Source organism: Metopolophium dirhodum, chromosome 1 (genome assembly GCF_019925205.1).
Source record: "Metopolophium dirhodum isolate CAU chromosome 1, ASM1992520v1, whole genome shotgun sequence".
NCBI classification, from domain to species: domain Eukaryota; kingdom Metazoa; phylum Arthropoda; class Insecta; order Hemiptera; family Aphididae; genus Metopolophium; species Metopolophium dirhodum.
In genome coordinates, this window is record NC_083560.1 from 82,146,627 (window position 1) to 82,723,342 (window position 576,716).

Here is a 576,716-nt window from a genome sequence, read left to right on the forward strand (position 1 = left end):
TGAAAATATGAACTTTTTCGAATCATAATTAAAATTAAAATTAATATTAAAACGGAAAATGTTTCGTACAATCTACAGACATTTTTCTGCTGAATTCAAGTATTTTTTCAGAATCAAAATCAGACAACGTTAACTAACTTAAATTTTGTCAAAACAAAAGTATGATTTTTGTAAAATTCGTGTAGTGAAATTTATATGGTTATCAAGCTATTGACATGTGCATGCGCGTACGAGAGAGGATACCCGCATTGAATTTCACTCACACTAATTATCATTTACAACTAACACATAGATCCCGGGCAGCTATGACAAGATTAGAAATTGCCTAAATGCTGCCCCTTCAATAATGACCGTAGCGAGGCCCCTTAATAATACACATTGTATAATACAGATACAATCGATAAATCGAAATGTTCACATTATATTGGGAAATTTAAAATACAGGTCAACATTAAAAAGTTGAGAAAGGTGCGTACGTTGCTAAGAGAATCACTCTGTACAATACATTTTGGTACTGTTCAAAATATATACAGATAATGTGAAAACCAAAAAAAAAAAAAAAACATTGTGCTCACGGGAACATTAAATATCACATTTCAGCATATAAAGTATAAATACGATAGGTCATATGTATTCGATACTACGACACATATATGATATTCTTGTTGATATAGAAGCATCGTGGGGAACGTAATAAAGTAATATATAACAATACCTATAACATAATTAAAATATAATAGTTTTATTTTTTTAGCCGTGCGCATTGTTATTCGTCCAATTCGTTTTCATTTTGACAGCTGGATTGGTTTGTCACAGATACTGTAATGAATAATAATGATAGCATAATATTTATATTTTCGTTCTAACAGACCTCAATCGTACATCAAAATATTCGAGCATATTAGGAGCACCTGCATGCAACTACGTGAAATAGAAGCCGATATTGAAGTCTGGAGGATCTGTTTCAAAATTAAAATGTACCGTTTTTAAATTAAACTCAGTAAAAAAATAACCATTATGCTTAAATATTATCTCAAGTTAGCTTCTTTTTATTCGTAATTATCTAGAAGTCTGAGTCTGAAATACAGTTCAATATCAAATAGGTAGGTACTTCATATTATAGGTACCTTTTATGTTATAATATCGGTTCATCATTTGAAAGTGTCCTATAAATAGACTATGCTAGATTCTTCCAAACCATTGTGATAATAAGTGTAGTTCTAAAATACCAAACCATATAATATTATTAAATTTGACTACACTATTTTTGGGTTATGATTCCTATAATTTAAAACTTATGGCACTGTCGCGTCCTAAAAATTATCCGTCAAATGTTTAAAATATTTAAATGGTCTACTACACCATTACACTAAGATGGTAAATAGTTTTGGTTTCTTTAATCAGTCACACTAATGTATAGTATTATATTTATAGTTAGTGTTAAATTACCTACCTAATTAAACCGGTCTTTTTCTTATCGTGTCCTGTGCTGGACTTAATAAATACTAATTACATGAAAAATAAAAATAAAAATAAAAATAAAAATAGGTATAAACATAAATATGCATTAGATAGTCTTTAAAAATAAGTAAAATATAAATGTGCTAAATATTTTGCTTCAGCCAGCGTGTGGCTATTGAACTATATCAATATTTTCATTAGCAAGCGCCAAGTCGTCAGTTGTGCATCCAGGGCCGGTCTTAGGGAACTATGCGCCCTGGGCAAGGAAAATTAATGCACCCTCTAGTTCAGGTTAAGTATTTTTTACTCAGAAGTCAGAATAAAAAACAAACTGTTTTAATTAATTTTTATTACTGAAATAAATTTAAAGTAAAGTCATTTTTATAATAATAATATTAATAAGTATATATTATTTAATAGGTAGGTATGTTTATATTCAAATAATCTTCATATATTTAGTGGAACTTTTAGTGTTTTAATCTCTGCAAATCGAGATTTTCAGCAATATCATTTTCAATAGATAAGATTACAAGTGATGACAATCTTTCATCACCCATAGTTGCTCTTACATATGTTTTAATTAGCTTAAGTTTCGAAAAACTACGTTCTCCAGGTGCAACTGTAACAGGAATTGTCAATAGAACCTTAAGTGCGATCCACACATTTCCACGAAAACAAAAGCGTTAAATATATTTTCGAATGTAGTGCGCGTGAAGGTGGAGTACCCGCATAATTGATTCGACTATCTTTTTGTGCAGAGACAGCCCCTCAGCTTCAGCCCAAATTTCCACATTTTCTCCATTGTGGTCGTCTTATAGGTATCCCTATGTGGTACTATGCCTGTTGAAATCACTAAGAACTATTTTTGTATCACAATAACTGTTGAAATTGATCGGTTTTTCAAAGGTGAAGTCTTTGTTCGGTGGTCTACACACTAAGGTAATTGTACAGTATTTTGGCCTGGTTGCTGTGGCTGGTTGCTGCACTTTTAACTACCAGTCCTGCTTTTGAATATATTGCGCTTCCATATTTTGAATGTGGTAACTCGATGACTAGATTCATCCCCTGTATTTTTAGACGAGGGCTAACCTCATTCCAGTGCGTCTCTTGAACACATAACACATCGCATTTCTCTTTTTTCACAAAAGTTTGCAAGAAATTCACCTTTGATTACTGAGAAACCTTCTGTATTTTGTGTAGTCACTTACATTGCTGGTGAGGATGGCCCTGAAAAGGCCCGTTTCGAGTTTGAACGCCTAGGCATTCTAGCACTGGTGTTGGTAAGATTATTTCATGATATTTATCCTGGTATAGACCCATATTATATTGCTATGCAGGGGAAGCCACGTGCAGGCTCTTACCATGTCCCCCATGTCAAATGTTTAAAATGATCTACACCATTACACTATGATGGTGAATATTTTTGGTCTCGTAAATCAATCACACAAATGCAAAATATTAAATTTATAATTCATGTTAAATTACCTACCTAATTTACAATTATACCGGTAAAATGGTGTGGTAAATATGCCACATCACTTGTTATAACGTATCCAACTTTATATACTACCTATAATTTTTTTTTTTTTATTGGTAATAAAGGCTTCAACAGCTAGGTCATTAGCCTGTAGTTGTTGTTAAATTATTATTAATGGATATATAGTTAGATTATAGATTATGATTACATAGTAATGAGATAAGTGTTTTTTACAGAAATATATATTTACATTATATTTGCTAATTATATAGTTTTGTCTTAATATTAAATTTTTGTGTCGATTCCTATGGATTTGAAGAAGCTGTAGATCAAGTGTGTATTGTGTTCCCCTAGTGCTTCCTCCATCGATAAAGGTTAGTTGAGGATGTTTTTTGTGTTGACATATAGCGGGCAGTTTAGGACTATGTGTTTGATTGAGAGCGGTTCGTTGCATTGGCTACAGATGTTGTTCTTCATGTTTTACGATATGTATGTGGGTGAGGTTGGTGTGACTGATTTTCGTTCTGGCATTGATAATTTCGGAACGTCTAGAGGCATTGGGCTGAGTATACCATTTATTGATTTTCTTTTTAATCGATCTTAGCTTATTTGTGATTGGTATTTCATCCCAGGATGTTTGCCACATATTGGTAGTGTATATATATGTATACATATTTTTACGTCTTGGTATGGAAGAGTAGTTATGGTTGTAGATGAGGCCGAGGTGATTGCCTCGTTTGCCAGCATATAGACTTTTTCATTTCCAGGGATGCCCGTATGTGAGGGAACCCACATGAATTCGATTGCTTTATGGGTCGATGTGATGATGTTGTGGATTTGGTAAATTATCTCGTTAGAGGGGTTCGGTGCTTCGATGGCTAGAAGGGCGCTTAGAGAGCCACTGATTATTAAAATTTTATTTAAGAATGTTGACTTTCCGAATATTAAAGCTTCTTTAATTGCTTGGATTTCCGCCGTGAATCGGCTTCAGGGAGAAGTTTGAATAGTTTTGAAGTGAGGCTTGTGGAGTAAACAAATCCTACTCCGACACTGTTTTTAAAGGCATCTGTGTATATATGAGAAGATCCTGAAATTCGGTGTGTAAGATGTCATTGAAGTTCGCTGTGATAATTGTGTGAGAAGTGCTGCTCTTTTTGAAATAGAGAAGCTGTGTGTTTATTTTAGGGGTCCATTGCCAGAAGAAAGTTGTCGTAAAAGGAAAGAAGGTGTCGGTGTTGATAAGGCAGTTTGAATTATTACATAGTTTGATGTATGTGTCCGTGATTTTTTCTTGTTTCTTTGATGTTCTGAGTCTAGGAGAGGAGGTGAATATTTGTGATGCCATCAGGTGTTCGAGGTTTTTTTCTTTTGTGGCGTATTTTAAAATTTCCTTGTTTCTTCGAATCTGGAGAGGTGGCTCCAATGCAAAGAATGCTAGGAACTGGGCTAGTACGGAAAGCTCCTATGGAAAGTCTGATTCCTTCATTATGAATAGGGTCAATAGTGCGCAAGATGTTATAGTTGGCTGAGTAGTAAATTAATGAACCATAGTCGATTTTGGATAAGATGAGCGATTCGTATATGAGAAGGTTATTTTTTTCCGAGCCCCATGTACAATGAGAAAGCGTTTTGATAACTTTCATTCTATTCTTGCATTCGGTTTTGAGATTTTTGAGGTGAGGGATCCATGTGAATTTGTTACCTAAAATATTATATTCGTTCATAAACATGGTGACTTTTTCCACTTTTATTGTTTCGTTGGCTTTAAAGCTTAATTGCTTTTAACATTGAAAAATATTTTTAAATAAATAACTATTTTCGACAGTTGAAAATTATACAGATTTAAAACTTGAAATGGGTTGTATTTTATTGGAATTTTTGTATAAAGCCCGCGAAAACATTACGCATAGGGGTATAAAGTTATTTGTGAGTGGGCCTTGATGTATACAATGTACATTCTACATGCCACAAAAGAAATATAGAAAACATTATTTGATCTCAAAACATTATACCTACATTTGAAATTTGCATTTTATGATGAATATAACAGTGTATTATAGTACAATTTAAATTTTTAAATGCTATTTATGGTTATATTGTAGTAGAAAATACTTGTTTCAGTGTTTTTCAATTGCAAATGTATTATAAAACTTGGAATATAACTGTGTTACATATTTTGGTTGGCGGCTAATGATTTGGTTGTATAATATGTATTTTGTATGATGTATATTGTATATAGAATTAAAACAAAAAATATTACATTAATCTTCATACAATCATACTTGAATTTTATTTTTAAATTTTAAGTAGTATAAAATATTATCATTGCATAAAATCATTAGAATATTAATATTAAATATACACATGATGATAATTCAAACTGTGCATTAATTGTTATTGCAATCTTCAAATAGTTTCTAAATGTGTGTTTTCGTAATTAGTCCATTTTAAGTCCGGGTGACTATCTGGAAATATGTGTTCTGTTTGACATTGATGTAAATAAAATTAAGATAATGTTCTTTATAAAGTAATTTAGTCTGTTGTTCTCACTTAAATTATATATGATTTGATTATTTAGCCTCAAAACTGCGGGTTGAAGTTAAAATCTTTGAAAGTTTAGTATAATATTATACATATGTTGCGTATAGAAATACCTACGTAACGTATATTGCCTTGCAACTTTTTGACTGCACCATAACTTGTTAGTGCACAAAATAATGAAGAGATATTATATTTTAAGTAGATATCTTATATAATATATACATACATATAAATAACATATTTATATAAAAGATACTAAAACTGTATTTTGTTAGCGAGTAAAGATAATATTGCGCATACAAGTATACTGATTAAATACTGAGTTGCTTTGGCTTAATAAATATATAACGAATAGTCCTTTAGGGTGTCACTTTTGTATATAATATTATAAATCAACATTGGGAACCAATGTAAAATGTATACCTGAATGGGAGAGGTCTTGGTAATGAGTGTCTATTATATCATTTTCTTGCTGAAGTATTCTTGTTTCTCCCGTCCATTTATTTCAACCTACGTTGAGATAGAAAACCAACCAATGTACATTTCTAACACTATAACAATATAGGTGTGATCACTGAAACCACTATAATTTACGTTGCTTTATAAGTAGTTTTAAAAAATACCTAGTTAAAAAGCCTTGCAATTTTACATAATATTATTTCAGTTTATTGTTATAGTTATTATATTTTTCATTGAATTATATTCACTTTGAAAGAAAGTGATCAGTTTCGGAAACTCCACTTAAATTGTTTGTGTCCTATATTGCAAAAAACATTGTTTCAGTGGAAAGCATTCGTTAAATAATACATTGATTTATATCTTCAAACTTATGTTTATAAATCATACTAACTTTAATATTAATCCGTCTCTCGAGAAAACTAAAACCGTTCAATAGTACACTATAACCCTCAGAAATTAAGTGTACAATGCCATCATATATTATAACTATAGTTATTGAATTACATACGATAAAAACTATATAAAAAGAAGACATTGCTCTTCTACCATTTTTTACGTGGCATAAATCTTTGAAAATTAATGAACAATATATACAATTTATAATATTTTTGTTTGTATTCAGAAAAAGTACTAATAAAATCATTAAAAAATGTATTTCAAAAATATCCGATAAAAATTAGATAATAATATTTAAAACAAATACAATTTTTAGGCACAAATAAAAAAAAAAACAATTTTCTATACATGATAAAAGTTTCAAAATATTTTAATTTGTTTTGAACTGTTTAGGGACATTTCAGTTTCCAATTTTATTAGTTTTTTTTTCTATGAATGTCAATAAAACTTTATTTGACGGGTAAAAATGCTTGAAAATTTAATAAAAGGCTCCTACTATATTGTTACAATGACATTTGAAAAAGTTTTTTATAAACATTTAAAGTTCGAATTTTGACAAAATTTATCAAATTTAAAATTTAATAATTATTTTGTAGTTAAAAATTTATAAAATTTTCAACTTTTATAGCCAAGGATTGAAAATTTAAAACAAGGATCCACGTAAATAGGTTATGTATAAATTACTTTCTTCACAACAATATCATCAAATATACTTAGTAATATCACTAATATCATACGCTGTCCGACCGTCTTCGCTCAGAATCGTTTTTTTTATACAATGATATTTTATCATTGAATTCAAATTTAACACCATCCATAACAGTGACCCACTTGTAACCTACTGTACAGCAGAGTGATACCCACTTGCCCCCCTTTTTTTAATTATTATTTATAAATACGCCTAGACTACTAAGGTTATTGGCGTTTCTGAAATACATTACATTATATAATATATACAAAAACATTTTAGGTGTTGATACATGAAAGGCATAAAACAATTTTGTGTCTGATGATACTTTTTGTAGCAGATAGGTACAATGATTTAATATTCAATGTTGAGGGTGATTTCTGGTAGTCAATTAGATCTTCTTTGTAGGTACTCAGATAGGTCAAAGTGCAACAAATATATCATGTGTGTAGGACGTATGTATTATTAATTATTCTACCTAATCCAGTTAAGTAAAATCCGAAAAGCCTCGTTAAAAATACTGAGAAATAAAATATTAAGTATTTGTTTTATACTTATGTTTAATTTAAAAGTAAAAAATTAAATAAATCAGTAATTACATGAATCAAGAAAATTATGTATAATGCGTATTATTTATTAACAAGACAGAAAATTCATAGAAAATTATATATAGGTATTATAATATATAGGTATAGTAAGTAATAAGTATGTACCGATTATGGCTTATTATAATATTATATTGTATATTTTGTAGTTTTAATTTTGGACCTGATTTAAAAATTTGTTATGAGTTTCCTCATAAAGTACAGCAATTTAAAAGTATCAAAAATACACACGTAGGTACTTGCAAATTTTTTTTATTGTTATTTCAAGTTACATTTTAACAAAATTGGACATAAAAAAAATTGTTTTTTTTTTTTTATGGTTTTAGATATTTTGTTGTAAATCAAAAAATATAAATTATAGACTTGAAAGTTTTTACCGTTCGGTACCTTCGTATATTATTATTTCTTAAATATTTAGATTAATTTCAATGTAATTTGATTACGAACCTTTTCACACTATTATACGATAAGTATTGGTATTTACTTAAAGTTCATTATAATAATTTATGGTAGGTAGATACTATAATCCAAAATGTATTTAATTGCAAGTTCCAATGCTGTATTACTGTTAGTTGTTACACGATATATTACAAATATTAAACTGTCCTTGAACTATTTATCACTTATTTAATAGTAGTATAAATTACATTTTCAAATTCTCAACCTATACGAATAGTTACAATTTATAGAGAAATGTAAATGAAAATTTATTTTGGTGCCTTCTATTTGTTTTACCAAATATTTAAAAAAAATACCTATTAGCACCCATTATATCAATAGTAGAGCACTTAGGTCTTAGGTACGTTATTTTCTCAACCCTGATCTTATGTCTACAACTGTGTAATATTTTATGCAATGTATTTAAATATTAAGACGTGTTTTCCACGTAAATAACATTATATACGAACTGCAAGAAAATTATTGGTCTATATTATCAAGTCAAATTTCAATTAGCTTCGAAACGTATATGCAATTTATTCGTTAATAATTTAATTTGGTTATAACATATTTATGTAATACGCACGTATGTATAGTACATTACCTAATGCAAATATTAAGCTAAGCGCATGTGCATGAACGAATAAATTGTTATTATATTATTATCGAGTAGGTGATACAAAAACTAATATTCACATTTGATAAGTATATCAGTTTCTTATGTACTAACAGTCTTCTGACTATTTTTAATATCAGTTTATATACAATGTCCCGCGAGGATTTACCCATTGCGATATCTCCTGAGATAATACATTTATCATAAATCGGTTTTTTATTAGACTCACTGACACAAGGACTACACATATTTTAATTTTTAATTTAATTAAATCCTCCAGTAAAAAAGTTAAAATAATTAATTATTTACTTATTATTCATGAAACAATTGAATATGACCATTTTTAAGAAGTTTATTTTTGTGAAAATTTAAATTTTTTAACATTTAATTTTCATTCATTTCATAATTTTTAATAATTTTTTTATTTATTTATTTTTTTTTTTAATTGGTCTTGAGCCCGGCAACTAAGGTCATGAGCTATTTTTGTTTTGTAGGTTTTTATGTTGGTAGGGGGAGGAACACGTGTGTGTTAGTTTTGGCAGAATTTTTTATTTGGGCACCTATAGGTATCTGTCATGCCCGGGTGGGGGGTGGCGGCACTTGTTCTCCGGACACCGTAACTTGTCCGTAGAAAAATGCCGCAATGACCGAGGATCGAACCCGGGTTGGCTGCATCGCAGCCGACGCCTTAGTCCACTCGGCCACTCCGTCCCCCATATATTTTTTTTAGCTTATAGGTATAACGGAAAAAAACCGGTTTTTGTCCGGCCGGCGAGTCTACCTCTACGGCTAATGGGTATATCCTTACGGGACACTCTATATTGCATACCTAGTTATGATTTAGTAAACGGCTTCAAAAGCTGAACAAAACTAACACAATATTTGTAGGTAGTTAGAAATAAAACTGAAATGTATTTTGAAACCAAAATAAGACGTAACACGTAAATAATACATTCAATATCTACACTAATTTCAATCAGAATCATAACTTAAAAGAGTCGTTTTGTGGCCTATGATCAGTATTAAACGTATTATATAATTTCAAACGCTTTTTACACAATACGCGATGACAATGTTTTAAGATAAGACATACAAATTTAAATAACAGTTAAGTTATGGAATATTCAACCAATAAAATCGTAATCAAATAGGACATTGATTAAACCACACATGCCGCTGCAAAAATCAACAGTAAACAGTCATGGTAGAAAACAAAAACTATTATAACACACACTAAAATATTTTCATATTTAAAAAAATGAATTTAAAGATGGTACCAACATCTGTGGTACAAGTGATATCGTGTGGTCAGCATTTTTGCTTGTTCTTGATTTTCAGAGATTTAATGGCTCAAAGTTCAGTCAAAAATCGTAAACCTGATGAAATTAACTGGCTAGGTACGTATGATTGTGCGCTATGCGTCTATTGGCTGTACGGTTGGACCAACACTTTTGATTATGCACAGCTACAGATCCAACAGTAACTAGAAGACAACTAGGATGTATAAGTTGCAATCACTTAGATTATTTGATAAATATATTTAATACAAATTTTTTTTTTATATTTTCTAAATCCTACATTTTTTTTTATATAAATTTGGCCAGCTGTACAGATATTTAATTTCACCATTGTTTCACGACAATGGAGAGTTTTAACGGTATAAATAGTGACATTAGCTTTTGATACATAACTTCCATTTATTAGTGTTGATGGGGGAAAATAAATATCATAATACAATTTAAAATAATATATCAATACATCAATTGTTCAACTCTTTTTGGGTGCAACTCAGCCTCCTTGGTAGTAGGAAATCCGACTACGTCAAATCGCAGACAATATGCGAACACTTGATTCAATACATGCTTGCATTGCCGATTAACCAATGGCAACCAAATGATAAATACTAATTTCTATTAATTATTTGTTCTATAACCAATAGCAACTATTTATAAACAAAAACGTTCACCGTAAATCTCAAAATACTCGTTTGAGCACCTCCACGGATTAGTGGTAGGAGGGTGAAAAATACTTTACAACCTATAATATTGTAATCTATACTAATATTATAAAGAGGAAAGATTTGATTGTTTGTATTGAATAGGCTCCGAAACTACAGAACCGATTTAAATGAAATTTGGTACATAGATAGTTTAGACACTAAGAAAAAACATAGGCTACTTTTTATTACTAAAAAAGGGCTGTAAGGGGCTGAAATGGGCTTAAAGGGGCTGTAAGGGGCTATACTGGTTCGAATTTAAAAATTATTTTTTTGTTGGATAGTCCATTCATTGAGGAAAGTCATAGGCTATATAACATCACGCTACATTCAATTAATAGAAGTGCTCAAACAGGGATTTTGAGATTTATGATGGAAATATTTGTTTATAAATGATTGCTATTGGTTATAGGAGAAATAATTAATAGAAATAGTATTTATTTATTATTGGTTGCTATTGGTTAATCGGGCAGATCAGGTACAAGCATGCATCAAATGGAATTTTCACACATTGCCTACCAGGGTGGCTGAGTTGCACTTACTGCAGTGAGTTACACCAAAAAGGAGTTGAACAATCACAATTTGTTTAAGATTTGTAATTTTTACGGGCCACAAAGTGTGTAGGATCAGCTATAGCCTATATTAAAATATATACGTTTGTGTGCAGATCTCTGTGAAGAAGATAGGCTAATTTAAAAAGAGTTAAATTTGGTTTTTATTTGTCGGAATTTAGTACGATTAGGTTAGGTTAGGACTATGTATTAATTGATTACATTAATCCGCCATATTATATCAAAATAAACTTGGTATGACTTTGATACTTTAGAGTTAAATCATACACTTACGTACAAACCGCACTGGGTCCGCGATCTACCGCAGGTAGATTGCCTACCTGATAATATACTGATGCGAATCAGAATTTTTATTCCAGGCATCAGAAAAGTTAAGATAAATTTTGAACACCGTACACCGAATATTAAATAACGAATTGAACAAAGTTTGAGTCATATAGAGTTGGTACATTTAACGGGTAACGAAGTGCACAGGATCAGCTAGTACCAAATATACAAAAAGAATTTCATTAAAATCGGTCGAGTCGTTTTGGAGGAGTGCGACCGCAAATACCGGGACACGAGATTTTTATATACTAGATACACACCATGACGTTTAAATTTTTTTTTTTTAAGTTTAAATCATTAAGTTTAATTTATGAATTGTTTATTATTTCTGCAAATATAATTTGTATTCTTTAGTTGTATAAATCTAAAATTATTTTATATACTTGATGTTAATTATTTCTTAATATGAAAATTGTAGTTGTAATCTTATAACATATGATATTAATAAAATTGTTTGATTCTTTAATTTGTTCTGTGCACTTCATAAGTTAAATTAAAATATCTATATAGGTAGAGATATGAAGTTATTTCAATAACTCAAACTATATAGCTAGGAAAACTTTGCACTGACATAAATTCTTTATGATCATATTATATGTAGCATTGTAGCATGTTGCCATAATAAACTGTAGATGACCTATACTAATATAAAATATGTATAAAAATTAAATTAAAAAAAAAAGATAAACAATTAAATATTTAAATTACTGCCTGCAATTGTACAATTGTTATAATTTATAATCGTTAGTCCTTTGGTGCTTAATTAACCTTATTTTTTTAGCAGCTATTTCTACAAACACTTTAACATTAATTATTATTAGTTTAACTTCAACTTATTTTCATTAAAATCATCGCATGTATAATGAATGACAGATTTATATTAATACAATATTGTTTATTACATTATTAATGATAATATTTTATCACCTATAATAGGTGTAAGACAACACCTACCATAAGAACATTGTGAATAGATTCGTCGTTCGTGGTATAAATTTTATAAAATTATATATGACGTAATGGAAACAATTAAAATTATAATTTCTACTATTCTACGGTACGTCTATATTGACTTCTAAGCTAATAATAATGAAACAATAATACAATAATAATTAATATGTGATATAATATAATAAATTATTTTTGGGTAGGTAGGAACGTAAGATTTTACTAGTCTCTTTATCTATTAATATAATAAATCTCGTCATCAACAATAGTGACTTGTGGTCAAATTTAATGACATCTGGATTCTAAATATTGTAAGAAGAAATGAAAATCAGTATGTATGTGTTCGCATATCACTTCATTCGTTATGTCTTAACACAGAAGGAACATGTACTAGGTTTTTTTTAAATTAAGTTATTTTATTTCACAAGTTAAAAAATACCCGAAACTTATAATTTCGTATAAATTAATATAATATAATATATATATTCGAATTTAGAGAAAATATATTTTCTACCCATGGAATTATTTTATTTTGTAAGCTGTGTAAAATGAGAGTGTTGTTAGTTTTTGGTTTCTAAAATTGTATAATGTATATTATAAGTATTTTCAAAAATAAAATAAAATATTAACTGCATAATTTTAAGCATAATATTTCGATCATTTTTAGTGCAAAAAGTTCCAAACCGTAGTTATAATACTTAACAGTTAACAAGTATAAAAGTCTCGATAAAAGCAAAATAACACCAGTCCATGTAAACTATTGAAAGGGAACGAGAAAGTGTAATTTGAAAAAAGTTAGTTCAATTAACCTTCGTAATAACGAGTAATGTAGACCCGTAGTTTTATTTCCCTTTAAAAGTAATCTACCCGACACCACTATATAGTTTTGTAACTTGATGATCTTGTATTTTCGTGCATAAATTTTACAGCACGCACATCCAACCTAACCCAACGTAACCAAACCGCAATACAATGGTGGTTATATGGACTTCACGATTCATACAAAGAGAACGAGCATCACTGAGGGTAGATAATAACCACGTATATAATTATAATCGTACATTATACAGAGTGTATTAAACGTTTGTCTGGTGGCTTTACACTAAAATCGTTTTCAAAATTCTAGTATGCCAGGTATCTGCGTACAACATCCTGTATGTACCTACCCGAACGGGCTTTCTTTCAAAATGTAACACTATCAGACTGATACGAGGGCTGCCTTGTTCCTGGATATTAATTAGGTATTTATAATAATAGTGTTACCATAGTGTAGTTTATCTATACTTACACCAATAAGTGTAAATATAAATAATGTTTTTCGATTTTTCTTTACATTGTCGAATGGGTTATGAAGATTTGAAATTGTAATGATTGTAATGTTTTATATTATATTACTCATAAGTCATAACTCACTTAAAATTAAAACATAATAAAAACTGCATAAGCACAGATAATATTCTTACCTACAAGTTCAATATCAGATAAATTCATTATAGTATTAAATCTAACAACATACAATTGGTTATGCTGAATCAAAATTGTATACTAGTTTGTAGAAAGGAGACAACTCACATATCTCAATAAACCCGTTTGATATTAATTTGATATTTTAATAGCTATAAGCCTATAGACAGTGTAAGTAAGTACTGTAATATACAGTGTTATGGTATAATATAATATATATGTATGGTATATGGAATAAGGGTTAAAATATTTCGAAATCGTATAATTTATAATTCTATAGTTACCTTCTGTAAAAACTCAAAACATTTAAATATTTTTGATATAATTATAATATTATGTTTGGTCAAAACAACGTTGGTATTCAAGTGTTATCATATTGGATATATTTTATTATTTTGTTATTTTATTTTAACGTAAAATGCTATAACTTATGTATTAAGTCAAATACGTAGGTAGGCGTATGGAAATCTGGCAAAATTGTACAACAATCTTAGATAGCAACCGATGTTATTATTTTTTCCACTTTTCCAGTGATAAAATCAACACATTTTACCACGTAATGGACAATGAAAAATCAATGAAAAAAATTCTGCTCTTGGCTAAAATCTTAATTTTGTTCGGGTTATAAACAATTTTTTTTTGTGGCAGAAATGATTGCAAACACAATGTAGCAATACCATATTACATAACCTGCTGTAATACTTTTGGTGCCTATACATTATAATCCTTCTACCCGGAGCGAATACAGACAACTACAGAAAATAACAAAAACGTAATAACGACCAAAGTTTTCCTATATCTGTTTTAAAATCAATAACCTAAAATATCAAATCTACAGCTTTGTTGCACAAACGGGGAAATTAATATTTGTGCAAACGTGTTGTAAATATAGTTATATTAATGGGCCGCACATGGTCCGGCCCGAAGCGAAATTGAAATTTATTACGGTCTAATGTGAAGTCACGCGACCTCATTGTCACACTTCTTATCCAGTTTTAGACTATCATCATAACAATATTTGGAGAGCGTTATAACACTGAATATTAAAACACACCTATACAGAATAGATTGTTACCTATCGTTTTATAGTAGTTTATAGATGAAAAACAAAAATCACACAATTTAGACATTTATAGCAAACGGTATTAAAGATAATGACAAATCCGATTTTCAAAATAGTAAGTCAAACAATAGTAATAGTAGTTTTAAAAAAAAATAAAATATTTTATAAGTTACTACCACCTAAAAGTGTAAATTGTATCCTAAATTGATCGATTTTCATTCCCTCTTAACTGAAGTGATCTTTTAATTTAAAACGTGTTTTGATTTGTACGTCTCAAAATATGTTTACTTTGGATCCTACTTATAACTTCGTCCACTTATTTATATATTCACTGTTGATTATTTGTAAATTAATTTCATTTGGAGTTTTGATTGTTGAAAAGTATATGACCAAATTTGTAAAAAGCCGTTAGTAAGATCAAAATATGACGAAAATATAAGTCTAAATGGTTTAAAAAATTCCTCATGAAATTAAATCAATAGATCAGTCAGTTCGGTGGAATGAATATTAGGTTGTTTTAGTCGTTTTTTAGGATATTTATCATACAAACATTATTATTGATGTAAACAAATTTAAGTAACCAGCTGATGTTTAAAAAGTAAAATAATAATTAGGATGATCCAAAATCTATAATTCAATGAACTTCGACCACCAAAAGGTCTCAGGAAAACAAACTCTACCAAGTATAAAAATTTGAACTGTGGTTCAAATTTTAAGAAAGAAAATCGGTTCTTACTTAAGGTTCAAAATTGGAAAACTAGAAAACATTTAAATGTAATGAAAAAATATAACTTGATTGTTCAAAATCACCTGCATGCCAAACAAATTCGGTTAAATTTGATAGGTTGATTTGAAAGAAGTTACAATTTTAATCATAATTTCAAATCATATTACACGTTAAATTTACAAAAGTATTTCTAAATAATATTAAAATATTATAATTTGATTCATTAAAAGAAACCATTGCAATATTGGTGGGTAGTTATATTTTGAATATTCTCTATAGTTATATATCCATTTAGTTATTGTTATTTTAAGTTGTTATTTCGCACTAATTTCTTGTGAAAGTTGTCCGTATTATCGTAATATGCTGCTCTAAAGTGATTCAGTTTGGAACTCCATTTATAAATAAATAATTTTGGGGTGTAAAAAAAAAATAAAATATATATTCCGCGGATCAAACCTTTATAAAAATATCAATTGAAACCCGGCTGGTTATCCTCTCAGATACGCATTCGGTGTAGCGTGTAAAATCGGGACACGACAGAAAAAAAATATATAAACAACAACAAAATCCTTCGGGATTAAAATCGCTGTCCAGTCGACTATACTAGTCTGTTGGAAGGGGTGGAGAAATTATTTACGGGTAAATTATACACGTGTATAATACGCGTACAACAATATTATAGTTTAATGTAGGAAGGTATACTATATTATATAAATTATTTATCGATCTGGGTAATTTATGCCCATTTGGTAGATTCAAGTGTGTGGTGCGGCTTTAATAGTTCAAATAATGGTAATGGTAATGTGTACGATCCACCATATTTTCAAGGTAAAAATATATGATCTGAAGTTTTTTAAAACGGCACAAGGTATTCGCATAATATGTTTTAAACAAAAAGTGTATTTCATGCCTTAAAATGCAATACAGGAAGGATAATTCCTACATACCTGTTATAACGGGTGTAATGTCGATGGACATTATAATGTTATAGAATATAAAGTAATGTCGTCCTAAAGATAAACTGAAGTATTTACGTTAACTCATCAGAATTAGAACAATTTTTATTTTAGATTTACAGTTATGTTATGAGTTATGGTTTCATGAGGTTATGTAGAAAATTAGTTAAATTTAAATTATTTATATCATGCATCTAATCGGGTCTTCTTTTATTTTCATAAAAAAAAGGTTGACAAGTGGGTACCATTCTGCTGTAGTTGTTGAGCATGTCGTTGTAATGAATGTGTTATATTTGAATTCAATGATAAATCATTGTATACGAAAAACTATTCTGAGCGAAGACGTAGTAACATAATATTTGTATAATTAATCAAATTTAAAAGTTAAACATTTATAAAAATCTAAAATATCTCATGGCTATAAATAGTGTGACTTTCCGGTGAACTTTTACTTTTTAATAGAGGTAGAAAAACTTGTTGGAAACCTTATTTTACAATATCTTGTGTTAACTATGACATTAAAGAACAACTTTAATGAATTTCTAACTGAAAAATTATTAACAAAATTTAAAAAAAATATCATAGTTATAAATAGCTCAAAAAGAGGCAAAATAGTTTGGAAATATTACCATACATAGAAAATGGTAATTTTAACAATTGGAGAAAATTTCAAGTTTTCATCAAGGATTAAATTCAAATGCTCATAAAAACTAATATTACTTTTTGGTAAACTTTCTTGTTTTTCTTAAGGTAGAATAATTTGTAGGAAGTCTTTTATCAAAATTTCTAATATTAGCTATGAAAGAAAAAACTTTTATGAATTTGTTATTAAAATATAGTTCGAACATTTTCGACATTTTTATGAATTTTGTCAACATTTGAAATTTAAATGCATATAAATAATTAACGTGCTTATGTATCTTTAATTTTTTTGAACTTTCATTAATTAAACTTATAAGGAACCTTGTATTAAATTTCCGAGCTTTTTTACTAAGCAAAACTTATATTTATCGAGAATAATTTTAAGAAAATTTACAAATTTCTAAAAATTTCTCAAGGCTTTGCTTAAAAAGAGTCAAAATTGAAATTTCTACCATTAATTGAAAATGCTAATATAAATATTTGGTGAAAATTTTAAAGGTTAACAGTTTTTATGTTTTGAGTTTTACCTAAAAAATAATATAGAATTTTTCAAAAATTGGTGTTGCATAAAAATAACCACTTTTTTAATAATATTTTTTGTTTTTCTTGACGCTTTCAAAACCACTTAAAATTTTAAATATTGACTTTCTAAATGTACCAACGAGACTCACTTTTCTATCAGAAAAGATGTTGATCTCGAAAATTGGAGCATTGTTACGATCCAAAATGTTGCTGACAGACAGAAAATAAAAACACATACATCATTGTAAAATAATTAAATTCTCTTTCCCTCCGCTCAGAATCTTATATATTTTTAAAAAATTATATCTCATTTCAAGTACCTATTTAAATAGTTATTAAAGATATTTTTAAATTTCATGTAAGATTTATATTGAATTTCATGCGCATAAAACATTTCATAAAATATTTTTAGATATTACGACATTTTAAAACTCTAGTTATCACACACATATAAGGATGGATACTTTTCCAGCAGGTTGATATCCTTTTCTAAATTATTTAGTTGATTCTCGAGTCGAGATTTTCGATTAATTTTTGGCACTGAGTCTGTAACCATCGGTAATAATAAAAATTCTGTATACAATTCACCCCAATTGGCCTTCAATCCCTGTTAAAAACAAAGAGACCGTCAGCAAAAAGTTGACACGGCGAAGAGAGAAAGGTTAAAATAATAATATTGAACACACTCACAGTCAATAACTCGTTGCGCTCATCTGCGGGCAAATAACGCAACGGTGGTTTGATCGCCCGTTTACGTTCGACCTCAGCAAGTTTTTCCGTCTCGTTGGTCTTAATTATTTTCTTAATGTACGAAGGTGTTTTGCCAAAATTCTTTGCACACAACACAATTGTCATATATTAAAGGCATAATATTTTAATACCGTCATCAAGGCATGTTGAAAATGTTTTATTTAAAAATTGATTATGTTAATAATGTTAATAGATATTGAGTCGTTTAAGTACCTTCTTAGACACGAACGTCGGCTCTAGGCCGGCCTCATCTAGAACTATAATATGTCCATGCCTGGTGTCCTGTACCCGATGCTTGGGCAATGGTGGCACCTTTCTTATCACATCAACAATGTTTTCATTCAGAAAATTTCTATTGATTATTTTGGTTTTCTCCTCGGGTTTTCTCTCTGATTTACGACAACGTCGACTGGGATATACCGGATTTAAAGCATCTGAAGTCCCGGGAAAAGTAGTGTTTTTTTTTGTACCTATTTAATGAAATTCCATTCATTAGCTCATAAATAAAATATAATAATGAAGTTGACCATTATTTCAAAAGCTTATTTTTATAGCGGCATGAATGATGTGATTTGATATAGGTATGTTTCAACCTTTAATGAGTATCGTTCAAACTTAGGAAAACTTATGAATTTTTTATATTATATACAATGTAAGTACTTATGTTTATTTTAAAATTTTAATATAAAGACGCATTTGTGTTTTTTTTTCTTTCATTCAACACTGAATATCTTCTAACACTCTTAGTATATTAATGTGAGATAAAATATATGTATTTATCTTAAAAAATTCATGAAAGTAAATGAGAATAATCTTTAGTAATTCATAATTTTGAGTATTTCCTATCTATTCAAAACAAATTTATTTAGCGTTTATTAGGAAAATTTTTGAGTCATAAATGCGATAGTATTATACGTGGAATAATCTTTATTTTTAATCTTACCGACAAATGGTCTTATCACTATTCTGGTATGTTTTTTTAAAAACTTTGATGGTTGATTGGGCTTAATTTCAGCATAGCCCATCGTTTGGTGACAGCCCCTGTTTGATTTGTATTCCCTCTTAATCGATTTGTTAAAAACTGAACAATGCATCGGGGATTTGACCACTGGAGTTTTCGGCCTTTGTATCAAGAATCTAATATTTTCCTGGCCCTCAGTCATTTTTAACCTTTGTTAGATATCTAGATATTTTATAGACTTAATATACGAGAACTGAGCTCTGTTACCGATTGTTATAAAATAAACAACGCCGAATATAGTAATGTATACATTAGCACCTATGGCAATGCATTGATTAAAAATTAATTATAATACAGTGACCTAATGCAAAGCTGTGTAATTGTGGGTAACAGTAAGAAATGTCGATAAATGATTTCTATAATTTTATCTTAAGACTTCTTTAATGGGAAAATGCATATTATAACTTATGACTAACCTTACAGTTATCGATTATCATAGAATCCTTTTATGGACAGGGTTTATTTAGTCATATTACTAACCACGAACCGCTTCAATCGATTATACTATAGTCTGTAATAAATTATAATATTATAGATTGTCGTGATGGTAATACGGAATCAGACGTTCAAATTGTTTAGCACCTATATCAAATCCAATAGATCTTCCTTTCAAATAACTACATAGATTACAAAACCCTATAATATATTAAACATTATACACGTATAATAATATATTATTGATATTGAAAAAACTATAAGCTATAAACTTTAATTTATAATTTATATAGTAAATAATACGTGTAATATCTTATTATAAGCTACACGACTTAAACTTTAAGCATAATACCATATTATATGAGGTGATTGGGTACTTAAAATCGTTCAGGAATTATAATAGTCATATATTCGTAGGTATTGAATGTAGTTAGACATATCCGAGTGGTTTATATACCAACACATATCAAAATAAGTACTGAGATGTAAGTACCTACATGTAGTATATGTCAAACTCGCATCACTATAAAACACATACTCCAAGAATGCCCCACATACGAACCAGTACGCACGTCTCTCAACTTCCCGCATAACATCAAGGATATCCTCGACGAAGGACAAACCCTAAATATTATCAAGTTCATCACTATATGCAACCTTATCAACAAATTCTGATTCAGCCAATCTATCTTGTAAACACAATTAATAATTTAAGTGTTAATATGTAATTTTATTTATCAGCTATATATGTATATAAATATCGAATCTGTTTTTATTTTTAAAAAAAAATGTTGGCTAATAACCTTAGCAGTGGAAGCCTGTAAACTTTAAAAAAAAAAAAAAGTACTGAGAATTCAAATAAGAAATTGTATTTTGCACATTACAATAGGATTTAAAAAATGTTTCAAAATAAATTTTACTATTATGTTTATTATTAATGTAAATATTATATTATAATATGTAATTTTATAGTAGTATTTCAGTCTACTCTCTATAACTTTAAGAGAGACCTGTAAGAAGTCTCGTCTAACCCCCGATTCCGTGAGGATCATCTGGAACAAAAAAAAAAAAAAAGAACAGACTAAGTGGGCTGGACAGATATATCTACCTCGTCACCAACCATAGATATGCCACCGTAAACCAGGTTTTATATATAGTCTTCGTATGACGTTTGCGCTTGTACATACACCAATAATTCATTTATATATACGCAGTGCGTAATAGATAAGTACGCGAGAAAAACGTGCGGTTGTAACTTGTAACTCGTAAGTCGTGAGAGAGCAGTTTGGTCGGGACGCGTATCGACTTTCCTTAAAATTGTATATATATATATACAATTTATATATAAATAAAAGATAACGTAGTATGCTTACAATAATATATAGGTATATACATATACATACAAACTTATACGTATTTGTGAGTGTGTGCGTATAGTTATCGCGAATTCGATCGCCCCACCGACCCCAACCCCCACCCTTCGTATCACCAGAGCAAACATATCGAAGGATTGCTTTTCCCGATACACACATATGTATGTATTCAATACATTCGACTCACGTGAAAATGTATTTATTTATTTTTTCTTTCGTCGGACTGTTTATGTACATATATAGCTAGATAGGTACCACCTATATATATATATATAATACGCGTATAATCTATACCACATAAGTATACGCGGTAGGTGTTCGTACTTCTATTATATATATATATATATTTAGGTACATAATATGTGTGACTACACAAGTGGGGTAGGAGGAAAAAAACAAAATATAAATCGGGTTTTCCGCCACACTCGGGTGCGTAATTCTCCTCTACCACTTCCGCAACGACACAGCGGTCGGTTAGGGATCGCTACGTTATCTGTCCCGAGCACTCGAGCATTTCGCACCCGAATTTGTATTTCACCATAATATCAGATTATTATATTATACTATTTGGGCACCAGAAAAACACCCGACGTATTATTACGGTATTTTTTGGTATTTACACTCATTTATATAGGTTATTATGTACATAAAGGCAGCCTAGAAAAACATTTGGGGGAGGGGGATTTTGGTTACTGAACAATTACATAAGAAGCATGAAATACATTTAAAATATTGAAATATTTTGATTTTAATAAAAATCTATAAAAAAAATATAAATATCAAAAATTATTTAAAAAAAAAAAAACGAAATCCAAAAAGTATGTATATAAACAAAAATCAAAATGTTTAGGTATTATTATTTTTGTGAGGAAATAATGTTGAAGAAAATCAGTAGGTAATCATATTAATTCGATTTTTTTTAAAGATGTATATTTAAATAATTTATCTTTTTATAAAATATCTTTAAATTGATGATCCACATTTGTGCGTAAATCGATCTCACCATTATGAAAGTTGTTCCAAGTTATAACTCTTCCACAGTAGAATGAACGATTTCAAAAAATATTCTTATACTTTCATCATGATTTTTAACCCAACCTATAACACACATTGAAGTCAATTTGGATCATTTAGTACATGTAAATATACTAATATAAAAATACATTATTATTTAAATTCAAGTACTTAGTACGCGTGAAAAACATTCAAGAATAATGGAATTGTAGGTATTTTACTAACTATACCTACTTTCCCCCCTGTATAACCAATATCAGAGGAGGCTCTGTGTGAACAATAATACTACTCCGCTGTCATCGCGTATTGTTGTGCATATTCTAATACAGTACAATAGTATACAAACTGAATTATACCTACTTGAAGTATCAACCAATTCAAAGTCACGAAATCTACAACATCATTGGTACTTGGTAGTCATTATTGTCACTAATAATATTGTTCCATCATTCCCGATCGTTCAGCTGTGGTTACGCAGAAAACCACGATGATTTAGTCTTGGTTATAGTTAGTGTTATGAAAGTAATAGAGCATTTATTTGTTTTTCTGAAATTATTTTATTAGTTTGTATCTTTACTATGGATTATCCTTGAAAACATAATTGTAAAACTCGTCAGTTTTAATGATGGGCCACAGAAAAAATACGATTGAGAACGCTCAGTTTATATTTTGTTTTTCAACGCTGCCAATTATTGCCATATTTAATATTGTTTATCGAATGATTCAGCATGATATTTGGTACCAGCCCAGATAAACAGTGAAAATCAACTTCAAAATGCATATAAAAATGTTAGATACCTATCACCCAGGAAAGTGGCTCTAGTCGTTTTTTTTGGTATGCAATTTTTATTTCATGAAGAAGTCGAAGATACGTTTTTAGAGTTCATAAGCTACAGTAGAACAAGTTAAACATATCATTAAAAATAAAATATATAATACCTAGATATAAATCTCTATATATAAAAATAGATCCCTGTTTCCCTTGGTCATCGCATCACGCGTGAACGGCTGGACCGATTTCGTTAATTCTTTTTTTGTTGTGTTCGTAATTGTCAGGAAAAGGTTCTCGTGTAATGACATTTTAGAAAAATCCACCGGAAAATAGAAAATTTGGATGTCAACCAATACAACATTGGCGCCATCTGTCCAGAAAAAAAATAAACTAAACAATAAAAAATTTAGTTTCAGATTAAAATAATATTTGTGTATTGTATATTGCTTGCGGGCATGTTTGTTGATTTGTATTATTATTTTTTTGTCAATTCATATATTATATATATATATATATCTTCTAACTATATAAATGTGTAATGGAAATCTTTGTACAGGGTAAACTCTGGAACTACTTATCAGATCTTCTTGATTTTTGTTTTAAACGAAAGAGTATATCACAGAGAAGGTTTCTATGAGAGACAATTTTAGGAAAATCTACCGGAAAAGCAGGAAATCTGGATGTCAAAAATACAACAGGTTAGGTTAGACGTTTGTATTAATTGATTATATTAATCCACCATAAGTAGAATTCGACAAACTTGGTATAACTTTGCTACTTTAGAGTTAAATCATACACTTACGTACAAACAGCACGGGGTCTGTGATTGACTACAGGTAGATTGCCTACCTGATAATATACTGCTACGAACCAGAATTTTTATTCCGGGCAACGGAAAAGTTAAGATTAATTTTGAACACCATACATCGAATATTAAATAACGAATTGAAGAAAGTTTGAGTCATATAGAGTTGGCACATTTAACTATTATTGTGCATTATACTTCTAAAGATATTCTGATTTTTATAATAAATAAAAAATGAAAATTATATTCAAGAAGTTTTTAAAAGGTGTGGTCTAACCGCAGATATATCTACGGTTCATCGGCTGACGTGACACCCATAAAGTCGAGACGACGGTTAGACTTTTTAAATTAATTATTCCTAAAGACTGAGTTAAAAAACCACTACATATCACTCGTTATTTAAATAATATTTGTCTTCATTTTAATACAGGCTATGACCTACATTAATGTAAATTTTCCTATATAATAATTAATTATTATTTCACACGGTTACGCCACCCAATTTTTTTAGACAACCACGGCTGATTTTATTATATTCTCCGAAAAATTTTTGTATCTATAGAAATAAATAACTATAAATAGGTGCCTATATACCAATGTTTATATTTTACACTCGTAATAAAATTTGCAATAATATCAATAATTATTGATTAGTCACCATTTTAGGATAACACTATGTCTATATAATAGATGTATTAACTTATTTCACACCAATTGATAAGTAGCATTACCAAAAATTTGGATTGTAAAAACTTGAGACAAATAGAGAAAAGTTATTTTTTTGGCGTACAGAAAAAATGACTACCTATATTACAATATCAGGCAGGGAAATAAGTACTGCAACTGATTTTTTTTAACAAAGTCGAGTTTATTCACTATAAATAGATTTCATAACGGTATTTAAGAATATTTTAGTATCAGTAATGTGTTTATGCCAGGGCGTTATTAAAAAACAACCACTGAGACATTATTATTTTTTAATCAAACGAAGGATCAAAAAGTTAATTTTAAAGTAAGGATAAGGTACAATGTTATTGTTTTAAATGAATTTCGAAGTATTAAAATAACTATATATTATAATTGATTATTGTTGTATATTTTTTTTTACTAGCTTCTAGCATCAGACTTTTTCCAGCATCACTATTTAATAATTTAATGTCTGTGTTTAGAAGGGGCCCCTCTTCTATATGCCTTAGGGCCACCAAGTTTCACAACTACGCTACTGAGTATAGTAAACTTCTGCTGTATTGTATTCTGTCCTATAATATTCTCGCCTAATAATATAACAGTTACCGTGATAACATTACGTTATGGCGTTTTTTAAATTCTCAGATTGTCGACCCAACAGATAACATACCTATAGCTCGTGGATACATAAATATCTTTTTTTGAATTAGCCGAGGTGGCTCACGCACGTATTACGACGATGTCGTTGTAAGAAGACATTTTAACATAGTCTTTCGCGCTATAGCCGTATAAAAGGGGTGACAGCTATTGTACAAAGTTCAAAATTACAAAACGAACAGTTTACAGCAGGTCATGAGTGAATGTGATAAAAAAAAAAAAAAACAAATCCCAACCAAAGAAATAATACAAAAATCGTCCCACGACAATAATACCGTCTACATTTTATATTCTATCTAGCGAGAGAACGCGCCGAGCACCGACCAAAACTGCCCCCCCCCCGCGAATACCCTGCCATGGGGTAACTGGTTTCTTTAGCAGGGTGACGCGGGGGTATGCGCAGAATCGGTGCGTCCTCTCGCTGGACAGAATATATGTATTTATACTGATATAACGGCTGTATTACGATATTAGCTTGCGTCTCGTATACCTATGCCACATAAAAACTCACGAGTATATAGGTTGAAATAATTGGTAATTCAGTTGCGGACGAAACCTGACAATTAATTATAATATTGTTAAAATGTGAAGTATAACATTTAAACTCTCCGGACTATAATGGTATTTTAACTACAACAGTATTCAAATATTGTTTTGAATTGAAATTTGTACTGAAAAAAACATTTATGATTTGAATTATATTATTTGTACAAAGGAATATAATATACAAATGTGACCAATTTGGTTGTTTGGAGATTACAAAGTTATATAAAAAAACATTTTTTTTTTTTTGCGTCAGTCGTGAAGTGAATCACATAATGGTTCAACTCTTCAACTACATTCAACAAAATATAAAATGACTAGGTAATTTCTTATTGTTACCTATAATAATATACATATTTTATCTTTTTAGAGTCTTGTTGTGTTGGTATCGATAACTTATAATTCAATATGATTATTATATTCCAAAATACTTTAAAACCAACAGTCACCTATACCAATAACACATAAAAATCTCGAATCACGGATAAATAGCACTCCTCCATTTTATGATAAACGTGTGCAGCCGTGCAGGTTATATTTTTGTATCACGAGTCACGATTCACGAATGTATTATTATGCACCAAACGGTGTCTGTGGTACGTGTTGGCCTTTTTCGATCGAATAACGCGGTTTCGAAACTACGTTCAAGAATATAGATCAGTGGTCTTGATTCGAAGTTGCGGTCTTATTATAGTTATTAAGTATTATTTTGTTGATTTTTTAATTTTTACATAATAGGAGTACCTGCTACGATATCACTTACGTCACACGAATAATATTGACCATATTTAGGACAGCTATAGCCTAAAATAGGCGTGTGCCATTTTATTCGTCATAAATGTTATTTAATTAATTTCAATTATTAGGTATTGCTAAGTAAATGATTTCTACATGATCAGTTATATTATTTTTGTCTTAATAGAATTTTGCATTAACTTAAAAATTGTATACCTAATATTTTTTTCTAACTTTTTAACATTATTTTTTTTGTTCAGATAATTATTATAATATACATTTCATTGTTTTAATTTTTAAACAATTAGACAATCACCACGCTTATACAGTTTCGTTGCTATAAATAATAAGAAACTTACACCATCCTTTGAATGCATGGCCCTGTAGGTATATAGGAAAATAACGATTGGATTCGAGGAAATTCACTTATGAGAGGTAGGTTTCTGTGACCTATCCGATATCAAAAAGGCAGGCCACCGGTACGCGTACAAGCCACGACAACAACAAACAACAACAACAATAACAAATAACATTAGTAATTATCCTCATACCTACCTATAATATTAATAATAATTCTACGCTCAAATAGCCGTTGCTGTCGTAGGCGTGACGCGCAACTTACTCGAATAACGATCGGCTGCAACCGACAATGGCGACGACGACGATGATTGTGATTGTGATTTGCAAACCGCCACCAAAGCTCATATACCATAGGTACCGCATACCACGAAAAACGTACCTATGTATTGTATGTAATATATGTATAAATATATAGGCACACATAAACGCACGCTCTCGCCCGTGGCATATATAATGATATTATTTATATAGTTCTCACGCACACCGTCGTGGCAGTTTGGCGCGCATTCTAGCGTCTCCTACCACCGCCGTCGCCGTTGGTCAAAGATTATTAAAGTTATTATTATTATTATTATTATTATTATTATCTAACACGAGAATCGCGCGTTCAAGGATATATACCACCTACCTACTTTCCCCAACTCACCCCCTCACCATAGCTCACAAGCACGCCGTAAGCAACGTGTGCGTGCGAGGTGTGCTAGAAACCCCGAGACCTTCCTCCCTACGGCCACCAGCACTTACGCACCCTCCACATGGAAAACTTATCGGTCATATAAACTTACATATATTTTGAACACAGAGAACCCACCCTCTTACCCTCTCTCCCGAGGCGCACACACTCAATTGCTCGCATGTGTCTGCGTAGGTATAATATGTATAATATATATATATACGTGCAAGCATTCTGTTATTTTTTTTTGATAAACACGCGCAGTGTCACACGACGTATTTTTATTCCCTTTCCGTTTGTTTTTATTCTGATCATTTACGCGCTGTAGCGTGTTAGGGTGCGGAATGGTCTTGAAAACGTCACTGTCGAACAGAAGCGCCACTGCATGATACACTATTCTGTTTTAAATATTTTATTGGAAACCTGCAAAACTGACTAAAATGTAAATCGTGAGACTGGATAATATCTATTTTATCTTTTTCGAAACGCACAATGTTATTTTGTTGTAATTCCAAAAATATTATTCGTATAGACTTTACATCACTGCGTATTTATATTATTATCTAGTTTACAAAAATTACATTTTAAAAATAATTGTTAATTAATATTTTAAAGGTTTCAATACAACGAGTCAATTCAATCTGTCTACACTCTACATCAGTATTGACATACTATAAGTTAATATCAGCTAATAGTATTTTATAGATTAATAATATTATAGTAGGAACACTAACTACTATAGGTATATTAATATATTATAATATATGGAATTAGTTTTGTTATATTTTAAAAATGCAATAAACAAACTTTTAATTAAAATAAATTATTTCAGTACTAGTCACTAGATAGCATTTTTTTTATTTAAAGATTATTTCAAACACTTCTAAAAAGTTTTTGAGTACCTAATTCTCTATAGTACTTTACTATAAATTGTAATTGGGCGGTATGTTAAATACTTTATCTGCAAAGTCTTTGATTTACTTTTTAAAAGTATTTTTTACAACAGTGTAGATACGCTGTATTTCAATTTAATGTATGAAATACTTATTTGAAAAAAGTAAACGGATACAAAATAAATATAAAATAAAAAATAATCGATAACGGACATAAAATATTCACGTTAGAATTTTGTTAGCGAAATGATAACGAAACCATCGAAAACTTCAAGATAGACTTCTACATTCTTTTGAAAAGTTCTTACATCTTCATAACTTTATCTGAAGTAAATGAATCTGTTTTGGAAATTATTATTTTCATCAATTATTTAAAATGACATAGGTAGGTTAGGTTAGGTTTGGCGGGATGGACGCGTTCAGTCGAATACGAAACAATTGTAATAACATTAATAAACAATAATAATATACACAAATACTTCAAATTATAACAATACTGACGTGCATAGGGGTAAATAAAATAACTATAGTGATATTTGTATTTTAATAAGTACACCTAGTAATAATATTATAAAATATAAATAGAATAATATTCGTATTACCTATTAATATTTCGTAATACTCAGTAGTAGCATCAGGAATCAAACAAAATATATTCTTGGCATAAAAATAATGGTTTAACTATAATTATAAATAATTTAGGTAATTAACTTTATAAAATTCGAAGAATCCGTTAATAGTTTTAAATTTAATCGGTTTTAAGAACGGTTTTTCAATTCTATAGTTTTGGTTTGGGTTTTGTTAACGTTTTTTATTTTTTAGATTTTAGGTTTCAGTTACGGGTTTTCAACTGGTGTTTTATTGCTCTTGGTTTCGGTTCCGGTTACGGTGTTCGAATATGAGATAACCGCGGTCTTAACTGTTTTTCCAGAAAACCGGTTAAACCGGTTTCGATCCCTGGTTAGGATAAAATACAACTAATATTATAACAAATTATAATATACAAAACCAATATGTATACGCCCTGTTTGGAGTATATTGGTAAATTTTAAGATACGTATCCATAAGACGAGAGAACTTAGAGAAGACTTAGAACTATAAAAATATAAGTATACGAAGGGCTATAATTACCATAAAATAAACCAGCTCCTAAGAAAAAAAAATGCACAATCACAAAATTAATTAGAACTTATTAAGTACAACTACCCTAAAATTCATCAGTTGTTATTTATAAAACATAATACAAATTTAGGTACCCATGCCGTATTTAGGTATGTCACCAATCACCAGTAAAGAAGTTTCATTCACAGGAATAACTGTTTACTCAAATCGAGGTAGAACGTGTGATATAGTATTTGAAAATATTATATTTTTAAAAGGGACCTAATGTTTTAGAAATACGCGATTGATATTACTATTTACTAATTGACATGCAAAATATAATATTGTGTAATGTACCTATTTATTACAACTTATATAAATGTATTATATTTTTTTTCAAACCCAAAAAATTTCAATCGAATTTAATATTAAAATCTATTCGGTATTTTGCAGGAACTTTGACAAGATATTTTGTATTTTTCTTACAAAGTGATGTTTTTTGCAAATCCCTGTAAATATAACGTATACATAAACATATGACAAAACCCACGGAGACTCGCTATTATTGTATTTAAATATTATTTACATTTTACGGGTGGCTTGTTATCACTTTATCGACCCGTCCCAAATTTGGTCCGCCTAATGCTATTGTCATAGGGTAAAAATATGGAGAGAAATAGGGTAAAATGGGTATAGGGTAAGTAGTACTAGGCACGGATATGATTTGTAAGGGATATAGGAGAAAAATACGTGAAGCACAGTGTGTACAGGAAGGTCGATGATCCGTCCAAGTGGGGTCCTTCTAAAAAGAAGATGTCACGACGACCCTACATTCTACATGTGTTAAACGATGTAGTAAATTAGTATAATATGTATACGTAACATGATATGATGTCCTATGATTGTGTGCATATGTGTTTACACGTCCTGGTGTCATTTAAGGTTGTTCAGTGGTTTTATTTTATTGGTCTAAACGTATGTGTAGGTATATACATTAGACTACCTACATTATTATATTTTGTGTCTAATGTGTATAATATAAACGTTAGGTGAATATATTTTAATTTACTCACCTTGCTCGTAGTAGGTATTTATAATCCATAAACGGATTTAACAATAACAATTATTTATTGAGTTATGAAGCTGATATATTCATGGATGTGCGAAAGCTTGGTTACTTATAGTGCTTAAGAATTTAACTATAAATTATCTTAGATTCTACATTCACCTAGATTCATGGCTACCGTAAGTCATTCTCAGACACCGATTACCAACCGAATGTAATTTAAGTGATTAAATACTAATTCTGTGATTAAATCGTAAATTAATATAAATTTTAAAAATTCCTATATTCGTAGCTACCGTAGATAATTTTAGACATGCTGATTGTAAATTGAATGTAACTTAAATATTAAACACTAATACCTACCACCCAATGCTATGATTAAGCTGTAAATTAATATAAGTTCTAAATTATTATATTATTATGCTAATCAGTCTAAATAGGTAATTCCTTATAATCGGAATAATAATACTATGTAATAACTATATACGTCTTATAATAATTAATAAATACGATACTTATAACTTAAATATTGTATTATACTCATGGCTAATGGCTATTATGTTTTAGGCTTAAAAGTAATATGAATCGTACTATGGTAGTAACCTGGTTAGATGGGGAAGTAAAATAACAAGTGAATTTGATTGACAGTACAAGATGGATTAATGGATAATATCCTGTGATCATACCTGGATGTTCGAATAATTCAATGTATAAGTATGAACGCAATTGCCTACTCGTTTGATCAAAGTGCATACCGGCGAGGAAAATGTGTCTTTTGATTTTTTTACTAATAACTGTTGTGTAGATTTCTATTTTAATCTTTATAAAGGATATTTTTAATTGTTGGTGTCATTCCTTCTACTATATTAATAAACTGTATTAATGAGTATCGGTACGCTTGTAAGTTTATGTACTACGAACAAATTATGTACAAATAAACTATTTGTGTGGTTTTGTAAAACATCGGCGAGTTTGTGCACTCGTATGTAATTGTTTATTGCGTCACCTCACATCCCAGCAGTTATTAGTCACGTTGCAATTATCTATCCTAAGGATTTATTCAAATATAATTTGGAACTATTTTAATATTTTATATTACATTACCTATTTAAACACAGATTATTCTATAATTAATTAGTCCTTTGGATTATACATTGGTAATATTTGTAAAAACTTTCTTTTTCTCAGTTGAACTTCATCAAATCCCGTATCCAGATCCAGACCAAACCTTCGGAATAGGAAAACCTAAATTTATAGTTGCCAAAATCTGTAAAATATTAACGAATTCGTATTATTTTAATAGTAAGATAATTAAATTGAAAAGGTGGACAAGCGCGTACATTAGTGTCTAATATGTCATTGTAATGGATGTGTTATATTTGAATTCAATTATAAATCATTGCACATGAAAAACTGAATAAATAATCAAATTTAATAATTAATAAAGATAGAAAATAATATCTCATAGCTAAAATAATACAATCAATACACCAAAATATAAAATAGATTTTTTTCAACGTCGACCTCTTGAATGCACCTACTAGATTTATTTTTCTATCAGAAAAGATGTTGATGTAAAATATCGGAGCATTTTTACTACTCCAAATGTTGATGACAGAAAAAAATATACACACACATTTGTAAATAAATCGTTTAGATTTTTGACAGCATTTAATAACTTACATGACTTAAATAAAATTCGTAAAAATAATGAAAATAGTTGAGCAGTATATCTGGGTTAGGTATCTGTTTCTAGTTTTTTATTAAATGCGGTAAGAATCAGTCATAAACCTATGCAATATACGTCTATACAATACGCTCTAGCATAATATATTTCTTAGAATTCAAATATTGTTTCCGCAAGTCGATGATTTCGCAATGATTACACTGAGTCTTGGTGGCCATAACGAGAGCGGTGTATGACATTGAGGAAATTAAATGAAACCATTGTGTCCAACTGCCGCAGGTAGGTTAGGTTAGGTTAGGTACCTTTCCGGTATTTCCGATTAAAGAACGTCAGTGTGATCCCGATATACCGATGTGATTTCATTAAAAAGTTTTCAATAATTGCAAGTCCCTCGGGCCAAGAAAACGGGATTGCAGGTCTATTATTTGTTCGCGATCGTCTTGTCCTGGCCGTATTCAAATCAGAGTGATTGTATATTAATCAGAATATCAATCATAAATTATGTCATTAAACAACTACACCAAACAAATACTAAGTTCCTTGCTTTTTAAATACGTTTAAAATACTTTTTGATTATAGTATTACAAATATGTTTTTTAAAATATCCAATATATTTAAAAACTATTGAATACAAAAAAATATGTAGATGACTAAACCCCCCATAATTTAGCGTTTAGCATTAAGCGATTCTGTAAATTCGTACAAAAAACAGAGAATGACATTGATGATCATTTTGTAATAATAATATATTTAGTAACGTATATTAAATTTGTAATATTTATAATTAGTTTTAAAATTTAGGTACCTGAATCATTTAAGTATTTATTATTTTTTTTTATAAATAATTATACTCACATATATTATTTATTTTATCAATGACACCTTAGACCACATGACCTGTTCTCCAACGTAAACTTTCGTGTCAGTTCCTTTTTCCTTATACCTATTCACTATACATATTATGGATATAACCTCCATTTACATAGAAAGCTTTGATATTTAAACATGTATATAGTCATGATTTTAGTTTTAATGTTTAAATAAATTGTGTTAGTTGAAAGTACGCCACACAATGTTACTTGTATAATATCATACATTAATTATATTGTTTGTATATCATTGTCTTTTGTCTTTTTTTTTTATATATAAGTGTAAAGTTACTTTTTGTAATATTAAATATTTGTTTTTCTTTAAAATATTGACGTTTGGTATTTATTAGTTAAAATGAAATAAATTATATACTTAATAAATTAAATGAGTGTACTTTTGTATATTTTTCTATAAGTTTAGAATGTTAATATAATTGTTTTTGTAATTTAAAATGGATAATCATGATTTATGAAAAAATTACATAATGGACTTTTTACGTTTTGAAAATCCTCAATTATTATAAATGGTAATTTTTCGATTTGGAAATATAATAGTTTAGCCTTTTTTTCAACGATGAAGAGGTTGGTGTTAAATCACCTATAGTGCAGCCATTATATTTTTCAAAATGTATCACCTAAGGCGATGATGTATAATTTTTGTGATTTTTACTGAATGAATTTTCAGTAGATTATAAAAATATTTATATACTTATAAAAAACATAATTATTTAAATAAATTATAATAATATACATTTAAGGAAGTTGGAGTAGCGTGGAGCACGCGTTGAGTAGGTACAATAACAATATTGAACAATTTAAATTTTTTTCCACATATGCAGTAGGTAGGTAGGTACTTATTAAAATAACTAAGATTATTTAGACTTACATGGTACATTTTTAAAAATACTTCTTTATTCGGGTATATTAATATCTAACATCCATTTAAAATATTGATTTAGAAATTAATAAGTATTTTATATCTTGTTGTTAGCTATCTGCATTGACCTACTATGTTATAAATTTATTATGTATTTTCCCTAATAAAAATTTTGTTATGGAAAATTCGATTTATTATATTTCAGTTATATGGATATTTGTACTTATATTTTTATCACTTATTCATTGTTTACCATAACTGTGTGCTATTTTTTCAATTCAAATACTAAATTTTGCTTAAAATCTTAACAATGAAAACAGTGACAAAACTAAAAATATTACCCAATACAATTTATATGATATTAACCATAATTGTTAATTGTTATAATATGCTGTATAAGAAAATCCAGATGATCACAATTTTTATATGATCATTTTCATTTGAGATCCTACATACTTTCCAATTATAAATCCTACAACCCGAATTATTATTTACCTAATTATTATATCTGGTTGCATATAACAGGCATAAGTTGCGGAGCGTAATACAAAATGACGGGGATGTTCTTATCAAAATATAATTTTTCAGTTGAGTTGTTTTTTTCAATTTTTTGTTACAGAAATTGCATACATTAAATTTTTTAAGCATATGCTTATACCCAAGCCTGGGCATAAACAAGTTAAAAAAAGGTGGATAAGTGAATGTCACTCTGCTGTACAGTAGGTTACAAGTGGGTCACTGTAATGGATGGTGTTAAATTTGAATTCAATGATATAATATCATTGTATAAGAAAAACGATTCTGAGCGAAACCGGTCAGTAAACCTATGATTTTACCAAGTATATTTGATGATATTATTGTGAATAAAGTAATTTATATATAACCTATTTACGTGGAGCCTTGTTTTAAATTTTTAATCCTTAGCCATAAAAGTTAAAAATTTAAAAATTTATAAATTTTTAACCACAAAATAATTAATAAATTATAAATTTGATAAATGTTGTCAAAATTTGAACTTTAAATGCTTATAAAAAAAAATTGTGCATATGTATTTTTAATATTTTTCAACTGCTATTAGAACGATATATCAGGAGCCTTATATTAAATTTTCACGCTTTTTTACCCAACAAATAAAAATTTATTGATATTTATAGAAAAAAAAACTAAAAAAATTGAAAACTGACAATGGCCGTAAACAGCTCAAAAAGAGTCAAAATATTTTCAAAATTTTATGGTATATAGAAAATGCTAATATAAACATTCAGTCAAAATTTCATGTCCCTACGGTCATTTGTTTTAGAGTTACACCAAAAACCAAAATCGATTTTCTCAAAAACAGATTTTGCGTAAAAATTCCCGTTTTTCCTTAATTTTTCTTTTGTTTTTCACGTCGCTTGTGAGAACTACTGGGAAATTTTTACTTTTGACCCCCCAAAGTACCAACTAGATTCACTTTCCTATCAGAAAAGTTACTATTGAAGAAAATCCAAGCACTTTTACTGTCCTAAAAGGTGATGACAGACACAAAAATAAAAAAAAAAATAAAAAAAAAACACACATCATCGTAAAATCAATACATTCATTGCTTCGCTCAGAATCTAAAATTAAAATTAAGTTAAAAGTTAAGTTAGTTTTAACTTTTAAACTTAACTTTTTAAAATTTAATTTCCATTAACTTAATTTTTAACTTAACTTATTTTAATTGATATAAACTTAATAAATAATGAGTTACTTTTAATCAAATTCAAGTTAAGTTAATTTATAAATAATTAATTAAATAATAAATATAATAAAAATAAAAAATATTTTTGATGTTGCATATTACATATTCATTTATTAGAATAGGAAATTAGAAATATTGTTAAATTAATTTCTTGTTCCATTAACCAGAATTCTTCAAGAAAAATAACTTAATTAAATAGTAAATACATATTATAGCAATAGCCATTTAGGTATATATTATATTATAATATATAGGTGTATCGTATATATAAAGTTTAAAGATACACCATACCATACTGCGGCATACGGGAATATTGGAATAATAATAATTAATAAAAACTAGTAACTAATAAGTATACCTATGTATGATATTATCTTATTAAACTGATATACAAATCACAAATGTACAATTCTCAAGAACATTCTCAAGATTATAAAATATTTTCGCCATAAATAAGTTATTAATTTATTTATAAACCAACCAAAAGATTGTATTTATTTCGGCATTTTCAATTTCGTATGCTTTTGGTCCCTACTACATAATTCTATTAATTTAGTAACTAATAATTTAATTATATGTATGGAAAAGCTATTGGCTATTTCCTGTGTTCAATAATAATTATGATTTTTATTATTTTAAACCATTAACTGGGTATCTATATAAATATTTAAAACAAATAATAATAACTTAACTTAACTTATGTTAATTAGTTAATTAAAAATATTCATACAACTTTTAACGTAACTGAGTTAAAAAAATATTAGGTTAACTGTTAACTTTAAACTTTTTTAAATGTTTTCCATCAACTTAACTTAACTCAGTTAAAAATTATTATTAACTTGTCCAGGCTTGAGTTATAATACCGCATACGTAGCATTAAAAATACAATATTATTAATAATATAGATACAAATATTGGTTACATACCAATTTTTTTTTTGCCAGCAAGATGATAAACTAATGAATCGAATTTTTTTTTTGTTCTTTAAATTTAGAATGGAGGACAATACTGTAGCGATTAAAATAAATCATACACAATATTAATTCCCACTTATTAATTTTGTATGACCCCATAGCATAGTATATTTTACTATGGTATAAGTAGGATTACTTAAAGTTATACGTATATAAAATATGGTTTGGTTATTTGAGTAATAACTTGTAACGTATATGTTTTTGTTCGTATATTATTGGTGATTATTAAAATAAGAAATATTGTTAACCTTCACAGCTTTTCATTTTGCAAACTTAAAAAGAAACCCCCTTTGAGTAAGGACTGGATACTTAAACGTACTATACCTACTCTTGTGACTCACTAAGTACACCATGTCATATGCCATAAGTATAATAATATACACAGTGGGCGTTATGTTATGTTGTCTATGTCCTATGACTTATGCGAGTCCTTTTCATCTGTGCAGCAATTATTATTTTATCTATGAGATACGCTCATGTACGTGTTTTTTTCTCACTAACGGCGGATTCAAGATGATTTCATCGCGTTTGAATGATGTACACATAGCAACACGACGTGAGCACGACCTGTTTCACCCAAAGACATTTTAAAATTAAGTTGGAAATGGTTTTTAAAATATAATGTTCTAGTTTAATTTGTTATACCGAGGTGAACATCACGAGGAGACGAAACACAATCAATTTTATTAGATACTGGGCATCAACCTGGTCACATAAAAGTATCTCGCTATTAAATTAATGACACGATCCTTGCTGACCATTACGAAGGGGTTACCATACGTCTTTACTTTAACAACAAAGTGTAACACGTACCTATATAAGTATGTAGTAACTGGAAGTTGAGTTTTGAGTCGAAAATTATTACCTATTATATAGATTAACATTGAAAATATTGAAATATAAATAATCAATATTCAATGATTGCTATGTTTATAACAAATAAAAGGGATAATGACACGGTAGTTTTTATTCAATATAAATATGATTTCAATTGATGGTGCAATTGACGTAGGTAAGCAGAAATAAAATTCGTTAGTCATGTGTGAAATTCATACGTGTTCAGTTACATGTTATACGCGTTTAATATTGTTAAACGGTGTACGAAGAGAACATTTTTAACTTTGACCAGCTTTGACATGATCATAGTTTGTGTAGTGATATAGAAATAAGTTGTCGAATTATTGTAAGTGATAGGTACATGCATAAACAAAAAGTTTCTGAAAATCTTTACATATGAATAAAGACAAAAAAAATATTTATAGAGATATCACAAACATAGATATGATTAAAGCAAGACACTGGAAAATGGTTGGACATGCCCTGAGACACCCAGAAGAATTGCATAATATAATACTAGAGGGCATGATAGAAAGAAAGAAAACTGCAGGACGTCCCCGAAACTCTTATATAGGACAAATTAAATGGGATGCAAAAGTCAAAACCTTAAAGGAACTTAAAGAAAAGGCGAGTAATCGGTTAGAATGGAGAATTGGAATTGTAAACCAACCTTCGGGTTAAAAAAAAAAAATCACAAACAATCATTAACTGATGGTTTAACTTAAAATTATTTCAATGTAAATAAAAAATCAATTTAATGAATAGTAGATGCAAAGTTTTTCCTCTTATCCAGACTATCATCAGTGAAGATCACATATTTCTAAACACAACAGAAACCACGTCATCGACTACAAAAAACTAATCATTTGAATTGGTAAATTATGAAATTAAAAATATAAATAATTGTATTCATTTAGAACTAAATATAACATTTGTTTGTTGTCGTAGAATAAATTAATATGCACGTTCCAACTAATTATGCGAGGTAGTTTACACAAAATATTTATAAACATGGTCATTAAATAGGTACCTTAATATAAGTATTTTAATATTTATTTTATAAAACAAATAATGTATGTGTTAAATGCAATGATAAATAAATGCAAAGAAATAAGCTTAGTTTTTACACCAAAATGTATAACTATTGACTTAACAGTCAATGAAGTTTGGCCTTTATCGCAAATAATTCGTTGTTTTCATCTGGCACAGACTTGGTATAGGAACGTTACCAAATTCGGTGAAGCAACTGAATACAGAAATAATTAAAGTGTTATTGAATAGATTCAACATACATTAACATTTTAGCTTATTATTTTTAGAATCAGCTCTCCAGTATCCTGATTTTTTCACTGAAAAATTAAGATTTAATGGCTGAATATCCAACTGACGAAAGATTAGTTAAATTTTGTGATTATTTAGTAGACAACTATATTTCAGATTACAGTGTTTTTAATTCTTCATTATGGTTGGTCAGTTAAGCGACCATAAAACTAACAATCAATATCTATATGTGAATTTCACATGTTTCGTATTAATTGAGTAGGTATGATTTTTATTTTTATTCTACGTCAAAATAATAGTTGTATAAATATTATACGCATTGACATACACTATACAGACTGAAACGTAAAATAAAATAAAAGCGTTGGAATTTCCCACCATCCGAAAAAAAAAATGTAAGTAAGATATGATTATGATGAAGAACGTGCAGTTTTATATACATCTAGTGATATTACTATCTAAGTTACCTTCTTTGGTACCTATATATGAGCTTATAAGAATCATATGTTGAAATATAATAAATATAATAAAAATAATAATTTTTATCTCGTGATGATTTTTAAATAATTCTTAGTAAAGAATAATAATTTGTAACTATAAGTACCTTTAATACCTATATTTATGTATAATTTAATATAAATTTTTTTTTACAGACAAGTAGGTATAATGTTTTGAAGCTATATAAAATGTATTATACATAATAATGACTTGCGATACACATTTGAAATAATTTTCAATTAGTTACTAATATCGTTTAATAAACACTGCCAACTCATTTTTAAAATGACGAAAATGTCTTTAGCGATACGTGTCTGGACGGTATCTGGGCCAAACGGAAAAGGTCGAGTTTGGGCGAAATAAGTACTGCCTTACGGTCTAATAAGACGAATTACTGTTTACTTCCACATTATAGTATACGTATATTATATGTATATACATACACAACACTTATGTACAAGACCCATGTAATATATTAGAATATTACCAAAATTATAGTTATTATTATACAGGTTGTCACAGTACATGCCAGCTATTTGTATAAGTTTAAAACTTACCTAGGTATTTACATTTTAAACAAGCGAAATATACATTTATATGGATAGGTAATTTAACTTTTAAAATATTTGCACAAATTAACTCGATTACAAAATAATTGTGCTTTTCCAGCATATCGTATTATATGTATAAAATATACGTACGAGCATAACGAACGAACGTCATAATACGGCAACGGAATTTGGGTTTCTAGTTCGTTTCTAGTTATTCTTCGAGCTCGAGTACAACAATTTACTTTTAAAACTAATTAAACCCGCGCCGGTGACCGTGGACTTCGTGTCGACGGAAATGATACATTGCCCAAAAGCCCATGTGGTCACACCGCTCATTAGCCAGGGTCTAGCAAAGCTTGGTTTAAATTCGAATTGTGTGATCATATATTATTATATAATATAACACATAATGCATCACAATGGCCGTAAATTACGAAATTGTTCGAGAATAAAAACGACCGTTCACCACCGTTTGTCCCTAGAAAACGACGATGATGGTCGTTATACTCGTACAGTATTGTTATATCATACACTATAGTGGACAATGTGATATAATGTATTAAGAAAAATAAACAAAGATATTAAGGTTTGTTTGAATGGTTCAGTACATACTAATGGTAGGTATGTGTTAAGAGCTTGATGAAACCAATTTAAAGTATCTTATATATTGTGCTAATGTGTTGGTACTTACCATGTCTTTTTGTTGGTTGTTGCATGATTCCAAAATTATATTTTAGGAAATTCTTTAAATCATATACTACGTTGATGCTATTACTGCGACTGTAATGTGATAATATTACGATTTACGAGCTAAACACTTATTAAAAAAAATCATGAGAAGAGAATATTTTATAGAAAAATATGACATACGTATCCGTTTTATACCACAATTTTATTTAATTTACCTATTTATTTTAAAATTTAATAGTTTTAAAAATAATTTTTTAATTTTTCTAACATTATTTTAAGTAAGGGTTTTTAATACGCAATTTTGAAAAATGAAAATGTCTTTATTATTGGTTCTAATATTTATTAAATATAATTCAATTTTAATTTTTAACTAAAAAAAAAACTTAATAAAAATATAGGAAGATTGTTACTAAAAATGGTTTATCGTAGTAGGTTATACTATTTATATTTTTATGACTATCTTAATAGTTCTATAGTAAAGTACCGTTAATAGTTAATAATATGTTTAAATTATAACTTTAAATGTAACATTATTTTTAAAAATGTTATTAGAATAATTATTTTTGTTATATAGGCCATTGGTACCCAACATTACTTAACTTTTTTTTAAAATTTGTTTTATTACTATTTTTATTGATATTTTTTTACTGCACGGAAAAAGACATAATATGTACAATTAAAACAATTAAAACAATTATTATTATATTATACAGGTATATAATATTATGGATTAAGGTCGCGAACAATATTGATCACACGTGATCACCGCAAAAACTATTTTATAATCTTCATCGATTTTATATTATACTATATTTCATATGCACATTACACATAACAGTGTTTATAATTTATACAGTTTTTAGGCAGTTAGGTTATATTAGGTTGGTAAATTATACTATAACATATACAAATTACACAATATAAATTATAATATCATTAATACCTCATAAAATATATAGGAATCAGGTTGTTAGGTAATGTTAGGTCACTATATTAGGTATTAAAACTTATTTCCGACACAAATTACATACCTATTATTCGCAAATATTATAATACAGTTCGTAATGCAGTTTTTTTAAGTATACAATTATTTAAAATACATATTTGTATAATATAATATTAATGATTAAATAAGTTGCAATATAAAATGTAAATTATTAAATTTGAAGTTGGAAATCATTAGCTATTATAAAAAAACTACTTTATTTCTATACATATCATAGTCTTCACATATTTTTGTGATTCGTTCTGCGTGGTATTGGTTCTCGTATTTAACGCCTATAGTATATTTCCCGTGAAATATTTCTGTCTGTAACCGTTTAAGGTTTTTTTCCTTTTTGTTGGATGGGATGCGTTCAAAGAAGATAAAAAACTATTAAACATATTTTAACAGAATTATGATACCAGATTATATTGATATTTCTGGTATAGTTAGGTAACTAATCACACTTTGACGTAAGAACTATCAAATTAATAGAATTTTTTGTCCAGGATAGGTTATTTTCAATCATTCTAGAGTTTTTAGTAAGTAACTGACAAGTTAGTGTTAGTCTAGGTTTCAACTATTGCTTAAATATTATGGCATAAATGAAAAATTAAATTATAGATTTTATTAAAAAAAATATATTTATAACAATTATACAACTTGAAATGGCATATAATGTTAATGTTATACATGTATAAGTATTTAGTAGGTAGGTATACCAAACCACACGCTTGCAGTTTTGAATCTTATTGAAATTTGAATTATAGAAATAAACTAATATTTTATTAAATTCAATATTTATAAATCTAACAGGGATAAAGTATTTCAAAAATATAAATTACTTTTAACATAGGTCCTAGCAGTTCTAGTATAATATATCTATTATGATCTACGTAGGCACTAGTATTTATAATCGATGATAATGTTTATCATTATTATCATACTATATTATAATATTTGTATTCAATTAAAAATTAGGTTTATGTCAAATCTAGACACTGGTACCATGATATGATAAGTTTTAAGTTTTTTAAGTATACCATAATATTTATAAAACAACACATATCACTACATTATAAATACTTAATGAGTGTTTGTAATAAAAACTGATATTAAGTTAGTGTATAAGTAAGTGGTATTGTTTATATATAATGTCTATGTTTATATTTTAATAACTATATCATATTATAAATTTATATAGGTAACTGTGTAATAAATAATTATTGTACTTACTAAAACCAGGGCTTGCAAACATTATAATAACGTTATGATTATAACGTTATATTTGACAAAAAACGATTACAATTTGTGAACGTAATTATAATGGAAAGCGATAATAAAAATAATACCGTAAAACAAAACATAATGATTAACAAAATATATTATAAATCATTAAACAAAACATATTGCAAAACGTAATTTATAGAAAATCATTGAACAAAAAATAACACAAAACAAAATATTTTTAAATACATTTATTTAAAAGGTCTATTGGTTTCGTAGAAACATTTATTTCATGCAAACAATCTAAGAATTGATTGTGTTATATTCCGTATTCGGGACATTACCTACCCGCATTAGTTATTATTTTTAAATTTAATAGGTATTAACAATATTTTAAATAACTATAAACGCAAAACTTGGATAATGTTTTAATTTTGAATAACAATAAACGCAAAAGTTGAATAACGTTTCAATTCTAAATAACGATAAACGCAAATTGTGTATCATTGTAATTGTAAATAACATAAAACGATTTTTTTTTTCAAATGCAAGCAAAATCACTTCACCTATGACAATTATTTGTGTTACCGTCGCAACTCGTTATATAGTGTAGATTTAAGTCACTTATTATAGACGCAGTTAAATATATCTTGTTTGAAATGTTTTGTAAAATATAGTCAATTTATTATAATTCATACTTTTATAAACTAAAACGTTTTAATTTCTATTATATTCAATATAAACAATTCGATAAAATTATGTTCACTTCATTTTTCCCATGATAAAATCCTCACGTGAAACACGTCTTGACTTTTATCTGACTATGATGTATTGATTAATGTTTAATGCATCACCATAAAATATGTCATACATATTATTTAATATATTTTTTAATACAACATATTTTAACGGTTAAACCAGATTTATGCTTTATAATGTGTATCTAACCGATAGACGTGTGCGTAAAACTCACGAGTTGTCTCCAATAGGTACCTATTTTATAGACAGCGAACGTTGAACTTGACAACCTGGTGCCGTCACGCTAATACATAATGACTTTCAGACCACGTGACAGTCGACAGATGATGATTGATATTTTATGTCATTTTATACATATAATATTATAATCTCCTCATCTCCAATCAGTTTTCATATAATTACACTTAGCGACATCTTGACAAATAATCTCGTTTGGAGACATATTTTCTCGTTATAGCAATATTAGATGACATAATATTTTCGAAGATATTTTCATTTTGTGTTAATGTCACTGCTTATCCGCCATTTTCTTTCTCTCGCTTAATAACGCTAACTATGGTAATACTATTTAAATTTTTATCTGGTTATTACGGTTTTACGTTACATTTTAAACAAAACCTCCTCCGATGACTGAGAAAATTTAACCAGCCAGCATGATATCTGATCCAAATCATCGCTCACTTTGGGTTAGGTAAGATTACCTAACGTAAATACGTTGTTAGACAATTAAAACAAAACTAAAACCAATGTAATGTTTCGATAATAATAAAAACATCATAATACAATATACATACGAATAGAATATCAACAGATACGAATATAAGATAACAAAAATCTGGTTAGGGGGTTGGAGGTTCTCGACGGGTATGTTAATATACAAACATTTTGTTTTTTGGCTCAGCAAAATATTAAACAGCTTTAACATCGTCAGTTGCATTTTCATAAAGTCACTGAATGTGTGTCTGTATTTTTTTTTTTTGAAGATAGATGTGGTACCTGATCGTGGACGTTGCAAAGATATGGTTTCGGCAGGAAGAGCAATCCCACACTCTCCCTGAGTGTCGATGGCAGCAATCAAGATGTTCGTTCAGTAACCGCGTTATATCCAAGAGTTCTGACATTAATTGGCCACCCCGTTTCCCCAACCAATTTTTTATTGCCTACAGTTTTTGCAATATAACCATTTCTGATTTAAAAAGACAGATCGGTGAAGAAATCAATATAACATTCCACTTGATACACTGGGTAAGGCGATGTAAAATTTCAAAAATCGACTGACTGAGTGTATTATTCAGCACCGCAACGTTAAATATTGAACTGATATTATTTTTAATATCTTAATTTTTGTTTTAAATTGTCACGTTTCCCCAGATCCTCCTTATATATATTATAATATACAATGTGCTACTATTAAACTGAAATATTTTTTTCGTTAAAATATTTATTCTTAAAAACGTTATTGTGTACATTACATATTTAATGGCGCTTGAATAAATATTGAGTGAAGGTGGGATTGATTACTGAGTGTCAACTCAGGTGTCTCGGGTCAGACGGTAAATGACACACAATATATTAAAGGGTTTGTGTGAGTAGTGAAAAGGTATATTAATCGTGTTAACAATTATTAGAGAATTCAAATTAACTAATTGTGTAAAATATTTTTAGGTTTTTTTTTTGAAATGTGCGTTTTTAATATACAAGCGAAAAGGTATAAAATTAACAAATGTAAATAACACTAATTTAGTTAAGAAGAGGGCGTAACACCCACATAACATACGATTATTGTTTCCGTCTTACAAAGTCAATATCAACATGGCAAATTTACAAGTATGTTAAGTAGAACCAATTTCATGTTGTTAAATTTAGCACAGTTAGGATTTAGGAGGCTGTTAACTGGTCAAATTAAAATCGGTTAGGTTAACTGTTAACAATATAAGTATTATATTATAGCATAAGAATATAATTTTTTTTTTAAACATGAGTTGAATATTTTTTAGATTCTGACCAAAACGGTTGGAACCAAAATAATGAATACCTATTTAATATCTCTATCATCACATTTAAGAGCAGTGACATTTTTACAATTTTCAAACTTATTGAGAGTGGTTTCTTGTAGCCAATTGAATCTAGTTGGTACTCTGATTTGTAAGGATTGCTTATTAAAAGGATATTTTTATACCCCTAAAGTTTTAGCGTAAAAATGAATTATTTTAGTGTAAATGGTTCACCCTGTATATAATATTATACGGTCATAAAAAAATGTACAGAATATAATGTAGCGTACGCAAAAACTTGGATACATTATAATATAATATGCAGACGACGGTTGAACTGCCCGCTCATAATAATAATAAATCCGAAAAAAACATTTCGTTTGTTCCGGCCCGACAGCGAGTATTACAATAATATAATAATGATATTGTATAATTTATGTATATATATACATATAAGGTGAGGGTAGATTTTGTGTACATAATCGTCGGGCCGCGGAAAAGAGAGAAAAGAAAAATAAACGCATAATATAATTTTCCCCGGTCACGGTGTTAGCGATTAGTATTCATTGCGTTTCATCGTGGGTCTCGCTCCAACACACTCTTCTGTCTCTGTCTCTCTCTCTTAAGTCTTAATGCTAATTGATACGCACTAATCTGTTTAAGAGTCGAAGGGATTATAATGTCTGCCGGGGGGGGGGGGGGGATGGCGGTCAAGGGGAAGGTCACGCGATCTCCGACGGCGATATAATAATGATATATATATACCTATAATATACATATAGAGTATATACTTATAGTGTCTACCGCAACCCAGACGGTCCCGTATAGTTTTGCGTCCTCGCGTGCTGCTGCTGGTCGCCGCTTAATATAATATTGGGATAGGTCGAACATATTATACCACTAAACAATCAATGCAGATAACTGCGGGAAAGTTTTATATTATACATTGACAAATACAATGATTGTGCGCTGGGAAAATTATAATAACGGCGATGGCATTTAAGTAAACCAAATAAACGATATAATATAGTGAATATAATATTATTATCCACGATAGTCGTCGGATTAGTTAGATTCATAAAGTAAATCATTCGTTGTAATAAATATCGGTACTTATATATATATTATTTTAAGTTTTTAATCTCATAGAGTTATTTGAAGAAAATTATAAAATGGAAGCTGACTATACCTGTCGCAGATAATACAAAAACATAACGTAAATACCATCAGCTTACGAATTGTTTGATGAAGAAATATCAAGTTGTGTTCAAAATAGAAGAATATAAAAACCATTTATACAATGCAATCAAAAAATGATAGAAGTACCTACGAAACTATGAATTACCCACAAGAAGTAATTCCTATTTTCTGTTCATTTTCCGGATGAAGTCTGTTGTGCTGTTATTATAATGGTTTAATACCAATTTATTGTTATAAATATTTTCTATTTTCGTTTCTTGGAAGAACACAATTCCGCGTTGTAGTAACAAACTACCGTATTCCATAATTGTGATTTACAATCAAGAACTATAGAAATGGGTAAGATGTCTACCGAAAAAGAATATTTTGATATATTATGTATATAACAGTACTTTTATTTTAGTTATAATATAATAAATACAAGATACATAAATCGTGTAACACGATACTTCTAAGAATCATATTTGTGAATTACTAAATCGTGTTTTTTTTAAAGACTATATTCATCGAGAACCAAAGAATAAAACTGTTATTATATTAAATAGAACATTTTTTTTTATAGTTGAATTAGTATCAAATATTATACTTAATGAATGATTATAACGATTACTATGTGTACATTTTCCTAACATGAAATACTTGATAAATCTATTTTGAAGCAAATTAATTTACATTGTTGTCGTTAAAAATACAAATATATTAGGTATTAATTCGAATATCGGCGAAAAAAAATGTTAAATTATAATAGTAAGCATATTATATTTGTTTTTTCGCACACAATAGTAATATTAATAACATGTTTTCTATATCTATAGTAATGACGATATGATGCACGCGTAACGAATATATCTATACCTAACAAAAATTGAGTTCGGAACTTTTCGAACCAAAAATGGCACGAAACCCGAGTACATTATAATATCACACTTGCAGTAGTCGGTTTATTTCATTGTTATTTATTATTTAATTGTTTTCATTGTAGTTGTTCAGTTGCGAAAACGCGAGCGAGGTACGACGACGGACGATAATAAGTAAATGAACGTAAACGTAGGGGCGGGCGGTGTGGCGCCGACGGGAGGGAGAGAATACGTTCGAAATCTTAAAAATCGACGGAGAAAACGGGTGTAGCGTGTTAAATGGATCACCCGCCCGCCGGCCCGCCGCCTTTGCCACCAACGAAGGGCGCTCACGAAAAGTTTGCGTGTGCGCGACCGCGTGTGCGCGTACACGCATTTCCACACACCGTCAAAAGCACCGCGGGACTTTTGTCAGTCGTACTTCGGGCGCCGCGCGCGAACAACAAATCGAAAACCACCCGGCCAGCGTGTCGTCGCCGCCAGCGGGGCACGGGATCGTAGTAGTCGTCGTCGTCGTCGTCGTCATCTTAATCATCATCATCATCATCATTATCGTGGTAGTAAAATAATATTATAACCGTCAAAGTCGAATCGTGTTATTTCCGTGTCATTTGTATTAAAATATTTTGCACCGGTTCAGTTGTTCTAAGAATAATTTTCATCCGAGACACATAATATTATTTTGAATCGTTTAATTGCCGCGGAACCGTTGATCACAGCACCGCCGGTCGGTAGGGTAATATTGTGACAGTTTCTTCGGCGGTGGTGACGACGACGATGGCGGTGAATGAGAAGAACATGTGATCGACGACCGCTCAAGAACCGCAGAGCGGAGACGACGACGTTTTATGGAAACGCGTGGTCGTCCGGTGCCGGGCAAGTGGTGAACATCCGATAGCCGCACTGCAGCAGCCGTCATGTTCGCGGCCGCGTGGCTGCTGTTGGCCGCGGCTGCCGGCGCGGCGGTGGCCAGTGAGTACCCCGAACGCGAGTGCTGCGATCCCGTCAACCCACCACCGGCGTCCATGTCCGCGACGCCTGACAACGCGGCGGCCGCCGGCCACGAGGTCGCGCCGCCCACAGCCACCTCAATCGACGGACACCGGGGTACGGGGTTTTTTTTTTTGAAAAACTATTTTTGGTATTTTTAGCATACATTTTGGTCTCTCTCTCTCTCTCGTCGCTATAAACGACCGATATCATAACACGATTCCTATATGGTATTAGGTTTATGGGAATAATTGTTGACGAAATCGCCTCGTAAGTTAGACCTAAGCTCGGGGAGACTCCTATTTCTTGTGGAACTTGGGTACAGGAGATGAGTAATATAATATACGCCTGAATTGGTAAAAAAACGTTATCATATACTTTTATCAGGCGCAGAGTCAATAGTAATTATCGTATTTTCGATAAAACTTTAGAATATAATATTACAATCATATTATTATGATTATCATAGTTTTTACATTACATGATATCAAAAAACATACTATGGTGTAACTAATTAGGATACCTTCTAAAACCACAACTACCTGACATGCCTATTCTAAATTGTGTGCGCATGTTATGAGTTATGGTATTAATACGAGTCTTATGTGTATGAATAATAGTTATTGCACACGACACATTATCATTAATATAGACTCTTCATACCCGCGTTATTATATTGTTGTATAACGTATAGGTATTATAGTTGTGTGATATTGTATCTGCACATACGATTCTTATGCACAATCGTACAAATACGTCATTTTACCGTCCAGCGATCGTATACCTTTATCGTGTATACAACTATAATAGTTACCATCATAAATCATAATATACGAATATAATATTATAAAGGTACCTATAATAACTGTATTATATTGTGGTTACTGGTTAGGTACTATTGTTTCGTTTTGTTTAATTTTTTCATCCTCTATTATAACGCACCATAGAAACGTATTGTGCACACCCTTCCACCATAAAACCCCCCTTCACACGGATCTTGACCCGACGAGTAACGGAGTAAGTATATGCGTACATAATACTACTACTGCTACTCCTACTTATTATAATCTTTGTCTTCATCGCGAGGTATTTGTATCGAACAGAACGCGGTACCCTATAGTCTACACGGCCACTGCGACTATAATGTCCTGTTGTTTCGGAATATTATTCGATTCGGAATAAAAAACTTGAGCTATATAATTAGAATATCATTGTGCCATCAGTTATCTATAAACGAGGGTGTTAGCAGCTCATCTGCCGAGCTCCGGTTTCTATATACCAAGTGGATTCTTTAAAAAAACATTTCGTTTTTATTGCGCGGACCTTCGACCGCCGCACGTGGTTTTTCCGCTGCCTTTCGGCTTTTGGTGCATAATGGTAGTAAAAATTAAATTAAAAACAAATGCTATGTATATATATATAACGGTTTTAGTTGGGCACCACATGCAACTTACCATTTAACCGTCGTCACCGACGCCACACCGCCGCCGACGCCGCCGTCGTAGCACACATAATATAAGAATCAATATCTTAGAGGGCATATTATATTATATAGCCATTATTATGACGTCCAAACATTTTTTTTAGCTGCGGCCTAAATACCACCTCAAATCGTTTTTCCTCGACATTTCATTTCGGCTGACACAATAATAAACTTGAAAAAATATATACCATATTATGCTCTATACACGGAAATAAATAATTATATCTATATATATGTTATACGTTTTAAACCCATGCATCCGGACCATTATTTTCGACTATAATGATATAATATAATGTTAAGAGGCGGTAATAATGTATAAAGTAAAAATATTCAACTTAGATTAATATTTATTGACCTAGCGAACCCACTGAGTACCCCGTTTTTCACCGTGTATAACGGTTACATATATACCTATATATAGTAGTACAAAAGGAACTTTGCCGAAATTGAAGAAAACATCAGTAGCTCAGTTTGGCAGTTTCTTTTAAAACAATATTATGATTGTTTATATATTATTATTTATTATCCCACAGTAATAATTATTTGTTTACCTTACCAACCTCTATTTTATTTGTATTTTATTCAATATCACAAAACAAAAACCAACCGCTTCAGCAACTTTATTATTGCAATATTTATGATAACTACGGAATTTTAAATTTGTCTTCGTTATACTTTCAAATTTAATATAATATATTATTATTAACGTTAGTATTATCACATTTAAATATTATTATATATTATTATAATAGGTACCTATGCTAAATGTTTGGCATTGAAAAGTTTAATCAATAGTTTTTGAATGGACTCCATGAAATTAAATTTTGGCAACGTTCCCGTATTATGTTCACTAATCATTAGTGTTACGACTTAATTACAAATTAATGATGATTACGATTTTTACTACCTATAACACAATATCTTATAATAATATATGTATTATTAGAAAAAATGTATAAATAATCGTGTAAATATTCACGTCCATAAAATAGGTACTAATTAATTCGAATTTCTTTAATAGGTAGATATAGTGTTGTATATAAATTAGATTAATTGGTATTTTTATTTTTTCATTAATATTTAGCAACATTGTTTTAATAATTAATAAGATATTTGGAAAGTACAAGCACAATATTGCATCGGTACTTGTATACTGTATAAAATAACCAACCCATCACTTAAGAAATTAAATTTGTTTAAAATAAGTATTAACAAGCAAAAATAACGATTTAAAAAAAAAAATTACGTATATAAATACTAGGTAGTGAATTAATTTAATGTTTAAACAAACAAAATATGTACATTTTAAAATAATATACAAGTAACCGTGATAGTAATAATTACATATTATTAGGTATGTATGTTATCGGATAATTTTTTTGCTTTATATTATAATTCAAAGTATAAATGAACATTAAAATAATTATATATGTATGACATATATATATATGTCATGTATGGGTCGTAGGTGTCATTGAATAATATAAAAATAATATTTTTAAAAAGGTCATCCAAATAGAAACTGTAATTCCTAATAACTTTTATAAGTATTACTATTTGACCTATAAACAGATCAAAACTACACATATTATTATTTAGTAGGTACCTACTGGTAAATGTATAAGTTATAAGATTCATAATATATTCTGAATACTTGATTGAATATATATATATTTTTTTAGACAAAACCTTATTGTGCATTAGGTACTAATGTACTACTACATTTAAATTCAAAACATTTTTGTATTTTATAAAATATTTCGACAATAAATAAACTCTTCTTGTAAGTCTTATTTTTTGTTTGAACTTTTTTGATTATACGATGTATATTATAGATACAATATAATAATATATAAGTTAAAACTTTTTTTATGTTTAATTAAATGCAATAATATCCTAGTCAAGTCTGAAATTGCAATTTAAAACAATCTTAAGACATGTTTATAATAATATCTTTAACGTCTCACGTTTGTATATACATTTCTAAATAATCATAACTCGATATTGTATGAGTATCACGATCTAGAAAAAAGTTTGGTTATAAAATAAATTACACAATTTTTGTATAATATGATTAAAGTCAGCTCGATAAATTGTAACTTCTTGAGTTGAGAAAATAAAACGTTCTGATTAAAATCGTCCACTCCCACGAGTAACATGATACACGCACCAAGTAAGGTACCTACTACACGGTTACAGCACTTACATTGCGGATCTGTTTTGAGTGCAGAAATACTGCAGCATCCTAGATTAAATTATTCATTAATATATTGCAAATGTTAAAACCATAAATATTTCATATATGCTATAACGAATGTGATTTAAACGAGTTGAGATTTTGATTTATTTAAACAGGAAAGCAATTTTATTTTAGATTTGAACACGTTACGGTCATACATTTCACATATGTTGATAAGTAATATATGTATTTTATACATACAATTATAAACTAATAATATAATAGCTCAATCGTTTTAAACTAATCACACCTCGTATTATATTATGTGGCATAAGATAAAGTATGAAAAGCCCAAGATCATTATATTATTAGTACTAATTGAGATTTCAACATGTAATTATTACATTAAATATTCTAATACCTATAACACTATTTTATAAAAACATACCCATTATAAAATGTATAAAATATATATATATATATTACCTCAGGGGCATCTTCAGGTCAATGTTTTTTTTTGAGGGGGAAGGGGTGAAAAATGTTAGTCTTGAATACCGTTTTTAACAATTATTTATTAGCAAAAATAGAACGTCACCTTCATCCCCCCTTTCCCCAAGGATGCGCCCGTTATACCTATTGTGTAAGGTTTAAAGCTGAATTCAATTAATGATTCTTCATTGAGGTTTAAAATTATTAATAGAATAAGAACCTGTATTTTTCAATGATTGACTTTATTCAAAACTTTTCTCGTAGCGAACATACTGATGCAATATTTGATTAACAATTCATTTCCGTTCTTTTGGGGTAACGAAATTACTATAATATTGTAAATATTGCTCACTGAAGCATCAAAATAAAATATTTAACTCTTTTTAAGTTTAATAAAACCTTTTGTCAGTTTCTTGAACTTTCTATTTTAATCTTAAATATTCTTACATATATACATACATTTTCAATGAGCTTATTAATTTTTAATTGACTCGAGAAAATTAAGTTGTTGATCAATTTTACTAAACTAATTAAAAATAGCAGTGTATACCTATACTACTGTACTGGTTTATTTATTATCTAAATTTATACTTTAATATCATTTGTACGTTTTTCAAAATTATTAATTCATACAATTTATATTTATCATAGATCATTACTCATATTATTTATACAATATAACTTTGATATCTTTTCTTTTGTGAGTACGTTATTCGTATTATAATGAATACCTGCAACATATTTACATATTAAATACTTATATTGATAATATTTCGTTATATTATTATTGCCTGACGTGTATTTTATATTTTAAACGCACAATCATGTGTGCAATTTTATATTGATATGATAACAATATAATCGTTTCATTACAATAATACGTGAATAAATTAAGATGTTATCAAAAAAATAAAATAAAAATTAATCTATAGGTATCGTAATTATAATATTATCTAATATGAAATGAGTATTGACTAATAAATAATATTATGTGGGTAAGTAGTATAATTAATTAGTAGATGGATTTAGGGGTATTTTTAAACCTTATTTTTTTTTAATGAAATATTATCAAAGTAGCATTTCATGCATAATCAATTAAAATAATGTAAAAATAAAAACAACTCAGTATTTTAAATGCGTTGTTGATTTAGCGTATTGTTGTGCAATTTCACGACAATTGGTCTTATTGCAATTTATTGCCCTATTGTTAAAACGTTCGGTCAAGAAGGACAAATTGACGTCAGTGATTTTAAACTAAGATTGTATGTGCACGCTGATTAAGTTTATTTAGTAACTCGTGTTTAACCAGCTAATGTTGTTGCGAACATTGGTACTTACCTATTTTATGCACACACATCGAACATCATGAATATCAATATATTATGTACCAGGTACCTATGTACTTACAATGATCATGAAATCATAAACAATATTCATTCACTCGTTTGACATTTTCAATTGTTATAATATTATAATATTCTTCAATATACCTAAGATACTATATAAATTAAAGCGTCCTAATATAATAATATATCTTAATAATAAAACAAATACAATTAAATGCAGAAGATCCTACAGTGTACAAACAATTATTTAAATAGCATAAGGGTTTTTAAAACAAAATAATTTATTCACCAAAATCGAAAAAATAAAAAATAGTTTGGTAATTTTTACACAAATCTTCAAACTCATTTTATGGTATGGGAAAAAATTGTGGGTACCCATAAGGCCATATCATTAAATATTATTAAGTACGACATCGTATAAGACTTCATTAAAAAAAAAGTGCTATAACTTGATAGAAAATATAATGTGATAATAATCCTATATTCATTATTCGTGAAATATTATTATTCGGTTATTTTTGTAACACAGATAATGCGATAACGTTGACAATATGTCAATATGTCAGGAATAATGTGAAAAAATTTACTTAGTTCAATCATTTTTAGGAAAAAAATATTTATAACTTACAAATATGTGTTAAATGTAATGCATGCTTTCTAAAATTTAAATGATTTATAGATTTCTACTGTTGGTAGATTATTTTTTTTGGGGGGAGAGGGGGGAAATACATTTACCCGCCTCAACATAATTACGCTGCTGTACATTGTACACATTAATGATAAATTCTTTTTCTCGCACATATATAATAACTACCTATATTACTAATTCAGTCTAACCGGCATTGTGACAAATTGCTGATACACTGCAGCTACTTAAAAATTTACATATTCTCTCCCAAAGGGAATGGAATAGAAACTTTTTTTCAGGAGTATATTGAATTGACATTTATTTAATTTACGTATGTGGGACGTGGTTCTTGTAGTTGCTGAGTGGTTGTCGATAATTTGTGCGTGAAATTCCCCAGAAGATTCCAATAGTAAGTACAGTTAATCTATTATCTACGACCATCTACGTTTTATCAATTGAGAAAATATAATATTTGATCTGTATTAAAAATAGAAAAATCTGATCACATCTTTGATTTTCTAGAACGTCTAATTATTATATTGTTTCAAAACAAAATTATAGCCAAATATTCATGACCTTTTTTTTTTTTAGAATAAAACAAAATCATCCATGTTTTAATATCAATGATTTATATTATCGAGAAATATTTTTTTCTTATAATATAATTTTTAAGATGGAATGTCACAAAATATAAAAATCGGTTTACCGCATTTCTTAGAAAAAGTTAAAATTAAAAATTAAATTATACTTTTCTAGAAACTTAAATTATATTCGTAGAATTTAATGTAACATTCAAATTTGAAACATATTGAGGATTGCAGGAGAATATATTTTATTTGTACTATGCATTTTTTTCTATTCCGGTATTTTAAATATTTTTTAAAAGCAGTGCTTCACCAATCTCATGGCTATCCCCTTACCAAGCTCCACCATCCAATATCCGCCTATATATACATATAATATTATAATCCTCCCGTCGATGTTGCCGTCACCCACTTTGTTTTGTTATAATGACGATGAAAGTTATCAATCGAATAAATGCACAATTGTAACTATTATCTGAAATGCCCACTCTGGCCTAGACAGTTAATTTATAGGTAATTATTATAAGCTTTCACTTTTTAAATTACCACTCTAAGATAAATGTGAAAATCCAAAAATCCGAAACCCTAGGCAAAATCTCTTGATTCCTCAATTTAAAATACATAAAAAAATCTACTAGGTACCGGCTCCAACACTGGTCAAAGTTAACATTTCAAAAATACCTTTACTGTGAGTAACTTGTTTACTTATTTTTATAATAAATTCCATCATATAATTAGTTCAGAATAAATTAAAATATATCTAAAATTGATAAATATTTATTATATTTATATTTTTCACTTTAATAATATTCTGTATTTAGTGTATAATTATTAATTCAAGATTAATTTGTTGAGATAATCCAGTTATGCTATATTGTGAAGAATATTTACATAAGAAACAAAACAAAAAAAATTCAACAAACAAATGAGAAAATAAATGTACCAGGAATATCTTGAAGGAAATCATGACTAACATTCATTTTTACGAGGCCAATTTAACAGACCGTTTATTGGAATCGTTTCTCAAATACGGTTATATCAATAAAGTCACTCTTTTGAATTCGTGATGGATTCTGTCAATAAACAAATTATTTTAAGACATAAAATCTGAGTAATTCATCAAGTTGATATAAGGAAAGTATAAGAATACCAAATAAGTCATATTTACTACATTTAATAAATTAATTCATATTTTATAGTACCTATTGGCTACTAGTTTTTTCTAGTAATCAATAATTAAATTTGTAACAATAGTTAGTTTAAAATGTGCTATGTTGTATTAATTAACATATATATTCAGACTCTATTAAATAAATAAAAAAATGTAATAACTAATTAAACTACAAATTCATGTTTTTTTTTATCGAAATTTCTATTTTTGAATCATTAACTACGTACTAATCTGTTAATTAACATTATTGAAGGGTGGTACCTACTGCAAAATGTGGCAATACCATTTTTAAATTTGTTATAACATATTATTGTAAAAATGGAGAGAAATCGAATAGTGCTGTTATTTCGTTCTTGACAAAATATACCTATTTTTGTCAAATATACTTATTTATAAATATGGTTTTAGTTCAAAACGTGGAAATACCAACTTTGTAGGAAAATGTGTTGCATAATTCACAGTTCTTATGAGAACAACTTTTGTTTATTTCCAAATAAACCATTGCCATTATTTATTTTAAAAACCTGTTAATTTCACTTGTTATTCATAATGTATTACACATGGCGTTTACTATTCAACCTATCATTTAAGTTGTTTTCGTTAAATATTTACCAATTCCATTCAACCAAACAAATACTTATTTTAAATCTATATTTTAGTTTTTTGATTAATATTGTACTATCATTTCTATATATCAATTATATATTTTTTTCAATAGGTTAGTAGTTTAACAGCTGTATATAATTAAGTTGAAATTCGTATTAGTTTATTCATTCTATAATTAGCCACAAATGTTGTGGAAACTAAATTATTCATCATTTAAGTTCTAAATTGTTTTATTTTTTATCTAAAATAATTAATCTATAAGAATATTGGTAATTTTTAATCTTATCATTGGTGTCTTTATAAACAATTAATTTGATTATTATATTGTTCTTATACGTGTCTGTATAAATAGACAAATCATTTGTACCTGACATAATATTATTATTATTAAATCACGAAAATAATTACCATAACATTTCATTTAATGGTGATGAAGATAATAACGATAATGACAATAATGATGTAAAACAATTTTTAATAATTAATTATCAAGATATTTTATTGATTTAATTTTTTTTTTTTGATAAATCCACACAAGAATTTTTTATTTTTATCACGATTTCAACCGCTCATTTTAATATTTAAAACATTTATTTTACAAAAGTAAAACGAGAGGATATATCTCCCCAACACGACAAACAGTACTCGTGTGCTGAATACTGATAAAAACGATAAAAAAGTATATAATCTTTTTTCTATTATTATTGTGTTTTTCGTTTTTGTAGTAAACTTAAGTTTCGGCAGTTTCGCATAATGTATAATATATATATCATTTAATTTATAAGATGGATTTGTGAAAGCCACAAAATCACAAATCCATATAATAATATGTACATACGGATACACTCGTTAATTAGGCCATATAGGTAGTATCACTAGGAATTCGACTTTGTCAAATTAACATAATATAATATGATCTATTGTTTTTTTCAGAAAAATTTGTGTTTATTGTATCGTTTGTTTATTATCATTTAAAATATTTAAAACAATGCTTATTTTAATTTGTTTTTAACTGAGCTAAAAACTCAAGTAACAAGTACAATCTACAACATTTTTTTAACGGATCTAAGAGTAGGTAGGTACATATAAAAGTTTTTTATGCCGTTAGATTTATAACCGACATAACTATTAAAATGTATAATAATGGCATTCGAGAAATGTGAGATACTACAATGTACCTATGGACAGATTGTTATGTATAATTCTTATTGTAGGTACAAGTTACTTACTTATACTAGGTATACTTTAACTCCGGCAAACCGATAATTTTATTGTTGCTTTTATTTAATTTTTGATAGTACCTACCAAATAATATTTTTTTCTAATAGTTGTCTGCGAATTGTAATAACTAAAATGATAAAAATGTTAAAGTTAAACTTTTGTTTAGTTTTCCTGCTTACAGATAAACACAAATTTATTGTTAAAAAATGGCAAAATGCTCATATCCTGCATATTAATATCGCACACTGTTTGTTCGAGTATCTGGAATCTTGAAAGCTCAATCACACCTTTAAGTTTCTTACAGTAAGAAACTTACCTATACAATACGATTTTGGGTTTGGTTGTATATTTAAAAATCACGTATTTATATGTGTTTATCGATTCCCAATAGTTAAATAGATTCAATTTATATAATTTATTAACAAAATATGATGTTTTAAAAACAAACGAAGCATTTTAAAACTTGTTATAAAACTGAATGAGTAGTCGAGTAGTTTGAACTTAAGGTAATACTAAACAAAAAAGTTTTAATAACACATCTAAAAAATAGATGATTATACTTATTAACTTTTACATTTATTATTTATAATTTGTAATTTCTCAAGTAGTTCCTTAAAAAATACTTAACTAATTTGAGTATAATAATAATATTTAATATTATAATTTAATTTAATCATGCTGAATTTGACTTACTTTAATGGGTTCTACAACTTAAAAATTAGTTTAATGCATTTCCAGTTTGGAAGATTTATATGTTTGAATCAAACATTTAAATAACAAAAAAAAGTACACCTACGGAAAATAATTCTGCCAATGTACTTATATTGTTCTTCAATCATAATTCTAAATACGTAAAAATAAAACACAAACTAAACTCAATTTAAACTAAAATAATCACTATATTTTTCTTAATTTCTAGAAAAAAAATATTAAAATAATTTTGAAGAATTCGGTGTTTTATCTAACTCAAAATCGTGGAAAATGTTTGATATGGTAATAATAATAATTTGTACAACGTACGTACCAACATAAAAGGGCGGCGTACGACACCATGACCTATTATTTGAAGTGTTTACAGAATTAAAACAAAAAAACTACATTGTTCTAAAAATAATTGTTTTATTTTTCTACTTTTGGTTTACATAGTGAAATGTTTCACCCATTATATTACAACTTAGACTATAAATTATCAAATTCCATTAAAATAAATGATAAGTTGATGATAATTAATAGATATTTTGTTAAAGCTGAAAATGTCTGTTATTTTAAAAAGGAATATTACGCGGAGTGATTTTTACCTGAGGAACCCGGTGCCGATGTAATTTTGTCCACAAAAATACACTTAACATAATTATTATGTTCTTTAGAATCAACCGAATTTGATAATTCTTTTTCAAACTAATATATTTTTATATTCTACAGACTGCATTGAACTCCGTTTTTAAATATTTTTATGTCAAACATTATAATATCCTGTCTTCAAAAATCATACAATTTTAAGCATTTTTTTTACAAATTATACTATACCATTATTTAAAATAAACAAAAAAACCATAGTTCAATGCGGCCTGTAGGAAGTCTTCGTCTTTAAGTTAAAAAAATTGTTTACAAATTCGACAATTCTACATCATTGTCATTTTTTTTCGATATATACACAATACCACCCCCCCCCCCCCTGAATAGGTATCCGGCAGTAAATTGATGGAAAACTATTATGCTTAAGGTAGCAACTAAAATATAAAATCGTATATAAGTATATTAAAATTTTGTCGAATAGCTGAACATTTAAAAAACCTGCACCTTAACCACAAATACAAAATTCTTGAAAATGTTAAACTTTAAAAATAATAGTGTGAGTCTATACAAATTTAGTTAATGATGGAATGTGACGGATATACCAATTTTAAAAATGTTTTATAAGAAAAAACCACTATGAATATAATATGACGTAGGTAATTAATAACTATAAGATAATTTGAAAGAACGTACCTACCTAAGTAATAGAGTGTTGTAAAATAAATGTAACTACTATAATAAGCATACATTTCGTAAAATATATTTATACAAATGCATATATTTCACTTAGCAACGTCTCACAAAGTAAAGTAAAGGTTAAAAAATCTGTTAAAAAATTAAACTTAGATTGATTTTAGTATCAATTTTTTAACAGATTTTTTAACATAATATATGATATCTATAGTTTGAAGACTTAGCTACCTATAAATTGATATCACAACATTTAGAGCCGTTTTTTTTCTATACTTGGATTTTTTTCACACAAAGTATAGTGGAGTGTTTTTGTTGGGATTAATTATTCACAAATCGTTGCTCGGATTTCAATTTTGTTACTGGAATTCAATATTTTGAATTTTCGGGTTTTTAATTTATGCATTTTTACCATTTACTTTTACTTAGCAATAGGCACACAATTATATTATATTATATTAGTTTTCTGGGTTTTGTAATGATCTAATGGCATATCTATCTGTTATCAACAGACATTTCGGGCATATTCCTCCGCAAAGTTTTGACGACTTACAACTTTAACTTCTATTTTTCCGTATGTGAAATCATTTTATACCGCGTTGCGGGGCACGTCGTGGTATAGATATCGATATATTATCGTATACTAGGTTAGACACACTTACACTGACGTACCGACGAATTACGCTTCGATACACAATAATATGTGCATCGATGCGTCTCCCTAATAATTTGACATACACGAATATTTCCGTACGTGAAATAACCTTTAAATGTGAATGTGTTCGGGACGCTTCCGGTGCCATATTTGTATTTTTTTTTTTTTTTGTTCGGGCCAACCATTTGAGGCGAGGTAGTATATTATTATTATTATTATTATATGCGTATACGCGTCGTATATATATATATATATATATATATATTATTATATACATCTCCCGAGACCGTTCTGAACTGTCGGGGAATTGTATAAAAAAAGAAACTCTGTATATATTCACCACTAAACCACGTAACATTATATACGCACCTTGTATAATATGTGCGTTTTGAAAGATGATGATGACGGTGACGACGTACGCAGGTGAATAATGTAATTCGCTGAGCCTCGCTCTTTTCTTACAGACACCGCAGATGTAAGAGATGAATTTAAAAACGTTCGATTGTCGAAAAAAAATGGTCACAGCTTGTAGGTATATAACACATCCTACCGATATATTATATAGGTACTATCTATTATTGAACAACGTCCATTTGTATCTAATAGTTATATTTGCAGATATAATATTATGATTGCTTTATTATCAAACAGTATTTTTTGTGGTAAATTATCGTTTTTGAAAATCTATGATGGTCTCCTTAATAGTTTGAAAATTATTTCAACATGACATTTTTCAACAAAACAATAATATTTTTTTAACTTTTTTATCACCAAGAATGTGGCTTAATACGTGTTTGACGACGACCTGACGAGGTACAATTTTTTTTATTTCATAGTTTAAAGCTGAATGTTTGTTTGTGGATTTTGATAGATCTGGTTCAGACCAGCAGTTAATTAGTTAAAAGTATTGAAAGCTTAGGCGAGCTGAGTAGTGCACCAACAATTTGCGAAGTTCTCTTATGTCAGTCGGCACTCGAATTCGCTCATCTAATATAAGTTATAAGGTATAACTAGGTAATTAAAAAGATTATAATATAATTATTTCTGAATTTTCAGTGTTTATAACACATGGACAACAGTGATTTTTTGTCAAATATTAGATTTTGAGGAAAATATATAATGACACATAATTTAAAACAGAATTAAATGACATAGGTATTTTTAATAAAATGAACAAAACAAAAAAGCAAAAAAAAAATAATTTTTTTTGGAACTTCTAAAAATAAAAATGTTTTAGTATAAATGTGTAACCTAATATCTATATTATAAAGCAGGTAATACATTCTCTTAACTTTTATGGTTTATTCGTATTGGTTTGATATTCGATTTTTGTAGATTGCAATTTTTGGAAAGAGAGTACCTACATATTTAATTAAAAGCGTAAATTATAGTTTGAAAAGTTTATTAATTAAAAGTTAAATATAATATAAATGAAATATGGTATAAATTGTTTTGTTAAAAATTATGTTAGTTACATGAAAATTAATAACTAAAAAAAACAATTGTTTTCAATCTTTTATTAGTGATCAAAATATCACCCTATGTGTAATTAACCGGGGTGAGGTGGTGGAGACATCACCATGCGCTTATTCTCGAACACTATCTTATTATTATGCAAATCGTTGACACTGTATATACTACAAAAACCTCTTTTTTAACTAATTTCTGCGGTTAAAATTTACTTTAATCAATCTAAACAAGCGAAAATTGCATTGATGCACGTTTATACGTGTATAATATAAAATATTTAATATTTATTAGTATTCATAATAAAGGTAGAAGTTAGGCGTTACATAATATTATCATATCGCGTATAGAATTTCAATAAATAACAATAATATTTATGTTGGGACCGGACACGGTAAGTCTAAGCTGTTAATATTTGTCCACGAGTGTTATAAAATGTATTAAATGTTACATCGCAATACACATCTGTCTGAAATATTTGCACCCCATCTGGCAATTTCCTTAATACAGATCGGTAACACGGCCTTGATTCGGACGCAATGCAGACCGATGGTAGTTTGGCAGTCGCTGCGAGTAGCGAAGGCTTTTGAAAAATTGGAGATGATCCAAAATGTGGGCCAAATCTACTATTATATGACCCTTAAGATTGCGACGCACAAGTCAATACGATAAATCTAAGTTCCCGGGATTTGTTGATAAGCCTTAAGGTGTACATTATTACTATTGTATGGCTGCTGGTTGTAATAACTTAAAATAAGTACTGTGCAAGATTGTTGTAGGCATTGTAGGGCGTTACTACAGTATTCTGTACAATGCAATCCAGATATAGGTTTTACACAGTGACAAAAAAAAAGTAACACTTAAGCCTATAAACCAACATTTAAATATTATTATTTACTATTTGTTTTATCGGAGTAAGGAAATCAACGAGAAGAGCTGTTTAATCAACGGACGCAACAATCAACTAACCCCACTCGACTTTTGTCTAATATATAACCATTTTTCTGTAGCGAAAAGTTTAATAAATTAATCAATTAAATAGATAAAATAATAAAAAAAAATAGATTAAATTAATTTATTGGAATGCAAGACCGTATGAAAACCAATCAACTCAAAAAGAAGCTAGTCGAGATTTCTTCCAACAACAACGACGAGTAACTACATTATTAATATCTCATAACTTCACCGTAAAATGTAATCAAAACAAACATAGGTACCTAGCCTGGGAAAATAAAAATTACATTTTAAATTCACCGAGTTAAAGACAACATTTTCCGAGATTTTCATGATATTTATGAGTTGCGAACATAATATGGTATCGCACAACTATAATATTGTAATGTGTTTAAGGAGAGTTGATGTGTTTCGAATCCGGTACCTGCAGCGGAAAATAAAATTAGTGTCCGTAAATTGGTTTTCAGATAAATTATGCGTACCGCGCGTTGCGTATTACACGAACGTTGATCGTATATTATTATTATTATTATTATTATCATTACTATTACTATTACAAAGACTAGGTACAACTACGGTTTATACGATTTATATAGCACTGCTGCAGGTACGGGAAAATTACATTGGATGATGACCCAAATGGCCGTAAAGAAAAACACTCTATCGATCTATACACGGGAGGCATACGCGGGCAAAAGCGAGTGGGCGAAGACGTTTGTTTATGAATTATGCATGCACATCCATATATTATATACATATACGAACGTACATATTTTGTGTATATTCAGAATGTATATTATATGCCCCGAGCGAGTTTTGCCGATTTTTCGCGATGCTTTTATGGCTGGTAGGTACCATTTATCCCGAGTTGGTAGGTAGGTACGCACACGACTGTCCGACATTACAGTGGCGATCCAAGCTATTAGTGTCACGCGCATAATATAGAAACGGCGAATAAAGTATGTTTTTTTTCGTCGTCGTCGTCGTCGCGTCGTCGTCGTTGTTGTTGTTGTTGTTGTTGTTAAACGCCGACGATTTGTCTTCGTTAAAAAAAAAAAAAAGTAAAAAGGAAAAAAACAATTCAGAACAAAATATTCGACCCGGGAGGATAATAATATACACAATAACGATATACAAGGTGATTCGAGGCAAATACTTATTTTCTCGAAAAGTACCCACTAACGTCTTTGGAAATATTTTTTTACACATAAATTGAGTACTTATAACGAAACGAAATTTTCGAAAAAATATGTTTACTTTTTTATCGTTATAATTTTTAAACGTATCAAATTTAAACGTACGCCGCACCAGCCCACACCGTAACGAAACATCGTATTTTTTAAGTGTTTTCCTTTTTAGAATACAGTGAACATTTTTAATATCTTATTCGAATAAGTATAGTTAAATAGTTAAATATTTCAAGTTTAGATGATTGGAATGTAGTGTGTTAAAGGTACGCTGCAAAATGCCGGTACACATCTACTCATTGAAACTTTAAATACTTATAACTATACGCACCTAGTCGTTCAAATGTTATATATTATAATGTTATTAGCAACATAATATATCTTGATTTAGGATATACAATTCAAAATTTATATTAAACAATTTGAAAGTAAAAATAATATAACGAGTTATCAATGTAGTATAATGTTGAAAAAAAATGTTGTTTTGCAATGACTTCAAATTATGTAAAAAAAAATTATACTTCCAAAAACGTTAATTCTTTTCAAGAAAAACGAGTGTTTACTATTTCAATAATCTCCTTGTATTATACGTAAATAAAAGACACGAGCAATGAGTTTTTTTCTCGTGAAAGTTTACGAACAAAATAAATTCACCAATTTTGTTTCTTGAATCAAATTTAAGAACTTTTTCGCTATCCATAAATTATTTCAAACACGTGCGTTAACGACGGCGCAAATAGGGAGGAAAAAAATATGATCTGTAATTATGTATTGACTCAGGGTCAGGATTTATTTAACTAGTAAAATATGGTGCACTCGACAATTTCAGAAAATGTGTGCCTATATAATATTACTATACATACAAAATAATTACGTAGGTAAATAAACAATGACCATATACAATTGGCTGTAAACAATATATGGTGTATGTATAATACTATTATAGATACCTATATACTATTACTTATATTTTTGAATAATTTTTCTTGAATACATTAGTTAAAATTGCAGTTATCTATTGTAAACCTTATATAATGAATTTGGTATCAAGAAAAAAATATTTATGTAGCTGTTTTATCAAATTTGGTATCACATTTTTTGCAATATGAACTTTGCTACGATAATAACATGAAAATATTGTCATAAATAGAAAAATATGGGAAATAAAATCGTATAAATGCCTCAAAAACTAAACAATTTTAAAAATATAGTTAACTTTTGATTATTAATGAAATAGGGTGACACGGCTGCAAGTAGTTAAATATTTTATATGAGGGAATATCGTCTTTTTAATAATAAGTCACAACATCACAAAACGAATTATTATGTGCTCACAGCTCACTTGGCATACCTATCGGTACTATGAGAATCAATCAATTAGAACCAAATATTAAAAATTAAAATTAATATAAATCTAATTGGCTGATATTGATGTATTAATCATCATATAATTCTAATTGATTTTTTTTTCGATGTTTAATATTTTGGATATTATATAATTTTGAATCCAGTGTAAACAATATTCTAATACAAATAAACCAATATATGTGAATCTAAGTTGTAACATTATTGGTTAGCGTGAAATACTGATATATTTAGTGTTGGTGCTCTAAGGGGGCAAGTGCCGGTTTTTTAAATTTTCGGCAATTATATAAAATGTATGAAATTGTATTTTATATTTTAGTTGCTACCTTAATTTTATGATACTTTTCCATTAATCAACTGCCCGATACTTATTTAGGGGGTTGATATGGTGTATTATAATTATTAACGAAAATGACTTCACTAGAAAAACACTCACACCTCGTTTCGATGTGTCGGATTTTGATTATTTTTTTTTATCTAAAAGATGACAACTTTTTTCAGAGCAGATCAAAACCCGGATTTTCGTTTTTTTTTTTAGTAGTTCTAGAAAAATATGTTTGAAAAAGAACATATATTATGCATTATTCAAATGCTTATTTTAGCTTCTATAATTATAATTTTAAAAATCTCGCTTTCATTTGACCAGTGACCTACAGTATGTTCTTTTATTTTAAATAAAAAAAAAATTACCGAAATCCGACTATTTTACAAAGCGTGAGAGTTATTCCCTAAGACATGTTTCCGTTCTAAAATCGACACCCTTAAAGGTGAATCCATTAAAGAACTATTATAAATCAATATATATACATACTTAAATAATGACTGCGTAAATATATACAGAATACCTGTTTATTAAATCATTTTTTTTTTCATTGTGATACACATCATATTATACAATATTGTACGTAATTGAATGGGGCGAAACCGATCATGTTATTGCCCAATCGGATTTGCTTCCAACGACTAATTTTACTTAAATAGTCTTACTTTTTGACAATCATTTAAGATATAAATATAATTATAAATTAGACGTTATAAATATATAAATAGGTTAGAACGAATGTAATTGAGAACTGGGGAAAATGCATAGTTAAATAGAAGAACTAAACACGTACAATATTAAAAAATTACTTGAAAAATCTATTTTCTGCGATAACTTCTGTCTGAATATTTTACGCAAATGGCACTTTGAAAAAAGTACAACCGTGATCGATAAGATACGAGTGTTTCAAATTACTTTTTATCTTTAGATGAAAAAAAACAAGTATCATTTTTACCTCCTTGATTGGTTTTGCCTCGTGTTCCCCCAACTCCCAAGTATAAAAAGCTCATATTGTGCTGGGTAGTGAAAAGTGCAATATGAGGGAATTTGTTTGTGATAAGATATTATCACAACGTGTCGTACTGCCACAGATACGTAAGTTTATTTTTAAGGCATTTCTTACCATATTTTGTATTTTTATTTAACTATATTACTATGCCTAATAAATAATAATAATCTAGTTAAATGTGTTTTATTGTTTGTGTTTGTTTTATAAATTATTTCTTGCTCATTAAATTAATGAGAATTTGAGTTTAAACTGATTACACTAATCTCATATAATTAATTAATAGCATATTCTAATTGTATTTATTGTCATTAATATAATTGTTTTTTTTTTCACAGAAGATAAAACGCCAACGGGAAGTCTGAATTGTTTGTTGGCGAGATCATTATGCAACGAAGATCCGTCATGTTTTAAAATTATTAACCTAATTCCAAGTCTATGTGGAAACGAAATAGGTAAATATTTTTTTTTGTATATGCGTGAATAGTTATTATTTATTTGTAGATTCATATGAAATGATTATAATATACGATTTAATTTTGTTAAACACGAATTAGGTCACCATAATATATTTCATAATTAAACAATAGGCACCTACATAAAGCTTTTATACAATTAAAGTTATATTATGTTGTAGATAAATACTTTATAATATTGTACTATATAGTAATTAATGTAAATTATAATTCTTTGAAATGAATTATAATTAAAATATATGTACACAATATACATAACAATTAAAATAAGTATATTAGGCATAAAAAAGCGGAGATTAAAAATATAAAGTTAAACATAGTTTTTTAATCGTTTATAATAACAAAGAAATAAACTAACTCGGTTAATCACGTGTTCGTATATGAAAAAATATTTGACACTTCAACCGACACTAATTTATTTTTACACTAAAGTTGCGTTTTAATTTTTTTTTCATCGTAAAATACGTTACCTACATTTTTAGATCACGACCGATCAGTTTTCGTGATTGTTTAGGCGATAAAAATAAAATAATAATAACAACGCGTGTATAAAAATAATATAACAATATTTTAATTATTTTTCAACAGCAAAAAATATAAACATTATAATTCACAAAATGGATGGCCAAATTATGAGAAAAATTACAGTGTCCACTTCATAAAAAAACTACATTCGCGTGTAATTTTTTTTCCTATTTAATAAAATGTAAAAAAATGTTTTTCATTTTTGTTGTATGAAATGAACAATTTCACTTTGTACACGAAACGTATATATTTGTTGCCAAGACGAAACGTTGTCGACGGCATTCGGAGCGGAAAAAACGAAACACCAGAAAAAGTGTGAAGTGGTTCGTTAAGTGGTCCCATACTGTTATTTTTACCGGATATTTTTAACCAAAAGTTTGCACATGTCCAGAATACTAATTTACATACCTAGTTCAAACGTGTTTACCTAACACAATAATTATTTTAAATATAGGTGCACAAAATGTATAGCCATCCCATTATTGACCATTAGTGAACAATTTGCATTTCCAACACCTAAAGCAGTATATATCACACATATTTAAGAGAACTTATTTTTCACTACAACCTCGTATATACTTATCAATTTTGATATCCATGGTATGAAACTTAAGCTTTATATTATTTTAATTCAAATATAAATATGGAACAAACCTAACCACCAGATTTATTAATACGAAAATAATACTTTTCAAATTTAATGAAAATGTTTAAAAGTAAATAAACATAATATACATTCACAATGACGTAGTATCACCTAATTTTTAGCATAACAGCGAGAATTATAGCGATAAATAAACGATTTATAGCAGTTTTATAGAATAAATCCAAGTTACACAATTTGAATTATCAATATTTTTGAAATAATGATATGGAAACATGGTTATTTCAAAATGTAGAGAATTATTTTTGTACTTACCATAAGTGGAAGGACAAATACATATATTATACAAATAATTTTTCTCCTTCAGTATTAAAATTAGCATTTTATATCTAAAAACAAGAGAATTGTTGTAGCCGTTTTAAATTATTTTCTATATTATAATTTCTTAATAATATTATAAAACTACTAATAACAGCAGTGGCAATGACAAGGGACCACCAGCTAAATAATTTTATTAAAAAGTATTTAAGTGGCACTGCGATTTAATTAATATTGAACCCTTTAAAAAACTCCTATGAAATATTCTCTTTAATAAATTAGAAATTAGAATTTATTCATAATTATACATATATAGATTTTATCATAATCGCGTTTTCCCTGCAAACATAACGGTGGTCCCCCCTCTTAGATATCCTTCTTTTGTTCTGTCCAATAATCACAAAAAAATGTACTTACGTCGTACGTCTTCACTGTCGGTACGTTAGACACTTATATTTGCGATACGCGCACCTACATTATATTATATAATATGTTATGATACTAATAAAACGTATAATATACGCGGTTTTATCAAAAATCTGTATACCTAGCATTATATTACGCGTTTTGTACACGTTGGAGGAAATAAAATAAAGAATCGACACTACCGTATACTATATGTATGGGCATACTTTATAAGTGTAGGTAAAATTATATATGCACATAATATACCGAGTTTTGGGAAAACTAAAACGAGCGAGTGTGAAAAAAATCAAAAAAATCGCTCATACCGTCGACGACGGTATAATATATTATAATACCCTCGCACACACCTATCGGTCCTCCCTCTCTGTGCCCACCCACACCATCATCTCCTCTCCGTGTACATATATTATAGACACACACACACACACACATATTACAAGGCCCATTACAAAGTAGGTATATATATTTTTATCGCACACCCGATCTACCGCGAATTGGTTTTTTCATTTTTTACTCCATAATAAATATATGTAGGCAGGTACATGCGCGAGTATTATAACAATATCGAAAAACTGTTTACGTGTTGTATGCATATATGTTAAATTATGTTATGTATATTGTGTATAGGTACGGAATGTTTTATAATATAAATATAACAATGTAGGCATATTATAATGATATCATATAGATATAACAAGTGTATACGTTTATTAGGTTAGGTAGATATATATCATACAAACGATGACAACAATAATATTTTTAACGAACGACACTATGTTATTATGTATTACCTATTTGTTATCATTATTCGTTATTGTGCCACCAAATCGATCGAATTGTGTAATTGGCATACGCATAATGAAAATTTATTGAAAAATGTTTAAGTTATAGTAAAATGTTTATCGTTAAAGAAAGTATAACAATCTTATTGAACTATGGGTGGAGTTGGGCCATTATATAGTGATACAATAATCAGTTTACTGCGATATGCATACGACTGATATAGGAAATCTAAGCTATTATAATCAGTGCCGATTCTCTTTACATCAGTGTGCGTATAATTATAATAGAAATCCGAAAAACACAAGTTTGAGCTTGAAAAAAAGTTAACTGATTAGTACGTCTTTATTTAACTGTCATAAATAAAACAATAATTATTTATTATTTCTATTTAATATTATTGCATATTGTTGATATAAAAGTTAAACATTTAATTTAACTTTATAATTAGTAAGTACATTAAAAATATCGCGTTTGATATTGTATGAAAGAATATATTTTTTATAATATATCTACCTAATATAGATTTGATACATAGGTACTTAAATGGAATTCATTTTTAATTTTGAGTCTTTTAAAAATAATTGTTACCTAGTTAAAGATTTAAAAATCTTAAATTACCTAAATGATGACCTCTAGAACTCTACGCAACGATAAAATAGTCCCTTACCCCACACGCTGATACTTAATTTTCCCTTAAATATGCCAGTGATTCTTCCATGTGTTTCAAAAATATCTAACTTTTTAGTTGATATTTATCATCTTGGAGATTTAATCATTATTTAGACATTTTTTAACATTAATATCCCATTTATCCACAGTAATATTTTTGAATTTATCTGTTTTAAATTTAAAATCTTTAAAATAATAATGTAAAAACAAAAATATTCAATTTGATAAATATATTGTTGACGCGAAAATTATAACGTATATACTATATGAAATTAATTGGATTTAATTTAAAAAAAGAAAATAGGTACATAACTTTAAATATCTGAAATTACTCTTGATAAAAAATATTAAAATATTGAATACAATATGTTTTTTTTTTGGTTGCAAAAAAGTGGGTAAGTCGTAAGTATATCTACAGGCAATTATATGATATAAGAAAACATATTTAATGCCTACATTTTTTTTTCATATACATGCTATCAACTTAAATATAATATTTATGAAAATAAAGTCGATAGAGTTCTCATTAGCTATAGTATCGACATTCAAAAAATAGAATCATTGTAAATTAGTGTGTCGTCATTAGGCATAATATCATAATGTATTGTAAAGGGTTTAACTGGAGAATTTGATAATATAACACTAAAATTACATTTACATTTAATACGTCATATTTTCCAGATTCACCCTGTATATGCCACACAAAGGAATACAATTAAGCTGTAATATTTCAATAGCACAATAATATACCTAGTATATAATATAATACCACACTATGATATAATATTTCATTTTTTTTACACGAGTTTTTCTCAAACATTTTTTTTAAATTCAAAATTTTTTTTATAAAACACGTGCATTGAATTTACAGTCTCGTGTTCGACGACTACGGTGATAAAGTGTCGGGCGGCTTTGAAAACCCTTCAAGCGTTCCCGTTCTTCAAGCCGACGTGCCTGTGCCGAGAGCCCAAAATCGATTACGAATGCAACTCCTTCCGTAATTTTTTGTTCGACCATCCGTGTAACTTCACACAGCGCAAAGGTAACAAACACAATATCATCGATTTTTTTTGTATAGGTATAATTTATACAACTGTGTATTAAATGTATACGTACAGGGTGGTTCTTTTATCGTATACGAGGAAACGTTTCAGAAAATATATGGAATTTTTAAGTTTTAAGGACAAATATTGAACATTTGTTTATAGTATGTTGTCGAAATAAAATATTCAAAATTCAAAATTTCCTACGTTCACGATAAAAGAATCACTCTACATAAATTTTATCTAACCTATGTACCTGCAGCTTCTTCGTATTAATATATTGTGTGTAAAATGTGTTCACATCATACAACATGGTAAAGATGAAATATATAATAGGTAATATATTCGTATATCTGCACACATAAATTTATTTACCAATTATTTTACTAGCAATTTACTACGGAAATATTAGCATACCAGCTGAAGTAGAACATAATATTATGATAGTGGACTTTTACCGATTGGAAATCGTTTTTCAAATAACGTGTTTTTACCCGGTAACCGGTAATTATTACAGCTCATACGTGACTCGCCCGTTAAAAAATGTTCGTCAAACATAGCGAGGTACCTACGCGAAACGATATTTCTGGTGGTGGGTAATCGAGTATTCGTTTTTCATAACAAAAAATATGTCAGTAGCAAAATTATCGTGCAGCGGGCCACTATTATAGGTGTAATAAGTACCCGGCTATAATTACACCCGATACGCGCTGCAATAGTTTTCGGATATGACGTTTATATATAAAAAAAAAAAAAAACAGTTTTCACCGGCGGATAAAAAACACATCTGGACTCCCCGCAGCGCATGCCCATATTTTATACATACGCAGTGTATATTATTTGCTGACCATTCCATTTGTCGAGAATATGATATTGCATTTTGAGACCGAGGCACGTTTGTGTCGTGTGTTTCGCATGCCACCGCTCTTGTGGAAACTTTCGCCACCAGAACTAATTTCAAATAAATTAATATAAGTTCGCGTACCCACCTCATCGGTGTGCATCACGTGCCGGCACATATCAAGTGCACTATGCGCGGCCGGTCGTTGTTTTATACTTTTGCATTTCTATAATATAATAATATATTATGCCCAATATAGTAGAAGTAGTAGCAGTATATAATAATTACTCATTAGATAACCTTCACGTCGAACAAAAATCTAAACAAATTCTAATAGCCCACGTCCGTCTATTATAATAAATTATATTATGAGGTACGTATTGTTATCGAATTAAAATAAAACTAATAACATATGAAATTATCTACTATTTTTCTGTAAACGCAACTCTAATGTCGTAGCATAAACACCATACCAGGTTAATACTGCGTACTCTATAAAACCATTAAAATATAGAAATAAAAACCAGGATTAGAAGACAAAAATTAAATAAATCGAAAGACCTATAAAATGCACAAATTTACTTAGGAAATATATAACTGTACTTATACAATAAATAACTATTCTTCTTCATTTTAGCAATATTATATTGTAACGAATATAAGATTATAGGAATATTTATAATATTTATGATACAAAGTTCCAGGTCAATTTATTGCCTTTGCCCAACAATAATTTTATAAATCATACATGGAAACGATATAGGTACAATCAGTGGCGTGCCCAGGAAATTTCAATGGGGGGGGGGGGGGGATATATGTTATAAATTTTTTAGTAAAAGTACATTTAAATTAATCATGGTTATCCAAACACAAAAATTGCTAAACATATGTATAATATGTACATTCATGCATATTGAGTATCATTCTACAATTAGAATTAATTTAAATAGCCACACACTATACACTATTGTTTAAATAAAATGACAACATTAAACTAAAAACATTTATAACCTTTATTAAAATAATTAATATACAAAAGAAAAATAATTCTTAAAAACAACTTAGTTATTCCAAACGAAAATTTAACCTCCTAGATTTTGTACTCATCTCATCAATGACTTCATCAGTATTTATTTTAATGTCTCGATGAATGTTCATCAGAGCTAAGCCGTTTAATCTTGCTTGTCCAATAGAATTCCTTATATAAGTCTTTAAACGCTTTAATGTGGAAAATGATCGTTCACCAGTTGCGGTAGTGACTGGTAGGGTTATTAAAATTTTTAATAATTTGTGTATGTGTGGAAATATCATATGGTCACATTCACTAAAAACATCAAGAGCGCTTTTTGAAACATGAATCTCATTACACTTTTCTTGCCATAAATATAATTCTCCAGTTATAACCAAGCTACTGTTATTCAAATCTTCTTGATATGTATCAATGAGGTATTTAATATCTTGATCAGTTCCTGAATGAGTTTTATAGCCAGGTAGAATACAACTAAAACTTTGCAATAATTTATGATGTTTTATAAATCGATCATGTAACTGTGATAAAAAATTATCCAAGAATGGTACATATATTTTCAATCATAAAAATCTTCAGCTATTTTATTAGTTGAAGTAACTAATTCATCTAAGAGTTTTTTTTGTGTTCTTGTTAATTTTTTAAAATCTGTATCAATATTCAAATCTTGGCACCATTGTTCAATTTTTAAAAATTCAATATGAAAATCATTGACTACATTTTCTCTAAATCTTTGTAATATTTTTTGAACATCTCCTGCTACTTTTAAAGCTGTTAACAAATCAATATTTTCTGTCTGAAGTTGGCGACTGAGAGGCATACTTACAGAGAAAACTTTTATGTTTATAATAGCCAATGGGAAATAATTTGTAAGCAATAACTTATTACTGATAATTTTAAAAGTAATATCCATATCCATATATAAATGTTTGTCTATGGTAATATCTAATAAGTTGAAGTTAACAAAAAAAATCCAATGGGGGGGGATATAACCCCTAACCTCCCCCCCCCCTTGGGCACGCCACTGGGTACAATACTACCATCGTGCGTGTTAAATTCTTTTTCGACAGAAGTTTATTACGATTACCTATGGTTACTTCTAAAATGTTCATTTTACGAGTATCATTTTGATCTGTAACCAGACATACACATTACTGTTTTTTTTTTTGGAAAAAATCATGATCATGGTTATATGTTCATTAGGCGGTGGATACCAGATTTTCATTTAAAAAATATTTCAAAAATAATATGATTCTATAATGATCGCATACGTGTTCAAGTGTTCTACATTGATTTATTGTCAAATACAATTGAATAGGTACGATCTGAAATAACGCTATGTTAAGATTTATGTTTAATAGAAAAAACACGAGTAGCAGTCATAATAACATAATAATAGTCGCTAATAGTTTAATATATTATGGTTAAAAACAATGTCTTGTAACATTGCGTAAAATCCTAGTGTTGGGGAATGTGATGATTTTCAAACTATAATTCTTATGAGTCATTTCCTAAATCTATTTTTTTAAATAATTTATAGAACATGTAAAAACAAATAAACAACACAGAATTTATTTTCAAAACTCTATGGGCACAAGGCAGGGAACCATAGATGTTATAATTAGGATTTTAATATTATATACCTAATACCTATGGGTGTTGTATCGATTACTAAAGGTTAAAATACATTGGAAAAAGACGTGAATCATGACAAACTTTATAAATATTGAACACAGTCAGCATTGGTAAAAGAGGTTTGACAATAATACGTAATCTGTATTGAAATCAAACATTATCAAAATGTATTTATGAGGAACTTTCGGAGGATGTTTCAGTTAAATAATGCTGCGGAATATGTATTTATCACAGCCATTATTAAATACATATTCTGAGTTCACATTTTTTGGAATTCTAGATGGAATTTCAAAGCCCATTAGAATAAGGTTATGTTATATGTTTTAATAATTTTATATAATATGCTGATAATATTGTGATTTTTACAAATAGCGTTATTAATTTATAACACCTAATGAACAGCTGAGTAGAAAACAGTGAAAACTTTGGGGTTCTTAATACAAAGAAAAAGTTTATGAGTTATGATAATATGAAAAAAGCCATAATTTAAGAGAATATTTAATAATTAAGAAAAAACGTATATAAAATGTACGAAAAATATAGTTACCTCAGAACAACAATAAATAAGTATAGACTATGATAATTCACTAGATATAAAATTCATAATTTAAATAACTGCAGAAGTCTTAAAAAATGTTAAAAGTATTCACAAAGTGTCACAATCCATCTATATGTTCCAAAATCAGTTTTCTAAGATGCTATATTGTGTTATCTTTACTACTATACAAAGTTAAAGCCTGGGCACTAACATAGTTAATATTCAAGAAAATTGAAGCTTTTGAAACGAATAATAGCAAATGCTAAAAATTGCATAGACAGATCGTATAACAAATCAAAAACTACTGGAGAGGATAGGAAAAGTGGAAGAACTTTTAACAAGAATAAAAGGTTGAAAGTTAGAATTCATGGGTCATATCATTACGAATTCAACGGTATAAACTTCTCCAGTTTATATTACAAGGAGAAATTTAAGGTAAAATAAGTGTGGGAAGAAAAGAATATTATACCGGGTAAATAATCTCTGCGGCTGGTATAATAAAACATCAAATTATTCATTTGAGGCCTTGGTCTACAGGAAAAACATTGCTAGTATAATAATATCATATCCAACATCGAAAAAAAAGTTAAAATTTGGAATCTATAATATTTATGAATAGTACCATGATAAAAATCGATTAACAAATACAAAATTATACTTTATTATGCTCCATGATTTCTAGATGAAAAACACAGTATGTCCTAGGAATAAATACATTTACAACACTCATTAAAATCTCTTATCTACAATACGGATAGTAAATACAAAGAATAATTTTATTGATCATAAAACCTTTATTTTAGACAACGACTTTTTAAAAAAAATACTTAAAATAGGGCGTCACCTGTTTGAGAGCTGTTACTTTTTTTTTTACCTGGGAACAATAATTACTATAGGTCATTAATTGAGCTTGATTTGTATAGTACCTAATTTGAGCGTAGATTTTTACTCATTTGTGTAAGACGAGAATGTGTTAATTAAGAAGTCAATATTTTTTAAATTTATATATTGTATATATTTTAATCAAATTTTTTTATAAAAGTTATTATTTATTTAATTTATTTAAGAATTATAATTAATCAATACTTGTACCCATTTAACACTTTTTTTCGTTGTTACTAAATATCACTTTGTGTACTTCCATCCAGAACTTAATAAGTAGGTAGGTACTTATGAACAAAAGAAACTGTGACGACAATTGAAATGTTTAAACTAAATACGTACTAAATTCAGTATAATATATACATGTACATTGTACATAACAATATAATAACATCGTACAATATAAATAATACAACAAACTGTAAACGTATTGGAAATTAAAAGCTAAGATGTATGAACTAGTTTAAACATTTTATAACCATTTTAATTTGGGCTGTGGAAATTATTTACCCGGATAGAACAATTAAATAGGTACATGACCTATTAACTCGGTCGATTAAATCGCACTCATATGACCTAAGATTTCATCAAAACACGCTCAAAATTCGAATCCCTTAAAATTGTTGTTCGTAAATATCAGTTAAGTACAATTGTTCAGTAAGCTGACGATACAAACATGACTATCAATAGCAACAATAATGATTTCAAAGGGTGATATTACACGAATCGCTTAAAAATATCTAATGCCTACATATTATGTAAACCAAATCATTGTCGGATAATCAGAAAATCGTTGATTGAAACCAAATTAAAATTGTTTATAAAGCAAAAAAGAGGAAAGTGAAACAAAAAAAAAAATTATGAAATACCCTTTTTTTATATTTTACGACGAACGCTGCAGAAATAATAAAGTCAATATACTAAAATATATTTTTATAATATCTTTACACTTTACATCATTAGTAATATAACACGCACGTATAATAATATATAAATATTTTTTTAGACGTATTTTGTCCACTGGTAAAAATCCAAAATCGCTAATTTTTTACCGGACGACGGTGTGGTGTAATAGTAATATTATACACATTTAAAACGTTTGAAAATTAATATCTCTTTGTGTACCTATTATTATTTGTAACAATTATACCAAGGAACTTAACGATATAAAAAATACAAACAATATTCCCTTAAAAAGATCGATATAATACATGACGTGACATTTCAAAAAATATGAGTGTTCGTTTCTGTTAAATTTAATTAAATGATTGCACAGAGCTTAAATATTAGTTTATATATGTTTACATAATATTATACACATGACGTTTACAATGACATCGCATGCACTATAAATGTACTAAAAATTTTTAGTTTCCTACATAACATAGTGTTTTAAAAAAATAACATATTTACACGAGTGATTACTATAAAATAATGCGTATAAATATTTTTAATAAGTCACATTTAATGGCCAATATGGGTTGTAAATAAAATGTCTAGGTATATTATTTTCAGGTTTGTTTTCTGTAGATTATTTAAAATAATAATTTATCTTTTCTAATCAGATGGATACATTTTAATTTTTAATTTTTATGCAAAACTTACGAATAATATGTTTCAAGTGGAAAAATGTATTAAAAAATCTCAAAAAATACAGTAAAAATAAAAACGTACATGTTAGAAAGTTAGAGATATTCAAAATACGTTTTCGATTTTTAAATTTTTGATGTGTGATATGAATTTTGTGCATAAAAAATAATGTTATAGATCACTTACATTCATTTAAGTCCATAATCTGCACGTGAATTATCACGGTGTCGAGTCGTGCACATATTTTGTATCACAATTGTCAATTTACTTAGTATATAATATTATATTTTGCGTAATTAATTTACAAAATATTCCAATCGTGAAGAACAAAAAAAATCAAATAATACGTGAAAGTGATTCTGTTTTTACTCGGTTTTAGGTACATCGTCCTAACATCTGGAACAACATTTTTACTTTGCACTTATGTCAAATTTTCGTAACTGATTTTTGGTAATTTTTATCATGGTTGAAATTTGAAATCTATGCATGCCATGACGCAAAATCCAATTTTGGTTCCTGGTACTGAAATTACCTCATCCAGACATTCACAATATTAATAAAAGTCGAGGAATATGACTTGTGTCAAGTTCATTTTTTCATTTTTATCAATCATTTCACATGGATAATTTTGTATTTTTATTAGACATGAAGTCACCTAGATTAAAAATAATAATGTAAAATTAGTACAATCTATTATACATATATTAAAACTAATGTATAATTTCAGACATTTTTAGCTATCATTATTTTATCATCGATTTATTCCAGAATTGTTTGTTTTTTTTTCTATTGCATTTAAAATTCTTTTAATCTTATAATTAAAATTTGTTTTAGAATCGAATGAATAAAAAAATGTATTAAAAATGTAAAAGTCCGCGTCGAGGAACGGGAATCATTACTTTGTTTTTCATCAAATTAGATACAATAAAGCATTCTTATAGGTATGACTACACTTACTCCCCCAGGTGTTTGGGCAATAATAATCAGTAACTCTTTTATGCTCAGCAGGAGTACGGGTATATATTTGCAGTAGACAGTGAACCACATTTTCGGATGTTTCATTTTTATTCTTTAAAGAGAAGTTTAAAATGAATCTCGAGTTTATCGGCACGTCTTACAGAAAACACTTATAATAAAGTTGAAAGACAATCGGTAGTACCTATATAACCTGCACCATTCAGTGTAAGAAATGTGTTATTCGAAAAGTAAAAAAAAGTAATCGTTTGAAATGTAGTAGAAAGAAATTAACGAAAAACTAGTGATATGGGGTACGGTACTGACTACTGATTAGTAAAATTAGGAAAAAATACGTAATACACAACGAGTGTCGGAGGGTCGATGGTCCGTAATAAACGAATGAATAGGGGACAATACGTGCAGCGGTTGTTATCCTTTTGTAAGATGCCGCGAAGTGTCACAGACGGTTTGCAGCACACGTTAATCGATGTATCGTGTATGATATAATATATTATACCTAAACAGAATACAAAATGGTAGCTATTAGAAGGTGTGACAGAATGACCTGACAAATGAAATACATTTTTTTCTACTCAATTTTTTAATTTTTTTTTATCATACATCTATACCTATTAATTGCACTAGAAGTACAGTATAATTTTCTTATTTTAAGTTTTTGATACAGAAATTTAAAAGTTTTTTCTTTTTATTGGTTAATTAAATTACCAATTTGTAAATCTGATTTTGGGAAAAACGTTGATGGTAAAAACGTTTATTTGAGTCAAGTAGTTTATTTTACAAAATATCAATATTATTTTGGAGAAAATCAATTCGAAACGTAATAACTTTTTTAAAAATATTTCTTTTGGAGGGCATAAGTAAATATTAAATCATTTATCATCCATATAATTTTCCTAGCTCGTAGGTATCAATATCGTCATCGATGTAGGTATGTTTAACTGTCTAGGGGTCATATTGATATAACGTGGTGGTTTCCTTTCTTTATTACCTAGTTGATGCGCATTATTATTCTACTGCTGATAATAAATTATTAAGTGTATAAATACTTTAATGCACTTACTAGCTTGGCTAGGTTGTAATTGGTTCTGTATGTGTAGTTGTGACTTTGTGGTGATTCTAGAAATATCTTGATGGGATTGGGTTAGGTAGTATCACTAATAAGTTATAGATAGTATACGTTACGTAATTTGATTTATATCGATGTAATGCGTAATGTTATACGATGCTATAGTGATGATGTTGATATGTGCTCTATGCCACACTATATCGGGTGTATTAATTAAACTTTTGGATAGGTCAAATATCGTTTACGTAGGTACAGGTATTAGTTATGTCCTATAATTGTCAATGAATATTTATCTAATCCTAATTGTAATTTGTGGGGGACTAAATATTTTATTGGAATACAAAACTTAACTTATATTTAATGTTATATTCTCCAACCGTACAGGATCCGTTGAGCTAATTGAAAATCAAAGCCATATCAATGTTAGGAATATGCTACGAATTCAAGTTAGTTTGATATATTGTAGGTGTCTACCACTCCTGCATAACTTATTTGGCGTAACACGTTTCCACCAAAAGTCTACTTACCTACTTACCCAACGATACCCGTTTCACTAAGAGTGTACCTTGTCCGTATTTTAATCATTGGAAAAAAAAGCGGGTAAGTGGGTAACGCTCTGCTCTGCTGTACATTAAGTGTCTAGAAAATCACTGTAGTGGATGTGTTAAATCTGAATTCAATAATCGTTGAATACGAAACACGATTCTGAGCAATATTGGTCTGTCAGCCTATAATATAACTAAGTAAATTTTATAAAACTATTGCGATTTTACTATTAGTCATTAGTACCTACAGGGATTTAAATTAATGTTTGCCAAACAAATTGCATATAAAAGTTTCAAGTACCCACGAATAATATTTTTAAAATACAACAAAATAACTAAATTCGTTATTCTTGTTTTTAATATTATGTAATTTCGTCCAAAATTGTACTCGGAATGTCTGCAAAAAATAACTATGTTTATATATTTCTTAGGTTTGTTGGCTACAGTAGAAACTATTTATGAAAATCCTTGTTTTAAATTTTAAATTCTATAATTATTATCTACAACATATTTTTTTTATTAACTACCTACCATAAATCGTTTCAATATATCTTTAATATTTATTAACTGTAACTATAACAACTTATAAGAAACTTTAAATTCAATTTCCAAGCGTATTGACCCAACGAATAACAATTTATTGACATTTATGGAATTTTAAATTCCAAATGTCTCTAAATAACTCAGAACGAGTTAAAAAATTTTGAACATTTTATCATGAATATGAAATGATAAAATAAAAAATTGTTAATCATTTTTAAATAACAACAAAATAAGACAAAATGTTGTATTAGAATTTGTTAATTTATGGTCAAAAAATGTCTTATGTCTATAAATAGCTCAAAAAGAATCATAATATTTTGAAATTTAAATGGTACATAGAAATTATTAACAAAAACATTCTGTGAAAATATCATGTATCTACGATTATTTTAAGAGTTACTATAATAAACAAAATCGATTTTGCGTAAAAATCTAAGTTTTCGTCAAAATTGATTTGATTGAATTTAAAATCGTAGATACTAGACATTTTCATTAAATGTTTGTATTAGATTCTCTATAAATGACATTATTTTTCTAATATGTCTATAAATAACATTAAAAAGATTTAGAATATTGTACAATGTAACGTTTTGGATTTTTTTTAAATTTTCTTTTCAATAATTATCAGTAAAAAAAAATGTTCTTGGTCAAGTCTCTTAAAACTAAATATATAATCCCTCATAAGTATTATTGAAATTAAAAAGTTGAGCGTAAATCCATAATAATTTTTGAAACCGGTAAGTACAAAGTTTTATTATTATTATTGTCACATGTAATTAACTCTATAAAAATGTATAATATATTAGGTGCTGTTTTAAAATTTGATTTGATTGAATTTAAAACCGAAAAATAATTGTAGATACTAGATATTTTCATTAAATGTTTGTATTCGATTCTCTATAAATGATATAATTTTTCTAATATGTCTATAAATAACATTAAAAAAATTTAAAATATAAAGTATTATTGGAATTAAAAAGTTGAGCGTAAATCCATAATAATTTTTGAAACCAGTAAGTACAAAATTTTATTATTATTGTCACACGCAATTAACTCTATCAAAATGTATAATATTTTAGGTGCTGTTTTATAATATTTTACAGTATTTTAAATAACTGTATAACAAATTTGTATAGTACCTATAAAAAATTGTTTTGGTGAAAACATGGTCAATATCTCTTTGGCGGAAATAAGTATTGATGAAAAATAGAAAGTTATACTCTTGGTGTGTATTGGTGGAATGAAATGCTCACTTTTGGTGGAAATGAGTAACGCCCAACCAATTAAGGACCGATTGAAACCCAAAAGTATCAGATATTCGGACGCTATATTATAGTTGCTCAATTATATATTCTACTTGTGTGGTTCTTTGACATGATCGAGTAATACGTTAAGGAAAGATTGACATTCAATACAGCACCATTAAGGATTTTTAGTACTTACTACTTCTGAATAATATTAGCACTTTGAACACTTCTGCGGAAGGCGTATCCAATTAAGGACCCACTGAAATTCGAAAGTATCCAGACACTCATATACTAAATTACTAATATTACTTAATAGTAGATACCTGGTTGGTTAACGCAAGTTTACATAACTTATTTTTTAATTATTTTAAATACCGAAATAATTAAAAACCCAATGCAGCCGAATCTAATCCAATGTAACTTAACTTAATCTGCAAGAACTACGGTGAATATCCTACTTAACAACATGTAATTCTAATTGGTTTAATTTACCATAGCACCTAAAACTATATTTAATATAATAAAAAATACAGACTATATTAAATCTATTAAAAAATGCCAACAAGTATGGATCGAATAGGTTTGACAGTGAATCAAAGTAACAAGTAAATTTTAAGAGTACTTTATATAAATTGGTAAATCTTACGACCATACCCGATAATATTTCAATATACTTGTTAATATAAGGACGCACATAAAGCACTCGTTCGCACAGTGAAAAGTGATAGCGCGAGACGGCGTAAAAGACGTCAGTACATACATAACAACGATGCGACACTGAGTTTTCGATTAGCTCTTACAAATGGCTGAAAAAAACCGTTTCAGCTCTAATTTTAGTGCATTTATATAATTTTGTATGGGCCATCAGTCCATGAGGTACGTATATTATTAGTGTGTGTATTTTAGAACAGAGTTTGAGAGCATATTATAATATTTATAGAACGTCTGAGGTATAAGGTGTTATTTTTTATCACGTATTGCCATATAATATTAAAATTATCCATTTAGTTTATTAAATAAAACGTGTTATAATATATAATAATATTATATAAATGTGTGAAATTAGCTGATTATATTACAGACATTTTATCGAAGATAACACGATTTTTGAAATAATTAAATTTTTCCGTTTGTTTTATCCGACATTCAATGTAATAAAAAGCAAATTTTTTAAAAAACATTTTTAAATAGTATGCAAAGACATTAAAAAAAAATGTGCATGGGTGTAAAACTGCACATAAGATTATATTGTGTTTGCAATAGTATAAGTTCATTAGGTATAATACTAAATATGTAGACAGCGTAAATGAAAACAAATTAGAACAAAAATACAGTTTTATATTTTTATACGTACTTGGGGCTACAATAAAATATATAACCGAGTTGTCATGAGTTAAAATATAAAATGATAATAAACCTCCCGCCCACTAAAAAATAAAACACTAATAATTTCATAACGGAAAGAACAATATCGTTATAGTTTTTTAAACGATTAAACTCGATTTTAAGTATATCATTTAACATTAGATTACAATGTTTTCGTATTCTCATCTGTTAACTTCAATAAAATATGCCACAAATAGGTTACTTTACATTTTTAGTACTTTTATGACTGTTACAGTTAACTTACAGCTGACTGCAGTGGCGTGTCAGGAGGCCGGTGGGGCATTGTCGAATGTCGATAATACGAAAGTTGGTCATTTCTTTTTTAATGAATAATTAAAATTTGAGCAGTTGATATTTTATATAGGTACAACATACTTATATTTTCTAACATTAAAACTTAATAAATGTTTAAGACAACAAATATTAAATAAAACAAAACAATAAAAAAAAAATGGTTAGGGAATTGATATCTTTTAATAAAATAAAAATGTGTGTGTTCGCTGTTTACTCGTTATGTGTGTTTACTGAATGTATCAAATGTGGCTAAAGCCTTAAATATTAAAAACAAAACTTGCAGTAACAAAAATGTGTATATAACAGGTTTGCACTTGAATTTTTAAATTAACAGAACAGTCACTAAAAAACGTGTATTTTACTTCATGGAACTACCTACAAAACAAATTTGTTTTTCAGTTAACCCGAAAATAAGGTACCCACAACATACCTATATAAAATGCTATAATAACTCTGAGCCCTTTTTTGTACTTACATTATTATTGTATCTTTTAACAATACATTGAAGTTTGGTGTTGATAACTTATCCTCAGTAACCTTATAATCATGTTAGCATTTATAACTATAACTATAAATATTAAATAGTGCATATTTATTTTAAAGTATCTTAGATATTCCTAACACTGCTTCTATTAAATTAATTTTGTACCTAGTGTATCCATTCGAATACTATTTATAATAAATGTTAAATAATATTCATTACTATTCAATCATTTATTAGTATTTACCTTAGTTAATTGTTTTAACTGCAAAATTGAGTTTATTATAATTTAAAAAAAAATACCATTATGTACATACATTTTATGTAGACATAATATTTGTTCAGGTTACTTTTAATAAAGTAAGTAAAAAAGGTGTTAAAATTAAAAAAAAAAAAACAAATTTTCAGATGAGATAATAATATAATGGAAGGTACCTACGTCATTTCAGATTGTCATATTTTCACACAATAATTGCTGATAGGGTCCCGACGAATCGATTCGTTAGGCTTTCATGTGACACCGGAAAACTTATTCTCATCCAATTATTAATTGAAATGAATTTTTCGACGTGCCTTTATACCGACCACCGATCATTTAGTTTTAGACAATTTGAACCATCATCGCGATGGTGTAGTTGTAGGCACAGCATCGTATATACATATTACGCGGGTAGGTATAATACGGAACGCGTAATTCGGTAAAAGGTAATTTATCATTATTAACGTAAATTCAAAGCGTTATACATAGGTATAATGATGCAGGTATAATATGATGGTATACAATACACATTTTCGATCGACGGGTTAATTCGTCGGGATACTGTTTTGTATCGCGGTTATTGTGCGATAGGTATATCACATAAATTTCCCGGCGAAACGATCGACCGCGGGACGATATGCTATGCTGCAGCAGCACCAGCGGATAGTTTCGCGTGTATTATATTGATTGCGATTTTTCTTTCAGATTTTCCTCTCCTCCGACGACTGTAATTAATGTCCCGACCACGGAATGATGGTTATTGGTTATATCCGCACACCTACGATATATTATAACGTCATATATACATGCATATCATCCGCACGGTATGTGATGGAAACACGCCATTTCGAAATCGAATAGTTTTTACGGAAATAAATAAACCGCGAGCGTTATAAATTATTTGGCGGTATTCACCTGAGACAATGCGAATTCGGCCCAAATCGCAAGAACGATCTCGAGTCACCGGCGATTGATGGTATATGTCTCGAAATCTTTCCCTCTCACACACCGACGCGAACACACACACGCACACACTCGTTATATATATATAAACACTGCGGCGACTCCAGAGAGGGATTCGTATGGATTTTTTTTTATTATTATTATTATTATTATTATTATCATTATTATTATTGTCAAACGACGATGAACGGCCTCGGAGGTGTGGCGGGAGGGATGGTAGGAAAGATGGACAGCAGAATGAGTTACGACCGCCGACGCCGCCACAGAGAGTGCTGCGGCGGCGAGGGGGAGGAAAAAAAGTGCGTTCGCGGCCAAGTATGTGGCATCGCGTGGCTCGGTGCGTGAGGTCGACTTGGCTGACGGTTCAAGCTTTGCAGGGGAGAAAACGAAAAAATAAATTAAAGACCTTTTACGTCCTGAACGATTTGCGGGGTATATCGAACGCAGCTGTGATATATTTCGTACGGTATATACATTTGTAGGCGTGTGGTAAATGGTATTAGTGGTTATACGGCACATGTATTTGCCGCCGCGGTTGTAGGCAGTGCTAATAATAATCATTCGTCGTCGTTAAGTCGAAATCCGGAATCGGGGTGAAAAATGTTACACCACGTAACTTTTGTCTGTCCAACCGTTAAAGTAAAACTTCACTGGACGTACGTATATCTGCATCAACAGGTTTAATTAATTTTCTATATCGTTTCCCCATCACGTGACTGCATAATATTATCACATAATACGTGATATAACGTACATGACTGTTTGAATATTTTATGTAAATTATGAATTCAATATTTAAAATAAATTGGCTATTTCTGATTATTGTATTAGGAAGTAAGAACACATCCATAAATAATTATGTTAAATACCGTTTTACTTGGGAAGAACCACAATTTATAAATGTATAGTCGCATATCAAATTGTTTATATATAAATAACATGAGAACTTAGTTAAACTTGAATATCAAATTATTCATGTAAATATAAGCGCAGTTTGTATTCGATTTCTAACCGTTGAACATGTTTCATCATCGCACATTATCAAGAAGTTCCCGATAGGAGTATTGTAGCAGTGCCGCAGTGGGCCGTCGAGCAGGGGAAATTATAGTTTTGCACAATTACACATTATTTTATCAACGACAATTTATTTTTACGTGATTAACCACAAAGTCAAAACAAGCCAGTTGCCTGTCTCCCTAACGCACTAAAACACGAAATAAAACACATTTAATAGATACCAAAACCAAATATCAAGTCACCTCCACAGGAAAATGTAAATAAAAAAAACCAAATCCAAAATTCGATCAACACAAAATTCATAAATCTACTAACAACCGACCAATTATCCAGGAATCAGCCACCAGATTAGGTAATTCACATCTCGAACACCACCTCCACCATCATTGAGGACGCCAATTACGTTACCGACGGTGTCGATAACATTTCCTCCGATTACCGATATCAATAATTCCGATTATACATATAATATAACTACAAATTAATCTAACACAATTTAGCACAGCAATACTTCAATAAAAATTGCATTACCTTTGCCTTAATTGCTTACTGCGAATGAAAAAACCCTATAGAGAGAACAAGCAATAGTGTTGACATATCAACAATAATAATATATACCTAAATACATTCTATTCGTTTCCTGAATATCAAACAGCCGTTTCTACATTTTCAATTAGGTTTAAAAATAATTTTCATTTCTAACGTATGTTTACCATCCATCCATGTCCAACTAAACAATTAAACATTTTCACAAATACTTGCACAACGACTACAATTGTACATCCAATACTACCCTTGGGCGTGCGCAGACCTGAATTTCAGGGGTGCCTACAATATTTTTGGGCCTTATCTTAACAATTCATGTACATATCAATCAGCGGTATATAATTATACAAGTACCAAGTTATATATTTAATTGGATCTAATATATATTTCTAAGGTAATACTATAGGCTATATAGCAATGTTTATTAATTATTTCATATTAATTGTTCTTTTATAGTCAATAACATCCAGCTGTTATAATCATAGTAAGTTATTCCAGGCAAATTCAAAATATTTTACGTTTTATAATTTTTTTATCACGAAACATCATTTATATTTTTACCACATAATATTTTAGAAAAAATAAAATTATATTAGACTATTAACATCAGTTAAAATACAGGCGCCAAATGCTCTGGGTCATACATTTTGGGGCCCTAATTTGTAATTACAAAATGTCGGGGATGCTCAAAAAAAAATATTTAATCAAAAACAGAACAATTTTACTAATAGTATCAATGAAAAAATGGATTTGAACTTTTATGGAATAGATTACAAGCCCTTAAAAGACTAGCCAAACCATAAAACCATTCAAAATTGACTTCTAACTACCACAGATAACCTTGACAATTGTGCAAAAAAAAAACCGGTATTAGCTTCTCCAAACTCCCAGTAATATTTATATAAAAAAAAAATAAAAAAAAAAATTTTAAAAACACACTTTTCCATAAAAACATTTAAAAAAAAATTTTAAAAATTGCACTAAAAAGACAAAAATAATTCTCTGTACTTAAAAATAATGAAAAATTTATTGATGAAAAATTTAAAAGTGTGTGGTGCTCATACACTTGACATATATTCCCAGTCACTATCTTATAAACATGATTGAACAAAGAAGTGTATGTGAGACTTTCCTTGGCTTTTAAATTTTTCATCAGTAAATTTTTCATTATTTTGCTCTTATACTTGACATATACTGCCAGTCACTATCTTATAAACAGGATTGAACAAAGAAGTGTATGTGAGACTTAGCTCGGCTTTTAATGTTTTGTATTATGCACCACACACTTTTAAATTTTTCATCAATAAATTTTTCATTATTTTTAAGTACAGAGAATTATTTTTGTCTTTTTAGTGCAATTTTTAAAATTTTTTTTTAAATGTTTTTATGGAAAAGTGTGTTTTTAAAATTTTTTTTTTTATTTTTTATTTTCTACTTTTTAGTTGAAAGTAAATATTTTTATTAAACGTTTAAGAAATATGTTATCCGGTGTTTTCGGTACCTATATCAGAATACCGGTATAATGTTATTTGGTAATAATTACCGTTGTTACCATAGATATTATAATAATGGATAGGACACGCCTATACTTGCTTCGTAAGAGGTTGCGGTTTTTTTTGGGGAAGAGAGAAAGTTCAATATCTGCGAGAGATATTACGGCGACGTCGTGGGGACAATCCTTTTTTTTTTTTTGGTCCATGTCCCAAAATGACAACGGATTATTGTATTGTCATCCAAGACCAAGGTCTATACCAATTTTCAGAATTTTTCATCTTCAAAAAGTGCCTCAAATCGAGCGCGCAAGATTTGATCACAGACAGACGTGAAACCAAACTTAAGAAAAGTGTTAAAAAGGTCAGAGACCTCAAAAACCTGATTAGACAGAAAAAGCTAACATAAAATTGGATAAAATTTTATGACTTATATTTGTTAGTCGATTTACTTGGGAACTATGTTTTAAATTTCTATTTCAAATTAACCATCAAACGACTAAACATGATACAATAACAGGTATAATTTTGCCACACACGATATCATGGAGGTGAAATAAAAACTCTTATCATAATACACAAATTAATGATCCAATCAAAACTAAATTATGAGGAATTTTAATATATAACATCATCCCAATTTTTTTTTTAAATAATTGAGAACGAAAAAATTTAGCAGAATATTCTTGGCGATAGGAGATTTTTGAAGTGGCCTTAAAAAGTATCTCTAACATACATGGAAAACCAGTCCCAAAACTTAAAATGTCAGAAATATCTTTTAAATATGAGGTCAGATTAACAAGATTGTATAACGAGAACTTTGTTGGAATAAAGTTTGAATAGTTACTTTGGTGACTTTACACCTCTAAAATAATACAAACAGACACAGACTTAGATATAGTGATCAATGTTTGAATATTGTTCGATACATACAGTACATATTGTATTCTTTATTATCTATAAAAACATAACACTATTATATTTTTTTTTTAATTTGGGAATTTGAAGTACAAGATCAAAATTGAAAATGTCAATGTGGAAGATATATATTTTTATTCGAATACTATTTGTACCTATCCAGTTACACTCGACAAATCTCTTTTAAAACTGAACATTGTAAGATTATTAGTTTTGACTTATTTGTATAATGTATTCTGTAAAAGAACATTTTATATTCGCATTTGCACTTATGAAAAAAAAAAATAATATAGCACCTACATAAAACACCCTAACATTGAGGGGCGGTTATATATCACCTACGCATTATTCAAAAATTAAAATTATTATACCTATGATAATAATTCATAAAAAATAGTTTTATAAGTTATATACAAAGGTTTCCATTTAAAATCAAAAGTTGATTGTGATTTAACCTACAAAAATAAGGGTAAAATAATATGGGTATAAAACATTTTAAAATTTTATAAAATTTAATGTTCCAAAAACAAAAATTTGAAAACTGTTAATACTTTTTTGAATTAATGAGTATCTTACGTTAAACGGATCAGCCTGTATAATGTTTAACTGACCCGAAAAATCTGCTGTTTGCTGTAAGTGAAACCGTCCATGGTGGTTATGTTAAAGTTATTTGGAACTTTGAAAACAAATTGTTAGTTTGCAACGTGTTTCATTTATTATAATATTATAGATGAATAATTTATATAATTTTAGCACAATAGCATGAGGTAGATGTATACTATGGTGATTTATGCACTAATCGTAGACTTTTCACAACACAAATGTAATGTCTCGTTTGCTGATTTGTTACAGTTACATAGATATGTATTATATTATATTCTAATTTGAAATTAATATTGTATATGATTTATAAGCCCCCTCTAAAAAAACGGGTCTGCGTACAAGCCTAGCTTTCAGTAAAATGTTAGGGATAAGTAATCTATTACTAACTATATCTAAATCAATTTTGGAAAAAATGACCATCCATTTTGGAAATTGTGAATTTGTATAATAATATAATATAGTTTGTTTTAGAATCTAACTTATAAAACATTAATTTTATTTGCCATGCACTACTTACTTTAAAAAAAAATGAATATGTCACCATCTCAAAAATAATATTTACTTCAAATTTGTGTTTTACCCGAGTAGGTACTCGTTGTCGTCGTCCCTAATCTGCGCTGTACCCTCCGTATAGTTATGATTTTACACTAACAATCTGGGTATTTAAAGTCTTCTTAATTAAACCACGCGTTGCCTGTAATAATTAAAATCATACAGCAGCGTGGTGAAAAGTACACAATACACATGGTGCATTTTAGAATTTACATTTAAGCTATACGGCGGTGGCGGCGTCGTGCAAATTACGTTTTTCTTTTAAGTTTTGGGTCAAATATAATATGGTGAAAACTATATATTATATTGTGCACCCCGACAATCCGTATTGATCCGACAACCCGGATTTGTCTAGACTGTCCTCTGCATACACGGTTTTATTTTCGAATAATTCGTGCAGTAGCGATGCGGAGCTAATGAAGTGTCTCAAATGACATCAGTAAATTACTGTACTCCACTCGTCATTATCGAGAGACCTAGTAGGATTAGGTTTTGTTCCGGAAAATGGTCGTGGTAATGACGTAGGCACGTCGATGGATTCCTGGAAAAATCACTGAAATTCCAAAAGCAACAGAAAGACGACCGCCGCCGCGGCGGTGGTGAGATCGTAATAATGTGTATAATCAGATTTCTAGTGCAGACGGCAAACGATAATTTCGCACGTCGGTGGGTCGACGGCTACGTTTCACCTTATTGCTTCACGTGTCTGATTCCACTACTTCCGAGTTACCGCAGCGTGATTTGATTGTCATCCGAGTACCGACTATATACGCCATACGAATGGATATCGCGAGCAGACCAAAACTGGAGGGAATAATAATTCGAAATCGGCGATTTTCTTCACATTTTTACTCCCCCACGTTATTCGGAATAACACGACGGTTTGCGTTATTGTACGAATAACGTTTAATTGAGATATGTTAATAATTATACCTACTAAAACAACACAATGATGTACGCATAAAACGTAATTTTAAATTTAAATAATCGAATTTTGACTGTTTATATATACGTCATAATATAGTTACTAGTTCAATAACGTGCCTCGCAGTGACTGTTCAATTACTAAATTTGCGATAAGGTCTAAACACGCCTGAAAATGTATATGTTACGATATTATAGTTACCTATGTTTAACAATATATTATAACATTATATGCAGGTATAGGTATTACAATCGATTTTTGTTTGATGTACAACGTGTCAAGGCTCAGATATAGCACCGAGCTTAAGCCAAGTCTGCAGACGACTTTTGATGGACAAAATTAGTTTTACATTGAAATATCTATAGCTATAATAATATTATTATCGACTAAAAATATATATAGTGGGATTCAGTAACTGACACCTGTTTAAGTAGGTAGCCACTGTTTTGACACCTTGTTTAAACACCGGGTCGCCTGACCAAAATATGGTATAACAATTTTGAGTGTGTAATAATATGTATCATTTTTTATTCGGTCTGACGTCCTAAACTGTATAAACAATAATACCAAAGTGAAAATTCTTTAACCGTAAGTACAATTTTTTGAATATTAACAATTGGCGTACAGCTGGTCTAATTAAAAAAAAATAAGTAGTTAAAAATTCATAACTATAGTTATATGGTATTATGGTATATTATTATCATTGATCATAATATTTTAAACAAGAGAGGGGAGTATGAAAGTAACAGTTATTACTTATTTCAAGTGTCTGCTTATATAAGAAAATACATCGAACTTCTTAGTTAGCGATTGCAATACAAATAGTTATAAACCCTAATTTGAAAGCATGTATGATTATAATAATATATATATTGATAGTAGTGCCCTGGTGTCACTATTGGCAGGATCGATTGTCTGATATGTGTGATGCTGACATGGAAACAATATTATTTAACTTTAAAAAATAAACTGAAATAACATTTTAATACTTTCTCGCAGTATTGATATTTGCTAGTTTTATCAATAATTGATTATGATTATCAGTTATCACAATATTGCATACAAATAGTTGGTATATTGTCGGTTATTTAATCATTTTACCTGATTAACTGTTTAATGTGTTTTGCTGTTTTCCAACATAATCGGTCGGTGAAGTTATCCTTTTTAGAGTTTGTACGGTAAAATACACGTTACTGATTATAACAATGATATATAGGTACTATATTATAAACAGAGTGATACCTTCCTAATATATTATCGATTGTGTACGACACTGTTTATTTCGTACACTATATGTTATTATTATAGTTAATAATCTAAATTGACATAATATAATAATATGAACGTCGGTTTATACAACGTCGAGGACAACTTGCACAGCCGACGTTTGAATTCATTATTAATTAATTATCGTGGTATCGAACTCCGACCACGATAGGTAGGAAGTATACCATCACAATAATTAATGTTATTTTATGAAAACCTTTTGCACGTGTATTGCAATATTATTAAACAGATATTAAAAACGAAATACGATTCCGAGAATGTGTATTGCTGTAGTATTCATCGTCATGTGCATCACGTCAGTAACGCTACTATTATTGTTGATTATTTCAAACAAATTTACATAAATACACAATTAGGTATATTACGATTACCAATGAAAATATATATATTACATATAGGTATAAATAATAATGGTATAATAATAATATAGTATTATGTGCAATTAAAATTAAATAAAATACAACAAAAATTATGATTGTGATTAATTATAAACGGTATACTCACTATACCGTCTACAACTCTATTATTCAGTTGAGTATGTAGATGAAATTTGTTGATAATCATTAGAGTAAGCTAATTTTATCATAGACTAGGTCGACATAGTAGAAGGCTATGTCGTGTCGACTTTGGAGTAGATTTTTATTCCCAGAAATGGTTTTTGATTTATAATAATTTAATAGCTCGTTTGAACATTTGAAAATCAATTTTCAATTATTCGCTATTAATTTGCAAAATATTGGCACTTCTTTTGAACTGATTGGTTATAAATTTGGGTTTAGGCCAACCTCAAGGAGATATTTTTAGGGCATGATGAGCTATTCCGGATTAATATTATTATTATTTCATATGGGTACATAAATCACAAAAGATAACAGAAATACAATTAAACATTTAAATGAAATAAATTATTTATGTTTACACAACAAGTTGTAATTGAATATCTACAATTCCATTAACCAGTCAAAACTCAAAAGCTTCTTTTTTAATTAAATTTTACCTTATTTTACCATGGAACTCTTTGAACACTTTGTTCTCTTTGAACACTCGTTCAAAATATGTTTGGTCGTTTGATATTCGTTACTGCAATCATACGAGAATTTATTTATCAGGTGTCCTGAGAACGATACGGTCTAGTTTCGTCTATTTCTGACTTGGCGTGCCAAAAACCTGCAAGTGGCTTGTTAGCAGGTATATCAAATCACTAGATACTATTCCACTTGTTTCAATTGTTTGTCACTGTAGGTAGTCATTGTTTTTTTACACGTTATTTGCATTAAATGTATAGTGCTTAAAATATAGCGCACGGGGAAGCGGTTACATCCGCGCGGCGAGAATAAGACTTTTCGCTGTTTTCGAACAAATTATATTATTATTCGTTTATTTGAACGGGCACACAATAAGGACAATTATTGCGATTTTCGGTTTAAACTACAACTGGAATCACGCATTAAAATCGGCGTATATAATTAAAATATTATAAAATATATACCAACGACGGTTTCGCCTCGGACCGTTGTATTATATTATATTTTGTGCTGCACCCGAGCAATCTATATACAACGCAAAACGATACTGCCGCATAATGTAAATATAATGTTATATTCGACGTGGCACAGACTAAAGTCTGACCCCAGTTTTGTATGTGTATGTGAACTCGTATTTGCTCACGGTACACATTATTGTATATTATTATTAGTATAACGTATTTATTGGATCCGAAAATTACGCGTGGTCTCCATTTCGTTTTAATGTTTGTATACACTTAAAACTTATAATAACAATAATAATAATAATAGCATTATATACGTATAACACAATATTTGCAGGATACGCTCGCCGCGATGTTTTGCAAGGGCACATCCCCTCGTTGCCGTCTCATACGCGTTTTAACGATTTCGGAGACATTTATGCGATAAATATTATTATTATGTATTTATAATTTTTGGGGATCAGGTAAAACACCCAAACCCTCCATGTTTGAAATGGATAGTATGGATAAGACCTACTAAATGTGGCCACGTCTTATTGTAGAAAAAATGTGTCGTAAACATTTTAATTGAATACAAATACGTGTTAAAATCAAAATATATTTTTATAACTAGTAATATTATTAATATTATAAATAATATTGAGAGTATTATTATGTATGATATTATGGTAAAATAATGACTGAGTTACGGACAGACTTGTCAAAAAATACTTTTGAGATATTGTGTTTCGTCTATTATAATATTATAGATGAATAATCTATATAATATTTTAGCATAATAGCACGAGTTCGATTATAATTGGATGAAAACCTATTTAAATGTATTACTAAGTATAGGTATTTCCTAAGTATTTCGATACAAATGTATGAACATTTACATAATATTTCAAATGCCTTCAAGTCCAGGGCTTGCATTTGAAAAAAAAATATTGTTTTACGTTATTTACAATCAAAACGTTATACAAATTTTGAGTTTATCGTTATTCAAAATTTAAACGTTATTCAACTTTTGTGTTTATCGTTATTCAGAATTAAAACGTTATACAATTTTTGCGTTTAACGTTATTCATAATTAAAACGTTATACAATTTTTGCGTTTATCGTTATTTAATATTTAAAAGTATTTAGATACCTGTTTTAAAAGTACACAGGCCGCAATTTAAAAGTATATGACTATGACCTTTTTTGGGGACATAATTTCCCTATTCTGAGTTTTAAGTAGGTATTGTGTAATTTTATTTATTTAATTAAATGGGTTAGATAACCCAATTACATATTATTTACAAAATATAGAGTACAGTGATACAGATTAAATTACAATATACATAGTTCGTAAAGAAATGGAAACAAAATAAATGATAAAACAGTATGATGATAATTAATCTTAAGTTATAAGTGATAATGTATTATTGAATTTAATAAATTGCCTAGGCTCTAAGGACTTTATTATAAAATAATAAATATTAAAAAAAAAAATCATGAACATTATTTTGAAATTTTGAACGTATTATTAGGTTTTTAAATGTTAAAATTATTTAGTAAGTTTTACAATATTGTGCTTGAGAATATCATTTAAGCAGGAATCTATGTTTCAAACATATTTTACTCTGATTGTTTTGACATACTTTGTCGACATTTATTTTATACCTTCCTACAATTGACAAAATAATCAGAATCTATAATTTATGTTGTTAAAAGTTAAATAATATGTATTGGCAATATAAAAGTGTGTACATAGCTAATATACTATAGAGTGTAGACAACATAGTATAATTTATACTATCTAAATTATACTTTTTACCATATTACCATTATTAAATAGAACATTCACAAACAACAAAATAAATACCAATGATCACCGAACACAATAGTTGAATAACTTGAATGGTATAAATTTCGACCGTAGTACAGATAGTACAGTACAATATTATCAGAGTATCACTATTATTAGCTATTGGTAATTAAATTATTCTATTAATACCTTCTTATTAAATTTTAAAATAAATCTAATACGGGATCTCCCGGATAGGCCGGATACGGGATAAAATTAATTCTTGACTCGAATAAATAATTGAATAATACTAAGTATTATTAAATAATTGGAAATTAATTATTTTGTTTAATGAAATACAATATATACCGTTTTGCGTTATGTTTTGTTTAATGATATATCATATATTTTGTTAAACGTTACGTTTTGTTTTGTGTTATTTATTTATTTATGTTTATCGTTTTTCGTTATAATTACGTTTACAAATTTCAATCGTTTTTTATCAAACATAACGTTATAATCATAACGTTATTATAACGTTTGCAAGCCCTGCCTTCAACGCTTACTTCAGTACTTCATATACCTATGACTTATCTATGAAATCTCTTCGAAACCGGAATTTTGGTGAATAAATATATACGTTTTTTTAAAAAATCAAGTGCAGGAATAATAAACAAAAAAATTCCCATTCAATAGAAAAAAAAAGGTGGATAAGTGGATGTCACTCTGCTGTACGGTAGGTTACAAGTGGGTCACTGTAATGGATGGTGTTAAATTTGAATTCAATGATATAATATCATTGTATAAGAAAAACGATTCTGAGCGAAAACGGTCAGTCAGCCTATGGTATTACCAAGTATATTTGATGATATTATTGTGAATAAAGTAATTTATATATAACCTATTTACGTGGAGCCTTGTTTTAAATTTTCAATCCTTAGCCATAAAAGTTAAAAATTTATAAATTTTTAACTCCAAAATAATTAATAAATTATAAATTTGATAAATGTTGTCAAAATTTGAACTTTAAATGCTTATAAAAAAAAATTGTGCCTATATATTTTTAATATTTTTCAACTGCTATTAGAACGATATATCAGGAGCATTATATTAAATTTTCACGCTTTTTTACCCAACAAATAAAAATTTATTGATATTTATAGAAAAAAAACTAAAAAAATTAAAAACTGACAATGTCCGTAAACAGCTCAAAAAGAGTCAAAATATTTTCAACATTTTATGGTGTATAGAAAATGCTAATATAACATTCAGTGAAATTTTCAAGTATCTACAGTCATTCGTTTTTTAATTACAATAAAATAAGAAAATTGTTACATGAGAAATCGAGTAAATATCAAATGTTGTAAAAATATAAATTTCAGACGCTCATAAAAATTTAATTTAAGTTTCTTCTAGACATTTTTTTTTTGATAAAGGTAGACAAACTTATGAGTAATCTTATATTACATTTTCAAATCTTAGATTTAAAAAGAAAATTTTTTATGAATTCTCATCAAAATAATTTGCTATTTTTCGTGATTTTTCCGTATTTTGTCAAAATTTGAACTTTAAATGCTTATAATTAAAAACTGTGACTAAGGATTTTTAATTTTTTTCATCTGCCTTTGAAACAATAACCTGGGAGCCTTCTATTAAATTTTCAAGCTTTTTTACTCAACAGATAAAATTTTATTGATATTTATAGAAAAAAAAACTTAAAAAAATTGAAAACTGACAATGACCGTAAACAGCTCAAAAAGAGTCAAAATATTTTGTAAATTTTATGGTGCATAGAAAATGCTAATATAAACATTCAGTCAAAATTTCATGTCCCTACGGTCATTTGTTTTAGAGTTACACCAAAAACCAAAATCGATTTTATCGAAAACAGATTTTGCGTAAAAATTCCCGTTTTTCCTTAATTTTTCTTTTGTTTTTCACGTCGCTTGTGAAAACTACTGGGAAATTTTTACTTTTGACCCCCCAAAGTACCAACTAGATTCACTTTCCTATCAGAAAAGTTACTATTGAAGAAAATCCAAGCACTTTTACTGTCCTAAAAGGTGATGACAGACACAAAAATAAAAAAAAAAATAAAAAAAATAAAAATAAAAAAATAAAAAAAAAAACACACATCATTGTAGAATCAATACATTCATCGCTTCGCTCAGAATCTAAAATTAGTTAACTTGTTGTGTTTTTTTGTTTTCTATTTTTTTTTTACAAAAATTAAAATAATTAACATTTGAATACAGTTCTGACTTTATTTGGGAACTTTACCAGGCACGTCCGTGATTTTGGCAGATTTTATAGGCAATAGTATATCAATATATTGTATAAAATATGTAAATGGGTGCCAATGATATATTTTGAAATACAAAAATACAGAACTTTTATAATATCTTTTTATCCACCCACGAAAAAATACACCACTGATCACGACTCATTTCTCAAGATGATGGTATCAAAATTACTTTTGGAAAAGCTTAATTGTTTTCAATTTTCAATTAAAAAAACACATAATTATTGTGATAGTGTTTTAAATTTAAATTTGTTGTAAATGTAAAATAGTATATAGTCATATGAGTAACAATATGAAAATTGAATTATACGGCACGGCCACAAATTTGATTACGTGCATATAGTCCTTTGATTACCACACTACTTCTCTATCAACGCAACAATAAATTAATTTAAAATAAACTAAAATAATGTTATTGTTGTATTGATTTTGTTAACTATAACATCTTCAACTATGATGTTTTTCAATTATATTAGTTGAAAAAAAATGCATCTATTCTACTCCTACTTGGATATGTATAATAGTTGTATAATGTTACAAAAATCGTCCAGATGGAATTTTTTTTAGTGAAAAAGGGACACAATGTTAAATAAATAAACAGTCCAGCTTTCTGATCCACGGTAACTGCTGTTGCACCAAGCTTAAACAAATCCGCACGCCATGTCATAACTGATATTATTATACTGTAGAAACAATAGTGAATTTCGATGGCTGGATGGCTGTAAAATATTTTAAAACGAAGTTTTTGAAAATAACCATTATTTTAAATACAGTATGTATTAGGAATTAAAATTGTTGTCCTTGTTGATACTCTAAGGTCGTTTAAGTTTTCAAGTCTGGTGATGGCCGTATAAGTGGAAGGGTGGAGGACAATCGCCATAAAAAAACATTCCCCGCAACGAAAAGCCAATGTCGAATGAGCGTGTCAAAATTATTATTTACGTAAGCTCGTTTCTGCTAATATTTTACTATAAATACATGTCGTGTGTAGGCGTGACTATTGTAAAGTATTTGAACAAATAATATATTCAAATTACATTTGTATGAATATTTTTTTGTTATAATGCGAACACTATTTACTTTGAGTACCTACATTTTCTAGAACATTATTCAAATACGTATTTCGAAATTAAATTTTCACGTATTTTTTTTATTTTAAGCCGAAAGATGAAACTGATCGTACCTACATATAATAACAAATTACTGTATATAGGAGAAAATTAGGTTAATAATTATAATATATATTTACATGCTAGTGTAATAGAAAATAAAACACATTATGTAAACATAAATATATAAAGTACTTAAAAAACTATTATGAACATATTATATTTTTGAGTTAGATCATACTTGTAAAATATAGTAATTGGATATTTAAAATAGATTTTTATTTTCATTTCAATAATTTTAAATATTTTTTGAGTATTTGAATAAATATTCTGAATATATTATTTAAAAAGTATATTCAAATATACGCTTATATGTGTCGATATATTACGAATAACATTTAGGATACTTACTCGAATATAAATAGGTGCATATATTTTGTTTGTGGAATATGAATAAATAAAAGTACGAATTACTCATATTACATGCCTTTGTATGCAATATTTTCGAATAGATACTATAAAGATAGTGTGGCATAATACGTCTAATTCTAAAATCGAAGTATACAGTTTACATATAACATGAAAATAATTTCATATCGTTTCTAGTTGAGTAGATACAGTTGTCTCAACCCCTTCAAGTCAAGTGATTACCTACTTTTAGAGTTGCTTATAAAAATACAATTTTGTTGACACATTACTTGAACTATGAACAGTGTAACTAATAGTTACCAAAATGTACGTTTTTTTTTTTTTTACAAAAGACAGTAAAAACATTTTTAAATACTATTTTCGCTGATAAAAATTTAAAATCGAAATCAACTTTTCTTCAACAAAATGAATTCTGAAAAAACTTAGTTGTAAAAAGCTATTATTGTTAATAATCACTTCACCTCACCGATCGTCATTACTTCAGGTACTAGTTATAGTTTACTCCTTCGATCTATTAAAGTAAAATTTTTAGAAACCACAAGCTGACATATTGTTATTATTATTATTATGAAACAGATTTTTTTTGGTTTTTTCTATGCGTCGTAGTATTAGGTGTATAGGTGCATCATACAACCATTTTTATATGATTATAATATGTTGGTTTGCGTGTCATAGGAATCCAGTTAAAATATGTATTTTTTTTACCCAACCTGAAGGACCTGAATCCTTCGAACCACGTGACAAGTGTAAACGCCCAAACAGTCGGATATTATGTTATGTGTATATATATATATATATAGTACAAGTCCGTTACGGTAGACTTTGAAATTCAAAAGAAAATTTGCATAAAAAAAAAAAAAATAATAATAATAAATCGGAGTACCTAATATAACAAACAATATTATTAGGTATAATGCCTGACACCGGGATCGATAATATTATTATAATGCAGCTGTTTTAAAACCTACGCGAAATTACGTTCTTGCACGCAAAGCGTTTATAAAATAATATAATAATAAATTATTAAACGACCTATATTATATTATTATTTATTTCGTAAACGATTCGTTTCGATACGGCTGCGACGGCGGGGTGACATACAACCAGCTGATCATGACACCTGGAATAACAACATGATATCACCGTGATTTTATAGATCACGATTTAGATGTAGACCTTTACTGCATTTGAATATTGCCACTGTTTGTAGATCTCTTGTTTCTACGTTATGCCAATACGATGATGATCGGGGCCGGACTTATAGCTGGGCTACAGATCACACAGGGTTGAAAAGCACCAGGGCCACAAGGCTGAGCTTATTTTAGGGGTCTCAAGTTGGTGTCCTACACTATCCATTAGTCTAGCTTTATAAATTGATAAAATATTAAAGATATTGAATTAATGGCTGAGAAAAATATAAATATAAATAGGAAATTAACAGCACTCGTTTATTTTAAAACTATTGTTTCGGACTCGGTTTTATACTCATACTTGTAATTAGATTCAAAGGAACACATGAGCAATGAATGAGGCACCTTCCCAGTTTAAATGTTTTTCTTTTTTTAAATTCATCTTCACTCAAATCAAATACCAAATAATAAATAAACAATGCATAAAATTACTTATATATATAGTATATACTATATAGGTATGTAATTTTTTTAAACGGACCTCCAATATTAGTAGTTGCTCCGTGGCCTTTCGAGACATAGATTCGGCACTAATTATAATAAAATGTGCTGTACCAATTCACCGCCATAGACCACTGAAGCTGCATATTTTCATAAATAGTGGTTCTACAGTGTAAAACGGTATGCCGTAACTCAATTGTTGGCTAAGCCTTTGATTTATGCAAACTGGGAAAACCATTAACTTTTTTTTCGTCAAATCGTTGGTTAAAACTTATCTTAACAGTATGCTATGAATAAAACCAGCTGCCTTCGGAGTATTATTGTAGGATGACTCGTTTGTTGTGGAGGTGTTTAGTTTTGTGCACGACAATTGACTACCAAATCTACTCTAGGTAGGTTACTCTAATTGCATCCTAAATTGATAAGTAATTTCATATAATTTTAAAGGTATAAGAAAAACTTAATTACAATATTATGTATTCATATTCTTTATTATTTATTCATTTATATTTTTAACGAACAAATTATTGTTGACATTAGTCACGAGTAAATAAATCTTTGAAAAGTCGATTTATATTATTTTGAATTCATATTATTTTGAATTGGAGACAATTCGAATGTGTCCTATGACTCCATTGAGTTTTTCATGTGACGCTAAGCAACAAACACTTTTCCCATGCACATCAATATTAATGATGCTATTTATTAATAACGATAAGTTTATATAAATTATCATATAAAAACAATAATGATGATTAACAATATTGCTGATTTCTATATCCGTACGGCGTACACGTGGCCGGATCTATGATGAAAGAGCAGAAAAGTAAAAAAGGGCCGTTTGTAATTTTGTGAAAAAGTGCTTAACATTTATTTCAAAAGACGAAAAAAATAACAATGTGATTTAAAGAAATTACACATTTCTGATTAATCTACAAGAAAAAGAAAAAGAAAAAAATATAACCACACAATCGTTAAGTATCTTAAGTTCAAAAGTTCATTACGTTGTACGTACATGTGCTAAACTTATTAAGTATTATAAATAAATTACTCAACACCAAAACCACTTGAGAAAATATAAGAAAAGCATATAATCACACGTTTAAATATCAGTTATGATGCTATATTGCTATTATAATATATTATGATCAACAATTTCACTGAAAATTCCAGAAAAATAATGTTCATATTTTAACGCACGCCCGACGATTTTGTTATTTATATTGTTACTAAAAAAGTAAATAAATAATAGCTTAATAGTATATTGTAAACATTTATGTATTTAGATCTTTAAATGATTTCTAATCAATCACATTATAATAGTATAGGTACCTACATAGGTTCACGTTTAATAATAAACACAATACAAACACTGCAATGTCTTGAACAATATTTAGAGACACATTTGTTTTTCGCGTAAAATGGCACTTTCTTTTTATCGGCCCTAGGCGCCATATGTCCCAGATCCGGCACTGCACGTTGTAGCAGTTACACACCGTGCTTAAGTTTTTGTATCGGTGACCGAGGAGGTGGTGGCCAAGTAGTAGGCGGCGATCGATCGGAATTTGCCAGGAGTGAAAACTACGCGGGCGCGAGAACGTGTGTGCAAGAGTTTGTACCTAATGCAGGTGTATTTGTGTGTTTTTGAATGTGTGTGTGTGTGTGTGTAAGGATTTTCCTAGTGAGTTTCCCGCGGCGACTATTAAAAACCGTTGCGCGAGCCAATTTTCGGATGCGATTGAAAAGGGACGTTTCGCAGGACTCCCCCCGTTGTAGGTACCCGTCGTTCGTCGCGTTATGTCACGCGTTTCGACGATACGTTTTATTATTATCATCATCGACTACACGCACGACAACAACAATATGTACCTATAGGTATCCACACACAGGTATCATGGTATAGGTGATATTATTATGCCGGCGAAATAGGTGCACATAAAACGTGAAAAAAGTTTGGTGTTTTTATGTACAATATTATATCCAACCTTTTTCACGTGTAATGTGTACGGCTGTCATAATATATTTTTTCTGGACAATTTTTGTTTGTGAAAAAAAAAAATGTTTGCATAATGAGGTCGTTATTATTTTCCAGATATTGTCAGTGTTAAGACACGCACATAACAGAACAGTGTTTTCCGTTTTATAGTGTTTATTTGAGGAAAAATTCGAGTTACACAATTTATAAAGTACCCAAACAATTTTTTTTGAAAAATAATTTCTTATTAGCAACATAGGGCATAACAAAATAGGCAGTTACAATTGTTTAAAATACGTTTTAAAAATGAAGACGAGTCGAAAACATTATCTAGTCCATTGGGTTAATCAAAGTAGATTTTATCATTCTACTAAATATTAAACGTCTTGAACCACTATTTTATACTTTTTTGAATAACGTTTTATCTTATTAGGATCTATGCAATTATTTTTAGTGCACTGATTATTTTATGTTCTAAAAAATAAAGCATAGTGATCTTCAATGTACATTTTAAAAAATATTTGCCTTACCGTAAAAACAAACCGCACGCATGTCTGAAATTGTAATTTTTGTCAAAAACGATACAACTGATTTCGGAGGTAACTACTTGTTATAGGTTTGAGAGAAAAAAATTTCCATGATCTATAATATTATGTAGGATACTGTAGGTGTTAACTTATATTATAATATATAATACATCCAGATATGTTGTTACTTATTATAATTTAGGTAATATTCATATTTTTAGCCTATATTATATTTTTTACTATGTATACTTTGTAAAATTAATATAAACATTTTTGATAGCAAAAAAACAATTGGCGACCTACGTCTTATATCCAACAAATCATGTAATGTTGAAACTCGATAGGGCTTGGAAAAAAAATGTCCATTTATCGAAAATTATTAAAAATATTGAAAATATACAAATATTCTTATTAAAACTATACATTTTTAATTTATCCATAGTACGTTTTATAATCGAACTAATGAGGAAGAAAAATAATAACACTTGTTACAATGAAATAAATAGTTTAAAAAAAAAAACAGTTTCTGGCAAAATTTGATGTTTATGACATTTTGGCCACATAAATTAGAGTGGGTAAACGAGTGGGCAAACTATTTTATCATACCCTGCAAAATATAACATGACATTGACAGTTTTGGCTTATTTGAGTCCCATCAAATTATTTTAATCCCACTACTGTACGTCCACGCTTTAATAAACGTGGTCACCTAAATGGTTATATGAAGTTAATATATCAAAGGCTATGGTTGAGGACGTTAAGGTTATAACCAACACTGCACTGACAAGTGATCTAAGAATAAAATTAAAAAACAAAAACACACAACTTGTAAGCTATTAGAACTTTTTTTGATTTTGTGTTGATTAAGCTATAATTAAAACATCAAAGCTCGAAAACAATTTATAAAAGTTTTAATAATCTTCCAATATCAGATATTGCGCGATATCATAAAGTTTCAACCGTCGTGTGCATTTATAGTTCCCCTTAAATTCGTTTTATCTGATCTAGAATAAAATTATATAAGACCGTAAAAAGTAATTGCGTCATAAAAAGTAAAGTTTATCGTCGTTGTTGTTCCCAAACAAGACTGACTTAGCTCTTTCCAAAGTGAAGGTGCACCCGATAATTAAAATAAAAAGAATACGAATCGGTTCAACAACAAACAATATAAGTAATGACGAGTAGAATGTGGAATGTGGAGTATTTAGATTATTATTTTCCTCCAAAATCAATTCAAGTTGATATTATTAAAATATAACAAATTGTAGCCTATTTTATTATTTAAGTGTATTATAATTTTTTTGTCGTAGACAGATAAATCAAGATTAAAATTCGTATTTTTAGAAAATTATAAATAACAGTTGTATAGGTATCATTTTTTCAGTTTTATTTCCTTATAATCATTATTAAACCATAATATTATGTTTTATAGGTGTTAAAAGTAAAAGGTAAATAACTTTTATAAATGTCAGTAGTTCACATTATTCACAAACAAAAGCTTGGTTGCAGGCATTAGTCACATACAAGGTTTTTCCTTCAAAAATGCTGTATAAAAACGACTTCAAATTATTACAAAAAACAATGTATTTTAAAAAAACATTAATATTTTTAGAAATAAAGATTTACCTCTGTCTCGCATTACCTATTACAAATTCAACATAATAATTCTACAAAGTTTTAGTTCACAGCATAATATTATAGAAACATGCAGGAGATTTAACACGATCGAAGAGCTTATTTGTTTAATTTAATTCCCGTCCTTGATATAGTTTTGAAATAATAATTATTTATAACCTTATCTGATGCGACCCTTTTGGCACGTGCAATTATTATAATATTTGTATGGATAGTATCGTACATATTATCTATGTTTTTTACACTTGCAAAAATATCAAGTCCTTCATCATGGAATTAAAACATGCAATTTATCAAAATAATAATGTCGGGAAATTCTACAGTGTTCCAAATATACCAACAGTGGTTTAATGAAAATGCACACTAATTTACTTCTGTGAAAATCCATCAAGATTCTCAACATTTGTTGTTTGTAGATTTCATTTGAAGATTTAACGAACAAACCGTGTGCGAAAAGAAATGGAAGTAGCAAAACACTCTTTGATGATCTTCACAGCATTGTAAAAAATAAGAAAGTTACACCCGCCGCTGTGATAAAAAAAAAAATTGTCGAGTAAATAATTAATATAGAATTTTTATTATCACTTATAGCACACAGACGTGTTAGGTACACGAGGGAAATTGTTATTACGTTTGAGAAGATGACATTATACCCATTATTTTTTAGTATACACCACCACAACTACTACGAACATTCCGATTTCTAGTTTTACCTTAAAGGAAAAACACGAGTTAAAAAATGTTAAGTAAACACTTTTATTTTTTATTTGTAGATGTATCATGAATGTATGATATATCTTTGTTTTTAGATAGAGAAATGCATTTAATAAAAAAGTTACAGTTGTTTAAAAAATAAATAATGTTTTGTACTTTCTATTGTAAAATAAAATAAATCCAAAATATAGGTACTCAAGTGCGGTACACCATTTATCTTCTAAATATTATTTTTTTTTTGGATTTTATAATAAGGGTCTTAGCTCTAAAATGTCACTATTAGCAGTAATAGCCAATCTACGTGTTTGATGTTTATAGTATATTTTCTATTTCATGTCATGATACAACGCAACAACGAAGACTATTATACTGGTCCATCTAAAAAATATATTTATTTACATTTTCTTAACATTTCGTGAACACTTCCTTCATTAAAGACCCTTAAAAACTCCCGTGAAACGTTATGTTTAATGTACAATAAAACAATGTCTGCAGCAACATCGGTACAAATCTCACGGTTACTAAATAGTGTCACTCCCAATTTTACATCCATTTGATTTCGGTATAACCTATTGTGTCAACTTGAAAATATGGAAAAAAAAATATCGAATTATTCTAATCTGTCATATTTCTATCATTGTTTAAAATAAAAATAACAAATAACATATTTTTATGCATAATGTCATTGGTATATAGATTGGTATAAAACTATAAAGTTATGATAAAAAAACGAATCCTAGTATCCTACATTAACTCAGCTTTAGGCATGCGTACTTATACGTGTAGTGCTGTAATAATATAGGTAGGTACTACAAAATAATAGTATCTATACAATTGAAGCATAATATAAGCACCCTCGCCATGTTAATATTATATTCTCAATCAATAAGCAATTGTGTAGCTATCGACTCGCTAAACGTACGGGAAAAAATAAATAATATTCGTCCTTAGAATACGATTTGTTTGCCATTGGCCATTTGGCAGGCACGTTTGTACTATGTCAAACAGTTAATGTCTACTATATTTACGAGTGTGCATATTAGGTACCATTATTGAGCAAATATTTACAAAGGCCTAATCCAATGTTCTCAATTTATTATTATTTTTTTTTTATTATTATTATGTTGAGATAGTTTTAAAAAAACTACATCAATAGTCAAATTGAAAGTTGAATTTACTTTTATTTTTGGTTGGAATGAAAAAAAAAAAACTAACTTAGTTATATTATACGAGTAACAATTTGTTGTATTTTTTTTAATATTATATTCAACGAGTTTGAGTAAATAATATAATTATAGTACCACCTTTGTGAAGAACCATTTTATAATATAAGCCGTTTAACCTAAACCTGAATAAAAAAAAAATGAACTAATTGAAAGATACCTTGGTATTTGATAACGAAATCATTTCATTAGGTTAAAAGTTAATATAAATTAACTTATCATTATGTTGGGTACTTTGTACAAATTAACTTAACTTTAGCTTTTTAACTAGCTAATGACCATCCTTGCACGTAACGACGTAACAATTGTGGTTTAGAAACGTTAATTACTTCTTGTCCGACAATACTTTTAACAACTAAAGGTACAAAATTTTACTAATAATAATAACAACAATGAAAACATCTACAACGTGTGTACAACGTAACTGTTTTAATGATTTCGTCTCCAACAACAGAATACAATAAAACTATAGGTGATCGTTAAAACAGCAAATAAAAAAAACCCTTCAATTTAACACACGCCCGTTTTTTGTAAAATCGATTTTGGTCGTTTGGTTATAAGTTATAACTAAGTAAGTACCAATGTTAAAAAATACTTGATAAAACCTTACTTATTATGTTGAACTATTTGAAAGAACTTAGAGATTATATTATATGTGTTTTAAATAGTTAGATAAATCAAAATTTTTACTTAATATTCGATTGAATTTTTTACCAAAATTAATTTGAAAGCTTCTAAATTTTTTTATTTTTGCGCCAGCAGGAATTTTTGTGCCTGTATTCATGAATACATTATCATTAGTATAATCAATGCTCTGATCATAAACATTCAATAGAGGTTTCTGGTAGAAAATTGGATATTTTTACTACTTTTAGGTGGTAAAAATCAAAATTTCACGGTACTTTTTAAAGTCATCGAAAAAAAAATAAAAATTACGAATATTTGTTAAAATTCTAATATTATTATTAAAATAACTGTTTACGAAAAAGTTAGACCGTCTTACATCAATATATTTTTCATCGTTCTAAAATCAACGGCCATTCAATTCATATTTAACATATCTATTAATTAACTCAACGATGAGTCATACTCTATTCCTACTTTATACAATGTGTTTACCTACATTCCCTCTTTTCATTATTTTCTAGATTTCTTTGGCTCCTGCTTGATTCCCTAACTAACGCGCCGAGGGCTTTACCTTCACGACACAGGATCACCTACTTTTTATCTTGGACTTTAATACCAATAATTAAAAATATTAAAAATAATAAAATATGTAGAACTGTGGTAGATAAAATACATAAAACTTTTTTATATATAATAGAGAGTTTTTATTTTATAGTATTTCATTTTTAATTTAATATTATTTATTTTTTTGCTGCCATGGTAATTATAGTAGGTATTTGGAATATCTAAATACAAAAAACTTTTGATATACTGGAGAGGTAATATATGTTTGAGAGTTTTGGATTGATGCCTTTTTTCCATTTTCAAAATAAAATTATATATTTGATTTATTTATTATACTAGCATATTTAGATGGTCATAATATGTCTTGTCACAGTCATATCTTATAAATAACACAAATAAAATTAAATATAATTTCAAGGAAAAAAATTAAATTAAAGTCCAATATTTTTTTTTCAAATTTTAAAAACCATGTTAGATAATCAATTAAAGTAGGCAGGTATAATATTTTGGCCAAATTTTTCTCGGACTGAAGAAAATCACCGACTTCGCATCCCGTTTAATCCTATCCTGAAGGCACGTGGCTATATTCTCGTAATATACCTACGTAGAAACGCGTATACCTAATTCAACCCTCCTACGTGAGTGTTTCTTCTATTTCGCTCTTGGAGAATAAAATAATAGCTGCTGCTATTGTAGTTGTCTCGACGGAATTGGAAACTCAAATGGGTGGGCGTGTAGAACGAAATCAGCTCGGGGGAAATGTCCGTATGCGAGGCAGCTGGTATATATATTATCCGAAAACCGAAATGGACCTCGGACATCCATTAGAGAAAAACTAAAACCCAGAAGAAACGTCGTCGCTTGTATACATTATATTATTATTATAATAATAACAATAATAATAACAGTTTACTGTTCCATTCACATTATTATATATTAACATGTGTGTATTCACGCACATGCACTTATACGTTTGTGATAAAGGTATGTAGCTAGCTGCCCCAAAAATGAGTGTAATGGCATCGTACATGATTTAGATAGAACTAAATATTAAGAACAATATTTATTAATATTTAATACAATACTTATTTCATGATCTGGATGTATTATTTGATTTTCACCATTTTCAATATAATATACGATAGATCCCGAACAGTGCACCGAAAAACGACCACCAGAGTGTATACGTTCATATCGACTGCATATCGATCAAAAATAATGACACAATTTAAGTTCATTATTGTTGTACAAAATATACTATCTTTATATCATGAATTATTATTTATAAATAATTACTTATAGTTAGTTGTTAACAATAATTTATAATGATATAATTAATTATTATAATTATTTATTTTAGTAAATGTATTTTTCTCTATACATTTCCTTTGTGGGTGAAAAGCTAGTATTTAATTTTTCAATAAAATCTTGTTGACCTATAATTTTACATTTTTTTAAAATGGATTTAAAAATAAAACACATTGATATTCTATAAAAATAGTATAATATATACTATTACGATCGTTTGAAATACCACACAATAATTTTATATTATATAATATGATATATTTTGGTAAAAAGATAGGATCGTTTTTTAATGGTTCTGATATTTTTAATATATTTGTGCGTTATTTCAATACAATATTACAATGACACTATGTTTTTAATTTTTATTAAAAAAATAATATTTTTTTTAAAATCAATTGTTCTTAGGTTCTTACTTTGTTCAACTATAAGTAGGAACATATATTTTTTTAATTAAATATTGAACCGATGTAGTCCATTATTAATTCAAGAGTTACACAATGGGATATTGCATGTAAATTAGTATTATTTATCTTGTCAAAACTTTAAGTTTTAATAAATAATAAGTTATTTGTTGGATATTCAACATTTGTAATTAAAAATGTTCAGAAAAATAATTATATTCAAATATAAAACACATTTAAGCGAGATCATAATTTCAAAATACTAAAATATGTTAATAAGAAATTGTTTTTATTTAATCAATTATAAATTACAATACCTGTGTAATATGTTTTATTATCATTATTACTACTGAGAATAAAGCCGTATTGTACATTTGTACATACACTGTATACTACATTGCTTATGAGGTAAATACCAACATATCATAGTACAGAACTATGGTTCAACAAAATTATTATATAATCACGCAATTCGATTTTGAAATTTATTTAAACAAACTTTAGTGATTTCGACGAGTGGAGGATGACCACTTGGGAATATTATAACGCGACCAACTTTTATTATTTATACCGACAAAAGCTTTTTATATGGAAAATGTATGTGAATAGAAATTTAAACATATTTAACGTGTGGTAATATTACTCATGCACAAACATGTATTAAATAAATACTATCTATAAATAAAATATGACTAAAGAATAATCAAAAATGAAACGGAGATACTGCACGTTATTTTTATTGAATAATGAACGATGGTTCATATTTGACGCGTTATGTATACATTTCCACAAATTTGTATACGACTGCAGTCTGGTGCTTTTTAAAAATGCAACTGTGTTCATAGGTAATTATTGTGATCAAGATAACGTCACCACGAGTTGTAACTCCACCAGAGAATGTAAAGACAATAAGTGACATTGCATATTATATTACACACTCGAGTCCCGTGATGGGGTGAACGTAAACTGCAGTATAGAGCGGTTTTTATCCAATATCCACTCACCCTTCAACAAATTATTATCCTTTCTATCTCACTTTAGCCCTCTTACAATATTAAAACAAATCCTATGAATTGGATTTTAGTTGTACAAATACAAATGAAAAACACAGAGATAGTCACCCCTCAAGGTGCCTACACGGCTACACTACAACTGGTAACTCTACTATTTGTTAGAATCCTTTCATCTAATTTTTTTATGTTCTGAGAGCTGGGATGCGACGACGGTCGGATGGTCAAAAGGGAGGAGGGAAGTCGTGACGAAAGCGGATATAATCTTCTGAACTTTTTATATAGATGCAGATTTTACAATGCAAATAAAGACATATTATTCTGGTATATAGAACATATTAAGCATTGTTATTTTTTTTATGCATTTATAGAAATTAAAAATAAATAACTTGGTATTATAATATAACTAAAATTAATTTTTTCATAGTATATTAGGTATCTATGAGACTTGTATATAAGACCATTTTCAAATATAAACCAATTTTTGACAAATCACTTTTTAATTTTTACGGGGTGTTTTATAAATAATTTAAAACCATTATACGCTACACTTATATACTGTATAAGGGTTTATAAACAATTTACTGTTATACACCGTAATTTAAACTATGAATATTAAAATTTAATTTTATGTATGGACTAAACACTAAACTCATGCTATCTTAACATTCATCGTATAAAATTATAACAATATATATTTATATATATATTATTATAAATATTCGTGTCTACGCGTCTGAAAAGGATAAAATAAAGTTGGCGATACAGAAAATGGTTTGATTATTAATATTTTCATATGAAAAATAAAAGAGAAAAAAATTCGACATTAATGCTCGGTTAAAATATTTATGACATCTCAACGAGGCTGGAAATAAAGATTTTTATTATTAGTCGCGGCCGTCGGTGTTGACCTAAGTGCTCCGACATGGTTTTACGTAGCCATTTATACCTGTGCACAGATTCGAAAGCAAGAAAACTAATGAAAAACTATCTAAGCCCTAAGTATTATTATACCTCTTGGAAAAATGTATTATGAAAAACGGCCGTTGTTAAGCCAACTGGGCGGAATTCCGCCTATAAAGGTTACGCAAAAAGTTGTGAAAAGTTTATAGATATTTGCGACGAGTTGAGAAATTTACAGTTATACATTTTTAATTCTCCTGATTAAACATTCATTGTGAGCATAAAAACCAGGAAATTTCACGGGCCATGGCTGACACTTTAACTTTAATTTTACGTAACGCTTCTCATTAGGTAGGTATCTATATAATATTATAATTATGAAAACATTAAACTTATTCTATAATTATGACGTTATATGCACATAAATTATACAAACTTCATTCGCCTGCCACTCAATAATAATAATTTTGTCTACCATGAATTAGTATAATTACCAGACGTATAATAGATACCTATATAATATATATTATATTGATAGTATAGATTCTGAATGACAAATAAAAATAATGAATGTATTGGTATCTGCAGATTATGCCTTTTTGCACCTATTTTTTGTTTGAAATAATCACTTGTTGCCTGTTGGTTTAATATATTATGGTGTATTAATCAGGCGTGAATCAAAGAGTTAAGTTGGGAATAATGTGTGGTCTTAAACATACTAAAAAACATACTCGTTCATCTCGTTCACCTATAACTAATGTATACATTAAACATTATTTTGTTTTAAAATTGACAAACCATAAACATTTTTATTTTGCCGGTATCTATTCACTATTAAAAACTCAATTATATAAAGCAGTTCTGTTTATAGTACATCCCCCCCTCCATTTTCCTAGGACATCTACCAATATGGCTGATCTTCGCGGCAGGAGATTTTTCGATATAATGAAAATTACACAGTGATGTGGTATTTTAATATAAGTAATATATTGATTTCTGTGTTAAAATTGATAACGATCCACTCAATATTCAGAATTTACCATAACATATGATCAGTAACCTTTTTATCAATCCTTTAAAAATCATGTGTTTATTTCATCATAATTCTATGGTGAAGTTCACGTTTTCAAATTAAATTTATATTGCCGCACCGTTCTATTTTGTCGCCTATTTTCGGACCGCGAAGGTTTCAAATAATAATGTATATATATATATATATATATATAGATTACTGAAACCGCTCAACACATTTATGAGTGCTTTTGTTGTTGTTTCAGTCATAACAATAATAAAGTATATAATAATATAAAGTAAGAAATAGCAAAACGTAATATTTGATCAAAACTACTGAAAAGGACAAAGTCAAACGTATTTTTAGATTATGTTTTTGTGGGATGATTACATGCATTTGATGGAGAACTTGCTGCAGAAGCCACACTGCACGTAGTTGCAATATTATTCTATTAAAGTTTTCTCGAAAGCATATTATTCGATTTTGGCCGTCTTTGTAGTTATTTACTTACGACATAGTTTACAGTTATTATATAGTTTAACCTACTCGAACTCTTACCTTTGTTTAGTTAAAACTGTGATTGTTAAATGAAAAGCTCGATTTTACCGAAGCACAATACATAAAATATGTCGTCTAACAATATTTATATTATTAATTATTATCCATTTAAAAGCGAATAATCCTACTTGGTCACACCCAGTGACCATTAACTACGCGTCTACGCGTTGTAGCAATAATGTAATATTATTATCTTTTATTATTATATACCTTACAAGTGATATTTTTGGTTTTATTGATGTCGTTTCTTTGAATCGACTTTGAGTACTCGATTTAAATTTATGATGATGAATATATAATTCTGAATAATTGCTGTCTAATATAAACACCCCATCCTCCCTTCCAAAACATGTCAACAGAAAAATAAATCGTAAAAAGGCATTGTTCACATTTTCTAGAGCAAAATCAATAAGCATTTTATTTCTGTTGATTTTTTTTTTGTTATAACATAGAATATATACTGGTTCAAAATCAAGCATTTAATAAATCATGAATTTTAATTGAACAATTAAACTCGCTTTAACGAAATTTTACTGAAAACAAAATCTAAATACATTTAAGTGGTAAACGAACAATTAAAAAAAAAAAAAAACAATACCGATCCAAATCATTACAACTGATAATAATATAATATGACAATGTACCTAAATTATATTTATTAAATTTACATATTTGGCATGGCAAAGTATAAGAGATCAAAGTCCAAATATTTAAATAAGTTAAAAGTAAGTACTGACTTTTAAATGTATTCTCGTCCTATGAAAATAATATTTATCTTGCTTTTCAGAATTCGAAATATAATTTTATTTTTCATAAGAATATATTGAACACGTAATTTTGACGCTAAGAAAGAAATCGTGTAAAAGAATAATAATAATTTTATATAATCATACCTATACTGTTATAAATTATGTAATTATTTCATAGTGGAGCGTTTAAATACAATTGACACGAATCATATAAAAAAAAAAATACGTATAATTTATTCTATCTTAGTTAAAATCATATTTAATGTTTAATTTTCATGTTTACTTCAGTCGATGGATTATAATATAGTGTCAAACAAAGTTGAAATTATATTTGCAATTAAATTATTTATTATTTATGTGACATAACCATAGATTTACGTGGCTCAGTTTTTCAAGAAACTATTAATTTTTATCATTAATAATTATTGATTTAATAAATATTAATAATTATTCATTGTTTATTCTTGTTTAACAATTTTATATTTTATATCATAATTTTTTTTTAGGAGAACAGCTCAAGAAACAATGATTAATTGTTTTAATAGGGAAATTTAGAATTAAATTATTATAAAAGCAAATACACAAACAATATAATACTAAAATTATCATGTTTTCTAATTGTATGAACCTATTTTATAAATTGATTTATTTAAATAGTAAGATATTATTAACTACGACTTTCTGGCGTTAAAACTTTTTTTTAAAGGATGCTTTTGATTTAATTTTATTAAATGTAGACGTTTTTTTTTGTAATTATTTATATATAATAATATATAAGCTAAAATGTATTGAAAATTTATCACAGCATTAGTTAGCTTTTAAAATGATGTGAGAAATATTGAATATCAAAATTAATATTGAATACATTCACAAAATAATGTGTAATATTTGTTGTTTGCAATTCACGTAGATACTGAAATTATTTTACGGCTTCTGCCGACTTTGGATACTTGTATAGTTTATATAATTTTAAAATATCAATACACATAATATTCTTTCGAACTCTAATAATAATTTGACCCAAACAATGCAAATTTAGAGGCTTCAGCGAAGTCTATTGTCTATTATAAATAAGTAATAAGTTGGATAGCTGTCACCAGTGAGAAAGTGCTTTCTGCTGTCTTGAAAATTATTCAAATATAAGTATGGTATAAGTATTTTAATAAATTGTCGTGTTTCATTACAATATTGAATAGTTTTCAACAATGTATGTGTCGGATAATATTTTACTGATTTGTCTATTCGTGTACATGAATAATAATTATAATTCATGATAAAAAAGAAGTTCGTATTTTTGAAAATAATCTGCTCCTCACAATAATTGTGGTTTTAATTTTTTACACCCAACATTCAGAAAACTTGAAACTAAAATACAATTTCCAAAATATCTATAAATTAATTTGTAAGCATATTATTGTGTATGTTTTATTTAGAATTCTGAATACTGTTTTTATTTTTATAACACGTCTGTGTTAAGAATAAATAATAAATGTTGTTTGCATAATGGATTAAACTAATTTTAAATTATCATTATGTTCCACAAAAAAGATCTTAAGGAAAATTATTATTTTTATTACTGATCATTAAATAATTTGAAAAATGAATATTCTTATGTTTATTCAAGTATGTTTTATTCGAACAAAAATATTCTAATAATCTTATAGTATAATGCTTTATCTGAAATCTGAATAGGTTTTGTAGTGCTGTTCATTCGAAGAAATATTCAAAAGAAAAAGAGTACCAAATCTGTATTTGTAAATTAACTATGGTATATAAATTAACATTTTTTATGTATTATGTTCTACTTAAAAGTAAGTAATATTAACATAATAATATGTTTTATTGATATCTTTTTTTGATACCTTTACATTATGTCACACGGCGACATGGTTAGGCAATTTGGGTACACTACTGTCGTGTGAGTCCATACATTCGAGGTATCACAGAATCACGATAATAAGCTGTAAACGTGGCATACAATTGTAGCAGAGACTACTAAATTGTAGACAGAAGATTCTGCAGAAAAACCAACTAGGTTTCAGGTCCTATTTCCTTCGGAATTAACTCGAACTAAATTTCAGGTACCCGACTATACTAAATTACAACATAATATTATAGTAAATAGTTTTATTATTAACAGAAACATTGTTTGGGTTCATAAATCAATAAATGTTTATTACTGTTTAGTACCCCATCTCAAATGTATAATAATAATGCATAATTTGGTATATTATTTTGTTCCTTTTACTGGTTAAAAATGTAGTAACGATATTGCAAGTTTTCTTGTTACTCAAAATAATGTAATTATATCTACATATTACTTATAACTATAAACCTACCTAATGTAACTTTGATTTAATATTTTAATTTTAATCAGTGCACCAAACATTACGTGAAAATACATTTACCATGGATATATTTTGTCAATGAGCCATTTAAACACAAAATAGGCTACCTACTTGTTACAATTGCAAAATTCATCATCTACCTATATAAATGTCAAATATATTGTTATATTGTTGGTGCACTTGTGAAATACATACAATTGCCGTTCGTATAATGATAATAAATTATTGTGGTGACAATTTTTGTTGTTAATATTATACAGAATTTACTATCGAAATAATGAGTACCGTATTGATGTGTTGGGTAATCGAATCAAATTTGATTCGTTGTTCATTGATTTTTTTTACATTTAATTTTCCAGCTCTTGGGGGTCTCTGCTCAGATTTATATCGTCTTAATAGTGTATAACTCACTAACGTGTCACTAAAAAAAAACTTCTCATCGATGCCAAAAAATAGACTATTGATAAATGCGATTCAATAATATTTAACTTATGCGAATATTGTGGTCAGAAAGAATAGTTGGTTTTATTTATTATTTGATTCCAGTTCCAGTTTAGGGTTTCAAAATCTAAATTTTTCAAATTAAAAAATAAATAATAAACTAAGGTATTTTTATATTTACCAAATATTTGTTCTTATGTATTAAAATAACTAAATTACGTTCAGTAATAATACTATAGAATTAAAAAAAGCTTTAAACTATGGCCATCACCATTACGCCTCGTATGATATTATGATTAGATGTGTAAGCTCAGTAAAGGGTCTATTTAGTACTATCCTTGTTTTCAAAGAGGTTCTGTCAGAGGACTTGAAAAACCAAATGTAGTAGCTTACAATTTATTGGCTTGTAACATGACAGGCACGGATAAAAAAACGTCCATCTGTTATAATAGGCAAAAGTTAGAAATCGCGATGTAAACAAAATATATAAACAATTTCTATGAGCTACGGTTTGAAGACGAAAACGTTCCAAATTATAATTACGTATTTTTATGGATGTTAAGGTGAATGTCAATTTCTTCTTATATGTAGACATTCACTGGTAAATGTTGACATTTTGTAAAAATAAGATGAATAAACTCAAAAGGGAACTTTTACATTCATATAAACTCAAAAGATAAATTATAAATTTATATTTATATATTATTTATTATTAAATATTAATTAACCATAAATTATATTAATTTTTACTATAAATCTTGCAAAGAGATAAATTATTATGCCATTTTGAGTTACATAATATAGAAGTCCTGAGGATACTACACTTCTTTGATACACACTTTGTCTTACAATTGCATCTCAAGTATTCCACGGTTCGATAAATTGTAGTGGAAGCTTTCCTTAAAGACATGTACTGATCAGTACCAAATTTATTTATGGGATAATATCTTTTCATTGCATACAGAGAATTGATTAAGAGTTAACCTATAATTAACACCCAACTTTGTTCCTTATATGTAAAATGCACTATCGACAGCAGCTGTGACAACTGCTAATATATTCTGTGGTCCACGGATTAAGGATCTATACGCCCTCGGTCAACATTGGGTCAGCGCACAGTATCACCAGGTTTGGTGGGAGTAAACTGTTATAAGATGAACGTAAGATTCCACGTAACGTCCCATTTTGGTGCCTGCTCTATTTTTAGTCATTAGGTTTTTAACGTTAGATTGGGTTATGTACTAGTTTATACTAGCTAATAATATAATATTATCTTATAGTTTATACACTATGTTAGCTAATACTTTCTCATATGTCTCTCTAGCCCTCATACAGGTAAGCATTGATAAGCAACAACTGATAATTATCATAATGGTTTATAAGAAAATCAAAGTTACTAAATCTAAAATTCACCAAAACTCAATAAATTGTGAATGCCGATACTCACCAATAATCGTTGTGAATTTTGACTTCACTGGTGACCATTGGTACAGTTTTAATATTCATTTAAAATGTTGACATTCACCAAAAACAGCAGTGAATGTCCAAATTCACCAACGAATGTCAACTGTCAGAATTCACCAAATTTCGATGTTCACCTTAACATAGATACAAGAGTGGAAATTAAAATAGGAGGACATTTATTGTTATACATATTGCCTACGTTTTACCTAAATTAGTTTTGCCCATTGGTTTGCTTGTTTACCTAAATGTTAATGTACATTAACACTGGTCAGTATAAAGTGGATAAATAGTTAATTTGATTTTTTATCGAATTAATGCATCTGCAAATAAAAACAAGTATAAAACGACTTTATAGGAAACGTGTTGTTGGACATGGTCACACGATTATTATATTCCTGATTTGCAAATAGTTATTGGTGTCATTTTAGTATAAAACAAGAAAAAATCAAAAACAGTTTTTGTTAATTTGATTTATAATAGTAGAAATAAAAAGAAGAATTTGAAAAAAATTGCATTTACTGGTCAAACGACACCATGTAGCACCAAGGTTACGTGTATTTTAGTTTTAATGTAATAAAATAATTCTATTCTAAAGACTCATGTCTAGTTTAACTTTCAAAGAGTAGCATGTGATGGGTAGGATGAATAATGGTGAAATATAAGAACAAAATATAATACAAATATTGTATACCTACATATACCGCACATATTGGAAACGTTTCTACGCATTATAATAATATTACTAATGTCAAAAATACACATGTTCAAAAATTAATACTGCTCAATTCTAAATTGTTACAATCATCGTATTTGATGCTTGTATTTCTAAGTTACATAAAATATATATATATTTAAATGTCAGCGGGTTATTACTTAATTATTTACCTAAGACGATGGCAATATAAACAGTAAAAATAGTTTTTAATTATTTTCAAATTATTTAAATTAATTAATTTAAGATTAATAATTGAACAAATTCATAGGAAATCTAGTAAAATATCTTAGACTCTCCTTGAAAAAACATAAATTAAATAAGTGTAATATTAAAGAGTGGCGTCCATTTCAGTATGATTGAGTTGAATGCAAATATTGCGGCCTGGTACAAGAGTAAATAGTTTTTGTAGAACAAATTGGCAATACCTACAATTAGGGTTCTAAATTTGAAATATTTCCAAATTGAAAATATCACTGTTCTTGAAATATTTCAATGAAATTATGAAAAATATTTTTTCTTCTTATAATGTGTTCGGTTATAGATGATTAGAAACAATAAATTGATTACACACTTAGAATTAAAGAAAAACATATTATTTTTGTTGATTTATTATTTCATAATTGTATATTCTATATTTTTAGTGCTGAAAAATATTCCTGGCATTATTTTGAGAATAAAAACATTTTTTTACATGAGTTTTAAAATATTGTTGTATATCAATGATCCAAAAGATAATGGTTTGAAATAAAGTTGAAGTAAATTCCAACAATGAATGAAATAATAGTGTATTTTCAGTAATTATTTTTTTTTTTTTATTAGTGTTAAGGCTTCGACTACTACTACTTAGCCTGTGGTACTGTAGGGGAGGGTACTGTTGATTTGTTTACACGCGTGTATTCGTTTTGGCAGAATTTTTAATTTGGGCACCCGTAGGTATCTGCCATGCCCGGGTGGGGGATGGCGACACTTGTTCTCCGGACACCGTGACTTGCTCGAAGAAAAATGCCGCCCGCGACCGAGGTATCGAACTCGGGTCAGCTGCATCGCAGCCGACCTCTTAGTCCGCTCGGCCACTCCGTCCTCCAATCATTTATTATAAAGTGTACAAAAGTTGTATAATATGTGTGTATATGTGGCTGAGTGATGTGAAGGTGCTCTGGGCTCATTATTTAATACTTAGATCATATAATTTGTTATAACTATTATAGATTTGTTAAACAACTTATAAATTATATGTAAATATGTTACATATTTTTTTTGTTTCATACAATAAACCAACTTTTAAAAATATTCACTTAGAAGTTGACGACTATAATCTTTTGGGTATAATAAGCATTTTATTTTTATTTTTCATTAAAATGAAATATTTCAAGAAAATAAATTTCATAAAATTTTAAAACCCTACCTACAACACAACTGCAAAACTTTGGACTCTCGTCGTTCCGTGTAAAGAAAAAAAAAACATTCAGAGTTATAAAATACTGATACACAAACCTCAAATGCGCTTAATATGTCTCTGGTGAGAACATTTTTAACCCTAGAATATAATATTTAGAATATTATTCATATAAAGACTGATAAAATATGTACACAAGTGATAGACCAATGGTTGAGCATTTCTACGTTAAAGACTTTTACTGGTTGTTTACCTGCCATGAGGGGGGGAGTGTGGTCCATATACATCTCGTTATCATACCATTCTAAGTTCATTGTTTGGACTGAAAATATTCCTACCCCACCCTAAAATAATCAAATCAAATACTCTCTTATTGGGTATTCGTGTCACGGATTTTCTACTTTTGTGGTAAACTATTATACTATAATTTAATATATGCGTATTATAATTACATACATTAATATTTATTTGAGTACACTGTACTTATACTATTTATAATACATAGGTAAGTACTTAATGCTTTGTTTTAATTGCATGTTGTGTAGCGTATTGCAATTTGCGCCCACCGAGCAGACTTTAATTGTATCTCATTCCCGCGTCATATGTAGGTAAATAATATAATAAATATATTAATATATATTATAACGACAAATGAATACCTACATTTAATTTAATCAAGATACATTTCTCTACTTAAATGTAATATGTAATATTTAATGTTTCAGTATTTAATTACTGAATTAAACATAATATAATGTTATATAAACCAATTTAATCAAATATAAATCGTTTATATCAGCCTATATATCGAACAATATCTGTTTAATTGTATTATTGACTTCAACTCTATTTTAAGTGTTACATATTACAGTTAATATATCAAGTACCTATAATATTGTAATATTGTAAAAGTATTGTCTGTATTTATGCAATACGTGAAATGTATAATAAATTATTAAAGTAGGTATACAAATTATAAATTATATAGTTAATCAATATTATGTTATATGCATATCGCTATAGAATTGAATATTCAGATACATATTTTGTAATTTGATCTAAAGTTAAATTATTAAATTTTGAAAAAGTTCTCGGTTAGTACCTATAGTGATTTATTGAATGCAATATTTATTTTTAATTCATAAAAACATCTTTAAAATTAAATCATACAATATTGCAATCATACAACATACCTACATACATACATTATGTGACAGGTAGGTAATCAATATAAAAATACCTATTTGCCGTCTATTTATATTTATATTGTCTCCAGAGGACTGCCACTATTTGAAGTTTTTTTATTATAGATCTAAAAGGGAATATCCAAATATAAAAACATTGCTTTGTAATAGTGTAAGCTGTATTAATAATTTTCTGATGAAGGATTTTCTTTAGTTTTAATATATATATAATATATTATATTTATAATTATGTATCTAATATTATTATGTTTTATAGAAGATTTCTAGAATGAAAATGATTTAATAGGTATAAATACTTACATTATTACCTACACAATAATACACCTTAACAATATACAACTTTTTTTTTGCCTTAAATCATTATAACAAAACAATTTTATAATGAAAATTTTATTTTCTACGAATATTTTATTAAGTTCGATTTTTTATACTAATTATGTATGTATTCAATATGCAGCAATTTAATTTGTAGATAAAATACCTATAACAGTCTAAATATCAGACTATCGTGTCTATGGTTATGTTGTTGGGCCTACACATTTTGTGTATAAAACGTTTTTAAAAATATAAATTCACCTAGAAAATTACAGTTTAGTGATAAATGAATCACATTTTGATTAAGTTTAAAACGCGTAATATTACACTTTAATGGAAATCCACATGCATAATACGTTAGAAAATAATTTTATTTTACATTCAATTTTTTTTATTTAAAAACGTTTATTATGTTTAAAAAAAAATAATAATAAAATAATAAACGAACATTATAAAGTGTATACAGGACGGTCTAATTTTCTGGGAAGGAACCTTACGCAACGACCGATTGAAAAGTAACTTTAGTTATTCAACAATAAATCTATACAATGCTTACGCTGTAATATATTATACGTAAATGTTACAAAAATAAGTGTACTTTGTAGAATTTTTGGATTTTGGAAATATATAGGTTCATTTAATGTAATATTTTTTATATTGTGTTATGCCTTTATTCCACAGAGGAGATTTAAATGTACAATATTATGAAGTCGTTGTTAATTTTTTATCTATGTTTTAAGTACCTATATGAATACGTTTAAAGATTTTATTTTATTTCCAGCCGACTGTACGAATTAAATAATCACAACTTTAAACCTGCCTAAACACATTATAATAGCTATATGGGATGTGGTTAACGAAACGATGCTGTTATAAACATGCGTAATATACCTCTACTTTCAGTGTTTTATGTGTTTATAGTTATTGCGCCACAAGTAGGTAAGTAGTTATAACTTAAAACGTATATGACTACAATATTAGGGCAGTTATATCATAATAAACGTACACGTACCTATAATTATATTATAATATAACATTGTGATCTATATGGAGATTTAGATGATATTTTAAAACCATTGGAGTCTGTACCTAACGCATACTTTGTCAACCCCTACTACATTAAATTAGGGATTTCTCGCGGGACACACTTTGTATAATTATTATAACGTGTACAGTATACACGCACACATCACCTGGCATTACAATACATTGTAATTTACGATATTAATATAATATCTGTGTGACTGACATTCTTGCGTAGGTATGTACATTCCACGCAGGAAGAACTTCGATTTTGGCAGTGGCACAAGTGTTACCCCCAACGGACCAATCATTTTACTGCCCCCCCCCCCCCCCCCACAACCACCACCGGCTACGACATCGTTATGGGTATGCTGTTTGTATATTTGTATGGACGGGAATTATAAACGCAATTCCATGTTTATAATAATTTGCCCATATAGGGCAGACTTGCTAATGGAGCTTAGCGGAGCGCCAAACTGAGCAATTTACAGTTAGTAAATAGTTGGTTATCGGGAATCTTGCTAGTTGCGGGATATGTTTAAGATTTAATCTTGGTTTTTTTTTAAATTCTCACGGAAATAGCTGGTTGTTTTTTGTGATTTTGTTTTCAAAGTTATGTAAGAACTGCGTGTGCAGACTGGTGTAGTTTTTAGTAATTTTATTCCTTAGACCAGTTTTTAGTTACTTACATAAACATTACACGGCTGCCAAAAGTCGAAAGTTTTATTTTCGTTCTTATCGACACACGTCGACGTCGTTATCGTTTCAATAACAACCAGCTATATTCTATCGGCCTACACGTATCAAGGTGATATAACGCTGGAATGACGTGACGATCATTCTCATGGACTCATACGCAATGTGTCAAATCCACTGATGAGGTGCACACATAAATGCTGTAGTAATGAGATTTTGTTCACAGTTTCACACAGTGTGTTTAGCTCTACAAAAAACAAGTGGATATAACCGTTAAAAAAATCACAACCGTCTACTAATATCTTTAACAGTGATTTGTATAGTTTATCCACACAGAATGGTACTAATACTATAATTGGTCAAAATATCATTCCTGGTTTGTTTCCCTATAATTTATTTTAAGATATTCGATAGATTTTCCACTATGGCTTTATTTTAGATGTTCATCATTGGAAGGAGTATTCCCCGATGGGTGGCTTCATGTCAACTTGAAAGAGTCCAACGTAAATATTTGAGGTGCACCATCTATCTTCTTAAAATTTATTGCACCTCTCAGGATATTAACTCTCTTTTGTTGGCACATGTACGCTTAGTTTCTTTAGCTAACCGTAGCAATGAAACTTAAATAAAAAATGTGCTGAATGGAAAATTGTTTCTTCTTCGTTAGTATCTCACATTAATTTTAAAACATCTTCTCACACCAAACGCAGTTCCATTCCACCCGACATCGCAATGTTTAATTCTTATTATTACTTAAATCAATCATCTCGTCGTTGGATGTTATAACCAAGTTTGGACCCCTTCTTTTCTTATAGTTAAAAATTAAATTGGTTCAACTAATTATTAAGTATTATGTATTATTATGTTATTTACATAAGTACTTACATTTTTCATTTAAAAATTGTATGTCCATCCTCCTTCACTAATTTCTGGATCAAACATATTTGATGGTACCTAATTGTTTATCATCATACTGTAGGTACATTATAGTATTTAATATTTATATTATATAAAATGTCTATTGAGGTTGATAATATAAATTTTGTAGTGAGGGTTTAACCTCAAAATATTGTTAAATAGTTGAACTTAAACCTAGAATTCGACTGACCCTTTGCCGTACATAATTTATAGCGGATGCTTAGAAAAAACATGTATGTTCGTTAACTTATACTTCAGTTGCCCCCAAAATGATATTCTTAAAAGCTCTTATTATTATTATTATTATTAATTATTTAATACGATATATTTTTATTATGGTCGCTTCAATCTATTCCCACACTATATTACTGATATTGGGTAATAGATTATGAATACATTTATAAAAGGATTTAAATATTTTCTAGACACAACATGCTTATATTAATGTTCTAAAAATAATAAAAATGTGTTTAATGTTACATTCTGCCATAATATTATTTAATATAAGTTATTATTATTGTCGTGTGCCACGTAAATTATTCCGTGACTTATATACGCAGTACATTAAGCTGCACATGCAGAACACCAAGTTGACAACTACAAATAGTATTATACGATTTTACAGAGGTAATTTATTTCATATTAGTGAATTCGAAACGTATACTGAATAAAATAATATTATACATAAATCATGAGTTTATTTTTAATAATATAACAAAAATGCAATTTGAATTTACTGTGAGCAATTATATATAATATATTATTCAAATAACTCTAACTTAATTGTACTTTTGATTGTAAAATTCAAGAAATTGGGTTCGGAGTTCGGACAAAACGTCGCGTAGTCACATAATATAATGATATCGCGTGGTATAACTAAGTAGGGTTCACTCGACTAGCAACTCAAAAGAATTTTGAATGTCCGGTTTATTTTTTTTTTTTTTTTTAGTAGATATCATTTAAGATAAAATTTATAATTTTATGTTCAAGATATTATTTTGTTCTTGGTTAAACAAGCCGGTCACGGTATAAAGCGTTTTATATCATGCAAATACCCACTACGCAAAAGTGTATGTGTATAGGTTTACACCCCCGAAAAAAAAAAAACGAAAAGAAAAGGAAAAAATTACACGCGTAATTGCGTGAACTGCATTGTATACCAACCTATGGACATCGAATGTAATAAAATAACTGTAGAAAAAAAACAGCCCTAGTTTCTACAATAATAAATAAATTTTCTCTGAAAAGGGGGCGTATACCCCTACACTTTTCGAAAGTGAAAAAAAAATAATGCTCATTTTTGGCATAAAAACGAAGGCGTACAACATTGCAGTATAGGTATAAATTAGTATTATAGGTAGCTATGATAAGTGGAACGGGTTTAAAATATTGTGCAACACATGCCACGTTGCTTGGTAATAATATTATCATTAACACATGATTGCCGTCAAACACACGGGCAATAAAAAAATATAACCAAGTATAAATAGTTATAATACTATTATCTAAATTTACCGAAATCACCGAGGGCCAATGATATGGAGATCTTACCCGTGCATTCCGGATGACCCTTTTTAAGGGGTTCTGTACGGTAAAACGGGACCCTATTACTAAGGCTGTCCGCTGTCCGTCCGAATATATAATATAAGCAGTGTTGCACTGTTGCCAACATGTTTATAGACGATGGTACGGAATCCTTCGAGTCCAACTCGCACTTGACCGGTTTTTACAATAGGCCTTATGTGTCTGTAAAATGTATAATATCACCGAGTGCGGGCCAACTTCAAATAATTATTTAATATGCAATTCAATGTGCGTTACAGTTTTTTTATTATTACCCAAGACGTACCACAACGATTTGAACTAAAATAAACCTTTAAAATTAATAATCCTCGTGATTTTTTCGTAGTTCTCTATATTTATTATTACAATAGTAATTATTATTATTTTGTTTTTCAAATTTCAAATTTCAGATATTAGCCATAATATATAATAATCATAACGCCATCATACGTAGTATGATGCAAAACGTCATTAAACTTACTACCGATGAGATTTTTAACATTACCGGATATATCGCATCTCGTTTGGGAAGTATTAAACATATAAGAGGAGGTACTTAAATCTCTTTCGTACTTAATGTGTACCTAGTTATTTAAAATTAATAAGTGTAGGAATAGATTATGTTATCCGAAATTAGAAAAATACAAGGCACAGTAAGAAATTGGACAAAAAAGTTATGTACGATATCAAAGTATACAAAAGCATCCCTGGACTATAAAGTGAGAAATGCAAGTCTGTTAAGAAGGGTACAATATGAACTTCCACAATAAGATTTAAGAGAAACCTTATATAGCAAATATAAAAATATTGTGTTGCATCATACATTATACATTATAAATACGACACGTGGAACCAATCTATACGGAAAGACAACTTATAATACAGCAGACAAAACGACCACAGTACCTACAATAGATGAATTGAAAATTATGTTATGAAACTTTTAAATCAACTATTACTCTACATATTCACGAAAAACGTAAAATGGAAAAGTACTATGCATATCATAGAATACTTTACATACTTTTCTTTGACTTCAGACGAGTTTATGACAGCATAAATGAACATAAATTATGGACTATTTTGATTGATTTTGGTGTTCCTTATAAATGTTTAAGAATCAGCAACCGTGCAATCATGAAACCTAAAATAATACTAAATGTTTCCTAGAACTCAGTAGCCTCTAGTTATGTATATAATGGCGAGTTGAGAAAAATATAGTTCGAAATGTACTAATCAACTAACTAACCGGTAAGCGCCTCGAGGGAAGAACCTGGAAACGGTTGCAAAATATGATAAATGAAGACACAAAAAAACGGTAGATAGGACAATTAAATTATAGGTGGATGCAATAAACCGTGATAAATGTAAGTAGGTATTTAGCGGAAGATAAAAATAGTCTTATTGGCACAAAAATATAATAGACATAACGATTATGAAATGATAGGTAACAAATTATTTTTATATTTTTAACCTTATTTATTTAAACTTTTTTCCAATTTCATCATTTAATGCATCATTATGTAAATGTTTAATTACAACTGAAAATATATATTATCAAATATTTTTAATTCTCACCAGAGGGACTATGATTTGAATAATATGGGTGGATACATTTTTCAATATTGAAAATATTGTGTACACGTAAATATAAACATTTTAATTTATAAAAATATTAATTTGTGTATTTTATAACAAGTCAATACATTGTTAACAATTAATTCGTCATTATGGGAATTTTTTTTTTCGGGGGGGGGGGGGGGAAGGGGGTGAGACATTCTAAAGTACATACGTGATATGGTAGATACCGACAGGATTGATAACATACATGTACCTGAACTTTATTATGCTATTTATAAATACAAAAGTGACAGCGGACATTGAATAACAATTTACAAAAAAAAAAAAATGAATTATTATATTAATTGATTAGGTAGCTAACCAAAAACGTGATAATATATGAATTGAGCACTCGAAATTATTTAGATATCAAGTTTAAATCGGTTCTATTACATAATTTACAACGATGACTGGAGAACAATTTTTCGTAGTCCTTACTTTTTAAATATAAAGGATAGTCATGTTTTTATTTTGTACAAAACCTACAGTTGACTTCCTCACTCAGTACTATTTGATCAAAGTAAAACTGCTATGATAATTGTTTGTAAAAATACGATAATTAAGTTTGTAAAAATATTTGGCAATTATTAATTACATAATATATTCCGTATGTATTTTCAGACGCACTTGGTCGTTGCACGGTAATTTGTTTTCAAAGACTATCTTTACTATTATATAATTGTGTTTTTGTGTGTAATTGGTTTATTATAATATTGTAAATATCATGTGGGAGGCCAGGATTGAATTCCCCGCCAGAGAGCCAGTTGTCACGTAGGTTGTAGATGAAGTGACGACTCTGACGCAACGCATGAGTTTATAATAATATAGAGTTGTTTATTTTGACAAATCACCAGCAACCCAAAATTGTATTATATCACAGCCAGATAAATTGTTGTATGCGCGTAGGCATGGCTAACCTATATGATAAAAAAAGTTAACTTCTAAAAATATAAAACGTGGAAAAAATACATGACGCAATCGTTAGAAATATGTGTGGGAGTGAATTGTGGAAAAATCACAAGAAAAAAGTTATTTGTGGGACGTACTTGTCACATAAGACCTATAATAATATAATATGATTGTAGCACGTCTGATCATCCCTGTTCGGTGCAGTCAGTCCAAAATAGTGTACGAAATGATGGTCGTGGAAGATATTGTGACAAAGTTCATAGTAATAGATAATTATTAATTGTGAGATATGGACGATAAAGCAACTAACAAGTTATAAATCGGATAGTAATGACTTTTACTATTATATTATACATTTTATCAGATTTCATAATAGGTTGGTATTTACTTAATAATAAAAATCTTATACAAATTAAATGCATAGGTATAGGTACATGATATTTTATATATATATATAGCAATTCATAACACATTTGAAAGATTGCGGCATTTTGTGATAAGTTAGTAGAAATATAGTGGGATATTCAAAAAGAGGAAGATGTTTTGTGTGTTATAACATCTCTTCAGTCGTATTTATTTAAAAAAATATACTTATTATTCATTAGTTACTTTATAATATGCTTTAGATTTCAAGAAAACATGTTGTCATATTATGGTTCTATAAGTTCTATTTAATTTTATTAATATGCAGATTGATATTTGATATTAATAATAAAGAGTGTGTAAAATACCCACAAGTTATTTTTAAATACAATATTTAAAAAATCCTTGCTACACGCCTCGCACCTGAGTGTAAGTTATATAATAGTGTAAGTATATAATATAATTCTATAATAATAATATGACATAATAACACAGTAATTATACAATATGTTTAAACCGTGAAAACTGAAAGACAAGAACAAATTTCTTTGAAAATAATTTTCATATCTATTAAACATATGGTTTCAGTTCATTATATATTATCTTATAAATTATTATTACGGTAATTTAGCATAAAACGTATATTCAATATTGTAACCTTACTACAGGGCAATCAATGATACGGTGCAGTAGAGTTTCGCACGTGTATAATATAGTTTACCTATAACAATTATTATATTTTCATCATCGGGATAAGAATTTTTTTTGTTTTACTTGTCGCTGTATTATTTAATCAAAACTTTATTTTTCCAATTCGTTTGTGCTTTAACCGAGTTTTGTTTTTCAAACAGCAAACTTTTGATTTAAATCGGTATCATTTTCAAATTTGTAAAAAATGCTTTTCACCTTGTATTTTTTTTAGACATATTATAAAGTTTGAGAATAAAATATTGAAAAACAGAGATCGATGTGGGCAGGGGATACTTACCCTAAGCAATTAAAAAAAAATTATCAAATTTGGTTGATTCTACAAGGCGGTATCGTTATTCCCGCAGAGTGTCTTTTTGAGGACAAAATGGCATCGGCACTAGGTGCCTTAATGTATTAATTATTACTTTGTAAATATCAAACATAAATAATATGTGAAACACTTTCATGAAAACAACACATATGAGATTGATAGGTCTTGGATATACAAAAAGATTATGATATGAAATGGAACTACAGAATTATTTCAATTTTACTTAGCTAGGGAATTTCATAAAACATTTTATATTGCCTACTAAATTTCTAATTGATTGGACATTTGAAGTTGCAGTCAATAGACAACACTCGTGGTTATATTATAACCTCGGAAATAGAATTGTACAAGACTCTATTCTATAAGCGCAAAATTATTTTTAATCGCAATTTATGACATATCTACAGTCTACACTTATAACCGAGAAAAATTACATATTATGCGGAGGAAAGCAATATTTTTTTCACCAAAAATCTTTTGACCCAATACAATAGGATAATAACTTCAGAAATATACATATACACACTAAAATAATGGTGCAAAAGCACAGGATTCAAATCTTTATCTGAAAAATTCAAGTTTATATTATTCTCATATAAGAGATATTTAAAAACCAACGATATAAATGGACATCATAAATACTCCCTACATAAAGCATATATAAATGTTAGGTATACCCCTCAACGAAAAACGTAAGTGAACCGGGCACTAAAAAATTAAAATACGAAGCCAAAAAAGACCGAAAACTATCAAAATACTTCCAGCACTTTTAAATTGGAGATGTTATTTTAGTGTTGTGATTTTGATATATTTTATTTTATATAGGTAGGTACACACATCAATAAAACCTTGCCATTAAAAAATAACATGCCTAATGTATAATTTAATTGTATTATTTAATTTTAAAGTAATTTTCATTTTTTATGATCAATTACAGAACATTTTAGGCATTAAAACTACATACCTAATAATGTATGTAGGGGTCTATTTAAATTTTAAACGAATTATAAAATGTACATAAAGAGTTTCCCCCAAGGATTTACTCATTGTTGTAAACTTGTAATTTCTAGGTAGTTAAATAAAAAAATTTGAATTCAGTTTTTTTTTTAAATTGTGCCAACATATTATATGATAACAGATACTTATACTACACATTAATTTCGTGTTCCCATAAAATTACGTATAAAAAGTAAAAACTGAATTGTTTCAAGGTTGGTGACATTTGAAAATTAAAATATTCAATGAAATATTTCGCAATCATATAGTTATATCCCCAATCAGATATTTATAATATAATACCTATATTATTTAAAATATTATCATTAATGGTATAAGATAATATCATAATATGCAACTATTCGGAATATATTAAAATGTACCTATATTATCATGATATAATATTATTATTGTTAGCCTAAAATATCATGTTGAAGAATGGCTTATTCGTGTCGATGTTTTGTACTGACGTGTTTAACGTATAAACGCATGTTATGATCATACATGCATTGGGTTATTAAAATTATTTTTTTTGTACTTTAAAATATTCATATTATTACGATCATACTGGGTGGGGCAACGCGTGTGGTATTTAGGGAAAACAGCCAAACATGTGCGCGTTTTATTCATTCATAATTTGAATGTAATATTTCATTACATACTAATAATCATTACCTAGTATTGATTACAATATTATTACTATATTTACAATATTGTAAGACCGGCTAATATAATTTTCACCTACCGTATATCGAATAAATGATTGTGCATATTCCTCACTAATAAAGCATTAGTAGATAATATTATTGCTAACCACCCAATAATAACAATAAATTAACAATATTACAAAATCCGTAAATTGCAAAATCCAAATAAAAGAATAATTCTATCTAATATCTATGATCTATCCCAACATACCTCACGAAGCCATAGAAAATAAATTCAACAAACATTATATAGTTTTGCATAGCAACATCTCATTCTTAAGAGCAGGTATATGATATGCTGACTTCTCTCACGTTTTATGTAAGCTTTCGTCGCCAAACTTTCATAAACCATGATGACGTAGAAAAACTCCCTAGTTCAATTATAATTAACTATAATGACACAAATTATAGAATATTTTATCGGACGACTCATTAACATGTTTCTTCTGTACAACTCAAGGCCACATTGCCTCTAAATGTTCGGATAATGCTGAAGAAAACATAATAGCAACACAGACTATCACAAGAAAAATAACCCTGAATATACGTATAAAACCAAATAAAATGTATCAAACTTAATAATCACCTCAAATTAAGAAACTCAAATTTCTTCCTGATTCCTTCGATTTCCTTTTCCCCTCAATACCAAAGTCTCCTATAATCATTGAAAATCCCTTAAAATTTAGCGAATCAGAAAACCAAACAAAGAAAAGACAGAATAGGTATTGTTGGAAACAAACGTGATTCGCTTGTGCCTGAGTCATGTGAAAAGACACCATAATCACGGTTCTTCCCAGCCATCTCTAGATATTATACTTAAAATAAAACTTGTACTACAAAACAAAAGCATACATAATAGACTAACACGATTTTCAAAAAAGATAATAGACGAAATTATGACTTAGTTAAGAAGCATAAACAAAACAGTACCTACAATATAAAAACTAATCATCCAACATAATAATACAACATATAACATCCTACGATGGGATCTAAATGGATTCTAACAAAGAATCAGTGAACTACAAATAATAATAAACAAATACTGTCTGGAAATCATATGTCTTCAAGAAACGAATTGTACATGCTACAGAGAAAACACTAAAAGGATACACAACTTGGACTAAAATAAGAGCTAACATAATCTGAGCAAGCTGAGGTATCTCTACTCTCATAAAAGTACCGTATTATTTTTCCAGAAGAAATCACAATAAATACTCCGTTAGAGACCCTAACCATATCGGTTCAACTCAAACAAAATATTACAATCTTTACAAAAGGAAATAAAAAAAAACGTTTAATCAGAATCAATACTTAGTATTAGTCAGGCTAGGCTTAGAAAAAGCTTTCGACACCATTTGGCGGTACAGACTAAATAAATATATGATACAGATGAATATGAATGGTTATATAATAAAATTTAATCAAAAATTACTTACAAATAGAACAATACAAGTATCTAATAACGGTACAATATCTTCACCATTTAAACTTAAAAATTACAGTCCTCAAGGCTCTCCTATAAGTTCAACTCTCTTTTTGATTGCAATCAATGACCTCTCATCATTATAAACCTCCAAATAAAATTACAATGTACGCATATGAAAGCGATATGTTATGCAGAGGCAATAAGATTTAAACCCACCTTAGTTCAACATAATATACAAAACTGTGTACACAACTTACTACTATGGAGTAAAACTTCGGATTTTACATTCTACCCAGATAAATCACAGTTTATTATTTTTTCAAAGAAAAACTTCCCCCCCAACGCAATGTTGAAAATTGAAAACACAAACGTTCCTAATTGTACAATATAGAAATACTTGGCTTAACCTTTGATTCGAAACTACCACGGTGCACTCACATAACCAAAATAAAAAATGAAGCAAAAACTAAATTAGTATAATAAAAACACTCGGTAACCTCAAATGGCAGAAAGCAAATCACTACAGTGACTACAGATTTCAATGATCCTCTCACCACTAGAATACGGCTCTATCCTCTATGCAGAAGCGACATAGGCTATAATTAAAACACTAGACACTATTCATAATACAGCCCTAAGAATGTCAATTGACGCTTTCAAAAGCAGCCCAGTTCTTAGCATTAAAAATCTTACAGGCTCAATGTCACTAGAAAAAAGAAGAATATAACAAACATAAGAATACTCTACAAGAACAATAATAGCAAGAAAAAATCCAAACAGTGTAATATTATGCAATTCAATAGATCAATACCAAAATAACAATCTAAACAATCTTGGAACTCAAACAGCTAGGTAATAGCCTTGGACCTCAATATTGCTTTTACAACCCTGGTCAACCACCAAAACTCTGAACAGCCCCAATGGATTATGCCTGACCAAATCATCTATTTCGACCTATCTTCCTCCAAAAAATGAAACGCATTCCAATTTATTCAAATCAAACTTCTTCAATCTGAAAAACAACCTACAAGCACACTGGGAAATACATGTTGATGCATAAAAAAATACAGAAGGAATTTCAATCGCAATAGTCCCGCCTAACATTTAAACAGCACATAGTATTCCAGTATTCATGTACACAACTCAATTTATATAGCGGAATATATATCTCCATTGAAAACCACATAATTAGCTTCCTTCACAGAGAATCGATGCACTATCATATACATGGAATCATTCAATGGTCTTAAAAACTTAGATAATCCTAAAAAAACAACCCCATATGCACTCAAATATTAAATACACTAGGTAACCAAAAAAGAGATTATATTTCTCTGTGAACCAGGATACAATAATATTGCTGGAAATAAAATAGCAGAAGAAATACCTAAAAAGTCAACAAATGAACACGTTGAATTAGTGAATATAAGAAAACTCCTAATAAATATAAACCTAAACCAAAGTTGTCCACAAGAATGGAGACTATTAAAAAATAACAAACTGAGAGAAATAAAATTAAACACCCTCTCATTGGTGCACTATGTATCACTCCCATGCAGACATCAAACCATAATCAGCACATTAAAAATTGATCAAACCTTATACACCCATGAACATATAATGAACAAAAAGGAACAACGACAATGCCACTCATTCAACACCGCAACCACTTTTAAATGCCTGTTAACCGAATGTTTCCATGACAAAAGACTCCAAAAATAGACTGATACTCCCCTAAAATCTATGCGAAATACTAGCACCCAACACAGAGGCGACATCAATTGTTCTTCAACTTCTCAAGATAATATGACTTATACAACACAGGAATTATATCACATGTAGTTTAAATTAACATATAGGTACGCATTCCATGTATCAATACCTAACTAATTCATTTTTGTTTTTTTGCATAAATTACAAAATGTAATGTATTTTTAGTAACGCTAATAACCACAGTAGTTGAGGCATATTTTTATTAAGAAAAAAAAACCTAATATATATATAAATGTTTATAGGTATTTATTTAGTTTCTTTATTTATTTATTACCTACCTACGAAGTTATGTGACTGATAATTGATCGAACGATTAAGTTTATCAATTTAAAAAATGTTATTAAAAATATATACTGTATAGGAATATAACACTTATTTGAAAATAATAAACTCGGTATGTTTGAGATTAATTATTATCATTTAATGGTTGAACATAATAGTACTGGAAAAAATATATTCGTTAATATATTTGAATTAGTTGAATGAAACGTGTGCAGAGAGTCATGACAAATTAAAATATATCTACTGTTTAAGGATATTCAAAAATGTTGTATTTTTTCTTCAGTATAAAATATAAGAATGTATAAACGTTATCATACATTTATTGATTTTTCATTTTTTGTTATTTATCGTTATTTATAAAGTTATTTCCACAATTGTACACTAACTACTTTTTATGATTAGGTATTAGTTATTAAAAAATAATTATACCAAGTCTTAACACAAGACCATCAGTCACAACTATTTATAATTGATAAATATTGTTTTATGTAACATGTATTTTAGCTCATATTTGCTTCGTTAAAATATAATGAACATTGAACTTAATAAAAAATTTAAAAAAGTAATGATAACAAAATTTGTTTTGTTTGGTACTTTGACTTTATATTTATTAAAATGTAAGTACAAATTAATTATGTTAAGAAAATGTTCAAAGAAAGTTGAAAATCTTTAACTATTTATTGAATAGTTTGATACATTATACGTACATTATATATAATTTGGAATATTAGTGAAAATAAAAACCTCAAAAATCAGTAATTCAAAACTTTTAATTATTTGATTATTTTGTAAAAGTGCACATTATATTGTAAATACTTCAAACTGTAAAACAACTTTTCATTATGGGGAACCATAAATCAATAAACCCACCTATAATACAGTTTAAAATAATATTTTAATTTGTAATGTGCATTATACATTTATACTGTGGGTACTGCCGTGAAAAAAAAATTGTTTGGCTTCCAATTGGATTTTATAAATTGGCACAATTTCTTTTTACGATTATGCAAATTGTATACGTACATAAAGTTCTGAGGTCCTGGATTTTTTTTTCACTTGAAACTTTTAAGTGCGTAGGATGTCGTCATAATATATTATAAATAAATATATAGATATATAGGTATAGTGGGTATAATAACGGGTAGGTACTACGTATACTTATACTATTATTGGACATATATAATTTTTGAGCGCCTTGATCACGTATAAGTATAAAGACGTATTATAATGTATAGGCATTATTCGAAATCAACAATAGTGAGGGAAAAATAGGTCAATACTATTAATTTCTTAAATTGCGGTTTCAGTTTGTTATATTATAATAAATAAACATTGTTCCATGTGCAGCAGGTCAAATATATTTTGTCAAAATAATTTATATTTTCAACGATATATATTATAATACATAACACATATTGTATAAATATTATACAATTATATAGTGATTATTATTTCTAATTTAAAAAACATTAATTAGGCCAGTCGTTTTTTCTGTTTTATATACTTTTTTTAGACACTTAGTAAACCAACACTAATCAAAAATACACAAGGAAATAACTACTTAAAAAAATAAATCGATAACATATCTAATTTTTCAGAACCTTACATAATATAGGTTCGCTAATCTGTTTATTTATAATGATAAATTATATAATGAAAAATTGAAAACTGTTAGTATTTATAAATTATAATTGATATGTACATTAATGATTTAAGTATATACAAGTTAATACCTATTTCAATAATATAAAATCAAAATATATGTATACATATTTTATAATCAATAACATAGGCACTTTAAACTGAAAAACAAAAATGTATACTATAATAAGTATAGTATACAATTATATTATGAAAATAATGTTTTAGGGTTTAACTAACCGCCACTCATGCGTGTGTATAATCCATTATAATATATGAGAAATATACAAATGCAGGTATGGCATGATTCCACTTATTTTGAGCCACTTAAACCACTGAGGTTATACTGTATGTATAGTTGTATGAGTCTTATTAGTTATTAATGATAAGACTTCCAATAGAAAATATCACATTATCACGGTTAATGGCAGGTTTCCACTATACATATGTATAAAAAATACTTTGGTGTGATTTATTGGTATCCAAGGTAAGCTTTCGGCATACCGGTATGTTTGTACGTTTTTACCATATGGTTAATCACGTTACGATCTAGTTCAACAATTTCGTAAACAACGGGCACATGGCATATACCTTATACCTACTAATGGCATGCCATATCGGTGGGGTTGGGTGGTGTGGTGACGACAAATTGCGTTTCCATGATTTATTATAATAATAAATCAATGTAATGAAAATAATGTTGAAATCAAAAACCAGACAAGTTACTAGCAATAAAAAATAATTATTCCTAAAGATATGACACCCCTAGCATACCCATAAACATCTCATGGATAAAACATGCACTGCTTGCGGTTCTGAAATCTCCATAAAACATCTACGTACCTAATACTAAAAAGTCTCAATTTAATGAAGAAATATCGAAATACAACATCCCAAATAACCTCTCCTAATGCCTCAACAATGAACCTCTAAACATTTATAACCTACTAAAATGTATTTAAGACACCAATTTATACAAATACATATAATAATCAGAACAAAATCAAAATTTACTTAATATCTATTCACTTTTAATTTTGAATTGTTACTTGCTTTTTATTTAATTCGATGTTACATAAAAAAAAAAACTTATATCCTATAATGTACAAAAACCTATAATATGCGTAACACACTAATGGCGGCCAATGACCAATTCAAACGCGGTCTTCTATTTATAATAATAACTAAAACAATTTTATTCATATTTTTTTTTTAAATCGTATGAAACCTGTAAGTAAGAAATATTTATGAATAATGATATAATACGATAATTACGTATTTATTCTATTTTGTTTTCAACTATGCACAAACTGGTGAGTTCTGCCTTCTGCACATGCACAAAAGGGCGGATCGCCACGTTCACCACGGAAACTACCCCCACGCTTCGTCTATTAGTGTAGGGTCTATAGATCGTATAAAATTAATAAAAAAGATGTACAAAGGTACCATAGATATTAAAGAATGGATAGGTCATTTGTGCTTATCATACGGAAATGAACATGAAAGTATTTTGACGTTATAAAGGTCTTAACACAAATAGATATATGCATATTATATATTAGTACTATTATATTATATGAATTATGATACGACTTCCGCTAGAACGACTGGTAGATAATGATACAAATCAGTCTTTCTCTCTTCTCCATTCCAGCACATTTTCCTCTATTTTATTAATACAGCCATGGTCTATCCATTCTTTAATATTTATGATAAGTACAAGGATATAATGATATAGATTATCATATAGTTTATAGCCATTAGGCCATTCAATCCCGAATCCGTATGGCGTATTAGTGTATTACCAATGTCAAACAACATAAAATTTGTGTTCAGGGTGAACGTGAACGTTTATCAGTCATCACACAGCCCCACAGGTACAAGTGAACGTACATGTAGTGGAAACGGGAGCACATGCGTTGCGTCCCGTAAAAAAGGTATACACGAATTGCGTCCCAAAAAATCGAGAACGTGATTCATGTATTTTAATCAAGGGTTCTTAAACAACTAGCAAAGATAAATAAACAATAATAATAATGTTAATAATCAAAATGTCAGTCAAAAAATTGTTTTTCAAATGTATTGAATATTATTAGCCAAACATTTATGAAAACAGAACTTATATATTTGTCAATTATTTAAATTTTTTTTTGTTTTTCACTAATAATGTTTTGCACTTCCATTTTAAAACGTAGGTATACGAAAAATTAACGAACGAAGACTGAACTGCAGTAAAATATATACTAAACTCAACAATTATTAACAGTAGATACTGTACCTAATCAAGTATTTTATTGTTCACGATTACGGTAAATGAACTTGGTATCCATTATCGTAATTTATATTACTATCGAAACATAATATTTGAGCCCAGGCTATCTTATAATAATTAACACACCACGGAGAACCCCTGAAAACGAAATAAAACTCTACTACCTAACCCATGTATAGTGGGACGCAATTCGTGTATACCTTTTTTACGAGACGCAACTAAGGTGCCCTGGTGGAAACCTACATTTACCGCTAACCACGAGTATACATACCGTAAATAATATGTCGGACCGCTCAAGTTTTCAATCTCACTGAATACTTCCAAAAAAAAAGTTTCAGCGACATTATTCCGAACGCGTCTCTCTGGAAATACTACGATGTGGTTATATAAACGTTCATACTATCATTGCACACGGTATATTCACCCAAGCCGGTAACCACGGTATCTTCGGTCGTACTTACGACAACCACAGTTGTCACCGTTCGTTTTTATCACGCCCGCCGTCTCGCCGTCATCAGATACAAAACTATTGTCGATCGGACGGTTTCCCGCGTTTACATATTAGGTATACTCTCTAGTTGTGCAGTGCGACAAAATTCCGGTGACGAGTATTGAACCCAAGCCGGTAACCACGGTATTTTCGGTCGTACTTACAACAACCACGGTCGTCACCGTTCGTTTTTATCACGCCCGCCGTCTCGCCGTCATCAGATACAAAACTATTGTCGATCGGACGGTTTCCCGCGTTTACATAATAGGTACTCTCTAGTTGTGCAGTACGACAAAATTCCGGTGAAACGAGTATTGAACAAGCCTACAAACTTAGTCAAAATCACCTCCGGAACCAACGAATCTCGCCGTCCTTTTCCTGAGGATTACGTACCAGGTGGTTCGTGAAGGTACGATACTTGTTTAGAATTAATTGTATTTACGTATAATCTGTTCTGTATAATGTGTGTATTGTTTAGGTTCAGTGAATTCAATTAAAATCTCGGTAATATAGTTGTGGGACATAATATAACAAAATATTAAGTGTTATAATTGTGTATTATATTTGCTATTTGCTATTATTCATATATCTATATTTTACTATTACTAGGTTTGCTGACTGCAGCGTTATTATATTATTATTGTTACCGAAATCGGTGACATCAGTATAATATATTATATTGGGTAGGGTGCAAATTTGGCCGAGCGAAATAATAGGTACAAAAGCACCCCAAGTATAGGGCGTTTTAGTTTTTATAGATAATAGTTGGTGCATACAATCTAATACAATAAGTCTAACCTATAGTGTATTGAGACTTTATAAACACTTATTGAAACATTTGAACTAATACCTACATTTTTATAATATTTATATACATTTCAATTGTTATACTGAGCACTGTGTCACACAATCGTAATATACAATGAAATATAAAAGCTTATTCAGTACCAACTAAAGTGAAATTTACATAAAGTATAATATGTATTACTTATGAAACATACTTGTATTATCAGTGTACTGAAATTTGAAAATTAACACTAATGGCGCAGTGAGTCAGATAAGGTAGTGAAGAGGGTGTATTGTTGATGTGTAAGTCACGGTATAACATAAAACCTGTAAAACCAGACTAAACTCTCTATTTTTAAAATATTTATCTAGGTTTTCTTTTACTCTAAATTTCACTCCAACTTAAACTCTCACAGTAATCCATTAATAAAGCAACTTTCTTCCACCTCACTTCCTGGCAATGTAATTGAAGACTCAAAAGACAGTGGCCTAGAGACCTACTAAAATAAAATAAAAAAAAAAAAAAACACGATATCTAAAATTTTCTCGGTCAGGTGGTGCTGCTGAGTGCCTGCCCATAAATGTTAAATTCTGTTACTTTATATTATTAAATATCCTATTTGCTCATTGTACATAATGTTGTATAGATTGTAAATTACTCAAATAAATAAAAAAAAAAGGTTTTTTTTTACGCTCCCTGCATGTTTGGCAGTAATTATTTTATTAATGGTTGGGGAAGCTACCAAAAAATCAAATAATGTTTGATATATATTGAAGTTAGAAATAGTATCAATAAATAAAATTAATAAAATATATTTTCAATTTTGTGAATTTCTGTATACACTAATAACAAATACTCATGTTATGATGTGTATTTCAGAAAATATTAAATTTGTATTAAACAAATTAAACTTGTAAAAGAAGCATTTTACCTTAAAATTAACTAAATATTATGCAAAAATACGCGTAAAAATGTATGAAAATTAAAAATATCTATGCATTGTTTTCTAAAATAAACTGATACATTTTTAATTTTCATTTTATGAAGGAAAAATTTCTGGTGTGCTATGAATTGAAAGCATAATATATAGAAAAATATGCAACTCCAACAATTTCCGAGGCAATCCGAGCTCTAATGATTATTTTATCCACTTTTATTCGACATAATAATATGTCAATCAATATAATACTGAAAAATAACTAGTTTCTTACGTATAATTAAGTTATCTATAATTTGATAGTAATGAAAAGTCCCACCAAATTTAGTACCAATAAATTCGTATTAAATGTTGTTATTGTTATTATTCCACTACGACGGCGACATTTCGCGGGAGCGCCTAGCGTCATGCTATCATCGTTTATCGGATTTACTAATAATTATTACAGTTGGTATCATCTACACCGACGCCAGGCATAACGACATATTATGTGGTACAACGACTTTAATTTCAACTTTCAAGGTTAATCCCGTTCGTTCAATGTACCTAGGTACATATTTTATATTATAACATCTGGTTAAAGGTTAAACTACATATTTTGTATGGTCCCTCATTGGCCGTCGTTGTAGATGGTACCGAATGTAGTTCAAAAATAAATTATTTTATAAGAGTATTGTTCTTGATATCAGAACAATACTATATAGAATCCACCAGATGCGGCACCAATGGTGGCTCCAGGGGGACCTTCGGGCTGCCACCCCCCTCCAAGCTGTCTTTTTAAACAATTGTACCTATACTGTTACACTCAAAATTGAAAAAAAAATCACCTTATAACATCGAAATTTTCTGAAAATTATGATTTGCCTCTGCTATCAGTTTCTCAACCATGGCCAATTCGAAAATATTTATTTATATTTTACTCAATGTACTTTTTTCTATATGGATTAAATTTTTTTCTAGATGAGTACATGATCACATGGCGTGTAATAAAATAACAATAAAATGTATGCCCTAACTAATTGAGATGATTTTGCGCCCTGGGTTAAATCACCAGCACCCCCCCTCTTAGATCCAGCCCTGTTTAAAATTTATCGATATTATATCATTAGTATCTATATTATATTGAGTAGAATTTACCATAAGTGTTCATGTAACATTGTAGATTGTAACCTCAGAAACATTACACAAATATTAAAGTTTAAACCTCATAAATATAGTTTTATTCTTGATCAAATAATTTTTTTTTGCTTCTCGTGATCGTGTAAGTTTATATTTTAACTATAACTGCAGTAATTTATAGTTTTTACTATTTTTTAATTTTTTTGTCACGATGCTCTTGAAAAAGAAACCATAGCTGGTACGATGTGTGTAGCCATTTACTAATAAAAAATCCCGAACGATCGTCCGGGCAATGTTTTTGCGGGCACACAACATGTAAATGCAGAAAGTTTTCTACTATTATTCGTCGATGTTTCATAATATAATAATCTAGCAATAAGATACTGTATTTGATTTTATATTTTTTTGATTCGTATCGTGCATTCACTTCTGTTTTGATCCAGCAAAACTATTTTAAAATCATGATGTAGTTTTTTCCTGAACCATTTGTTTTTTAAACAAATTACTTACACTACGCTTGGACCTTTTAAACGTTTCATGTCGAAATCACGTGGGACACTCACCCAGGGATTATAAATTATAAACATACCAATCAATCTCCAGGATGAAATCGGTGATATTTTTTAAGTTTACCTACCTATATGAAAGTAGAAATTATGAAAACCAATGAAGAATGTAAAATATAATTAACTTTAATATAGTTTATTGGTTTAATGTTGTATATTATGCATTCTTAACTATATAAATTATACACTCATTTCTTATAAATACACAACTGACGATAAACACCTTTTCATTTTAAGATTAAATATAAAATGTCTAATAATTTTTTAAGTATTATATATATTAAATACTTGTACTAGACAATTATTTTATAATATTATAACAAAGTGTATTATGACATTAATATAAAATGATATTATTATTTAAATATTATGGTATAATTTTGAATTGTTATGTTCAAGTTCAACCACAAAAATATAATAATATACCTATTATTGAGTTTGCATTATATCCAAATTTAACTTTGTTGGAATTTTTAAGAGGTCAAAATTCAAAATTCCCAGGTTTTTTAAAAATAATTAGGAACAACAAAAAAAAAAAGACTAAATAGTCGCTAAAATTTTTTTCACTCTATCAAAAACAGTTTAATCCCAGGTTTTTCACAATTTAACCAATTAAAAAATATCGAAAAAACGTAGTTACATTATTTTTTCATAAGCGTTTAAAGTTAACGTCAATACTATGAACATAAATTGCAAATTATTTTGTAGTTAAAATTCATTATTTTATGTTTAATATTACATGAGATTTGAAAATTTAATACGACGCGTTCCTCATAAGTTTTAATTGCTAGATTAAAATGAGAGCGTAATTTCACAAATATTGTTTATGGGCGTCAGAAGTTTAAAACATTATGGATTTTGTTAATTTTTTTTTATTTAAATATCGATGAAAAATACTTTAAAATAGTATAATGGTTCTAATACATGCATTACAGTGGCCAACTCAAAGATGATGTAAATTTGACTTCAAATTTTCAAATATCTACTGTGCCTCATCTAGTTGTTCTGAAAAAGGGAGAAAATGTTGAACTTGTATCGGGCTCAACTATTTAAGATCTGTTTGCTCTATTGATCCCTATATATATTATCCATGATGGATATATATACTGGATTATTTATATTGTTTTTGGGTGGTAATCTTTTTGTATTTTTTTTGTATGTTAATTATTTTAGCTGTGTTACTAAACAAAATACAATTATTATAAAACACTACTTTAATAAATAACAGGTATTTTTACTAAAATAATGATAATAGATTCAATGTAGATTCACCAGGTTAAATACTAGTTTTTAATTTTCATAATACGTGTCTTAAAATAGTTTCAGAAATTTCTTTTAAATGACGTTGGATATGTTTTAATTGCACTGCAAAGCTTCTAGTCTGACGCAAAGGGCAATATATATAGGCGATACTCGAGTTTTTTCTTGTAATGTTTACTGCACACACCATTAGGTTAAACGTATTGGAATTATTAAGCTAAAAATAATTACTAGTTACTATAATAATATGTATTTTTGTTTATTATATATTCATAATTGGCATTATAATATTGCGTGAAATAAGTAGTATTTAAAAACCATAAATACATTTCTATTTAACGAAATATATATAATAACTATTTAGAAATAATTAAATTAAAATGTTTTTTTTTCATTTATAAGTCGGTAGTTAGGTTTATAGGAAAAAAAAATATTTATTTAATTTAATAAAAACGAGAACAAGTACTAAACAATTCGTAACGTTACAAAAAGAGATATGGAAACAACGCTGCAGGAAACATTGACAATATGATTTATTTTATGTTTGTAATATTATTATTATATAAACAAGTATATGTATAGGTACTTAGTGGTAGTCGTATAATAATTATTTTGTTTTATTTCGAGTGTCATGAACGATTGAACGAATAAGCTGAGTTTTTTATTATTATTATGTAGTTGAGCAAAAGAAACAGTAGGTATTTATTATTTCGTGGTGGAGTTCAGAGCCAGTGAATGTTATTATCGATTTTAAGTTATAAACGAAGTGTCGCCTCTAAATCCCAGATGGGCACGTGAACTTTAACAATTATAAATGTGTCATTCGACCACCTTGTATTATTTCACTGAGCGGTGAATTACGATATTGCACCGCTTACCTTTTTTCAAAATATACATTTTCAACGAAAAAAAAGAAAGAAATTTAAGATAAAAATGTCAAAATAATAATTATTATAACGAGTAACAAAAAGTGTACGTTTGGAAACCAACAAAATATTTTTTAAAAAAATATTCTTAAATTAATTAATAGTTGATATTTTTTTATCTTTGATAAATATTTAATTACCTACAATAAAGACGTTTAAAATATCTGTAGTTAAATAATTTTCATATTTTCATAAGTTGAACACCTAAAAAGTAATAATATAAATTATTTGTTTATACGTTAAATACTTGTGCCATATAATATAATATAATATTATAATATAGTCTGTACAAATTTTATTCACAATAGTTCGCCATATGTTTAAACTTTGTCTACATAACGGTAAATGTTAGTACAATAATAATATAATATGAAATTCCTATATTAAAATCATGTCATCATTATATTTACCAACATACAAAATACAAATTTAATTAATTTAACGTTTAAACTTTAACTTATCAATATTAAAATAGCTCGACTTTTTTATTAAATATTTTTTTTCGGTGAGGATATAACGTTTTGAATTTTCTTGTATAAATTCGTAAGATTATAATTGAGTAAACTTTACTTTTGTATTTTTTGCTAATTTTTCCAATATTTTTAACACTTTTATAAAGATTTATTTTCCTAATAAATAAGATCATAATTATTGATTATGGCGTATATATAATAATTTTTTTTTGTAGTAATTACTTATTTCATATGTCAGTCTATTTATCAGAATCAGTTTCTTGTCTGATATGTATATTGAGTCTCTAATCTTTATCCACATCTTGTTTAACTTGGTAACATGTTTATAACCAAATACTTTAGGGTCATTACAAAATACAATTTATTCAACGTTTAGACTTGGTACGGGGGCAGGTCAATGGTATAATGATAAATATTAAGTTGACCGTATTAGTAGATTGAAGAACTTACATAATGTCTTTATAATATTATAGTTCCATAAAAAAAACTCCAATTAAATACAATTTAATTTTTACTATCTAACTAAATGCCTTTTCAAAGATATATAGTCATAATAAATGCAAACATAATATATTATATATAATACTAAATATGTATATATTACTTTATTGATATATGATTTTGTTTATCATTTGGATATTACGCAGTGACCAACGACACAACATAAATATAATATGAAATTCCCTAGAGCTACATTAAATAAGTATATAAATATTTATTAAAATGTTCAGTTCACATTTTTTGTTAAGACCATCCCCGTAAATCCACCGATTTTCGTATTTTTTCAGCGTTTCTTTCTCGGAATCGTTTATTTTTTTTCAACACAATAGGTACCTATACAATTTGTCATTGCTCTAGTGTATAAGGACATCTATGCCCAAGTGACGTCAAAGCCCATCTTTTCCGTGCTTTTCACTTTGTTTAAAAAATGTTATTTTTTGGTATACTTTTGGCATAACCATTAACCGGGATGAGCCTCCATATTTTTTTTTATTTAAGTACACACTTTATTTACTATTGTCGTACAAAATAATAACCCATGCTACGATCTATTAATATTATATAATATATTAAAGTGATTCGAGTATTACGAAATAGTACTTCACTCAGTAGTGTCTTTTAAAATGTTTTTTTTTTTACATAATTTGATATTTTGTCTTTAAATCACAACATTTAGAATTTTTAACTACCTATAATGTTCTTAGCTATAATTTTTTTAAATGATTTTTAAAATACCATTTTATTTTTAAAAGTCCAAGGAGATTATTTTTTGAACATTTTGGTTTATACAAATTTAATTTATTTAAGCACTAACCAGTAGATTGTATCATTTATTCGTGTATAATATACATTAGCAGATTAATGATTAAAATTGTATTGGATACTCCTAAAATACTTCTTTCCCTCTTTAACAGAATTTTAAAATTGTTTATTGGGAAAAAACAGTTGTGTTTATCCAAGTTAGATATTGTTTAAAGTTACAAAAAAACTTGGATAAACTTGAATCCCCTCCGCACTGATATTTAATATACTAACTATAATAAAATCATAATTATTAAAATTTGAAATTACTAAACCGTCTATTATATTCTATCATCAAACATTTTAATTTGAGTAATGCGACTATTTTAAAAATAAAATATATACTTATATAAGTAAGGTAAAAGTAAATAACGTTATAACCAAAAATTAAAATATAAAAACAATTGTCTGCAACTATTTTACGGTTCATAACCGATCTATTAACAAGAAAACATATTTTTGAAGCTCGTTTTATGTAGTATTTCGGTTCTTGACTACGGAGACTGTAAATTTGTTTTTTCTTTTTTTCATAAGGCCAAGAATCCATAGATGGCGTACATAATGTATACTACCTATTTACTACATATTTACTACATACTGTATCTATGGTAAAGTATAACTAACTGTATATTATAATATTGGCAGTAAACAGTTGTATGATATTGAGTTGCATAATATTGTACCATTATTATTATTGAGTTAAATCAGTTATTTGAATGCTGGACGCTACAGAACTATAATACAATAATAATAATAATAGGTATTATTATTAATATACACCCCGACTAATACATATTTTAATTTTCAAGTACAAGGCGACTTAAATGTAAATGCTGCTGAGATTTATGACATTGAAAAAAAAAATAAAAATATACACAAGACCAAATCAATTTGAAAGTGTCACCAATGTGGCTTCTTTCCCAAAGTTATGTAACTCGTCTTCTATTTTTTTTCCTTAATCCACATTTACTCATTATTTCCATGATATAGATTGTGTAATTTCTCCTAAAAATAGTAAAAAAAAAAATTCAAGTAGATACCCTTCACACGACAAATAGCCTGCATACGAATTATTTTTCAACGCACTCGGTCGATATATTGTGCGTTTAGAAATTAGTTTCAGGTTCAAGTAATTAAATTCAGTGGGTCGAATCTTCAAACGAATTCGTATTGAAAGTTACTTTGTATACGTACGTTTCTGTGAGGGTGATATGTGTTGTGCAATAAAACGGTGGACTTCTAACTAGTTAGGTAGGTACAAATTTATAAAATCAGTAAACGCGTGCAACTCCCTATTAAAGTTGGGGTTTTTTTCACGGTGGTAATATAGCGTACACTCACGACTTTCGATCCTTTATTTAAGTATATAACTTAAATCGTTACGAGACTTGTATGTTTTCACCGATCGCAAGTTATATTATATACTTTTCCTCCGTTTCCCAAATACGCGCTGAACAGGAAAATATAATTAATTCACAGTTTTTCAAAATATAAACACACGCATACGTGCATTAGATTCCATATAATATTAGGTATTTGATATCGTCATAATTTGTGATTTATTAATTTGTTATTAATATTAATATTCAAAAATAAACCATATAAAACCGTAGTGTTATAATAAATCGTCGTTGTACTTGTGTTATCTGCACTACAACTGTACATACAAGTTAGCTAATTTAATTTTAAATATTTTATATTTTATACAATCAATTTTAACTTGATCTCGTTACTGAATTAAGGTGAATACCATGATAATAAAGTATAACAACTTGGCTAATATTGATCAATCAGTCGAGTTCTACGTATTTAATATAAATATTTGTATAATAATATAATAATATAATAATATTATTACGCAACTTAAATGAGTTCTTTAAAGATTAATTTGATCAATTACTTGCAGCACTTTAGTTTTCGATTACAGCGGTATTAAATGCGTATAGTTGTAAATAAATGGCTTCCTACAACCATTAAGTCGGATCATAAAATAAAATGATATTTATAAACTGTTATAACGTTAAGTTGTGAAAATTCTCGTTGTCAAGAATGTTCTGTTATTGATATGAAGATATTATTTTCAATATCAACACATGTTTTTGATACCATATATTTTGTGAAAAACATTTTTTTTAAAGTAATTTTACAATTTTTCCTTTAAAATCAAAATCAATCCACAATTTAAATTTAATTACATACATGCCAAATTATATTTTATAATCTGAGTGTGGAGTGATGTATATTAGTTTTACAAATGTGTGTGTGTTTATTTTTTTTGTGCAAAGTTATTTTTCAAAATAAAAAAAAATGCTTTAATCTTCAGCTATTAACTATGAAGATAGTTATTCTGCCATTTCTGGTATTTCTGGTATCTGGTTGGAACTTTAAGAGTACAAAATGTACAGAAGTTTTCAAAATAATCAGCCAAAACTTAAAAATAATTTACAGAAAACGGGAGTTAATAATAATACTGTTTACACAATACTGGTTTTTGAATAAATCGATTTAGTTATTTTCTTGTAATTTAAACTTTAGTCACCGTAGAGATTCTCCATTTTTACAATAACATATTTATTTTAACTTGTATTAGGCATATCATATTTTTTTATATATGTATTAATAGACTAACTTTAGTTTAAATAGTATACGTTAACATTTCTATCATAATATTATTATTTTTATTTCTGTACAAAATAATATGATATAATATTATGATTATTATTATAAATAATGCGCAAAATGACTGCGGTAACTTTAAAATATTAATGGTGGTTAAATCCTTAATGTATATAAACTCATAAGTGATATACATACTACATCTTAGAACGTGATGCGACGATATAGTTTTCAAATTTAATAATTCAGAGTTGACCGATGCGTGTCATTACCACAGTTAAACAGAGTGGCACGTATGCGTTTAATGTGCGTTATATAATACCGAAATTCATAAAGTAAAATCATTTTATTAAAACACTCAGTAGAATGAAAATAATAGTTATACGAAATTGTGTATAATATATTATTATAGTGTCATGGTTCACCGGTTAAAATCTTGTCTATTTAATAATACACAAACAAATGTTTTACGATTTCCATTAACGCTTATTTTTACTGTCGATTATAATTAATTTTCCTTTATAATACTTATATCGCAATGTGGGTGGTATAGGTATTACGCCGGAAAAACATGTTAACCCCCCTCTGTCTATACACCATTGTTGAGTTTTGTTGTTATATTATTATGGCAGACAGTCCGTGGTGAGGGATGGTTGGACTTTATTATATTATGCTTTATGGATAAGTAAACAATAATAATAATATTAACGTGTTACGCCCTGGCTGTCCGTCGTCTTTCACTGCTACATAAATATTATAGTCCCTACGTTATGTATGTATTATAACATAGATAACTACTGCAATAACTTAACAGCTAATTTTCAGAATTAATTTCATGCATATTGCGCAGATTTAGGCCCAGATATTTTAGTCCGTGAGCACAATACATACCATATCGTCCAGCAATGTTATATCTGTGAGTAGCCCCTCAACGAGAAAATATATTTATATTATAAATAATTATAATAATATATAGTATATGAAAAAACATGTATAGGTGGCTAAAGTAATTAGGAGCTTAAACCCCTTTGGTACTTAAAAAAATATCAGTAATTGGTTTTACAATGATTTTATTTATTAATTATGGTGTCTGTCATTGGGATTTGGGGAAAAAAATGCTTTAACCTTAGACTTTGAGAGTGGTTTCTATAGTTGGTTCTTCAGGAGGTCAAATTTCCAGAGATCTAAGATCGTAAATAAAACCATAACCCCCCTTACCCATTAACAGTTGCAAATCAATATGTATAACCATAGTTACTTCAAATTGCCATAAAATATACTTTACATTAGGATTTTCCAGACTTAATTCTATGATAATATTCAATATTTACATATTCCATCTTTTGTTGAGCTATTTATAGACATTTTAAATTGATGACCATTTTTAGTATTTTATTTAATTATAATTTTAAAACGGATTTTATATCACTTCTCTTAAATTATTATTTTGTTATTATTATGAATATAATATAATATAATAGACAAGGTGGATCTATTTAAGAGTCATCACTCATTATTTTGAAAAAGTTATTTTTCTTCATTATTTTATGTCATTAAAAAACAACATTTTTGAAACAATTTTTTATCGTTATCATTTTAGATTCTGAGTGCAGCGAGGAAGCTAGTGGTTTTGTGGTTTTACAATGGTGTTTATTTTTTTTTATTATTTTTTTTTATCCTGTATACAAAAATTCTACCAGAAGGAGAGCTTCGATTTCAACATATAGTATTTTATCTTTTAGCAAATTGGATCAAGATAGTACTCTAAAGAGGTCATTTTTTGATTTGCTCAATAATTATTTAATGCCACTGGAAAAACCACCGACAAATTACAAAAAACCTAAAAATGAGATTTTAATTTCTAACGCTTTGTTTATCACCATAGAAACGAATAAAAAATAATTATTATAATATTAATTCAATTTACCTACAGGCTTTAATAAATAATAAAAATATAAAATTTCCAGACTGACAAACAGTACCAATCTGCTCAGAATCGTTTTTCTTATACAATGATATTACATCATTGAATTCAAGTTCAATACAATCCATTATAAATTGAGTCACATGTAACCTATTGTACAGCCGAGCGACATCCACTTACCTGCTTTTTATTTCATATTTCAAAAATATTTTGTGTAGTGTTTTGATTCAAAATAAACGAATTTTGAACTTATAGTTAATTATCAGTAATTAGTAGGTATTTAAAGTTCAGATTAGTAAAGTAGATTTCAACAGGAGTGTCCTGCAAAATCACGGTCCACTACTCTACTCATCTAAACTTTAAATGCTTTGATAAGCTATTTGTTTGATGAGTGTAATCACTTAAATGGATCACATTGTACATACAAATAATATTGATGTACCTATGACAATCAAAAATAAAACAATTTTTATAATTTATATTGATTTGCAAGGTTGGGTTATTTTCTATAGTATGGTATTATTGAATATTTCTTCAGGGCCCAGAACATGTTACCATTACGATTTCTTCTGGTTCTGTCATTTATGGATATAGTCATAAATATGATTTTCTGGTATACATATTTTATTGTATAAACGATGTATGTTTATTAGTTAAACTTGAATACATAATTTTGAGGGAAAATAAAAATCAATAATTGTTATACTTGATACATTATTATCTGTGAGCACTAGAGGAATCAAACCTACAACTCCACTCAAATTGTATGTTCTAAATAAAATAATCGATAAAGAAGTTATGTACATTTATTATACATATTGTAGACCGTAGACGTTTTAAATATTTGGGTGATGCGTGTGATCTATTGATGAAAAAAAATCAACTAACAAGTGCCATTATGCGTATAATATATATATATTATACACCTATTGATCAAATAGTTTGTTTATATAATAATCATATTACAAAAAAAATTTAATTAAACTAAATGTTTTACAACAAACATTAAACATATTATGTAGCTGTATAATATAATAAGTGTGCGTAATATATTTAAAGTATTTCAATTATATTATTTATATAGATATTATAATAATTATTATATTACATTCGTTCAATCATTTCAAATATAAGCCATTTAAATGTCATAGTATTATTATAGGTACCCACATTTTCACATCACGCTAATATATCTCGTACTATAATTAATTTTTTTTTCGCATCTTGGTGTCACGTATAATATGAAAGTATGCTATTTTTACAAGGTACATATTGTGTATAATATTGTGTTGCACTGTTTTTCTTTGCAAAAAAATATTTCCCAATAAACGTTACATGGACGGGTGGGTCTTGGTTGAATAATAGGAGAGAGAGTGAATAAAAACATGCCATTCACATTTCCAATCATTCTTATAATTGAGTGATTTATGAAGTGTATATTATGTAAAGTCTGTAACGAATCTCATATGTACAGTTCACGTGTATTGTGAGTACTGGTGAATCAGTGGCGACCCTATATTTAATAATGTTTATATTTAAAATAAATAATATTGTAAAAACTGCAGATTATAATTATTATTTTTATTTATCTCTTACATCATTTTTTTTTTCTTTTGTTATTGTATAACATTATAATAATCAGTTTATAGGTACCTATTTATTTCTACTAATTAATATAAAGTTGTTAATGTAATTTTTTGTCTTTTTGCAGAATACGACCAGTTTCACATCGAAACGCTGGCTTCGTGCAACCACGCTTTGACCGTTTGCGAATCGTCACCTGATTGCCGACGAATATTTGATGACTTCAAGAACAACTGTAAAGTGACCAAAGACAATACATGCGAGACGAACAAACCGTAAGTAATCATTTACTTCATTATTTCATCTATATTTACCGGCAACCGGATGAATCTTTGATTTTACGGTGAGCATTAAATATAGTACGTAATATTTTCCCCCCTACTTTTCCCTGTAGGGACTATATTATGTTCCCATCTGCTTATAGAAACCTGTGGTTTATTGATATTAACAAAAAATATTATTTTACATTTTTTATACTTGTAGGTTTATATTAACATTTAAAAATAAGTAGTCTTCTCTAGATGTGAAATAATTAAATTTAATGTTATACGTTAAATAAATTAAAACCTAAAAAATCATCATTAAATAATTATGGACACCTATAGTATCCTATGGTTGGTACAAAAATCAAACAATGGAAATAATATTAAAATTGATCGATACTTAGTAGTGCTACTTACATAATATTATATACCCAGTATTATACGTAGTACGTACCTGTGTTACCCGTAATGCATATACAATTTAATGAATGCTTAATAATATAAAAACTAGGTATATTGTTGTAGTAAGTTAATACCTACATGTAGAACAACGATTCGTTGTAGACTTCAGGTAATGTATTGATAAAAAAAAAATACCAAAGGTCTATGCAACCTGTATTTATATTTATTAAAGACAAGTATTTTATATAATAATTTAATACACTGTTAAAGTATTCAACATATTTTATATTTTGCTTTTATATTCGTTTTCATAAATTGTAAGTACCTATACCTATGTAAAAACTTGCCGTCACTTTTATTACAGTTGTTATATGTATATATATAAACAAATATTCTATACAAATATAATACGTTACGGGAAAGATTTGTATTTGAGCATGATATAAAGCACCTATATATTATTATATTCTAACAGCATATGCAACGTGCATTGATAAAGATAAATTGACTTAGTTATTGTATAATAAAAACCTTATATACGGATAGTTATAAAATAATTATACATTTAAAAAAGGTGGGTAAGTGGATGTCGCTCTGCTGTACAGTAGGTTACAAGTGGATCACTGTAATGGATGGTGTTAAATTTGAATTCAATGATATAATATCATTGTATAAGAAAAACTATTCTGAGCGAAAACGGTCAGTCAGCCTATGATTTTACCAAGTATATTTGATGATATTATTGTGAATAAAGTAATTTATATATAACCTATTTACGTGGAGCCTTGTTTTAAATTTTCAATCCTTAGCCATTAAAGTTAAAAATTTATAAATTTTTAACTACAAAATAATTAATAAATTATAAATTTGATAAATGTTGTCAAAATTTGAACTTTAAATGCTTATAAAAAAAAATTGTGCCTATGTATTTTTAATATTTTTCAACTGCTATTAGAACGATATATCAGGAGCCTTATATTAAATTTTCACGCTTTTTTACCCAACAAATAAAAATGTATTGATATTTATAGAAAAAAAAACTAAAAAAATTGAAAACTGACAATGTCCGTAAACAGCTCAAAAAGAGTCAAAATATTTTCAACATTTTATGGTGTATAGAAAATGCTAATATAAACATTCAGTGAAATTTTCAAGTATCTACAGTCATTCGTTTTTTAATTACAATAAAATAAGAAAATTGTTACATGAGAAATCGAGTAAATATCAAATGTTGTAAAAATATAAATTTCAGACGCTCATAAGAATTTAATTTAAGTTTCTTCTAGACATTTTTTTTTTGATAAAGGTAGACAAACTTATGAGTAATCTTATATTACATTTTCAAATCTTAGATTTAAAAAGAAAAATTTTTATGAATTCTCATCAAAATAATTTGCTATTTTTCGTGATTTTACCGTATTTTGTCAAAATTTGAACTTTAAATGCTTATAATTAAAAACTGTGACTAAGGATTTTTCATTTTTTTCATTTACCTTTGAAACAATAACCTAGGAGCCTTCTATTAAATTTTCAAGCTTTTTTACTCAACAGATAAAATTTTATTGATATTTATAGAAAAAAAAACTAAAAAAATTGAAAACTGACAATGGCCGTAAACACCTCAAAAAGAGTCAAAATATTTTCAAAATTTTATGGTGTATAGAAAATGCTAATATAAACATTCAGTCAAAATGTCATGTCCCTACGGTCATTTGTTTTAGAGTTACACCAAAAACCAAAATCGATTTTCTCGAAAACAGATTTTGCGTAAAAATTCCCGTTTTTTCCTTAATTTTTCTTTTGTTTTTCACATCGCTTGTGAAAACTACTGGGAAATTTTTACTTTTGACCCCCCAAAGTACCAACTAGATTCACTTTCCTATCAGAAAAGTTACTATTGAAGAAAATCCAAGCACTTTTACTGTCCTAAAAGGTGATGACAGACACAAAAATAAAAAAAAAAATAAAAAAAAAAAATAAAAAAAAAAAAAAAAAACATACATCATTGTAGAATCAATACATTCATCGCTTCGCTCAGAATCTAAAATTGAAAACTGACAATGTCCGTAAACAGCTCAAAAAGAGTCAAAATTGTATGGTGTATAGAAAATGCTGATACAAACATTCAGTGAAATTTTCAAGTATCTACAGTCATTCGTTTTTTTAATTACAATAAAATAAGAAAATTGTTACATGAGAAATCAAGTGAATATCAAATGTTGTAAAAATATAAATTCCAGACGCTCATAAAATTTAATTTAAGTTTCTAGTAGAAATTTTTTTTTGATAAAGGTAGACAAACTTATGAGGAATCTTTTATTACATTTTCAAATCTTAGATTTAAAAAGAAAAATTTTTATGAATTCTCAACTCAAAATAATTTGCTAATTTTTGTAGTTTTTCCGTATTTTGTCATTTTGTCAAAATTTGAACTTTAAATGCTTATAAATAAAAACTGTGACTATGGATTTTTAATTTTTTACACCTGCTTTTGAAACAACAACCAAGGAGCCTTCTATTAAATTTTCAAGCTTTTTTACTCAACAGATAACATTTTATTGATATTTATAGAAAAAAAAACTAAAAAAAATGGAAATTGACAATGTCCGTTAACAGCTCAAAATAAGTCAAAATATTTGGAAAATGTTATGGTGTATAGGAAATTCAATTATAATAAACATTCAGTAAAAATTGCAGGTCCTTTCGGTCATTTGTTTTAGAGTTACACCAAAAACCAAAATCGATTTTATCGAAAACTAGATTCACTTTCCTACCAGAAAAGTTACTATTGAAGAAAATCCAAGCACTTTTAGTGTCCTAAAAGGTGATGACAGACACAAAAATAAAAAAAAATAAAAAAAAAAACACACATCATTGTAGAATCAATACATTCATCGCTTCGCTCAGAATCTAATATCACACCACCAAACAATTATTTTGAAAGTTACTGGGAATTTTAAATGTTGACCTCTCGACTGCACCAACTAGATTCACTTTCCCATCGAACAAGATACTGAAGTTGAAAATTGAAGCATTATTTTGGCTACTTATCGTGTACTCAGTTACAAATAATTAAAAAAAAACACATAATTGTAAAACCAATGCATTCATCGCTTCGCTAGTCCGTTCAGAATCCAAAACTCAAATTTATATTGTACCTTTAAAATATTATGATAATAATGCGTTTTACAGAAATAAATGAAAAATATTCAAAATAGTATAATATAATAGAACTACAACTGTACAAATAACAATAACTAACAATCGCACTATAAAGGGCTGTGTAATGGGTACTTGTCATATTTCGTTAAAGCTATTGGCTATATCACTATGGTACCTGTGTACTATACAGTAGATATAATAAATTTATAACTTATAAGTATTAAACCATTCATAAGTTAAGGCCAATTTAAACTCTAATTCAATTCGCGCATAATTCACCGATATTTTCAATAAATCAAATACAATAATATAAACCCAAAATATGTATAATATAATAATCATATATGTACAGTGTATATCCATATCACATATTGTATTATAGTAAACTCAAAATTAAGATAAATCATCATAAAATGTTTTTGTCGGAGAAAAGAATGTGTATTATAATATAAGCAGTGAATGGATAAAAACTAGTAGGTAGTAGCTGAGAATGTGGCAACAGTTCAATTTAATACTATGTAAAGCAGGGATCGAAACCGGTTTAACCAATTTTCTGAAAACCAGTTTAAAACGCGGTTTTTCATATTTAAACACCGTAACTGGAACCCAAACCAAAAGTTTTAAAACGCTGCTTAAAAAACCGTAACTGAAACCTAAAACCTTATAAAAACCTTTTACAAAACCCAAACCGAAACCATAGAATTGAAAAACCGTTACTAAAACCGATTAAAATTTAAAACTAATATCGGTTTTTTTTAATTTTATCAAGTTAATTACCTATGTTATTTATAATTTTAGTTAGAACGAGTATTTTTATGCGAGGAAAATATTTTGTCTGAATTCCGATGCTATATTACTGAGTATTACGAAATATTAATAGGTAATTCGAGTGTTATTCTATTAGTATTTTATAATATTATTACTATACTTATTGATTCAAAATTAAAATACAAATATCACAATTAATTAGTCGACCCTATGTGGCTATGCATGTCTGTATTATTGTTATTTGAAGTATTTGTGAATTATATTATTATTTATTAATGTTATTACAATTTTTTCATATTCGTCTGATCCGCTTCCGTCCCACAGTCATCAATCGCTTATGTCATTAGCATCAGTCTCCTCAGTATGTCCACTGAATTACAAATGTGTGTACCAAATCTTATCATGACGTGTAATTGAATCTTAACAGTTAACCATTTTAAATAACAATATTTTCAATAGTTCAATACTCTTTTTTTACTATTTATTTAAATTAATATTTTGTTCAAATATCATAAGCATTAATCACATAACAAGATATTTGTTATACTGTAATATACTGTGATGTTATTGTAAATTACAGTTACATACTAATATAATATAATATTTTTGTTATTGTTATTATTTAAATACAACTATAAACCTAAATGTTAACACAAGTTTATATCGTTCTCCTCTTAAGGAAAAAGCCACCGTTACTATAAAAACATTTTTAGAAATGTTTTATCAATTTTGTTTTTGGTCACTTTTTTATCGAGTCATGGCATCATTTTAAATTCATCCTTGAGGTAGAACTTCCAAGTAGGTTTATTTTAAAAGTCAGGTTTCTGGTAAGGATATTTGAGTGGTGTAACAGATAATTTAAATAGTGATATAATTATACAATTAAGAAACAAAGAATATAGTATACATATAATATCCATATATTGTATTAGTGTATTTGTATTTATCAGTAAATATAATATGTATTTGACAGCCAATTATGATGATTTATCTTAATTTTGAGTTTACTATAATACAATATGTGATATGGATATACACTGTACATATATGATTATTATATTATACATATTTTGGGTTTATATTATTGTATTTGATTTATTGAAAATATCGGTGAATTATGCGCGAATTGAATTAGAGTTTAAATTGGCCTTAACTTATGAATGGTTTAATACTTATAAGTTATAAATTTATTATATCTACTGTATAGTACACAGGTACCATAGTGATATAGCCAATAGCTTTAACGAAATATGACAAGTACCCATTACACAGCCCTTTATAGTGCGATTGTTAGTTATTGTTATTTGTACAGTTGTAGTTCTATTATATTATACTATTTTGAATATTTTTCATTTATTTCTGTAAAACGCATTATTATCATAATATTTTAAAGGTACAATATAAATTTGAGTTTTGGATTCTGAACGGACTAGCGAAGCGATGAATGCATTGGTTTTACAATTATGTGTTTTTTTTTAATTATTTGTAACTGAGTACACGATAAGTAGCCAAAATAATGCTTCAATTTTCAACTTCAGTATCTTGTTCGATGGGAAAGTGAATCTAGTTGGTGCAGTCGAGAGGTCAACATTTAAAATTCCCAGTAACTTTCAAAATAATTGTTTGGTGGTGTGATATTAGATTCTGAGCGAAGCGATGAATGTATTGATTCTACAATGATGTGTGTTTTTTTTTTTATTTTTTTTTATTTTTGTGTCTGTCATCACCTTTTAGGACACTAAAAGTGCTTGGATTTTCTTCAATAGTAACTTTTCTGGTAGGAAAGTGAATCTAGTTTTCGATAAAATCGATTTTGGTTTTTGGTGTAACTCTAAAACAAATGACCGAAAGGACCTGCAATTTTTACTGAATGTTTATTATAATTGAATTTCCTATACACCATAACATTTTCCAAATATTTTGACTTATTTTGAGCTGTTAACGGACATTGTCAATTTCCATTTTTTTTAGTTTTTTTTTCTATAAATATCAATAAAATGTTATCTGTTGAGTAAAAAAGCTTGAAAATTTAATAGAAGGCTCCTTGGTTGTTGTTTCAAAAGCAGGTGTAAAAAATTAAAAATCCATAGTCACAGTTTTTATTTATAAGCATTTAAAGTTCAAATTTTGACAAAATGACAAAATACGGAAAAACTACAAAAATTAGCAAATTATTTTGAGTTGAGAATTCATAAAAATTTTTCTTTTTAAATCTAAGATTTGAAAATGTAATAAAAGATTCCTCATAAGTTTGTCTACCTTTATCAAAAAAAAATTTCTACTAGAAACTTTAATTAAATTTTATGAGCGTCTGAAATTTATATTTTTACAACATTTGATATGCACTTGATTTCTCATGTAACAATTTTCTTATTTTATTGTAATTAAAAAAACGAATGACTGTAGATACTTGAAAATTTCACTGAATGTTTGTATCAGCATTTTCTATACACCATACAATTTTGACTCTTTTTGAGCTGTTTACGGACATTGTCAGTTTTCAATTTTAGATTCTGAGCGAAGCGATGAATGTATTGATTCTACAATGATGTATGTTTTTTTTTTTTTTTTATTTTTTTTTTTATTTTTGTGTCTGTCATCACCTTTTAGGACAGTAAAAGTGCTTGGATTTTCTTCAATAGTAACTTTTCTGATAGGAAAGTGAATCTAGTTGGTACTTTGGGGGGTCAAAAGTAAAAATTTCCCAGTAGTTTTCACAAGCGATGTGAAAAACAAAAGAAAAATTAAGGAAAAACGGGAATTTTTACGCAAAATCTGTTTTCGAGAAAATCGATTTTGGTTTTTGGTGTAACTCTAAAACAAATGACCGTAGGGACATGACATTTTGACTGAATGTTTATATTAGCATTTTCTATACACCATAAAATTTTGAAAATATTTTGACTCTTTTTGAGGTGTTTACGGCCATTGTCAGTTTTCAATTTTTTTAGTTTTTTTTTCTATAAATATCAATAAAATTTTATCTGTTGAGTAAAAAAGCTTGAAAATTTAATAGAAGGCTCCTAGGTTATTGTTTCAAAGGTAAATGAAAAAAATGAAAAATCCTTAGTCACAGTTTTTAATTATAAGCATTTAAAGTTCAAATTTTGACAAAATACGGTAAAATCACGAAAAATAGCAAATTATTTTGATGAGAATTCATAAAAATTTTTCTTTTTAAATCTAAGATTTGAAAATGTAATATATGATTACTCATAAGTTTGTCTACCTTTATCAAAAAAAAAATGTCTAGAAGAAACTTAAATTAAATTCTTATGAGCGTCTGAAATTTATATTTTTACAACATTTGATATTTACTCGATTTCTCATGTAACAATTTTCTTATTTTATTGTAATTAAAAAACGAATGACTGTAGATACTTGAAAATTTCACTGAATGTTTATATTAGCATTTTCTATACACCATAAAATGTTGAAAATATTTTGACTCTTTTTGAGCTGTTTACGGACATTGTCAGTTTTCAATTTTTTTAGTTTTTTTTCTATAAATATTAATAAATTTTTATTTGTTGGGTAAAAAAGCGTTAAAATTTAATATAAGGCTCCTGATATATCGTTCTAATAGCAGTTGAAAAATATTAAAAATACATAGGCACAATTTTTTTTTATAAGCATTTAAAGTTCAAATTTTGACAACATTTATCAAATTTATAATTTATCAATTATTTTGTAGTTAAAAATTTATAAATTTTTAACTTTTATGGCTAAGGATTGAAAATTTAAAACAAGGCTCCACGTAAATAGGTTATACATAAATTACTTTATTCAGAATAATATCATCAAATATACTTGGTAAAATCATAGGCTGACTGACCGTTTTCGCTCAGAATCGTTTTTCTTATACAATGATATTATAATATCATTGAATTCAAATTTAACACCATCCATTACAGTGACCCACTTGTAACCTACCGTACAGCAGAGCGACATCCACTTATCCACCTTTTTTTATTTGCAGCCACATATTTTATGTTATTTCAATAATATACATAATGTCCGGTGGCATGCTTTGGCTTGCAGCCGTTGTACCCATCGGTATATTATTACAGTTGTACCTATACAGGACAATTCAAACTGTTTGTAGTAAAAACGTTGAGGATTGTATAAGAACTAAATGTGATTGCTGGCATTATAGTAGCGTACACATTTAATGAACCAACTTTGTACGTATATATTACGTATCATGTTATACATGACTTGACCCAATATTCAAAACATAACAATGATGTGAAATGCACTTGTTATTACAATATTGTCATGATAATAATATTATATGATAGTATATTTTATATCCCACACTGCATAATTTGCATCGATAATATTAATTATGATATAGGTACCTAGCATAAAATGCTGTCTGAAATTTCATGTGGCCATTTTTTGGTGGGTTTTTTTACTTATAAGCTATGTTATACAAATTTATAATAAAATTATGCATGCAATTGTTTTATATTGTTAAATTATTACAACAGTATGATAATAATTACGTAGGTTCTTACTTAATTTATTTGGATTAAGGCAACAGTTTTATAAGTTAAGTTAGTTAAGTTGGTTAAGGCATCGAACAATTTAAACCTAGTGCAAAGTGTATATCAACGCGAAAATTACTAAGTGCTAATATTGTGCAAATTTGGTATCATATTTGGAACCGAGCGTTGTCCTTAACACTATGATAGAATTGTAGTCAGAATTATGTACAGAATATCAAATAAACCAACATTTTTAAATTGGCCACTCCGGACAATTTTATATTTACTATCCCTGAGGAAGAGTAGACATTTCGTTAAATTAAATCGGTCATCGACCAATCATCTTCCGCGACTGTCCTAACTCACATCTAGCACAAAATTAATAAATAAACATACGAAAATGCGGCAAAATACATTTTAAAATCGTGTATTTACAAGGAAATAAATATGGAATAAAATACTCAGATCATATCGTACTTTTAAAACGTATCTTACATATTTCGTCTGCAAAGTCGGGACATTTCACTGGACGCAAAATATATTGTGTTTGGGGTAAGACATTGCCAATACAAAAGCATATTATACTATGCGATGGGACCATGGCGGCGGCGGCGGCGGCGGCGACCGGTCACGGCAATAAGACGGCTATGCTGAGGACGGTGGCCTTGAGCGCGGTGATGACCCACGCCATGACACTCGTTATGCTCAGGAACGCGAGGTACGCGGGCCAGTAGACGGTGAACAGGACGAACATGTTCAATATGAACAGGGTGGTCGCCTGGAAGCAGAACATTTTGACGTCGGGAATTGTGCAGTTGGCCCCGAACGTTTGGGTCCAGCGGCCAGAGATGAACTGCGTGGACCGGAGGGCGATGACGATGGCGCTGAGTATGATGACGGCCATGGCGGCCGCGGCCTGCCGGGCCTTGAGCACCATGTACAGGAACACATCGACGAATGGACTCGTCTGGCCGACGCTGCCGCCGCCACTGCCACCACCGCAGCAGCCGTTGGACTTGGGGTCCCCAGCGTTGGCGGACATCAGCCAATCGTCGAATTCGTCGGTCGGCGACTGCGGATCGTTTAAGTGGCCGAGCCAGTGGCACGCATTGCGGGCCGTGTGCAGATACTCGAGGATGTCGAACGATGATTTTGATTTGCACGGTATTTTCTGTGGGCACGACATTCTATTTTATTTCCAATATTATTTCTATTAAGTACGAGAGATTAAAAAGCGAAACTATTTCACACGCAAGTCTGAACGATTGATATATTTTAAGGACTGCGATTGCCGTGGTAATCGGGTTGCCCGTCAACGCAACAATAAATAAAATCAACACGAAATAGAATAGCGAATTATGATTAACCTAATAAAATACTCATCTGCATCTCTCCTATCTATACCCCTCAAAGACGTATCTGTTTAGTATTTTGACGCCAAGATTTCGCCCCTACCCCTCCCACCATGACCCTCTACAATACGGTCAGTCAGCCACCCTTACAAAATAATTCGCCAAAATATATTTGGACACAAAAAGTTTGCAAGAACTTACAAAGACTCAAATATTGATTGGTATAGCCACATGTTATGTACTCTGAGTCCTTCGTCGTTGACTATATAAGCGGCACCACTGAGTTTCATTATTTCGCAATTCATTTTGAATGTGGTATTGTTTTTATAATATTAAAGCATTTTTAAAATTATCAGATTATATCAACCAAAGTTTAAAACAATGGATACAAGTATACAACAAAGTCCGATAATTAACCATAAAAGTAGGTAACTAGGTATAAATTATGTTCATAAATTCAAATAGATAATTTTTATTTGCGTTTGATACAGCAGCAATTTTACATCATATTTGACTATGGGCACCAATTTAAAAATTAAAAGTGGTAATTTTCTGACTCCGTTCTAAATGTATTTACTATAAATATCAGTATAATATTTAATATTTATGTATTAGACATTAAAACTATATATCTATTTTGATTTGAACTACAGGTTATTCAAAGAAATTCGATTGACACTTATTTCATACTTTATTACGAAAACTTTTTATGAGATGAATAGACTTTTATTGTGACTTTATATCTATTGAAGATTAATTATCGTCTAAAATGTAGTCCTTTTATAATTAAGTCAAAGTAAAAGACATAGACAAACGTACTATATAGTTGATGTACACACATTTTTAGTTTTATATCTCACAATGTTCGAATGAAATTTTATCGTTATATATTGTCAATGAATTACTCAGTGGTGGTCTTAATTTATTCGTTTTTATTGACTTAAGAAAATTACAATAAAACATTAGATGCATTAAAGTAAAATTATTTGTTTGCCTTTGTTATAAAGTTTTATACAAAGCTCAATTCGAAAATAGGTACCTGTGTACATATATAATATATAAGATGCATTAAAAATATTAGATTAATTTTTTCAGGAAATTCAATAAGTGTAGTTTTTTTTTTTTTTTTTAAATAATCATATTATATTATAGTGTCGTAAATTGAATACCCACTCGGAAAGTTTCATTGTACAAACTTTACGACCAGGGAGTTTTAAGGTTTTATTTTTTTTTATAAACCTACACAAAATATACATTTTCGGCCAAAGGTTTCTCCTCAAGTGTAACATAACCTTCGGATATTTAATTTGGCTAAACACAAAACGAAACACAATTCATGAATTTTTTAGACCTGTTTATTACATAATATAGTTGAAAACTCCTAAGGATCGCGTTGTATATATTATTTGGGATAGGTACCTAAATGTTCAACAGACAACGCATCGAATTAACATTTATTATATTATTTTTTTACGGATTGGTTATTTTATCGTGTAGGTATCAAGACAACATTTAAAAAGTGAGGAATTTTCAAATTATTTGTCTTGTACCCATATATATTATTACATAAAGATTATACACTTTTAAAAAAAGTCCACTTAAGATGGGTGGTGCGTATTTTTTCATGTTTAACGGCTGCCGTTACTTATGTATCAGTTACGGAACTTGATTTTTGTAGGCAGACAAGTAAACAGATAAAAGGTGAGGTCAAACATTTATTAATTTTGGTTTTTCAAAAAACCGTTTTTGTGCAGTCCTCTTAATGTAAATTAATAATTATTTTTGAAAAATGTGTTTCTATGAAAAACTTTTGCATTGACATTTTCTCTGATTATAGCAATTGTAAATGGTAATGGTTATATGGATTGTAATATTCTACAAGCAAATAGATCACTATCTTAGGGTTAGTCGTAAATGAACTTTAGTGTAAGAACTGCACTGTTGCGTGATCTATGTAATATGGCTTTTGCATTTGCACGCACAATTGGTATGTGTGGGCAGTGAAATGTATAGTTTTAAAAAATGTATTTAATGTTTATTTTGTAGTAAGGCCTCTTCTTTCTCGGCATGATTATTATTATAAGAAGTAATAATCATTATTCATATAAAACTTTATATTTAAGTATAAAATCACAATTAATGTAATTGTTGGAACATAATTAACTGTTTTACATAAAATAACATAATCATAACATAACTGAGAGTGAGTACAAAAAGGTTAGGTCCTCAGTCAAGACGCCGAGGGATACCAAGCAGTGTTACCAATAGTCACCATAGTATACCTACAATTTCAATAATTATGAGGGGTTATAGGTTGGCCATCAATGATTTTAAAAATGCCAATAAAATCTTTAATATTTGTATTAATTTATTGTATAGGTATACCAGTGTATGGAAGAACTTTTTTTCTTAAATTATTGTTACGTAGTAATATATTTTACATATTGTTTTTGTGTGCTGTGATTTAAATTAAATATGCTCCGTACAATTTTGTTTTACTCATTTTGAAAAGTCAAAAATGTGTTTTTGTCAAAAATTGTCATCGTAGTAATTTGATATCGTGATAGGTATCTATAAAAATAATAAATATAATAAATTGTATGTTTTTCTGTTGGAAAAACAATAATCGTTGTAGCTCTTTATTGTTAGTCACTTTGTCATGAAGATTCGAAAATTAACACAATAATTAATGAAATATAGTTTTATATGTTGGTTTTGTGTAACAACATTTTGTAGAATCATAATCATTGAGTTTTCTACAAAGTTCAATTTGAATAATAGTATGTAGGTTGTATCTAACTTTTATATCATAATTTCTTGTTGTACATTTGTTCTTATAAATATTATATTTATAAACTTTTTTTACATAATCCCAGTAAATTATTTAAAAATTAAAAAGTCACTTAGTGAAAATAAGACATAAATAAAAATAAAAACGATAAAAAATATACATCAACCTTCATTACACATTTAATATGAATAGTCGCTATACTATAATAGTAACGAGGATAAAGCACGTATGTTTATCAAGAAATATACTTGAAAATGAATAAATGTATAGGTAATTTTAATGACCGAAAAACTTAGTTCCGTTTTATAAACTATTTGTAAAGTAATTAAACATTTGTAAATACAAAAACTAATGTATATTAAATATATAGTATTTACGATTTTCAAACGTTCCAATGATATGATTTTCCTATGACAGTTATAATGTACTCGCTAATAATGTGGGTAGTAGGTAATATTATGGATACATTGTGTAAAAATGACTTTAATAGTGTATTATAATGTTTATAAAAATACGAAAATTACATGTTATTAATCAAAATTGCCCTAAATTTTAGATTCTGAGTGGAACGATGAATGTATTGAATGATGTGTGTTTTTTTTTAATTTTTTTTTTTTTTTGTGTCTGTGTACACAATAAGTAGTTGAAATAATGCTTTGATTTTCAACTTCAGTATCTTGTTCGATGGGAAAGTGAATATTGTTGGTGCATTAAGGAGGTCAAAATTTAAAATTCACAATAGTTTTCAAAAGCGCCGGGAAGAAAAACAACATACAAATTAAGGAAAACGGGAATTTTTACGAAAAATCGACTTTGATTTTTTGTGTAACTCTAAAATTAATGCACGTTTATACCTACAAGAAATTTTAATTGATCGTTTATATTTGTCTTTTCTATATACGATAACATTTACAAAATATTTTGATTTGTTTTGAACAGTTTAGGAACATTTTTTGTTTCCAATTGTATTAGTCTTTTTTTCTGTTAATGTCAAAAAAATTATTTTGTTGGGCAAAACAGCTTGAAAATTTAATACAAAGCTTTTAAAGTTCAAATCTTGACAAAATACGGAAAAATCACGAAAATTATAAAATTATTTTGATTTGAGAGTTCATAAAAATGTTTCTTTTTAAATCTAAGATTGAAAATGTAATACAAGATTCGTTTTTCTTATACAAATATATTAGATCATTGAATTCAAATTCAACACCATTCATTTCAGTGACCCACTTGTAACCTACTGTACCCACTTGTCTATCTATTTTGTAATAGTATAACTAATATGTTTAGTAATTTTGAAATAAAATAAGTTATTATTTATAATTTTTGTATTGGAAGTTAAATTGTGTTATGGCCTGTGATTTCGTTACCTATAACAAAGTTAATGTATCTTTCATCACGGTGAATTTTTAAGAAATAGCAAGTCTTAGAATGAAGAGTTTATACAATATCCATTACAATTTAGAGTGCCATATATCTTAAATTTCAATCTAGTTTGTTGTACTTTTATTGAATCCATCAATAACAATTATTTAGTACGTAAAACACGTTTATGGTATCTAAGATACATTTGCTAAAAGAATGGCGGTCACAGTTAATTGTAAATAATAATTTTCACAGTCTGATTTATTGAATTTGTAGTATAATATATCTTATTACAGATTTATATTATCATACAGCATCTCCTGTAATACTTTCAGATGTTTTGGTTGAATAATAAAAAGTATTTTAAATGCTTAATGTGTTGCAACAAAAAATTAGTATTTATTATATAAAATGCCCTTTATCCTAATAAACTGAAATTACTTAATACAATTTTTTCACTGATTTTTATTGATAAGTAAGTGCGTCATAGTTGCATTTGTAACTCAATTTTTTACAATGGAAGACTGGATCCATGTCAAATTTTGCGTGAACTATTTGTCATAATCTTTTATCATAATTTTGGTATGTGGTATAGTACCTTCATTTTACTTTGGATAATATTTTTTCAATCGGTCATCAGCAAATCAACAAATTCATCATTTCTAACTATTCCACGGATTTTACCAACATTTGTATAAAATGGCGGAATCCGCAACTGACGCGTCGATGCTGCAGATAACGGTACACTGCATCACATTTGAAACGTGACAGTAATTATTATTTATAAAGTCAAGTGAATGTCGATGTTCGTATATGCGGTAGCAAGTTCCTAATTCATCCCTGGTATATATGTATAACCAATGTACACTAAAGGACCTATATATTACAATTCCGTAATATAGTTTCATCCTAGTCGGACTGCTCGTTCCGTTACATCGGAGCAAATCATTACAGATCAGGGTCGACAGTTTGAAAGTTCTCCCTCCGGAACGCTTACTAATAATCGAAACCCTGGACGTTTTTGCACCAATTCTATATTGGTATAGTATTAAAAGAAATTTAGTTTTTGTTTTTTGGATATCATATCATTATTTTTTATATATGTTCCTTTTATCGTCATACCTATCTAATTTAGTTATTTTCTTAGTAAGACATTTGTTTTACATTATTTCAAGTCATCTCAATACAATGTTTTTGAAAAACTAATTATAATTTTTTATGTTTTTAATTTATTATTTTTTAAATATTTACATACATTTTGGATAAATATTATATAGGTATGAACACCTTATCTTATATGGCTTTCGTATTAAAAAATTATAGGGAGAGTTTATTATATACATACTAATTGGCTGAAAGTTATATTAATACTAGTATATTATATTTTTCTTTACTTTTTTAGAGACTTAGGAGTATTTGAATCTGGTGTGCACTTGGTATGCTAGAAATGTTCAAGTTTATATATTATGTTTTTTAAAATTTCTTTTTTATGTTTTAAGGCTTTGACGACTGAGGTAATTTTCTTGTGAGGTTTGTAGGGTTGGTATAGTTGGGTTGGTACGGTTGGTACGGTTGGTAGTGTTGGTTAGGAACATGCGTGTATGTGTGGCAAGGTTTTTGCGTACTACAAACCCGGTTGGTCACCCATCCGAGAACTAGTGGTTCTTTTTTGATTTCAGCCATTGCACCACGCCGAGCCACAGAATATAATATAATATAATATAATATATTATGTTTATGTTTATAATAACACAATTTATTAGTGTTTTCAAGTTATAAGAATAAAACAGCTATATACAATATACTCTTTACATTTTTATTAATATTTTATATTTCATACCCATTGTTTTAACATAATTAAATTATTGTTAATTTTCAAGTTTAATATTCTTTTTGTTATTTTAATGAATATTTTTGTTTTTCTTTTGTATTATAAGGTAATGCATGATAATTTGTTTTTTAATAAAATATATTTTAAGTATGGTTTTATTTGAATTTTTAGCATAAAAATAACAACTTGAAAAATATTAAGTTGTGGATGATACAATTGAAATTTAAGAGTTATAATTACTATGAAATGATTTGACCCTATTATAGTAGTACGAGATTCGTCAGTACTCAGTAGGTTCTGTTGGCAACTGTTTAAAATGATGTCAGAAATGATGCATTTTCTGTAATGTAATTATTATTTAATATGGTCTGTAAAATTAAAAGTGTCGGTCGGACAAACATTCATTAGCTAACTTGATAAAAACATCGGCAAATTGATATTTAAATCAGATAGTAATATCGGAAGCCAAAGATACATTTCAACCAATTACCAATTTCTAAATCATTATTTAAATAATGTTTAAGTAAAACATGTTTTTAATAATGTATTAAAAATATTATTTTTCAAATTTATAATTGTAATATATTTTTAAATATATTTTATAGTATTTAGTATATATATGACTTTAATGTTGCGCAAAAAGTAATAACTATACTGGATATTCTTTAGAGTATAGGTACAACCACTATATTTTACACAATATAATAAAGATAGACAGTGGCGCCGAACTAATTTTTTTGTGGGGGGCAATGTAATTCAAAATTTACCTACCCACCACCCCCTTATTATTTCTAAATTAAATAATACAAATACTCAATTTACCTATTATACAAATTAATAAAATTAAGTTATGTTTGAATTGGGAAAAAAACTAACTTACTAAATATAAATTATATTTTGTAATTTAAAATTATATAGTATATGATTAAATTCAACTAGTATAAATAAACAATACTTATATTTATTGCACTTTATAATTTACAAATGTTATACATTTATAATAACAGTTTTGATAACTCAGGACTGAATAATGCAAAACGCTTAATTATATTATCTGAATCCATTGGTATATCATATTCACTAGACATCATCATAAGTGCTTCAAGTCTGTCTTCACACACGGTACTTCGAAGCATTGTTTTTACTAATTTTAATTTTAAAAATGCTCTTTCGGGGGAAGCACTTGATATAGGGAGAGTCAGTGCAATACTAAATGCCATGTATAGAGCAGGGAGTGTATCTTTCAAACCGGCTTCATTGCATACTTTATACAACATGTGAATAGTACCATCACTATTATGAGTATTCATTAAACCATCATCAATAAATTCTTCTTCTTCACTTTCAGTACCACTTGCTTCAAATATATAACTATTAAATTGTGTTTCAATTTGTCGGTGTAATGTTTTTGGAAGTACCAACGTTTTTTCTAACTCTAAATATACATTTGCAAATTGCATATATTCTCTTCTCAAGTCCTTAGAGGATACAAACTTTCCATACGCTCGTTGAAATCCGTTATAGGTATCATTAGGCAAGTTTGATAATTTTTGTTGTTTCTACAAGTCGTTTTTTTTTTAAAAGTGATAAATCATTTATTAATGGACTTGAACTTTCATTCAATCTTTCCAATATTTGAGAACTAACAATATCAATTACAATAAAATAAGTATTTATTTTAAAGTTATTAATTGAACTAAGGTTTGGCTGTTCATCTGATGAAATCTCTCCTGGCATCTTTTTGTTCTTTCTTATGCGAATTTGTGCAAGGCGTGTTAAATCAAAGTCTACAACCTTTGAATTAACAAATATTTCTTTTTCCTTCACTAAAGCTTCAAATTGAATATCATTTCTAAAAAAAATTATTTTCTTCTGTACATTTTTAACATATGATACAGCTGACAATAAATCAATATTCTTCCCTTGCAAGTATGTATTTAATGGACAAGTAATATAAAACATTTTTTTGAGGGTAAATCCTGTTAAAAAAAACGTTCTGACAACAGATAATTAAATAAACTCTTCGCTTTAATACTACTAATTCAATCTGTAGAAGTATCTTTATCTAAATACTCTAATGTGTCCAATATTGCATTAAATGTATCAAATACAGTTTCAAGTGCAGCTGAATGTGATGAACAGCGTTTTGTACCCATGATTTTAGTGCAATGTTGCCAGATTTCCATAAAGTTACGTAGATATTTGACTATTTGACTTAGTTATAGCATTTTAAATACGTTTTGCGTATTCCTAACTATAGTCAGGGTCCAAACAGATGATCGGATTTTGTCGACCGGTCGCCGTGTTCCTCCAATTGTAGTGTGCCGGAGCATTTAAAGAACGTTTCAATCAAATAGCAGACAAACAACGTTTATATCACACGATCAACGAATATAACGAATATTTGATTCATAAAAATATAATTAAAATATTTGTAACAAGTACCAAGGTATCAAATTATAATTATTTTTACACAATTTTATAGGTAGGTACATATAAAAAAAATTGATTGCAAAATTGATTTCTACAACGAGTTTATGCATATGTAGATTTTTATCAACTTTATTTAATTGACAATAATAAATAATAACATTGCACAGAAATTCGTACGTAATTGTGTTGTATTTGGGGTCATTTTGACACTCCATTGTTTGATCAAAATCGTACGGAATCGTGTTCCTAAAAAGGTAAAACGTATGGAATCGTGCTTTAACGCGTGGCCCACGGGATCTAATTATCTGAATTCCGAACATCGAAAAGCAGTTTTGGTTATGGGGAATGGTCGTGTGTACAGCCGAGCGGATAGCGACAACCGGTAACGCGGTTTCCTTGACACGTGGTTTATCATATTATAATATATTACCATCACAGTTTTGTATCAATATTAAGTTTGGAAATTTCGTGCTTGGGTGGCCCCGGAGAAACGTTTTTTGTGATGATCTTGATGCTCCAACACACGCAATGGGAATGCACAAATATGCTGGTCTGACTTGAGGTCAGAATACAACGAGGTAGGTTTGAGTTATAACAACTTGTTACGGATGACGCGACTGCATCGTAAATACGTTTATTCTAAATCACGATGTTAATTAGTGAATAGAGATTTAGTCGGTCGGATTACGTGTGCGGTAGTAAAGGCTCATCGTGCACGTGCTCTAATCCGCCTTTTGTGAAGGACATGAGCGGGAACCCGTGGTGCGCACTGTGTGTTGAACTTGTAGATCACTCGCAACGAAAAGTGAGTGGTAGCTATCGGGGAGAGCGTAGTGACGGTTCGGAGTTAACATCACGTACCCGCGTGACTGTCTTAGTGACGCCGCCAGAGACGTCTTTACAAAATATGAGAGCAGCGGCGAGTTGAACGTGAACTACGTGACCAAACGAGGCAGCGTGCACATGTCGTGGTCATATCGGTAGGTGCTCTGTGTCTACTGTCGAGTCACGGGAGTAAGCGTTTTACTCGGACTAGAGTCGCAACGAAAAAGAAAGATCGACACGTCGTCAGTGGTCGGTACCTGTCCGTACCGTATCGCACGAGTGTACCACGGGTTGAAGTCTCATCAATCAACAGAGGTATGATGCCCATACGGCATAAATCTATAAGAAATTGATTACTATCAGAAAGAAGGTTCAGGGTAGAGATGGGAAATTCATAGTAGTAAATTAATATAAATCTAAACGAAAAGATCGATAAAATGATCTAATCAATTCAGAATTATGAGTAAGAAATTTAAGATATCATGAAGATGGGACATACTGCAATAAATCAAGTATGAAAAAAAATCGGTTGGGATCGACAATTCGATTCTTCTCAAAATGAACCAATTCAGTAGAAAAATTGGATCACAGAGATCGATTAATAGGATAAAAAATATTGATCTACGAAAATATTGGTTCAGATCACTCATCACTAGATCAGGGGTCAACATTGTTAGAAAAAGATGGCCTATAACTTAGGTTGCATTTATACCCATTACAGCAGTATGAGAGAAATTGTTCATTAAAAATAAAGCAAAATTTTTTTAGAAAAAGATAGTATAGTATAACACCTTCACTGAAGTAGTTAGTTATTATTATTATATCTTATTAATTTGTTGTATAACACAAGGCAATCAACGGAGAAATATCCGAGGTAAACAATTTTAAAATTAAATATATTAAATAAATTCAAAAACAATGGTTTGAAGTATAATATTTTATTCAAAATGTTTGGGTTTTAAATGAGTGTTTTAGTTAATTGCACTAAATGCAATAACAACTGACCTGTCTCAACATGTTTCATAATGATTATATATATTTTCAAAATATGGATTTGTAATATTATGCACCAACTAACAACGGAAAAAATTGGACCACCACGTAAAATACTTTAAATTGGCTACATTTTTTAAAGTTAGTTAAAATAAGCTCTTAAAGAAAAAAATGAAGATGAAAAGTTAAAAAATTTAATATTTTTGAAATCACTCAAATTACAGCCTGAAAACATACATTTATACAATATATTAATATATAGTAATATTATTTTAAATGTTTCTCGTAGCATGCACTATGTAGCCGCAGAGGTTGTCATATCATATTTTACCTGAGACGCCAGTCGTTATTATAATATACATATTATAATAGGTATATACTAAACAGTAAATATTAAGGTTGAAAATACTCAAAATCATAGATTTAAAAATTATAAAACGTATAAAACTAAATATCGTAAAAATATGAAACAATGATTAATCAGACTAACGCATATTGTGTTATAATGATAAAAATCAAAATAACAGTCCATTGACTACGGACGACGGCCTATTTTATTTACAAAAAGTTAATTGTGTATGGTATTGTCAGTTTCAGTATTGTATACATTTATACCATTATAATATTGCTATTTAACATTTTTCAAATAATTTATATTAATTTTGATAGAAAATGTTTTGATAACGTATACCACGCTCCCTAGAGACCGTGTCAAGGCCACAGTCACCTGATTTGGCCAAATCACAAAGTGTCTAAGGCTCGGTAGTATAAATCAGCAGTAGGTCTGCAGTGTAGCAGGTATGTCGTTATATCAAAATGTACAAGCTCACGTGTATATTAATTAATTAACATAACTTATTTATATTCTTTATTCCATGCTTAGCGACGTATGCGTTTCATGGTTATGATATATTATTATAATAAGTTACGTAACACCATGGCGACTAGGTATCAATGACTGACGCGAACATTGAATTATTAATTAATTTCATTATAACCTGGGCGGTGGGCACCTTTGGGCAATCACGGATTGCCCGGGTCGTGTAGAAATAAATAATCAGATAATTTTGTCACATACATTTTGAGCGCATTCTGTGCAATAATGATGGGCTCTCGTATCTTATAAAAAACACACGCGATTATTCCTATTATTTATTTGGGGTTCACTGTCCACGTATTATTCATATTTTTCATACTAAAAAACATAAACAGACATAATTGCAAAATATTTGGCTTTTTTTACTATCATTGTCAGTGCTTGAAATCAGTTTTAATAACCGGTATAAACCGTTAAAATCGAAACCAAAAACTAAGTCAAAAACGAAACCGAAAATAATCGGAAACTAGTATCAAATTTAAAACCGAAACTGAAAATAATTGGAAACCGGTATTATAGAACAATCAATTAAAGAAATCAGAAGCAGGATAGGTCAAGCAAAGAACACATTCCTTAAAAAGAGAAAAATACTAACATCAAAAAATATGAACATAACAACGAAGAAACGGCTCATAAAAACATATGTCTGGAGTGTGGCATTATATGGAAGTGAGACCTGGACAATTAATAAGAAAGAAAAAGATATGTTAGAAGCTCTCGAGATGTGGTGTTGGAGGAAAATGCAGAGAATAAGCTGGACTGATAGAAGATCAAATGAAGACATCCTGAGAACAATAGATGAAAAACGAACACTGTTAGACACCATAAAGAGAAGGAGATGGCAGATGATAGGATACACGTTGAGGCATGGAGACGAACTGCATAGTATGATAATCGAAGGTATGAAAGAGGGTACAAGATCAAGAGGAAGACCTAGGACGAGATACATTAGTCAAATAATGCAGGATGCAGGAGTCACTTCCTACAGGGAGCTTAAAAATATGGCGAATGATAGAGAAAAATGGAGAATTCATTTATTGTGAAACATTTGTTAAAAACCAATCTCCGGATTGAAAAACAAAAAAAAAATTATAGAACAAAACTAAAGCCGCAACAAATTGGAAACTGGTATTAAATGTAAAGCCGAAACCGGAAAAGCTAGATACCGGTATTATAATTTAAAGTCGAAACCAAAAATAAAATTTAAATAATAGTATTTTTTTTTTTAAATTGTTGTTATTTTGAACATTTTGAAAAGTTTACTTCTACGATCCCGTGATTCAAATTAATTGATAAACTATGAATGAACTTACGGGTCTTTAATTTAGCCCAGAACTTGAAACCGCTTTTGGAAACCGGTATAAACCGTTTAAAAACTAAAACCGAAAACAAAATCAAAAACGAAACCAGAAAAAATCAGAAACCAGTATTATTATTTAAAAACAAAAAGGAAAAAAAATTGGAAATCGGTATACAAAATCGAAACCAAAACCAAAATTTTTTCAGTCAATTTAAAGCCCTGATTATTATTTATTACCTGCGTTTGAATAAAAATATTAATACAACAATAAATAACATAAAAGAAACTTTGTATAAGAGATACAATTAAAATGTTTCAATTTACTATCCCAAGTAATAATTAGTTATTAGATACGTGATTTCATGGTCGTACTCACAGGGGGAGGGAATTAGGGTTTAACTCCTCCCCCCTACAATTGGCCGTATTTTTACGAACTTCTATTTGCGTACCGATTATCCCCTACATATTATGTACCTAGAAATTATCAACAACATTATTGTTCTTGTGTTTGCGGTATTATAAAATAATTTAAGTTTGAGCTGGGTCGATTCATAATTAAAGCGAGTATAATATATATACTACCGTTTTTATTCGCTTTAAAATTTTAAAATTCATGACACAGATAACTTGGCGTTTTCTATAAATATTGAAGTAGGTTTAAATTATAGTCCAACGTATACATATATGAATACCATTTTTAAGTCGGAAATCCAATTTTGTTTTTGTTCCCGTGAAATTCACCGGTCTATAGCGTTATTATTACAATTTCTTAGTGTAATGTGCTGTGCAAGGTATTAGGCATACATTACTTATATTCAGGTCAAATCTAGACCCACCTGAATGAATTTGTTTTAAATTTTTTTTGATGAGTTAATATATTTCTAAACTTATATCAAGTATGTCACCGAGTGATTGAAAAATCTTGTAATACTATTAAGATAAAATATAAAATATGTATAGACTTTTTTTATGAAAATTAACTTTTCCAAATGTTTTATGACAATATATTTTTTGAAATTGCCGAAAATATTTTCTAAAAATTTGGAAAGACAATGTTTAAAATTTAAATAATAAAATTAAAATAACTCGGTGCGATATTATTTGGAACAATATTGTGTTTAGGCATGTACCTACCTGAGTAGGTTAGGTTAGGTACGTCAACTAAAAGTAATTTATGTGAACTTGTACATAAATAATCACAATATAATATATAATAGCAGTTATTATATTTACAAATTTCGGGGTATCGAGGGCAATCTTTGTAAGGTGGATGATTCCATGAATGATGGATGATTTTGGAGGAGTATCGCATTATACATATACTTTTGTACTTAATATTATATCATACACATATAGGTAGGTACCTATGCCGTGAACGTTTATTATGCATGGAATACATAATAATTATAATAATAATGCTGTATATAACTAAAACATCGTTCTGGTAGTGTCAGTTGAGCGTGAAAGCAACAGTTTACTTTCCACGCATTTGTAAAATTAATAATATATATACATAATATAGAATATGATACAAAACGCTAACAGACTGCAAAAATTGTAGTATTGTTATTATTATAATATAGTAGGTACCTATATTCAGTGAGATCCTTTCAATGCGATCCCTGGCTAATAGAATCCTGTTCCACGGAATCAGGAAAGGAAAACTACAAACGAAAACCACATCATGTTTAAGGTCCAAGCCAACCATATACCTTTTTCAATCAAATAACCTTAAGGCCCTCTGACAAAGAAATAATGGCACTCTCTGTCCTTGGTTATATTTAAAAAATGCAATTATTGCAAGAATTTACAATTTTACTTTGCCTAGGTTTGAGCTATATTTTTGGTACTTAAATTTGTCATTGAGACATTCATTATTTTAAATTAATTATATTTTACGTTTTATCCTCGTCAACAATTTTCTAAAATTCAAAATCTTCTTCGACACAAATTCAATGTTTTTATGAAAATATAATATATTCTTTAATTTTAAGTATACTTAAGTATATCTAAAATTAGAATTTATCAATTTAAATAAATGCGTTTTTTATGAATAAAATCGGGGTGATAGCATTATTGGTAAATCTCACTGTATATATATTTATATATAATATACAATATTGTATATGCGAGGATGACGTATATTTTAAGATTCCAGAATTAGCGTAGAACTTCCAGCTGCAGCTTTATCGGAATCCTTTGAACATAGTCTATATTTATTTTCGAGTACCAATTGATCATAATATCAAAAAAAGAATATATTATTGATATTTATCTTATTGTTTGTTTAATTAATTTAAACTAAAATTTAATAAAGTAAATAACTAAGTAAAAATATTAGAATTTAAAATAATTTCCATAACTTGAATCCCAATGGTTAATGCCATTGTGGGTTTTTATTTAATAAAAAAATAAGATATAATACTCTTCTAATAAATACGCATTTTATTTTATATTATTAAATCAATGGTACCTATTGTTATTTTATACCTACATTGTATTATTGTTGTTACGTCGGTGCCGAGTAATTAAATATCGAGTGCTCTGGCATCGAATTATACATTTATACCGGCGTACACCTTTAACTGGTGGTAATAATTAACCAGTAATTGCGTTTGCACACCAAAGTTGTTTGTGTGGGGGATGAGGGTTGTTTTGAGCGCAACATATTTGATTTGCATAGTATATTGTATTTCTATTTCAATATTGTATAATTAACCACTTTTTTTAATGTCTTCTCGGTATACAGGGAAGAATGTCACAGGGATTGGCTGCGTCTGAGGAAAACTCCACTGTTTGGATGCATATGCCCGCAGAATCAAGTCAAAAAACGATGTGATCGAATTTTTTCTCTGATAAACGAAAACCCGTGCATCAGTGAGTATTATTCATTTTTTTATTGAGTGTTTATTTATCTCTATTTTAGTTATTAATCCAAGATCTAAACTTAAACGATTATGGCTACGAACTGAATGTAATGCCAAAAAATAAAATCTACTCACAGATTAATCCAACAGACCTTGGATGCAATCCATCAATGTTATCTCTGATTATTGTTAAAATAAAATGTATATAAGTAGGAACACATGACAGTTAGGACTTGAGTTACTTGAATATAGCGGAAGGGCAAGTCCAGGAAAGGCGTTAATAGTTAACCTAACCTAACCATCAACATCAACAACCCCCCATTATACATTAATTCATCATCAATCCACGTGTCTGCCCATTCTATTATGCGTTTAATTTAATGATATTTTTGGTTAGTAATGCATTTTTAGAAGTTATTGAGGATATGATGTTATGTTTAACTATTTACTATTCAATTTGATAAATAAAAAACAATATTTTATACAGCAGACACCGACATTTAACGTGCTGTGAAAGAAGTTAACACAATTTTTCAAACAAAGTGTATGCTTATTCAGTTTATTTTTTATTTTTATTTTGTTATATTTGATGAAGATATAATAATTGTTATTAAGACTATGCAAATATTTGCAATTAGTTTACATTGAATTAGGTAATCAAATATATGTTTGTATAATATTATTTTGACAAAAGTCTAAAATTATACAACTAGATGATATTTACGATCGCCAAATAAGAACATTTCCCTAAAGTGAAATAAGTTTTGCCCTCAGGAGTGATAATAACGATAAGTGGAAACACCACTCAAGAGCTGTGTGGCCCAGTCTCTGAACTATAATATTGTTTATGAACTTTTCATTTAAATTTAATTGTAATTAAAAAGTTTTTATTTAACACAGTTCACCTATTATGTTATACCTACGTAAATATAACAGTAAATTTGTTTTTGATAAAATCAACAGAAGCCATTTTCATCCATCAGTTTTGGGATTAAAATTGAATTTAATAAAAGTACCACTTGGTCAGAGTGATTATACTACGTATCTAGTACCCACGTTCACGTTTCAATACCTACATCATCTTTTGCAGAACAAATTCGCAGTACAAACAAACATTATGGTGATACAACTTAAAAATATTTTCGAAAAATTATTTTTTTACTTGTCATAGTTTTGAAGTGGTTGTTTATTGGCACGCGTAAGTTTTGAGTTAAGTATTTTCTTTTCCATTTTGTCGATAAATTATTTAAAAAAAAAAAAAACATCACTAGGTACTAAATCCTATTAAATATCTAATCCACTGCATATGGTAGGTACCTACCAACAGTCTATAAAGAAACTATAATAACCGACTGACAGTCAGTACGTACGCGTAAGCTTCTTCTTTTGTACAGCAGCTTTTCATCGATTATTTAATCACCGGAAAACCCACCCTGCACTTCGAATTCAACGTCCCGACATTCAGTATATATGTAACGGCGGGACTAGAAGGAGAACGTTGCGGCACAAAGCGATTTTCAATAAAAGCCGTCCACGGGATTGGCCAGTAAAAATAATTGCGATTGTGCAGCCTCACTTAAAGAAATTTACGATCCAAAAGGCCATTACCTCAGTGTACGTACATGCACCCGTCGACGGGATGAAGTTGGTTTTTTTCAATACCGTCCCTTACACATAGTTACATTATTGTTATTAAGTATATAAGAAAAACGTTTTAGCGTTTCTAATGGAATTGGTAACAGGTCAAGCCATCAGTTGTAAGACTTTTGAACATTTTGTTAACAACCAAATCATTAATGAGTGAAACAAATCTCAACTGGTAAAATCCAAACAGAACGTTTTTTTTATATCCGGCGCAAAAAAATACAATGAACGTGAAAAAACATTCAAGCGAACAATTTAGAACGGCTTAAAAAAACTGCTGCAATATAGGTGTTTATATTTTAGTTTGTATCAGCACGATAATATTTTGAGATGCAATAATAGGCGGTTCTTATAAACCAGATAATACCTATATGATATGAAATACAAGATATTTTCTGATATCCAAGAAGATACTTAAAGTACCTATACTATGTTACATGTTTTTTGAAGTTAAAAAAAATGTAGTTAAATCCGTCAATTAAACAGGTAGTACCTGATTTATGATAAAACAATAAATAAGACACCGTGTACATATTTACTTGTCGAATTTAAAATTACAATACATTTCATTTAATAATTCAACGCTTTTTACAAATAAATAATCTACAAACAGCATCCTATACTATACAATTATATAATATATAAATATAGCCAGAAGAAGGTAATCACAAAGAGACCGAAACCGAATGTATTTTTAACTTTAAAGGTCCTGCTTTGTGCTTCAATAATGTGCCGAGAATGATTATATTATATTATAATATAGGTACCGTTTTGAATATAGCATAATATCAATCGATGAAAAGATATATTATTTTTAAAACCCATTGAAGAATGTTTACATTAAGCCGCACGATGTCATCATATCTAACGTGTGGAGTTTATGCGAAGCTCTGCGATTCGGGGGATCAGATTTGGGATATGAATTTCGAATTTAACGTGTTTCGAATCACTACTATGATACTGTTGCGTGGTACCTACAGATTTTTTAAGTAGTTGTCAACAATTTTTTATTCTACGACAACGGGTTTACCGACATGATTAAAGTGCTGAGAACTTATCTGGATACATATTTATTTATTATTTATTTTATCTATGTAAAATAGAGGGAAGTTTTTTTTAAAAAGAGAGAAAAAATTTTACTTGCCTATCCAGGTAATTTTATTGTATTTATAATATTTTTTTCCAAATTAGGTATTACTTTTAATAAAAAAAAAGTAGTAACAAAATAATACAAATATCAATACTACTTGTTAACGGACACAATTCTAGCAGCATTGATGCTACTTAAATAATATCAGTATTATTATCAAAAATATAAAATAATTTATATTATATACCTACTATACAACACATTGTATATTGTACAGACAATTTCTTTATTATGCTGTGTTGGTGACGTTTGATACGTGTAAAGTAGTAATGTGAATTTATATGAATCATTAGACAAGCGACTGATGACCAAATAAATAGATAATAATATTAGTAAATACTAATTATTAATAATATATTCTATAACGATTTAACCGGCAGGAAATGGTACATTAACCAAACTTTGCCTCACATTTGGGAACAATATCATGCCTTCTCAAAAATATAAAAATATCGTTTTATTGACAAAATTAAATATACGTTTACAATCGTGATCTGCAACTTTCATCCGACGACAGATGGATAGCCGACGTAACGTAAACATATTTTTTGGGAACAATAGTTTTTGTTTTGTAATATGTATTAAAGTGTTTTTTTCTATTTGTGCATTATGTTATAGGTACACACTATATATTATATTATTTACATCATAATAATATAATAAAATATTAAATATACCCACATTTATACATAAGACAAAAGAAAATAATTTACTAAAATTTGTATATAATATTTGTTTAATATTTTATATACACATTTAAATTGAAATAATATAATATAATAAAAAAGTTGTGTAAAACTAAATAATATATATCATATTATAATCCGACAGCAAAAAGTCATATTTGGCAATTTTGAAAATGAAATAACAGAAAAAATGAATCTTTATATTACTATTATTTAAATGTATTAAAAATTTTTATCAGACATAATGATTGTATTAAAGGTACTTTTAATTTACAACAATTTGAAAATTAACTGTTTGATGTCGTGTGGGTTTTTTCCGAGTGAAACACCTAGGTGGTTTCTTTTATTGATTCGGAGACGGTACGGATTATAGATGGGACGTTCAGTTTAAATGAGTTAAACAACACCACAGGTTTCACATATAGGTAGGTTACATAGGGATTTCCACCCTTGACATAAGAAAAATGTGCGTAAACTTGATGTGGCCTATGCTTAAATGATTTAATACAATTTCGTTTTTTTCTTTTTAAATTCGAGTTTTTTCATCTGGTGATAGTTATTTTATTTTGTTTTATATTTTCCTACAGCTGTCATCCTACATTTGCCTAACATGTTGTTTATCAAACATGTTTTATCTTTTCGTAAAACGATTGATTGATGACATGTATTTTATTATTATTTGTGACTATTTACTGTTTTTAAACTATTTAAGCATTTCAATTTCCTGTGATACCTTTGTGTTCAGGCAGGTATCCATATAACAACTATTTATTTGTTCAATTGCAATGCTTGTCCAAAGCTGTTTGGCTTTGGATTTTTGTTGCAATATCTCCTGGAATAAAATTGAAAAACACTTTTAAGAGTACTTTTCAAATCACTGTGTATTATATATTTTCTATATTTATCTTTAATTTATTATGGTTTGTATTTCTATAATGATATGATAGCTATAGTGTCTAGGCTGGACAAATTAAACAGCCATCTAGGAGTTTATTGAGAATATTATTGAGAGAAACCTATTCCACCTTCGGGTTTAGACATCATAGATTTTTTAGTTTTATACTATACTTTTGAAATATCATTTAAATATTTCAAGAGGTATTTGTAGTTTGGTTAAGGCTAATAATTGTATGGTTTTTTCATATAAACTAGTCCATGAAACCTGTACAATTTGTTTTCTGATTATTATTTGAGGTAGATTGATTATGAGCATTTTATTCAGTTTTTGGAGGTACTAGTAGTTTTATTATCAAAATAATCAACAATTATCTATCGTCGTTGTTTTCTTCGCTGCAAAACCCACACTCATCAAGTCACGTTCTACTTTTGGCTTCACAGGCCGGCTGGATCCACCGCCTTAGTTACCTCGTACATCCTGATGCAATCAGTGGGGTCACTGACATCCTCTGTTCCATTAACTAGCACACGACTAGTCTTTTGGCCTGTAAAAACGTACAGGCTTCTTCTTCGTTATTTTTGTTCCTGCTGTCTATCCCTTTTATCTTCCTCCTTGGTTGTCATTATTATTTCGATGTATTTACCAACAACGTCCTTTGTACATTTTTTTGAACAGAATTGATTGTATTATGTATTCTTAAGAATTACACAATTGTGTAATTTCCAAGTCTATCTTAACATCAATATGCCTTTTATTCTGATACCACCCGTCACAATCGAATACCGTATGTTCCATGTGATATCTTCAGACGCACAACAATCAATGCAGCGAGGGTCTTTGACTTTAATTAACCGGTGCTGATATGTCTGGGAGCACCCGTCCAATATAATTGGATGAGGTGATAGTTTATAAATCTTTACTGGATATTATTGAATATTGATACTAGCTATCAGTTAGTTTTAAAAGTTGACTGGATACTAACTTTTATAGAAAATCACTGTAGTTTAATGTGGATTGGATGTTGCTTTATGTAATTTAATTAATGCTCTTTTGTTTCTCCACCGCATGTCGTGTGTGGTAATATTTAAAAAAAATTTGTTATGATGGATTTGAGACATTATATGTAAAGTTTCTGAATGAGTCGACTACTGAAAATAATCTGAAGCATTTTTACAGATGTTTAATTGACTATGTTTATGTTGTTAAGACTAATTGATATATATTACCTAATATATGTTTATGTTCTTTTGTTAAAAAGTGTTTTATTTCTCTTGACGAAAATCGAAATCTGTTATTTTGGAACATTCTTGGAGATTCTTCATGGTTATTTGTAATTAATTTGGTACGATGAGGTTTTTATTGCTTCTATAAAATTAATTGAAGTCGTCCAAGAATATGTTACATCTTATTGGTAATGCACCATGAATGACGATAAGAATTAATAAAGTTACTGAGAGGGCAAGATCCTTGAGGGACCCCACGTTTTTGTTCCGATTTCTTCCGATAGCTTTGCAGTGGTTTGCTTTGACTTTGAAGGATCGATTTTTTAAGAATTTTGTTATTATGTTGAGTACACCTCCTTTAGATGATATTGTATTTAATTTAATTAAGATATTAAATCTCCACGTGAATTATATGCCTTAAAAATGTCTAAGTTAGGTATAATTTTAATCATTTGTTAAAATTGTATTTGTATTGTATCCCTACCTATAATTTAAGATTTAAAAGTATATATTATTATACACTGTTTAAATAAACGTAGGGACTAAAAAAATATAACTATTTCAATAGAAATGTATTTATCTTTATTTAGATAAATATGAATTAGGGCCTTATTTTGATAATTTTCATTTATTTTACCTTCGTTGTATCTATTTAAATCAAATATTGCCTGATTATACCAATTTATAGCGTGCATACATTGTTAGCAATACCACGGCATACCAATAGGTAAATGGAATTATAAAATATGACAAATATTATTTATGATAAGTTTAGATTTTAAATATAAATTTATCGTTCATAAATTATAGACCATATTTTAATGTTGGCCCGAATCCATTCGAAGGCACCACGCCACCCCACCACCGTATAATAATAATACTCATCTGGCGACGTAACCTTTGACATTATGAAAGGCTTAACCTTGACGAGAGATCGTGTGAGCGTACGTGTACAGTGTGTAACGTGCTCACCCTTAAATACACAAATCAAATACGCGAGGGCTGCTCGCTTTTGCTCATAACTACAATAGTATTATGATGTAATTTTTGTGCAGTGCCTTCCTATATTTAATTACTCTTATAAAATGTAGTATGTAAAACAGGCGTAAAATTTCATTTATTTCAACCTCTGTGAATCTCGGCGATTCCTACAAACTTAAAAGTCAAAACGACTCGAACGCGCTAATTTATTGTCTTGGTCTTAATTATATTACAATATAATATAATATAATGTATACATGTACTAACAACGTTAACACTATGGCGGGGGCTTATCGCGCTGAGGGGTTTTTTCCCACTACCACTACTACGCTGCAAGACAATAATAATTCATGGCACCCTCATACCAACTAGGTAGGTATATTATTATTATGTACGTACAATATGGCTAATGCTCAAGAAAATGGCCTGTAACTTAGGTAATCCTACATTATAACACACCGCGTCACCACTCAGCGATACGCTGTATGACCTATATCGCAATATGAAACAATAATATAATTGTATAAGAGATATACCTACGTCTCATACAACATAATACGTTTATACTATTGAAATGATTTAAGTTTTCGGTTGTCTCAAAATGTAATTTCATGAAATAATATAGGTACAGAACGTTCCGTATTATGCATTATGGAATGTATAGAATAACATAAACTGTTGAAATTCCATTAGGGAATAATATTATTAATTATTATTCATAAACTGTGAACATATACCTACGCTGTCTTAAGTGAGGTTTGGTGTCTGATTTTTGAATAATAAAAAAATATGAATCTTTATAAAAACAAAGCGATTATAATAGTATACTATAATATTTAACTTGAGATAAAAGTTGAAATGTTCCAATGACATATTGTTTTATGAGTAGCAAAAAAAAAATACTTTACAGTTCAGTGTAAAAGATATAACTCGAAAATGTAATTAACTTACTATAAGTAATTACCTTCCATGGTACCTAGTTAATCAATATTAAATAATTTTTTCAATATATTTTTGTTATTCTCAACGAAAAAATATTTGTGTATAATAATATTATGTATATTTTATCTGAAATACATGATTTTTTTACGTAAATATTGTCTAATAAATATAAGTAACTATTTCATGATTAGTAATAAAATACAAATTAATAAATTAATGCAAAGTCTAGTAGAATAATTAATATTAAAAAAACGAAACAGAATCGTAAAAAATAACTTAACAAGAAATTCGTTCTTATGATGTACAACATTAAAAGATTATATTAAATAACAATTTAGCTTATGAGTTACAAATTATAAGTTTATATCGATTGGATGAACATATTATTTATTCTTATAAGTAAGTCCTAGATGGTAGAATATAAATTTTATTCCAATAATCATAATGATATAATATAAGCAAGATGAAAAGGTTTTATCCATTTCTTCGTTCAACTTAGTATAATTAGTGATATTTTATGACGTAGAACCTTTTCGTCTGTTATACTTTTGTACTTTATTAACGCACCAATTAAAACCGTTTTAAGCTGGAAATATGCGTCTTTGGAATATTTTTATTTAATTTATTATATATAATGTATATAGTGTAAAAAAAAAGTGTTGAATAAAAAAGATTTAGAACCCTTTCATCATTGGCCCGCGTAAAATTGAAGTTTAATTTATTAAGTACGATTATAACATTTTCCCTCCGCATTAACAATCAACTCGTTATTTTTATATAACTGAACTCTTTGCAGTCTTGTCCACGATTCTCAACAAGCGTCCAACCGTGCCTTGTAGAAATTATAAATTCTGAACTAAAACAACCTATATGATCACTGTGGTCGCGTAACTACGTTAGTAAATCGATGAAATTGTTTTATTTTTATTTTCGTTAACACATTGATGATGACTCCTAGAGATTAGCTACAAGTAAAAATGTTTGCCGACCAACCACGGTAATTTACTGCAGTGGTGATGTTGAATTATAATAGCAATCGATCACAATTATAGGTTCTGAGCAGAGGTAGACAATTAGATCTACTTTGACTATCAAGGAGAAGGGGAATTTAAAGTTTGCTCAGTGCTTATCAAAATAACTTAAGAAAAATCAAAAAAAATCTAAACATTTTCTTAGTCAAAAACCTCTAAATGCAATATTTACAACTGGCATGTTCCTCATAAGTTGTTCTTGGCATTTTAAAAATATCAAAATGCATATGAGAAATTTCTTTTTAAAAAGTTAAAAAAAACACATCATCAATACAGTATATTCATTTGCTATACTCAGAATTAAAGTACCTAGGTAGTAAGTACACACATAGTTGTATACACATCTGATGCACGGTTGTAGATAAGATTTGATATTTAAACAACAAATAATAATTTATTTAAGCTACTTTATTGATATTCAAAAAATGTTAATCGTATAAAAACTTTAAATTTTTCACCATTATTATTATTATATTATTATTTTAATACGCAATATATTTTTAAATATTTAGACTAATTTTTAGCTTTATATAACACTCACCTGTTCACATCGTTTTACATTTTGTTGGTATTCACTTATGAACTTAGAGTTATTGAATTTTAATATTCTTATTACTTATTACCTATATAAATATATAATATGATATGTCATGTTTCTGGAAAAAAATTTATCCGACCTAGGTACCTACTTCATTACCAATAAATAAATACATTTTTGATAGGAATTTAAATTAATTATAAGATATATTTATAATTTATAAATAGACGCTGACATATTGTCCATACAGAAAATTGTTTTACGTATAGGTACAACAATAGTACAATAATGTATCACGTAATTTAATTTTAACACAACCATTACAGTATAACACAATTATTACAGTAGTCAATGACGAGGTACACTTGAAGCATACTATATAGCAAAACAACTTTTCCCGTATTTTTTTATTTTTATTTTTTTAAATATACTCGAGAAAACCTATAAAACCTTAAGTACATACGGAACATTTATATATATTTATTTTCATTATACCGTGCCGTCATCCATTGACCTGTATATCTACGGTTTTCAAATTCAATGTCCGCAATCTTAAATATTGGTTCAGAATAGAAAGATATTTTCAATGGTTTCGATAATCTTATCAGAGTTATAATTTCTAAGGAGAATTTTTTTTTTATTGAAACAGTTCTCTTATTATGTAATACAAATATTATTACTTATTTTTTACTTTGGTCCCTGGATCATCCAGGAAAAGAAATTAGAAAAATAGTGAACAATATCTTATTTCTTATGACTACCTATTGTTAATATAATGATTATAACACTTTTATGATTTCGCTTTATATTTGCATTTTATAATTTTATTGTTTTAAAAAATGTATTGAAATAGTTTCTTAGAGTTAATATTAATTTATTTAGATTTTATAGATATATAGTATAGGTATTCACTATACAGGATTCAATTAGAATGTTTCAATAAACAAAATATGTATAAAACACTTTAACACTTATTTTATGTTTTACAAATTGATATTAAATTAAAGCATGTCAAATAAATAATAATTTACGAGTAGGTACATATGGAACTAAACATAAACACAACGTTTATGCATCGAAATAAATGCTCACTTTTAAATTGTGTAACAGTTGTATGGTTAGACACTACCCTATCCACACATTTAAATATAACAATAAATGTACATTATAAATTAAATAATTGATTCCCGTCTATTCCATTATATTTCATTTATGCCACATAAAATACAACCTGTTTGTAGCTCAACTAGTAGTTAAAATGGCAAACGTGGTGTTGTGATTGATATTATGTTTCTACTAACTAATTTATACGTATTCAAAATGTTTTATGAATTTTAACAGAGTAGAAACATCAAACAATTATTTTGTCCCATATGATCTGATATAGTTAGGTAGGTACCTACTATCCATTAACACAATATTAAGTAGAGAAATTATTAGGACCCTATAAGAAGTGTTAAATAATAATATAATTTTATAAATTAAAAACATATTTCCAAGTAGGTTTAGTCGATTTACCGAAACCACTCTCCAGATCATTTCGTAGGTAATATATTATATTATATTATGTATTTAAACTATTTTGTCAGAATTAACATGATTATATAAATATTTATATATTATTATACATTATATATATTTATATGTTGTATATTATATTTTTTTTTATTAAATAGAAGAAAACTTCACCTGTGAATAGTTTTAATAAAAATGTAAAATATAAACAAATTAACTATTAAAAATCTCTTTGGGAATCATTGAGACACTACATAATAAATATACTTTTATATATTTAATAAAAGTTTAGTCTTTCAATTATAAATAATATATAAAAAGCGGTGTGTTCACACAAATTGGATTTTCACTGTTTATACTCACGCATCCAACATCTTCTTGAGTTAATAATACATATGTAATTCAATTTATAATAAGTATACTCCAAAATCAAATATGGTATTCAGTTAATAATATATTATGAAGAGTGGGGAAGTAATGGTGGTTGTTCGCCCATTCGTACAATTGTATAATATTGAAGCAACGTCACGAGTAAAAAACGTTAAAACTTAAAGGTGTGCTCCATATCAAGTGATATAATATATCAATGAACATACCTTTATTATAATTAATTTTTTTTTGTTATACCATATGTTATAAATTATTGATTTCGACTTTACATTTTTAATATTGTTTTCATCAGTGTTCTGTGTTACCGATATTTCGGTTTTTGAGTCAGATGTAAGTTTGTCTTCAGGAATCCAAGATCTCTCAAGCTTCTATTCTTGGTTGTAGTGTTCGAAACGTTCACTAAAAAAATGAACTCGTTCACGTTCACGTTCTTTTAAAAAATGAACCCATAAACATATACAACTCAACCAAAAAATAAAAATACAATTTAGAGCATTATACAATTTATAAAATGGGGGACGAGGTAGCCGAGCGGTCTAACGCGACGGATTCGGCACAGCCGGTCCGAGTTCGATCCTCGACCACTGGGCGGCATTTTTCTCCGTGCAAGTCGCGGTGTCCGGAGAATAAGTGCCGCCATCCCCCCACCCCGGGGCACGGCAGAAACCTACGGGTGCCCCATTAGAAATTCTGCCAAACACAACACACACGTGTACCAACCTACCCAATATAAAAAAACCTACAGTGCCCTCCCCACACCCAATGGCCTATGTTGCCGCGGGTTACCCAATAAAAAAAAAAAAATTTATAAAATATCTGAATTAATTTTTAATATCTGACACGTTATTTGAGTTGCATTTTGATAAGGATTTCCTAGTGATAAAATTAAGCGAATACTAGGGCACGTCTTATGATAAACCGATTAGATTTATTGCAAATTCGTGGAAATCATAATAGTATTGTTATTGTATGTCTAGGCAGGGACACTGGAATTTCACGTGTTTAATTTATATATTTTGCAATCAAACAAATATAAATATAAAGGAATTATAATGGGAAAAATGAAAATATTATTATTATAATATTTATTAAATGGTAAATAAATTAAACGTCTTAAAAATCGATCAAATTCATTAAAAATATAAACGTCATTCACGTACACGTTCTATTTGAAAAAAAAAAACGAGTGACGTTCAAGTATTGTTCACTATAATATAGTATATATATATTATATGAACGTGCGTTCATGAATAACGTTCTTTCCAAACACTGCTTGGTTGGTACGCATTGTAACAAACAATAAAATAACATTGAAACCATACGCTTTATCACGACAAGTAAAACTAAAGCGTCGCGATAATATCAACCAATCGCGACGTTTTAAATACAATGTGTATAGAATATTCTTGGCTAATCCACACAACCGTACTACTTCTCACCGACACATAAAAAATCTATACTCCTCACCATCAAGCTTGTGCATAATATTAAGGATAATATTTCAGAAAATATTTTGTTTGTAGTGTTTGCCACTTTCGAGAAGTTAATTGTTCTAATTACATTGTCTGTTATAGAATCAAAATGTTTGGAGTGTCACATAATTTAACGTTTTTTTAAATATATATTTTAAATAATGGATAAAAAAAAACTACTCACTGCTACAGTCACATGATACTATACTCTGTTCAGTGAGAGAGCACGCCGATTCTGCGCATTCCTCCATGTCACCATACTATCGAAACCGGTTTCCCGATGGCAGGGTGTTACGTGGGGGAAGCAGTTTTCGTCAGTGCGCGGCGTGGTCTTGCACTGAACAGAGTATAAGCAGTGCAGTGTATAAACAAATAGACAAATATTTTCTTTTAATTAACCATTTCCAGTTTTGGTATTATACTAATTAGCCACGCTTGGCTTTTATTTGTTCAAAGTTATAGTAGTTTCAAAATGAAATGTTTACTATCGCTAAATAAACCACACACGTGTATATAACGAACAGTTTTAAGTTAAAACAAACAAACATTATATAATATTGTACAGGGTTTGTCAGGAGGTATACCTATGATGTATTTGGATTGACTAAAATTTAGAGGATGGAGACTAACAATTTTGGAATAGTTTGTATACTTTTGGCAGGTAACGCAGTTACTGTTGCCACGGTGGGCATTTATTTGACCTAGACTTTTGAAAAATTGTCCAGAAATTGTAATTATTTATTATGGGACTAGTTTAAAACTAAAGTTTTTAAAAACCAGATACTTGATGCTCTTTTGAAATACTATCTGGGGAAAAATCAGAACGTTCTGCCACCTATAACCAAAAGGTGCATTGAAAACGTTGTCTCGCTTGCAAGAGTTTCCATATAGAAAAACGGTCGCGAATTAGACAACGTTATTTTTAATTTATTCTCTTTTTTATTACTGCGTTTTGTACTCGTTAATTGTGGAAAATAAACTTTTAATTTTTTTTATTAATTACTGAGTGTGATATTTCCAAAAAGCGTATTTTTCACTAACTCTGTGTATCGAATATTACTTTGACATATTTTTAATCTTGAATAATAGTATATTTTATTGGAATTTGCATTGATAATTTTTAAGTGGTGCATAATAATATATGGCTAGAAAGTGATGAGGGGCATCTCTTCATTTTATTTTTTAATTCACAAGTGTATTGTTCCCCTACTTAAAATTCTAAAGCAATATCAACAAACCTCCTTTTAATCAATAACCAAAATGTTATGTTTAAATTTATGCAGGACATATCAATGCTTAAAAAAAAGTATAGTGTCTACATGTTATGTCCTGTCTGTAAATAATTTGTTGATTATGATGCAAATTGCAATAATTTAGGTATCGGAACGTGATATTTTTCCCCATGTTTGAGTGAGAATTTTTATATTCAAACAAAATGTATATCCAATCCTCCTCCCACCAATTAGTCTACATTACTAGGGCAATCGCTAAATTACTGTAACAAAACTTACTGGAACTAAACAAGATATTCGATAGGTATTAGAATCAGAATCTTCTGAAAAATATGCTGTCAAAACTTTAGAATCTTACTTATTAAATTATTGTAAGAATAGAAACTAATGTGATAAGCAAAGGTTTTTTCAATTCTTGTTGGTCTTAAGAAAGTCTTCTAATATATATTAATAAACAACCATTTACCATTAATGATATTTATTTTCGTCTTATATATTATATAGGTTCAAAATCGACGCCAATCGACAACTCTATATTAAACTTCCAAAGTACATGTCACGAGGCGTTGGAAACCTGTAACAAACACTCACAGTGCCAGGAAATGGTGGCGTCCATAATCCGAAACTGCAACCACAGACAGTGCAAGAAAGCCAACTGCATGGAATCGCTGCAAAACTTTTACCGCAACGAATCGATGCATTCATACGCAATAGAAATCGCGTTTTGTCTGTGCAAGTGAGTACTTACTGACAATATTGTTATTAATTTATACTTGGGCGACCTTATTTGTAAAATAAAGTTGGGACCATTGTTTGTAAAGCCTCTCCGAGATCCGAACGACCATCGCACACTGCTATTTCTGACTCATTTTAGGTACAATACTACAATGTAACCAATAATTGTTCAATATTGAACGAAGAACGGCGTCAGTTTTTGACAGATTGCGTTGCAATTTTTTAGCCACAACAATAATTAAAATTAAATAGGTATGCATTTTTTAATGGATGATCAGCTTATAGCCAAATTTATTTTGTAATATTTAATTACTAAATTTGTATATTTTCTTTTTTTAAACAATCGTAACTTTCTTTAAAAATAATCTCTGTAATAATCGTAATATTATGCGTTTTATTATTTGTATATTTCATTTCCATAATTATACACTATTATATAAAATTAAAATACACGTTTCTTGTGTTAACGTGTTTGTGTCAGCAATATGTCATCGTAACGACAATATTAATATTATAGTACATTTTAATAATATCTATAAGTAAAATTGTGGTCTGCTGGTCTAGATATTATTATAATGTGATTATATCAGGTATGTATTACGAACTAGTATGGGTCACTGATGCAGATTAATACGAGACTGGCAGCGTATTTATAACGTAAAGTGCATTGCTATGTATTTCGTAATTGAAAATGTACCAGAATAATGTAATATGTAGTATGTGGTAAGCCACGATACTTACATAATAATAATATTGTAATACCTAGGTACTATGTGCTTTATATAAATTCTACCGAATCGCGTGGTCGGGTGACGTTTGATATTATTAACACGCCATAGTCGTAACTAATAAAATATTCGGTCGTTTATGTTGTATAATACTATAATAGTATAATATTATAATTATAATATATTAAAATAACAATAACAATAACAATAATAATAATAATAATAACAATTACGCTGTTGGTGAAACAGAAGTTTATGCGCGTATGATGTTAAACATTACGTCATATATTATAAACCATACGTTTAAAGTAAACCGTTAAGACATGAAAAAATTCAATTTTAGTTGCTACGATTAATGCACGTGGTTCTAAGTTGTTACCTGCAGTATTGTAATAATTTGATATATTTTTCTTTAAGTGTCTCAAGTTCCGGTTACGTAAAAATATTATGTGTGTTAACGCGACAATGATGATAATTCGGAAAAATATGTCTAAAATGCTTTAAGTGTTGGCCAATCACTAGAATGTACCTGGTATTATACAAAATTATTGTCATAGATTATCACGAACTGTTATTATTGTAATTTATAAATATCGTATAGAAATCATCTAAACTATGCGTTTAGTCTATGTTGCGCGTGGGTCAGAGAGGGGAAACAAATAGTGCGCTGACATCCTCTTAAACGATAACTTTAGTAGCGCGCAATATATCATACATTTGAGAAAAAAATGGGTGTCTTAAGACAGCACCTCGGAACAGTAAATAGTTCCATTAAAACAAGACCAGTCACGATTACGGTCATAAATTTGAATATCTCTTCTATGGTCAATAGTTAATACATTATCATTTATCAACCGAGTAGTGATCGCTGTGGTGATAATATTGGTACCTACCTACCGACTTTGACAATAAATGAACACTACAATATACAGCTTACTTTTCTTTACACTACTACAACAATAGTTAATTTAGTATAAACAAATTATACAATAATTGTATTAATTACAAATTGACAATACAAATTACTACGATTAAATGTAAACACTCACAAAATTACCAACATTTTAAGTAATAGTATAAATACAAAAAAATAATTAAATATATTTATTTCATATAGTACCTATAGTATAATATATAAAATTTGGAATTTTAAAAGGCTGCCTTCAAATAGAATTTTACTAATTAGTTATATTTATAGAGTGGAAACGATGAATTATAGAAAACATAGAGATTTGCATTACAATTCATTAATAATTAATGAACAAGTGTGTTTGTACCAGTTATAGATTTAAAATTTTCCAATGAGCTCATATAACTGAATTATTATGTAAATACAATATATTTTACATTTACAATAACAATTGAATTTTAATTGGAAAATAAATAAATTTAAATTAGAGCTCACTGCTAGATTGATAACGTATTAATTATAGAAAAGGTATTAATAACCTTATGACCGTGAATTCATGGCCGATTATGTGATAGGGAACTGCTCAGAATTGCCGTCTCTAGACGCTTGTAAAACAAATAGCAGTAATGGTAGCGATTAGTCATGTGATACCTTCTACGGCTTCGTTTTAATGTACTCATTGTCCCTTCAAAGGTTTGTTGTAAAGAAAAAATAACAATTATTGCAGTTCCAACATGTACAACAGAAGTAAAATGTAAAAAGTCTCGGCAAAAATAAACAATAACGAAAAATAATAAACGTAATAACAAACAAAAACCACTATCCAAGCCCTTAATGTGTGTCATATGTGCATTGTAAAGCTATGCGACGCACTATTACACATAGATATAAAATATCGGTAGGTAATTGTGGCTTATAGAATAATATCAATGATAGTATTATGTGTATATTATTTATATAATGGCTATAGTATTCATTGCGTTTTCGGTCCTTTCTTTCACTGTGCAATTGTTGTACAGTTTGTTATAATAATAATATACATCATGTTTGTACAACAATTGCGCCATTAAAATAAACTATGTATGCTGTTAGCTTTTTTGTATCCAAGTTCGATTATTTTATTGTTATGTTACCTAAACTTTAACACATGTCTACAGGATGATTCTTTTACGATAAACAACATACCTACATTTTACATATTAGATTTCAACGTGGTATATTATAATAACAAATTGAAGTCGCGTTACTCGTTTTCACCCAAGCCTACAGCCTTGCAAATTGATATGCATATTACTTACTGTACCTTCCTATTTATTTATACATAATACTCTAAATATTCGTTTTTCTTAAAAAAATATAAAAAAATATGTATTATATCTAGTATATCATTGTATTTATTTTGTATAGTTCAACTCAAGATGAAATTTAAAATAATGTTGAGTTACTACTACAGTTTTAAATCTAGGAAGGGAAATAATATTTTAACAACTCTATTCTAATATTATTATAGAAAATGCATTTTTTTATTGAATACAGTTATAATTACAACGTGGTCGTGGTGTCTAAAATATATTTTATTTTTATCCTTTTAAGTAGCTTCAACTATAAAAAAAAATCCTTGTGATGGTTGTTAAAAAACAGAATAACTTATGATTTAACAACAATTTTTAAGCAATATCAGTTTTATTTTTATTTTTATTTTTTGACTTATACAATTTAAAATATTAACCTTTGTCTTTGATGTTTTAAATTATCGATTAAAAAATAATAAATAAATAAACTTACACATTGACTCATTAAAAAAGTATGATTTTTGTTCAAGTACAAAAACTAATTAAAAATATTAGGAAGTTGTTTTGTAGGTATTTGAATACCGCCCACAGGCCACAGCATTCTTAAACATCTCAATTCCTGCTTAAAGATTGTGTAAACTTAACATCAACTATATACTAATATTTCAAATTTAAATTTAAATATAAAATTGTTGTTCAAAGAAAAATAGTTGTAATATAATTAAAATAAAACAAATATACAATTTGTCGAGCGCATAATATCACTTGAATCAAAATGTATACGTTTGACCGTAAAACACAAGTATTACCATTTACAATATTATAAACTTTTCACGCCTAATAAAAACACGTTGAAAAGCCGTGAAGTCGTCTTTTAAATGCGAATAATAATGATATATGATACCGTTTTTGAGAAAATAATAGCCCGTCGTATGGCAATATAAAAGGATGATAAATGTTTATGCAGTTCCGCAAGTAAGACAGAAAGCAAATATGTTTGGCCTACATGGATGTAAAAAATATAAATTTCATGTAAGTTCCTATATGGGCTTAAAACTGTAAAAATGTAATAAGGGAATTCAGAGCAATCATTTGCCAAACCTGCAAGTGCACAGAAGAGGCTTCAGACAGTTTTAAATAAACGTTAGAAATTACATCATAATAATATAGATACCTATTTATATTCAATTCAAATAAGAAAATATTTTTTGAATTAAAACCCAAAGATACCATATTTCTGTAGGTACATATTTTAATTTACTACAATAGTAATTTAAATAGTTGCATACTATATCGGTTTAAATATTTTATCAACGAGTACAAAAAAATAGACATAAGCAAAAAAATATTTATAAACACTCTCAAATTATTAATAAGCAGGGATAATCTAAATGCTATATAGTCTGTGATTTCCAGAATGTGTACAAAATATGGCAAACTATAATATAGTATTATAATATAATATAATATTATTATATATTACCTACTTATATGTATAGTGATAGTAGGCCTAATAGTTTTACACCGAGTTTTATAATAAGTCTTGATTTCAAAGTAAAATTGTTAACATTGAATTAAGAATACTTATATATAATATATACCTATAACACGATTGTAATATTGTTGTTTTTTTGTACAGGAAATCTGGAGTCAACAAAGACAAATGTTTGATAGCTCAAGAGATGCTGCATCCGGAATGCGCACAGCGTGCGGATGGCCCGGCGAAGGTGCCATGCCATTTCTTAGCCGAGAGCTGTCGTGCTAAATCGAATTGCCGGTAAGGACTAAGGAGAATACTATCACCTATTTCGTATTGAATCGATACAATCAAACGAGTAGTTTCTGAGTTATTCTAATCTATGTATGATGTAAAGGCAGCTAGGTTGCAGTAATCAGAAATCTAAGAGAGACATAAATATATTATATAGTTTGCTTATAAGCCCATAGAGTTAATCACCCGTCACACATTATTATAATTTGACTTTTAAAATTACTACTTTTTTTGAATAAAAATATTTTATATTAATTTTACATTCTACAGTTTTACCATTTCAATTGTGTAACATCAATCAAAACCTATTTGTATTAAAAAAGACCATTCAGTAAAATTGTTTCGTAGGTTTTGTTAGGAGTGGGTGGAGTATTTTTTTAAGAGTTCGACTATGTTTAATGATTATTGATTATAATGTATCGAATGTATTTTAGTATAGTACCTACAGTGAGCCTTACATTTAACATACCATTTAAAAAATTCTTTAAATACCTCACATTAGTATCAAATTTTTGTTACAAATTTGCCTCATTTTGCTATGCAATTTTTAGAATTTGATACCTCCTAAAGGGTCATGGACAATCATGGATGAGGAAGATTCTAAGGAGCACGGTTATGTAAGCCACCACTAGAAACCAAATAAACACTTTTGAAAAATACGTTATTGATTTATTTTGCTAGGTATCTGAATATTTTATAATTCCATATGAACATATTATATTATTTCACCAATAATGCATCACTCTTAATATTAGGTTAATGATAGGAATTGGGAGACTTGGGAGACTGAGGAGTGTTGAAAAGTTCAATAACGTTTATCAAATATTTTAAAGCACCTACATCATTTTTTTTTTAATTAAAATTTTAAAACTTTTCCAAAAATATCATTTCCATTTACCTATATATAAATGGACTTTTTTGAACAATGAAGTTATATACACTTGCAATCAAATTAAAAAAAAAATATATGTGAAATATTAACGAAATATAATTGTCCGATTAGGCATGGGCTGGCTCGGGTGACGGGTGGACGATCCCCGCCTAAGCCTGCAGACAATTTGGGCTGTTTGAATACATTTTGGCCAATAAATTATAAATATTTCACTGTAAGCCAAAAATTGAGACGATTTTTTTTTTTCCTTGGAGCCAATTTTTATTCCCAGTTTGTCGCTGTAATCGGGTTCATTTTTTGCGTTTAATTTACAACAAATCTCTGATAAACACTGATAAAAAATGTTTTATTAACAAGTATATGATATCCCGGGTTATTTTATTTTGAGCTTCATTAGCTTGAACAGACTCAATAACTACCTGCGTCCACTAATAGTATTGAGATAAAAATGTTTTTCGTTACATTATATGCTGCTTGCTGTTGGACATACACTATCTCGCGTCAATAATTTATTTATCACACTAAACTAATATGAATTGTATACTTATACATTATACATTAATATTTGTAAAATAAACAAATTTTATTGCTTAAGCATTATAATATTTTAATAGGAATTAATACTAATATACTTAAAAGAAAAAATATTTTGTGTGCACATCCATGTGTGAACAGAACTAACCAATAATAGCATAAAAAAAAAACAATTTTAATAGCCTTAAAACCACGGACTGGAAACAAAAGCCTAATCACCGCTTAAGGTTTTGAGTAGGCCTGTGGGGAACCTAACCTAGCGCTACCTATATTCGTCCATCTAGTTTATACAATGAATATAGGTAGAGCAAGATTTTCACTTGCCCTATTTCCCCCCTCCTCCTACTGCACAAGACTACTCTTAACCTTAAGCGGCCCGGCTAGCTTAATCATAATAAATAAATAGTATTTATCATATGTCATAAATTTATATAATATTACGTGGTAATGTTTGTGCTTACCAAAGAAGTAATTTTACATAATATAAATAATATCTTGAAAGGTTTAATTTCAAGTATTCAAACAATGTTTATATATATTATATATGTCGTATATATGGTATATAATATATTTTTTTTTTTTTTTTTATTCATGGTACAGCATCAACTACTAGGTTATTAGCTTGCAACAAAATTGGTAGTTAGTACATAATAGAGTATAGTTTTACAATAAATTCTTAAATTAAATTATACATGTTAATTTGTTTTAAAAATATGATTATTTTGTTGGTGTTGTCATGTGTAGGGCTATATAATATATTATCATGGAGATTATTAGGTTTTTTTTAATATCAACAAAAAATCTTAATTTATGATCTATAGATAATAGATTAGTATTTTTTTCACTTATTGTATTAAAGTAAAATAATGTAGAATAACAGAAAAACGTGTTTTTTTATTCCTAAGCACCAACCAGTTTAAATTTGCAGAGTAGATATTGCCCTAATAATATCGAGGAGAACTTTTATAATATTTTACTTCTTTATAGTCTGAAATTGAAATGCGTTAGAATATAAACTATTATTTCAATACTGATAGTTAGCTGGTAATTCGCATACAAAATATTCGGCTTTACATTGTGAAATAGAAAAATATAAATATAATATATAAAAACCTAAAAAAAATATTATATAATTTAATATTGATAAAAATATTAATATTTTGGGTAGGTACCTACTCTCTTCCAATTAAGAAATTATTTTGAACAATTTTTAAATACTACTTTTGTTAAGTTTTTAGTACAACTGTATTCTACATTATACAAATATTTGTTTCTTAAACAAAAAAAAAACTTTTTTAATGTACCAATATTTTTAATTATTTAATGCATTTTTTTTTTTGTCAAACTTTCATTAAACAATAATTATAGAAGTAAAATAGATGGTTTTAATTATTTTGTTGTGCGCTGTGGAATGTTATGAATATTTGTTTGAGTTTAAATGAAACTTAAGATAAGTTTTTATATTTCATATATTTTAAGAATATTTGGAATACTATGTGAGTACTATTATTAATAAGTACCTATTCCAATACATATATACTCTGAATGTTACATTTTTTGTTAAGTACCTATTCTTTCTAAATACGTACTTATGGAAAAGTATTTTAAAGTATGCTGCCCACCCTTGAATAAAATGCAATGCATGGACCTAGAGAGGACTCAACTCCAATTCTGAGTAACTTCACGTGGATACCCATAATATTTTTTCATATGTTTATTACATAATTATTATTCATTAGTCTAAATCACAATAATTGCCAAGGACAAACATGAATTGAAATCTTAATCGTATATAATGTTGTATAATTCATGGATTGACACAATGTCGTATACGTGGTATTGTTACAAGAATTGTAGATTAATTTTTAAGGTGAAAAACTATAAAATTTAATTTCATGACTTAATTTTAAATTTCGATTCCACATGTAAACAACAAACAATAATTTCACTGGATTAATTATTAATTACCCGAGCGGCCGAGCACAATGAAAACATTATGTTATTACAAATCCTTTTGCATTTAATACTATACAGTGCCTACTAAAATATCCTTATAATAAAATTATTGTATGCACAAATGGCAAGTAATAAATAATTTATACGCCCATGGTCAAATATCATGTATATTACATGAAAAAAAAAATAATAATTATAATAAGTTGGTTAATAAATCCAAAAACGTTGAACACGCAGCACTGGCACACGAGGCTGACAGCGGCGGTGGAACCGTTTGCATAACTGGTGAACAAAAAATAGGAATAACTATCGTGTATTATAATATTTTAATATAAAACCGTAATAACAAAATAACTCCCTGCCATAGTCGTGTGTGAATATGATTGCGGACCAATTTTCTGTGATTTTTTACGAAGTATCAAGACGTATAACGCACTGTTATCCACTATGCCATGGAGTCACGGGGATTGTGGAAATAAAAAGTTTTATTACACGATCGTAAATTTTTCGAAAAACTAATCCGTAACAAATGACAACAACGATATTTCTAGGATCGATATAGCTGTAGGATTGTAGGTACGAAGAATAGTTATATGAAATGGAAAAGTTCTGCTCTGAATCAGTTAAAATTAACATATTTTTTTTACACATATTGAGTACACACTATACAGCGTCTTTGTACCGTCCGACAGAACTTTTTCATTTTACATCTGTGTGGCGTGATTTTGAAATTTATCCATACGTACCAAAATAAAAACCATGTAAATAAATATTAAAAAATAAAATACGGGCACCTACTCATTAATTATAATATGATATAGGTTATAGGTACACATATTAATACTATAGCGTTATGTGTTTATTATTATATTATGTTGGTATCTATATATGTATATTATATCTATATTATTATAATCATGTTTTTTAAGCCATACTCGCACTACAGGTGCCTATAGTTGATGAATCCCCGAATTGCTACATATTATATATTTATATTATACATATAATAATATATATATTAAATATATAATTATTTAATTAGGTATAATATGGTTTTTCAAATTTTTATTTTAAGTCAAAATATGCGATTTATATCAGTAGACATAATAATAAGTATATATTATGTTATAAGACAGATAACATGATTATATAAAATATTGTGTAAATAAGCCACCCAATAATGACACTTTATTGTTGATTATTTTACTCCATATTATAATAATATGTATTTTGACCATACTCTGGGAATACGATGGTCACTCGATTCCATTGATACGATAAAATAATATGTAAGATAACAAACATCATATTGCTTACATATTTTTTATACCGATGTGATGGTTTTATTTCTATAATTAATCTATATTATAAAGTAATACAAACATACATTTGGTGGACGGAGTGGCCGACCGGACTAAGGCATCGGTTGCGACGCCGGTTCGATCCCGGCTACCCAGTTGAATTTTTCGTCGGGTAGTCACGATGTCCGGAGAGAAAGGCCGCCATCCCCCACCCGGGCATGGCATATACCTACGGGTGCCCACTTAAAAATTCTGCTAAACACAAACACTCCCTTGTAAAAAAAACTCACCTTTCCAAACCCTGCCATCATCACAATACAACCCTACAAACAGCTAATGGCCATAGGTGCCGGGCTTAAAGATCAATAAAAAAAAAAAAACATACATTTACAACTTTCTAGCTTACAGTTCATTAAATATATGTATGCAGTTAAATTATTTTAAATTACTCTTCACTAAATATTGTGTATAAAACACATACAACTGTTACAATATTCATATATTATTATTTGTAGTTTAAGTTTAATTATTTTTAAACCATGTCTTATACCTATAGTATACTTGCAGTTTCTGAAACCAAATCGAATATCGTTCCCGTTTACTTACTTTAGTTTTAGTTCTAATTTTTTTTAGAGACCTCGATATTAAATTATCATAATACCAGTTCTACCCACATAAATACTATACAAATATATCTATTTCAAACAAATTTCTACCCATATTGAGTTTTTAAATAAATACGACTGAAGTTATATAGGTTGGACTTCTCAATAATAATAATTTATGTATCTCAGTCAAATTGTTTTAACTTGGTAAATACAACTTGTACAATAGGTTTTCTGAAAAATGATTCAAATAATAAAATGTATATTAAGACTGGAGGCGTGACATTTTATCACTGACTTGGCTCCATATTATATTCTTATATACTATTGTAGCCTATTTTGGCAATTTTGGTTGTTGTAATAGTAGACAGTAGTAAACTGCTGTTGTAGGTTTAGTTTAGACATAATAATTTATTATTTTTTAATATCATACCTAGTGTAAATGGATTGTTTTTCAGTAAAATTGTTCCAAAATAAATAAGATTTATAGTTTATACTGATCACTGAAAACTATAAAATATATTCGTATCAGATAATATTATTCAAAATCTAAAAAAATACAAAACCATAGTATTTGATTCTTTTACAATAGATACATTATATACATTAATATTGAAGTTTAATTTTCGACAAAATTAGATAATAATATGTAAACAATTAATAAAGATTTGAGTTACTTTGTTATAATTATTCAAAAAAATAATCCATGGGGACTTGAAACTTTTACGCATACTATTATATTGTATATACAGAATGTAGTTTTCCAAACATATAAACAGTATAAGTATAAACGGTATAAGTTCCTAACGTTAATAATAAGTAACTGTATGTCGGCATTGATTCAAAAGTCAATTACAGTGTAACAATATACATCATCTAAATGTATATTATTATTATATTTAGGCTGACAGACATTCTTCGATCACAATTATTTTTAGTACCTATGTTATTATTTATTTTTAAATTCAAATTCAATACATACAGAGATATTTATCCAATTACGATGTACACTTGAAATCTATTGTACAGTAGTGTGGTTAACTGATTTCCCCTTTATCAGTATTGTTTTTCATACGTTCAGTAATTCTGATTTTAAGTTTCTTCAAAATCTGTTAACAACACAGCTTAGTATAACTTTTAACTTTCTTCTAAAGATTATCGTAATCTTTAAAATTAAATATATATAGAATTAAATACATAGCCTAAATAATATCCTTTCCCTCTTAACAGTCCTGACTCCTGTCATCGAAAAGTTATCTTTTAACGACCACAATCAATTACCGATACTTCAAACGTAATTTCAAAATTTATTTTAAACTACGAGCTAACATTTTAACATTTAAAATATTACTATTATTTAATTTTTTAAAAGTACAATAAATGTAGTAAAAATTTTATTTTAAAGAACGGATATTTCTCTGTCTCAAAAATACTGTCTTACTATGATTTTATAAGAGAATTTTTGCTCTAAGACTACTCTAAACTCGAACTATTACCTTGTGGTCATGTTTTCGTGCATAATCGTATGCGTATCTGCGTCCCCTTAATATTGTTAATGACTAGGTAACTGATTTGTGTGGAAAATATTTTTTGATCATATGAACGGTAAAATTGTATATGTTACAGCTAAAGTGTTGAATTCCGTTATTTTATGAAATAACTAGGTAGTTCATGAATTACCTACGAATATTAGTTAAAGTATGAAATAATACATGAAAATTGTACTTTAACTAGTTATTTCATAGAATATCTAGTTATTCTGTACAATTTCAGTTTGATATCCGTTAAAGTATAAAATACATTAAAATTTAAAATATATATTATAATATTTTATTTTACTGAATTATGAATTAATTATAGTTATATTATTTATTTATTTGTACATGTAAGGCTATTATGGCATTTAGAGTTGCACAACACCTCTTTTTTTCTACAAACACATCGCTTTGTGTCACATTTTTTGGTACAAGTGCATTTAAAAAAACCCTGACCAGTTCCCAGTGACTGCGCAGTTGCCGCAGATCTTAATGTAATACTTTCATTTGGAACAGCTTCTACAGCTAACAAATTTTCTGAACATACTGTGAACTGGGATCGAGAGTATAGTTGTTTTAACACTCCTGTAATTATATAATGTTTAAGGTAGGTAACAAATAAATAAAAAATTAAAATAAAAAATAAAAAATTACTTGTATTATTTAAATTTTTCTTACCATCATTGCATCCCAGTTGATAAAACCCATCGTCAGTTAATTTTAAAACAACTGCAATAATTGAACGAGGATCACCCTTTCCTCTATCAACATCGGGAATTTTGATACGCACTGTAGAACCAATATTAGCAACCGCAAATTTAGTATTTGATAAATCTTTCATTCTTTTTGCCTGTTTTTCCAAATTTTCTTTAGCTTTTTTCCTCTCCTTAAAACATTTAATTATTTTTGTAATTACAATATTAAAGCTAATTTAGCTATATAATAGCTATAATATAATATTGACCTACCGTAGCAATATTTAAATGAACTATATCTTTTTCTGTGCCAACTGTTGGTCGATCTACGTCAGTAACGTCATCCTATAAAATATAAATAAATAATTAATTTAAAAATAATAAAAATAATTAATGATTAATTTTTCCTCCTACCGTAGCAATATTTAAATGAACTATATCTTTTTCTGTGCCAACTGTTGGTCGATCTACGTCAGTAACGTCATCCTATAAATAAATACTTAATTAGTCAATTACATTAATACAACTTTAAAGACATGGATGACATATTTATCATAAACTATTGTAAATATATTATTTTTTTTTTTTTTTTTTTTATGACATACCATATTATCCAATCGGGTTTCTGTCTCTAGCCCTGAGTTAATAGTTTGTTGACTTACAGCTTCTTCTTCAGATTCCATTTTACGCAAGATAACTTTAGGTAGAAGACTTGAAGATAGTCCAGTTTTTGGTACACTACCAAACATTGCTTCGTATGGACTACGTTTAATTCCGGAATGTAAAGCTTTATTCTTCATAAATTGTACAAACCGAAGGCCTTCACTCCATTTGTTGGTATTATTGCTTTGCATCCACGTAGTCAGCATATTTTCAATATCCTGGTTTGCTCTCTCTACGCTGCCCTGAGATTGGCTATGTCGTGGTTTGCCATGGACAATAGTCAATTCGGGCCACATCTCTTTTAAAGAATTTACAATTTCATTACAAAATTCTCGGCCGTTATCCGATTGCAGTACTGAGGGAGCACCAAATAAACAAAAAATATCCAAAAGAACGTATGCAATCTGTTCAGCTCTTTTACATTTCAAAGGTCTTAAAATACAAAATTTGGTCAGATGGTCCTGATAAACCAAAACAAATTTATACCCTGCGTCAGACTGAGATTGAAAATCAATTAAATCAATTTGGCAACGGCTGTTAAAATCTTCAAACACCATTGGTTTTACAACAATACCTTTTTTTTGACTTTTTTTTTTTTGCTGGCAAGGTATACACAAATCTAAGTATTGCTTAACATCAGATTGAGTAATATTTTTATAACGTTTATTTATTTCATATAACATGCGATCTCTGCCCCCGTGTCCAATAGAAATATGAATTTCATGTAAATAATCAAATATTTCTTCAATCATAACATATAATTTAACATTTTCATTTTGATTACTTACGGGTAGTATTAATTTTTCAATGCCGTTTATTTTTACAATATCGTAATGTTTTTCTAACCAATAGTCACGAGAAGATTCCTTTTTTATTTTCATTTTTCTCACGTCTATCATCAAACTTGCATATTTTTCTTTTGTTAAAACTGCACTATTTGGTTTTAATAAACGATTTTTAACACTAATATAAAACTTTTCTTTCATTAAATCTAATTCATTCATTGTGAACAATATAGTTAATACTTAAAATAATAGTGTAGAGACAAACGAACTAACAGCGAACACGTGTGACTGTAAAACTATTACTAAACTTTAAACCTGTATAATACATGTACCAAATACCAACAACAAAAATCTTATAATAACACGATAAACGATTATCTTATAATAACACGATAAACGATTATCTTATAATAACACGATAAACGTACATTGCGGTCACCGATAATCTTATCTGATTTAATGTGTTATATTAAATTGTTGCGTGTCGTGTTGCGCGGGGTGGCGTTATTTACAATTTGACACATTAACTAAGTGATGCCAGGGAATGCATAAAATAACTAGTTAAAGTATAAACTATATACATTACCTACAAGCTTTAGTTATTTTATAAATTACCTAGTTATTTCATAAACTAACTGATTCAACACTTTAACTGTAACATATAGACTTAACTATGGATTATATAACATAATATATTATTATGATCGAAGCTGGGCAAGAATATTCTTTAACTCAGTGAAAATAGAATGATATGTTTCAATCAATATTATATTTTTGTACGTATAATATAAGGATAATTAAAATGTTCATTAAAATTATTAATTTATCACGTATGACGATGTGATTTTACACATCTGAAAAAAAATCTCTCAAATATTGCAATAATTGCAATATTTGAATTATTCAAATATTAAAAATAAAATATGTATTTATTATTCACACAAATATTGTGTTCAGTAAACAATAAAATATATAAAATATACATAGTTTATTCATGTATACATAATTTGGAAAATTATAACACTGCATAATATTTAGAAAAAAATAAATTTTGACTATTTTTATTGTTTTATCTTTACTTGAAATAGTAAGTAAGTTATAACTAGGGCGTGGATTTTAAAGTAATGATTATTTAAACTACCTATGTAAGTTTTTACGATGTTATTTTTTCTAGAACATTGTGTTATAAACATGAAATATTTAACAAACAATTGTTTTATTTATTAATATATTTTTTTTTAATTTTAATTAAGTAGATAAGAAAGAAAACTAAGGAATAGGAACAAGAATAAATGAACGAGAACAACTAACTACTTTAATTAGTACTAGACCGTATAACCGATATGGACATATCAAAAATTGTTATCTAGTCCTTATCTTATATTAGTAATATGTTGACTTAAAAATCCACGTCCTACGTCGAACTAATAAACTACATACAGATAATTCAACAGACTTTCATAAATTAACTTCCACAATAAAAATATCCTGATTTGAAACATGAAATATAATAGGTATATTATGTATAATATCGTAGCTTAAAATCGTATAACATTTAAACGACAAAAAATAATTACAAATATAGTTATTTTTGTCAAATGTTATGTTACTTCGGATTATATAATAAAAAATATTTTTGAATATCGAGTGAGCTTAATATTATAAAACAATTATCCAGCATAAATATATATTTTTTCTACATATAACATTATTATATTATTGCTGTCGGTGGTAAACGATGACTGAAGGCTGCCGTGACAGTTTATTTTTTAAACTATGTATAATAATATAATATTTATAACATACATATGTGTCCATGCGCAATGCGTGTATATATTGATATACCGTTTTTTGTATATACCGTTTTATTGATCAATAACGTCACGACACGTCTAGAATCAATTAAGAAACCCGTTTCAAACCAATTTGATATGACTGCACAAACGATTTAATTATTTTCTATATCATAATTTTTGTTCAAATATGTCACATATCATTTGGAAAAATGATTTTAAAAAAAATGTTTACCCTTCAAATATTTACGAATGACCGCGTGTCCTCAAAAATAAAGATAGAGAGGTGTAACTAATATCTATAATTTCATATGTAGTCGAATCTAATACAAATAGATAAATATAAATCTTATCATTCAAGAGTCCTTATTTTAAAGATAGATTGATATTTAATAATGTATAATATGTATTGTATAATAATATAACAACTATTTTCCGGATTATGATGTTTTTGAAAAAAATGTATTCACGAATATATAGAATAAGATAATTTTGGATACAGATGTGATTAAAAAATTGTCAATTCAATATCCTCCAAAACAATTCTTACATTGCTTAATTTTATTCATCAATGCCTACTCATTACTTTGTATATAAGAAATTGTACGATTTATGTATTAATATTTAGTATTTAGTACCATAGTATTATAACTTTTAAATGTTAATTAAATATATACACACCTTCATAGTTTGAATTGCAATTTCGAAACGATACACATTTTTACTTCAGAACTCAACAAAATACCTCGCACCAGCACAAAAGGGCTACCTTGTATCCACTATTGTTAGATACCTATGGGAATTTATGGTTTCTTTGTCTAGACAAGAATTAGGCAAGCATTTTTTTTCCAATAAATATATTTGTACCATATAATATTATGAAAGATATTGATGAGTTTGCGTTGTTCTTCTTCTTCATGAATATATTTTGCTTATTAAGAAATACAAAATTAGAATAGAAACAAACTACTATAATTCTGTTAATAAATCTTGGTAGGTATATAATTATGAAGAATTTCATTATATTTACAGGTTACAAGAACTATTCATACCTACAAAACGTATAATTTTATTTTCTCAGTCCTATTATATTGTAATTTATTATAAATGGACATGTATTTCTTAGTTTAATACATTTATTTTTATATGTCATAGTTCATCATGATTCATTCAAAATTGTAGAAAACCAAAATTAATGATATCATCCAAATATAACCGACAATAACGCGTGTCACACATGGGTAATATCTTTTACTAGGGTTAAGGTTAAACTTGTATTTTAACGTCATTTGATGTTTAAAATAAGAGCTCAAAAATGGGTTATGGTTGATTCAGATGCAACATATGCGTTGCTTGCTTCTCGTCTAAATGTATCATAAGTTATTCAATTTACAGATAAAGCACGTTTGGACTAGATACTAATTATTAATATCAACCAATTATTTTACTACGGGAAAATATTTTTTATCGAAGTGTTATACTACATTAAAAACATACAATGGAGTAAAATACTGACGCTGAATTATTTTAATACACGTATAAAAAATAATAAAGCCATGCACATAATATCTCGACCGTATCACATATTTTAAACGTTCCACTCAAATTACCATTTATAGCTATATTATTATTTAAGTCTAGGTCAGAAGTTTCCATTATATATAACAACATTTTTTGGATTACCTACATCAAAGTAACTATAATTTTCATTTTTTGTTAAAATATTCACAACTTAAAATGCCTAAACAAAATAATTGTGCGTATTCCATGTTATTAGAATGCTGTAAGACCAAATTATGAAGATAAAATGTTAACAAAATATTTCGTCAAAATCATTAATATTTGGAAATTAATTCAATAATCACATAATTAATCTCAAAACAGCTCCAAAATATTTTGAAATTATACCAGAAAATGCTATTATAAATATTGAATTACCTATAATAAATGCACAATATTAATTTTGTTAAAACTCGGTGTTGCGTAAGTATTCTAGTTTTACGTTATTTTTTTTTAGTTATTTCCGAATATTAAGAAAAGTGTGAGAAATTTAAACACATACCAACTACCAACTAGATAGAATTTGCTACTAGACACCACCATCAAAGATAAAGTTATAATTGTTTGTTTCTTTAATATATGATGTAAGACACACATAAAAAATCCCATGATTGTATAAGCATTTATTTATTGCTACATTCAGAATCTATAATGTGAGTCTAAAATTAACTTGCTAGTCGATTTCAAAAAATGTTATGCAATGTATACATAACTAAATCTTACTCAATGTTTTCAATGCAATAGAGTAATGATTGATAATGGAAAACAAATACAAAATAAAATGTCCAACAAATTAATGCTAATTCTTCCTAACAAAACTAACTTGATTATTATAAACTTATTATATAGGTAGGTAATGTTATAGTATATACTTAAACTTATATTATTATTTGAGAAGTAGGCCACTCTTAAATTTAAAAGAATATATCATTAGATACGCCCATAATGAAATACAGAAAAGATAATCAGTTAGGAATCTTGTAATATCTTAAAAGTACCATAAATCATATTTTTCATTTAATAAGTAAACTGTTTTATATAATTTTTTTTTTTTTATTATTTTATTGGGTAACCCGCGGCAACATAGGCCATTGGGTGTGGGGGAGGACATTGTAGGTTTTTATATTGGGTAGGTTGATACACGTGTGTGTTGTGTTTTGGCAGAATTTCTAATGGAGCACCCGTAGGTTTCTTCCGTGCCCCGGGTGGGGGGATGGCGGCACTTGTTCTCCGGACACCGTGACTTGCACGGAGAAAAATGCCGCCCAGTGGTCGAGGATCGAACTCGGACCGGCTGTGCCGAATCCGTCGCGTTAGACCGCTCGGCCACCTCGTCCCCTTATATAATTTTATTATTATATCATACACAACTTTATGTACCTATTGCCAAAACGTATAAAATAATCGACAGTATAATATTACTATAATATCGTAAGATGTATTAATCGATATAATTTAGTAAACGTACCTAAATATATTTTTAACCGATATTATTTCATTCAGGTCTCGACTGGAAGCTTTCGAACAAACGTGTTCGGTGGACCAAACAACCAGCCGGTGTGCGGGACCTCCTTCCACGTGTCGCGAGTCCATTCTCGGCATACTGGGGACGATGTTGAGGACGAATTGCGCGTGCAAGGACACGTCTCCTTCCAAGTTCTACGACTGCATGGGGTGGCAACGAGTGTTTTGGTTCAACTCGTGTGTGGGTACGTATACGCATTACACACATATAATATAAGATATTATACTCGTTAAGTAGGTATCAAATAAACACAGGAAATATTTGCAATTCTTTTTTGAATTAAACATGATAATATTATGGTTAAGATTTTAAAAATAAGTTACAACATGATAAAAACATGTTGTTCATTTTATTTTTTAAATTTTAATAATAATATACTTATTTACATTTGTATACATATTATGTAATTATTATCAAGCACCTAATTGTATGTTAATGTGAGTAAATTATTTTTATTTATTATATTATTTTTTATTAATAACATAATTAAAAATTAATCAATTATTTCACTCATTTTTATTTCAAATCACTCTTTGATGAGCTACAAGCTCAAAAAAATATTTATTATATTAATATACCGAATAAAATGAACCTATGACTGTGGTGTAGCTAAAATGCCTATCTAGAACGCCGTGTGATCATATTTTCATAATTTAAATGTTCATAAAAACTAATACGTATTGCTAATTCTGTAAAAGCTGAATTATTTTAGTGTGCACATTACTATGTAAATAATTTTATATATTATATTTAAATGTAAGTTTTGTATTATATTAGTGTAACCAAAATACATCGAATGACGTATCCAATCCGTGGTTAGTAGATGTCTAATCCGCTGTAGGCGTATTGCCCCCCCCCCCCCCCAGTTCTAATTTGTTCTGACAAAAGCTAATTACACTTGAATCGAGTCTTATTAAAATCAAGCGACACTTTTACCAAGACACAATTAAAACAAAATTAACTGCGCCGTATCCAATATGCTACAAGTGGATGCCCACTCAGATCTGATTTACACTGTTTTATAACTGCATATTGCTTGAACTGCTTGAAGGACTACTCATCAAGGTTATATTTATAGTAGTATAACTGCATATAACTATACGATGAAACTCGGCTTTTGAATAATATTATAACATATTATGTTTATAAAAGAAAAACCAGATATATCAGTATAGCTAAATTATCGGTATCATCATCAGGGACTGGAACCTTTGGGATTTTTCCGGTTCTGGTTCCGGTTTGGTTCTTATAAAAAAAATATAATAGGTTCCGGTTCCGATTTCGGTTCTTAAAATTACAAAATATGGGTTCCGGTTCCGGTTAATTCCGGTTCTTACTGGTTCTTAAAAATAATTTTTTTCAAAAATTACCTTATTGCTTATTAGGTAGATTTTTTACTCATAAAGTCATAACTTGACCCAGTCTTATAAAAGATACTTTTAAAACTGTATTCAAATACAAATACAAATACATCCATTCAAAAAGTATTTAAAATACATTCCAAATACTTATTTAATTTTACTCAATTTATTTCAGTTTGCAAAATTAATTTTGCTGTCGACCATTCTCGGTACATTACCAATGAAAAATGCAACCCGTATGTGTGTAAATTAATCAGTCTCGGTCGTACCTATAATACGATTATTTCGAGTTAAAATTTTAAAATACCACATCTTACTATATACAAAACAAAAATATTTCTATGAAAAATAATTATTTGATTACAACAAAATCCAATTTAAATAAAATGTTTAGTTATTTGAAATACAGGACTTTTTCTTAGAACCGATAAGAACCTAAAAGAACCGGAAAACTAATTGTATATTAAATTGGGGTTCCGGTTCTAATTCTGGTTCTAAGCATTGTAAAATATGGATTCCGGTTCCGTTTCCGGTTCATAGATTTTCTCCAAGAACCGGTTCTAGAACCGGTTCCGTTTCCAGTCCCTGATCATCATTGCAAAACCAATTCCACCTCACAATAACTGTAAGTGAAGACTGTAAATTATTATTAGCTTGTCGTATTCCTGACCAAGGTATCTCTTGGTGAAACAAGGTCCACTTACCCCGATGTATTCAAGAAGGTGGAAGGCCGCAAGCAGATAGTTCACCCTGCTCCAACATGCAGCACACGAGAGTAATATACCTGATCTAAATAATGCTCAAAATTATATACACCTAAACTTATATCCACCTTTGGTATACCAAATCCTCCATAAGATGTCAATGCCGTAGCATACCTAGAATTCGTTTTTAGTAGACTCTTGATTCAAATGATTTTGTAATGACCAAAAATCCTAATTATATTACTAATCGTTGCTATGGAATATGAATATAAATACCATTGATTTTATAATACATATTTTGTATATTATAAAATCATTGCAAAAAAATATTGTCCAGCCCTTATTTTATAATAAAATAAATATACTTAATTAGGTTCACTTATCTTTGAACTGTGACCAATATAATGGTTATATAACATAATCATTTTCGGAAATGCTTGAATCATTGATATGTCAATTTAGACAGTAAAGTCATTGCAATAACATTTTTTACGTTCAAATATTTGAATTATAATTGTAGTAATTAGAACTATTCAAATAGATATATAATTATAATACAAGTATAAGTCAATTATATCTTTAAAAATATTATTTTCTTAAAAGTAGTTATCTATAATTGGTTGTGTAATATAAACGTAATTTTCTTTTTATAAATAGTTGTAATTAATTAAACATATTTTGATGTACCTAACTTTTATTTAAATATTAAATTTATAAAATATCTTCTTTAGTAATAATATATTAAAGCTGTAAATTAATTTTGTTTGAAGGGTGTTCTTTAAATGTGCACGTCTAATTTCGATCAAATTCGTTTTATACATGTTCCTTGAAATCTTGCAAAAGGTTATATTATGGTACTTTTCATCCCGGAATTGCACTTATAAGTGTTGTACCACACATGAATTTCGATTCGAACAATTAAAATTTAATATTTTATTATTAAAAATATACAGTAGATCATTGGTTAAATAATATAAAATTATAAGGTTAATTATATTACCTTTGATTGGATATACATTTTTTAATTTATTTAAAATTTATAATTATTTTGGAAACTTGAAATAAATAAGTATATGGTTCCTTTTTATTTATTTATTTATTTATTTATAATATATAAACGCCAAACGGCAATTTTAAATTTACAGATTAAGTTTAAATTTAATAGATATAACAATAATATAATAATACAAATACACACAAAATTAGAACATATGAAAAAACACAACATAATTTAAACTAAATGGTAATACCTTAATTTAGCTATATAAATCTATGATATAACATATTTATAACAATGATATTATTTAATTACTTATTAAAATCAAAATTAAGATTGTTAAGATTACGAAGCATTCTGTGCAAGGGGTGATTATGTCCGTATAATGTATTGTGAGTTGGAACTTGGAAGAGTGCGTGATTTCTGGAGAAGAAGGAAAGAATACGAAAACATATTTTAGAGAGGAGATCGGGTGCATCTATGGTGCCACCTAGGAGCGAGGTTATAAAGCGCTCATCGGCATCTTGTCGACGAGTTAACAGCATTGGTATTCCCAATGAACTACGAATTAAGGAATAGTCATGCGTAGGGTGAGGTATCTTCATTATGTAGGCAATGTAGGAAATAAATCTATTTTGTACACGCTCGAGTCTTAGTTCGTCTTTAGCTAGGTAGGGATGCCACACCACCACACCGTATTCTAATATAGAACGTACTAATGAGATGTATAATGTGCAGAGACAACGATCAGAAGAAAACTGATTAGTATTGCGTTTAATAAAACCCAATACTTTTAAAGCTTTACCTACAGTGACATTTATATGGTGCTCAAAATTTAATGATGGTGAGTAATGAATACCAAGATCTTTATAGAGGAAGACACGATTAAGAGAAGTGCCATTAAGAGAATAGTTGTGGTAGATAGGACATCGCTGCCTAGAAAACGACATAACATGACATTTGCTTATATTAAGGCTAAGACCAATGGAGTACGCCCAACTTGCAAAAATATCTAGTTCTGACTGTAGGATATGACATTGATTAAGATTGTCTATTTTAAGGAATATTTTTATGTCATCAGCAAAAAGAAGGAGTTTAGCCTTAGTGATCCATTTGGTTATCGAGACATATACTTTTCAGTATAGGGTTAAGGTATTTGGAGAAACTTCGATTTTTATATGTCATCTGTTTTCAATTAAGGATGCATAACAATTTGTACGTATCCATTATAAAAACAACATGACAAAACATCGTATAAAGCGCCTGGTGCTAATGTAATTTTGTACACAAAAATACGCTTTACGGAATTAATGATCCTGCTCTATAGAATCAACCAAATTTGATAATTTTTTTTTAACTAATATATAGTAATATTATACAGGTCACATCAAACTCCATTTTCAATATTCTAATCCCAAACTGTATAATATGTCTTCAAAAATAATATAATGTTAAGCATTTTTTTATTAACTATATTATACCACTATTTGAAATAAAATAAAAATCAGAGTTCGTGCGTCCTGTGACAAGTCCTCTTTTTTTAGAAAAATATAGTTATCGAAATCTGACAATTCTAAAAGGTCTGAGAGTTATTCCAGTGAAGTCATTTTTTCAATATTATACACCCTATATGTCCCCCTAAATAGATATCGGGTAGTAGATTAGTGATCAAGTATTTTAACTAAGGTGGCAAATAAAATATAAAATTTAATTTTCAAATTTTATAGAATTGCAGAAAATTTGAATAACTGCAGGCACCCGGCCCCTTAACGCACATCTTTGAATAATTGACTCTTGCAATTATTAACGGCAATATTTTCTTTTTTTTTTCTTGCATATCACAAATTTAAAATATTCAAATTGTATACGCTGTGATTATTAAATTATACAATTTATTGTAATATTGCTTGTAACACGCACAGATACATTTGGCTGTACATTTGTCCAAGAAAGGCTTCAAAACGGATGAACCGATTTTCACGAGGTTTTCACAGGTATTTTACAATATAACGAAAACCAAAAAATTTTAGATAGGTAGATGTCATTTATTAATTTTAACCTATTAGAGTCGTGTAATATAACTAGTATATAATAAAAAATATAAAATTAAAATCGACCAGCTGAATAATATGGTCCTCATTTTTAAAACTGAATTGATTCAATATAATATTTGATATTATAATATTTTTTCAGATAATAAACATTTAAATATTATTAACATGCTGTATTGCATTCGTATTGTGTAATTATATAAGATAGGTAGAAACTTACAAAATTTTCGACGTTATCCGTTTGTTTTTTCACCTTCTGAGTTTATACAATCATTGTTTGATGTGCATAATATGGTTTCACAAGCAGTTTCAATTACTTCTTAGTGTTGAAGTTTCTTACGTTATAATTTATATATTTTCTTAAATTTACATAATATACTTTTCAATCACAACTCTTACTCATGTGATCAAAATTTGTAATGTTTGAATTATCAAGCAATCTAATACACTATAGTTATAGTAATAAAATATTAAAATGTACGTTGTCTAATATAGTTATATGTATATTGGATCAACAAAAACTTGGTTTTCTTTCATCATATAGAGTACCTCCCTATTATTGGATATTGTGAAATATATATATAATAAATATGTAATGTATAAAATATATAACAATAATGTGAGATTGATTTTGAACAGTTGTATGTCCAAACTTAATAATATTGTGTAAAGATCCATTGATTAAATATTCAAAGATAGCCCCATTAGAACTTGATGACGCTTAATAAAGTGAAATGTGAGCTATCAATAAAAGTCAGATATTATCGAATTAAACATATTTAAATATAAGTTAAAATCTCACTTTAAATAAAATTAAAATAAATTTAAACTTATTTAATATAATAGAAATTAAACGGGTTCTTTAAAAATAAGGCGAACTTAAAATTATCATTCAAAATCAAAACCCATATAATATGACTTTAAGAAACTAAATTAAAAGGAAACTTCAATTTACATCAGTTCTTATAAAGTTATATCACATATGAAATAGTTTAAAGTATACAATTATAATAACCTAAAACATAGAAAAAAACCTTTAGAAGAACAACAAGCAATTAGTTCCCCAGAGGAATGAAAAAATCAAGGGAGATATTCAAATTGAAAATAAATCATCTAACTATTACAATAGAACTCACTTATCAAAAAAAAAACGCAGAAAGAAAAGAAAATTTTTAATAAAAAAAACAGAAAAAAATTATTTGAGAACAGTAAACTATATGGACGCGTTTAGCGTAAGCTCACGAATAAAAATATCAAAAGTTTGGAATTAAATTTGGTATCTTAAAAAAGAACACCCTACCAATAGAAACAATGAAATAGTAATAAAAATTAATAAGTTACAAATATATTAGTGACAATATTATATACTATCCCAAAATCTTACACGAGAATAAGTCTCGAGAAAATAATCGACTAGGTATCACTTCTAATGTTGACACCTATTAATTCGATCACACCAACTAACTAATTCAATGAATATTATTATATAATTTACTATTATGCTACATGTGATTATAATAATATTAATAATCAATAATATACCTTATAGAAATAGTGGTCACACACCAGATAGGTTAAATGCTTAATGTAGATCACTTGTTGGAAAAGGTTTGCGACCCCAGGAGACTAGCAGATACTTTGAACCGGCTGCAACTCGATTGAGCACAGTTTACCTTTCTCACAACTCGATTGAGCACAGAAATACGTACCACGTTGCCGTTTTAATTATTTATGAAATAAAAATGCGGGACAATTTTTTTTTACTTAGATACTAAATACAATATAACCTTACATTATTATTTAATTTATATTATCGTTTTTTTTACTATAAAAATTACTAACAAAGTTTAAAAACTTCATAAAAAATATATATATAAGTATATATGATATATCATAAATAAATCACAAATTTTAAAGTGGTATCTCTAAATACTTATTTTCCACTTTTAATAAATACCTATAATATTAGTAAACCTGCAGAATTGTTATTTCTTAAATATTGGTTGTAAGCCATTATTGTTGCACTAATTTTTTGCCGAATTGTCATCATCCTTTCAGCCTCAGTTACTTGTAAACCATATCAACCAAATGTATATGTGGGTGAGACTTGTAGAATTGTAAATTATAAGTTCTATTAAAACGTTCTACCACGTTTGTTGTTCTAAAAAAAAAATTAAATTTCATAGAAAAAATATGAAATACAGAGAGCGGCATAAGTCAGTTCCCGCTGTCTAGCTTATTAATATTATTATTATTATTATTATTGAGGAACCGACTTTTGCTGCAACCTGTATATAATAATTGGGTATGGGGTAATATACCTTCGATTAAACATATGTTCTTTAGCCCATATATTTGGAGGAAATGGATATCATCATCTATATAATTACTAAAAATAATATAATCAGAAAATTCCAAGCTGACACTATCATTTGGACATTCATAAGATCGACGAACGCATCGTCTACTTCATGGCTACGAAAAAAAGTGAACCCAAAAAAACGTTTTATCCAATAGTTCCCCGTTTTCTATTTGTGGTATCACTTTTTATCTATAAAAATTAATAATACAATTAATGCATAATTATTTTGTACTTACTTTTTGCCACTAGAATTGGCCTAAATGAAATCGGCAAGTTATTAATTGTACATTTTCAAAAACTTGATATGCGGATTGGTGAGCTGTTTTTCCAAAGTCAATGTGTAATTTTTATCATAAATCGTAGGTTGAAAACACAAGTAATGCATACAAAACTATTGTCTTCATTAATACATATAAATATATGGTTGTCCATGCAACTTGTAAAAACACGTCTTCTGTTGACTTGTGGAATGTGGGAAGTATTTTTCGTCATCTGTCATACATGTAACGACATTCGTTATGACGTCGAAATATTTAAGATGGTTATAAATAAAATTATTGAAAATTTTGTTTCAATTTTGAAGGATAAGTTACACTTTAGCGCATATTTTACAATTTTCACGTAATACTTTCCATTCTAATTTACTAGGTGAATTTCCTACATGATTATGTCGTCCACTTGATTTAATAATATTTTTTTTATCGGTTCCAGGATAAATCATAGCTGTACAATTATTTTTCTTGCATCGTTATTTTAACTCGACATTTTTATGAACCCAATAAATCTATACTTAAAAGCTCCAACATTTGCCTATCTTTTCGTCTTTCTGATGAAATTACCTTTATTTCACTAATTTTCATGGTGTTCGGCCATTCGGCGTATATATAATAAACAATAACTAAAATAAAACAACGACAAACAACGACTAACCATTAATGCTTGATACTTTTGAGTCTAACTTACTTTTGGCTAACAATCCAAAAACCTAATTCAATATCAGACAAAATATAATATGTTCAGATAATGTAATTTGAACGTATTGAACATAATCGGCAAGAATGTCGATGCATAGTGTACCATTGACTTACGATTAAAATACACCTCCAATACGACTCATAAAGCTCAACGATTAACAAATAAAACGAGATAGACACATCGGCAACGTTTCATTCGTTTGACTGTGCTCAATCGGTTTGTTAAAAATATGGACCGTTCTCAATCAGGTTGCTTAAAAATAGGGAACATGCTCAATCGGGTTCCACCTCTTTGGGTTAGGTAAATGTTGAGTCCCTTGTAACATTCGTTACACCCTATATATATTATACACTAAACAAACAATACAGGGTTGCCGAATACAAAATATACACACTCAAAAATTGTCGACCCGTCCACATTATTCTTTATTATTAAAATGACATATGGCATTTGGTTTGACAGTAACCATCAACAGGACCGAACTCTCTTATATACACTTATTAACAGCCTTCTTCCTATACAGTAAAGTACTATTTTGAATATAATAATTATTAAACATCTATAAGCCAAACGTATCTTATTATTGATGAAATACCTTATACACAGTGCTCTAACCCCTAGCTATTGAACACTTATCCATAAGGGATAGAAAACCTTTTCTGGATAACTAATATCATAACTATAGGTTCCCCCGATATTGTTGGACTCTCGATTGTCAACGTTCCACGTAAAATTATTTCTACTCGCTTACAATGACTTAACTGAATAAATAAAATATCCTATAACAGCTAACCTTTTTGCTTTGTGCATAACCTTTGATGTACAATCTCTAAACTTACAACAATCCAAGGAGTTCTCTAAGAAACATCATCCAAACTCAGAATAATGTCAATATAATTTTATTTTTAAATTCTCCAACCAAGTATCTCAATGCATTATTTTTCCTAAGAAAACGGGCACCACATAAATAAATATAAAAATAAAAAAAGGTTGACAAGGGGGTACTACCTTTCTGCTGTGCAGTAGTTTTCAAGCATATCATTGTAATGGATGTGTTATATTTGAATTAATTAATAAATCATTATATACAAAAACGATTCTGAGTGGAGACGTTGTGTCAGCCTAGCATATTCGTATAAATAATCAAATTTAATAGTAAAAAAAAAAAAATTAATAAAAATCGAAAATAAAAAATGTTAAAATAAACAGCGTAACTTTCCGGTGAACTTTTTCTGTTTGATAGAGATAGAAAAACTTGTTGGGAACCATAAATTAAAATATCTAATATTACCTCTAAAATCTCACAACGTTTATGAATTTCTAACTGAAAAATAATTTACATAATTTGAAATATTATCATAGCTACAAATAGCTCGATAAAAGTTAAAATAGTTTGAAAATTCTACCATGTATGGAAAATGTTATTATATATATTTGGTGAACATTTCAAGACTCTACAACTATCTATTTTGGAAATAGGTTTTGAAAATATAAAAATTCAATTAATGAGAATTCCATAATTTACCACTAAATATGAAATATCGTAAAAATTATAAGTTCAAATGCTCATAAAAAAAGGAATGTTCCGTTTAAGTATATTTTTTTTTTATTAAATGTAGAAAATTATGTGAAATCTTCTATTAACATTTTTAATCTTGGCTATAAAAAAGAAACCGTTTATGAATTTCTTACTAAAAAATAATTTACTACATTTTAAAAATTTCTCATGGCTATAAATAGCTCAAAAGCATCAAAATGGTTTGTAAATTTTACCATATTTGGGTAATTGGTATTTTAGCATTTGGTGAATATTTTAAGTATCTAGGATTATTGGTTTTTGAATTACAACAAAATACAAAAATTGGTTGATGAAAATGGATTAATTTACCGATAAACATCTAATATAGTTAACATTTTAAATTTAAATGCCCATAAAAAGTTAATATTATTTTCCACCAAACTTTTTTTTTCAAGTTAGAAACATTTTTTGAGAGTTTTCTATCAACATTTCTAATGTTAGCTATGAAAGGAAATATTTTTATGAATTTCTAACTAAAACATGGTTTGAAAATTTTGATTTATTTTGTCAAAATTTGAACTTTAAATGCATTTAAAAAAAATAATAGTGCCTATACCTATTATAATGTCTATAATATTTTTGAATTTAAACTAATTAAACTTATAATGGATCTTTCATTAGATTTTCAAGTATTTTAGTTTTTACTATATTATAGTGAAAAAGTTTCTATGAAAAATAATTTTAAAAAAAATTATAAAATGAAAAACATTTTTACAGGCTATAACTAGCTCAAAAATAGTCAAATGGTTCGAAAAAGGTTCCTACCATTCATTTAAAATGCTTATATAAATGTTTGGTAAAAATTTCAAAAGTCTACGGTTATTAATTTTTGAATTACACATAAAAAATAAAATTGATTTTCTTCAAAAATTGGTTTTGCTTAAAAAATACCACTTTTTTCACTTTGTTTTTGTTTTTCAGTTTTCTAAATGCTTTCTAGAATTACTTGGAAGTTTAAATTTTAACCTCCAAAAGTACCAACTAGATTGACTTTTCTAGCAGAAAAGATGCTGATCTCGACAACTTGAACATTTTTACTACCCAAAATGTTGATAACAGACATAAAAAACACACTATCGTAAAATCAATACATTCTTTCAAAATCTAAAAACCGTCATTCCTGGCCAAAACAAAAATGTATTTATTGGTATGTTTTTTTAACAGCAATCAACTAGATCCATGACCTCAAATACTTAAAATATAATATTAGTAAAATGCTAAATAATATAGTGAAAAAGACCAGTTATTTACCATTTACAGGGGGAGGATATGAACCAAGGCCTGGCACGTAGCCATGAACTTTTTTTATAATGAACCTTAAAATCAAAACAAAAAAAAACAGTAGAAAATTCAAAAGTATACAAAAACATCATTATCAGATACATATAACCAGGAATATGATTAAGCTTATTATACGCTGGAGAAAAAATAGCTATAATACTATAAGTCTTTGAGCACAAAAAAACCAACGTATTAAATTTCAAAACTAGAAATTCGTGGTGGCTCGTTCAACACATTGAACAGTTTTTAAAAATACAATAGATATTTCCCGAGAATTATTGAGGACAAAACAATACTTGAAACAAATTATATGGAAATAATTAATATCACTTGTATTATGATATGTAGTGAAAACAACAAAGAAAATATCAAAATAAAAGATCAAGAAGTTAAAAAGCGATGTAATCCATTAACACACCAGTCTTAAATATTACAACTTTTTCAGATACAATAATATCTAAATAAAAGACCTTGTTAATATTAAAAGGCGAACCACAAGCAAAAACATGATCCAAATGATGGACAAGTGGTATTGATTTGCTCCACAGTAGTTTTCAAGTATGTCATTGTAAAGGATTTGTTATATTTAAATTCAATGATAAAATATTGCATACAAAAAACTATCCTGAGCGGAGACGTTGTGTCTTATTAGCATTCTTGTACATATAAACTAAAAATAATCAAATTTAATTATTAAAGAAAAATTAATACAATTCAAAAATACATATTGGCTATAAATAACGTAGCTTTCTTGTAAATTTTATTTTTTATAAAGGTGGAAAATGTGTGGGACTTATGGATATAACTTGTAGATAAAATCTACAGTAATAATTGTAGCTACTGTAATTTTATTTTGGTCAACAGTTCATTACCGAATATTTTATATTTTTTCCACCCCAGAAATCTGATATTACTTATTATAGGTACAAATTATTCTAGCATGTCAATACAAACTTCATTGATAAACATATGAGTAGTGAAAATTACAGTTCAAACCTATTAAAGATATGAACATTTGAAAAATACGCATAACCAATATGCAATTACTACAAGTGACAAAACTATATTGGAGGTTCATAAATAACTAAATACTTTTATAAATATGTCAACTTAATTTTTTAATCAAATGTATATTATACATTGCTTTAGTAACCTATTCCAAGTCTAATAAAATACAACATTTTTGTTTCCATTATGTAAAATACAAATATTTCTTTTACACCTCCACTGTGTATTTTTAAATAACAATTAGAAATTATATAATAATTTTGCAATAAGAATATAATATGATATTATTTTAAAAATTTTTTTTTTTTTTTTATTGGTTTTTAGAATTGTTAATTATGGCCATTAAAATTGTGAGGGGGTTACAGTTGGTTGAGAAACACGTGTTTATGTGGAGTGAGAATTCGACATTAAAAACTGGGAGTGCATATAAAATCTGAAAATATAATGTCCGAACTACAGTTCAGCCGAAAACTTTTTGATAGGACGTGTATTTTAGTAGAACCATATTTTAGCTGATAAATATTTCAGCATATTAACTTTTAGCAGATAAATAATTTGACAAAATACTGTTCGGCTAAAAATACAGTTAGGAGTTGGGACAAAATATCCGTCGTCAATAATAGGGTTCCGCCAAAATATTAATTGTCAGATGAAATACTATCGGCTAAATAATTTTTGACTTAATTATTTTCGGCTGAAATATTATCTGATCAAATACTGTCAGCTGAAATATTTTTTCAAACATTTAAAAACAGTCAAATAAAAATTAGATAAAATATTAAAAGATACTATGGTATAAGAACAGATTTAATTCCATACTTTAATTTTTTTCTGAACTTTTGTCAGCGATGGTTACAAAACAAAAATAATAAAAATGTTCCATAATCAAATATTATTGTACAATGTACCAAAACTGTGGATTATTTGGATGGATGATTAATTATTACCTATTTCATTATTTTATGTTATACAAGGTGTATTTTATGTGTTGTCTTTTAATAAATATGGATCGATAATATGGACTTTCAAAAAAAAATTTAAAGCTCGCAGCGTTGTACCAATTGCGAAATTAAATTAATTTTTTTAATTGGTAATAATTTTATTTTTTTCTAAACATTTTGATAGTTAAATTATACATTTTGGTTCGCTAGTTTACCGATTAGGACGATGGTCCTCTAAACTTTAGTAAATGCATTAATATTTTTAATTAAAATAATTGGTTTAAATGTAATTTATTAGAAATAAATATTATTTACTTTTTAACTATCTTTTAATGTAATATAATATAATATTTGTATACAATTAAATCATTCGTCTATTGACACACTCCACAAAAAAATTGTTACTCAATTTTGGGATAAATGTCTACAAAATATTTAACAGACATAGTCCATTATTTTTATTTTAGCATACAACCATAAAATAAGTAATACTGTTGTACAATTGTAATGAATCGATAACTTTGCCATTTGAAAATGTTTATTTTATTATTAATACAACTGTGTAATTTAAATTTTTCAAATATTTGATAAAGAAAATTTGGTTAAAAATAAAGAAACACGTTTTTTCGTTTTTATGAAATCTAATATTATTGATCCATAATCATTCAAAAAACCTCACGTACATCGACAGTAGATAAATGTATCAATGACATAATTTTTTCATGGATACCCGGGCACTGCGGAATAAATGGTAACGAAAGAGCGGACTTGCCAAAGTAAAGGCAAACAATTCATATCAACGACATATCTGAAATATAAACACTGACCAAGATTTAAAAAAAAATATCAATAACCGATTCAAAAAATAAATGTCAAAATTAATGGTTAAAAATGAACACTAAATTAAATCAAATAAGAACAACAACAGAAAAATGGAAAATACAGTATCTCTCAAACGAATAGACGTAGTTGTGCTAAATCACCCCAGAATAGGTCATACACACTACACAGTACACACATGCCCATTTTATCAAAAAAGAGCCACCAAGAACATGTCAAACATGCGACTATCCAACTTTTATTAAACTCACTATCACAGAATGCAGAGACACACTAGAGGGTTGACAAAAACTCGACATACCTGAGCACCTTTACGACGCACTGGGCACCGACAAAGATTCCATTACGAACATAATTTAGTAATTTAAGTATGTAATACAAACCAATGGTTCTGTTATCGATGATTAATAAAAAAAAAAAATGACAATAAAACAATACATTCATGCCACTAAAAAATGAAATACAAATATAATTCTACATGACTAAATAAAACGACGATGAACTCATAATAAACTCGATGCTCTGAATTAATTTTCAAATACGTTAGTCGTTACTATGATTTATTATTATTTGTATTATAATACTTATATATTACTTATTAGTTTAATATAATTCCCAGCTATTGAAAATAATATTCAAACGTAAAAAAAAAACCTAAAAACCAACAATATACTCAAAGAGAGTGCTTTCCTATTAGCGAAACGAAAATAGTTCCTTATACATTGCCTACGCTTATTTCGTCATCTCCGTATTACACTGTGTGGATTTTTTTCACCTATATAATATTAGAACATACTTATACGAAAAAAAAAATATTATATGTTTTGTACAAAAGATACGTATCAAACAATACCCCCATAAAAGTTTAATATATATATATTAAATATAAATATATATTGTGAGTGCGTGTATGTGTGTAGGTAGTATACTTTTGTTGGCACGTCCACAGCCGACAAAATATGTTTTTTGAGCCATATAGCCTACGGCACTAATATAATTCCTTATATTCATAGGACGTTTTTATGATAGGTACTTAAATGTATTTTTATTTCCAAATGTAAGAAAAAAAGAAATAAACGGTTATGATGTATGTGCTATAATGACAGTCCTGCAACGTCGTCAGGGTATAATATTATATAATATATTCTATAAGTTTTATACAGAAAAGTATCGATTTTGAGGGTTTTGATATATTTTTATTTTATTAATGTTAGCAGTGGACCGTTGTCGATGAGTTTGTATTTTGTAGTTGAAATTTTCTTAAAACTGTTGCCAATAATCGTGAAGAATTTTCCTGTTTTTTTTTCAGATATTATCTGGCCTAAAATATCAGTGTCAGATCACATATTTCGTGCTGTGAATGCGCTGTGTATAATATGAATTCTCATTTTATAATATTGTGATAAATTATAATATTAGACCATATTATGGTCATTATGGTCATAATATTATACACATTTAAACCGTTTTGGGATTGTCGTTTTTCAGTGGAAGCACAGAGGGATTTCCATATGACCAAGATAAAGGACTCAGTGAAGTTATTATCGCGTCACTTCTACACGACCACCGCAGTGGCGGTCGATCATTACGACCAGACTACGGCGATTGCGGTCCGACCACTGTCGCCGGCAGTCCCATCGACCGAAGCCATGGACGTGCCGACTACGACCACGGTCAGGGTACTGATAGCCGGCAAAAAATTTCGGCCAGATACCACAACCATTGCGGTCACCACGCCCAAAGCCACCACGACTTCGGTGGCGACCACTGCCGTAACAACATCTATCAGCACGGTTTCGACAACTACATCTACTACCCTCTCACTAGCCTCTCAAATTCCTTTGCGTGAGTTAATAATTATTCACTCGGCAGTGGAGTTTAAGTAGTTTTATGTTCAGTGTTACACACCAAATAATAATTATGGAAATTAAACCACAAAGCCCGGAAAGAGATTTCGTCCAATCAAATTTGTTCTAATATGATTTACAAGTATATACCTATTTTATGACGTATAGTATATCATAAATTATAATATTATTTATGGAGTGTTACACAACTAAAACTGACAAATGTAATTAACTAATTACTATTTTCAACTTTTGTTCAAATAAATATTTTTAATGTTTTTTTCATACCCGGTTTATTGTGATCATTTTGAATCGTTTACACTGTGTATTTGTACCTACTACTTATAACTACTCAAATTGTTGACTCGTTATAGATCATAGATGTCTATACATATATTTTGATCTACAATATAGAATATATTCACCGCTCATCAAATAGCATAACTATTTACTAAAGTAAAAACAAATAGAAATATATTGGAATTAAATTACAAACGAACTTGAAACTATCGAAATTGAAATTTAGTATTATTAAAACCTAAAAAAAATTATTATTAATACGCTTTTTTTCAACTGATGACAATATTTCAGTAAATATCTGCCCCAACATAATATATCCTTAAATCTATATAACGACATATTATTATGTAAATATATAAAACGTCCGAAGTTGTATTAAAATACTGAAATTGATTAATTTAGGAGGATGTAGTTTGCAGAGATCGCCACACTACAATAAACAATTCATGTCTGAAGGTGACGTAATCAGGGTGAGTAACAGATATTACAGTTAATATTATTAATTGATCAGAGGAATGGGTAAAGCTTTAAATATTTAAAATAAATGGGTAAAGCTTAAAATATTTAAAATAAGTTAAAGTACGCTCAAAAAATACTAAAAAGGACTTTTTAAATTTGAATTTCCAAAGTTTTTAATATTTTTATAATATTTTGTCGGTATTATTGCTTATTGTCACGAAATTTTAATCGATATATAAAAATAATGGTTTGAGAATGTAACTTTTGGGTAATGCCTTATTTCGTTCATGGGCTCAAAAATAAAAAAGTTCCATTTCAATACATCAAATTGTTCAAGAGATCAGTTTTAAACTTCAAACTGTTATAATATTATATTATTTTATAATTAATGATTTTTAACGATTGTCAACTTTAAAAATTACCAAAGTTCTTCTACGTCAAGCTTTATAATTTAGGTTTGAACTTAGCAAAACTTTACGTAAAAATAAAATGGTGAAGTTTAAAAAATGTCTGTTAAGGAACAAAAAGTTATAATAACAGAAATATAGAACCGTTTGGTTGTATACCTATATGTATTTTTCATTCAGTTAGAACTTTTTGTTCTCATATTTTTAATGGATGGTTGAGACTATAAATATGATGTATATAATTTTGATTGCCATCAATGTATTTGATAATGAAGATAAAACCTTTTAAATTTAATACTATAGTTATAGGAACTGAAGTCCAAACGGATCTGTTTACACATAATATGTCACTTCTAAATAGTAAATTGTGTTCATTAAAATCGTAAAACATTTTAGTACGCGATGAATGTGCTAAAATGGTTATTTATAATCTTGAATTAAATAGTAGGTATTGATAACAATATCTATAGGTACGAAATAGGTTTAGATAATTGTGTATTTGGTTTTAAAATATTATTTATTTAATGCCCGAATTGATAAGTTTAACCACGAATATTATCTTCAACATGGATCTCACCCGATTTTTTTTCGATTTGGTCATTACCGCGCAATTTTTTTACCAGTTACATATGTATTGTTCTTATTCAGACTTGTTTGTTTTATCACTAGTAATTTTATAAATAAATACAAGTGATATTGAAAATACTATTTTTACATAATTTTAGGCCATAACATATTAATATAACCGTTTTAAAAATGTAAAAAAACAAACTTCAAAAAATTATAACAATAAATATTAAATATTTTTTAAAACTTATACAATTACCGATAATGTTACTTGTCTGTCTTGTATATTATATATAGCTTACGGGATACCCCTAAAATAATATAATAAATAGCGATTTTATGGACTTTGTTTTCGTTATTATAGCTTCACAGTTTGGAGGATAACTCGTGCTCCGAGGTGTGCCACTGCAAGACCGGCGAAAGTCTGACTTGTCAGACCATCTGTGTGGAAGTCGAACCATGCGAAACGGAAATCGCGTACTACCATCACGAGTCACCAGCGTACATCGCTTTTCGCGGCCGGTGCATGTGCTACGTCGGACGATTTATTTGCATGCGACCAAAAATGGGTATAATATTATGGCAACACGTCATATTGTTTTTACTATCGTTTTGATTTAATAAACAGAAAACATCTATGCACCTGCATTGAAACCATTTGCCTGCCATTTGGGTTAATCGATGTATTACTTTTTGTGGGGTGGGGGATTAGAATTTTAAGGCAATAATGTTATTTAGTAACCTCTTACCGACGAGTTTGAATTTTCAAATACTATTGCCTATAAGACCATATATTTTTTCAACGTTATAATTTTTCAAACAATCGTCCACCCTTTTTGTCATACTGGTTCTATAAATACTTCTTTTTTTTATTAGAACAAACAAGAATATATAATATACAATATGTAATACAGTTTATACAACAGGTAATAAAATGGGAGAGAGGGGTACAAGTATACAGAACCGGACAGTATGATAGAAGCGAAGAAACAATGACCATACTTTATAAGTATAGGCGGTTTTTTTTGTTTTTTTAAATGTTGAGGAGAATAAATACTTCTTCAGAAATTATCTTTATTTTTCGACCGAATCATGGACTGGTAGACTTGTGGATAACATATAAAAAACTACTTTTAAGTACATACTTGAATTTTCACAGTTACTGTATTACAACTTGCAATAACCAATAAATATTATAGTGTAGGTAGGTTTGTGATTTTGACAACATATTGTATACCGAAATCAAACTAAGTGTTGTGCTATCGTATATTTGTATATAATAAACTTTCACTTTTTTATAGTAAGATAAGGGTTAGAAAAAGTCTTAAGAAATATAATCTATTTGAATGATAATAAATATCCCAACCGGTTTATTATTGTAGAAAATGAGAAATTATTTTAACAATCTATTTGTTTAGTAAAATATATTCCATTTATTCCATTAGCCACCCTAGTTATAAAATACACTAGAATTTCTAATGTTTATAGATAAAAAAAAAATCTTTTATTCTTGTTACCACCATTGAGCACCCATCGAAATTATATATTTGTGTATCGGGTGAAATGTACAATATTATTGTAATAATGAAATAAGTGTGATTTGTTGAAACAGGTTCGTATACGCTTGTACCGGGCGTGTTTCTGTTCTTGGGATACAGCGAAAAGGACGAACAGCTGTTGAAAAGTTTGGATATTATGAACTTTGAGATTAAAGACCTGGTTTACACCATACAGAAGTTCATACAAGAGCACATGGTGTTCAACGTGAGTATCACAATATACGACATGAAAAATGTTGTTGTTATTACTATCTTAGAGTAGAACAAATATAGCCCGAAGATCAACAATGCATGTTATATTATTATGTGTGTATTAGAGTGAAAGTCATAATAATAATTATTAATATTATGGAGTATAGTAGCATTCTGATAATATCATATGCATCTTTACTATAGTCAATAGCGCGATAAGGTATGGAATAGTTTTGATATCAGATAAGTATAATATTAGTATGTAAGTTAAAGATGTGTATGAATCGCGAATACAAAGTGTTCCTTCTTGTAATGTACAATATAATCATTATGCATAATCAAAAATGCATTATACATAAATAGGTAATAATCTTCCCACCACTTACCTAATACTTTTATTCAAACACTAAATACAATTTTTTAACGATTTAAAAAAATAGTTTTTTTAATTGTAAATCTTAGATTTTTAAGAAATGCGGAAAGGAAAATTTATATTTTGAGTTTTTGAGTTTTACCCAAAAAGTATACTTAATTAGTACAATTTCAAAATACTGAGTCTGAATCAATTTGGTTAATCGGAAAAATACTGCGAGGCAAATTCTTTATGATAACTTACTCAAACAGGAGTACGATAAAATGAAAATTATTTCCAGTTAGTTATGTACCAATAAATAATATTTTATTACAAAATGTTATTTTTTTTTCTTGTGAAAAATGGAGAATATGATGATAAAGATTGTTGGAGGAGAAGGTCTGTAGTTGTAGTTATACGTAAATCACGTCACATTATTATATTGTGTCGATAAAATAGTGAAACAGATGCTATTGTATGTGTAATGTTTATATTATTACTGTTGTTTATGAATAATTTGTGTGAAACATATTGGGTAGAGTGTTTATAATGGTAAATTTCAGCGCTGAGCCTGAACTCCAATTCACATGAGTCCTGTTCCCTGTTCCTCGAGATGAGTGTAACCGATAGTAATTAAATTGAAAACCTCCCCCCTCTTCTCTTCATTCGGTTGAAATAAAACAAAAGCCAAATATCGATTTCTATTTACGATACATTTCATGCGGATAACAAATTAAACCGAAGGAACCGTGGAAAATGTGACTTTAGGGATTAAAATGTCGGAAAATTTCAAGCAAAAAAATAATTTAGGTTTCTAAACACTGTCTAGTATCTATAGCCCTATAGCAGTGTCACAATGTAATTATTTTTGTAAATCCAATAAACCAATGTAGTTCATTTAAAAGAGGTATTATTCAACGCTATTTTTGGTTTACTCTCCTAATACTATTATTTTCTGATAATATGCTGTTTTATAGATATTTAATCAATTAAAATTAAACTTTTCACTACATATTAATTAATTATAAAGTCATGTATAGCATGTATAGCTTTATTTCATGTGCTCATAGTATGTTGAAATGTTTTCATATTCATAAACGTTTTGATAAAATTAAGTTTTTTGAAATGCTTTTTATTTCTCTTGGCATTAAAATTAGTGCATGTGACGTTTGTAAAAAGATTATCCTTACACCAAATAAAACAATAACCAATATTTCTGATGTTACACCTATAACGTATTTGGGCCCAATACGGTTGTTGGATTTCAGTAGTTTGATAACGACCTTTGGTTAAAGTGATTAAATTAGGTGTAAATTGCAAAACATATAATATGACCAACGTAGGCCCACCTAGGACAGTATTTACTATCGAACTAAAGTAGGCACTCTTTTAAATTAAATTAGTGAGATTATATTTTGTACTATACGTATACCAACGAAAAAAAACATTATGTATGAATAATGTATGTGGCATTTATTTTTAAAGTGTATAAATTATTAATTTCGACATAGGTAGGTACGGCTAAAGTCAAACATGAAAGCATTTCAATATTATAATATTATTATTGTGAAGTGTTTCGACAGACCGTATCGATTAAGTCAGAAATATAGTTTTTTGGAACAGTATTGACGAATGTCGATCGTTATATGACTTTATCCTAGGTTTCTGTAATAGAAGAATGATAGATTTATTCAGATCTGATTATATTTTGTGTTTGTATTTTATTTTTGAGAAACCCGTTTGAGAAGTATACATAGGTATTATATTATGCCTACAACTGATTATAAAGGAACCGATTGCATTTTAGACGAATGAGCTACTTTTGTTACTTATAAGGGAAATAGGTATCACAGTGGTTTTCAACAAAGTATTTTTGAGTAGACTATCTTTAAATTTAACATTGTGTGTAACCTGCAACAACGTTAAATGTAATAATATCGTCAGTGATCTACTGGTAGTTATAAAATTCCGTATGAGTAAATTGAGTTTTCCGCAGAAATATCCGTGAAAAACAAAGAAGGGTATTATAAATACATTTTTTAAGAGGACCTGTATGAGCACACCTGTATGTGTTGTCTCTGTCTTACATGTGCGTAAAAAATCAAATGTACGCTCAACGGGTCACGTATTCACGTTTAGCGCTGTTAGTTTAAAAATTAGAGTGAATTGACTTCTTAGACAATTTGATGGTTAGAACATTATCTGTATTAGTATGTTGGTTTTATACGATAGATTAATTTTGTAGCAAGTTATGTACATGTATATAGCGTAAATTAAAAATGCACATAACTCACTTAAAAACTGAATAATCATAAGAAACCAACAAACTAACACAAATAATGTTCTTACTATCAAGTTTCATAATAGGTAGATTCTCTCTAATTTTTAAACTAACGGAGCTAAACGTCGATCTACTGAGCCCAAATTTGCTAACCCCCTAATGTATCAAAATAAATATTTAAAATCAAACAAATTAACTTTTATGCAACTCATTTTTAATAACTATTTTGCTTTTAAAGTGTACTGTGATACGATAATGTTTTCTTAGTGGCTGTGATAGTAGACTAGGTTATTTAGTATTTGATATTAATGTATTATGTACGTATTGTGTGACTGCAACGGTATAATTTGTCGTTTTTTTTTTATTTTTTTGGTACGTGACTTTTAAAAGCTGTAACAATAATGTATTTTTGTATATTTTGATAAATTGTATGAATTACGATAGGTACCTCTTAAGTAATTAAAAATTTAAAAGTGAGGTAGATGTAGATCATGATTGGTTTAATTGTATGTTTTGAATTAAAAATATTATAATATAATATAGAATATTTTTCTTATTCCATTCGAATAATTTTCGTTTATGATTTATTTATGAAATCAGTACCTGCACTAAGTTGAGTATATTCACATTATTGTGGACCACATAATTAATATTTACGGGGGCTTAAATTTTAAGCTAGAAGTGAAGAAGAAAAAATGGATTATTATTCCGTAGGTATTTAATCAAAAACGTTTTACCCTAACCCAAACCTTAACTAAATATAGTTTATAAAATTTACGATTTACAATCGATAGGTTTTATATTTTTACGTCTCAATTTTCTATATCAGACAGGGTTTTTGATTTCTCCATAGTTGTATAAAAACTGATTGTGATGATAATTAACACAATAGCATAAATGCGCTCATGATGCTATCACATAACGATAATATTATAATGTGTTACGAACTTCAAAGTTGTAACTTGTGTTGTACAAACAATATTATGATAATATACCTACCTAGTTGTTAATGGGGTAATAATATATGTTTTCAGACTACATGTAAGTTGCAACTACACAGCATGTCATTCGAAAATATGATCATAATGGGAAAAGCGTCTCAGAAACTTACCACTGGAGGTTATCTCAAAAACGATGCTACGGATATCCGGTCTTCCGTTATCCAAGATAATGTAAGTTTTCCGCATTATTTTTCATACACAGCTACATAAAATACACACGAACTGACATACACGCCACGCACGCAGATAAATTTATATTACGACCATTAATAATCATGAAATCATAACAATAATTACAGCACTAATCGTAAAATTGGCGTCAAATTACACTATCTGATATGATGCACATTAAGTATACTAAGTAATTTTTTATATGTATATTAAATATGCATATAATATAGAGTACGTATAACCATTAGGTGCTAATGTGGAAACACGTTAGCCGACAAAAGGAAATGCAGTAAACGTAAACACTGTTAAATACTTTAACACTATTATAGTTCAATTTCACGTGGATCTAAAATTGAACTCGTTTGTTATGAAATAATAATGCTTAATAATCATTATATTATTTATAATATTATAACTGAGAAGTATAACATTGAGCAATAAAAGAACTGATAATTTTCAAATGGTAATAAACTAATAAACATCATCGTATATTTTGTAAATTTAATTACATAGAATATTCTAACAATTTAATCAGTATACATGTGTGTCAAATAGTTTGAACTGCAGCTCCAAATCGTATGAACCAGATAATGTTTTTTTTATTTATTACTTGAATAAGTAATATTTTTTTTAACTGTTTCAACATGTAAAATGTTTTCACAAAATATTTTAAATTGATTAATTTAAAAATGTACACAATTTTACAAAACTATGTTGTTGACGACGATGATGATGAAGAATAAAGCAGAACATCTTAAGCAGGACTTGTAAACGTTGCAATAACGTTATATTTAACAAAAAAAAACGATTAAAATTTGTAAGCGTTATTATAACAGAAAGCAATAATCAAAAATAATTAAATACCGCAAAAAAAAAACATAACAATTAACAAAATATATTATATATCATTAAACAAAACATAACTCAAAACGTAATTTATAGAATATCATTAAACGAAAAATAAGGCAAAATAAAATATTTTAAAAACTATTTATTTAAAGGGTATATTGGTTTCGTAGAAACATTTATTTCATGCAATCAATCTAAGAATTCCGTATCCGGGCCATTACCTACCCGCATTAGTTATTATTTTTAAATTTAATAGGTATTAACACTATTTTAAATAACGATAAACGCAATCATTGTGTAACATTTTAATTGTAAATAACATAAAACAGAATTTTGTTTTCATATGCAAGCCCTGATGTAATATGGGTCGTAAATATAGGTGGCGGAGTATTTACAAGTAATGAGTAATATTTCATTAGAGTGACTTTCATTAACTTTAAAAAATGATTATAGTTAATTACATTCAAAAACATTATTCTATTCAAAAACTGGTTTAGGTAACATAACCTAACCTAACCATTTTAAATAACGATAAACGCAAAACTTGTATAACGTTTTAATTCTAAATAACGATAAACACAACAATTGTGCAACGTCTTAATTATAAATAACATAAAACTGAAGTTTTTCGAAATGCAAACCCTGATCTTAAGGGAGACGTTTGTTTTAATCAGCAGTTGTTAGTTTTATTTGCAATATTTTATAATGGAGATTTAAGTCCTGAATGACATTTTTCGAATAATTGGGCTGCATTGATCCAAATTTCTAAGTATGATCTAGCATTCGTTCATGTCCGGCCTCTTATGCAAAAGCATCTATACATAAATCAGAGGGATTTAAAACTATTTTGAGAAATGTCTTTATATTATATATTAATTTTTAATTTTTTTTCGGGATTCCTATAATTATAAAAAATAGTATAATATATTAGTAATGAGCATTTAATTTGTAATGTTGAACTATATTTTATTAGGTTGTATAATATTTATATTCTTGACTCCGATGACATTGGTATTTTATTTTTTTTTGTATATTCCAAGTTAATTTTTCATCAATAAAGGTTCCATGGTATTTAATATCCTAATTATGTTTACTATTCCAACTTATTGTTAATTATTAATTATTATTAGAGTTGGTTTTGTATATCTCCTGAGGTAAAAATGTTTTCTTTACGTTTGGTAGGGTCACACCCTATACGTTTGTTTTCGTTTTGTGAATCATTTTGATATTAGATCAAGTGAGTATTTTTTAGGTTACTTATTGAATATTCTAAATGTGTTAGTTCCGTTATGAAAGTGATTTCATCTACATATTATATTGCTATAGTTGGCAATAAAAATATGAAATATAATAATATTATTAAATAAATAATAAATATATTTTTTAATAAAAATATAAAATTTAAACAGAGTGAGTCCGAGGACTCGTCCTTAGGATGAGGAACTCCTGCTATTATAGGGAATATTTTAGAGCTATTTATTCCTATTTGTTGTTGGAAGGTGTGATGAGTGATAAATGTTGAGTTGTATAGTTATGGTACATTTTCTGCCTAGTTTGGTTAGCAGACCTTGGTGCCATACCTTTTCGTAGGCCTGTACGTTGAAGATTTTTTTTATAAGAACCGTTCATTATGATTTCGGTATTACGTCGTAGTTGGTAACTTGTTAAATTGGAGGATTTGAGTCCAAATTGTTGAGGTAGGATCATTTTTAAGAATAGTCTTATTCTGTTGAAAATAACTCTTTTTGAGGGTTTTGGAGGCGTTTGAAAGTAGGCTTATTGATCTATAAGTTTCCTGTAAGCTAGTCGGTATTCATGCATAAGGGAGGAAACAAATACCTATGTTTAATGTTATGAATATTTGAATTATTTATATCATCATTATTACGATATTATCATAGATTGGGCGTACCAGTTTGCGTAATAAACTAATAAATGAAAATAAATCGTCCACAATCATCACAATACCTTATAGATGTAAAAAGAAGGTATTATAATTTATAAACGTCGTCGCTCGAAAGTATACTATTTCGCGTGTTTTAATCCATTATAATAATCATAATATGATATAATATATTATATTATTTTATGCTAGATAAAATTCGTATTTTGTAAAGTTTCGAATCCAATATTAACATAATCATTTTAAAGTATATTATGGTGGACGTATAATGTATATATTTTATTGGTCATTTTTTAGTACCCATTAAGTGTTAAGGTAAAAACCCATTATGGCATCTGCATATAAATGTAGTGAATACTTTTACAGCAACCAAATTTTGTGTTTAAAACAGTAAAAGTCAAATTATTACCAACTTATCATATCAACCACGGTACAAAAATAAAACCAAAATAAACAAATAGGTCTGTAGGTGCTTACATAATTTTGATTTTTTAAAAAAGGCCTATTTTTAACAAAATGTAAGTATGGTTCTTGAAAAAATACTAAAAAGTTGTTTACGGAATTAAAACTATATGACGTATTAAACTGTGTTTAATAAACTTTTTGGTCTTCGTAAACCCTATACGTGTCCATATTATTATACACATATATTTTGTATTAAGCTTATTGTAATAAGGTTTAACTAATTAGCTTTAAGGTCATTTACTGTGTAAAATATTTCTTCAAAAGTGAAAATAAATATGATTATTGACTATTTAGTTTTATACAATTTTTGAGAAGGTTTGTTAGTTTTAATTTTTGTGAAACTCTGTATTATATTCTATATATTTCAAATGGTTTATAATTAGTAATTCGTAGTAATAAAAACCTAGTATTCCATACCAAGGCAAGTTTCCTGCCTATGCGTCTGATCTGGTTTTTCAAAAATTTAAATAACTATATATATTTTTTTTGAGCTAAAAATCTTTTAAATTGAATACAAGATTCCCATAAGTTGTTATTTTACAAATTAAAATATATCGAAAAAACATACCTACCTGTAACACTATTTTTTTTACAATTAATTAAAATATTTCAAAATACATCAATATCACCAAAATGTGCAAATTGTTTTGTCATATTATAAAAAGTATATCTAAAGTTTAAAAATTTAAAAATTGAATACATGGTCCTGTATTAGTTTTAGTAAAAAATTATAAAAACAAAATGAGAGCAATCACATAAGTATTTTTCTTTGTGTGTAATATAATTTTTGTTTTTAATTGAAGAAGTTTGAATATTTAATACAAGGATCCTTAAAAGTTTCTTATAGTCCAATTAAAAATATTTTTAATATACGTCCAAATTAAATTATAAATCAAAAAAAAGAAACGTATGTAATACAACATTATAATTAATATTTTTTAATATATTATTTATGTGATTTTCTATCGTAAAGAATTAGGTCTGCTAAGAGTATGACTGTAAATTAACTGGAATTTAACTGTAAATTAAGTAACTAACAATGATAAAATAATCTCGGAAGTATAGAATGACAATGGAATAATTAATTATCGAATTCAAAATTAACACATCCATTTTCACTCCCATTTTTGTAATTTTTTACATCAAGTAAAATTCAGTAAAAATTACAAATCGATGTTTTAAACTAAAATTATTAGCAAATCACATCAGTTCTTTCTTCGACAGACCTTTGTAACCTAACCATAACCTAACCTCTGTACAACGAACTTTTCAAGCCCTTCTCTCCGGTTACACTGATGTACATCAATAAAATAAACATAGCCCTCAGCTGCAGTGCTAGTAAATGTATTTGAAACGCATTCCCTACAGATTACGTACTTACCAGCCGGGAAAGCTGCAATTGCGGTAAAGTCACGAAGCTTCGTCAATTTAACCGGTCTCCCTTTGCCGTCGAACTTTCCGTTTCCGTTTCGTGTATCAAAATCGTTTGAGCGTTATTTTGCCTGTGACGGATCACGTTGATTGTCACTGTGCACGTGGTTTATAATGATGTAACTTCTACAAATGTTCACATATACCTACGCATTATATTCCAAAAGCAAATACGGTGTGTGTTGCTCATCCACGCGTGTACGATATGCATCCGATTGTGCAATGGTGACTTCAAATACTTACATCGCTAGTCACATAGTAAATATATTGAAAAATGTGATGGAAGCCTAACGAAGTAGGTAACTCATTATCGTTGACTCAAGTAACCGTAACGACATTGTTTCAATATAATATTACAACAAAAACATCATCACCATTGTGGGGAAAGTTACTCGTTTACCCGTTTTTGGAGATTAGAGAAAAGTAAATTTTACGTAAATAAATAAAAACTGTACAAGGGATTTCAGTTAGATTTCTTGTCCACCGAATACACGATAAATAATAAAAATAGTAAAGTAAAGAAAATTAATATGGTAAGAAATAATAAATACAAATCTTTAGCACAGATCATAATTATTTTTTTGTGAACAAGTCTGCTTTTGCTAAATTAATTCGTTTATTTTTTTTCATAAGTGTAGGTATTTTGTATTTTTATTTTAGCATTGAGTATATACTCAGTTTATAAACATTTTACAGTTAAATATTTTTTTAACACGGCGCTTTGGATAGACGATTTGGGTACATCACTGTAGTGGGTTTATTTTTCCATTATCTTATATGTTAGGTTTGTTGACGTAAAAGTAAAGTATATTATACATTAGTAAGTTGTAATTATTAGTAATTATAACATAATATAATAATATATAATAGTGACTTGGTGCGTCGTGGTCTGTATACTAAACTGCGGAAATGCTCTGAGTGTACGTATTGGTGTTGTATTAGCTTCCGGATGGATGACCACACGGGATTTATAGCTGCTACAAATCCTTGCTAGACATAAAAACGTGTTTCAACTAATCGTTCCAACCGTTTCTCCCCCCCCCTACAAACAAAAAGACATATAGCCATAGTTGCTAGGATTAAACTCAATAGAAAAAATAAAATATTTTGTCTATTACAACTAAAATACTGAATGGATTTCTAAGTAACAAATAAAAAATGATATGATTAGCAATGCATAGTATTGTTTAAGGCAAAATTTTAATTTAATTTTAAATGTTCAAACAATATTGAACAAAGAATAATCTAGTCTCATTTTGGTGAAAGAAATTTAAATCCTCAATTCTGTAGAAATATAACAAAAGCTATACAAATGTACACAATACAATATAATATTATCAGCAAAATTATCTACTCTCCGTCCCGCCAAAATGGTTTGGTCAGTGGCGTATTTAAGAATATGGAGCTCCAAGTACATAATTAAGTAGGAGTTAAAATGTGTAGAACATCTTTTTCATTGCCATTTAAAAGGATGTCAGGGTATTTGTTTCCCCTCTCTCTGACCTACACGCAATATAGTAAATTGTATGGTCACAATAATGATCATAATCATATTATTTCTAAAATTATAATGAAATTACCTCTTATAAAATTTGAAAGTAAGATTATTATCTAGGGCATAAGCGTTTTATTATATTTTAATTTTAAAGCGAGTTATGAGTATTTTAAAATTGTAAATTCAAAATTAAAATACAAAAAAAAGGCGTATATAAAAGAGATAATTTCACTCTAATTTTGGAAATTAATATGATTATGATTATTAGTGTAAACGTAAAATTGTCCATGTTGCGCGTTGATCAGAGGAGAAGAAAAAAATGCACTGACATCCTCTTAAAAACAATACATAGTTATAAAATGCCAGGTGACATATGGTCCCGCAATACCATGTTTGCGTTTATTAACAACTGTACTGCTTTACATGATATCGACGGAGAATAATTTTTACTGAAAATTATTATTTATTTATTTCCCATTGAAATCCGACAAATTTATAAAAAGCTTAAAATTGTATTCTCATGAATATTTTGATTGAATTAAAAAATTCTACAACTGGTGCAAAGCAAATTTGTTTATGAATCAAAACATATTTTTTATGCACTCAGCTAATTTTTGTGTGTGTGACCCTTATATTATTAACAGTATTCAAAATGTCTATAATAGATTTATAAAACTGAATTACAAAAAATAAAATACACTTACAAATCAATAGGTACCTACTAAATTCAATGTTATATTTAATTATTATAAAAAATTAAGGGTAGTAACTTTTTTAATATTTTACACTGACAAAAACGTAAATACATTATAACATAATGTACAACGACAATACTCTTATCACTTTACTTTTACCGAAGACTAATGACCGACAGTTTAACCAGATAAAAAGCTGGTACTTAAGTTTAGTAGTTGAAAGGTTACCGGATCAGTATTCAGTATACAGCATTTCGCATTGTCTGTTATTTTTATGTTTACTTTTATTTTTACGTTCTTTTTGGATTGTTCACTAAAAATATTATTATTTTTGTTATATTCTTCTGAAAAAAAAACCTATGGCTGGTTGAAAGATTATTTCACGAGGCAAACAGAAAAATAAGTTTAGAAGGGATTGGCATTTGGTATAACAATTTACTGTCGGTGAGAATCATCACCTTTGTTCAGTATCACTGTAGATTGTAACATTATTATTATTGTCATCGGAATGGATAAATGTTATGCTATAAAATAAAACAATTTTATGGAACTTGGTTTTCTCTTTACTCCTCAATAAGACATTGCCCACAAGTACTCTTCGGAAAAGTTTTAATATAACATTACACTTTCACAAGACGTTGCTTAACGAAAAAGATCATGCCCGTATTTATCACACACGTTCGTCGTTTATTCATCCGTATTGATCGAATCGCAACGGCCATTTATTGTATTTTACGAGTTTTCCGCCTGAATTTTTTATTAGCGTTCGATCGATTCGCAACGCTGTATTATGTATGTATTATGGTAGTTTAATAATAATTTATTATCAGATCACATAAAAAAAAAAAAAATAAACGCCTATATATTTTGCTTCCATGAATTCTGAACCTTAATCTTGAGGGATTTCCTTATCTTCTCCGTTCTACCGAAAGTCTCGAGCATGGCCTCGCCATCCAGTTTATAATTCATACGAACGAACTGAGCGTTAATGTTCTGCAACTCAAAATTGACAAATTAAAATAAATTAAATAACAGTCCTTCGAGACATGGAAAACAGTAGCCTTTTGCACCGAGCGTGCAAATTCGTTACATATTTTATGTTGTGATATTGCCATTGAAAGTAACAAAGATAGATCATCGCATTTGTAAAACAATTCTGAGCAAGTTTGGAGTAATTTATATGAATTATTTGAAATTATAAATATAAATTAATAATAATGGCAAATCTTCGTGAATGGTTTATTTTCTGTAACGTTCACTACTATTGTATAAATATCTGATAAAATCTAAATTTTTACAGATCTTCAATCAAGAGGTTGAACGTTTTTAGAGATTTTACTACCTAAACTAATTGCAAAAGAAAACAAAAGATAGTTTATGAATTGGTATAGTGACTCAATCTGCAGTACCCATGTTTTAAAAAAATTACACTTTAAAATTAATAACTATATAAGAGAAACATTAGTAGTTCGTATAAAGATATTAATTCCACATGCCCACGAATTATATTAATAATAATATTATCACTTATTAATTCATAAGATTATCGTGTAGTAGCCGTTTTAATTTGCTTCTATCATAACTACCTTTTTTTGGTAAATTATACAATTTTTAATTTTCCACTAATTACAGTGCTACTACAGTATTATTTAGTATTCACTTTTTAGTACTAACTGCGATAGATTATTCTATTTATCGCTTATTTATTTTTGAATAAACTAGTTGTTTGTTTCAACATTTACTCTAGAACGATATAATATGTAAGCTAATTAAATATAACACATATAATACGATTGTACTATAAGTAGTATAAATCATAGTTTTTAGTTTATTGTTCATTAATATTGAAGTTATTTATTTTGTAAATTATAATTAATGTTAAAGAATACAAAAACGGAAATCAAAAAAACACATTAAGGTTACAATCTCTGAGTCATAATAATATAAATACTTACATTAAGGTATAATAATAATAGCGTAAAGCATTGAGGCGTGATTATAATTATTCCGTTTATTTTAAAATATTATTACTGCTGCGACCATGATTTCTCGTGTTCAATTACAAACATACGGATTGTATCATAATCATATAAAAACAAGAAGTCATTACTGAACAAAATTTTGATTATAGATTTTACGTATCAATACCGTTTTTAGAAAAAAAAATATGAACATAATATTATGAAATATGAACAAAAAAAATGTAAATGTTTTAAAAAATGTATCATAATTTATTACCTACGTGTGTCATAATTTACTATATTATGAATGGGGAATCATATCTCCTATGGGTCCTCTAAATTTTAGAGGTCAAGTTCACGTATACCTATCGGGCTTCAGTAAATCTGTGGGGGCTGAATCCTATATGCATTACATTACATTGATGTATATATTTAAAATATTGAACGAATAGTTTTTTTCCGTTAATCATGAATAAGAATTATTTTTAAGTTTTGATGAGTAAAGTAGTGCAGAATCAAACATTTAACGGGATAAACATTATTATACCCACTTCATGCCGCCTTTTATCAACAATTTTAAGCACTAATGAATATATTTATATTTTAAAAAAAATTACTTGAAATTTATAATATCCTGCCATTTTCTATAAATATAAATTCTTCTTCAGATTATAAAAGTAAAAGTGTTCCCAGAAATCAAAAATGAATAGTTATTTTGGTGCTGAAAAGGGTAAAATAAATACAGTTTCATAAAATACTAGCATTGCGTATTTGCTTAGCTATAATATATATCGTATCTGGAATTTGTATAAATATAAAAAAAAATTCGAAACAATAAGCGTTTTAATAGTAATAGCGTGTCGACGGACAAAACATCGCAACAGCTACCCATTCATTATGAATTCTAATACTTTGATACATAATTAATATTATACGTATAGGTACGTTACATCGTAGCTTCCGGATAACGACCACGTATAATTCTATAATTATTGTTATTACGATAGTATCGCCGTCTGCGATACATATTATACATTTTAATGTTGTATTATACAGAGTGATTGTTTATTCGTTGACTTTCTTGAGAAATTCGACATTTTTAAATTATTAATGTTTTTTGTAAGGTTATAGACATGGCACATTCGGTTGGTAATTTTTGTTTTTAATTTTGATTTAATTACCAGTGTTTGTCCTAGAAAAATAAAATATAATTATATCATAACTCTTAGAATTATTTAATGATATGTTGGTCCACGGTAAACCAATCACCCCACCCGTACACACTATTCACAATAACAACAATATAACTACATTTTAATTATAACTCGACAACTATAATAATATTATATTAACATATACGTCATGTGGTTCTTGCAGATGGCGTGTTTCGAGATCTTGAAGAACTTCTCGTTTATGGTCACCACGCAGGCCATGCAAGTGAAAACAAACATGCTGCTGTCCGTGTTGAAAATCGCCGAGGTCGACATCCTACTTCCGGTGTCCAATTCGCGGAGTGCCAACTTGTCGCCGGACACGTGCACAGCGACCCTGTTACTGGTAATTATCGCGGCGGCGGTACTGTTCTAGAGCCGAAGACTTACGGCGCCGCTCGGACGTTTCGATGATAATATTATTATTATTATCGTCGTCGTCGTTATATTATATATATATATAGAGCGTCTCGTCGAGTTAACTTTTCTCTTGTAAATTTATTGTTGTTTTTTTATTTTTACTTTGTGTGCGTGTGTGATACTCCGACCGGATACGTATAATTATTATGCTGACCACACAGTTATTGTATGCCACCAACCAGATCACTGACCCGTACACGGCGATGACACTGATGGTATATTACAAGTTCGAGACGGCATAAATCCAATACGATTTGATGCGTACATAACGTGTAAAATTGATAATAATGTGTAATATTATGACTTACGGCCAATGTCGTCGAATAGAGATGATCATCACTGTTCTATCTTTCTTTTTCTGCGCTAATAATCTGTTGTAATATTGTCTCGATATACTCGTAGATATTATCTAGTCACCACTTCACGGACTTTACTCCAACAATGTCCATCCCCGCATCAATTACCGATGTACGTAAAACGGTCATTATTATTTCATGCCTATTTTCGAAACGCTCAAATATTTAAATTACCACGTTATACCCTATATTATACATTAGGTGTATTTTGTTATTTATAATAATATGATCGTTTAATATTAGGATGAGTACGATACAACACGTGGGGGTGTTTAAGAGAGTGTTTCACGCGTAGCCTAACCTAACTTAAGATATGATATTTATTAGTGTTTCCAAACGTTACTTCGTAAATACTTGTAAAGGGTGGTATTATGATATTGTACAGGTACGATGTTCTAGCTGACTTGTACAATATTGAAATGTACCTAAATATAATATAACAACGGTCGAATGACGAATCAGACACAGTGTATATTATGTTAAATGCTATTGCATTCGCGGTGTCCAGAAGACGGGTGAAAAAACGCCAAATTTATTCACTTCAGAATAACACGAAACTTATAAAATGATTATTATTATTCTTCGGACGCGGCCGTAGAAACTCGTATTGCCCTGAGGCCTATACACGGTCAATCATATACCGGTAACTTGGTAACTTGGACATTTTGAAATATTAATTTATAAAATAGTGGCGCAGACATTGCAGTACGCAATCAACGGGCAGGGTCATCGCCGACAATTTTATAAGACGTAGGTAATCAAAATCCGGACATTTTCCTAAAATATATTTTCCGAAAATGCAACTGTACTAATAAATACAACAATTACATTCGCACTAGGAAAGCATCTAATTGGATTTAATGTCAAAATAAAAAAAAAAAAAAATATTTCCATTTCACACACGATCAATTTAACTATACCAAGTAACTTCAATGATAGACAACCTTCTAGCTCAAAATTATTGATACCGTCTTCTTTTCGAAATTTTTATGCAAGACTCTCGATTTTCTTTTCATTAATAATTACCAAATAATACTCTAATAGGCTACATGCTCGGTCTTACTTAGTGTCTAACATTATCTGAATTCATTTTTGATGAGTATTTAATAAATTCACTGAATGTTTATCTCCATACTATCTTACAAATACCAACAGAAGTACTTAAACAAAATATTTATTTTTTTTATATCATCATATTTTATTTCAATTTGTTGAGTGACTTTTCATCGTTTTTTCTTTCAAAATGACTCAATATTCAAATATTGTTGTATGTTTAATTTTTTATTATTGTTAGGCTATAAAAAGAATTGTCTGCACCATTTAAAATATCTTCAGAAAAATGCAATTTCATGCATATCTTAAAGCATGATCAAGCCTGGATTAAGGAAAGGGGGTAGATTTAAGTGGCTTATTCTGTGTTTAGCCTAAAATTACATCCAGACTTTGTAGTACAAACAATCATTGACAATAATCCCCCACTTCCACAATCGTCCTTTGTCTTCTGTAGTTATTTTCACTATCATGATCTGGCTTTACTATAGCACTTTGGTTTTCTCGTCCAACCAAGAACCATTGTTGTGTAATTATTATCTGTAATATTATTATGTCAAAGTGAAATTAAGCACTTGAAAAAAACTGTTAGATGTATCACATTTAATATTATATAATATATACTGCACATTGTTGAAACTGCCGCCACGACAAACTTTTTTTCCGATCAGTTTTTTGATGATAATTTTTCAAGAGTTCAGAACAGTTTGGTACCTACATGATCTGTACCTTTTTTTCCACAAAGGCGTATAAGGTTACATCATTTGGACCTAGGGAATTTAGTTGAACCAAATACGCGTAACTGTCATAAAACATTAGCGGTTTCCCATTCATATCGACCAGATATTTCGTTTATATAATTATTTATATTATATGTTAATTAACTGTCAAAAAATATGTTTCGCCCTATTTCCCAAAAATTCGGTGGTCGGATATAATACTCGTGGTTTACGCCCCGTTGAAGGTATAATAATAATAATATAGTATAAGGTAGAGTGGGCTATATAGTATAAAGCAGGCCGGTCTTGTCAGTGGAGGGGTTGTGGAGGTATCCCGAGTACACACACGAGCTTGTGAATAAGTAAAGCTACTGAGGAGACGGCGGCAGCATTCTACAGCGCTATATTGCCTACTAAATAATTAGGTATGAAAAGCTCACTGTATGTATAACGATACGCGCATAACAAAATGATTGGGCGTCAGCCTCACTCACCGTTGACGTTGTATCAACAATGTCTACTTCCAAGACCAGATCAAGTCCACTAGAGATACATGGTCTCTTATAATTTGGTTCTGAATCCTCGCCGATGAAAAAAAAGGTCATGCTTTTATCAAATATTTACGTTTTGGAAACACATATAACTTTGTTATTACCGTAGTTATGGTCATTGGATTTGAAGTAAAATGCTAAAATTGTAAACCTAATGAAAATATAAATATATAAACTGTTTATAAGCTGTACAATGATATAGTATGCCTTTAAACGAAATTTGAATCCAAAATAATAACAAACTGAAATTAACATATTATAATGCTGACACTATAATAACACGATTATTTGCACGGCACTAATTTAGTTTCCAAGCATGCTAAGGTAATAAATTGTAAACAGTGTGTTACTGAAATAAATAATAAATCTCCTCGTAAATAACGGTATAATGCAGAGAGGAATAAATGGGGAAACGAGATTAATTTTTACATACGCTACACATTACACAAGTAAACCGATATTTTATTCAGAAAACTATTCCAATATTTTTTTCACCTAGATCAATTCACAATGTTTTCTATTTTTTTTTAATGACTACTTACCTAATCAAATATTTTTTTTTTCGTATTCACTTTCGTAAAATCATCAGTATATTGTATAGGTACTTTAGGCCAGTTGCACAATATCATAGTTTAAATAGGTAAGTACACAAACTCAAATATACACACAAGAATAGTATAACCATTTAAAACAATTATAAAAAGTAACACACTGTTCTCAATAAGAGACAATAAGACGTCCATACACAAAACATCCACAAGCAATACAACATAAAAATATAACATAGTTACATGAAATGTAAATCTGGAATATTGCAAAGTCTGGTACATAGCTAAAACCCTTCATCTCTCTCATACTCTTCATCCACCATCCGACATACCCTCCAGAGTGCGTCCGCCAAACCCAACACACATATCCGGACCTCTACTTCGGTCAAGGGCTCACGATAAGGACGACGACAAACACGTGCTACGAATACCGAGTCGTACAAATGAGTGTGATGAGTGCGAGCGAACAGTGTTTAATATTATACTGTGGGAAATGGATTTTCGTGGGGGGGAGGGGGTCGGAAAAGTCCAGCCGTAAGACGCGCGCTGGATGCAGACACTTGAAAATCAACTTTTGCGCTTATTTTTATTTCTGGGATTAAACGCAGTAAATACGGCATACACCGTGGTTTTCGGCTCTTTGTGGCCTTGGCAACGACTGCACCATTGTAGTAAGTATCTAGTATTATAATAGTATTGTTATATGGATTTTGGACTAACAAACGAAGAAACAAAACATGACACAGCTCACATATGTAATAGTAAATAAGTAATATAATAAAACAAAATAAAAAAATAAAAATTGATATAGGTGATTAATGACGAAAATAATTGTATTATTCAATCGGAAAAATGAATAATAATAAATTATACGGATGTTGCACAGTGGTGTGATTAAGAGGGATACAAAAGTATAGCGGAAATCTAACTATTATTCAATTTATTTTGTATTTAAAAAAAAAAATGAAATGATTGATATTATTCAAGGTAGAACTAGTAGGTATTGTTCCCGATCATTTGATATTTTAAAAGTCCTGCATACTCGAAAATTCAACTGAGTATGTATTTTTTAATTAACCTGAAAAGTGAATAAGCTGCTACTCTCTCATTTTTGATAAGACCTAAGTTAATTGAGGTAATTTTGACTGAAGAGGGAAACTAAATTTTATAATAACATATGGATTAGAAAAAAAAAATTAAAAGATTTTACACTCCTATTTTCTTATTGTCAATGGTATCAAAGTTACACCACTACAGCATAATGAATATATTTTATATATGATTTTACTACCTATTATAGTTAGGTGTACACACGCATAATTTCTCCTTGTATATTATATATTTATACGTAGGGCTATTATATTCATCAGAGACTATTTCGTTTACCGGTGGATCGATAGTTTCGTAATAATATTGTATGATAGGTAACAGCTTAACTGATAAATAATAATTAAAAGACTCAAAACAGACCTTTTTTTTCCCCCGCAAAATGACCTATTTTCATTCCAACTATGCTGGTCGGTATAAATTATTACACAATAAGGATTTTGAAAACGTATTTAAATTCATAGTCTAGCCTCCTTTAGATTCTACAAATAATATATTTTAACACATTTAGTAATTTGAAAAAACATTTATCTAAATTTGACTTTCAATATTTAAAAGTTTACAAATATTCAACAGTAAATACTATGCTTCAAAAAAATAATAGGTGAAAAAAGTTAAAAGAAAACATAGAAAAATTAAAAAGTAAATAAATTAATTCGTTCAAATCCGTTTTCAATATCAAAATCGCATTTTTTGATAAGCTGTGGAACATTACGAAATTAATATTGATTATTTTAGCATGAACGAATTATGCAAGATATTTTTTCCTAAATATTTTCTAAGTAAAATCCATTCACATCGTATACATATATTTCATACCTAGCCGAAAACATCGCAGATATTTTTTTCATTGGCAGCCCATAAAATAATAAGGATCATAATGCTAACCGCTTAGGCACACAATAAATCGAACAACAATATATTTAAAAGTCGTCCCAGACGTCGAGTAGATAACATAATAAAAATTAGGTACAATATACTCACTTAATACAATATTATTTTATGAGTAAGGATTTGTGTGTATGCAATTCATGTCGCGTAGCTGTATAATACTGTTTTAAATTATAATATTATAATATCGCGGACGTCGATCCACCGCCCACCACCATCGTTTAAAAGTAAAATCGTGCGTTTTTAAAGTTTCTTGCAAAATTATTATTATTATACCGTAGCTACTCACTCCTTTACCGGACTTAAATACCAACCGTATTTTTCGGTGTTTTATTAATTAACTTTGACAACTGTTGTAGGTTACGGGAGATAAGTAGCTCGGAATTATAAATTATAATATACCAATAATAATAATAATAATCCACGAAAGTTTAATATTATAATTTATATTGTAAACATAATTGGATAGGTTAGGTGCTTTGAGTGTTCATTGAGGTATTCTCACATCATTTTTTTTCACCGATTTGTGTAAGATACACTTTAAAATGTAAAATATTTGTTTTACGGTTATTAGGCATGACAGCGAATAAATATATAAATATATATACACTTATATATTATATAACGCTATATTAAAACTATTTGTGCAAGTAATTTTTTTTTGACTTGGAAATTAATTAACATAATCTACATAATAGTTAAGTATTTTCAGTTTAACCGTATTTTTTTTCTCAGAAAAAGCAATAATAATAAAACATTATATTTTTTTCACCAAAACGAACTTTAAAGTAATTTATCATAAGGTATATAAAGGTTTTATGTATATTCACAGTATGCGTGAATTTTCAGTACATAGGCATAATATACAGAAAACAATATTTTTTCGATTCAAAATAAAACAATTAAAACGACCATTTACAGTCTATATAACTCTGTTGGGTATAGGATTCCCTACTATATATAATATGCATTCTTTACCATACAAAAATGTTCAGTTCATTTTTCCGATATTTTTATAGCATCTTCAGATAATTTAGAAACATTTGGTGTTGATGGCAGACGCACCCCTCTCCTGAGACACCCATGTACACTTCAGGAAGGCCAATTCTATAGACTATAAAAAAATTAAGCGAACTAAAATGGGTAAGGTCTAACCGTGAGTAGCTCCTGGACTAGTAGATTGTACACGGAGAATATTAACCGAGCTGACACCTCTGAAGACATATCGATATTAAAATATTATAATAACAAAATACACGGATATTGCTCATTAACACGTTTTTCAGTTAGGTGTAGTGAAAATTATATTGGAACGTATTTTCCAATTGGATATTATAGTGTTGTATGGGTAAGATCGATGACGAAATTGCTATATTTCAATCGTGGTGCAGCACGCGCATAGACATTAAAATAATATTATTATTTAATGTACTGCTGTGTTCGATCGTCATAAAAAAACATTATACCATTACAATAGACGTACTATGTTTGTCATCGATTGTTGTTTAATCTACGTTGTGAATGTTGCGAAAATATACCTATATAAAGTCTGTAAGCGCAATAATATTATCAAATGGTTCGCGTTGAAATACTCTCTTAAATTTAACCCCTTAGCGTTATATTAAGCCGGTTATCATATTATTCAGAAATTAATATTATATTATATTCTTTAGGTCAAGTCGCGTAACCTTGATAAACATATTATATTATACACCCTATGCAAAGTACAACCATTGGTTTCGATCACACACGCGGTATTAATGGTGAAAATATAAATATAGTACTTCAATCAATGGTATTGATATTATTTTATAGTTCAGTGTTCGGTCGTGCAATAATTACAGATGGGTGATATCGATACAATTATAGGTCGACGAAAGTTACTATAAACATAATGATATTATAATACGTATATAACAATCTAATCATAATGTTGTAAGACACGTAACAACACTACGAAATCGATACAATTTTGCGTCGTAATGCTGAGCTCATTTTTTAATAAGAAATTTAGATTTTACGTAGAAACAACAAAATAAAAACAATACTTTAGCATAATATAATTTATCGAATGTTATATTATAAAACAATATACTTTGAGGGCCTATAAATTATAAGTGTAACGCGAGTACCTAATACCTAGGAAATATGGATTGTACATTAATATTGTCGTTTTACATTATTATTTTATATTGTATATTTTATTATTAGTAGTATATAATATTATTAAGCTAGTGGTTTCAAGGTTATCAAATTTCAAATAATTTTAACCAACAAAATGTAAGTACCTATGTTCTAATCTCTGTAGCGGACGGATCGAAGTATAATAAATTATAATATTACCTATGAATATAATATCGTTTAACGGTATTAACATCATCGTCAAGGCTCGGATTTTCTGACACTCGTTAATCAGTGTACAAAATATGTACCGAAAGATAAAGTTCCGATTTTTTTAATTAATATTTTAACTAATAGATCAATTTTATTTTCAAACATTTGAAACGCTATTCCTTTGACAAATGCAAATATTATAGGTGTAATATTTCCACGTATTTGACGTATGGTCGTAAGATATACTATAGGTAAATCAATTATGTCAACGTGTTAGTGCACTGTACAGTGTACACACTCCGAGCCTCAGATTGTGTAAACATATTATATGTCTTGAATAGGACCAAAAGTAAGTACTTAATATACGGATCGAAGCTATACGAACGGAAAATGCAAACAACGCGAACTTGCGTATATCGAAAAAATTGTTCGGACTCTTTCATTTTACGGTGTAGTTAATTAAAGAAAGTGCACGGTGCATAAGGACTCGTGAGACGTTACAATAATAATAATAATAATAATAATATGTATATATAAATATAATATATCATAATATTATCATTGTGTTAAAAATGCACCGTGCACACAACTTATTTATGTATATATATATGTATATTCTTTTTTTTCCTTCCAAACGCAGCGAACTCGGTCCGCGTACCTACTTGAAATATCTCGTGCACGTATAAGACCTACGTACTTATATAATATTATATATACATTAATGATCTCTTCAACTTTTTATCCAAGATCAAGCTCGTATCGTCTACAGTCTACACGATACTATAGTATGATATAATATTACTATTGCCATGTTTAGCTTTCCAAACGTTGTTTTTACCGTGTCCGGGAGAGAATTAATTGTTCGTAAACCGAAATTCTTTCGATCGCACAATAATATTATAATTTATGTGTGCAACTATTATTATTATGGTAGGTATACCGTCGATTAATAATAAAAATAATAATTAAACAAACTACTAATACAGATCCATAGGTGCATAGAAACATCAAATAATAAATTATGTGTATACAGAGTGATCAATTTAACGTAAGACTCTCATTATTTCAAAAAACACTAACTACTTTGAAAATATTACTCTTACCTACATCATTTCAAGTCGTTAAAAACAACATTTTTGAAAAAAAATTATATTTTTATCGTTATTATTTTTAAGTGTTTTACTCCTTTGAACGACAGCTGCATATACTTCCAAAGCCGAATATTATTCAGAATATTTCGATCTATAAAAATAAAATTTTGGACAAGTGGTTCATTATTTATAAGTGTTTAAAGTTTAGACGAGTGGAGTAGTGGGAATCGACATATTGCGGCAACCACATCACTTCGCTAATCTAAACTTTAAATACTTAATATATCTCATAAGCTACTCTTCCAAAATTTGATTTTTTAATTTTTATACATCGGAGTGCTTTAAAAAAAAATTCTGCTTTGAAATAAGGAATTTTAAATGCATGTTTTCATTAAAAAATAAACAATCAAAAAATGTTTTTGTTCAACAACTAAAAATTATATGAAATCATATTTTAAAAAACATTATTTATTTTTAAATTATGAGTATCTTACGTTAAATGGATCGCATGGTATATAAATACACGCATCACCACTACAAAAATATATTATATACCTATCACATTTAAGGAATGCCACATAATATTATCAGAAATAATCAAATTACACTAAAGTGCTCGTTATATTATATCAGGCAGTGGCGTCTTAAACTATCTTTTCCTTGGCTCACATTTAATATTTTTATTCCAACCACCCTAAAAAAAAAAAATCACTGCTCTCCAATAGGTTTTTAGTGGTTAAATAATGGTTTATAACCTTTAAAAGTGGTTCAAACTACCTTTTTGTTCCATAAGACACCCACCCATTAATATATTTTGAATCATCTGATTGCTGCCAGAGCTGGGTATCATGCATGAATGGTATTACGAGGGATTTCTCGCCTATCAAAAGTCATCAATTGGCAGTTTTTTGGTTGTTTTTAATTTCCTATTTACATTACAACATTTTATTTCAATAATTTCATCAAGGGTTACGGTTATTACGTCATAATTAATTACAATTTATAGAATTCATATTTTCAAAAATATTGGTCGTTTATAAATTATATAATTCTAGTGACTATTAATATTATACTTACTCATGTAAGTATAATATTAAATATTTAAAAAAAAATAATCGTCTACATTTTTATTCGTTTTTATTTCAAATATTAAACATTGATATTTAAATGGTTTTTTTATTGGGTTATAGAAAGCTATTTTCCGCTAAATTGAATTCTTTGAAAAAATCATAATATTCAAAGTTTGAAAACTACCTACATTGTTTTAGCTAGTAAATTCGAAATTCATTTGATAATCTTTGATGATTACGCACACCTCTCCTTTTACGTATATATTATGCATAATTCCAGCCCTGATCATAATATAATATGCACAGATGCTTACAGCGCATAAACTAAATGTTATTCATAGGACATAGTCGTCGATCTCACGATATGTCGTACATTGCTCGTCCTAGTGTTATATAATAATAATTATATATGTTACGGAAAATTACGTTAAACGGAAAATAATGTTATTAACTTATTGACCAAATACGCAGGGGATTATTTTTAATCCAAATAATATTATAATTATAATAATAATATCCAAACGATGTAGATATTTTTTAAAAATGTAAATAATGTTTTATACCTAATTACAGTTTATTTCTGTTTCACAACTTTTCTGACCCCTGATTGGCACAACATTTATTTTCAATGGCAGAACTGGTAGCCCCTCGAGGGCCCGCAACAGATTTATTTCCAGCTGATTCCTGCAGAGCCACCGTCTAATAACTTCATCACGTTTTCCAGCAGTTTTTTTTCCACAATCAGCAATTTCTTGGCACGCGTAATCGTATTTAAGAAACCGTGTTCCGTATACCTATGAGAAATAAACCTAACCCTACCTTATCCGTGACTGAAAAAGTGTTATTAGTTTTACCCACGAATTAAAACATAGGTAGATAACAAACTTTCAAAAATGTATTTAGATGTCACCTTATCATTGGTCGTTGGGCATCTATATAATATTATCTTATACCTAACTAATGGGCTTGCTTGGGTCGAACTCGTTCGATGACAAGCAAACGGTATAATCACACTTCATAAATATCCAGTATCCGACTGTAATCAACATAATAATCATTCACTAGAAAAAAAAAACGACAATCACCTGCACATATTTCATACAGAAAAATATAACGTCAATGACCGGCGAATAACGTTATTCTCAGACTTAACGTAATTTACAGTAACATAATATATTATATTTATCGCGGCCATAGTTATGTTGGTGAATTGGTACGTCTGTATGCTATAAATATTCAGAGTTTCATAATTTTACCAATCGATCAGTATAATGTTGTTTAGACACGAGATCACATTAATATTATGAAGGTACGAGCGAACGTTGCAAAATAATAATACTATGTTCGCGTGCATACTTTATCATACGCGATATTACCCATGTACTGCTAAGGGCTATGCTTAACAGTAGTCGGTCAAATATAATTTTTCTGCGATATGACGACTTCGGTCGCAGGATATTATAAAGCGATAATCAATACATTAAAACGTATCAATTCGGTGCCTCTATATAATAATAATATATAATTCTAATATTATCGTATAGGACACATCGAAAAGATTCGCACTTCACACATTTGACTTAACTTCGAGTGTAATATTAATCATTGTCTACGTAATTTGCATTATTATACGCCGTCATTGTGTATATTTGTTCGTATTATCCATACCTGAAAATAAACATTCGTAACCACCAACACTTATTAAGACGGTATACCTATAATACGCGTATAGTAATGGGCTATAATGTATTCCATGATGGATTACAGTGTAATGATATAGGTAATAATGTTTAGCTCAGAAATCAAACTTTATATCAGATGACAATATAATGTGCGATACCAGCATCTGCGCTTAAGTCGACATGTATAGTTATAGTGTATCCATACATCAATAATTAGCAGGGACATGAAGCTCTAAGCAAATTGACAATAACCGCAATCATATTATGCTCTTGAAAACAATCATAATGTTATAAGCGCTTGAATAAGCACTAACAAATTATTTAAATACTATGCGAAAAAAGTATACCTATGCAATTACAACTATATTTTTAAATATGCATCCTAACAACTCGTAATTAAATTAAAGAATTTATAAGCGTCAACGTTATATATTAAGTACATATTATTATATATATTTAAAAAAAGTTTTTATTCATAAATATTTCAATATTTGATTATGAAACAGATATATATTATTATCTGACCGTTATAGTATAATGAATAATGATTTTCTAGACATTTTCCCTTTTTGTTCCTTTTTAAAATGATATAAGCGTAAATTATAGCGTTAAAAACACAAAAATAATATTACAGCATCAAAACTTCGAAAGATGCAAATAAATACGAAATTCATATTTTCCTTCTTGAATAACAAATTTATTACCCACTTGGGTGTCTCAAAACAAATATGCAAATTCTACAAGTCACGAGTCCTATTTGTATCCGAGTAGGGACTACATTATACGGGACGTGTGAACAAACCTAACTTACCATTTCGTCTCCCAGCCCATATTTAATACGTATATTATGACGTGTTATAAACATAAATATCTTTTGTCTGGGTTATAGGGAGTTATAGCCCGTAGGGTGACTAGATATGTCTAAAAAAAAAAATAATATTAAATTTCTTCTAATGACTGTCCAATTGTACACAACTTGTATAAAACTATTTTACGTAGTTTATAGGTATTCCAAAATGATCACTAATAATAACATCCATAAAAAAAGAGGACGGAATCCTTGTAAAATTTATGATGCATTGACACCTCAGAGAGGACCCATATAGTATGTGCTTTTAAGTTATTTTATTATGGTTCGGAAGTATTATAGGTTGGTTGGTAATGCTTGAAATTCACAGCGGACTTGATGCGTAGAAAGTTGAAGAGATCTGTGACGGGGGAATACTTGTCATGTGTTTATTATAATTATATCAATCTCGTACAAGTATATTATAAAACAACACTCTGTTCAGTTTTTTTTTTTTTTTTATAACAAATATTAGATCAAAATTGGATTTTATTCCTCCTAACAAGCAAACAAACAATATTCGTGAATTCCAATCTACAGACTTTTCCGATTTTCATGCAATGGTAAATTATATAATAATTAAACAATTGTAGACGAATTTATCCTTGTCTCTACAGTTGTATAATATTATAATTTGTTATTATGGAACAAATTTTTCGGAGCAATTATTATCGACGCTCAGGTATTATTATATTGTTCCTATTGCTGTATTAGTCAAATAATTTTACTATCTCTACAGGGAAATGAAAAATACACCACTATAATATGTGTGTATTTTAAACACAAAATAACAAATATTACAGTAAAATCAATTTTATCCACGGTAAGAAAATATGTTACAAATTGCTCAATTAAACCGTTTGCTGACCGGTCTATTATAATTTAAAACATCGTCTACATATCATAGTATCATAATAATAAATTATTGAAAATCAGAGTAAAAATCGATGAGAAAATATATGCAAAATGCATACTTAACATACGAGTATTGTTTATTTGTTTGTACATGAACCCAGGTCAAATGGTATGGATTTAGTTATTCGTGCATTTCAATAACGTTATTTCGCATTCAGAAATATTAACTTTTCAAACATCGCGTGCCACTCATTTCAGCCCAATTCGGCCGTATAAATCATTATTACCGTAGTAAACGAAAATAGTCTTCCGCTGAATAATTGAAATAGAGGTGCCCGTAGTACAAAATGCATATTTTATCCCATTCGTGGAAAACGCCAAATGCATTTCGAATACCTAAGCACCGATTAAAACGTAAATTTGATAAACTGTTGTAATTAATATAATACTGTAATTACTTATTATGTTAGTAATTATTAATTATAGTGATAATGAAATGCAAATTTGTGTAGAGCTTACCAACAATTTATTAAAAACCCTTAGAAAAAAGTATAGAATCATTAACCAACCTATCTCAGCTCATAAATACCTAATTAAAATGTATCGTATGATGCAAATGTGTTTGAAAAATACAAGTTAAAAAAAAATTACAAAAGTGGTGACGTATTTCGAGGTTCAATTAGACAATCATTAATTCAAAATCTATTAACGTGTTTTACTTAATTGGAAGTCGTTAAAAACATATTTTTATTATTTGTTAATTTATACTTTTTGAATGCAAATGTGTATTTTTAATTCTCAGCTCGTGAAAACTTTAAAGTTTAAATACCTAGTTATAAACCTTGTCAACATTTGGTTTTTATTTATCAAAATATTCCAAATAAAATTCTGCTTCAAAATATGAAATTAAAAATATGTATGATGTCATTCAAAAGAGTAAAAAGCTTGAAAACAATTATAACGACAGTAAAAGTCCAAAAACCTTACTCAATATGATAACGTTAAGAATATAAAATTATGACAAAATAATACTCTCTAAAAAAAACCGTAAAAAATTAACATTTATGTAAGGTCATTTGATATTTTAAGAGGATACAAAATTCGCATATTATTATATTGTTGTATCCGTCTTTCAAACGCGCAACATGGACAATTAGATTTCATTAGTTCTAATTTTGTGTATTAAACTTTTTTTATAAAGTGAACTAACCAATAATCAAACTTTAAGGTAAGAACATTAGCTTTATTTTCATATAGGGGTTTTACGATATTTTTTTTTAAGCAAGTTATGAAAATGTTTAAATGGTAATATTTTGCGTACTTATAATTTGATTAAAAATTTATATATCGTAAAAATCACATGTGAAAACAAATATAATGTTCTTACTTCTTACCTTTAAGTTTTATCATAGATTTTTAAAAGTTATTACATGAAATTGGAATTATTGAATACAAATCGTGCGTTTGTAAGACGGAGACAACACACACACATCCCTCAAATCGGACTTTAATACTAAATTATACATTATCCATTAAAAATTTGATCTTTGAGATGTATAAAAACAAAATGGTTAATATATTTTAAAAGTTAAAGAACTAAATTGTTGATTTTTTTATTGTAATACCTTCATTTTGAATAGTAAAAATAACTTATGGCACCCTAAAATTCACCGTAAAATCAAATTTTAGATTTGTTATGAAACTGCACGTATTGTTGTAATCCAGCTATTTGTTCGACCATCGACTAACCATTAAAATTTGTAAAATAAGTTATATTATCCACCTTATTCATGGTACTTTGTAGGGAAAATTTTCGCAGTAGGTATAAACTTATAATCAATTAACGGCGTACAATATAATTTGTCGGTCGAGGCCATAAAATTTAATTGTTGTCGATCCCACAACAAACATCGCTACTGTTAAGTAAAAACATAAAACAAATCCACGCTTTAAATCGAATTAATTATTCATAATCATTTATTGTTAAAAGTTTATTTTATGATTCAAAGAATTATTGGCGATTGGAAATTATTTTTATGAGCAATTCCGTGAAAAAGATCTCCCGTTGTTATGTTTTTATTATTTTCGCATATTTTCTTCTCGTTATTATTTTTATTATGCAAAACGGTATTTTATTTCAGTTAATTATACACTAAAAAAACACTTCCTGTTAACGACTTGACCTTTCTAGATTTTTCTTGCATGGCTTTAGTAGACTTATTATTTTAAAACTCTAAATATTGTCATCATTTAGTTCGATATTAATTGGTAAATTGCAATCGATTTTGTGCTCACTAGTCACACACGTCCATCAATCGAAGGAATTGAAAAAAAAAAATAAATAACTATTAATTATTATCAAACATAATTTAACAGGCACAAAAATGATTAGCGCACTGAAATCATCGATTATACTCCGTATTGTTATAAGTACAGATTTATGGAGATTGTCACCTACACTTAAACATTCACCCGACATTATTAATGTAATATTATGATGCTTCAAGTACCGCAATTTACTACCTACCCATATACGAGGATAAAATCCAATTTTGACCACTAATTAATAATTATTCGGATGAACCATTATTGTCATTATTATGCTATAGGTAATATAATGCCGTAAAATTAGGCAGGCAGGTAACAATGAAATAGATAAATTCGTCCGCTACGTGATTGCAATCGCAGAATCGAAGAGTAATAATTATTTATCGTTTGGTTGTAAAAATATATTTTAAGCATCAGGTGTGCATAATCTTAATACGATAATAATATAAAGTGTATAATATAGTTATTGAAGCCTCTTGGACGTAAAACAAAAAAAAAAAACAATTATAAATTAATACAAAACAATAATAGGTAATTACTGATAGCATGACATATTGTAACAAACTAATATTATTATTGTTTCGTGTTTTTTTTTAATCTCTAACTGTGCAGGGCATGACATATCTTCTGGACATATCATTAAAACGTAATGTTATGCTTAATATTATAATCATATTATAATAGAAAACGATATTATTATTATTTTGTCGCGTACCTATCCAACAGCAGCAGCTGTGTTGTAATCATCGTGTTTTACACGTCAAAGTAACCGAAGCATAATGAAGTCATATTTGTACTTGACGCGCTGCTACGGGTGAGCCACGCACCCATATTATTATTATATTATGTGTAATAGCTACGTGTAGGTAAATGAAATATAAATTCTCAAACAAAACGAAAACATATCAAAATTATTTATGATGTGATATTATAGAAATAATGATAAAAAAAAAAAATGTAATATTTTTATGTAACGAAAAATATATACGATATATTATTATATATATAGTTTAAATGTATAAGCTATTAAATTGAATAAGTGAACGACGTCATAGTATAAACCTATTCTCTTGTCTCAAGCAACTTTTTTAAACGTATTAGCTTTAGTAATTTATAACTTGTATTAACATGTTACAACAGACATATCACTTGATAACTTAAGAGGGTAATGGTTATGTGTGTTTTTTTTTTGTACTTTGTTAGACATGCGTCGTGTATGTTTGTAGGATATTATTAATATTATTATTATAAGAATAGATGTATTGTATAATATAAAGTAGCATTAATAAATATATTATATAGAGATATATAAATGGATGCGTTGTATTTTTTTTTTCATTATTTCAAATTTCAATCATTAAAGTATTGTTATAATAATAATAATAATTAATAACTAATAAATCGTATATTATGTGTTTGCAGAACAGCCGATGTTTATAATCGATGTATGAACATTTTTTTATGGTATGTTTTTTTCTGTATACAGAAGAATAATAGTGATGAGACTGGGAGAATTCAAAGGTATAGTTAATAAAATGTGAGCCATAGATAACGTTCTTTTATTATTATTATTATTATTTTATTACGATGTCATGGAAAATATGACTCCTTAGATACTCTCAACTACCACGGAATAAAAATTAGCTAATAAATATATTTTTTATAACAAAGTGTATATATACAATATATAAATTAAATTTGTTTTGTATATTTTGTAGTTTTAATAAGTTTAAATTCAATTTGTGTGGTGAAACAAAATTATAAACTTATAGCATATAACTAATGACTTAACTTAGTTACTCAAAAAACTTTTTACTTGATTGAGTTGATTTTTTTCAACCTGTCTAGCAACAAAAAAAAAATTCCCAGTCTCGCAGTCACAATATAATGTTCATATGTCCATAATAAACCGTGACGTGCAGAATATAATTTTTTCATTTAACAAATATTGATTTTATTGTGTTTAAATTACCTAAATTCCATACTAAAATAAATTCACAAAATATTAATATTTTAGAACGAAGTGTGATAAAGTCTGAGTGCAACCATGTATTCGAATTCCATTAAATTGTTAAGTCCAAAATTCGATTTAAGTACACGGTTGATTTAATAAATTAAAAAAAAAAATCATTTGTTTGAAGCTATATACACATAATAATATTGTATATACATATATATTTGTTTTATTTAGTGAAAATTATTTGAATGTGGTTATTTTACTTTGTATATAGAACTAATATGTGTTTACGTGAACAAAAAAATATATTAATAATAATTAATAATATAAGTAGTAAATTGTGGTTTTCATAACAAGAACGGAGTTTCGGCCTACTATTTTACCACTACAGCTGTAACTATAATATTATATTATGTTGTGCTTAGTCCAATCAATATTTTGTTCTAGAATTATTTTACTAATCGTTTAATCGGCAAAGTGTTTTATTGTTTATATCTTAGTGAAATACATATTATGTTATGATAAAAATATTAATTATACACGTATCTGTTAAAACAATTATATTAATCGTGTTTTTTTTATTTCGTTTTAAACATTTTTAGCAATAAAATAATATATTTTTACATAGGTTTACCCCTGGTTTATCAGAACGCGTGTGCACATATTATAATAATTTTTTAATTTTAAAGATGATTATGATATAATATATCATAATATCATATTATGATAAATTATAGATTGAGTGTGCAAACCGAGATTAACCATTCGTTTCGTCGGATTAACCAATCAACATTTAAGAACAACGAACCATAAAATATAATAAATATTAATAATGCCTACTTATTATTTCACACACGAAACAACAATGATATTACTGTGATATTCCTTAGTATTATGGTTTTCATACTTAACCTACCTTCGATGATAATTATGACATTAATACCCATGTAAACAGGCATTCAATATTTACAATGTTTATTACAACACATTATTGTATCTCGCAACGTTAAAAGTACCCTATAGATATTTTAGAATTCTGGTTACAAGAGATCGACGATCCAATAGTCTAGACTCGCACTCCTAGAACAAGACTGCCACAACTCAAAATTCATGAATTTTGAGTTATGACTACTTTTGGATAGAGAAAAATAAGATCTATTAAATGCAAGAACGCCACATTCAATATCATTTTTCATTTAGCCACTATAGAGATGTGTCAGTATTGAATTATTTAAATATTGGTTAATTTTCAATGCAAGAGAGCCATATTTACTTTATGGCAGTATACTTATTTTTATTTATCCAAATTATCACTGAAGTCAAAATTCAAGACTGCCTTATTTCGACTTGTGGCGTTCTTGCACTGAATAAAAACTAATTATCGTGTAATATGTTGAGTGAAAAACACCAATATTTAGAGTTGTGGCAGTATTGCATTTTATAATTTATAATTGCATTTTTTCATGGCTTAAATTCAATACTGCCATATTTTAATAAATGGCCATCTAAAAATCAATTTCTGTATGCAATACAGTCGCATCTCAAAATATGGCAGTCTTGCATTTACTTAAAAAATTGTAAATGGCCACAAGTCTAAATTTTTGGATTTACGAGTGAATTTCCAAATATTTGAAAAATTAATATTGTAAAGTATGATTGTAAGTATTTAAGTGTTCAATTTAAACGCATAAGTAAAAAACTCATTAAAATATCTTAGGTCCAAACTTCAAATTAATTTTTCTCAAAACTATACATTTTGAGTTGTGGCAGTCTTGTTCTAGGAGCGCAAAGTTTCGTGTCCCGCAAACATAATTCAAAAATATGTATAGAGGGTTATGAATAATATGGGTAATTTGATTATACATCCAGTTTTAGCTATTTTGAATACCCTTCGTCAATTCCTTTTCGTCAGAGTGTACCCACCTACGTCAGATGGTCGTGTAAAATCAAAAGTCAGTTATAGTGATGGTTTCAACGTAGGGCATGGGAGCATAGAACACAATGGGTGGCATTAAGTTTTCGAAATTACGTGTATCTATTAAACTATCAAAAAAAGTTATTTATAATAGCATAGTTTTCAAAAATAATGAGTGGGTGACTACCTATTCGTATACAGAGATTGAATTATTGTATATAGTATTATAAAATACAGGTAATACAAACTATATTGTACAAATGTGTTGCGTTAAAGGTTCCTATTATATTATACATTTGCATGTTTTTACATGTGTTTATTGTATTACATTTTGTATTTAACAGACGAGGTAAAAGTTAGATTTAAGTGTACTTTAACGAATCGCCCTGTGGCAGAAAAATGTTTAACACAATGTTATGTCCTTAATAATTATATTGTGTTAGTACTTTGGATCTGTTTCGAGATAAATATATCATATTTCCAATCGATATGTAGCACTTATATGCTGTGTTGACCAACATTGCACAACATTTAGGTGCCGCCGGGCTTTAAAAAATTCAAAACATAATAATTATTATGTAGGTATCATAAAACAATAATACTTATAAGCGATCTGATTATTTTTAAAAGTGCGTACTTATATCAATATCAATAACAATTTTAAACGATATGCTGTACAATAAATATGTTAATGCATTACTCGGATTAGTACTACCTACTGTTGACATTCGAACTCCCTTGCAAGTATTCTGCACAATATAATATGGTGTTATCGCAATGGAAATCTGTTACTTAAATACGATGTTTAATATTAATGCGAATCAGCCTTGTATGTAATATTATAATAGAAATTCGCTATCGCAGATTCCTATGAAACACGCAACAAGACATTTCATTTGTTCACTTTGTGTTTAGGTAAGCCAACATTTTGTTATAGATATAACGAATAATATTTCAAAACGTAGAAACCAAACGGTTTTTCAAATATATTAAATCAAAAGAAAAAAGTGTGATCGAAACAAACGAGTCGTAAGACCAACATTGTAAATCAAATGATTTATTAATGGGCTCGGTGATCACAGTGACGATCAAACGTATGCGAAAAACTGATAGTAAGACACAGCTAAACAACGCAAAGATCGAAAGACAACTGCTGAAAAACGACGAGGGGCACCGGTCACATTAGTTGCAACTAGCAAGCCGTTCGGCCATAAACTACGTCATAATAAAGACGGTAATTGCGATCAAACATTACCAGACCGAGATGAAATCTGATCCGGTCCAATAATTATAGCTGTTTGTATAACTCTGTTGAATTGATGTAATATACTTAAATCAGGGGCGTCGTTTCAGGTTTTTTTTTTCGTGTGCGCAAGGTTTCATGTAGGCCATTTTGTAATTTCACCAGACCATATAAAAATATTTGATAGATCGTGGATTGCATCAACATAAATAGTAAACACTAATTTATAAACTAAAAGGTAATAAATAATTAATTACCTACTTGACCTATGAAGATCAATAATGAATGCATTAAAAACTCGTAGAAGACAAATTTAATGTAGCAAAACAAAAGAGTAGTAGGAGTATTGTCAATATTTGTATCAATCGTCAACTATGTAAATATTATATAATATACATTTATATAAAATAAATCAATATCTTATATAGGTATATAACTTTTATAAAAGCAAAATAAATTCTCTAAAACAATTATTTATTCGCTAGAAAATGAGGATACCCATTAATTTTAAGTTTAGCAAATACATCTCCAGCGTTTTCTAAATTTATACTGTTAACTAGGTACATTTTTACTACAGTAAAAACAATGGGATAATTTAGTCTTTTATCACCCAGTAGCCATGGTAGTGCGTAAATATGAATTCACATATTTTTTGGGCGATGAAAAAAACCCTTACTTAACTGATAGCAGGTAATTTGTTTATTTATTTCATCTTTTAATCTAAAAATACAATTTAAATTTAATTTTATAAAATATAACGGTGCATTATTTCAGCAGGCCAATAAGGACTATTTTAAAAGTAGATGTCACAGTCTTAAATCCAATCTAGTTATATCAGTAAATATCTGTCAATCCAGTCAGAAGTTAATTCAGCACGGTCTTTTTCATACGGAAACTATTTGTACGATATCAAACTTTCGAAAATCATAATGGATTCCGAGTGAAATGAATGAATAAATCTAAATGATTTATACAACTATTGTTCATTTCTCTTTCGTATAGGTTATGCACGAGGTTAAGTACCTATTACGACAATGAGAGAGTTTTTACTATGACAGGAATATCATTTTAAATAATATCGGTCAGGTCCAGTTCGAAAAAAAATAAAAAATACCGACGGGCTAGCAACTAACTGATGGGCTGGCAAGTACTGCAGACGGGCTATCAAGTACCAACGGGCTAGCAAGCCGGGCCGAGAAGACTCAGGAGGCTGCGACTCAAACCATCACCCTGTAAAACCATATTTTTCGATTGTATAAGCCCTGCGACCGCTGCTCCCTGGTGGACACATTTACACTACCATGCGCTAAGGAATGTTCACCAGGTAGCGGGGAATTTTTGATTTTGTTGCAGCAATAAACGATGGAGAGACAATGCCAACAGCAGTCCCTCCTCCGGATCTCAAAACCACGTAAAAAGGTCCAGTTCGAAAAAAAAAATAAAAAATACTGACGGGCTAGCAACTAACTGATGGGCTATCAAGTACTGCAGACGGGCTAACAAGTTACCGACGGGCTAGCAAGCCGGGCCGAGAAGACTCAGGAGGCTGCGACTCAAACCATCACCTTGTGAAACCATATTTTTCGATTTTATAAGCCCTGCGACCGCTACTCCCTGGTGGACACATTTACACTACCATGCGCTAAAGAATGTTCACCAGGTAGCGGGGAATTTTTGATTTTGTTGCAGCAATAAACGATGGAGAGACAATGCCAACAGCAGTCCCTCCTCCGAATCTCGATACCACGTAAAAAGGTCCAGTTCAAAAACGAAAAAAAAAATCGATTAAAAAGGTAAGTTGTACAAAATAAAAAAGGTAAGTAACCTAACCGTAGCATTATGTTATTTATAGTATAACCTACCGCAGAGTATACCGTTTATGATTTACTGAGTTTCGTGCAAACATTTAAAAAAGGTATTCAAAATATGAGATTTTACACAACTTAATAATTTCAATAACATGATAAAGATTTTCTTAATTGTGTAAGCATGCATGTGCAGTTAAATTTTAAAATATTAAGGTCTAAAGTCCTATATTTTTAACATGCAATTCGGACTGTTTAAATTATTTTTAGTATGACTTGAAATTTTAAACCCAGAACTTAAACCCAAACTTGACCGATAATGTGTACAAATTTGGCATATCATATTCTAAGATAAGTAGAAGTTACAATTTAAAAAAAAATTATATTGCTTGATTTTTATACCTATGTGTATTTTGTTCTGAAACCTAAGGTGTAATCAGATTTTAGTGGTTTAACCTATAGTTATGTAATTGATTAAAAAATACTGTGTTTTCGATAAAATTACTTACCCGTTTATGATATGAAACCATATAGGTAGTGACGTATAATATAATATTATTAAAATTAAGGTTAGGTTATTTAAGGTAGGTATTTAATTTCCTATGTGGGATATATTAGGTAAAACCATTCATGAATAAATTCTAGGTATAAGATGAATTAGTATTTAAAAATAATACCATGAGTATAATAATAGACCAAAGAAAATCAACTAAAAGGCCATAGAAAAAAAATACTATGTTATAGTAAAAAATAACATTTGATCTTGACAGAAAATAAATAATATATTAATTAATTGATCCTTTTTATAATTTCATATAAATAAATTAAAACACACCCATTTTAAACACAATCCTAACGTCAGTCCTTATCCTTAGTAGTGATTTAAGCTACATTTTAAATAGAGAGAGAAAATATGTGTCTAATTTTGTGTAGGAACTAACATTTTCAATTTAAACAAGGCGTTTGAACTGTCATAGATATTATAATGTTTACCCATGTATAAACTTTTGCATGTATGGTTTAACCTGTTAGGCTGTTGTGCCCCGTGAAGAGAACTAACATAATAGGTCCTTTTATAATATGCAAAGGTAGAATTATTGAAAAAATCATCTGTCAACTATAAATTAATATTTGATCTTGATAAAAAATAAATATGTTGTAATTGATTCCTTTTATAATTTGATATAAATAAATGAAAACAAACGCATTTTAAGCACAATCATAATATAAGTTGTCCGTCCTTACTCATTAGTAGTGATTTAGGTTAAATTACTGATTCCGATTTAAATGTCAAAACCGTTTTTGTTTTCCAATAAATCCAATGAAATTGAATACTGAAGAGAAAAAAACAGAAATACCTTTCAAAAGGTAAGTACTTACAAAAAATAATATGAACACATGATATTATGGACCTATAAACGACGTCAATCTTTAAACGTTTTACCGAAAATACTGTATAGATATTATGTGGACATAATTATTATGATTTATCTACGGAAATATAATAGCTAAAATAAATATTTATTTTATCTTATTGCAACTATATAATGTTCAACAAAGAAACCATTACAATTGTATATTAATTGTACAAAGGTGTTACAATTTATATAAAAAAAAATAAAATATATGTCAACTTTTATTATTGCTTAATCAGCATAATTATTTCAATTGTTTTTATTTTTAATGAATATAATCAAAATATATGATACAATATATATATACAAATAAAACATATTTTTTTATATACAAAACAACTAATTATATATATATTCATAACAAATATTTCGTACAACTTAAATACACTGCACGTTTTTTTTTTTTTTTTATCACTGCAGTTGCCACAAAAATGTATTTCGATTTATGATAAGTAGGTACACATCTTAAACAATAGTAACAATCACGAGTGCAATAAGGCAAGCGAGTGAAACGTAATATTTTTTCCACCATTTATAGTACGGCGACAGCGTATTATATGTATGGAGGCGATGTTCCAAAGGTTTTCGATAAATCCTTCGCGTGAAAACGTTCTTCAACTAAGTAAGTAGTAGGTATAATATTTAACATTAATATAATGTGTATTAACAGTTTTTTTTTTTTTTTTTGACGAGTGTGACTTCTATCGTTCATATATTATATATATATATATCGTAAGCGTTGGAGGTGGTGATTCCGTTGAATTTATATTGTGTATATTGTCCCCAGAAACGGATTATTTCAGCATTTTCGGGTGGATTCGATCGTCAAAGAAGTTCAAAAAAAAAAAAATAACGCATATATATAACATATATATATATATATATATTAGGGGCGACGTCACGGCAGTGTCAGCGCAGGTTATTTCCGCGCCCCCTTTAATCGTTATCTCCTCGGGGAACTTGCGATATATATATCATACGTAGGGTCATAAAATCTGATGTCGAAATCTGGGCGTATCAGGAGCAGTACCCACCTACCTACCGGTGTATTATATTGTTATGATGCACTACAACACTGCTCTACCGAATTTTTTTCACGGCACATAACGATTTCGCCGCTTTTGCCCTGGCACGACCGACCCGAACAGAATGGAGGGCGTTTTCATGTACGACGGGTTTGAGTTTATGTGAACGAGGAAATTAATTTCGCTGATGATAAAGATATTGATACGTCGGACCGCGTGGTAGACGGTCAGGGCTTGGACTTGGGAACGAGTTAAAATTCTTCGATAATATGTATTGATGGTATCTAACGTAAGGGTCGCGTATATAATGTTACATTGTGTTACGGCTTTTGCACTCGATGTCTCATTAAACCACGTATTATATTCACTTGTGTAGGGTGTATTAATAATAATTGCGGTGTTATTGACTTTTTCTATCTTAGTCCTACTTCAATCGTATAGGTAGGCGGTAAAATGAGTAGAAGTGTAGTCGAAACATAAGTAGAAGAATACAACATACGTTATACTGGGGGAATGTTAATTAAGGCAAACATTTTCATCGGAAATAAAGTGAAAAAAAACAATAACTGATATATAATGCCAGACATGATTCTATGTGTGAAACCACTGAAATTATGACGTCTTACAAATTAAATCATATAAATTTCATGATAATGTGACGTAGACAAGTTCAAAAAAATTCCCAATACATGAATCCCTACGCGTATATATTGCATACAATTATGTGCTTTTGACCATACCTTCCACAACACACGGTCCACCCAAAATGGCCGGGACAGAAGATTTTCAAATATATTACGGATAAACGTCTATCTCCACCCATGCGGCCACACACCCATCCACATAGCCTACCCATGCATAATTTTTTCTACCATTATTCCAGATTTACAGTGATTTCCTCACTGACGGAGTACAAAATCGAACTAACCGAAGTGTGTACTATGTAGATATAAAATATATGGTGGGCACAAGTGCTCGATACAATTTAATCGCGGGAACGATATGTTATATGTACCTACGCTCCACTGCCAGATCAATCTCCATAAACACATAATATATATATATATATAGTATAGGTTATAGGTTAGGTTAGGCTAGGTAACCTAACCTAACCTAGCCTGGCACCCGTGGCGTGTACATGGTATAATATAATATGGTATATGACAATAATAATGAATAAATAACGTTTAAATCACGCAACATCGGCGTGTATACAATAATTATATAATAGGTGTATGAAGGCAATAATAACGATGATGACGATATTATAATAATAACAAAATATTTTATAATAATATATAAATAGGTAGGTAGTATTACTATCGTCTCATCGTCATCGTCCTCTCGCATAGTCCTGCGAGTGGTCGTAATCGACGACGACCGACGACGACCCCGGAATGGTGACGTGGTGCAACGGCAAGTACGACTTGTCGCAGTACCGTCCGGCGACGAGCCCACGCTTGACGATCAGCCCACCCGACTCCGCGCCACCACCGTCGTCTTCGTAGTCGTCACCGCGACCGCTGTCGTCGTCGTTGTCGTCGTCTTCACAGCCTCTACCACGACCGCTCTCGTGGTCACCGGCCGCCGACCCGTTGACCAGATGCGGTTGTTTCTGCTGACCTCGGCCGAACCGCTTGATGGACAGGCCGACGAGGAAAAATCCAACTGAGGCTGTGAGCGCGACCACCGCCTTGACCAGCACCGGTCCGACGTTGAAGCACAGGTAGAGCAGCGCGTTCAACGAGCTCGGCAGGCTCTTCACTTCCTGCGAACAAAACACGTCGTGTGAATTCATTTCGAAGTGACATGATGGCCATATGACGTATTACGGTTATGATGGTTGTAACTAGGATTTAATAGTTACATCAAGGGCCCTTGAAATTCAAAGTTCAAAATAACTCGTATGGCGAAAAGCCTCCCCCACCCAACCCTTCAACCCAACAATGAACGTCACTAGAGTTTGGTAGCAATAACAGGTACTGGGCCACTAGGGAGTCCTGTAATATATATGTTGAAAATTAACCATATAGTAAAAGTGCTTCCCCCCTCGTCATTAAAAATATAATGTAAACAACAATAAACTGAGTATAACATATATTTTATAACTGTACGACCTATTAAATCAATGCTAATCAAATATCACTATCTATAATCTTACTAGATAATAATTATCCTTCTAAAATATGTATTATAACCACTGAATCTGTTTTGGGCCATAGTTCCATAGTTGACCTTTGTTTTGATTATCATTATATATAAACTACTACAAGGTATGCTTATCCCCCCCCCCCATAGACCTCCTAGTTACGCCGATGGTTAAGTGCTTATATGGACGTAAAAATATTAAGGGGCATGATATGATGGTCAATATTATAATGACATTTTAACTTTTAAGATTACAAATACATAACTACTAAGTAAATGATGAGCATTTAAAGCCGTTGTCATTCAAGTTTAAAAACATAAAATAATTTATTTAGAAACAATAATAACCATTTCAGGATGTTTAATGATATTATTACAATTTTAGAACATTTCCCGGTCTTATCGTTATCATCCATTTTATACGCACCGTTTCTAAGGAGTTTAATATAGGCAATACTTATGCTGAATATTATAATAAATTAATTGCATTTTTATTACATCATTCCGACCGTTGAATTTCTGAGATTTTGATATTGAAAACATTTTTGAACGTCTTAATATTATGATTACATGGACCCTATGAACATTTTTCCATTTATTTATAAAAAGAAGCGTTAATTGTAACGTTTTGAAAATCGAATGTTGTTAAAAGTTTTTAGTACTTAAAATCTAAATAAGACAAATTGATCAAATTAAATTTGTTTTCAAAGCCTTTATCGCATAATTATATATATATATATATATATCAGTTAGTAGTTGGAATTAAAATAGATCTTTTTAGAAAGAAACCCAGTCTGTTTCGAATCCATTTTACGTTATTGACCATATTATAGTTGATGACATTTTATAATTTTTTTTAATTTATTTAGATGTATTATTATTAAATAACTTTTGTTTGTTTTTAGAATTTCAGCAAGCACTGAAAGACACTAATCACGATATGAAAATGTTATTTTGTTCATATTATCAAAACCATTGAAGCAAGGGCGTTAACGCTTAAATTACTGTAAAATTATCGAACATTCATCAAACTCAGTGTGATTCAGACCACAATAACCGTAATAATAAACGCTAATTAATTGTATTAATATATAGATATATATAGAATGTATATCTATGTAATTCTCGCTACGGTAAATAATTATGTAGGTATGATTAGTACCATTTAAAATTATTTTAATATACCTCAATAAAGGACAACTAGGTACCTATCGTAAAAATATAATTATTCAAACCAGTTATTAATTGTCATTTTGATGTTGTATCATGATCTCCAATCGATAAGTTGGTGAGTTTAAATCTTTTGTTTCTGAGCTAACCATAATATGCCGAGCAATATTAAAGTATACGTTGAAGACGAATGTCGATTACCTACTCAAACATTCTATTCAATAGGTCACGTAAGTCATGGAAAACAAAAACAATAATTTAAAAAATATTATAATATGTAGCGAGAATAATAAAATAATTAAACGTTTTTGTATTCGTATATGTATAATTAACAACATTAATTTATTCAATTATATATTCGCTTATGACCCACTTGTCAGACAACTTTGATTATTATCGAACATCCTTGTGCCCCGACTAGTTCGGATAGCATTCAACGCTTTGCCACGGTGGGTATTATAAAATGATTATCTATATTCTAATATTCGTGTACAGTCTCCCATTTTAAGCTTTTAACACCGTGTAGAATACAAGTCGTTACGAAATAATAATATTATAATACGTCAATGACGATTCCTGTAAGAAACTTAGTTTGGTTGCTTGCAAACGGTCAAAATGTATGTTCCATATAATCGCCAAGTGTTAAAATGTAGACTGATTCATAATAATATATACTGTGCTGATTTAACGGTATTGAGCTTTAGACGTGTGCAAAGGCGTACGGGAAAAAACAATAGCAATTTTTTCTAAATCGATTATGTTATGGCATTTTATAAACCCGCCGAGTAGTATTTAAGCCCACTTTTAAAGTGAGATGAAAAAAGTTTTACTGGCTAAGTCACTAGCAGTTTCAACGATTACCGTCACATTTTACGTACGTTTTTATGATGTTTTTTTTGCACAGTTGATAGTTTTATGTTAGTGGCAAATAGTCTGTTAAAATCGAAGTCTATTGACTTATATAGTTATAGTTAGGTATACGTTTTTAATTTCTCTCTGAACATTAATAAGAATTAAAAAGTTAAGGTCTATAACCCGTGCCCAGTGTTGTATTTTATCTATAGGGAAGTATATTTTTTTTTTTTTAAACTTATCCTGATGAACAGGAACTAATTAGTTATCTGAGCCATTATTTACTAATGATTTTTATAGAGAGTCTGGTCGATAACGAGTTCTTATGAAGTATGCAGGTAGGTATGGAGTTTCAGAGTTATTAATTGAGTTTTACCAAACTCGTAATATTGCTCTAAAATGTAGAAAAAATCTCAATGAGTTTAAATTAAACCAATCGATTTTGAATCAATATTTAACTATTTTTTTCGTTTATGTGTTCATATTTTATGTATCCGGATTTACTTTTGAAAAGAACAACACTTGTTTTTGCTTTTTAAGTAAATTCAGCAAAAATACCAAATATATAATTTTTTTTCCGAAATTTCGAGTTATAAAAAAAAAACGTCAAAGCGTCATTTTAAATGGATCGAAAAAACCAAAACATATTTTAACACTATAGTTATTACGATTCAACATTTTTCTAATTTTTTTTCAAGTAGTTAATTTTTGCTGAATCGTAAAATCTACGAAGAACTATAGAGGAATTTCATCACCGTTTACAAGATATAATATTATGATAATTATACAATAATATGTTTATACACTTATCGGGGCGTCAAGCAACCCCCCCACTGAAATGTCGCGACTTCCTGTTCCGGTTCGGCGCAGACTTGAAACATATTTCGGTGATGTTTGAGATAATATTATGCGGTGGGAAGTACGCACACATAAAATTATCGGACTGTCGTATTGTCCGCATTTGTGTACACGCACGACCGTCGATATCGGATGTAATGACGTTTCGTTTACTCATATTTCATCTGATATTTCCCATCCTTGGCTCCGCGCAAAAGAAATTCCTATACGATCGATGATGGATATTACGATGGGCTCAGCAGCAGTATAATAATGTAATGATACAAAGTAAACTCCGTTTGAAAATTATTATCACTATTATTGTTGTTATTATTATTATTATTATTATTGTTTATCCGTACCTACGACAATACATATCCGACGGCCGAATGTCAAGGAAAACCACGTGCCACCATGTGCAGCGGACATAATATTCCACATATGCGTATAATATATATTATTATATTCCTCCTACATGCACGCGCAACCTCGTCGATTCGTCGTTTTTCGATATCGATTTGCAGTGCAAAGTTGCATATTATATATAATCCCCATTCGGTCCCGAGATTTTCGGTAAAGTTTTTTTTTAAGTCTAGCAGTCGACTTAATGTGCTTTTAACTTCTGACACTTACGTTTCAGAGGATAAAATAATATTGTTCTATTGAGTTTGCTGCTTTCAAGCTGGGTTATTTGTATAAAAAAAAAACATTAAATTTAAAGTTTCCTAATCGAACTCGGTCGTGAAACGGATCCTCAGAAATCATCGTCGTCGATTCCATCACGCGTTGCCAAGAACAAATCATTATAATAATATGCTCCTATGTCATACGTCATTATATTATATTATTGTGAAATAAATGTATTTTTATCAAATCCCGTTGCACGTAATATACCTAATCGTTATTTTTCTTTTGTTTCTAACTTTAAGTACTAAAAAAAAAATTTCTATGTAGGTAACTTTTAAGATAAGCTATATGCTAACTGCTTTCAATTATTTTTTCGTAATGTAAACGTATTCTCTATTATTATGCAATATGACATTAAACCATAAATATTTTTATTTATTTTTAGGTACCTAAGTTTGTTTTGTCATAATTTATTGAAAGTACTAATAACATAATAATTTTTTGATTAGCCTTGTCAATGTGGGGGGGGGGCAAACAACATATTACATGAGACACCACAGAGATAATATAGTTCTCCCTATGTGTCAATCTAGATGTCCCCTCCTCCATTTGACCCATAAAAAGGGCCCGGGTTAATTAAAATATCTAGCTCCGAGGTTAGGTGTTTCTATACGGACTTAATGTCAACTTTATATTCACTCGTTTAAATTTTCTCCAACCTAACTCCATAAGATTAAGGTTTAATCAGGAAATAAGACTTGCGTGTAAAAGATTATCATACATAGTATACTATAGGTACTATTATAATACACGTAGATTCTCTGTTCGTGTATTAAAAAAAATGATAAAAATTTTACAGATCTTAGATGTTAGCCAGTCAAAACTGATGATTCTTTTTAACGATAACCACGCACTGTTTTTTTTTAAACATTTTTCTTCGCACGATTTGTAGCTCTTAAATTTTGATTTTTCTTACTTTTTTTAATTCAAGTAATTAAACATTTTCGGTATCATAATTGTACTTAGCAATATATTTCTGAGAACTCCGATCCGTACAAATCAAATTTCAAACTAGTAGTTAACTAGTGTTAAACTCTGCTTATCAAAAGTAAAGAATAAAGCACTACTCGACTATTCATTTCGAAATTTGATTTTAGATATAATTATATTGAAATTCACACGTACGTTTCCCCAGCCCCCCACATATCAATTTTCGTAAATTTTCTTTTGCCAATATTTAGTACGTTATTTGTTTGAATTTGTTTGACCCGAATCAGAATTTGTTTGACATCAGGTACCCCGGAAAATTCAATTTACCCGTGGGGGGCTGAGGAAACGTTTCCCCAGCCCCCCTCATAGGTAAATAATCGTCTTTTTGAAATTTTTCTTTTGCCAATATTTAGTACGTTGTTTGTTTGAATTTGTTTGACCCGAATCAGAATTTGTTTGACATCAGGTACCCCGGAAAATTCAATTTACCCGTGGGGGGCTGAGGAAACGTTTCCCCAGCCCCCCTCGTAGGTAAATAATCGTATTTTTGAAATTTTTCTTTTGCCAATATTTAGTACGTTGTTTGTTTGAATTTGTTTGACCCGAATCAGAATTTGTTTGACATCAGGTACCCCGGAAAATTCAATTTACCCGTGGGGGGCTGAGGAAACGTTTCCCCAGCCCCCCTCATAGGTAAATAATCGTATTTTTGAAATTTTTCTTTTGCCAATATTTAGTACGTTGTTTGTTTGAATTTGTTTGACCGGTTTTGGAATTTGTTCAACATCGGGAAACCCGTAAAATTCAATTTACCCGTGAGGTCTTAATTATTAGTTTAAATATAATGGCAATCAAATTCAAATTCAACTGAATTTGCCTTTTCAAGGGCAGTCGTTACTCAGAATTGGATTGACATCCAGTACTTGTTTGCTTATAAAATGTTTCTTTAGAACATAAATTGAAAAATAATAACTGTTAATAATAATAATAATCTTGTATAATATAATGCAATGAGTTTCAATCTTTAAAAACAATAAAAACAAAATAAATTGTACAAAAACAAATAAAAAAATACCATAATAGAGCTTTGTTCAAAAAAAATCACCATGTTAATTTATCAAATATTTTTTTAAAACACAACTTTCAAAAATAAAAATATTGTTTATTAATAATAATAATTATGCATGCAATGAATTTTATCTTTCAAAGCAAAAAAAATTACTAAATCAAAAAGGTATTATACTTTATGCAAACATTATGATGTCTTAATTAAATATTAACTTTTATGTTTTTATTTTAAAATCTATATTAATATAGAATAGGTACTCCCTTTTTGCCTTTTTCGACGCACAATAGGGATCTAGTTATAGATTTATACGGTTTTACTATTTAAATTCTACTTTATACATAATAGGTATTTTATTATTTTTCAAGGTTCGAGGTTTTTAAGATGGATAATATGAATATGGTAGGTAATCAAATTCAAATTCAACTGAATTTGCCTTTTAATGGCAGCTCTTACTCGGTATTTTGTTGACTTGCAAATTAACCAAAAGTTGGCAAAATTTATATTACCAACCTGATTCATCTGCATATTTGTTGATAACTGGTATACATTTATATTTACATACGGCTAATTTTTACCACCTTAAAACAATAGATTAATCTCCTAATTATAATTTTATATTAGCAATTTTGATTACCTTTATACTTGTATAAATAAATATAAAATGTTATGTTAAGCACATGATTACATATTTATTTCAATAGCTCTCTGTATATTAATTTATTCACTCGAATTTGTCAGTTTTCAATTTTTTTAGTTTTTTTTTCTGTAAAGACCAATAAAATTTTATTTGTTTAGTAAAAATGCGTGAAAATTTAATATAAGGCTCCTGATATATCGTTCTAAAAGCAGTTGAAAAATATTAAAAATACATAGGCACAATTTTTTTTATAAGCATTTAAAGTTCAAATTTTGACTAAATTTAATTATTATATTGTAGTTGAAAATTTATAAAATGTTCAACTTTTATAGCTAAGGATTGAAAACTGAAAACAAGGCTCCACGTAAATAGGTTATATATAAATTACTTTATTCACAATAATATCATCAAATATACTTGGTAATATCATATTAATATTCAGAAAATTATTGATTTGTATTTATATTGTCATTTGGGCTGCAAAATGTCGCAATACAATATAATAGTTTAATATGCGCTGGGCAATAAATGTATTAATTTTACAATGATGTGTGTTAGTTAGCTAATAATACATAGTTTTCAAAAGCAGCAGGAAAAACAAACAAAAAAAAGGTGGGTAAGTGGATGTTGCTCTGCTGTACAGTAGGTTACAAGTGGGTCACTGTAATGGATGGTGTTAAATTTGAATTTAATGATATAATATCATTGTATAAGAAAAACGATTCTGAGCGAAAACGGTCACTCAGCCTATGATATTACCAAGTATATTTGATGATATTATTGTGAATAAAGTAATTTATATATAACCTATTTACGTGGAGCCTTGTTTTCAGTTTTCAATCCTTAGCTATAAAAGTTGAACATTTTATAAATTTTCAACTACAATATAATAATTAAATTTAGTCAAAATTTGAACTTTAAATGCTTATAAAAAAAATTGTGCCTATGTATTTTTAATATTTTTCAACTGCTTTTAGAACGATATATCAGGAGCCTTATATTAAATTTTCACGCATTTTTACTAAACAAATAAAATTTTATTGGTCTTTACAGAAAAAAAAACTAAAAAAATTGAAAACTGACAAATTCGAGTGAATAAATTAATATACAGAGAGCTATTGAAATAAATATGTAATCATGTGCTTAACATAACATTTTATATTTATTTATACAAGTATAAAGGTAATCAAAATTGCTAATATAAAATTATAATTAGGAGATTAATCTATTGTTTTAAGGTGGTAAAAATTAGCCGTATGTAAATATAAATGTATACCAGTTATCAACAAATATGCAGATGAATCAGGTTGGTAATATAAATTTTGCCAACTTTTGGTTAATTTGCAAGTCAACAAAATACCGAGTAAGAGCTGCCATTAAAAGGCAAATTCAGTTGAATTTGAATTTGATTACCTACCATATTCATATTATCCATCTTAAAAACCTCGAACCTTGAAAAATAATAAAATACCTATTATGTATAAAGTAGAATTTAAATAGTAAAACCGTATAAATCTATAACTAGATCCCTATTGTGCGTCGAAAAAGGCAAAAAGGGAGTACCTATTCTATATTAATATAGATTTTAAAATAAAAACATAAAAGTTAATATTTAATTAAGACATCATAATGTTTGCAAAAAGTATAATACCTAAGTAAGTAGGAATGTACCTACTAAAAACTTATGTTGTAATATATATATTTGTTTAATGTACGTATTATATTATTATATTTTCAAAAATACCATTGGAGAATTTTTATGATGATGACAATGATTATAAGTTCTTCTTAAACCAATAATGATTTAGGTCAATTTTATTTAAGTGACTGAAGTTTATTTTGTTAATATAATATAAATACTACTTAGTACTGTTTTTCTTTGAAAGTGCATCAAGATGTTTTTTTTTTTGATTTAGTAATTTTTTTTGCTTTGAAAGATAAAATTCATTGCATGCATAATTATTATTATTAATAAACAATATTTTTATTTTTGAAAGTTGTGTTTTAAAAAAATATTTGATAAATTAACATGGTGATTTTTTTTGAACAAAGCTCTATTATGGTATTTTTTTATTTGTTTTTGTACAATTTATTTTGTTTTTATTGTTTTTAAAGATTGAAACTCATTGCATTATATTATACAAGATTATTATTATTATTAACAGTTATTATTTTTCAATTTATGTTCTAAAGAAACATTTTATAAGCAAACAAGTACTGGATGTCAATCCAATTCTGAGTAACGACTGCCCTTGAAAAGGCAAATTCAGTTGAATTTGAATTTGATTGCCATTATATTTAAACTAATAATTAAGACCTCACGGGTAAATTGAATTTTACGGGTTTCCCGATGTTGAACAAATTCCAAAACCGGTCAAACAAATTCAAACAAACAACGTACTAAATATTGGCAAAAGAAAAATTTCAAAAATACGATTATTTACCTATGAGGGGGGCTGGGGAAACGTTTCCTCAGCCCCCCACGGGTAAATTGAATTTTCCGGGGTACCTGATGTCAAACAAATTCTGATTCGGGTCAAACAAATTCAAACAAACAACGTACTAAATATTGGCAAAAGAAAAATTTCAAAAAGACGATTATTTACCTATGAGGGGGGCTGGGGAAACGTTTCCTCAGCCCCCCACGGGTAAATTGAATTTTCCGGGGTACCTGATGTCAAACAAATTCTGATTCGGGTCAAACAAATTCAAACAAACAACGTACTAAATATTGGCAAAAGAAAAATTTCAAAAATACGATTATTTACCTATGAGGGGGGCTGGGGAAACGTTTCCTCAGCCCCCCACGGGTAAATTGAATTTTCCGGGGTACCTGATGTCAAACAAATTCTGATTCGGGTCAAACAAATTCAAACAAACAACGTACTAAATATTGGCAAAAGAAAAATTTCAAAAATACGATTATTTACCTACGAGGGGGGCTGGGGAAACGTTTCCTCAGCCCCCCACGGGTAAATTGAATTTTCCGGGGTACCTGATGTCAAACAAATTCTGATTCGGGTCAAACAAATTCAAACAAACAACGTACTAAATATTGGCAAAAGAAAAATTTCAAAAAGACGATTATTTACCTATGAGGGGGGCTGGGGAAACGTTTCCTCAGCCCCCCACGGGTAAATTGAATTTTCCGGGGTACCTGATGTCAAACAAATTCTGATTCGGGTCAAACAAATTCAAACAAATAACGTACTAAATATTGGCAAAAGAAAATTTACGAAAATTGATATGTGGGGGGCTGGGGAAACGTACGTGAAATTCACAGACAAATAATCAGATTTTGTATATAGGGTATTTATTTTTTTATAGGGTTAAAACTTAATAATTTATGATGATAAGATATAATATTTTTTCAAACATTTAATGCATTTTAAACAAAAATGTAATAAGTGGAAAAATATTTTTAAAAAACAATAATACTTTTCGAGGTAATGAGTGATTACTGTTAAACGAATCAGCCTGTATATAGGAATTATTGGAACAACGTTTTTATATAACAATACCAATCATTGTTAGAAAAAAAAACACGAGTCGGAAGTGTGTGGTTGTATGTGACATGTGTGTGTATGTCAATGTATTTTATTATTTTTTTTTCAATGAAATTCATCGCAACTCGCGAAACACTTAAAAATTGCGTGTTTGTGTATCGTATGATTTGTGATTAAACCGCGAATTACCCACAATGAATTCCAAATAAATAAATATTAAATAATTTATTTTTATAAGTAGCTACGTGCAGAATTTGAGTGCGACGCGTTCGACAAACTCGCTGACCTCTTTACGGATTTCGATATTTTTTTTTTTCCAATTCCGAATTTTTATACAAGTCTGATAGGTAATGTTATCGTCTTTCTCTCTCTCACCCACACGCTGTCTATTCGTCATATTATGTCCGTTTTTCTCACTTCGACACCGAAGGCCAGGCAAACAACAATTTGAATCGAGTTGAATGCCATTGAAGAAACGACCGACAGAGCGTCGAATCATGTAACATCATCATCCGTCGGATATTTATTAGACTCGATGATCATTGTTATTATTGTTTTCCCTTTTGATATCAGGAAAATCTTTTATTAAACGTTATAATTTAAGGCCATTGACTCAGTAAATATAAAATTATAGTCCCACGCCTATACGCAATTGTATTTATCTATTTATTCATAACTACTGGTGGTTAGTCCTATCACAATAACTGTAATAAATTATACTTAATTTATTTAAGTACCATCTAAGTGCTAAATAGTAACACAATAATATATATATATAATACGAATACAATATACATAATATACTGTATATAAAGATCGATAAAATATGTGTATACGGCAAGACGCTGTGAGACGCGTATTTACGGTTGTATTTTGGGGGGGTGATTATCAAAAAAAAATTTCCCTTATGGTTCTCTAGAACTGTCATATATCAAAATAAATAAAATAATGGATATTAATTATCCAGTGAAATATTTCTTATCTCCAAGGCCAGTTACTGATATTTTATAACACGGTTAATAAGTTTGGTACGTATTTAATATTGTATAGCTTACTATTTTTTTAAATAAATGAATAGATATTTTGTACTTATCAGTAAAGTTAAAATTAAGATAGCGAATATCATTAACTTAACTTAGTTTAATTAATAAGTTAAGTTATTTTCAAAGAAATAAAAATGTTTATCCAACCACTTTCATTACCTATATATTATAAGCTGGTATTCTACTTTATATAATATTATGTTTCTATAAGAGCAATTTTTTGTAGTAAATTCCGAGTACTAAATAAGTATAGTTTTTAAAACATATACTGCCACAATACAGTAAGTAGGAGGATACAAATTAAGTATAATATATCGTAATAAAAAAACAATCTATGTACCGTTATTATAAATTGAAATAGGCACAATCCGCGATAAAAAATAATAAATAAAAATATCTAGTATGGATATACTAATAATTCATCGGATCGTGGCTATTAATAGTTGTTATATAGTCGACTAATGTTTCTCCTATATCAGTAGATTTATTTATAAAAATATATTTGTGTTTAGTTATGTATTTTCTTGAAAAAAAAAATTCAAAATTCTTTGTAATTACATTTTTTTTCTGATTAAATGTTGTACATTCTATGAACTATAAAATACACGGTAAATATTTTTCTAAATATGACAATTAAAAAATTAAATTTTTATTAAAAACTTAAAACTATAAGTTTACATAGAGGCAAAGTTAAAGGGAAATATTTTAAACCACTAGTTAGGTGGGAGTTTGTAATTGCAGGTAGTCGAAAGTAGTGTTTGTAATTTGCCCAAAATAAGGGTATGTAATTTGCACCTCCCCCAGGTAGTCCAAAATAGGAATTGTAATTTGCACCAAAATTAAAATCGATTATTTTTTCGATAGTATCTCGATAGTACCAACTTACAAGTTTCTATATCCTAATATAAATTTAGCTTAGTTTTCATTTATAAAATAGTTGAGCTTATACGCATATTGTTGTAAGTGTATATAAAATCGTATTATTATGAATATAAAAAAAAGTTAGCCAATTCAATAATTATATGTAAAATTAAAAAAAAGAAATGTATGCAATATAGTTTTCGATAAAGATGTCTATAATCCTATAAAACATTAGCTTAATTTTTATTTATAAAATAGCTGAGCTTATACACATATTGTTGTAAGTTTATACAACTAATTATATGTAAAATTATTTTAATTTGCCAACTTTTTTTATATTCATAATAATACGATTTCATATAAACTTACAACAATATGTACAACAACTTGTAAGTTGGTACTATGTCGAGATACTATCGATTTTAATTTAGGTGCAAATTACAATTCCTATTTCTTACTACCTGTGGATGGTGCAAATTACATATCCTTATTTTGGTGCAAATTACAAACGAATTTAAAAAAAAATGGTAAAAATTACACATGTTGTATATATTTATGGTCAATTTTGGTGCAAAATGACTACAGCCAGTTAGGTAACCTTATTAGATACCTAGTTAAAATGATCGTAACTGTTAACTTGACTTATAACTAACTAACTTTTTTTCTATAGAATTTTTATTAGGTTCTTTGATAATCATATTTAGTAAACATATTTAGTACAATTGGCTGAAGAGATAGAATATAATTTTTATAAGCATGTAGACACGATAGAATAAGGGCCATCCAACGACGGCACTTCAGATTATTAATTTATTAATTTGTTAATGCCTAGCCTTGATTATTTCTATAAAAAAACCTTGTATATTTAGAGTATTAAAATAACTAAAAGCTGATAAATATAAATTATTTTAAATGCATCACTATCAATAACTGTAGACCCTGTAGTATTTTTCTATATTTTATTAAAAGTCAAAAAAGGCTCTAGCAAGAAATTTACAAACAGATTTTCATTAGTTGTTTTTTATGTTTATAACGAACCCGAAATCCTAACATAAGATCAATTTTCTTCGAGCAAAACCCAATAATTGACGATTATTAATTTTTAATTATTAAAGAAAGCTATTTCAGCGTAGTTCTTGTCCCGAGAATTGATATTAATATATTATAATATTGATTAGATTTTTGAAATTGTTTAGGTCGGCTTAATATAAAAATATTATGTTTTTCCTTTGGGATTTATTTTATCGGAAAAGTTTGCAGTTCGCGTACCGGTGCGGTTTTCCGTAAGTATACCTACAGACGAAAATATTATGAACTATATTATTTCGCATATTGCATTTCCACATTGTTCTATAGGGGGTCAGCCGGAAGCGATTTTCGACTGTTAATATTATAATATTATGTTCTATGGCCTATGCGGGTAAGAATGTAATTACATATTTTTAACGTAGGTACGGCCCGATGATTTCGTTCACGGCTCGATTCACACTCTTCGCGATGTTTACCATTTTTATAAGCCACTATTATGGTGTTCTAATTCATAAAAATGCAATATTATAATTTTATTACTCTGCCTATTATAATACGTATCGTCCTATGCGTTTCACGCCTCTTTCGTTTGGACGAAACAAAGTAAATGTTCACTTCTCCTCTGATTATTTTACTGCGTGCGCCGTCGAGTGCGAATCGCCGTGCCACGCGAACGATACGATTTATGTTTTTCGCTTACGAAGTACCTACCCACATCGTAACTGCGAAAGTGCGAAACCTACAATTTTGTTATTACCGCCGCGGCAGTTGCCTGTGAATAGCGAATCGTCGTTATTGAATTTATTATAAATGGCTTATCGATGTAGTATATTGTTTTAAACGAGATAAATTGTTATATTCGCACTAATCGACGTATATTAAGCCGCAGACAAATTGCGCGGACACTAAGCCCCGGGCGATTTATTCGTCGCTAATAAGAACCGTGAGCCTTGGAACACGATGGTAATTTATGCATACACGTCAGCCATTGATGAACGTTGGAAAAAAATAAATATACCAAAACCAGTATACGCACACGAACACGAGTGAAATTAGTTAATTGCACCCGAGTTATGCAAATGAGCTGCGATGTTAATCATTTCGTTTGAAACGAATCAATCGAAAATTAATAACTCTATTTAGTGCGAATATTATACGTATATTTATGTGTGTGTGTGTGTGTGTGTACCTATACGTACAGCTGGTGTTATATTATTATTACTATTATATATTATGAGTGTGTGTATATATTATTATGTATTATATCGGCACGTACTTACGTCGAAAGTTTGCGTATACCAACATATATATACCCAATGTTAATTGCACGCAGTCAAGGCGTTTCGGAAATAATAATATTATCGATTGCCTAACACGCGTAGGTACCTAATTCGTGAATAATAAAAATTATAAGTGATATATTATTATAATGTTATAGGCGTATAAAGCACACGAAGCCATTATAATAAAATAACGTCCAGGATAAAGAAAAAAAAATAATACGTAAAGCGATAAAAGTCATATTTTGTATAATATTATTACAGTCGCAATATATTATACCGATCGATTTTTTTAACGCTTTACTCTGAACACTTTTTTAAGATTTGCGCATATACCTACATAACAACAATTAAAGTATATCAAAGAATATGGTTGCCAGAAAATATAAATAAAAAAATGTACTTTCCAGGTATATGGTATATCCTATCATTTTTTTACCATTAAAGATCAAGTGAATAGTGACCATCCCTGCTCGTTATAAAATTTTTCTTACTTTTGTGAAATAACTTGTATTTTGATTCAACACAATTCCAATACCGTAGTGCATTTGGCCATGCTGTAAGTAAAATCTTTTAGAACTCGACATAAGATCTGGTATAAGAAAAAGTCAAGACCTTCAATACAGTAGTGGAGAGTTTTATGGGTTTTTTTCGTTTTGTTATTATTATTATTATTATAATTTTATAGATTTTTTAGTATTTAAAAAAAAAAAAACGAAAAAACATTACAAATGAGACGGGTGTGTCATTCACACAGAGTTTTATTATTGTAAAAAACTACTCGGCGTAACCGGAATTTAGTATTATTCCGCCTCCATAATATTAAATTTTTTCCACGGATTACCTTCGCCGCGCAATGCTTCGGTTCACCAGAGAATAAAATATACGAAAATTCCATCATAAACGTTAGTTGATATCATAATGGATTATCGCGGCGGGTGCAATGTTTCTCGACCGGGAACACAATCAATCAGTATCAGATAGGTAACTGATTATATTGATATTATGGTTTACTTAAGCACTATAGCTGCCTCTATCGCCCACCTAACCCTAAAAATTATCGTAATGCGTGTTAAATCTTACCAAGTGCAACCAACATATCGGCAACGTCAATCCGTTGAACTTCTTGGCGCGGCTCACGTACCTCGTGGCCTTTATGATCAGGTTCAACTGGATTTTGATGTCCACGGCCAAGGGTATACCAAGATCCTGAGGAAATAAAAGCACAATGAACCATACAATCGCTAAGTGGTTAATTCGAATATTGTCCATTGTTCCCATAGTAGATGCATAGGTGTCGGATTGAGAACCTTTTGTTTTACCGATGGCTATTTTCTGGTTCGATTATTTGACCTTTTAAGAATAATTATTTCGATAGATATTTATTAATTTAATTTTTTTTTGCTTTCCGGGCTACAAATACAAATTTCGTTTGAAGAGCGAGTGATTTTTTTTTTAGTTTTACTTCCGGTTTTAATGACGCAAATTTTTAATATGAGCAAAAAAATCATTATGACTTGTTAAAATAAAAATAAAAAAAACGTAAGATTTTTTTTAAACAATGACATTTTGTTTGATGTTTATTGCAGTACAAAAAAAAGTCTGCAGTGGCATATAATATAATTGTACCCGCAGAGCGTTAACGTTTGGGTGATTCAAGCCGGTTATGCCGAATTCTATAGCAAGGTTATTAAAACAAATAATATTAATCAATTGTACATTTTATAGAGAAAAAAGCAAATTTATTTTTGTATTAACTATATCGAGTATCTAGTGAAGTTTTCGGGACAATGGAACGGTATCGGTTGACCTTATACCGAAAGAATTAATATCGATATTTTAAAAATATATATTTTTTATAACATTTATACATATAATGTGTAATCCCTATAATATACCACATATACGATGCCAGTTAAAAAGTCCTCAAAGTCATCCAAAGTAATCCGAACAAAGTATAGCTGGACTCAAACTATTAGTGAACTTGCGTTGTGATTATTATTCGACATTCGTAAGTATGAGAAAAATCCCTGGGGATTTTGATTTACAGTGAAAACGTATTTTGGCCGATACCAAAAGTAACATGAATGTCTCTGGAACTTTTTCATTTTTACCTATACTTATTTTTTGTTGCGTGTGGACAAAATATACGCTCACAGGATTATGAGGGCCATATTATATCAAATAGTTACCTATTTATGTATTTTTTAAATTCAAAAATCATTATCTAACAAAATCGTTATAAAGCTTTCCATTATTTAAATAATCAATTTTAGAAGCAATTTTATGATTAGTTAAAAGTTTAAATACTTCTTATAATTAATGATCTATGTTAATTTTAGTATATTATTTATTTATTATTTTAAACTTAATTGATTTCATACTGGCGACGCTTTAAGTAGGTATTTTATGATATTGCTGCGAATCTAATGAACAATTTTTAAATTCGTATTTAAATTTATACTTTGGTGTTCTACTTCAAATTCAATAACCATAATAGTAATCATAAAGCTATGCATATGGCTGTAATGTGTAGGTAGTTACTCCAAAATTATACAATTATCTGAAATGAAATACAGCACTGTGTTTCATCGGTTTGAGGGCCTTCATCTAAGTATAACGGCCTCTGGGATTTGAGTGGACTTGATCCACCCTTGTTTACAAGTTGCTGGAACCTTAAAATACGAGAGATATGCTTCCAGACCTCCATAAAAATTATCGACTTGTGGATAGTTCGTATCTACGTATAAATCCTTCACTAGCGATTTATTATAATAATATTATATTATAGCCATGGACACTTTTCACTAAGGTTTTACTCTAAACGGACATTTTTAAACGGTGTTATAACCGGCATCGTATTAAAATCGTTCATTACCGGTTGTACGGCAACTACCGATTGATGTTTTTCCATGTTGGGAGCAATTCCATTGACATTGTCCACCAACGCCGGATCGCCGCCGTAAAAATGTGGAAACGACACTGCCACCGGTATATCTGTAAGGTAATTCGCAGAGTTAAATCAACGAGTGAAATATAAAAATAAAATAAAACATGATGATCGTAATAATAATGCGGAACTTGCTGTAGTCCGTTGAGTTGACCGCGGTGGAAACAATAATAAAGTGGAAACGTCACACTTTTAATATAATTTACCCCTTCCCTTATTGACAACAACAACATTAAATCATCGGTAAATTGTTGCTTAAATGACAAACTGAAGCGGGAAAACGTATACGAAATGTATCGCCTTAAATAGTATAATAATAATATGACCTATCATGTTTCCATAAAGCTCTCTTTTGTTCTTCATCACTTTTAAATACAAATGAGAAAAACTTTTATGGATACGGTGGAAGTAAAAAATTGTATTATATACCATCAAAATTAGCTCTCCGACATACTTATCAATGCTTTATAAAATATTACAACAACGTTTTCTTATCAACATTATTATATTAGGTATATAAATTATTTCAAGTTACACCAAAATAAAACAATAATTATAATGCATACTTTATATTATATAATATTATAATATGGTTTTAGTAGGTAATGACTTATTCGTAATGATAATATTATTATAATATCAATACGGTATTTTTGACTTACTGTAGTAGCACGGCGATATGTCTGAAAGTCCAGCCGGCAAGCACCCTTCTTGCGGGCAATAACATTTATTATCGTCTAGAGAAGAATTAAAGACTTCTGGCAAGAATTTGTATAAATAAACAGAGGGGTACCCAATGGGCATATCGCTGGTAGAGCTATAAGTCAACGGCAATGTCCTACAAAAGGCTTTTCGGTAAATTGGAAAATTCATGTCTTTGGTCAAGTGTCTGGGGAACAGTAATCCTTCCGATGATGCATTCAATGAACATTTATTCCTAAATAAAAAAAAAAAAACCCAATCAATTTAACATTCTATAATATACAGAATGCATATTGCATTTTGTATGCTGTTTGCACAAAACAACGTGACAACTACAGTATTACACCAATCGAAGATAACTAAGTTCATAATATTGTAAAATATATAATAATATGCTAAGTCTTGACCGAAGTGGCCCCCAGTGGATAAATGCGTACTCGGTGGTAAAATTAGCTTCCACTAAGTATTTCATAATCAAATTATTTTATGTTTTTTACGAAGTCATTTCCATTTGTACATGGTCTTGGAACTTATGAAATCTTATGAAAATCATAGAACTGAGGAAACTGACCGTAATTCAGTGTTCGGAAAGTTCACTTGAAATTTAAATTCATTTAAATTCAATGAGTAAAAATTGAAATTGAAATTCAATTTTTTTTAAAAGAAAACCATTCTAAAATAAATGAATACGTTCCTCTAGTGTTTTTTAAATTATTATTTTACAATACCTTAAATTATACGTTATCAAGGCATAAATATATTTATTAATTTGTTTTTTGTGTGTTTAATAATTCATTGTATCTTGTATAGTAATAAACATATATAATTAGACCATCTATTCAAATATAATTATTTATTAATTATATACTCTTACTTTTATACCCAATAAAATCATTGACCATTGCTAGAGTAGTGGGGTAACGAGTTAATTGATATCAAAGCGAAGTTAAAATATATGAACAATTAATATGGTATAAAATATATTTTTTTAATAGGTATATTATAGTTTAGAATTAAAAAAAAAAAAATCAATATGTTCACCTTTTTATTTCCATTGATACATTTAACTATAACTAATTATATACGTTAATATAATGAATTTCCAATATGAATTATATAATATAAGTCTTAGAATTCAAAAAATAAATACCAAATTTAGTACCTAGCCCGTATTAAATTCGTTAAAATGTACCAAATTTTTTTTTTTTTAATTATACAAACATTTTAAAAACAACGTTACATATTGCAACTATAATAATCTGATTTGTAAATACCATTTTGGTACAATTCAGCGTTTATACAGAGATGATTCAACATAAATTTGGAACGTGCAGTTTCATGGCGCGTAATATTGAAATAGATTGAATGAGACACGATCATCTGGTATTTAATGAACCTGTACGTTTTTTTCGCTTAAAAACATGCCTTACAGGAAAAACTCTCACGTCTCGTAGAGTGATCCGATTTCAATGTATTTTTTTTTTGGGGGGGGGGGGGGCGGTGGAGAAATACTCCTTACAGGATGCATTGGACTCGGATTTTCAAAATTCTATTTCTAAACCATATAATACGATTATTAATATGACCGATTTTCACAAGCTTTAGTTATTTTTATTATGTTTGCAACGAAATAAATAATCAAAGTAGAAAATTATCCTCTTTGTAACGAAACAAAAAATTAATGTAACCAACCCACTCTACGATGCGTGAGAGTTTTTCCTGTAAAGCGTGTTTTGAGCAAAAAATCACGATTTTCACTTTTGGTTGGGTGTACCGTTGACATAATTGGTGCATGTAGACATGGAGTGTGTGCGTATAATAAAGCCGTACCCGCATACACTTTCACACTTATCATCATTGACGACTAAAACAAATGCCATGGGCGACGGTAACGAAATTGCATATTGCCTAAATATTGCCCCTTATTAAAGACAAACGAGCAGGCCTCTTAAAAATTAACCAAATTACTATCACATGTGATAAGAATATTTTGTAATTTTTGTGTATGTGTGCTTGAGTGTAAGCAATCTACAGCCAAGTCGTACTGCGCATATGGTTTTGAAATTTGCTACATACCACGCATAGGTAATCGGGTAATCCTATACCCGAGGATGTGCATATCTAAGCCATTTATTTTTAATTTTTCATTTAAGGGGGGACTAATATAGGGATTGGTTGACTCACAAAAATAATACGAATATGTTTTTGTTCGTATAGGGTACCAATGGTTACAGGAAATAAAATAGTTATTACAATATTTAAAAAAAGTCAAAAATCATTAATAATAATATATCAATATGCAATAATATATGTATAATGTATAAAACAATATAAATCCTCACTGACTGTTTCACTAATCAATGAACCTACATACAAATTATGTGAAGCTGAATATTATAAACTATCATGGTACTTTCGTATTACCATGGTGGGATGCACTTAAAAAGGATTTTCCAAAATTATAGTTATAAAAAGGGGCTGTAATTGATTACGAAAAATAAAATAATTATTATAATTGGATATATTTTTAGACTTGTGTTTTATGCTTGGTAAAAACTGCACATATTACTGTGTTATAAAATTATGTACAATTTACATTGAACGGAGTTTAAGATAGTGTAAAGTCACTGAAAATATTTAATTTGTTACAGCAATGCCGACCATGCAGGATCAGCTAGTATACTATATTATTATAGTACAATATATTTTGGTAGACGTTTAAATGAATTTCTATTGTCAATAATTAAAAATGTTTTGATTGATTTTTTTCATGATGTTGTTTTACACACGCGATTTTTAACTATTACACCTTTGTTACCCGTTTTAGTAACACAATTATGCTTCAAAAACGCAATCGAGGAGTAATTTTAAAATCAAATTATAAACGCTATAATACTTGTTTAATGGCAATAACGTTCGTGACAGCACATGTCACGTAAATTTCAACCATAATTTATACATACAATTTTTTTCATATTTAAATGTTGGTGGTTTAGGTACTAGTATTGACGTCATCCAACGACCGGCGTAGTAATATTATGCTTACAACTCATTAGGTTCATCTGTATTGGCCCATTGGTGTAAGATCGGTGATCCATTAAAATTATCTATTGTATAGGGACGTCTTGTTTGTCGTTCCGATGGCACAGTCATTGTGACAACATTGGTTCCTTCGTCTAACATCTAATAAAATATAATATTGTTAGTATAAATAAATCAATAATACGTATAGGTTTCCAACAAATAAAATATAATATGATAATATGATGGCATTAACAATGTCAACATTTCAAGTAATATATTGATCAATACAGCCTGTTGATATAGTATACTTACAACTATTATAGTCACTATACAACATTATAATGTATGATCTATATATACATAATATACGCTGTACATATTATATAAAGGACGCAAAGCAAAATTTATTTCCAGAGCACAAACTCATTCAAACTTTTAAGTGGTACAGAAAATTAGTAAAGAACAGTTTTCAATTTTCCCAAATCGGTGTGCACCAATAACAAATAAGTCAAACTTTATTTCAACTATATTAATATAATATATATATATATATATATATTATTTAATATGCCTCAATTGCCAAGGTTAATGGCGTTTCTGAATTACAAAATATTTGAAGTATGGTACATTAAAGACTTAAGTTATTTCAGTTACATGAGATGATAATAATATATCTACAACTATATACCTTTATTATTTTAAATATTTTATTCAAAAAAGATTTTCTTTATCATGGCTTTAAACAAAGATAAACTACCTTAGGTAATGTATTTGAAATATCCATTTATATTTGTAAATGTTCAAATAATCTATTTATAATTCTTGAAATTCAAAAATAAACATATATTGAAGTTTGCAAAACGTATTAATTTACAAAGCTCAAATTTAAAATTTAAAAAAATATGATATTTTATGATATTTTATAATTATAATATTATACCATTTTATTTATTGTTTTCGTTAGTAAAATAATTTATCTTTTCGGTGTTACTGCGTGCGTCCAATAAACAGTAAAATTTGATCTACTTAGTATAGTCTTATTATATATTATTTTCTCGAAACCAATTATTGGTAGGTTCTCACAATAATATTATTAATATTATTTAATAATAATAGATACGCTGGATCTCGTCAGTTATTGCGGTTTTCGCACAGATCAAAATTGGCATTATAATATTAAACTCGTCAGTGATTTTTTTTTTCGAAAATAATTACCTCGGCGATTGTTAAAAAAAAAATTACTTGATGCATCCCCCGTGCGATATTTATATTAAAGATACACCAACTTTGTACGATATGACTCTCGATTAAAGTACGTTTTTTTTATCCGTTTTGGAGTGTAGGGACGCTGTATAGTATACAGTGTACACGCCTTTTATATATGCACCGTGAAAAGTGTTGACGTGCTAAGGATAGGTGGCATCTATATTATGTATACAGTGTGTAGCAGAGATAACTGATAAATTTAATTGACGACATCTATACAACACGTTTCATTCCAATCGATATTCACACTTTAACGTCCTAATACATATATATTTTATGTATTATGATCATCGACAATTCATTTCACTGAAAAATTAAAAACTTAAACGTCGATTGGAACAAAGTAGTCGTGGATGCATTATATACGTCAATATATTATGGTCGATAACATTACACGGGTATCAATTATTTCTGGTTACACTCTGTATGCACACACCGCAACACACACACGGCCATGTGAAAATTATGCGACTCGGCGTGTGTGATGGTTACTGCATGTATAACCTACGTATGAATTTGCAGGTCACATTCAAGTGTGCGCGCGGAGATGACGAGTAGGCACTCACGCGGGACGCGGTCTTCATAATACGTTGAAATCAAAACCGTACGCGTGTAATCCGCACGAGTGTGGACGGAGGGAAAAAAATTTTAAATATAATAAAAATTTCACGACTTTTTACGAATATTTTGTTCTGTGCGGGCAATGAAAAAAAAATCCCCTAAGAATTCGCATACGCGGAACAGAGAGTAACAATAAAAGGCGACGGAGATAAATCATTAAAATATTTTATACACATTTAGCGCTATCGCTACACACGGATGGCCTTTATAATAATATATTATATGAATGAATACAATTTAAAAGTTTTGTTTTATCGCCTTAAGCGAGTTGTCGCGTATAAACCTAAAATACCGTCGACGAGACCTTAAGCTATTCAACTCGGTATTTTTAAATTATTGATAAACGACTACTTTTTGTGCACGTAATTGAAACTTTTATTGTGCAAACAATTTAGTGCAATATTCTTCAAAATTAAAATCGTTATTATTCGTGTACAATTAGTCTTATGTGAATATCATCTGATTATTCATTTCTCTAGACAACGCATAATAGTGTGTATTTATTATTTGAATTTTTAAAACGATTAATTGTTGTTTAAATGACAATGTGCTCTAAAACGTGACGACAGACGAGAAAGAAAAATTTAAAAACACCAAACGGATACAACGACTACATATCTACAAAATATGTAGGTACATTTCAACAATAATTTTAATTTATAATGACTAGGTACCTCATTTAATTTATTTATTGTACCTATATACACTTTTGGCAATCAATTTATATATTATAATGTAAAATGACATATAAAACGCGTTTTTCTAAATGGTTTTTTATGATCTGACCAAGGCTATTAAAATACCTCTGAAATTATCACCGTTAACTTTTTTTTATGGAATTTAAAAAAATTTTATATTTTAATAAAATTAATTGATAGTTATTTACAATTTTATTTATCTTGATTTACATTTTATGTTGTTTTGGTTTATTCGTGATAATATTATAAATAAATTCACGGTTTATGAGACTGCAATTTACCATGTATGTCGGAAATAAGTTTTTAAATTGATGAATAGGTTCATACGATTAAATTATCGGTGTAATTCTAAGTTATTTTAATTCATAATAAGTAAATTGTGATTTTTAAAATAAGCGCAGATCTGATCAAGGATATTAAACAAGCTCTGCAATGATCAGGGTTAGCAATTTTTTTTAAATCTCAATTTTACAATCAGAAGATATAATATTTTCTATAGGTACCTATATTTATAAGAGGATGATATCGGATTATTTTTGTAGTTGAAATGTTGACTTAACCGTGGTCAAGTTATGAAAGACAGTTCCTATTTTTTTCGATTTATAAGCTACCTATCAACTCATTATTAATAAATATTAATAGTTTTTAAGTTTTGAACTTATTTTTCATTTAAACTATTAAAAATGTTTCTCACCAGCGGCGTTCTTTCTGTCTTATAATAATTGCGTAACGTTGAAAATTTATGTTCAACAGTTCTCGTTTAGCGATGTTTTGCTAAAATTCGCTACGGTACGAACTTGCGTAGGACAACACATGCGGGACAACATAATAATATTATCATGTCCTCTAAATATAAATTATACAGTTTTATATACGCTCTAGGTTGTAAAATAAAATAACACACTGGTTTACTCGGAAGTAATAATTCATCATTATTCCGGACGACCGATACACGTGTTTTATTTTATTTTTTTTATTAAAAATATACAATCTGTGCCCTAGGGCACTATAATAATGTACTTATGCTAAAAGAAAAATAACATGAGTGACAAATAAAAAATGTGAGGAAAGAAGCTACGCAACGATAGAACTATATTTTGTTCATGATACATTTGTTAAAACTTAAAATAGTATATTGTGGTAATATATTATAAGCAGTATAGGTAGGTACAACATACCTATTATAATCAATAATAATAATTACCCGATCGAGTAGCCCAAATTTGGAAAAGTTGATCCACGTGGGCAGCACACTGCTAGCCATCTTCACTAACTTGTCGTCGTATCCCCACAGGAATTCTTTTACCGACAGGTCGAGTATCGGCTGTGAATCCTGATATTCGACCAACGAATTAAACACGACATTTACGAACATCGGCGAACTCCGGAGCATCGAACTGAATCCCTGCATTGAGACATAATAATATATTAGTAATTTGGTATAGTACGTTAGTAATAGTATAATGTGGCAGTGTTTAGATTAAATGTCGATCAAAAATTGTATTGTTTGTTTATTTGAAAGGCTTAACGGCTCATAAAAACCCGCGTGTACCGTGAGGCTTATACTATCGATCAATAATGACTTAAAATATTCACCCAGGAAGACAACTTTCGTGTTCTTTAATATTTTATTGCAGTTTGGACACATTTAAATATATACCATATAACTATATAAGTACATACATATTATAATATAATATGTATATATATATATGTGCATACTACAGCATAATGTTTATCAGTATACAATAATAAATAAATATAAGATAGGTACCACTACTTGAATCACAGTACACGATTTTTGTTCGTTCTTCTTATTGTTATAGGTCATTCATCTACTCGATCAGATTAATATCTGATTGAGATTTGATCTTTCTATAGTCCTAAATTACTCAAATTATAGAATGTGTATATATGATTATCAGTTTGCTGTTACTGACGATAGTTGTGAACACAGCAGAAACCCGCGACAATCGGTGGACACACAAAATCAAAAATTCAATTTCTGTTTTCATTAAAGTTAAAATTTTACCCAATATTTAAAAAACTTTTATACTCAACTATTATATAAAAGACTGACTAACAAATGTCAATTCAACTCAAGATAACCACTGTGTCTTAGGCAATGAGTTGCCCATAATGATGTTAATATTAACCGGTGCTAAAATGAGTACCTATAGAAATATTGTGACCTGCGGTAAACGTAGGCATAATTAACTAATGAAAATATGATAGTGTTCGATGGTTTTATGTTTAAATTTGATCATAAGCGTAGGTACATGAACATATTTGTCTTACCTACCAGCTACTTAACTTTATATATAGATAAAAAATACGAGAGTAACAGTTATTTCACCAAATGAATATTAGTTATAAAGTATATTTATTTATTTTATTTATTTTTACTTATTTTTATTTATTCTTCAAGAAGGTAATGGGCCCCCTGAACATATTATTTTATAACAGTATATCCAGGGCTTGCATTTGAACAAAAATTCCGTTTTATGTTATTTACAATTAAAACATTACACAATTTTTGCGTTTATCGTTATTTATGATTAAAATGTTATTCAACTTTTGCGTTTATCGTTATTCAGAATTAAAACGTTATCCAAGTTTTGCGTTTATCGTTATTTAAAATAGTGTTAATACCTATTAAATTTAAAAATAATAACTAATGCGGGTAGGTAATGGCCTGGATACGGAATATAATATAATCAATTCTTAGATTGTTTGCATGAAATAAATGTTTCTACGAAACCAATAGACCTTTTAAATAAATAGATATTAAAATATTTCGTTTTGCGTTATTTTTCGTTCAACGATATTCTATAAATTACGTTTTGCATTTTGTTTCGTTTAATGATATTATATAATATTTTATTGTGTTAATCGTTATGTTTCGTTTTCCGGTATATAATTATTTTTGATAATCGCTTTCGTTATAATAACGTTTACAAATTTCAATCGTTTTTTTGTCAAATATAACGTTATAATCATAACGTTCGCAAGCCCTGGTAATATATTATATATATAAATACAAATATAATGTTTGTTTGTAGTTCCTATATTATATTAATCACCTAGAATTTTACAGTTAATACATTTTAATGTTGACACACAATTATCTATCAAATCAATGTATTCCAAATATCAGTCTAAAAAACCACAGGTAAAATATTATTTTTGACGAAAACCAAATTTCATTTTTAGGACCCAACCTTAATAAAGGTATTTTTAAATAATTATTTCCATTATTATAGGTAGTTATTTAAATACACGTTTTATAAAATATAAACAAATTTGAGAGTTTTTTTTGTAGAATTACTTATTATTTTCAGTCTACTAAAATAAACCTGGTTCAGTATACACATTTAATATTTTTGATACCGGCTCGTACCTGTATATATAGGTTAAAACTCGTTAATGCTGTAAGTACATTTGTATGCAGTAATAATGTAAAGTTTTGTATATAAATCGTACAAAAGATTTGAAGGAAATGAACAAAATATGAATTAAATAAAAAGTTTAAAAAAAAAATAATGTAGGTGCTCTGAATGCAAATTATCCAAGAAATTCTGTGACGTACTGTGGTTATCGGTGGAGGGTATGGTGAAGGGGGTTCCCGTGGAAGATTTATTAATTTTTAGCGTAGAATAATATAGAATCTACATACGCCTAGTGCAACACCACTTTAAATTAGTGAATTTACATACGGTGTACTGTAAAAAACACGCGTATTATATCATTATTTCACAAACAAAACTATAACATAAACATTGAACAATAAGTAGGTGTATAATAAATAATAATGTTATGCAAACATTTTTGCATCTCCTCCTATTATATATTTAAATGTTATCGAAAAGTGCAAAATACAACATAATGATATTATAAACTATTCAGCCTTTACCATACAGAGTAATTTATAGAAATAACATATTATTATAAACTGTAACTTTACATAATAAATATTATATAATATGTATTATGTATTATATATTATACAATATAATGCTACAAAAAACAATTTCTAAATAGATAATTCGCGGTCAATTATGAAGAACAATTATCCGCTTGACTGAAATAAAATAAATTAACGAGATCGTCGTAAATGTGTTAAGTCGACCGTGCAAATGTCAATTATTATCAGGAGAATAGATAATATTGTTTTTTAGAAAATTATTTCCAATTATTTTAGTAATATTGAATAATATAAGCTTAGGTACCTACTCAAATGCCACTCATTATTTGTTAAATATTTTTTTACCGATGAAAGTGTAAATACTATAGATTTTATATGAATATCAACTTTTATAGTTATCATAATTGATAATGGATTAAAAGTGAATGTACAAAAACAATGAACAGGTATCATAAATAATACCATACTACATATTAATACACATTATAAAATCAAATAAATTATTGATCTTTCGATTATAATAAATTTATAATAGTGTTAGAGATAAATAAGTATTATTATTATTATAAACGAGAAATAGGTGTCATTGAGGCCGTCTTTATATCGTATATAGTGTGTATGTGCAGGGTGGTGAGGGGGTGGGGCTGTTTCAGCTTGTACATTTGCCATGGCCGTTTTCGATCGACCGTTGACGTATATTAAAAAAAAAAAAACACGCCTTCCTTTAAAAAAGACAGGTAATAACTAAATGTCTAATACCAATAAGGGGATGTTAGGAACGACGATGTGATCCACCTCGGGATCTCCGACGGACAAATTGAGATCGAAGTGTAGTTTCCTCCTCGGGATGTACGTTACAGTGTCATTGCTCTGAAACGTTGTGTTCGTGTTTTCCAACTCCTCCCTGCAAGACAAATCACGCACGAATTATTTTCATTCAAATTTTAAGTCGATAGTGTATTTTTATAAATTGGTGGTGGGAGGTGGGTGTTGCCGTGTTGACGTACTATTACACTTTGGTTTATTTTTTTTTTTTTCGTACCATACTTTGACTTTTTATTAATTAGGTCGTTGCAGTATAATCAATATTGAAGTAAAAAACCAACCAATACTAATACGCGTTAAAATATCGTAGGTATTATAGTTAGTGACGGACAAATATTATTATTTAAATATCGAATGCAAATCTACGTATTGAGCATCATATTAATATTACTTTACTATAGAGATTATTACTATCAAAATACACTATAATATGTTATATGTTATAATTTATGGTTAGTTTCAGTAGTTTAGCAACAAAACTAGGAATGAGCTGCAGTCCTACAGCAGAGTGGGTTTTTCCATTATAACTATACGATGAGTGTGTGTCAGGAGATGATTACAGAGGCATCATCATCATCATATTATTATTATAATATATTACGATGACAATATATAGCTAGCTTATTTAAATATGGTCAAATGCCAATCATCGTATTAAAGCAAACGAATTCAAAGAAAAAGAGACTTAACATGGTAGACTACTATTAGGTATACCATAATTTTTCTAGCAAATTATTTAACATAATTAATGTCATATTGATATAGCTAATAAAAAAAAAACATGTTAGATAATATATTGTAGGTTATATACATATTGTGCTTATACTCTGAAATATAAAATTTTTCAAAAATATTAAGTGCTAATATGTATTTGGGTACTTAATATTTTTGTGATAATAATACTTTAAAGTATTTTGTGTTGTGTTATTTCGTTCAATAAAAGTGATTGGTAATAAAATCGAATAAGTTTTATGGAAAACATATTTTGTCTCCTCATCGCTAAATATATTATATAATTATAAATTATGGTGAATATAATAAACTGCAGATGCCCATGAAGTTGGCCTTCCGAATTTGTCCGATTATTAATTCGAAAAATTAGCCAATATTTTGTAAACTAATTACCAATAGTTTTAAACTAGTTTTTAGAATTTGCAAATCAATATATTATTTTTCTTTTGCAAATTGTACTAGTTGTATTTTACTCATCCTCTCCCCTCCACCCACCGTTAACAGTCAGTGTTATAGCTTACACATATGTATATATTACATTATACTATAACGGGTGCGGTTATTTATTTTAAGGTTTTTATAATACTCATATACCAATTAGAGCTCAGATTATAATAATATTTAGTATGTATTTTATATTTTTTCTGGATGTACCCTATTATAAGTAAGCGCAAAAACGCGTTCCATAACGTCGTGAAAAAAAAATACAAAACTTTTCAGTGCATATTTTTGCATCAACATTTTACAGTTTTTGGAGACTATTTTATAATTTTTAAATCCTATTTTATCTTTTTAATATATATTTATTGTTGTCCTACAACTTAACTTTATTATTTTATTAAATATTTTATGTCTAATTTCGATGGAAAACAAAATTAGGCTTCACGCAAAACAATATAACAATACATTGTATGTACAATAAAAATCATCGATGTTGACTATTTCGTACCTCCAAATCTTTAATCACGTTAGTTGTTAGCTTTGAACGCAAAAGGTAAACCTAACTCGAGCACTATACATATATATTATTATATATTGTCTGCGAATTCCAACTTTAAAAATTAAAATTATAAAAGAAAAAAGTTTGTAAGTTTGTCGTATACGTCTTGACGTCTTATACCTATATAGCTATGTACTACGCAGTGGCTCATACTTGGATTTGATGAAACTGCTGTGTTTACTACAGTCTGAATTAAATTAAATTAAATTTTTATTTCTAACCATGGTTTTATTTCCCGTTTTTTTTAGTGAACATAAATCAAAGCGCGAGAAATCATCAATCAACCGTTTTCGGAAATCGGGTAGGTACGAATTATTTCACTGGTCAGATCGAAGATACGCCGTATCTGGTTTTCTGATAGGTCGTAAGTACCTACGTCGCGATCGTTTCACGTAGGTATTTAAATTTTAAATTGCACGCGCGTATCATAAATAATTATTGCAAATCGTCACAGAGGAAACAAACGAAACCGATTGACATTAGAAACCGTATGCTGCCGGTTTACCTTCCAACGGGGTCGAACGAACATCGAACGTCGTTAATTAGACGTCGGAAGCAATTACCCGAAATTAAAATACCATTATCTGTGCTGCGCGAAAGTTAGTACTTATAAATAATATGCACGTGATATTTATTAATTATTATATTAATTATTGTAATTCGATTTTTGAAAATAATTTATAAAAACCGACGACGATGTTTACGGTCGCGTCCGCGGACACGCGCGTATCCTGCAGGTTTAAACCGGATCGAGTTGCATTAATCGTCGTAATTTATCGTACTGCACAGCGCACTAAGGTTCCCGGGTTCGAACCACGACAACTATATACTTGTGTCTCTGGTCGCGGGCCAATAAGTACATAATAATAATAATAATAATAATAATATGATACTATAGATGAAAAAAAAACCATCGATGACTTCCGTATACGGATACGGATAATATATATGCAATAAATTATAACTATATTAATATTGGTTAAATTTGCTAAGATTTTTGTGAAAAAAAATTAAAAGAGCGTATGGAAAAATGTTTGGAAAATATTATATTAATATTAATAATATCATAACGGTGCCGCGTTTCGTTTCCGAGGCATTTCATTGCCGCGATCCATTCGGTCACATAAATGTATAATAACAATATAACACGCGCACTTGGGTTTGATCGCACAAATTGGGTTCGTTAAAACGCACGCGGACAAGCGACGACGACGACGTGTCGTTTATATTATTATGTTTCGCGTATAATATATGCGTATATAATATATATATATATTCCAGTATCCATCCTACTTTAAACTTTGGCCCCGGGGCTCGGCTAATCCAAACTACAGTTGTTTTTAGAGAACGTGATGTTTGCACCGGCCAACTGTCAAGGAATGTTAAACATTCAGTGGAGGTTAAGTGAAACTCGCTGAGTAGGCTCCCCTATATTATGCGCGTGTATATTATGTACCTTCGTACACGTGAGGACGTTTTACTATCAAAGCTGCAGGGGAGCGCGAGCATGAAAGTGAAATGTTAAAACGGCTCGCGCGGGTGCGACGCGATATAGGGGAAAAAATGTATAAAAAATAATACCCATTTATAAAATGTTGTATTATATATAGCGTGGGCGTAGTAGGTACGAGCATGGGTACCTGCACTCTGACCCTCTGTTTCGGGATTTAAATAAATTATTTTAATAAAATGCGAATAATTCATATTATTATATGACGCACGCACATTGTACTACTACTATTATTATTATTATTATTATAGAGCCGTATATCGCGTATTTCGGTTTTATTACGTCATAATATACGGCGAAGAAAAGTTTGCAGTATCGAGCAGCATCCCGATGATGAATTTATCCCGCAGATAAACACAGAAACGTGTAACTAATTATTGCTACCAAGGTACCCGACCGAATAAATATATAATGTATCGATAACATTGTATATACAAACTATCTTAATCACCACTCGTTTTGATTAATTTGTTATTAATTTTCAATTTATAAAACGAATTTGGCATAATATCCTCAAATTAAGTATTACCTATTAGATATTGCACAAGTTTTGAATGTAAAATCTGTAGATATATATTTTTTGTTGCAACTCTTAATTATACTTTTTAATTATTATATTATACAGTTTATCATTGATAAAGTACTGTTTGTAGTTCAATCATAAATTTAATCAAGGACAAAATAGAACTTCATTGATTTTTTGGACACATATTATCTACCAAATTAAGAATTTATTTAAATTTTGTTTTAATTAAATTTAGATACTAATTACTAAACTGTATAGAGTTGTAATGATTAATAACTGATCAAATCAATGTTTTAGAAAAAAATCACTTCTAGAATCCATCAAAAAAAATAGTTGCCAACATTGTAAAGTTATTCAATCATTAAGAAAACCCGTCAACGACTTCATATTAAGACCTATCTTGTGCACTTTTGTCTTTTGAGTTCTTGGACATAATATAATTATACATATTAAAGTAGTATTATGATTATTGATTTCTCAATAACCTAATTCTATTAATCTCAACGATAGGCTCAATGATAACGATTACCTATATTAGATTTTGGTCAAAACGAAAACATTTTGAACTTTGAACAGAAAATATTATTATTATTATTTGTTTATTCTAGGCTTTGCGCCTGGGGAAATTGTAATATTTCCCTAGGCACAAGGTGAATTGCTGAAAATTATCGTGAAATACATTTTTGACATAATCGATGTTCGTTCTAATCTCATGATTGACAAAATATTTTCCTCAAATATACGAACATGACAGATATATTTCAGGTTAAGTCATTTTTAGACATAATAATACAATTTTCGAAAAATGACGTCTACTTTTAGAATAGATATATATTTAGGTTTTTGAAACTGTATGCAATTTTAGTTTTCAGTTCGCTTTCAACCAAATTGAAAATTCATATTTTATTAATTCATGTTATTCTATTACCTATTTATACTTTTAAAATGAAATATTTAGTCAATCACATATTTTTCTTGCCCTAAAATGACGTTCAAACATTTGGGAAGGGATGACAAAGGTCCTTTGATACTCTTGCAGCATCGGTTATTTCAGAGTCAAGCTTTCTAAATATTATAATATGCATATTTTAACGATTATCTTGTACTTGTGTTCCTCGGTCAAATCATCAAAATAAATAGGAACTGATCAAAAAATCATGTAATATCAATATTGATGTATTTCAATAGTAAAATATGTATAATTTATACGATTCGCACTTATTTTTAATTAACATTTATTCATTTATTGATATACGAATATTTTACGATTAATCAAAAAACTATAATAATATAGTGCCTACCGACTTACCAATAAACATACGGGCCTACTTCTTTGACATCTAATTTTTCGTCTTCACCCGCCAAAAATCTATCGGCGTTGGTCACGTTAAATATGTACACGTTGACGTAAACTTTAACCGGAGGTTTTTGCCACAGCTGAAACGCGTACGATCCTTCGACAAATTTCAACTTCTGAAAATTAAAAAAAAAACATAGTAAAATCGTTATTTGTTGAATAATGTATTAATTAATAATATCTTGCGATTACTGGCTGTTGATACTGTTGACTATTTTAGAGCATTTTATTGGGTCATTCGTACATAACATATACGACTTGCACTACACAACATTTTGACCTATATTATATTGTACCGTATACAAGCTGTTTTATTTCCGAGTGAACTGGGCTATTTACAGGGCGATTAACCGAGCATGCTTAACACAATTTCCTCATTAAATAAAAGATGTGTTAGAATTCTGATTTTTGAAATTATTTGTTTAATATACATATAATTGCAAGTACCATATTTTGTTCTTATATTTTTATACTATTTAAGAAGTGTCCCGTGGAAATACAAACTTTTTTTTCTTTACATCATAACCAGGTTATTCGAAATTGTCAAGGAGAAGGTTTTTTATGAAAACCTTTATGTATACATAGATCTTAATTTGAACGAATAGTTTCCGAGTTATTTGGTATAAAAAATATTATGAATGGATATGATGATTTGAAAATTAAAGTTATTTATGTTAATCTATACTTAATATCATTAAGCTGAAGGAATTTTCATGTTCGATCACGGTATAATCGCAGAAACGACTCGATAATGGTCACGATATAGGTGGTGCTTAGCTTTTAGCTAGTTTTTCAAGATTTCTATGGGGTGGCTTACAGGTAAATTTCGTTTTCGCTCATGAAAATAGAATCGTTTTTTCTGTATATTATAGGAATGCCATTTATTACAAAAATACAATAAAAAAAAAAAAAAAAACAAATTTTATAAACTAACCGGACCACATTGCTATGGGATTTTTTTTACACAAACTAATATTTGATTTATTGTTAGTTGTTCAAACGTATAACAAAAAGCAATGCCCTTATGTGATGAAAGTTTCAGAGATTGTTCTTAGAAATATCAAGAAAGTTTAGAGAGTAGTTTGAACCACGTTCGAAAATATACCGAGTGCTATATTATCCGATTCGCTACGGTGGATTAACCATCTCAGTCGAATTAGTTCACAAAGTGAGGTAGGTACTCCGATGCCGATTTACCCGTGTACACAAAAACCAAGATACATAATACCAATATATAACCGTATTTTATGTTTGTTAAGTTCTTCCCAGAAGAAGCCGGGTTAAACGGCTAGTTTATTACAATTTCATAATTTATAAACATTTTCCGAGTATAATAAGTACTTGACTAAGTATAACATTTATTCTATATTTTATGTAAAACCATTATGGTATATTATCCTTAGTGCATGAAGTGTAATAACTCGTGTAATCGCATCCTTAAATGTAATGAAAAATATAAGAATTTTTTAACAAGTGTTTAAAGTTATAAGTGATGCGCTTAAAGAATACTAACAATTTCCGAAAATCAGTATTTGAATAAATGCATTTGTAATGAATAAATTAACGTGAGAATGATTATTGAATCACTGTGTATATATTATTAGGTATGAAGTTTAAGTAGCTACACTAATTACATTATTGTATTATAATAGACAGCCTTCTTTGACGATCCTCCAATCATAACTTTAATTTACATACTATTAAAAATACTATATAATATATTCGCGCACAAAACAAATTTCAGAAAAATATTAACGATGACAATTTTAAATTAAAATATTTATATTTTAACAATAGAAAAAAATCATTATTGATAATAATAATAATAATAATAATACAATTTTATTTAGCAGAATTAGTCTCAAACGATAACAAATAAAAAACCAAATCGCTTTATATCCAATTTAAATGGCTGCATTCAAAATGTAATATATTATTTAGAGTGCGATGATTGCCCAAGAAAATTGCGAAAATTTTTCTAGACTTGGCCATACATTTCGCCGCGTGAATTTTCACGGACAAAAACTATTCCTTCCTTTTAGTTCTGATGGCGTATACTTTTGTCATCCTTTAACACAAAGCAATTTTTAACTATAATATACATTACATTAAAACTACATTAGCACGTGTGTTATTGGTAGATATATCGTACCAATAATTAATCCATAAACTGCGTCGATATATTATTTTCTATCGTCCACCCGTAATTGTATTGTAAACCGAGCTCATAATATATTATCATTATTATATAAACACCCATTAATCATCACATTCAAATTGAGACATATATATATATATTATAATGTATAGGTAGTAGATATAAATTATAAATATTCAACGTAGGTGCGCATAGTCGATGTTAGGTATATATTGACTATATAACCACCTTAAGGTAATCGTCTAACGTGTATTTATTCGACATCAGCTGTTACGGATCTCAGACGTATAACGTATCAATTATTAATATCTCGTTCATCCATCTACAACAGTCGTCCGATACAAGTCTACAACAACTGTAATATAATATACCGGTAAGAAACCTCGAAACCTTGTGATGACGACAGATCAACTGTTGACGTTGTGGTACACAGCGGTGGGTAATGTGATTATTATTCGCGTGATAAATCATTTTTATGTTGTACAATATATAGTAATAATAATAATAATAATAATATTTTCACACACTTATATGTATTGCGAATTAATCAAACACGGCTCTTGAGTTCCAAATGCAATAATTTTATTAGGTAGGTACCTCTATTATAATTATCGCAAAAATCAAGTCTATAAAACTATGATGTAACAAACGTATATATGTATATGTGATAAAATATTGTGCAATTGTGAATTAAATATTTTCGAATATCAGATACCTAAGTATAAAATACATATAATGGTAATTATTGTATAATGAAAACGATTTATTAATTGATTGTTTAATGGTGAACGTCCGAGTGAAAGACATGCGGACCTTAAGTATCACTAAAACTTCAAAATCAAGGCAATTGGGAACGATTGGTGCGTAATTAATGATAAGTAACAATATTTCAAGAACAATATTAGTAATAAATCTAGGGAAAAAATGTCCGTTCACGAGTCTGCTGTCGGCAATTAACATAAACAGTAAAAAAACACATTTTAGCACCAAGCGTACCTAATATATATTGGGAGTACGGTATGTATAGTAATACTTACTTATAATATATTATATTGTATAGGTATAATATTATATTATAGTGTTCAACACAGTATGAATAATTGCTCCTTGAGCTAAATATATACTAGGTATACGGTAATGCGGAATTGTCTTTTAACCCTGTTTTTAATGTTTATATATCCTCCAGCTCAATTAAAAAAGGTCGCAGCGTACGTATTATAGTAGTAAATAATTGATTGCTTAATTAAATATATTTTATAAATATACGTTGGTATAGGTACGAGCGAATATATTCGCGAATTCAGGTTTCACGCGGTTAATAATAGGTACCTACCTACCTATAACATTATATTCAGTGTTCGTTTTGTGTGTATAATTTATTTCATACCTATCTACTAAGTAATAGGCATGATAATATATAACTATGGGGCGAAATCTATTCCCAAACCAATAAATAATAACAATTTCATATATGATATATTATAATATTACTATAATACATATAAATTAAAATGAATTACTGTAATGATATATATATGTATATAATTTTTTAATTAAACTTGGTTGCCTATTATATATGTATAAGGTTAATATAGATATAAAATGCAAATAGGTTTTCCACATCATTTGTTAGGCAGGTACCTATAATATGTTACATCTGTTCGACTTCGTGGCCCAATTATTTATGTCTTTCAAATAAATTTAATCTTGTTTATGATTAAAAATAGTTTATAACATCATAAATATAACTTATGAAGTTATAACCAAGACTTTTTTACTAGAGAATTGATTATTATTTATTTATAAACGGTTTTACACTTGAACATTTTTAGAAATTAGTTTTATATAGTTTTTTTTTGATATATTATATAATTATTATTGAAGATAATGTAATATAAATTCTAAAGTAGCGCACGTAGGTAATTAATATCGAATTGTTTTATGTAAAAAGGAAATGTGTGCACTTACCGCTGATTTGATGATTTCCACCGGGTTGAAGAAAAATAGTGCGTACGAAATGATGAGTAGACCAAAGCCGCATAGACCGTACCTAGCGTTTCCTAAACAGAAAAAAAATTATCATTATTATTTATATATTATATTCAACGATAAGTACATATCAAAAACCATCGGTCAAGACAGGATCTTATGTTTTTATATGTTTTTACTGTGGCTAAGCGGTAAGCAGTAGCATTTGAGGTTTCTCGACGTTTCATTTCAGAGAAAATATATGTTGTACCTACACAATTTAATTTTTCATAAAAGTGCATAGTTAAACATTAGTGAATATTTTATTTATAACGTGACATTTTAGGAATATTTCTTCTATTCGAACAATACAATAAATTAAGGAAATAATAAAATAAGGAAATTTTAAAAATATTGATTTGAAGGAAATAGACATTTTTTATTACGTTTTTAATACAAAAGTGGAATTAGCAATATTAGTGTAATCCATTTTTTTTTTATAACTATCTGTGGCCATTGATCAAATTATTATGTTGAAAGTTGAAGTTAAAGTTACCATACTATTTTGTTATTAAGAAGTATATATTGTCATTAATGTTTTATTTTTATAAAACATGACATGTTTACATATTCACATTGTGATACAATTGTTAATTTTTGATTTGGATTTGTTGCAGGTTTTTTTCTATTAAATTTATAGATATTACACAAAATGTATTTGTAAATTCAAAAGATAAAATTTATAACTTTTAGGTTAGGTAGATAGGTTAAGTTAAGAACTGTAACCAGAAAACATTAAGAAGTTTATTTAAACTGCTATTTTTGTAAGTGTTGGTTTATTTTATAAATTATTTCTACTTATAATATGTTATTAATTACTATAAAAAAATACCTAAGATTGAAGTATTAACACGTATGTTTTGAATGTTAGGTATATGATATTACTATATTGCTAAAATTAAAAACCAAAAAAAGTCATTTTTCTGTCAAATCATATTATATTGTAAGGGTTAAAGAATATTAAAATAATAATTCCTTTTTTAACATTTATTATAACCTAAAAATCTAGACAATTTTAGAACTACTAAACTCATAAAAGTAACGCAAATTTGTACCTATCAACAATATTTTATTTCATTAATTCAAAACATTAATTAAAAATGATTTGTCTTTAGATGAATTATTAGGTTACCTATAAAATTGAAAATTGTATTTACATTAGAAATTGAGAAGTTTATATAGTCTAATGAGTTTTAAGATCTAATTAATTAGACATCTTTAACCAACGATGTTGAAATTTGAGATATCCATGTTTATTTATACAAAATAGAGCGTAAATAAAACATATTATATACAATATTATTGTATACGATATACTATTCTGGTTACAGTATGCGTGTCACACTAATTCTAAGTACATTTTATGATATATTTATATTGCTGTCGAAGTAATTTATTTTACTATTAATATTACAGTTCGATTTAATTATTAATAAACACATTACATATTTTATTATAATATTATATAATAATTAATATTAATTATATAGTAAATAATATTTACATCATTAATTAATGTCATCAATGAACTTTGGAGGCACCTACCGACTTACCGTAGAACGGTGTGAATAGGTTCGTGGTAAAAATAAGTAATATAATATTAATCCAACTGTTTTGAAAATGTTGGGTATATAAAATATAATAATACAAGTAAAAGTTTATATTATAATTTCGTCAAAATATAACTTTCAATTTATTAATGCTTATGAGGAAAAGTGCATGATATATTTATATGTATCTTTGATATTTTTAAATTGCTTAAATAACAACTTATGAGAAACCTAAATTTCAAGCTTTTTGACATAGTAAAATTATTCTGTCGATTATATTAAACAAAAAAAAAAAATCAAAACAATACGAAAATATCAAATTTAAAAAACTTAATAATAGGTATCAAACATTTTGTAAAAATGTCAAATAGGTATCATTGGTTATTCGTTTTTGAATTTCAACAAATATATTACGCATGCATAGTCATGAATATTAAACTTCGTAAAAATTCATACTTTATACGCTCAATAATATTTGTAAAATTAAGAACAAATTTGTATCAATACATAATATAGATAGTCGTGGTTTTTTTTATAACCATTCAAAGTTCAAATTTTGACAAAATTAGTCAAAATCACAAAAATTTGGAAATTTGGAAATTATTTTGAAGTTTACCAATATGTACTAGTCCATACTGGAACTAAAAAATGAAAATCAAATTGTAATGTATTTATTATTATAAGCTAGATTTTTTTATAGAGATTTGAAGTTAAAATTTGGACGAAAATTGATATATTTTATATATTTTTAATATATTTCAATATTCCATAATATAGGTATGTACAATGACATTTTCAAAATATTTACACTAATTTTAAGCTCTTGCTTATAGTCTAATAGTTTATATTTAGTGATAATTAAATATTATCTAATAATACCTAGTAAACAAATTTAATAGGTACCTAGGTATAAAAATTAATAGCAATACATTGATATGATAATAGGCTGACCATCTCCGCTCAGAATCATGTTTCGCGTGAAGTGATAAATGTATTGAATTTAAATTTAACACATCCATTAGAGTGACCTACTGAATGAAAAGTTACACTCGATTCCTATACAACTGTACCGCAGTGTGGTTACCTAGTTTCCCCATTTTTTTTCCAATTTTCAAGAAAAGTACCGAGAATTGTTTACCCAAAGTTTTCAAATATAAATTATAAACTAGTAGATTCACTGTCCTACCAGAAGGGATATGGAAATTCAAATGCATTTTTAATACTTTGAAAGGGCACTGATAAAACATAAAATAAAAAACTCACATGAGTGTAAAATCAATACATTCATTGCTCCGCTCAGAATCAAAAATAACTATTAGAAAAGCCAAAACAGTAATATTAAATGAAAATAGACTTTTTAGTTTTTATCAATATGGTATTTTTGTTATCAGTCAAACTATAACTTCAAATTAAACTAATGATATATCAAATTGTTCGTTGCTTTGATGTTCAAATTGTGAACAAGCTTCAGCTTGCAAGTTCTTGTTAATGCAAAGCAAACTGGTTGTGGATAGTGTAAATGATTTTTAATTTATACATAATAAAAATTCTGTAGTAGCATAGTATGTTATGGTTTTTTTGTTATATTATGAATTTTTATTTTGTATATTTCCTATTATAAAATCATTATAAAAAAAAGGGTGGGTAATGATCGGCTGTCTGACCCTTATGGCTCCCCTTTGTAATCTCTAATACGTATGCAATCCAAACAACTGAAATTATTGATTTTCCCTTAAACTTTTAAATCATTTTCCGTAAAATAATAAAATCAATTTTAATTACATTGTGCATAACGACCGTTTAGAAGGTGGAACGAGGATTTAGCATTGTTGCGGGGCGCCGCTACGTAATAAACGCAAAACAAATTTTCAAACCTTATATAATATTATATACATCTATGTATACAATAATTTAGGTACATAATATATATATTATATATTTGCGATATCAAAGACTACAAAATTCGTTTCTCTACACAGTCTTATGTGTATATTATGGTTTCTCGCGTTCACTTCTACCCAATTATCATTTGCAATCGTTCCCAGAAAATTAACATCGTGTGACCTCGATCAAACGATTATATTATGTATATTGTACTATAGTAACCTCTCGTTCCTAATTTTAACTATTCGTTTCCAATATGTATACAATAATCGACGTAATTGCTACGCGACGAGGAAGAAATTAACGGTATTATATTATTTTCTTTGTTTTACATCAACTATTGCACCGTCACACTCACACTTACACACGTGCGCACGCACACACACACACACACACACATATGCATACACGGTTTTCTTACGTACGTGATTATTATTATCAATTAAACAAAACATTTATACACTACAGTAGGTATATACCATATAATGATAATATATCAAGTATTGGGTGGTATTAAAAATCGTTTATGAAACGAAGATGCATAATTTCCTCAATTTGCATACATACATGTACGAGATGAAAGTTGATGGTTTTTTTTTCAATAATATAGAAATTTAAGAAAATCGTCATAGTAAAATGGTTTTATAACGAGGGATTTCCATGTAGGTCAAAATCGATTTAAACTCTTTGAATGAGTTGAAATAATAATTGATTGGCATTGAACAACCCAATTGGTCGTTGCAAGAATGGCGTTCTCAATAATTGAAATTTATGTAATAATATGATTACATATTATATTATTTTATCAATCGATAGAGCCGATAGAGGAATTGATAAATAGCACTTGTATTATTAAACTATATACTTATACATTCAATTAAAATTCGTAATATCATCGTCTACAGGTGTCCCTCTCGTTGTGTGATATTATAGGCCAGTATAGTATATTTTTTTTAGCGAATTATCATATGACTGTGATTGAAAAATGTCCCCAGCTTGTAGATGATATTTTTTTAATATTAAAATTTACTTACATTCAGATTTGCCACCAATCATGTTTACCCTCGTTTATCCTTTAATCATTTATTCATTAAAATTTGGACTTATGTGAATTTTTTAGTACCTATACTGTATGTAAAAACCCCTTTAAGGAGTGTCATAATATAGTGGATATGATAATACAATTTTTTTTCAAACAAAAATCACCCTATTTTGTTGTAATTCAATTAAATTAGATGATATTTTTTAATATGTTTAAGTGTCTAAATCGACATTAATAAAATTACGAGTAGTATTTTATATGAAATATTTATGTGTTAAGGATAAGTCCAAAATAATGGCTGTACAATATAGCATTTAAAATAGGTATAATAAATAATAATTAGTCTACTGTCTTGTACCTATACCTATTCGATTTCTATACATCAACAATAAATTTGTATTTGAAAAGGGTGGCTTTCATTTGAATAAAAATAAGTTTGCGTCACAACAGGACACTGTGTAAGGAATATTATTCATAGTTAGGTGTGGATCTAGAAATTTGAAATGAAAGGCTAATTTTTAAGAAAAAAATTCATTAATAATTTTAATTTTTAATAGATTTTAGACAACATTTAATAAAAATATTAATAGTTTAATTAAGTGCTTGCATTTGAAAAAAAATTTCGTTTTATGTTATTTACAATCAAAACGTTACACAGTTTTTGCGTTTATCATTATTTAGAACTAAAACGTTACTGAACTTTTGGGTTTATCGTTATTTAAAATAGTGTTATTATCTATTAAATTTAAAAATAATAACTAATGCGGGTAAGTAATGGCCCGGTTACGGAGTATAATATAATCAGTTCTTAGATTGTTTGCATGAAATAAATGTTTCTACGAAACCAATAGGCTTTTTAAATAAATAGATTTTAAAATATTCCGTTTTTCGTTATTTTTCTTTTAATGATATTCTATAAATTACGTTTTGCGTTATGTTTTGTTTAATGATATATAATAAATTTTGTTAATCGTTATGTTTCGTTTTGCGGTATTCAATTATTTTTGATTATCGCTTTCCGTTATAATTATGTTTACAAATTTCAATCGTTTTTTGTCAAATATAACTTATTATAACGTTTGCAAGCCCGGGTTAAATTTATATTTTAAATTTATGGACTTTACGATGCATGAAATATTCATTATATAAAATGTCCAAAAGAGTGGAGCTAAAGTCCCTTAGCCTGCTCCAGAGTCCACGCTTGTCCACCTGTGAATTAATTCACCAAGTATATTCACCCCGATATATACATTATACTTAAATCATAAATTTAAATTTAGGTACCAATGATGCTATTGGCCTATTAGTCCTATACAAATCATTACTTTATATAATACCTATACCCAGTTGTATATCCTGTTTAAAGAGTGTCTTGTTGTGATACAAACCTCTTTTTTCAAACGAGAACAAACGAATTCAAAATTACTGTAGTCTGAAATTAAACTATTAGCACGTAATTTGTAAACATTTTTCGAGTAATAAGTGCTTGACTTAATATTATATTCATATTTAAAATTATTATTATATGTTTATGTATAACTTTGTACTACCATCTAAACATGTTACTGTTAACTATGAATCTTAGTAAAATAAAAGTAAAATATTATTCTTAATAAAAAGTAATAAGTCAGAAACTGCTCGTTCTAATTTCTATTTAGTTATATCAAAAAAATCGTCTGCTTGACAATTTACAATAAAACAGAGCAATTATTGTAAAAAGTAAGTTTTTATCGTTAAACAAACACTCTTTAAATTCCTAGGAAAATTAATCATTAAATATAAAATATGGGATGAATAATTGGTAGTAATAATTTAAGTACCCAGGTACTTAAATATGCCAAAAATCCAAATTCAAACAAACACATACCTAATTAAATGAAAAACTATGGAGGATCGTGCTTGGTGAATTCCCATATATTATGCACTCGATGGTGTAAACGTGGGTTTATACGCGTTGCAATAACTAATAAAATGTACTAAACCCCGGAATGATATGATCAAAACGATTTCAATTATTGTTTGGAACGAAAATTAGAAAGACCCCGGCGAGCATGGTAATTCGTTCGAAATTTACAAACGAATTTACATATTATAATAATATGTATATATACACAACATAATATGAATATTACGAATTATTATAACGATATCGACGTTATACGATTAATACGATGAATATCTTGTTTATACCGTTGACGATATTTAACGATGAAATATTAAAACGCATGCACCTCTGTATTTATACACGTAATATTGTAATGTTATGCATCTATTAAATAATGTGTGATTAATTAAAACTGTAATAGGTATGTAAATTATGCACGTTCGCACAGGCATACCGGATCAATATAGAATAAAAATAAACATAACATAGATAATGAGTTAAGTAACGAATATTGTGGATTTGCATTGTGTTTACTAAACAGTGAGCAGTAAAATTACACCGACGTATATACTGGGTGTAACAAAAATAGCTGATAAATGTTACGAACTAACATGTAATAACTTTTGTTCCGATAAATATCTACTTTTGTCTTAAGCATATAACTACTATAGCATTCATCGTATACATTAACTCAATATTAAAAAAAATTGATTTGAATATAATAGTTATAACATATAGTAAGTTATAGTTGATTATATATTTCAGTTACATTACACTCTGTACATAAGTAGTTAACTTACTAATAATACGGTAAGGCTAACATGAAATTGCACCGGTGCAGCAGAGCACGTCATGTAAAAGACATTTTCCTTGAAATTTTGGTAATCAATTTCTCCGAATTGACGTAGGAAAAAAAATAGTTAAAAAGTATAATAATGTGTAAAAGTACATTAAACAAATTTGCATGATACATATAATATATAATATAAGTGCGAAACAAGGTAAAATTTCATGACAGGCGTGTTACGTCCTATCGCTTTAAATATAATATTGGTGTAATACACGGACTAAGATTTAATGGACTGGGAACGACAAGGCGGGTGGGTGACGGATACGGCCCGCAAAAGGTTCCTTTGTTATCATCAACACTCATAATTGAATGTTTTCAGCGCTACCGGTGGTTTTATTTAGCGTCATATTTTGTATCTCAGTCCGTGTTTTATACAGATGGCGCTGTAAACTCTCAATTATGAATGCGACCCCCCCGCATTTGCCTCTTGAACATACTTTCGAGGCCACTGATAGTCTGCTCGTTCCCAATCCATTATATCTTGGTCCGTGATGTAATACAAAAGTACGATGGTTTGGGGACCCCTTGGGGATGATAAAAAAGCCAATTTTAATTTTCAAATTTATCAATTTTTTTTTATTTTTAAACGTTTGTGTGGGTTTTTCTTAAAAAAATACGCTTTAAGTAGTTACGTTACATTTCTTATACGGTTTGTTGAATCAGTCTCGTAAAGATGTACTTGTAATTTTGTTTTCTTCATCAAATATTATTATCTAAATCAGATTTTTTATGAAAGTAGTGTTGTCTTTTTTTTTACCCCTTCGTATTTAATACTATTACTATTAGTATTGTATTATATTATATAAAAGTAATATTACAGTAATATTATACACACCAATACATTTCACAAAATAAATGTAATTTTTATAATAGATAGAGAAATTAGCTAGTTAGCATATTATTAAAATATTTCAGTGAACTTATGCTTCATACAATCTAATATAAAAACGATCGCATTTCAATTTTCAATCTTTTATATTTGATAAAAATAAATGAATAAGTAATCATTTTTATCTACTTATACACTGTATAATAATATAATATATAAATGCATTAAATTTTCTTTCATGTAGACCCATAGTTTAAAAAAACTATATAATATAATATATTTGAATACAAAAAAGTAATCATAATAATTATTATCTTGTCCCTTTAAATATATTTTCGAGGGTCGTATTCGGGCTATTATTTTGAATGCTTTTTTAAAAGTATTAATTCAACACAGCGTACTATACTATAATTATGTGGAATTCGCGTATATAGATATCTCTAGAATTAAGAATGCTAAGCACTCTTGCTGCAGCCTCGCGAATTGCACCTATGCTTATGTCACCTGCAAACGTTTTGAGCGAAATTATTAATACTACGCCACGTCATATAGTGAAAGATATCAATATGATAATTTTATGAAGGCAATACAGTTGTGTAATTTTAGGCTAATATTATGGGAATTATTATGTGGATAATTTGTAATTTGTTTTTCAACAATAATGGATTATGTGTTATATTATTATAATTAGATGTTCAAGTATAAATAATAATAAAAGTTACCTAGTTAAAAAAAATAGGCTCTTTGGAATCAACTGGTCGATGCATAACGGAACCACTGTATGTACCTATATTATAATTTATAGGAATTACATACCTATTATAATAATTTTATTTGGTATTAAAAGCGTAATAATGTATAATTATAAATGAAGTGCCATAATCTATCATAATCAAATAATTCAAGGTACCTACTGCACGTCTTAAAAATATTAGTAAAACTAAAAATGTTTTGTCAAATCATATAATATTAATATCTACGCGGTGGCCGTTGATATTGTGTGACATTGCACTTGATTTCGATATAAATACTGTACGAAACATAAAAATGATATAACTATTGTTTAATAAGTTGATTTGCAGCACCGCCGCGCCGCATGTATACAGTATATTATTACTCAAGTCTTCGTCGTCGTCGTCCAGAGAGGACTGTTATAACTTATAAATACTTATGCGCGTGTTAGTACACGTCATATCACCTACATATTATGTTATATATTATATAATGAGCAATAACACACAGTGTGTGAGATATTAGTATGTCGATGGTTATACCTACGCTGTATTTTGTTACCCGACACGCGTAACCGGCGGCGGATTAAGTCCAATGTCAATAACGTTTTCGTCACAACTCGGCAGACCTATGTACGAATGAAATACACGCGTGTTTTATTGGGACAGACTGTTTGTATAAGTATAATATAATGCCGGGGACAACCGCACTGCTAATAATTGTATTTATTATACTATCGTTTATCACTATTAGGTATACTGTTTTTAGGTATAATACCGAAAATAGGGTTGTGTAAACGCAAAATAAAATAACGCTCACATTTTTGAAATTTCTTCGTAAACCGAACGAGGAGTTCTTAATACGATGGTCTTTTAAAATTGGTGATGCACACAACTGATTTATATATACAAGGTGATTCATCCTACAGGGCGCAGCTTGCCCCTATTTTTTTTTATTTAATAATATTCAAATTCTGATTTTTGAAATGTATAAATATACCTTACCTAGGTAACCATATTTTCAAATCCTCGAGTCTTTTCATACTACTTATTAAGGATTCTTTTGTGGTGATGTAAAACTTCTGTTTTTCAAATGAGAACCACCCTTTTTTATTGGAAATTATTTAGTGGATAATTAATTTTGATGTACCTATTTCAAAACTCGAAACGTGTAGTTTTCTGTTAAAAAAATCTTTATATAGGTACCTACAATGGTCTTCAAAAGTATAAAATAAATGTAATATTGGATTAATTGTATAGGTATTATACTTCGACCAATTTTAACAATTTATTATAATATTAATAACTACAATTTTCAATTTGCATAAACCTCACATATTCCAAACCCATTATCGTGGACCTATTATACATAGTAAGAACACAAAGTTAAATAACTCAAAAACTACTCTATTTTCTTTCTAACTACTATTTTGATACATCAGCTTTTTCAGAAAAATTATCCACTAAAAAGTTTGTAGTAGAACAAGGAGGTTCTCATTTGAAAAATAAAAATTTGGTATCTCTACGGGAAACTTTATAAGTAGAACAAAAAATCATAATAATTTGATAATAGGTATTACCTTTAAAAATATATTTAAAAATTCTAAAAATCAGATTTTGAATAATTGCATTATTGAAGAAAAAAAAGGTGATGCTCATGCTTGGTGAATCCAGTGCAAATATATGGCCTCTTATATGTTTTTATTTTTTTATTATGCAGAAAATGTTCGAAAAAGTCCATTTCTAGAAATTAATAACTACCTCAGAATTATAGCTTAAAATCAAAAACTATAAAGATGTTTTATTTTTAAATAACGATAAATTAAACTATTCTATTATAGACGTTTTTGGTATTTTGATATTATAATATTTATTATTTATAGGTAGGTAAAAAAAAAAAATGTGCAATAATTAATACGATGCAGTTTATCTTAAAACAAATTAAAATATTATGTAACTTATCGTAAAAATTATAAAAAAATGCACCCCTCTGTCGTCACGTTTTCGACGTTTTTATTATAACATCTTCATAAATATGTCACTCAGCTCTAGCATAACAATTTTCAAAAGAATTATATTATTACCTATACAAATAAAAATAATAATATTGTTCTTAATTGAAAAAAAATAGGTTTGTATCGCTATAGAACCAGTCTTAAAATGGCGTAAAAAATTCTAGTATTTTCAAATATGGTCTGCAAAATAAATATAATGATTAGTATTAATTTAAAATATTATAATTTGAATGAATGCATTTCTAAGAACATAAATTGGGAGGGTGAGGGGTATTGATAAATCACTATTCCTTCTGTAGGTAAAGGTAGTAATTGTATTATACTGGCACGTTACGAACGATAGTCATGTATGCACTTAATACATTTAATAAATGGTTTTATATGATGCAAACTGCTTATTTCTATAATATTATATTCGTATGTTGACATCGTATCTAACTTCTTTTTGATTGTGTAAAAACAGTATTTATATCATATAGTTCTGTTTTCACGCTCGCAGGCAGTGGTGGCTTTAAGGAGGAGTGGCGATGGTAGCGATTACCCTCCCCCATGGGACTTGGTAAATGCCTTCCAGTATGAAAATATTAAAAAATAATAATTTATGACACTGTGCAAAGTAAATATTATATAAGCTTTAAAATATTACAATAATTAAACGCAAGTACGCTTGGACACTGGACAGTTTTCGAAAATAAAATGAAAACAATTTTTATGAATATTTTTTTTTTATGCCATGGTACTCAATTAGGTATCTTGAAGTTTTGAAGTTTTGTCAAAAACATTGCTCCCTGCAGGTCTTTTTAATCGAAATAATCATGATCTTCGTCGCACCTATGTATTAAACCATGCGAAGGGCGCTTGAATTCGTAGGCCTCAAATGTATATTGTCTTCTTTTTGGTGTACTTATACAATTTTATTTAGGTATTATATACCTACATATTTTGTTTGCACACGATGCGAACGTATGTGTAGTGTGTACATATTTCAACAAATACATTTTCCAGTTAAAAGAGTAAATATCACCCGCACAGCATTGGGCGGTCGGGTTTTCTCGAGATAATTAACGACCGGAGGTGAAACATCCAATAGCGTTTTGATAAACGATCGTGGTCAGAAAATCCAACAAGGCGTAAATGCAGTCGAATCAATACTTTGGTCATATATTTTTTGTTATTACCAGTGCTATACTTATATTTAGGTGTATATTATTATTATTACTCTTGATATCTATTGTATTCGCATGACGTATATACCGAACCACAACTGTACCGACTATGTATTACTACTATAATACAGAGTGGTCGCATCGTTTTCATCATCAATAGCTTTGTTCTCAGTACCAATTGTTTTTGAAAATCTCAATAGAGAATTTCAGTTTGTTTCCACATTACTTATAAGCACTCCATAGTATTATAATATTATGTAAGTAAACTTTAAATACAAATAATGTTTTTTCGATTTTTCATTACAATGCCAGTTGTACCTAAATATTATATATTAGTGATATTACAATGTTATCACTTCTTTATAATAACATTATGTTAGTATTATAATACATGATTCTTAAAATCTAATAGTCAAAGATATATTTAAGTCAAAGCTTGCAAACGTTATTATAACGTTATATTTGACAAAAAACGATTGAAATTTGTAAACGTAACGTAATTAATTATAACAGAAAGCGATAATCAAAAATAATTAAATACCGCAAAACAAAACATAACGCAAACGTATTTTATAGAATATCATTGAATTAGAAATAACGCAAAACGTAATATTTTAAAATCTATTTATTTAAAAGGTCTATTGGTTTCGTAGAAATATTTATTTCATGCAAACAATCTAAGAATTGATTATATTATATTCCGTACCCGGGCCATTACCTACCCGCATTAGTTATTATTTTTAAATTTAATAGGTATTAACACTATTTTAAATAACGATAAACGCAAAACTTGGATAACGTTTTAATTCTGTATGAATATAAACGCAAAAGTTTAATAACGTTTTAACTCTAAATAACGATAAACGCAAACATTGTGAAACATTTTAATTGTAAATAACATAAGACACAAATTGTTTTCATATGCAATCCCTGATGTAATATGGGTCGTAAATATAGGTGGCGGAGTATTTACAAGTAATGAGTATTATTTCATTAGAGTGGCTTTCATTAACTTTAAAAAGTGATTATAATTAATTACATTCGAAAAAATGATTCTATTCAAAAACTGGTTTAGGTACATGTATAGAGATTATTGGTCAAGATGTTTTGTCTCAAAATGGAAAAGCTTAGGCTGACATAGATATTTTTAACGCGACTGTTTCGTTTTTGGATATCAATGAAAGTTAAACGAAGTAGTACCTACCTATAGTAACAATTTGTAGGCTGCCGCGAGTGCATCTTTTCAATATTTTTTCACAGCTCAGAAAAGAGCTTTTCAAAAAATTAGGTACCTAATGTTTAAAAGAATATTATTTAGCTTACCTACACATTATACACTATAAAACGTTAAACTCGTTCTCCGCTATAATATTATGATATTATATTGTGTATACACTCTCTATGCAAATGAATACCTTTACGTTTTTGCTATTCGATGGGTAATACAAAACCCAAATACGATTTCGATACGTCCACGATCACAATAAATAACAGTCCGAATGTTATAATGATAATAATAATAATATAATATTAAGTAATAAACGGTGCAGCAGTTGCTGCGGTGGTATTGTTTTGACTGCGGTCCAATCGGATTCAACCAAGTATGGACAGGCGCCACATTTTCTTGGGCAACACGCTCGACCAGACGGGTTCGGCAATAGTAGCACCGGCTGAACCCGCGCGAGAGTACGTGAAAGAAATCCGTTAGACGCGTATTATAAGCGAGCGTGCAGCAGACAACTTATATAATAAATGACATAGTATATACAGGGTGATTCACCGACCATTCTCTTCCCTGTTTTTTTTTTTATCTCGGTTATGCGTTTATTGAAATTCTACTTTATTAAACTTAATGAACTATAGGTATAAAGACCATAGTTTTTTTGAAATTTGGATTTATTTTTATGACTGAAGTATTTGAACAGATTACGCTCTTTGAGTTTACTTAAATATTCTGAAATTGAAATACATGTGTATATTAATTTAACGATATAGCAGTGATGATCTCTCGCTTGATCGATCACCCTGTATGTAAACAATTTCAATATAGATCGGAAAGTCACCCATTAGGGTCACCCTATATAAATAGGGTGATTCTTTCAACAGTAAACGCACTCATTGGTAGTAGAGATAAATATCAAGGTTTTTCGAAAATATTTGTTTACACAATTTTAAGTCATTATAAAAAGAACATTTTCGTGTAAAAAAAAACTATTTAAAATTTTTTATCGTTATTATTTTTAGAATTTTAGAATGGCCACATAATCCCATAGTTAATTTCATAGTTGATCCGAAGCAGAATAATTTTTGTAAAATATTAATATGTATAAAAACCAAATTTCAAATTTGTAAGAGTAGATAATAAGTTATAATGTATAAACATTTCTCGCAAAATGTAGGTCCAATTATTCAATACTCATTAATCTAAACAGTAAATATTGGTAAGTATACCAATGTTGTTATGTATAAAATAATCGATGAAAACTCTATTTTTATTTTACAAAATTCTCAAAATGTGTTCTTGTACGAAGTATGAAATTCAACATGTATGTTACTAATTTTAATTCAAAGAAGTAAAAATTAAAAAATGATAATAATAAAAAATAATAATTATTATAATGTTTTTTTCCAAAACGTTACATATAGTTACATAAAGTAATGTAAAACAAAAATATTTCCAAAAACTGTAATACTTTCCGAGATCATGATTGCTTACTGTTAAAAGAAACACCCAATATGTTGTAGTTTTTCGGTTGAAAATCAATATTTACTAATTAATCAGGTTTTACGGAAACTATAGCACGACCAACCACCCCTCTCCCACACTTTAATGGGATAAACTCCAAAATAAAAAATTAGAGAAGTCTTATAAATACGTTAAACGTTTAAGCTTTATTTTGTACAGGTAAACATTGTACGGTAGAGCTGTCCGCATCATTCTTACGTACTTAAGATGAATAATGTTTTAGAAAAAATTAACGAATATACATATTTTACATATTTATGGTAGTGGTCTCGTAGTAATAAACCGTATAATATAATACAACTATTTAATTTATTTAAATAATTATTGCATTAGAAATACAATTCTGTTTTCTACTACTAATAATGACTTAAAAACCAAAAATGTTCACAACATAATATTAATTCTCAATAATTATTATACTCGTATTTTATCAGATCAAAGCCGATTTGAAGTCAGTAGTTTTTTTTCAAAAACACATAGAAAAATTAAATTTTTTATTTTTTTTTTTTAAATGGAATTTTCTTCTTTCGAAAATATTTTTACAATTTAAATTATAATTTCAAATGTAAAAATTGGCCAAATACTTTAACTGACTGAAATCTAAATACTCAGATTTCGAATGAAAACAAAATAGCAAATCATAACAAGAGACATCCGATTTACAATCAAACAGTCTTTGGGGTCATTTATTTTTCGATTTCCTCAGTTGCTTTTAAAAACGTTCAGAACCAATCAAATTAAATAAAGAATTTTAACTCTCAGTAACATAATAATAATATGTCCTCGACAAAATATTGACAATTTTTCGGATGAACCTATAGCTCCGCTGACAGTCATGGTTCGGACGAAATACATATTCAATTTGGTGCATTCAAATTTCTACGTCAAATTCATTACGTTACAGATACGTTCATAGCTATCGGACGAATAAAGCTAACCCATCTCAGTGGTCCACCAACCTTCTATCCATCAATATTGTTCAGTATATTATAATATTATGTATTATCGTTACAATATAATATTATATCATTTCAAAACAACTTCTTGTCCGTTCACACGATGTTTAGCTGACGTCAAATTTTTTAACGAGTATCGTAAATTATTATCGTTGTACTAGTTGGATTTAATCCAAGAAAACGAAGATTCTCGTTTAGTCGTATTATAAACATTTTGAATATAACTACTATTACCTATACGGACGTGTTTTGTACTTCACGTATATTATAAGGAAAGAACTCACTTTTACTTAAACACAAACAAACTGACCCTCGCTGACCAACGCGGCCACGCATCGCAGTCAGTGGCCATACATTTGCTCCGAGCGTCTAAATCTCCAAAATCGAAATTCTCAATATTGCTTTATGAACTTGTCTACTTATGATAACTACGACCTACTGCGGGAACAATATTCTAAAAATTGGGGTGAACGATCGATGTAAAATAATATATTAGAATTTTTGCTTAGAAAAGTGCAAACTTGTACACATTAAAATGATGATAAGTAACAAAATGATTTAATTTACGCAATATAGGCTTGTAATCAGTCTGAAATAAATATTTAAAAGAAAATGTTCTCTTTTATAGTTCTATTTAGTAGGTTTTCGAGAGAACTATATTGCCATTGATTAGGTAACTGCAAAATTGTAATTCAATGATAAATCAATTGAATGGAGACATTGCTTCTTCTATTTCTAAGGATATATTCTTATGATATATTTATATTTCTAAAATTAATTTATTTTTATTACAAATAATACTGTAGGTTGAACTAGAACTAGTTTTAAAGTAATTATAATAGGTAGAATATCAAATAAAATAATTATTATGAACTAACTTAGGTATCAAAACCGACCACATGCTTATAATAGAGTAAATAGTTTAAAACTAGCTTACAATTTATATATTTTTAAAATGTCATTGTTTATATGAAATGATATGGAGAAAATTGTCAAGTCTTTACAATTAATATTTTTTGAATTACAATACAATAACTATAATTGTTATTTATCCAATTTCGTCAAAGTTTGAACTTAAAATGTCTCTACAAAAACCATTTAGATTTCGCATTTTCAATATTTTTAATTACTGAAACAAAAACTTATGGAGGATGTTGTAAACATTTTCAAGATTTTTTTCATAGAAACCAAAATGTTATCATACATAAATCGAAAAAACAACTAAACAAAGTTGAAAATTTCAAATAAGTATCTATAAATAGCACTAAACGAGCCAACATATTTTGAAAATGTTATCATATTAAGAAAGTATAGTTAATATTTTTGACATTTTCATATAACCAAGTACACGTTTATTCATTTTTTAATCACCTACGACAAAATACAAATATCAATTTTATCAAAAACTGATGTTATCAATTCTGGATTTTTTTTTTTTGATTTTTTTGAAGAGAGTACTGTAAATTTTTACTTTAAACACCCAAAGTATCAACTATATCAAATTTGTTACCAGTAACCACATTTAATGAAAAATATTTGCTCCTAAACAAAAAGACACAAACAAAAATAAAACCACATAATTGTAAAACCTATGCATTAATCGCTCCGTGCCTCCGTTCATATATAATTAAAAATAGAAAGTGTTATCCTTAAATAAATAGTATAGTAGTTATCATTTATTTCATTGGTATTATTATTATTGATAACCACTACTTTTAAAAACAAATATTATTGTTATTTATTTATTTGTTATCTTTTTGACGAGTTTTATATTATTTTAACGACTGCAGCTAGTTGTGTAATTAAAATAAAGTACGCTATTCGAGTCTATTATAATGTCTAAATTAACAAGTTAATGTATGTATAAGTCTGTACTTCGGCAAGGATGATTAAAAAAATAATTAAACGTTAAATTTACAACAAAGGTAAACGTATTTCATTTTATAATATCATAATATTTTTACCACAATTTCAATGTAATTTTATTTAAACGTATAACGTTATATTATTAGATTCGTTGTACGTCTGTACGTTTTTTATAGTTCACATACGAAATATAAAAACATTAAACAAGTAAATCAAATGACAAATTTATACAACATAATAAGTATATAATAATATGAAAAAGGAGGACGATTTTTGATCAGAAATTGAGCAACGAAAACTTACGAAACGAATTTACACATCAATTGCTCATCGATTGACACACATTCTCACACACACTTTAGAATACTAACTCATTTGTGGATTGAATTTTTTTATTTTTTTTTTTAAATATTACTAATCAAATAGCTATTGATCGAATGACGTGGAATTAAATTTCCGTAGCAAATGTTACACTATTGTAGACTGATACAAGTGGTACCCTACGGAATTCTGCAAGATCGAGACATGGTATGTATAAATATTAAATACAGGAAGGTACATAGAAGATAAAACGTGACGTTATAAATGGGAAATAATTATTTAAATATTTTTTCCCCGCCAAAACGTGCCACACTCGGAGTGTATCGTTTTCATCGCGTCCCGGAATTTATTTTTAATAACATATACCAGATACCTAGGTAGTACACTTATCTAATGCGTCCAACCCACTCGGTGGTTACAATTACTGCTGCTGACCGCATGCATGATGATAATAATAACAGTCTCTCGAGTAGCAGGTAGTCTCGTAATAATAATCATACATTATACGTGCTAATAATAGAGGCAGGCACGGCGGTAGGTCGATAAATGTATTATTTACATAATACCTATTATATAATATTATACACCTATCATCGGCTACTTACCAAATATAATTTGTTGCATTTCATTTGCGCGCGCAAACGTCAGACGGCGCGAATCCAATTTTCAGAAGGACAGCGGTCGGCGCTGACGATTTTCTTTTTCGTTCAGCGTGTACAACAGGTGAGTGTACCCGACACTGTGTCGTACGATTTTTCGCCGAGTCGGACAAACGCGATCGGTCGGACTTCCGGTCGGCGATTGGTAGGTTATGCGGACACACGACCGCCGTCGGCGACGACGGATGGACCAGCTGCTTATTACGTGAGCAAGCACCGTCGTTATACTATATTATAATAATAATCTGTAATTGTATTGATATTATTACACCGCGGTACCGGTAATCGGTATCCGGCAATGACGTCGCGTATTACGGGCGATGAATTCGTGTCGAAAGTGAAACAACGACAGTTCGACGGATTAAAAGTGCGAGAAAATCGCGGGAAAAAAATCCGATCGAAGAGAAAGATTGCAGGCGGCGGAAACGAAAACGAAAATCTCGTCGAGCGATTATTACAACCGTCGTGATGTCATATTATTATGCGCGCGATATTTATGATAATATTATATTCGTATCGAAAATAATATATTACGATAAAAACATTTAACACCTATCTCGATAATATCGATTATATATCGCGATGTGGCTATCGCGGACTGACGGACACAGCGGCGGCACACGTGCTGCGGAGAGTCGTCGGATCAATTGCGATGGAGCGTTTCCTGCTGTTGTGGGTATAGTGTGCTGGCGACGTGAAATTCGGACGCGGCGGCAACGATACGACTATTGCAGCGATAATGTGGATCGGAGCGAACGGCGAATGTCGGAGGAGTTTTCATTGAACCTTTAGCCGACCGACTGAATCCGGTGTTGACGACGAAATTTCGAACTGCGGTCACACGTCGCGGTGGCAATGCATGCCAATGCATTTTGACCTTCGTCAAATGGCCGGGAGAGAGGGACCGCTGCAGATATTATTATAGGTATATGCCTGCCTCTATCGAGTACAGGTACATTGTTGGCTCTTTTGATCCCATGTATAGGTACGCCAGCACACGGGTGCACGCAATACTATTATTGTTGTCATTATAATATTGTTATCATTATTTTTATTTATAAACACAATCATTTCGTTTTTCTCGTGCCGAATCGACGATAGTGATATTTTGGTGACCGGTCGCCGTCGATGGCCCGATCAACTAACGCCCGCGACTGCAGAACGCGCGCGCACGTGTACCTATGCAGTAATACAAATTTCAGTGGGGCGGATAGAAAAAAAATAATGTACAATAAAATTGTCAGCGTCTGCTATCGCGTATTACCTATGTGTGTTTGTATAATATTATTGCGCTGGACGCCGTGACAGATAAGAATAATAATGAAATAACAATTTATTTCGTTTGCCCGTAGTAGGTACAACAGGTATTATTATTATTATTATTATTATTATCCGATGCAGAGAATAATAACAATAATGTGACGGGGATAGGCCCACCGACGTCACCGCCGTGTCCGGGCCGAAACGCGTGCCACTGTTTTATAATACATACCTACTGACATACTTGTTGAAAACAAGCGTACTTTTTTAAGTATTTTCTAAATAAGTGTTCAAATACTTTTAGTTACTTACTCGTCAGAACTGAATTTTTGTCAATGTGACATCCCTTCATTTTTTTTTTCTTCATACACATACTTGTAATTATCGAGTGGATACTTTCAACAGATAAATCCCCATTATACTACAGGTATAGATTTACCTGAACAATATTATGCTTGGTATTTTTATTTTTTATATTTTATTATATTTTGTATTTTTAATTAGTTTACTAGTCACCAACTATTGATTAAGCATTAAAATACTTGACAACTGACAAGTATAATACGTCTACCATCAGTTTGGTACTATTATTAATTATATTACCGTCATGAGTACAAACGTTACCGGAATCGATAGATAGATTTTTGGAGCCGTTCATCCCAATTTATAGTGAGTGATATAATATTATAATTTATAATATATGCGCAAACGGTGGGCGTATATTCGTACAATGGGAAACGTATATTATTATTGTTATTACATATAGGTACATCGCTAATAAAATACTATTTATACGAATATAATATGACGATATACCACATTACCACTATAGACCGGCCCCATGGACCTCATCTGTCGTGTGTGTATTATGCAAACCGTTAAGTTGAGTCAAGTCTAATGTCAACGTAAAGTTATTACTCAAAAGCTATAGTACATTGTTAACTACAATTATGTAACTTCAAACATTTAAAAAAAAATTCATACTTAACTCAGTTAAAAAAGTTGATTTGCTCGTGCCTAATTTATTGATATTTGAATCTCTGCCTGGTTCATTCACATGTAGTGAATGACGGATTGTGCAACATTAAAAAAAATTTAATAACTATACTAACCATTTAAAAAAATATAAAATAATTTTATATTTTAGGACTATATTTTAGGTTGTATATTATATTATATACAGCGTGATTACACAATAAAGATATAGTGGTTATACCGATGATATTAACAAAGTTTAAAGCTATTGGTATTTAGTTGTATTTCAATTCAGCCTGGAAAAATTAATCAATTACTACAACAATAGTCACTTAAACTATAGTTGGGTTATGAATTTGTAAAAAAACTAACTAATTAGTCCTTTAAACTAGTTAATACGGTACCTTTGGTTATGATATAATTGTGTGGGTTTAGAGACGTGCCATATTAATGTTAATACTGCGCACTGGAAACATAATAATAATAATATATAATATTGTAACTTGCGTAACAGCATAATATATAATAAAAAAATATCGGTACGGTTGATTTTTTATCGAAAAATGAAATGCAAATCCCGACGACTCGCCACGTTACAAAACGCGTCAGCAGGTATCGCAATTAATAATAATAATCACGTACTTACGTGGAATAGCCAATAGGTATATGTATATATATATAGGTTATAGGTATAACCACGCGTGGTTATATTATAGGTATTAGGTACATCTGTGACTCCGATGACGACTGACGATTTACGGCTGCACATAAACTGCAATATTATACATTATTATGTCATGATTTACTCATAATTTTATCGATACAATATTAAAATATGATCGACGAAGACGTCGAGGACCTCCGTGCAATGATTTCGATGACTGATGATGACCGGTCGTCCGACATAAACATACACGATACACATAATGTTATTATATCAATGTATGGTTTAAACTTTTTAAGATTTCGTAAAATATTTCGTTTTGTCGAATAATCAAATACCTTATTTAAATTTGAAACTAAATTACATACTTTTGTCACATATACTTACTCGAGTCAACAATTATGTGAGACAAGCGATATTATATAAACCACTGCAGTATTTTTTTATGTTTATGCAACTTAATCAAGGCATAGATAATAGTATAAAAGATTACATAAACAAATAGTTAAAATATAATATTGTATACAACTGTGAAGTCTAGGTTTTAAGATTTAGTAAAATATTTCGTTTTGTCGAATAATCAAATACCTAATTTAAATTTGAAACTAAATTCCATACTTTTGTCACATATACTTACTACTCGAGTCAACAATTCTATGAGACAAGCGATATTATATAAATCACTGCAGTACCTATTTATTATTTTTTATGCAACTTAATCAAGGCATGATAGTATAATAGACGACATATACAAATAGTTAAAATATAATATTGTGTACAACTGTGAAGTCTAGGTTTTAAGATTTCGTAAAATATTTCTTTTTGACGAATAATCAAATAATTTAAATTTAAGTTTGAACCTGAATTGCGTATTTTTATCATATAGGTATACTTACTCAAGTCAACATTCTGTCATTCTGTGATATAAGATATTATACAAGTTACTGCAGTATTTACATGTTTATGCAACTTGATCAAGGCAAACATTTTAACAAATAGTCAAAATATATTGTGTTGACGTGAAGTCTAGTAGTGTAAAAATGTTTATTTCTGTATAAGTGCATCTATCTTTTTGTTGTTATCATAATATTACAAAACAGATTTAACATCAAATTAGTTAGATATCTACTGAAAATTGTGATTTTATTGAGTTAGTTTAATTTCTTTTTTTTTTTTCATTAGAAAAACGTTTATTATGAGTTATAGAATCTTTACGATTCGTATAGTAAGTAAATTTGAGAAAAGATATAAAATTATAGGTAGTGAAATGGTTTGTAGGAAGACTCTCGACTGAGTAACCTTGACATGGAACTTGAATAAATATTATATATCCAAGATTTATTACTTTACACAATTACACAGCAAAATCACATTCTTATATTGCATGATTTCGATTTTTATGACGTACCTATTTCTAATTTCTAAAAACAATGTTATGTATTTATTCGATAATTAGAAAACACTTTAAACAAAGATCATCATATTTTTTTAAGCCTAAACTATTATTTGGATTGTTTTTGGCAAAAAAATCAAATGTTTAAGAAAAATATATTATTTTATTGTAATTTCGAGATATTTATTTTTCTGTGTCTACTGTATATACACAAAATGAAATATTTTCTTTTAAAATTAGTATTACCTACTTACTCGTTGTATAGGTATTCAAGTCACATACCTAATAACATATTAATATTTAATATGTAGGTACTCGTATATGTCGTAGTAATATGTGTACTATTTGAACAAATATTATTTAGGTAATATAGGTAGATACCTACATAATTTACTTAAAGTAATAACTCTTAAGGACCTAAGTAAAGATTTTTGAATTTGGTAATTAGATCACGGTAATAAATAATATAATATAATGGTCATTATTAAAAATATAATATGTTAAACAATAAAAGAAAAGTAAAAGTATGATACGAGTTTTCTAATGTCTTCATTAACTTTATGACTAAAATTTGTTTTAAATTAACAACACATATTTTCTTTGTATACCTATACGGCTATACTATATACTATATAGGTATAAACTATAAATGTATAGGTAATGAAATTGTTTATACACCTGTTACAAATAATGTTGGTTAAAATCGCTCAACGTTTCTGACATTTTCTAATTTAAATTAAAAAAATGTATACGTAATATTTTAATATTTTCGTACAACAGGTAGGTGGGATGTAAATGAAATGTTTTAATGCATTTAAAAAAAAACCTACGTAGCTCGAGTAAGACTGTAAATTATAAGAAATTGCGTAATATATTCGTTACTATAAAAAAATTGTTGTTTACAAAATGTATTCATTTCCTGATAAGACCTGCTGCACTGTGCTGCAGTTCTTACCGTCAAACGTATTCGGACGATTAGTAGACAAATGATTTAAAAATTCCCAGTGGCACGTAATTTTTTATATAGTTATTGTGGTCTTATTGTTCTACTCTATGGTTAGTGTTAAATATTTCAAACAACTAATTTTAGAAAAACAATACAGCATATGTATAATATAATATTATCGTAGTTTTTCACAATAACAGGTAATTTTATCCAAAAAATAAATTCGATGATTCCCACTAAACATCACATTATTTTGTCACTATAGTTATTAATTTATAATTTACCTGAAATGTAATAGGTAAGTGCAATAAGTGCTTATTTTTTTTAGATTTTAACCACACACGTATATATCATGCCAAAATTACTGTACCTATATTAAAATAATATTAAATTATATTACACTTTATTGTGGACCTTTAGGGGGGTCACTCAATAAGGGTGACCTTTCGTTCAATTTAAAACTGGATCATCCTTTTTTTGCACATCATGTCCCCTAATCCTGATAAACTTCAAACGGGACACTTTTTATACCGTTTTTCGAAAATTGATTTGTTTAAACCTCGTTGCCTCCATATTATTGTATATGGATAATATTATGTATTTGTGTGTAAAAAAAAACTGTGAACCAAATAAATTAATATAAAAACAATATTTTTTCAGTTTTTTATTGAATTATTGAAGCTCTTTAGTCTTTATTCATAATTATTATAAAAACTAAAATTATAAGTATAAAACAAATCGTATTGTTAGTCACAACTCCTTTCACCCAAAAATTACTTTGCTATTTTCAACCTCTTCAACTCTTCGACCAAATATGATTAAGAATAGTTTCCTCTTTTTTTTCCAAAAATAATCGTATTATTTTCCCCCACAGTTTTATGTTTCAACATTTTGGGAAGCATTATCTCAAAATTAGTGTAATAAAACATTTAGCATAACCCAAAAATCACCACGAGGAGTCGGCTTCAAGAATATATTTTGTTAATGCGAATTATAATAATTATAATATAATATAGAAAAGTAATTTTGTCATTAATTGTAATGACGTCGTTAAAAAATGTTATGTTATTATACTGCTTTAATTTATGATTAATTAACTATTAATTACAAATTAATCATGTGACTGAATAGTTGAGTACTATAGATATAATAAGCTCATACCAAGTTAAATTTTCTTTATTGTACTGTCGGATACTGTTGGACTTTATATTCGTTTATCTTCGTCGTCATAAAAATTAATTACAATATAAATTACACTTATCAATAATGTGTAATAATTATTTTAATGTTCACACGTACAATTATTACTTTTTGACGAGTACCTAATAGAAGCCACATACCTACTCGTAGAGGTGCACTCTGGGTAATGTTAAATCCCTTTATTAAACTAATTTTGAGATAATGCTTCTCAAAATATCGAACGTGAAACCATGAGCGAAACGAATACAATTATGTTTAGGCCAAAAGAGGAACTATCATATCTGGATATCTTATCATATTTGTTCAAAAAGATGAGTGCCATTTTTGGGCGAAAATATTAGGTATTAGGTGTATTATTGTATTGCAGTAACCACCACAATTAAGTAGAATATCTCTTATCAGTTCACTGCAGTCTTTTTAAGTATTCGAATACTTGTATTTTAATGTTTGTATTTTAATAAACATTTACTTTAACATAATATCATTATATTCTATTTGTATAACGTGAAAGCTCGTTATTTTTGCATTAATATCATGATTATAAAGTATTAAATCAAAATGTATTATTAAACACAAGACAACTTGCAAATTGAGTAAAAACATCCAACAGTAATTTCCATAAAATATATATCATTAAAAAGTCAAATTTCAAATTGTTGATACCTTTTACCTACAAACCTTTAAAAATCGTTACTTTTGAGCTACCGGGCAAGGAGTCTTTCATGTTCCACGTCAGAAACAACAATGACGAATAGGTATGGTAAATTGTGTTTATTTTAAAAGCCACCTACACAGAAAACACAAATAAACACATATCTATTTCCATACTAAGGCGTAACATTCTGATCGATAAAATGTATTATAATAATACTGTTATACATTTTATAATTTTACATAATATTACAAAATTTAATTTTGTCCATAAAACACATTAGAAATGATGTGGGAAAGTACGTTGGTCTAACATTTTGAAAAAAAAAACCACCAGTGATTAACATAGTATAGGTATTTAATTGTAAAGACCAAACCGGAGTCTTTGGACTACGTCATAAACAAAAGAAAACCATTATAATTAATAAGATATATTATTAACAGACAAAAGTTTACTTACAAATGCGATGGTAAATCATGTGACCTTTCTCTCCGATCACGCTATAGATAAATATACTATAAATTTAACGATTGTTATCTTTGTGATGTTTAAAGCAATAACTATATATTATTATAATATAATAATGACTGTTTGGTTAGGTCATTTTTTTTTATACATTTCTGGTCACAAACTCGTCGTCAACTACTATGGAGGGTGGGTGATCTACTGTTTACCCTCAACAAATACGCACACCGGTCAAACACATTTTTTTCGTTATGTAAAGCTTCATAGTATCGATAATAAATTCCACCTTTTGACACGTATTAATGTCTTATTGACGTAAGTCGATGTCTGATATCAAGTATTCAAGTCATTACAAAATACTGTCTGCGCCGAATATTAAGATACGATTTGTTTATCATAGATACACGTACATCGGTAGTCAAACGCTCAAATTATGTACCACCAAAACTATTAAAATTTGTTCATATACTACACGTATTGGATTAAATTTCATAACGTCGATAATTACTATATAAATTATATTATAATATTGAAAAATGAAGTATACTTACAATAATAATTATATTATGTTATTTCAGATTATAATTTATGTTTTTTTTAAATATTAAAATAATTATAATTATACCTATATTTATTAGCTTAATAAGTTTAATTTTAAACCATATTGGAAAATTGTAAGCTATACTATACTTATGTAAGCCACCTACACCCTACTCCCTTGACTCCTCCAAACGCGCTAGGTGGATTGTGGATACCATATTCGAGACACCTTGTTGTTTGTACAGATGATATTAAACATTTGATATGTCTATAACTTTTGGACCATAATATTTGTATCAGTTTGAATAACAAAAAATAAAACGATATCGTAATTGGTTCTTGACATTCATCTAAATTGGTTTCCGGTTTGCGAATTTGTGACATAATATAACCACTGCAGACTTTCAGTATTTTTCCATATTGGGACATTTTTGTTATTTAATTTATAGACATAAAAATAAGGGAAACATATCATATTTAAATGTATGAATTTCAAAAAAAATAAATGATTGCAGTTTGATTTTACTATAATTAAGTTGATTGTTTTAAGAAACTACCCCATTATTATGCGTTTAATTGAAAGTTGAAACTTATTTTTCAATAATATATATATATAAATTAATATTACCAATTAAATGTTATTCAAATCAGGGCTTGCATTTAAAAAAAATTCTGTTTTATGTTATTTACAATTAAAACGTTACACAATGTTTCGTTTATCGTTATTTAGAGTTAAAACGTTATTCAACTTTTTTGTTTATATTTATACAGAATTATACAGAAAAACGTTATCCATGTTTTGCGTTTATCATTGTTTAAAATAGTGTTAATACCTATTAAATTTAAAAATAATAACTAATGCGGGTAGGTAATGGCCCGGATACGGAATATAATATAATCAATTCTTAGATTGTTTGCATGAAATAAATGTTTCTACGAAACCAATAGACCTTTTAAATAAATAGATTTAAAAATATTTCGTTTTGCGTTATTTTGTATTCAATGATATTCTATAAAATACGTTTTGCGTTATTTCCGTTTAATGATATTCTATAAATTACGTTTTGCATTATGTTTTGTTTAATAATATATAATGTATTTTGTTTTGCGTTATTTCCGTTTAATGATATTCTATAAATTACGTTTTGCATTATGTTTTGTTTAATAATATATAATGTATTTTGTTTTGCGGTATATAATTATTTTTGATTATCGCTTTCCATTATAATTACGTTTACAAGTTTCAATCGTTTTTTTGTCAAATATAATATTAGTTTAACGTTTGCAAGCCGTGATTCAAATACATATTATTTTCCAAAGTATGAAAAAATCCTACTGTTGACTGTTAAAACATTTTGATCATCCAGAAAGTTACCCCGAAGAACTCTATGTTTTGGAAAAAGTACCTTGAAACGTTAGATTTCACAGTATAAGCACAATCTGACTGTTGACTGTCTGAATTAAAAGTAGTTATTATTTTAACTAAATAATATTACCTAATATACGATATAACCGTAGACCTAATTACAGTGTATACGTAACAATGCAATTTATTCTAATTTATTTGATAACTCGATTTATATATTTGCTTGTGTTTATAATTTATATATTATTTAACATCGAAGTGTATTTTGTAGTAGAGTTCATGTTGATTGGAGGTGAACATTATTAATGTAAAAATGATTGGTGGCAGGCCATCTGAAATAGGTCAAAAGTTTTCACGATCAAACCGAGTGGGAACGCATATTATACTTGTACAATATGATTGATTACACGCAACGATAAAATGTTACAATATATTAAAATATAAAACTTAACAGTTTAAATTAAACCAATACAAATCAGTCACGAGCTGTTATCATGTACCTCAATTATATAGGGATTCCATATGATCCCCGACACAGACAATTGAATGTTTCAAAGTTTTCCGAACATAATGCTTATATGGATGTGGAGATTCTGTAGAATTAATGTGAGTCCGTTAATGTCAACCTCATGTTCAGCTTCTTGTTATTAGTATTGACTTTATATCAACATGACTGTACCTAGTACCTACACATTATCTGACATTACATAATATTATTATGTTTATTTTATGATATAGGTACTCTGTGTAGGTACCTGTCCATCTATGTCTTAGTTGGAAAACAATATGACACGTTCAACTTTGCCTCGGAGTTATTAAAATCGTGTTTTCAGCTTATAATTATTATCTAAGCGTCGAGTGATACTTCCGATTTACGAAGGGTTGATCATAGACCTGAACGAGTAAGGCGAAAGTTACTCAAAATGCTTTTTAAACTGTGAACTCCTGCCAGCAACTTGGGTACACATCACTTTATCTGAATATTTCATGTCAGTCGCAACTCACTTGCATCCCTTTTGTTGGCTTTAAATATGCGTATCACAGCAGCATGTCCCGAGGCTATTTGACGGACCTTTAAAATTCTTTAAGTACAAACTCTGTAATGTGTTTTCTTTCGGACGCATACTCGTTGTATTTGATAAGTTTTTAGTGTCATTGAAGTATCCGTTACTTTGAATTACAGAGTGTCCATGGATAAAGTTAATAAACACGGTTTTATGAAATATTTAGAGAATTTCTTATACAAAAATGTCAACTTAAACTTAATTATATGTCTATTGTCTAGTATGGACTGCGTATGAAAGCCAAAAATTAAAAAAAAGTATAAATCGTCTAAAATAAATTATGAATAACGCGCTGTCTTATTCAAATCATAACACACTGGTGTCTCATATACTTATGACTTTCGAGTTAGGTAAATATTATGGGTTTGGAAATTTAAAAAAAATGTCCACGTTAGATCCAAGAGTTATTTTCACTCGACTACTCTTAAATAAAAACGATAAAATAGGGATGAAGGTAAAACTTGAAATAGGGTTTCGGAGGTCATCGTGGAGGGCCCTTTTGGTAGGACGCAATTAACTGTTTACTACACCAGCTTTTGTAGTGCAGAATCTGCTATACAAAGTATACCTAAGCCTCAAAAAGATCAAATTTAGAGTGGAGCTACGATTACCACATGACTAATATTCTTATCAAACCACGAAGGGTTTCATTGTTGACACGAGTAATAATAATTTATTTTCTATATATTATGTAGGTATTTATTTATTTTAATAAATAATTTATTATTGTAGTTATTATAAATTAATTAGGTATGTTTAGGCAATTAAGCAAAATATACAATATGCATATGGAAAAACAGTGGTATTGGTGATGGTTTTATACTATGGTTTAATCACAATAGGTATAATATCTACTAAGGAGTGTTTATAAAATAACAGAAAAAGATCGGTTACATGTTCAATGTTACTGCCTCGACAAAACTGTTCCGCCACAGGCTCCACTAACTTTAAACTTAGTCACTGTGTTTTTATGTGATTTGTAGGTACATATTAAGTTTGCTTTGATGTAATTCAGCAGCCCGGGGAAACAGTGCACCGTTCCAGTAACTCCGAAACTTCGAGATTAGTTTCGAACATTTTTTAATAAAATCTTTACATTACCCACCATATTTGCCAGTATAATGAAGAACGAAAAATTCATCAAATTTATAAAACCAACAACTTTATTGATACTATAGTCGTGATGGCAATGAAAATACCGAAGTACCTACAAGGTATTCGTATAGATACATGTAAATATATTATTATTCACGAGGTTATAATATTGCGTGTACATAATTATAATATTATACAATTAAATTAAAATGTTTGATGATTGTACTTGTTTTAGGTACTTATTGTTTTGTCATCCGCATTATACATTGTAAGTATTGCCTAATATTATGTTTATCATTGAAGTAAAATATCATAAGAAATAGCATAACATATTATAGGTAGGTATATGTTGGTTTTACTATGATATATTTGTTTTCACGTTAAGAGCAATATAAATGCTTCAAACTTTGAGGGGTGGTTTTTGGTAACAAATCAAATATAGCATATAATATAACATTATTATTATTTTTTTTTTTTGGGGGGGGAGGGGGAGGTGGGATCAAAATAAGTTATTTATACAACCAATATATTATCACCGTTCTACCCTACGTCGATACTTATTATATATATTAGCTTAAAATGACTACCTATATAATATATTAATATAGCAATTATAAGCAAATTTTTTTAGCACAAATAAGTTCAACCTACCTTATTACTCAGATTAGTATAAATAAATTTAAAAATACCTAACATTAGGCTAACATAGGCTAACATTACATCTTCACTCAGAATCGTAATTCGTATCCAACGATTTATCATTGAATTAAGATTTCCCACGTCCATTGTAGACTACAGTACATACATAGGTACATGGAAAGACAATTATTTTCGATTTATGGAAATTGTCTGATTATGATCCAATAATGAACAATAATGCCCACCATATAATATAATATGTATAGTGGAATTTATCGATAGTAATCAAAGACCCTCTATATCTATATTATATTCTAGATTAAATAAATTTTCTTAATAAATTATTTCTAAACATCCCAAGTGGAAGCGGTGTTCTTGATCAGGAGACCCCCCCCCCCTCCGGTTGTGCCATTAGGTTATAGTCCCCGATTTCATGTTGGCAATAGAGGTTACCATCAATGACCATCCCTGGTGGCCTGAAATATATTTTCCACCTGGAATTGTTTTCGGTGCTATAATATTCCTAAGGTTCGTGCTGTTCATACGTTTTTTTTTTTTTATTTATATATTGATTGTAAGTTTCCATGTCACTTTAGTATAGTATCACAGTGAATTAAAATTTATAAATGTAAGTAATAAAATTTTCGATTATTTTCTATTACCATACAACTTAAACTAAAAAACATTACCTATCGGTATTGTAAAACTTACGCGTTGTTTTTGAAATGAATATATTATGTACTAACGTACAACTATATACAACATTTTGATTTAGATGATGGCAATAAATTACAGCAATAAATCCAATAAACGGATCAGTTGATTTTTAACATATTTACAATTACTTTTATGACTTCCTGATGAGTATTTTATTTATGACTTTGTTTGAACCCGTAAACAATTAATATAATATCATGATCAAACAGAATATCATCGACACATGAAACTATGAAAGTATTGAACAGAGGTGACTGTTCGTTTTACAATGCCGCTCATCGACTAGATTAATATATAATAGATTATCGACACTACAGGTGACATGTTTTAAAAAAAAAGGCTGTGGAGCTACAATCAAACGGAAATTTTCATCAGTTTCCATGGAAAATAAATAATATAAATTGTCTCGTTGTACATCCGTATTTCAAAACAATTGTATAAACTACTCGTAATGGATAATCTATAATCATATAACATTTATAATAATTGTTATTAGCTGAATAATTACCCGCCTTCGGCTGAGTGTAAAAAATGTGTGATTTCGCCTCAAAACGTGGGACATTGTTTTAAATTTTCAATCCTTATAGCTATAAAATTTGAACATCTTATACATTTTTAGCTATAAAATCATTTTTAAATTTAGATTTTGGATAGAAAATGCTAATGTAAACATTCAGTGAAAATTTGATATATCTATGGTCATTTTTTTTTAGAGCTATACCAATTAATTTTAATTTTGTTTTTCCCTGCGCTTTAGAATATTATAGGGAGTTTTAAATTTTTACCTCTCGAATGCTCCAACTAGACTCACTTTCCCATCGAACAAGATAGGTACTTGAAGAAAATCGAAGCAGTTTTACTACCCCAAAGTGTGATGATAAACAACAATTTAAACATTTAAAAACGAATAAAAAATAAAAATAAAAAAATAAATAAAAATAACACACATTACAGTAAAATCAATACATTCATCGCTTCGCTCGGAATCTAAAAGAATCAGCAAAATCGCGTAGTTTCTGGGGTTAGCCGTTATAAAGTGTATAAGTATAATTAGTTTCACGTTTATATAGCTAGAAGATAGATAAATTATAATATTTATAATAAATAAATATATTTAAAAGGCAATATTGATCAATTAAAACGAATAATATTAATAAAAAAAAAGATAGTCAGTTGAGTTTAAAATATCGAGTTCTTACATTACGATTAATTTGTAATAATTGACAGTTTAATGGATGCTTGTACCTGATCTACCTGAGTAACCAATGGCAACCATGTGTAGACAATATATTATTATTAAAAATATAAAAATCGTACTAGATTATATTTGACTTTTCGAGGCAACATAAAAAAACAATAAAAGTTAAAACAATAAAAAATAAGCAAAATACTTGCTCGTCCAATGCAGGTGTAGAAGCTAACAAATTAGCTACAACGTGTGGTTTGCGTATTTTCGATATTAATTTGGTGCAACGGATAAACATTAATAATATTATTATTATTATTTAGTACACTTTATAGTATACATCGAACAAATTCACCTTCAATCATTTTTTCGCGTAAAAATGTAGCTATAATGTCTTTCTCCGATATCCAATCTATCTCTGTACCAAATTTCATCAAATTCGGTTCAGTGGTTAAGGGGTGAAAGCTTTACATACAGACAGAGTGTTACTTTCACATTTGTTATATTAGTAGGGATAGGGATCAATGGTCTGTTACTTGACCTGTATACGGGGTGTATACACGACCATCAGACCGCAAAATGAGCTTAGATAATTATATAATATATTCAACGTAAAAAATATTAAATCACACACACATACTCAATCGTGCTTGCAGTTCAAGGGCCCAGACACCAGACACCCAAATTAACCACTTTGTTCTGCCACTCATACAACTGTACTTATGTCAAAACCTGTACCGTATAGAAGAGAGTCGCAGTGCACACGTACCATATATGATTATACGAGATGATTCTTTTATTGCAGATGTCCCTTAACTAGTTGACCTAACCTTATTTTTGGTAACAGTTTAATTAGATCCAATATCAGCTATACCACTTATACTATAACTGTTAATTATTAAATTAATCGCATGATGTATTATTGTGTGCCAAAGACCATTATTTTAGTCGTATTGTGATCATCCTTCGCCAAAGGACGACAATCGATAATAATTATTAAATTTGCATTGCCTTTAGTTATAATTTAATTTCAATACATCATGTGGGTCACTGAATATATTGTGAAAAATATTCTTCTGTATAGATACACATACGATGGTGAAATAAAAAGGTTAGGTTACGTATCACCGTGGAGTGTCCCACTATAAAATAATCATACTACCTATAAATTATGTTATCGAGTTTCCGGGTAGGTTACATCGAAATTGGGATATGTGTATTTTTACAAATGGACTTAATAGTGACTTACGTGGTATTTTCAGAGGAAAATAAATATTTGATTATTTTTCCGGTCAAATAAAATATTTGTGCTTTATTTTTTCAAAACTGTTGTTTGTACTTATTATATATTTTTATCTACTTAAAATAAATTCAATGTAAATTTCGTTATCCATTAATGGACTACATTTTGTCACATTGACTTCGGGCTACCAAATTATATTGGTAAATTAAAATGTTGTAAATAATTTTATTAGTAGTATATTAGGTACTACTAAAACATAAGCCATGAAGTTTATGGAACATAAAAACCCCAGTTGGGGCCAATTTGGACTTCTGCCTCATAAAATATCAGATGTCAATTCTTGGGAATGGATTTGGGTATGGTACTAATTTGGATGTAGTCAGTTTTTGCTTACATTACTATTGCCAATTTAAAATTTTTCACCGGCGTGGTAGTGCTTGTCGAAATGGATAATATGTTTTTAAATTTTTTAGCGTGTAATATATTATACTTGCGTGCACGAATTATTGTACAACAATAATATTGAGCTATACTATTATGGCAACACTAATCGGAAGTACACACATGTAAATATGTAATATCTTTATGTACAGCGATTAACGAGAAGCTATAAAAATATGTGATAATAAATTAATTACTAAATGTGAATTATACAATTACAAATATAAAGTAGCTTAAGCTGTATTTAAATTATATGTACTGATGTTATGGTTTTTTATCTAGTAACAATAATAATAATCAAATAACCAAGTTTTTGGTAAGAAGGTAACTTCTACAGTAAAATATTATACAAAATGTATAGATAAGTACTTAAATATTGTTTCATTTTTTTTTCGTTTTTTTTTTCCCAAACAAATATTACCGACCGTTAAATAAAAAAACTGCTATCATGTTTTATAATTATTATTATTATTTTAACATTATAAACACCTACTTAGTTAAACGAGACAAAATAAAAGCGATTAACCCCGTCACAGATTATAACTAATATTGTTTACAGAACACACACACACTACACACACAGATATTAGACACATTATGGTTATTATATTAATATATATATTTATTCAATAAATATTATACAAAGTCCACCCTTGACAATAACATAATCATTAGGACGACCAAATTCGGCGGATAAATTGCTTTTAACACATTATCTACTTTTCAGGAAAGCCAAAAAATGGTTTTGACGTTTTATTAGAAGTTGCAACATTAGCTTTGATGTAATCGATTCTCATCTGGTAAAGATATATTATTTTTCATCGTTTAACAGAATATATTGCTCTTTAGGAATAACATATTACTGTTTTGTGCAATATAAGTTGAAATATATTTAATTTTAATTTACTTTAAAGTTAAAACTTTGTGGCTACTTAGTACTTGTATTTTGTTTCTGTAGTTGGATTTACGTTTACACTATTTTAAACTAAAATATCGTAGGTTCTTAAATCTCCCATATTATAAATGTTAAGTGACACACTTCAGTACATAATTCAAATAAGTTACGCCGTTTACTGCACACATAATTTTATTGGATACCTGCAGGTGGTTTATAGCTTAATTTTTCGTTTATAACTTAATTCAATCCTGTCCCTGTTATTTAATGGCTTTTACTGCACAGTAATTATATTATATATAACTCACTATGAAATAATGCAAATAGCCTTTTAACCTTAGAACAAAACTAAATAAATAATAATAATATAATTATCTCGTAAAAATAACAACATTATTAATATTGTACCTACTTTTTTAATAATAATAACAAAACTAAAATATTAGGTTTGTGTATTAATTTATTAAAAAAAAACAAGAAAATGACACTTTAGCTCATAAAAAGGTCAATAATAAACAAACGGGCATTCAGCCAATCGGTGCTCACGGAGGTGAGCTGGCTACGCGAGTTGTACGAGTGAATATTTTCCGTGCGCGTTTCAATCATATTTTGTTCTTTTATTATTTCCTGCCTCATATGTTATTATTAATAAATTATTTAAATTTATTACGTTTTCAGTATTGCCAATGTGCATTATTGATAGTTAAAAGTGTATGTACTGGTCTTCTGGATATATAACAAGAAGTAATTAAATTAGCTTATCCTGTTATTTGCATTGCGAAAATGAATCCACCTTTTTTTTGCGCATTTGGAAAATTAATTGCGTATAATTCGTTTATTTTCACAGTAAAAGTGTTAACGAAAAAAAAAAATAATAACAAACAATGAACATAATATTAGTGCTTCTTATATATTTAGGTATATTGACTGAATGATCAATAATATAAAATCACTACGTGAAAATAAGTATATTTCTGTTAGATGAAAAAGGATTTTTTTTTGAAAATTATTTTATCAAGTAAATGTTTGAATAAATATTATATAACTTAAGTTATTAGTATCATTATTGATTGTTAAATTGTCTGAAGCCAGATATCATTATTAATAATATTGTATAATATTATCTGCATATAATACGTGTTTTTGCGATATACCATTCTGTTAATTGTTATTATCACTTAAGTGCAATAATTATAATGCAACTTAGTTACCATATTAGTTACAGTGGCAGAATGATTATGGTTTGGAGGGGGTTCTGTATGGGAAAAAAATATCCCCCACGCAACCGGTTGATAAATCACTATTTGAAATTAAACTATATAGTGGAAGCGTACATTTAGTAAAGGTTTAAATAGAGTAAAGGTAATTTAGTAAAGGTTACTTTATAAGGTTCCAAAATCCGGCCATCAAGCATTGACTGTTTGTGATCAACATATTATAATAGATCCAAACACATTTTACTTTTAAAAATATTATATACATTGTCAGTTTTGACCCAAGCGTATTTATACATGATAAAAAAAGAGTAAAAACTTACCAAAGAAACTGAGAGACAAGACAAGTAAGAAAATATTAATAATAATTATTGACCATTAATTGTTATTTATTATTATTTTTGTAATTAGCTTATTTGTCAAAAAAAAAAAACGAGAAATATGTACTAACTTATTATAATTTATTAAGATTCTTTACTTATTAGTTGTTAGTAAAAACCATTTACCTATTATAATTTATAATAATCAGTAAAAATATTATGATTATTGCGCCGATTCATTGAATGAGCCGAAGAGCGAATGGGGCGGCGTACTCCTCCTCCCCGTTGTAATATTATTTTATACAATTAGAATTACAGATCTCACCCAATAACTAATTTCTAATATTATGCAGTTATAATATGTTCATAATATAGTCATAAACTCATAAATACGTTTATCTAGGTACGCATAATTACACCTCTAACTTGAACATATACTATGGTCCCTATGAACTATTGGTTACGTGATAAATAAAATAAAAATTTGTGAAAAAGTACGAGTATCGGTGTCTACCCAGGTACGCAATATATTTCAATATTTGTGTTGGCTCCCTCGGGTCGAACACAAATTATATTTACTATTTTTTTTTATAATTATTATCATCTTTATGAAATAATAGATATTGCAAATAAAAAAATGCAATAATTGTTTATTTATTTATTTTTATTTTATAGAAAACGGACATGAGCCCTAACTCCTTGTTATAGAGAAAACAATTTAACATGATTATTATTTAATATTAATTGTTAACCTACCTGCTACATAAATAATATAGGTATATTATCAGATACCACGTGTTATAGTAAATAAATAAAATATATATTTTATGAGATGAACTCTTGCAGGAAAACCATTTATGTTTACTAGCAGATTATTGATTTTCAACATCGAAAATTATTTTTGAAAATTGGATACAATCATAGATCGATGATGCCGTGACTAATAAAGAATGAAAAAAAAAATCAACAAATACACTTAACATAATAATATTATGACGTATAATCCGTATAATTATTTGTGATTTAACTAGACATTTAATATTATGTCTCTCCGCCGTGTACGTGCGCGAGTAGTGTACCTCATATACGCACGCGCTAGAAACAATAATTTTCGTTAACACGGTATCACTTAGTGGTATTATAACTTAGGTATACTGCATACAACAAGCTGTTCACCGACTGTATATAGTATTGACTATACTGGAAAAAAAAATTGAATCAGTCATAGAAATGTTCAGGAGAGGGAAAATAGCAAATACCATTCTAGATGAACAATATCGACATTATAAGAACATAATGATATCATTGTAACTAGTCGCTGCAGGTATTATATTATACAACATAATAATACGAACCTAAAACTATTGTAACTAGAAAACAAATGATAAAAACTAAATTGTTGACTACCTATTTTTTTACAGTCAATACCGTACAATTTTGAAAGAATGATAAAGACGGTTATATTGCCAAGGGATATTACGTACTTTTCCGGTGCTAATGTGTGATTGTTAAAAAAGTATGATTAATAATACCACACCTACCTAATATGTTTTTATTGTTATTATTTTCCGTCAATAAGATATTCAATTTTTGTATATAAATAAAAAAAAGCGGGCTTAACCTTTCAATACGTTTTACGAACTATTTAAAATATGCAAATGTCAATATTTTAACGTGTCATGATATTATTATGTTTGTATGTTGTATGTATTCACCAGATGCGGCCATCCTATGCCCAAGTCACTTATCTAATGGGACTAATCATACAAATTTCAACTATTTCAGTAATTATATAATTTCCTATAAACGAAGTAGATATAATAAACGTCGGATTGATACTTACTACATAGGTAGTAACTAGTAATATGGAAGTACACATGAGTGTACGAATTCACTGGACATCAATAATTATAAATTACGATTCGCAATATTGTATAATCGCCTAAAATAAATTATCAGCTACGGTGAGTTAAGTTTTTAACTAAAATCTCCTAATATCATAATATTATATTCTAGAAATGGTAAAATGTATTCTAGGCTAATATTTTCACATCTTCTCGATTTTCGTATTGATATTTTACTAAGTAAATAGTAATATGTATATTATAGGCATGTACGAATTCACTCGACATCAATTATAATAATTTTAACGATTCGCAATACTGTATAATCGCCTAATATATAATATTATCAGCTACAGTGAGTTAAGTTTTTAACTAAAATCTCCTAATATCATAATATAATATTCTAGAGATGGTAAAATGTATTGTAGGCTAATATTTTCGAATCTTCTCGATTTTCGTATTGCTACTTTTCTAAGTATAGTAAATAGTAATATGTATATTATAGGCATGTACGAATTCACTCGACTTCAATAATTATAAATTACGATTCGCAATATTGTATAACCGCCTAAAGTATATTATCAGCTACGGCGAGTAACTTTTTAATAATTACATCCGAAAAATAATTATAACATCACACCTTAGAGCCGCAGGTAACATAATTTATTGTTTGCCAATATTTTAAAACCGTCTCGATCTTCCGACCCCGGGTGCCCACCAAACCGACACGTTAACGGTGTATTAATATTATATATATTTTTTTTTAATATTCGAATAAAACGTGTTCGGCCGAGATTCGACAGCCGCAGCTGGGATGTATCGATAAAATAATAAATAATTATTCAGCTTTATATTATGATAATATTATTATAGGTAGATACAATATTATAATTATATAGACGTTTTTACTTCTCTCGGACCGCCGCCGCCGCCGCCGCCCTACTTATCTCCGCGCCAATGTTTAATATTATTTCGCGCCATTGCGGGCGATGCGCCAAAGTCAATATCGTATTATTGCGAATGCGCGGGGCGTATACTACCTGCTACAACACTCGCGTGTTATTATTATTTTCTCTTTCGTTTCCGACAGACGAAAAATAATACATAATATTATTATACATAAAACGAATGCCTTATACCCGTGTTCTGCACTCGACGTGCATCCATTAGATTTGCAATATTGTCTCGGAATGACTATTATCTTTCAGTAAGGTTTTTTCCTATTTTTTTATTTTTTTTTTCTGTTCCTTATTTTTTTCTATCCACATAGACGGATACGCATTTAAACTCAGACGGAAACAATGATTGTTGCGTATAATTTAATTTATTATATGACATTCAAATACATTTTGCGTAAGGACGCCGCACAAGGATATACGCGAGACTTGTCTTTAGCCTCCAAAAAAAAAAAAAAAAAAATTGTCTTCGACGATAATATTATTATTATTATTATTATATGAGTCATTTTCGGTTTATAAGTCTACCGTGTGTATCGTAAAACTTTTAAATAGTTTTAACTCGGTGGATATGATATTGCGCTGCGTTGGACAAGTGTAATATTTATCATACTAGGTGCGAATATTATACATTTTACGGATATTTTATGAAACCTAACTTTTGATACCACTATAGCTGACATTCTTACCCGCTAGTCGCTACAACACGTGCTTTATTCACAGCAAATTGTTCCTCAATATGTTTATTGTGTATGGAATTAACTAAACACAAACCCGTCACTGACTTATCTATTATTATTGTTTAATGGTTTTTTTATTGATTTATTACATTGTATCATTCTGAAGAATACAATTATTGCCACCATCTAGTTTTTATTTGACGATTTACAAAAAAAAAATTAACGTAATGCATGAGGGAGGCTTAGTACAATATTCGTGATATCTAAAAAAAATATCGTACTAATATTGAAAAAAAATGTAGTTAACTATATTATAATCTATATATTCTATAATATTGTTATAAATTAAATTTTAGCAATAAAAATACATATACCTATTTACATATTATACTAAGTATAAAAGATAAAACACTGCCTTTTGTCCAAAAATTGTATGACATAAAAATTGTTTTAAAATCAATATTTGTTTACCTATATTTTACTTTATTTATATTTTTATAGGTTAATTTTTAGAGTTTTTATGCGTTTTTCGTTGTTTTAAGGTCATACAAAAGTTAATCTTGGTAATAATCTACCTAAATGGTATGAAAATAACTTTAAGTACCTACTTAACTAATTCTCTTTTGTCGTAAAATTACTGTTTCTACCTACCAGTGATTATAAATTCTACGTATACAAAATAAATTCATTTTGAACCTATTATGTACGATATAGGTACCTATAAATTATAATAGTGATTCAATTTTTTTTTGCATTACTCGTTAATATATAGTAACTTCTAGTTTTATTATTGTAGGTATTAATAATTCATTATGACTATTATGACATTATTCGATTATATTATTAATATCGATAAATTAAGATTTATACTCAGTCTATAATAATATTATTCAATATCGTTGTCCAGAAATTGACTACGCTGTACAGATGGAGAAAAAATTCGAAAATGGTCAAATCTATTTTACCCATTCGTTCTCAAATTGTCATCACTGGCGATCGTAGTTCCACTTAGTAAAACTCATTTTGAGGTACTGTATTTGTGTCCATCGCAAATCATCGCATAGTATGGTTAAGTATGAAGACAGTTTTACAATTTTAATGAAAAATGTGTGACGAGTTTAAAAGAAATTGAAAAGTTAATATAAGGTAAATAAGGCTCCAAATACGCTTTCGGAATTTGTTCATGTATAATAACTGACCAAGAAGAATAAAAAAGGATATTTTAATACCATGGAAAAACAATAAAATCATGATCACCCCACTTGACTTTATTTTTCAGGGTAAAAAATGTTGCTGATATCATGAGATAAATATTATTTTAACACGTCTTTATTAATACCTCTCTACCTCAATTATTTCATAGGTGGTACGTTTGAAGTTTTGTTATACATTAATAATTTATACCTATTAATAATAAATCAAAAAATAACAGCTGCATGTATACATAATATGCATACTTATTGCTCAAATAGTATAATAATTTATTAGCATAAACGGAAATACTATATTTATTAAAAATAATTGCTACATATTATTCATATAAAATACCTACACCGTGTAGCCTATAGGTAATCAAAGTTTAATTATTAACAAACTACAATTTTTGCGTTTTAATTTTCGATTAAAAATAAATGATACTCGACGTGTCGTTTTTTTCCATTGGATATCGATAATCATAATTTATTGAACGTTCAATAACCAATATATTACCTCTTATATTATTACCTTGGGTGGTTTCACGAAGTATTTTGCTATTAGTGTCTGTGTGATTTTGGCAATGGTCGTAGGTTAAATACATTACAGTGTGAGTTACATTAAAACTTTTAATAATGATATATTTAAAAACCTAATAAACACTACACGCACTACGAACTAATGAAATAAAAACGTAATGTACTGACGTTAAACGTAGGTGTATATACCTATCTATACTTCATTGCTTCCTATATAAAATATGAAAATTAATGACGAAATGAACAAAAAAAACATTCTCGTTCTAATTACTAAAAGTAACCCTCCCGAAAATTAGTCACTCAATTATATCGTGATATTTAAACAGTAGGTGTGTAATAAACGTAATTGAATGTGTCAACCCGGATGATTTAATAAAATATCAATTTAAATTAATGAGAATTTTCCCATCAACGAGATTTTTTTATAATTCGTTAAAAGTTATCGACCTAATTAATAATTTACGTCTGTTTGATGACAACGATGTGACAACGTTTTTAATTTGGCCGGCATTCACTATATTATTAATCGTAAAAACACGTTGTAAAATGGATAAGACCCTCAGAGGGAGTGTTAGGTGTGTTTAGTGCTAGACTGACGCGGCCACTGATAGGAGGGTGCGCGCGTGTTATACGTTTTAGCCGCAGACTTGATTAAAAATACTTATTTTATTGGTATATAAATATTTTTATACGATGATAAAATACTGCTATAAATAGAGAAATAGAGTGGAGATAAAGTGAACAAATTTATTCCCATAGAAGTAAGCACCTGGGCTTTTATATTTTTAAATTTAAAATCACGATATAAGAATTTAAAAAGAACTTGACAAGTATGCATTTAGATATGTATTATAATTACATAACATAGTTTGATGAACGATTCAAACTACGATTTCGAACGGAATTCAAGTGGTATCGATACGGTACCCAAATTGCCTTAATACAATATACACTTAACCTTACCTGATCCGATTTACAATCGATGGGCTTGGAACTTTTCCAGCACTCCTACCATATCGGTAAAAATTTTCACGACAGTATATAAAAATATATCTGTACAAAATGCCTAGCTATGTTTGATTTCTACTAGTAATAATATCAAAGCACTAAAAAAAAAAAAAAATCTTCTTGACCTTGTTCGGTGTTTGAAGTCTCACACAGTCTCAATCTATTTCAGAAAAATATTGTGTTAATTTGAATTACTTATATGTATTTATGTTGACATGTCGTAGCCACTTCGTGAAATCAATATTTTAATGAAAAGTCGTAGGTACATTTCATGAAATACGAAAATATCATTCAGTTTGTGAAATAAAACATTTATGACACACATTAATCTTATTATTTATTTATACGCTATATTTAATATGTAATACCATTCGACCTTTTTTACATATTAATATATACATTGAATTTGTATTTATATAATAATACGTTAATAGTCACACGGTAATATTTATTAATATAAACAAAACAATTTATTTCCGGAGAGAAGAACCATGCTCCACCAGGGCATTGCAGATACCTACCACGGGTGCCCACTAAAAAATCTGCCGAACCAACAAACACGCGTGTTTAAACCTAAAGTACCCTCCCCCGCAGTTAAAAACCACCCAATGGCCAAAGTTGCCGTGGGTTAATTAATAATAATAATAAAAAAAACTTCTAGAAAACAAAGAAATACCCACGTAGACAAAGTAAAGAAAAAATGTATTCAATAATGTAGATAATATAGCTATTAGGTAGTTCGGATAAGGATACGAAATAACATTCAACGCTATTCACGAAAAACTACCGATATTCAATTATTTGTAAAACATAGAATCTATATAGATATCATTATGTTTTTAATCGTACAATTATATTGTCGAAAGCAATTTTTATTAATCAATACATAATATACTGATTATGTAAATATAGCTGACTTTGGGAAATATTTTTTCTAAAACGGTAGGTATTCAAACACGATATTGACCGACAGTATAATATATTTTATAAAAATAATAACATTTAAAACAATTTTAAATATTCACTTTTTCATTTTATTTTTATTCTTATAAAACAAATGTCATAGCTTACTTAGAATAATTTACAACCTCCCCAAAAAACGTGAAAATGCACGAAGTTCTGAACCCTACTTGTAACAAATAGATACTTAATAATAATAATTGTTTGCTGTGAATATTTTATTTCACAAAGTGAATGAACACATGATGAAAAAATTAAACAATTTCAAATTATTGTAGTGACTGTTCCATAAATAAAAAGTGATCGTTTCGGGAAATATTTTTGTAGGTTTTCAAAGTGTGAAAAATCCATTTCCACTTCATAAAATGTACAAATTTTCAAGAAAAGATCGATTTCACGAAGTAGGTACGACATATTATTCACGATTCACTATTAGGCAATAATATAATATTATAATATTTTAACGTACTTACCTAACAATATAGCAAGGTGATCAATAACAATATAATTATTATCATTATATTATTTTACATTTAGGATACGCGAATGCTGAAGGTTTCCTGTTCGACTGGGTGTATGGTAGAAATGTCTTCCGACTAGCAAATAAATTACAAGATTATTAGGAGGTGCCCACATAATATTATTATTTTGTGTTGACTCGCGAGATGAGGTCGTCCGATTCCAGTTCTGATTTTATGTACCTACGTAAAAAACTCATCCACGAAATTGAAAGTAGATACCGTCAAATAATGCAGACACTACATTTGTATTTAGTAATTATAACTAGTATGATATCATTATAATAATAATATGTAATCCTATAAAAAATACAATCGAACCAAGCGCGTCTCGTGCGAGCAAGGCAATCATCCGACCAATGTATGAGGTAGGTAGGTACTGTAATATATTATGATGAGGATTTTAATGGATAGTTCTGCTCAAATGTTGAAATATTATTGTGCATATCAGCCGCTACAAACGTTCATATAAGTAATCATTTTTTTTTTTTTTTATAATATTATCGAGATATCTTCTCGGAATGGCGATCGACATTGGCGACGAGCGCGGGTAGAAGAGGGCTGCCAATCCTGTAAGAAGTACCTACCTATATAATGATAATATAATATTTTATGTACCTCATGTGCAAATATAATATATTACGGTGTATAATATTTCGTACGTCCTCGGGTTGTAAAAAAAAAAAATTAAATTAATGAATAATTTAATAATGTAACGACGGCAATAAATTATTAAATGTGTACTCGTGAAAGGAATTATCGTTTTTTAACCGGAAACGAAACGACAGATTTATCCGAACAGTATCGATACGGTCGCCGCGAGTTTTCGCTTTTGTTATTATACCCGGTAGGACTACCACGCGAACAGTATACTATTATAATTGTAATTTTTTTTCCATGCCTCCGGCGCTACTTATATAGCGTTATTGCAAATTTGTAGCTCAGCCACGTTAACTTCGCACAGATAGCATCGTCACATCACAGCGATCCAGAAAGGATTTGATTTGATTGGTTGAAATTACACAAGTACATAATAATATTATATTATGTACCTACATTGAATATCAGACGTCCTATTGTTTCGGTTAGAGTTGCTAAATTCAATTCACAAATATTTATTTTTTTTCATTCATTGCATAACTGCAAAAAGAGTGTACGTAAAAAATTATATTATATTTTACATCGGTATAGGTGTTATGTTTTACCCAGCTCACTCCTCAGTCTGTGTTAAAGACGTACGATTTATAATGCCTAACCGAACACGTACTTTATAACGCCATAAAGTATTTTTATTACCAAGTATAACATGGTTTTATTGATTTTTATTTATAATACGCGTTATTGCTATTTGTGGCAAATTAATAAATTAAAACACATAAAACCTATTAGAATACGATTTTTTCGTTTAAGTTATGATATATACATATAGTGTGTACCAATTCCTAATTTTTTTTCGCATCCATGAATAATATTGAAAAAAAAACCAAGTAAAATTCCATTCATTTCATACCAATATTATTGTGTATTATATTTTATTTGTATCATTAAGCTTCGTATAATGATTTTGTATTATTAGTATACCTCAATAGTATGTAAATTGTAAGAATACTCATCGACGTTAAGCCTATCGACAAACTACTGTTAAAACGATATTTTAGAAACCAAAAAAATTCAATTGAAACATCGCAACAATTTGTTCTTTCGTTGGTTATCATGACGATAGGATAAATTATCGCATTTTACACGACACACGTACAAAACCGGTTTATAGTCCATTATTTTCTAATCATTCACTATTATAACACTGATCAAAAAATGTAATAAAGTTGGATTTATTTGTTGAGGCCTCGTAAATATTTTTAATTTTGGGCAAACTTTGCATTGCACCGCGCCCGGACACGCGGCACCTCCGGAGACCGGAACTGCATAATATTAATATTTTCAATTTTGATTTATTTTGTTATTGTTGTTGATGTACACGATTCATAAAAGCTGATCATCGTCGGTGTGCCTATAATAATAAATTATATTATTAACGCGTATAGGTATGTCGTATGGCACGACGCGCCGTCTATCAGTTCGATGAAAATATTGTTCGAAAATTAAAATCACTTCGCACTCGTAAACGACGATTTTGTGCAAACCACTTAGGTACCTATTATTATCATTATTATTATTATATTACTTTATGAACACGAATTGATTACTGGGCGTGAAAAAACGTCGTCACATTGAATAAATTTAACGTTCCAAAATCATTTTAACATAATATTGTTATATTATTACCGATCCCTTATACTTTTATTTACACTAAGAAATATCTCTTAATAATAAACATAATGTTAGATTCATCAAAAATACAATTCTGTAAATTTATAAAAAAAAAATATATGTAGCTACATAAAAAATGCAATTGAAATAATCAAAGATAAACACAGTCGTTTCGCCAAATCCGAGTAAAAAATAAAAATCACAACATATTATACACCTTTATAAGTTTTGAATAAGCTTATTCATTTTAATGCTTAGCATTTAAAATTTGTATATTGCATTCAAGTTAGGTTTATCTTTCACGTATACAACTATAACGACTTATATGATTTAGGTAAGAAATAGCAAACACAAACCATGTTTATCGTATGGTAATAATATATAGGTACTATTTATCGTAATATTGTCTTGTGGAAAATTGTAGAATTTTTGTTTTTTATCAAAATTTATCGTGAAACATGCGTTTAAAAATAAAATATTATCTTAAAATGAAATTGTAAAATATGTTCAAATAACTGTCAAATAAAAATAAACGTGCATAAATTAACGATAAATATTTTATTAACTAGGTATGCATTTTAAAAGTATTTTTCTCAACGTTATGGAACGTATTTTTATTGTAGTTAACATGATGCATAATGTGATCAATTATAAACTATCAGAAAATGTCCGTACCTTAAATTAATAACCATTACATGTTTTATGTTACAACTTACAAGAATATTACGAAAATTAACGGTTTAAGGTAAATTTGTGTATCTACCTTCTATATACTATGGTTGAGTTAAGGATATATGGAGAGAAGTATACAATAGAATACAAGTAAATAATAAAATCACTGATTAAAGTGTATAAAGTTTTAGTAGCAGAAAAATAAAATACTTAAATATAGATAAAAGAAACTTATACAAATATATATATTTATAAAAATGTAGTTCTAGTATTTTAAGTAGACAATATATATTTATTTTTATTGTTTTTGTTTCATCAGGTTACTGACAGGTTACAGGTCAACTGCATTAAATTAACGTTGAAGTTAGGGTGGTTTATAACTTTAAGCTATCGATAGGAATATAAAATTGATAACGGTTTTTTTTATTTGTGTTTGATTACATTTTAATTGTTCGTATTAATCATGAAAATGTAATTTAAGGTCACTGTGGTAGTGAGCGTATGCGTTTTTCTTACATCAGCTTAAAAAGATTGTAGTATAAAACCTAATAATGAATGAATTATTGATACTACACAAATATAACATAAATTATCCTTAGAAATAAATTCTGATCGGTCTCCTTCGCTCAGAAACGTTTGTACGCAATGATTTATTAATGAATTCAAATTAAACATTTACCCAATGACGAGCTACACTCGAAACCTACTTTGCAAATTACAGTAGAAGCTAGTTTTCCGGTTATTTATATTAATTGGCATTGAATTCAAAAAAATGAAGGACCTAAGTGATAATTCAATTAAATTTTGGCACTAATTTTATTGCTATAATAATAATAATAATATTAACAGCAATATAATATCATGTTCGATTGCTACACTTTGCAGAAATATCAAAATGATGTAACAATACTCAACCTTACTTTTTAATACTAACCACTTGCTTTGTAATTTCAATTTAAGAGGCCCATATAAATTATTTTTATTTGCATAAATACGAGGAACTAAAGATTGATAAAGAGAGAACAAATTATTATCCGTTTAAAAGAAATTGAAGGAAACATTATATATCTTAAGAAATTAGCTTTGATTTTTCGTAGATGTATTGTGATATTTTCATATGCAAATCAAATTCATATTTTGTTTAAAATCTGTACATCCAAATAATAGCTGAATTCCATATCTTCGTTATTGTCTTATATTTAAAAAAAACTAAGGTAAGGCTAATATAAATATAATATATGATTATTGGAACAGAAACACCATAATGTATGTCAATTACTTACTCAATTATGTATTTAAAAAAACGGCTTCTACAGACTTCGGTCATTTTTACTAAAACTCAAAATCTTTTTAATATTTTCAAGCCACATAAAAAAAAAAAAATTTAAATATTCCCATTTAAACTACTTATACCACTGTTTTAAAAATTATTTGACTGTAAGCTTTAATGATATTTTACATTTATTACCACCCAGCAGGAGACTTACGTATAGCAAAAAAAAAATTAACTTATATCGCTACATTATATTTTTGGGATTTTATTATTGTCTGTCTGTCTTGACGCAACCTCGAACGCAAAATAAGGCGAATCGAAATTGGCACACGTAGTTATCGCAATAAATATCAGTTTTACCTAAAATCTCAATAATATAATAATTAATAATAAAATGGGAATATTCTCGTATGAATGAAGTATATAAATTACTGGCCACAGTGCTGTAACCAGAACATTTTTCGGGGGCACTACATTTTTTCTCTCTAGTTTTTGCAATGCTAGAATATCTAATCATGATCCCTTGTTCAGAATGTGTATCTACTCTTTTTATGACTATATATGTATGTTTACAACTATGGTACCTACATTTAATATAACAGTGTACTAACATTATTATAAACCATTGGTTAAGTATTCATTTATAAGTACATAAGTATATTATAATATCATTATAATATCAATATGTGCAATAAACGAAACATTTCATTTTTTGTTCGAATATTATTACAATTTACTAGGTAACATGAATACAAGACTATATTAAGGCTGTTGAAAGCTGGTCGTTTTTTCTTGCATTTGGACCAATAAGCGGAAAAAGATATACTCCCAGAAGTCCAATTTTAATTTTGAAAGAATATTATAATCTCTTCGCTTTTTGTCTGTTTTAAGAAGTAATTTTTTTTGTAATACCAAAGTAAAAGTGAATTTTGAAAAAATAAAAATAATTTATTTGATACTATACTGATTAAACAACACAGCAAATCAAAAATTAATTTCCTACATAACCTAGAAAATAGATCAAAGAATTCAAATATGTTTTTGAAATTAAAATAGGGCTTTTGGTACACTGGCTGAATTTTTCTTCCGCTCTTGGGACTTTTGTGGCATATGGGAGTTGAACATTTTTGAACGCAAAATAAGTGACGTGTGACTGCGCGTATGTACGTTTCGGATTTCCAAGAACCTTAGCACTAACGATCAGTCACTACACACACACAGCACTAACGACGAGTTCGTTAGTAAGTTACTAAAACCAACCCTTTAAAAATGGTCGTCTTTCAACAGCCTTAAGTTTTAATTTTTATCGAACATATTAATATAATATTGTGATGTAAAACAAGCCAAATAAAAATTTTTAAAAAATATTTCGGGGGTGGGGATCACGTGCTCCCCTGGCTACGGCACTGTTACTAGGCATGTAATGAAAAAATGTTTTCAGAAACACAACATCGTTAAAATAGCGGATATAAGAACCACGCTGTGCATAATTTTAATAATGAGTACCTTAGTTCGCGTGATTATATAGCTATGTAAAACATATATTATACAGTTCGATAGACTTTATTATAATATACGCACTACAATATAATACGGCCGTTGAAACGTTAATTTTTTCATAATTATTGTTATTACATACTATTATATATATTTATTTTTTTTTTATAATCGTTTGTTGTCGAGCACACTTAGAACGCGCGTAACGGCCGTAAACAGTTCACTATAATGCGTATATATATATATATATAATAAATACACGTGTACAACAGGTATATATTTATATATATAATCATAATAATGCGTACGATAATAATACGTAGGAGGCACCTACTTAAATACGACACGACGACGGAATACGTAATTAAACGTCAGAACACGTCATTCGAGCAATATATTATAATAATATCGCGAATCTCACGGTTATATCATGTATGTCTCGTCGAGTGTCCAGATATTATTATTATTATTATTATTATACCGCACGGTATGTATGGGTACACGCGTAAAACGATACGGCGCTAACCACCGCTGTTTATTGCGCGCTCTGAGCGTGTAGGTATAATAACATTATATTGTAACTATTTAAAAAAAAAACATCATAATAACATTATTACTATCGCGTGTTTCGAAACTTGCGCAGAATCCTCACGGTATAGGTATTATACTGCAAGGGCATCGGCCGTTTGGCGGCTTCGATATAAGGTTAAGATATTATTATATTATATTTTATCTATTTATCGAATACAATATATATATATATGTGTTATTTATGTACACGTACCTATAGCATGTATTATAATATGTACCTACATACTTTTTACGAATCTATTATTCAAATATTATATACATAAGTCGGCGCGTAATCGATACAATAAAAAAACGTGCAAGGCTATCAAAACCGCGTTGTTAATTGATATGGTTGTATTATAATATTATTATCATAAGATAATAGATTTCATATGCGGACAATCTTGAATTTATATCGTTAACGAATAATTATTGCGAAACACGTGATTCGGCGGGTGGTAAAGTTTTGAATTATACAACTTTATTATAATAAACCATAATATCGAACTATGCAGTGCTGCTACAAATGGGGAAAATCATTTATGGCTAAAGCCTCACACAATGTCTTTTTTTAAATCCCTCTTAAAAATATAAACAAATCGAATGTCGATAAAAAAAAATATTTATGTGCAAATATAGGTGCCATTTTAAATTTTATTTAAAACGTATACGCCTAGTCACCTAGATGACTAGATGGCTGAGTAGTGATTAAATGAATTATACCGTCTTAGTTTTAAAACTATTAAGGTAATTAATACGATAATTGTAACCGAATATTCAAAAATAATATAGGTACATTGGCCCTTCTGAATATAATATTTTCATTTAATTATTATAAAATTGAAAATAAATATATTGAATTGTGTGTCATTGTTATGTATTATATATTTCATAATAAAAAATATAGAACATCTTAGCCATTCGTGTTATATTTAATTTAGCCATCCTAAATACTGAAAAAAGTATTTTAAACGAAGCAACATTACAAATATTTTTAGAAAATGAAAGAATAATAATACTCAGGTCTGGATTGGGAAGAAGACCTACTTCAAGATTATTGCGATACATGAGCCGCTTGCTAAAATGTCTCATATATTTCTTCTTAATTTCCCCGTGTCGTTAAACATACAATACCTACTTATTAAACCATACAAAATATAAATAAATAACACAAAATATAAAAAAGCGGATGTATGTCGCTCTGCTGTACAGTAGGTTATAAGTGGGTGACTGTAATGGATGGTGTTAAATTTTGATTCAATGATATAATATTATCATTGCAAACGAAAAACGATTCGGAGCGGAGCCCAGAATATTTTATACTATATTTATATTGTTATTATTAATACGGTAGCCGCCAGTCGGTTATAGCTGGGAAGTTGAATTGTTATTATTTGTTTATTATCATTTTTGTATATAATAATATATTTTAGATATTTCCAGTACCCATAAATACTATTTTAAAATATAACACAAACCTAAAATCATTCTTCTTCGTTTAAATATATAATTTCATACAAATTTGAACATAAAATAACTCTAAAAACCTCGAATAACCTATTTACATTTTAACTTTTCATCAATCCTTAGCTATAAAAGTTGAACATTTTATAAATTTTTGACCACAAAATTAAATAACTTATACAAAATAAAAATACTTATATAAAAAATTGTCTTACATTTTTAATCTTTTTGACTCAACGAATAAAATTGTATTGACATCGGGCGTAGGACGTTTGCGCATCGCTATTGTTATGAATGACCTTTTTTGTAGGCCGTTTGCGCATCACTATTGTTAAAAAAGGCATAGGGTATTTTCCGATCGCAATTGTTACAAAAAACCTTTATATAGGCCGTTTGCGTATAGCTATTGTTAAAAAGGCATAGGGAGTTTTCCCTAGCTATTGTTACAAATAACCTTTTTATAGGCCGATCGCGCATTCCAAATTACGTATACCAGGTTTTATTTACACTTACAAAAATAATCGTCAATATTCATAATTCATATTTAAAAAAAAATTACAAAATTAATATTCACATTTACCAAAAAAAAAAAAAAAAATATAATATTATTTGATCATCTACTGAATAGATTTGTTGATTTGTTATAAATTGCAAAAGTATTTACATATTATAAATATTATCTAAATATATTATATTATCACTAATAGGTAGATAGGTAATAGGTAGTAGGTACCTTTCTATTGTTAAAATTTGCGATGCGCAAACGACCTACCAAATTTCTTACCTGTGGTACTAATGATGTGCAAACGACAAACTCCGTTGACATCTACAGAAAAAAAACTGAAAATGTCTGTAAACGGCTCAAAACAAGTCAAAATATTTTTAAAATTATATTTAATATAGAAAACCCTAATATGTATAAACAACATTCAGTCAAAAATGTCAAGTATCTGCGGTAATTTATTTTAAAGTCGCACCAAAAGCCAAAATTGATTTTTTCAAAAACCGATTTCGCGTAAAAATTCCTGTTTTTCCTAAATTTTATTTTGTTTTTCCCAGTGCTTTTGAAAACTACAGGGAATCATAAATGTTGACCTTCTCAATTCACCAACTAGATTCACTTTCCCATTGAATATGATAACGAATTTGAAAATCAAAGCATAAATTCAACTACTTATCGTGTACACAAACACAAAAAAACATTAAAAAAATAAATACACTGCATTGTAAAATCAGTACATTAATCGCTTCGCTCAGAAATAACAAACATTTTCTGATAAGTATAAATAATAATAATTAAACATAATATAAATGTAAATGATAGTGTAACGGTAAAATATTGTGTGTCAGCCATAGTAGATTGCTACATTTACTGCTTTTTCATTAACTATTTCTAAGTTTTTCCAGTGACGTATTTAAGGGAGGTTAAGGTGGGCAATTGCCCCTGGAAGCACTTTTTTTGGAGTAGAAAATTTTTAAGGAAGATTTTTTTTTGAAAACAGATTTACAATGGTTTAGGCAGTTAGGCAAATCGATGTCAACAAGACGTTCAATTAATATTAAAATATAAACAAAGTCATCCTGTGCAATCAATCTCCACATCTGATAATACGCGCGCGTATTGGTTTGTCGTATAATACCTAAACCTATTGTTCTGTGCTCAAACTAAACATTTCTTGTCGGCTATGATTCTGGATTCGCCACTGACCAGGTAGCTCGTACTGTATTCGGATTACCAACTATCTATAGTCTCGGGAGTAAGTTATTTAATGTTTGTGCCTTCGTATTATACCTATATATTTACTATTCAAATGTAAGAGTTCTGTATAGTGTGATACCTAAGTATACCTAGCGATCAGCATTAGTTTATTGGTCTCGAAGTTGTGAATTGTTTAGTTCTCTTCTTTTAGCATCCTGTTTCGAAGATGGAAACTCCATATTTGTGTCTTTTCTGTATTTAGCTTTAGTTTGTTCATTGTATTTTTTTTTAAATATTGTTTAAGGTGGGTTCTTGGTGGGATCACAATACCAGAAAAATTCTAGTCGAATTGAGGTAAATTTTGAGATAACCCCATTTTTTCCAGAGCACTATCAAATATTTAAAAAAATAAACATTTTACATTTTCAAAATAACCTGACATTTTTGAAAAATTAAAAATTAAAATTTATAAAATTTTTTTTTATTAGATACGCTTAAAATAGGTAATTAAGTCCAAAAAAATCATAGTTTCTTTTATTTAGCACCTAATCAATTAAGCAAAAGTAATATAATATGACATTATACAAAGCTCAAGATCAACACAAAGCTCGGATAACTTTAAATGGCTTCAAAACTAAAGCCAAGCATTGTATTCTGACTGCGCATTTACATTATCGTTTTTCTTTGCAGTTTTCAGAATAGTATAATATCCAAACTATAAAAAAAAGATTTTCCAAAATGTTCTCAATTTTTCTTGTTTTTTCAGATTTTGTTTGGAAATTTAAACACCTTGGCGCCCAATAAAAATTAGTTGGTTGACATGATATGTCCATGTCCGATATTAATCTATTTCTACTATAATAATATTAAGGTCACCGTGCGCCTGCGCGATCCACTGTTGCTGTGTGTCGTTTGGCCTAGTTCCCTGCGACCTTTAGTCTGGTTCGGCGAGCCGTTCGTTACTTGTTTTCGCGATGACGATAATATATTATTGTACCGCCCTAATATGCTCCGCCTTCGCGTCTCTCCTCCGTTATGCATGTTGGTACTTGTTGAGTCACGTATTATGCAAATTCGTAAGCATTCTTATGGTCAACCCGGTTGACATAAGTACGAAAACCGCAGTCCAATTTTACAAAAGTGTACGGGTTACGTAAAACTCCGTTCGTTCAAGTTTGTTCGTTGGGATGCAAAACCCATGACTTCCATGTTATTAAGTACTCTTTTAACTTGATCTTTAATATGATTCAAGGTGTGAGTGTGTGACATACTGACACAGCAAATAAATCAGTAATCATAGCTTTTGGGGTCTTTGAGGTCTTTCCTTGGTTTTTGTAGTAAACAATTGAAATAGCCATTGTTTGGTTTTTGTATCAGAAACTGTTATTATGTGTAATATTCTTCATTCATGCTGGGTAGTGGGTACTTCATCTCTTTCAAACTCTAATTCATTCAAAATTCCTAATTTCTTATCTAATATTTCTATAGTTTGCATTCCTAAAGTTAAATCTTCTCTTCACGGGTATCACTTGAGATGTTATGACTTGTGTTACAATTCATTTTAAGACCTCCTTCAGTAACAATTAATTACTTATGCAGTTATGCACATATGAAATATTTGTATAATGCTAATAACTGCGGAACGAAAAACATGTGTCCTATATACACAGTTTGGATTTCCAGAGGTCAAAAATGCCACTCACCGCACTGCAGTCCGTGTGTAGGTATAAGTATATAATATTATAGGTAATTAGGATTTTAGCTGATTTAATGCGTTTGTACTCTTTGAACATTATGTGTAGGTACATAACAGATACGACATGAAGGTAATAGTTAAGTTAAAAACGTATGCCGAATGGTTCCATCTAACAATTTTTCACCCAAAATAGAGTCTATGTTGTTGTAAGTGAAAGTTATGTGATTAATATTGTTATTTACTATAGTATAATGTATTTTTCATAAAATTAATATAAATTTTTTTTAAAACCACAAAAACTTCAAATTAAATATTTAAAAGTAAGTACTTTCTATTTTACAACATTTTAGACAATTTTGGAAAATACTCATATAAATATTTGATGAACATTTCAAGAATCTACCGTTATTCGTTTTGGAAATATAACAAAATCTCAAAAACCGATTAATGGGAATTCTATCAATATTACCGCTGAATAATATAAAATAGCGTACAAATTATAAGTTCAAATACTCATAAAAAAAAAAACGAGTGTTAAATGTGAACGTGGTGTAATAAAATAATATTTAGTTCACAAATACTGAAATAGTGTTGTTGTTGTGATTATTAATTATTATTAACCAATTCAAAATTTACTATCAGATTTGGCGTGGACTTGTTTATTTGCGTAGATTTTGTTTTTTAAAACGCAACTCGCGTGCTATTAGTTTTGACTTATAGGTATATTTTGGTTGTATTTATAACCTATCGATTCACAAGGAAAATATTCAGTTTAATTCAAACGTTATAACGTCACAGCAATTCTATATTGTAAAAAAGCGATTTTTCCTAGAGTGGATTGATTGATGTATTAGAAAGCAATGGGATTTATAAAATTATTGTATATGATTTTTTTAAACGTTTATACACATTTTCTAGGTGAACGTTGATGAATAATTTTAACATAAATTATTAAACCAATAATTTCTTAAAGATGGTATTTGAAAATATAATAAAAAAAACTCGTTTATATTCCTTGCCACTCCATATATGCATTAACATTTTCAGAAAAATATAAAAGCCAAAATAACGGTTGACGTTTCAAGAAGAATCCAACATAACATCACTGTTTTCTTAAAAATTGTTTATTGTATTTAGGCACATAATGTAAATGTTGTTTTTTAAACACAAAATTGAAGATTTGTTCGTTGAAAAAAAAATCACTGTGTCGTAAGATGCTCAACAGTTATTAGATAATATATTATGATTATACAAATTTGAAAACGCGTGGAAAATAACCGATTAAAATCGCATATAAAAGTCGACATATAAATAACGATCAATGTTGACGATTATTTACCACCACCCTGAGTTCGTTTACTAACAAAACCTCCCTTTCGTAAGTATCAGTAAACATTATAGGTCAGTAGATATACTCCATATGAATTTATGATAACTGCAGCAGTTCATTATACTATGCACTCCACTACCTACTTAAAATATTTACCAAAATAATATAATGTTACTAATTGAAACCAAATACTCGAGACGACGCATTATAATATATTAATTATTTCGAGTTATATTTCGGTTTCATAAATCACAACAAATTTGCACAGTATTTATTATTCAACATGTCTTGTAGGTGCGTTAAATTGTTAATTTGCCAACAGCAATCACGGTTTCAGCAAATCATTTCTGATTTAGAACGGTTGAATTGTATTGTTAACACTAAAATATTATTCGAGTATACCTTAAGCCTAAACCTTTGTTAAATAATTATCTTAACGTTTTAACTACCTACAATACTAGCACACACAATTTCGTTTTGATATTTTCTGTGAAATAAATCAATGATTTCGAATATAGAATTGTGTACCCAACGCTGTAACAACGTTTCATCACAACATACACTCTTGGTACTTATATTCCAAAAGATATTCAAGTGTTGGTTTTCATCGCGATTACCTACAGGCTATGTGGTGGTAACTATAGGCAATATTTAATTAACGAGTAGTGAGTACATACAGTGGCGTTTTACTAATAATTTTCATTTTATTAACAGATTACCGATTGCAAAGGCGTCGAGTTTAAAAACTAATCAAAAATAAAACACTGCGTGTATAATTAATTTTGAAAATAACGATTTTTCTGTACGCCTGAGCCTCATGTTACAATATTATGGTTTTATCATCAACATTTGACTGTGTTAGATATGGAGCTAACGGGTATACTTAAGCTGGTGGAAATATACATTTGAAGCAAAGGAATGTAATTTAGAAGCCACCAGTGTAAGTGCGTAACGGCTATAAAAATATCAGATGAAGAGAAACTGATGTTTATTTATTTGAAAATCAGACCGTTAACATCGTTCGTTTTCATCTAAACGAATGTATATTTCATAATACATAATATTATACATTCGGGTTGCCGTCAATAGGTGACTTCCCCTTCACTTCAATAAACCCCCTTCATATTTACTCATTGTACAACATGTAAATACAGATTGTGAATATACAATTTTGTTCAATAAAAAAAAATATTTTACATTAGACATATACCTAGACAATACCCACTGTTTAAATACTGATACATGGTTGTATGTAAATATTTTAAGATCTATAGCATACAGATTAGGTATAATTACCTAAGTCTTGAAAATCTTTGACGAAAGATATTTATGTTTTTCAGTCTCGTATATCGTTATATTTATTTATTTTATAAATAACTAGACAATTTTAAAAAAAAAGTTAGTTTTTAATTTTCAGTGATCGTTTAGATTTTAATTTAATACATAATATACATGTCCAGGGATTTTTAAAAAAAATTCCGTTTTGTGTTATTTACAATTAAAACGTTACACAATTTTTGCGTTTATTGTTATTCAGAATTAAAATGTTATCCACGTTTTCCGTTTATCGTTATTTAAAATAGTGTTAATACCTATTAAATTTAAATATGAAAACTAATATGGGTAGGTAATGCCCCAGATACGGAATATAATATAATCAATAGATTTTAGATTGTTTGCATAATAGACATATAATATAATATTATCTATCATATGTTTATGGTTTGCACGAAATAAATATTTCTAAGAAACTAATAAACCTTTTAAATAAATAAATTTTAAATATATTTTAAAATATTTTATTTTGAGTTATTTTTCGTTCAATGATAATATTCTATAAATTACGTTTTGCGTTATGTTTTGTTTAATGGTATAATAAAATATATTTTGGTAATCGTTATGTTTTGTTTTACGGTATTTAATTATTTTTGATTATCGCTTTCCGTTATAATTTCATTTACAAAATTCAATCGTTTTTTTTGTCAAATATAACGTTATAATCATAACGTTATTATAACGTTTATTGCAAGCTCGTAATACATTTGATATACAACGTTTCTTTTTTTTAGCTTAAATTTAAAGATTGTAGTAGCTAATGTACTTAAAATTGTATGAACCAACTGTTGTACATTTGTACATCTGTATAAATATCATCTTCAGCTTATCATAATAAATTATATAATATTATAGTCTATAGAAAACCATGGTTCAATATTTGACTTTAATATTGTATTATTCAAAACTTTTATAAAAAGAAATATTTTCCTATCATTCTACTATGTAGTATGAAACTGAGAAGTTAAGAATCCAAAATGGAGATTTCAATTAATACCATTATCGCGGAATAAGTACATCAAATTAAACCTACCTCAAACAATTATAAAATTGTTTACAAAAACACATAAGCTGACAGAAAAATATATAGTGCTACGTTTAAAACACAAGGTTGAAAAAAAAATCACCTTGGGTTACTATACGTACATACGCTCATGAAGAATCTGCATATAAAATAGATTAAAATAATAATAATATGTCGTGTACAATAATATAATCATTGTATCTCAAAATGCAAAGTCGGATTTATATACATTTCTCTTATCCCCAAAGGTCGAAATAATATAATGAGTAACGAGAAACTAAAGTTTATCTCGAACACGTTCGGATTGATATACCTAAATATATCGTGTAAAAGTGAATACAAATTCACAGACAACGCGCGTGGTACGTATTATCTCTGAGTACGCATCTTAACCAGAAGCCAATTTTTGGAACGTGGAAGTTGTTGCAATGTCTTGCATAATTTATTAAGAGACAATAAGTTTGCCGATGCACAGTGTACTTGCTGTAAGATGTCGAGTGCATCTCTTATAATATGTTTATTTCAATATATAAGGAATATCTCGAGATCTAGATTGTTTATTATACATTTTATATTACAGTGCGACGATTGATTTTTAATTTTTAGGTACTTACGTGATATACAGGGTGTATCTTATGTCACTGTACGTGGGGGTTTTTAACGATTATGGATCGATGAAATAGAATTTCGTTAGAATAATAAAAGACATTGTAATGATATCTACATCATTGCACCAACACAGCTTTATGATTCAACATCATCATAATACTATTAAATATACCATTACCAAAAAACCACAATAAATATCTGTACCCATATACTCATTATATTACCCAAAATTATACACAACAACAACATTCATACTCACTATGAAATCAAAAGACAATATAATATCTAATAGACACTATTAATACATAATAAATACCTGTACCCATGTACCCTGATATTATTCAAAATATGTACAAAAACTATTAATAACCACCATATGTATAGTTATGTATGGTTATATGTATAGTTATGTATGTACAATATGTATAGTTGTAACTAATCTTATAAAACTTATTTTGATTATACATTTATACCCATGTACTTATGCAAAATTAACAACCACAATTTAATATGGAACAACAAGGTATCAAAGGTCAATACTATAAGTAGAACCCCCCATTTCGATTTTCAGATCAGTCTGCTCCCATCAGCTGAGTCGAATCTCAGCAGTACAGTATCACACACACCGTCTTATTTCGCTACCAAAATTATGCAGCGATTATTAATTTAACGTACTCATTCAAATTGTATTACCTACTTGTTGTGAATTATTAAAATAACTTTTACTCATATTAAAATTGTACTTACGTTATTTCGAAAAAACCAACATCGTCAAAACTCTCATCTTAAAATCCATCATCGTTCAATCAAGTAATATTAACCAAGTAAGAAATTATAATTGTACATACTCACACAATTTCAACAGTAAAATTATCATCAGCAACACAATCTAAAGTTTAGTAAAATATGCATTAAAACTTTAAACTGAAATAATAATTGATACAGCTGTTTAATTTACAAGAGCTAAATAACTTTTTCTTATAACTAACTTTTATAACTTAAAATTTAAACCATAAGTTCCCTATATTGGGAGGTGTCGTATGCAAAGTATGAATTTAGCAGTTGAAATTCTTTAAGAATTATTTAATAATTGTGATTTAAAATAAACTATTTGCAAGATATTAGGATAAATAGTTATTATATAATATTTAGATCCCACTACGAGAATGCAACACAAAACCATTTTTTCATTACACAATTTTTTTCAACCCCATACCTAAGACATTAATATTAACAATCAAATAGCATTTACCAATTTACCATTATTAATACTTTGCCACCTAATAATTAAATGAAAATAAACAAAACTAAATAAATGAAAATTCTTTAAAGAACCCAAATTTATAATATTGTAAGAAAAGTAACTGTGAAGTAATTAATTAGAATTACCTATAATAACAAATTAAAATAATAATACTGTTTTTGATGATTGTATGTTAAAATAAAAATAATTTTTTTTTAAAAGTGTCATTAGATTAGCGATTATTAATATTAATTATATATAATAATATTAAATATAATAATTATTTTTTAATTATTTAGCTCTTGTAAGTTAAACCTATACCGATTATTTCAATTGAAAGTATTAATGCATATTTTACTTAACTTTAGAGGACTATAGTTAATAAGCTAGCGAACCAAAATTGATGATTTGACTATCAGACAAAAAAGCCTTCCAGAATCGATGAAAAATATAGTAGTTTCCGTTTGAAAAAATAAAGTTGATTTTGATATTGGCACAGCTGTGTGTTTAAAAATTTTGAAATTATAAATTATAAAAAAATGTTCTATTAAAAATAAAGAAACATATCTTTTGTCGTTTTGGCGAAATTTTATGTCATTGATCCACAATCGTTAAAAAACCCCACGTACAATGACATAAGATACCTTGTATAGATATATTACACTCTTCAACTTTTATCCAAATGCCACTTCTGATTTGACTTTTGTTCACTTCCATGTATTTTCAATTGGAAGTTAAATACAGTATTATACTATAATAAACACTGTGGTCTACGGGGAAACTGAAAAATATTAATGAGTTCCCAATTTGTGTCATCTCATCGATCGCCTTCGCTAGTACCGTGTTTTTGAAAAAATCAGTTTTATATTTCTATTGATATTCCAAAAAATATTAGTAGCATGTTATTAGATATTTTTTCTCTATAAGAAAAATTGAGAAATCGTTGATATGTTTTTAGGTAGGTATAGTTTGGTGGAGAAATATGTAGTAGCATGCTACATTTTGTTGGGGATTGTATTGTTGATTTGCGATTCTATGGAAAAGCGTTACGAAAATGAGCCTTGAGAAAATCGGTTGGTAAAAAAAGTGATAACCAGCACAAAATTTATCAAATTGAAAATTTGAAAATTAATTTGTTATTAAAATTGTATAAAATGTTAAATTTTTTTGCTAAGAATAATTACCTATTTTAGGTTCAAATTAAAAGAAGATTTGATATTCAAACAAAGAATGATTTTAGGTATTTTTTTGTAATTTAATAATTTTGTTCGTGGGTACTTGAAACTTTTATAGAGTATAATATTATTATACGGAAAAAATGTCTTCAACCTACTTAATGTTCTGATGTCTAATAGTAACATTAATAACTTTAATAGCAATAATAGCCAATTATATCATAAAAAATACTTAGGCTGTTTTCACTGAGAATCGATTTTTGTATACAATAACTTTGTATCATTAAATTTGAATTTAACATATTCATTACAATGAATATTCTGGACATCTACTGTACAGCAAATCGGTACCCACCAGCTCACATTTTTTTTTTTATTAAGGCCACATACTAATATTTAAAATGTTACGTGGGCTGCAAGTCAAATCGTCATAATTTGGATGTCAATTGATGAGGAGATTCAAATAAGATAAAAATTATAGTAGAAATACCAAAAAGATTATTATTTAATTTAACTGTGCTTTTTTTAACAGTGTTGGTAATCCGGAAATTCTCGATCTCGGTATTTTCATGAATTATCATGTAGAAAATTTTGAAATACTGATTTTTTAACTTTAAACAATAATGAAATTCAAATTAGGTCCCTCAAAGATGTTCCATGGACATCTCATGTGCAGAGAAGAACTTGTGATGTGCTAAACCTGCGGAGGGGTTTTAAAGTCAAGCCCATCTTTGTTTACTGTCGATACCATATGGAAACCAGAAAAATCCTAGAAATGTCTGCAACCTCTCCGAAGCCATTAGCCCAATCCAAGACAACACCAAAAAAATCATCACATTTCTAAAACGAATTGATATGTACAAATTAATCTAAGGAAACTATAAATTGTATTTATTTTTAATGTAACTAATATTTATTTTGTTATAAGCTAATAACCTATAAAAACCTATAGAAAAATTAATAATTCATCTTCAACTAAAGGCCTAGTCATCGCAAATCTGGTTCTCAATTATTTTCTATTTATAGCCAATTTGTTCATATCGGTTTACCAGTTACAACTAGCTTGTCTTATCATGTATTCAATAAATGATTTTCTTGGTCTTCCCCTTACTTTGTGTCCGATTATCCGTCCTTCAAATATGTCAGGCATACACATTGTGCCTCGACAGGTGATCGAACATTTTTCTACTCCATTTTTTTAAGGTACTTATCAAAATCTCTTTTTATCCTACTTGATTTATCATACATCTAACTTGCTTTTCATTTCAGTCCAGCTAACTATGGTCCATATTTCACGATTTGCTGTATTTGTACATCTAACTTGCTTTTCATTTCAGTCCAGCTAACTATGGTCCATATTTCACGATTTGCTGTATTTGGAACATTGTTTTCTCAGTTTATTAATTTTTAATTTATAAGTAATTGTATTTTTTGTATAAATATCGTCCAGTGAATTTTTGTTTTAAATATCCGCTGACCAACGCGGCCGACGTGGTAGGTAAACATAAGACCTCGTATTTAACTTTTGTCGCTACATTATTAGTAGTTTTAAGACTACAACAGTGGGGTATATAAGATCGATCGATAATAATCCTTAAGGGTGGTTTAGATTACACTATTTGTTACAACTACAGTAAAATATATTTTGTTATACGCATAGCGTACACCATACATGTTTAAACTCAGTACAATATAGTAATATAAAACTTAAGCGTGTGGCGTGATTGCAGACCGCACATTAAAAGTAAGTACCCACCTATAGACTTTAATATATATATAGGTATAATACCATATAATATAATACTTTGGACTAAAGATTTTCGATCCGAAATTGTTAATTGATCGACATCTGTTTGAAAACAATAATAGTTAATTTCACAACTATCCTATTTTGGTGCCTTAAGTAAAATTTGTCTGAATAGCCACATACGTAAAATAATATATCTTTCCCAATTTTTCTAGACATTTCTATTGACTGAAAAAACCAAAAGTGTACCAGGTTTTTTTTACAACATTTTCTCCCTATACTATGGTTTTTTTACATTTTTATTTATTTTGTATGGACCTTACGCACTGCATTGGTGGCGGCAAAATGCAATACACAAGTTTCTGGCTCCACCAAGACAATAAAATTTTACAGCCATCACGGCCGCGTGTGTGGGAAGCCTTTATTGAATATTGTTATTTGTATTTTTTTTTTTTTTTAAGTAAAATGTAATCAGTTTTGATACAACACTATAAGTATATGTGATAACTAATACCTAAATGAATATAAATAATCATGTCAGGAAAAACTGATGATAGAACCCGATCGATGGCACTTTCAAAATGATTATGACTAGGTACCTAACTTAAAGTAAGAGAAATATTATTATATTTAATTTTTAACGAACACGGCTTAAGACGACTGCAGATATAATATTATGTCAGGTACGCTATTTTGCTTTCGTGGAAAAGTGAATTGACCTCTTTCGAGTTTTGGGAAAAGGATATCGACCCTTTTTAATTTTGGTGGAAAAGTGAATCGACTAAAAGGTAAAAGTATCATTTTGACGGAAAAGGATGTAGCTCATAATTAAATTGTAAGGGTTAGTCGATTTAACAAGCTTTTCTAACTTTTAGAGTCAATTTTCACGATTTTGAAAAGAACACTTTTTACAGTATGTCTCCAAAGTAAGGAAAGCATTGTATCACTCTAATAGTACCTATCTCTTTCGCAAATGAATAAATTAAATATTAAAATTAAATTTATTCAGTTATATTTTAGACAATTCTATTAAAATTGTAGTTAAATGAATCGCGTCCTATATGTGTCTAATTAACTAATATTTTATATTTTAATAACTTACCGGTGTCGTACTACTGTAGCACTATTCAACCGCGGTAATCCATTCGGTACTTGTAACACCTACTTAGTATTTATAATTATTTTTTTTTTTTTATGACTCACGTTCATGTATAATAACGGCGCAAATTATAATTGCCACAAAACAGGAAATTACAATAACTTATCATTATAATATTATGTATGATTGGATAACGAGGTAGGTACCTACCTTCACACGCGTTTCAAACGTCAACGCATCGCCGCCATTTGAGACCCCCGAGGAAGGTAAACATTTGCGTATTTAAAATCCATATATTATAGTAATTAGGCCCGCGACCTCATATTATATTGGCACGCATATTTTAGCTCGGTTATAGAGCTATTATTTTTTTTTTCGAATTGGATAGGTGCTGACTATAGTGGTTTATATGTCTATTATACGTTAACTGTAAGTGTACAAAACCAGCATTGGAATAACGACCGATTTGTATGCGTGTGCGTATAACATCAAAGTACGCTTCTGTGTTCACGTGCAAACAGTCATTTTATAAATAAAAAATTATGCAATTTAATAATGACGATACAATTATTACGATTAACCATATTATAACACATTTTTTCTCGGTGTATTAAATGTATTATAAACAGCTCTCCAGCTGAATAATAATCACTATTAATTTTAATTTCCTGAAAAATCACTAATTACTTTGCACTATCATAATAATGTGGGTTAGCCATCTCATTTCTTGTAAACCTTTTTTTTAAATTCGTTTATAGCCCAATAATATTAACAATTGTAAAATACTATGTTTATATTAGAAGGTAGGCCCACGTACAAACTTAACATTATCTTTAGTCTTTAATTAATTTTAAAGTTCCTCAACGAACTATTTGGCATTTACCCCTTAACCATTCCACTATCAACCGCAAACTATATATCAAATGAACCCATAAGGCGTTTAATGTCCATTGCGAATGTTGACCCCTCCTTCACCTTTTAAATTAAATTAACAACTTGCACTATATTACACAAGTTTAATGTAAGCACTATCTTATTGTAAATCTATTTGTTGTATTATGTAAATGTGTACGTACTGTAATTGTAACGAAAGGGCTTAGGCCGATTAATCTTAGTAAATAAATAAATATGTGGTTCAGAGAGTCTATTATTAACTCTATGTGCGTACTTTAGGTGATTTTGAACTCCAGATCTGATTATAGATTCTATGTGAATTATTCGAGCTCACATGCGGTAACATCTTAAGCAGTGTTCGCTGGGATGCATTAGGTTATTATATAGGGAAATGTTATACCAAAAACCATTTGAACGATAACAAGCCTTCCAAATTACCAGTGCAATAATTTTAGAATAATGATTTTGAAAAAATACAGAAATTTAATGTAAATGTAATACATATTTGTATTTTATGCAAGTGTGAAGTAGATATAGTGCAAGTAAATATACTAAGGCGCCACTGAACGCAATCGTAAACAAATCTAAATATCAGGCGGTCCACTTTAACACGATATACAACGATTGCAAACACACAAAAGATATATTTCATATGACATACGACGAAGTTATACCTGCAGTACATAACTTTGAGCATACGCTCATTAAGTTATCGAAATTATAATATAGTATTATGAAATCGATATCCAAGATCAAAACATTACACTTATTTAAAGAACTATGTACCTATTATTACATATTTACATACATAGTAATAATAAACACATAACCGCACTCAACTCCTCGACCAATATCGGTCAAACATATTATTATAATATCATTGAAACGAAGACTTCAAACGACATATTATTTTGCATTCTCTTTAACGATCGTGTTACGTTTTAAAGAGTATTTATGGTACGTATACACGATGATGAAGTGACACATAGTTTATAAGTATAGTACACTGCACACTGTTCAGTCAACCAGCTCATAATTGGTAGGTACATTTTAAATTGTTACAATAAGCACGAAATTGCATAAGTGTAAAATATATACTGGGAGCTAGTGCTCCCCTCCCCTACCCTAAACAATACATTTTGAAGTCACCTGAAAAATCTTTCGAAATTAAATTAAATTATGTGCCTGCAAATGTATGGCAGGCGGAATTTGTGCACAGAAATAAACAATTTATTTATGCGATGAATATTGTCTACTGGACATGACAAAGGGCCATCGGTGACTTATATTAATATTTTACTTTCATTGCGCAACGATATAGAAGGCCGATAGAGTCGATACCTGTATTATATTTTAATACGAAGTGTGAAGTCGGTGTCTGTTTATGGTTATTATTATATTCGAAAGGAACGAAGCCTGTAATGAGTTGGTTTCATTTATTTTTTAGATGTTTACTGCAACTTCCAGGCCACGAGTGGTGATAATCTCTTAAGTATTTCCGGTGGCGGGATTTAACAGTTGCTTGGTTTGAAAATTCTCACGGTGCCCCTTGGAAACTTTTGGTCTATAAATGATTTCTTAGTGAATATATAATTGCAGTACAATATTTCACTTTACAATTATTATACCTCTTTGTGTCGAGACCCTTGTCACGAATGTTAGCCTAACCTGCCATTTAACTATAATTTAAACTACTATCAAGTCAGGCAGCGCAACTTACTTCGTATATCGCGTATGTACTATCGCGATAAATTCGCTTTGATATACTGTGTGTATAGATTTACAAGACTTGACTGAATAAATTAATCAGCTGTAATCAGTGCTTGAATTTTGAAAAAAATAGAAAAGCTATGCAAAAGTGTAAATTAACTGTATTACCTATTGATTGGATATATAATTAGAAAAGATAAGAATAATTATTTTTTTATAGAAGAGACACCCCACCCCTCCTCCTTCCCACTTACCATTCATTGCAAGCACTAGCTGGCTGTAAAATATACTTAAATATATTATGATGTATTATTAGAGTTCATATTATGCGTTTAAAGAGACTTTACACATCTTTACACGAAGGCATGGCCGAATTAAGTTCCATGAAGCAAAATGCGATATAATACTGTTTCAATCATTATAATAGTATGCAATTATTATTTATATGCATTTATTTGTTTAATACTGTTTACCTATGCACACGATGTTGGCAGTTTTTTAACCTCAACGAATGGATTGGCAATATTATAAATGCGCCTACGCATAATAATGCGATGGCTAAGAAGCCAACATTTGTAAGTACAGTTTTCTCAAAACCGTTTAACTGATAATCCATTGGGTAAATCAAGGTCATAATAAAACATTCGACGTTTTTTATTTTGTCAAAAATAATACAACCCTTTTTTTATTACCCATTTATCTTATATTTGAGGTAAATAAACGTTTACTATGCAATAATGACATAACACGTGTCATACAAAATAATATTGATATTAGATTAGTTATTAGTTAGTTAGTTATTAGTTAGTTATATATTTGTATTGTATTATATACCTAATTCCAGCTATGTTTTCTAATGAAACACTATTTTAATTATTCAAAGGGTCATTTAACCAGATGGAAAATATCATAATGAATATTTCAACCTATTTGAATCAATCATTTAAATAGAAAAATAACTATCGTTATAAAATTGTTAGTTTAAAATAAATACCTATTAATTGATGATTAATTATATTTTTTTATCCATTTTCTCAAATACTTAGTATTCATACTCAGTGTTTAAGTACGATATAAGTTAAAATGCCAAATTATTTTGTTAACATGAAAAAACCATTTGCATGTCTCGACGGAAATATCATAATAGTCGATTTACATCATACTAATATTTATAATCAATGATATTATTGTACACATTTCCCATGAGGCGTTAGTGACTAAGTAGTAGGTCATAGGTATATTATATACTTGCACTGTTTCCTAAAAAGGGACTACATTATAACTCTGTGAACTTTGGTCTGTTGTCGTTCCGTGGGATCCACAACCCAATTACACCGATCTCCTGGGCTTGGTATCAAAAAGTTTTATATCTAAAAAATTCAAAATTGTTTTTCAGCAGTTCAGTTAAGGATCGTGTTTCTGCATTTTTTTTTCTTGGAATTAATTTATTCCTTCACAAATTTAATACGTTGGCAGAAACAAAACGTTCTATATTATGACTCATAATCAAAATATAGTATATTGTAGTATGTTGGATACGTTTTGTTTTTAAATTCACAGTTAAACAAAAAAAGCTATCTAATAAACCAAATAGTGATTGAGAAACAAAACGTGTTGTCGTGTTATCGGAAATAGTTCTATGCAACCAATTAATCATACAATAATTGTCGTGCATTGTTGTTATTTTTGGCAAGCACAACGCCAAAAAAAAAACGAAATAATTGATTATGAATATCAATGGTTGTAATATTAGTAAATATATATGTGTTACAATATAGGCACCTAAATAAAATATTTTTATTTTTTAAATTGGCTATAATGATAATAATTGCAAGTAGGTACTATTAATTAATTTGGAATAAATAATATGTTCTATTGATTGAACGTTTTGTTTTTAAAATATGAAATAGAGAACAAAAGGTTCTATCTTTTGTTTCCAAACTAAGAATTTTAAAGTCGTTTAATATTTTGTGTACTTATAAGGAATTTTTTTTTCAAATTTTTTCGCGAATTTTTAGATAAATTGAGCGTAAATCTACATTGATTTTTTATGAAAATCTGGAGTTAAAATGTTCACATATTTGGGCAAAATTGCGAAAATGTGCAAATTATTTTGTAGCTGAAAATGTATAAAATGTTCAATATTTGCAGCTGATAATTGAATACCCACATGGTTTATCATAATAATAGTTCATACCTTAACCAATAGTTCTAAAAATATATACATGCACAATTTTTCTTTATAGACTTTGAAGTTCAAATCCAGACAAAATTACATATTCAAACGAAAAATAACGATATTATAGTTAGTTTGAAGTAATTAAAAAAATTACTCGCGAGGACTTAAAACTTTTACGTATATTATAAATTTTACTATACACAATGATGTTTTCAAAATATTTAGTTTGATGTTTTAAGCTTTTGCCTATGAACACTTATGAATACCATGAAGACATTAATCTATTTACACTGTTCTACGATAAAGTAGTATATTGACTCGAAAGTTAATAATAATTGTACATATATGATATGTCATTAGTAAATATACACTTTTATAATATTTATATATTAATAAAATAATAAATGTAATATTTTTGACCAAAATTAAATCAACCTACCGTTGAACTTACATTAAAATAAATTACGCTTATAGCAATATCAACAAATATTTATCATAAAATATACTTGATGTAGGTAGTTAGTCCAATCAAAATCAATTTTCATATAGATACAACGATATATCAGTGAATTAAAATGTAACACCTTCCACTATAGTGACCCAACCTACTGCAATACTACTTGCACGCATTTTTTTCCAATCATCGTATAGGAGTAGTATTAGACTTATGAAATTAGATCCACGTACATGTCTCCAACTAAAAAGAAATTCTTGACAATTGTTATTCAAATATTTTGTGTAAAATTTGTATAGAATTTGTTTGACAGTTTTTATAATTTGTATAACACTATTATTCGAGTAATATCAAAAATATTGAAGGAAGGCCAAGAATATAATTTATTTCCAGCCCCCCCCCCCTCCCCCTCTCACCGATATAAAAATTAATTCGACCTAGTATATTACTAATAGTAAAATAAATTACTTAAATATAAAACAACATATTATTAAATATACTAGATTTAGGCTGATAGACCGTCCTGCTCATAATCGATTTTCGATATATAATGAATATTAATGATGTATCATTATTCATTAAATTCAAATTTAACACATCCGTTTAGTGCCCCACTCGACACCTTCTGTATAGCAGAGCAGTACCCGTTTGTCCACATTTTTATTTTATTTATAATTATAATAACAAAATACAATTTTAAAGCAATAAATTAGTTTTTAATTAAAAATAAAATAATTGTATTGCAATGTACCTATTAAAAGGTAGTTAAATGTTTTGAAGCGTCGTTGACCAATCATGCTCATGGCCGACGCTGATTTTCTACTCCTAAAAGGTCGACCCAGGGGTTTCCGTCTGTTAATTTTTCCGACGGTTTCCTCTGCGACCCTGGTAGAGATCCCCACAAATCGTTCTGCTAGCTGGGGAGCTACCATAGGTGGATGGTGATCGAATACGCGCATCACTCAAAAGATAACTGAAACGATGTACCTGGCCGGTATGGGTTATTATTATGGATAATCAAATTTATTACTGATGTCATATTGTAATTAATTACCGTTGATTAAATACAATTTAAGCGTAAAACTATCTAAAAATGAGTGTTCCACATCAGTTTCTAAATGATTTCAACATAAATAATTAACATCTGAAATAGCCGGTATTCAGCTTTTATAATTCTCACGTGAAAAAATTTAATTTTTCCATTCCACCCAACCCGTTTGATCCGATATATGTAAATACCTGTAGTTATCTACTAAATGACGTATAATAACAAGTTCTGACAAAGGGAGATTGACTTTGCAATCGTCCAAGATCGCGATCGATTGTTTGGTTACATATTAATGGTCGGCAATGCTAAAGCGGTTCGATCGAATATCGTCGTGAATCGGATGGCACGTGGCGGCGGCGGTGTTCGGAAAGTTGTCGCCGTTTTAAGGGTGAACCCAGTAAGGTTATAGACCCGTCTACCATATTATTCATGACTGGCGCCATGCTTCGTGAAATCCGTGTCGACCGTGTAATTTTCAACGATATTATTGGATGAGTGAATTCATCGAATCGCAATTCGGATGTATATTAACCAATTAATATTTTTGGGAATTTTGGAAATTTTGAAAATTTGTGGTTAGGCCATCAAAATGCAAAGCAAATATTCTTAACATATTATATTATAATGCAAAAATAACATAGTGTAATAACGTAAAATAAGATAAAATAAAAATAAATATAAATACGACTCCTGTCGATAGATATATTAAAATGGTAAAAGTTAGAATAGTAAAGTTACGCTATCGTTATCAATGGTTTTATTTGATGCGACCGATTTCTACAAGCGACAGTCTGGCCATTGTTTATTAATCTGTAAAATTTTAGTTTATTATAATGGTGTGTGAGCATATCATTACAATAGTGGCCTAGTGGAAATAAAATAATAATTACCTAATTCAATAAATTGAAATAAAATAAAATACAAACTTATAATAATTATAATACACATAGAAAATTGGGTTAAAACTATTGGGAAAAATGGCAAGTCTTACTCTAAACTAGCCACGTGAAATTTAGTGTATGATGTTATGTTTTCATTATCTGCCAGCCAGATAAAATTTGTCCGAGGGCCGTATCCGAGTACCGCCATTTGGTAACCGCAGCTAAATACGTTAACGCTCATTTTGAAAAATTCAACAATAGTCAAATTGTATCTCTAAAATGTATTGTACCAAGTAGGTTATCCATTTCGTTTTATTTGTATGTTTTATTACAATTTTTTATGTATAAATTACTATTCTACTATTAACTGTTATTTTATTATTTTTTAATTAAATATAGTTTTTTTTGTATCACATGTGCAATTTGGTTAGGCTATCATGATACTGTGTGGTAACATTATAGAAATCCACACAAACGTCAACATACTAATACGGTGCACAGAACACTGAAGTATACGTATGGAGGTATAGTGGAATACTATGATATATTACACTGTACTCGGTGGATTGTTTTATTCGTTTTTCACTTTGATATAGCGACGACATTGTACCTAATGCATAAGACGCATGTCCGACGTAATTGTATCGTATCATTATAATAAACATTAGTTCATAATATTTAAAACAAACTTTCAAAAGTCTGGATCATTGGTATTTCACTAAGTTCCATGAGTGCATAATACCTATATAATAGTTAAAACCTGACAGCTGCATTCAACTATACAAGGCATAATAATATTATAGAAATGGTACCCAAACCTTAAACCATACGTTACCTCCTCCGCACAGCCGGCCGGCCAAGTTCAGCAACATTCTCGTCTTCCGCGGTCGGTTTGAATACTGCAGTGATTTCGGACCAAAATAATTAAAAACTGATGTAAATTAAAAAAAAAAACCGTATAAATTATAGTAATGTAATTCGTCGTAGGCACGTTAAATGGTGAGGGCTTTGGACTATCAGCCTGGAAGCGATGTCGATGATTTTTGATTTTCGTTATTGCGATTGGCGACAGATCGTAAACTGTCGGCCAACCGACGGGTTCGCAATGCTCGCGATGAGTTAGAATATTATTATTTTGTCACGATGTCTCGATTATTGTCGGTTTAGTGCGTGCTTTATCGGAAATCGACGGTAGGTAGGTACACGGTTTTTGAAATGTTACATTCAACTTTGGGGTTTGTTATCGACAACAAATACAAGCGAAAAAGTTGTGGGTACCCCGTGGCTTACACGAATTGACTGTCGACCGACGATCATGCCTGTGCGACATTTAAATAATAATTATTAACGTTTATAAATACTACGTAATGAGTTATACATAATACTTACTACATATATATTATAGTGCATTACATATATTATACAGAGTGGATATCGTCGTGTCGTCTTTCACTATCTATTTTCTAATCGACATAATAATAATATAATATTAATGTTATTTTTTTTTTTCTAAATTCGTAATGCCCCCCGCAGTCTTTATAATAATACGCACAAAACCTTGACCAAAAGTCATCAACCTAGAAAATCGGTTTGGTGCGTTAAATGGATCACTCCATACGCGACGGGTTATTAAAATTTTCGTTGACCCGGACCATAAAATTACATAATTTCTCACATCCACACGTGAACGCAGTTATCTAATAATAGCCATTATTATTATAATAATACGACATATATTATTAATATGCTGTATACTAAATTGAGTATAATCAATCAATAGTTTTACATAGATACCTAAGGTATACATATATAATGATATAACTACGGTGTGTTAAATTATGTCTTTCCTTATGGCACGTTGAATTAATCGACCGAAAGCTACATCTACATTTTTAATTTAATTATAGGTAGTGGACATAAAAATATATGGTTATTGTGCGATTTACGTATATATTTTTTCTACCCGTCTGTTTTGTCAACGTTCATAATATTATTTTCGTTCCGTCGACACATTCGTTTATAGCTGTGTATGTTTATAAAATAATTTGACGGTGTTATTATACGAAGCCACACGACAGCAAAACGTCTATATTATATTAAAATAGTATATTGGGTACAGCATATGATTTTTGTTATGATTTAAAAATTAACAGTGCTAAGGAATTATTGAAACATAGACACACACTCCAATTGTTTATTATTGCGGTATATTATAGCGATGATGGAATAGAAATAATATTTTAGCGTTTTTTGAGGAACAATGGGTAGGTCAGGGTTTTAAAACATGTTAATAAACTGTTTTCCGTTATTCTATTGAGTTTTTTTTTTTTAAAAACTCAAAAACAAATAACTAAAAATACTTGCAATTTTCACCAAATGTTATATTGGCATTTTCTATACTTGGTAAGTATTATTAATCTATGATGTCTTTATCTATTATTATTATTATTATTATTATTATTATTAATATTGTCGATGAAAAAAAAAATAGGTCGGTCAAAAAACTTGAAATTTTAAAACGAGGTTACTTATATTCAATTTTAAGTTGTTATAAGTGGAAATAAAAATAAGTTAAGCTATTATGCTTAACTACTACTAATGTTTATGAATGTTTGAAATTAGAATATTTAGTACAAAACTATTGTCTATTATACAAAATATATTGATGAAAAAAAATGTAGAGTAAAACCTTGAAAATATAATACAAAGTTTCTCGTAAGTAGTTCATAATGGAACTAACGAATCTATAAATACATAAAAACAATTTTTTTTTATAAACTTTTACAAAGTCAAAATTTTGACAAAATTAGTTATCTCATCGAAGAATAATAATGATTATTTGTTTTTTGTTGTAATTCAAACATATTGTTGGTAGGTATTTGAAACAACTTTTAATGTATATTATTATTGTATTTTATACACACAAATACACAACGACATATTACAATGGTTTTGGCAAAAATGAATACATATTTTCTTTAATAGCAATATAATTAATAAAATATCATAAAATATAATCGGCACACGGTAAAATGATTGGCCGACTAACCGTCTTTGCTCGGAATCGTTTTTCGTATGAATTTATTTATCAATAAATTTAAAATTTAACACATAGGTATATACATTGACTTATACTCAGTACGAGGTACACTCGATACATACAGTACCTACATGCAGTAAAACGGTTACTATAACCTATTACAATTTTCCCTCTTTTTACATTCGTTTCTGTTTAGATTTGTCTAATTGCTTTACATACTTGCAGATTAGTAGTACCTATATTAGGGTAGGGATGATAAAATTGTTAACTGAACATACTACGAAATGTCTCTACTCCATTCGTTGTATAATATGGGGCATCTGATATGACTCGAATGTCCACATAATTGTTGAAAATTAGGTTGTTTCTTTGGATAATATATAGACATTAATAACTTAATCGGAAAAGTTTGTGACGACTGTTGGAAAAATGTACATTAATAATTCAACAATAGCTTTGTCTTCTTCTGTTGGTAGATGTGAAGGTAAGTAATGAGAAAAAATATTTTAGCCTGTTACAAAATTTTGAAACTTGTACTTTGTAATGTTAAAAGTTTTAAACAAATTAATTTTTTCATATTTTTGAACTAATTTTAGTTGAATAAAAGAAAAAACATTCATCTTGAACATTTTCAAGGCATTAACGGGCTAAAAAGATAAAGTTAAGTTACTTTTAATTAATAATTACATAACTAGCACCTTTTTTTTAGAAGTAACTTTACGAGTCAATTTTTTTTTTAAATTATGCCTTACCTTCTTATGAGTTACCTATTTAATTCAAGTAATGATATCAATAATCACTTAAAACTAATTTTTATGCTAGTATAAAACTCCATGGATTAAAAATATATTTTGTCTTGTAAATTTTTTTATAAAAAAAATATATTTATCTATACCTATTACCTATCTATATCAGAAATATCTTATATGATTTATAAACAAATTATAATGTAATATTTACATTTTTGAAACATAAAAGTTACTGCTTGGTGTGCTGCTCATTAAAAATCAAATTAAAATAAAGATATGTTTAGTGATTTATTTGATTATCTTTCACATATATACCTACATATTTTTTTTAATTCAGTTCTCATTATTACAATATACAATATTGTTGAATTGATTCGAATGACAAAAAACAAAAAGCAATTCGTATATACACTTTATTTTCGTATAGTTTGTGTAAAATATAGGTATAATTGGCTAAAACTTAATGGGAAAAATGAAAAAGTTCCATAATTTATAACAATATAATTATTGCATAAAATATTTGATTCCTTTCAATATTTCAATTCTGGCTTCCATAACATAAAATGTACAAGTTACCTACTAAGTGTCGATAAAATGTTTAACAATCCATGGAACCTTGGTGCACAAACTTAGTTTCTATCGGCTAAGTGATATTTTAAAAATAGCATCGTACTATCTGTAGGGAAGAACGTAATCAGTAATAATATAGATTGAACAAGATTATTCTTATCTTCCTGTAATTTTAACTAGCCTGCATGATAATATGTTTGAAAATTTGTCGAAAAAAAAGAGCGAGGTTATTTGCCCAAATGTCAACAATTTCCGAATACCGGTACAACCTTAGTTTACCGCCTGCTATTAGTAAATTAATTTCGTACTGAAACCGATTGAGCTTGGTAAATTTTAGAAAGTACAAAAGTATACGTTTACTTTCAGAATTATTATTGTTGTTTGGTCTATTTCCCATTACAAACGAGATAATATTACGAATCAAAGACAATAATATCCAGAAAAAAAAAATTTACAAAATACAATTATTATTAGAATATTATTGCAGGTACTATTGTTTTTTCTTAGTTGAATTATGATAATTGTAGGAAAAAATATTACATATTAAATAGTTTAGTTACTTGCTATACTTATCACATAGAAATTATTTTTATTTGTTATTTCAATACACTTTTACCATAAAATATCAAATAAGATATTTTATTTATTTTTCATCATCGATTGTACTTGGGCGGTTATTATGATACATTTATTTTCCTCGGTTGTGAACCGTTCGTGCATTTACCCACATGCAACATAATTTATCGAACAAAAACAATTCAAATTACATAAAACAAATAGAACATTCAACATAAATAACATAACAATGAGATGGCTGCCGTGATCACCTGTCCTTCCCGTGGTCTCATAAGATGAATAAAGAGTCGTAGTCTGTGGCACCTCAGACGTCTGGTCAGTCCAGTACCGGAAAGCCGTCTTTCCTGGCTCTTTGTCAGTGACTCTTCGTCCTGTTTCGAAGACATTATTGCCTCAATCATGCGGTAGAATAATATGTAGGTACGATTCTTCCACGTCAATTAGAGCCATTGTTTTTTCAGCCTAGTTAGTTGGGAGGTCGTCGAGATCCGGTCCACAAAATAGTTCAGACATGTCAGCCATTGAGAGAAGACGTCTCTGGCAAGTATGGACTTCCAGCCACGTTGTGTCCCATTTCGGGTGATGAAACACGGTGTGTTCAACAGATTCAGATATGCAGGGGCAGTACATGCACTTGGGGCCTTGCCCGTCCAATACAAAGAGAACTGGAAGGACCCTTACTATGATATCAAGAATAATAACATAAAACTTTGGAAGGAAAATTTCACCGGTACGTAATACATCACACCCTATTAAACCTTGTCCACCAGAAAAGTGTGGAACCGTTTTCCGAATACCTATTTGGCTTTCCGTTATTATTGTCGAACCAGAATAATTTTCTAGTAAATGTATTTCAAATAAAAAGTTAAGTTTTTTCTCACTTTAGTGCTCAAATGACGAAAGTCGCCGTCTACTGCCTTAAATATTACAGCAATTATTATGGGCATCAATTTGAATACGATCGACTTCTGGGATTTTTACCTTTAGAGAAATGCACTTAAAAGCCAAAGCAATATTTAAATAACACAATAACCACTCGTTTATTACTTTTAGAATACTTTAAAACAATAATATGTTTTAATAGTTTAATAATATTTATGTGTAAAAAGTCGCATAAATTGCCTATATTTCACTCCTAGCCGTATAAATATAATGTGGTATTTATTTTAGTATAATTATTATTAATATTAATATTTTACAATTATTATTTGTTTTTAACATATTTGAAGATTGTACCTTTTAAATGGATATATTATGGTCTTTATTAGCATTGAGTAGACACCTATTTGATATGCCAAACATAAATATAATAAAACGTTGCAAAAGCTTACTGATAGTCACTGCAATTAATATATTTTGTACACTATATGCCGTAGAATACCATTATTTTTATCGTATGATTAAATTAATAAAAGTCAATTAATTTAACAAATATTTTGTTTTAATAATATTTTGGGGATATTTTGATTAGTTAATAAAATTAGTTCAAAAAGTTCCCATTGATCAATTATAACATGTCAGCGGGAGCAATTAGATCCTTTCGGGGACTTTTTGATTCATTCTGAAAATTATTTTTTTTTACAAAACGGACCGGTAAATCTCAAAAACATTTAAATGGTAACCGGCGGATGAAATTGTCTCTTCATAACTATATTTTTTTATGAGTGATTGAAGTTCAAATGTTAACAATATTGGATATTCACTAGTAAAATAACCATTTATCTTAATATAAATGTTGTTATTACATTGTGATTCAAAAAATATTATTCGTAGAAACTTGAAATATTTCACTTTTAGTTAAATTATCAATTTCTATACACATTTAAAAATGAATATTTAATTATTTAATTAATTATAATTTATAAGTCATTTACAGGCTTTACAAATTTTCATTTTTTTTTTGTGTTAAATTGTTTGTAACAACAAAATGTTCAAAATATTTAGATTAATTTTAATCTATTTATACCAAGAATTTATTCACACCATTCTGCGTTATTGACTAATCTTGTTAATAACATTATAAAAGTATAAATAATAGCATACCATTGTATTCGTTATGTTTTTGGCAAAGATTAGCTCAACATACCCTAACTCATAATATCAAAAAATACAAAAAGCAGTAAAAATATAGAATAAAATATCATTAGAAATCTTTTTTTAACCTTTGCTGACAGACGGTCTCAATTTTATTCAAAATCGTTTCTCATCGTAACGCATTGAGTTTAAATTTAATACGACCATACTACAGTGACCTATACTCAATGACGTGGCAGTGAGGGACACTTGACACTTACTATACAGCATAGCAACTTTCACTGTTTTTTTCATTCTTTTACTTAGATACTAAATCCATCTAAATATTGATCGCATGTGGCGCCGTAGATAGGCAGCTACGCCACATAATCTTCATTTAATTTATGCTGCGTCACGGCGTAAACATACGGAACTATAGGTACTTCCATATAAGAAAATAGCATAAGATAACGAATATTTATAATATCCAAACATTTCGATTAGTCATGCGACACTTCTTACTGCAGGCGATGATTGACTATGCTAATTTCTTCCATCATTCACGGTACAAGATTCCATTTTGGTATAATATTATAATATAACTTATAAATCATACAAGTCTACCAAAATAAAATAAAATTTACCAGAGACTATTCTGATTGTCTATTGTCTATTGTCCATTTGAGTAATGAGACAGAGTAAAATTATTTCTGTGATGATTTATTACATATCTATATAATAGTGTTTTTTTTTAAAAACATTTACTACTATAAAACCAATACATTTATAGCTCCGATCAGAATCTAAAATGCGTTAATATTTTATTTATGTTTTTTTTTATAAATGTTCAATAAATTACAATAACTTAAATATAATGTTTGTTAAATAAAAAATAATGAAGATGCTAAAGCCAGTAATCGGCCTTTGACGATTGACATTAAAAAAACTATCTGCAGTTTTCAGTTCACCATAATTAAAAACTACCGACAGGCAATAACTGGTTCGAATTAACATGTCGATGCGGTCATAATTTTAGTGCACCTTATCACATAATATTACGTTTGGATGGATGCGTTGCTTTTTTATTAATTTAGTGAAGTGTCAACCACAGTCCTTCTATGAGACTAAAATAGTTATTTTTTTAATAACCATATCGTAAAGAATGCAATAATATACGGGACAATTTTATCATATATATTTTTATTCTTTTCAATTTCAATTTGTTATAGTCTAAACTGATAAAAAATGTAAATAAATGCACATATAGACCCCTGCGGCTGCATCACTGTGATATGTGTAATAATTGTATTATTTCTGTTTCCATTTCCAAAGATTCAACTCACTTGTCCTATATGCGTTAATTATTTAATTGGTACTTCATGGTCGTGTAGTTATTATTTGGTTGGGTATACGTAAAAAACGTGGCCTCGTTCTCTAAGAGTTGAGACTTCATAATAAATCACTTCGAATTTTAGAGACCTGCACAGCCACATAATTTTACCGCGACTGACTGTCTGAGGAAAATGAGGTTTGGCTTGAAGTCAGTCGACGTGCGCAGTAAAAACATTACACTACCTATAAAATAAATATTATCACGAAAATTCAAGATCAAAATTTAAGATCAGTTGACTGTTGAAAATACATTTTACTCACTTCCGAAGTATTGCGTAGATATACTATACTCGTGTGAAACACAATATTTAAAGTTGAATATTATTTTTGAAAATATGATCGTTGTTATGTTATTCCAATGCTACAATATGCATGCAATTATATTATAATATACTATAAAGACGTACCTATTGTATTTGTTTTTTTTTTTACTGTGGCCTATAATTAAAATGTATAATAGTCATTTTTATATGTATACCCATCGATAGCGGGTATATAATATATTAGATGTAACTTTATGAATGTCAGAAAGATGGAAATTTATTTGGGAAGTCTGATATCTTAATTCAACCATTTGGGTTAACGATTTGAGTTTTTATTTATACAAATTTGTATTTGTATATAGAAACAAGACCAGAAGGAAAAAGTTTTTTAAATTTTATATTTTAGTTTTATAGTGTAATAGTTTCTATCTTATCATTGTATATTCACTTGGAAAAAGGAACATGCGCACAGTTATAATATATAGTACGAATGTAATATGTAACTATCGGTGTGACATATTATACTATCGGTTCTCTGAGAAATAATACAGAAGAAACGATCGTAAACAAAAACTCCGTAGACATCGTAAATAACGCGCTGCTCGCAATCGAGTTTCCAAATACCGAGTGCAATAGTTGTTGTCGGTAACTTTAGGTGCACCCAAACTATATTATAATTATTGACAAATAGACGTATATCTAAACCACAGCTCAAAAAAAATAATTTTAAAAATACCCCGTCTACCATCTTCTATTTTTTTACCGTTTTATATCCATAGATAATAATATATACATAGAATAGGTCAACCTTAACCTAATTAAAATATAAATCGTATTAACCCAGACAGCAATTTTTTGATTAATAATATTATTATAACATTGTGATAACGAGTAATATTAGTATAACATTATTATAATACTATTATAATATTATCATTAAAAAATGCTGTCTGCAGGGTAAGAGGGATTTATTTTTTTCCATTTTGCATGCTATAACGTAAAGGCACATTCACAGCTACGTTGTGAGTCGTGTCGTGTCGATTAAATCACATTGTGATTGGACATTACTTGTTTGGTATCTTGTAATAGCCAAGTTCAAATCAAGTAAACCAAGAATTGACTACAACTTAACTTTAGTTACCAATTTTAACCATATAGTTCCACGCCCTCGCATGACATGACACACAACGTAGCTATAAATCCGGCATAAGTGAAGAGTCTTCTATGGTTATATGCGGTTATAATTAGTACTGGCTTATGATAAAGACAATTTGTCATCAATATCATTCAATTTTTTAATTAAATAATTAATTTCAATATTATTAATTTCAATTTTGGCATTTTAAAACGCCATTGTGTGCATAAAATGTAATAGGTAATAATATACTCTGAAAGTTCCAAGTACCCACGAATAATATGTTTTAAATGTAACAAAATAATGATAACATAAAAATATGTAATTTCGTCCAAATTTTAACTTAAAATAAATATAAAAAAATGTGTGAATAATTCTTTTTTAGATTTTTTAGTTACAGAATTAACTACTTACGTGGAACCCTGTCATACATTTTAAAAACCATAGCTATAAAAGTTGAACATTTTATAAATTTTTAACTACAAAATAATTTATAAATATTCAATTTAATAGATGCTGTCGAAATTTTAAATTTAAATGCTTATGAAAAAAAAAATTATTTTTAATAATAAACAATTATTGTGATTTGCAATGCACGATGTTTGTGTGCTTACGCATTTCATTCCGCGCCGTCAAATCTGCGACAAAAAATAACGATGAGATCAACAAAATCCGAATACCGAAATTGTTATTATATCCCTGCTGGAACAAATCGTTATACGATCACGAGAATCGAATATTTCAAGTGTTTTGTTTTATGGCGAAAGAAAAATAATAAAAATCCTTGTATTTCAAGTCTCCGTTATGTTATATATATTATATCATAAACATTATTATGTGCAGTACAACCGAAACCCGAAAATTATCAAATAATATAAAATATTTTACGACATATATGAGCATTGTGTTACCGATATATAGGTAGTAATAAAAATATTTTTCAATCCACGACTATTGATTTTTACGTCCAATATTATTTCTGAACTACAAAAAATCACTGAAAATATTGTTTGAACACGCCGCAATAAATGATAAAACAATCACTACGATGATGAATCCCACAAATGAATTTTCCAAAATGGGGTTCATGATCAGTATAATATCAGGATTTTACGAATTCATGGTTAAAGGTAATGAAAAACAATTAATTTTGCTTAAGCAAAAGAAAATCAATTAATCCACGCAATAATTGAAATAGCTTAAAATATAAATTTCTAGCATAGGTACAGTCTGCACATAATATAATCATTATTTTGATAATTAAATACCACAATGTGTATTGTTATTATTTCTGATCGTAAAAATGTTTGGTACATGATTTTTTCTTCAATTCTGACCAATTTTTTTGAAAGTAATTTCAGTTTAACTAACGCAAAAACGCAAATTCCGTTTGTGTGAATAAAGTGATGAGGTGTGTATGTCCAAACTTTAGTGATATATGCCTATACCACAACTAACTACCGATATTAAAGGTTACAGGTTATGGATATTGGGCATTTTTTTTTATACGTTTCACCGATGAATTATAGTTTGTACATTACTTACATTTTTACCTTATTTACAAAAAATCAGCTTGCGTATCTAAGTGCTCGTTAAACACGAAAACTAGTTGGTAGATTGACTCGAAATATCGACACAACGATTGATTCAAATACGCCCATGTTTTTACATACCTACCTAAAATATTTATTTTAATTAATAGAAAGAAAGGTAGGAGCTTAAAGCCGCGGTCACACGGTGATAGGAAAACGCGATAGTTGCTTTCGAGATAGAACTATCATGCATGCATGATATTTATGATAGTGATATGCTGATAGTACGCTGTCGCGAAAGCAACTATCAAGCAACTATCGTGTTTTAGTATCATCATGTGACTGTGGCTTAAATATTATGTTGATTTCAAATTCAACCATAGTCGACTATAGTCAAGTAATCATAGCAACACAACATGTATTATGAATAAAATATCAAAATTAAAAAAAAAAAATTAAGAATTCTTTTATTTTCTCAATTCAGAAGTTTGAACATAGGAATTTGTTTTCAACATGCAATCATTGAACGTCAAAGGAGAATCTTTAGAGAAAAATGAACATGGTGGAGTCAGTACATCTCAATCGGTAGATCAGTGAGAAGAAATACTTGAAACCATACAGTTGGGAGCGCTGAAAAAATTCGACGCTGATGAAGAAAAATACTACTGCGCAAACACAGCCCGACGACTGGCTTTCAAAGCCGTGCCACCCGTGGTAAGGATCCAGACGATGGCCGACCTTTTGCGAAAGTTCAAGGTCGACCGGCTGGATCCAATGGACAAACGCATAAAAACAGTCACTGTACGCTGATCGAAATGATGGCCAGGTATCGAAGTGCTCGAATAGCCGAGTGAGTTTAGACATGGGTGGAGCCTAAGAGGAGGGAGGATTAAAAGGTCTATAAACTATGGTCACTTTAATACATATTTTGCAATTTAATCCATAGGTTATTATTCTATAGAATTGATACGTGGTTCGGGGTTCCATTTATATTCTGTTTTATAGTTTTAAAACATCAGAAGTCACTGAACGTCAAAGAAGTTCAAATCTCACTGATAAAGAATGTTGAAGAAGAATCGGCAGATCAGTAAGAAGAAATACTTGAATAACCTAACCTACAGTTGGGAATACATAAAAAAATATTATGAACAAATTGCGTCCGATCCGCATTTCTGCCAAAACATTTTTTATTGGACGTGTAGGTATTTTTGTAGAACTATATTATACTAGCTGACCCGGCAAATGTTATTTTGCCATATATTCTTGGTGAATTATGTAGTATAAAAAATAACTAACTCTCTGACTGCGATTAAGTTTAACGGATGACATGTAGCTATGATAATTGCAAACAATGTACGAATTAGAAACAGTTGCATCGGCGAGCGTTGAGTACCAATGTGTATCGTTTTCGAGCCAATTCAAACGTTGGCAAGCCTTCCGATAAGTGGTGTACAGGCACAGCACACCATCCACAGTACGCAAGGAATCGAAGGATATAGGGCCTCTAATGTTCACCAAAAGCAACCGATGATAGAAGCACTCGTCTTGTCTTCGATGAACTGTGTATATTCGTCCAAGGGCATCAGTCGAATAGACATCATCAGCGAAGCCATCAACAGCATATTCTTTCTTCCGACGTTGAAACTTCTTCGATGCAGCGTGCCATGTATAATACCATGTTGTTTTCGAATAGAGTAAAGTCCTCGCAAACAGATCGCATTCGCACGTAGAAAGAAAATTTGCCAATATTGTCGCTGGTAGTCGTTCTGCTCTTTGCGCTGCATTTGCGTCCGTAAAGTAGACTCTATGGCCGTTCTAGTGAACTGCCAAATGTACGACAGTCGGGTGTCGTTCATGAACAGGAAATGAAAACAGCCGCTAAATTGTCGTTGGATTTGTCATCTTTATATTTAAGTGAAAGCTATCCTCTCCACGACAGAACATCAACGGGTATTGAAGTTCATCATATGACCGATGAGTCTCGTACACGCACAGTAATTGTCCACTATACCGATGCTCAAGAACAATTTCGCGTGATTCCACATTCTCGCAAACAATCATCACTGTGATTTCGTTGATTGTGGGAGCATTGAATTGTCTTGCATTGCCTCCAGCGGGTCTATTGTCTGCTCTGATAATGATTTTGTGGTCGTCAGAATGCATTGTATTCAACGTGGTTTTGCACAATCTGACAAGTTCATTGTGCTCATGCAGAAGATTTTTCAACTGTCCGATAATTTCACGTTTAGTCGCAGGAAAAATTGCACAACGCTGATTTAGTTCAATTTTCGAATCACCAACGAAATAAATCTAAAGGAACTTATGATTTTTGTTTGGTGGTGGTAACAAAGCGTCTTTTAGATGGTGAATTTGCCCTTGAGTCTGAATGTTTGGAACACCGTATACACTGAATATTAAATAACAAATTGAAAAAAGTTTGAGTCATATAGAGTTGGTATATTTAACGGACAACGAAGTGAACGGGATCAGCTAGTATTATTATAAAATACAATTAATATGTCTTACATTTGTACCTATATTTTGATTTTTATATCAATTTGTACATTATAAAAATATGAAAACCTCACAAAACAATATCACTAATATGGCATGATAATGACCAGTGTTTCCCAAAAGATGCAAACATGAACTTTTTCATAATCAACTTTATTTTATCAAAATACAACACTATAGTGTCTAGCGTGAAACGTTTGAATGTTATTCTTTCATACAAATATACAATAGAATATACAATATACAATATTGTTCGATATTTAATGAAAAATAGTATATGTAAATTATGTATAATTTTTCATTTTTACGATATGGAAATATAAGTGATTTTTATAAATTTCGTAACAATTGTAATTTATAAAAAAAAGGGGGGGGGGGTGACTGGATTTTTGATGTTTTGGGGTCCAATAAGTAACAGGGTCGTATTAACCATTAGGCTCTATATGTACTGTGTCTAGGACCTTCAAAAAACGGATGACCTACGAATAGAGTGCCAAGACTAACCAAAAAAATAGTCTAAAAATATAAAATGTAATACACGTTGATTCTAAACACAAATCGCATTGACGAGGAACGGGTACATTGTTCTTATAATATACTAATAGTTATTGTTTGTTAATGTAACTATAATAAATACATATATACGAGCCTGGGCAAGTTAATGATTTTTAATTGAAATATGTTAAGTTGATAGTAAATATTGTTAAATGTTTAAAGTAAACAGTTCTCATAATTTATTTTTAACTCAGAAAAGTTATATGAAAACTTATTAACTTATTAAGTTAAGTTATTTATTTTCTTTTTTTATATAACAAATAATAATTTAGTAATATGATTTAAAATAATGAAAAGTAAATGTTCATGCAATATACATCATCAATAATAATAATTGTATTATGTTTATTATTTAATTATTTGTAAATTAAAAATAACTCGTTATTTATTAGTTTTATATAAATAAAAATCAGTTAATGAAAATTAAATTTAAAAAGTTAAAATTAACTTAACTTTAACTATTTGACTTGTTTATACCCAGGAATGTATATATTAAATAGTTTTTGTAAAGGCATACTACAGAAACGCAGGGCAGTGTATATTTTAATTGAATGATTTTTTTTACCGGTGAATATAATATTATGTTTGCTAGATTACGTTAATTTATACTTTTACATTAATTTCATATGAGGCTGAGGTACAGCAACGCGTTCAGCTAGTACCTATGCAATCATTTTTTACTTTACGTTAATAAGCTCGTTTTCAGACCAATATTTATTTGTTCAGTAAATTGTGGAAAAAACATTTAGGTGCGATAATTAAAAAAAATCATCACCATCCACCGTTTGTCGACCTCACGGAAAAATTTCATCGTCTCTATTCTACATAGGTAGGTACTATTTCATCGTTAAAAGATACTACAGTATTCAAATTCAAGCAGGAATGCTAAATATGTTACAGGTTGTAGGTACCTATTATTACATACTTAGTAAATCGATGAAGTTGGATAATAGTTAGATGAGTCCGTGTGAGTTATGAAGCACATGAGAAGATAATATTCTGTTGCATAGTTTGAAGGGCTGTTATTTGGAATTTAAAAACAATGATAAATCAACGTGTTTGAAAAAACGTGTCCCCAACATTTTTAGGTTGTTTTTCCATTTACGCCTAGGGAATCTGCTAACTTTTAGAAAATTCAAAAACTGTCCTGCTTGGTGACTCATGTAAGTTGTGTATTTAGTAAAAAAGCTTGACAATTTAATGCTAGGTTCCTTATAAATTGTATTAAAGTTCAAAAATACTAAAGATACATAGGCTCAATTATTTTTATATTCATTTAAAGTTCAAAGTTTGACAAAATTCATAAACATTTCAAAAATGTTCAAACAATTTTTTAGTTAAAAAATCATAAAAGTTTTCCCTTTCATAGCTAACATTAGAAATTTTTTATAGGAGATTCCCCAAAAATGTTCCTACCTTAAAAAAAAGGTTTACTGAAAAGCAACATTAATTTTTTATGAAGCTTTGAATTTAAAATATTAAAATATTGGATAATTCATATCGGTAAATTAACGAATTTAATTTATCAGTTTTTGATATTTTGTTGTAATCATGCCTTGAAACCATTATACAAATTATCGTTTACCGCTTTGGCAGTAACTAAAAAAAATGTTGATACCGGATAACCGGTTTTAAACCAGTCCTGTCGTTGGTGGTATTACTGGTACGCTATTCCCGGTACTATATTTAATATTATAGGTTACTGATTAAGCTCATAGGAACATGGCATTGTTTATGTGGCTAAGATAAATTAAACATATTTTAGTTTATATAAGTAACGGAAGTCGGTACTCAGTTAAAACATATTATGTTATTATAACGTCTTAAGCCGGGCTCACACTACACCGTGATGTGTAAAATAATCACAGTTACCATAGTTACCAAACGATACCACATAGTTGAATATATTCAACTTTTGACTGTGTGGTTACATTTATGTGCAGAAAAGTGATAACTAAAATAAAATAATATTATGTTATCATCAGGTACAATATTCATATCATTCGTATTTTGGTATAAAAATAAAAATAAGAAATCACACGACACGGTGTGGTGTGAACCCGTCTTTATGTTAACTGAAAATTCGTCCCGGTAACCGGTAACCGATAACCGAGAATAAAAATGTGTTTAAAATAACAGTAACCAATTTTTAGGTTTCAAAATTTCCGTTTCAAGCCCTGGTTGTAATTCAACAAATAATAACCGTGGATACTTGAAATTTAAACCAAACGACAAAATTACCATTTTCCATACATCATATTGGACATCATATATCACATTCATTATTTTCAAATAATGTTGATGCTTTTTAAGACATAAGAAATTTTTTTAATTGTATAAATTAGAATAAATAGAATAAAATATTCAATGGTAAAAAATTATCGAATTCCATTAATCCATCTTTAATATTTTATTGTATTTCAAGAACGAATAACCATAGACTTTTGAAACGTTCACCAAATATTTTTTTTAATATCTTCCATAAATGGTAAAATTTTAAAACTATTTTGACTATTTTTTAACTATTTAGAGCTATAATATTTTTTTCAAATGTTGTAATTTTTTTTTCCTTTAGTAATAAAGGTTTTCCATTTCATACCTAACATTAGGTGTTTTAATAGAATATTCCTAACAAGTTTTTCTATCTCTATCAAAAAGAAAAAGTTCACTGGAAAGTTTCGTTATTCATATTCATGAGATATTTTCGATTTTTGTTATTTTTTTAACTACTGTATTAAATTTCATTATTTAAACAAAAATGCTAGGTTGATACAACGTTTTCCTTTTCGCTCAGAATCGTTTTTCGTATACATGATTTACCACTGTGAAATATCACATCCATTACAATGACATGCATAACAACTACTGTATAGCAGAGCGATACCCACATTTCCACCTTTTTTTTAAATTTTGAATGTAAGTATTTATTTAAACAATAATAAAAAATAAAACAACAAAAACAATTGGTACTTATTGTATATAAATTTAAGTACCAATGTACCATGAATGTTATAATACTATTCTAAATTCTAATCTTTTAGAACCTATTGTTTCATTGTTGTTTGTGTAGAAATTAAAATAACGTATTATTGTAAGCTACAAAATAATATTGTTAATGGTCTGATTTATATGTCTCACTACCCAGACAGCCAACAACTAGTTGATTAATAAATATATTATAACATGAGTATACTTTTTCTGGAGTATTTATTATATTAAATATGACTTGTTGTTTTTTCTCATTGATTTGTCATCGTTGTTCATTATGCAGTGCGTGGGAAATTACGACAGAACAAAAATAAAAATATAATATTGTGTACTCCACGTCTGTCTACGTTATTTTAGTTCTTTAAGATATTTTCCTTGACAACCCAAATTATTTATTGTTTGCAAATATTAGATTTAAAATATTAGAATATTGTATAAAACAATGTTTGCTTCCTATTTTATTATATTTTGAAATCTTTATTATTATTAGTTTTAAAATCATTGTACCTTGATTAACTTGTCGGTCGTCTGCTCTTAGTACCATGTGTCTTCAAATCGGAAACTTGATGATCCTATAAGCCATCCAAGTACGTATATATCGCTGACTTAAAGTCAAAACGATGTTTTATTTTTATTAGATTCTGAGTGGAGCGATGAATGAATTGATTTTATTATAATTTATTATAATAAATTGATTGTACAATAATAAATGTTTTTTTTCATTTAATTTTTTTTTTTTGTCTATCATCATTGTTTTGGGCAGTAACACTGCTTCTATTTTCTTCAACAGTATATTTTTCGATGGGAAAGTGAATCTAGTTGGTGCATTTGGAAGGTCAAAATTTAAAATTCTCAATAGTTTTCAAAAGCGCAGGGAAAAACAAAACAAAAATTAAGGAAAAACGGTAATTTTTACGCAAAATCGGTTTTCGTCAAAATCAATTTTGGTTTTAAAACTTTAAAACAAATAACCGTAAATACCGTAGATACATGAAATTTTCACTGAATTTTTATGTTAGCATTTTCTATACACTATACAATTTTCCAAAATATTTTTAATTTCCAATTATTATGGTTTTTTTTTCTATAAATATCAATAAAATGTAATTCATTGGGTCAAAAAGCTTAAAAATTTAATACAAGGCTCCTAAAATATTGTTAGAATGACAGTTGAGAAATATCAATTTTTTTTTTATATGCATTAAAAGTTCAAATGTTGACAAAAAATGTAAAAATCACGAAAATGTGCAAATTATTTTTAGTTAGAATTTCATAAAAATGTTCTTTTTATATCTAATATTTTAAAATCCAATACAAAATTCTTTATAAGTTCTTCCATCTATATTAAAAAAAAAAATGTCTATAAGAAAGTCAAATTACATTTTATGAGCGTTTCAATTTTAAAATGTTTACAACATTGGATATTTCACTCGATTTCTCAAGTAGCGATATTCTTATTCTGTGTAATTCAAAAACGAACTTGAAATTCATATGTTTATTTTATCAATTCCTATACTTGATGAAACTTTCAAAATATTTTTACGGTTTTCGAGTTGTTTATGTACATTTTTAATTAATTTTTTTTTTCCATAATTGTCATTAAAATAATGGTCAAAAAGCGTGAAAATTTACAGTCCATTATACAGTAATGTTCCACTTGGAACCTATTGTGAAGCAGAGTGACATCCACTTACCTGATTTTTTTTTTTGATTACATTGACAAACATATCCTACGAAAAAATCTGCAGGTTAGGCTCACTATCTTAGAATCAAAATTAACTAATTTAACAATATTATGTAGTCATTGGTCACCCCTATTAGTTATTGAAAACATTTTTTCAATTAATATAAAAATAACATATTATATTGTTTTAAATTAAAACGAATTAAAACACTGTGTCTTGTACAATAATAACTAGTAATAAGTAATAACTAATAACTAGATAATATAGTATATTATAATATTTAACTGGTTTTTGTAAAATCTATATCTTTAGTGAAAATTCAGTATACAGATTTCTCTAAATGATTCATTTATCATGTGTAAATTCAAAAACAACAATTTTTGTATTGTGAAACTTACAGTCAGAACCAAAAAAGTAAATCTTAACTGTACACTATATTATATTGATAATATGTTGAAATGAATCTGCGTAACCCATTCAGACCCTTTTTTATGTAATTTTATTCCATTTAATTTTACTTACATGATTTCATACATATTTTGGTTTTATATTATAAGCCTCCTATTCTTTTAAAAATATTTATTTACTAAAAATATCGTGTTATAAAAATGTTAACTTATGTAATAATTATTTATCAATATGTACAGCTTACAAGACAAGTCATAAATGTACTCATAGGATAATATAAATAATAAATATATATTGAAAAGAAAATATATAATAAATACCTATTAAACATATCTGTATACAGTTATATACGTAATTTTGGAGAGGCAAATGTGGGTTAGAAACCCCCAGTTTCAAAATACACAAATATTTAAACACTTCACACTTAACCAGTAGTAGTATTGGTACACGAAATTTTAATGATATATTTTGAAACACTTAATATACTATAGCCATATAGCTAGGTACCTAAATAAATTAAGTAAACTTAGAAATTACCTACCTTCCTGTACTAAGTATATTATAAAATTATTTCAACGTTAAAATCGACAACTATTATAACAACTAGTCACTACTGCAGGTATAATACCATGTCGGTGATCTACACTATTGTACTGGCGATCATCTCGTCCCTCTCGTATATAGTCGCGGGAGCGTTGTTCGTGGGGATCGTCTTTTTGGCGATCAGGCACGACCTAGTGTCCGCCGCGATCGCCAGAGAGCTTCATCGTCAAAAGCCGGTGATGGTTACAGTTGTCGACGAAGACGAAGAAAACTACTACTGGACGAACGCAGCCCGACGGCTGACTTTCGAGGCCGTACCGCCCGCGGTAAGGATCCAAATGTTGGTCAACCTTTTGCAAAAGTTCAAAGCCGACCGGCTGGATCCGACGGACAAGCGCCTCAAAACAGTCATCGCACGGCTGACCGGAATGATGGCCACGTATCGACGGGCTCGAATGGCCTACGAGTGAGTTGAGCCACGTGGGCGGGGCCTAAGGGGAGGGGGGATTAAAAGGTCTATAAATTATAGTCACTATAATTCATATCTTACATTGTAATTCATATTTGTTGTTATTATTCTATAGAACTGATATGTGGTTCCATTTATATTTTGCTTTATAGTTTTGAGACATCAGAATTGTATGAATTATGCGCATCTAATATTCGTCTGACAAATTCGGTCGGAACAAATACAGAATACAGCGAAAATTCAAGAAATGTCAAGAAACAACCTGAATCATTGAATGAGAAGGTTTCCATCGTTGAGCCATCTGTTCAATCATTGAAACCGTTGCCTTCTGATGTAATATCCCAGTCGAAATCGATACAACCTGTTGAGAAAACTCAGTCGGAATTGATAGCGAAATCTTCTAATTCCACCGTTCAACAGACACAACTAGAATCACTTACTGGAACGCTTAAGGAACTCGCGGCGTCTCTTATATCAGTTATTGCATGGTTTAAATATGCCTCGACCTCAAACGTGTATAGGAGAAAAGTTGTTGCCGTTTATAAAGCGATCAATTCGACACTTAACTCCCAATACCTAAAAACATTTTTTAAATTCGTTTTTAACAGTTTTGATACAGTTGTCAAACTTTATACACACATAGACATGGATGATAGTGACATTACAAAAGTCATGATAAGAATACCAGCAACAGAAAATGATGAGGAGTGATTACGAATTTTTAAAACAATAAAATATCAAATAAAATAGATAATTATTGATAAATTAATTTTTAATTTAGAAAGATAAATATAAATGTAAGAAGCTAATCCTCATTCTTTAAAGTTTTTACTATGGATAAAAAAAAATAGTTTAAGAACAACAACGTAATATGACTATAATAGGATAAATTCATCGATTTACCGCCTGACCAAAAATCATAATTTACTATTATAACTAAACAAATTATAAGTTTTGAGTTATATAGTCAATATAGGCTACAGAACTTTGTTTAAGCTTAGCGCCACTGCATTAACAACTATAAATATAAATATCTAATAATATAATATGGTGTTATAATATTAATAATGAATATATTGTAATAAAGTTTAGAATTTGTACACTATGAATCCAACTATGCTTTTGAAATTTAGGTATATCAACAGATGCCACACGAATAATTAATGATGACCAATGGCGCAACTAGTGGGTAAGTTAGCAAAGTGAAACTTTGGGGCACCAGATTTATCGGGGGCCCCATAATAAAAATTGGTTTTTAGTATTTGTTCACATTTTAGAATTATTATTATTATTACCTATATTTTTTTAATACCTACATTAAAATGAGATGGTTATACTATACTGTTATTTTAATAGTTATTGTTAATAGCCTATGGTTTACCTATATTACACTACGAGTTATTGATTAAATAATATTATAAAATCATTACCATGGATTAATGGAGGCCAAGAATAGTGTTCTAAAATGTATACAACAGCCAACAGCCTACTTGTATTATTATTATAACAGGGACTTATGTTAAATCAATGTGAAAATAATGTTAAACAATAAATATTTTTCGTAATTACATTGTGATGGACATATCATAAATGGGAATTTCCACTGGCACTCGCATCTATGTACCTATAATATCAAATATTACCTATCAACTAACACAGCGGTTCTTAACCTGGGGTACGTGGCATGATCTCAAGGGGTACGCGAAAAAAAATTGAGTAATGGCGGAAAAAGTGAAATTTAATGTAACTGAAATAGTTTATTATTAACGAAATATTTGATAATTGTGTACTGATTACAATGTAGAGTCTGCAAATTAATGTTAGAGTTTTGGAAGTCGTGTATTGAGAATAATCAAACAGATATTTTTGAAACACTACACGATTTCTTCTGTGAAACTGATATGATCCTATCACAAGACATCAAAAAACAAATTATTCAACATTTGAATGGACTCATAGCAGTTTTTGAAAAATATTTTCCTAAATGTGGAAAAGAAGACCACTGGATCGCATTCCCTTTTAGTGAAAACTATTTCAAAACTGCAGTTTTATCAGTACAAGAAAAAGAAAAACTGATAAAACTGAAAACGGATTCTTCACTTGAGGCAGAATTTGAAAAGAAATCTATTATCGCGTTTTGGGTTGATGTCAAAGAAGAATATCCTGAACTATCTTGCAAAGCACTCAATGTTCTGCTACCATTCACAAGCACTGTGTTGGTGGAAAGGGCCTTTTCTAAGTTCACGTTCATAAAAAATAAGTATCGTAATAAACTGTTTGTAAGTTCAGACTTATGGGTTTATTTATCAAGTGTAGAGCCAGATTTCAAAAAATTAAGTTCAAGCAAACAAGCTCAAGGTTCACATTAAAATAAAATTGTTTAGTTGATATTATTTTTTTTATATACATTGTTTGGCGCAAGCTAATTAAAATAAATAAATATTTCCAAATTTTCCTTAATAATAATTATTATTATTATTATTTTCCATTATTTATATTCAAAATTGATATTTGGGGTACGTGAAATAGTGGTGAGTGGTAAAGGGGTACGTGAATGAAAAAACGTTGAGAACCACTGAACTAACAATATAAAGTATTATGTGTTACAGTGTTTAAAGTCTCGACTATTGAGTGTTGAGTCTTGAAATTTATTTAGTTGTGCCTTTCACGTGTGTGTTATAACTTATAGTAAAATATAATGATAGGAATATAATATGATTATGTCAATTTTAATGATCGTATATATTTATTCAATTTGCTATTTTAGTATACGGGTTGTTTATGGACTATGGACTATGGACTATACTTAGCTACGTTCTAAGGACGAAAAGGCAAATTTATAAAAGATTTATTAGACTTAAATTTCTTTATTAGTATAATATTACCTATTTTCTATTTACGTAATCGTGAAGTATTTTTGAGTAGTATATTTGTGTAATATCAGTATATTTTATATAATTATTATGTCGACACGAAGAGTGTATGAAAATAGTTTTGCTAAACGCAAGGCAAAAGAACAAAGAACAACCAGTTTGGATTTAATGAGAGTCAAATATCAAAACTTGTAGGTATTTTTTTGATAAATTGTATAATTGAACTGTAGGCAAAGATGATAGGTATATAAAACAATATACTATACTTCAATATATATTTTATATTGACACATCTGAATTGCATTAGATCATAATATTATGTGTTATATAAACTATCAAGAGTTGATATTCTCTACTATTGTATTTCTCAATATTTTGTAGAGCGTTTCGTGGATGACTTTTTACAAAAAACCAGAAATATTAATACTTATTCTATTTTATAAATTTATAATATTAAAAAAAAAATTAGTTTATACATTTATTTTTAATGTTATGAAATTACTAACTGACCCCATGCACTTCGTTGCCCGTTAAACATGGTTTATATGGTTAATATGTATAAATAAACTAGCAATAAATTGGATAGTAAAACTTTTATTTAATACAATTATTTTATTATTATTTTATTCATTTTTGTTTTGCTGGATAGATAATGCCACTGTTGTATTTCTGCTTTCCAAGTTTTCTACTTTTCCGGCGAATTTTCTTTCATATTAACCTTTATTAATTACGAACACATCAAAAAAAGAATAAGCCAAATCGGTCATGCATTTTCGGAGCCAAACAGTAACAAAGATTTCCATTTCGCTTTTATATATATATACATAATATATAATATATTAATATTTTATAATTAACGATGGAAAGGTTTTGATTACCTTATGGGTGGGGAGGAAGCGGTATACCATGTACCTTTAATTGTTTAAGACCATTTACATTTTTTGCTAGGGGGTCCCATTTTATATTTGACTTAGACAAGTTAACTAGACAAGTGTCTAGTTGTGTCACTCATGACTGATGACCAATTATAGTAATTGAAAATTACTACCGTTAAATTAGAGGTCAGCAACCCGCAAATTTATAAATTGTTTAAAAGTTGACATGTATGAAATATGTCGCAAAATAAAATAGTATGGACTGGAAACAGTATTAAATGATGGAGACAATAAATCGTTGTTTTTTGTAAAGACATTTTTAAATTAATATACTTAACAGTTATGAACTATAATAAAATTAATTTGATATGATTAAACAATTTTTTTATTAAATTAATATAATCACACATATATAGGTACTTTATTAATTAATGTACAACTTTAAACTATCTTCAATAATGTACTTACTCAGATAGGATATTGGTATATATTTATAGTGTATTTCATATTTATTCAAATAAGTACATATTTCATATTTACATAAACGATTGTCAAATCATACTAACATTTAAGAAGATCTTTTTATACAAAGGTCAATGGTACTAATCTTATAAAGTCATTTTTTCATCAATATTTACATAACGAATGAAGTAAAATGATTTTATCTTCATAGTAATAGGTAGGTATTTACATAGAATTAAGCAAGCTTGGGCATAAACGAGTTAAAATGTAATATTAATTTACTTGATTTTGAACTTAACTGATTTTTATTGATATAAACTTAATAAATAATGAGTAATAATTTTATTCAAATCCAAGTCACGTAGGTAAGTTTATAAATAATTAAATAATAAATATAATATAATTATTATTAATGATACTTATTGCATAAACATTTACCTTTTTATTGTTTGAAACCATAGAAGACTATTTATTTTATATATTAAATAAAATATTAATAAGTAAATTGAAAATTTCCGTATAAATTTTAACTTAATTGAGTTAAAAAAAAATTAGGATAACTATTAACATTAAAATTTTTTAAATGTTTTTTATCAACTTACTCACCTCAATTCAAATTATCATTAATTTGCCCAGACTTGGAACTAATATAGCATGAAATCCCTTAATGAGCTATAATAAAATTGTTGATACCACAGATTTGACTCTCTAAAACAGATGACATGTGTAAAACTATAGTTTATACACATTGATAGACATCTTAGGAACATATAGTACAGAACTACAGAAGTATGGGACAGAAATGAAAAATAAATTAGGTGAATTTCTTCTGGACATCTGTGCAGAGAACAATATTTTTCAACTTATTTCAATTTAACAACTGATGAGAAACCTTGTATACGCTCAGATATCTTATAAACTGTATTTAAAGCTTTTGAACCGAGCAAACTATTTTAGATCGACATTTATAGAAGAAGAGTAAAAATTTAAAATACCTTTTCAAAATATTTTGAAAATTTAACCATGCATAAAAAAAGTGATATAAACATTTTCAGGAAATTATAAAGTATCTCGGTTATTCGTTTTTGAATTACAACAAAATAAGAAAATCGTTTGATGAGATCGTCATTTTACACGTGAATAATATCCAATGTTGTCGAAATCAAAACTATAGGCGCTAGTAAAAAATTAACGAATTCACTTTTTTTTTCATTCAAGTAAAAAACTTATATGAACCTTGCATTAATTTTTCAAACATTTTTACCTTAACTTAAAAATGTATTTTACAAAAATCTAAAACAAACTATAAAAAGTATAATAAACTACACAATATATTATACTTACTACATAGCATTGTGTATTGATCAAAATTATGTGATAGTGTACCCTATACTTTTTTGTTTATACGGAAACATATATATATATATACATAATTTACAGTTAGGTACCTAAACACCAATGGTAGTGTAAACATTTCTTTTTCTATATGAAGCAACTGCTTAAAATATTAGTAGACACCCATGAATAGTTGTTCACGTGTTAACGTGGAAGGCTAACCTTCATCCCCGCCCACCAAATCGAATTCATAAAATTATATAAATAATTATTCGTGAATTATAAACGAATCGATCATTAATATACCCACCCCCATTTTTATACGAATAGGTCGATTCAAAATAATAAAATAACTATTCTCTTTACACGTGTTTACCTCATTAACTTTTCAAGTGTAGAATAATATAACTGACAATTTGTATTCCCACAGTCCACAGACTAATTCATATTTGATAGGCAGGTTGAATGCTATTGTACTAGTAAGTGTTAAACTGTAAATGCTATTTTTTTTTTCTGTATCGTGTTGTGTACGATGTGTTTCTTTACTTCATTAATTATCTACTATATTAATTTACAATTTTACATAACAATTCCCATGAAAAAAGTGATGAGAGCGGTGATGACTTTTATAGTTTTATTCCAGTTTACTTAAACAAAATAATCTACCTAAATCGAATAACTTTAGATTCAAATTAATCTAGACATTTAAACACTATTAACTTAGAGGCTTAAGTTTTGTTTAATTCAGAGAAGAATAGTTACTTAATTGAATTTATTACTTAGATGATTTTCTTACTATAAAACGATTTTTTTTTATTTATATATAATAACGCTACCTTTTGAAAGACTTTTCAGTGCAGCTGTACACTTATTTACACCCAAATAAAAGCTTGTTGTTGTGAAGACTTTCGAAATGTTGAAATTATAATTTAGAGTACTTAAACGTATTGTAGTTAGATATTATTATTTAAGTATAATTATAATTCTTCAATAATCTGTTGGTACTTATACCAATTTGTATTTAGGTATACACTTACCTATGTAATTTATTTCAAAAACGTATGTATAATAAATTACCACTTTTAATGTTAAAATATTTTTAAAAAAAAAAGTTTTTTTTTTTTGTTAAGTTTTATTGGTTTTTAAATTCTTTATTTCAGCTTTGACAACAAAGGCCATTTGTGGTAAAAAAAAAAATGATTAGTTAATTATATGCATAATAGTTTTGAAAATAATGTTGTATTATAATAATATCCACCTATAAATAATAATAATAACCTTTTTTTGTAATTTATAAGTATGTATTTATTTAGATAAATGTTTTGTTATCTGGACTCGACATTACATCAGAGCGAGTTCTCCTATTTATTTATTTTTTGCACCGATGGTATCGAAAAATGTCTAGGGTGCCAAATAGTTTTGTTGACTATTTGAACTATAAACATCATACCTACCTGTTTTTGTACGGTAATAAAGTAAATAAAAAGTTTTTGTAATATGTTTTCGGAATAATAAATAACCACTTTTATGGTGTTTTCCCTTAAAAGTGAAAATGGTGTATATAATGATGAATAGTTATTATCGGTCCAAAGGTCGGTAGACACTGGGCAGTATATTATAATTTAAAAGATCAAGGATACGTGATTTTCGTTTTAAGCTACGACATTATTGATGTGTCGACCACCCTGTGCACAGATCTCGAGTTCGATAAAAAATGTTGTTGTGGAAGTATCGTGCTGTGTGCAATAAGTAATAATATCATTGTATAATATACTGTATCGTCCGTATCATATATTATTATGTGCAAAATTAATCAATGTCACTACCTTGGGAGACGACAGATTGGACAGTAAAGTAAGTGTCTGAAACGGCTTAAGTTCTGATGGACTACCTATGAATATTAAATTTAATCACTATGATATTATGAATGCACGGTTATAGATGAACAGGAAGTACCTTATGTGCGATCATGTTAAAAATATTCAAATTTACTACCTACTGATTTTATTTATTTTATCGTCAGTCAAAAAATTGCCGAGTATCTATACATATTATTATATATTTATATATTTTGAACAGTTTGTATAGGTATAGGTACTCCGTGGATATGTCGTATTCTTTACGTCTTAAACTCTTATGATAGTCTGCGTCATTATATGCATCTAATTATATTTGTTTTTCTTAATTATTTTTAATCTGAAACCTATGTATAAACAAGTGATCTCGCAGACCTATTAACTTGTATATAACTTGTAAGATCAAACAAAACAAGCATATTATAAAATTGGCAGTTCACACGAATATTCTCAATGTGCGGCCACCGTATTTCAGCCACCGCGTGTTGCAGTTGCGTATAATATAATATGAAATATCTACACAATTAATTAACTTTGTGACATGTGATTTTTGTAAGGGTAAGTTTAAACGAACGCGGCGGCACGATATTACACCATGAAATATTGTGTCCACCACTCTGGTAATAACGCGAATGTTCCGTTACAACAAGGATGAGGTCTCTCGAAATTAAACAATAAATAAAAACGAAATTTTATTGTGATTTATGTACCACCTTATATTATTATGTCCAACAATTTCTCGCACGGCAAAACTTTCCTAAGTGCACAGTGCAGGTAGGTATAGTCATTTATCGTAATACGTTTATTACGTTGTCAAAACAAGTCCAACAAATTTATTACTCTCTTGACGAGGTATACAGTTGTGAAATACATCGAGTATTCGATGAAGTCTAAAATCCAAAACAGCGTTGACCCATCATCCTCGTCGCCATCGTTGTATGTAGGTATAAGTCTGTAACACACGAAAATAAAATAATTATTCACAGGTACATAGCATAGGGCGAAAATGATTATTATTTAATAACATTTATTGGTTTTATCATTAAGATACGTATAACATGCTATAATTATAATTTTTTTTTTCGACATTATATTATTCCTATTATTTCACTTTTAAATTTTAATAATGTTAATTTAGGAAACATATATAAATTAAATGTTCATATAAAAAAACATATAATATTAAAGTAAACCAACTGGGTGTTTTTGAAATGATATACGAAAAACAGTTATAAACTGGATTTGACTGACTGAAGTGTTAAAAAGAAGTTTTTAAAATTTTAATTGCTCCAAAAAAAATGTGAGAATAGAGATTTTGAAAGCGCATGGACGTATACTATTTGCATAATATTTATAAATCACCTATTATATATTATTATAATGAATACAAATTGGTGTAATAATATTGTATACAATTTACAAAATATGTAAACAAATATTGAGTAAAAAAAAATGTGGTTAATTCCAATTTGTATTTAAATTATAATAATATGTTTATTAAAATATTTAATATAAACAAAGTTTGTAAAATTAAAATAAATTTATAAACTGGATCATTTTAGATCGAAAACTACACAATCTACGAGATCCCACACATCTAAATTAGGTTATTAAGTTATTTTAAAAGATTGATTACATTTTTCATTTATTTTTTAGAAGAACAGGTATATTAATTACGTACCCATTCATAAGTATTTAATTTATATAATATTAATAAAATATACTTATGTATAGGTTGTAATTTATTCTTTATGTATATTAATTATAAATGTTTTGAAACTGTCTTCGAGTGAAATGGGTATAATTTCCGATAATTAACTAAAGCAAGAAATACAATTAGGTATATATTTTATAGCTTAATGTGGTCAGGGGCAAACGCAGGGCGAAGGGGGCAAAAATAGTAAAAATAAATTGCTTGACATATAATGATCTATGAACAGTTTAGATTTTTCGACCCCCCCCCCCCCCCCCGGGAAATTTTTTTCTTCGTTTGTCCCCGCATGTGGTTATAAACAGCAATCATTACTAGCTACCCTTGCTTAAATGTAAAACTTAACCCAGGTACAACACAACTGCTAAATATATTTTACCTTGATTTTTTTGTGCATGTAAATACGTACATAACATACGACGTATTCAAACACACAATATTTACCTACCTACTTATAAATTGTTATATTGCAGTTGATAATGAAATTTAATATAGCAATATTGTAATTAAAAAATATATAGAAATATAATATTAATATAATGTTTATGGTTTAAAGTTAAAAAAAAAGCATTCCTTGGCCTCACATATGCAAAGTTAACACTAAATTATATTACCTGTTAAAGTGATTATGCATTCAAGTCCATAGTATTATAACAAGGTAAGTACAACCTTTTAAATTTTCAAGCTGACAATGATTTTAATAAATAAAAATCAATTTAAAATGATAATAATACGTATGATGTCTTAATTAAAATAATATTCGTACTTGAATGTGTAAAACTATGTTATATTTGCATAAACTTTTTCTAAAAATGATTAATCATTTATTATAACTTGTCAGGCGTCAATTCAATGAAAACCATATATTAGGTATACCTAATTGCCATACAAATATGTTTCCTTATTTTAATTACACACTATAATTATTATGTAATTATAAAAGATTGGTATACCTAATAATGGTATACGGTGTACCTACGTGTGATAAATCATAATAATTAAATTCAAATTATTGTAATGGATATAGGTAACACAAAAGTACACATACGATTTTATATAATACTATAATTATACCTCTGTTAAAAATAAACAAAATGTATTAAATACTTGAACTAATATATTGTAAAGTTTAGCGTAAAGATGGTAATCAAAGTATAGCTAATGCTAAAAAATAAACGAAAATCTAGCTTAGCTGTATATTATAGTAGAAATCGAGATAACTCGTCATTGAGTATGTCACTGTTGTAATGGTTGTGTTAAATTTGAATTCAATGATAAATCAATGATATAACATGAAAACGATTCTAAGCAGAGACATAATTATACTAAACTGAAAATATATTTTTTATAATAGTATAAAAACACTATACTATAATATGCAATGCCTAGATTAACTAATATTTGCATCATATTTACAGTATTATAATTATTAATATTATATGATATGTTATGTATTAGAGTATTAGTACTACTGACATTAATTTATAAGTCAATACTGATGAACAAAATTGTAGAATAGTGTTTAAGGTTCGTGGAAAAAAAATTTTAAAATTATTTCAAATGCATAATAATGTATTTTGAAAATGTCATATCATGTTTGTTGGTACAGGCGTGTACTGGTAAAAAATAACACGGGATGTTACACAATTAAAAAGGGCAAATAACAAAAACTTTTGGGGCAAATATATAACATATAGATTATTTTATAAGATATTTATTACATTGCATTACATTTTGTTTAAAAAGAATATTGAATATAGTACGTTAAAGTCATAAATAAGTACCAAGTTACAAAAAACTTCCAATCAAAACTGTACAATATTAGATTACTAATAGTAATAATTGTAAATTGGTAACGATCTTCTGTTCATTAGGTGTCTAGAGTCTTTAAATATATAATATATATTAGGCAGATATATTTTAAAGCAAGGGATGCTATAGTATCCCAGCTAGTCCACGCCTGTGTATATAAAGTAATAATGTTCGTAATCGCAAAAACTTTCAAGTAGTATAGCCACCACGAGCTTCATTTCCGTCCCACACTGATCTACAGTACTCCAGTACAGCAGTATTGACATATAAAATTCATCACAGATAGCAAAAATACATATTATAACATATTATTATGAAATAATGTTATCATAAATGTGATTTGTTTTTGTCAGAAATTAGTTGAAACTAATGTATTACTAAGAGAAAAATAAATTACTATAACGTCTCCAAAAGGATAAAATTGTCCACGGTGACATTTTAATACGCGGGACTTTTTCGATCCGTTTTTTTCCTTCGGGACATTTTGTGGAAATTTTCTGAGCGGATCAAAAAGTCACAAAAAAGATCAAACTGTCCCCGTTAATTGGTCCATTTTGTGACCACTCCGTGAAATTTTTTCACCGATATATTTTATACCCGATGGGAATTTCCATAGTAAATTGAATGAAAATTATTTTGTTGCTAACAAAAGCTTCAAAAATTGAATACAGAAATTTAAAATCCTGAACAAATACATTTTATGCACAATTTTTTTTTAGATATTTTAATAGACAATTCAAATTTTGAAAAATAACGGTTTAATTTATTTTCTTAAACCAAAAAATATTATTTGGTTTTTATTTTTTATAAAAATGTTTTGTATTTTAACTATAACATTAGTAATAATAAAATGATACTAGGTACTACGTTTTAATGTATTTACAATTAAGAAGATAATACATAATTGCAGTTATATTATTCGTAGGGACTTACCTATTTACTTAACTATTTGCTTAACTAGTTGAATCGATATATTATTAAGATTATTGTAATAATGTCTGATAATATATATAGCTATATACAGAATGTTATAAAAATATTAAAATGAAGGTTAAACATGATATTGTAATATAATATTCTATTGATATACGTTGCATGTACTATATTTGATAATCATTTTATTTTTAAAATGTTATCGAATTTCCACATTTATACTCGTATGATAAGAAACAAAAGAAGTATTTATAACTTGTGTCGTATGGGACCCATGGAAGGTATTTAAAAATGGGTACACGTCATTGTGATTATTAGTTGTAGAGTATTCTTTATTAAATAACTATAAAAACACATACGAGGAATTCTGCTAGTACTTTGAGTACTTAAATTAATTGACAGACTTAGAATCAATAGTTCAGATGACTTAATAATCAACTCGGTTCAGTAAACTAAAAAGGATCAAATTTAAACAAATGAATAATTAAATTATAGCTAATGTAACTCCCTATCACCATCACAGTCAACAAGCGTGCTTAAGTTGGTATTATATTGTCAAAGTTGAAATAAAAAAAAAATATTTTAAAAATTAAAAATAAAATGTTTTGAATATTTCAGTAACTGTAAATATAAAAAAAAAATTAACATATTATCGGATTGAGTTGGGTTAATTTTTCACGTCTAGTGGACGGAATAATTGGCTGACGGGTGATACCCTCACAAATTGTTGCCATAAATAAATAAATTACTAATTATTAAACTAAAAGATATTATTATATAAAAAAAAGACAGATTAGATAGCTGGCTCTGCTTCACAGGAGTTGTTGAGTGTGCCTATAGTCATGATGTGTTAAATTTAAATTCAATTATCATTAAACACGAACAACAATAATTATACAAAGTGAAAACTGTATATCATTCTAAACCTATAACATAGTAGATATATTTTAGTTTTCAGTACATAGTTACGATTGTTGATTTTTATTTATCGACTGCCGTAGATACTATATACATAAATTACTACTAGCCGATCCCGCGCACTTCGTTGCCCGTAAAGAATTACAACTTAAAAAAAAAATTGTGACTGTTCAACTCTTTCTGGGTGCAACTCAGCCTCCTTGGTAGGCAATCCGACTACGTCAGATCGCGGACAATGTGTGAAAGCATATCAGGTACGGAATGTGCAAAAATCTGATACGATGCATGCTTGCACTTGATCTTCCCGATTAACCAATGACAACCAAATAATAAATACTAATTTCTACTAATTATGTCTCCTAATATAGGATAATATTTATAAACTAGGAAAAATAACTAATATAGTTTGTTACAAAATCGTTTTTTTATGCGTGAATATCCAATTTTGTTAAAATTGTAAATTCATCACTCTTCTTAAAATCTAAAAATATACTACCCAAACATTTGTATGTTTACCTCACATTTTCATATAAATTCACTATGGAATTCGAAGTTAAAATTGCATTTAAACCACCCGGGACGTATTTTTATAATTATTTTTCAATGGCACAAAAAAAAATTTTCAATTGCGGATTTAAGTAATTATTTTTATGTTTTATATACAAACTGAAAAGAATAAATTTTCAAGTTGTATAAATAATTTGTAATTATAATATAAAAATAATCATAGTATATAGGTCACTTTGAATTACATCATAATCAGGTCATTATAATTTCCAGGAAAAAACACATTTTAAACCTTTAACACTATAGGTAACAAAAATTATTATTTACTACCAATATTGTTTTATGATTTTCTGTTACGTTTTTTTTTAAATTTAGTGCACTTTAAAATTTTAAAAAGTTGCATAAATTGTCACATAATTAAATTGATTAAAACTTTCTGGAACAAAAGCTACATTTCACAGTAAGTAAAAAAATAACTTCTTCATTGGCACAATCAGAAACTGTACTATATTTTCCTATCTAAAATGTCGTCCAAAATTTTTCCAGCTTTACGTCAACTCTAAGCAGTAGTATAAAATAAAATAAAAATAAATTATAATATTATATCAATGTAAAATAATACATTCAATGCTCTTCTCATAAACTAATATCATACTATACTTGTATATTCAAAGTACTTAAGTTGTTCATCAGGAGCACCATAGTACACCTTATTTGTATACTCATGTTGGCCCAGTCTATTATATGTTATACAGTTATTACTTACTATTACTCTTATTCATTCCTTCTCCCACCGCATCGTTCATGTATATTAAAATCATTTTTAGATGTAAATTAGCTTAACTGTAACTCAATTAATTTAGTTAACTGCACGTGTCTCATTATATACCTATAGGCTATAATATATGTATCAAGCAATTCGCAAATGTATACATTATACATAAAATATTATAATTAAATAATAAAAAAAATAATATTATACACACATAAGTATAATATAATATATTATATAATATTTTAATACGTATGACGTATGTATTAATAGGTGTAATAACTAATAGCGATAAGTTAATAAAATCAAAAGTAATTCAAACTAAAACCGTTAATGTATAGGTGTCTAACTTTGCTAAAAAGTAGATCTATTAAAATAAACTGCAAGGCATTTAAATGTGTGTGTGCGCAATCCGTCAGGATCAAATGTCCTGGCGGAGTTTCAAAATATCGAAATCGTTTCAAATTTTAACGGTTACGGTTTTGGTTTTTGAGAACGGTTTTCTACAATTTATGATTTTGGTTTAGGTTCTAAGATCGGTTTTTCAAACTTTTTGGTTTTGGTATCTGGTATATTATATAATTTGTTCATGCCTTTACTCGGTACACTGCAGCAGTATGTTACTAACTAAACCAGATATATACTATTTAGTAGGTATTCATAATATTATATATGTATTTACTACAAGCATGAACCAATCGCCATTAAAAAAATCGTGGGTGTGACATAATATCTCGTTATATAATATTATTTTAACGAGCATATAAAATATACTACAATAGTCAATCAAGGTCATTCTAGATGTTTTGTGTAAACACGATAGCTCAACGTTAAATACATGCGAAGGGACATCCGGCGAATTTCACGCGTGAAGTCGAGCCATGGACAATGACCATTATATATATACATAGACAACAGAATATAGCGGGGACAGTGACCCTCTCCTTGGAGCCAATGAAGATCAAAGGGTATCGACAAACATTGTTGTCAACAATGATTTTGATTTATTTTTCCTGCGATTTAGTTGACAACACCTTTACTTAAAATCACGACAAAATATATTTTATTTATACACAAGTCATTACTAAAATGTGGACAGTATAATGTGTTTCTTTGGTCTGGATGTACAAGTTTTTTCACATACTTGGCAGGTTTGTTGAAAATATTTACCAAAAATTTTTTGACCTTGACAGCCAATGTCGGGTAGACGTAGATCGTTCACTGACGCCGACTACGGACAGACGTATATCTGGAAAGTAACACATCTCGCTGTCTCTTTTCATTTCGTCAATCTTTTGAGCATAGTTAACTTTCATAATATTACTAAGCACTTACAATATTTTTCAATAAACGTTTATTTTTAGCAATCTGTTTTTAATTAATTCAATCCTTTTCATTTTAACGACTTGTGCCGACTGGGAACAAGTTACACTTTCGATTAGTACGTTTTGGGAAATTTAATTTTCTAAACTCTTGTGAATATTTTTATATTTTATGATTATAACTCAAACTATAACTTTTTATAAAATAATATATTTTAAAAAAAACTATATTAATATGCTTTCCAAAATTCTGATACCTACCTATATTTTTTGTCATTGGTGATTTATCTCTACAATCGGTAATAACTTTTGGCCAATCTTCGTTAACATATTATTGTTTTAATGTAAAACTAAAACCGTTAATGTATAGGTGTCTAACTTTGCTAAAAAGTAGATCTATTAAAATAAACTGCAAGGCATTTAAATGTGTGTGTGCGCAATCCGTCAGGATCAAATGTCCTGGCGGAGTCCATAATTTCACTCGCATATTTTGTTCAATATAATAGGAACTTGATCACCTTAATTATTCCGAATCAAATTGCGTTAATGATTACGCCATGTATTGGACATGGCGTGTTATAAAGGCAGCGACGATGCATATCTCGTAATTGGAAGCCTTAATCCGGCGAAGGATACCTTTGAGCAGGGATCGAAATCGTTTCAAATTTTAACGGTTACGGTTTTGGTTTTTGAGAACGGTTTTCTACAATTTATGATTTTGGTTTAGGTTCTAAGATCGGTTTTTCAAACTTTTTGGTTTTGGTTTCGGTTTCAAAAAAGGTTTTTCAAATTTATCGGTACCAAGAACGGTTTTTGAAAAATTCCAGTTTTGGTTTTTGGAATGGTTTTTGAAATTTTTTTTTTCCTCTACCTAATAATATAAAATATTTTTACTATCTATTTAATAATAAGGGCTGAGCGGTGCCTAAGGCCCGAAAATATGTCCGATTTGTATAACTAGAGTAGGTGCATACAATATAGCAGAACTAATTTCGTGTTGTTAACTTTAATATGTTATGTACCTACTTTTGCATGCAACATATGGTTGAGATCATTATTCAATTATATTATTATTTAATTGTAATTTACATTAACATCACACTATATTAAAGTATATAATAAATCTCTTGTTCTGTGATTAATGCTTATGATATTTGAACAAAATATTAATTTAAATGGATACTAAAAAAGAGTATAGGACTATTGAAAATATTGTTATTTAAAAAGGTTTAGTGTTAAGATTCAAAAAATACACGTTATGGTACACACATTTATAATCCAGGAGATTCTGTGGAGAATGATAATAATTACATATTAAGCAATTGATGACTGCGGGACGGATGCGGATCAGTCGAATACGAAACAATTGTAATAACATTAATAAATAATAATATACACAAATACATCAAATAACAACAATACAGACGTGCATAGCCACATATATAGGGGTGAACAAAATAATAATTGTGATATTTGCATTTTAATTTTGAATCAGTGAATATAGTAATGATATTATAAAATATAAATAGAATAATATTCGTATTACCTATTAATATTTAGTAATAATCAGTTATAGCATCGGTATTCAAACAAAATATTTTGGCATAAAAATACTCGTTTTAACTAGAATTATAAATAATATAGGTAATTCACTTTATAAAATTCGAAGAAACCGATATTAGTTTTAAATTTCAATCGGTTTCAAGAACGGTTTCTTAAGATTTTAGGTTTCATTTACGGTTTATTAACCGGTGTTTTAAAGCTTTTGGTTTCGTTTCCGGTTACTGTGTTGAGTTATGAAAAAACCGCGGTTTTAACCGGTTTTTCAAAAAACCGGTTTCCATCCCTGCTTTGAGACAATGAGACGGTGTACAAACGCAAGTACAAACATTTTGCGATTTTATTTTTGTTTACACCGTCAACCGAATTGTAAGCTAAAACCAGTCCTATTTGCAAGCCTTTGATTTATGAATATGCAGCGGACATAGTTGTATAATAATATATTATTATCATATTATAAGTGGGTATACATAACATTTTAACGTCATATACACGTGTATACAATTGTATTAATTTTGAATACTTTCTCACTGGCTAGTGGCTAATTAATACAAATTTGAAACATTGAATTTGTAGAGTTTGAATATCCACAACTGAAAATCAGAAAAATAAAAGTGAACATTTCTTTGAAAATGTTAGTTGTAGTACCTTCTTACGTTAACTTATGTTTCAAGCCACTACACCACGAATTGTTATTTAATATAAGATGCAAAAAATACATTTACGACACTTTGCATTAATATATTACCAAATGTTTTTATTTTTTAAATGTTATCATAGTTTTAACTAATTGTATTAGAATAAAAATAAAAGTATGATTTCCCTTACCACTTTTCCAGACTAACGACTGACAGAAGCCAGCTAACAGTTAAAATTAGTAAGTTATATAAAATAAATACAATCGAAATTTTAACGTACACCATATTAATTATTGCTTATATTATGGAGTCCATGATATGATGCATATGCCATAAAATCAAACAAATCCTGTACTCTAAAAAATTACGTGCAATTTGGAGTTTGGTCATTGTTTTTATCACGTGATTCAGATTCTGCACAGATTCACGTTTGTCCGACACATTATATTACATTGGAAAGCAAAAGGATTCCGTTTTTCAATATGTGGGGTAAACGCGAATTTAGTGAGCGACCGAAAAGAGACTTAAAGACTTAACCAGGAACCACACGGCGTGGCACGGTGGTTTGAACTTTGAGTATTATATTATTACTATCGTAACACCGAGTGGTGTATATAACATATTTTATGGTAATCGTGTTTGAATTATTCGAAGAAATTCCAACGCTCGGTTCCCTCACCTCACCTACCAGCCAGTAACGTGGCCTATCGCTGTACTATGAAGTCTGTGTGGCTTTTGTTTGTTTTTCCGGTAAGCGGAAACGATATTTTAAACAATATAATAATAATTTAACGGCAAAGCGTTAATGCGCTAATAAAATAATAAAAGTACCGTTTTGCATAGCGTCTCGTCTTTCAAACAGCCGACGGAACAATATAATAATACATAGGCGTACCTATAATATTTAACGACAACAATTAAAACGCCATTACCACAACAGTGGTCGCAGTGGTGCGGTCGTGGCGTATCTCTCGAATTTAATGTAATATTATTTAAGATGTCCCGGAGAAACAACGGACGTTAAGTAATAGCATAATATTTTTTTAATCTAAAAAAACACCTAAGGGAATACGGCTCACTGCTTGTATTATTAAAGCGTATACACGTCTATGGCTCTAAATGCGTTTCACATGTACAATTTCAGAATTGAGGATTACATCGAAAACAAAGAAACAATCCGTTAAAAAAAAAGTTAAATATTGATATTTCAATTATTTTTAAAATTTAAACTTTTTCATTACTTTTATTATAATTGCCTATATAAAGCCCCTTAAACGTGCAGTTGTAACGTCTTCTGGCTGGCCTATTCGTGAATTCCGGGCGCTGTAGCTTTTCTGTACAAATTTTATCGTAAAGCGATAAAACCACGAGATAGCGTACTCGGTCTAAATATTATGGTATATCGTATAATCTACTCGTAGTAATTATTGCTCCCATAGATAATATAAGAATGGATAGGACATAAGAACTTATCGCATGAAACTTTAGTGATACTGTTTTTAAGGTTATATGGGGCAAATATTGATATGATAATTGATAAATAATAATAAATTTTTAACAAAGTTTAGAGTAATTTTCTGGGCACAAGTGGCACAACAATCAAAATACAAACTGACAAATATCTAAATATAACTGACTATCATGTTATCATTATTATTTAATAAAATAGTTTTGCACATAACCTTAAAAATCCCCATATCGTCTTTCTCTCTTTACGTTCTCACTTCCCCAAAAAAGCACACACCCCCATATGGAACTGGTATAGGCATGTCCTATCCATTCTTATATTATCTATGATTACTCCATACGACGAAAGGTCATAGGTTCACCACTATTTAGCGTAGGTACTCGGTAACATGAACTAAGAAGATATCTTCTTAGTTCATGCTCGGTACCTATATATTCTATAAATGTATTGTAGCCTGTATAAACCTACATGGAGACATTATCGCTCTATACGACCGTCAGTACTCAGTAATAAGCTAAAGTCCAGTGATTGTTTGTTTTAGAAAATAATTAACGCATTCTATGATGATAAATAATAATATTATAACGATAAAAAAAATGTAAATTGCCAGAGCCGAATACACACATCATGTTCCACATATTATTATCTTTATTAGAGTTTACTATATCTATAATATTATAATATGACACATTGGTTATGATGAAAAACCAAACACAATTTTGAATATAAATAGGTATAATATAATACTTAGGTACCTATATCGATAAATAAATATAACATTTTTTTAAAATAATATAATATAAATTTATTAATATTTATATAAATATACTTATAAAACATTCAAGTAGTTCGTAGTAAGTTAATGCAAAACCACATTAAAATTTAAAACCAGGAATAGATATATCTTTATATTTTAATATTAATATATTTTATGTTTGGATACATTTTGATGTTGAAACATGAATTCAACGATCACATTTATTTAATATCTATGATAGCAGGTATTATTATGAATTTTAGGCGCTTAAGGAGGCTCCAGTCGGTTGTGTTTTAAGGAAATCAATATAGGCAATTTAACATGATGAATTCAAATGACTTGTAAGTGTGTGCAAAGTAAATGAATATCAGTATATTGTGTGAGTTTAATCTGTAATTGTTTTCAGTCAATTTTTCTTAGAAATATCTTCAATTATAACAGTAGGCCTGCATAATAGGTTCCGCCCGGTATATCGGTCGTTATTTATAATCGTCGGTAATTAATTTACGTACGCGCAGGCATTGACGGAGTTTTTAAATTATGATCAACTTATTCAATTTAAAGAAAGTGACTTTTAGACCAATAAGCAAGACAAAACTGGAGACATTTGGTTTGACGGATTTTATTTTTGAAAACCGATTATGATTGATTAACGAGTTTACTAGGTTTTGCCAGAGGCGATTTTTAATATTCCAATTATTTTCAGTGTCATGATGAATAATATAAATATAAAAATACTATATTTTTATTCTTGGATATCACTGCTGACAAATCGCCTATGGCATTACCTAGTAAACTTGTTAATCAACCATAATCCGTTTTCAAAAATAAAATCCGTCAAACCAAATTCCTCCAGTCTTGTCTAGCTTGTTGGTCTTAAAGTCACTTTTTTTTCATCGACTTGAGCCCCCTTAAGAGGTATGAATAGTATTGAACAGTTCTATGAAAATGTAATTTTGTATTTCCAATAGTATGGTTTGAGAATAAATACACCTATAAGGCTATTATGAATATTGTAGAAGAGAGATTAATCTATGTCTGTGTATATAAGTCAATTTTCGGTGTTTTTATTACCTACTAAATTCAATAGTTCAAATTCAAAAAGTAAATGTAAAATATCACAAGTTTTAGAATTAAATATTGGACATTGAAAATAAAATATCGAAAAACAACTCCTATACAAACCTAGATAAACTTCTACTCTTCAATTTGTATAATAGATGTTCATACTGCAATGTCATTCAGTAAGCTATATTATTTGAAATACGAAACTAAGTTTCAGTGTTTCACTAAAATTCACATTTGTAATTAGTGTGTAAAATACTGCGTTACTTACAGGTGCGTTCCTCTATTTATTTTATACACAGTCACTCATACTAATGATCACTTAATACGTACATATTTACACGACCCGCATGCAAATAAATAGAAAATTGCCTACTTTGAACTCCTTAGAAACAGTCGCTATGCATACCCTTTAAAAAACGATTGAATATATTCTGCTTTATAATTATGATCATAAACATTAAACGTAAAGTTGGCTCTCATTTTAAATTTTTTTTTTCATCGTTGAATCGTTACACAAGGCTTTTACAATATTATTCTGTACAGCTGCATATTTTTTCATTATTTGTATTTTTAATATATAAACTACATTTTGTGATAATTTCATGTGAATCTCGTCTTAATTCTACCTACTGTTAAAATTATGATTCTTGAGTTATGCACGTTTTCTAACAGGGACATATTTTTTAATTGTACAATTCCGAAATTACAGTTTTTAAATTTGTAAATACATAGTCTACAGAATATAAGCTTTAATAATATGATAATGATAGGATGACTTGCAGCTCAATAAAAAATATTTTTAATCATATCAATTTGAAAAAATGTACACTTGCACGTTATATGAATTCGATGTTTATAGAGCAGGACAATAAAAGTTCAATTGAAACTACACTTTCACTCACGGGCATAATATGTTGACTTACGACTGTCTGTTGATGGGAAATGGGAGATATTCGTACAACCAATACTCTTATTTTTATGTATTTTTATGCAGGAAAAAAAACTGTCAAAGATTTGAAGCATAGACCATAAAAAACTGTATTCAATATATGGACATAAAAAAAAATTGTTTCACCCATACTCCTCTGAACACAAGTAATATACGCTATTGCTTGAACTTACTCTTCGTTTTATTTTCTTCCGTACAACACAAAACGTTCACTACACTGTCCCTTTCGCCAACTTATATTAGACTAAACTTTCATCTTCTTTTTATTTCTATTAATCTGCAGTATTCTGCACATAGTTATTATTTTGTTTTGACTTTATAAATTCTTATAATATTCATAATGTAGGTACCTTAATAATCCATCATAATGTTCCATTGTTCCTAGATACAGCCCATTATGTATTTAAAATAAAATATATGGGTTAGCGCTCGTATTAAAATGTCAAGTCTTAATACCCAAAGCTGCAATTGTTATTAAACGAAATTAAATAAATAAGTAATAACGTCATTCAATTTTGAAAAATTCACCATAATTCTAAATTCAAACAAACACAATAAACATTTAAAAAAAACATTTTGAAGTTTAGAGCCATTATGGTAAAAATAAAATAGATGGCTTAATATTAAAATACTAATCGTCAATAGATTATTAAAAGTCTGATCAAAAAAGGTTTAAATTTATTTTTAATTTGAATTCACTTCTAAATAATATAATTTAAAAAATAATTAAACTGTAGACATTTCAAGTGTGTGTTCAATCTAGGTTTACATTTTGTACAGTCAGATTTATTAAATGGATTTTAAAAACCAACACGACGTACAATATACATAAAAGATTAATGATTTTGTTCTCAAAACATTACAACATTTACTGGCTTTCCAGCTATTTTTCTTCCCACAAAAATGCAGTACTTACATATAATTGGACAGTGAGAAAATATTAAGTTGTCATTACCATATTAATATGTATTAATATATCATATTGTGATCTGTCTTTTTCGATTAATGTCTAATCTAGTTAGGTATCTGGTATATTATATAATTTGTTCATGCCTTTACTCGGTACACTGCAGCAGTATGTTACTAACTAAACCAGATAAATACTATTTAGTAGGTATTCATAATATTATATATGTATTTACTACAAGCATGAACCAATCGCCATTAAAAAAATCGTGGGTGTGACATAATATCTCGTTCTATAATATTATTTTAACGAGCATATAAAATATACTACAATAGTCAATGAAGGTCATTCTAGATGTTTTGTGTAAACACGATAGCTCAACGTTAAATACATGCGAAGGGACATCCGGCGAATTTCACGCGTGAAGTCGAGCCATGGACAATGACCATAATATATACATAGACAACAGAATATAGCGGGGACAGTGACCCTCTCCTTGGAGCCAATGAAGATCAAAGGGTATCGACAAACATTGTTGTCAACAATGATTTTGATTTATTTTTCCTGCGATTTAGTTGACAACACCTTTACTTAAAATCACGACAAAATATATTTTATTTATACACAAGTCATTACTAAAATGTGGACAGTATAATGTGTTTCTTTGGTCTGGATGTACAAGTTTTTTCACATAATTGGCAGGTTTGTTGAAAATATTTACCAAAAATTTTTTGACCTTGACAGCCAATGTCGGGTAGACGTAGATCGTTCACTGACGCCGACTACGGACAGACGTATATCTGGAAAGTAACACATCTCGCTGTCTCTTTCCATTTCGTCAGTCTTTTGGGCATAGTTAACTTTCATAATATTACTAAGCACTTACAATATTTTTCAATAAACGTTTATTTTTAGCAATCTGTTTTTAATTAATTCAATCCTTTTCATTTTAACGACTTGTGCCGACTGGGAACAAGTTACACTTTCGATTAGTACGTTTTGGGAAATTTAATTTTCTAAACTCTTGTGAATATTTTTATATTTTATGATTATAACTCAAACTATAACTTTTTATAAAATAATATATTTTAAAAAAAACTATATTAATATGCTTTCCAAAATTCTGATACCTACCTATATTTTTTGTCATTGGTGATTTATCTCTACAATCGGTAATAACTTTTGGCCAATCTTCGTTAACATATTATTGTTTTAATGTATCAAAAATCTTCGGTGAAACGTCTCTCTTAACAATTTGTGAAAATTTATAAAAACTAATTTCGACGATAAGTTTTAAATTATTTTTTCCAACTAGAAGTACCTTTATAGTTATACAGTATACACAGACAATAGTGCCTACTGTCTAGGTATATATTATTATAATAATAGTGATAACAATATTTCCATTATTATTATGATATAAGAAGCACGTCGATGGCAGAGAGCCAATTTGGCGTTATAAACACCATATAAACCGTTCTCATGATATAATATGATGTAAATTACAATAAATTGATCTATTGTTAGATTTTTTCCTCAAAGTTGATTATATTTATATTGTATTTTGTTTAAAGGCAGACATGTAATACTCGTTGATGTTTATATTATTTTTATATTTATATTACCTAACGGAATATTTCGAAAAAGGTTTTTTAACTTTATTTTATGACAGTCTTTCACACTGACAAATTCAGCATTTACTCTGTTTTATATAGAACTTTTAAGTATATACGTTCTATAATATTGTATTGAATACAAGGCTGGGTATAACGAGTTAATAATTTAAAAATTAAGTTACTAGTTAACTCACTACTTTTAAATGTAATAGGAATACTTAGAATATATTTTCTAGTGTTAATTTAATATTGTGTACCTATTTAACATTATAAATTGTTTAATTATTTCATCATCAAAACTTTCACATTTGAAGTCAACTATCGATTATCAATTTTGTGTTCTTAGCGGTTTCAATTCATATTTTTATAAACATAGAGAAATCATATTATATGAATATGTACCTATATATCATAAATTATAATAAGTTTATAGTTTCCATCGGTGTATTATTCAGTATTTTCTTTCGCCATTCATTAGCTACTGCAGTATTATTAAGGTAATAGAAAACAGTGTAGATATACTTACTTATTATTTACTAAGATTGGTTGGTATTAGTTGGATTGGAGAAAAACCACTTTTCATTTTTTGAGGAAATTTTTTTCCTATTATATGTATTATCTATATGTACATTTTTATACATTAAGTTTATTTGTATACATATTTTACAATAAAATTTAAATTTAAATGATTACCCCTGGTATAATATATGAATGTACTTCTATAAATGCTACAGTTTTAAAAAAACATACATGTTATAATATAATCAGATTATATACATTCACATTCATTAGGTATATTAAATTATTATCCAAGTAATCCACTTAATTTAAATATTTTTTTTATTCTTTTATTAAAAGACATACTTTTAATCAATAATTATAAATAGGACCATGGTACAATAGGTAAATAAGTGAATTTTATAATTAATTACATGAAAGCAAAATAACTACACAATTACACAGGGGAAACTTAGACATTTTTTTTTTCAAATTAACATAATTTATTAATTGCAGTTAATTTGAGTTAACGGTATTTGTTAATTTAATTAATTTAATCAAAATGTCTATTAATTTAATTAAAAAAAAATAAATACCATGCTAACTTAACTCAGTTTAAATATCATTAACTTTCTCATCCTTGCAGGTTAACTACAGAGAAATGTCACCAAAAGTATTATAAATTGGGTTCGTTACTATACAATTAATTACGTTTTTTTAAAAACCACATATCAATCTTGATATTCATGAATGTTGAACTCATAATCGTATTGATACACGATGAGTGCTTAGTTTTATAGAATGGATAATTTAAAATGTATATATAAAATAATATTAAATAAAAATTAATTTTTTTTAATACAGAGTTCTGTCATTAAAATGTAATGTGTTATGTGTAATTATAACGAACATACGACAAAATATGTCAAGTTGTACATATTTTAATGCTGTTTCTAGGAATCTAATATAATAGGTACCTACATGTAAATGTAAGTGAGTGTATATGTGTATTATATATTTTGTCATCCTTAAAAATTGCACGTCTATCAATAATTATTATTATTCGCCTTTTATTTTTATGATTGGTTTGTTTTGAATATAATATATTATATGTACTTTGCGTATTGTTTTTAGTCAATTATATCTGATTCAGTTTTATTTTTATTTTTCACCACCGCTAGTCCGATTCTTGTGGTCATGAAAAATATTATATTTTAAGTAGATGGTGTAGTAAACCGACGGAGCCGCTTTTTTATATTATAATAAACATCATCATATACTACTATGATATACCGGCAGGCATTAAATAGTAACAACGCCAACATCGATTCACAAAACTCTGAAGTGTTAATCTTTCGCCGATTCCAAGAATCGAGGCGGCCAAATAGTTAAGTTAAGTAGAATCACCAAATATTAAAAGCAACATTTTTATTCCTGTTTGTAATTCATAGGATTACCATATATCTACGAATAGAAGCAAAGACGTTATTTACAACAACAACCCCTGCGCCGGCACCTTTTGATCCACCGTGTATCTCTACCGTGTATCCATAAGGTAGGGGAGATGTGTTCCAAGGGGAAGTGACCTCGGACGTCATAATATGAAAGTATACTAAAAAATGAAGAAGAAAATATACCCTTTAAAGATTGGGTCTAACTTTTTTATTTTTCAAGTTATGGGCAATTAACTTTTTTTTTATCAAAAACAAACATATCACGCATTTGTTTATGTATCTTCAAAACTTTTCATCATTTTGACGTAATTTTTTATTTTGAAGCTAATTAATTGTCCTATCAACGAACATATGTAATCGAACCAGAAATGAGCAAATTATTTTTATTAAATTAAATGAGTGGAAAAAAGTTGGCAATAATTATCATTATTAAAAGGATTTCGTGTATTATTCTCAAAAATGTATTATTTACTACGGTTTTTTTGTTTTTGTATTATTCTACTAAATAATTCCATAATGACGATACGACAACTATAATATTGACCGAAAAGTATAAAATTAAACGATTGAGGACAAATTAACGACGGATACTCGATTCTATCAAAACTAAGATTGTGCTGATTTACAGAAAGATATGAAAACCATACTTTCAAAGCATTCTAGGTATCATTCAGTATAATAAAACAAAAAAACAATAAACCCGTAGTAAATAATAAATTGTTTGGAATAATACACGAAATCCTTTTAAAAATGCTATTTATTAATTTAACTTTTTTCAACTTTTTTAATTTAATAAGAATAATTTTGCACATTTCTGGTTTAATTGCGTAAGTTTGTTGATAGGACAATTAAGTGGCTAACTTAAAAAATAAAAAAGTTAGACCCAATCTTTAAAGGGTATTTCTTCTTCATTTTTTGCTATACTTGCATACGATGTCTGGCGATCACCCCCCCCCCCCCCCCCCCCCGGAACACATTGTATAAATGTATAACCGATGGAAGTATTTACAAAATTATCTATTTTTAACCTCTTTGTTGATACTTGAATATTTTGGTATCTATAATATTCACACTCAAAGTTATCCATCGGTATCCGTCACAGTTTGAGAGTGCTAATACGATGATATACCTATTACATACTGCTATAACCACTATGAAGGTGATTAACGAGTCCACAACCCGACTATCGTAATTATTTTCGTCATTTATTTAACTAAAAAAACGCATCACAATCCAGTTGGCAGTTACTCACGTTTGAAAGACCAAAGGCACCAACAGTTGAACGGCAGTTTGTTGGAAACACCTGTAATATATAATAGACTGCTTCAATATACGGTGTGTATCTTATGCGCGCACGCGATTATGTCAATGCTGGTCAGTGGGCCAAATTTAAAGTATTTCTAGTCGTAGACCACAACAGAGACCGATATTACGTAAATTAAATTACTGTAGTACCTATGTACCTAATACTAAATAGTGAATATCCAAAGACATCAGAGATTCCCAAATTATAGGCCCTAACGTGGGTCGTGATTATATTTTTGATCACGGATTATGTGATTAGTATATTATCATACGTAGAAATAAAAAAATTGCATTATTTGAATTTTGAATTGATAGAATGATAATGCGGCGAGCTATGAATTCTACGAATAATTCATATTCATTTAATCATTTAAGTGGCCTGCTCGTGCGTCTTTATAATAAGGGGCAATATTTAGGCAATATGCAATATGCCACCCATGGCATTTGTGTTAGTCATCAATGATGATTAGTGTAAGTGTGATTGTATGCGGGTACCCGGCCATCTACGTACGCACTGCACGTGCACATGTGTCAACGCCACGGCTGACAAAAAATAAAATCTGATTTTTTTAATTTTATTTCGTCAAAAACAGGATAGTTTTCTACAGGGCGTATTAGACTTCGATTTTTAATTTCATTGCTTAAAACAAACATAATCAAAATAACGAAATCTTGTGATAATTGGTCATATTCAAAATCGTAGGCTTAGAAATAGAATTTTGAAAATCCAAGTTCAATGCGCCCTGTAAGAAACGTTTCTCTTTTAAATAAAATAAAATTATTGAAATTGGATTACTCTACAAGACGTGAGAGTTTTTCCTATAAGGCACGTTTTTCAGCAAAAAAACAGATCACGTGCAGGCCCTTTAAATGACAATTATAATACAGTGAAACTTCCATATAACGAACTTCCATTTAACGAAATTTTCTGTTTAACGAAATATTTTTAAGAACTATGACCTTCATTGTTAATTACACGTAAATGTATCTCCAAATAACGAATCTGATGTTTCTATATAACGAAATAATTATTCGATAAAAATCAGTTTTTGTAAATGTTGTCACTATCAAATTGATAGTTTATATCATAGTTCTAAAATTGTACATGAACAATGTACCTGATAAAGATAAGACACCGAAACTTGACAATATAAAAACTTTTTACGAAAGGACAATTTTCAAAAATAATAAGCAAACAAAACTTACTGATTATTTCTTTTAAATTATATTTAAGGTTAAAAATTAAATTAAACTGTAATATGATGTTTGATGTTGTTTTACATACATACAATATACATAATAAAAAAATAATAAAAAAAAAGTTGAAAAAAATACGTAATTCTATTTAACGAATTCCTCTATATAACGAATTTTTTTTGCTGCTTATTCGACTTCGTTATATAGAAGTTTCACTGTAATAATATAATGTAATTAATTATTTTTGTTCGTTTTTTCATAGTGGACTTTGATTTCACTATGATCATCAATAGCAAAATATTGTTAGTGTCTGGCGCCGTATCTAACAATTTGGAAAAATATAAACCCATATAAACCCTCTCATACTTACGAAAGACGATAAGATGAGGAGGTTCCGGCGCTGTGACTTGGGTTACGTTGGCAAACATTTAAGGAGATATTTTGACATAAACAAGAGTTGATGACACCATTGTTGCACCAATTACATTGGAGTGTAATCTCCAGGAGGCATCAAATTTACCACGGTGTTAAGGTGACAGACTAAGGTGACACACGTTAGCGGTTACGGCAAAATGAAGCCTGACACAATGTTACCTCCACCACGGCGGCACCGCCAATACAAAAGAATTTTACCACCACCGCTGCAGTGTGTATCTTTACTGATTAGGTGTTTTAAAGTCGCCAAGCTAAGTTCTATTATTTAGTAGACAATTTTAACTTAAATGATATCTATAGTTCAAAGACTTAGCTATAAAATGATATCACAACTTTTAGAGCCTTTTTTTTTATATTTAGCGGTTGTTTACACGGAATTGGGCGGACTGTTTTGTTGCGATTATATTATATTGTTTTGAGCAACGGCCTTACGGATTCATATTATATTCATATCATATATTATATTATACTATATTATATTAAGGACAATGGCAATGGGTTTCACTTATAAATTATTCTAAATAGATTTTTAAAGAAACAAAACTATGAATCAATAGATTTATATGGGCCTGCAGTCAGCGCCAGTGTTAGGAACAGATAACAAAAAAATCATCTAGATAAAGATAAAGATAACAACACTAAATTTTATTTAAGATACAGATAAAAGATAAACAAATCAAATGCATCTAACAAAAAGATAAAAGATAAAAATATTTTATCTAGATAATTATCTAAATATTTAAATAACAGATAATTTTAGAAATTAAAATTAAAACAACTAATTTAAAAAAATATGTATACCGTCGTGTAAGTACACAAAATAATGCACACACAAGAGAACCCATGGTTAACGGCCGTTCTTTCCGGGATGGTGGTGAGGTCACCGGCCACTTTTCGTGACACGTACTATTATTAATTAACAACATTGAAAAGATATTTACGAGTATTGTGTATTTGTGTATACGAAATAATGTTTATTATTATTATACGTCATGTGCAATAAAATTGGTTTAGAGATTGTTTATAGTCCATAGATTTATAATATAAAACCTAAAACCCGAAATATATAAATAGCATCGCATGTATTGCTCGTCAGACTTATCAAATTTCAGACGCATTGCAAATACGGAAAGAACAGACGGCTTGTTTATCTTTATTTCTCAATGAATAATATTATATTCTATGGAATTTTGTTTGGGACGGCGGTGGTTATAATTTGCTATCTGTTCTATTATTCGTATTTTAATTATAGTTTAAAAATATTTATAAAATTCTGGGAATTTGACATATTTGTTGCGACAGTAATATACTAATAATAGGCTAATTACATAAATTAAATAGTATATTATATTATATATTATTAACTGTAAATTTATCTAGATAAATTACATTTTTAGCTAAAATAAATACTTAGATAACTTATATCTATTTATCTAGATAAGATAAAAGATGAAAAAATAATTATCTGGATAATTTATCTAGATAAGTCCTAACACTGGTCAGCGCACGTACCTCGTGCAACATAATATTAGCACTAGATGTAACAGAAGATAAATGTTTGCATATGTACGGCAATAACAACTTTCAAACGTCCACACCCAAAATACACCTGCAAAATCTACAAGTCGTCCACATCAAAGGAGCGGACATCGTATATAAGGGAGACATGAACTCAGATCTACCAGAGCCGTTAAGACCAGCGCACCTTCCACCACTCAAGACACACACACACACTTATACGAGTACTCTACAATTATATTTACTGAAAATAAACTACTATTTCATTTTACCGTTGAAATTGACATCAACTTTATTTCAACCTATCATATTGTGGTAAACTGACAATGGGGTTGATTGTGTGATTTACCGTAGTAATTTAATACCCCCACCAAACGGGTGAGAATACGTAAACTTATAGACTTCAAAAGGTGATAACCTTAAAAGACTAAGTAGGTACGACCGACATATTCTTATTGCATCATTGTACTTAACTAATTTATTAAAATATATAGATTTTCAAATAAAAAAGCTAAGTACAGATACGAGCGTACGTCCTGTTACAGATGCATTTCAATAACTTATTGTGTAGTTTTTTATAAAATATTTATAACTTATATTATAATACTCTGTATATCAATTCATATTGGTGATTTTTGTGGCTTTTTATCGGGCAAATCGATCCGGACCAATTGTAAGTGTAATATTCTCGGTAGCTTGGTACCTACTATCGTAGTTCTGATAGTAGATAAGTGGCTGCCAAGATATTATAGTTGCGGGTCGCAGACAATTTATTTGATGTTGTAGTCGTGGTTGATAATAAATAAAAGACAATTGTTGTTTTATTGTGAATTTTATTATATTGTTGATAACTTTTCTAAGTCCAAAATATGCTCGTACAGAGTGGCGTGAAGGTGCTTGCACTAATGGGTGGTAGTACACGTCTGAAAACAGGCCGATTCGGGCTCCCTTATATATGAAGTTCCCCGTACCCCTTGCCTATAGCTACTGTATCTCGACTCACGGATGTGATGTGTGTGACCATCGTTCCGGCCCACGCATTTTATGACTTCCAGTATAATTCTGTGTATTTGATTTGATATAATCATTTTTTAATATAATTTTAATATTTTTTATAATGACTATCGTTGCGTACAGTGTTGTAATCAAAATAATCATTCTACTGTTCCACATTTTTATACTTTGAACATTGTGGTATACAGAGCAATTATATGGTTCAATGAGTTCCCAATATCCGTTTCCCAAACAAGACATTAAAATGTAATATTATTTAATAAACAGAAGGAACCCTTATTTCCGTTTCTATTATCCGATATATGCCGAATTACAGTATCTAAATTATAGTATAGTATGATTATGTACCCGTGGGATTTGTTTTACTATTAAGTAGTAGCTTGCTTACTACATAAGTTAAAGATATTAATTTGTAAGTATTTGTAAGTTGGTTTTTGGAATTTGTAAGTTGGTCCCCACTGAGTTATCTACAGCCCTAGATATTAACCATCAGCCCCCCCCCCCCCCCATATCAGCTGAATCGATCCGGACCGATTGTAAGTTAAAGATATTCATTTGTAAGTATTTGTAAGTTAGTTTTCAGAGTTTGTAAGTAAAATCCCTACCCTCTGGCGAATTTCCAAAAATACTTCACCCATTCTTCAGAAAACCTGGTTTTTTGACTGTAGTACCATCCACTACCACGGGAAAACTAATTTTTACCTACATAATATCAAAGAAAATTGTTGAATAACATAAATCAAAACAATTAATTAATGAAACTATAATATGTCAAAACAATTAATAAAACTAAGCTGTTAATACATTAATAATATTTAAAAATAATTGTGTTCATTTTTTTTATGAATAGTTTTTTTTAACAAATATAGATTTTTTATCCGACTTATCAAATGTACATTTTTTTATTAAAAAGATTTTTTTAATGAATAGATTTTTTTGTCAAGTATAGATTTTTTAACTACCATCATAGATTGAACGTAGATTTATAAAGCCAATTTGAAAAAGCTTATTGCGAATAAATTAAGAAGTACTAAATTCAATAAACTAAATTAAATAGATTTTTTAATGTATATTTATAATTAAAAATAAATTGATACTTTAAAATATTAAAGAATGACTAAAAAAAATTAACTAGATTTTCTGAAGAATGGCTGAAGTATTTTTGGAAATTCGCCAGAGGGTAGGGGTTTAACTTACAAATTCTGAAGACCAACTTACAAATACTTACAAATGAATATCTTTAACTTACTGGTCCGGATCGATTCGGCCAACATGGTGGGGGGGGGGGGGGCTTGGGCGGATTTTTGGAAATTCGCCAGAGGGTAGGGGTTTTACTTACAAACTCTGAAAACTAACTTACAAATACTTACAAATGAATATCTTTAACTTACGATCGGTCCTGATCGATTCGGCCGATATGGGGGGGCTGATGGTTAATATCTAGGGCTGTAGATAACTCAGTGGGGACCAACTTACAAATTCCAAAAACCAACTGACAAATACTTACAAATGAATATCTTTAACTTACAATTGGTTCACACACGTGATAGGTATTTATAGTTTATACCTCAGGTGTTCGTGGTGAAAAAACAACCAGCCTAAACCACAACATTAACTGGTGGTATATTAAATCAAGGTAATTTTCTTATTTATTAACATGATTACGTTAGCAGGACGCCAGTTTATAACATACCTAATAAGTCAGATTGGAAAAATATAAAATTTAACACAATAGTATACTGTGTAGCAAGGGCGGGAAGTGAGCTATTTCAGTCGAGGGAGGGCCGCATTGCGCCCAATACTGAAATTTCCTTCCCGCACAAGCCACACATACTATTTTTTGTCACGTCCCTGCCTTCATCGATTACGGCAAAGGTAATGAAGGGATCTAGGCAACAACTAGACTATAATTATACGACAACAATATTTCATGAAAGAAACGATTTATATTTATTTATTTTAAAGGTCACGCATGTAGGTTATAATAATATGATAATAAGATGTACCTAACCAAAAGTTTGTAAGGACCGTGGTATAGATTTCAGCGTCTGTTTGTGCAGGGTATACGCGCGTGAAATGTACGCGTAGCTCTTTTGGGGATTTCCACTTAACCACACGGTATTTTTTGGGATTCCCACTTTACCGCCTGCTGGACGGAAAAGCACACTTTCCAACGCTCCAACCGATATCAAAAACCAAACTTTCGGTGCAGGCATGACAAAAAATAAATTACCTTGACTTAATCCTTAAAATTAAAAATTAATTCGTTAATTTCACGTTAGTTAAAAAAGAAATTTGGTAAGTTAATAAAATCCAAAAGTGACTAGTCAAGTTGAAAAATTAAAATAAAATAAACTTTTTAACTCGTTAATGCCCCATTCTTGATATGTAAACTAGTGAGATTTGACTAGAGATATTAAAACACGTGTTTTTTTTTTTCATTATACCGATTGTTACGTGCTGCCCTTTTAGAGGTCCGGAAAGATGATGTTTTGAAGTAAAGTAGTAGTCAATTTTAGAACAGTAATTGTAATGTAGTTTTATTATAACAGACTAATGTATAATATCGTCGTTGTAATATTAGTTTATACGAGGTCACAGCTAGTCCATTAGAAGTCTATTACAAGGATAAACGCTGTGCCTCGGGCAACATATTATATATTAATACATGAATCGAGTACCTATACATGTTGTTACGTGCTGCCCCTTCAGGGATCCAGAAAAATGATGATTTGAAATAAATGGTAGTCAAATTAGAACACTAAATGCGATGTTGTTTAGTATTCCTGGTAGAGCTCTGCACGGTCCGTTTTCTTATAGACCGGTCCGGACTGATTACTTTTAACAGAGACCATTACTGGACCGGACCGATAAAATAAAAATGAAGCCAGACCAGATCGGACTGATATATTTTAACAAAGACCAGGACCGGACCGGACCGGACCAGGCCGATAAAATAAAAATGAGAAAGCCAGACCGAACGATTATTTTATTATGATAATGATTTTTATTTTTCAACGTACCTAATATAAATTATATTATTGAATCAACGTTCAAAATGCAGATCGCTATAGACCGGACAATATATACCTAATATCAATTTGAAGGTGGACTGGGCTGGACCATTTTTTTTAAGGATCGAACCGGACCGGACCATTTTTTTTTTTTAGACGAAGAGACCGAACCGGATGGAACCAAATTAAATTATAATACAGAAATACCGAAAAAGACCGGACCATGGTCCAGTCAGGACTGGTCTAGACCAGACCGTGCAGAGCTCTAGTTCCTGGACCTCCTATATACGATGTCGGCTCTTTTGACAGAATCGGCACGCATCTTTTGGGTGTGGTCGTAATAGAGTGGTTATTCACACAGTGAGTTAAATGGCTATAATGACAATTATGTTGTGCCCGCTTATTTTGATTAGTTTGCCAAATGTGTATTTTTAATTGGTCAAGTATATAATATAAGTGTTTTATTTCCACTTTTAATTACAATATTATTTAATAATTATAAAATCTTCCACTAATTAATGTTAAATACTATTTTATGTTATATTTGTGCGAATAATAATATAATAAAATCATTACGTCATACAAATGCCAACATATATTTTTATTTATTTAGGGTAATCGAGTATATAATTTGAATCTCTTGTGTTTTCTATTATTTTTAACAATTCTTTACACACTCCATTACAATGTTCTTTCATAAAAAGTTCAATATTTCTAGTTATCTTATTTAATTTTTTAAGATCGTAACATTCGTTTAATCTTTTGTTGGCTTTTAACATATTATGCCGGTTGAAACATACTGACTCCATGTCATTTCCTTTAAGTTTATAAATATGTACTTCGGTGCATAATATTTTTTTTAATTCTTCAAGAAATCTAAAACAACATAATTTGTATTAAATCTACGTAATTTACCTCCACTATGAAATTATTATATTTAAAAAATTGTTTTATATTTATTTTTATTTTTTTTTTCTATATTTCCTACTTAATTTATATAAACATATTGGCCTTGTTTTCAAGATAACTTAGTCAAAAATGCATTTTGTTAAAATTACGTCGGCCACTGGATCGTTACAATGCGTAATACGATTATTACACACCAATCCATGTCCTTCCGATAGGTTTAACATTCTGCCATTTTTATTTAATTTTCCTATGTAGCCAGAAAATAAGGTTTCCTTAGTTTCTAAATTAGATAGTTTTAAATTAAATTCGTTGTTATTCTTATCACTATAAGCCGTAATATTTAAATATGCTAAAATTCCCCTTAACCTTAAACGTTTTATTATTATCAGATCCGTTGTCCCATTCCAGAATACTATTATTGGCTCCCTGTTATCGATGTGCAAATATTATACCAGTATTATACTATAGTATTAAACCGTATAGAACATTAGAACCTTGAAGTACCTTAAATATTATCGAAAATTAAATAGAGGTTATATAGCTATTATGATATATGACCAATTTTAAAATAGCTTACAAATTTTAGAAAACATTTTAAAATCACAATAACACGTGCATTTTTTTAGAGTAAATTAATATTTAAACAAGTCATGGTACATGCAATATTTGAATCGTGATATACTTATATTGACCAAAAATAATTTAAATTTAATATAATGTTGTTACATTTCATAGTAAATTATAACTATTAAAATATTAAATATCAAATATCACATATCAAATTAATTTTATAGTAATATATTTTTTTATTTTTTTTTCAAGCAACCTGCAGTAAACATAATTTTATATCATGTGCATAATGCCTCGTATAATACAATTTTCTATCACTGTAAAATACAAACCCACATATCAAGACATTTTGATTGATATTATAATTATAGTTACGTATAACATTGTAGTAGTAGTAGTAGTAGTAGGTACACTACAATGTACGCTGGACTGGGAAATAAATCATTAACCACGCATAATTATAATATGGGTAAAATCAATTTTCGGTTACCAATCGAGTTTTTATCATTGGATATTCGGGTACCTACTTCGTCGAATGTCGACATTTGAGAAATTCGACCATGTCGTTTAATATTATACACATTATTATAATATTACATTGGTCGGGAGACGGCTGATAGGTATAATATAATATGCAATAATATTAATTTACGGCATGCTTATTTGCACCTCGGTGCAAGGGAAAATTTATTTTGGTTGCACGCATAATGATGTAAGTACATATTATAATGTTATGTTTTCGGTATATTTCGTTTTGCTTTAAAAATATAATTTATGGGGAAGTTAGGTTACTTGAAACAAAAAAAAAAAAAAAAAACGATAAATCCAAATAATAAGTATAATATCTTTATACCGTACCTATTAAAGTAGTATATTATAATATGTTATACGCTGTTCCGTACATAGTTTAATAGTGATATGATTTTCACTGCGTGCACGTTTTATAACTATATTCATTTTAGACACACGATTCACCATTATAATATTAACAGAGTTTTGTATCCGACGGATATTATATGCACATGATTACTGACTGTCTGACAAAAAAGTGTGTTTTGTACAACTTAATGTACCTATAATATTATAGCATTCGTAATAGATTGTAAAATACATAAACATATTATTTTTTTATTTCATGTCTGTTGTTATATTATTTTTTTCCCCATTAAACTTCACGAAACGTATAGGTAGGTTATCTATACATTATTTATTTAATAGAATAAACCTTTTAGCATAAACATTTATAATACAAGATTTAAAAAAAAAATAAAACAACCAACATAAAAATGGACGTAGTATTGTAATTTGTATGAAATAGGTAATTAGATATCTATAAATATAAAATAACAATAATGTAATAATATAAATAAATATACAAATAAATAAATTATGTCAACATTTGATGCTAAATATATATCTAAATTAAAACTATTTCATGACGTGAAAAAAAATCAATTCAGACAGAGCTGCGGAAACTATAATATTATTAGGTATTTAATAGTAGGTATAGTATTATAAAAACCGAACGGTGTCGGCTGCGACGCAGTCGACCCGAGTTCGATTCCTCGACCATGGGTGGCATTTTTCTTCATATAAGTCACGGTGTCCGGAGAACAAGTGCCGCCATCCCCCACCCGAGCATGGCAGATACCTACGGGTGCCCAATCAAAAATTCTGCCTAACAAAACACACACGTGTTCCTCTCCCTACCGACTTAATAACCGACTTAGTAAACCATAGCTAATGGCCTCAGCTGCCGGGCTCAAGATCAATTTAAAAAAAAAAAAAAACCGAACGTTCGAAACAAATATAATCTACTTGTGTGATGATTTCTGTTTAAGTATATTTAAATTAATCATTGAAAATCCCGTATAAACGTTTTTTTGATTTGGCCGACCGTCCATGAACACGTGATAGAAATCATAAACCTAGGCTGCTTTAGAATTCTACGAATACAGCTGTTGTAAAAGAATAGCTAATCCAATTTATATTCATCATAATAACGATTCCAGCTATTTGTACCTATTGGTTATTTTACAAAAACAACAACTTTCCAAAAAAACACCGGCAATGACATTGGCCAAACTTGCGAGCTTGTTTAGACAATGGAACGGGACATTAGAGAAACCGGCTACATCAAAAACTGAGAGATAGCAGTTAATTTAACATTGTAGACACAGATTACCATATACCAAAATACGGAATATATTAAAACACAAATTGTATTTAAAAAAAGCCATGTAGGTCACGTCACCTCCATAGCTAAGCTTCCAGAGAGAAAGAAAATACATTTTGAAAAAAATATTTAAGTAACAAATTAAGATGCCCTGTAGTGTGTAATTTCGATACTGCACTAGAGGTAGTAAACTGGACTGTGTAATAATTATTTAGAACGACGACAACAGTAATAATAAAACAACGGTCACCGGTTGTAACGTCTCACACGGTGGCTTGCCCAGATTTGGCGTGGAGCGTACGTTGACGAGAAACTTCAGTGGTAATAAGGTCGCCAACCCACAGCCGAGATTCGGAAATCGGAGCGTGTGGGATTTGTAAAATAAAACGAAATTGGGAAAAACAATAATAAAGGTATTTGATGGGGATCTACAGGTATATTTATTTTAATATTTATGGTAAAAACAAAAACAATAATTAAATTATGGCCAAGAAAAGCAATATCGGCATAAAAACTTTGCCGCAAATAAAAAGGTCACCTTAAAGAAAAAACGCATACATAATAATCATAACAACTGCATTTTCGCAGGGTACTTGCACGGTACCTATGCGGTTACCGGCGTACATAAATAATAATACCAATAATAATAATAATACACGTAGTACACTACCGTAGGTACTATACACGTAACAAAACACAAAATACCGGCCAAGGTGTAGTATAAATCATCAAAAAGTCATTATAATAATAGTGTTACCGAATTCTGGGCGTGTGTGTCCGAGCATCATCACCAGGACGTCCTCGGTGAAGCGGTGTATCTACTCGCTCGTCATGTTGTCCGGCAGAGAGGCAAAATTAAAGTAAAAGCTTAGATACGAGCGTCGGACTCGTCGCACATCACACGGAAAAAAATACAATATTAGGACAGGTAATCATTTGGTAATGAGTTGTAATTGGCCGGTATTTGTATTACATTGGAATAGTACAGATAATGACATAGTGCCGGCCGGTCAAACTCGACCACGGGTACTAGGCAGCGGTGATAGTGTGTGTGTGGTTTATAATGATATGCAGATTTTGTGTTGGGTGTGGGCAGAGATGCCCGCGGGACGGAGCGCGCTATCGCATAATATTTTACCTTGATAATGATGGTTCATTTTCGACCGTTACACGGTGCTCAAAACAAGCGTTGTGTACGACGCATAAGAAACTAGTTATATTTACACGTTAAAGCCAATGTCAGAGACCATCGTACAAAATAAATATCTATCGCTCACCCACTATAATATTATTTAGCCGAAAACATTTTCATAACGAAATACCTACTGTTTACAAAGAAAAAAATGAAAGTGTAAATACTAAATATATCAGAGAAGTCAAAAAATATTAATAAAAATAACTTGAATAAAATAATATACAAAATATAAGCGGTATACTAACAGAATATACTAACAATTATAATGAACTACGGCGTATAGCACAAATAAAACAAATTATAGTAAAAACCGACCATAATACTATGGACAGTAATTATAAAAAAAGGTGGGCAAGTAAGTGCAGAGTACCTCTGCTGTACAGTAGGTTACAATTAGTTACTGTAATAGATGGTGTTAAATTTGAACTCAATGATATTATAATACCATTTTATACGAAAAACGATTCTTAGCGAAGACGGCCAGTCAGCCTATGATAATATATTACTAAATACCTACTAAGTATATTTGATGATAAAGTAATTTATTTACCTATTTACGTGGAACCTTGTTTTGAGTTTTCAGTCCTTAGCTGTAAAAGATGAACATTGTACACATTTTTAACTACAAAATCATTTTAGATTCTGAGCTGAGCGATAAATGTATTGATTTTAAAATGATGTGTGTTTTATTTTTATTTATTTTTATTTGTGTCTGTGTACACGATAAGTAGTTAAAATAATGCTTAGATTTTCAACTTCAGTATCTTGTTCGATTGGAAAGTTAGTGCATTGTGGAGCCGTGGAGGTCGAGTTTCCAGTAATTATCAAAAACGCCGAGAAAAACAAAATACAAATTAAGGAAAAACTGGAATTTTTTACACAAAATCAATTTTGGTTTTTGGTGTACCTAACTGTAGAACAAATGACCGTAAAAACATGACAATTTCACTCAATGTTTATATTTTCATTTTCTACACCATAACATTTTGAAAATATTTTGACATGTTTCTGTCGTGATTTTGTGGTATCTTCTGAATTTGGGTAGAAAGTGGTTTCAATAAAAATTCGAATAGTGATCTCATGGCTTCACGTGGCTTTTTGCCTGATAGCGCACGTGGTATTTCGATTGACAGTTATCGATAGTTCTTAATAGTACGCTTAGATCATAGCTAATATATTGAGTAAGGTCATTACTATCATAAAGTGTCGTATGTATCATACGTCAATCATATACGTTAAAAACAATTCGTAGAATTCATAGGCCACGACAAAACAAAACAAAAATTAATAATATTAATAACTATTAGATACCTAAAATGTATGTGGTGAATTTGATTATTAACTTATAAACTTGTGTTTTGTACTCTATCACGACAAAATCAATAATTTAAACCTAAAAGATACGTAAAAACTCTATTTTAAACAGAAATAAGTTTAAATTTTATTAAGATTACCAGTACAGCAAAATCAGATGTACCATAGCCATTGAGTCCTGATCACCTTCACGAAACTCACACACACGACTTATACAACAGTACTTTTTATTTTTACTTGAATTATATTAAAATAATAAATAGTATCATTCACTGTCGAAAGTTGTCTTGTACTAATTATTGAAAACACTATTATCTGGATTTCGGGCAGAGCGCACTCAACACCCTTTCTAATAATTATATAATTATTATATTCTAATCAATAAGGCTTCGTTATACGTGCTGGGGACTCGTTATAACATACATTGACCTTTGTAGGGAGGATAGTTATCATAGCAACTCGAATACCTATTGCTGATACGAACAAAAAAATACAAAGAGAGGCTTAAGTCACAGGTAAACCATTAACTTTACAATACTGATTTCTAGAAGAGCCAAATACGTATGTATACGACGTGAGAGAGATGATTAGTAGACAATAGCGTTATTGATCACGTAAAAGAATATGACAATGGATATGGAATTGACACTGCCAGTTCATTATGATGACACGACTTAACAACTATATATTGTATTTTAATATTATTATTTAAAAACTACGCAATATGTTTATCGATAATGCAGCTGCAGCAGGATGCACTCACTTGTACGAGCGTGGACAGTGAGCATTTCCGTTGATAATGTACGCCACGATTCCGAGAGAATGACAATTCGTATCTTTAGGCCGGAGATATACACGGCGCATTCCGCATCGACTTCCGCAGCGTTTTCCGTCGAATTAAAAACGCATAGGTTTAAATCGGAGCAGCTATATACCCGTAATACGCAATACGCCCGTCGTGTATAGCTGCTCCGATTTAAACCAATGCGTTTTTAACTCGGCGGAAAACGCAGCGGAATACGCCGTGTATAGCCCCGGCCTAAGGGTCAAGAAATATATAGAGCCCATATTTCAGACGTGATTTTACAGATCTAGAGCGAGCACCTTCACGCCAAACAACGTTTTGAATTGATGTTTTGCATGGACTTCGAAAATGCTTCGATCAACAATATTTTGCAAGTACTTGAAAAACAAACGAGTAACATCGTACATTTTCTAAAACACTTGGAATAACTTTGTTATCTGACTATTCTATGACATACAGAAATATTTTTAATTCCACAGTTTAATATTAACGCATTACATTTTTTATGAAGTTACACTAAAACACATAAACTATAAACATATTAATTCAATCTAGATTAGTTTAATACAACTTTCCATCATCCTAGTCCATGAATGGTACTTTGTACGTGGGAATCACTACAACATTTACATATTCAGGTACGCACATTTTATTACTGTTTTCTCTCCCCCTTTTATTTTTTTTCCAATTCGAGTACTGCATATATTAAAATATAATCTACTTACCTAAAAGGACTTTCGACTTATATCGAAGAATGGTGAACTTAACGGATCTATCCCTTCAAACATATTGATATTGTATTGTATATAATTTCCCTATTATGTATTTGGAATATGTGAGCCGACGACGTATAATAGTGTATTATATTGTATAGAATATCAGAGCGCGTATAGTACTTAGCTGCTGACACAAATAATATACTATTATGCAACTTACCTATATTAGAATAAAACTTGTGTATACTAATATAATTATACGTTCACCGGGGTAAGCTATAACCCCCCCCCCCCCTCGTAGCTACTGACTGGTGTGTATTATTTGTTAATGTTATTGTCAACTGTTTGTATTATTACTTTGAAGTAACTGGCCACCGGCAGTTCGTACATGGTCAGTAACATGAAAATGCTGGAGACGATCATCACGGCTTCGAATTTGTACTTGATATCGGCCATTGAATTGATGCGCGACTACCACTCACCGAGTTATTTTATCTGTATGATGATAATAATTACTATAACAATATAGCTGAAACAAAATAACGTCTTCGGCGCATTTAGTTCACAACAACGAACTGCCAACAGAAAATATCGTCGTCGCGGTTCCGTGTACGGGTTTACGCGGTCGTCGATAGGATTACCACCTACCCGGTTTGCGGTTGTAAATTTAATATTGTATATTGCACACCGGCAGCAGACGAATATCCGCGGCGACACTAGGAAACGGACTCGCAAAAGTACACGTACGCAAAGGCCGTCGCGTTTGTAATTTACGCTGTTGAGCTATATTGGTTAAGTCCTTACCACGTTTATGTTTCCATCATTATTATCGGCAGTAGTGCACAATTATTTGTATACATACGGGGTGATCCGTTTAACGTAAGACACTCATTATTTCAGAAAAAATTAACAGTTTTGAAAATTTTTTTTACATAATATTTTATGTCGTTTTATAACAACATTTTTGAAAACAAATTATATTTTTTTTATCATTATATTCAAGTTTTTTACTCTTTTTGAATTGCAACATATAATTTAAATTCCATATTCCGAAGCAGAAGATTATTCGGTGTATTTGAATCTATAGATAATAAATTCAAATTTCCAACAAGTAGTTGTTTATATTACCTAGTGATACGTATTTAAAGTTTAGATGAGTGGAGAAATGGACAAACATTTTGCGAGGTACACTATATATACCACTTGCTGCTCATCAAAACTTTAAATAAGCACTTATAACTTATAAACTACCGTCCAAATTTTGATTTTTATACATGTTAGTAACAAAATATATTCTTCTGTGGAAGAAGGAACTAAAAAAGTATGCCATTATAAAAAGTAAAAATAGAATATTATAATATCATATTTTTTAGAAAAATGTCAATGGTTCTTTGAAATAATGGGTGTCTTACGTTAAATGGATCACCCAGTATATGTATTTAGGTAAAACCATCGCCAGGCACGTGTGATAGGGTCTGTACATGATATTTTTATTGTTAGAAGCTATAACATTATAATGATCTACTTACGTGCAGTGTGCAGAAACATATGTCGCGTGCCATAATTTTTACTTTTCTATTGTTTTACGCGTATTTTTGTAAGTTTTATCGACCCAATTTGCGCACACAATACAACTCTCGTAACTTCGTAAGTGTATTAAAACGTTTGGGAAAATAAACAGCCATGAAAATGAAAAGTCGAGCCAAACCCGCGTACGACATTTGTCATATTATCGACGACGTTGGACGATTATTTTGTACCTATCGGTGATGGATACACGATTTCGAACATACCTTTTCGGGCTGCTTTTCCCGTACAGTAGGATTGCGATAGTTTTTCTGTCATATTTTTTCATACAACGTTGCTCGAAATGTCTTTTCATCGAATCTAGGAAAAAAAATACCCATTATATTATTACCTATATGGCTATATTATATTATTATAATATTGATAAATAGGTAAGTGCATGTTATATTATATGATATTATATATTTATTTATAAACGGGTACCGCCTTTAGTAATAATAGTACGGTAAGTAAAATCTCAATTTGAAAAATATATCTAACAGTGAAATTAAATAATATATTGTCTTAAATAAGTTAATAGGTATTTTTAAAATGAAATGTGTTCCTGTTTGTACATTCTAACATCTTAAATCTTAAATGGGAAGTACTAATACGTAGTATACTACGATTATCAGTTTTATAATTATAAATGTATAAGTAATAACACTAAATTTATTTATATTTAGTGGGAGGTAATTTCGGCGACTCCATGTCACAAATTTGTCTAGTTTTTACTGAAAAATTAAAGTATCGGTTGGATACTTTTAAAAGTCAAACATTCAGTCATATTTAATATTTATTTATTATAATATCATTTTGATATCTGATCGGAAACATTATAACTACTCGTGTATGAAATCGATCTATTCATGAAAAGTTGTGCATTTCATGAAGTGGAAACGGTAAATACTAAACAATATTTTCAGTGACGTAATTTCAATTTTTTTGTGGAGGGGGGCACTAAAAAATAAGTAAGTGTATAATATTATAAATAAAGTGGGTGGAGTGGGGTGGATTATGTCAGTGGAGGTGGAAGTTTGTCCATCGTTCCTTCGGACACAGTGGCGTATTTAGGGGGGCAGCAAATTTGTGTAGGAGTTTTTTTTCGAAAACAGATTTACAATGATTTAGGCAACAAAACGTTCTAATATCTTAGTATAAAGCGTTTGTCGTCGAAAACCAAAATCTACTTTTCTATGCCTAAACTGAACATTTCTTGTGGGCTATGGTGTATCATCATACTATCGTACATTCGTACCTATATCAAAAATGTAAATAATTGTACAGCAGAGAATTTTTAATATTAAATAACTTACAGACTAAAGTAATTTATAAGTAATCTTCAGTCACAAATAAGTATAACAAATTGTATTCGAAAATGTATTGTGAGTTTGATGATATATACCTATGTATTTTTAAAAACTTAAATTTTCCAGAAATAGTATTTATTTATAAAAACAATACATATTTTGAGATAAGCCTTTATTGCGATGATCATTGTATTAACTAACTATTTAATATTTAGATAACATACTTTTCGAATAATAAATAATTACTGATGACAGTATTATTATTATAATTGTATTTCATACATAATATTATTAGATTCTGAGCGGAGTGATGAAGGCAACGATTGTGCAATAGTGTGTTTTACAAATAAGTTTTTTTATGAGTGAAAAAATTTCCACTCTAAAAAGGGGGGAGGGGGGTAACACGGCATTGAAAAAATTGTGTACCTAAGGCTGCAAAATCCTAAATACACCACTAGAAAAAAAATAGGTTAGAAAAATAAATTTTGGGGCTTTTCCCGTAGCGTTAAAAAACTATTGAGAAAATTGAAAAATGACCTCTCCAAAGTACCATTTTGATCCAATTTTCCTAAATATAAGATACCATATGTTAAAATTGCACTCTTTCTGGAAAGTTGTCCATTTCTACCAGATATGCAGTATGCGTCTCGGAGTTAATTACAATAAGTTATAACTTATAATATAGTCTGGGATTGAGTCCCTTCAAAAATTGAAATCACTGTGTGTTTGAGGAAGCAGAATTATTATTTTATTTTTGTTTAACGCTGTTTAACGTTATAATTAAATAATTATAAATTGAATTATTTTTAAAAATAAATTCTTTTGTCATTTTTATTTTTTTTTGCATAATTTACCAGGCATACTAATGTAATAACTATACAATTAATTAATGTATATCTACTAGGCCAATACACAGACCAATAATATAATCATAAACGACATGAACGATAAAAGAAATATAATAACCTTCAACCAACTCGTATCTAATATTGTTTTTGACTGCAAAGCAAAATATGCAGATTATTACTAATGAAATATTATACATAATAAACTAAAATTATTTGATTTAATTCACATACATGTTAATGTAACCCTAAGACTCTGAAGAGCACAGACTCCACAGTTTGAGAACCTCTGTTAAAATTGCCTATATCAATACCTAATATCTACGAAAATAGTAAGATGTATTTTCAAAAACTAATTTCACCATATTTACTATAACTTTATTGCATTCGTCAAGTAAAATTACATAAAACAAATATATATCATCTATAAATAATCAAAATGATGTATGTACAAGATTTTTGGTTTTTAAGAAAACGCAAAATACAAATACACGTTTTTCTCAAAAGCGTACTCCGATGACAAACGGCATTTTAAATTATGAAAGCTTTTAGTTGTGTGGCGTAAAGGTGACTTAACAGATACATACCATGATACATATTTTGAAAATGCTGTGCTCCCTTGTAAAATGGTGTTTCTTTTTTCTCAGACCAGAGGTCTTACAATTTGGCCAATGCTCGTGTAGTTTTTTTTTGTATGTAAATGTTGTTTTCGTCTTTATGAATATATATATAATATGTCATTGAGCACAATGTGAGAGGCGCACTATTTCAGATCATTGGTTTGGTCCCTCGGAATTGAATTACAATATTAATTCTAAGAACTCTGAGAAATAATTTTTTTAAATATAATCCTTGTACAATAACATGGTGTTGTTTTTGTAGATACATTTGAAGACTAGTTTAATAGACTCTGTTCGGTGTCGGTCACAGATTATCCGGTCAACCACCTGTAGGCTGTGACCTATAGCTATAGCTTAAATCGTATAACGATATATTTACGATTTACCAAAGTAAATTTCTTGGTGGCAATCTAACCGTAGTTCGTATTATGAAACAAACATGTTCCTAGTAAAAAGTAGTAAAATCCTTGAGTACGACACAATAATTACATTTGATTATAGTTGTATATTTTATTAACAATTAAGTAGGAAAAAATATATGATGCACCTTCAAAATTGTAATTAATTTACGTATTGATCCAAGAAATGACATAATTGTATGTAAATCATATTATATGTATAGGTACCGGTAATTTTATAATCCACAATTATTACAAATAATTTATTTAGATCCAACATTAATGTAACAGCTTACATGAGACAATACTCTCGGCTTTAAGAAATTACTAGTATTATATATGTTTATTTTATAATAAAGGTTTTTCAATGTAGCATAAATTATATAATAATTTGAATGGAATTTTGATTATTATAATATTTTACTCACAAGTAACGATCTAGAAAATATATCTTCTCTACGGTATGGTTATACTATATATTTGAATGATTTTTTTTTTTATTAGGGTTAAGGCTTCAACTACTAGGTCATTAGCCTGTGGTACTGTAGATTTGTTTACACGTGTGTGTTTGTTTTGGCAGAATTTTTGATTTTGGCCCGGGAAGGGGATGGCAGCACTTGTTCTCCGGACACCGTGCCTTGCCGAAGAAAAATGCCGCCTGCGACCGAGGTGTCGAACTAGCGCCGGTGTGCGTCGCAACCGACGCCTTAGTCCGCTCGGCCATTCCGTCCCCCAAATGATTTATTAAAAGTCATTTAGATAATAAAATGTTAACTGCAGACTTTGACCTATCCAGCTTACAACTTTACAAGTGTACATTTTAGTGTGACCAAATAATTAAAGTGTGTAGCGATCCCACGTACAGGTATTGATTGAATAGGTAAGATGGTAATGTGTTGTAAATAATCAATTTGATTATTTGACATTTTGATCATTTGAAATTTTTTTATTTTATAATCTTTTAAATATTGTATCTATAAATAAAACTTGTTAAATCGACTTCTAATAATAATTATAATTATTAATATTGACATTTTGCCTATCGTCAAAATATTAATAGGAAATGTAATATTTTAGTTTGGGGATATATTATAATATATAATATAAAAAAAAATACTGTTAATGCCTAAAAGTATAGTATAAATATTAAGAAATATCTAAGTTAAATTGTATTTAATGTAGGTTAGGTTAGGTAGGTACCTACCTACCTATATATTTAAATTTTGAACATAGATTTGTTTTTCAATTTATTTTTTCTTTGATCTCTACTTGATTTTTAATTTTTTTAATTATATTTAATATGTATAGTTTATACTTATACTATAAGTATATATTTGTAATTAAATATGATATTTACACTAATTATAGCGTTTAAAAAATATTTGCTCAATCATTTTCATGACGTGTTTGTGAGTAATATAAACTAATATTGTAGTCCAGGGATATATATTTTTTATATTCTTATGTGAATATATGTGGGGGTGGGGGGGCATCGCCCCCACGGGTTACTTTTCATGTAATATCAGGTGGGGGCTACAGCTCCCCCCCCCCAAAAAAAAAAAAAATTAGCCCTAGTTGTGCCAGTGCCTAGTATCTACTGACTTTTCAATTAATTTACATATTGTACTGTATATCATGAATATAATATAATATTATTATAAACTAATGTGTCACTTACATTGTGAATGATCATTTAGCTATTCGCATTTACAAAAAACACCGTTCTATACGAGAACAGCAATAAGAGCGTTGGCCATATTGTAGAACCTCTGGTCTGGGTAATGTCATGGGAATGGAAGACACCATAATATATCAAGGAGTCCGAAGAACTGCATTCAGATGCATCATAGCCGTTAAGTTCAAAGTTCCTCATACTCCTCACGACTATTGTAGTACACACACTTCTTAACGATTGAACTATAGTGTTTTTATTCAATATACAATATCAACTGTTGAAATCATCTTAAGAGGACGCTATACCCGCATGCGTTGTCTCCGTTTTACAAATGTACAACATATCAAAAAAATAGTTTTTCGCGGGATAGAACCACTCCTCTGGTATTTATAGTAGAATTACCAAAATTCCACACGCATAGGGAACAACTTTATCTGTGTCGTAGCGTTTTTATTATTTGGATATCAAAAATAAAATAAAAATTATCATTTTTTTCATTTAATTATTAAAAATTATTGGTAAATGCTATCAAAAAAATAAAAACTTTTGCTAGCGAGTATTGGACCACTCCCATTAATAAAATATATCTGGGTACGCCGTGCCACTGACCTATATGTATGATTTTATGATTTTACAGATATTGCATTTAAAACAAAATATTAACAAGTTAATCGAAATTAAAATATAAATATGTAAATTGCTTATAGAGTATACATACATATAGATATATAGTACCTATGTAAGTTTATGCACAGACACTGACTCCCCTCAACCCAGATATTCAATTTTTTTACCTTTTTTACCTCTCAGTAACGAACATTTATAGTCGAAAGTTGAGAATGAAAAATCCAGAGTGAGTTTATCGGAGTTGTACCGTTATCGCAGTTGCGGTTCTATCATCGATTTAATATTATTTCCATCACTGCAGCAGACATGCGACAAGTATAATAACAAAATGCGCCCATTTTGATAGCCTACAGAGTGGTTGGGGTAACAGCAAACCATACTGTTTACTTGTGTGATTTTTGTGTTCTTTGAGTCATACGTTGTCATTACACTACGTCACTAAATGTATACACTCTATTTACACTTTAAAAATAATAACAGTTTACTTATTTTTACCATGGTAGTTTTTAAGATTTTTATTTATGCCTCATTCAACATAATATTGTAGCAGCCCCAATTAGGTACGCTGAGTACTGACAACCGTAGAAGGAATAAGGAAGTATTTAAAAAAGTCGTACACATTTTGGAGTCCCGAAATATTTTAAAGTAGGGATTTGTAATTTGTAATCTGTTAAAACTAATAAAACTATTCTAAATGTAGGAAATTACGATTTGACACATTATTTTTCTATGACCGAAAACATTTACGGCCATCCTATAAAGGTTTTACCCCCACTCGTGAGTCTTGGTAGAATCCCTGATGGTTAAACGACGCAAGTGGTCGTGTACCCACGGGCCACGGGACACGCGTCCGTGCGATGATCGATGGATCAGATGATGTCTTAGGCCTAAATCCATTAAACGACGATTATGTGCAGCTGCGTTATCTGGTAATAGTTTTTGTGACGTTGTTCATTTTTATTGTAATATTATAGTATTTATATTTATAAGCCTACGAGTACATTATTGTCTGAATGTATAGCTGTGTCATTAATTCGATGATGCATATAAATTATTACTTAGTTTATCAGATTTACTACACCCTTTGATATGTATATGATAAAAGATAAATGATAATAAATGATAAATAATTGTCATTTGTTGTAAACTCCTTTCCGTCTAATGTATTTAAATAAACTAACCTACGTCAAATTATATTGTACTATAATATACAAAAAAATGTATGCCTAATTAAATCATTCAGAGTCGTGGGTGGGGCATTTAAAATTATTTCTGAACTAACGACATTTTTCAACCATCTCTACTTCCCAAATACCAACTAGATTATCTTTCCTAGTTTCTTACCCAATTTTGTTTTTTGGTCTCTATACTATTTTTTCTTGGATTAAAGAGGTCTTATTTGACATTTTTAATAATATTAAAATAATATATAATACTAGCTGAACCCGTACACTTCGTTGCCCGTTAAATGTACCAACTCAAACTTTGTTCAATTCGTTATTTAATATTCGGTGTATGGTGTTCAAAATTAATCTTAACTTTTCTTTTGCCCGGAAAAAATTTTTTTAATAATATTAAAATAATTTATAATATACAAATTACCTGTTGCCAATTCAAAATGCATGAGTGTGCTTGATGCCGTTGATTACTTGTACAAATCAGCTCCATGACTAGGTTTTTCATAATACTTATGAATATTATAATAATCTTTAAACTGATTGTGCGTTTTTTTTAAATGTAGTGTAATATGGTTGCGGGCACGATTATCTAGAGTAGATAACCATGGTCGTGCATTGTTTCAACGGCTGTTGAAAGCGAACCATTTTTAAGGGGTCGGACTTCTGTAAGTATATTTTTTTCCATCCGCATATTGATCTACCTCACAAAAAAACGATACGCTTTCAAGGGCCTTAAATACAAAATATCTAGGGAGAGTCATAGAAGTATAGGACTGAGTAGATTACTGTAGCCATGGGGAAATAGAAACATATGTAAGGATAAGGATCTTAAATAATATATTTAAATAACCAGAACTCAATAATTTCAGTTATTATTATGATTTATTGCCTAATAAATACTTACAAAGTAGGTAAATAAAGTTTTACAATAGTAGGTGGGTGTATCGCAGTTGTACAGAGTTCAGTAATATGAAAGGTGTTGATGTCTGTAATGTCTACATTGAAGTCTTGAACTCACTGTTCTTACATGGTGTGTATTGACAATGAGCCTTTCAGTTCGTGTGAAGTGTAGTACAATATTAATATTGAATAAATAAAATGATTATTATTGATTAGTTTTTTATATAATATAATATTATTCTTAAAGATTTAATAAGATATTTATTTCGATGTGTTAACTAAACAATGTTAAGTGTTAGTAGGTAATTAATAAATACATCGTGAATAAAGCATTAAAGATTATACTTGTATGATTGGTTATTAATTATTCATAATTTTATCATTTATCTTGTATTTAATAATATATATTATACATTATATATAAATATAATATGTTTTCTATAATTATATAATTAAGTATTTCCGTGGCATTTGGTATTACGCATGTATTACTTCTGATAGGTATCATCTTACATTCTCTCTCGACTAACTGTCTAATTATTATCTACTCTATTTTTTCTTTATATGATTCGATTTAATCAAAGTAAAAGTACCTCTTGTCTCTGTCCATGACCAAATTAGAATTAGTACAACTCATACACTTGTAAGACTTAGCTGGTCGTGGAGCTTGCCCTACACATTGCCGCCAGCTTAGGTCTATTTTCAAATACCCTTTAACTAGTGTTGATAACTAATTTCTCGGGCAGCTGCTTTTCAGTCATCAGTAACTAATGTCACATCTCGCTAGCTTCATTCATATTTTTGGACTTAGAGTAATTTTGTTATAATCAGTCACAGTTGAATAAGTTAAATAAATCAAACATATTATACTAAACACTCGAGATTTACATTTATTCCATCATCCTTCAATCCTATTGACTGGGCACGTTACAGGACTATAAAACTATAATCAGTGTTGTTTTACAGTTAAGTACCCGAATTCGCAATCGTGGATTTCGAGTTCGGCCACTTCGGCTGTGACCGACTAATTTTAATATTAGGTGCCATCATGGGCCGATATCAACCGGATATAGTCACCAAATTAGAGGGGCGTGCCCTAATATTACAAGAAAATCGAACCGTGGCTCACGACGAGTGGATACGATTAGCAAAGCAATTTCAAATTATTTTTAAGGATAAACTAGTTTCGCTGTACACAGTACTCGCGAAATGTAGGTCTCTGACCACTCACAAAAACCTATCTTAACACAACCACAAATTAAAAATCAACTCGACAAATACAAAGCGATACTGGTGTGGGAAGGCAGTACCGATAAAAAAATACTAGAACTCTTACATATAGACCGACCCATGTTCTCGTTACGAGGATGGGACGTCGACATGGATAGACATTTCTTCCTACAACTATTTAGTTTAATTACGGTTCAAGAACGAGTGGATATACGTTACAAATTACGACGTAGTATTCATTACATGCGACGAAGATAAGGAATCCGCCAGCTATACATTAAGGGGAGTGGGCATTTTACGACTTAACGAAACTTGTAATGGATACGCAGCAAGAGACGTACTCATACCTGTAAAAGTTGATTACGAATCCAAGTATAAGGATTTCTTCCCGAGGTCAACCATAGAACAAGTCAAAAACATGCCATATACCGACAACAACAATTTGATGGAAGACTATCACGTAAAAACAAACAACATGGATGACCTACACTCAGTATCCAACTCAAAAAAACAACTAGACGATCAGAACACAATTAACTACAAAATAAACAAAATTACAGATACGCAATATATATGTAGTTATACAATATACGTAATCATGAGTATTATTGTTATGGCAAGAATAATAATACTAATATATGCAGTTAAAACTAAAACAATATCGGTCTACACAAACACGACTAAGTAACAAGAAGAAACAGAAGAACTTTATGGAAATCAAGGCGTGACATTAAGAGATGTCGACATAGTCGAATATCCGCTCACACCCAGAAACAGCCCAAAAAGCTACCCACAACTACGTACATTCTTGAATTAAAGGAAGTCAGAGACTTCCATCTTCGAGGGGAGGAATGTAGTAAACCGACGGAGTAATTTTTCTATATTTTAAATATCATAAGTATATTCTTATGACATAGCAATAACAAGACTATAAATCTTTTCGATTATTCCTGGAACTTCGTACAATGTACGAACCATAGGTTTGACAGATTAATATATGTTTTCGATTAAAAATCGTTCACCAAAATAGGACGAAAACAAACCTATAAATCTTAAATAGTAAGGCCAATAATACACAATAATACACTTTTGAAGACAGGTGAGAAGACCAAGTAGAACAAAAATGAACCAATCAGTAGGTGAAGGAATTATGTAAGTTAAATATTTAAGTAGTTTTATTCTATATAAAATTGTAAGCTTTGGGTACACGTCTCACGTTGGTTTTAAAGAAGACCAACGTTATAAAAGGATTAATTGGTGAAGGTGCATATATTAACTGATGTTAATAATGACTTTGTGCTATACGGATAGGTCGAAAGGCAAGGGGGAACGTAGGAGAGTAGGAGACCCCTATAAAACCAGACCCGAAACGGCCTGTTGACAGACGTTTTTGCCCATTTCCATCACAAGCATCTTCACGTCACACAGCATAATATTTGTTTTATTTTGGACTTGGAATAATTTCACCAAAAAACATTTAAAAAAACATCTTAACACTTCAACGAGTTTATATTTAATTCAACCCTAAAAAGAAAATCCTCATCACAACGGTCTTGCTAATTGCAACCGGTAAACAAACACAATCAACGCGATTGTCAGTTAACTACACTGGCGCAGTCGAGTACGGAACTTCCAAGGAATGAGAGGCCAGTCAGCGGAATTCAATATCGTGGGTTCCAACTGAGCACGGCAGTTCGATTCAACGTCACAACTCCACAGAGGCAGCTTTACGAAGTCACCATCAAGGATCGATCACCCTTGGCAACTCCAGGAAGCAACGAACAGTTTTGAAGACAGGCGAGCAGACCAAGTAGAACAAAAATGAACCAAGTAGTAGGTGCAGGAGTTAGGTAAGTTGAATATTTAAGTAGTTATATTGCATATAAAATTGTAAGCTTTGGGTACACGTCTCACGTTGGTTTTAAAGAAGACCAACGTTATAAAAGGATTAATTGGTGAAGGTGCATACATAAAATGATGTTAATAACGACTTTGTGCTATACATATAGTTTGATAGGCAAGGGGGAAATGGGAGAGTAGGAGGCCCTATAAAACCAGACCCAAAACGGGCTGTAGATTAGACTTGTTACACCATAGTGCTACCCAATATTAATGATATTATAATATCCAAAACTTGTTATATATCGTAGGGAGAGCGATAGAAATTACGCAACGACAGAGTTACGTAAAAATACGAGCGTTCTGTGTGTGTGAGTGTGTGTATACACTACACAATACTACGCGGTGTACGTAAATATATGCGTACGTGTATGATATATAGAATAAATGATGAGAATAAATGTCGAGTTAAATAAATTAAATATTCTTAAATTATATTAGTAATTATTGAATATATATGAATAAAGAATCAGGTAATTCAGATATTGGAAGTAGTTCTTCGGATGAATCGATAGGACAAGTTAAAAATAAAAATTAGGAAAAGAAGCAGGAAGGAAAAATAAAATTGATAAAATTGTAGGAATGAACAAATACGAACAATACTAACAAATGACACGGACGGAACAATACTAATAACAGTACTAAATGGTAGGGAATGGTCAGAACCGGTGTACGAGCTAGCTTTAGTTGAACGAGCGGGGGGTCGATTGTTGGTGGTGGTGTTGAAAAGAGAAGGGCAATACATAAAAGAGAGAGAATTGTTTAGATACATGGGGTAGAACCGTTCATCTACAGAGAACGACATTCATTCGATGCATTAGTAAATGGACAGTATGGTGGACTGGATGGTCTGGATGCTACAAACCAAAGGCAGTCGAAAATGGCGAATCTTTGTAGATGGTTGATAGGACAGTTCTGCATACCAAACAACCAGTTTGTCTCGGATTTGCCTTTCCAATACCACCGGGCGATAGACCGACCGCTGCGGGTTCAAAATAGCGCTAAACCGGTGGGCGTGGCGCGTATAATATACCAACAACTAGTACCACAAATCATAACAAGGGAAGAGACAGACGATCAATTGAGAACGTTAATAAACCTAGCGCAGCGGGTTCGAGAAGAATTTTACATAAATAATTAAAACATAGATATAGAATTATGGGAAATATGTAGGACACGTGCAGAAATGGAATTAGATAGTAGAAGAAGTGTTTATGTATACTGTCATATTACCAATACCGCAACCTGTAAAAACAATTATAAACGGAGTATTGGATAAAAATCACAGTATTATTCTTAAACCAGAATTCCAATATGTAGGGATTTCGAAAAATCGTGAACAATATACAACTTTTACCGAAACGCAACTATTGCATTGCACAGAAACATAAATTTTCACGATATGTCCAGAATTTTCACCTGTTGTTCATTCAAATACTAAAACCCATGCGAAATATCATTATTTAAAAACCCAGATATATTACCAGAAACATGTGAAGCAGGAGTATTCATTTTATCAAAAGATATTTTTTATAAATTAAGGTACGCAAATACGTGGATATATACGACTAGAGGTGAAACATTAACTATTGCATGTCGAGGAAATACGGAACCGTATATACAAAAGATAAAAAATCGAGGGTCGATTACCCTAACTCCAGATTGTAGGGCATACGGAAATAATATAATTTTGAATCCGACGCAGTATATAAAATCTAAATACTACGTAAATTTTATTTCACAAATAGGATCAGGAAATTTAGTATTCACGATTCCTAATAAAATAAAAGATATAAAGCTACTTAGGTTAGTAATTAAGGAAGATAATCATAAATTAGAACGAATTCACGAAATAGCACATTCGCTTGACGAGGTACAAAACATGATAGATATTGAAGTAGAAAAACAGTTGGGACGGGACATAATAAATGATAAACGCAACTATTTGTTGTATTTAACGATAGGATTATTAGTCTTCTCATGAATGTTACTATTTGTAATATATATAACATATAAATGTAAACTAACTTCGTTAAGACAACCTCGTTCTGAAAGGGTACGAATGGGAAAAAGTAAGTTTTATGCGGAAACCGCAAGTAATTCAGCTAAAGGTGTTATTCAAGTGGAACAGGAACAAAGTAAAGGAAAAATTGTATTGCCGCAAATAAAATAAAATATAATTAATACATAATAAAATAATATAATATGTAAGTTAAATATTAATATAATATAATATAAATTTATAAACGATAATATTAGAACAATGATCAACAATCATTCTAAGGATAAGTATATTGAGAAAAAAATATAAATGATAAAATATAATATAGATGTTGAAATTTAATAATGTATTTTGCAATAGAAAGGAAGTCAAATTCGTAATCATGGATTTTGAGTTCACCATGATGAATAGAACGAGTATAGTGGTAATATCCGGAGCCATTTCGAACAGCCTGAACAAGTGCAAAATTCGAAAGCTAGAAGGAAGAACGCTACTTTTGCCACTTCATGAACAAGTAAGAGAAATGAAAGTTCATGAATTACTGTTGGCCAAAAAGGAAATCAAGCGGATACTAAGCTGTAAACAGGTAATTCAGGAGGCTTGTTTAACACAACTCGAGAAAAGTATGAATTCTAGTCTAAATAATTTAAAACCAGACTATATTGAAAGGTATATTTCAAAGGGAGATAAATTAAACGTAATAGTAGTGTGGAATGGGCATTCTGATAGAAACAATTTACAAAGAATGGACATAGATAAATTTTAAATTTTGAATATAACTTGTTATGATGAACATCTTACAAAAGAATTTACAATTAAATTAGAAAAACTAAAAACAAAAGAGATTATATTTAAATATGAAATAGGTTCATTTGAAAAAAATGATAGAATGTTAAATTTGGAGGAAACTCACGTTTATACACGCAGTAATCGATAACCCTAGCGCGAATAGATCGATTTGTGAGGAGGTTGGCGTGCTTTTAGAGCAACTAATTGCACGGCGTATATTATCAACGGATCATTTCTTCGAAGAGTAAAACAAAATAACAACAACAACACAAGAAAATTATGTATAGTAGTAATATGTAATTATAATAATAATAATAATATGTATACATTTTATATTTTATATTCTAGCTCTCAAATCCGTTTTTTCATAGTGGATTTCGAATTCACTATGATCAATAGGACCGAAATATTATTGGTATCCGGCGCCATCTCCAACAGTTTAGAAAAATATAAACCGATGAAACTGGAGGGGAATCCTCTTGTACTTACGCAAGACGATAAGTTAAGGAGGTTCTGGCGCTGTGACTTGGGAACAGTTATACAAACAATCAAAAGGGTATTCCGGAATAAACCAACTTTGACCACACCATTGTTGGAACAATTATACAAAAGTGTAAGCCATCAGGGGGAGTCAACTTTGTCAACGGTAAACCTACAGAAATATTTGCACATCGATAACAGGGAGCCAATAATAGTTTTTTGGAATGGGACGACAGATTTAACAATTATAAAAAGATTAAGGTTAAGAGGTATTTTAGCAATTTTAAATATAACAGCATATAGCGATAGGAATAATGACGAATTCAATTTAAAACTAACTAATATAGAAACAAAGGAAACCTTATATTCAGGGTACATAGGAAAACTTAATAAAAACGGCAGAATGTTAAACTTAATAGAAGCACATGGATTGGTGTGCAATACAAATCACCATATCACGCATTTTCACGATCCAATTGCTGACGTAATTTTAACAAAATGCGTTTTTGACTATGTAGTCGCGAAAATAAGACCTATATATTTATATAGACTAGGTAAAAAATATAGAAAAAAATAAAAAATATATATAGATTTTTATACAATTCCGTCAGCGTTTCATAAGGAACCTGAACCACAATATAATTACGATAATTATGTTTTCGATCTTAAACGCATTATGCAAGAAACGCAAAAAATAGCTAGGAAAAACCTTATTCAAAAAAAGGAAGCTAACAAAGAATATTACGATAGAACTATGAACGCCATCGACCTACACGTGGGCGATAAAGTGTTAATTAAGGAACAGAATAAAAAGAACGCGCTTAGTTTAAATTGGTTAGGGCCATTCGAAGTTCTGTTAGTACATGACAATGAAAACATAACTATACAAAAAGGCCGTCACGAATATCGTATCCATAAAAATAACGTTAAGCGTTATTACGACGATGACGATAATGAATAAATGAACCATAAATCTTAATATTTTCTTTTCCTCTATTTTCTATATTCTATTTCTATTTTATTGTTTTAGAGTGAAACAACACATTTTCATTAAGGAACTTAGTACGGTAATCGGGTTCCAACAACATAATCTTAACGCTTTATATCATGACGAAATACCAAGTTGTTTGATATGTCATATCGACACAGCAAACAATATGACTAATACGGTTTCTGTTGTTAAGCATGAAGTTTTCTTTTTCTAAAAAAAAAAAAATTTTTATAATCAATCTATTTTACAGTAAGATACCCGAATACGCAATCGTATATTTCGAATTTTGCAGCTACAGCCGAGATCACTTAATACTCATATCGGGCGCCATCATGGGCCGATACTAGCCGGGTATCATCACAAAACTAGAGGGGCGCGCATTATTTTTACAAGAAAATCGAGCCATAACGGACAAAGAGTGGAAACATTTAGTGAAAAATTTTCAATCTATATTTAGGGACAGGCTTAATTTACTATACCCAATACTTGCACAACTTTTGCCATAACCCATTAGTGCAAGCACCTTCACGCCACTTTGTACAACATTATTTTGGACTTAGAAAATTGTCGAACAATATAATAAAATTCACGATAAACAACATCTGTCTTTTATTTATTCATCAACCACGACGTCAACTTCAAATAAAGTGTCTGCGACCTGCATCTATAATAACTTGGCAGACACTTATCTACTATTATTACTACGATAGTAGGTACCAAGCACCAAGATTATTACACTGGCGCATTCGGACAAAGGAGGTTCAAGGAGTTAAAGACGAGGCGAGCAGTCGAAGCGGCGGATTTAAATTTCCAAAGGCGAGTCCAGCAGTCAAGGCGGCTACATTCAACTTCGGAGATCCAGTACCGACGCAGCGGCTACACCACGTCAGCAGCTCCACGGAGGTAACAGTTAAGGTCTGATCAACCAAGGCGACTCCGGAATCAACGAACAATTCAAGACGGGCCAGCAGACAATCAAGGAAAATGAACACAGCAGTGGCGACAGCGTTGTTGGAAACATACAAATCATTCTGTACCAAACTGGATTTCGCCATTGTGAACGGGGAACATGACAAATGTATGATAGGTGACGGAAGTAATATGCCACCATGTTTAACGAAACATATACAGATAGCAAACAGCCAATTGGCTGAACCTTTCTCAGAAGACAAAATAAGAAGAATGGAACAAAGCATCGCAACATTTCTTTACGACATGTCGAAAGGCAGAATCGGGAATAAATATTGCCAGGAATTAATCGAACACATGGAGTATATACCGGAACCAGAATTATTATTGGAATATATAAATTAAAGTATGAATTAAAAAAAAAAATTTTTTTTTAATTATTGTAGGATAAGTATGCATGGTAAGGGATTCCTAGTAAATTAGTACATGCTGGCATAGCACAAGCTTCATTTTAAGAAAAATGTGTAGATAGAAATTATTTTTAATGTGGGAGTAGAAATGGTAAACACAATAGTAGTTAGATTAACATTAAATAGTGAAACAAAAATTATTAAAAGAAAACTTGTAGGGAAGAGGAGATAACAGCACTGGTGATCACTGATTCAGATGGGACTAAGCTACTAGTGCAACTCAGCAACAGTGCAAATGAAGAACCGGAATTCGAAATGATTTTGAGTGTTCAGGCGGGAGGTCGTCTAGTGGTAATAATATTAAAAAGAAATGATATGTACATGGGTAAAATGGAGATATACCGATATACAGGGGAGGAACCTATGGGACAGATTACACATAATCTTAGGACGTTAATTGACGTTTACTACGGGGATAGGAATAACATCCTTCCTGGCAGGTTTCCGGAAGCGGAAATCGTAGAATTATGTCAAACGTTATGGGATTGGTTCCGGAACCCATACGCGTGTAACATATCAACAATACCATTTTGTTACCACCTGAACATCAATCGGATGACCGACCGAGTTGGAGCTAAACCAGTAGGCGTAGCGAGCATAATGTATGACCGCACGGAACCACCTGTAGTCACAGGAAACGAAAATGAACAACAATTAAATAACAATATAGCACTGGCAAAAAGGGTCATCAATGAATTTTGGGAATTGAATAAAGAAATAAACAAGGAAACATGGACACAATATTTAAATATTAATAATTATAGGTTGTATAGGCTAATGAATAGTAACAATATTGAAAATAATGTTAGTAATAATAATATTAGCATTAATAGTAGTACTAGTAGGGAAATGGTTAATAATAGGACACGGGAGCCTGGCATTAGAAATATTAATATGACTGAAGCAGCTGGACTGTGGTGGTCGGATAGTGATAGTGATAATGATAATTTAAGAAATATAACACCGAATAATACAATTAGTAATATGGATGTGTTGGACGAATTTAGCGATAGCGATAGTAATATTGACATTTATAGGAATATACATAGTAGTGATTATGAAAACGATATTATGGATTTACTTAATGTTAGAAGTAATGTAGCTATAGAAAGTATTTTTAATGAAGTAGAAGATAGGTACATAGTTAGGAATAATAATGATAATCGGTAATAATAAAAAAAAAAAAAAAAAAAAATGGATGGCACTAATTAATTTTGATAGTTGGCGGTATAGGAACGGTGAGAGTTGCCACCATATTCTGAACGAACAAGCAACCACCGGGACTCACTGACAACGGATTATAAATTAATTAGTTCAATTTCAAACGCGATAAGTACGCGTATTTTGTCCGGGCCGAGGAGATGATACGAAAATAATATATATATTAGAAATTATTTCAACAAGATAAAACAAGTTTGAAACTAATGTGTATATATATTGTTTTAGGTTATCTCTGATTACGGCAGGACATGGTCAAATTCCATATAGGGTGAAAGAATTTCGAAATCAAACATTGATGTATTATGAAAACTACGGTACGGTTCGGTTGACAGGAGCGACCTGGCAACTGATCACGTATTTACCATTAAAAAATTATGACCTTAGGCGTGACAAATTACAATTGGAAATAAGTATAATAACTAATCTTTGTAAAAACAGCGCAACAACACTAGATATGTGTTCTAGGCTAGACAATATCTTTAAAGTAATGTTTCAGGAAATTTCCTTACAACGGGAAAAAATGTACGAATCGATAGGTAGGTACACCGAACAATCGGAAACAACCACATACCCAAGTAGGAAAAGACGGGGTCTAATAAATTTTGTAGGTTCGGCTATGAAAACATTATTCGGGGTATGTTATGAGGAATGTGCAAAGGAATCGGTAGAAGAAATAGGTAAAATAGAACGAACTAACGAACGCATGTTACACATACTTAAAGACCAAACTACGGTAGTTAAATCTACTGTAAAGGGGATTAGTACCACATCCGATGAAATAAATAAATTATACAATGAATTAGTAAATAAAAAAGATATAATAAACGAAGTAATTAATAAAACAAACACGTTAGGAGCATTAGTTTTATCAAATAAAATACATGGTATATTCACAGCACTATTATCGCAATATTCAATGGAAACGCAATCAATAGGTGCTATTATAACCACGGCTAGGACAGGAGTAATACACCCAAGTTTAATGACACCGCGTGAAATGGCAGACCATTTAACGCAGATTAAGTTAACTTTACCAATTAATTTAAATTTGCCTATGGGCATAAATCCGAATGAAATTTACGAATTAAGTAAAATTACAAAAATGGCAGTAAAGAAAGTCAAATAGTCTTCGTAATAAAGCTTCCGCTGGTTACCGAATTGGAGCTCACGTTGTTTAGAATACTTCCAATACCACAACCGGTTGAAACAATGATAAACGGAATAAAGAATAAAAATCATAGTATTGTTTTAAAACCAGAATTCCAATATGTAGCGATTACAAAGAATAGGGAACAATATACCACGTTCACAGAAACTCAGCTTTTACATTGTACGGAAACAGAAATATTCACAATATGTCCAGAATTTTCACCAGTCGTTCACTCGAACAACAAAAATCCATGTGAGATAGCTTTATTCAAAAATCCGGATGTCTTGCCAGAAACATGCGAGACGGGAGTCCTAGTATTATCGAAAGACATATTTTATAAGTTAAAACATGCAAACACTTTACACTTGGATATACACAACAAAGGGTGAAACATTGACTATTGCGTGCAGGGAAAATGCGGAACCATACATTACGAAAATACGGAAGCAAGGATTAATTTGGTTAAGCTCAAAATGTAGAGCGTACGGAAATGATATTATTTTAAATCCGACACAAGAAATAAAATCAAAACACTATGTTAACTTTATACCCGAAGTAGGACAGGGAAAAATATCATTTAAAGTATCCGATAGAATAAAAAGTATGAACCTACCTAAGATAATGGTTAAACAGGATTCACATAAACTCGAAAAAATACACGAAATAGCACAATCGTTAGATAAGGTGCAACAACAAATCGATAATGAAATATTAACACAATCAGGACAGTTAGAAGCAAGCGATAGGCGTAATTATTTATTTTATTTAACATTGGGCTTGATAGTATTCTCGGTCATGTTAATCATTTTTATATACATAACGTATAAATGTAGGCTTACTTCGTTGCGACGTCCACAATATGAAATGGTATGATTAGGTAGAAGTAAACTCTGTACGGATAATATCAAAGTTGAACAAAAATTTAATAAGATAGACGAACAAAGTACACTCGGAGGGGACGATGTACCACCCCAAATAAAATAACCTATGAAATAATATTTTATTAATTGGAATATATATGCAAAAAAAAATATTTACACAAGTAGTTAGAAATAGTAATTAGAATGAAACACATTAATTATAAGTTAATAATGATATTAAATATATTATCGACTTTAAATTAGAAGGGAAGTCAAGTTCGTTGTCATGGATTTCGAATTCACCAATATGAAGAGAACAGACATTGTGCTAATATCAGGAGCAATCTCGAACAGCTTAAACAAGTGTAAAAGTCGTAAGCTCGAGGGGGAACCGCTTCTCTTGCAACTTCATGAACAGATAAGAGTTATGACTGATCGCGAAATACAGTTGGCAGAGAAATCGATAAGGCGGATTTTTCACAACAAAAAGGAAGTGCAGGAGACGACCTGCTTAGCGCAACTTAATAAAAGTCTGAATTCATAATTAAATAACTTAACACCAGAGTTCATAAAAAATTATATTTTGCGTGGAAATAAGATAAATGTAGTGGTATTGTTTGGGGGATCATACGATAGGAATATCCTAAGTAGATTAGGGTTAGGACATATAGAAATACTAAATATTAGATTCTATGATTTGAATTTCGATGGGGACTTCTACATGATATTAGAAAAATTAAGGGGAAAGATAACTGAGAGAATTTTCGAATTTAACGTAGGTAGAATCCAGAAAAATGGTAGACTGTTGAATTTAACGGAAGCGCATAGCGGCGTATGTACACAAAAACATAAAATAACATACGCTCACGACCCAAAGACGGATGTGAGATTTACAAAATGCATTTTCAACAGAATGGTTAAGGAATATGGGTACCAAAATTTGGTGAAACAATTCCAACCTATATAGACAATACCACGTACCTAGCACCACGTTGTAAAATATAATTTTTGCGAATTTATAACTTTTATTATAGCAAATAACAAATAGCTTAATTAACACACTAAAGTAAATATATATAGAAAAAAAAAGTAACGCTAGATACTAATAATTAACTAATATAACACTACAAATAGCAATTTTAAATACATTAATTTCAGAAAAAAAAAAAGAAAGAAATAACATTAGGAGCCGGGCGGTAAATAATAGGGGCATATTTTGTCTATTTTATTGGAGACTGACAAATGGTGCACTATTATGCACCGAACGGTTTGACCACTTAAGGGAAAATGTTGGAATTTGATCGTTTGGTGATTGGTTGGAAAAATCGTGTGAATACCAGATTTTTTTAACGGGATCACCAAGGGACCAAATGGCCATAATAAATCACAATAAGAAATTACAAAATCTTATTAGTTTAGCCAGTGTCGCGGGAGGATGCTTTGATTTGCAGCACACTCTGGCGACACGGGTTCAATTAGCAAGATGAAATCATTACGAAAATAGAATAGAATAGAATCGATTTAATACTAGTCTTGATCATGTAATAGAACTTGAATACAATAGTTTATTGCTGATCTGGGCCTGTAGTAAAAAGATATAATCTAATTACAGTATAAAAATAGTAATATTAACTAGATATAAAATATAATAATTTAATGATTAATGGAAAATATATATATATAGAAGCAAACGTAAACGTAGAAAAAAATTAAATTAAAAAAAAAAAAAATTAAATGAATGAAAAAAAAATTTAAGTTAGGATTAAATTTTTATAAAATAATATACAAATACTTAAAGGAACATATTAGCATATATTGGCGTAATTAACATGGTGATGGAATAAGAAATATATTAATCTAACTTATTTAAAATATAATTAACATGGTAATGGAAAAATAAAATATAGTACACACCACTATTTTATCATATATTTATATTGCACGAAAAAAAAAATATATTGTAATAGATTTTAAGAATTCATGTTATATTAAAAGATTATTACACATATTATATTAACACTAAGATAAGATTATTGATGTAAACAAAAACACAAAAAAGAATATATTGTTAATCACATAAGATACTAACCTAGATAATAAGCAAAATATATACTGTAATATTGTGGATTATAATCTGTATTTTGTCAATAATAATTAATATAGTAAGCAAGTTACTACTTAACAATAAAACAGATTCCACATGTACATAATTATACTATACTGTAATTTAGCTATACTGTAATTCGGCATAAATCGGATATTAGAAACGGAAATAGGATTTCCTACTGTTCAGCATAAGAAGACAGGCTCACTGAATAATATAATTACTCGGGAAGCCCTATATACGACAATGTTCAAATATAAAAATATAAAATAGTAGAATGATTATTTTAATTACAACGCTGTACGCGACGATATTCAATATAAAAATATAAAAGAGTAGAATGATTAATTCAATTGAATCATAGATTAGCATTTTAGCAATACGCAGAATTATACTGGGAAGTCATAAAATGCGTGGGCTGGAACGATGGTCACACAAATCACATCCGTGAGCCGAGATACAGTATCTATAGGCAAAGGGTACGGGGAACTTCATATAAAAGGGAGCTCGAATCGGCCTGTTTTCAGACGTGTACTACCACCCATTAGTGCAAGCACCTTCACGCCACTTTGTACAACATTATTTTGGCCTTAGAATATTATCGAACAATATAATAAAATTCACGATAAACAACATCTGTCTTTTATTTATTCATCAACCACGACGTCAACATCAAATAAAGTGTCTGCGACCTGCATCTATAATAACTTGGCAGCCACTTATCTACTATTAGTACTACGATAGTAGGTACCAAGCACCAAGATTATTACAACGGTAATCGGGTTCCAACAACATAATCTTAACGCTTTATATCATGACGAAATCAAGTTGTTTGATATGTCATATCGACACGGCAAACAAAAACTTACTTCAACCGTATTCACTCACCGAAATACTGGGAATTACTCGTACGCTCAATCACTTTTCGCATGACCTGATGAAGGGAAATCAACCACTTAGGAAACCAATGTGCCTAGTACTAAAGGATTTTATTGATAACACAGAGGACCCAACGGACATATTCGTTTACAAACGATTAACATTTCTATAATTAATCAAACTAAATTATTTTTTTTTTTTTTACATCTTTATTTAATCACTAACCTACAACTATCTAATACTATATATATATATATATCTAAAGCAACAATATGACTAATACGGTTTCTGTTGTTAAGCATGAAGTTTTTTTTTTCTTTTCTTTTTCTAAAAAAAAAAAAATTTTATAATCAATCTATTTTACAGTAAGATACCCGAATACGCAATCGTAGATTTTGAATTTTGCAGCTACAGCCGAGATCACTTAATACTCTTATCGGGCGTGTAAAGGAATAGCTAAGTATCTAGTAAAAAAACAATCTAGTAAAAGTTTAATATATAAAGATTTTAACAGAGACAAACATGAACGAAAACATACCATTGTCGGCAGAACTACCATTGACACTACAAGCAATAGAATTTTTCAGAGAGCTGAAAAACGAATTATTAAACGGGCAGCACAATCAGTTCGTCCGGGGGGATATGATTTGTGTAGGATGTTTCAAACGACATGTCATAGAGGCTAATAGGAGAATGACTATGCCGTTTACACAACGTGTTTTAAATCAAGCTATGGTACCGTTAACTGAATTTATACACGCAGTAATTGTTAACCCTAGGGCGGATAGTTCAATCTGTGTAGAAGTCGGAATGCTTTTAGAGCAACTAATCTCACGACGTATATTATCCACGGACCATATATTCGAAGAGTAAAACATAATAACAACAACACAGGAAAATTAAATATAGTAGTAATATGTAACTATAATAATAATAATATGCATAAATTTAATATTTTATATATATATTCTAGCTCTCAAATCCGTATTTTCATAGTGGATTTCGAATTCACTATGATCAATAGCACCGAAATATTATTGGTATCCGGCGCCATCTCCAACAGTTTAGAAAAATATAAACCGATGAAACTGGAGGGGAATCCTCTTGTACTTACACAAGACGATAAGTTAAGGAGGTTCCGGCGCCGTGACTTGGGAAAAGTTGTGCAAACAATCAAAAGGGTATTCCGGAGTAAACCAAACTTGACCACACCATTGTTGGACCAATTATACAAAAGTATAAACCATCAGGGGGAGTCGACTTTGTCAACGGTATACCTACAGAAATATTTGCACATCGATAGCAGGGAGCCAATAATAGTTTTTTGGAACGGAACGACAGATCTAACAATTGTAAAAAGATTAAGGTTAAGGGGTATATTAGCGTTTTTAAATATAACGGCGTACAGTGATAGGAATAATAATGAATTTAATTTAAAACTAACTAACATAGAAACAAGAGAAACCTTATATTCAGGGTACATAGGAAAACTTAATAAAAACGGCAGGATGTTAAACTTATTAGAAGCACATGGATTGGTGTGCAATACGAATCATCATATCACGCATTGTCACGATCCAATTGCGGATGTAATTTTAACCAAATGCGTTTTTGACTATGTAGTCACGAAAATAAGGCCGATATATTTGTATAGACTAGGTAGAAAATATAGGAAAAAATAAAAATATATATAGAGATTTTAGGATAATTTCACGGTGAAGGTAATTACGTAGACTTAACACAGTTATATTTTTTTTAGATTTATCGAAGAATTAAAAAAAATATTAAGCACCGAAGTACATATTTATAAACTTAAGGAAAATAAGATGGAATCGGTATGCTTTAACTGGCACATATTAAAAGCAAACAAAAGATTAAATGAACGTTATGATTTCAAAAAATTAAATAAGATAACCAGAAATATTGAACTCTTTATGAATGACCATTGTAACAGAGAATGTAAGGAATTACTTAAATTAATAGAGAAAACAAGAGATCCAAGCTATATACTCGAATATCCTAAGTAAATGAAATTATGTTGACATATATGTGTAACAGTTTATTATATTATTCACATAACTTATCAATTGGTGGAAGATTTATTATAACTAACAAATATTGTATTCAAAAGGGGAAATATAAACTTATATTATATAACATTTTAACACTTCTAATATTATAATTTCAGGTAATCAAAATTTATATTATTATGTATTCAAATTTTATCTTATTGTAAAAAAAAAAAGAACCCAATGTAATAAAATAATATTGTAAATTACATTATAAATGTAAAATGTCATAAAATATGTATAACAAATTGTAACCTATTATAACAAAAATTGTAAATGTAAAACATATATATCTATCAATTATTGTAACTTGTTATAACAAGATTGTAATGAAATGTAAAAATTATAACAAATTGTAAAATCAACTACTGTTGACTATTGAACTTAATGGTATTGTTAAAGATTCTTAACCTTACAGGCGAATAATCTTTTTTTTGGCAGGGAGGTGTAAAGGAATAGCTTTACGTACTCAATTCATGTATTAGTATATAAGTATTATTATACTCGGAGAGGCAGTTCTCCTTGAGTTGTTATGGTCTCCTAGACGTAACCTCATAGTTATAAACTATATCCTATTTTGGCAAACTAATCAAGGGGAGCGGCCAACAACAAGTCACGAGCGGCGGTTGCGAGAATAACAACTTATTGAACCAGCTACATACACCGCCCCGTCCATGCGCAGGATCCATAAAAGGAACCGACATCATATATAGGAGGGCTGGGAACACAGTAAAGACAGATGTACCTGGACCAGCAACGCAGAAGCGACTTCACGCCACTAGCCATATACAGGACGACGACTACTACTACTACAATTACCACGACGATACTATACATTTTATATTTGTTCTAATAAAACATTGTATTATAAATCTAATTTGGCTACCATTATTTCCAAATCATCTACATAGTGAAACCCTGAAGGGGCAGCACATAACAGGCGCCATCATGGACCGATACCAGCCGGGTATCATCACAAAACTAGAGGGGCGTGCATTATTTTTACAAGAAAATCGAGCCATAACGGACAAAGAGTGGAAACATTTAGTGAAACATTTTCAATCTATATTTAGGGACAGACTTAATTTACTATACCCAATACTTGCACAACTTTACGATTCTGATCATACTCGTTCACCAAACCTTTCGCAGCCCCAAATCAAGCAGCAGCTAGACAAATATGACGCAATATAAACCTGGGAGGGTAGTACCGATAAACAAACCCTCCAACTTCTTAAAATAAACAAACCCATATTTTCATTACGTGGTTGGGATCTCCATATGGATGGTAACTTTGTATTATTACTAACCGATTATGGGGACAACCAACCCATAGCATCCATTCCGATAGGAAAGTACAAAAAAAACGGGCGATCGCTTAAACTCGACGAGGCACACACTCTTATGTGTAGCGATCTCTATTTTCACGGGGGGCTTGAAGCTCACGACCCCCGAGCAGACGTCCAATGGACATGTTGCCTGTTTTTACAACTATATAAAATACATAGGGATGTCATTAACGATGCGGTGTGGGCAAAACAAAATAAAAAGAGAAATATTCTCCCCGCACCAATATGATTTATATAACCTAACCATATCACGCATTGTCACGATCCAACTGCTGACGTAATTTTAACAAAATGCGTTTTTGACTATGTAGTCGCGAAAATAAGATCTATATATTTATATAGACTAGGTAAAAAATATAGATAAAAATAAAAAAATATATATATATAGATACTCGCAGAGGCAGTTCTCCTTGAGTTGTTATGGTCTCTTAGACGTAACCTCATAGTTAGAAACCACATTCTATTTTGGCAAGCTAATCAAGAAGAGCGGACAACAACAAATTATCATTACGAGGCGGCGGTTTCACTAAATTGCGAGAATAACAACTTTGTGCACCAGCTACATCCACCTCAAGGACACCCTGTCCACACGCAGGATCCATCAAAGGAACCGACATCGTATATAAGAGGGCTAGGAGCACAGCATAAGCAGCTGATATACCTGGACCAGCAACACAGAAGTGACTTCACGCCACTAGCCATATACAGGACGACTACTACTACCACGACGATATTATACATTTCATTCTGTTATAATAAAAACATTGCATTTACTATTCTAATTTGACTACTATTATTTTCAAAATCATCTACATAGTGAATCCCTGAAGGGGCAGCACGTAACAATATTATACATTTATTCTGTTCTAATAAATAACATTGCATTTACTGTTCTAATTTAACTACCATTTTATTTCAAATCATCGTCATAGTGGATCTCTGAAGGGGCAGCACTTAACAATATTACGCATTGTCACGATCCAGTGGCTGACGTAATTTTAACAAAATGCATTTTTGAACTATGTAGACTCCAAAATAAAATATAGATGATATATTTATATAGATTACGTAGGAAATATAGAAAAAAATAAAATAAATATATGTAACAAAAATAGATATGAAAAAATCTTTTTAATAATTTCATGGTGAAGGTAAATTATGTAAATATAATACGATTATATTATTTTAGTTTTATTGAAGAATGTAAAGAGTTGTTAAAAACAATAGAAAATACAAGAGATCCAAGTTATATACTCGATTACCCTAAATAAATCAAAATATATATATTAGCATACGTGTGTAATAGTGTAAAGGAATGGGTCTTTACGATGTATGTGTTAGTATATAATTGTTACTCGAGGCAGAAGCGTTTCTCCTTGAGATGTTATGGTCTCATAGATGTAACCTCGTAGCTATGAAATATTATATTCCATATTTGGCAAACTTATCAAGAAGAGCGGACAACAACAAAATTGCCATTACGAGGCGGCAGTTTCACTAACTGCGAAAATAACAACTTTATGAACGGCTACATCCACCTCAAAGGCACCTATACACCTGTGGAACTGCTAGACCTAACTCGTACAATTAACCATTTTTCACACGACTTAACAAAAGCACTGAGTCCTCTACGCAAACCACTTTGCTTATATTTAAGAGAATTCTTGGAACTACTCCAAATCTACTGTTACATATTAACTATGCGTGGGTGGGACGTAAATAACAACGGACACTTTGACCAACAATTAATAGAAATTACCACAAAAAAAATTATTGTTTCTATAAAACTAGGGACTTTTAGAAAACAAGGACGTGCTCTAAAACTTAGTGAAGCACATGGACTTGTATGTGGGGGAGACTACGGTGTTTCGGAAGCCCACAATCCTAGGTCAGATGTTTTATGGACCCGGTGTTTGTTTGGCAAATTACGACGACAATACCGCGGTTTCATCGACGAAGTAGTTTACAGTTAAAAAAAATAAAAACATAAACGTGTTTTATTATTATTCGTACGAACGAACATACAATTAAATAAACTAATAACCTTTTTTTTTGACAAGGAGGTGTATACACATTTGCCAAACTATTCAAGAAGAGCGGACAACAACAGAAATGTAGTATTGGACATTGGTACACATTCAGCTTTAACTAAACGTAATGATAATTCACACTTATTAATAAATTAGAAATGTGAGATATATTCTTATAAATACTCTTGATTATTTAGAAAGTCTGTAAAAATATTGTCAAATTATCAATATGCGCTTAAAATAGGAACCTAATCAATTATAATGTCAATATAGGCAACCTCAATAATCACACACTTTAAAGTTCAATCAACACTCGATTCCCTTTTAATAGGTACCTACTTAGTTTTTTTGTAAATACAGTTGTATATATAAGACGTTCATTAATTCGTTTCCCTTTATTTTAAATGTTATAGTACCTATTATTTTCAAATCGTCCACACCTGTATTGTATATTTTCCGATTGATTAGAAGAAGGTTATACATTTAAATTTACCTCTGTCCTTAAATACAATTGTATTAATTATTGTCTAATAACTATTTGTTAAATTTCATTCTCAATATCCCCTCAAATAAATCGAAATTTTAAAACAATCAATAGTTTCAAAAATACCACAGATTAATTAACACGCAATGCCCGTTTAATACTTAATTAAGCTTTTATTATACTTAACTCTTTTTTTAAAAAAATGTTTCTACTCTTTTGTATATAATGATAAAAATTATAATCTTCAATACATAAATTCACTTACAAAAAGTTGGTTTCAGATGATGTAGACGATAATTAGTACTGATGTTGATCTATCACAATTTTTTTTTTTTTTTTGTTATCTACTGCAGTTTGACTCGGCACTGGTCCTCTTTCTGATGTTGTTGAGTTGAAAGAAGTTAGGTTATTCCGCTTCATTGTACACTTTGAAGGTCGGCTCCATAAAGTTTGAAATCAAGTAATATATTTTTTTAAATATTAAAGATTCTTAATGTTGACAGAATATCTCCGGCCGTAACAAAATTGTGGCGTGCTCAACGAATATAGGTCGTCCAACGTTCTACAAAATAATACAAAGTTTTACACGGTTATAACAAAAATATCTTTTTAATTGAGTAAAAATATTTGATTATGATGAAAAGTCGTTGGTTCTAGTTGGTTCAATAACTTATGTGTATTAAACATTTATAAGTCTCCAAGTACCCACGTATAGTATTTTTAAGCCACAACAAAATAACTAAAATTGTTAATAACTTCGTTTAAATATCTAATTGCGTCCAAATTTGATCTTAATATATCTATTTAAAAAAAAAATGTTTATATTATTAGATTTTTTTATCATAGTATATGGACTACTTATGAGAAACCTTGTTTTAAATTTTCAATCTTAGCTATAAAAATTGAACATTTTATAAATTTATAACTACTAAATAATTTGTAAATTGTAGTGATTTGGGTGAATTTAGCATAAATTTGAAATTTAAATGATTATAAAAAAAACGGTGCTTATGTATCTTTGATATTTTTAAATTACTATTATAACAACTTATGAGGAACTTTGTATTACATTTTCAAACTATTTGACGAGGCAAAAAATCTTTTAAATATATGTATATAAAATGTCAATAAAGTACCTATGTATAATATAAATAGCTCAAAAAGAGTCAATATTTTATCATGTATCAAATGATAAACCACACAACATTCGGTGACAGACCGATTCTGTTCAAAATCGTTTTTCGTATACCTACAGTGATTTAATAATAATAATAATAATTTCTTCATTAAAACAAAACGGGTGTGAACCAAATTGAACAAGAAGAATACATTACAATAAAATAATAGGTAATAATATATACAGTTATATGTGGTAAAAAATTATATATTGATAGATGTAATGTGAAATAGTAGATATAGTTACAAAATGCTGTCTGGGGTTATCAACTTCAATACTTAACATGAGATTTAATTATTTTAGAGACTTTATCAAGACGAAAACCATGAATATTCACGCTATTATAATATAATATCATTAAAATCAAATTTAACACCATTTGCACAGTGACCCACTTGTAACCTACGGTACAGCAGAGCAGTATGCGCCTTTTAGATTTTGAGCGGAGTGATGAATGCAATGCTTTTACAGTTATGTCTTTTGGTTTGTGCATGAATACATTTTAGACAGATCAAAATAGAAAATTCCCAGTAGTTTTCAAAAGTGTCGGATATTATACATAAAACATTAAGAAAAACGGGGATTTTTACTCAAAACCATTTTTTGACAAACATTTTCAAAATAATTTTGAAGCTATTAATAGGCATAACAAAATTTAAATTTTTATTAATATTTGTAATAGTTATTGTCGATAAAAAATAAAAATTTTTCACTCGGCTATAAAAAATGAAAATTTAATACAAGGTTTCTCATAAGTGTTGTTGTTGTAAATTTTTAAAAAAAATAGCGTGAATGCACAATAATTGTTTATGAGTGTCTGAAATTAATTTTGACAAAATTCGTCAAAATCACGTAAGTTTGAATATTATTTTGAGTTAGAAAATCATTAAAAAGTTTATTTTTATATCTAAGATTTGAAAATTTAATACAAGATTTCTCATAAGTTTTCCTACCTTTAACAAACAAAAAAAGTTTACCGGAAAGTCAAACTGTTTTTTTTCATGAGCGTTTGAAGTTTAATTTTTTTCAACATTAAATTTTCAGCCGTAAGGGAGTTTACGAATTCTCATCGAACAATTTTCTTATTTTGTTTTAATTCAAAAACAAATAATCGTAAATAGGTACTTAAAATTTTCACAAAATGTTTATTTTATTATTTTCCAAACATGATAAAATGTTCAAATATATTGACTCGTTTTGAGCTATTTATAGGAATTTTTAATTTTCTACTTTGTAAGTTTCATTTTAAAGTTTTTTTGACACGTCAAAATGCTTGAAAATTTTAAACAAGGATTCTCAAAAATAGTTCATAATATTGTAACCCACAAATATTTTCCGTGGGTACTTAAAAGGTCAAAACTTTTAAAGTACTTATATTATTATATTTTATTCACACAATGCCAATTTCAATTGCAATTTTTTCGAAAAAATGTAGTTAACCTACTCTAATATACTAATACCCAGTGGCGGCTCGTGGGTGCTGGTGGTTGGGGTGCGACTTCAAATATAATAGCGGTAGCCATAGGTAAAACGAATAATTTAAATATACGAAAATATACGAAAATATACATCTTACCATGACAAAATAGATCTATTTTGTCATGCATCTTACTTTTTATATAGTCGCAAGTCGCAGTAGAAAATGGAAATTAAAATAATAATAATAATAATAATAGCGATTAGCAACCGACAACGCTGTTAGTTTTAAAAATGAATTACCTATATGAGTATAAATATTTTGCTGTATGGACGACTAACCTACTGGTCGTCCAAACCCGTATATAACATCGCAGCAACAATAAACATACCCGCACGCACACGATTGCAGTGCGTCGCTTATAAGTTATTATTATATACGAATTCTGATTATTGCTTGTACGACGCTGCCAGTCGTCGAAACCCGTACAATATAAGAACGCAGCTTAACCGTACCAGCACGCACACGATTGCAGTGCGTCGCTTATAAGTTATTGTTATATACGAATTCTGATTATTGCTTGTACGACGCTGATGGTCGTCGAAACCCGTATAATATAAGAACGCAGCACAACCGTACCAGCACGCACACGATTGCAGTGCGTCGCTTATAAGTTATTATTATATACGAATTCTGATTATTGCTTGTACGACGCTGCCAGTCGTCCAAACACGTATAATATAAGAACGCAGCTTAACCGTACCAGCACGCACACGATTGCAGTGCGTCGCTTATAAGTTATTGTTATATACGAATTCTGATTATTGCTTGTACGACGCTGATGGTCGTCGAAACCCGTATAATATAAGAACGCAGCACAACCGTACCAGCACGCACACGAATGCAGTGCGTCGCTTATAAGTTATTGTTATATACGAATTCTGAATATTGCTAAATAGACGCTGATAGTCGTCCAATATCTGTATATAAGAACGCAGCTTAACCGTACCAGCACGCACACGATTGCAGTGCGTCGCTTATAAGTTATTATTATATACGAATTCTGATTATTGCTTGTACGACGCTGCCAGTCGTCCAAACACGTATAATATAAGAACGCAGCTTAACCGTACCAGCACCCACACGATTGCAGTGCGTCGCTTATACATGCGTAATACGAATATTGTTCGGACGGCGCTGCCGGTCGACCAAACACTGCTCGTGTGTACATGCGTACGGCGTACCCATATTATGCTACTGGTATCTGAGAGAAATAACCAGTTCGCACACGACAATTAATGTAATAGGAATTTATTATTATAAAATATGTAAAATAGTTAGTAATTAGTAGGTGATCTATAGCTGTTTTAAGTAATATTATAGACTGACAGACCGTCTTCGCTCAAAATCGAACAATGGTTTTAGGTATATCCTTGAATTTAAATTTAACGTATCCATTACATTGACTTTTTTTAGCGTTACCCGCTTACCAGCAGCCCCTTCCCTCCCCGACAATTTGTAAACTCATGTGAATTTTTAGTTTTGACCTTTAAAAAGTACCAACTAGTGCCAGTTACCTACCAGAAAATATACTGATGGTAAAAATCAAAAAACTAATTTTCAAAAAAACTCATAAATTTAAAATAATATTGTAATTGTAAAATCAATACTTTTATCGCTCCGCTCATAATTTAAAAATGGAAAAACAAAGTTTTTAGGTACAAATCACAGAGTTGGTAAGTTAACTTAGGTTAGTTTCTTAAATTAAAATCTTTACATTAGAAGGCACTAAAATTTGGTTAAATTGTTATCCGTGTTATGCACTAACTATTATGAGTGAATTAATTTTATTCTCATGTTAAGTTCACTTTTTTCCTAATATAAATTAAATTATAATAATAATAAAAAATAAATAAATTGTACAGTATAGGAATGTTTCACACTGTAACGGTAATATCCGCTTAAACACGACGTAGGTATATTAAATAATCAACATATTTGGTTAGTTAAAAAGTATAGAAAACAATAATAGATAAGTTATTCTATGGGAAATGGGAGAGCAAACGCAACAGCGAGGCTGCGTTAATATAGGAAGTGCAAGTCAACCTGAACAGATTATGAAGGGGGTATGATACGAGACCATTGTCAAACAGATAGGTACATTTCCAGAAAAAATGTGACGGTCAGCCAAGCGCTCACTAGGCGTAGTATTTTAAAACGCAGTATAAATTTGCATTTTAATTTTAAATATAAAAAACAATATCATATATTATATACATATATGATGACAAGATATGGGTACTATATAACACATATGCATATACGACACAAAGATTATAAGCAAGTACATAGTAATTGGTATTCATGTATAATGAAATATAGGGAAACGGCGATATGGCTCTTGACCCGACTAGGCGTGCAGGATACAGATAATGACTTGACGCATATCCGTGTGGACAGTGGATAAATCGATGGACAATATATAAATGTATACAATATAGTTTACTAACATAGGGTATTGGTGATAAAGTAGGCATATAAATATCTATACAGTAATAATTAATAACTTATAACTTATAAGTAATATAAATAATAATTTATAATAATAGTGTAATTGCATATTTACAGGATATAATATAATATACGATATAATATACGTAGGTACATCGTATCCTGTTATCGTGTTTGCAATATATGTTATACGCCATCCGTTACATTCTAGATACTATGCACTACATACATATATATATATACATATACATATTATGCATATTCCATAACAATATTTAATTGTTATATTCATGCATTAATAATTTAAGGTGAGATTGTAGTACCTATTGTAATGAGATAATAAGATTCGCATTGCCCTCTCGGTATCTTCCCATAGGTTTTCTATTCGCATATATGACTTTGATTTATCTAGTCGAATTAATGTGCCATTGTTTATCTAGTTTTTATGTTGCCAAATGTAGCTGAAGGCGAAACGATCACAATAATATATTATCTGTATTATTGGGTTCGTTACACTCTAATGCTTTTAAACAAAAAATAAAACGATAGACCGATAAGAGAGATTAACATCTGTGACATGGAGCAGCGCATGCCATCATCACATGGAAATCACACAATATTTACACAACATTGGTAAAATACATCACATTTGTGAAAGCAATTTAATTTTTAAACCACATTTTTATGAATTTTTGTTTTGCTCTAATAAGTAGAAACCTTATAATATAATATGCAAAATAAAGTCATGCGGTCGAAAAACAGATGGTCGAATATTTAATTAATATAGTTGAAATATTTTGTGGTCGAATGGGTTTTTTGATCGAAGTAAAGATAATGATTAGCTTTTCGATTACTTTATCTAATATTTTTATAGATGTACCTAGCCCGTATGTAGATATATCGTAGTAGGTGTATCGTAGTCTATTAAAGTACTTTGAACATTCATATATAATTGGTAGACAAGTTATGAAAACAAGAGGAAGACCAAGAAGAGAACCAGTTTATACGCCTCCACTTTTCCCTCCAGAATTATGGTCTGTAGCTGAAAGGTTATCATCAGGATTGCCCAGGACGACAAATACTGCAGAATCCTGGCATAGAAAATTAAATAGATTAATATCGCCACATCCGGGTTTGTCTGAAATGGATATTATTTTTTATATCATTATTTAAATTATTAATTTTATTATTGTATACCGTAGGACTACATAAATTAATCAAAACCTTACAATCTACTCAAAACGAAACTGAAGCAGTAATTGAGATGCTACTTTATGGGCGCAGTAATAAAAAAATGAAAATTCAAGTCCAATCCCACAATATACGTTTAAAAGAAGTGCAACAAAGATTCTTAGCTGATCCAGGTTATGATTTACTAGAGTATTTAAGAGGAATAGCACAAAATTTAAAATTTTAATTACTCCCTATATTATATTGTTTATACTAAACTAATACTTATAAGTTATACTAGTATATATACCTACCAATTATTTTAATATTTTATTACAACTTTTTTTTACCTTATAATACCTACTTTAGTTAATTTTATAATATAATTTATGTTTTTTTTTAAATAATTAACACAAATATATATTTTTCGACCATAATTTCGATATATTTCGATTACATAACATTTCGATCATTTGCATTTTCGATATCATATTTTTCGATCGAAAATGTGTTCGACCTGATACCTTTTCGATCACTTTTTTTCGATCACTAGACTTTCGGCCACTTGATTTTCGGTCAGACAACCCCCACCCGTAAAAAATCATCGTAATATATTCTGAGTGGAGAATAAGGTTAGGTTTTAGACCGGTATTGAATATTTTTATAAGAATTTTCCGTCTTGATTTAGAGCAATTTTAAAACTTTTAATTATATATCAATAAATGTATGGATTTGAAATGTGTATAATTTTAATAAATAAAGATCAACATTCACTGATATAAAGACAAATAATTGTTGAACCATTTAATAAATATTAGTATATTAAAATTACCAAGGAACCAAGATATTATGCAGAGTAAAATAAATTTAAAAGCAAATTCATTATTTCCGAAAGACCATTTTAGCACTTAATTTAGTATTAATAAATGTGAATATATTTGAAATGTGTACAATTTTGATACGTAAGGATCAATATTCACTAATAAAATGATACATTATTGTTGTAATTTAGTAAATATTATTATATTAAAATGATTGAGCTATTATGTATGATAAACTAAATTTAAAAGCAAATTCATTATTCGTTAATATCTAATATAGGTAGGCAGAGGCGGCTTGATCATGCATTTTGTGGTTCACTGAACCACCAAAAAGTTTGGGGTGGGTGTCATTTTAATAGGTAGGTATACCTGGTCTTGGTAATCAGTGTCCGGTATAGCCGTATAGGTAATATAAAAATGGTTAATTTGATGGCCAATTCATTATTAACAACAGATAGATACAATCACATATATTAACAATCAACTCATGAAGTTGTTATAATCTAGCCGTTGACTTAACCGCTTAGAATTATAAAGTTGCAGGTAGCAAGACCGATGTTGATTGGATTAATAGGATTTTGTTGAAATAATAATAGTGTCAGGTGTTGAAGTATAAGTTGAATTAAAAAAACCTGAAATTCGTTTACATTTTTAAAAACATTATTTCATCAACTCGTTATTATGCTTTTCGGTGATAAGAAAAAAACTAATTTATCATAATAATATCATTCATCATTCATCACAATTACTAAGAGGACGCCTCACCCGCAATGTTGTCTCCGTCTTACAAGTGCGTAACATGGCAAATTGTATGCTCAGCAGAATACGTGTAGCTCCTTTAGTTTTAAAAAAAGAGTAATTAACCTCTTATAAAATTTAAAGGTAAGATTATTATTATCTGGGCAATCTCGTAGGTTTTTTATTATGTTTTAATTTTAAAGCGAGTTATACTCAGTATTTTAAAATTGTAAATTAAAATATAAAATATAATAAAAAGCCTATAAGATTGCCTGGATAATAATCTTACTTTTACATTTTATAAGAGGTCAATTTACTTTATTTTTTAAACTAACGGAGCTACACGTGTTCTGCTGAGCGTATAATTTGATATGTTACGCACTTGTAGACGGAGACAACATATGCGGGTGATGCGTTCTCTTAGGCATTTTTTAAAATAAATAATAATTGTCAAAAAAGTTATAAAAATTAGGTAAGTTTTTGTACCTATAATATGAATTTTTGGTAGGTGGGTGGGTGGTATTAACTATTGTTGAACCACAAACTGAAAAATGTCAAACCGCCTCTGTAGGTAGGTATCTAAAGAAATGTAGATTTTATGTTTGATTTTATTGTTTTCAATACACAATATCAAAAAAAAATTTAAGTAAAACTGAATCTAAGTTTTTGTAATCTAAGCATATCTGTATTTTATATATATTATTTAAAAATTATCGCTTATATATTGTCGATAATTCGATGTTGATATTCGGAGTTATACATAGAATATTCGATATAAAGCTCGTAAATCGTAATTATAATTATATTATATATATATATATTTAAAAACCTTCTTTAATTAGTATTAAATAATTACCATATCAAAATGTTAGATGCATATTTAGCTATATTTTTAGTGCATAAGTGCATACATATGTTTTATTCATTTTTTTTAGTGCATAAACATTCTAATAATAATATAATAATATTATAATATTATATTATTTAGAGTAATAGTATTATTAACATCACGACACATCCTCCTTAGTTTCGCCAAATTGTGTTTGGAAACATAATATATTTAATTAAGAACAAAAAAGTTCTAAGATAGTGAAAAAAATATACTCACAATTGTAACGGCCACACGTACTGGCAATCGTAGAACGAAAAAGAAGTATTGTAGTCGTAAAGAAGTTCAAGTCCAGTAGTAATTTAAAGTGTTTATTAAACTGATTGAAATTATTTTATGTTTCAAAAAAATACAATTCAACTGAACAGGTATTTTCTAGACAAGTAGTATGTACTTGACTCGTTATTTATATAAGTTCAAAAATATGATTCAATTTGAAATTTTCTAAGTACAAAATAATAATTAATTAAAACTCCAACTAGCGTGAAGGTGCTCACGCTAGCTCTGGTGCGCCATGTCTGAATATTATGGCGTACGGACAGTTCTCGAGCTCTACAATATGCGTCCAAGCCTCCCCACTCATCGGTAAAAACCCCAAATTGTTATAACCGACGCAAGTCGTCGTATTTTCGTGGTACTCGCGTACGTACCGCAAACCACATTCCAGACGGTCGACTCGGGCCATTGTACGCCCCCTTCTAAAATCCTATACAGCCATTGGTGACCAAACGGTCGACCACGGACAATTTCGGAGTCTATCCTCCTTTGTTAGAACTTATTGTCGTGCATTTGATAGAAACCGTTACATATTATCATACATATTTTCGACCTGTTTGTGTGAATTAATCAAATTTTTCACATGCAATTTATATATATATATATATATATACATAAGCTGAACACCGAGCTACACTTTCTGATGATAATTTACAACAGCGTCTTTGTTTAGCAGTAGGTAGTTAGTGAATATTATCCAGATTATTATCAACTATAGCCAACGATATGACCCGCTTCTACACCAACAGCACAATGTTGAAATATAATGTGAAACGCTTGTTTTTAGATTATTCTTTAATATTGTATTATTTATACAAGTATGTTTATTATTAATATTAGTGATAAAGACTTAAAAATAAAAACGTTTTTTTCTTACGTTAGTCAATCCTCAAAAGAAAAATATATACTCAGTAAATCTTAATGAATAAAAAAGTTTGGCCACACCTGCCATAGAGTAATTATATGAGCAGATGTGTTGTATTGTTATGAAAAACTATTGTGTAGTTGCTCATGCGTAGTTGCCTACATGGGTTGCATTTAATAACATACTGTAGTAAGCAAGTTACTACTTAACAATAAAACAAATTACACAGGTACATAATTCTACTATACTATAATTTAGATACTGTAATTCGGCATAAATCGGATAATAGAAACGGTGTTAAGGGTTCTTTCTGTATATTACATTTTAATGTCTTGGGGAAGAGACGGTAGATATTAGGAACTCACTGAACCATAATTTGCTCTGTATACGACAGATGTTCAAATATAAAAATATATACTATATGATTATTTTGATTACAACGCTGTACGCTGTACGCGACGATAGTCATTATAAAAATATTAAAATTATATTAAAAAGATTATTTCAAATTTAATACACAGAATTATACTGGAAGTCATAATATGCGTGGGCTGGAACGATGTTCACACCAACCACATCCGTGAGCCGAGATACAGTATCTATAGGCAAGGGGTACGGGGAACTGCATATAAAAGGGAGCCCGAATCGGCCTGTTTTGAGACGTGTACTACCACCCATTAGTGCAAGCACCTTCACGCCACTCTGTACGAGCATTATTTCGGACTTAGAAAATTATCAACAATATAATAAAATTCACAATAAAACAACAACTGTCTTTTATTTATTATCAACCACGACTACAACATCAAACAAATTGTCTGCGACCTGCAACTATAATATCTCGGCAGCCACTTATCTACTATTAGTACTACGATAGTAGGTACCAAGCTCCCGAGTATATTACACTGGCGCAGTCGAAAAAGGAGGTTCAAGGAGTTTCAAGACGAGGCGAGCAGTCGAAGCGGCGGATTTAAATTTCCAAAGGCGAGTCTAGCAGTCAAGGCGGCTACATTCAACTTCGGAGATCCAGTACCGACGCAGCGGCTACACCACGTCAGCAGCTCCACGGAGGTAACAGTTAAGGTCTGATCAACCAAGGCGACTCCGGAATCAACGAACAATTCAAGACGGGCCAGCAGACAATCAAGGAAAATGAACACAGCAGTGGCAACAACGTTGTTGTGAGTATATTAATTAAGTGAAGATAGATAATTAAATTAAAATTGTATAGCTTGAAGTGCACGTCTCACGTTGATACATATATATCATCGTTTATTTTATACTTGGTGGTGGTGTAAAATATTAGGGAAAAATTCGAATAAAATTAAATAAAGAAAAAAAAAATAGGAAACAAGCTTGGGAAGAACTATATACGTATTTTATGATAGACAGCTGTAGACTGATCTAGGATTTTTATGGTAAATAGACGGCAAGGACCGATCTAAGATTTTTTGTGATAGGCAGCAGGGATTGACCTAAGTATTTTATGGTATTTTGTGATAGGCAGCAGGGACTGACCTAAGTATTTTATGATATTTTGTGATAGACAGCGAGGACTGATCTACTAAATTAAAGTAGACAGCGATAGGCTGATCTAGGAAATTGATGCACGCGCGTAGCATTTTTGAATTATATATGAGAATAATTGATTAAAGTGAAATATTGAATTTTGAATTGAAATATAATTGTTGAAAGAAGTTAATTGATATATATTGAAGAAAATAGATTTTGAATTAAAAGGCAGTAGATGACCTTGTTAAAGTAATTGACGTCAAATTTTGAAAAGTTTTGAAAAAAAAAAAAGGGGGAGATTAATTATAAGGGCCCTAGGATAAGAAATAGTATAACGTTACTCAGAATAAGTTGATAGAATAATTATTAGAAATCAAAAAAAAAAAAATTGTTAGTGTTTAGAAGATTAAATGGTAAAGCGCGTAAATTAGGAAATTAAATCATTTAGGAAAAATTAGTAATAAGACTTTTATAGTCAATAGTTTATAAAAATAAGGGATAGGAAGTCGAATATTATTGGAGGGATTTACGGAGTAGCTAACCGGGGATTTTTTGTTATAATATTCGAGCGTAGTACGAGCGCGTACGCATAAAAAACATCGCGGAACAGGGCGAGGGAAACGGGTGAGGGGATACCGTATCGAAATTTAACACGCGTAACATAGGCGGTCGAACGTTTTACGTGTTATTAGATAGGTACTCATCCATATCCAGCGTACGACGCGCGTTTACGTAATTTCTTTTATTATTTGTGCATGATAGTTATTTTATGAGTAATAATTTTTACGTATTATTAATTTTGGTGACGGTAGTTACGTATTATTAGTTTATAAATCAATAATAGTATATACATGTAGAGTAAATACTTTTGGTAATTACTCACGCGGATAGGATAGTAATAAATTTAGTAGATATAATTTATTAAAAATTATATATATGTAATGTTTAGATAAATATATGTCAGAATCCGATAGTTCAGATATTGACACTAGTTCTGCGGACAGTTCAATAAAAGTTGAAAAATATAAATCTAGGAAAGAATTAAAAGAGGCAATTTTAAAAGACGCTGTAAAGAAAGAATTTTTAGAACAAACTAGGAAGCACATAGTTAAAACTGAAAAAACTGTTAAGGGGAGGTTAGTAAGAACACATAGTTTAACAGAACAGATAGGTACCACGCCACGAAAACAAACCGTAGGTCGTTTAGGTACTAGGTCAGACTCAAGCGTAATTCACGTGCAGTTAGAGTCAGTGGTTAAGAAAAAAATGAGTAAAATGGATTTAGATAAAGCAATTGCTATGATACCTATTTACACGGGCAAAAAGGACGTAGCCGAATTTATAAATATTTGTGAAATCGAAATTAAAGAGACAATGGAAACAGATACACCGATATTATTAAAAATAATTACTTCTAAGTCAACAGGAAATGCGTTAGAAGTAACAAAATATCGAAATTTAGAAACATGGGGAGCAATAAAAACAATATTAGAAGGGGCATTTGAACAAAAAGTATCGGAGAGGGCCCTATCAATAGCTTTAAACACGGCACGTATGGCCGAGGGAGAAAGTGTGGCAAAATTCGCTAGTAGAATCGAAGAGTTATATTATAAACTCTGCGCGGCAAGTACGATAGGTCTAGCTCAGGTCGAGGCAGATATAGTGAAAAAACAAACAAAGAAACAGGCAATGATCATATTTATGACAGGGTTACCTCATCACCTATATACGGTACTGAAAAGTCGAAATCCCAGTACATTGGAACAATGTTTCAAAACGGCGATCGATGAGATGCTCGAATATGAGTCAAAAGTAGAAATGGATAAATTGCAGAGACAAATTGGTAATGGAAAACAGGCAGACGTCAATAACGAGGAAAAACGACAAAATGGTGGTAATACAAATAACGCAGTTAATCGCGGAGGAAACAGTAATTCAAATCAAAGCAATAGAAATAATAATTTCAACGGGTATAACAACAGATATGTTAACCACAACAACCGCAATAATTATGGGAATAACAATCAGAGCGGATATGGCTCACACATGGTTAATCGCGGCGGTCATCGAGGCGGAAACGGCTATGGACGGAATTTCAATGCTAATAATGTACAACAAAATAATATTAACCGAGGCACCGGATGCTACACTTGTGGTAGATCTAATCACATAGCACGAGATTGCTGGAGCAATCGACCTAATGTGCAACAAAATACGTATAACAATAATCGTGTAAACGGCACGCGCCATGCGAGCAACAGCAATAATGTTCGTAGGGACAATAACAATACTCAGGGCGTACTTTGCAGTTACTGCAATAAGATAGGTCATGAAATTTCAAGCTGTTATACAAAACAGAAAAACGACAGAAGCACGTCGGGAAACGCCAACGGACCATCACCGGTGGGAGTCAGATTGGTCCAAGAAATAGTTCAAGACCCACACACAGGATTTTCCACATCACAGCAAAATTAATAGACAACCACATTACTTTAGAATCACCCAGTTTTAATAAGAATCAAATTAAATTATAAGTCGATACTGGGGCGGATCTAAATATAATTAAAATTAATGCATTAAAAGGAAACACTGAAATTAACGAAAACGAAAAAATTTATTTGAAAGGCATCAATGAAAAAATAGTTTCTGCAATAGGCAAAACAGAAATAGAATTAATAATTAATAATGAAGCATTCGAAACACAATTTTATGTTGTAAACAATATTTTTCCGATTCTGGCAGACGGAATTATTGGTAATAAATTTCTAATAGATAATCATGCAGTAATAGACGTAGCTAATAACACACTAACAATAAATAATAATAAAACCGGAAGCGATAGTGACATCTGTTTTACATTAAAAGGTAGGGATAGTAATATTAACTAGATATAAAATATAATGATATAGCGATTAATGGAAAATATATATATAGAAGCAAACGTAAACGTAGAATGAATGAAAAAAAAAGAAAGTTAGGAACATATTAGCATATATTGGCGTAATTAACATGGTGTTGGAATAAGAATATATTTATCTAACTTATTTAAAATATAATTAACATGGTAATGGAAAATAAAAATATAGTAAAAATCACTATTTTATCACATATATATATATATTGCACGGAAAAAAAAATATATTGTAATAGATTTTAAGAATTCATGTTATATTAAAATATTATTACACGTATTATATTAACACTAAGATAAGATTATTGATGTAAACAAAAACACAAAAAAAGAATATATTGTTAATCACATAAGATACTAACCTAGATAATAAGCAAAATATATACTGTAATATTGTGAATCATAATCTGTATTCTGTCAATAATAATTAATATGGTGAAATGTACCATATAATTATAATGATGTATTTAATGTAAAACATAAAATGTAAACATGTAATAATTGAATGTAATGTAATAATTGATATATGTAAAATTGGTAATCATAGGAAAGTGCTTTAACTAATGGAGGAAGTTTGAGTTAATTTTTCTCATTTAGACGATAAAAATCAACTTTTAAAGGGGGAGATGTAGTAAGCAAGTTACTACTTAACAATAAAACAAATTACACAAGTACATAATTAAACTATACTATAATTTAGATACTGTAATTCGGCATAAATCGGATAATAGAAACGGAGTTAAGGGTTCTTTCTGTATATTACATTTTAATGTCTTGGGTAAGAGACGGTAGATATTAGGAACTCACTGAACCATAATTTGCTCTGTATACGACAGATGTTCAAATATAAAAATATATACTATATGATTATTTTGGTTACAACGCTGTACGCTGTACGCGACGATAGTCATAATAAAAATATTAAAATTATATTAAAAAAGATTATTTCAAATTTAATACACAGAATTATACTGGAAGTCATAATATGCGTGGGCTGGAACGATGTTCACACCAACCACATCCGTCAGCCGAGATACAGTATCTATAGGCAAGGGGTACGGGGAAATGCATATAAAAGGGAGCCTGAATCGGCCTGTTTTGAGACGTGTACTACCACCCATTAGTGCAAGCACCTTCACGCCACTCTGTACGAGCATTATTTCGGACTTAGAAAATTATCAACAATATAATAAAATTCACAATAAAACAACAACTGTCTTTTATTTATTATCAACCACGACTACAACATCAAACAAATTGTCTGCGACCTGCAACTATAATATCTCGGCAGCCACTTATCTACTATTAGTACTACGATAGTAGGTACCAAGCAGCCAAGCATATTACAATACCAAAATTCAATAAACTTATATATACGAGTATAATTTAATTTTTTATCCATATAAATATTTTAGGCTTAGGCAAGTAACTAAATTAATTTTAGAAGTTCCAGTTTATTTAAATACCCAATGTTGTAAAAATATGAACTTCAAACGCTCATAAAATTTTAATTTGACTTTATTGAAAAGATTTTTTTTTTGTGAATTATACAAAAACTTATGAGGAGTATTGTATTACATTTTCAAATCTTAGTTTTCAAATCTTTTTTAGGTTTAAAAATGAAAATGTTTATGAATTTCTAACTCAGAATAATAGTTTTGTCAAAAACTTCCTGTTTTTCCTTAATTTGTATTTTGTTTTTCCCGGCGCTTTTGAAAACTATTTTTAATTTTGAGCTCCCAAATACACTAACTAGATTCACTTTCCCATCAAACAAGATACTGTTGAAGAAAATCGAAGCAATTTTACTACGAAAAACGGTGATGACAATTGACAGACACAAAAAAAATAAATAAATAAATAAAAGAGGTGTGTAAGTGGATGTCGCTATGCTGTAAAACATTACAGTAGGTTACAAGTAGTTTACTGTAATGTATGGTATTAAATTTGAAGTCCATGATATAATATAATTTGTATATACGAGAAACGATTATGAGAGGAGACTGTTTGTCAGTCTAAGATATTTTAATATATTATATTTACATTGTTATTACTTATTATTAATATGGTAGCCGGTAAGTTGAATTAATATTATACAATTACAAAAAAACTAAATTCGTTATTCTTGGTTATTTAATATGTAATTGAGTTCAAATTTGAACATAAAATAACTTTAAAAAAAAACTGTGTTTAATATTTATTTGATACAGAATAACCTAGTTATTCATGTGGAACCTTGTTTTAAATGTTCAATCATTAGCTATAAAAGTTAAACATTTTATATATTTTTTAAATTTATTTTTAACTATAAAATCATTTTTAAATTTTAAATTTGATAAATTCTGTCTAGACTCAAACTTTAAATGCTTATTAAAAAAAATATGCCAATGTATTTTTAATATTTTTCAACTGCTATAGTAATAATATATCAGGCACCTTGTATTAAACTTTCACGCTTTTGATACAACAAATAAAATTTTATTGACAATTACAGAAAAAAAAATTTAAAAAATTTAAAAAAATTAAAATTTAAAATTTTCACAAACAGCTCAAAATGAATCAAAATGTTATTAACATTTTATCAAGTATAGGGATCTATAAAATAAACATATGGTGTAAATGTCATGTATCCACGTATATGAATTACAACGGAATAAGAAAATCGCTACATGAGAAATCGAGTGAATATCTAATATTGTAAAAATTTGAACTTTGAACGCTCATAAAAATTTAATTTGACATTCCAGTAAACATTTTTTTTTTTTTTTTTGTAAAAGTAGACAAACTTACGAGGAGTTTTGTATTAAATTTTCAAATCTTAGATTTAAAAAGAAAAATTTTATGAATTTCTAACTCAAAATAATCTGAAAATGTTCGTGGATTTTACACATTATGTATCAAATCTATGATATGATGTGATATCAGTAAATTCCAACAGTTTAAGTTTAAAGTGTGTCCCGGATTAGATATTATTCCAATTAGTTTTCTATCGTGGCGCTAAATACAAAATGTTATATTTTGGCGCAAATTACATACGCACTTAAATGCACTTATTGATGGTGCAAATTACAGGTAACAAAATTGGCGCAAAATATTATCTGCCATATTTTAATATACCAAATAAGCGGGCTTGTGAAAGCAATTACTCGTAGGAAAAAAACTAATTCTAAAAAAAAGAATTAATTTAGAGACAATTTACCTCAGAGGTAGGCGATTGTTTTTACGGTCTAAGTGCTTGATACTTCTGATAGAAACACATTACGACAGGGTAATAACTTATAAGATAATGAACCTTTGGAAAGATAATTTTTCAAATATATATTTTCAATTTAATTACAGACTGCACCACACATGAATCAATTATTCATTTCCTGTGAGCGCTGACTTACCTACAACACAGGCACAAAAAATATTAATAACATTCTATTGGACAACCAATGCCCAATCATTCGTGGCACTCAGAATCTAAAACAAGAAATATGCACTTAAATTATGCTTTGAATAAATTTACTCGACAAATCATAAATACCTATATATTATAATGGATTATACTAGTTATATATTTTATCTAGAATAAAAAAAATAATATTTCGAAAATGAAGTGGTGTGAGTCTCGTAAATGGACCGTCGAAAATTGAACTGGTATTTGAAATTGACCTTGTACATTTTTTTTACCATTCTAAAAATCGAATCACCACTTAAGGCCTCTTCAAACCCTATTAATTTTTCATCAAAACTACCTAAGCGACTGACAAAAATTAAAGTACTTCTAGTGGTTTGATTAAAAAATGTAAAGATGTTTTAATTGGTCAACAAGTTTATTTTGTATCGGTCAGAGCATATTTTTTATATTTTAGATATGTTTGAATATATTCAATATTAAAAATGTATACATTTATAAAATGTAAAATATTTATTCACGTCAAGAACTTGCTAAAATTGAAAAAGTGCTCCAACCGATGCAAAGTAAACTTGTTTACCAACACAAACATCTTTACATTTTTTAAATCAAACCACTAGAAGTACCTTAATTTTGGTCAGTGCGACGGCTATTTGTTTTTGAATATTTTGATCCAATGACTTTAAATGACTTGTGCAATTGTGCATGTGCATGCGTGCGACCATAAACCAGATAAGAAATAACAATGAATTGTAAAGTGATGCTGGTCGCGGGTTATGGTAGGTTAGTATACAGGGCGAATGTAAGTTCCCACACGAGATATAGCAGGTAAAAATTACCCCTGGATATCCATACGTTAAGTTTCCACACGGAAAAAATGACACTTGTACGTAAGTTCCCACACAAAAAAAAAATTTTACCAAACACCAAGGCTGGGCAAAGAAAAGTAACTTAACTTAATTTATAGTTAAAATTTTCTTATTTTCAAAATAAAAAATTTCAGACACATAATAATGTTTATATAAATTGCTTATAATTTTAACTTTTAATTCGTTAATGCTCAGCCTTGCCAAACACAAACTTCCTTCCCACTTTATTCAGACTTAGGACTGACAACTTAAACGTAGTTGGTGTGAAATTTTAACCACACCAATTTCGTTTAAGCTGTCATTCCTAAGTCTTAATAACTTAACTTACGTACAGGTGTAAAATTTTTCCGTGTGGGAACTTACGTACGGGCGTATTTTTTTTCGTGAGGGAACTTACATAATATGTACTCGCTTACCTGCTATGTTTCGTGTGGGAACTTACCAAACCCCAGTATACACACACAATTAATATGATCAGTAATAACAGGAACGAATAATTGCCTAAACACAACTCCTTAAAAATGACACATTTGCAGGGGCCTTAATATAGCCAATAGGATATAGGATTATAAAAAAATCGGTATTTTTATAAAATTATTTTGACCGATAAGTGATATGAATTATTGTGATTATTAAATACCACATTGTGTTAACCACTGCATCACAGGGATATAATATGTTGTTTATATAATCATATTGTCCAAGTATTAATAAAACAATGATGATAAGTAATTATTATTTTTTATTTTATTTCTTGGTTACAATGGCCTAATTTTTACTTTTGAATTCATATTTTCATATATACCCGTAGTTTCTTTTATCACGAACCACTCATTGTTTTAAAAGAAATATTTATAATTTTGTAAATATTGTAGATTCTAAGCGGAGCGATTATCGATTTTACAATAATGTGTTTTTTGGTTGTTTTTTGTGTGTGTGTTTCTGATGTGAATCTTTTCTTGTAGGAAAGTAAATCTAGTTGATACTTTGGCCTGAGTCAACAAAATAAAATTCAAAATTTTAAATTCCCAGTAGTTTTCAAAAGCGTTAGTAAAATGAAACAAACAATTATGGAAAAATTGAGATTATTACGAAAAACTACTTTTAGAAAAAATCGATTATATTATTAGCAATTACTATGCTCCATTAAATCGCGAAATATGACAACTTTTTACGAGCTATTTATAAGCATTTTTTATGAGTGTCTGAAGTTAAAATGTTTCCATATTTTCAAAATCACGAAAATTGGCAAATTATTTTGAGTTCGAATTCATAAGAACTCTATATAATATATTTTATATTTGCCCTCGGCTTGTAATTATAATACGATATGATCATCTACGGGCATAGTTAACGAATGGAGTGGGAATCACCAGCTGCTTCAAATTATGTTATTGTTGTAAGCCAACAAGTGACGTACCATGGAATGAGGAATGAACTCAGGTGTAAATAAGTTTATAGTCCTGACCACGCTCCCCCTGTCCGCCCACAAACTTCCCGGAAATGCTAACATCCCACGCCTAGTCCGAGCAACGCATTTTCATTTATCGGTTGAGTAATATTTGATAAGCACCACAATATTTTATTATATATATATAGTGCATCAGTTTAAAATATAAAACATGTTGTAACGAACCCAATAATACACATGATAATAGATTATTGTGATCGTTTCGCCTTCGGCTACATTTGGCAACATAAAAACTAGATGAACAATAACATATGGAAAGTTGGCCAAATAAATCAAAGTCATATATCCTTTAGAAAACCTATGGGAATATAACAATGCGATATCGTGTTTGTGATATTGAAACCGCATTTCAATAGAATCATAAATGTATGAATATAATATTTAGATATTGTTCTGAAATATACATATACATTATACATAGTATCTGATTAGTGACAGATGGCGTTTATTGCAAACACGATAACAGGACACAATCCTTGAATGACCAGGCGTGGGAATGTATTGATGATTAATTAAACAACGTCCTGTGAAATCCACAGATATGTCGATAGACTAGGGGGGAGTGGGAGAGCGGGAGCCCTATACAACCATACCCGAAACGGCCTGTAGATTAGACGTGTAGCACCACAGCACAGGCGAGCACCTTCACGAATGACAACGCAATTTCAAATTGTACTTAGAGTATTTTCAATAAACAACTAACTTTTCATCCAGTCTAAATAATTTATCAACTCTACCTGAAGAAATCCTCTACAATCGGTCTTGCTACCTGCAACTTTATGAACTAAGCAGTTAACCCAATTGCTAGATCATAACAATGTGTGTAATTATAATATATACTGCGATTTGCTTAATGAAACATGATAATTTGGTTATTCGTATTCTAGTTGAGTTCAAATATTAGGTTTTTGGTTATATACCCCTTTCTTAGAAATGCATCTTATATTTATTTGTGATTCGAAAACCACAAATCAGCCTACGTTCCTTATAGATAATAATTATCTACTCGAATGATTCCTACTATTATTATTATTATTATTATTACTTATTAGCAGGGCTCGTAACTTCATGAAAAAATGCCTAAATAAGCATGCATTCATGCACTAAAAATTATCAAAATATGCATTAAAACATAAAAAGTTCAAAAATATGCATTTATATGCCCTAACATTTTTAAATTATGCACTCAAAATATGCATTGTGTAAAAAATTCATGAGCAAAATTTAAAATAATAAGAATAAACCTATGACTTAATAAAATTACTAATTCTGCCACAAAATTTTGCAAATGGCCCGCAACTGTTTGTTTTTCTTTCGGCATTGTTTAAATTAATAAAATATGTATAATACTGTGTACGGTACCTATGCGTCACACGAAAACACTAAAACAAGAAATTCAAGGCTGGGCAAGTTAATGATTTTTTTTAACTCAGTTAAGTTAAGTTAATATGCACCAATAATAAAAAGTTAAAAGTTAAAAGTTAATTTAACTGTAGGTTAACTCAGTTAAGTTATAAGTTAATACACACTTTTTGTTAACTTTTTATTAAGTTAAAAAAAAGTTAATTTGTTTATACAACGCTAGCGTACTTAATTTTTTTCCAACCCCAAACTAAATTATAGGAGATAGTGTTAATACTCCATACAGTATGTCCATATAAGTTAGATTCGAATGATATACATTTTTGACTTTAAACAATTTACAATACATATTTTTTGACATGAAAATGAAATAGACTGAAATAGTGAAATATTATAAAATTAAAAACAAAATTAATTAACTTAACATACTTCTTAAAATGAAAAATTAACTCGTTAATTTCACGTTAATTAAGAAAGAAATTTAGTAAGTTAACAGTTAAGTTAATGAAAAACCATAAGTAACTAGTTAAGTTAAAAAGTTAAAATAAAACTAACTTTTTAACTTAACTTTAACTTTTCAACTCGTTAATGCCCAGCCTTGAAGAAATTGAACGGACGAACTAATACGAGTATACGACTGATATGACTCGGAACTTTATACATTTGCATCTTTCTCAGGAAGTTGCATATTTCTAATCTGATTTGATACAAATTCGTTTCATGAACCATACTATTGAAATACAATAATTTATGTTGCATATTTTTGCATATTTTACTAAATTTATGTGATTTTGCATATTTAAAGATTTTGAGTATATAAATGCATTTTATGTTAAAGCGTTTTAGAAATCAACAAAAATAAACAAGTTTTAACTAATTGAATATTGTAAATTAAATGATTTACAAATAAATAGTACCGTATATGATAAAATGTGGGAAGTCTATTTGAACGCATTCTACTCTAAAATGGTACATGTGCTGCTCATGGTCTCTATAGAGTTTCAGAGGAAGTACGAAATCAGTTTGGTACTGTTCGTAAAGTCGTAGCCAACGTAAAAAAATATTTAAAAAAGCACCATCACGTATACAAATTTTCAAAAATTACGCACCGGAGACCCCTTCACTTCTAGAACCAATCATAATCCCTTGGAGTACCTGCATCAATGCAGTACTTCATTATAGTAAATATTTTGAAAAACTTGTGATGTTGTTAATATGTTGGATAAATACTAATTAATACCTAACATTATTTAATAATCGCTGTATTCGATAAATTCTATTTTTTTTAAATTTAGAATTCTGGGAATAGATTTAGTACCTATAACAGCTCCAAATCGTCAACAAAAAAAATATAAATAAAATATTTATGATCCAAAAATATTTTTTTTTATACCTTAAGAAATATATTTTTTATAAAATAATATATGCATATTATACTACATATTTGCGTTTTTTTAGTACATACGTATGCACATATTTCATTGTTTTTTAGCGCATAAAGTTCCGAGCCCTGGATATGAGTAAACTCATCGGCGAGTGCAAGAAAACTATACTGTTATTACTGTACCAATGTACAAAATTATAAATGCGGGTTAGCGAGAAGCTGCACGCGTGTACAGGTTCGTTTTGACGACGAACTTTGTACGGTGGAGGACGATAGTGGTAGCGATTACATTGTTTCCGCGGTGCTACGTAAGACGCATAAAATCTAAATAGGTATGTACTAGGACACTAGGTAGTCACACACACACTGAATAAAAATAAATCAAAACACTATAATTTTGTTAACGGGAAAGTAAATAAAAACAAGAAACTTTTCAAATATTTGTCTAAAAAATATTTATATGAAATAATATGCACTAACGACTGTAAAAAATCAACTATAGGTATGCCAAATATGCCTTAACACCCATAACATGCAAAAACATGCACTATCAAACTTCATATTATTATTACTATTGTTATGAAACGGATTTGTATCTCGGTTAGCATGTTTTCCTGTGTAGCAAAAAAAAACATGCAGATGTATGAACTCACGAGCCCTGCTTATTAGCTATTACGTTGGACACAGGGTATTACACTGGGTACGACATTATTTAAAAAAAAAAAAATGTTATCAAATTCGATTGATCGTAACGATAATAGCTAGGTAGGTATTATAGTAGCGTAAAATAATAGAATTTTATTTTGTTTACACCGTGTAAACGTATTTTCGTGTACGAGACATTTCGCGTAGAGTGTATGTGTCGTGATGCAATGCACAATTTGATGTTTTCGCCGATTAACGTCGAGCAAATCGTCGAAATCTTTAAAAAACAAAAATTGAATTTCCTTAGACGCATGGCGAGTGGTATAACTGTATACATTATTATTATTTCGTATACACGTGTGCGTTTTTTGTGTGTACCTTCCCTTGTACATAACTACTGTGTATGCATGTTTGATGTGCCTACGCAAATACGAACGCGAATCACAGGACTATTGTGAATAAACGGCAATTTAGCTTTGTACACAAAGTGTGCACACATACTTGTAAAAGGGTGTTTTATTCAACGGCAATATAATATGCTAACTATTTACAACACAACGGTTATATTATGCGTAGGTATACGAAAATTGTTTAATACAACAGCAATAATAGTAATAATAATAATAATAATAATAATAATCCTAATATAAGTGTGTATAATAGTATGTCATGATATTATAATGTGTGGCACAGTGGTTGGCTTCAGATCCGAAGTCAAGTACCAGCTAGTGCCACTAGTTCCCGGATGGGTGACCGGCCCGATTCTATAATGACAAATCCTTGCCTCACGTGTTCTTACCAACCGTACCCCTTCCCACAGTAACAATCCTACACTAAAAAACCAACGAACACAACAGCTAGGTAATAGCCATTATTTCCAGGCTATTTGAGTCCAATAAAAATAAAATAAAAAAATAAATAATATGCTACTCGATTGGTTTATAAACTGAAAACATTCTCGTTTAGTCGGGCACAATATATAATATTATACGTATATACTTAACGTTTAATGTTTATTGTATATTACCTAAGGCCTAAGTTCATAATAATTCAGTGAAAACGGACTCAAAAAAGCCACGCCAAACGGTCAGCCACGGCATGTCATGACAATATTATAATATTAATATGTACCTACATGTATCTTAAAAGTATTATTTATCTTCTAAAGTTTTTGAAAAAAATATATATTTATATTTGTGCAATATCTAACCAAACATTGTTTTATAATATAATAATAATGATAATAATATATTATATGGTGCCACGTCCACTATACATATAGCGATAACAATAACATTGACATAGTAAAATATAGTAATAATGACAATGATAATTACAACTAGACGTGGGTATATAAAAATACGATCAATATTCAAAGCTGAGCACTAACTAATTAAATACCATAATAGTTACTTTGTTGGTAACTTTATAACTTAATCAGTAATATTAATTGCTAAATTATTTTCTAACATCACTTTAGAGTATAATACACTGAACTGTGAATTAAAACTAAATATAAAAATATTTTTTTTCAGTTTTATAACAAATTATATATGACTTGGGTTAATTTCTTATTTCAAATTGTTTTTTTTTTTCACATTTTTTAAGCACTTATGTCTAGTTATAGGTAATTACATAGTTGTACTTTTGTGTAGTGTACATAGTTATACCAACTAATTTCCAATTTACTATATAGTTGAAAACTTTTAAAAAAAGTTTAAGATATTATAACAACTTTAAATCTAATTTTATTGATTTTATGATGATGAACTTACTTTTTTTGGTTAAAAAAAATGACTAACTTACCCAGCTTTGATAATAATATACATAATATATGCTTACATAAAACACACTTAACTGTCAAATTGATGAATAACAATAAAAACAATATTAATAATAATAATAAAAATAATAGTAATAATACACGTATTTGGCACATAATTTAAAGGCTCACATCAAATCGACAGAAAATAAACGGGCACGGAATGATGAGTTCGGGTCACATGAACGAAGTGAATAATTTAAACATTTGTCTTGTGTTGAATCTGCATTTTTTATACTCTGAATGACACGCCTTCACGTCCTTTTTACTCCGTCCCAGGTCCATGGCCTTTCGGAATATGTTCTTTGCCACATTTTCACCAAAGTGTTCGGTGGGGCTGAAAAATTAACAAAATGCATATTGTAAATATTAGACGTGAAAAGTAGAAAACAAGACTCACGCACATAATCGACCGTTTATAAATTATACGATCGACGAAGTTGCAGAATAGAAAAATTAAAAATAATTCCATCATCTATAGGAATATTAGGTACCAACTATAATAGAATACGTCATCATGTCTATTAATTAAAATAACAAAATATATTATATAATATTATATATATACCTACGTCCTACATGTTAGTTTTATTTGTTTATATTGATTATAAAATCAAGCAAATGTTCCACTATATTACTCATTTTAACAGATATTGTGTACAATTTATATTATTATAATAAAATTACTATTTCGTTTTTACTGTTAAAATTGATCACAACTTATTCAAATCATCATCTTTTTGATCACTGACCGTCCGCATGTGACACCAACAAAACTCAAATTATTATTTTGTTTTCAACAAAAATCGATTTGGAGTTTGAAACAAAGATAATATTATAAAGGGTATAGGGTTTTTACTTACGCGTTTAAAATTAATAACGTAAGGGTATTCGATCACGTTTGTGTTTTCTACTGAACAGACTATCCTAGTAGGTACACGAATAAAACTTCTGAAAGAGTATTTGAATTCGTCACGGAATTTACTTGAGAATGACTTATCCACTTTTTTGAAACTGAACCCTTAAAAATGTCAGTTATAAATTTTGAATATAAATAATTTTAAAACTATAATAATATTGAAGTGAAAAATATATTTCAAAATGTCAGAAGGTCTTTACTAAATTCGTGACGAAATCAAATACGTTTTCATCAATTTCACGGGATAAATAAATATGATTGGCAACAAATTGATACATTCGACGATTAAAAAACAAAATAATTAATATTCGTGTAGTGCGTTATTAACATGTGCATGCACGGCGCTCCGCTTTTTCTTTTACAAGCAGCCACACACACTTATGATCACTTACGACTTACACATTCGAAGGACATAAGTAATTGCCTATATTGAACTCCTTAAAGACGGTAAGTATCGAGTAAAAAAATATACGTAAATACATCTTACGTGCATGTTTTAAAATATTATATCTTATATTATGAAATACCTTCTTTTACAGTTTTACCCAAACATTTTAATTTGTAGCGTTTTACAACAGTTATTATTCAAATGAATGTTGAACTGGTCTATTTTAAGATATGGTTGTATTGCACTACATATTATACTACATATGGCTACGATATCTACAAAATTATTATGAATGCAATACTACTCTAAATTTAGTTTTTTACGTGTACGTTACCCGAAAATGAGTTTATATTGAACGTAAGAATAGATACCACAAATCGAAAATATTCTATTTTGACTTCTGCAATTGGTTGGATGAATTAAAAACAGAATACTACCATGAAGTAAACGATATTATACGACTCTGTTTCTTTGATAATAATTAGCTAAAAATTAGCAGATTCAATACTGACACGTCATATTTTTGGAGGCCAATCGAAAAATAATATTCAATATAATAAATAATAAAGTCTCTTGTATTTCTTGCAATTTCTTGCATTTTACAGAGATAATTTTATGGTGTTCGAATGTATTGTTGTATCCAATTTACTAATATCTCATAACAACCAATTTTGAGTTGTGATAGTCTAGTCTAGGTGGGTGCATGATATATTAGAGGCGCCGAGGTGTGTCAGATGCGGTCAATTCGTGTTGCACCGGCGCGACTGAAGCGCTTACGCCTCGTTTGTTCATACAACCGTAAGTGGTTATTATTATTATTATTATTAATTCAATTTGCGGTAAAATTGTTATAATATATTTTGTTTGTAACGTTTCGATTGAATTTCCGCTGAACACTATCTATTAGCGCTACTTGAATAATTTTATGCACGAAAGTAATTACAGTTGGGAGCCGAGAGGTCACAAAAAGGTTTATGGTCCACGACGTATCACAGCGAATATAATAAAAATAACCGGGGCTGTGAATTTAATGTATATTTTATTTTGATACTTTTTGGAGGAAACTAAATTCGATCAACATTTGTTTTACCAAAGTATAATAGTGCATGTTCGTACTTATAATATAGTAGGTATATATTATTATAATTGCATATTTCCTTTAAATATTCTGAACTAAGCATAATTTTATATTTTTATGGTTATAGTAACAAAACAATTTAGAACAATTATTATGTTAAGTGCTTGTAAAAGTTGTAAACTAATAGTATCCTCGTATTTTATGTTTTGTTTGAATAAAGATTTTTTTATAAAATCTATACATTAATATTTATAAATTATATTATATTAAGTAATTTGCAGCTTTGGTGGCAATTTAATGAGGGAACTGAGTATAGCATATACCTAATATACTATAAAACCACATGAAATTTCTTTTTTCATCGACCAGTACCTATATTAAAATATTATTTATTTAAGCATCATTTGATAGGAATAATAAATTGCAGGAATATATTTTGTATAGGTTAACATTGTCTGCTTTAGATAAAAAACAATGGTCCTCATAAACATTTTTTTTTCTGAACATAATATAGACACTATACGAAAGGTTTTATGCGGAGTAATTTATTCTTTTATTCAGTATAATTTTCTCGAACAGTGCAAGTGTATTTTTAACTTGTTTTACATAATTTGAAGTCATTCTAACACAACATTATGTTATCATTTAAAAAGTTAAATACTCAGGAAAAAATTATAAAATGAGAAAAGTAAAAATTATAAAAATTGTGGAAAATATAATTTTATTTAAAAATTGTTGTGTTGTTGTGACTTCAAACTGTATTTTTTTTTACAAATGCACGTTTACCTAGAAATTTACAGTTTAGGGATAAATTAATATAAACAACATTCACATTATGCTTACATATTACTTTGTTAGTAATTAGTGTGAACATTCGAATTGTTTTTATAGACTATTTGCCGAACCCGGTACAACATTTTCGAGGGTACCTAGTGGTCGGTAGTTTATCGTTTAAAATAAACAACTCTACTGTTGTAACTTAAACACCGTTCATGTATAACATATTATATATAAAACACGGACACGGGCTTGAGTGTTTCCACACATCTTTGGCCTCTTTGGGGGTGGTCTGTCGTACATCATTTTTGCCGCCATGATACTACGATATATGAAACGCCCTCCCACGAGGATTTTTTTTAGGACATAACTCTAAATCTCAGTGAAGTACTGAAGTCCACCCTAAATGACAGTTTCGAGCAAACAAAAACCACAGACTTGACGACGAATAACCGAAACCACGCGTATAAAGCACACACATCTCACATTTTGACAGTATTGCCAGCGCCAAGATTTATGGTGCTTGGCGCTTGGGGTTGAAAACTTCGCCTTTAATAAAAGTGTGCACGGTCTTCAACATGATCAAATTCTTAGTTTTTAAAATCACTTGTTACGTGACTAAATTATCCCCCGTGGTACTAACTGAAACCGGTACACATTTATGGGTCCTATATATATATACATAATACAATAATATATATATATATATATATATGCCACAATATAAAGTCCGGAGAGATAAGGCGTACCCAGACCCGACCGCACACACATACAGCAAACGATAAGCAAATGTCATATCGTATTTTATATTATATCGATATACACCTAAAAGGCCGCCACCACGGTATTGCGTTGCTGCCCATCTGTCAGTCGCCGTTTCGCTCCTGACCGTGGTCATCGGCGCAACGTAGTTTTTTGAACCAACTGTGCAATGTTCCCAGCCATGGAGTAGAACAATTGAATCGGCCAGGACCGTCACCCGGAAGTCCGAGGGTGGACGAACAACAACAACAAAAACAACAGCGGCTGCGACCAAGCCAATGCGGTGGTGACTCTACAGGTGTCGGATAATCAATGATGTACATATAGTATATAGATACTCATGCTCATAATTCAGGTGTTACCAGAATAATACTATCAAAAATATCCAATAAAAGTATAATTTGCATGTCATTTACAATGTGTATCTCACTATTTAAAATCCACGTTTCTCCGACCTAATCAGTCTCGGATCCGTGGTGGTCGGTGCACTTTTAGTGTCCGATGGTAAGGGTAACCTTACACACTTGACGTTTAGAATACCTGAATACATGAAATTGGCCAGTTTTAATTAAAAGCACCAATAAACTTATAAATCTAAACAGGATTTAACACTTCTCACTTTTCGCTACTTAAATTTTCACTATTTCACTCTTTTACTCGATTATTTGAATATCTATTTTAAATGCATTTCAAAAGTATTTTTTCTTATCATGTATGACTCATATGATTATGAAAAATACAACATATTAAAAACAAATCCAACGTAAATAATTTTTAAAAAATTGCTGTATGCAGTCATTGTTGATCAAGACGACTTTAAGATAGATAATAATAATAGTTGATGAAAAAATAACTTCTTATGTAGAAAGTAATTATATAAAATACTTTCACGGACGATGCAATTATCGGTATCGTATTACGATTTTGATACCTAACATCAATATATTGTATTGCTACCACGAAACGTATGGTAAGTTCTATCAAATTAAATATCGTGATATTATGTTATACATTATCTATATATATATATATATATGTTTTGTAAATCATAAATGCGCAATGACCGTACATTTGAATGACTGTTGGTAAGCATTAGAATAACATATTTTATCCAATATCTATTAAAAACCGAAAAGTATTTATTACCAATATATCAAATAAGTAACGATTTAATTAAGTTTCGTGCAAAACCTTTTTTCGATAATTAAATTAATAAACGGACTAAATAATATTTTAAAATCGCGGGTCGTTGCAGATGGTATTATATTACAAAGTATAGTGCCTATATGCAGTATCAAACTTCAAAGAGTATATTTTTTTCAAAAGAGTCTACTTTCGTGTTTGTGGATTATGAATATAAACGTGCCATCTGTTTATAAATGAATACAATACATGTATATAGGGATCGATGAAGGAAAAAATAAAAACAAATTGCATTGGTCAAAAATACATTTATACGTGATCACGGCAAAACGGCTTTCTAATATTATCCATTAAAGGATGACGTGTGTCACTTCCAGTTTGTCGTATTCAATTGTAGAGTTATGTAAAAGTGTTTTCTAACACATTATTTACCTGTTGAAAAAAAATCTTAAAAGAATTTATGTTAATGCATCTCTTATAAATATATTATACTGAATGTTTTATGTTTTTTTTCGGAACCGAACTCGGTTACATAGTATTACGTATACATTCGAAATTGTTTTTCATTGTGAACACTCATACGCACATAATAATAATATAATCCGATATTTTTTCATAATTGTATTATAATAATACACTTTACTTCCTGTTTTATTGAAACATTAACGACTTAACATTTTAAAAACGACAGCGATGACCTATAATTTATTTTATTCTTAAATTGTTTTCAAAACGATTACATTTTTGTGCAACTCGAGGGACATAAATCGAAATATTATAATCATTTAAAATTACAGATTTAGACTTAGGCATGTAACGAGATGTTTGTGTATGATTATTTACACTACCAATCTTATGAACTTAAAAAATTAATGATTATATTTTAAAATAAACTGTATTTATTCTATTCCGATAGAATCTGTAGATTTCTTAATTTGTGTAGAACTTACTTTGTAGGTACATGATAATTTTCAAAAAAATACTCCCCTAAGAACAACAAAATTAGTATCGAGAATAATTTTAGATATTTTTGAATACTTATATATAATTAAAAACAAGGGTAGTCTAACAATAGTATAACTATTATGTACTATATTTTCTATACCAAAATTCTACAAATCTCAGTGGATCTAAGTCATCCACTGCCCCTCTGGTTATGTAAGTGTGGCGCCGCCGTTGATGTTATAGAAAAAGAGATCGCCCGCGCCTCATTTCATCGGCGGCGACAATAAACATTCTTAAACTTCTTTGTTGCGTGAACAATGTCACGATCTGTTTACGTAGGTACCTAACACGCACTATTCGCAGACACGCGTGCAGATAATCTCTCGACATACCACTGCACCACCAATCGTGGGGAACGTAGACATTGAATTAGGTGCCTTATAATGTGTTCAAATGCTCAACGCAATAATAGATATATTATAATGTAATTACTTCCGGAGATTTGAGTCCGGTCGGACTTCCACGACGCATTCAATTGTATACCGTCGGAATTATTTTCGCTTTCCGTTTCGTTTTACTCGTCAAACTGATACGCATCAATAAATGTAGAATATAATATAAATGAATATTATTTTGTGTGAACAACACAATAACAATTGGCCATGTTCTCCGTGGGAAAAAAATAAGGAGAACATATTAGTGAAAATACAATAAAATTACTATTATTATATGTTTTAATGTCCGTCGACTGCGTTGTAAACTTGTAACACCTCCCCTTGTAGTTGTACACAATTAATTAGAGTAATAATTGTTGTTGTTATAGACGGTTGCATTGTTATTATATGCATACCTACACATTGGTTAGGTTGGTGCCTGGTATCGAGACGTGAGAAAATGTTTAAGCATTTCTACCTCGGATAATGTGACACGCTTTTATAATTATTTAGACGTAAACAGACGTCATAGAATGCATCATAAACAAATCGCAAAATTAATTTTGACTTTTGGGTACCTATGCATAATTTTTACTGAAAATATATACATTAACGCATTAATTTAGGACCTTGTAGAACTAATAAGTTTAGACGTAACGTTTAATAAATGTCTAGATTTTTATAATAACAATAATACCTATATACGTATACAGACACGGTGGTATGTTATTTTGCTCGCTTTTGCATTCATGAATTGTTTAATGGTTTCTGAAAATCTGAAAGCGTAGGTATAGAGGTATCGCAGTCTCTCTCCCACTGTAATCGTTTAAAATTTCAAACGTCCGACCCTCTACCCTCACGTCGTGTCGAAACGCAACCGGGCCCTAATCCCTATTACATCCCCAACGTATTTCTGGACACTGCACATGCGATAAATCATCATTATTATTACGCGGAAGGTTGCACAGGATAAAACGCGTATTGTGGGATTGATGCCACGAAAAACCCTCAATAACCGTTTTGAACTTCACGATTCATTTATGATAATACCTATATTCGGCCCCGTATATGATATTTTGACGCGTATTTTTGATTTATTATCAATTCAATTTTAAACATCTAAACACGTACCCACGTAAGTATTTTTTTATTTTTTTAAGTGGATAAATACGCAATAAAAAGCGTTTTGTATTGTCGGCGTGAGGTGGGGGTGTGGACGATGATGGGGCTTAAAATAATTTCGTCAAGATTTGTATCATTTCTTGGATTTCGCGTTTAATATTATGGCACGATAATAACGTTATTATATTTTTCCGTTTAACGTTATAAATTTACTATATATTTTTACGATATTTTTATATGTATCGTTCACCATTTTTATATTTCAAATCATACTTTATAAACGATTAAAATCCAATCGAAAATATCGAAAATTAAATTATACTGGTACATTGTACACCGTATATATTGTTCATATTATGTATATATATATAAATATATATTTATGGTATACCGTATACCTACCTAAAATATAGATAAATATAATATAATACATTATATTCTAAATATTTATTTCATTTAACGTCATGTTATTTTAAAATTGTTCGTTCTCATAACGTATATAATCTCAATATTGTAATTAAATACATAGAAATCTAAATTTATCCAAATAAATCATGGAAATGTTTTATCTTTTTTAAATATGAATATTAATTTTGTAATAACAATATTATGGGCATTTGTTATGTATCAATCATATCAGTTTAAATATTTAAGATTTTCGTGATTTGCATGCCTACAATACATGCCTACATTACATAACTGTACTAGATTCAATCAAAAACTGGATTGAAGACATAATATTATAGACACACGTAAAAACAAACAAATTTAAGCCACTGCACTGTCAATAACTTACTATATGCACTGATATTGTCATTCCTATACTCTTATGACTTCTAAGTCTCATAATTTTATCTCAGTGGGAAGAAAATTTGTTTTGGTTTAGCTGTTTAGCAGTCTTGCCATGTATACTAATTATATTTATCTAGGTGCTAGATTCTAGGAGCATAAATTACCAAAACTGAATTGTCTGGGTTGAAATATTATTTTAAGATTTCATTAGTCATATATATTGAATCACGTTAAGATGTATTTTTTCCCGACTACTTATAATAATATGTCTCGCATTCCCTTGCGACCTACACTTTTCTCCACATTTTTATAGGCTGGTTGAGATGGTCTAAATAATAATATACACCTAACAATATTTTATTATTTAGATGAGCTCATCCTCAGGACTCGGTGCACGTGCCTATACTATATTATTGTGGTGCACAGTTACTGTAGTATACTACCACTCAACGTTTTGTTTTATATTATATATGCTCTCGTAGAATTTTTATGATTTGTCGTGGAACATGTTTCCGTGGTCTTCGCTCCCTGTTGTCAAAATCGTCACGTTACGAAAATGCGTAAACTCATATTCCGCAGTCATAAATAATATGTAGGTTATGCGATGCGATTATGCGAATAAAACAGGCCGTCGCTTCTTATGTTAGGTGCACGTTTGGTTCGTTGTAAAATTGACAACTTGTGTAAAGCAAGATTTCAAAAATAATGACACGAAATTAGTTGTCATTGTGCACATTATGCAACATATTATTAATATATTATCGTCTTACAGGAAACGTTATAATTCTATTCAGTGTACGTATACTTACTAATGCCAAACGCCAACTTCTGCACATTTCGTGAAGATGAGCGTGGAATACCTAACTTTTATATTATATATATATATATATATTGTAATATATTGTATACGTTTACATTATAGTACTCAATTCAAAGTTATGTACCTGCTTAAAAATAAATGTGTAATAAGACTATAGAAAAAACAGTCTAATCCAAATTTGAAACATTTAAATAATTTTTCAATACCTATATAATATATATCTATAAATGAATGTCCATAGACTCAAGATATAGTTATTTAATGTATTTTAAAAAAGTATTTGTTAATTGTATTTTTGTATGTGAATATTGAATAAAAAATTTAACTTTTAAAAATGAAAATTTAAAACCGACTTTTTTTATTAATTTATAACAGTTATTATTATTATTATTTGGACACCCTATAATTGTACCAACTGATTCGTCCCGAGCAAAACACTCCTTTTTTCTCACCTCCTCCTAATCACTATTCTTTTGAAAGCCCTTAAAATATACATAATAACAGTAAAATACAACAAGAAAAACATCAATAATTACGTAACTACCACAAGTACGCGCACATAATATGATTGCACAAAAATGTATCAAATAAGGTGGCCGAGACGTAAGATGGAAACTTTTCAGAGCAGATTACGAAAATCTCATGTGTGCTCCGACCCGACGGGTATACCATAATATGAATGGTTGCAGATGTCCCAAAAAGGTTTGTAACCACGGCTGATAAATGTCGTATTAGGATTATTATGTTGCTGCAACTTCGCACCATTTAGGCGGTATAAACATTCCCACTTAAATGGTTTGTGTATAAAATCTATACACGACAATATAGGTACTCGTTTATAATAATATATAATAGGCACACCTCGATGACAAACACGATTTACTTCCATTTAGTTGGAGGTTTTAGGTGATCTACACCAATCTCGCCGACTCTGAGCGACTCAAGTAAAAATAGAATAATATTATGTTTGGTGATTTTTAATTTTTTTTTTTTTATTAAATTTATACCTATTGTTGATACTATTATAAATAAATAAATTGAATACAAATAACTTAAGAGTTTTTCAGATTTGCTCCTAAAAATCAGTAATATTTAATTGCATATTTCCTGTAAAATCGAACATTATTGAAACCTACCATTATTTGATAACCACTACCTAACCATTATGTGACACAGTAACAGCGACACATGATTACCGGTACAAAAATACAATTCAGTGGAATGAAATTGAGAAAAATGTCTCAAAGTTTATATAAAATACCTAACAATTATATGAAGAGACTACGAAAATGTCTTTAACATTCAACAAACAGTATTGTTTTGGTAATTATTTCATCCTATGCTGTCATCGATTGCTATTTTTTGTATGTATATTTTATACCTCCACGTTGATCAATACAGTCGTATATCAGATACATTTCAGTCTATGGTATAGGGTTCAAGTTTCGTTTATTCAGAGAGTGGACAAAACATACTGATTTAAATACAAAATGTTAGATTAAATTAGTTTAAAACCCCAATCAATATACATTTATATGCCAAGATCGGTGACTTTTTTGTTGGTAGGTACATTATGGGAATAAAAATATGAAATGAACATCGATCACATTTTGGCATTTTAATGTTTGACATAACTTTGATTCATAAGTAATTACATTTCTTATCGGAGGCGAGCGTTGTATAAAAACGAAAACAACATTAACTTGTACTAATAACAACAAAGGTACCTACCTACTATGGTCGTTACTTTATGTAGCGGTAATAAAAATATAAATGTAGTCTAATTATTTTTATAAATTAGACGTTTTTATACTTGCAATTCCGACTCGGGACTTTTCCTTTTTTCGTAATAAATTAACACAGACTTTTTTACTGTTTGTGCTCGATTTTTCCCCTTTTTATTCTACGGTTTTTTACCTCTTATTCTTTGTTTTTATGTATAAATATATATTATTATGACGTGTGCACTCTTTAAGGTTGGCATGACGCGCATTGCAGCTCATTACGAACTAAACATGCCTAAAACGTACAGCGGAACTGCATACATTTTGATTTTGCATCGAATAAACTGAAAATCCAAATTACGTATTTCGATTATAGTAGGTGTTACATTTAATACAATTCAAATTAATAAATAATTTGGTTCGTAGAAAAATAAATGTATATATATTTATATATGGATCCGAAAATCAGAATATGTAATTGAATATTGTATTAAATACCACTATGATAAATTATTATTAACCGTACGAACTCATTTATACCACGATCCAGATGGTTTATTGGATAAAACGCGCTGAGCAACAAACAGAGTAGTACAATACGAGTAATTATAAATTATAATAGTTCTGCATATTTTATGTGATTTGATGGATTATAAATATATTATATCTGTACATCCGATAAATCAAATACCGGAAATCGCAATAACCCTCAGCACTACCGGTATATCGTTAGACGCGGTTTTCCGAGAGGTAGTTCGACGAGGGACACCGCAATGACGACCTATGACCTAACCGCAAGCACAATAAACAACAATTATTAATCTCGTCTGGATAACGCCATAATGGTTTGACGTTTAAGGGGGGGGGGGGGGGGTAAACGGGGGTTCTGTCGCTTCGTCCCTTTTGCATATTTTATCAGCCGAATTTTAAGTGCGTGTAGGACGGGTAGACAGGGTATAAGACAGGTAGGCAGTACAAACGACTTTCGACCGTATTTGTATAATATTATAACTTTGTAATAATTTTTAATTATTGCTCTCATTCTCTCATTCTACCCCCCCCCCCCCTAATTTGTTTTTGACTCAATGTCTAATTTTATAAATTAAGAATTTGAATGTTTTATAAATGTGTGTAAAAAATATACAACTGAGGGGTCGTAATATATAATTCCAATAAATTCATATTGTTTTCCAAATGAAAATTTTTCCTTTTCCCACAAATGTAATTTTGTTGCCACCGCCATTACCCAAGTTTTATTAAGATTTTTTTTTTTTTTTTGCTCACACACTACCAGACGTGCAATATTTTACCTGATTCGCCCGAAATCAATCTTTCCGTTCTCGCCCGAAAGTCGAAACAGTTGGTAAATATAATACTAAAATAACATGTAATCTATGCGTTATTACTCGAACAGCTGATGACTATTATGTCATAATTAACTCATAGACGTACGCCAACATTTTGTAACTAGTTTTTAAAGCTTTTCATCAATTAATATCGAATTGCAATAGTATATTAACCGATGTTAAATTACGGTTTCATGAACAAATATGAATGGGTACATATCATGTATTATAAATATTGTGTGTATGTTACGTTTAAAATATACCTACTCCCATAGGCACATAGGTAGTCCCATTTTTTTAGTTTTTTTATAATAATACCTATCTGTTACGTTGTTACAATTGATTGTGTTTTTTACTTATTATTTCTACTTTTGTTCTTCCTTGATATTATAAACTATAAAATTAATACATTTTAAAAAGTAAGTAATTATTTTAAAAAACTGAACTAATAAAATCGAAAAAAATCATGACACATCTAATATCTTTTTTTCCCCCCATTCGTCGTGGCACTTGTAATATACTTATTATTACTATCACGAGATGGGTTATGGTATTATATCGTTGATGTTTTGGATTATATTATATATACATATAATTGCGAACACTATCGATAACTCACCTGAGCAGTTTGAGCAAATTGGTCTCCACCTGGTTGAGCTGATTTTCAGGCGTAGCCGCGATTTGACATATCATTTTCCTCGCACAAGTCGACCTGTCTTGCCTGAGAATTTCGTCAAATTTGTAGAAATCGGTCAGTGACTCTTCGACATACGCGTCAACGTGCTGCAAAACAAAAAGGTCCAACATTTTAATAATTTATAATTATAATTATCAAACACGATTTCAGTCGACTGTTTTTGTAGGTAATAACTACAATAATTATGGTTAGTATTATATATAAGGTGTGGGCATTATATTAGTTAAAAAGCTAATTTTTTTAAACTTTTTATCTGACCTAGGTAGTTAATTTCACAATTTTGACTCAACTAGAACGGTCATATAGGTAGGTAAAGTATCCATTACAATAATGTAGCTTTTTCTAAGTAATTTTAAGTATAATACATTAAGTTAAAATCATGTTTATACACAACTATCTGCCTATCTATAATTGTTGGAGTAGCTAATTATTAAAACCAATTAATTAATACATTTTTGTTTAATCTCGCTGTACCTAACAATTTTAAATACAAAGAAATATTAAATATTCATTAATTAAATTATTTTGTTGATGCAAACGAGGACAAAACTACTTTAAAGCTTGCGCACTATAAGAACGACTATAGTAGGACATATTTTTAATAAAACGTTTTGTAATTATTTAGATTAAAAAAAAACTTACTTTTTACTGAGTTAAGTTATTATTTTTCTTCCTAAGTTAAGTATTATATTGTTTGTTAACCATTAACTTACCGTTCTAAACGTTGACTTAATATGATTAATTTCAGTTAATTATTTTCATAAATTTTGCCCATCTTTGCGTTTGAGTATTTAATGTAATATATAAGTAAACTATCAACTATAATGATAATTATTAGATTACCACTGTTAAAATGAATTCCAATTAGTTAGGTACTTTATTTAACTATCATATATCATAATGTGTACCCACGTTATAGCATTAGCATATTAGAAAAACCGATTGCAAATTTACAGCATGTGCGTTTAGCCTATAATTCTATTTAGCCGTAATTATTATTTTTTTTTTTTAGAAGTTTAAAATAAAAACAGATATACGACTAGGTATTTAAATATAACTCAAGGTACTCAAATACTTTGCAGCAGGATCGGATATTATATATTTGATCTGCACATGCCAAATAATAGTTTATGGGAACGATATAGATATTGTTACGCGGACGTATCGTGCACCGGTTATAACAAACGAGATAAATGTAAAATCATAATGAGATAAAAAAAACTATTTGGGTTTTTTTTTTAATGATCGTCGCTGAATTACCCGTAGCCACGCCGTGTATTACCTATATATAATAATTATAATACGTACGGCGGTATAACGAGGTACACTTGTTTCAATTATTTTAATTACGTTACATATTATGTGTACCTATATTCACGTATATACGCACCTTACGAAAGTTTCTCCAAGCCCGTGGGTCATGCGATATTGTATATATACATAGTAATATTATCAATAGGTATATACCACATCGGATTCACGTTATCGTCTATATTATAACGCGTAACAACTGACGTTTCCCCTACGTCACTCGTGATTATGAACCACGTTTTCTATACCATATATCATATTACGCTGAACCTCTATAAGGTTAACTAACACACCGTGATGGGTATCACGTGGGTACGTGGCTGTGTGGTACGCGTTTGGTCAACAGGTGCACGTAAGTATCAAGTATTTCGAGAAGAAAAATTCGATACCTATATCGATACGAAACGGTTATAATGTCTGAGTCCGATACGGGTCTGTACATGTCGCTGGTATACCGCACGGGTAACTTCTTTGATATTGAACCGATATGTATCGATACACTCCAATTTATTCCTCGAAAATCGTTTAGGTATATAATATTCGTTGGTATATAAGCGGCGTGTAACCTGGTATAAAAGAGGGTTACCATATAGGATATTATTTAAATAATAATCAGGACTTATATGTTTGTACGCACTATCCCGCTTTTATGATCATCAAACCCCAACCGTCGCTGCTAATCAAAACTAATTTACCACGACGAACGTAATTATTTCGTAATGTTTGTTATTGTTTTAGATTCTGACCGCGACCGTGAGCGATTGAGTTATATTAGGAGTTTTCTCGGACCAAAATCACCAGTAAATTCTAGTGGTGCTGATCGAAAACAGAACATGGTTGACATACTGCATACGCCTATACATACATATTAATATATTATGCGGACACGCGGTTGTTGAAATGAAATTTTAAAAAAAAAACCCCCCAAAACGTATTCGAAAAACAGTAAACCAAACGGACGTTGGTCACTGACAGTGTAATCCGAATAGATTTAACGTATCACCGACTAAATAAATAATTCAAAGGACACGTGTAGGATTGCATCGGGGCGAACGAACCAAGACAAGGTCCAACACCGGCCAGCATTCGGTGTGTATTTTACATATATATAAATATATCCAGCCCGTAGGTATTTCACAGAATAACCTTTTGCGGGGATAACTGCGGTAAATTGAGCTTTTCGATTTGGTTTACTAGGAAAATATTGTTAAAAGCCACGGAGCACAAGACGTTCTATCGGCATATGTTTAACGCCCAATTAACGGCACCACGCACTTTTAATAATATATTTTATTATTATCTTCGGCTTCTTCCTTAACACTATGATTCGTCATACTTTTACAGTATGTAGATACCCATATCGATACGGTCAGATTCGATAAAAGTTTTAGTGAACATATTATAAAAGTATAAAACAGATAAATAAATAACGTTTCTCTCGCGTAATTTGAATAATATTTTGAAAGAAACATATTAATGTTGACACAATTGAAATACAAATAAATATGATTGTTATGAAATGAACGGATATGACATCCGACCTTATGGAAATGTATCGCTTGATTTCAAAATCAAGAAAGTCATTGTGTACGATTACAGACAATCAATTGCTCGCTGAAATTCTAATGGGTGATAAACATAATACAAAAGACACACAGAAAGGTTTATAAAAACAATCCAAGACTGTACAAGTCGACTCAAAATTTACCTTTTTAAAAGGTATCATGCATTGAATTTAACATTTCAACATTAAAATAATATAAATAAGTATAATGACGAATATCTAGCATATTTTTTTGTATTTCAGCAATTTGGATTTTTAAACTAATAATATTTTAAGCAACAATATTAGACTTAAAAATTGATTATTCTACTGACGATAACTTTTCTTAGCGATTTATTTTACTAATTTTTTCACTTCGATTTACTATGCAACCTCTTTGTTGTGTCGAAATTGTCTCATCGTCTGCTGTTGCCTTAATATGAATCTGCTCGTTCAATTGAAAATAAAACTTTACCCTCACAATGTTTTATGCATCGATAAGTGCACAAAATAACGTAGCGAGCATTAATAACGTGACGACATCATCCGACGTACCTAACTGTTAGGCAAGGTGTGTGTTCCACCTACAATCAACGCCAATCGATTCAGAATAATGAGGGTGTTTTTAAGTTGTTTTTTTTTTTCTTGTACACAGCAGAGTTCTCATGACGCGACCCTTAGTGCCCTTGAGATTTCCAACTGCACCTATTATGTACCTGACTATATATATGAAATACAAGGGGATTTGTTTACATTGCTACACTATAAAAATTATAGTATGATTGTATAGTACAAATTAAATGTTGTGCTTTTCAAAATTAAAGCTTATTTTATACCTATGTTTTTTAGTAGGATACATTTTTACTAGGACTTGTAAGTTTTTATCTGTTTTTTTTTTTTTAATGACAAAATTAAATATTTTTAATTCCATGTTAAGAAACAGAATACTTGTACTAACCCTTTTTTATAAAAATATCCGTTATTGAATTGATAGCTTTTTTTTATTAATAAGCTTTAAGTTCGAGCTACATCTATAGTGTTTAATGTGTATAAATTAATTATTATATTTTTCACTAACCAATAGGTATATCAAAATTGTTATAAACATTTTCTGCTTCTAAATGTTGAACTAAAATATACGTTGTCATTAAAAAAAAAATATATAGAAATGGATACCTTGTACGTCTTTTCCATAGACTATAGACTATAGACCTGATATGATATGTATAACCTTAACATTATGAAATGTACAATGGCATGTCACGACACTAAAAACTGTATGATTAATATTGAGTTTGACACTCTTAAATAATAATTCGACAAACATTCGGCATTGACGTGAACGAAAGTGAATTTTAACATGAATAATGATAAAATCGTATGGTAACCTATACATATCATGAATTTACTATCACATAATGTATTGTTAAGTTGATACATGTATTTAAACTGCAAATATAATCGGAAATACATTCTTACATTTCTTTCGTACAGTTATAAATTCCTAGTCATATTATTTTTATTAAAATAATCGAGAAAAACTGGAAACGTGTAGGTACCTATTTTCGATTCTCGACGGAACTATGAACATAATATTAAATTATAATATGCCTTTCGATGATTTTCTAATATAAAATACAATTCAAAATTATTTTATTGAATAATACAATCAGTAAATAAATTAGTTTCAGACTTATCTACGCCTACCTATATAGTTTATAGTTTACGCCTAGTCAGATTTCATGAATATATTATTAATTGTGCTTTCGATTTGTTTACATTTATTTACGAAACGAAGTTCAACGGTTCATAAATCATAAAACGCAAAACAAATATTTCTTGCAAATACTTATTAGTATTAGCTATTTCATCGTTTCAAAAACAGTGAACAGTTTGGAATAAAATTAAATAAGTAATTTGTTTTTTAAGTTAAAATATAGATTTCCTTATTATACAGTTTTTTATTCCACATCTTAACTTTTAAAGTACTTATAGCTGCCTGTTTGATTGAATTTTGAAGTGTTATTTGATCAACGAATAAAGTATTGAATTCTTTTAAATTTTAATAGTATAACAAATGTTTGAATGGTGTGAATATAGATGTACAAAGAAAATAAATTTAGAAACTTGAAAAATGTTGTCAACATTTCCTTGTATTGATTTATAATATTTACGCGTTTTTTAATAAAATAAATACTTCGATTAAAAATATAAATAAACATAAATCAATAAAAATATAATCCATGTGGGTAGTTTAAAACTAAAAATTTAATTTAACACGTCATCACTCTTCAGTTTGTAAGCATGGATATTTAACCCTTTGTAGGGTATAATTAAAAATTTGGCTCCTACATAAATTAATGATATTTATCTTAAATTATACAAATAAACGAAAAAATACCATATTTCGAAAACTATCCTTCAAGTGGGGTGTAAATACTCTTTATTAAGTATGGTGAGGGGGTCACCACAAACGTAGTGATGGTCGCTATTTTTACCTCCACTTATGTAGAGAACAATTATGGTTGTCAGGGTATATTATAAAGTTTGGGATTTGATTTTTTTTTTATTATGGCCATATTATTTTCAAGGTAAGATGCAATGTTAAGTAACAAATTGAATTACAACATTTTTGCATTTTTCATACTATTCTTGGGAAAAAGTAAATTTTTAAATTAATCAGCGTATTAATGTGTTTACTTTTCAGTTTATTATAAACATAATAATGTCGGTAAATATAGAGTTTTCCAAAGTTTTATCGGGAGTAAAATAAGCTGATAGGTAATCAAAATATAAGTATATTATATTATTAAGTACACACCGATTGCTTCAGTGAACGTTGTACGTTCTTTCTCTGCGTATAATAAAAATGTCTAATAATCACCTTGCATTTAAATATTTAAATTAAATGACATCAGAATATATCTTACATATATCTGTACAATAATTTAAACTGTAAAATTATGCAAAAATAATCAAAAGTAATAGAATCTTAACTTTTCGTTTTTTCTTACAGACCAACAGATGGTGTCAAATAATTGTAAATTTTAATACTGCTTTTAGTCTCCATCCAACCATATTATATTCCGAGCAATTATCTATTCATCAATCATCAATTATAATAATTTAATTATAATAAGGAATTAATTTAGTAAATAATTATTTAATAGGTATTCAAATTTATGTTATTTTATCTGGTTGGTATATTATAATATTTAAAATTTTTTCTTATTAAATTTTATATGTTTTTGCATTTTTTCCAAAAACAAAAAGTTTATTTGCATATTAATCATATTTTGGTTATTTTAATAAGATTATTGTGTACCTATTTTACGGATTTTAGTGCAAGAAATCCCTATCTCTTATGTAGTTAGTATAATAGTATACCTCTGTCAACTCAACAAAATTTGAATTTGAATTGCCTAAATATTGTAAAAATTATTTTTAATATTGCATTTTATAAAATTATATCATAATCCACTAATATATCATAAATGTTGGGTATGTAAAACACACATACAAAAAAAAACTGAAAAAAAAATGTATGTTATACCTACCTAATTATTATCTATAATATACCTAGTCTTGTGGTTTGAAAAAATAAACAATTTTAATGCCTATATTGACTACCTACCTACCTATTAGTGTTTCATTCAAATACTTCTACGATTTCGAATTAAAACAAATTATCCGTATCAAAGCGTGTGCAAATAGTATACACATTATTGATTATAATACTTAATACCACACATTATTATGACATTGATTATTAGTCTCGTTTCAATTTTAAATTTGATTTTTTTTTCGTAAAATAATAATTATAGTGCAGCGAGAACATAGACGCCACTGCGGTTTTCCGCTTTGACGCCACGCGGGAACGATTACCAAAAAATTGAACATATCGATGTAACATAAAAATAATTATTTATGAAGAAAAGCACCAAAATATAATTATTTTCACTCGTTCGTGGAGAAAATAAAACGAACATACATACGTTTAACTGTTAAGAATATATTATATAATGCACGAAGTATTATGCTATCGTTATATAATAATATTATATCAATATTTAATTACCTATTGGTTTTTGATCACGTGCACGTTTACGCATAACCCTATATTACTATTATTACTATTATCACTATATTAGGTACTTATTAGACGAAAAATAAATATGTCCGAATGCAATAATAATAGCAAATAGAGATGCCACGTACATATTTTGTGTACCTACTATAATATAATACACGTCTATTCATGCCGATGTAATTATGTAACTTACAGACAATTCCACATTTTTTAACCTAATCAAATAGTAATGTAGATACTTAACAAGTAAACTAATTTTTTTTTTTATCATTATTAGTTTTTATTTTATCAGGTAATTTAACAAGTAGTTTTTTTAATATTATAAAATGAACCCATTTTAAATTTAAGTTGAACATTTTGAATTTTTTCAACCCAACGTTGGTAATGTTCAAATTTCACTCAGATTGAGCGCAGTTGTCGTCGACAATGACATTTAAAAATTTGATTTAGGTACTGACCAATATAAGTGTAAGAATATTATTATTTTTAAATTCAAATATTCTGATTATACACAATTTTACTATAACTTCAAATAACATAAAATATTATAAAATATAAACATATAATTATATTAATTTTTTAAATGTTGAACAATTCTGCTCGTATGGATTTCATGTACTCGTGTTTATATGCAATATTATAATGTTCCATGACATTCGAGACGTGCGAATCTATGCTCGAATTCATTACTACCTACACATAACGTTACTCGTTAGGGTTACGCGTACCACTCGTACCTATATAATAATTTATAATACATAATTTATATATTATATATTATCTAGCTATGTTCATTCAATGGATCTGGAACTGCAAGTATCGTGAAACGAAAGCAGATTACCATTAACGAATAACAACGATCGGTATATTATGTACCTATACCTGGGTATATACCGCACATACCAAATATCTATATATTATCATATATTCATTAAAAATGCATGAAACCTCCACATGTGCTAATAATCATGTCCCAAGAATACATATCGGAGGCTACGGCTAGTTATTATATAATATATATTAGTGTAATCACAATACAATAATATATGTGTAAGTTTTGATTAGTTAGAAACTTTTTAAACTATTACAAATAAATTTAAAGTGTTCGTTGAATATTTATTTAAATCAAAAATAAATTTAAAAAAAAAATATAAATACAGGCGAAGGTCACAAAAACACGAACGTTTCCTAAAAAAAAAAAACTATAAAAACAACAATAAAAGGATTTTGATTCTTGTCGCCTTGTTTTTGTGAGATATTTGGTATATGTGGAATTTACCTACCTATATAGACCTTTTGAGGCCATCGATTTGTAAATAGTCAATATAGTATAAGCGGCTGAAACCAAGAATAAATTGCGATCTTAGCACATGTTTGCTATTGTACATAACAATGGTCAATAAATATAATATAATCATTATGTTGATTGTTTGTATTTTTATCATGAAGATGAAGCAGAACCACGAATATCGATCCAAAATTATAGATGAGAAAAACAAATTTAGGTACCTATTACCTATTTAGAGTAGCTATGCCATATAAGTAGATATATTGTTCAGTTAACCAACCCGTGAGTGCATAAGAAATTTTCTTTTCAGTCAACATTTAAAAATCGAAAGCATTGTGTTCACCGAGTAACTATGTAACGTTATATGATATGCTCTACTTTTAAACCTTCTACTAGACACAATCATTGTCCCTCGACCAAATGATTTAAAATCAATAAATATATAATATACCTATGAAATGTATTCATATATATGAAGATTTTATTTTTTTATATGCGAACGTAGTTTGTTGGTATTTGAGCCAAAAGGTACAGAACATAATATTGTACGTAACATAGATTTCTGCAACCAAAAATTATAAATTGGTATGTGTTTACTGGTTAGTTATTACTACAGAAAAAACTCTGCTCATCACGCCTGAAAAATTGCTCACACTGAAGGCCTTAAAACGCTTTTTCAAAATGAATGTTTTCGATTTGAACTGTCAGACCGGTATCTCCTACAACAGTATGTGCGCTACGAACAAATATATAACTCACCAATAAAAACGGTCTTGAGTTTTCACGATGCAGGTCAACCGTTAATTTTCTTTGTCGAAAACTATTTTTTGGATCACTATATATAGATCTCACACGAAAAACAAAAATTATTTCCACGCGTTTTTCCTTTGTGGTTTCTTCTACAGAAGCTCGTCGGTGGCAGGATAAATATTTTATATTTATCGTGTACAAGCGACGCACGAGATCATAAGAGTCTCATTAAAAAAAGCCCTCCTCCGCTCACGCTCGTCCTATACACTCTAAACACTGCTGCAGATGGTACGTTTCAATTACGTCATACTATTTAGGTTGCGTTTAAGGTGCCGACTTGGTGTTTTTATATCTACGTCAGTGTGTGTGTGTGTGTGTGTGTGTGTATTTGACTTCAACTGCAATATTTGTTTCATGTAATTTTTCAATGGTCGTCTCCAGGGGTCGCTCCTTTCATATCGGTACATTATTATATAAACTTTATTAATCGTACCGCAGTCATAATTTTTTGAAATTATTTTATAATTATTGCTCGTCGTCAGTGGTAACGAGATAAAAAAAAATAAAATAAAAATACTGCCAGGTACCGGTCGGAGCCACGTCATTCGACGACGAACAACATTATTACAAGCAGTGCAAGTTTAATGGATTCAAATTTCAAATAATATAATGCTTTATTAATCCATAAGGTGCATATCGTTTGAAAAACCGACAGATTTTTGTCTCTAGTAACGAAACAATAGGCCGACTACAATATCACTATTACTATTATTATATGTCCTACAGTCGTGCCATCGTTTTTAGCTCGGGAGCGAAGCGAGTGGTAGTTGTTTACGTTTTTATTTATTTATCATTATTTTTTTTTTTATTTTTTTTTTCAAACGACCGTGGGGGTCCAATATATTTGCTAACAATTGAATAATAATTGGTTCTCCGGACAAATACGATTTCATTTTAATAATAGCACGTCGACTTTGTAGTGACGTCAACGAAACACGCAATAAATATGTTATAACATTTACAGAGGCAAATGTTGTGCACTGTTATGCATTTTCTACTTGGAAATTTAATATTCAAAGCTTCATTAATATTATAAATAACGTGTAACGACGTGCAATACGAGTCACAGTGTCACATCGATCTAGGCCCAAACCGAATAATGATCCAAAATCAATTTTCGTAAAATTACTGTGAAACGTTTTTATATTTACCGCGAACCATAAAAAAACATCGACTAGGTACAATATTTTAAATTTATTGTTAAATGTATAAAAGAAAATCGCATCAATGAACTCAAAACTATTACAGTAGTACAAATATGAATGTGCATGAAGACAATATTTTATTAAAATTAAAAAAACAACTCAAAATTCGTTATCACACCTACACTCAAAACCGGAAAGATGAAAAGTTTAAACATTGAAATCCGGTTGTTGTATAGATTTCACCACTAATGTATAGATTAGGTAATGATAAAATAATGAATAAAGTCTGAACGATTTTCTATACCACATAAACAACAATGAATAGTTTAGGGTTGTCGTTTCTAACCGTAAAATCTAAATTATGCTGAACTGCATTGGCTTTAACTGAAATTCGGCTTCCCGTATACGATATTCACATGATAAAGTCGAAGGATAATAATTTATTACACTTGAACAAATTGTATTTATTTTCAATTTCGATGAATCGAGAAATCAAATCATAGTTACAACTATACTATAACCTCCCATCACGGTCGAAGTGAAAAATATTTCACTTGACAATAATTAATTAATATTTTTATTATCCTTTTGGAAATTGATAAAAAAAAGTTCAATACGCGTGGGTCTCCAAAAGTCACAATCGCCGATAAACAGAATATTATATTAAACAAATTTTTACGAATTTCAATTCGGTGCCTATGTACCATTGCGATATACCATATTTGACTGGTAAGTATATAACTAATGTCAATGTATAAATGTAGGCTAACGACTCCGTGGTCGAAACCTTTATTCGCACTCACCTCGTCGGGTAAGGATCTCTTCCAGAGCCCCAAAAGCTTTCCGGCCATGGCTGCTGGCTTGGCGGGCCTGCTGGATGAAATCTTGTGCCAGTCTTGTGCGAGCTTGTGCATCATCCACATGCCAGCCAATCCCATGGCCGCCAGCAGAGCCAGTCTTATGAAATGTATGTGCGCCTTGACGGCGGCGCCCATCACCAGCACTAAGAATCCGATTATCGCGAATCTCATATTGGCCGTCACTGAATAGGTAGGTACTTACTGAAACAGAAGATTTGTATTGCCACCGTACTCGTAATGTGATAATTAGATATTAATAACTCGTTTATCAACTATACATTTTTTACATGGTTTAAAGTCATTAAAATTTTTCAAAAATATTATATTATTTAACTATTTAAATTGTTTTACTATTTTATGTTCGCATTCCAAATAAGCAGAATATTTGTCCCACAATATCGAAATAATAATTATAATAGAATAAAAACCAAATCTCGAACCGCCAACCGGTTTGGTTATATTTTAGTCACAAGTGGGTATTTAAAGCTTAAATCATTAGATTAATATTGACCAACATAGTTTTGAGTGTAAATGCTTATTCAATGCGTATTCTTTTCACGACGATCGGTAGCATGCGGACGGTATAAGCATTACAAATATAGGTACTCACGGTACGTAGAAAACGCTGTGCACAAATACGAGTACTGGTGACGGTATCACTGGTTGATTGCGGAAGACCGAATCCGGACGACGGAGTTGCAAAAATGTCGATAAAAAATGTGAATACAACCGCGTTTCGGCAAGATAATTTGGAGAATAGTTTTCACTTTTTTGGCTGGATATGCGGCGAGAACACTTGTTGGATTCTTCAACGGTCGAGAACAGATTGACGGTGTGACACAGTCGGGACTTCCTTTCGACGACGGTGCTGGTCGGGTTTAGCCGCCGCCTCTAGGGTAGGAGTTGGTGGCGGCAGCGGTAAAAACTTCCGGTTTGCCGAGACGCGTTACGAAATGACTTTCATTTCGCCCGGACTTTCCGGACAACTGTTGCCGGGCATACCTATATACCTACATTAATACGATATGCGCCTATATAATATGTAACGTATATACCTAACACGTTGATTCGTATACGACTAAGCTATTGGTATATTATATTGTCGTAATATTCGTCGTGCCTGTCCGTCGTCGGAAACTGGTTTTATATTTTGTTCTAAGCGCACTACATTAAAAAATAATATAATAATAGGTTTTTTATTATTCGCATACATTATTGCTTTTTTTTGTCACAAAAAACTCAATATTCTTTAACTTAACGCTCACCTAACCTAATTCCGCCACCCCTCCCCCCCCCCTACAACACATCAGCATACACAGTTAATCCTGCAGCCATTTATAACGATTTAGTATTTTTTTAATACTTGGAATACTACATTTTCATTTTATAACTAAAACCTAGGTATACCTAGGTATTTTAAACTAAGTATAAAATAAAATAACGTTATACACAAAAAAAAAATTTAAAAATATATACAATCAAGTAGTGTAATTTTAAATTGCAGATACTCCTTTTGGTCATCACCTCTTTTCCAACCAAGACGATAAATATCAGATTAAAATAGTTTATTATCGTCGGTAAAATAATATTGTTGATCACTGGAAGCAGTATACTAAAAACGGGACAATCATAATCGGGACATGGGAATAATGTTGGATAAGATTATGGTTAATGATTTAGACACAAATAGGGGAAAGGGACTCTTCAAGTCTTAAAATCATTTCAAAGAAATTTAATTTTAATAAAGTAGAAAAAAAATACTATGGAAAAATATAATTAATTGGGAAAAAATGTAAGTATATATTTTTATGGGATATTGCATTGAATATGAACATTATGTTTGCCATAAAGGCATCGGTAGGCATAGATTCGGAGTGGATTGGGCAAAGTCGGGGGGCCAACTTTACAGACTTAACAAATAACTCACGCCATACGCCAAACTAAAAATTCCAAATTATATTTCAATAGATATGTCATGAAGCAATATTTAAAATAATTTCAGAAACTAAAAGAAGAAGACGTATAATAATTGTAAAATGTTTATTATGTGGCAACCTAACCGTAACGTACATTCTATGTATTGTTTTCATTGCAAATCATGATTCATTATACTTTTTCTAAAGATTAATTGTATTATAATTGATTTTATAAGATATTTATTACTATATGATATATTTTAATTTTTTGTATTTATTTATTTAAAATACACATATAGTGTCAAAAAAATTGTTTTTTTTATGTATTATTATTGTTAACTATTCTATGGTGATAATATACTGATATGTCATACTGAACTCATTACTCAACTACCAAAGCAATTCTAACTGTTCGAAACGCTACCTACTTGCACCTCGAACGTTGTGCAATAAAAAGATCACCCTGTATGTAATCGAATATTTACTGACGACGAGTCTCAACACGCACGCGTGACGCGTGTTAACCGCAAACCCACTGTATACTATCACAGGCGAAGCTGGCATATTAATAAATAATAAGAATTTATTATATTATTATTATTATTATTATTATATGGTTACGCGATTTCACCGTCTTCGTCGTCGGCCAGCGCGTGTGCGAAGCGGCGACTACTGACGCGACGTTGTCTCGTGTTATAATAATAATATAATATCACGAGTGTTATCCCGGAAACGCATTATTCGTATAAGGTAGGTACACGTTATAATAATATGAATATAATATGATATAATACTGCAACAATATGGTACGGCGTATATTATCGTACAATATATCGTTGGAAGACATCACAATAATGGTATATTTAATAATATTATAATACCGTTACGGTGCACGCCACCCACGTGTGATAAGACATCGTGTTTTCGATTCCCCCTAGGAAAAAACGATTTCCTGATGTCGATTTGATTCAACCGACACGTTTCCTACACAATTTGTATTTATTGCTTATGAATATATATATATATTATGCAGTTATCTGCCGACGGCTATAATTAAGGTCTATTTTTTTTTTATCAAACTCAGAAGAAGCAGGATAACTATAGCCGGTTTTATTTGTATTGTCTAAGAAACGAAAAATCAGAAACTGCAGAAAAACATACACATAATATGCACATATACAATTATATATACACATAGTATAATTTACACAGACATAGTTGATTTTTATGTAAATGTGGCTGCCATCTGTATATGTATAATATGCATTTATACTTTAAATCAATTTTTAAATTTGTTATTTTAACTGTATCAAATCATAATCCGACGATATTTTTAACATTAACTGTATACCTTTAACAGTATATATAACCACGGTTGGATCTAGGGTGGGGAAACGCCTATATTTTGTTAACTATTTTGAGCGCAAACTGAACCCGTCAATGTATTTTTTTTTTTTTTTTAATTGATCTTGAGCCCGGCAGCTGAGGCCATTAGCTATTTTTAGTTTTACTGTAGGTTATAAAGTCGGTAGGGGGAGGAACACGTGTGTGTTTTGTTTGGCAGAATTTTTGATTGGGCACCCATAGGTATCTGCCATGCCCGGGTGGGGGATGGCGACACTTGTTCTCCGGACACCGTGACTTGTCCGAAGAAAAATGCTGCCCATGGCCGAGGAATCGAACTTGGGTCGACTGCGTCGCAGCCGACGCCTTAGTCCACTCAGCCACTCCTTCTCCCTTTTTCTTTTATATTTTATACATTAGTGACAGATTAGCTTATAGTAGAAAACTAAATCAAAGTACTTGTATTAGGGCTTGCAAACATTATTATAACGGAAAGCGATAATCAAAAATAATAAAATACCACAAAACCAAACATATTATATATCATTAAACAAAACAAAACGTAATTTATAGATAATCTATAACGAAAAATAACGCAAAACGAAATTTATAGAACATCATTGAACAAAAAATAACGCAAAACGAAATATTTTTAAATCTATTTATTTAAAAGGTTTATTGGCTTCGTAGAAACATTTCATGCAAACAATCTAAGAATTGATTATATTATATTCCGGACCGGGCCATTGCCTATGCTAAGTAGTTATTATTTTTAAATTTAATAGGTATTAACACTATTTTAAAAAACGATAAACGCAATACTTGGATAACGTTTTAATTCTGAATAACGATAAACGTAAAAATTGTGTAACGTTTTAATTGTTAGTAACATAAAACGCAATTTTTTGAAATGCAAGCCCTGACTTGTATGCTTATCCATTTTCACCATTGAAAACAAGATGAGTGAATTCTAAAAATGGATTTCTCATAGATTTAAACTTATAATACTTGATAAAAAACAAAATGTTCGGAATTAGTTCGAACAATAATATGTATGATGAATATTACACATATTTATATACTATATATTTTAATAAAGCTTGTATTCAATTTTTCGACTTGAATATTTTCAACCAATTTTAATAGCTAAAACCATTGATTATGAGTACTAAATAATAATCATAATCAATGCTAAAACCTACAACAGGTAAACACATTATTATAATATCTTATAATTGTTTTATTGTTATTAATTAACCCGCGGCAACTTAGGCCATTGGGTGGTCAGATTTTTTAGTGGGCACCCGTAGGTATCTGCCATGCCCGGGTGGGGGATGGCGGCACTTCTCTCCAGACACTATGACTTGCCCGAAGAAAAATGCCGCCCGTAGCCGAGGTTTTGAACCGGTGTCGGTGCGCGTCGCAATAGACGCCTCCGTCCCCCAGTAATAGTTTTGAAGACTATCATCATTGTCGAAACTAGGGGAGGGGCTAGGGGGGGGGGGGCTTAGCCCCCCTGACAAAAATATCCCTTATTGATTTAGATATAAGCCCCCTATAGGTTATTTTCAATAAATAGTTTTGTTAGCCCCTCAGAATTTTAACCCTATAGTTGCGCCTATGATTAGTCATCTTTCGGTAACTATCTCTAAAACGTATTATAAATGTAAATTAATTAAATATTTATAAATATTAACTGACGAACATAAAAAAATATGAATACCAGAATAATTGTGAGCTTATGAAGATTTTTTCGTTTTGTTTGTTAGAATAGGTATACTCTGTATAAGAACCTACCTACTAAGTAGTATGTAAGTAGGTATAAGTACGAAAAAATTAAATGTAACCACGATCAAAGTAAACTCTATTTAAGAGTACCTATTTAATATTATAATGAAATATTTCAGTTGATTATGAGTCATTTTAGTGAAAATAGGGATATTATATTATTATTCCTGTGCGTTAAGTTAGGCAATGAGTTAACAGAAGAATCACAGTGCTGTAGTATTGGTCACGCCAATACCGTATAGAGAAGAAAAATATTTTTGAGATATTTTCATTTTTCATTTTACGTAGGTCTACGTTTATAATTATGACGATTATGTTAGGTCGGGCGGCGTAATAACGATGCTAAGAATGTTTAGACAAACGCTCGAAAAAAAATTGTTTTTTCCCATCTTTTTGCCGGTAATACCTGCGTGAAATGTGGTCTTTTTCTGAAGCGGAAATAGCTGCACCTGTCTATTACTAGTGAGGACTAAAGAATTGGCTTTTTATTCTTTAGAAAACCAAGAAATATGTGTGCTTACATTTGTGAAAAAATACGCAGTATCTTCTAAAGGTATACAAAACCGATTTAAATATAGTTTAAATATTCCCATTTATTTTGTTTAAAAAATTTTTTTTTTACTGTAGGTACGCGTCAAACATTTTAAACTTGATAAATTCAATTTTATATATTATCTATCTGAAAAAAACTAGAAAGTAAACTTTTAAATTAGACATTAATATACGAATGATGTCATGACATCAGAGAAATTATTACAACCAATATAATAACGATCTTTGGATGCATTTGATTATTCATTTATTTATGTTTCATTTAAATATCTAAAAATGTACGTTCAAGCCTGTTATTATGAGCTAATAAAGTTTTAAATTTTGTAAAACTACGTTCCTCGTTTACAGATGAAGCAGGAACTTACTTGACATTTATAATCATGAAATGTTCATCTCTCGATCGACCGGTTACACGTGTAGATTTAGTGTATAATAAATTAAACTATTTTAGCTTGATCACTCGGCCCGGATGCGAGGATTCAAAATATAAAAACCCTTTATCTGGTTCTGCAGTACCTATTTGTTTGTCAATCGCCATGTACAAATTATCATCTAAGACTAAATGTTTACATTTTTCGTGTGCACAATATCACAAAAAAAAAAACCATTAATTCGTCGTAGATTATAGTAATAGTAAAATATAATATTATGATTTATTTTTCTGGTGTGATATAATTCAGGAGTGACCAGGACTATCAATTGAAGGGTGGTGGGAGAGGATCAATATTAATCTATTAGAATAATGACTATTAGGACGAACTTAAAATATTGTACTATGAGGACAAAGGTGGCCGATATTTTTTTATTTTCAAAAAATGTCAATTATTTAATTCTCGTGGCTGATCAGCTGGTGTGGCCCTAAATATCCAAATCTTCCGTTATATTCGTGGGCTTGAACATTTACTCTTGTCTATTGTTGATTAGAATAACCAAATATTTTGTATGCTAAATATACACCACTAAATGCATTAGTTTTATTTCTCGAAGATTTTATTTTGCTTTTTACACTGCAAATGTTTATTATTATTTATCCTATGTATTACAGGTGTGCGTCATAGCACCTATTGTTTATCTGTTCCCTGTAATATATTGATGTAGAAGTTCAGCCAGTGCTTGATAAAATATAGGTCACATAATATAATTGTTCTAAATAATCGTTTATTGTTCTTTACTATTATTGTATGTACTAAATAGGTTTTATTTACTAAAGTTATTGCTGCAGCAATAAGTATAGGTACCTATAACATGCATCCTATGTATAGCAGACGATATTATTGCTAATAAAATATGTAATCGGTACCTATAGAGGTACAATGTAGGTAAATTAGCATTATAGATAAAAACAAATCATTGTTTTTATTACCAGTGCCCCCTATAATAATTTTTGTTATTATACTGACCGACAGGTATATACTATATATTATGATATTATATGCATTGACTGTTCGAAACTATAAAAAATGAATGTCTTATATGCAAGACACGTAAGTATAGTACCCATATACTAAATAGTAAAAACTAACGATCATAATAATAATAATATTATAACTAACAAACATTATAATTTAATTTTACGCACAACTTAATTTACATTAATTAATTAAGTTTTCTTATATGAATACATTTTTTCACATGGTCTCAACGTTTTTAGAAAGTTTTTTGTCTTGTTACGCATCTATTTATATATGCAATATGCAGTTGTATACTTACACCGCGTCTTCACCACATTTTTTTTTGCTGTAAACAGTCATTCCACGGTCGTCTTAGTTTCCTCACAAAACATAATATTTTTATCTTACACATTACGCATTTCGTTTTTTATTTTAGTGTCCTGTCGTGACCTCACGTGTACTCTAATCGTGACAACATTCACGTACAATGTACATATTATTATTATTTAATACGTTTGTGCATATTATGATTTCGGTTAAGTACTCACTTGGCCAGACGATACAGAAGGTGCTTATATTCCACTGCGCATCAATCCGGATTCATATCGCGTAGGTACATAACCTAACCCATCGAAAATAATGACAAAAACACCGGAATTTTCAGACACAATAATGCCGTAGGTATAGTGCCTATGTTTCATAAGAAGTGAATTGTGTACGGGCCCATCGGTATTATACATAATATACACATTACACATCATAGGCACATTACTGAATATCGTAAAAAAGCACCTGTTGATGATAAATGATAATCATTTTTAGAAAACGCCACATTATTTTTAGCTATTTACGCCTATATCGTTTTTTGGAATCGGTGATAAAATAAATTACTTCTCCGTTTGTTATCCGATTTTAGTTTTTACCGTGGCAAATAACACACGTGACTCGATCTGAAAATATAGAAACCAAATATTCACCTCGTGTGGAATCATAATAATATAATACGTACTATCGAGTTGTCTATGTAATATTTGTCTGATCATACCATTGCTATTTATAATTCACTTATTCGTAACATATAATATTACATATAAACTTCTTAAAACTACAAAAATGCTACTGTCCAATCCAATATCGGGGTATAAAATCACGCAATTTTCATTTTCATATTATGTATACACAAATCCCGCAGACGACCTTTAGGTACACTATCATATTATGTATTTTCTGAAAATTTAAACTCGGACGAATTATTATATGTAAGTATCTAATATTACCATATTGGTATTATCTGAACATTATTTTCGAACTCAAAAAGCTGTATATTTAGACAATCGAGATTAAATATTTTATTTTTTTATTAACTAATTTTATTTTATCAATTATTGTGGTGCCTGTTATATTGTAAACTCATTGCAAATTGAGTTCGATTTCCTTCGTCAAATCCAATCCCGTAATCCTGTGAAAAGTGGGTGGGTAACCTGAAAGCGTATTTAAGCAACCGGAAACTAGAGCGGAGACTGCTATTACAAAGGTAGATTTAAGATTTCAATTCAGCCACATGAAGATCCAAACGTTACATACTAAATATCATATTGCCGAAAAATGTATAATAAGCACTTATATGGTTTTACCATTTAATTCCTACAATTTACTGTGCACAATTGGGCAGAAAAAAAATATACTTCTAAGTCATGTATATCTGCAGGGACGTTGACCTGACACCTTTCAAAATACCAACTGCTCGTGTAGACGTGTAGTCATATTGGGAGTGTATAATTGTGATTTGTGTCCGGAAACCATAGCCATCTGAAAACTTCCTATGGATTTAAAACCGTTTCACTTCAAATAACTTTTAGAAGTACGCGTACCCCCAATTATATTTTTGTACAATACATATATTTATTTATTTTTTTTTTATTTAGAAATACGCCTCAACTGCCAGGGTTATTGGCGTTTAAGATATACATGTTACAGTTTAATTATAGTTTACAATACATATATATATATATATAATATATTATATTATTATATTTTATACGTATCATAGTGTTTAAAACTTTATAACTTGCATAACTGTTTGAATAGGTATTCAATACCAAATGGTAATCAACAATTCTTAAATTCTTTAAATATTGGCCCAATTGATAAATTCTATAATACACTATAGTAAATAAATGATATTATGACACCTTAGATTTTTGATAAATACAAAAATAATAATTTGAATGGTTTTGTTTCAAGTTTAGGTATATCCAACAATTTAGGGGCTAAAATACTGTGTCCCAGATCACTTTGATACTGCGTCCCTTGAAAACCAATGTGTGTCAAATATTAATGTGTAAGGTAAGTGGCACATAAAAGAGGAGGGATTTTGGGTGTACAACCCCCACAGGTTTTTTTTTGCTTTAGAAATCTGTCAAAGTCCTAAGGTAACAGTTAAATAAATAAGTGTGTCCCCTAAAATCAGATGTACTTTAAACCCTTTCAAAAATACTATTCACAATAATAATTTTAGCTCTCTAAAATATTAATCAAAAACGTTTGTAGTAGATGAAAAATATGATGGTCACTGACACTGCATATGAGACATTCTGTACCTACATTTTGTCTCTTTTTTTTACCAAACAGTGAACATGTTTTCTCCACAAACGTAGGCATACATATATTTTTGTAATGTGTCACTCCAGTTCACTCGTCTAGAATGTAAATGCTTATAAATTATAATTAATTGACTACTATAGCAGATAATTTTATTTTCGTGTTTTTGTTTAATTAAATATTACAACTTTATGTCATTTGAAAAGTAGATTGTTCAAAAAAAATTTGTTCTGTATTTGGTATGACTTAAAATGACAAAAATAAAATATTTTCAAAACCATAATGCACGTAAACTTAACGAGAAATGACATAGTTTAGAGATAAAAAAATAGTGCTTTGTACCTATATATATTAAATAAAGTCACCTATTTTTCTGTAAAACGTGAAAACCATTCATCGTCAAAGAGTTCATTCGCATATACATGCATTCACGTATAATAGAAAAATACAATTGAACACACCATTATTATGATTATTATTATTATTACTATTTTTGTTTTTTGTGTGATCAAACTAAAAGGATGTAGGAGTTCATTTTTTTTTTACCATTATTACAATTCGCGTTTGCAGTACCCACACGAATATAAACATAATATTGTATTTATGTGTTGTTCTGCAGTATTACTACATTTAGGTACATTGTTCGATATTTTTATTCCACTTGCAGATTCAACGCGGGTGCAATCGTCGTATTCGAAAGTTCGACATAACGGCGAACGTCATGCAGATAATAATATTATATAGGCAACTATAAAAATAATACATAATAACACAATAAATTAAATCGCTTAAGTATGCAACCTAAACGTAGGTATACCGAACGGCAAACAGTCGTTCTAATATTTCCGTAATATAAATCAGAATTATTATTATTATTATTATTACTGTACAGTGTGTTTACGAGCGGTGTGACTTACACCGCGGCCAATAAAATAAAATTCGAAAACCAACTAGTTTTTATTTTTTTTTTTACGTATCCTTACCTTAGGTTGTCGATTAAACATACACGCAAACTGTCTACTGTGAAAGTGGGTGAGAGCACATATTTTGTCTTTCAACTTGTATAAAATATGTATATTGAATATTATTATTTATTATAATCTTGAAACGTTATAAAAATCTTTGCTAGTCGTGTACTTAACAATAAACTCATTACGAGAGCGTTAGTAATACATTTTACGATTTGCTGTGCAATTAAATATATTTTTTATTTCTATATATTATCAAATATAAGTCATAAACTCTTAATCCGAGCACGATAATATTATATTCAGCCAGATTCGGAGATCGTTCTTAGGAAAATATTGTAATTTTGTCAGTCAAACCTATTCATCGTTTTTTTTTATATACATTTATATTATACTGAATTCTTGTAGGTAACTATTTTCGTTAAAGTCGTAACAGTCAACAATTCCGATCATGATATAATATAGTAACATTATATTATTATATATTTTACAATACCTAATTACGTGATATTATTATAATAATTATTAATATTTTTCATTGTTTATCGTTGAATTCAAATTTATATTATGGTGTTATTTTACATGGTAATTTTTCGACGGGTATTTTTTCAGGGTCTAAATTTCCAAGGGATTATTTTTTCCATGGTTATTTTTTCAAGGTAGGTACAAATAACTGGTCACCTATATCAGCGCACGTTGGTGGTGTACACGTGTTAGTGTTGTGGTAAGTCGTGGTCAGATTTGTTTACCCTTGGGCATTAACGTTTCTATTTAATTGGCCAAACTGCAACAGTGGTCAATGGTGTAAAAAAAAGACCAACTCGTTTTTAAAAATCTTTTTCACATCTTTCATAACCATTCGAAGGTCTCATCGTTTCAACACTCTTAGCTTATAATGCTTAACAAAGTTTTTGTGGTGGAAAAATTATTCGTCTATACAACTATACCCCTAGATGTCGCCTATGGAATATCCATGATCGTTGATTTGTGTAGAAACAGAAAATGCTTATGTCCGGTAAAATATAAAATTTTTCTAAAATGACATAAGACAATTGTTTACATTTCAAGTCAGCCACGACCAGTTTTAGGAACTGATAACCAAAAAATCAACTAGATAAATATAAAGATGACAACACTAAATTGTATCTAAGATACTGATAAACAAATCAAATTCATCTAACAAAAAGATAAAAGATAAAAATGTTTTATGTAGATAATTATCTAAATATTTAAATAACAGATCATTTTAGAAATTATAATTAGAACAACTAATTTAAAAAAATATATATACCGTCATGTAAGTACACAAAATAATACACACACAAGAGAACCCATAACTAACGGCCGTTCTTTCCGGGAGGGTGGTGAGGTCACCGGCCACTTTTCGTGTCACGTACTATTATTAATTAACAACATTGAAAAGATATTTACGAGTATTGTGTATTTGTGTATACGAAATAATGTTTATTATTATTATACGTCATGTGCAATTAAAATTGGTTTAGAGATTGTTTACACACCATAGATTTATAATATAAAACCTAAAACCCGAAATATATAAATAGCATCTCATGTATTGCTCGTCAGACTTATCAATTGTCATTAATTTCGCATTGCAAATACGGAAAGAACAGACGGCTTGTTTATCTTTATTTCTCAATGAATAATATTATATTCTATGGAATTTTGTTTGGGACGGCGGTGGTTATAACTTGCAATCTGTTCTATTATTCGTATTTTAATTATAGTTTAAAAATATTTATAAAATTCTGGGAATTTGACATATTTGTTGCGACAGTAATATACTAATATAGGCTAATTACATAAATTAAATAGTATATTATATTATATATTATTAACCGAATACAGAATATCAATAAGTAATAAGTAATAAGTACCTAATAGGAATAATTTATAGTCTTTTCAGAATAATGTCATATATTATTAGCCCTAGATGTTATTTTACGTACAAGTTGTGCCTCAAATAATGAGAATAAAAATAAAACATTTTCGAACAGATCTAGCTAATTTTCGCCAAAAAATTTATCTTGTAAATTTATCTAGATAAGTTAAATTTTTAGCTAAAATAAATACTTAGATAACTTATATTTATTTATCTAGATAAGATAAAAGATAAAAAAATAATTAACTGTATAATTTATCTAGATAAGTCCTAACACTGGCCACGACAACCCCATCAATCATAAACCTTTATAATATGTAATTAAAACTTACAATAATGACGTAATTATACAATTTTAATCTATTTCACAAACAACGAAATAACTCTTCATTTTATTTTAATATGTACATTGTTCGCGTATTAGGTGTTAATAATTCAATATTCCATCTGTAATTATTTGAACATAATTGATCAGAATATTAAAATTTAAAACGTATTATGTAACAGAATTTCAGTATAATACCTATATACATAACAATCACCGTATGTAAGTAGAAAGAACGATATTATGATATTTAAATTTGTTTATTAATAGGTACGTGTATAACAAACTACTTTTTGAACACGCCTTAGCCCCGAGGTCGGTTTACTCTTTTTCTTTGTGAATTACAATAAACGAATAACAAATTCAATTATACACATAATAATATTATTGTTGGCTTAAAACACGTATGAGTCGTATCTATTAAGTAGGTACAATAAGTACCTATACATATTTATTTTGATTGGCATAATGATAGTGTTATTAAGGCTTATTAGCTTTTTCCGTTACTATATTTTACGTTGTATAAAAAAATATTCGTTACATCTCTTTTCTGACCGACTCAAAGTATTGATTAACCGACACTCAGGTATTTTTCATACGTGATTTGATTATTTAAATAAACAAAATACAAACAATTCAAAAACGCATTTAAAATAGATCAAATGGTTTAACACCAAACATAACACAGTACATTTACTGCAGTTATGGTGGGAGGGAACAGGGGTTTAACCCCCGATACCAATTGAAATATTAAGAAACTTTTTCATTTAGTTGAAATACTATAGCAACTTTTAGTAGATAAAAGCTAAAAAAAAACTTATGTAATTGATGGATTTATTTATTTGTTGATTGAAGACAACTTATTTGTCCAACGTATAAAACAATTTATCAAATTACTACCTAACCAACTTATCGAGTGACCTCTTCTATGTCCATTATTAGATTAAAAAAAATTGTAAATTTGCTATGTATTTATACGCATTACAACTGTCGTGACTTAATTTAGCATTTAGCTTATACAGTTATACAGTTATTTACATAGAAATATACCACCCTAAGTTATCCCAAGAATCCTTGACTAATATAATATACCCATATAATTTATATATGAATCCAAGGCGCCACTATGTTCTTAGAAAATGAACACAACTGCTGATAGTGATGTCTCATCCAACGTCTAATACATAATTGATGGCGTTTCGAAAGCCGTCTTATTCTCGAATGTACCCAATCAAACGTCAAGACGTATAATATAATAATTAATTAATATCTATTTATGCGTTAATAACGTATGACGCATTGACGCGTAATGCGTATCATAAATGTATATATCTTCATACAGTGAATATTTTATATACCTGTTGCTTGTAAATAAAAAATCTATTCGTTTTTTTAATAATGATTCGATGATTTTGTACATATGAGTATAATATGCATAAACATAATATTTAAAAGATAACTGTAACCCAGCGTATATTAATTTAGTCTCATCTGTGTGGAACATTAACCTACACATAAAAGTGTAAAATAAATTTGTTAGAATTAAAATTATTTAACTGATATTCCAAAAAAGGTTATCCTTTTTTAACTAATTATTTTTCATTACTAAAAAATATACTTTGGAACAAACCACGTTATGTATATTGCAACTTAGCTCTTCTAAGACTTTCTGGACAAATTACATATTATTAAACTTAATTTTGCATATTGCTATAGTAAAATTAACGTATTTATTGTAATATTATACTAGATTGGTATTATAATATTTCAGTATAATAATATGAATAAAAGTTTTGTAACCGGTGAAAGAGAAAACGTAATGCATTCAAACTAAAATAAACTTCTATGTACAAACTGAAAAAAGCTTTTACATCAACACATCAGTTCCGTTGAGATATTGTTTCCCTGATGTTAAAAAAGTCCCAGTTCTGTAATACATGCAATTTGAATTGCCGATGTGAGACATCAAGTGGAAGCAAATACATATAAAAATACGGTATATTTAAAACTGGTATATTTACGCAATGCCTACCAATTTTTGACAAAATCAAATTTGTTTTATTGTTTTAATTCAAAAATGAATAACCGTTTGAAATGTTCACCAAATATTTGTATATATTAATGGCATGATATAACTAAAATAATATTTTAGCTGATTTCGAACTATTTATAGACATTTGAAACTTTTAATTTTTAAATTTATGTTAAATAAATGAAATCGATGACTATTTTTTTTATTTTTATTTTACAAACATACAAAATTTGTATATTAATATTAAGCCATAATAATATTCTCATAATTTTTAAACCTTTTTTATATCGGTATTGAATAAAAATGTAATAACAATTATACTTAATAATATCCGTAGTAATATCCTTTATAACCGTAGTATAGTTAAGTGTATTTAATATTTTTGGCAAAGAATATTTCAATTGAAAATTAACTTTCAACTACTTAAATCTACTATAAATTACTTAAAGTAATTTAAAAATGTAATAAAATAGTCGTTGAAATAGATGCTGACGCTGTCTCCACCATAGATAATATATTATAGATATTGGATACCTAGGCATGCGTATATCAAAAACATAAGGGTAGCGTTCCCGAATAAGGAAAAGAGGCAGCAATAGAAATTATTATAATCTTCCACCCTACTCAGCAAAAATTATGGTTTATCTTCCATGAATTTTCACTGTAATTCTGAGTGAAACACACAATTTAGAAACGTTCGATAAGGAATATGTCCTATCCTATTATATATTATCTACAAATTACAATGGTCTTCAGAATCGTAAATTGTAAACTTGTCATTGAATTCAAATTTAACACACACGTAATGGATGTGTTAAATTATGTATAACAGTAGACACAGCGACTTTCCTGTTCTTTTTTTTTAAGCAGTTAGAAGTGAGTGACCTCAATGTCCTCAAATGTTCGATGTATCGTTCACCTTAACTTTAAATGCTGTTCATAAAATTACTATTTATTATATATTTGATATTCATACATCAAGGCTATTTTTCTGATTCTGATTATCCAATATACCTAACTACCTAAGATGTTAAAAACTTGGCAATCCTGAAAAAATGCTATAATGAAATATACAGGCAACAAAAAATAACTAAAACAATAAAATTAACGTAAACGTCTAAACAGGGAAAAAAATATTTAAAAAAAGCCTCGAGGTATAATTAGGTAAAAGCGCCGTGTTAATGAGAGTGTTAATAAGAGTGATTATTATATTTCATTAGAGTTACCTAAACAGTACGCACAATATGCCTGTAATATCAGTAATAACCAGTGTTAGGACTTATCTAGATAAATTTACAAGATAAGTTTTTTGGCGAAAATTAGCTAGATCTGTTCGAAAATGTTTTATTTTTATTCTCATTATCTGAGGCACAACTTGTACGTAAAATAACATCCAGGGCTAAAAATATATGACGTTATTCTGAAAAGACTATAAATTATTCCTATTAGGTACTTATTACTTATTACTTATTGATATTCTGTATTCGGTTAATAATATATAATATAATATACTATTTAATTTATGTAATTAGCCTATATTAGTATATTACTGTCGCAACAAATATGTCAAATTCCCAGAATTTTATAAATATTTTTAAACTATAATTAAAATACGAATAATAGAACAGATTGCAAGTTATAACCACCGCCGTCCCAAACAAAATTCCATAGAATATAATATTATTCATTGAGAAATAAAGATAAACAAGCCGTCTGTTCTTTCCGTATTTGCAATGCGAAATTAATGACAATTGATAAGTCTGACGAGCAATACATGAGATGCTATTTATATATTTCGGGTTTTAGGTTTTATATTATAAATCTATGGTGTGTAAACAATCTCTAAACCAATTTTAATTGCACATGACGTATAATAATAATAAACATTATTTCGTATACACAAATACACAATACTCGTAAATATCTTTTCAATGTTGTTAATTAATAATAGTACGTGACACGAAAAGTGGCCGGTGACCTCACCACCCTCCCGGAAAGAACGGCCGTTAGTTATGGGTTCTCTTGTGTGTGTATTATTTTGTGTACTTACATGACGGTATATATATTTTTTTAAATTAGTTGTTCTAATTATAATTTCTAAAATTATCTGTTATTTAAATATTTAGATAATTATCTACATAAAACATTTTTATCTTTTATCTTTTTGTTAGATGAATTTGATTTGTTTATCAGTATCTTAGATAAAATTTAGTGTTGTCATCTTTATCTTCATCTAGATGATTTTTTTGTTATCTGTTCCTAACACTGGTAATAACACTGCACACGATCGGCTTGCGACTGAACACGACTGGGTCGTCCAATTGTGATTCGCATTTGACCGTATATTACATAGTAATAACCTTATAATGGCATATAATACGTACTTACTTGATAATAATAATATTATATTGATTATGACTGAAACCGTCAATGATGTGGACGTCATCACGTGCGTCCCTCGCCGATTATCAGGTGGCAGTTTGAACTTTTTGATCCATCAAATTCAACTATTATACGTATATCGAATTCAAAATTATTAGGTAACCTACCTAATAACTATGACCCACGCGTACAATCGAAAAATGAAATAGCACTGATTTGTTATGCCAGAGTATTAATGTAAATGAAAACCACCAATTTATAAAATGAACAAACAGGAAAAGTCCATCTGCTGCAAAGTCAATACCAAATACCAATGTACTAAATAACGGTGTTACGTGGTATAAGATACAAGGAGCTTAAAATTAATCTAAAAATGTCTATTTCTAAAATTAATTGTGTACAATGAATAACACTATACCTACCTATACGTAATGAAAAAAAAATTTCAAGTCCCTGACAATATTTTTATTTTTTTTAATTACAACACAATTCAACTCATCAAATTTAAAGTTAAAATGTCTATAAATAAAAAATTGTGCATAAGTATTTTTTGTATTTTTTTCGATGACGGTAACAAAACTTATTTCGGACCTATTCTATTATAATTTAAAAATTTTGACCCAACATAAACAAAGTTATCAACACTTCTAGAAATGATAAGTAATGACAGTTTTATTGTCAACTATACAAAATATACAAAATTGTGATTTCGAATTTCATAAAAACTTTTTGAATATTTATTACTGTGCGTAAATTAGCATATTATTTATATACTCCCTGAAAGGATATTTTGTTACATTAAATAATAATAGTTTTTATTGGAAATTAAATGGTAAAAAGTGAATGTCGCTCTTCTGTGCAGTAGGTTACAAGTGGGTCACTGTATAATGGATTGTATTAAATTTTAATTCAATAATATCATATCATTGTATACAAAAAACGATTCTGAGCGGAGGCAGTTTGTCAGTCTAGATATTTGATATTTGATAATAGTCTGTATGTTGAATTAATATTATAAATTACAACAAAATAACTATAATCGTTATTTTTATTTCTATTTTTAGTCGTTTCTATGGTGATAAACAAAGCGTTAGAAATTAAAATCCCATTTTTAACGGTTTTTTGTAATTTGTCGGTAGTTTTTCCCGTGGCATTATATAACTATTCGAAAACGAAAAATGACCTTTTTAAAGTACCATCTTGATCCAATGTGCTAAAAGATAAGATACTATATGTCGAAATCGATACACTCCTTATGGTAGAAATTTTGTATACAGGATAAAAAAAATAAATAAATAAATAAACACCATTTTAAAACCACTAAGATCCCTCGCTCCGCTCAGAATCTAAAAATATTTAAAAATGTAAAATGCCTACAAATGGCTTAAAATGAGTCTTGGTGTTTTGAACATGTAATTGTATATGACAATTTTAGTAAACGTGGTATGTTTCAATTGTCTAAGGTTAATATTTTTTGAATTAGGTACAACAAAATAACAAAAAAATTATTTGAGGAGAAAATGTTATTTTTCAAGAGAACATCAGATTACATCATAATTAAACGCTCATAAGAAATTAATGAGGCTATACAATTAACTTTGATTTTAAATTATTTTAAGAAAATCTTATGAGAAATCTACTGTATTATCATTTTTCAAGCTATTTTACCGAGCATACAAATCTTCATCAATATTTATAAAGAAAAATGTTATATAATTTTAAATGTCTATAAATAGTTCAAAACGAGGCAAAATATAAATAAATATTTTAACAATAATTATACCATGTTTCATGTTTGGAAATGCTATCGAAATATGAATATTTACTATTTATTAGTGCACATGTCAAATATCAACGTTATTCTTTTTCGAACTCCAGCAAAATAACAAAACCGATTTCTACAGAAATTGTTGTACTTAGGTACCTACCGTAAATATTTCGGTTTTTCTGTAACTTGTTTTTAATTTTTCCTGATTTTTTTAAAAAGTAAGTACGTATTGGGGATTGTTGCTCCTAATTACCAACTAAGTTAAATTTGATACCAGAAACCACCTTCGAAGTTAAAGTTAAATCTGTAGACACAAAATAAAACAATTAAGCACATCATTGTAAAACCAATATCATATATCACTCCGTCTAGAATCCAAAGCTATAATTCAAAGTTACATTATATTATACTTACATCGACAACATATTTTATTATTATATACCTACCGAATGATTAATAGTCACATTAATATATTACTTTTATATAATATACTATTCTGATATATTATGTAACCTATCTACCTACTGAATATTACTCATCAGCTAACAATACTCCGTATTATATTTTATTCTCGACCGGAAACATCACTGATTGTATGTTATTTTTTAGCAATTATTTTTGATGGCAAGTATAATTTTATACTTACAAGATGTAACCGGTCATTTTGGCGAAAGGCATTTTGGTGAAAGGACGTACTGCTTCACTAAGTGGATTTTATTTTTTGGCGAGAAGACTGCAGTTTTATATATTGGTAGGACACTATGACTTATGACTTGTCCAACATAATATTATTGTTTATTATTAATCAAATCGTACAATACCTATTCTTAATATTTGATTTTATTTTGAATAACAAGTCAAATAAATAATTTTCTATACTTACACTGACAAAGTTGTATGTTTAAGAAACATGGGATACAATATGGTCCATAAGCATTCTAATGGAGTTTCTAACAAGCAGTCGTTTACACTTTTAGAATTTTTACGTACACCGAAAGTTTAACAATTACATTTACAAGTGGTCCCATGTGGACATATATGTTAGTATCACAGAATATGGTGCACTATTGTTTGTTGCGGTCGTGATTACACACAAAATAATGATTTAAAAAAAAAAATGCTCTGTGCTAACTTGTTTCGATTAAAATGTTTGACCGAATCAAATGTTTATTCTATATATTATAGGTACTTATATATTATGTGTAAAGGAAACCTTATTTTATTCGTGACCTATCGTTTTTATTATTTTAACAACACAATAATATTCACATGCTTTCTTGCAACACTAGATAGGTTCTATACAGATTGTCCCGTGAGGATATATCCATTAGTGGTAGAGGGGGACTCGCCGCCCGGAAAACCCAGTTTTTTTCCGTTTTACCTATAGACTGAAAAAAATATTAAAAATCATGAAGTTATAAAAAATAAAATTTTGAAAAGTCAAAATTTTCACAAAAACAAGCTCTATAAAATGGGGTTATCTTCAATTGTTTCAAAAATAAAAAAATTACTTTTTTTACTTTTTTACCAAAACATGTAATTAAATAAAAAATAAAATATGCGTAGTCCTTGATTCTGTGAGTCTAATAAAAAAAAAACAGATTTATGATATATCTCAGGAGATATCACAGTGAATAAATCCTCGCGGGACACTCTGTATTATGAATTACCTATTCCAATTTATCATTTTATGGAATCTGTTCACACAATGTACAACGTTCGTCGTGTGGCGTTGGTTCATACATTATGGGTTATTACATTCAAATTGCCCGCGCATGACACTCTCTTAAGTAAATCTTGTGTACATTTCATATAAATTTAGTCATCGTTACAAACAATTTCTTTTCTATCATAATGCTATTATCGAATACACATTCACCGAAACACCGTTAGCTCGAAATGTCAACAGTCGAAAAATATCTGCAGTTGAATACTATTCCCCCAAAATGTCATAAATTATTGATATATTTTTTCATTAAATTCTAATGGCTATTTATATATATATAGGCACATATTAAACATATCCACAAGTTATAGTTTTAAAATAAATAGTATACCTACTAATTGTATATAATGAAAAATCCCGTTTAAATCTTACTACAATACCCATAGGCACAATTTGGACAGTTGATTTGGGGGGTCTAAATTTATAAAATCAATACAGACCCGCATAATTTTTTTATTAGGTGGATTTAAGAATGAATATATTTAGAAACTTAGGGGGGCTTAAATAAGACTAGTAGGGGCTAAGCCCCTCCCTAGACCCCCCCCCCCCCCGAATTTCGCCTATGACAGTACCTACTACCTATAATACGCACCGCTAATGTTATAACTAGTGACCAGATTTATGTATTGGAATAAGCTTTTTGAAATCAGATTGATGAGAATTGTCTCCGTTTTAGATCATTCTTGTTAAAATAACACTAATTTGCATATTCTACATATTTTACTGTTTTTACCTATTAAATGCATATTTGTAGTTTTATAGTGCACATTATTATTTATAGCACATATATTTGTTTTTCGTCGTATTTTCACGTTCACACTTCACAGCCACATAATATCGATAATAGTATGACCAGTCTTTATTGCCAAAAATAAGATGAAATACTCATATGCGATATATATATATATATTATTACATTAATATAGATATATTCGTTGCTCATATAATAGAATTAAAGTGTTCGACAAAAACCGATCATTTTAAAGATTGAAGTTATTTTTATTTTTTGCCTATGTCCGGGAGTAGGCCCGAAGGCCTAGTTCGGACGCCTAATTGGCAGAATTTCTAATTGGGTACCTGTAAGTTTCTGCCATGCCCGGTTGGGGGATGGCAGTTTCGCCGTCTAAACAGTTGTCTGCCCTGCAGAGAGCGATGCCACCTGTGGCCGGAATTCGGCGAAGGTGCGCATTTGAACCGACGCCGTAGTCCACTCTGCCACTCCGTCATATAATGAATGTTAAATGATGAACGAAATACTTTTTATACTTTTAAAACCTTTTTATACTTTTTTTTATTATTTAATTAAATAATACATATTTTTTACATTATTAAGCATATTTTGAGGACTTTTTGTGCATATAAATCCGGTCCCTGGTTATAACTTATAAGCTTGTTAATAATTAATAATTTAGAGTAAAAAGATGATCAAGTGGGTACCGATCTGCTGTATAGTAGGTGTCTAAAGGATTCGCTGTAATGAGTGTAATGGATGTGATAAATTTGAATTCAATGATATAAAATTAGTGTATACGAAAAAATTTGAATATTGAAAATGTCTATAAATAGCTCAAAACGAAAAAAAAATATTTTAAAATCGTATTATTTACACGAAATTATAAAATAAAAGTTTTGTGAAAATTTCAAGTATTCACGGTTATTTGTTTTTTTTTATTCATAAGCTCATAAAAAATTAATTTAGCTTTCCACTAAGCTTTTTTTTTGTTAAATGTAGAAAATCTTAAGAGAAATCATGTATTAAATTTTCAAAAAATAACTATGAAAAGAACATTGTTTATTAATTTTTAACTACAAAATAATTTTTAAATCCTCATAAAAGTTCATAAAATATTATGATGGATTGGCGCTTAACCCAACATATCTACGGTTATTAGTTTTTGAGTTACACTAAAAAAACTAAATCGATTCTGGTTTTGCATAAAAATTAACGTTTTTCCTTAATTTTTTTTTTTTTGTCTTTCTTAGTTTTTCTTTTGTAAACTACTAAGGGCCATTCTTACAATGTCCGGTTAAAGTTAACCAAAACTTAACCGGCCGAATTCTGCCGGTAATAAAATCTTTTATCAGTCGTTTACCGAACATTGTAAAGTGTTTTTTACTTTGAATGTTAAGAAAGTCTTATGTGGAAACTTGAATTATATTTTCAAGGTGTTTGACCTAGTGTCGTAAACTCCTAGTAAACATTTCCTTATGAACCCGTCAAAAACTAAAAATAATATTTATTTAGTATTCGATATTGATGATTTTGCAACTGATTGTAACACAAAATTTGGCAACAATTAAGAATTAGTATTAATATCCTACGAATAAAATTAATGTTGTATGGCTAATATAATATAGCTTCGTATTAGAAAACGATAAGAAAAAAGAAACAAAATAAGTCAAGAACGTCCGAACTCTACACCCAACAACCAGTATGTTGCAGTTAGCATGGATTTAAATGACATCATATTTTGTGTCTAGCTCCTCTTTCTTTGCAAAGGTATTTTTTTTAATAAGACGATCGTGATACCTTTCGTATTCTTCTAAGATATCAGGGCTTCGATACGTGTGGAGAGACCCGCAATGAAATAAATTAAAGACAGAAACCGCTATAGTTTATAGTCTGGTTACCTACTGCAGTTCTGGGCGTTCTATAGCTGAAAAACACGTTTTAAATTTTAACGAAAACATGGTCTTAATGTTATATTATCATTATTATTATCAATTTCATCGTAATAGGTATATATAAAATAAATAACACGTAACTGTGCATAGTTAAATAGCTAGCTGAGCTGACCGCTGACGATAATAGACGGTGGAAACGAAAAAGGGCGTAAGCGACGTTTTTGACGAATATTTGGTTTTTTAGGTAAGGCGTAAACGACATAATTCTGCATTGATTGTGCTCACCCCGATTATCGATATGCTGATTATTGACGAAGTTATGTTCGATTATAAAATAATCGATAATTGAAGGCGTAAACGCCATCTATCAAATTAAAGAGTAACCACCAAAGCTGTTTATTATAATTTTTAACATTATTTTTAAATATTTTTTATCGGTTTTAATCAATTGCTGGTTATTATAATTATTGATAATATCTATAAATTTCGTTTTGTTAATTTTTAAATAAACAAAGTAAAATGAAATTATAATAATATTATTATTGTTATGCTGGTTGTAACCACCAAAATTCAGGTTGATACGAAAATAAGGCGTAAGCACTAAAAAGCGTAAGCGACATAATCCCAAAAATGTTAGGCGTAAGCACCAAAAAAGTATATACATTACAGGTAAAAAAAATAACGATTCTTAATTTATTATGTTACCAACCTATTTAGAATATAATTATCTAAAAATATTGTTTATGTGAAAATTCAATGAAATTATTTTAAACAGCTTTAAAATTTAAAAAATGCATAAAAACCCGTCGTTTGGCTCTCCTGTAAAATTTATAAAATGTCGATTACGCCGTTTTTCCTTTCCACCGTCAAATTATAATAAATATTTTATCTACACACACACGTCATACCTACTACTGGTAATCCGGTGGTTTAAATTGGAAAATTGAAAGTAAACGGAACGAACAAATAACCCGGAGTACTTGTTATACTCCTCGATCCAAGTGAAATTACCTAGGCGATAAATGTATTACATTATAAAAATACACGTTACGTAATACAATAATTATATGTATATAATAGTATTAATGTATAATATATAATTATATAGTTATTATGTCGTTGTGCAGCGAATAATGCGTTTTAATGTCTTCATTGTTTCGCGAACATAATATTATAATTATCATACGATTGTTAAAGAGGTCTATATAAGATGATACAATATTCCGGCGCAGGCCTGACTGTTCAATCAGACAATCGAAACAAGATAATATTTAAACACTTTAAGATCGATATGACTATATAAACATACATATAGACAAGAATACGAGTGTATTGTTGTATATTTTTCCTAAGTATAATATATTGCAGTAATACAATACATACAATTAAATCTCCCCTAACATACACCCCTAAATAGGGGACACTATTCCAAATAGCGGACGGTTTTTTGGAGACAAACATCGAACGTTTTATAAACAGAACCCTCTATAATATAGTGGACGAAATGTCAGCAACAGAGAATGTCCGGTATTTAGAGGTTCACTGCATATTATATATTAAATTTTATATATTTTTTGATTTAGCAGAAACTAAAAACTCCCTTTTTTCATTTTGAACCGACAGCAGGGTCTGTTTGCACAATACTACTACTCTACTGCCATCGTTTATTGATGAATAACATTTAAATCGCACAATAAATAACATGTGAATATACATAATACGAATAAGTAACATCAGGAAAATGCAGTGTTTGTCAAGTTCCTTATAAAAAAGAATTCGTACCGTTCCTTGTTCCTTAAAAAAAAGAGTTTGTTTCTTTGGAAAATGAACGAGTTCTTTGTTAAGTTCCAAATAAAATAACAGTTCTTATTTAATCTTATTTAATATTTTTTTTTTTCAAATACATACTTCTTTAATTTTTAATTATATTATACACCTACAAGCAGGTACATATTTTATAATTCTATTTTGAGATTTTCTTCAAAATTAAATTGTTTGCCGACGTATGTATTGTTTATTGTTATAAATAGTTGTATTTTATATAGGTACTCATTTCTATATAAATTATAACTTATAACTTTAAGAAATATTAATAAAGTGACTAATGACTAATGAGTAACGATTAACGTCGATACTCGATAATGATCACCAATATTGGCAATTTACATTATACACATTAAAACAAATATATTATCATAATTTCAATTATTTACATATCTGTGTAAACTATTGGAACTGAAAAAGAACGATAAATGTTGTTATTTTTCCTTGAAAATAAAAGAACTATATTTTAATATAATATTATTATAGGTATTTGATAAATATAAATAGTTTCCGTTTTCAATGGGTACAAATACACAGATTTGACACTACTGACGATCATTATTTATTATTAATCCATTTTTTTTTTCTTTAAGAAGTATATAATAATAAAATAGTGTTGTACCATAGAGTGGCACCGTAAGATTTAAGTCTCCCAGTCGGCAAATTTTTCAACGTGACGTTGAATTTAAATCCAATAATAATAATAATAATAATGTATTATTGGCGCGATCGTCGGCGCAGTGCGTTAAACTTGCGTTGTTGTTGAACTCGAATGCCCGCCCGTGCGACTCGACACCTCGTGAGATGTGTATGTAATAGATCGGTATTTCCTTTGTAATAAAAAATAATAAATACAATTGCGCATAATGCTATAGTATATTATTATACCATATAGACTATACCTTATAATATATAGGTAGGTATGTGAGTGAGAGTTACACAACGGCGTTAATTTTTTCTATTCTTTTTTTTTTTTGGTTGATAAACATTTCCGAGTACAATACGACATGAGTACATGTGTGTGTGTGTGTGTGTATGTAATATATATTATATTACAACCATAAAATCATTCTTTTTTATTACTGCAGCGGATGTGTTTTTTTTTACGTGTGAATTAATATACTGAAGCAGATTTATGAGCGCCTACAGTGTAGTTACATAACATTAAATAAGTTATAAGTTGTTATTTTTATATAGGTAGATACGTATGCGTTTTTAATACATCTACATTCTACATAATTTGTGAGTTTATATTTTTTTGTAGAAAAACTAAAAATCACCATTAAATAGAACTATAGAAGTCATATTTACACTATACTACTCCTAAAGAGTCTAATTATTTTATTTGATAATACGACTAGATCAAAAATTTACCTGATTTTAAATTATGAGTGTAGCATATTGGTGTACATATTGGTATTACAGTGGTTGTCGTTTCATTTTTTTTTATCTGATGTCACCTATAGAAGCAGTAAAAGTAAAAATACTTAAATCTTAATCTCTTCATTGTGTGTGGTATCTAGTTACGAGTTTGGTAAGTCCGTAATTGTGGGGGTGGGGGGGTCAAAAGTAAAAATGCAAAGTACTTTTCAAAATAATCTGGAAAAACAAAAATTAGGTATTCAAACGAAAAATAACAACTTTACCTCCAACGATTTAAATTATTTTTGTATAGGTAGTTCAAAAAACTTTATCCATAGGGACTTGAAATGTTTCACCATTACCACCATACACCATGACATTTTCATAATATTTAGACTGATATTAAACAATACCACAAACCTATTCACACCGTATTACAGTAAGTTTGTATTTACATATAAGAAAAGTATTACATATATAATATAATATGTTATAATTATTAATGATATAATGTGTCCATGCGGCTGTATGCGTTTTTTTGCCAAAAATTATTCAACACACTGTACTAAAAATAGAAAAATAAATAAGTAATATTGGTATAAATCGTCTTCTACTTTACCCTTCTCATACGACTATGTAGGATCGACCATCCTTGTTCCTACACCTCCGTCTACCATAATATTACAAACTGCAAACTACAATATGTAACATATCCTTAAAAATAGAAGCTGATAGTGGTCTCCGCTCAGAATTTATTGTTTATCGTATACAATGATTTATAATTTAATATTTACGTACATACGTAATAATAACGTACACAATTTACGTTCAGCAGAATCTATTTTGGGTTATTAATTTTAATAAAACAATAAATTGGCCATTTTTTAAATTTAAAGATAAAAATGATGTATGTTTTCTTTCATTGGTTTTTTTTATATTATTTTAAAGGAGTTATGAGCATTTTTAAGTTTTAATATTTTTTATACTATAACCTCGCTTTAAACTAAACAAAATAAACAAAATCATCAGGGACAAGGGTAATATTCTTACGATCTTACCTTTAAATTAAATAACGGGTAATTTTAATGTAATATTTAGATTTTAGACTGACTACACAAATTCTATTGAATACAAGTTGTTTATGTTGTATGCTTGTTACACAATATGCTACACACACAAATGTTGGGCGTATGTATTAGCGCACTATATTTGTTTTCTCTCCCTGACCCGCGCATAACATATCAAATTTTACGTTCTCAATTATAATTATAATCGTAATAATTTCTAAAATTAATGTGAGAATAAATTACCTCTTATAAAATTTAACGGTAAGATTATTATCTAGAGCATCTCATAGGATTTTTATTATATTTAATTTTAAAGCGAGTTATGAGTAATATAACATTGTAAATTGTTTGTATATCTTAGAATCAGGGACTGGAAGCTTACAGAAAAGAACCGGTTTTTCGAACCGGAATCCTTTGAATATTGGGAACCGAAACCTCTAAATTAATTGTAATACCGGAACCGATACTTTTATTTTACATTTTTTTTTTACATAAGTATAAAATCAGAACAGGTAATAACAAATGTTTTATTTTTTAAGAACCAAAAAGAAACCGAAACCTAAATTTTAGTTTTTCTGGGAACCGAATCGGAACTGGAACCAACATTTTAGTATTTCTGGGAACTGAACTGAAACCAAAATTTTAGTTTTTTTAGGACGGTTCCTAGAAAAACTAAAAGGAACAAGAACCGTAAAAATCATCGAGGTTCCAGTCCCTCATAAAGTCATAACTCACTTTAAAATTAAATATAATGAAACATCTATGAGATGTCCTGGATCAGTGGTGGGCAAAGTACGGCCCGCGAGCCAACTCCGGCCCGCGAAAGAATTTAATCTAGGACTTAGATAATAATCTTACCTTTAAATTTCATCAGAGGAAATTTCACTCTAATTTTATAAGTAATTATGATTACTATGCATTATTGTGAACGTAAAATTTTCCATGATATGCGTGGGTCTGAGAGAGAAAAAAAATAGTCGCTGACACCGCTCTTAATATACAGGCAATTTTAATGAAATTTTTAGAAAAATAAAATTTTAAATATTACATTTAGCCACTAATGGGTGGCTGCTTGTTCATAACATTCATGTTTTTATAGTTTTACTTTTATCATATAAACTTATTGTGCTAAAAATAGTACCTATAGATTGTTTATGTCAAATAAAAATATATAAAAAAAATTACCTACATATTATTATACTTAAAATCTTATTCAAAGTAACTCACATGACGTAGTCTCATGTTAGTACACTATTATTGGTTGTCTCGGTATTACAAGTTTATTTAGAAAAACCGTTTTGAGTGAAAAATAGCCACTTGAGTTACAGCCGTAGTTGAAGAAACTACACAATAGAGAACATTATAATATATTTTGCCGTATCGTAGCGTTTTATTTCCCATATCATTTATAAAAAAAAAAATTGTTACTTTTTTAAAATTAAAACTATTCATTTTTTCGTCTAATGATGTTCAAAAAAAATTAATTTAAAACCCTACGACGAGGCAAACATTGTTATGTGCGTATCGTGTTTTTGGTTATTCAACTATGACTGTAGCCCGAGTGGTTCTTTCTATTTCGCGCGAAACTGTTTTCACGTACAATTTATGGGCGTGTGGCGTCCACTTAACACACCTATTATCATAGTTTTCGATGTTGCTAATAAAATGATGATGATGATTGTGATGATAATTATTATGACGACGATGGCGATGATGATAATGATGACGACGATAATAGACATCAACGTAAGAAAACGAGGGGACGTGCACGCAAATCTATAGCACGCTACCGCAGTCTGCTAAATAGTTAATATACTATTATATAATATATTATATCTATTATATAGACTAAAGTGAGATGATATTTATATATATATATATAATATATATAAAAACACGCGTTTGTGTCAAGTACGTCTCATGTTATGTATTATATCGTATACCTACCTATAAACGTATAGTATATAATAATAATAATATGTAATCCGTCAGTCCGATCGTATAATATTCCGAACACAAAGCGGTGAATTTTCCACTCGTTAAATGTATGCGTTAAATGTTATAATACTAATGTATTCCATGTATAATAAAAATATACCGATGGGAAAAATAAAAAAAAACGATAGTTGTACAAAGACACGTACAGTTATTGCAACTCTCGATGCCTACCATATTAATACTTGCGAATTCTGATAAACGCCCGAAAACATAAAAAAATATATAATAGCGGTTTTCGTTGTACACTTGAGTTTTATCTGGGCTGTAAATTAAATGCACTAAAAAACACGAAATACGCATTCTCTTATGCACTAAAAACAAAAATGCATAAAATATGCACTAGATATTCGAAACCGTGCGAAAAATAAACTTAGTAAAATAAATTCACAACCGAGTTTATGGTGTAGCGTGCCCAATGTCAACAATATCGTGAAATGGATTTAACTCACTTCAAAGTATAGAAATGATTGGATACAAAATAAATCAACTTTGTATTAATTAAGCACAAAATATTCCAAGTACTTTCAATATCATAATTCAAATAGACTTGACAAGAGTGATGGTGTTTTGCTTTAATATGGACAGTTATTTAAAAAAAATTCAAAACGCACAATCATGAATGCGTGAAAATGCGCGACCCATGTGATAATATTATTAGAAAAAAATAATAAACATTTTGATTGACTTAAGTAAATTTTAAACTTTTAGATTAAATTTAATATGTGGTAACGATTAGCGTATATAACTTGACATTTTACACATTGACTTTTAACTAAATTAACTCAAGTCCGACTTTTCATTTACTTGCCCACCAAATATGAAACGATCTCCGTTTTAGTCAATTTTTATATATAAATAATGTTATAAAATTGGTCGATAAAGGCTACAGACATGCAGATGTATAATCTAACTGTTTTAATAACAGTACATAATATATTTTACGATATTCAAATAATCCTCTGAATTTCTACATTTAAAATTTTTATTGACACGTGACGTATGTCTATGTACCTATTTTAATCAGTGTCTGGAAGGGACAATTTCAAAAGGAACGGATTCCTGGAACAAATACTTTTTAATGAACGAATTCCTTTTTATAAAAATAATAACGAGTAATAGAACGAGTTCTTTGTTTCAAGGAAAAATAACACAATTTTTTGTTTCTTTCTAGTCCAAATGATTTACACAGATATGTAAATAATTGAAATTAAAATATATATTTTTTAATGTGTATGATGTATATTTCCAATTAGTGATCGTTATCGAGTATCGACGTTAATCGTTACTCATTAGTCACTTTATTAATATTTCTTAAAGTTATAAGTCATAATTTATATAGAAATGAGTACCTATATAAAATATAACTATTTATAACAATAAACGATACGTCAGAAAACAATTTAATTTTGAAGAAAATCTCAAAATAGAATTATAAAATATGTTCCTACTTGTAGATGTATAATATAATTAAAAACTAAAGAAGTATGTGTATAACATTAACGATTAAATAAGAATTTTTATTTTATTTGGAACTAAAAAAGGAACGAAATCTTTTTTTTTTTTAAAGAACGATGAACGGAACGAATTCCTTTTTATAAGAAACTTGCCAAACACTGAATTTTTAATCTTGTGACATTTATTTTTTAAAATTATTTTCTTAGAACTACCATTAATATTACTACCATTAATTACCAGTAATACCATGTATTACTGCGTAATATTATAATATTCAATATAATATACTTTATACAGAATCCTTTATAACATTAATGATATAACAATAATCTGACAATTTATAAGTAAGAAATGTTATTGTAAGTACCTATGTTCTATATTATACAGTAAATAGGATATGCTAACTACATCGATAGTAATTTTTATGAATTTAATACGAAATACTAGTTTCATCTGAACAAATGTATTCAAATATACGCACTTATTTTTAATACTTTTTTATATTTTATTCTTCATTAAAATTAATTTTTTCCAAACCAGAAAACTAGTTTTAAATTTATGACACAACAAATTGTTTTAATCAACTTAAGTAGATACATTTTACTAGCATCATAATTTATATTACTATACCTAAACATAATACTTGTAACTTGTTTGTATATTAACTGCTCAAGTTAATTTCCAACCATTCCTAAACTAGCATTAAAAAAATCTATATTCTAAAAGTACTCGTATACCATTTCACCCATTTATTCGAATACTTCTTCCGAATACAAAATAAAAATATTCTTAACTAGACTGTAAAATACAAAGACAATTACAATGGCGTGAAAGATACCAATAGACTCACTATTGACTCTACAATCACTCAAATGAATAAAATATTAAAAATGTTTATGAACAAAATAAAGAATAAAATAACCTCCATAGAAAAAATTATAATTAATATATTATCAGATTTTTAGTGGAGCGAGGAATATAGGTATAATGATCTATATCTATAGTCTATACTATTATATAAAGAGAAGTTGTTGGTTAACGTTGTTGAGGGTAATCTCTGGAACTACTGAATCGATTTCAAAAATTCTTTCACCAATAGAAAGCTACATTCCTTGTGAGTGGCATAGGCATACATTTAGCCCGATAAAGTGAATAAATAATTAATTATTATGAATAATTAAAATAAACGTGTAAATTGTATACCTATATGGCTATATATGGCAATATAATATATTCGATAATCTATATAAATATACCATATACATAGGACATAGGAATAATGTAAGATAATTTTTAATATTTATTATTTAAATTCTAAGTTTGACATTTAGTTCAAACTATGTTTGAAACGTGTAATAATCCTATCACGAACTACCTAAATCAATATTGTTAATTATGATATAATATCGGAAAACAATTCGTACAATTCGTTTTTAATATAGGTGATCTCTAAGCTATTATAGCATTGGGATTATTTTATTAAAAATTAAATTATATTCTTAGACTTATCATTAGACATTAAAATAACTAATAGTGAACCACGACAATATAATATACGATTATATTATTTTTTTTGTTACCTACTCAAATGTCTTAGTTTTAAAAACACATTATATAAGTTTCTGATAATGATCAGTTAATAATGATTAGTAAACATAAATACATTATATTATTATAATTACTGTTAACTGTTTAGCGTTAAGTCAAAATTAAATAAAAAATATACATTCGTATTTTGTTTACTTAACGTATAGGTATTAGGTACAACAAACTGAAGTTAAATATTCTAAGTAATTAATTTGGTTCAAAGTCCATGGTATGGTTAAGTGGAAATAATGCAATTTATTAAGTAGCTTTTGTATTTGTATCGTATTATAATATAATATCATTTTTCATATAATCTATCTACATATTATATAAAAATGGTGTGAAATATGTGTAGTAATTATTAATCAATTGAGCTGGGCCGATGTTGATGAAATTTTTTGTGAGTGTTTGAGTGGTTCCCTGGGTAGTTTAGATTCACAATTTAACCAGGTAAGTCCAACCCGAGGAGGTGCTCAAACAGGAATTTTGAGATTTACGTTGGAAATTTTTGTTTATAAATGGTTGCTATTGGTTATAGGAGAAATAAATAGTAGAAATTAGTATTTATTATTTTATCGGTTGCCATTGGTTATCGGGCAGATCAGGTACAAGCTAGCATGCATCAAATTGAAATTTCACACATTGTCTACAAAGGTGGCTGAGTTGCACTTATAGCCGCTCATCGGCTTGTCTGCTATGCTGTTACGTATTGTCCATGATCCGAAGTAGTCGGATTGCCTATCAGGGTGGCTTAATTAAAAAGGAGTTAAAAGGAGTTAAAAGGAGTTAAACAATCACAATTTTTTTAAGATTTGTCATTTTTTACGGGCAATTAAGTGCACGAGATCAGCTATATTATATAAGTAAGTTTAATAAATTTGCAATTATGTTTGTTTTTTTGTGTGAACGTAATCACGTTTTCGAGCAGAAAGTTTGCTTTAATATGACAGGTTAGGTGAGTTGCATAGATCACAACACCGGCAAGTACTAACACCTGTTTTCGACAAAATCTATTATATTTTTGTGTTGTAATTTTAAAATAAAATAACTGTAGAGACTTGACGTTTTAAATGTTCACCAAATATTTATATTAAAATTTATGTTGGATATAAATTGTTGTTTCTTAATTAACAAATTTGAGATTAATATAATATATTTTAATAATAAAAGTTTGCTCATAATATTTCTTATTATTTCCTACAGAAATATAAAAATATTTTAAATAAATTTTAAATATTCAACTTTGAAAAAATTGGAATATTAACATTTTTTTTTGTAAAAAATTTAGTCATTATATTATAATTAAAAAAATATTAATAAAAATCTCAAAGGAAATTGTAACTTTGCGTATATTATTATTTTATATAAACAATGAAATGCTCAAAATATTTCGATTAATTTTAAGCTATTTATTCCAGTGGTGGTTCTCAACTTTATTTTAACAACAGCACCATAACTTAAATCCTAAAAAAAATTGCATTTGTTGACACACTTCACGGTATTACGCGACACACAGCATAATCAATCCATAGAAAATATATATGCTTGGTAGTTCAAGTGATCTACCAGTGTCCTTCACCCATAATCGCTTTTCATACATAAATTTATCATTTAATCCAAAATCAACACATCTGTATAAATAGTGACCTAATCAATGACAAGATAAATTTGAAACTTATTATATATCAGAGTTACTACCACAAATAATAATTGATTTACCTTTTGGTATACTCATTTGGTACAAACATGTAAAATTAACAAAATATACTATGTAATATGTATAATCGCGAACGAATGGAAAACGTGTGAAGTATTAGAGATACTATCGCGCCCTTTTCGTGTGCAATCGTCTTATTACGGTTGCGTGTAAAGGCACGTAATACCTACCTAATGTGACGGAGTAATAAAAAATAAAAATGTATTGATACAGAAATTGTTTGTAAAGATAACGAAAAAATAAATACTTATTGTATGAGTATAGAATTGTGCGAGTTACAGTTAATTGGTAACCAATTGATCTTGTTAAATACAGGTCACTGATGTACCTACTAATTAGAACATTAGGTGCACATGCCTAGATAATTTTTAATCTATGCTACTCCACCCGAACGTGGTCTAATCGGCCGAGGGTGGTTCTTGAGTTCTAAGGGCATAATGGAAATGATTACGTAGGTAGGTATTTTTCTGAATTGTAACGATATACTCTTCAAAGATATTGAAGTCACTGACTGCGACCAGCTACACGCCTGCCAAGTCCAAGTAATTGACGACATAGGTATTGTAACAGCAAAACGGTCAAGGACATCGTCAAGTCACTGTAAGTGATTTGTTGATGTGCGTATACCATATATACCGTATACCGTGGCCAGTATGAAGTTTCGTTTCTACGACGCCACGGTAACTGTGTAAACAAAGTATATTATCCTTTTGTACACATACGGCAATTTATGAACAAATTGAAAGTTGTCTATCGTCATGGGATTTCCGACTTCCAGCCACGTCTCGGATAAGGCCAGTAATAAGCACGCACCAATTCGCATCGTCATTGCAACAATTATGTGTGTAACTTTATCAGTAGTTTCCTAAACGTGCTTTCAATGATTTCATGCTTGTTTAATTCCATGAAAATTACACTAAGTGTGTCTGTAACTTTACCCACCCCCTTCAAGACACATGTAAACAATGTAAGTAAATTTGATTCATATTCAAAAAAAAATGAATAGAACGATTTTTTTTTATAATAAAGGCTACATTATTACAGCAATTTATTAATTACTAATAATAATCATATTCCAACATAGTTAATACATACTCTCTCTTTTTTATTCGTGAACTTATTATATTTCAGCTGTACTTGTCCCCCAAGCTACAGTTTAATAGTAAAGAAAAATTCTAATACAATTTCAATGTGATGCATTATTGTGTTCAAATATTAAAATTTCAGTTGGAAGTTATTATTTCCATTAATATATTATTATCATCGTAATAGTCTTGTCAAATATTTAAATACCTACTGTTTTGTACGTAATTCTACTTATATTATGTAAATAATTTTCAAAATTAAAACAAAAATTGGCAAAGTTTTTTGAGTTAGAAATTCAAAAAAATTTTTTTTTTTTTAACTAAGATTTGAAAATTTAAAATAAGATTGTCTTAGAATCTTTATCAAAAAACAAATTTCTACCAGAAATTCAAGTTAAATTTTTATGAGCGTTTGAATTTCAAATTTTTACAACATTGGATATTCACTCGATTTCTCATGTAGCAAATTTCATATTTAGTTGTAATTCAAAAACAAATTACCGTAGATACTAAACTTATCACCTTAGTGACACTTGAAATTTATACCACATGTTTATTTTATCATTTTCTACATTTGATAAAATTTTCAAAATATTTTAACTCGTTCCGAGTTGGTTACAAACCTTTTCAATTTTCAATTGTTTAGTTTTTTTTGTCTATAAATGTAAGTTAAGTTGTATTCGTTGAGGCAGAAAGCGTAAAAATTTAATACAAGACGTTTGATATAATATATTGTTACAACACCAGTTGAAAAATATTAAAAATACATTGCCTCAATTTTTTAAAAAAAGGTTTTAATGTTAAAATGTTGACATACTTTATCTAGTTTAAAATTAACTTATTATTTTGTTATTAAAAATATATACAATGTTCAACATTTTAGCTTAGGATTGAAAATATATAAAAGGTTGCATGTGAGTAGTTTATTCTTTAACCTAAAATCTCAAAAATATAAAAACACAGTTTTTTTATAGTTATTTTATGTTTAAATTTGGAGGAAATTACATATTAAATATCCAATAATAACGATTTTAGTTATTTTTTTGTAATTTTATAATTTGAATTCAACCTACCGGCTACCTTATTAATAATAAGTAATAACAATATAAATTTAATATAAAATATTCACACTGACAAACCGTCTCCGCTTAGAATCCTTGTTCGTGTACAATGGTAATATATCATTGAATTCAAATTTAATACGATCCATTACAGTGACCCACTTGTAACATACTGTACAGCAGAGCGACATCCACTTACCTCCTTTTTTATAATTAAAATCAAATTATCAAACGATTTTTAATTTTATATTTCATTATCAATCGTTTATTGTCTAACTAATATTAAAATATTTCAGAATTAATATATAACAAATTTTTATTTATTTTCATTTCTAATGATACTTTATGACATAACAATTTTAAACTAGTAATTACTAGTAATAACAAAATAAATTGTCTACTTATTTGTAAAATTAAAAAAATATTTGAAATGTATTTAAAATTTAAATACACGCCAAGTCGTATTTGTATTATTGTGCTTAAATACTTTTTCTTAGAAGTATTTGAGATGTATTTTAAATACTTTTCAAATGGTTGCAGTATTTTGAACTGATTTAAAAGTACTATTTACTAGACTGAATTCGTGGCTCAAAGAATTTATGATCCCGCTAAACTACGATTATTCGTGTAACGCGAGTTTAACGATTTATTTTTGTCATGGAAATTGTAGTAAAGAAGAGTTTATTATTTTATTGCAATACCTATAAAATATATTTCTCTGTGCGTGTTTTAACTAAATCAAATATTTCTTTTTTTGTAATTTGTGAAAGTTGTTAGTAGTAAGTGGGTCCATAGAGGCGACACTCCACTCCACACAAACTCCACCGCCACACAAACTCCACCGCCACTCCACCCATACCACCGCCACCGCCACTCCACCCGGGGCGACCACCACCACCACTCCACCCGTAACGACCGCCACACCACCCGTGGCGACAATCACCACCACTCCACCGTCACACAAACTCCACCCGGACCGACCACCACCACCCCACCCGGCAGTTCACCACTCCACCCCGGCAGACCGCCACTCCACCCCGGCAGACCACCACACCACACAGCACAACCCTATCACGCGTTATCACAATACAATTAATATGTGTACGTCAGAAAGTAATTATTTAAAAAATATTCGTGTATAATGTTGTACGTATATGATAATATAACGCAAAAATTTGTCCACCGACTGTTTACCTGCAAGGTCGCCGCTAAATGACCACTCCTTTCAGTCTTCACCCTGTTTTTGTATAATGTTTAATATAACGTAAACACACACATACTTTTGTCCGACGACTGTACCCTAACCTACAAGATCACCGCTGAATGACTATTGTTAAATCAAACATTTTAACACACAAGCGTATAACGTGTTACAGTCGTACTGACCTACATAATATTGTTCGTCTTAAAAAATGATCGCATCAGACAAGTGAGTAGAATCGGTAAACACCCTCTACCCTGAGTCTTTTGTAATACTCAGTGCAGACCAAGGACGATACGGTCATTTGATTACATGTGTCAACCCCTACCAGGGATGTTTACCCCTTCCAGGGTAAAAGAGTCTTTTTTATAATAATAATCACTAAAGACCCAGGACAAGTCAGTCTGTCAACTTGTACACTACCATTCAGACGTTATATTTTTAAAAATGTTTAAATGCAACGAGTGCTTATCCGTTTTCTCTCGGAAAGATAATTTAACTAGGCATTTAAAGAGTCATAAAAAAAAAAAAATTCAAATGTGCGGTTTGTGGTGTTTTATTTGTTCGAAATGACAGTCTTAAAAGACACACGAAAAATAGGCATGGTAATCTACGAAAACATATGAAAAAAAATCACGGTAAGTACATGGTTATAACTTAAAAATATTTTGTACCCCATCGATCATTTTTAAGGAGTTTTGTTTAGGCAATACGTAGTTATTCAACCTGTATCATTTTTAAGGAGCTTAGAAAAATATTTGTAAACATTTACCTAGTAGTAGTGTTAGGGGTGTGTATATTTTCTTTTTATTAATATTATTATTATTTTGCTAGATGATAATATAACGTTTGAAGACGACGAATTGTGCACTAATGTCGAAAATAATGAAACAAGTACGAAAAATTATCTATACTTAGTGTCAAATATTATTATAATTATTATTTTCCCAGATACAACGTTTCAAGACGACGAATATTGCGCTAAAGTGTTGGATAAGTTCGAAAATAATGAAACAAGTATGAAATGTACCTATATTTAGTGTAAAATATTAATATTATTATTTTCCTAGATGATATAATGTTTGAAGACGACGAATTGTGCACTAATGTCGAAAATAATGAAACAAGTACGAAAAATTATCTATACTTAGTGTCAAATATTATTATAATTATTATTTTCCCAGATACAACGTTTCAAGACGACGAATATTGCGCTAAAGTGATGGATAAGTTCGAAAATAATGAAATAAGTATGAAAATAATGAAATAAGTATGAAATGTACCTATATTTAGTGTAAAATATTAATATTATTATTTTCCTAGATGATATAATGTTTGAAGACGACGAATATTGCACTAAAGTGTTGGATAATTTCGAAAAAAGTATGATAAACTATTTATATTTATATTTATATATCAACATATTTTTTTTTCTATAGGTAAGCATAAGAATATGATTGAAGTAGCCCCCGATATTTTCGTTGAGAATATACCAGCTGGACCTTCTAATCAAAGTATTTATTTAGTATTTTTATATTAGTGTATATTTTTATATGAGTGCAAATTTTTTTTTAGGTAAACGTATACACATAGACACACCGCTCGGAGCAAAAAAAGCAAAACTAGCATACAACGTTGAAACGCTCATCTTAGAGTCTGACTTGTTGAAAATTAACAATAAGAAAACTAAATTTATAAAAAAGTATAATGCTTATATGATTGATTATAATATCACATTAAAACCTATGTCGGGGGATTTAGATATAGTTAGTTTAAATACGTTATTGGAGGAAGGATTACAAAATATGATTGAAAATATTAAAAAAATTACAAATTTCACTGATGGTGACATCGTTAATATGCACGCCAACAATCCGAAGTTTTTTACACCAATATCCACTGGCAATATGACGTGTAATGTGTCAGGAGAGAAAATTTTAAATAAAATCAGTGATATATTAACGTCGGATCAATCAGTGAACATCAACGATACGGTGTTCGGTTTTCAAGTTATCATAATGCCTAAAGGTGGAAAACCTAAACCAACCTGGGAGTACTTGGACCTATTTAGCAAAAACAAAAGATGTATAGCACAAATTAAAAATCAGGATGAACTATGTTGCCCCCGTGCTATTATAGTGGGACTATCTTACAAGACCTCGGTTATATTAGGACACAAATTAAACAATTACCAAATCAAAAACCTGCGACTTGGTAAATACGATATTCAAACACGTTTGACAAAAGAACTATGCCAGCAATTAGAAATAAATGACAGCAGGCCGTTTACGTATCGTGACATATCAAAGGTTGAAAAACTACTCAAAATTCAAGTTAAAGTCGTAAACGCAGATAATTGTTGTGAAATCGACTACACAGGAACTGAAAATAGATATAAAGTTTACCTTTTGAAAAAAAATGATCATTTTCATTGTATTTTTTCTATGTCAGCGTTCAGAGAACGTGTATACTACTGCGAGTTATGCGATACGGGGTATAACAATAAAAAGAAGCACGCCTGTAAAAATGGACCTGGGCAAAAGTGTAGGCTGTGTAACGAAAAATATCACATACAAAACTTTACATGTAAAAAAATTTTTTGTCACGAGTGTAACCGTTATTGTGTTAATAATGAGTGTTTAAGAAAACATAAAAACGTTTGTGATAAAGAATATAAATGTAACGGTTGTAATTTTGTCGTACAGAGGAATGACCGCACGCACACCAGTGTTTGCGGTTATGGACAATGTCATAATTGCAAGCAAGAAAACATTCGAATTAGTGACCATAAATGTTATATGCAACGGAGAACCGGTAAAGGAGGATATTGTGTAGAATCATGTATCTGTAACGAAAAATCAACAGAAAAACAGAAAAACTGTACGTTTTCGACAAATTATGTATTTTTTGACTATGAAGCTCAGCAAAATACCGGTACGCACATACCAAATATGGTTATTGCTCACGATTTTGAAGGCCGAAAATATGTATTTTCTACAGACGACGCTGGTTCGGCCAATGATAAATTTTGTAAATGGGCGCTGAGCAAAGTAATGAAAGGAACAACTTACATAGCACATAATTCGAAAGCGTACGACACCTATTTCATTATACAGTACATTTTAAAAAATATGCCGACCGTCAAGTACGAAGTAATTCGTAACGGGACCAAAATTATGATGCTCGAAATAAAATATGGGGGCTTAAACATTAAATTCATAGATAGTCATAATTTTATACAGTCAAAATTATCTGAATTTCCGAAAACGTTTGGACTTAAAGAAGCAAAAAAAGGGTACTTTCCACATTTTTTTAATACGCCGGAAAATCAAAGATATGTAGGACCTTTGCCGGACAAAACGCATTACGGTTATAATTCTATGACGACAAAACACCGTGCAGCATTTATAAATTGGCACGACGAATTGATAAATAAGAATTATGTATTCGATTTCCAATTGGAGTTGGAAGAATATTGCAATTCGGATGTCGACATATTACGAAGAGGGTGTTTGGAGCTGAGAAAACAATTTTTGGACGTGTGTAATATTGATCCTTTTAAATATATAACGATCGCTAGTGTTTGTATGGCCATTTATCGACAGAGCGACTTGTCCGGTGGTACTATAGCAGTCGTTCAAAATGTTAAAAAAGACAATTTTTCAGACGATTCGATAAAGTGGCTGAAAAGCAAAATATTGAACGAAAATAAAAATATAAAACACGCGTTAAACGGTGGAGAAGTTACTATATGCGGTGCTAGAGTAGACGGTTACGACGAGACAGAGAAAAAAGTATACCAATATCATGGCTGTTTCTGGCACGGTTGTCCGGAGTGTTTTAATCCTAACGATATTAACCCCGTTAATAATAACACTATGACTGATTTATACAATGATACGATAAGACGGACAATTAATTTGAAACAAAAAGGGTACCAAGTTGAAGAGATGTGGAGTTGTAAATGGAAAAAGCACAAAAATTACAAACAAATGTTGCAGTATCAAAATGATGTAATTGAACCACTAAACCCCAGAGACGCATTTTTCGGAGGAAGGACCAATGCCACAAAGTTAATGGTTAAAAATAAAAAAATTAAATACATTGATGTGTGTAGTTTATACCCAACAGTAATGTACTATGACAATTACCCCGTAGGTCATCCTAAACAATTTTTTAATCCATCAATAAAAAAATACTCGGAATCAAATTGGTATGGTTTCATCAAATGCAAAATACTACCGCCGACCGATTTATATCATCCCGTACTTCCGGTGAAAACTAATAAATTAATATTTACACTTTGTAAACAGTGCCAGCTAGATAAAATTAGACAATGTACACACAACGATGAGCAGAAAGCACTTATAGGAACTTGGACAACGGACGAAGTACAAAAAGCTTTAGAAAAAGGATATAAAATCATGAAAATTTATGAAGTGCAACATTTTGAAAAAAAATCCAACACATTATTTAAGGAGTATATTAAGCGATTTTTAAAAATTAAGTTAGAAACAAGCTCGTGGAAAAATGACTATCGGACGGTTAATGATTATATTTCAGCAGTAAAAAATGCAGTAGGAATCGATATGGACATTGAAAATATAAAAGAAAATCCTGGATTAAGAGCACTTGCTAAAATATGTCTAAATTCGTTTTGGGGTAAGTTTGGACAAAGGCCTAATCAGACGAAAACCGAAATAATATCAAAACCGGACAGGTGGTACCAAGTATTGTTGGACAGTAAATTGGAAACTGAAAACATAGTTTTTTTGACTGACGATTTAGTGGAAGTGTCGTATAAAAAAATTAACGAATACGTCGGGCACGAATATAATACTAGTATATACGTAGCTGCTTTCACAACATCGAATGCTAGATTAAGATTATATACCATGTTAGATAATCTCGGCGAGAAAGTCGTATATTACGATACAGATAGTGTGTTTTATATTTACGATGATGTCGAAGTGAAGACGGGGTGTATGCTAGGCGAGTGGACGGATGAATTAGGACCAGGTATACATATAACCGACTGGGTATCTACAGGCCCTAAAAGTATAGCGCACACAGATATTGAAAATCGAACAACGACAAAAATAAAAGGATTCACACTTAGTTTCGAAAATATTCAAAAATTAAATATGGACAGTATGAAAAAAATAATGAACGATGAAATAAGGGACATAGAACTGCGATTTCAACAAATAATACGAAATTCAAAAACTAAGGAATTAGCGACAATAATAACATCAAAGACGTTTAAAATGGAATACGATAAACGTATGGTTATGTATTCGACCGGTGACGTAATAGAAACGTTACCTTGGGGGTACTTGTAAAACTAAATATTATTGTGTAATATATCTGTGATTTTTTAAATTATACCTTATAAATTAACCAATGTTTAAATATTATTGTATATATCTGTGATTTTTTTTAAATTAAACCTTCTTAAACATAGGAAAAAATAAATAAACCAATGTTCAAATATTATTGTATATATCTGTGATTTTTTTTAAATTTTACCTTATAAATAAACCAATGTTTAAATATTATTGTATATATCTGTGATTTTTTTAAAATTATACCTTATAAATAAACCAATGTTTAAATATTATTGTATATATCTGTGATTTTTTTTTTAAATTTTACCTTATAAATAAACCAATGTTTAAATATTATTGTATATATCTGTGATTTTTTTAAAATTATACCTTATAAATAAACCAATGTTTAAATATTATTGTATATATCTGTGATTTTTTTTTTAAATTAAACCTTCTTAAACATAGGAAAAAATAAATAAACCAATGTTCAAATATTATTATTGTTTATTAAATAAAAAAATATTGTTATAATCTTAAACATTATCAAGATACCATTTTTTTAATGCAAATACTTTATACGATGTACATTGTTTTGGATTAAACTCCATATGAAAAATACAACATGGTAGTGTTTCTTCGTTCAATTCACGAAGCCGAGGACAATTTTCCCAGTTTTCCATGTCAAAGACGGTGGCGTGCGGCATAAACTCGTTGATAATCCGTTGTTTGTGCAAACCTTTGACGTAAATTCTACTGAATTTGAACGAATCAAATATTTTTTGTATCTCTGTATACTCCACATCTCCGTATTCCAATGATAAACCGTGATACAAACGTTGTAACCAACTGTTTACACTCCTACTTTTTGCGTCTTGTGTCAAAGAAGTGTGTTTAAAGATCCAGTGTTGAGTTGCGAAAGTTTCCGTGTCTAAAATAGACATCTCTTTAATCACGTATTTGATGTGGACTCCGCGAAGACAATGAATATCCAAAATGGCCGAAGACATTATAGTTTGTTTATAATATCGACAGCCTTGATTATTTTTTTCAACTGTTCTGTGATATCTTGTAATGGTTTTTCAAGTTTACTTACACGCTCAGCTATATCTGAACACGTTATTTGTAACGTTTCCGTTTGTTCTTCTTGTATTTGAATGGATTTTTGATTTTCTTCGAGTAAACGCTCAAATTTAACCAATTTGGACGAATACGTTTTGAGCGAATGTTCGAGATTTGAAATAAATTTTTTTGTTTCACTATCCCGAGAACTACCAAACACGTTCATGTCTGTAGAGCGACTGAAATTATTTTTTAACATCACGGGTATAAATCCAGCTATTGTGCGTATTGTCAAACCCCACCCATTTTACCAATATCTGTTTCCCCTTCCTACGAATTATTTTCTCTATTAAAAAATCGTTTGGATAATTTGTTTTTAATATTTCTTCAGAGTAAAAACAACCAGCGATCGGTTTTCCATTATAATCTTGTAATTGATATGTAACGGGTAACGTTTTATTAATTTTTATAATTTTAAATATTTCCGTGGACCAGTTCGGTAAATATCCTTTTGTAAATACGCCTTTATATGTACTAACGCGAACATAATCGCCAACGTTGAATTTAATTTTTACGTTAATAATTTTGCGCTGTTTTAATTCCACTGATGAAGGATTTGCATCGGCCTGTATTGGTGTCATAGATATTGTTCTGTGTTTTGAATTATTGTATTCATCAACCAACTTTGGTAAAATAGAAACCCATTCGTGTGAGCCTCGTGCAGTGAATTCCCTATACATTTTTCCCTTAAGAGTTTTGTTGAAGCGTTCTACGATACACCCTTTCGTTGTACTATACGTAGAATATTTGTGTATATTATGTTTCTCCATCAACGCATCGAATGTTGCATTGTAAAATTCTTTGCCGTTATCTACCTGTAATAGTTTTGGTGAGCGCTTGAGTAGTATTTTTGACATTGCATTTGAAACTTCTTTAGCCGATTTACACTTTAAAGGTTTAGAAAATGCTAGCTTCGTGTAACAATCTATGACCGTTAGAAAATATTTATAACCTTTATTTGTTCGGTAAATATCCTTTTGTAAATACGCCTTTATATGTACTAACGCGAACATAATCGCCAACGTTGAATTTAATTTTTACGTTAATAATTTTGCGCTGTTTTAATTCCACTGATGAAGGATTTGCATCGGCCTGTATTGGTGTCATAGATATTGTTCTGTGTTTTGAATTATTGTATTCATCAACCAACTTTGGTAAAATAGAAACCCATTCGTGTGAGCCTCGTGCAGTGAATTCCCTATACATTTTTCCCTTAAGAGTTTTGTTGAAGCGTTCTACGATACACCCTTTCGTTGTACTATACGTAGAATATTTGTGTATATTATGTTTCTCCATCAACGCATCGAATGTTGCATTGTAAAATTCTTTGCCGTTATCTACCTGTAATAGTTTTGGTGAGCGCTTGAGTAGTATTTTTGACATTGCATTTGAAACTTCTTTAGCCGATTTACACTTTAAAGGTTTAGAAAATGCTAGCTTCGTGTAACAATCTATGACCGTTAGAAAATATTTATAACCTTTATTTATTTTTGAATATGGTATCATTTCAACCAAATCGGCCTGCCATAGATCGTTTTTACCATACACATTAACTCTTCGCCTCGTATAATTTTTTCTGGCCGGTTTGTGTAGTTCGATTGCTATATCGCGTTTAGACATTTGGAATACGTTTTATTAAGCCTGCTTCAAGCAATTCTTCGTAAATTGAAAGTATTTCGTTGGAAACGCCTGTATTACCAGCAGTTTGAGAGGCCAAAAGTAACCGTAAGCGACTAACCAACTCGTTAGGGTCGTTCCAATAAACTAAATTATGCTTTTGCAGTTTTACAGATATACCACTACCGGATGCGAACAATGGCTTGATTATATCAGTGAATTTATTTCCACCTTTTTTAATTTTTTTCTCGTCTAATGTTAAATGTGCTGATGTTTGAATTAATATAGTTTTATATGTGTTCAAATCGTCTGCGGTGTATGATTTCGGGATTTTCGAAAATATCAAACTGCTAAGACCTAGCGTTAGCGGGTATGAAGTATCTTCAATAGTCAACGTCTTGTCAGTAAGTTTAATTTCTTTTTTACCTAAATGTATAGCACCGCTTGATTGTGCTTTAGGCCCATACTTATTGTCTCTATTGGAAGAATCTAAAAAGTCTAATAAAATTTCAGAATCTAAAGTGTCTCCTGTTTCGTTTATAGTTTTTGAATCGAGTTCTGCGATTTGAGGTTGAAATGTTGGTGGTTTATTTCGCTTAATTTCTTTCAATGGTTCGATAATCGGGTATAATGTTTCTGATACCAATGAATGAATATCGGCTTTACCGTGTTTTAATGCTGTATACTTGCGTTTAATGTTTTCTTTGGCTTTAATCAATTCTCCGAGTACTTCACCATTACCAGCCATGTTTGCAAATGACAAAGTTTTATAAAAACGTTGGTTTATATAACGACAAATGTGTCGAACCCGTGACGATATCGACCGTCGTCGCGTTCGCAGTCTTTATTAATTACGATAAACTCAAATCTCCCCTTACGCCAACATGTCGTGCAAAAGTCTTTAAACTCAGTATACGTCATATCGCCAGAGCAATGCTCCATGTAAACATGTTTTAAATTAGTTTCATCTTGTTTAAATAATACAATAAAATTAGCGTTGTCACGCAAAAGTTGTTTAGGTACTTTTGAATAGCTCTGAGCCAGGTAGCAAATATCCACTAAATTATGTCGACCTCTGGAAAAGTATGTTCTAGCGATTTTTTGGTTTTCTGAAATAATATCGTCGAAAATAAACACAGAGTTTGGTAAGGCTTTCTCGGGTTCAATAACTTGTTCGTTTTCGTAGAACGTAAATAATTGTACTCCATCAATTCCTGATAAAATATCACTCAACATTTTATATTTCGGTTGATCCAATGTTTTAGAATATATGTAAACGTTATGAAATCTTATTCCGTTTATATTGGTTAGTAAAGCGAAAATTAAATTGGTTTTTCCGCAGCCAGAAGGACCGACAATAAGCGCTCGTATCGTATTGGGGAGAAGCGTTCCATGTCTATAGTTCTGAATCGATGTAGGTGGGTCCACGTTTTCAACTGCAAGTTTTAGTTTTTGTTCAATTAATTTCATTTTTATATATAAATATCTTTGTTGCAATGAGAATGTAATCAGTACACAATGTCACTCGTACGAAGAAACAACAAGAATAAGGGAGGAGGCCTCATCAACACGCTTATAAACAAATTACCACTCGAGATTCACGTGCCCGGTAAGTGTTGGTGATTATTTTAAATTCATTTAAACTATGATGTATCTGTGTAGGTTATCAATATTGTGGACCGGGAACAAATTTGAAAAAACGTTTAGCTCACGGAGATAAAGGAATCAACCCCTTGGACTCGGCGTGTAGAGATCACGATATTGCGTACGATCGTAGTAACTCTATCACAGATCGTAACGAGGCCGACTATATATTAGAGCAGCGAGCCTGGGATAGGTTCAAGGCAAAAGATTCTAGTCTAAAAGAAAAAGCAGTGGCTTGGGGCGTGACAACAGCCATGAAAGCAAAACGTAAAATCGGAGCTGGATGTGGGTTTAAAGCGGGCGTCAAAGCAGTTAAAAACGCTATAAAGAAAAATATAGGTGAAAAAAACCTGATGAAATTAAGTAAAAAATGTGTAGCCGTCGCACGAAAAACATTCAAAAATAAAAAGACAAAAGTTCCTAGAATAATAACAGTTCCGAAAAAAGGCGGCGTGTTGCCACTTATTCCGATTTTTGCTGGTTTATCGGCCTTGGGAGCTCTAACTGGCGGCGTTTCCAACGTAGTTAAGCTGGCCAATGAATTTAAAAGAAACACACCGACGCATTTGGGCGGTGGGTTATATCTCGCTCCGTATAAGGGCAACTCGTACAAAATCGGTTCGGGTCTATATCTCGCCCCATATAAAAGAGGTGGAGGCAAAAAAGCGAAAAAAAACTAATATCTACGTTACCCAGAAGAGCACTGTACGATTACGAACTTATAAAAATAGCCCGCTTAATGAAAATACCTCATTTCATCGGCGTGTTTACTAGAGACAGGTTATCTGAACGTCCCAAACGAATAGAATCAGCGATTGTTAACTTGGATTCGGAAAGCGGTACAGGCACTCACTGGGTAGCGTATAAAAAAATCGGAAATCAAGTCTATTATTACGACAGTTTTGGAAATTTACAACCTCCATTAGAAGTACAAAAATATTTTCACGGCTGTGACATTAATTTCAATTATAACAGAGATCAGAAATATAATACTACAAACTGCGGACACTTGTGTTTAAAATTCTTATCATGTACACGTTGACGTTAAACGGGAACTCGAGCGAATTGTCATGCGATATTTTTCCACCACTAGAAGTAGAAAACACAGCACAAATATGTCTTTTGAGCTTACAGACAAATAATTCGATACCAAACATCGAACCCGGTTGCAATACTATCGGTTTCCGAAATATTATCGGTCAAAATGATTACGTTATCATACCTACGGGGTCGTATGAGTTTGATAATTTAGAGTCTTTTATACAAAAAAATGTGCCCGAATATGTCGATTGGTTTGAATTAAAAGCAAACAATACCACATTAAAGTGTACGCTCTCGTGTAGTCATGATGTGGACTTGGGCGTCGAGAATAGCATAGCGAAATTGTTGGGTTTCGGAAATGTTGTATACACCACGGGTCTTAATCATGAATCTGAAAGTACGGTCAAAATAATGAAAATCAATAGTATAAAAGTAGAGTGCAACTTGATTACTGGTTCATTTTGTGACGGAGCACCGAGCCAGATCATACACGAACTCTATCCATCTGTTCCACCAGGCTATAAAATCGTCGAGGTACCTAGACATCCAGTTTTTTATGGTCTCAACACGACTTCAATATCTAGAGTAAATATCGTATTAAAAGATCAGAACGATTGTCTAATAAATCTACGCGGCGAACCAATTACGATTCGCTTGCAAATAACGCGTGGGTATGGCACTCAAATTTAACATCAATATAAAAAGAGCTACAATCAAAACACCCATCAGTATTGTATCTACAGTCAAGAAGTCAACATCCAAACCGAAAAAACCCGAAACCAAACTCACGAAAAATAATTTAAATTTTCTTCGTTCCTTGAAAATTTAATCATGGATGACTCGTATTTAGACGTAGCAGCCGGCTATGTCGACGAGTGTAAAATAACACAAAAGAATTATCATTCGTTCACCCCATATTCAAACATGTCTTTTTCTAATAACGATGAAATTAGGATAAGTGTTTTAAACATGGATTCTTACACTTTTCCGTGTGAGAGTTATCTGTACATCGAGGGAAAAGTAAATAAACCTACCGATGCTGTTGGAGACGTTAGTTTTTCGAATAATGGATTGGCGTTTTTATTCTCCGAAATGCGATACGAGATAAACGGAGTAGAAGTACAGAAAATAAAATCACCCGGAATTTCGTCTTGTTTGAAAGGTTACTGTTCATATACTCCAAACGACTTGAACGCGCTGGAGAATGCGGCTTGGGGGTCGTCGTTGGGTAGTAACGATAATAATAAAAATTTCATGGCCAACAATGTGTTTACCGGCTGCGTTCCACTGAAACATCTATTTGGATTTTTTGAAGATTACAAAAAAATATTACTTAATTGTAATCAACAATTGATTTTGAATCGCTCGTCAACCGATTTCGACACATTACACGTTACTGATAACTCTGAGAAAAATAAAAAAATTACCGTCGAACTGACTAAGATATTATGGAAGATGCCTATTATCAAAGTTAGTGATAAAGAAAAGTTAAGACTGTTAAAAATATTGGATTCTCGTAAAACGTTATCGTGTGCGTTCAGAACCTGGGATCTCTGCGAATATCCAGTGCTACCTAAAAATACTTCACATTCGTGGACTGTAAAGTCTAGCAATTTACTCGAAAAACCTAGATTTGTATTGATAGGATTTCAAACGGATCGAAAAAATAATATAACACTCGATGCCGGTCGATTTGACCACTGTAGGTTGAAAAATCTTAAGGTTTACTTAAATTCTGAAGCGTATCCGTACGAAGATTTCCGAGCAGACTTCCAAAACAAACAAACTTCGATACTGTATAAAGCTTACACAGATTTTCAAAAATCTTACTACGAAAGAGACTACTGCGAGCCGTTACTGTCAAAACATATTTATCAAAACCATGTACCAATCGTCGTTGTCGATCTATCGCATCAAAACGACAATGTGAAGTCGTCAACCGTGGACCTACGTATTGAATTTGAGACTGATATTACCATACCTGAAAAGACTGCAGCCTATTGTCTCATCTTACACGACCAAATTATAACTTATAATCCATTTAATGGTGATGTAAGAAAATTGTAAATAGTTTGTAAAATAAAAATACTTTTTTTTTTTAAATTTCATGTTTTTTCTTTTTATTATATAATAAAATGTCATATTACAATAAAATATTACATTATGTTTTAATACAAAAATAATGACATAAAAAAAAATAAAAAAAAAAAAAAACAATATTGTAAATATAAAGTTTTATAAATTATTGACAACAATATGAAAATTACATAATAAAATATTATAGATGAAAACTTAATCTGCGGGTTGCTTTTGCCCTTTTACGTGCTAGGAATGCCCTCGTCGTCAGCCTG

The 576,716-nt window shown here is 29.2% G+C and overlaps 16 protein-coding genes across 19 annotated transcripts in view; 10 read left to right on the forward strand and 6 right to left on the reverse strand.

The window, feature by feature from the left end:
• Positions 1–18,331: 18,331 nt before the first annotated feature.
• On the reverse strand, positions 18,332–19,811 carry LOC132940324 (enkurin-like). The gene is made up of 4 exons (XM_061007852.1): positions 19,592–19,811; positions 18,862–19,118; positions 18,589–18,729; positions 18,332–18,505 (listed from the first exon to the last, which is right to left on the reverse strand). Exons 1-4 carry the CDS (start codon positions 19,809–19,811, stop codon positions 18,332–18,334), a joined length of 792 nt encoding a protein of 263 aa, XP_060863835.1.
• Positions 19,812–48,234: 28,423 nt separating this feature from the next.
• On the forward strand, positions 48,235–265,208 carry LOC132937429 (uncharacterized). The gene is made up of 14 exons (XM_061004246.1): positions 48,235–48,896; positions 67,770–67,886; positions 72,104–72,274; positions 155,034–155,181; positions 180,508–180,635; positions 194,832–195,063; positions 199,632–199,769; positions 213,586–213,791; positions 229,195–229,551; positions 230,256–230,323; positions 231,651–231,855; positions 232,899–233,050; positions 236,705–236,842; positions 247,019–265,208. The coding sequence occupies exons 1-14, from the start codon at positions 48,707–48,709 to the stop codon at positions 247,226–247,228; spliced, it is 2,460 nt and encodes an 819-aa protein (XP_060860229.1). The 5' UTR covers positions 48,235–48,706; the 3' UTR covers positions 247,229–265,208.
• Positions 206,859–209,122, reverse strand: LOC132937430 (KRAB-A domain-containing protein 2-like). 3 transcript variants are annotated; one of them, XM_061004249.1, is made up of 5 exons: positions 207,887–209,122; positions 207,696–207,767; positions 207,555–207,626; positions 207,265–207,472; positions 206,859–207,171 (listed from the first exon to the last, which is right to left on the reverse strand). In XM_061004249.1, exons 1-5 carry the CDS (start codon positions 208,946–208,948, stop codon positions 206,921–206,923), a joined length of 1,665 nt encoding a protein of 554 aa, XP_060860232.1. In that variant the 5' UTR covers positions 208,949–209,122; the 3' UTR covers positions 206,859–206,920. The 3 variants fall into 3 exon arrangements, with proteins under 3 accessions (XP_060860232.1, XP_060860231.1, XP_060860230.1); XM_061004248.1 differs by having other exon boundaries at positions 206,859–207,472; positions 207,944–209,122; XM_061004247.1 differs by having other exon boundaries at positions 206,859–207,472.
• Positions 265,209–271,187: 5,979 nt separating the features above from the next.
• On the reverse strand, positions 271,188–385,060 carry LOC132935651 (scavenger receptor class B member 1-like). Of its 2 annotated transcripts, none has more exons than XM_061002246.1 (10): positions 384,612–385,060; positions 311,373–311,464; positions 307,199–307,362; positions 302,056–302,200; positions 298,576–298,776; positions 294,809–294,945; positions 291,723–291,997; positions 290,989–291,107; positions 289,194–289,319; positions 271,188–273,829 (listed from the first exon to the last, which is right to left on the reverse strand). In XM_061002246.1, exons 1-10 carry the CDS (start codon positions 384,646–384,648, stop codon positions 273,395–273,397), a joined length of 1,731 nt encoding a protein of 576 aa, XP_060858229.1. In that variant the 5' UTR covers positions 384,649–385,060; the 3' UTR covers positions 271,188–273,394. The 2 variants fall into 2 exon arrangements, with proteins under 2 accessions (XP_060858229.1, XP_060858230.1); XM_061002247.1 differs by lacking the exon at positions 384,612–385,060 and adding an exon at positions 329,879–331,037.
• An 18,765-nt stretch (positions 385,061–403,825) lies between these two features.
• On the forward strand, positions 403,826–404,919 carry LOC132934418 (uncharacterized). Its single transcript, XM_061000721.1, has 2 exons — positions 403,826–404,205; positions 404,361–404,919. Exons 1-2 carry the CDS (start codon positions 403,826–403,828, stop codon positions 404,917–404,919), a joined length of 939 nt encoding a protein of 312 aa, XP_060856704.1.
• A 7,369-nt stretch (positions 404,920–412,288) lies between these two features.
• LOC132936467 (uncharacterized) lies at positions 412,289–447,420 on the reverse strand. The gene is made up of 3 exons (XM_061003201.1): positions 447,025–447,420; positions 431,752–431,819; positions 412,289–412,561 (listed from the first exon to the last, which is right to left on the reverse strand). The coding sequence occupies exons 1-3, from the start codon at positions 447,121–447,123 to the stop codon at positions 412,423–412,425; spliced, it is 306 nt and encodes a 101-aa protein (XP_060859184.1). The 5' UTR covers positions 447,124–447,420; the 3' UTR covers positions 412,289–412,422.
• A 14,674-nt stretch (positions 447,421–462,094) lies between these two features.
• Positions 462,095–463,391, forward strand: LOC132942283 (uncharacterized). Its single transcript, XM_061010564.1, has 3 exons — positions 462,095–462,740; positions 462,798–463,041; positions 463,217–463,391. Exons 1-3 carry the CDS (start codon positions 462,095–462,097, stop codon positions 463,389–463,391), a joined length of 1,065 nt encoding a protein of 354 aa, XP_060866547.1.
• A 7,901-nt stretch (positions 463,392–471,292) lies between these two features.
• On the forward strand, positions 471,293–471,914 carry LOC132935948 (uncharacterized). Its single transcript, XM_061002599.1, has one exon. It carries the CDS (start codon positions 471,293–471,295, stop codon positions 471,641–471,643), a length of 351 nt encoding a protein of 116 aa, XP_060858582.1. The 3' UTR covers positions 471,644–471,914.
• On the forward strand, positions 471,709–474,036 carry LOC132935947 (uncharacterized). The gene has a single exon (XM_061002598.1). The coding sequence runs from the start codon at positions 471,709–471,711 to the stop codon at positions 472,450–472,452; it is 744 nt and encodes a 247-aa protein (XP_060858581.1). The 3' UTR covers positions 472,453–474,036.
• An 8,511-nt stretch (positions 474,037–482,547) lies between these two features.
• Positions 482,548–483,380, forward strand: LOC132937410 (uncharacterized). Its single transcript, XM_061004230.1, has 2 exons — positions 482,548–482,939; positions 483,010–483,380. The coding sequence occupies exons 1-2, from the start codon at positions 482,774–482,776 to the stop codon at positions 483,222–483,224; spliced, it is 381 nt and encodes a 126-aa protein (XP_060860213.1). The 5' UTR covers positions 482,548–482,773; the 3' UTR covers positions 483,225–483,380.
• Positions 483,381–489,632: 6,252 nt separating this feature from the next.
• LOC132942292 (putative uncharacterized protein DDB_G0289263) lies at positions 489,633–490,553 on the forward strand. Its single transcript, XM_061010577.1, has one exon. It carries the CDS (start codon positions 489,633–489,635, stop codon positions 490,551–490,553), a length of 921 nt encoding a protein of 306 aa, XP_060866560.1.
• A 10,065-nt stretch (positions 490,554–500,618) lies between these two features.
• Positions 500,619–526,786, reverse strand: LOC132935565 (uncharacterized). Its single transcript, XM_061002158.1, has 4 exons — positions 526,547–526,786; positions 525,880–526,137; positions 514,812–514,975; positions 500,619–502,279 (listed from the first exon to the last, which is right to left on the reverse strand). The coding sequence occupies exons 2-4, from the start codon at positions 526,105–526,107 to the stop codon at positions 502,120–502,122; spliced, it is 552 nt and encodes a 183-aa protein (XP_060858141.1). The 5' UTR covers positions 526,108–526,137; positions 526,547–526,786; the 3' UTR covers positions 500,619–502,119.
• Positions 526,787–564,236: 37,450 nt separating this feature from the next.
• On the forward strand, positions 564,237–569,092 carry LOC132942299 (uncharacterized). The gene is made up of 10 exons (XM_061010590.1): positions 564,237–564,252; positions 564,449–564,508; positions 564,566–564,631; positions 564,685–564,741; positions 564,799–564,864; positions 564,938–564,997; positions 565,054–565,128; positions 565,376–567,686; positions 567,732–568,633; positions 569,079–569,092. Exons 1-10 carry the CDS (start codon positions 564,237–564,239, stop codon positions 569,090–569,092), a joined length of 3,627 nt encoding a protein of 1,208 aa, XP_060866573.1.
• A 4,016-nt stretch (positions 569,093–573,108) lies between these two features.
• Positions 573,109–574,004, forward strand: LOC132942306 (uncharacterized). The gene is made up of 3 exons (XM_061010603.1): positions 573,109–573,289; positions 573,343–573,663; positions 573,760–574,004. Exons 1-3 carry the CDS (start codon positions 573,199–573,201, stop codon positions 574,002–574,004), a joined length of 657 nt encoding a protein of 218 aa, XP_060866586.1. The 5' UTR covers positions 573,109–573,198.
• A 1,192-nt stretch (positions 574,005–575,196) lies between these two features.
• On the forward strand, positions 575,197–575,942 carry LOC132942313 (uncharacterized). The gene is made up of 2 exons (XM_061010616.1): positions 575,197–575,835; positions 575,907–575,942. The coding sequence occupies exons 1-2, from the start codon at positions 575,197–575,199 to the stop codon at positions 575,940–575,942; spliced, it is 675 nt and encodes a 224-aa protein (XP_060866599.1).
• Positions 575,943–576,643: 701 nt separating this feature from the next.
• Positions 576,644–576,716, reverse strand: part of LOC132939313 (uncharacterized) — an 805-nt gene continuing 732 nt past the window's right edge. Inside the window, exon 2 of the mRNA XM_061006408.1 lies at positions 576,644–576,716. This exon is cut by the window's right edge and continues 11 nt beyond it. Within this exon, the coding sequence (XP_060862391.1) occupies positions 576,644–576,716 (73 nt within the window).

What these genes read in the sequence shown, in the direction of transcription:
- LOC132942299 (XM_061010590.1), top strand. An exon ending in GTTCGAAAATAATGAAACAA is followed by an intron (nt 564,632 to 564,684) that starts GTATGAAATGTA and finishes TTATTTTCCTAG; the next exon opens with ATGATATAATGTTTGAAGAC. An exon ending in GTTCGAAAATAATGAAATAA is followed by an intron (nt 564,865 to 564,937) that starts GTATGAAAATAA and finishes TTATTTTCCTAG; the next exon opens with ATGATATAATGTTTGAAGAC.
- LOC132937429 (XM_061004246.1), top strand. Translation starts at nt 48,707, where the DNA reads ATGTTCGCGGCCGCGTGGCTGCTGTTGGCCGCGGCTGCCGGCGCGGCG. An exon ending in CGTGCTAAATCGAATTGCCG is followed by an intron (nt 199,770 to 213,585) that starts GTAAGGACTAAG and finishes TATTTCATTCAG; the next exon opens with GTCTCGACTGGAAGCTTTCG. An exon ending in TTGGTTCAACTCGTGTGTGG is followed by an intron (nt 213,792 to 229,194) that starts GTACGTATACGC and finishes GTCGTTTTTCAG; the next exon opens with TGGAAGCACAGAGGGATTTC.
- LOC132934418 (XM_061000721.1), top strand. Translation starts at nt 403,826, where the DNA reads ATGTCGGTGATCTACACTATTGTACTGGCGATCATCTCGTCCCTCTCG. An exon ending in CGGGCTCGAATGGCCTACGA is followed by an intron (nt 404,206 to 404,360) that starts GTGAGTTGAGCC and finishes TTTGCTTTATAG; the next exon opens with TTTTGAGACATCAGAATTGT.
- LOC132935947 (XM_061002598.1), top strand. Translation starts at nt 471,709, where the DNA reads ATGCATAAATTTAATATTTTATATATATATTCTAGCTCTCAAATCCGT.
- LOC132936467 (XM_061003201.1), bottom strand. Translation starts at nt 447,123, where the DNA reads ATGGCCGATATCAAGTACAAATTCGAAGCCGTGATGATCGTCTCCAGC. An exon ending in CGGTGGCCAGTTACTTCAAA is followed by an intron (nt 431,820 to 447,024) that starts GTAATAATACAA and finishes ATATTGAAGCAG; the next exon opens with TCTATTATATATTACAGGTG. An exon ending in GTGCCTTTGGTCTTTCAAAC is followed by an intron (nt 412,562 to 431,751) that starts GTGAGTAACTGC and finishes CGTGTGTTACAG; the next exon opens with ACTTATACCTACATACAACG.
- LOC132942292 (XM_061010577.1), top strand. Translation starts at nt 489,633, where the DNA reads ATGGCCGAGGGAGAAAGTGTGGCAAAATTCGCTAGTAGAATCGAAGAG.
- LOC132940324 (XM_061007852.1), bottom strand. Translation starts at nt 19,811, where the DNA reads ATGACTGAGGGCCAGGAAAATATTAGATTCTTGATACAAAGGCCGAAA. An exon ending in AGTGATAAGACCATTTGTCG is followed by an intron (nt 19,119 to 19,591) that starts GTAAGATTAAAA and finishes TTCATTAAATAG; the next exon opens with GTACAAAAAAAAACACTACT. An exon ending in CGACGTTCGTGTCTAAGAAG is followed by an intron (nt 18,730 to 18,861) that starts GTACTTAAACGA and finishes TTGTGTGCAAAG; the next exon opens with AATTTTGGCAAAACACCTTC.
- LOC132935565 (XM_061002158.1), bottom strand. Translation starts at nt 526,107, where the DNA reads ATGAGATTCGCGATAATCGGATTCTTAGTGCTGGTGATGGGCGCCGCC. An exon ending in AGAGATCCTTACCCGACGAG is followed by an intron (nt 514,976 to 525,879) that starts GTGAGTGCGAAT and finishes TTTGTTTTGCAG; the next exon opens with CACGTTGACGCGTATGTCGA. An exon ending in AATTTGCTCAAACTGCTCAG is followed by an intron (nt 502,280 to 514,811) that starts GTGAGTTATCGA and finishes TTAATTTTTCAG; the next exon opens with CCCCACCGAACACTTTGGTG.
- LOC132937410 (XM_061004230.1), top strand. Translation starts at nt 482,774, where the DNA reads ATGAAAACAAGAGGAAGACCAAGAAGAGAACCAGTTTATACGCCTCCA. An exon ending in ATTAATATCGCCACATCCGG is followed by an intron (nt 482,940 to 483,009) that starts GTTTGTCTGAAA and finishes TGTATACCGTAG; the next exon opens with GACTACATAAATTAATCAAA.
- LOC132935651 (XM_061002246.1), bottom strand. Translation starts at nt 384,648, where the DNA reads ATGTTGCTGAACTTGGCCGGCCGGCTGTGCGGAGGAG. An exon ending in CGGTAGTTGCCGTACAACCG is followed by an intron (nt 289,320 to 290,988) that starts GTAATGAACGAT and finishes TTATTTCCTCAG; the next exon opens with GATCTTGGTATACCCTTGGC. An exon ending in CGATATGTTGGTTGCACTTG is followed by an intron (nt 273,830 to 289,193) that starts GTAAGATTTAAC and finishes TTTTGTTCGCAG; the next exon opens with GAAGTGAAGAGCCTGCCGAG.
- LOC132937430 (XM_061004247.1), bottom strand. Translation starts at nt 208,948, where the DNA reads ATGAATGAATTAGATTTAATGAAAGAAAAGTTTTATATTAGTGTTAAA. An exon ending in AAACCCGATTGGATAATATG is followed by an intron (nt 207,768 to 207,886) that starts GTATGTCATAAA and finishes ATTTATTTATAG; the next exon opens with GATGACGTTACTGACGTAGA. An exon ending in TTCATTTAAATATTGCTACG is followed by an intron (nt 207,473 to 207,554) that starts GTAGGTCAATAT and finishes AAATGTTTTAAG; the next exon opens with GAGAGGAAAAAAGCTAAAGA.
- LOC132942306 (XM_061010603.1), top strand. Translation starts at nt 573,199, where the DNA reads ATGTCACTCGTACGAAGAAACAACAAGAATAAGGGAGGAGGCCTCATC. An exon ending in ACTCGAGATTCACGTGCCCG is followed by an intron (nt 573,290 to 573,342) that starts GTAAGTGTTGGT and finishes GTATCTGTGTAG; the next exon opens with GTTATCAATATTGTGGACCG. An exon ending in CGCTATAAAGAAAAATATAG is followed by an intron (nt 573,664 to 573,759) that starts GTGAAAAAAACC and finishes GAATAATAACAG; the next exon opens with TTCCGAAAAAAGGCGGCGTG.
- LOC132942283 (XM_061010564.1), top strand. Translation starts at nt 462,095, where the DNA reads ATGATCAATAGGACCGAAATATTATTGGTATCCGGCGCCATCTCCAAC. An exon ending in TATATATTTATATAGACTAG is followed by an intron (nt 462,741 to 462,797) that starts GTAAAAAATATA and finishes CAATTCCGTCAG; the next exon opens with CGTTTCATAAGGAACCTGAA. An exon ending in TTAGGGCCATTCGAAGTTCT is followed by an intron (nt 463,042 to 463,216) that starts GTTAGTACATGA and finishes TTATTGTTTTAG; the next exon opens with AGTGAAACAACACATTTTCA.
- LOC132942313 (XM_061010616.1), top strand. Translation starts at nt 575,197, where the DNA reads ATGGATGACTCGTATTTAGACGTAGCAGCCGGCTATGTCGACGAGTGT. An exon ending in GGAAGATGCCTATTATCAAA is followed by an intron (nt 575,836 to 575,906) that starts GTTAGTGATAAA and finishes GTGTGCGTTCAG; the next exon opens with AACCTGGGATCTCTGCGAAT.
- LOC132935948 (XM_061002599.1), top strand. Translation starts at nt 471,293, where the DNA reads ATGAACGAAAACATACCATTGTCGGCAGAACTACCATTGACACTACAA.